The following is a 576716-nucleotide window of genomic DNA, read 5'->3' on the forward strand; positions in this document are numbered from 1 at the left end:
ACAACCTTTCTCCCTCCTCTATGTGACATCCTTTTATATATTTGAACATGGCTATCATATCACCCCTTAACCTCCTCTTCTCCAGGCTAAACATGCCCAGCTCCCTTAGCCGTTCCTCATAAGGCATCGTTTCCAGGCCTTTGACCATTTTGGTTGCCCTCCTCTGGACACGTTCCAGTTTGTCAATGTCCTTCTTGAACTGTGGTGCCCAGAACTGGACACAGTACTCCAGGTGAGGTCTGACCAGAGCAGAATACAGTGGCACTATTACTTCCCTTGATCTAGATGCTATACTCCTATTGATGCAGCCCAGAATTGCATTGGCTTTTTTAGCTGCCGCGTCACACTGTTGGCTCATGTCAAGTTTGTGGTCAACCAAGACTCCTAGATCCTTTTCACATGTAGTGCTCTCAAGCCAGGTGTCACCCATCTTGTATTTGTGCCTCTCATTTTTTTTGCCCAAGTGCAATACTTTACATTTCTCCCTGTTAAAATTCATCTTGTTTGTTTTGGCCCAGTTCTCTAATCTGTCAAGGTCGTTTTGAAGTGTGTTCCTGTCCTCTGGGGTGTTAGCCACCCCTCCCAGTTTGGTGTCATCTGCAAATTTGATCAGGATGCCCTTGAGTCCATCATCCAAGTCGTTGATAAAGATGTTGAATAAGACTGGGCCCAAGACAGATCCCTGTGGCACCCCACTAGTCACTCTTCTCCAGGATGAAGAGGAACCATTGATGAGCACCCTTTGGGTTCGGTCAGTCAGCCAGTTACAAATCCACTGAGTGGTAGCATAGTCAAGACCGCATTTTACCAGCTTCTTTACAAGAATATCATGGGGCACCTTGTCAAATGCCTTGCTGAAATCAAGGTAGGCTACATCCACTGTGTTCCCTTCATCTACCAGGCTTGTAATTCTGTCAAAAAACGAGATCAGGTTAGTCTGACATGACTTATTTTTCAGAAATCCATGCTGACTATTGGTGATCACAGCATTCCTTTCCAGGTGCTCACAGACTGTTTGCTTAATGATCTGCTCCAGAATCTTCCCTGGTATTGATGTCAGACTGACTGGGCGGTAATTATTTGGGTCCTCTCTTTTCCCCTTTTTGAAAATAGGGACAACATTTGCCCTCCTCCAGTCTGCCGGGACTTCGCCTGTTCTCCAGGAATTCTCAAAGATGACTGCCAGTGGTTCTGAAATCACATCTGCCAGTTCTTTTAATACTCTTGGATGCAGTTCATCTGGCCCTGGAGACTTGAATACATCTAGACTAGCCAAGTATTCTTGTACTATCTCCTTAGTTATTCTGGGCTGTGTTTCCTCTGCTGAATCATTTGCTCCAAATTCTTCAGGTCGGGCATTGTTTTCTTTATCGGAGAAGACTGAGGCAAAGAAGGCATTGAGGAGTTCAGCCCTTTCTGTGTCCCCTGTTTGCATTTCACCATCTTCTCCTCTGAGTGACCCCACTGTTTCTTTGTTCTTCCTTTTGCTACGAACATACCCATAAAAGCCTTTTTTGTTGCTTTTAACCTCTCTAGCAAGCCTGAGTTCATTCTGTGCTTTAGCTTTTCTGACTTTGTGTCTACACGTGCTGGCTATTTGTTTGAATTCCTCTTTGGTGGTTTCCCCCCTTTTCCATTTTTTGTACACATCCTTTTTTAATCTTAACTCAGTTAAAAGTTCTTTAGATAGCCACCCTGGCTTCTTTAGGCACCTTCCATGTTTCCGTCTCATTGGTATTGCCTGAAGTTGTGCTTTTACTATCTCCCTCTTAACAAACTCCCAGCCATCATGAACTCCCTTTCCTTTTAGTATTACTGTCCATGGGATCTCACCCAGCACTTCCCTAAGTTTTATGAAGTCGGCTTTCTTAAAGTCGAGAAATTGAGTCCTAGTATGCTTGGCTGCTCCTTTCCTCTGTATAGTAAACTTCAGAAGAGCATGATCACTCGCGCCTAATGATCCTTCCACTTCTACCCCACTAACCAGGTCATCAACATTGGTTAGGACCAGATCTAAAATGGCTGTTCCTCTTGTAGCTTCTCCCACTTTCTGGACAATGAAGTTGTCTGCAAGGCCAGTGAGGAATCTGTTTGACCTTATGCTCTTGGCTGAGTTTGACATCCAACAAATATCCGGGTAATTGAAGTCCCCCATTACTACTATCTCCCTTCCTTTTGCATGCTTGGCCATCTGTTCCAGGAAGGCATCATCTATGTCCTCCGTTTGGCTTGGGGATCTATAGTAAACTCCCACAATGAGGTCACTGTTATTCTTCTCTCCCTTAATTTTGACCCAAATGCTCTCACTTTGGCTTTGAGGTTCTAAATCTTGGATCTCTTCACAGGTATACACATCCCTGACATATAACGCCACTCCTCCTCCTTTCTTGTCTGGTCTGTTTCTCTGAAATAGATTGTATCCCTCCATTATTACATTCCAATCGTGGGACTTATCCCACCAGGTTTCAGTGATGCCTATTATGTCATATTTAGTTTGCTGTACCAAGAGCTCAAGCTCATCTTGTTTATTTCCCATACTTTGCGCATTAGTGTACAGACATTGAAGTCCATTAATCATTCCCCCGTGTCTCTTATTTAAGGATTTTTTCCTCCCACCACTAGGTCTGCGTGCTGTTTGCTCCATTCGGTCTATGACATTTGGATGATCATCTTCATCAATTGATAGACTCCTACCTTCAGGAGCACTGTCTCCCTCCCCCACATTAGTCAGTTTAAAGCCCTCCTGATGAGGTTTCTGAGATTTTTTGCAAAAACATTCCTACCAACCGTTGTGAGGTGCAGCCCATCGCTTGCCAGAAGTCCATCTTCAAGAAACTGCATTCCGTGATCTAAGAATCCAAACCGTTCCTGTTTACACCATTTGCGAAGCCAGTTGTTCACTTCCACTATTTTTCCCTCTCTCCTGCAGATTAAAATACAAGAACGTCCCATTCCTTATTTTTATTCTCTCAGCTTCTGAAGCTTTTATTGTTGTATTGGCAGCATGCAGAATTTTATCCGCATCGAGCAAGCAAAGCACCTGCCAAGGAACCCAGGAGACTGGCAGAGGAGTCTGGATAAAGCTTTAGAGATGGAGTTTTAACATGTTAACAGAGACATCTGACCCTTGGACAAAAAACAAGGACACCAGCCAGGGATACCAGAGCAAAACAGCAGCCAGTAGGCTTGGTCTTTATGGAAGACTGTTGCCACAGGACTCCCACCTGCCCCCAGGTGAAACATGATGGAAGCCCCGAACGAAAGAGCCCCCAAAACTTTTATTAGCTGCTAATCCCCATGTTACACCCCCCCCAACTACATCACTCATACATCATGGTTACATCATAGAATCATAGAATCATAGAGTTGGAAGAGACCACAAGGGCCATCGAGTCCAACCCCCTGCCAAGCAGGAAACACCATCAGAGCACTCCTGACATATGGTTGTCAAGCCTCTGCTTAAAGACCTCCAAAGAAGGAGACTCCACCACACTCCTTGGCAGCAAATTCCACTGTCGAACAGCTCTTACTGTCAGGAAGTTCTTCCTAATGTTTAGGTGGAATCTTCTTTCTTGTAGTTTGGATCCATTGCTCCGTGTCCGCTTCTCTGGAGCAGCAGAAAACAACCTTTCTCCCTCCTCTATGTGACATCCTTTTATATATTTGAACATGGCTATCATATCACCCCTTAACCTCCTCTTCTCCAGGCTAAACATGCCCAGCTCCCTTAGCTGTTCCTCATAAGGCATCGTTTCCAGGCCTTTGACCATTTTGGTTGCCCTCCTCTGGACACGTTCCAGTTTGTCAGTGTCCTTCTTGAACTGTGGTGCCCAGAACTGGACACAGTACTCCAGGTGAGGTCTGACCAGAGCAGAATACAGTGGCACTATTACTTCCCTTGATCTAGATGCTATACTCCTATTGATGCAGCCCAGAATTGCATTGGCTTTTTTAGCTGCCGCGTCACACTGTTGGCTCATGTCAAGTTTGTGGTCAACCAAGACTCCTAGATCCTTTTCACATGTAGTGCTCTCAAGCCAGGTGTCACCCATCTTGTATTTGTGCCTCTCATTTTTTTTGCCCAAGTGCAATACTTTACATTTCTCCCTGTTAAAATTCATCTTGTTTGTTTTGGCCCAGTTCTCCAATCTGTCAAGGTCGTTTTGAAGTGTGTTCCTGTCCTCTGGGGTGTTAGCCACCCCTCCCAGTTTGGTGTCATCTGCAAATTTGATCAGGATGCCCTTGAGTCCATCATCCAAGTCGTTGATAAAGATGTTGAATAAGACTGGGCCCAAGACAGATCCCTGTGGCACCCCACTAGTCACTCTTCTCCAGGATGAAGAGGAACCATTCCTCACTGGGAAAACTTTAGAAATTCATCTAGACCTTTGGGTTCGGTCAGTCAGCCAGTTAGAAATCCACTGAGTGGTAGCATAGTAAGACCGCATTTTACCAGCTTCTTTACAAGAATATCATGGGGCACCTTGTCAAATGCCTTGCTTTACATCACGAAAGGGGAGGTCTGGTGGCCGGAATCTGAGCATCCTGGACCCTGCCCCATGGTTCCCCTTGCCCTCCACCAAACACCCATCAAGTGACACGAAAGAGATATTTACATTTCCCTGTTTCCCAGCCAAGTCAATCACACCCTTTTGTCTTCATCTGGGTTTGTTATTTCTGGAATGGCTACCTGTCTGGCCCTCAGGTATCAGGAGGCCAGGAATTATCACTCAGGCAGAGGGGCTGCTGAGGAGCTGAGCTCACAGGTCTAGATGAATTTCTAAAGTTTTCCCAGTGAGGCAGTACATAGATAACGTTTATCAGTGAATTGTTAAATTTGGCATCGTGCAGCAAAGGCCCTTTGAATAGATAGGAAGAAACTGTGATGAAGTGTTTTGTGGGGACAAATCACAAAAGTCACAAAAGTGATTGTGCTGATTTTCGTAGTGGGCTGCATGTGCATGATATTTGCTGGAGGGGCAACCCCCCCAACCTATATACCCCCCCAACCTATACATAAATTCCTGCAACAAACATACTATTTTCAACAGTAATTAAACATACTTTTACATCTTACTCAATTTTTTTGTACTTCCATTAGTCCTGTCTGAAAATTTTCCAATCTAATCGCTTAGTATACATTTCTTACTTTTCTTATTGCATTTAAAACTCAGAACCAATATCTCCATTCTTTAGCTACTCTGTAACACTTCTTATATTTTTCCTTACAAAAGTTTTTTGTAGTCCTACTAGCGTAATTTGCTGGTTACAATTGCTCTTCAAATAGTTCGTATACCTTTTCCAATCTTCTGTGAAGATTGGAACCCGCAGGTTTCGAATCTTTCCTGTCATTTTATCTAATTCTTATTCCTGTCATCTTATCTAATTCTGCGCAGTCCATTAATTTTGTCTGCCATTCTTCTTTCGTCGGAATTTCTTCTTGCTTCCATTTCTGGGCTAGCAATACTCTTGCCGGGCCTGCAGGATTCGATCTCAAGCCAGGTGGACAGAAGCTCCATTCTCTGCAAACTCAGAGCTGATGGTCAGGGCTTGCAAAGCATCCCCACACCAGTTTCTGCACAGGGCTTAAGCCCTCCTTCCACCGAGCCCTGACACCAGCCCTGCAAATCAGCTCACTCTCATAAACTACGGAACTCCCTGCCACATGAGGTGGTAATGCCGCCAGCCTAGATGGCTGAAATATACTCTGAGTCAAGAGTGGATTTCATGCTCTTTATTCAGCTCATAGTAGTGAGAAGGAATGGGAGTTCCCCCGAAATGTCTGCTTTATATACATTATTTACACAGTGGGCCCCACGTGATTGGCTAATTCCGGGATTCTCCTGTAGGCCAATCAGGTTGCGAATTCACTTCCACCTGGAGTTGGATTGGGTGGCTCCTGCGGACCAATCAGACTGCTGCATTTTGGATCCTATTGTTCTAGGACCAATCAGACTGCTGCATTCTGGACCCTATTGTTCTAGGACCAATCAGACTGCTGCATTCTGGATCCTATTGTTCTAGGACCAATCAGACTGCTGCATTTTGAATCCTATTCAACTCAGTACATAACAATGGCTTTCAAAGGGAATGAGATCAGACTATATGAAACTTGCCGAACTGACCAGGAGACTCCGAGACCAGAGAGAAGGGACAGTGGATGAAATTTGGAAGAAGTTTAAAGAATATTTGAAAAAATATGCTAATATTTAAATCTTGGAATAGCTTTGGAAGTGGATATAGGCTGTGGGGTTAGAAGTAGAAGATAGTGTATTTTAAAACAGTATTACTTATAAGGCATAAAATGTGAAGATTTTTATGGTAAAAGTAAGTGTGATTTAAAAAATGGTTAAAAGTTATGATATATGTAAACTGCTAAAGAAGAGGTAAAATGAAAATCAGATGGGGGGACTTGGGGAAGCTCACCTAACAATGTTTAGAAAAAGTAAGGGTAAGACAAGAATTTGTTTGTATTGTTTGATTTTCTGTTTATATTTATTTGTGTTATAAAATGAATAAAAACTTTTGGGAAAACAAAACAAAGGGAATGAGATCAATTCATGGAGGAGAAGGTTATCAATGGCCACTAGCCCTGGTGACCCTACTCTGCCCCAACACCTGGAGGAAGCAAGGCTTCTGAATCCCAGTTGCCGCAGGAAGGGCGAGGTGATCTTGGGTTCAAATCCTGCTTGCACCCGGTCAGCCACTGTGAGAACAGGATGCTGGACCAGATGGGCCACTGGCCTGATCCAGAAGGCTCTGATTATGTCTATGTTGTCATCATCTGTACCTTTTCATATATCATCAATTCTATTAATGTTTAATTGCTTTCAATGATTGTTTTCTGTACCCCTATGTTGTTATATGTAAGCCTTCTTGAGTCAGGGAGAAGAAAGGTGGGCTATAAATAAATATAATAATAAGTAATAACCTTACCCCACACTTGGTAGAACATCTCAGGGTTGCGGGTTCGAATCTCTCGTTGGGCAAAAGATTCCTGCATCGCAGGGGGTGGACTAGATGTGCTCTGTGGTCCCTTCCAGCTCTCCAGTTCTCATTTGCTCTGGCATAAGGCTGCAGACATTGGAGATCCCCAGATCTCTCTCTGCTCACAAGCAAAGAGGATCTTCAAAGGTGCCCTGGAGATTCCTCTATTCCCCCAGGGACTTGGGGAGCAGAAAGCAAACTATCGGACTAAATATGGTTCCAAAAATAATACTTGGTTGTGCTTAGATTAATTTCACAGACATAATGGGGGACGACTGATTTGAATAAAGGAATACAGATTATTGGTAACTAATGAGAAGCGCTGAAGCCGCAAAGAGATAGAGGGAAGTCGATTAACATATCAAGGATTCAAACAAGTTTAGTGGAACAGAAAGAAAGTGATTGTAAGGAAAGAAAGAGAAGAAGAAATATTAATGTAATTCCTTTCTGGGAGCTTTTTGTATAGAATATTCAAATTATGGTTTGTATCCTTTGAACAATTGTGTGTATCTTTTTTGTATTCTTTGTTCTTTTTCTCTCCTTCTTTTCTTTTTGTATATTTGCGTGTAACTTTTAATTTATTTTCTCTCTGTAGTTTTCAAAAATGAAGTAAAAAAATTAAATAAAATAAGTAAATAAAGGCTGGAATATGCTCACAGGGGCCCTCGTGTGGCAACCTCGACAAAGTGCTAGCAGATTTTCTCCACGAAAGGACCAGTAGCCTCGCGCAACTGCATCTGTTTGGTCTAGACCAGGGTTCCTTGGGCCTCCAGCTGCTTTTGGACTACAATTCCCATCATCCCTGACCACTGCTCCTGTTACCTAGGGATGATGGGAGTTGTAGTCTAACTGCAGCAGGAGACTCACGTTTGGGAAACCCTGGTCTAGAGGCAGTGGCGTTGCAACGGGAGGGTGGTGCGCCCTAGGTGCCATATCTGGGGGGGGTGTGACAAGAAGGCAACCCACAGGCGCTGGCAGCGGCGCAAGCAGCCATTGCACCACTGCAGCCGCATGTGGAGGATCCCGCAGCCGATGAGCAGAGGATCCTGGCGCCGGCATCAAACTGCTATGTTCAGCGCATGTGCGGTGTCGCACGCATGCACTGTACACAGCGGTTTGCCGGCAGCGCCACTCAAGCGCCGTACAGACGGCGGTGGGATCCCTCCGTCGCCACTACAGCCGCGAACAGTCCGTATGGTGCTGGAGCGCCGGCACTGGCAAAGTGCTATGTGCGGCGCATGTACGGTGTCGCTACGTGTGGGGCATGTGCCGCACGTAGTGAGGCCACACATGCTCCATACATTGCGGTTTGCTGCCCCGGGTGTCACGACGCCTTCGTTCGCCCCTGTCTAGAGGAACAAGACCTGAGCTTCACCTCCGCATTTATCTTAAAAACCATTGCAAAGAGATAAAATCATTAGCGGGACTGCAGTCCCACTTGTAATGTAACAAAGAACTATGGACATTGTGGAGATATAAAAATCTGGATCATTATAAAAGATGCAGAAGGAAAGGACTCACAAAGGGAAGTCCAGGAGATTCTTGGGAATCTTGTTTTTTTATGTAGTATGTTGTGGTGTGAATGTAAATTTTAATATGGAAAATCAAATGAACCCAATTGGAAAAAAATAAAATAAAAATCCTATGCTCAGACTGTATAGATGTGCAAATAAAATTCCGCATCCTGAAGACTCTGCAGTCTCTGCTGACCTCCATCCCAAGGAAACTGGGCCTGGAGTAATATTACTTTTGCAACTTTATAGACTCACATGATGCTGCCGCTCAACCATTGCACCTTCAGCCTCTTGGAAGACGAGGTGGAATCTAAATGTGATTATAAAATGATAAACTGGTGACCAGTTCATTCCATGATGCCCCTCCCTCGCTATGAGCAGCAGCAGGGAAACCTGGAGTGGGGTTTTGGGGGGTGAGCAATGTCCTCCCCCACCTGTCCCTCTCCCAGGCCTGCTCAGATGGCGCCTGCAAAGGATCCCTTTGGGGTGTGGTCTGGAAAAGCAGAGGGGGAGCCGATTATCTATCCAGCCAGAGGCAGCTTCGACAGGCAGCATCAGGGGAGATGGTTCTCTCTGCGCAAAGATCAAAGGAACCCTTCACTGAATAATTCACTTCCCCACCTCCATGCAAAACAGCGGCCGGATTATCAGTCCAGGCCTGTAATAATCAGTCCTTCTGCTTGGAAGACAGAAAAAAATCCTTCAGGCAGCAGCAGAGTTGAACTGTGGGACTCCTTGCCACTTGAGGCAGCAATGGCCACCAACTTGGATGGCTTTAAAAGAGGACTGGAAAAATTCATGGAGGGCTATCGAGGCAGAAACACTTCTGAATGCCAGAAACCACAGGAGAAGAAAGTTGCTCTTGTGCTTGAATCCTTCTTATATGTTTCCCACAAACTTCTGACCGGCCTCTGAGGGAACAGGATGCTTGACTTGGTGGGCCTTTGGTCTGATCCAGCAGCCTCTTCTTGTGACATAGGATCAGTGCCGTCTTTGCCCAGGGATGCAAGGGGTGCGGGGCACCTGGGCACCAAATTCTGGGGGGCGCCAGGTGCCTGCCGTTGAAGTCGCCTAAGCTCTTAACTATCTAGGTAAAGGTAAAGGGACCCCTGACCATTAGGTCCAGTCATGGCCGACTCTGGGGTTGCGGCGCTCATCTCGCTTTTTGGCCGAGGGAGCCGGCGTACAGCTTCCGGGTCATGTGGCCAGCATGACTAAGCCGCTTCTGGCGAACCAGAGCAGTGCACGGAAATGCCATTTACCTTCCCGCCGGAGCGGTACCTATTTATCTACTTGCACTTTGACGTGCTTTCGAACTGCTAGGTTGGCAGGAGCAGGGACTGAGCAACTGGACCGAGCAACGGGAGCTCACCCCGTCGCGGGGATTTGAACCGCCGACCTTCTGATCGGCAAGCCCTAGGCTCTGTGGTTTAACCCACAGCGCCACCCGCGTCCCTTTAACTGTTATGAAATAATAAATAATTTTGATCAAGCTAGAAAAACAAAATTCATATATACAGTCATACCTCATGTTACGTCCGCTTCATGTTACATTCTTTCAGGTTACGTCCCATGACGACCCGGAAGTACCGGAAAGGGTTACTTCCGGGTTTTGCCGCTCGCTCATGCGCAGAAGCACAAAATGACGTCACGTGCATGCGCCTAAGTGGCAAATTGCAACCCGCACGTGCGCAGACGCGCCACTGCAGGTTGCATTCTTTTCATGTTGTGAACGGGCTTCCAGAACGGATCCCATTCGCAACCAGAGGTACCACTGTACCTAGGTATTACCAAAATGTATACCTACTGTTTCACTAAAGGACTTTTGACTTTGTGAGCTCATTTACCAAAGATGCACCACACCAGCGGCAGCACTTGTCAGACTCCACAACGGTGCTTGTCATTCTCAACAGTGCCGTGCATGCGAAATTAACTCTTACATCATCATAAAAGTTAATTTGGGGGCTAAACTAAATGTGGGGGCACCGGGCGGATCTTTGCACCCCGGTGGCGCATATGCTAAAGATGGCCCTGCATAGGATAGACCTGTGGGTGTCAGGCCAAGGGAAGCCCCTCCAGAGAATCAGAGAGTTGGAAGGTCCCCATGGGGTCATCTAGTCCAACCCCCTGAAATGCAGAAGTCTAGTATCCTATGAGCCGCCGTGGCCGAACTAGACACCCCTCTGGGTGGGAAATGGAGAGGCGTATCTGGGAAGAAAGGACCCTGGGAGGGTGCGAAGGTTGCATCTTTCATCCCTCAGTTTGCTATGAAAATGGAAGCCCAAAGCCAGTCTATATGAGGGCCAGTAGCCACAAAGGATCTAGGGAGCCTCCAGATTCAGAGCCAGTCTACCTCCAAGGACCATTTTCCAGAAAACAAAATGCAAGACCAAGGACCCATGTACCTACGGGACGGCCTCTCCTGGTATGCCCTACAATGGACTTTAAGGTCCACAAATGACAACCTTTTGGAGGTCCCAAGCCTCAAGGAGGTTAGATTGATCTCAGCTAGGGCCAGGGCCTTTTCAGTACTGGCCCCAACTTGGTGGAATGTTCTGGCATAAGAGACTGGGGCCCTGCGGGACTTGACATCTTTCCGCAGGGCCTGCAAGACAGAGCTGTTCCGCCTGGCCTTTGGTGGTTTGGACTCGGTCTGACCCTTATGTTCCCCTCCCCTTACGGTTTTGATATATGGGCTACTTTTAAAATGAGGCTGCATTTTAAATTGCATTTTAACCTGTATTTTAAATTGGGTTTTCCCCATCCCTTCCCCCCCTATTATGTTTTTACTGTGATTTTACTGGTGTTAGCCGCCCTGAGCCCGGCTCTGGCCGGGGAGGGCGGGGTATAAATTATTATTATTATTATTATTATTATTATTATTATTATTAGACTCTTGCCTTCACTTCCTACCCAGAACCACTTGGGCAGTTAAGGAAAATATTTGGAGCCTGGGTCCCAGGGTGGGTTCACCCCCTAGCCATGGGCTCTGGCCAGCAGAACTTCTTCAAGGTAGCAAGAGGACTCTGTGGACTAGATGGGCCGTTGGGCCTGATCCACCAGGTTCTCCTTCGGTTCTGAGACTGCGCTGCCCCTGCAAACCGGCTCTGCGTGCCTCTGACAAAGCGAAGGCTCAAGCCCTCCTTGGGAGCAGACATGACTCACCAGCGCTTCCCGTGAGGAGGGGGCTGGATGGAGAGCCGTCAGCTGTTATAAATCACCCGGGCTTTCAGGGCCCAGGGCCGTGAATCTATAATTAGCGCATAATTAATTACCAGATGTTTTCAACACTAATGAAACATTAATAAATGATGAAGCGGTGCAGCCTGGTAATGGGGCATTTAAAAGGCAGCTTGCGAGGAGAAGCCGGCTAATTTGCTCGCCTTCCCTGGTGGTCCTTCCTCTCCTGTGGTTGGGGGGGGAGGATTTGAAAGACAGAGAGGTCTCCTTGTGAGTAAGTGGAGAGGGAGGGCAAGACATGGCTGGGAAGGAGAGCCCTTCACCTTCCGAGTGGAACGGACTGCCTCAGAAGGGGGACTCTGTTGGAAGCTTTTAAGCAGAGGTTCGTTGGCCGCCTGTCATGGGTGCTTTAGTACCTTGGGGTCATCTAGTCTGACCCTGATCACAGCTAAAGAATTACTGACAGATGGGCCTCCACCAAAGCAGAGTCCACTGCCTTCCAAGGTTATCTCTTCGCCGGTGAACATCTCTTTGTGGGAACCCGCAGACAAACACAACTAGGGTTAAGACAATAGAGATGTGCTTCCTAGACCCAGTTAGGCTACGCCCCCTCCCCTCCAAATGAGGGTGGAGGTGAAGCCTTGTCTTCCTGCTCGCTCTCCATGTAACTGACCAAGGAAGACGTGTCTAAGTTTTGCTCCCAGCTTAGAGCACATATTCTGTGTTTTCTACCCCAGAGTATTCTGCCTGTGTTCTCCTTGCTGCTGCCTGGATAAATGCATGAATCTGACCTTTGGAGCATTCTGTAAGTAAATGATTTAAAACTCATTGCAAGAAGGCTAGAAAGAGTGGAGTGTTGCATGCAACCAAATGAGCTAAGAAAATCTAACAAGCTATATTCCCATGTTATACGGCTGCTAAACATTGGCAACAGAAAGCAAGCTGACTCCATCTTCTCTCTGACATTTGAGGGAGTTGGGGATGTTTCACCTGGAAAAGAGAAGACTTCGGGCTCATCCAGACTTCCTTTTCCACTGTGCTTTCCAGCACAGATCTGCGTTTTAAAGTTCTGTGTCCAAATGGGTGTTTTACCACTAAACTGGAGCAAATGGCAATCCACAGAAAAGCAGTTTGATATTTGCTGATTCGGTGGAAAAATGCAGGCTTTTCTGGGAAAATGCCAGGAGAGGAGAGAGTCTGAATGAGTCCTAAGTCTTATCTTTAATAATAATAATAATAATAATAATAATAATAATAATAATAATAAAATTTATTATTTATACCACACCCATCTGGCTGAGTTTTCCCAGCGGCTCCCAGCAGAATGCGCGGGTTGCGATTCGCCGCTTCTGTGCATGCGCGTGATGTCATTTTGCGCTTCTGCGCATGCGCGAGCAGCGAAACCCAGAAGTAACCCCTTCCGGTACTTCCGGGTTGCCACAGGACGTAACCTGAAAGAGCGTAACATGAAGTGGACATAACATGACGTATGACTGTACTAGCCTTGCATTTTGGATGGGTCCTGAGTTTTCAAAATTGGCTCTGAAAACCCACTAATGAACAACCTTCAGGCAGTGAGACTTTGCTACCGATGTCTCTCAAGAGCTCAGACTCTGACTGTTCTGGACTCGGTCCTTGCAGCTGAAACTTGCATGCACTCATGTGACTCCTCACCACCTGACCTGCCTGTGAAGACCGTTTGAGCCAAAAGGGATAGGAGCCGTATTCTGAGATCCGCATCTGGTCCCGTTGTTGAACATCTCCCACCCCACAGCCATATTTCTCCTCCGCTCCCCGTTCCTCCCCTGATCCCAGCAGTGCACACGCATCAAGGAGCTCGGAGCATGGAAGTTCAATATGCCAAGGGGCAAACTTCCCATCAACCCCACTGTGGGCTCTCACATCACTCCAATGAGCCCTAAAAACTTTTAGCAGTGCAATAAAAGCTGCACCGGGGCCCCTAATTAATTCCCAATCCTCGTTTCCTAGACCTCGTTCCAGGAGGGGTGGGACTTGTTAATGGGGATCTGGATGGGGAAAGAGTCATTTTCCCTCCTCAGCTGAAGGAAGAGGATCTCTGAAGCCAGCGCTGGCCAGACCCCCACTCCCAAAGGACCCCCTACGTGGCTCTTGGGGCCAGTGCAAACGGTGGTTTGTCACCCAGCTCTGGAAACGCTCAATTCCCTGTCCCCGATATAAATCACTTCCTGATACACCAGAAGAGAGATTGGGATGCTGGTCACACTTCCTCCATGATGGCTTTGCAAAAGAGCCCCCAATAACCAATCTCAAGAGGAAAAGGTGAGGAAATTTGGTATGTTTCTCCTAGACCCACAGCTGTCCATGGAGGCACAGGTCCATTCTGTGTCCAGGGCAGCTGTCTCCCAGCTCCATCCGGTACGCAGGCTGAGACCCTCCCTGCCCACAGACTGTCTCGCCAGAGTGGCAAATGCTCTGGTTATCTCCCGCTTGGTCTACTGCCATGCGCTCTACATTGGGCTACCTTTGAAGGTGATCTGGAAACTGCAACTAATCCAGAATGTGGCAGCTAGACGGGCCACTGGGAGTGGCTGCCAAGGCCACATAACACCGGTCTTGAAAGACCTACATTGGCTCCCGATACGTTTCCGAGCACAATTCAAAGTGTTGGTGCTGACCTTCTAAACAGCCTCGGTCCAGTATACCTGAAGGAACATCTCCACCTCCATCATTCTGCCCGGACACTGAGGTCCAGCGCCGAGGGCCTTCTGGCGGTTCCCTCCCTGTAAGAAGCCAAGTTACAGGGAACCAGGCAGAGGGCCTTCTTGGTAGTGGCACCTGCCCTGTGGAATGCCCTCCCACCAGATGTCATAGAGAACAACAACTACCAGCCTTTTAGAAGACATCTGAGGGCAGCCCTGTTTAGGGAAGCTTTTACTGTTTGATGTTTTATTGTGTTTTTAATATTCTATTGGGAGCCACCCAGAGTGGCTGGGAAAACCCAGCCAGATGGGCGGGGTAGAAATATATTATTATTATTACAGTGGTACCTCAGGTTAAGAACTTAATTTGTTCTGGAGGTCTGTTCTTAACCTGAAACTGTTCTTAACCTGAGGTACCACTTTAGCTAATGGGGCCTCCCGCGCTGCTGGAGCACGATTTCTGTTCTCATCCTGAAGCAAAGTTCTTAACCTGAGGTACTATTTCTGGGTTAGTGGCGTCTGTAACCTGAAGCGTCTGTAACCCGAGGTACCACTGTATTGTTGTTGTTATGATGATGATGATGACGACGAGATTGCACTGGCCTATTTATTCTGAATGTTTGTAAGTGATGCCAATAAAGGTTTGATGATGATGATGGTTGAATCTCATAGCTGCAGAGTTGGAAGGGACCCTGCGGGTCATCTAGGCCAACCCCCTCCAACGCCTGGAATCACAGCACCTGGAAGGCGGCCATCCAACCTCTACTTAAAAACCTCCAAGGAAGACAAGGCCACCACCTTCTTCGGGAGTCTGCTCCACCGTCAATGGGCTCTTACCACCAGAAAGTTCTTCCTAGTGGTGGGACGAAGTTTGCCCCTTATGTGTGTGTCCTGTCCCATGTGCCCCCCTTATTGCCTTGGCACCTTCATTTATGAGATGGCAGATCCTCCTTCTTCCTCGTTTCAAGGCTCCAAACCAAACCATTTACCACATTCACAAAAAAACCATAATGAAATGGTCACATTTAATGAACAATCTCTCTCTTGTGTGAGTGCGGGTGTTTTGTTTTTTTGTTTTTCCTTCAGTGAAGTGTGTGTGATTTTAAAAGTTTTTTATATATATATATACACATCTATAAAAAGTTCAAATACAGCATATTATCGTTTTGGAATAATAGGGCGTAGGGTGTTCAATACTGCACTTTGAAACGAGGGGAGGGAGGGGGAGGAAGGGAATTTGGGGAAGCCGGATTCTTACAAAACAGGACTTGGGGAAGGGGCGAAGAGAGGGAACAGGGCAGTTTTGGGTGGGTGGGGGGCCAAGAGGACATCTTAGTTTAGCTACAGTTCCATCGGGTATACATCCCACTCCCCAATAATAAGACCAATACACAAACCTAAGGAGTTTCTCTGTATAAACGGAAGGGGACACACAGCTACAAATGGGGCAGGAGGGAAGGGGTGAGCGTGTGTTTTCCAAGATGGGACCCCCTCCCGACGTCTCCTTCGGTGGGACAGTGACGAACGGCTTCTTTTAAAAAACAAAGACCTGCCAGCCGCCTTGACGCACCCGTCTCGTGGCTCCCGGTGGGGCGCTTGCTTTATTCCGCCCCCCACATGATGTGTGGGGCAGAGCTGCGATGCCTCCGCGGGCACATTTGACTCTCTCTGCCCGGCCGAGGGCTCAAGGTTCGTTGTCTCACAGCTGCCAAGAGGAGGAAGGGGAGAAAGAGGAACACCGGCCTTGTGGGGCAGCCCCCCTGGGCGTCAGGTTTGTGGCCTCCCCTCCCGGAGCCGCCCTGTCCATCCGTCTGTCGCACTCCTGTGTCCAGGAACCGGGCTGCGGGTTCGAAGCATGCCCAGCAGAGGGTCTTTGGCGTGGTGGTTTAGCTGTATGATCTGAACCCGGGGCCGGGGGGTGGCTGGTGCTCCAGGCTGCTGCTTCCTCCCTCCCCACTTCAGGCCTGCCTTTCTCCTCCCCCCGCTCAGACGCCCCCCCCCGATCCCACCCCACATTCCCACCTGTCACTTTCGCGTGTGAGGAGAGCTCTGTCCTTTTGAAGGTTTAGTCAGGCGGCTTTGCAAAGTTCCGGGAAAGTTTGTGGTTTGTTGGGTGGCAGGCGGGTGGGCGGGCGGAGAGCCTGGGCCCCCTTGGATCTGTTTTTTTTGGGGGGGCTCGGCCTTCCGGGAAGTGCAGCGATGAAGAGAAACGGAACACGTCCTTCAGACCATGTGCAAAACAGAAGCAAAGACAGACGTTCCGGTGAGTCGGGGACCTCCTCAGCGGGGCTCCGAGGCCGAGTCTAGAGGAAGGGGGAGGGAAAGGAAAAGTGAATATAAGAAGTGGCCCTCCCCCCAGTCCAGCGTCCTGTTCCCACACTGGCCAGCCTCTGAGGCAGCCATTCAAATTGGTGGTGGTCGTCACTGCCTCTTGTTAAACCCTGGAACTCACTGCCACTGGGGGCAGCGATGGCGAGAGAGGAGGAAATTGGCTACCACAAGATCCTATGGAGAGCCTTGGAGAGTTAAAATCGAGATGTCGAAATATGGAAAAATCGATGAGAGGCAGGACTAAGATTTGGACATGCTTCAAGGTGCAGACTATGGGAAGCCGTAAAATTACCATATTTTTCGCTCCGTAAGACACACCTAGTTTTTAGAGGGGGAATGCAAGAAAAAATATATTCTTTAAAGGGAGCGCTGAGTAGAGCCTGTATGCACCCCAGGCTCTGCTCAGCGCTCCCTTTAAAGAGCCGCATGGAACGTGTGTGTGGCGCTTGCAGGCTTTTCCCCAAGGAGGGAGAAGGGCAGCCCGCGCGGCTCTTGGGGGCTTTTCCGGGAGGTGGGGAAAGGGACTGAGGGGCTAAGCCAGAAGCTAGAACAGCAAGAGGGAGTGCTGCACAGAAATCCCTCTAGCTGTTCTGGCTTCTGGGAGAGCTGCACAGCCTGCATTCGCTCCATAAGATGCACACACATTTCCCATTACTTTTTAGGAGGGAAAAAGTGCATCTTATAGAGCAAAAAATACGGTAATAATTGCAATTCGGAAGATAATTCGACCTTTTTTATTTTAGTTTTTTATTTTTATTGGATTATGATTTGATATGTTAATTGGATATCTTTTATTGGGAAATTATTAAAAACAATCTAACAAAAAAAAGATCCTATGGAGAGCCTGTCTAGTCCGGCATCCTGTTCTCACGGGGCCAAACTTCAGGAAGAACTTTCTGCTGAGAAATCTCCAAGGAAGGAGAGTCCACAGGGAGAGCGGTTCATGGTCCCAACAGTGACCACCTCCCAACGGCTTGACCTCACCCCCGAAGGCGGACCCCTCCAGCATCTCCCAAAACAGACAGGTGCCAGCTTCCATACAATCCCTCCTGCTTTCGTTCCCCTTTTCCCTCGCCCTCTTCATCCCACAAGGAGGGGCCCTAAGAGACACTCACTAAATAAAGTGGATGCTGAAAGCCACCAATAGCAGACTAGCCACCCAGGACAGGGCGATGGCTCCATCGCTGCCTTGCTCCTCCGAGTTCCCGATGCTGCTGGTGGTGGGGACCACAAAGGCTGAGGTGCTGGCGGTCGTCGTCTCTGAAGGAGAGGGGGAAAGTAAGGGAAAGGGATTAATGCCAGGGGCACAGGTAGAGCGGGCGTCCAGGCCCCCCCCTTGCCCCATGGAGTCATGTACAGTCAGGGCTGGATTTAGGTTTGATGAGGCCCTCAGCTCCTGAAGGTAATGGGGCCCTTTATATGTCCAGCTGCCCTTTGTCAACAACAAATTGTCGCTGTTTTTTGTGTTGAATAGATGCTATATGGTCATTTATGGACCTCATCGGTATCTCAAGCCACTTGCACATGTTGCCATGCAACTAGTCCATGCAGAATATAAATGTAAAGGGACCCCTGACCATTAGGTCCAGTCGTGGCCGACTCTGGGGTTGCAGCGCTCATCTCGCTTTATTGGCCGAGGGAGCCGGCGTACAGCTTCTGGGTCATGTGGCCAGCATGACTAAGCCGCTTCTGGCGAAACCAGAGCAGCGCACGGAAACGCCGTTTACCTTCCCGCCAGAATGGTACCTATTTATCTGCTTGCACTTTTGACATGCTTGACATCGTTCTTCCGCAATATTCTGAGGAGATGGAGTCTCTGTTGGGCTTTCTTAACCACCTGGGTTGTATTTATTTTCCCAGTAAGGTCTCCTCCCTCAGCCATGCAATCCAACGCTGCTGTCTCTCACCCAGCCCTACTCTACAAGGTTGTTGTGAGGGGGGAGAGAATGTACTCTGTCCTGCGCTCCATGTTGGAATGGCAGGATAAAGGTGAAATGAACAATATTAATAATATGAATAATAATGTTGGGTGCTATTTTCACAGCACCACACCAAGAGACGGATGAGGAAGTGCAACCCACTGGGGAACATTCCTAAACGACATTCATTAGAGAGCAATTAATGCCATTGGTGTCAATGGGGCTCAGAATTGCAATGAACTCTTGCAAGATGCCTGCTGCCCTTCCTACTTGCATGCCAAGCCGCATGGCCACCAGAGGGCAGTCTCTGCTCACGCTAAAGTCCAAGTTGCAGGACACTGACCATCACTGATTCCCTTGATCAATTTTTCTCAGAGGCAAATGGTCACAAAGAGTTACTTGTTTTGCCTTTTTTTTTTTTTTTGGAGTGGGGGGCACGAGGAGGCATGCATTTATTGTTACTGACAACCACCACACAACCTGAGCTAATTGGGTATGTTGCACTGTGACACTGTGACATTGGCTGCATGATCCCAAACTGGCTGGGGTGATGTCACGGGGACACTTCGTCACACCAGCATTAAGGAAACAAAAACGGAGCCCAAAATAACAGTGTGAGGCAATCAAAACCAGTGAACACGTGGAGGAAAAAGATGAAAAAGCAGGTGACACTTGCAAAATATTTCCAGTCTTGAAATCCTCTGTCTTGCACTGATGTGACTATTCGGCGTAGTTCTTGAAAGCGATTTGCACTTGCTGAACCATAAACAGGTAAAAAGGTAAAGGACCCCTGGACGGTTAAGTCCAGTCAAAGGCGACTATGGGGTTGCGGCGCTCATCTCGCTTTCAGGCCGAGGGAGCCGGTGTTTGTCCACAGATAGCTTTCCGGGTCATGTGGCCAGCAGGACTAAACCGCTTGTGGCGCAACGGGACGCCGTGACAGAAGCCAGAGCGCACGGAAACACCATTTACCTTCCTGCCACAGTGGTACCTATTTATCTACTTGCACTGGTGTGCTTTCAAACTGCTAGGTTGGCAGGAGCTGGGACAGAGCAATGGGAGCTCACCTCGTCACGGGGATTCGAACCGCTGACCTTCCGATCGGCAAGCCCAAGAGGTTTGGTGGTTTAGACCACAGCGCTACCTGCTTCCTATAACCATAAAAGCAAGCCCAAGGAAAGGTGGGAATAATGTTCAGGCTTGGACTTTGGCTATTTCTGGACCAAGGGGCATCCAAAGACATATCAGGCGCAGAGAGACCCCAGCCTGTCCCCAACACACCAATGGTCACCTTAAAGATCTGAACAGCACCAAAGAGGGGAGCATGGGTGATGTTGCACAGTCCGGGTTTATGTGGTTTGCAACATTCTCTGAATCTGTCAGGTGATTTCACCTGCATGGCAGCCCCTAAGAGCTGACCCCCTTGGCAAGCCGAAATGTGCCGTCTCTATACAGTCTGTTGTGCAGCCGGGCAGCACGATAATTTGCACATTCCCCTGTGTGTGTGTGTGCGCAACCAGACGCCCCGAGGGTCTTTGGCTGGCCTCCCGGTGGTTTCCTAGTAGTGGACAGCATTTTTTTTTGCTCGATTTCCCAACCCCACGAGCGCCGGTGCCAGCTGAGGGGACCAGCCCGGACTCTGCACGGCTGCTTCTGGGAAGCCAGAGGCTGATATCACATTATGCACTTGGAAGCCAGCCCAGCTCTTTCCTAGAAACAGAGAGTTGTTAACTTTGCGGCTTTCCTTGCTAACAGGCTTCCCGTTGTGTGCTGCTACAAAAACCCACACTGGACAGCGCCTTTTGCCAGAGATTTTGCAAAGCACACGGCCTGTTCTGGTTCCCACATTTCCTGAAACACCGCTGCCCTTTCCTGGTGGGGAGAGCATAGCCAGCTGGCAAGTGGTAGGCGGAAGAGCAGCTTTGCAGGATCAGACCCAGGTCCATCTCATCCTGTGTTCTGATCCTAGCATGAGCCGCTGGGAAGGTCGCAAGAAGAGCACAGGGCTGGCTGATCTTTCCTCCATCCCCGGCATTAGAGGTAGACTGCATCTGAACAAGGAAGTTCCATTGAATTATCGTGGTTCACAGCCGTTAATAGACCTCTCTGCCTCCATGATGGGAAAGGGACTTTAGCCCAGTGGGCAGAGCATGGGATTTGAATGCAGGATCATGCAAAGGACCCCAAGGGTCATCTAGTCCAATTCACAGCTGAATAATCCCTTACTGTTGGCCATCCTTGTTGGCAAACAACTGTCTCGGGAGACAATGGAGAACCTCTGCTTAAAAATCTCCAGAGAGGGAGAGATCAAGACCTTCCAAGGGAGTCCATTCTGCTCTTTAACAGATCTTACCCTTGGAAAGTTCTTCCAAAGGCCTCGCCCACACTTCCTCTTCTTCTGTGCCTATAAAGCATGGGTCCGAGTGGTTTCCTCCTTGCCCCACTCCTCTTCCAGGAAAAAGCCTGCTCTTTAGTGCTGAATCAGAACAAACAGCAATCCACAGAAAACCTGGATGGCTGTTTGCGCCGATTAAGTGCTAAAGAGCAGTTTTCTCTAGAGGAAAGCGGGACAAGAGGATAAGCCCAAAGCAACTTCCTCTGAACTTGTGTGACTCCTTTTCAAGGGCCATCGCTATGTCTTGGGGTCTGGAGTTCTGTACACGGATAAAGTCACTGCAGGACCTCAGCTCCTTTGATAAACCTGTGAAGTTCTGTGCAAGCCTATCTCCTTGGCCAGCAGCGCTGTTACTGTTGGGGTGTTGGTAGAAGCAAGAACCTCTTTTGAAGGAGGAGAGGTGTATTGTGTGATGGTGCTGTCGAGAGAAACGGGGACTTTGCAAGCCTCATGAACGGTGTTCCAGCCAGAAACACTTAAAGAGACACAGCACAGAGCTTAAGAAATGGGCACCCCAATGGAAAAACCACTTTGGGGTGGCAGGGGCATCATTCAGGTAGTCATAGTTGTTTATACCCTCACGTAAGAACATAAAGAGTTTGGGACGCAGGTGGCACTATGGGTTAAACCACAGAGCCTTGGGCTTGCCGATCAGAAGGTCGGCAGTTCGAATCCCCACAACGGGGTGAGCTCCCGTTGCTCGGTCCCTGCTCCTGCCAACCTAGCAGTTCAAAAGCACGTCAAAGTGCAAGTAGATAAATAGGTACCGCTCCGGCGGGAAGGTAAACGGCGTTTCTGTGCGCTGCTCTGGTTCGCCAGAAGCCGCTTAGTCATGCTGACCACATGACCCGGAAGCTGTACGCCGGCTCCCTCGGCCAGTAAAGCAAGATGAGCGCCGCAACCCCAGAGTCAGCCATGACTGGACTTAATGGTCAGGGGTCCTTTAAGAACATAAAGAAAGCTTGCTGGATCAGGCCAAATGGCCCACCTAGTCCAGCATCCTCTCCGCACAGTGGCCATGTAGACGTCCTAATGGGAAATGTCTGCAAGCAGGATTGGAGCGCAAGAGCCCTCTCCCCTTCCGTGGTTCCATGCCTTTGCCCTTCAAAATGGGCGCGTTAACCCCAGAAGAGCCACTTCAAAGGCAGCAGGGCAGAAACTCCTCAGGGACACAGAATCAGAGCCCTGGGAAGGAAGCCCACTCCCACAGAACCCCACACGGAGAAACCCAGCTCACCACCACTTTCCTTCCAAAGCAAAACACGTGGATTCTTGCAAAAGTTGGAAAGTCCTTTATGCCAGCACTGCCCATCTTTGGCATGGAAAGAAGGGTCTGTTTTGCAAAACTCCTTATCTCTGAGCAACTGTGGGAGCACTCAGGAATCCTGGGTGTTGCAGGGCTGGCTGCAGCGAGCCATGCATTGCAACTTCCTCAACTTTCAAAGCTGGCTACAGGACCTCCCAGATGTCAGCCACATCTGGGACCTGTTTCCCTGTTGGCCGAGGACTCCAGATCTGGTGGGCCTCAGGCGCAGACAATATCAGCACCCGCAGAAGGAAAGGGGATGTGGCCCGCCTGACTGCCACCCTCCAACCGCTTTCATTCTGATGCGGAATCTCCCACCTGGTCTGAAAACGGGCAACGCAGAAGTAAAGAAGAATTGGAAGGGGTTCCGAGGGTCATCTAGTCCAACCCCCGAACATGCAGGAATCATGGCATGAAGCGGAAAGGGTGTGTGTGTCAAGAGCTGCTGAATAATCCCAGGAGCCTCCCTCTCTGGCATCAACAAGTTCCCCTGCCACCCCGGTCTCCAAGAATGCACAGGATAATAAGAAGGGCACAACCAGATCCCAGAGGTGAGCAGATGCAGTTTGAGATGCTTGGGAAATATTTGGGAGTGTCTCCTCCCCCGTCGTTCTGCCCGGACACTGAGGTCCAGCTCCGAGGGCCTTCTGGTGGTTCCCTCGCTGCGAGAAGCCAAGTTACAGGGAACCAGGCAGAGGGCCTTCTCGGTAGTGGCACCCTGTTCAGGGAATTTTTAAATGTGTGACATTTTAATGTATTTTTAATCTTTGTTGGAAGCCGCCTAGTGTGGCTGTGGAAACCCAGCCAGATGGGCGGGGTACAAATAATAAATTGCTATTACTACCTGTCCTATGGAACGCCCTCTCACCAGATGTCAAAGAGAACAACAACTACCAGACTTTTAGAAGACATTTCAAGTCAGCCCTGTTTAGGGAAGCTTTTAATGTTTGGTGCATTACTGCATTTTTATATTTTCTTGGAAGCCGCCCAGAGTGGCTGGGGAAGCACAGCCAGATGGGCGGGGTATAAATAATAAATGATGATGATGATGATGATGATGATGAGAGGAGGAGCCTGCGGAAGGGTGGAAGTGGGGACCAACTGCTGCTGTCTGGTTTTCTTGAATAAAGAGTCAACGTCATCGCTAAGGGCCTCTGCACCATCTGATTCCATCCCTGGCGCTAGCCCTGCCAGAGCGAGACCTCCCCCCCCCGAAACGACTCCCTCTTCCCGTCCCCATGGAAAACCCTCCTCGTCCAGCATCTCCATGGCTTCACCTGCTCCCTGGGCTTCCGTGGTGAGATGCTTGGGCTCCTCGGTCCAGGGCGTGGCATGCACGGCCACGCTCCAGTCGCTCCACGTGCCGATCTCGTTGTCCTTGGCTGCCACCTGGATGATGTACTCCTTGCCCGCGTAGGCGTCGGTGATTATGTGGGTCGTCCCGTCCGACAGCTCCACCTGCAAGGGGGAGAAGGGGAGGGTCACGGGGGGGGGGGCTGCCGATGAATTCACACCGTCCCAGCACCTCTTGGGGATGAGATGTTGCGGCCATGGCTTCGCGCAGAACTGGGGGTGCCCAAATGTCCGATGGCACAGGTTAGGAAGTTGCCAAGTGCCACCCAGAAGCCATGACAAGCCCCTGAGAGCATCTTGATTGGCATTCCTAGCCTGGCAAACTTGGCACCCAACCCAACTAGGTTTTGAAGAGCTGGAACTGGCATAGGAGCCAAACAATAGAGAAACAGACAAACAGATACAGTATTTTCTGGATGATAGAAAACAAACCTTTTCGGTGTATGTAAATCCAGCTATACAACAGGGCTTACTCTTGGGTAAATGTATTGGGGATTGCATGCCCAGGCACAGAAACAGGGGTGGGCCATATGGGCCACTTGGCCCAGGCCTCCGATTCCAAAGGGGACCTCAGTCAGCATACATTCCCTATGTACTGTATTTTTCGCTTTATAACACGCACCCGACCATAACACGCATGTAGTTTTTAGAGGAGGAAAACAAGAAAAAAATATTCTAAATGAAACAGTGGATGTATGATTTTTGTGGTTCATGCTGTGGCCACAGACATGTGATCTGACAGTGAATTTGGAGTAGCCCAATGCAAAAATCCTGAGGATCCATGTGGATCCATGCACCACTGCGGCCCCAGGCAACAGTGGGTGCGTGATTTTTTTGGTGCACAATGTAGCCATGGACATGCTATGTGATCTGATGGTGAATTTGGGGTGACCCAGTGCAAAAATCCTGAGGATCCATGTGGATCCTTGCTTTGTAACCACGTTTTAAGTGGGAAGGGAAGGAAAAGCACTCAAGGGACAAGGAGCACGCGTGGGGTGGGTGGAGAAGGATGCTGCTAATAATGCAGAAGAGGGGTTTAAGGGGAGAAGGCTCCTCTCCTCTCCCGCTTTGCTCCTTTAAAGCAAGCAGGCTCTGCTTTTCTTCCTCCTCCCTGCTCATCCCCGGCTTAGCAAGCTGAAAAACTTTGCTGCTATGTAGCGAGCTTAGTGGGGAGGAGAGAGGGACAGAAAGCCTGCTTGCTTTAAAGGAGCCAACCGGACAGGAGCCGTTTACACTCGTGTAAGCGGCTCCTCTCCTCTCCTGCTTTGCTCCTTTAAAGCAAGCAGGCTCCCTGTCCCTTTCTCCTCCCCACTCAGCGGCTCTTCTCCCACTTTGCTGTTTCAAAGCGAGCCACGGAGGAGGGAAGGAAGGGGAACCAGGGATCCTCTGCTCACGACTGCAGCAGATCCCCCCGCCATCCATAGGCATTCACTCCATAACACGCACAGACATTTCCCCTTACTTTCTAGGAGGAAAAAAGTGAGTGTTATGGTGCAAAAAATACGGTATTTTAAAAAAGCACTAACCTAGGCAGCATCTTAAAAATCAGAGACATCACCTTGCCAACAAAGGTCCCAATAGTTAAAGCTATTGTTTTCCCAGTAGTGATGTATGGAAGTGAGAGCTGGACCATAAAGAAGGCTGATCGCCGAAGAATTGATGCTTTTGAATTATGGTGCTGGAGGAGACTCTTGAGAGTCCCATGGACTGCAAGAAGATCAAACCTCTCCATTCTGAAGGAAATCAGCCCTGAGTGCTCACTGGAAGGACAGATCCTGAAGCTGAGGCTCCAAGACTTTGGCCACCTCATGAGAAGAGAAGACTCCCTGGAAAAGACCCTGATGTTGGGAAAGATGGAGGACCCAAGGAGAAGGGGACGACAGAGGGCAGGATGGTGGGACAGTGTTCTCAAAGCTACCAGCATGAGTTTGACCAAACTGCGGGAGGCAGTGGAAGACAGGAGTGCCTGGCGTGCTCTGTTCCAGGGGGTCACGAAGAGGCGGACACGACTAAACGACTAAACAACAACATTGTATATCTATATTTTCCATTTTGTCTTTATATGCAGATACGGTTCAAGCCATGAAATAAAATTATTTCTCAGCATAACTTTTATGAAAATTATTTATATACTTACTTATTTATAAGACTTCAGTTATCCCCAGGGTAAAAAAAACAGAGGGGGGGCACACATTATCTACCTGGCCCAGGCCTCTGCCTGGCTCTGCAAGGCCCTGTGCATGCCATCCAGTGAAATGCTTTTCTATATCTATCCCAACCTGTTGCACTCCAGGTGTTTCTGGACTGTCCCCCCCAATTCCCACGCTGTAGCAGCTGTGCTGGCAGAGGCTGGAGGGAGTTGTAGGACAGCAACATCTGGAGGGCACCAGTTGGGGAAGGCCAGTTGAGAGGAAGTACACCTCTTTCCACATGACTTTCCCTAAAGTCCCAAGCCCACCCCATCCATTGCTGCTCATCAAAGTTCTCAGCCGTCAACCTTGAAAAGAGGGACTTTTCCGCTGCAGGGAATTTTCACAAGATAACCGCTCCGCCTCCCCCCATTATACACTCAATAAATGAGTGAGTTGCACAATTCACACCTAATACTAGGCCTCTTCTGGGCCCTTTTATGGCTCATTTTTTTAAAAAAAGAAAGCTCACAAAATTGGTACTTCCAGAATAATGGTAGCAGCAGCTTTCCTGAATCATTAGCTTTGGAAAGGCAGGTGTTTGGATTGGGGCCGGGGTGGGTGGGCAACAGGGAACTATTTTACCCCCAGCTCAGGTCCTATCACCTGGGCTACCTCTTAGCCAACTCTGGGTTTGTTTGTTTTTTAAAATAATAATAATAATTAAATAAAATAGAAAAAAATCAGAAGCGGACAATAGAAACAAAATCACAATCTCCACTAACAAAGGCAAGAGAGGAGCTGGGACTGCTGCAAAGCAGGGAAAACTTTGGCCTCCATCTCCCTGCTTTGCTAGTCTTCCTTGCTGAAGGGAGAGGAGAGATGCTGGAACCACTGATATAAATGGTATCTGGATTAGGAAGGGGGTTCATAGGTAACGCACAAGACCCTTGATCTGCATGCCCCACGTGCACGGGTGAAAAGCTCCATTGCTAGAAAGAGAACAGAGAGGTGTTGTCAGTCAAGGGAAAGGGTCACTGGAGGGTTAGATGACTGGGAAGCAGAAGGAACCTGCTAATAGCCCAGGACTAAAGCCCAGATGGAAGTGAGAGCTGGACCATAAAGAAGGCTGATTGCCGAAGAATTGATGCTTTTGAATTCTGGTGCTGGAGGAGACTCTGGAGAGTCCCATGGACTGCAAGAAGATCAAACGCATCCATTCTTAAGGAAATTAGCCCTGAGTGCTCACTGGAAGGACAGATCGTGAAGCTGAGGCTCCAAGACTTTGGCCACCTCATGAGAAGAGAAGACTCCCTGGAAAAGACCCTGATGCTGGGAAAGATGGAGGGCACAAGGAGAAGGGGACGACAGAGGACAAGATGGTTGGACAGTGTTCTCGAAGCGACCAACATGAGTTTGACCAAACTGCGGGAGGCAGTGGAAGACAGGAGGGACTGGTGTGCTCTGGTCCAGGGGGTCACGAAGATTTGGACACGACTAAACAACAAAACCCAGATGCAACTGAACTGCTCACGTGACAAAACTGACCAGGGACTGGCAAAGGCTTCGGCCCAGTAAGGAGCGTCTCCACCCCCATCGTTCAGCCCGGACACTGAGGTCCAGCTCCGAGGGCCTTCTGGCGGTTCCCTCCCTGTGATAAGTGAGGTTACAGGGAATGAGGCAGAGGGCCTTCTCAGTGGTGGCACCTGCCCTGTGGAACACCCTCCCATCAGATGTCAAGCAAATAAACAACTATCTGACTTTGAGAAGACATCTGAAGGCAGCCCTGTTTAGGGAAGTTTTTAATGTTTGAAGTTTTATCGTGTTTTTAGTGTTCTGTTGGGAGCTGCCCAGAGTGGCTGGGGAAACCCATCCAGATGGGCGGGGTATAAATAGCAAAATTATTGTTGTTATTATTATTAGATGGCACGACTCAGAGGCTGGGGCTTTTGCTTTCTTACTGAAGACTCCAAATTCCAAGATGCTCACACGCTCTCCTTAGGCTCTCTTGCTTGTTCAGATGAGTCTTTCCGCGCCTCTCCTTTCTCCAAGATTAGAGGCTGGTTTCGCCTTCGTGCATGAGCTGACTGCATGCAGGCCATTGCTCAGAGACGGTTCCAAGGCTTGCCTCTCTGCCAGCCCTTCCATTTCGAGATGGGGAGAGACCAAAGCAGTTCCAAAATGTCATCACCCCATTTTGTGTTGTCCTGGTCAATTTGACCAGGACGTGCAGTTTCCCAAAATAATCCGGAAAGCCTTTTAAGAGCTGTCTGCCTAATCAAAGCACGACTTGGCAGGACAACTCAGATCGGACAGATTTCGGCTTGTTTGCAAGCTGTCTTAGCTAACTTTGTTAAAATTGTCCTGCTAGGAAGGTCAGATTTAAGGTCCCGCCAGAAGACCTTGGACTGAGATATCCAGCAGTTTGGGTTCAGCAGAGTTTCTGAACTTGCCAGCAAAATATGCTGGTAATGTCTGGATTAGAAATTGCTAACAGAATAGCACAAGTCAGCTGCAGAGAACAGAAATGAAGCACTCTGACCCTGTGGAAAACTTCAGTAACCTCAGAGAACCTCTTGTGTGCTGTTGTACACAGGGAGGTTTCCAGTTGGAGCAATGGCACGGTGCTAGTCCCTGATCAAATGACAGGCGCTTTAGGTTTTAGGGCTCTCCAACCCATGCACATAAACCCATTTTCTCCTGGGACAAGCTGCAAAGCTACATCACTCTTTTCTCAAGTATGGTGATAATGCTTGAGTCAAAAACAGTGTGATTCAGCAGCAAGAAAAGCCAATGCTCTTCTAGGCTGCAACAACAGAGGTCTATTGTCCCAATCAAGAGAAGTAATAGTACCACACTATTCTGCCTTGAATTATGGTGCTGGAGGAGACTCTTGAGAGTCCCATGGACTTCAAGAAGAACAAACGTATCCATTCTGAAGGAAATCAGCCCTGGGTGCTCACTGGAAGGACAGATCCTGAAGCTGAGGCTCCAAGACCTTGGCCACCTCATGAGAAGAGAAGTCTCCCTGGAAAAGACCCTGATGTTGGGAAAGATGGAGGGCACAAGGAGAAGGGGACAGTGGACGAGATGGTTGGATAGTGTTCTCGAAGCTACCAGCATGAGTTTGACCAAACTGTGGGAGGCAGTGGAAGACAGGAGGGCCTGGTGTGCTCTGGTCCAGGGGGTCACGAAGAGTCGGACACGACTAAACGACTAAACAACAACAACATTCTGCCTTAGTCAAACCACACTTGGAATACTGCGTCCAGTTCTGGGCGCCACAGTTTTGAGAAGCTGGAAGGTGTGCAGAGGAGGGTGACCAAGATGGTCAAAGGTCTGGGAACCAAGTCTTAGGAGGAGCCCTTGAAGGAGCTGGGAGAACAGGAGACTGAGAGGAGATATGATAGACATCTTCAACTATCTGAAGGGCTGTCACGTGGAAGATGGAGCAAGCTTGTTTTCTCCTGCTCTGGAGGATAGGACTCAGACCCATAGTTTCAAATTACAAGAAAGGAGATGCTGATTAAACATTTGGAAAAACTTTCTGACAGTAAGAGCTGTTCAACAGTGGAACGGACTCCTGGGAAATGATATATAATGAGCTGAAAGAAATGTTCGAATTAACATTTGTAAAAAAGCCTGAAGCATTTTTGTTAGGAATTGTAGGGAAAAACCTGCCAAGGAAATTGAAGAACGTTTTCATGTATGCGACAACAGCGGCAAGAGTCTTAATAGCACAAGGATGGAAGAATGAAGAAATCCCCACCAAAGAACTGTGGCAAGAGAAACTGATGGACTCTGCGGAATTGGCGAAATTGACACACAAACTGCGTGATGAGGACAACTGTGACTTCAAAGAAGAATGGGAACCTTTGACAAAATACTTAAAGAAACAACAAGATGAACTGGACTCCTTGGCAGGTTTTGAATAAACATACACAAATTTATTACAGTGGTACCTTAGGTTAAGTACTTAATTCGTTCCGGAGATCTGTACTTAAACTGAAAGTGTTCTTAACCTGAAGCACCACTTTAGCCAATGGGGCCTCCTGCTGCCGCCGTGCCACCGGAGCACAATTTCTGTTCTCATCCTGAAGCAAAGTTCTTAACCTGAAGCACGATTTCTGGGTTAGCGGAGTCTGTAACCTGAAGCATAGGTAACCTGAGGTACCACTGTATTGGTAACATATAGATAGATAAATTAAGGATCTTTACAGTTTTGTAATATGCAGAGATTAACATGTGCTGAAAAATCAGAGAGAGGAGCTGAGGAAAGACTGGGGTGGGGTGGGAGGGTGGGTTTCTGGTTTGGGGAGGGGGAGGGAAAAACAGGGGGGGAATGAGGATGGTATGTTTTTGATAAATTGTTATGTTGAAATTCTTAATAATTTTTAAAAAAAAACAAAAACAAAAAATAGCAACAGTGGAACGGACTCCTTCAGAAGGTGGTGAACTCTTAAGTTCTGTCTGAGAAAGCAACCATTTGCCCCCTTTCATGATCACTACATGACCCTCCCCCCACGTTCCAGAGTTCCTCCTTGCTCATTTTTTCCTTCCAAACTGTGCACCCTTTTCCCGGCAGAGGAGCTATCTCAGACCCTTGACAATTTTGGCTCCCCTTTTCTGCAATTGGATGGTGTGTCCCGAGGGAAGCGTCTACCCCCCCAAAAACCCCCCCATGTGCTTTCCCCTTACACACTTCCAACACTTTCATCACTCAGACTCCCCAAGGACACCCCTTCGGACAGGACGGTGCTCAATGCGCTTGCCCTCTTGCGAACCCTTGCGGCCCCAGGTGATGAGCGCATGTTTCGGGAGATGTGTCAGTGTGACGGGCAACATGTTTGGGAGGCCAGGAAGCTCTGGCGGATGGTGTGAGTTAACCAGCGGAGCCTGCGAAACCAGAAACAGGCTATTAGCGATCCATTAGGGCGAGGTATCCAGTTCCTGGCTAGGTAATCCATTAAAGGAACATCTGAGCGCATTAGAAGCGCACTCGGACAGGGGCAGGACGTGGCTGCGAGGCAGCAGGAGGAAGCGGAGGCCAAGCTGGCTTGAGTTACACACTTAAAAGCCGGGAGGGGAAAGAAACGGTGCCCTAAATATTTAATGCTTTGTGTTTAAGGAGCCAGAACAGGAAAACCAGCCCAAGGAAAGGGCGAAAACCTTGAGGTGACAGCGGCTGCCTTTCCCACGCCCCCCTTCCTCTTTCCATCTACTGGAAGTGAAGTTCTTCCCGGCAGCCATGGGAAGGTGCTGGGTGGGCAAAGAGGTTGCCGTCCAAGGGCATCGTCCAAGACGCCCGCCCCTCAGATGGGTACATCCAGCAAAGAATTGTCTCGCGGCCCCCTGGATTGGTATCCGACAGGCCAATTGGGACCCTAAGCACAGCTCTGCAAGATCAGACCAAAGGCATGTCCAGACCAGCATCTTGTTTTCGGTGTGGTCTGGATGGCTCTGGGTAGCCCATTCAAGACAAGGAGCCCCTGCATTGAGTAAGCAGCACAGCAGCTCTTAGTACATGGCTGCTGATATTGAAATTCATTAATGACCACCAATATTTATTCACTAAACAGGCAAATTGTTCGCCTGTCCAGTGAATTTGCAACCACGCTCGTTATTCATTTATCTGCTTTCGTCTCATCAATTTTCCTGGAATGCAATCTTACAAGCTTCAGAAACGATGAATCACCATCGATAGCATCTAGAAATATGTTTTGGCAGTCACTAAAATTAAGAGCAGAGATTGCGTCCACCTGACACAACCGAGGCAGCGATGCAACAGGGCATCCTCTTGCTCGTACGTGCAGAAATAGATTTTGTGGGCCTTTGGCACAGATTCGGTTCCAGGATGCCTAATTGGGAAGCCGCCTAACTTAGTGGTGGCCACCAGCTCTTTCAGCAGTTACCGTATTTTTCGCTCCATAAGACGTACTTTTCTTCCTAAAAAGTAAGGGGAAATGCCTGTGCATCTTATGGAGTGAATGTGTGGTCCCTGGAGCCGAATTGCCCAGGGGCAAAAAGCAGTTCATTCTTGTGTTTTTTTTGAAAGAGGGAAGTGGGTGTTGAAACAAAGCCACTGATCTCAAGCGATCAGAAGTGAGATAAGGGACGCTAGAGATAAAGGAGGCTGCCTGGGAGGGGGGAGGTAAAAGCCCATGGATCCTCAGGATTTTTGCATTGGGTCACCCCAAATTCACCATCAAATCACATAGCATGTCCATGGCTACAGCCGGCACAAAAAAACCCATGCATCCACTGTTGCATGGGGCTGCAATGACGCAAAAACGTGGTTACAAAGCACGGATCCACATGGATTCTCTGGATTTTTGCATTGGGCTAACCCAAACTTACCATCAGATCACATGTCTGTGGCCACAGCATGAACCACGAAAATCATACATCCACTGTTTCGTTCAGAGTATTTCCCCCCCCTTATTTTCCTCCTCTAAAAACTAGATGCGTCTTATGGTCAGGTGCGTCTTATGGAGCAAAAAATACGGTAATCCCATAGGTTAACCAAGTGTGGGTTGAATTCAGTCTGAGCTATTCAGGGAGAAACTGGGAGAAGCTGCTGGGATCTGGCCAAAACAGCTGTGATTCCTGAACTATGGGGGGTTGGACTAGATGACTCTCAGAACCATTTCCAATTCTGATTCTATGATTCTATGACATTTGCTTTTGGTTCTTGTACTTTAGCTCTCAGACGTTTGCACCCAAAACCCTCTTCTTTTCTGCATTCATGAACAACTCCCTCCCTATCCCTTAAACGTGTCCCTTAATTGCTAGTGATGCTGCTTAGAAAATGTATTTAAAGTAAAAAAAATGGTTTGGTTCAGTTTGTTTTGCAGTGTGAACCCACCAAAGTCACATGTCTTGAAACAAGACTCAACTATCCTTTAAAATGCACACTGCTCTGGATTTTGCATTGTAGTTCTTGGGCCCAAAAATGGGTGTAAAAATGCAGCTAAAGGCAGAAAGGACATTCAAAGGTGCATCCTATGAGGCAATGCTATTTGCAAAAATATGTATACCAGGCAAAGCTGCAGACATAAAGAACTGCACACTTAAAGGTTGATAGATTTCAGAGAGAAACCAAAAGGAACAGATTTCCTATCCTTCTGACCACCAGCTGCTGGAAACCAAAGGTGAGGAGAGTTCTGGTTTTGTGTTCGAATCCTGCTTGCCAGTTTCCCTTTGGGACATCTGCTTGGCCACTGTGAGAACAGGATGCTGGGCTAGATTTATGGCTCTACTCTGCCTCATTGAATCCCCACAGCCACCCTGCGAGGTAGGCTAGCCTGAGATGCAGTGACTGGCCCCCAAGGTCTAAGCCAAGCGGGGATTCAAACCCTGGTCTCTTCCAGGTCCGAGTCTGATACTCTAACCACTACACCACACTGCCTTTCATGATGGGCCACTGGCTTGATCCAGCAGGGCTATTCTCATGCTCTTTCATGCGATGAAGGGAAAGAGAGTGGAACAAAAGCAACCACCAGATTTTCCAAGCGAAGGGAAAAGTCAGTTCCAAAAAGCAGACACAACTCGTGCAGAACAGGCGAGTTGGCACAAATATAGGAGAAAGGAAAATATGGAGAAAGGAAAGATGGGAGCAAGCTTGTTTTCTCGAACCCATGGCTTCAAGTGACAAAGCCACTTCTGCCCTGCAGAGGAGTTTGTGGGCGTCACAGCCCAGCCCCTGTGCAATTAGGGGAATCCCCGGCCACGTCACCCTCTGGCCAGCCAATCAGCTGGCTCTGGGGGTGTGGCCTGCCCTATTTAAGGCAGACGCGGCCGGGGATCTCCCTCTTTTCCCACCTACCAGCTGTTCCTGCTTTTCCCACCCTCCCGCCCTATAAGGTTTTCGTTTTTTAAGCTTTCTATGGACCTTGGTTGGTCGCCATTGAGGGGCCTGGTAGGAATTTTTCCACTTGGCAAACTGGCACCAGCCACTTGGTTTTCGCCTACCTCGTAGCAGATCATCACAACTTTCTGGGTATTGGCGGTTAGGCATTGGTATTGTTCTGTAGATGGAAGAGGGGAGGAAGCGCCATCACCTGCCCCACATATTGAAGGGTAGTCCGGTAAAGGATTCCGGGGGGCGTGGCCCTGTCCGAAGCCTGGGGAGGTGAGGGCCTAAGCCACGTCCCCTATCGGTGACCCCAGGGGAGTTCCTAGTTGATGTGCATCAGCAGGACTCCCCCTACTGGTGGTTAACCCTTCCCAGACTTCAAGCGGATGGGCTGAAGCTGGATATAGTCGGTTAAGACCAATGCCTAAGCCAATACCCCTCATCCCCTATAACCAATAAAGTTGTGGCCTTATTTAGCCCATTAACCTTAATAATTGTGTCATGTGTCTTTATTTCCACTGGGGGGGGGGAGCTGGAACTCGCCACACAAGAAAGGAGATTCCAACTAAAGATTGGGAAGAATTTTCTGTTGGGAAGAGCTGTTTAACAGGGGAACGGTCGTGGACTTTCCTTCCTTGAAGGTTTTTAAGCAGAGTTTGGATGGCCATCTGTCTTGGACGCTTTAGCTGAGATTCCTGCATTGGAGGGGGTCTCTTCTATCTCAGCAATTCTATGATTCTACAATCACCTCTGGGACTCCAGCACTTCGCACCTTCTCAAGTGCTATTTTGCTGTTCTGTGAAAGAAAGCTTGTTTGGTTTGTGCGAGTGCTTTCATCTTGGAGGTCTTCACAGGACTTTTCCCCTTTGTGTTTGCTTAATACTGCAGGGCACACCCAGCGCTCAAATAATCTGAGGGAATGCGAGATCAGAACTGCGAATATTCAGCAGCCTCTCAGCCTGTAGAGCAGAGCAAATTGCAGCTTCAGAGAACGGAGCGATCCCACAGGAGACGGGACGGTATTTAGAGCGAGGTGACCTTTCGGGAGAAATTAGCGGAGGACGAGGTGGCCGAGATGAGCAGCTCAGAGAAACAGCGGTTGTAAAAGGAGGCCGTTCTTCTCTCTTGGGGGAGAGCAAGAGCTGCAAAATTAGGGCACGGGGCTTTGAAAAAAGAAGAAGGGTGTGTGTGGAGGGGGAGATTGACATAGGACTAAGTGCAGAGGCTTCCTGGGTAGGAAGCGTAAAGGGAAACTGACAGCTCAGCATAAACGGAGCTTTTTAAAAGGGGGCAATATCAGACGCACAAACTGGAACCTCTCTTTTTGATGCAAAGGAGAGCTGGAAAGAGCTGGATGGATCCCTGGTGGCTGAGGAAGGAGCTTTCTAATGACCTGCAGATCTAAAGGGAAGCATGCAGGAATTTTTTTTTTTGAGGGGGGAGCAAACTGGCACTGAGGAGGAGGCAAAGGAGAGAAGGAACACTCTGTGCCAGCTCTGAAAGGAGTTTCAGGAGGGAAAGAGATGTCAGAGGAGCAGCGTGGGCAGGGAAAGCGGCCAGGCAGAATCGTGGTGGTTCCTTGAACTGTGAGCGAGGCTAGACCTCATGAACCCTGGCCCCTTGCAAATGCTGGATTCTCCTGGGACTAGACACAAACCTCCAGTCTCCTCACTTTAGAATTGTGTAATTGTGTAGCTGGAAGGGACTGCAAGGGTCCTCTAGTCCACCCTCCTCACAAATCTCAACTAATCACAGTTATTATTATTTTTTAAATCACATGCAATTTTTTTAAGGTATGAAAAAACCTCATTTTTCTAATGCTCCTTGATCCACCTGGACTTGTAATTGGAAAAGTTCTAAATACAAATGCATTGGGGGAAGGATACAAATTTTAATTTTTCCTCCCAAGCTGGTGCCCAGCGACTTTCTCCCCGCCTCCCATTCATATTTTATTTTATTTCCAGCTTAAAAGTTACATTTTTTCACTCAAGAGTTATATCCAATTCTACAATACTAATGACTTCCTGCTCACCCATCAGTGATGATTTCAGACAATTGCATTTTATAATTCCACCAAATCCATTTTCATCCTCTCTAACAGGTTTCGTAATAGGTTCTGCTCTTTTCCCCTTTAACTCCAAACCCCGCTGTGGACTTCACATATGGAAAGCAACTTTTAAAATAGACCAAAAAAGGTCTCCAGTCCTCCTTAAAGGATTCTAAATATGTGTCTCTTATCAGCGCCGTCAGTTCTGCCATCGCTGCATATTCTGAAGTTTTCAGCCGCCATTTTTCCTTTGAGGCTAACGGCCATGGCCTTTCTTGTTTTCCTTCCCAGTTCTAATCTCCAAAGTTCCTCCCCACATCCACAAGTATTGGAGTGCCATGGTGAGAACGCCAAGGTTGCAGGTTTGATCCCCGTATGGGGCAGCTTCGTATTCCTGCCATGCAGGGGGTTGGACTGGATGACCCTCAGGGTCCCCGCTAACTCTACAAAAGTTCTGTGAAAGTGCTTTTAAGAAGGAGAATGGGGAAGGCAAGAAAAGAAGGGACTCTCCGAACAACACGCTCTCATTCAGGCAGAAAGCCTTGAGGTTTCTTGATGGCACCACCCCGTTTGAAAGAAACAGGCTGGCTCCGTGGAACAGGGCTCTTCAAATGTGTTCGTCTTAGCAGGTTGACAGCCTCGCAGAGTGATTCTTCCACCCAGGTCCTGGCCCTGCCCTCAGGTATAATGGTTATGGGGTTGCTCGTGCGTAAGTTGCCGCCACTCCTGGCTAGGTGGCCTGGTTAAACCTTTCCTGGCTAGACAGCCCCTCTTCGTGGCTGTTCAGTCGCTGGCAGAATCCGACAGTGGGCGTTTCTTCAACCTTTCCCAACATAAAAGTTCTTTGACGCCCAGTCTCCTCCTAGCCTCCCTGCGCGGGTAGCGGAGGACCTGTGCTCTCTCCGCTGGTGTCCAGTGAAGAGTCTCTGAGCCTGCTCTCCGCTTCCCCCATTGGCCCCCCCTCCATCCCTGGTGTCGTGCTGATTTTCTTCCCCAACAGGAGACCTGCCTCTCTCCCTACTTGGCCCCTCTCCAGCATCGTCGTGGAGCCCCTCCTCCTCCTCTCGTTCCGATGGCAGTTCCCTGACAACAGGCATGTCCAACTCCCAAGAGACTGAGATCTAAAGGTAAAGGTAAAGGGACCCCTGACCATTATGTCCAGTCGTGGCCCTCTCTGGGGTTGCGGCGCTCATCTCGCTTTACTGGCCGAGGGAGCCGGCATACAGCTTCTGGGTCATGTGGCCAGCATGACTAAGCCGCTTCTGGCGAACCAGAGCAGCGCACGGAAACGCTGTTTACCTTCCCGCCAGAGCGGTACCTATTTATCTACTTGCACTTTGGCGTGCTTTTGAACTGCTAGGTTGGCAGGAGCAGGGACCGAGCAACGGGAGCTCACCCTGTCGCAGGGACTTGAACCGCCGACCTTCCGATCAGTGAGCCCAAGGCTCAGTGGTTTAATCCACAGCGCCACCTGCGTCCTGACTGAGATCTACTCCCAGTATAAAAAAACGGGCAGTGATCTACTCATAGAAATTAAGAAATGGGGGGAGGATTGCCAAGAGCTGTCGAGCTTTTCATGGGGGGGTTGCCCAGAGTTGCTGAGCTTGGGGGGTGTCAAAAAACGCTCACCAAAAAGCCCCGTGCCGAAAATCGCCAGCAGCATCCGATAAATGACCGCACACTTTCTGCTGCCACCAATCACCCTCTCGATAAAAGATGACAATCGCGCCTGCCCTCCCTCATTCTCCCCCTCTGCAGCGATCAATCAGGATCACCCCACGATCGATCAGGATCACACCGGCAGTCTACCTGTCAATCGTGGTTGACCGGTTGAACATGTCTGCCTTAAACGAATCACAAAGCTGATTGAATGATTCACTGCCGGTCACTTGTCCCACGAATAGCTGCCAGGTTTCGCCCACTTAGCCCCTGACTGTGTATTTTGCCCTCCATCCAGGGCGAAGACAGGGATGCCCAAGGAGCTGGAAGGTTTCCTTGTGAATTGCAAACAGCCATTCCTTTGCCGATTCAGGATGCTTTGACAGATCCCAAGGGCTGGAGAAACGCCACTCAGTTGCATGCTCAGAGGCGCTCTCGTCTCGACAACGCCACCTTGTTGCGGAGCTGAGCTCTGCCTCCACCTTGTGACTGGGCTGGGTGTCCATCAATACGCAGATGAAACCCAGCTCTACCTCTCTTTCAAATCAGAACCAGTGAAGGTCCTGAGGATGGATGGCGACAAACAGACTGAGGCTGAATCCTGACAAGACAGACGTACTGTTTTGGGGGGACAGGAGGCGGGTGGGTTTGGGGGACTCCCTGGTCCTGAATGGGGCAACTGTGCCCCCGAAGAACCTGGTGCGCAGCCTAGGGGTCATTTTGGACTCACAGCTGGAGGGGCAGGTCAATTTTGTGTCCAGGGCAGCTGTCTCCCAGCTCTATCTGGTACGCAGGATGAAACCCTCCCTGTCTCGCCAGAGTGGTGCATGCTCTAGTTATCTCCCGCTTGGACTACTGCAATACGCTCTATATGGGGCTACCTTTGAAGGTGACCCAGAAAGTGCAACTAATCCAGAATGCGGCAGCTAGACTGGTGACTGGGAGCGGCTGCCGTGACCACATAACACCAGTCTTGAAAGACCTACATTGGCTCCCAGTACGTTTCCGAACACAATTCAAAGTGTTGGTGCTGACCTTTAAAGCCCTAAATGGCCTCGGCCCAGTATACCTGAAGGAGCGTCTCCACCCCCATCGTTCAGCCTGGACACTGAGGTCCAGCTCCGAGGGCCTTCTGGTGGTTCCCTTGGTACAAGAAGCCAAGTTACAGGGAACCAGGCAGAGGGTCTTCTTGATGGTGGCACCTGCCCTGTGGAACGCCCTCCCACCAGATGTCAAAGAGAACAACAACTACCAGACATTTTGAAGACATCTGAAGGCAGCCCTGTTTAGGGAAGCTTTTAATGTTTGATGCATTACTGTATTTTAATATTTTGTTGGAAGCTGCCCAGCCAGATGGGTGGGGTATAAATAAATTAATTATTATTATTATTATTATTATTATTATTATTATTATTATTATTTAGCAGTTTGGGATCACAGGGAGGCAGGCAGGAGGGGGGAACAGTGTGGCGCAGTGGTTGTTGCAGGATGGCCAGCCAACCCAGTTCCAAATTACCAAAGTTCAGAGGAAGACTGGTCACTGCAGCCTAATCTTCCTCACAGGGTTGTTGTGGAGAGAAAAGGGGAGGGAGAAGAACTATGGACTCTGTCTTTTGCTCCTTGGAGGAATATCAGGCTATGAATGAGGAAATCAACATTTCCTTACACAGAAGGTGTAAGAGTTGGAAGGGACCCTCTCCTCCGCCACCCCCAGCCAGACAAACGACAGCAGAGGTTGCCACTCACGTGTTGCCACTGGTCAATGATGAGCGGCCGGTACCTCAGGAAGAACTTGAGGGGAAAGGAGTCCGGATCGGGCCACGAGGAAGGGTACTGCCACGTCACTAGCAGCCTCCGGGCGTTGTTGGGGATGGGCTTAGCCACCACGTTCTCTGGAGGGTCCGGCTTTACTGTTCAAGGAAACAAGACATGGGAGGAGGAGGAGAAAACCTTGGTGAGAAAAGAAACATTTCCGTGCAAATGCTGCCTCTCAGAATTGTAGAGCTGGAAGGGACTCCCAAAGGTCATCTAGGTCAAGCCCCCCCTGCAATGAAGAAATCCCAGCTAAAGAACCATACAGCTGGAAGGGGACCCCTGGAGGTCATCCATTCTAACCCGCTGCAACCTTCGTCTGTGTGCTGCACAGCAGGGACTGGCAAGCAAGCAGGCAGCAGCTAGGAAAGCTGGCTTTCTAAAAATAATAATAAAAATTAAAGTCCTCCTCCTCCTAATAAATAATAATAATAATAATAATAATAATAATAATAATAATAATAATAATATATTTATACCCTGCCCATCTGGCTAGGTTTCTCCAGCCACTCTGGGCTGCTTCCAACCGAATATTAAAAACAATACAGCATCAGACATTAAAAATTTCCCTAAACAGGGCTGCCTTCAGGTGTCTTTTAAAAGTAAAATAGTTGTTTACTGCCTTGCCATCTGGTGGGAGGGAGTTTCACAGGGCGGGTGCCACTACTGAAAAGGCCCTCTGCCTGGTTCCCTGCAACTTTGCTTCTCACAGGGAGGGAACCGCCAGAAGGCCCTCGGGAGATGGACCCAGGTGTCTGGGGTGGAGACGCTCCTCCAGGTATACTGGGCCAAGGTCGTTTAGGGCTTTAAAGGTCAGCACTAAATGCATCGCCATCTTGCTTTGCTGGCTCTGCTGCCGCCACTGTGGGAAAGTGTCACCAAGTGATTCATGCGGAACCAGCGCACACGTGAGCCGTCTCTCGTCCGAGAGCACAATGCCCCAAACAAGAGAACCGCCAAGTGCTTTGAAGCCCTGATTCAATGGGCAAAGCCCCCACAGAATCAATGGGGTTGCCAAGACACCCCCCCCCCGACCTCCTGGCTGGCTGAGCTGATAACCTTTCCGCAGCTTTGGTGACTCACTGTTATCGTTTTCTGCAGCCCTGGGGGGCTGGGGCTCGATTCTGCTCAGCTCTGGGGACCACAAATTTAATGAGCAGGGTGTGGGTGTGTTCAGAAGGGGTGGGCAGAGGTAGAAAGACTTGGTAGAGGTTGTGGGTTGAGAAGGTGTAAAAGGAAACAGACTAGAACCAATTGCCAGGATAGCTCTGCTCTGCTGGAAACCCCAAGAGGGGAGAGTTGGCCTTGAGTTCGAATACAGATTGTGAGTCTCCCACAGGCCTAGCGAATAATAATAATAATAATAATAATAATAATAATAATAATAATAATAATAATAATAAACTCAAGTGGTTCTGGGTAGGAAGTGAAGGCAAGAGTCTTCTCTTAATAATAATAATAAACAGCTGCCCTGGACACAGAACTGACCTGCGCCTCCATGGACAGCTGTGAGTCCAAAATGACTCCCAGGCTGCGCACCTGGTCCTTCAGGGGCACAGTTACCCCATTCAGGACCAGGGAGTCTTCCACACCCACCCACCTCCTGCCCCCCCCAAAACAGTATTTCTGTCTTGTCAGGATTCAACCTCAATCTGTTAGCCACCATCCATCCTCCAACCGCCTCCAGACAGTCACACAGGACCTTCACCGCCTTCACTGGTTCTGATTTGAAAGAGAGGTAGAGCTGGGTATCATCCGCATACTAATGAACACCCAGCCCAAACCCCCTGATGATCTCTCCTAGCGGCTGCATGTAGATGTTGAAAAGCATTGGGGAGAGGACAGAACCCTGAGGCACCCCACAAGTGAGAGCCCAGGGGTGGTCCTCTGGGCTCAGCGCTGCTCTGGCCTCCGAGGAGAAGATGGAGGCAGAATGACAAGAGCTCTTCCGTTTCTGCATCCTGGCCTGTGGCTCCAAGAGGCAGAACATGGCCTGTTCGCTTTTTATGGCTGCTTAATTGTTGCAACGCTTATCTTATTTATGATTGTAATTGTACGTTACCGCTCTTGAATTTTGCAAATAATTTGTAATTGTATGTTATTGCTCTCGAACTTTGCAAATAATTATACAGCTTGCTTCATTTGCAAAACTTATCCCGGTTGCAATTCAGCGGACTGCTTTGCTCTCTCATGCAAGCTGAGGCTTGAAGATTTAGGGCAGCTGTTAACCAACGCAATCTGGCTTCAAGCTGGAGCTGTGGCTGGGAACTGGGGTTCTGTGTGAAGGAGAAGGACTGTAGCCTCTCTCTCTTCCTCTGGCAGAAGGAAAATCTCTACAGCTCACTGGCAGGAGCCATGGAAGTTAAACTAGGGTATGACTGGAGTACAGACCTGCCACCCACTGCTGCAAGGTTTTTGCCCCATCGATCGCCACAGAAAAGTGCTGCTCAGAAGGTATGGGAGCAGTTTCAGCCTTGGGCAGAAAGATATGCATTCTCCCCAAAGAGGGTTTGCCGCACAAAAGAAGACAAGAAAGGAAGCGAATCTGCATAAAATCTGCATGTAGAAAGTTCTTCCTTAGTCACAATCTCCTTTCTTGTTATTTGAATGCATTGGTTTGAGTCCTCTACTCTGGAGCAGCAGAAAACAAGCTTGCTCCTCTTCAGATAAAAAGGTAAAGGACAGTTAAGACCAGTCAAAGGCGACTATGGGGTTGTGGCACTCATCTCACTTTCAGGCCCGGAGGTGATTGAGGACCCATTGCCTACAGGTGCGCCTCTCCCAGGCCTGTCAGGGGAAGGTGAGTCTCCCCCTGGGTCCAATAACCCTCCAGCCTCTCCTGAGCTGCAGAGGCTCAGGGCAGAGAGGCGGAGGGAACTGGTTTCTCCCAGGAGGAGTGCTCGCCTTAAGGCCGTAAGAGGCGGGTCACCTGGGGGTCGGGACCGCCCCTGGCCTCAGAGAAGATAAAGGCCAGTCAGCCCGGTCCCAGGTTGCGGGAGCAACGTTGCTGGAAACCTGCTTCTGCCAGCACCCAGTCCTGTTCTTCCGGAGTTCCCGACCACGCCCGGCTTCTTGCTTCGGATCCCGCTTCGCCCCGTGTGGACTGTCTCTAGACCTGTGACCCAGGACCAGACTCTGACCACGCCTCACGGTAACCTCCCCCCGGGACCAGCACAGGTCTGTGGTCAAAGGTGCAACGTGGAGGCTGTCCGTAGTAGCTGAATCTGGGTGCAGGGCAGGGAGTCGGGTGAAGTCAGGAACGGGCAAGCAAGCAGGGAGCCAGGGCGGGTCAGGAGCTCAGGCAGGACAGCAGGACAGGGTTCAGGCAGGAACTAGCAACCAACAATGTTGCTGCCGCAACTTGGGACTGGGGCTGGCTGGCTTTTATCTGCCCCAAGGCATAGGGCGGCCCCGATCATCTGGTGACTCGCCTCTCCTGGCCTGTAGGCGAGAACTCCTCCTGCGGGAACTCAATTCCCTCCGCCTCTCTGCCCTGAGCCTCTGCAGCTCAGGAGAGGCTGGAGGGTTACCGGACCCAGAGGCAACCTCTGCTTCCCCTGATGGGGCTGAGAGTGGAGCCCCTGCAGGCAATGGGTCCTCCATCACCTCCGGAGCCAGAGCAGACTCAGCTGGTGCCTGCACCTGAGGACCCAGCACAGGTGAGGACCCTTCAGGCTCATGCCCCAGCCCCGGCTCAGCTGGTTCTGGAGGCGGGGAATCCTGTGCAGGCTGGGATCCCTCAGGTTCAGCATCCAAGTCCGAATCCCAGGCCATCACACCAGGTGACTCTGCAATGCAGCTCCATGTCTGAGGCTGTGCATACGGAGCCCCAGGAAAAGGAAGGCTGCGCCAGCTCAGCTGGGGACCCTGGGATGAGGGAGAAGCTCAACTGCGCCAGCTTTTTCCAGGTGTTTTGCTCCTCTGCAGGTGTTGTTCGCAAGGCGGCCAATGTCTCCCTTGGCGTCAGTCTGATTCCAGCTTTGCAAATCCACATTAATGTGACTATGGTAAGGTGAGAGTCGAGGGAGGAGAGGAGAAGGACCAGATGTGGGGAGAGATATTGGCAAGTGGGTGTCTGAGACTGGAAGGGCAAGGCCATATGTGGTGGACATGCCCCGAAACTGGGAAATTTTGGAGCATGATCCAAGAGGAAATAAAGAAAATACTAAGAATAGCATATAGGAAAAGGCCAGAGGCATTCCTTTTAGGAATTTTAAATGATGATATTCCAAAAGACAAAACTAATTTTTTCTTTATATGCGACGTCTGCAGCAAGAATCCTGGTGGCGAAGTATTGGAAAGGGAACCAGTTACCCACTAGGGGAGAATGGTTATGTAAGCTTTCAGAATATTTAGAATTAGCCAAATTGACAGACATAATGAGACAAAAACCCAAAAGTGAAGTGAAAAAAGAATGGGAGTGCCTAAATGAATACCTTAAAAGTCAAGGTTCGAGGGCAGAAATCTGGCTGAGTCTGGAATAACCTTGTGAAGTGAAAGGATAAGAAAGAGGGATTTATATCTAGATGTTAGTATTGAGATGATAAGGAAAACAGGAAGACACAATGAGAGGTAAAGGAGGTGCTGTGGGATTGGTGGAAGTCAATGTTTGTTTTTCTTTTTAGTGTTTATATTATTAACTTGTAAGATATGGATTTGTTTTTTGTTTTTTGAATGTCGGTTTTTGTGTTTTGTGTATTATTTTTCAATATTTTTCGTGTTGTTGTTATTGTGTGGAAAATACTAATAAAATTTATAATTCTAAAAAGAAAAGAAAAGAAAGGGCAAGGCATAGGAGGACACAGATAATAGAATCATATAGTTGGATGGGACCCTGAGGGTCATCTAGTCCAACCCCTGCAATGCAGGAATCTTTTCCCCAAGGTGGGGCTCGAACCCACAGCCCCAAGATTAAGAGTCTCATGCTCTACCAGCTGAGCCAGAGCCTGCTGGATCAGGCCAATGACCCATCTAGGCCAGCATCCTGCTCTCACCATGGCCAACCAGATGCCTTTTCTGGGAAACCTACAAGCAGGATTCGAACACAAGAGCACCCTTCCAGCAACTGGGAATTGGAAACATCACTGACTCCATCCATGGAGGCAGAGAACAGCCGTTTTATCAAGGAGCCATCAATGATTTTGTCTAATCTTTCTTGACAGCCAATCATGTCAGTGGCCATCCCAACCCCCTGTGGCAATGAGTTCCATAGCTTAACTATGCACTGTGCAATGGAGTCCTTCCTTTTATCTGTCCCGAACCATCCGACTTTCAGCTTCATGGGATTTAATAATAATAATAATAATAATAATAATAATAATAATAATAATAATAATTATTTACTATTTGTACCCAAGCCACTCTGGGCGGCTTCCAACAAAGTACAGTAGTACCTCAGGTTATATACGCTTCAGGTTACAGATGCTGCTAACCCAGAAATCGTGCTTCAGGTTAAGAACTTTGCTGCAGGATAAGAACAGAAATCGTGCTCTGGCGGTGCGGCGGCAGCAGGAGGCCCCATTGGCTAAAGTGGTGCTTCAGGTTAAGAACAGTTTCAGGTTAAGAACAGACCTCCAGAACGAATTAAGTACTTAACCCAAGGTAAAGGTAAAGGTACCCCTGCCCGTACGGGCCAGTCGTGACCGACTCTAGGGTTGCACACTCATCTCGCTCAAGAGGCCGGGAGCCGGCGCCGTCTGAAGACACTTCCGGGTCACGTGGCCAGCGTGACGAAGCTGCACTGGCGAGCCAGCACCAGTGCCGCACACGGAAACACCGTTTACCTTCCCGCTATAGAGCGGTACCTATTTATCTACTTGCACTTAGGGGTGCTTTTGAACTGCTAGGTGGGCAGGAGCAGGGACCGAGCAACGGGAGCTCACCCTGTCGTGGGGATTTGAACGCTGACCTTACGATCAGCAAGTCCTAGGCACTGAGGTTTTACCCACAGCGCCACCTGCGTCCCCGAACCCAAGGTACCACTGTATTAAAATACAGTAGTCTATTAAACATTAAAAGCTTCCCTAAACCGGGCTGCCTTCAGATGTCTTCTAAAAGTCAGACAGTTGTTTATTTCCTTGGCATCGGATGGGAGGGCATTCCACAGAGTGGGTGCCACTACCGAGAAGGCCCTCTGTCTGGTTCCCTGTAACCTCACTGCTCACAATGAGGGAACCGCCAGAAGGCCCTCGGCGCTGGACCTCAGTGTCTGGGCAGAACGATGGAGGTGGAGATGCTCCTTCAGGGATACTGGACCGAGGCCATTTAGGGCTTTCAAGGACAGCACCAACACTTTGAATTGTGCTCGGAAACGTACTGGGAGCCAATGTAGGTCTTTCAAGACCGGTGTTATATGGTCTCAGCGGCCGCTCCCAGTCACCAGTCTAGCTGCCGCATTCTGGATTAGTTGTAGTTTCCGGGTCACCTTCAAAGGGAGCCCCACATAGAGCGAATTGCAGATGTCCACGACTTCTAGTTTTATGAGACACAGAGAAATATTTTTCCCTCTATCCATTTCCTCCACACTAGGCATCATTTGATAAACTTCTCTCATGCTACTTGTGACTCGCTTCTTTTCTAAGCCAAAAGTTAACTTTAACTATTCGAGGCAAACGAATACATGTATCTATAGGGTAGTGGAAAAGAAGCGCTGTCAGGAAAAGCACACTTCTAAAAGGGAGTAAAGGAAGCTCAGAAGCAAAGTCTCCTCTTTCTTCCCAGAGCAAACGGCTCTTTTCATGCATATTTATAAATTCTTTATCCCACAGGTTCAAGGTGACTGGAGAGCAGCGCTGAAACCGTCATCAGACGACTGCCTTGCATGGACAGCTCTCTTTGAAGAAGCAACCCTAGGATAGGACAGCTCCTGCAGAATCACTGTCAGGCAGAACTACTGGCTGCACACTTAGCACCGAGCCGTGTTCAAGGTTCCGGTAGCGATTCACACATAGCTGTCAAGCGTCCCTTATTTGGAGGGACAGTCCCTTATCCCAGCGCCATGTCCTGCATTGATGATGTCCCTTAAATTTCCCGGGTTTCAAAGGAAGCAGCTCCTCTCCCTCCCTCCCTGCCGGCCAGGGAGGAGGGAGGCTCCAACTGTGTTGCTTGGCTGCCCGGCCCGCCCCCCTCCGGCCTCCTCTCACCAGCCTCGGCCCCCAGGAAACCCTCCCCGCCGAGACTGGTGGGAGCCTCGGGCCCTTCCGCCACCATCCTCCTCGTGGCTGCCAAACTGAGCGTCTCTGCCTGGGGCCTCCCCTCTGCCCGTCACCGCCGCTCCCACTCCCGCTAGGCCATACTGCGGCTCTGCCGCCGAAGGACCCGAATGAGATGGGCAGTCGGCATGGTCTGTGAATTGATGAGGAGCCTTGAGAGGAGAGCGAGGGCAACCATAGAGAAAGCAGTTCAGAGAGAGGAGGAAGAGGAGGAGGCGGAGGCGCGGGCAGGTGTTCCAAGGGCTACAAGGGAAGGACCGCAAGCGCTTCTCCCATAGATTTTGTAGTGGTAGACTAGTATAGATGGTCTGATCTGCGGGTTTACTTCGGGCACTATTTCCACCCCCCTTCCTCCCGTCCCACCTGATGGAATTGAGAGCTGCAGGTGGAGCAGGAGAGAAAAGATACAGAACTGCAGCAGCATCTTTGTAGCTTGGACTTCGTTTTGCACGAAAAGTTATTTAATTGCAGTGTTTCATTGGCTGGTGTCTTGAGCAGCAAACTCTGGAAACGAAGGGCTAAATACCGGCACTGCTCTCCAAAATTATCTGGTCCCCTTTAACTGGTTGACTAAATCCCTTATTTTGGCTGCTGGTCCCTTATTTTCAAATCTGTAAGTTGACAGCTATGGATTTACAAAGCTCTGGAAGACTTAGGGTCAGGGCATGCCAGCGATCGCCCAAACACTTCTATCCCAGCTCGATTGCTTAGATCATCTGCCGAAGAAGAACTGCCGGTTGCTCCTCAAGCTGGTGAGGCTCATCAGACAACGAGAAATCCAGCCTTTAGCACCGTTGTCCCAGTCCTGTGGAACTCTCTGCCACTGGAGAGTCAGCAGGCAACTGAGAATACATCTTTCTGCAATGGGCAATTTATGTGTATTTTTAACTTGGATGTGGTTTTAATTGTATGGCTTGTTCCATTTTTATTGCTGTCAACCGCTCTGACATGGTGGTATACAACAATCACTATATAAAAAAAATGTTTAAATATAACTTTATGAAAAATACAGAAGCTTTTCTACTAGGGATAACGGACACAGGTATAGCAAGAGAAGATCAGAAAATATTCCTCTATGCCACTGGAGCGGCAAGGATCCTCACTGCTAAAAACTGGAAAAAAGAAATTGTGCCAACAAAAAAGGAACGGCAAGACAAATTGTCAGAGTATATTGAACTGGCTTGATTAAGAGAGGCAATTAGAGATCACACTAGACAAAAGTTTCAAAAAGCATGGGGGAAATGCAAAGTATACTTCACAAAACAGTGCCCTAAAATACATACCTGGACAAAGGAGACTTTGTGGATATTTAAGTTATAATTAGAAAAATCTTAATAATTATTCATAAAGGAAACAGCTTCTAAGAAGTAAATAAGGAGGCCAGATACAGGATAAATGAAGTATTTTATATGGTTGTTTGTATTGTTGTATGTTATGCTCGCTGTATGTTATGTTCACGTTTAATGAGGGTGGATTTCTGTATTGGGGGTGGGGTGGGGGGTTTATGTTAAGTTGTAAAATTTTTTTCCAATAAATAAATAAATAAACAAATAAACAAATAAATAAACAAATAAATAATCAATCAAGTAAGTGATAAATAAATAAACAAATACAGCAAGTCTGGGGGGGGGGGCTGGATGCAGCCGAGCACCCCTGACACTGCCAGCCCTGTCCTGTCCTGACCGCCCTGCTCCTTCTTTCACGAGTCAGTGCCTGGGAGAGGATCAGTCCCGCTGGCTGGAGGGCAATAAAACCTCAAACTATCCCCAGATGTCTCTCCTGGCGCATTAGGGACCCGTCATCTGCGCATCACATGGCGTGTCAGAGGTGGCGTCCGCCCTAAACGCCTTTTGATATGCGGAATAATTAGCTGGGCCAGGATGCTGCATTTTTAATGCTGTGCGTTCTCTTCCCACAATTCGCCCAAGGCTCCTAATAGAAAAACGGGGGGGGGGGGGCAGGCGAAGTGTGCGCTCTCTCAATGCGCTCGTTGTCGTCATCCCCTTCTTGCCTTTGCAACCAGAATGCAAACACCATCTGTCAAGGCTGTGGGAGCCATTAGGGCTCATGTAAAGCAGTTCAGGATCCATCAACGTGGCTTGGCTTTCGCCCTGGCCCAGGTACGCCCCATTGCTCTGCAGAACAGCAGCCAAGAGCTCCCTCAGCCACATTTGCAACACTAAGACAAAAGTCTCCTGAGCTGCTTCCCACTCAGAGCATGTGGAACCCAACAAACTTGTCCCTGCGAATCCTGTCATGTTGACCAAAGTTTAGGAGCACTTCAGTGAGCGAGTTCAGGACTCAATCTATCAGTTTCTGGAGTATTCTCCATTAACTACCGTATATTTCCGTGTATAAGACTAGGTTTTTTTCAACAGAAAAACAATGTTCAAAATTGGGGGTCGTCTTACAACATGGGTAGTGCCTGTTAGAATTCCTGCTCTGTGATTGCAGTCATGGGATTGTTGTCTATCACATGACGTTATGTGCTTTGACTCCACAGAGTGGGATGTTTGTGTTACTGTGTTCTGTGAAGCGGGACTATTGTCCTTTGCTCTTTGCTGTCTGATGCTAGAGAGAGAGAGAGCCATGTTGCAGTGCTCCGTGTGTGTTTATGTGTAAATAAAGTAGATTAGCCAAAATGTTGAGTTGCTGAGGTCTGTCACGCAAGCTGCGAAGACTCTGTGGATCCTTAAGTGTGCCGGTGTCTGTTGGCATCGGCTGTGATGTTTGGGCTGAAGAAAGCTTTAGAAGCTCCCGAACGATCGACCAGGAGGGAGGGAACATGCCAGTTGGGCATGTGTCTCTGTCAGGGTCCTACTCGAGAGGAGGACAAGCTCCTGGCAGTGCCTGGGGGGGACGGGATGTGGTTTTGGTTGACACTGCAAGCCAGAGATGGTCTGTAGCGTGTTACTGGTGTCTGTGGCAAGGGGTGCTGTTGAGTGGTTGTTGCTGCAGCAATTGGGAAGGTAATAGGCTGCTTCTGCTGGCGAGGGGACAGACGTTAGGAGGTTTTTGTGATGTGCACGAGTGAGTTTTTTCTGGCAATCCCCACCACTAAAAAAAGCTCAACAATTGTGGGCAATCTCCCCCTCATTTCCTAATTTTTTAGTCCTCAAAACTAGGGGCGTCTTATACATGGGAGCGTGTTATACATGGAAAAGCATGGTATTTTTACAGCTGTCCTGGGCGGGCTTTGCCAAGCAGGGTCAGAAGGGAAGAAAAATCAGGAACAAAGCCGAGCTCACCTTCCGCCTGCGGAGGTCTCTGGGCAGGTTCAAATCCCCACTAAGCCACAAAACCCCTTGGGAGACTTTGGGAGGGTCCCTCGCTCTTGGACTGGCCCACTTCGCAGGGTTGTTGTGAAGATAAAAAAAGGTGTGGTGGTGGTGGGGAACCCTGTACGCTTCTCTGAGCACTTGGGAAGGTGGGCGGGCTCTCGCTCCCTTTCCCCGCCACACTCCCAGTGTCTACAGAATTGCAGAGTCCGAAGGGTCCCGAGGGACATCTAGACCAACCCCCTGTGCGACAGGAAGCTCAGGTAGGCCAGGGAGGGATGATGCCGTGCTGCCGAAATCCACCAGCTCGTAGAGTGCTGGGCTGGAGACTCACTCTATAAGGGAGCTGAACCGTGAGGGGGGAGAGACTCCATTTGCCATCAGGGGGTGGGGTGGGGGTGTCACCTGCGCTGCCCCACCTCCAGCCCACGGAGCCTTCGGAAGGGAGTTGCTGTCACAGACTTTAGAGGAATGTACATTTTAATGCACTGAATCGAGCGGAGGATTTCGAGTCATGGGGTGTGTGTGCATGAACCTAACGTTGCTTAGGTTTATTTTTTGGCTGCTATTTTGTTAATGTGGTTAATATTGTTTTATAGGTTATAAATGCTGCACAGCTTTGTTAACCGCATAGCATGACTTTTGCTTTAATTGTGAGGTGCAGCTTAGTTTTTTATCTATCGCTTTGTTAACAGTGTTTTATAGATTGCAACTGTTTCACAGATGATTTGTTGATTATTCGATATGACTCTTGCAGTGTTCGCGATGTTTCGCGACGCTCTACCGTCTTATTGTCATTTATCGCTTGCAAGCCGCTTTGGGATTCACTTGAATGAAAAGCAGCTTAGAAATATAATAAATCAAATCAAAACACCCTCTTGGAAAACCCTGCCATTGCATAGCTTCTGAATCTTTTCTTGCACAACTCGCACCAAATACCTTTCAAACTGCATGTGACGCAGCAGCTGTCCTTGGTTATCCCTGCATTCCCTGATGCTCTTAGACCCTGGTTGATGAGAGCCTGCACTGCTTTTGCACATTTCACTACGCTGTGATGCTTAACGTCACCCAAAATGCGGTGGCAAGCAGGATCCTGAGGTTTGCTACTGTGGCGCTTTTCTTAATTCTCTCCTTCCGAATCCAGGACCCTCGTTCCGTTCTGATCGCTCACCCAGCTGCTTGGAAAAGCCTTCCTTCTTCGCCTGCCCTCTGTTTCCTCCAAGCAAAGAGCAAGACAGAGCTCGCCGGGTCCCTTTCTTCCATCCTGGCAAAGAGCCCATCGTGGGTCTCTGTCTGCTCAGAAGGCATCATTAAGCAAGCAATTCTGGCGGGACGGAGAGCGGAGCGGAAGGCCGGACACGTCGGAGAAACAGCGCATATTTCTGCCACCATTTAAAATGGAAATGTGCCGCGACTCTGCACAGCGAGCAGCTCATTCCTGTTGGTGTGCAGCTGCAGCGGAGATCAAAGAAGTGCGTCTCTCATTTTCCAGGCGATTGAGTGCTCTTCCTCCATCTTTCTGGCGGGGAAGGAAATGTTGTGCCACATATTCCAAGCAGGGAGCCTTTGCCACGCCAGAGGAGGCCAGCTCATGTCCTGGGGACCTTTACGTTTGGAAGATCCTCCCTGCCCCATCCCTCGTACTGGGTGGTCCAGCAAAGGAGAGCCTGGGAAGACGCAGTTCCCACCAAGACAAGATGCCACAATCTATTTATTCAGTTTATAAACCCATCTTTCCTCCAGGGAACTGGGACACTGGTTTGTGCTCTCTCCCCCGTTTTATCCCCACAACAAACCTGTGGGGGAGGCTAGGCTCAGAGGCAGGGACTGGCTTCCGAAGTCACACCCAAAGGGGTTCATGGCAGAGTTTTAGTCCAGTGCTCTAACCACTACACTTCACTGCCAGCAGGGGAGTAGAAAGCAGCCAAGGCTGTCAGGGGACACCTGCTGGGTGAAAATGGAAGCTGCATTTATCACAGGAAGTATGTTATTGCCGCTGGAAACAATCTAGAGCTATGATACCTGAAGGAGCGTCTCCACCCCCATTGTTCAGCCCGGACACTGAGGTCCAGCGCCAAGGGCCTTCTGGCGGTTCCCTCCCTGAGAGAAGCCAAGTTACAGGGAACCAGCAGAGGGCCTTCTCGGTAGTGGCGCCCGCCCTGTGGAACGCCCTCCCACCAGATGCCAAAGAGAAAAATAACTTCCAAACTTTTAGAAGACATCTGAAGGCAGCCCTGTTTAGGGAAGCTTTTAATCTTTAATAGGTTATTGTATTTTAGTGTTCTGTTGGAAGCCGCCCAGACAGAGTGGCTGGGGAAACCCACCCAGATGGGTGGGGTATAAATAATAAATAATAATAATAATTATTATTATTATTATTATTATTATTATTATTATTATTATTATTTGGTTACAGGGGGAGGTTCAAGCCTTGTTTCTGCCCTGAAATGTGGCCTTGAAAAAGGTGCTTTCTGTAAAATGGGCAGAGGGAGGGATGCTAGCAACCCACCTCCAAGAGTGGCTGTTGTAAGAAGGAATCTTCCTTGGAGGTTTACAAAAACAGGTTGGGTGGCCGTCTGTCAGGGATTCTTTAGCTGGGATTCCTGTATTGCGGGGGGGGGGGGGGGTTGAGCCAGATGACCACTGGGGGGTCCCTTCCAACTCTAGAACTCTATGATTCTTTGAATCCAGTTCAGACTTGTAAACCACCTTGTGATCTTTGGATGAAAGGCAATATAACTATTCCCTCGCTTTCCATTCACCAAGTGATTTAAACTGCACCTCATAATATGTATATATTCGGTCCAATGTACAATATATTTTTGTCCCGCATTCCGATCAATACTGTATCAAGCACCATACATTTGTGTGTAGTAGGCGTGCGCAATATATATTTCAAAGCGTAAACAGATAAAATGAAATTACTAATTCGTTGGAAGTTGCCCAAGAGTGGGTGAGGCAACCCGGTCGGGTGGCAAAAAAACAAACAAAAACCAACCAAGTAAATATTAACAATAACAGATTGCAAAGCATTTTGCAAATGCAAAAGTGCAACACCTCTCCCAAGGCGAATGCCGGGACCGGCTGCCATATTTACCTATCGCGAACTCGTCGAAAGAGATGGAGGTGGAGCTGCTGCCCAGGGCGTTTGTGACCGTCAAAGTCACCTTGTACTTCTTGCTGGAGAAAAGGTGAAGGTACCGGATGTAGCACCTGTTTTTGAGGGAGACGTCCATGTCGCACACAATCTCCTTGGAGTCGTGCCTGGAGAAAGAGAAGAGTCGAGAAGGAGGCTGAGATGACGCAGGGAGGAAAGTTTGGAAGGAGCCCTGGGGCTCGGTAGGGAAATCTGTCCCTTACCCCTAAAGGTAAAAGGACCCCTGACCATTAGGTCCAGTCGTGGCCGACTCTGGGGTTGCGGCGCTCATCTCGCTTTATTCGCCAAGGGAGCCGGCGTACAGCTTCCGGGTCATGCAGCCAGCATGACTAAGCCACTTCTGGCGAACCAGAGCAGCGCACGGAAACGCTGTTTACCTTCCCGCCGGAGCGGTACCTCTTTATCTACTTGCACTTTTGTGCTTTGGAACTGCTAGGTTGGCAGGAGCAGGGACCGAGCAATGGGAGCTCTGTCGGAATTCAAGCGAGCAGAGCCTCCAGCTTAGCTCTTAGTCCAGAGGAATTTGGCCACCCTCCAGGTGCCCGGCTTGAATCCTTATGACCTCCTGTCTGCGTCTCCCGGCAAGATCAAAGGAGGTCTCTTCGGCGATTCTCCTCAACGTGAAGGAGAACACACCACTCCTCCCCCTCCCATCTCCAGGGGGGGGGGGAATGAGACAGACAGAAATGTATCTACATGTTTTTATTCCTGTCTTTCACCAGTACAGAGAAAACATGTCTGCACACTCTGCTTCCCAACTGCAGAGAGAGAAAAAACTCCACCCATGTACTTCCAGTACAGGGTCATGTGCTGCTCTGAGGTAACATCCGGCTCTCAGAGCACTTTACAAACTGTCCCTGGTTCCCACGGTACAATCCAATAACATCCACATCCTGTTTACCATTCCAGCCACCTGGTGCTTGCTTCTGCATTGCTCCTTTTTCGTAACATCCTCCCCCAAAAGAATCAATGCGTGTTGCAGCAAGCAAAGCATGATCCAGAGAAGAAAACAAACAGTTGTTATACACATAACACTCCCCTGTTGTTTCAGTTCCACCCTTGGAACTCCCCGCCACTGGTTTCCCCAGTGTACCTCTCTGGTTGTCTGGTTTCCAAGGAATGAGTGCATCTGCATTACCTTGGCTAGCAACTCTCTGTTGTGTCTTTGTCTCTGACTTAGACACAGCTCCAACCTGTCCTCAGTTGTTTACAACAGCAACACATGCAACAGCTAAGTTAGCAAACTCTTTTGAGTACCTCTTGGGTGGTTGACCCTTTGTAACTCTCTCAGACCTACGTATGAGGTGCTGATCCTCTCTGCTCACTGGTCTAGTCTCAGGACTCTTTGGAGAACTAGTTCCAATGGTAAACAGTGGTTCATCCTTCAGTTGTGAAGGCCTATCTATTGTGTGAGACTTCCTCTCAATGACTGTGACAACTGAGCTCTCCGAGCTATCTGTGTCATCACTTTCTGTACAGCTGAAATCAGTGAAATCATCATCATCTGAATCGTCCTCAGTGGGAAATGTGTGTACTATCACTCTCTCCTGTTCAGGAGCACTCTCTAGAAATTTTGTGAGAATCACCTGACCAGATTCAGACAAAATTACTCTGTAGAGACCCTTTTCATACCCCACAAAAATGCCTCTGGCATTCTTTACTCCACCTGGAGCTTCTGTTCTCACATGAGACCCAAAAACCTTGAAATGGGCAACAGAAGGTTTTCTGTGGAACAGTTTCTCAAAAGGAGAACTTCCCAACTCTTTTGAAACCTTTCTCATTTTTGTATAACAGAACGACATTAGAGACTCGGCCCAGTACTCATGTGGCAGATGTGAACTAAGCAATTGCGCTTCCATCCCCTTTTGCAATTCTCTGTTCACCCGTACACAGACACCCCTGTTCCACGCTTCCGCTGAAACAGAAATCTTGTGTCTGATCCCCTTCTTCTGCAGGAACCTTTGGAAATCCTGTAAAAGAAAAATCTGCTTCTCATCTGTGAATAGACAATCAATGTTAGCATCATGCATACTCTTAACTTTGTCACAAAACTCCTGAAACCTCTCCAAGGCTTCCTGTGGCTTTCTCAACACATAAACCCAGACATAGTTAGAGAAATGATCCACACACACAAGATAATATCTTGCATTGCCTCTAGATGGTTCTAGAGGACCAATCACATCAGCATACACCCGCTGAAATGCTCTGTTGACTCCGGTCACCTTCTTGCTCACACCTGCAAGAGAAACTAGGTTAGACACAGATGAATTACATTCCATGTAATCACTTTGTGCAAAAGTCAACAAATAAAGTCCATCCTTCTCCCTGGCTGAAAGAAATAACTCTCCATCTTTGTAGATCTTGCAGCTCTCAGCATCGTAGGACAGTTTCAGTCCTTTCTTTGCAATCTGCGATACACTCAGCAGATTGAACTTCAATTCAGGAACCAAGTAAACATTGTTTATTGTCAAGTCCAGACTCTTAAGATAGACAGTCCCCACGCCGGCCGCTTCCAGCTCCTGACCGTTGGCCTGTTTCACAGCGAAGCTTTGCTTCTTAAACGATGAAAAGAGCCCTCTGTGTGGGGACATATGAACTGTGGCTCCAGTGTCAATTATAAACGAGTTCCCAACGTCTGGCGTGGTTCCTGTCGCCATCATAGCTTTTGCAGGTTTCACCGAAGTCTTGGTGTAACCTTTGCCTGACGCCTCAGGCTTTGCTGAGCGGCCCTTCGCTCCTTTTGGCTGACGTGGCTTCTTACAGTTCCGCTGAAGATGCCCAGCCTGTCCGCAATTGTAACACTGGACAGCGTTCAAAGCTAGAGCTTTTTCTCCAGTAGCTTCATCTGCGGGGGAATTAGAACTCCGTTCCTCCCTCCCCCTGTCCTTTACTTCCAGTGCAGCAAGTCTGTCCTGTTCATTCAGAACTACGGCACACACCCTCTCCGCGGTCAAATCTTGAGCCGGGAGGGAACCAAGCTGACTGGCAACCGTTTTGTAAGTCCGATTTAGGCTGTTGATCATCATGAAGCAAAACACTTCCTCCTGCAGACGGAAATTGCGTTCCACCATCTGCTGGCGCAGATATTTCATCTCCGTCAGGTGCGCTTGAACATCTCCATCAGGCGCAAGCCTCAGATTGGTCAGCTTCTCAAAATACAGCAACGCTGAAGAACCAGCATCCCTCTGATGTGTTCTTCTCAGCATTCCCCAAATTTCCCGTGCATATTCCAAACCCTGAATATGCACCAATTGGTCATCTGACACACACAGAATTATAGCCGTTCTGGCTTTCAGATTCTGTGACTCCCAACCTCGGGTTGGTGCTGCTGGGATGGGGTTCTCAATCACGTCAAAGACCCTCTGATTCTGCAGCAGGGCCTTCATCTTTATAGACCAAGATGAATAATTGTCATTAGTGAGGGGAGGTGGATAGGGCAAACCTCCCGCCTTCTTGGAATCCATGCTGAATCCAAGGGTCAGCTTTACACTCAATCTCAAGCCAGCTTTCACTTTCTCAAGCCAGTAAACTCCAAAAGTCTCTCGGCTTGTTTACTGCTTTACTGGCAGGCAAACCTTTGGGCTGTTTTTTCAAAACCCTTGCACAGCTGCGCAGATACACTTTCGATTTCCCAGGCTCTTTTTAGGCCACTCAGTAACTGGCAGACGTTGCCTAGCAACCTGCTCAGGACGGAACTCCTTATCTAACCACAGGAATTCCTGGTATGCAAGCTTGCTCTTTCAGAGCTGTTTTTCTTAAAATGCAGCTCTTTCTCGTGAACCAGAGAATTAAACCTTTCTGCGTTCACTTTTCTCTCTCCCAAAATGCAGCATACCTTTTTTGGGGCTCCGTTGCCTTGAAACACACTCCTCTCGGTGTCCAGCTGTCTGTTCTGTTTAGCCTCTGGCTGCAGGCAGATGCATTTCTTTATCTCCTTAGGTGCGGAGGATGGCAACGATTCATCGACCTCTCACCTCTCATGCAGATTCTCATAGATCAGATAACCATCGATTTGCTACCAGTTGTCGGAATTCAAGCGAGCAGAGCCTCCAGCTTAGCTCTTAGTCCAGAGGAATTTGGCCACCCTCCAGGTGCCCGGCTTGAATCCTTATGACCTCCTGTCTGCGTCTCCCGGCAAGATCAAAGGAGGTCTCTTCGGCGATTCTCCTCAACGTGAAGGAGAACACACCACTCCTCCCCCTCCCATCTCCAGGGGGGGGGGAATGAGACAGACAGAAATGTATCTACATGTTTTTATTCCTGTCTTTCACCAGTACAGAGAAAACATGTCTGCACACTCTGCTTCCCAACTGCAGAGAGAGAAAAAACTCCACCCATGTACTTCCAGTACAGGGTCATGTGCTGCTCTGAGGTAACATCCGGCTCTCAGAGCACTTTACAAACTGTCCCTGGTTCCCACGGTACAATCCAATAACATCCACATCCTGTTTACCATTCCAGCCACCTGGTGCTTGCTTCGAACCACCGATCTTCTGATCGGCAAGTCCTAGGCTCTGTGGTTTAACCCACAGTGCCACAAGCGTCCCTCCCTTACCCCTACTTTCCCCAAATAACCACAGTTCAGAACCACATTGATATAATGAAATACCACTTTACCCTCGACTAGGTAGGAAATTCTTCGCTGCATACATGGGTAGATACACCCTCCTTTGATAATAATAGTAATAGTAATAGTAATAATAATAATAATAATAATAATAATAATTTTTTAAATTTATACCCCACCCTCCCCGGCCAGAGCCAGGCTCAGGACGGCTAACACCAGTAAAATTACAATAAAAACAAAATAGGGGGGAAACACAATTTAAAATATGGGTTAAAATACAATTTAAAATGCAGCCTCATTTTATTAGTAGTGCATAGATCAAGACCATAAGGGGAGGGAAACATAAGGGTCAGACTGAGTCCAAACCAAAGGCCAGGCAGAACAGCTCTGTCTTGCAGACCCTGCAGAAAGATGTTACTTCTGAATCCAGATTATATCCCATTTAAATCACCGTGAAATGTTAGCCATGACTTCATTGACATCCTGTTCCATTTCAAGGGGAACTAAACACAGCTTGTTTCATCTAGATCCCACTTGTAGTATTTCCTAAGGAGTCTCAGGCAGAAATGCCTCTGTTTGCTTGAGATGCAGAAAAGTGGCAGATGTTGGCCAACGGGAGAACCGTTGAGCAGCTGCCAATCACAGCATCATGGAATGGTAGTGTTCGAGGGGTCTCAAAGGGTCCTCTAGTCCACCCCCTGCAATGTAGGAATCACAGGTAAAGTATCCTGGACAGCTGAACATCCAATCTCTGCCTAAAAACGTCCAATGAAGGCGAGTCCGCAGGTGACAAGACTGAGATGAACAGATATAAACGCCAACTTCGTATATTTGTGGAAAATGGCCGGATTGGGGTTTCACATGAGGGCCCATATTCAGGGCTGAATTTCAAGTCTGGGATTTCACACCCTCCCTGTACTATCACACAGGGCGGTAGCTACTCAAAAGAAGGAGTAAAATTCTGCACATGCTCAGAGACATTCTCCATTATTACCAACCTGATGGTTCAAGAGACGGAGGAAAGCCCGGCTCAAACTTAGGGTTGCAGAAAAAATATCAGGGATGATATTTTGGATTGTGGGGTGCAAAGATTGAGGTGGGAAGAGAAGGGGAAAGTTCAGATGAAAGCATCATGTTCTCTCCAACCTTGAATGCGTACATCATGTTGACCCTGTCAACTCTCACAAGAACAGGCACCACAGTCCTTGTTTATCAAGGAAACAGGCTTCGGGCTGCTGTCCTGGAAATAGAATTTATGTTTTCACCCGCCTCATAATCAGACCTTTTCTTTTTTTTAGCCCTTCACAAGGAGAGCAAGTCGGTGGCTGTTGTTCAGCACAAATAACGGTGGACACAGACAAGATCCTGACATGTGGGAGGAAATCTCCGCATCAGCACTTGCTACCAGATTTCACCTAAAGTGAAATCCCAAGCTGTATCTGGAAGTTCCAGTTCAGGCCAAGTAATGGGAGGATCTGGAAGGAAGCAAATGATTTTGATGAAGCTGGCTAAATTACTTGGGGATAGCGCACCTCTAAAATTGTCAAAAGGGAATATTTCTTCACATGACGGTAACTTGCGGCACTCTCTGTTGCGAGTGTGTGCTGAATTAATTCAGAGGAAGTAAATCTACCAGCCACTGCCCTGGTTGACCATCAAAGATCAGGATCCTCAACTCACTGACCAAACGCGAAGCACTTTTGGGTTCCTGCACCTCCCATCACACTGCAGGAGAGGGCATTATGGCAAGCGGGGAGACATTGATTCCCCCCTCCCCAAGAAGGTCACAATGAGCTGTGCCTACCCAGTTTCTCCTCTTGTACAAAATTCGCCAAGGATCAGGAGTCCTGCCCCACTCTGGGGTGGGCTGAAGCTCAGTGACAGAGCACATTGCTTTCTCTTCCCCATGCTATCTTTGAGAATTGGTCCCCGCAGCACGATTAAGGAAGATTTATGCCTCCGAGAGCATAGGACTGGTGAAGTAATATATGCGGTTACAAAGGCATTTTGCAGCAAACATGTTTTGATAAAGTGGTTTAGAAGCAAGACACTATCTGGACTCTCATCTAATATTGATCGGTTATTTATATATACATTGCTGTATATTTCTCCCATACTTTCGGACTGTGGTACGCTTATGTATTGTTTTAATGGGGGCTGTATACCCAGGTGTGTTTGTCTGGATCTTCGCCAATTGTGCTTTCTCCTTATCATTTTTATATAATTGAGGGCTTGTGTTTGTGCTCTGCAGGAAGCTGTTTATGGTGTGTCGGACCATTGTTCTATCTAGCGGGGCATCGACAACACCTCCTGGAAGTGAATTCCCAGAATTCGCATGCAGAAGGTCCCAGGCTTGATACTTGGTGTCTGTAGCTACAACTAATCCAGAATGCGGCAGCTAGACTGGGGACTGGGAGCGGCCGCCGAGACCACATAACACCGGTCTTGAAAGACCTACATTGGCTCTCAGTACGTTTCCGAGCACAATTCAAAGTGTTGGTGCTGACCTTGAAAGCCCCAATCGGCCTCGGCCCAGTATACCTGAAGGAGAGTCTCCACCCCCATCGTTCTGCCCGGACACTGAGATCCAGCTCCAAGCGCCTTCTGGCGCTTCCCTCCCTGCGAGAAGTGAGGTTACAGGGTTTCCCCAGCCACTCTGGGCGGCTTCCAACAAAGATTAAAAATACATTAAAATGCCACACATTAAAAACTTCCCTGAACAGGGCTGCCTCCAGAGGTCTTCTAAATGGCAGGTAGTTGTTTATCTCTTTGACATCTGGTGGGAGGGTGTTCCACAGGATGGGTGCCACTACCGAGAAGGCCCTCTGCCTGGTTCCCTGTAACTTGGCTTCCTACAGCGAGGGAACCGCCAGAAGGCCGTCGGCACTGGACCTCAGTGTCCGGGTGGAGATGCTCCTTCAGGTATCCTGGGCTGAGGCCGTTTAGGGCTTTAAAGGTCAGCACCAACAGTTTGAATTGTGCTCGGAAATGTACTGGGCTAGGGCTCTTGTGTCCAAATCCTGTTTGCAGGTTTCTCACGAGCATCTGTTTGGCCACTGCGAGAACCAGCGGCCAGACCAGATGGGCCATTGGCCTCATCCACCAGGCCCTTCTGATGTATTTAATGTCTGGAATGCCACAGGTTCCCCCTTGGATTAACTGCTGGGATAGTTCAGTCGATAAGAGCATGAGACTCTTAATCTCAGGGCTGTGGGTTTGAGCTTCACGATGGGCAAGAAATTCCTGCTTTGCAGGGGGCTGGACTGTGTGACCCCTGTTGTCTCTTCCAACTCATAGAGTCTGTCCCTGCCCTAAACACTCTGTTTAGAGCAGCAGTTCTCAACCTGTGGGTCCCCAGATATTGTTGGACTACAACTCCCATCATCCCTGAGCTCTGGCCTTGCTAGCTAGGAGTATGGGAGTTGTAGTCCAACAACATCTGGGGACCCACAGGTTGAGAACTGCTGGTTTAGAGGTTCAAAAGCTAGATAAAATTCCAGTAAAAGCAGCTGCGAAAGGGGCACAAATGCCTGTGGAACGTTCTCCGGTGACTGCCTTCAAGCTGATGTTCATGAAAGCATCCAGGCCAGTCAAGGTCACATGCACCCAGTGCTGTGTTTTTGTTCTGGGAAGGCTCCCCCGCCCCGCCCCGCCCAGGAATGTCTTCCCTCGAGGCCCTACTCACATTACGGTGATGTTGAAGGTGTCTGGAATGTACGTCGGGATGGGCATGTGCCAACTGCAGTAGAAGCCGCTGGGGTAATTGTTCGACCGGCACATCAATGCGGGCTCCTTGGGCGGCGCTGTTGGGAAAGAGAAAGGGGGGTGGTCAAGCCAGGCTCTCTCTGCCATGATCGAACGGTGCTCTGGATGCAGAACGAAGAAGGGCCAAGCAATCCAGATTGAACCCTGGAAAGCACTTTGGACTCAATGCATGGTAAACATGTGTCGAGTCCTCTGCTCCACTTGCAAAAGAAGAAGAACATTGGTGTCACATGAAAAGAACAGAACACTTCTAACAGATGGCGACAGGCCGAACTCCCCGACGATTATATTTCCACACCAGAAAAAGCTTAATCTTTCCCCGCTTTTGTAGAAACTTCCTGCCTGCAGTTGTTCAATGCCCAAGAAGCCTGGGTTTGCCCGAGTGACAGCCCTTCAGGTGCCATTAGCTGTGAACCAGTCCTTTTGTTTTAGGTCTGGGAATGGTTGCTCTCAGGCTGGCACAACCAAACCTGGACTTGCAGAGGACTTTGAAGTTCTGCATCCGAATCAGACCAAACAGCAATCGGTTTTTCGGAGGATCGTCATTTGCTCCGATTCAAAAGTAAAACATGGGTTTTTCTGGGAAACACACAAACAAACACTCAGTCGCTGAGCTATTTTATAGCACAGACCTGTGCCTGGAAAGTGGGGCACAAAGGAAGCTTGGAGGAGCCCTAAGGGGGGAGGGCTTTGGCGGGGGCTCTGGAAGTGCAAATGACCACCAGACTTCAAGAAGCTGGTATCACCACCAGGTCAAGTCCACCAATTTTCTTGAATTAATTAAACTAACTGGTTTTAATTGGATTTTGAATAAATGTGCAATCCATTGTTACTGTTCTGAATTTGATTGTGTTATTACCTTCCCAGTGGGCCGTGCAAACTTCTATTCTGCATGACGCTTTTTATAGGGTGGTGTAGGAGGCCCTGGGGACGGGTTTATGGAACCAAGGGGGCAGCTCCCCCAAAGTTTGGGAACCGCTGCTTTAAATCAACCAGGATTCAGATGCCTGTGCTTGGATAAATTCGAGATTAAAGCGTTATAAGGCAAGCCAATGAATCCTAAGAGCATTTGCTGCGGCTATTTATTATGTATACCTCATAATAGCTACAGCAAAGTGATAAGCGCAGGTCAACAGCCAACGTTCTCCATTGTTCTTTTCCTTTGAGTGTTGAGCAAAAAAGGATGTGATATCAATATAACTTCCCAGTGTTATATTTAGCCATCCTTCCTTCTCTCCACGTTGCTGCTACTATCAGCTTAGCACCCCACAACCCCGGCTGCATTAGTGTGTGAACGCAGTGTGAATCCAGTAGGAGAGCTGGAAAAAAGTTCACATTTGACAAACAATGCACCCCTTGGTTTCAGATAGTATATGGGTCAAAAAGGTAAAGGACCCCTGACAGTTAAGTCCAGTCATGGATGACTCTGGGGTTGCGGCACTCATCTCACTGAGTGCTGAGGGAGCCGGTGTTTGTCCGCAGACAGTTTTTCCAGGTCATGTGGCCAGCAGGACTAAACCACTTCTGGCGAACCAGAGCAGCTCACAGAAATGCCGTTTACCTTCCCGCTGGAGCGGTACCTATTTATCTACTTGCACACTGATGTGCTTTCGAACCTCCTGCTAGGTTGGCAGGAGCAGGGACCGAGCAACAGGAGCTCAAACCGTCACAGGGATTCGAACCACCAACCTTCTGATCGGCAAGCCCAAGAGGCTCACAGCCCTCTAGCAGCTATGGTGGCTCTTTTGTCAGAAGTGATGCATTTGGTGTTAAATCTGGAAGCATACTCTTGATTCTGACCAAGCTAAGCCTCCATCAGAAGGCTCAGTTGGTCAGCACCACACTCATTGGGACACGGGTGGCACTGTGGTCTAAACCACTGAGTCTCTTGGGCTTGCCTATCGGAAGGTCGGCAGTTCGAATCCCCATGATGGAGTGAGCTCCCATTGCTCTGTCCCAGTTTCTGCAAACCCAGCAGTTGAAAAGCACACCAGTGCGAGTAGATAAATAGGTACCACTGTGGTGGGAAGGTAAACGGTATTTCCATGCACTCTGGTTTCCATCATGGTGTCAGGTTGCACCAGAAGCAGTTTGGTTCTGCTGGCCACATGACCTGGAAAGCTGTCTGTGGACAAACGCCGGCTTCCTCGGCCTGAAAGTGAGATGATCTCCACAACCCCAGAGTCGCCTTTGAGTGGACTTAACCATCCAGGGGTCTTTTACCATTTTTTTTTACACTCATTGATGACACTTCACTCATTGACCGAGAACTTGAAAGGCAGGCACCAGCTCACGTCTTGCAAAGCGATTGCTTCAAGATTGCCTGCACTTTTTGCTCTGCAACCTTTGCAACCGTTTCATGGCAGCCAACTCCATGAGTCAGAGACGGGTCCCGGGAAGAGGTTTGTCCGCCCTGAATCGACAGCCCCTCCACTTCATTGGCTAAACTGTGAGATCCAGCATTAGGAAAGGGAGAAGAATGGTTCTCTCTGTCCCCCTTCTCCATAACGGCACAGATTTACTGAATTTAAGGTCACGAGGGACTCATCTATTGCTGTCCTGTAGAACACAGGGTGCTAAAGAACCGCCAGTAATTACAAGCATATATCAAGCCTCCACATTAGCCTCCTACAGGGCTTGTCGGAGGACAGAATCCCACATAAGTACAGCTTTCATCTCGGTGCAAAGAAGCATCTCAGGCCCCTCCGCTGAGGACCACAGATATCTAGCAGCCCAAGTGCTGCCTGTCCCAGATCACATTCCCAGGCAAGAGGTATAAACGGCGCCTCAGAACTCAGCTCCCTTCTGCCTGCCTCTCTCCTCCTTCAGACACACATTCCAACTTTTTATTATTTATATGTATAGATTTTTTAAATATCTGTGCTATGATATCCCTTGTTTAGCTGGCAACAGATCTGCTCTAAAGGGAAGGCCTTCTTCACGCAGTGCATAGTTAAAACTGTGGAACTCACTGCCACTGGAAGCAGAGATGGCCACCAACTTGGATGGCTTTAAAAGAGGACTGGGCAAATTCACGGAGGAGGAAAAGGCCATCGAAGACTGCTAGCCAGGATGGCTCTGCTTTGCCTTCACAGTCGGAGGCAGCGATGCTTCTGAAGACCAGCTGCAAGAAACCATGGGAGGGACATAATAATAATAATAATAATAATAATAATAATAATAATAATAATAATTTATTTATACCCCACCCATCTGGCTGGGTTTCCCCAGCTACTCTGGGAGGCTTCCAACACAATATTAAAATACAATAATGCCTCAAATATGAAAAGCTTCCTTAAACAGGGCTGCCTTCAGATGTCGTCTAAAAGTCTGGTAGTTCTTGTTCTCTTTGATATCTGGTGGGAGGGCGTTCCACAGGGAGGGCACCACCACCGAGAAGGCCCTCTGCCTGGTTCCCTGTAACTTGGCTTCTCGCAGGGAGGGAACCGCCAGAAGGCCCTTGGCGCTGGACCTCAGGGTCCGGGCGGAACGATGGAGGTGGAGACGCTCCTTCAGGTATACTGGACCGAGGCCGTTTAGGGCTTTAAAGGTCAGCACCAACACTTTGAATTGTGCTCGGAAACGTATTGGGAGCCAGTGTAGGTCTTTCAAGACTGGTGTTATATGGTCTTGGCGGCCACTCCCAGTCGCCAGTCTAGCTGCCGCATTCTGGTTGTAGTTTCTGCGTCACCTTCAAAGGTACCCCCATATAGAGCGCATTGCAGTAGTCCTAGCAGGAGATAACTAGAGCATGCACCACTCTGGCAAGACAGTCTGCGGGCAGATAGGGTCTCATCCTGCGTACCAGATGGAGCTGGTGGACAGCTGCCCTGGACACAGAACTGACCTGCACCTCCATGGACAGCTGCGAGTCCAAAATGACTCCCAGGCTGCGCACCTGGTCCTTCAGGGGCACAGTTACCCCATTCAGGACCAGGGAGTCCTCCACACCCACCCGCCTCCTGTCCCCCCAAAACAGTACAGTGGTACCTCAGGTTACATATGCTTCAGGTTACATACGCTTCAGGTTACAAACTCCAGTAACCCAGAAATAGTGCTTCAGGTTAAGAACAGAAATTGTGCTCCGGCAGTGCGGCAGCAGCGGGAGGCCCCATTAGCTAAAGTGATGTTTCAGGTTAAGAACAGTCTCAGGTTAAGAACAGACCTCCGGAACGAATTAAGTACTGAGATACCACTGTACTTCTGTCTTGTCAGGATTCAACCTCAATCTGTTAGCCACCATCCAACCAGAAGGCTCTTGTGCTTGGATCCTGTTTGTGATATGATGATGATGAAGATGAAGTACCACTCTAGAAAAAGATACAGCCTTACTGAGCATGCTCAGTAGTTGTGGAATTCTGCATGTAAGGTGGTGGTGGGGAATTAGGAAAGATCAGGACTGGAGTGTGGGTTTGCAAAAAGAAGAGCAGGATCCTGTCTCAGTGTGAGCGGCTGGCATCATTCCTCTTAGGAGTGTTTCCTTGCAAGTCCCCTTGGCTCATACACAACCCCTTTCAAGTGCACCTTTGCATCTGGAGTGCAGATGCTGCTGCTGCTTCTTCTTACTGCTTTCCTCTACTTAACAAGATTTATATTCCGCTCGCTTGGAAGAAAACCTCTGAGCAGTTTACAAAAATATAAAAGGGAAACCTTAAAATTATGGATAATAGGCGAGTTAAAATCAGGTGCTTACACATAGTCAAAAGATGATGAACAGCAGCAACAGCTAAAAAGAAATGAAGAACGTTTAACTTCTAAAGGCCTGTTCAGGGAAGTTTTTACTGTGTGACATTTTAATGTATTTTTAATCTTTGTTGGAAGCCGCCCAGAGTGGCTGGGGAAACCCAGCCAGATGGGTGGGGTACAAATAAAAAATTATTATTATTATTATTATTATTATTATTATTATTATTATTATTATTGGCAGGTGCCCAAAAGGGAACAATGAAACTGCCTCCCTGGTGTCAATAGACGGGGAATTCCAAAGTTTGTTTTAGAAATGCAAAATGCAGCAGTTGTGGGCAGTGACAATGGGTGGGATGAGATCATTTGTGGAGGGGCAATTTAACTCTTTCCTCCACAGAGGAACCCCCAAATTAGCCCCCCGCCCCACTGCTGCCACCGACCGGAAATTTCTCATTGTCACCAAATTCGGTTCATCATCTGAGAAGCCTTTTATGTAATTATTCTTTTCACAATTTTGTAAGACACCATCTAATTTGATACTACTCAGACCAGGGAGGATTGAAAGCACTAATATAGATTTAATATCATCATACGTCAGAACTGCATTCATCTTAAATTAGACCCATAGATCACCAATATCACCTATTTCCTATATTGTGAAATATTGTAATTTCTGCTATGTATTAAATTCAGGGTTATATATAAACAGATTCTTGCCGGAAAAATTCAAAGCTGAAGATTATCGCTGACTGTATCTCAAACAGTTAGCAAATTGGATAATAACAAATTACTTTTAATTTGTAGAGGGGCTTTCTGTCTTATTCATCCATAATGACACGTAGAGGAATCTCAGGCGCGGAGCTTGTTCCATTTCCAAGTCATTAACTATTCCATAAAGCGTTCGTCAAAGCTACGACCCCCATCTATGCAATTTGCCAGTTAATATCAGGAACTTATCGTCCTTTCCTTTTATCTTCCTGCAACAGGTTAATCATTGCATAGGAGAGAGGATTTCACAGTGCTTAAACCTAGAAAAACTCTTTGTTCTAACGTTTTTTGAACTAAAAAGGGCAAAATTTTGAAAGACCCTTTCGCTCACTTTGGTCGCCTGGTCTGTGCCTGAAGAGGCTTCGTCCGATAACAGGTTGAAGAGGTGTCTAGAATGGATCCCAAGGTATCGGAATGGATCCCACCACTTCAGGCTACAGGTGTGCGGTGTGCTGTTTTCAAACATCATCATCACCATCATCATTATTATTTATTGAATTTATATACAGTGGATGCTCGGGTTGCGAACGTGATCCATGCATGTCCGCAACCCGCAGCGGCGCGTCTGCACACGTGAGGGTTGTGATTAGGCACTTCTGAACATGTGCAAAGTGCAATTTAGCGCTTCTGCACATGTGTGACCACCGAAACCTGGAAGTAACCTGTTCCGGTACTTCTGGTTTTGGCGGTCCGCAACCCGAAAAAACGCAACCTGAAGCATCTGTAACCCGAGATATGATTGTACCGCCCTATACACAGAGGTCTCAGGGCGGTTCACAGAACTACATCAAAATATAAAACCACAAAATATATAATCAAAATATTAAAATCTCCATATCTGAAAGTAAAAAATAAATAAAATTAAAATAGCACAGTCTGCTCCCTGTTGCACTATCTGTCTTCTGGTGAAGAGGTTGCTCATTTGTTTGGTTTCATCAGTCATGGATGCTTTAGTTGAGATTCCTGCATTGCAGTGGGGTGGACTAGAGGACCTTTGGGGCCCCCTACAACCCTACGATTCTATGATATTCAAAGAGCGCATCCTGCAGTCTGAATTGGCACCGTTTTATTTATTGTATTTACACCCCACCTTTTCCTCCATGGAGCTCATGGCTGCATACATGGCTCCCCCCCTCCTCTCATTTAATCTTCTATACAACCTTGTGAGGTAGGATAGGCTGAGAGGCAGTGCTTGGCCCAGGGCCATCCAGTGAGATCCATGGCCGAGTATTTGAAGCCTATTCTCCCAGATCCTAGTCTGGCACGCTAACCACTATGCCACACTGCCTCTCATCTAGCACCTCATTTATCCATAGGCAGAGCTCAGGGTCTCTCCACCAGCAACCTGGGAGTCTGAAGCCCAACCGCCTTGGACCGCAAGCAGAGAATTTGGTATGAGTCACTGAATTCAGAATCCTTTAGAAAAAAAAGTCGTTTTGATTTAAAAGATTGTAAAGATGCCTTTTGCTCACGCTTGGTGTAGCTCCAGTAAAACCGAGAATTACAGCTTTTAATTTCAGAGATGTTAAAAGTGCTTCAGGAACACACAGCTAGAACAGGGACCCAAAACGCCCGACGGGCCTGTTTTAGGACTATAAGGAGAACCAATGGCCCATCCAGTCCAGCATGCTGTTCTCACAGGATCCAGCCAGGTGCCCCCAAGGGAAGCCCAAAATCAGGATTCGAACACAAGGCCCACTCTTCCCATCCTGTGGCTTCCAGCAACTGGGACTCAGAAGCTGGCAGAACCTCAGACCTGCACCCCAGACCCCTCTTCCCAGACATGCTCAGGGAGACCCGGTGGTCTGGTCTGCAGCAGGCCTTGCCAGAGAGCAGCGCATCGATATAAGCGATGAGCTCGATTTGCAAAAACCCCGCGCGAGCTTTCTGGTAAGAAGAGTTAAAAATAACTAGCAACCTTGTGACTTTGAAGGCAGCCTCTGGCCATGACAGCTTAAAATTCCAAATAAGCCTCAGAGTCTGTTTTATTCTATTACAGAGACTGACACAGATGTTAAATTCCTTAAAAAGACTCCAGGTCCTTTAATTAATTTAAAGCCCCAAACTAATGAATGGATTTACTTGCAAATTCCCAGAAAATCCATTTTGCATGCAAGGACTAAGTGCCTCTATGTTTGGGGAGGAGCAGACAGACGGAGCAGCGGAATTAAGTGCAAGATAAAACTCGCAGAAGCAGCAGCTATCTATCGATGGGTTTGGAGACTGCTGCCTCCACAGAAATCTGAACAGGGGATCCTTTGGCACAGCCTTCCAGTTCCTGGCAGGTGACTGGGTTTGAGTGAAGCCTGCCTTCGCTTAGGAACAAGGCAATTAGCACTTTCTTACAAGGATGCCAGCTCCGGAGGAAAGTGTCTGCTCCAGGTGGGCTTCTAGAAAACAACCCCCCCCCAAACCACCACACACATATTTATTCTTCTTCAGGAGCTGTCATGCTTGTCCCAGAGCTTAGGAGAGATGAAGGATGATGTTGTTCCCTGAATCAAGGTCTGATGAAGAGTTATGCGAAAGTCAAACACTTGCAAATTCCCTCCCCCACCCGGCTCTGGAGATCTCTTTTTGCATTCTTGGCAGCCAGATAAACAATGACGCCCAGACCACTTCCATCTTCAGGGGACGTTGGGTGCAAAGGGTTGGGGGCTAGATTTCAGAAAGCCGATTCCTAGATTTGCAGGATTTCTGGACTCCTGTGCCTTCCCATCAGATGTCAAGGAAATAAACAACTATCCGACTTTTAGAAGACATCTGAAGGCAGTCCATGGGGTCACGAAGAGGCGGACACAATGAAACAACTAAACAACAACAACAACAACCTTGGGTTACAGACGCTTCAGGTTACAGAGGCTTCAGGTTACTGACTCTGCTAACCCAGAAATAGTACCTAGGGTTAAGAACTTTGCTTCAGGATGAGAACAGAAACTGCACGGTGGCAGCAGGAGGCCCCACTAGCTAAAGTGGTGCTTCAGGTTAAGAACAGTTTCAGGTTAAGAACGGACCTCCGCAACGAATGAAGTACTTAACCCGAGGTACCACTGTATTCTACTTTAGCTCCCGGAGAGCTGCTGCTATCAAAGCAGGTGATTAGGGGCCAGACAGACATGTGGTCTGTCAAGGTAGCTTCCTTTGTCACTGGGAGATAGGTTTGACCCAGAGACCGCACCGGAGCACCTTACAAGCCCTCACCCATTTGCACAGCAATTTGTCTCAAAATCTGAGCTGCCAGATAGAGACCTGACCTGGGGGTGCATTGCTTAAAATCTATGAGAGAGAGAGAGAGAGAGAGAGAGAGAGAGAGAGAGAGAGAGAGAGAGAGAGAAAGAGAGAGCGATGCATCCTTCCTCCTGCCTTAATCATTTCACTCCCTGCTCTAGTATGAGGCGAGCATCTCTGCTAATGGCTATTTCAGCCTTCAGACACCAGACGAAGGCCAGAGACAGGATAATGAGTCTGACAGAGAGATTATTCAAACAGACCCGCAGCAAGTTCAGAAGAGAGAGAGAGAGAAAACAAGAACAGAGAAGCCAGAAATGCTCTCGCCTCCCTCTCTCCTGCTACAGGTGCTCCTCAACAGCCCCTCCAAAAAACACCCCCCCACTACAGGATAGATGGGGGAATCAGCTCAAGGGCAGCTGTGAATTTAAAGAGAGGGAGAGGATCCTTTCCCCTGTGCAAACACACCCCAGCTCAACCCTTTCTGATCTGCTTGCACAAGGAAGACAGGCTGCTCTGCTTTTGCAAAACAACAGCAAAAAATAAAAATAATAAAAGCCCCCAAAGCAAGGAAGGCTTTGAGTTCCCGAGGATGCTACCACTGGGTGGCAGTGCTCCACAAGGGGTCTGGCTCTCTGCACAGCAGGAAATAAGCACCGCTGTGAAGGAGGAGACCAACAGCCCACCTGCCTCAGTGCTGCTTCTGCCCAGAAGCCACAGTTTAGCTCGCTGGCGCAAGACAAGAGAGAGGGGCACCTGCTCCCTCACCGTGCGCCCCCAGAATCACGTTATCAGAGGAGGACCGCGGTGCTGTCTGAGCCACAGCAGCAAAGGAAGATAAGAGCACAGCATTGCAGGGGGTGGACTAGATGACTCTCAGGGTCCCTTACATCTAGTCCAGCATCCTGTTCTTACAGGGGCTGAGCAAGTGCCTTTGGAAAACACAAAGAGGATCATGACCTCCAATGTTTCTCCAATGAAAACGGGAACATCCTATTCCATAACAGTAATTATACTATATATACCCACCCATCTGACTGGGTTGCCGCAGCCACTCTGGGTGGCTTTCAACATATGCAAAAACATAATAAAACATTAAATGTTAAAAAACTCCCCTCTAAATGGGCTGCCTTCAGGTGGCTCGGCGGATCGGATAGCTCCATATCCTCCAAGATTTCTCTGATGAAAATAGGGACGTCCTAAGAAAAAGCGGCACATTCTGGGATCAAATCAGAAACTGGGATGGTTTCTGTGAAACCAAGGCTGTCACTGGAACATAAGGGCAGTGGATGGTCTGCAGGATTTCAGCACATGAGAGCCCTCTCCCCTGTTGCGCTGCCAAATTCTACAGCCACTGGAGCTTCCAAACTGTCTTCAGAGGCAGCCCCACAAACCACGCGTTGCAGCAATCTGCCTTTTACGGAGTCAGGTCCCTTGGTCCATCTGGCACAGATGTGTCTACACTGACTGCCAGTAGGTCTCTAGGGTTCCCTAGAGTTTAGGGTTCCCTAAACGGCCTCGGTCCAGTATACCTGAAGGAGCGTCTCCACCCCCATTGTTCTGCCCGGACGCTGAGGTCCAGCTCTGAGGGCCTTCTGACGGTTCCCTCACTGCGAGAAGCCAAGTTACAGGGAACCAGGCAGAGGGCCTTCTCGGTAGTGGCGCCTGCCCTGTGGAACGCCCTCCCACCAGATGTCAAAGAGAAGAACTACCACCAGACTTTTAGAGGACATCTGAAGGCAGCCCTGTTTAGGGAAGCTTTTAGTGTTTAACAGAGCACTGTATTTTAATACTTTGCTGGAAGCCACCCAGGGGAAACCCAGCCAGATGGGTGGGGTATAAATAATAAATAATAGTAATAATAATAATAATAATAATAATAATAATAATAATAATAATATTACCCTGCCTGGAGATGCCTTCAGGGCTTGAACCAGAGACCTTCTGCACTCAAGGCAGTTGTTCTACTAGCAAGCTACTGTGGCCCCTCCCCTGCAAGCCCCAACACCAGCAGATCAATGGAGTCGCCCGGTCCCAGCTGAGCCTTGAGTGCCATCCACAGGGAAGCAATTTTTAAATGCTTCCACAAGCCCTGAAGGGCAGCCAAGGTCCAACCTTTCTGCAATCATCCGGATGCCTGGATCCCAATCTATTTCAGCGGCACCTCGCCTGGGATTTTTTTATTTTTGTTTAAAAAGATGGCTTATGAAGCACAAAACTAATTTTGAAAAAAATCCCCCTAAATAAGCACATAATGCCAGCTTAAACCGGGAGGATAATAAAACCACGGAGCATACCAGCTTGAAAATAGCATCCGAGCGCACGTCTCACTGACAACCACAAGGGAGTTGCAGCACACCAGCACTGGTGATTTATAGAGCGGTGGGAGATGATTGGGATTGGGGTCCTCCTTCTCCCCCTCCCCTGGTTCTGGGCACCCCAGTTTAAGAAGGATATTGAAGAGCTCGAAGGTGTGAAGAGGACAACCAAGAGGATCAAGGGTCTGGAAGCCAAGCCTGATGAGGAGCGGTTGAAGGATCTGGGTGTGTTTAGCCTGGAAAAGAAGAGACTGAGAGAAGATCTAGTGGCCTTCTTCGAAGATCTGAAGGGCTGTGACATAGAAGAGGAAACAAACTTGTTTTCTCCGGCTCCAGAGGGTTGGACATGAACCAATGGATTCACATGACAAGGAGATTCTGACTAAACATCAGGAAGAACTTTCTGACAGTAAGAATTGTTCAGAGGGGGAACGGTCTCCCTCAGAAGACAATGGACCCATTAAACCACAGAGCCTAGGGCTTGCCGATCAGAAGGTTGGTGGTGTGAGCTCCCGTTGCTCGGTCCCAGCTCCTGCCAACCTAGCAGTTCAAAAGCACGTCAAAATGCAAGTAGATAAATAGGTACTGCTCCGGTGGGAAGGTAAACGGCGTTTCCATGCGCTGCTCTGGTTCACCAGAAGCGGCTTAGTCCTGCTGGCCACATGACCCGGAAGATGTACGCCGGCTCCCTCGGCCAATAAAGCAAGATGAGCATCGCAACCCCAGAGTCGTCCGCAACTGGACCTAATGGTCAGGGGTCCCTTTACCTTTACCTAAGCAGAGATTGAATGTCCACCTGTCAGGGATTCTGCTGGAAGCATATGTGTTGTGAAACTACCACTTTTCAAAGTGCTCCTTCTGCAAAGCCCAGCTTGAAAGCTGCTCTGGATCGTGTCTGCAGGGACCCAGCACCTCATCACAGCGGCTCTTTAATTAGCCCATCCAAAAATGCCTTTGTCGCCTTTTGTGCTGTTAATGAGACCTGGCAATCAGCCTCCTTTGTTCCCTAAGACCTGGAGAGAACAGGCCTCCCTTCAAACTCATTGCCGCTTTGGGTTTGCTCCAAATGGGAAGTGGGGGTCTTTGAGGTGCCCCCCTCCTTTGCTCTGGGCGTTGGGTCCCAGTGTGTAGGAGACTCCAATGCACAGCCTTTGTGCAGGAAGACTAAAAATGTGCCCACAGGGAGGGCAAGTCTCTGTTCTGCCCAGGCATTCCTGGTTTACCAACATAGGCAGCACTGTCTTTACATTTCAACGCTCGTCATTTTACTGGGGAGTTTTAGGGGCACCTCCAAATTGTCAATATTTTGCAGGCAGGGATTCAAGAGCGTACGAGAACTTTACGTTTGTGCATTTCAAGGAGATTAACATGCAAATTCGCTTAAAAGACAACAGCAGCAGGCTTCGGGTGCAAGCCTTGTGCAAGGAAGTCAGGATGAATGCACAATAAACAGGTTGTCTGCAGGGCACCTGAGGCCTCGCAACCTTTTGGGGGTAGAGTGGGATCTGTTTTTGCCAGTTCTGGTGTTAGTGTGTGGTACTAAGTAATAAGAAGTGGGGTGTGGGTGGCGCTGTGGTCTAAACCACTGAGCCTCTTGCGCTTGCCGATCAGAAGGTTGGCGGTTCGAATCTCCGTGACGGGGTGAGCTCCCGTTGCTCTGTCCCAGCTCCTGCCAATCTAGCAGTTCGAAAGCACGTCAGAGTGCAAGTAGATAAATAGGTACCACTGTGGCGGGAAGGTAAACGGTGTTTCCATGCGCTCTGGCTTCCATCACAGTGTACCGTTGCACCAGAAGCGGTTTAGTCCTGCTGGCTACATGACCTGGAAAGCTGTCTGTGGACTAACGCCGGCTCTCTCAGTCTGAAAGCGAGATGAGCTTCGCAACCCCATAGCCGCCTTTGACTGGACTTAACCATCCAGGGGTCCTTTACCTTTTTACAATCATAAGAACGTAAAAGCGCCTTTCGGGATCAAACGGCCCGTCTAGTCCAGCATCTAGTTCTAACAGGGTCCAAGCACATGTCCATCATGGGAAACCTGCAACCAGGATTCAAGCACAAAGGTGTTCTCTTGCGGTTTCCATCACCTGGTATCCAGGTAGTCAGCACACTCACCCTTCCGCATACGAACTAGAAATAAACATAGCCTACTGCACAGATTGGTTGGGAGGGAAAACACGGTGGAGATGGCAAAAGATCCTTGCAAAATAAAGATGCATTAAATCAACAACTCAGGAGTGAAATTCCCAAGACGGCATCCTCTAAGACCCAGAGCTAATTGAGGTGATTTCCGCAGCTTGCTCTTGCTCCCTGCTCTCTCTCTCTCTCTCTCTCTCTCTCTCTCTCTCTCTCTCTCTCTCTCTCTTCCTCCATGCCTCTCTCATCTTCACATCTTCTGTTTTGACTTCAACCTTCTTGCCCCACAACTACAGCGTACTGATTTGTAGCAGGGATGTTTGCAAGAGCAGACCCAGGCGAAACTACAAATCGGGTCTCAAAGAAATGGGTCTTTGGGCTCATCCACACTTCTGCTTGTTCAGTGCCTAAAAAGCACAGATCCAAGTGGTTTTCTGCCTTTCCCATGCCTTCTAGACATGGGTCCAAGCAGTTTTGCCTTTGCCCTGCCACCTTCCCCTGGAAAACCCTCTCTTTAGCGCTAAATTGGAATAAATGGCAATCCACAGAAAACCCAATTGCCACTTGTTCTGATTCACAGGTTGTCCCAGGGGTAAACGGCAGGGCAAAGTGTGGACAAGTACTTCACTTACGTTGGCAATGAAATAGAATTTTTTGGGGTGAGGGTGTTTTTGAAATTGCCACAACGCTGCATTTATTTACAATTATTTCTTTTTAAAGCAGCATGCACAGCCCGCTTTTCCTTTAAAAAGCTCCCAGCAGCCAGCCATAAGTTAAGACAAATGAAAATGAGATTGCAAAATTTCTAAGAGTGGCAAAACACACACAAAAATCCCCCGCAAGCTTCTATTAGGACTATTAAATATCCTCCAACCACAGAAACAATTCAATAGAGCAAGTTAAAAACCAATCAGCGCAGGAACTCGAAAACCATCCATGTCCCTGAAGAGTTCTTGAAAAGGAAGGGTGCAGCAATATGGAGGAAGCCATCAAGGATAAGGAAGAGGAGCCCAAAGAAGGGGGCAATCCCAGAGTCCCTGAAAAGGCCCCCAGTTGGTCCCAGCGAAGGGATGTTGGGACAACAAGAGGGTGCTAGACCCCAGAAGCCACTGCCAGCACTCTGAATGAGGCCAGGAAACCCAAGTGGGCAGCTAACGCAATTGTCTCAAGAAGAAGAAGAAGAAGAAGAAGAAGAAGAGAAGGAGGAGGAGGAGTTTGGATTTGATATCCCGCTTTATCACTACCCGAAGGAGTCTCAAAGCAGCTAACATTCTCCTTTCCCTTCCTCCCCCACAACAAACACTCTGTGAGGTGAGTGGGGCTGAGAGACTTCAGAGAAGTGTGGCTGGCCCAAGGTCACCCAGCAGCTGCATGTGGAGGAGCGTAGACACGAACCCGGTTCCCCAGATTACGAGGCTGCCGCTCTTAACCACTACACCACACTGGCTCCCTACATATGTCACCACTTCATATTTCATGGAATCACAAAACTGTAGAGTTGGAAGGTACCCCAAGGATCATCTAGTCCAACCCCCTGCAATGAAGGAATATTTAAGCAATGAGTTAAATAAACTTGGATTAAGGTTAGAGAAACTTGCTCCTTTTCGCTAGCAAACATGGGCTCTTCTCCTCCTGGAAATGAAGGAAGGGCATGCTCTCTTCAAGGCAGTCCCACTTGCTCCAGCTAATGATGTAAAAGATTGGGGGGGGGGAACTGTTCACCCTACATTCTGCCCCCTAATCTCATTTATTGTAATTTGAAGCCATTGGTTCAAGCCCTACCCTACAGACCAGGAGAAAGCAAGCTTGCTCTCTCTATTGTATTTTAAAATTCTGTTGGAAGCTGCCCAGAGTGGCTGGGGAAACCCAGCCAGATAGGCAGGGTATAAAAAATAAATTCTTCTTCTTCCTCCTCTTCTTCTTCTTCCCTCCTCCATGTGACAGCCCTTGAGATATGAGATGGTTCTCATATCTTCTCTCAGTCCCCTCTTTTCCAGGCAAAACATACCCAGCTCCTTCAACCGTTCCTCATCAGGCTTGGTTTCCAGACCCTTGGTCATCTTGGTCGCTCTCCTCTGCACCCAGGTTCTCAACATCCTTCTTAAATTGTGGTGCCCACAACAGGGCATCGTATTCCAGGTGTGGTCTGACCAAAGTGGGACTATGTCTCCTTGGAGCTGTTGGAGGGGCAACTGAATAAATAACAAGATGTCTTTGAAATTCTTAAGTTGGAATTGTAATGGTTTGAACCTTCCGAGAAAGAGACGAGAAGTCTTTCACATTTTGAAAAAAGAACAATTGGACTTGATTTGTCTACAGGAAACCCATGTGACCAGGGCACACCGAAAATTACTTATCAATAAAAGATTAGGACAAGAATTCATTTCATCGGATAAAGTGAAGAAAAGAGGAGTGGTGATTTATGCAAAGGAGAAGTTGGCCCCTAAATTAATATTTAAAGATGAACAAGGAAGGTATTTAGCAATTGAAATCCAAGTACAAGGAGAAAAATTATTGATAATAGGAGTCTACGCACCAAACGAAGGGAAATCGGAATTTTTTAAGAAACTGCATGAGACACTAATAGACTTTCTGGATTACAATGTAATTTTAATGGGAGACATGAATGGAGTGGTCTCTACAAATATGGACAAAGCACAAAAACAGGTGATCTCCAAGGATGGGAGATTACCTAAGACATTTTTTGAAATGACTGACAATATAAACCTGATTGACATTTGGAGAACAAGGAACCCTCTCGAGAGAGAGGGAACCTTTTTCTCTGAAGCAAAAATGACATGGACAAGAATCGACCAAATATGGATAACTAGTGGGATGGCAGCAAAGGTCAAGAAAGTGGAAATCTGCCCAAAGACTTGCTCCGACCATAACGCTGTAAAGATGGAAATGAACTCAACAACAGCTGGTTCCTTTAGATGGAGGATGAATGATTCCCTATTTAGAGATGAAGAAGTATATAAAAAGGCCCAGAAGGCAGTTAAGGACTACTTTGAGATAAATCTGAGAACAGAAGTGGAAAAAAGAGTAGTTTGGGACGCAAGTAAAGCTGTCATGAGAGGATTTTTAATACAACAGAATGCCGTAAAAAGGAAGAGACAAAATGAGAGAAAGGATAAGATCATGGAAAAGATAAAAGAAGGAGAAAAAAGATTGAGATCTAAACCAAAGTCTCATGAAATTCTGAGAGAAATCAAGTTTCATCAGAGACAATATATGGAATTGATGAATCAAGAGATAGAATGGAAAATAAAACAAATGAGACAAAAGACATTTGAATCGGCAGATAAATGTGGGAAACTTTTGGCATGGCAACTGAAGAAGAGACAAAAACAGAATACGGTTACCAACTTAGAAGTTGAGGGAAAGAACATTTATAAACCAAATGAGATTAGAAACTGTTTTCAGAGCTATTTCAGGAGACTCTATGCACAAGGGCCGGTAAACGAAAAAGAAATTGAAGAATTTCTTAAAAAATATGGATTACAAAAAATCTCGGAACAAAGTAGAGTGATTTTGAATCAGAAGATAATGGATCAAGAAATTGAGGGAGCCATTCAAAATATGCAACTGGGAAAATCTCCAGGACCGGATGGACTGACCTCCAGATACTACAAAGCTTTGAAAGAATGGCTTATGCAACCGTTGAAGGAGGTCTGTAACGAAATTTTGGAGGGGAAGAAGGCACCTGAGTCGTGGAAAGAAGCTTATATTACACTTATACCAAAGACAGAGACTGAGAAGAATCAGGTCAAGAACTACCGCCCTATATCATTACTCAATGTGGATTACAAAATTTTTGCAGACATTTTGGCAAAAAGATTGAAAAGAGTTTTGGTGGGGGAGATTCATAAAGACCAAGCGGGCTTTCTTCCAGGAAGACATTTGTCAGACAATGTGAGAAATATAATAGACATTATGGAGTTACTGGAAGTTAATATTAATACTAAGGCAGTATTAATATTTGTGGATGCGGAGAAAGCCTTTGACAATATTTCTTGGAGTTTTATGAAAAAGAATCTCCAAGGGATGGGGGTAGGCCAAGGCTTTGAGAATGGTATAAGTGCAATTTACTTTGAGCAAAAAGCAAAATTGATTGTAAATAATGTGGTTACAGAAGAATTCGCTATTGAAAAAGGGACACGACAGGGATGTCCAATATCCCCACTACTTTTTATATCTGTCCTGGAGGTTTTACTAAACATGATTAGAGAGGACCAGCTGGTTAAAGGGATTCAGGTCGGAGCTAAACAGTATAAATTGAGAGCATTCGCAGATGATTTAGTTTTAACTTTACAAGAGCCAGACACTAGTACGAAAAGAGTCTTAGAACTAATACAAGCATTTGGTCAAGTAGCAGGTTTTAAGTTAAACAAACAGAAAACGAAAGTACTGGACAAAAACTTAACAGCGGTTGAAAGGGAAAAGTTTCAGAGTGAAACGGGGTTAATGGTAGCAAAGAAGGTGAAATACCTGGGGATCAACTTGACATCTAAGAATGTGAATTTATTTAAAGATAACTATGAGAAATGCTGGTCAGAAATTAAGAAAGATCTAGAAGTATGGTCAAATTTGAGACTTTCCTTGTTAGGCCGTATTGCTGTCATTAAGATGAATGTCTTGCCTAGAATGTTGTTTTTATTTCAAACATTACAGATTTTAGACAAAATGGATTGCTTCAAGAAGTGGCAAAAAGACATATCTAGATTTGTCTGGCAGGGCAAAAAGCCCAGAATAAAATTTAAGATACTAACTGACGCAAAAGAAAGAGGGGGGTTTGCCCTGCCGGACTTAAAGTTGTACTATGAATCAGCGGCGTTTTGCTGGCTGAAAAGCTGGCTGCTTCTTGAAAACACAGACATTTTGGATTTAGAAGGGTTTAACAACAGATTTGGCTGGCATGCATATATATGGTACGACAAGGTAAAAATCCATCAAGGTTTCAAGAACCATATTGTTAGGAAAGCATTGTATAAGGTTTGGATTCGATACAAAGACTTGTTGGAAAATAAAACCCCCAGGTGGTTGTCACCAATGGAGGCCAAGGAAGTGAAAAAACTTAATATGGAATCCAAATGGCCAAAGTACTGGGAAATTATAGAACAGGAGGAGGGAAAAGTGAAATTGCAGAGCTATGAGAAACTGAAGTCAAAAGTAAGAGACTGGCTTCATTACTATCAGATAAATGAAGTCTTCAAACAGGACAGGAAAATTGGCTTCCAGGTGGAGAGGTCAAAATTAGAAACAGAGCTATTGGAGCCCAATACTAAGAACTTGTCAAGAATGTATAACTTGCTGTTGAAATGGAATACACAGGATGAGACGGTTAAATCAGCTATGATTAAATGGGCACAAGACATTGGTCATAACATTATGTTTGCTGACTGGGAACAGTTATGGACCACCGGTATAAAGTTCACGGCATGTAATGCCTTGAGAGAGAACATTATGAAAATGATTTACAGGTGGTACATGACCCCAGTCAAGCTTGCAAAAATTTATCATACGCCCGATAATAAATGTTGGAAATGTAAGGAAACTGAAGGTACTTTCTACCACCTTTGGTGGACGTGCCCAAGGATCAAGGTATTCTGGGAAATGATTTATAATGAAATGAAAAAGGTGCTTAAAGGCACGTTCGTGAAGAAACCAGAAGCCTTCCTCCTGGGCATGGTAGGCCAACTGGTGTCAAGGAAAGATGGGACGTTTTTTATGTACGCTATAACAGCAGCAAGAGTATTATTAGCGAAGTATTGGAAGACACAAGAACTACCCACACTGGAAGAATGGCAGACTAAGGTAATAGACTATATGGGACTAGCTGAGATGACCGGCAGAATCCGTGACCAAGGGAAAGAGACGGTGGAAGAAGATTGGAAGAAGTTTAAAATTTATCTCAAGAACTGTTGTAAAATTAATGAATGCTAAAATGTCTTGGGTAATGAAAAAAAAAAAAAGAATTGCAGTAATTAGTAATTGGATACGAGAAATAAGATCGAAACAAAGTATTATATTGAAATTAGGGGATGCTGAAAAAATTGATAACAGGGATGCAGAAAGGGGAGGTATGGGGAAGTCGCTGAAAGAAGGCTTAAGAAATGAAAGGTTAAGAAATTATACGTGTTTATATGTTTGTATGTCTTGTATAGTGTTGTATTGTCGTGTATTATGTGTGGAAAAAACCAATAAAAATTTATATTAAAAAAAAATTTAAAAAAAACACAAAGTGGGACTATGACTCCCCTTGACTCGGACACAAGACTTCTGTTGATGCAGCCTAGGATAGCATCCGTGACTTGATGTTGAGCCATGAGTAGAGCCCTCCCAGCTGACATTGGCCATCCTTAGGAAGACAGAGTCAGCCCACTGGTCTGTCTAGCTCAGCAGGGACTAGACTGACTAGCACTGGCTCTCCAGAGCTTCAGGTCGGAGTCCTATGTGGGGATACCTTTGGGGACTGAACCTAGGATCTTCTGCACACAATGTCGATTCTCTACCAGTGAGCGACCACAGTTGTTTCCCATGAAGTGAGATGGCAAACCAGGGCTCCTTTCTGCAGTGGCATAATTGGTCCCCTAGAAGCCCAAGCCAGAATCTGAATTCAATTCCTAGATGTAAACAGGATACATGAGAAATGACTCTGGTTGTTCCTGATCAATGCCTGAGAAGTGAGTGGGGGCTGAGGTCCATACTATCACAGAGCAGTCCTATTCAACAGGCTCAGGGTGGGTAACAAGTCAATTAAAATGTATATAGTATATAGTTTTACACACCTGCTTGCTAAAATCAGAGATATACACTTCCGACTCCGTGTGAGTGCATCTTAAACAGGGGTCAGCAAACTTTTTAGCAGGGGGCCGGTCCACTGTCGTTCAGACCTTGTGGGGGGCCGGACTATATTTTGGAAAAAAATATATGAACGAATTCCTATGCCCCACAAATAACCCAGAGATGCATTTTAAATAAAAGCACACATTCTACTATGTAAAAACACCAGGCAGGCCCCACAAATAACCAAGAGACGCATTTTAAATAAAAGGGCACATTCTACTCATGTAAAAACACGCTGATTCCTGGACCGTCCGTGGGCCAGATTGAGAAGGCGATTGGGCCGGATCCGGCCCCCGGGCCTTAGTTTGCCAACCCATTATCTTAAATGTATTAAACGCCTTAAACTTGCTTTGTGCTGCTCTGGAGGAGGGGATCTGAACCAATGGATTCAAATGACAATAAACGAGATCCCAATTAAACGTGAGGAAGATATTTTCGAAGGTCAGAGCTGTTCAGTCGTGGAACGGAGCCCCTCATAAGGTTGTAGACTCTGCTTCCTTTGAGGCTTTCAGCAGATGTTGGATGGCCATCTGTCATGGATGATCTAGTTGAGATCCCTGCATGGCAGGGGGCTGGACCAGATAATAATAATAATAATAATAATAATAATAATAATAATAATACCACCATGCCCATCTGGCTGGGTTGCCCCAGCCGCTCTGGGTGGCTTCCAATAGAGATAGAAACACAACAAAACCTCAAACATAAAAAACTTCCCCATACAGTGATGCCTTCAGGTGTCTCCTAAAAGACAGACAGTTGTTTATTTCCTTGACATCTGACAGGAGTGCATTGCACAGGGAGGGTGCCACTACTGAGAAGGCCCTGTGCCTGGTTTCCTCACAGAGAGGAAACTGCCAGAAGAGCTGGACCTCAGTGTCTGGCCTGACGAATAATAATAATAATAATAATAATAATAATAATAATAATAATAATAATTTATACCCCACCCTCCGCAGCCAAGACCAGGCTCAGGGAGGCTAACACCCGATATAAAAACAATTTGATTGAAATACAACTTAAAAACAAGATTAAAATACAATATTAAAACATTAAAATATTAAAATACAGCCTCATTTCAATGGAAACTCAAATCAAAAACTTTTTGGGGGATGAAAACGTCAAGTCTTCTCCAAGGCCAACTATCCAGACTGGTCCTACATGGGCCAGAAAAAAGCCAGGGAAGTCCCCAAATAGGAGTTCCATCACAGAAGGAGAAAGAAAAAAGGAAAGAGGGGGAGGGAATCAAGTTGATTCCAAGCCAAAGGCCAGGCGGAACAACTCTGTCTTACAGGCCCTGCGGAAAGAAATCAGATCCTACAGGGCCCTGGTCTCCTGAGACAGAGCATTCCACCAGGCCGGGGCCAACACTAAAAAGGCCCTGTCTCTGGTTGAGGCTAATCTGACTTCCTTAGGGCCCGGGACCTCTAGGGTGTTGCTATTTTTGGACCTTGAGGCTCTCCGCAGGGCAGAGGCGGTCCTGTAGGTATGAGGCCCTAGGCCATGAAGGGGATGAAGATGCTCTTTCAGGTATAGGGTCCCTTCTAACTCTTGTTGTTTAGTCGTTTAGTCGTGTCCGACTCTTCGTGACCCCATGGACCAGAGCACGCCAGGCACCTCTGTCTTTCACTGCCTCCCGCAGTTTGGACAGACTCATGTTTGTAGCTTCGAGAACACTATCCAACCATCTCGTCCTCTGTCGCCCCCTTCTCCTTGTGCCCTCCATCTTTCCCAGCATCAGTGTCTTCTCCAGGGAGTCTTCTCTTCTCATGAGGTGGCCAAAGTACTGGAGCCTCAGCTTCACGATCTGTCCTTCCAGTGAGCACTCAGGGCTGATTTCCTTAAGAATGGATGCGTTTGATCTTCTTGCAGTCCATGGGACTCTCAAGAGTCTTCTCCAGCACCATAATTCAAAAGCATCAATTCTTCGGCGATCAGCCTTCTTTATGGTCCAGCTCTCACTTCCATACATCACTACTGGGAAAACCATGGCTTTAACTATACGGACCTTTGTTGGCAAGGTGACATCTCTACTTCTCAATATGCTGTCTAGGCCTGTCATTGCCCTTCTCCCAAGAAGCAGGCGTCTTTTAATTTCGTGGCTGCTGTCACCATCTGCAGTGATCATGGACCTTCTAACTCTACAATTCTATAATTCATTATCCTACCCCTGTCCATCAGAAGCTTGGGAACATATTTGTATGTGTATGTAGTCTTTAAAAAAAAATAAAAATAAAACTTTAATCTACTTTTGGAAGATCTTCCGTTTCAGGCTTTGGCTGGTGTCCAGGACAGAAAGGCCACCCCCCTCAACTGAGCTGCTTCTCAGGCTCTCTTGGAATATTTAGAAGTACAGGCAGGGGGAAAGTGGGCAACCTGGAGCTTTCACCTTGTCTCCCACAAGGGGCACACCCCACTGCTCTGCCATAGGGGGGGGGGAGTTCCTTCAACATTCATGATCTTTGATGCTATCTGGCATCTTCCTCAGTCGTCTGTTTCCCTTGCACCATGTGTCAATGAGTTCCACATGCTATTATTACACACGTTCACCAATGCAACAGACAGGAAAAGTCTAGCATGCTTTCCTGCTTCTGACTTTGGCTCCTATAGCTAGAGGGGTGGGGGGCAGGACATGGAGAAACATGGCCGCGCCAAGTGGAGGTGGGGTTTGCCTTCCAGGCAAAGTCAAAATCCATCTAGTGCCTTAAAAGCTAGACTTCCTCCATTAACACCTTGCAAACATTACGGTCTGGTGGTGTATCAGTGCAAACACCAGGGCTACATCTGCTAAGACTTTGCACGAGAGCCAAGAGGGGCTGGCGCTAGGGAGAGGGGGAGCGGAGAGCCTGCAGGCAGGAATTTCCTCGGGGTCTGATATCAGGTGGTGTTTTTGGCAAAGGATGCTCAGACAATAATATTTGGCCGCTCTTCCATCCTGAGAGAGAGCCCCGTGCCTGGGTGATATATGGACAGCAGAAGGGAAAACTCCCAACGCCCAGCCCCACCTTGACTCATGCAAACGCAAGGTTGAATCACAGTACATCTCTACTCTGAAGTAAGCTCTGCGGGGCTTACTCTGCGGGGCTTACTCCCATGTAAGACAGTAAGAGGGTTATTTGGGGGGATTTATTTGTCCTGTCTTCACGCTTTTTATGATGGAAGACCGCTGTAGTCACCCCCAACGACACCTTCTCAAGATGGAGGGTGAGGGAACAGCTGCAGTCGCCTGTGGTTCCTGCGCAATGTTTGCCATCTTGCCAAAGGTTGCAGGCAGCTTTACCTGCAGCAATTGCATGTTGATTGCCCTCTTAAAAGACAAAGTCCAGCAACTGGAGGAACGTGTAGCTACGCTCCAAAGAATTAGAGAGCTGGAGCTCTTCTTGGAAGCAACAGAGCACACCGTCTCCACCAAGGAGGAGACAGGGGACTCCCCTGAGAAGGAGGCTAGTTCACCAACACAGGAGCCAGATATATGGAGAAACGTGACTCAAAGAAGTAGGAGGCCCAGGGTTCGCTCTGATTGTTTAGAAATACGCAATCGCTTTGAGGTCCTTTCCCCTAGCATGGAAGACGAAGAGCAGACTCCATTTGAGGATCTCTCCCTCATTACAGTCGATCAGGTATATGAAGACGAGCAGCAAAGGCAGTCTTCAGGGAATGTGCAGGCGACCTTGGAACGGACAGCTCACGGAAGAACCCCGACCAGACCTAAGAGGAGGCGTGTAGTGGTGATAGGGGATTCCCTACTGAGGGGAACAGAAGCAGTGATCTGTGGGCCTGACAAGATGTCTCGGGAAGTGTGCTGTCTCCCCGGGGCTAAGATCCAAGATGTAACTGAACGACTGCAAGGAATCATAAAACCCACTGACAAATACCCCTTCCTCTTGGTTCATGTGGGAACCAATGACACTGCAAGCAATAGCCTCCAGAAGATCAAAAGAGATTACGAGGCTCTGGGCAGGAAATTGAAGCAATTAAATGCACAAATTGTCATCTCATCTGTCCTCCCAGTTGAACGACGTGGCCCAGGGAGAGAGGGAAAAATAGTGGAAGTGAACAACTGGCTTCGCAAATGGTGTAAACAGGAACGGTTTGGATTCTTAGATCACGGAATGCAGTTTCTTGAAGATGGACTTCTGGCAAGCGATGGGCTGCACCTCACAACGGTTGGTAGGAATGTTTTTGCAAAAAATCTCAGAAACCTCATCAGGAGGGCTTTAAACTGACTAATGTGGGGGAGGGAGACAGTGCTCCTGAAGGTAGGAGTCTATCAATTGATGAAGATGATCATCCAAATGTCATAGACCGAATGGAGCAAACAGCACGCAGACCTAGTGGTGGGAGGAAAAAATCCTTAAATAAGAGACACGGGGGAATGATTAATGGACTTCAATGTCTGTACACTAATGCGCAAAGTATGGGAAATAAACAAGATGAGCTTGAGCTCTTGGTACAGCAAACTAAATATGACATAATAGGCATCACTGAAACCTGGTGGGATAAGTCCCACGATTGGAATGTAATAATGGAGGGATACAATCTATTTCAGAGAAACAGACCAGACAAGAAAGGAGGAGGAGTGGCGTTATATGTCAGGGATGTGTATACCTGTGAAGAGATCCAAGATTTAGAACCTCAAAGCCAAAGTGAGAGCATTTGGGTCAAAATTAAGGGAGAGAAGAATAACAGTGACCTCATTGTGGGAGTTTACTATAGATCCCCAAGCCAAACGGAGGACATAGATGATGCCTTCCTGGAACAGATGGCCAAGCATGCAAAAGGAAGGGAGATAGTAGTAATGGGGGACTTCAATTACCCGGATATTTGTTGGATGTCAAACTCAGCCAAGAGCATAAGGTCAAACAGATTCCTCACTGGCCTTGCAGACAACTTCATTGTCCAGAAAGTGGGAGAAGCTACAAGAGGAACAGCCATTTTAGATCTGGTCCTAACCAATGTTGATGACCTGGTTAGTGGGGTAGAAGTGGAAGGATCATTAGGCGCGAGTGATCATGCTCTTCTGAAGTTTACTATACAGCGGAAAGGAGCAGCCAAGCATACTAGGACTCAATTTCTCGACTTTAAGAAAGCCGACTTCATAAAACTTAGGGAAGTGCTGGGTGAGATCCCATGGACAGTAATACTAAAAGGAAAGGGAGTTCATGATGGCTGGGAGTTTGTTAAGAGGGAGATAGTAAAAGCACAACTTCAGGCAATACCAATGAGACGGAAACATGGAAGGTGCCTAAAGAAGCCAGGGTGGCTATCTAAAGAACTTTTAACTGAGTTAAGATTAAAAAAGGATGTGTACAAAAAATGGAAAAGGGGGGAAACCACCAAAGAGGAATTCAAACAAATAGCCAGCACGTGTAGACACAAAGTCAGAAAAGCTAAAGCACAGAATGAACTCAGGCTTGCTAGAGAGGTTAAAAGCAACAAAAAAGGCTTTTATGGGTATGTTCGTAGCAAAAGGAAGAACAAAGAAACAGTGGGGTCACTCAGAGGAGAAGATAGTGAAATGCAAACAGGGGACACAGAAAGGGCTGAACTCCTCAATGCCTTCTCTGCCTCAGTCTTCTCCGATAAAGAAAACAATGCCCGACCTGAAGAATTTGGAGCAAATGATTCAGCAGAGGAAACACAGCCCAGAATAACTAAGGAGATAGTACAAGAATACTTGGCTAGTCTAGATGTATTCAAGTCTCCAGGGCCAGATGAACTGCATCCAAGAGTATTAAAAGAACTGGCAGATGTGATTTCAGAACCACTGGCAGTCATCTTTGAGAATTCCTGGAGAACAGGCGAAGTCCCGGCAGACTGGAGGAGGGCAAATGTTGTCCCTATTTTCAAAAAGGGGGAAAGAGAGGACCCAAATAATTACCGCCCAGTCAGTCTGACATCAATACCAGGGAAGATTCTGGAGCAGATCATTAAGCAAACAGTCTGTGAGCACCTGGAAAGGAATGCTGTGATCACCAATAGTCAGCATGGATTTCTGAAAAATAAGTCATGTCAGACTAACCTGATCTCGTTTTTTGACAGAATTACAAGCCTGGTAGATGAAGGGAACGCAGTGGATGTAGCCTACCTTGATTTCAGCAAGGCATTTGACAAGGTGCCCCATGATATTCTTGTAAAGAAGCTGGTAAAATGCGGTCTTGACTATGCTACCACTCAGTGGATTTGTAACTGGCTGACTGACCGAACCCAAAGGGTGCTCATCAATGGTTCCTCTTCATCCTGGAGAAGAGTGACTAGTGGGGTGCCACAGGGTTCTGTCTTGGGCCCGGTCTTATTCAACATCTTTATCAACGACTTGGATGATGGACTCAAGGGCATCCTGATCAAATTTGCAGATGACACCAAACTGGGAGGGGTGGCTAACACCCCAGAGGACAGGAACACACTTCAAAACGACCTTGACAGATTAGAGAACTGGGCCAAAACAAACAAGATGAATTTTAACAGGGAGAAATGTAAAGTATTGCACTTGGGCAAAAAAAATGAGAGGCACAAATACAAGATGGGTGACACCTGGCTTGAGAGCACTACATGTGAAAAGGATCTAGGAGTCTTGGTTGACCACAAACTTGACATGAGCCAACAGTGTGACGCGGCAGCTAAAAAAGCCAATGCAATTCTGGGCTGCATCAATAGGAGTATAGCATCTAGATCAAGGGAAGTAATAGTGCCACTGTATTCTGCTCTGGTCAGACCTCACCTGGAGTACTGTGTCCAGTTCTGGGCACCACAGTTCAAGAAGGACATTGACAAACTGGAACGTGTCCAGAGGAGGGCAACCAAAATGGTCAAAGGCCTGGAAACGATGCCTTATGAGGAACGGCTAAGGGAGCTGGGCATGTTTAGCCTGGAGAAGAGGAGGTTAAGGGGTGATATGATAGCCATGTTCAAATATATAAAAGGATGTCACATAGAGGAGGGAGAAAGGTTGTTTTCTGCTGCTCCAGAGAAGCGGACATGGAGCAATGGATCCAAACTACAAGAAAGAAGATTCCACCTAAACATTAGGAAGAACTTCCTGACAGTAAGAGCTGTTCGACAGTGGAATTTGCTGCCAAGGAGTGTGGTGGAGTCTCCTTCTTTGGAGGTCTTTAAGCAGAGGCTTGACAACCATATGTCAGGAGTGCTCTGATGGTGTTTCCTGCTTGGCAGGGGGTTGGACTCGATGGCCCTTGTGGTCTCTTCCAACTCTATGATTCTATGATTCTATGATTCTATGATTCTATGACTGCAAGCTTGCTCAACTTCTGAATTTCTGTGCATTTAGTTATTAGGCTAGCTTCTCTCTCTCACACACCACAAACGAAAAAGTACCCTTAGAAAACCCAGTACAGTGGAACCGCGGTTGTTGAATGCTTCGGAAGTTGAACAATTCAGAGCCCGGTCGCTGATAACCTGGAAGTGAATGCTTCCTGTTCTCGAACGATTTTTGGAAGCTGAATGGGTTCCACAGCATGTTTTTTTCATTTTCACCATTCCCTTTGCTGACAGCCCTTTGCTTTTTGGTTTGCGGACGTTTTGGAAGTCAAACGGACTTCTGGGTAACGGATTATGTTCGAACACTGAGGTTCCACCGTAGAGATAAAGGCGGCCAACACCCACCAACTCTCACACTCGAGGAATGAAAGCCACTTTCAAAGCTCACTTCCTCCGTTCTGTGTCAAAAACCTTCCAGGATTGCCAACTGACCAGGAAAAGCACAAGCCCAGCCTGCACCTGTGTGCTTTATCTCAGCTTGATAGGACAGGAGAAGCCCAAGAATTGCCAGCTGCTAAGGGCTGTGGATTTGGTTAGCGGGGTCTGCCAAGGCTGGCTGAGTAGTTGGCAACTCGGATTGTGGGCAGGAGTCGTCAAGAGACCCATTCTGTGTGAATGTCCTTCAGCAGCTATTAACTACCGTATTTTTTGCTCTATAAGACTTTTTCCCTTCTAAAAAGTAAGGGGAAATGTGTGTGCGTCTTATGGAGCGAATGCAGGCTGTGCAGCTATCCCAGAAGCCAGAACAGCAAGAGGGATGGCTGCTTTCACTGCGCAGCGATCCCTCTTGCTGTTCTGGTTTCTGAGATTCAGAATATTTTTTTTCTTGTTTTCCTCCTCCAAAAACTAGGTGCGTCTTGTGGTCTGGTGCGTCTTATAGAGCGAAAAATACGGGTATTTTTCTCCAGGGGGTTAAAAAAACGGATCCCTGGGCATCTTACCAGGTTAGGAAGAGTTTACAGGGGTCAGCAGACTTTTTCAGCAGGGGGCAGGTCCACTGTCCCTCAGACCTTGGGGGGGGGGGCAGACTATATTTTGAAAAAATAATAATAATGAACGAATTCCTATGCCCCACAAATAACCCAGAGATGCATTTTAAATAAAAGCACACATTCTACTCATGTAAAAACACACTGATTCCTGGACCGTCTGTGGGCCGGATTTAGAAAGGCGATTGGGCCGGATCTGGCCCCCGGGCCTTAGTTTGCCTACCCATGGTTTACGCTATCTAGGGTTGCCAACTGACCAGGAAAAAAAGCCAGTTTGATGCATGGGAATCAGCAGGTGCAGTTTATCGCCAGCATGAGCTCATGTCTGCAGATGAAACTGCAGAGCTAGAGACAAGAAGGGAAGTTGGCAACCTTCTTGCTAAGTCAGCATTTCTCCCCACCTCCCTTTCCTCATTCCACCCCCCCCAATACCAGTTAAGAGTTTTGCATTAGAAGGGGAAGATCAAATAGCAAAGCCCAATCAATATGGGGGGGGGACCTAATGCTGTTTCTGGAGAAATGCCAGGTTACTAAGAACCGGGGAGGGGGGAGAAGAGAGGGATGGGGAGATGAGTGGCAGGTGAGGAGGAAGAAGGAGGGTGTTTTCCTACTCCAGGCACTCAGCTCCCAACAGCTGATGAAACAAAACGTCTCCCTTGGTTGCAGAAGGATGGGACGAAGGGTGGCTGTGGAGCAGGGCAATGCAATAACTATTAAGGATGGCAGATGCTAAAACCGTTCAAGCAACAAACATACTAAGGTGCCATGTGCAAAACAAAGCTTGGAGATACTATAAGTATGGAGTGGATAAATGTACAACTGTATCTTAACAAGTTAGGTAAAGGTAAAGGGACCCCTGACCATTAGGTCCAGTCGTGACCGACTCTGGGGTTGCGGCGCTCATCTCGCTTTACTGGCCGAGGGAGCAAGCGTACAGCTTCCGGGTCATGTGGCCAGCAGGACTAAGCCACTTCTGGCGAACCAGAGCAGCGCACGGAAATGCCGTTTACCTTCCCGCTGGAGTGGTGCCTATTTCTCTACTTGCACTTTGAGGTGCTTTCGAACTGCTAGGTGGGCAGGAGCAGGGACCGAGCAACGGGAGCTCACCCTGTTGCGGGGATTTGAACCGCCGACCTTCCGATCGGCAAGTCCTAGGCTAGGGGTCTGCAACCCGCGGCTCCGGAACCGCATGTGGCTCTTTTACACCTTTGCCGCGGCTCCGGGGCGGATACTAACGAGGGGAGGAGACGCATTGTGCGCCCCGACACTCCCCACTGTGGTGGGCGCTGTACTGGCTGTGACGTCGCATGGGGGCGGTGCGTGCGTTAGTCACGCACCGTCCTGATGTCACCTTCCCGCCCGCCACATTGTAAGGGGCATGTACGCTGGTCACTGTTTTGAAGGGGAGTGAAGAACACACACACACACAAAAAGGTAACTTGTTAATTTAACGTTTATTTCTATGAGGAGGAGTAATTCTGAGGGGTCAAACAAAGAAATAATTAAAAAGTGACAAAAAAGTTATTTTTATAATGACGAGTTTTGCGGCTCCCAGTTTTTTTTCCTTCGGAAATGGGTCCAAGTGGCTCTTTTTGTCTTAAAGGTTGCAGACCCCTGTCCTAGGCTCTGTGGTTTAACCCACAGCGCCACCCGCGTCCCTTATCTTAACAAGTTACATGTGCAATAAACCTTATATACTTGAATGGTTACAAGTCTATATCTATTCTAGTTATTATTCTAGTAAATTTGGTTTTATACTTATAAGTCAGTTTGTGGTGGTGTTGTTGTTTTGTTGCATTATTATTACTGTCACCACATTTGATACTTTGTGTATATCTTACAATTGTAGAACTGCAGAGTTGGAAAGGACCACGAAGGCCCCCGTTAGAAACTAGGTTTCTCCTCTCCTGGCTCATCGCTGTGGGATAGCCGGGAAAGGGAGAAGACGCTCCGTGCATGAGCAAAGGTGAGTTGCGCCACGTCATATCTTGGCAAGCTCCAGGCTTGAGTGCTGCTGGCGCTGAGAGCAGCTTTGGCTGCCAGATCTGGCACGGCCCACCCCTTTCCCCAGCCGCAAAACAAGACGTCCTGTCTCACTTTCAACGGACAGCTCAGCAGTAATAGAAGCTCCCCCCAGAGGCTGCAGAATTGACTTCCAAGTAAAGGCTGGTGGCCAGGGACCTGTCAGAAATGAGTGCATCAGGTTATTGTCTCAGGACAAGGCCAAATGACTTGGGTCCTATGTTGCTTTGCAACTCGGCAACATCTATCGTCAACCAGGCATCATCCAGGTCTGGACTACAGATCCCATCAGTCAATGGCTGGCAATGGCTCATGGGAGCCTAAACAATGAAAACAACCCAACTCTTTTGGACATCAATCCTACAAGAAATATGCAAAATAACTAAGCAAGTACAGTGGATGCTCGGGTTGCGAACGTGAGCTGTGCGGGATGCATGTTCGCAACCCGCAGCGTCCACAACCTGCAGCAGCGCGTCTGCGCACACATGGGTTGTGATTCGGTGCTTCTGCGCATGCGCGACTGCCGAAACCCGGAAGTAACCCATTTCGGTACTTCCAGGTTTCGGTGGTCCGCAACCCGAAAAAACGCAACCTGAAGTGTCTGTAACCCAAGGTATGACTGTATGAGAAGTCTCCCCAGAACTGGCCCCACTAAACATCTTCCAAGACAATAATGGCCACTCACATCACAAAGAGCTCATAATCCACTCTCAGCAGCTAGAAACATCATAACCAGACACTGGAGAGACCTGTCAGGAGCAAGCATGGACCAATGGTACCAAATAGTATGGGAAACAGCCTTACTAGAAAAACTAACCAACAAACTGAAACTGACATGGGGACAAATAGAAGAAGACGCCTTTGCCCCGGTTTGGTTCCCCTTTATCACATATGCAGCCCAACAAGAAAACGACAAGAATCCACCAACAGCACACAAATCAATCTGGCTAACCTGATCTAAACACACCGACACCCACCCCACTCACATACGAAAACAAATCTCACTACAGCCAACCAAAGACAACCAACCACCCCCTTGGCCACCCACAACCTCTCTCACAACCAATGAAATACAACAAACAAATAGTAAGGAGACCCACACAAGTGATGCTGACATAAAACCTCACACATACACTAAGTAGAATAGAAGTATTGCCACCTGACTGCACCCCAAATACCATTCCCCCCTCCACCTCTTTCCCCCTTTTCTTCCTAAAGGTCAAGGTAAAGGGACCCCTGACCATTAGGTCCAGTCGTGGCCGACTCTGGGGTTGTGGCGCTCATCTCGCTTTACTGACCAAGGGAGCCGGCGTACAGCTTCTGGGTCATGTGGCCAGCAGGACTAAGCCGCTTCTGGCGAACCAGAGCAGCACACAGAAACGCTGTTTACCTTCCCGCCGGAGCGGTACCTATTTATCTACTTGCACTTTGATGTGCTTTCAAACTGCTAGGTTGGCAGGAGCAGGGACCGAGCAATGGGAGCTCATCCCATTCGAACCACTGACCTTCTGATCGGCAAGTCCCAGGTTTAACCCACAGCACCACCCACGCCCCTTCCCTTTTCTTCCTAATGTAACACTAATGTCTCATGACAAACTGATCCGTAGAAAACGTAACCTGAAAAAAGAGACACTGCACATACTTTTGTAAACAAAGAAATCTTTCATAAAAATAAACCGTTTTTAAAAAATGAAAACAGCCTTATTTGCAGATGTGCATTGAAGGCCCCCCCCCCACCCAAAAAACAGCAGCAACACCTGAAGGGCACCAAGTTGGCTAATGCTGATTTGAATGATGGCCAGGCCAGCTTGGCACAGAGACTGTTCTAACCCTGGCCAGCCCCTGGATCTGCACAGCTCCATCTTGAACGGCAGGCTGCCTGAGCAGCAGCAGCAGAGTCCCCACCTGCTTTAAGCCCATCGCTAAGAATGATCGACGGCAACTTTCGCAGCCCTGCCAGCCGGGTCATCAGATAATGGGCACGGAAGCAGCAGCATCCATCTACAGAGAAAGTTGTTGCAGGCCACGTTAAAGAGGTTTCTGAAATGGATGAGCTGCAATATCCCTGGGCTCCCGCGGCCCAAGGAAGGAAACTGAAACCCATCCATTTCAGAAACCTCTTTAATGCAGCCGAGCGACAGGAGTCCATCTCAGCTCAGGGAAGCCGCTCTCAGGTTGGGCAGGGCTACTCACAGTGCCCCCCACCCCCCGAAAATTAAACAAAAGCCCTCCGTCCCTCTTGAAGGAGGGCTCTGGAGAGGTGGCGCAACTCAAACCTAGAAATTCCAAAAATCTCCTCCAATTCGTCTACACGTTCCAGGAGTGAATCTTATCCGTGGAATGGGCAAATAAGTCATTCAGGGTTCCTCTCCTTTTCCCCTTACAAAATTCAGTTCTTATTTTTGCATAAGTTTGCATTTTTTAAAAATTAAAAAGAAGTTAATACAAAAAAATTATCAGGGTTTTAGTACATCCCCCCCCCTGCAGATAGACATTTTACCCTACTATACACATTTTCCGGCTGGAGAACTGCATCGGAAAATTCAGGGAAGTGCAAATTTCAAAGCATAACCAAGTGTGGTTCAGTAGTGCTGCCGGTGAGGTGCAGCGGTAAGGGCGTCGGATTAGGACCTGGGAGAGACCAGGGTTCAAATCTCCACTCAGCCACAAAGCTCGCTGGGTGAGTTTGAGCCAGTCACTGCCTCACAGGGCTGTTGTGGGGGTAAAACAAAAAAAAGGAAGGCCAGAAATAAAACAAGCCAGGAAACAAAAGAACGCCATTCCGGTTTGTGCATCGTTTCAGATGGAGCAAAGCAGGGAGGTTCACATTAAAATGTAAAAGGAGCCGAATTTCTCCACTAATAAAACAGTAGCATATTCTGGGGTGAGGATGGCCCTATTTGCTCTGTGCTGGATGGGACTGATGGGAACCGTAGCACAAAACGTCTCAATGGTGCCAGGCTGGCAAAGATGGCTGAAGAGAAAGACAGCAAGCTGTGAATGGAAGATGAGAAACAGGGGTTGCCTGGAATGTCCTCTGTTGAGAACCTCTCCACCTCAGGTAGGGGCTCATCCTGCCCCCACTAAGTAGGAGAATAGAAATATAACCACCTGACCCCAACCCACTCACCATTCCCCCTCCCCCATTTCTTTCTTTCTTTCTCTTTCTTTCTTTCTTTCTTTCTTCCTTCCTTTCTTCCTTCCTTCCTTCCTTCCTTCCTTCCTTCCTTCCTTCCTTCCTTCCTTCCCTCCTTCCTTCCTTCCTTTTTCTTTCTTTTTCTTAACTGTTTAAACCAATTCATGAACCAAGAACCTATACGTTGACCACTAATAATGAAACATATGTTGTAGATATTTTTCCACATTTATTGTGTTATTTTTGTGATGTACAAATGACATGAGAAAACTTGGTATACTAGTTTGTGTGACATTACTCTTGTTTATAAAACCCAATAAAAACAAGCCAGCCAGCCAGCAAGCAAACAAACAAACAAACGTCTCATCCCCACTTCCTCTTGTCATGCAACATTTCCCCAGGGAAACCACTCTTTAGTGTTCAATTGGAGCCAACAGCAATCGGGTTTTCTGCAGATTTAGAGCTAAAGAGTGGGTTTTCCCTGGAAAAGGAGCGTGGCAAGGGGAATACTGCTTGAACCCGTGTTTTCATGGCACGGGAAGAGCGGAAGTGTCGCCAAGCCCAGAGCAAGCTGAGAAGTTCCAGGACTTGAGCAGAGAGCCCAGGGGGGTCCTGGCCGTGTGCTTTATGCTCCTCTCCCACCCCGCCCTCCCGAGGGGTCCCAGAAGCCCCTCTGCCCCAACCCCACAGCTCCAATTCAGACTGTGCTCCCCAGCAAGAGAGCGGCTGCAATTTATCCCCGGCAACGGCCTCCCTGCCCCCCCTGTTACCTTGCTCCGGCTTCCAAGGAGACTATCAATCCTCGCTGCCGCTCTGGATGGATATGACAAGGGGAAAATAGCAGGAATAATCAGAGGCAACCGGGACCCATCAACAAGAGTCATGCGTCCTCGGAGAAGTTGTCCCACCAAAAACTCCTGGAAGCGGGAGATTTATTGGGGAGAGGGGGGCGGTCCCTGGAGGAACCAGGCAAGCTGTTCATCATGCAAAGAAAAGACGTGCGCTCCTCAAGGATAGATTCTCACCGAGGTCTCCCTACAGAGGAGGAGGAGGAGGAGGAGGAGGAGGAGGAGGAGGAGGAGAGCATAGAGGGAAGACAATTGCCAGGAGCCACCAGATCCAACTGGGGATTTCTATCTTCTCCCCTCCTTCACAGATGGATTTCCACCTGGCCATCTGCATGCACCGAGAAAGAGGTGTTGATCTTGTGTAAGAGTCTCTCTCTCTCTGTGTGGTCCTTTCTCCCACACAGCAGGAGGTGGGGGCACTTGGGGGGGGGGAATCCACCAAGGCCAAGGGGGATCCACTAAGGCAAGAAAGGGAAGCGCGTGGTGCTGGGGTCTAGACCACTGAGCCTCTTGGGCTTGCCGATTGGAAGGTCGGTGGTTCGGGGTGAGCTCCCATTGCTCTGTCCCAGCTCCTGCCAACATAGCAGCTCAAAAGCACACCAGCGCAAGTAGATAAATAGGTACCACTGCAGTGGGAAGGTAAATGGCGTTTCTGTACTCTCTGGTTTCTGTCATGGTGTTCTTTTGCACCAGAAGTGGTTTAGTTCTGCTGGCCACATGACCCGGAAAGCTGTCTGGGGACAAACGCCGGCTCCCTCGGCCTGAAAAGCAAGATGAGCGCCACAACCCCAGAGTCGCCTTTGACTGGACTTAACCATCCAGGGGTCCTTTACCTTTACCTTTATTAAGGCCAGAGAGCTGGACCCTAAAGAAGGCTGAACGCTGAAGAATTGATGCTTTTGAATTCTGTTGCTGGAGGAGACTCTGGAGAGTCCCATGGACTGCAAGAAGATCAAACCTCTCCATTCTGAAGGAAATCAGCCCTGAGTGCTCACTGGAAGGACAGATCCTGAAGCTGAGGCTCCAAGACTTTGGCCACCTCACGAGAAGACTCCCTGGAAAAGACCCTGATGTTGGGAAAGATGGAGGGCACAAGGAGAAGGGGACGACAGAGGACGAGATGGTTGGATAGTGTTCTCTAAGCTACCAGCATGAGTTTGACCAAACTGTGGGAGGCAGTGGAAGACAGGAGTGCCTGGCGTGCTCTGGTCCAGGGGGTCACGATTCAACAACTCAACAACAACAAAGGCCAAAGCAGTCCAGTCACGTTTCTGCCAGGGTTCAGTTTTTACCAATGGAGAGGGACCAAGAAGTCACGTTATCAAATGTGGAGGCACAGTTCCCCAGTCTCACACCTGTGAGGACTCTTGGTAGGGACAGGGCAGGTAAGAAGAGCCTGTTGGATTAGGCCAATGGCCCATTTAGCACAGGATCCTGTTCTCACAGTGGCCCATCAGATGCCTGTTGGAAACCCGCAAGCAGGATTTGAGTTTGAGAGCCCTTTCTCTGTCTGTGGTTTCCAGCAACTGGTAAACAGAGGATAGCCCTGGCTAGCAGCAACTGATACCCCTCTCCTCTTCCATGAATCTGTCTAATCTTGTTTCAAAGCCATCCAAATTGTTGTTTATCACTGCCTCCTGTGGCAGCGAGTTCCATAGTTTAACTAGGCACCTCATAAAGAAGTAATTTTCCATTTTGGAGAAATATCAGCCTTCCCAACCAGGTGGACTCCCCTCAGAACAACTATGCCTAAAGCTCCAACAATTACTTTTATTAAAACAATTATCTTTTTTCAGTAGAAATTTTTTTTGCAAAACTAACCGGGCGTGAGCTCTATTTGGTCCCTTTAAAAAAGGTTTCAAATAGATTACCCCAGTCGATTAGAGGTTGCAGGCCTAATTATGAACATTAAACGCTAAAGTATTCTAGTGTTTTCATAATGGTTCTGTTTTGTTTTTAATGAGCATTTTTGATTCGCATAATAGTTTTCTTATTATTGCCTATCACCTCGGGGTCCCTTGCAGGCAAAACGGTGATTTTTAAATATTTATAATAAATAAATAAAAGTAAAAGATTACTTTATTCGGCTATCTAAGCAAAAAGCATTGAATTGTAGAATTGGAAAGGATTCCAATCATCACCTTGTCCAAAATGACGCTAACAATATGCTAATCTGTTTTCTTAAGATGTTCCTTGTGGGATGGGCGCTGTTCACACACACTGAACTTTTTCCCAGTGTCTGCACGACATTGTCAGCATCAAAATACCAGCCTTTATCCCCCTCCCACAATAAAATTTCAATCCAAAATTAGACTTTCTGCAGAAAACTCAGTTAAGACCACATCTGAAAGCACCCCCAGGTTCTGAAATAAGCAGTTGGGTGCTGAATTTCATAATTCTTCTGCATAGAGCCACAGTGAGGCTGGAGACAGGATGAAGATTCACCATTGCTTTCCTTGTACAAAATGTGGCTCTCTGGGAATTGCTGGAAAAATGTAGCATATTCATGTATTTGCTTGTACAAATTGCCTATCACCCCTTCAGGATAAATATTCCCACCACAGCTAACAAAACAGCAAAGCAATAAACTCGGAAAACAGCAGTAACTTTCAGATAATCAGCAGAACAAGACCTACGATAAAGGCAGCAAGACGTTAGCCTTGGATCAACATTTGCCAACCTGGTTTTGGACTACAACTCCCATCAGCCCCTGCCAGCACTGATCTAGCCATTGCACCAAACTGACAGCCTGTAGGGAAGGGAAACTGAGGCCCGGGGGCCAGATCCGGCCCAATCGCCTTCTAAATCCAGCCCACAGACGGTACGGGATTTTACATGAGTGTAACCACAGAGCCTAGGACTTGCCAATCAGAAGGTCGGCGGTTCAAATCCCCGCGACGGGGTGAGCTCCCGTTGCTCGGTCCCTGCTCCTGCCAACCTAGCAGTTCGAAAGCACACCAGTGCAAGTAGATAAATAGGTACCGCTCCGGCGGGAAGGTAAATGGCGTTTCCGTGCACTGCTCTGGTTCGCCAGAAGCGGCTTAGTCATGCTGGCCACATGACCCGGAAGCTGTATGCCGGCTCCCTCAGCCAATAACTGGACCCACGGTCAGGGGTCCCTTTACTTTTTAATGTATCCTTTTATTTAAAATGCATCTCTGGGTTATTTGTGGGGCATAGGAATTCATTCATTCCCCCCAAAAAAATATAGTCCGGCCCCGAACAAGGTCTGAGGGACAGTGGACCGGCCCCCTGCTGAAAAAGTTTGCTGACCCCTGCCCTGTACTAATGAGAGGAAGCTGGATGAAAGCACATTCAGAGAACATACAAGGAATATTTAAAACATAAAAGGGACAGGACACACAGAACTGAGAGGGCAGGAAACAAGAGCTCCACTCCTTTCCAAATACGCTGCCTGAGTTCTGGGGCTCAGCCACCTTAAAAGGACACTGGAAACTTTAAAAAACTCTAGGGAGAGACTCCTCTGAGGGAGGCAGTCCAAGCATCCAGTCTAGCAAAGGGCAGGGAAGGAGGTAACAACTTATGCCGTCACCCCCAGGGGGCAAGATTCCCTGCAGTGCATGATCCTGACTCCTCCTCGCGCTGCTGCCTGGATGTGGCTCCATCCCAAAGCCTTGATCTCTCCACTTTTTCCAGGAGGGGGCGGCGGAAAGAGTTACACACAGCAGTGCCCTCCCCTAAATTTGAAGACTGGGAGGAACTCCTCTTGCGGCCTCAGGGGACGGCCAGAGGTGCAGCAATTAGACATCCAGGAGGCTTGCCAAAGACTCCAGATGTTTAATTAAAAACCCCTCCAAAATCACCTCTATTCACCTGCTAAATGGAAGAGGGAGCAGGGGCTGGGAAGGACGTGCTGCCAGGAGGCTGCTGTGCTTGGGACCCCCTTTCCAGCCTCCACAACCTGCGCTGAGCTTCTCTCTGTCCCCCAGGTCATGGGCTGGTGCTGGGCGTGAGAACTGAGTTGTTCTTCAAGGCTCGGGGCTTAGGAAGGCTGCAGGCTGCCCTCCTCCCACCCCGTAAAGAGAGTGTTATGTACTGAGTAGAATAGGATCCAAATTGCAGCAGTCTGATTGGTCCTAGAACAATAGGATTCAGAATGCAGCAGTCTGATTGGTCCTAGAACAATAGAATCCAGAATGCAGCAGTTTGATTGGTCTGCGGGAGCCACCAAATCCAACTCCAGGTGGAAGGGAATCCGCAACCTGATTGGACTACAGGAGAATCCCGGAATTAGCCGATCACGTGGGGCCCTTTGTATAAATAACGTATATAAAGCAGACATTTCGGGGGAACTCCCATTCCTCCTCACTACTATGAGCTGAATAAAGAGCATGAAATCCACTCTCGACTCTGAGTACATTTCAGAGAGAGAGCGAGAGTGAGCCACATGCATTTGGGAAAGTCTGACTCTCTTGCAGGAAGAAGCCAGAGGGTCTTCTGGCTAAACGGCCTCAGCCCAGTATACCTGAAGGAGCGTCTCCACCCCCATCGTTCTGCCCGGACACTGAGGTCCAGCACCAAGGGCCTTCTGGTTGGCTCCCTCACTGCGAGAAGCCAAGTTACAGGGAACCAGGCAGAGGGCCTTCTCGGTGGTGGCGCCCTCCCTGTGGAACGCCCTCCCACCAGATCTCAAAGAGATAAACAATTACCTGACATTTAGAAGACATTTGAAGGCAGCCCTGTTCAGGGAAGTTTTTAATGTGTGGCATTTTAATGTATTTTTAATCTTTGTTGGAAGCTGTCCAAAGTGGCTGGGGAAACCCAGCCAGATGGGCAGGGTACAAATAATAAATTATTATTATTATTATATTATAACTACAGGAAAACCACGAGCGCCACCCAGAAACGCCAAGCTGTGTTGTGCTTGCCTCCCCCTTCGCTGCCTGAGATCACTTGGTGCGGAACAGGTGAGTGAGAGGCGATATAAATTTATAAAATGATGCAAGGCAAGGAGAAAAGTGGGGGGGGAGTTCTAGTTCAGGACCCTGTTCTCACGGCAGCAAACCAGAGGCCCCAATGGCAAACCGGCCCTGGCCTTAGTTTGCCTACTCATGCTGTAACAGGACCAGTTCCGCCAGTCCAAGTGATCAATGAGGTACCGTATTTTTCGCTCTATAGGACGCACTTTTCCCCCTCCAAAAATGAAGGGGAAATGTGTATGCGTCCTATGGAGCAAATGCAGGCTCCTTAGCTTCAGTGATAACAACGTGAAGCCTCCGAAGCACAGAAGGAGCGCTCCCTCCGCGCTCCGGAGGCTTCACGTTGCTTTCGCTGAAGCCTGGAGAGCGATGGGGGTCGGTGCGCACCGACCCCTCTCGCTCTCCAGGCTTCAGGCAGCAGCCTGAAGCCCAGGGAGCGCAGCGCCAACTCCCGCTGCACTCCCCGGGCTTCAGGCAGCTATCCGCAAGCCTTAGGAGCATGCTCCCAGCCCCGCAAGCTCCGGGAGCAGCGGCAAGGCTGCGCGCAACCTTGCCGCCGCTCCCGGACCTGTTCTGTGGGCTGGGGTCAGGGGAAGCTCAGGCTAAAAACGAAGCCAAGACAGCGAGTGGGATCTATCCCGCTTGCTGTCTTGGCTTCTTTGCTCTTTGGGGCTGGGGGGGGGGGAATTACTTTTTTTCTTTATTTAACCCCCTAAAAACTAGGTGCGCCCTATGGTCCGGTGCGCCCTATGGAGCGAAAAATACGGCACTTTGTGGGAGCTTTCCCACCCTGTCAGGTGCTTATGGTCCCAGCCAGGCGCAGTCCCCCCATAGCAATGCCTCGCTCTCCCATGGCATCTCCCGCAAACTCCTGTCGCCAAGTTGGACTGGCAACCTCTGGAAGAAAAGAGGGAGAGAGCAGGGCACAGCGCATGAGCTCCACTGCAGCTCTGCTTGGTTACAGGAGCCCTTCATTATCATAATCCCTTTCCCAGCTGAGCTTTTTAGTCTCAGTGACAAATTTATAGGGCTCGGGAACTTTGGAGGAGGGGAAAAAAAGGAGTCTGCAAGTTCTGGACACTCTTCAAGGACTGGCAAGCGGCCAACTGCTTGCTGGCTCTGGGACAGGGAGCTGGGAGATAAATACCTAGGAAGGGATTAGAGGAAGTGTAGTGTAGCTGTTGCGTCCCTTGCTAGCGATGAGCTGCAGATTCGAAAGAGACAGGCGTGCAAGGCAGAGGTCGGCAGCAGCAACCCAACTCCTCTGCCGGAGCTCAGGGTGTTCCTTTCCTGCACCCGAGCCGCTCACCTGAAACAGCCAGAATCCCCAGGACGGAGCCGTGAGGTTCCTAACGCAGGTCACACACCGGCGCACCAGTGCGCACATGCACATTTCTCTCACTTTGCATCGCGGCGCATAGGCTCCCTTCCAGGAGGAAGGAGCTGCCAAAAACCCTTGGCTGCCCCTTTGAGCAAACAGGCTGTTTCCCAGCCCACAGGACCAGACCCTTCAACCTCCATGCTTAGCACTTTGGGGGCGAGAAAAAGAGACGTGTTGTTAATGGCCGGCAGGTATGCGCTGGCTGTGACAACCCACACGCAGCTGTTGAACGGGGGGGGGGGGGCGAGGCGGACAGAGGGGGCTCTGGAGAGGCGGGTGCAGAGCGAATGACGCCATGTAAGACCCCACAATTGACTTAGCCTAAGCATCCTTCTTCCAAACGGAGGGGACCTCTAACAGATGCTTCAGAACCAGGTGGAACAGGCCTATGGGTACCAATGAGAGGCTGCTTCCTCATCCCGAGAAACCTCTGGGGTTTTTTTCCTGGAGGATGTGCTCCTGGTGACTGGAGTACTGAGAACAGTTCTGCTTCTTCACCTCCAAAAGGATGTTGTAGAGTTCAGAAAGGTTCAGAGAAGGGGGACCAGAAGGATCAAGCAGATGCCATTGTACATTGAAAGAAAGTTACTGTATTTTTCGCTCCATAAGACGCACCTGACCATAAGACACACCTAGTTTTTAGAGGAGGAAAAACAAGAAAAAAAATATTCTGAGCGAAACAGGGAATGTATGATTTTTGTGGTTCATGCTGTGGCCACAGACATGAGATTTGACAGTGAGTTTGGGGTACCCCAATACAAAAATCCTGAGAATCCATGTGGATCCGTGCTTTGTAACCACGTTTTTGTGCCATTGCGGCTTGACGAAACAGTGGGTGCGTGATTTTTTTGGTGCAGGCTGTAGCCATGGACATGCTATGTGATCTGATGGTGAATTTGGGGTGACCCAATGCAAAAATCCTGAGGATCCATGGGCTTTTACCTGCCCCCTCCCAGGCAGCCTCCTTTATTGCTAGCGTCCCTTATCTCCCTCCTGATCACTTTCTGATCAGCGGCTTTGTTTCTTATGGAATGAATGGGACCACCCATTCATTCCATAAGACGCACAGACATTTCCCCTTACTTTTTAGGAAGAAAAAAGTGTGTCTTATGGAGCAAAAAATACGGCATGTGGAAATGATGTACCGGGTATTTGACTCTGACTAAATTAGCAGAAATGTATAAGACAAGTTCAAATATCTGCTGGAAATGTAAAGAAAAAGAAGGTCGCTTTTATCATATGTGGTGGATGTGTAGGGTAATAAAAACTTTCTGGGAGATGATATATAATGAAATGGGGGGGTGGAATGCTTAAAATAAATTTTCTTAAGAAACTAGAAGCTTTTTTTTAAAATCAGGAATTACAGGTACCCACATGCCAAAAGAACAGAAAAGATTTTTCATGTATGGAACAACAGACACTCGGATGTTATTAGTCCTGAGTTGGAAAGAAGACAACGTCCCTAGCAGAGAGGAATGGCAAAGCAAGCTGATGGACTATGCTGCCATAGCAAAACTGACTGGAAAACTCAGCAATCGAGAGGATAAAAACTTCATAAAAGAATGGGGGGGAAATTATTAGTTACTTGGGAGACCACTGGGAGCAGATGGAAACAAGAGCAGGATTTTGATTCACTTGCAGTGTAAAGATTATTATGAACAATATGGTTTGATATAAAAATAGTATGGGTGAATATGCAGTTGTAGATGTTTAAAATGAGACTCCAAGGAGGGGATGGGGGGGGGGAGTCCCAAGATTCGGAGAATCTCTACATATAGAGGTATGTTTCTGACAAGACAGAAGTACTGTTTTGGGGGGACAGGAGGCAGGCAGGTGGGGGGCAGATTCCCTGGTCCTGAATGGGGCAACTGTGCCCCTGAAGGACCAGGTGCGCAGCCTGGGAGTCATTCTCAACTCCCAGCTGTCCATGGAGGCGCAGGTCAATTCTGTGTCCAGGGCAGCTGTCTCCTAGCTCCATCTGGTATGCCGGATGAGACCCTCCCTGCCCACAGACTGTCTGACCAGAGTGGTGCATGCTCCGGTTATCTCCCGCTTGGCTACTGCAATGCACTCTATATGGGGCTACCTTTAAAGGTGACCCAGAAACTACAACTAATCCAGAATGTGACAGCTAGACTGGTGACTGGGAGCAGCCACCGAGAGCACATAACACCGGTCTTGAAAAACCTACATTGGCTCCCAGTACGTTTCCAAGCACAGTTCAAAGTGTTGGTGCTGACATTTAAAGCCCTAAATGGCCTCGGTCGTGTATACCTGAAGGAGCATCTCCACCTCCATCCTTCTGCCTGGACACTGAGGTCCAGCTCCGAGGGCCTTCTGGCGGTTCCCTTGTAGCAAGAAGCCAAGTTACAGGGAACCAGGCAGAGGGCCTTCTCGGTGGTGGCGCCCACCCTGTGGAACGCCCTCCCACCAGATGTCAAAGAGAAAAACAACTACCAGACTTTTAGAAGACATCTGAAGGCAGCCCTGTTTAGGGAAGCTTTTAATGTTTGATGCATTGCTGTACTTTAATATTCTGTTGGAAGCCGCCTAGAGTGGCTGGGGAAACACAGTCACATGGGCGGGGTATAAACAAACAAACAAACAAACAAACAAACAAACAAACAAACAATTACTACCTCCTGTGGGAGGGAGTTCCACAGGTTAACAATATGCTGCATGAAGGACTTTCTTTTATCTGGATATCCCCACTGCATTCTAATGCTACGAGGGCAAAAAACTTCCCCCCATCAACTTTCCCGATGCCACTTGATCAGTGTGTGGTGCTAATAACACCATGGCCACAGGTTCGATCCCCACAAGGGACAGCTGCATATTCCTGTATTGCAGGGGTGGTGGACTAGATCAATGGTTCCCAATCTTTTTTGGGGCCATGCCTCACCTAAGCACCTATAAAATCCCAATTCCCCCCCCCCCCCCGTGACATATAATTCTTATTACAGTGGTTGGATACGAACGGGATCCATTCCGGAGCCCCGTTCGCATCCTGAAGCGAACACAACCCACATCCGTGCATCTGCATGGGTCGCGTTTTGCCACTTCCATGCATGCGCGTGACATCAGTTTAATTGCGCATGCGCGAGCGGTGAAACCCGGAAGTAACGTGTTCCATTACTTCAACCCAAGGTATGGCTGTATTCAAAAAGTGAACTCCTATTCCTGTGGAGGAAGCCTAAAAGGCCATGAACTGTTAATAGCTCATTCCTCGAACCACCCCCCCCTTAAAAAGCAAATTGCTCCCCTGTGGGGCATGTGCGCCACGTTGGGAACGACAGGACTCGATGTTCCTCAGGGTCCCGTCCAACTCTACCGTTCTACGCTTCACCCTCCAGGCTGTACGAGCCCCAAAAGCTTTGTTGAAGGCCTGCCAAAGAAACCACAGTATTTTAATTTAAAAATAGATAAGCAAGGAAATTCATAAACAAAGCCTCATGTGTGTTCCGAATTCCAGCGTTCAAAATATTTTGGCGTTCAAGGTGCGATGTGACAAATCGGCAAGTGGGTGTTTTTGGGGGATGGATATGGCTGAGGTCAACGCTGAGAGCGTCCCCTCTCCCAGAACCAGGATGCAGAGAGCCGTTCCTCTGGCGCTGGTCTCTCCCTTCCATGTGCTCTTCGTCTGCTTAATGCAAAGTGAGCGCACCGATCCTTCTCTGTCAAGTGATTTAAGTGTGGGCCGACTCACAGGCCCCTTCCTTGGCAGCTCTCTGGGGTGACTTGCAGGCAAAAGGGAGGAAAGGAGAAAACACGACTCTGATTAGCCCAGAAGATAATAACCTCAGGAAATGGCATCTCTCCGGGGTCCCCTTCACCACATTCTTGCTTTCTCCTTCTCTGCAAAGGATGGAAGAATCTAATGCACCCTTTGCGTGTCAAGGGCCCCAAGCCACCCCAATAAAACACAACTCACACAGATTTTTTGTTTAAGGTTTTTGGCATAATTTTGGCCACAACTCTATTCAAATACAAAAAATGTCAGTGGTTGCTTAGGCATTGGTTGCGACTATCTGTCCCCAGCCAGGGAGGGACTGACATTCGCACGCCCGCAAAAGTCAGAAAGGGAAAACATTTTGGGGAGAGAGATGGAGCTGGGTACCATGCCCTCACCTCTCCCCAAATGCTCCCAGGGGCTCTTGCGTGGGCCTAGCCCCTTGACAGGGGTGCAGACAAAACATGGCAAGCCCCTGGATTCCTTTAATGGATTTCCCTTGCAGCAGCAGCATTGGAGGGGCAGGCACAGCCAATCCATGCCCCTCCACCAACCAATTCATAAAACCAATGCCTAACCACAACCTTACAAGTCGTGATGATTTACTACACAGTAGGCAAAAACCAAATGGCACCAGCCAATCCGCCAAATGGACAAAATTCCTACCAGGCCCCAAAAGCAGACGACCCCATGACAGGCATAGCAAGGTCAATGCGAACAACCCTAAATATAGGGAGGTTGGGCAGGTGATCCGATGCGCGCAGTGAAAAGAGGAAGCTCAACGCTGCGTGCAGGGAATCTAAAACTTCTTGGCTGTCAATCAAAAAATGGCAATATCCAATTCCCCCCAATGACAAGAGGAGCCCAATCGCAATGGTGGCCAACTACTGTTACCTGCCCAGCAACAGTGGGATGTCTTGTTAGACCTCACTGCAACACGTGCTCTCCATGAAAGAGAACACACTTTCTCCAAAGGCTCCGCCAACCATGTGCAGCCTTTCGTCTTCAGAAACGCCCGAGCCCAGAGTCATGCCTTGAATGCTCTGCAGCCCATAAAGTCACAACAAATCATAGAATCAAAGAACTGTGGAACTGGAAGGGACCCGAGGGCCATCTAGTCCAACCCGCCGCAATGCAGGAATTTCAACTAAAGCTTTCGTGGCAGAAGGCCATCCAGGGCCTTATCTAGCATATGTGCCACCAGGACGCAAAGACGAGTACGGCTGCTCAAATCTGGGGAATGATGCAAGTTTTGCAGAATAAGAATGTTTCCTAAGCATTCTCCAGGGCCTTGTTTCCAGCGTCTGCGGGGGTTCTCTCAGGGACCGAGCAAATCCTGGGGTCCCCTGAGCATTTGTGACCTGCAGCCAACTCTTAAGATGCTCAGAGAACCCCGGGGTTCCACTTGGGGAGCCCAGAGGCAGCAAACAGGTCCACTTCCGAGGCGAGGCTTCGCAGCAAAGAGCATCCAAAAGCGGAAGCGGCAAAGGCAGCTCCCCCCCCCATTGCCCACCCCAGGGCGAAGCGTCTCCTTCTCTTCTCCACAGCTCCCCCTTTGACTCTGCGAGGTGTCAGCTGAGACTTCAGCAAGCTCCCAACGAGGCTTCACGCTGAGGGGAGACGAAAATCCAGGCAAGATTTAGTAGGGAGAATTATCAGGGGCTCAAAAGGATTTCTTTGCACTCTCTGAAGGATTTCACAGGAAATTACTAGGAGGCAGTGGGGAGGGCAGAGATTGGCAGCAGGGGAGAAGAGAAAGCCAAAGATATCATATCTCCCCATCGCCCTGTTTCCACATTCACTGCAAACGCTTTCCGGAAGGGCAAGTCCTTGAATTGCGGGCGGGGGCAAAACCACGATGTACGGACCATATCTGGGCTTCCAGGAGATGCCATGGCATGCTGGTTAGCGTGCCAAACTAGGACCTGGGAGAGACCAGAGATTGAATCCCTACTCAGCCATGAAGCTCACTGGGCGACTTTAATAATAATGATAATAATAATAATAATAATAATAATAATAATAATAATAATAATAATAATTTATTATTTATACCCCGGCCATCTGGCTGGGTTTCCACAGCCACTCTGGGCGGCTTCCAACCCAATATTAAAATAAAGTAATGCATCAAACTTTGGGCCAGTCCCTGCCTCTCAGCCTAGCCTACCTCACAGGGTTGTTGTGATGGGGCAAACCATGTATGCCATCTTGATCTCATTGGAGGAAAAGCGGGCCATAAATAAGCAAGCAAATAATTCCCCCCCACCTGCCTGGAACAGAAAAGTTTTCTCAGTTTCCACTGTGTTGTTATGAAACAGAAAAAGCACAGGTTGAATGCAAAGATCTGACCTTCTGGAAAACATGGTGTGGACCTGGGAGAGGATTCATGAGGAGAGCATCAGATAATCATAAAATTATAGACCATCTCCCAACTCAAACTAGTTCGTTAAGAAAATCCCCAAACTCGGTTCTATGGGTGACTCTGGGTCAGCTCCCTGCGGTAGTTTATTGTTGTACATTGTTTTTAAATTTATTGTTGTACATTGTTTTAATTGTTTTCCTTCTGTGACTGTACCCCCAAGTGTGTTTTATAAGCTGGTCTCCAACCGTAATAAATTATCTATCTATCATTTGTTGTTGTTGTTGCTGAGTCGTTTAGTCGTGTCCGCCTCTTCGTGACCCCCTGGACCAGAGCACGCCAGGCACTCCTGTCTTCCACTGCCTCCCGCAGTTTGGTCAAACTCATGCTGGTAGCTTTGAGAACACTGTCCAACCATCTCGTCCTCTGTCGTCCCCTTCTCCTTGGGCCCTCCATCTTTCCCAACATCAGGGTCTTTTCCAGGGAGTCTTCTCTTCTCATGAGGTGGCCAAAGTATTGGAGTCTCAGCTTCAGGATCTGTCCTTCCAGTGAGCACTCAGGGCTGATTTCCTTCAGAATGGAGAGGTTTGATCTTCTTGCAGTCCATGGGACTCTCAAGATAGACTCACAGAATTGCTGAGTTGGAAGGGAGCCCATCGATCATCTAGTCCAACCCCCTGCAGTGCAGGAATTTCAGCTAAAGCATCCCTGACAGATGGCCACCCAACCTCTGCTTAAAAACCTCCAAGGAAGGAGAGCCCACAATCTCCTGAGGGGATCTGTTCCACTTTTGAACAGCTCTTAATGCCAGAAAGTTTTTCTGTATGTTAGTCAGAATCTCCTTTTTAGCATCTTGAAGCCATGGGTTCAAGTCTTACCCACATGGAACAAGTTTTCTCCCTCTTCCATGGGACAGCCCTTCAGATATTTGAAGATGACTCATATCTCCTCTCAGTCTCCTCTTTTCCAGGCAAAACATACCCAGCTCCTTCAACCATTCCTCATCAGGCTTGGCTTCCTAACCACCTTGTCTTAAGACTTTGTGGGTTTTTTTTCCTTTATGCATGTCTGGAAAAGGCTTCCTACTGCTGGAATGTTTTTTGTTGAATCACACTACAGTGCCATATGGCAGAAGAGGATAATTATCAAGGTGAGATTAATCATAATTTCACGTATACGTTCAGGAGGTCTGAACCTGTGGCGACTGACCAAGAGCGAGACCTTGGGGGTCACAGGGAATACCTCAACAAAGACATCGAATCAGCTGTGGCAGCTGTGAAAAAGGCTAATTCCATGCTGGGATCATCAGGGAATGAGTCGGAAATGAAGCTGCCTGTATCTTAAGGCCATGATACAAACCTAGGCTGTGAATGCGTTTGAAATACACTTCTGGCTACCTCACTGAAAAACGGATCCCGTGGAGTTGGGAAAGGTTAAGAAAAGAGCACGTGAAATGATAAAGGGGCTGGTGGAGGGACTCCTCTAAAGGAGAAAGCTTGCAGCGTTTGGGACTCTTCAGAGTAGAGAAAAGGCAAGTACAGTGGTACCTCAGGATGTGAACGGGATCCGTTCTGGAGCCCCGTTCACATCCTGAATAGAACGTAAGGTCCGACAGTGCAACAGCGTGTCGCGTTTTGCCGCTTCCGCGTATGACATCATTTTGACCGTCTGCACATGAGCAAGTGGCGAAACCTGGAAGTAACGTGCTCCATTACTTCTGGGTCGCCACGGAGCGCAACCCGAAAATACTTATCCTGAAGCATATTTATCCCGAGGTATGATTGTAAACGGTGACATGACATAAGGTAAAGGACCCCTGGACAGTTAAGTCCAGTCAAAGGCGACTATGAGGTTGTGGCGCTCATCTCGCTTTACCTTCCCGCCGCAGTGGTACCTATTTATCTACTTGCACATTGACGTGCTTTCGAACTGCTAGGTTGGCAGGAGGAACTGCGGGAGGCAGTGGAAGACAGGAGTGCCTGGTGTGCTCTGGTCCAGTGGGTCACAAAGAGGTGGACACGACTAAATGACTAAACAACAACAACAAAGAGGGAAGGACCCAAACCAGTGGATTCAAATTACAAGACTCAACATCACAAATAGCTTTCTGGTGGTAAGAGCTGTTCAATAGTGGAGCGGACTCCCTCAGAAGGTGGTGGACTCTCCTTCCTTGGAGGTTTTTAGCAGAGGCTGGGTGGCCATCAATTAGGAATTCATTAACTGTGAAGGTCTCTTCCAACTCTACAATTCTGTGATTCTATGCAAAGGGTGGGGAATGTTGACATGCAAGAGAAATTCTTGCCATACTTGCATTCTGAGCCAGTCTGGCAGCAGAATCTTGGAAAGGCCGTGGCAGTTGTTTGCCCGCGTTGCAAATGATCAGGTGGCAAATCGAGGGAGTCTGCCAACTTGTCTAAAGCTTAAATAAATAATAGCAATAATAAATAAATCCACGGCTCGCATGCCAGTCTCGCAACTGAGCCTTCAGACAGCTGACTTAAGCACTCTGGCAACATCTGATTCTGGCAAGCCCAATAAAGCCACGATTTATCATTTCTATTCGTATCATTAGTCACGTCTATTAATATTGATTCAAGTTCATATATTTTAAATTTTAATCTTGTTTTGACTCTAAGCTGCCCCAAGCGCGCCCTTGATTAGTAGAGGGGCAGGACATAGGCTTTAAAATAAATAAATATAATAAATAGTTATTGCAATTTAAATAATTTGCCAAGGACTTTGCAGTCTTGGCTGTTTTGATCTGACCCCTGGAAGGTTAGGTTTTTGTTGTAAAGGATTTTGTTGTAAAGCATATTTTAGGATGAAATGTGTACAACAATACATATTTTGTGGAAAAATATGTACAAGATTAAAATGGTGTGTGTGTGTGTGTGTGTTTGAAGATTGATATAGAACCAGACTGCAATGGGCTTGTGAATGAACACATGCAAAGCTGAGATGAACGGGAAAGAGATGGCTCTGACCATTGCTCCTGCTTTCCTTTCCCACCAGCTCAGAGCGTTGGCAGCACCTAAAACCTGTCCCTTCAGACATCGTGCCAAACAATAGCACAAACCATGCCTTGCAAAGCTATAACTCTATGTACCCATCGATTCTGGTTTCTCGGCTCACCCCAAATCACAGTCTGTCAATTCAGACACCCCACCAAACGACAGTCAAGCTTCCTTTGCTATGGCTTGGTGTGATGTCTGAATTTAGCCTAAGGCAACGCCGATCAACTTGACAGCGAGGAGAGCGCGATGCAAGGATATTCCGATGCAAGGATATTCCGTAGCACTAGCCCTCCAGATCAAGCGAGAAAGAATTGTTTTGTAAAAACGCTCTGTGCTCCCGGGATTGGTGCAAAAGATTTTTTCCCCAGGTGCCCAGAGTGGCTTACCAGTGCTGCTTCATGGAAACTGGAAAAGCTCTTGCGATGTTGGCATCAGGTCCAGAAACAAAGGGTTTAACTACAAGGTTTTTTTTGTAGTTAAACCCAAGTTCAGTCTTGTTAAGCGTAATATAGGAACCGTAACTTTTAAGAGACTTTTCACTAGGAACTGAAAAGAGCAAGCAACAGGCTGCCGGCAGCTATCAGGAAGCGAAATCCTGGCCTGGAACACCAATGAAAGGTGTCTGAGACGTGAGAAAAAACGACCCTGCGAAGTAGGACGCCTTACCATGCTGCGGCTGCTCAGATCTGGCAAGCATAGCTGGGAATTATGGGTTCTTTGGCCTGGAAAGGGGTCAAAAACTGGGCATAAGTGACTCCTTGCCTCCGTGAAAAGGTTTCCTTTTCCTTTTCTTTTTTGGTTAATCATTTTCATTCTCACTTTCTAATACACAAAAAAGCAATAATGGCGACAATAAAGGGAAACGGGAAAGACAAAAGCAAGAAAGGAGAAGAAAAGGAAGGAAGAGAGGAAGAGAGGAAGGAATCAGGTCGTGCTCCCAAAACAGCCATGCAGTCCCAGACAATAGCCCTCCACAAGCAAATTATCCAAGAACGTTTTCCTAAAGGAATTCACAAGAAGAGGGCTGCTGCCAATCATGTTACGTCAATGCTTTCAACAAATGGGATGCCAAACTTTTTAGAAAAGGTGTCCTTCATTTTTGGGTGGTGTAAGATTTGGGTATCTCTCTCGCTAACTTTTCCACAAGAGCAATGGTCTGGAGCAGGAGTCAGCAAACTTTTTCAGCTGTGGGCTGGTCCACTGTCCCTCAGACCTTGGGGGGGGGGTCGGACTATATTTTGGGGGGAAAATGAATGAATGTCCCTCAAATCACCTAGAGATGCATTTTAAATAAAAGCACATATTCTACTCATGTAAAAACACGCTGATTCCCAGACCGTCCACGGGCCGGATTTAGAAGGTGATTGGGCCAGATCTGGCCCCTGGGCCTTAGTTTGCCTACCCCTGGTCTGGAGCGAACAAAAGTATTGCATGTCTCCTGCGTATGGCTGCAACGAGGCTGGCTGCTGCAAACAGGAACCAAAGTAGCTCTTAATTTGAAACCTCCGTTTCTGAACCATCAAATAGGGAAATAATAGTAATAGTAACAGTAAAGTAATAATAATAACAACAACAACAACAACAACAACAACAACAATAATAATAATAATAATAATAATAATAATAATAATAATAATAATGATGATGTTATTATTTATACCCCGCCCTCCCCAGCCAAGGCCGGGCTCAGGGCGGCTAACAACCAATAATAAAAACAAGTTGAATAAAAGGGCCATGATTGGGTCCATAGGTAAAGACAGAGATGCAATCTGGCCTATTTATTTATTTAAAGCAAGTTGCTCCCCATCTGAGTCTTTGGGGTACCTGCTCCACTCCCTTGCCCAGCTTGATTGAGCAGCAACAGGGAGAGAGGGGTCATTCAGCAAAGCTGGATGAACGCACATTTCCTTCTCAGCGCATCAGATGCGCAGGGTGGGGTCCGGTGGGTTGGCTCATCCTGGCTGATGGGTCGCCAGCCACCTCGAACCCCACTCCCCTCACACACCAACACGTTTCCTCTCGTTTCCCTGCATCCTGAGCAGATGTTTGGGGGTCTGTTCGAGGGGACGGATCCCCTCTCCTTGATTCATGGCTGGACGTGACTTCTGCAGCCTCTCAGCGACGCCTCTCTCCGCCCCACACCCCCAGCCCCCTTTTTCCTACCCGCTTTTTACGGCCACTGCGCAGATGCCCCACAACCATTCCTCGCAAGAAACGCTTCCCGGCTTTCCCCCCCAAAAAAGCAAAAAATTAAAAATAAATAAAAAGCCACGGGTTGGATCCTGCTGAGTCGCAAAGACCCGGATTCCCCATTTGCCATCTTCATTTCCTCTGCAGCTTTTTTTTGTTCTCTGGGAGAGGGGTCCCTTCCCTAGACACCCCCCCTGCTTCTCTCCTCGCATGTTTTCCCAGAGATTTATAATGTGTCGGCCGCAGCTAGAGTGGTCTCTCCTGTTCCATATCACGTACGGTGCTATTAAAAGGAACTCCAACAATATATCCCCACAAGCAAAGACATTGAGCAGGGGGGATGGGACCCAAACCCCAACACATAATGCAAGCAGAAGAACTTAGTCGGAGGTCTCTTCACGAGAGAGTCATTTGGGAGGGGTCTCAAACATCAGCTGCTCTTAGCCATGAAGACTGCCTGGGGCTCCATAGTTCAGTGGCAGTCTACCTGTACAAACCAAGGGACACAGGACCTAGACAGATTAGAGAACTGGGCCAAAACAAAGAAGATGAATTTTAACAGGGAGAAATGTAAAGTATTGCACTTGGGCAAAAAAAATGAGAGGCACAAATACAAGATGGGTGACACCTGGCTTGAGAGCAGTACATGTGAAAAGGATCTAGGAGTCTTGGTTGACCACAAACTAGACATGAGCCAACAGTGTGACGTGGCAGCTAAAAACGCCAATGCAATTCTGGGCTGCATCAATAGGAGTATAGCATCTAGATCAAGGGAAGTAATAGTGCCACTGTATTCTGCTCTGGTCAGACCTCACCTGGAGTACTGTGTCCAGTTCTGGGCACCACAGTTCAAGAAGGACACTGACAAACTGGAACGTGTCCAGAGGAGAGCAACCAAAATGGTCAAAGGCCTGGAAACGATGCCTTATGAGGAACGGCTAAGGGAGCTGGGCATGTTTAGCCTGGAGAAGAGGAGGTTGAGGGGTGATATGATAGCCATGTTCAAATATATAAAAGGATGTCACATAGAGGAGGGAGAAAGGTTGTTTTCTGCTGCTCCAGAGAAGCGGACACGGAGCAATGGATCCAAACTACAAGAAAGAAGATTCCACCTAAATATTAGGAAGAACTTCCTGACAGTAAGAGCTGTTTGACAGTGGAATTTGCTGCCAAGGAGTGTGGTGGAGTCTCCTTCTTTGGAGGTCTTTAAGCAGAGGCTTGACAACCATATGTCAGGAGTGCTCTGATGGTGTTTCCTGCTTGGCAGGGGGTTGGACTCGATGGCCCTTGTGGTCTCTTCCAACTCTATGATTCTATCTATCTATCATCATCTATCTATAATCTACCTACCTACTCTCTCTCTCTCTATCTCTCTCTCTCTATCTACCGCTGAGGCCTTGGGAGACTGCAGCACCTCCCCCAAGCTCTGCTATGTGGTCTATCAGAGTCATCTGTAGGACAGGAACAAATTAGGGAGACAACCGACTCCGATGAGCAAGAGACCCAAGGAGAGCTATTGCTCAGGCCGTGGTTACGTCAAGGCAGAAGCATTTAGGAAAGGGAGGTGGTCAAGGTCTGCTTTGCTGGTAGGGGCGGATAGTGAAAAAGGTCAAAGCAGCTGGTTGGCAAAAGATGGCCTGTGGCGCAGACCTTCCAGCAAGTCTGGAAGATATGAAGCAGCTTGAGTAACAGCCCCTAAATCCAAGATTTCTGGATCTTGGGAAAGCTGGAAAGCTTTTGAAATTTGACATGGCTTTTTCCTTGGTGCAAACTGGTCAGTTGCATTCCAAACCCAAAGTCCTTGGCCAGGTCAGATGCCCGATATGGACTACCTGATAGATGCTCTCTGTGGATACTGAGGAGAGGGGGGAACCAATTCAAGCGCTCCTAAAAATAAAATAAAATAAAAACTTGGAAGAGAACTCCCCTATAATATTATTATTAATAATTTATTATTTATACCCCGCCCATCTGGCTGGGCTTCCCCAGCCACTCTGGGCGGCTTCCAACAAAATATTAAAATACTGTAATGCATCATACATTAAAAGCTTCCCTAAACAGGGCTGCCTTCAGATGTCTTCTGAAAGTCTGGTAGTTGTTTTTCTCTTTGACATCTGGTGGGAGGGTGTTCTACAGGGAAGGTGCCACTACCGAGAAGGCCCTCTGCCTGGTTCCCTGTAGCTTTGCTTCTTGCAGCAAAGGAACCCCCAGAAGGCCCTTGGCTCTGGACCTCAGAGTCTGGGCTGAATGATGGGGGTGGAGACGCTCCTTCAGGTATACTGGACCGAGGCCATTTTGGGCTTTAAAGGTCAGCACCAACACTTTGAATTGTGCTTGGAAACGTACTGGGAGCCAATGTAGGTCTTTCAAGACCAGTGTTATATGGTCTTGGCGGCCGCCCCCAGTCACCAGTCTAGCTGCCGCATTCTGGATTAATTGCAGTTTCCAGGTCACCTTCAAAGGCAGCCCCACGTAGAGCGCATTGCAGTAGTCCAAGCGGGAGATAACTAGAGCATGCACCACTCTGGCGAGACAGTCTGCGGGTAGGGAGGGTCTCATCCTGCGTACCAGATGGAGCTGGTAGACAGCCGCCCTGGACACAATTGACCTGTGCCTCCATGGACAGCTGTGAGTCCAAAATGACTCCCAGGCTGCGCACCTGGTCCTTTAGGGGCACAGTTACCCCATTCAGGACCAGGGAGTCCCCCACACCCGCCCCTGTCCCCCCCAAAACAGTACTTCTGTCTTGTCAGGATTCAACCTCAATCTGTTAGCTCCCCTAAAAATGATGTCCTGGAGAAGCCCTCAAAGAAAACAGCCCCCCTTTGCTCCAGTTTTCTGAAGAAGCAAATATGCAGAGCGGCTGTTGACAAATGAGTGACGCTTGGAACAAGGTCAGGGAGAGAAGCTGTCAGGTTTTTTGTTGCAGTGGAAGAAAACACAGCTTGTTTCCCTAGGTAAACAGTCACCCTTCACTATCGAAGCTGACTGTAATCTGATGCCTTTGGAAAAATTAGGTCTGAAGCAAACACACAGGATGAAGCTCTGCCAGGGATGCCCAGCGAGGGGCGAGATCCAGGTGTCAGCTTCTTCCGCTTTGCACCTGCCTCTGATGAATTAGCAGCTCCTGTCTGTGTCCTCAGAGAAGCCACCTGGCAGGTGTGTGTGTGGGGGAATGGGCTACCAGCTGCCAGGAAGTGTTACCTCCGCTGCCTGGGCTGGTCTAAACCTGGCAGAGCCAGCCGCTGGCATCCAGCCACCCACCAGGCTCTGTTGATTCCAAACCATCTGTGTTTCCCTGTAAAGCGTCGGCAAATTCAGGCAAACTCATGGGAGCATCTCAAATATTAATGGAGAGCCTGCTCTGCTCAGTTTTGATCAGGCAGGAAATAATCGGCAAGGACTTTCGCCTTTCTTGTGAAAACGCAGAGGGTCCTTTGCTGCTCCTAAGAACACAGGAAGAGCTGGCTGGATCAGACCAAAGGGGGGGGGGGGCGCTCAAGTCCAGGATCCTGTTCTCACAGCAGCCAACCAGATGCCCCCGTGGGAAACTCGGCAGGCAGGATCCGGCACATGGCCACTCTCCCTGCCTATGGTTTTCAGTAAGTGCTCCTCAGAAGCAGTTGGTCCCTTACCTTTCCCGCCCTGACCTGGCCACAGTGATCCATGCGACAGTCATCTCCAGGCTTGACTACTGTTATTTGCTCTACGTGGGGCTGCCCTTGAAACTGTCCCAGAAACTCCGGCAGGTGCAGAATGCTGCTGCGAGGCTCCTCATGGGGTCCCTGCCATGGGAGCATTTTCACCCAGTGCTTTACCAGTTGCACTGGCTCCTGGTGGAGTATAGAGTAAGGTTCAAGGTGCTGGTCTTGACCTTTAAAGTCCTCTGTGATTTAGGGCCCTCGTATCTACAGGACCGCCTCTCCTGGTCTGCCCCGTGGAGGACCTTAAGGTCCATGAATAACCATTGTTTAGAGGTCCCGGGCCCTAAGGAAGTCAGACTATCGTCCACCAGGGCCTTTTCAGTGATGGCTCCGACCTGGTGGAATGCTCTGTCCCATGAGACTAGGGCCCTTCAGGATTTAACCTCCTTCCGCTGGGCCTGTAAGACAAAGCTATTCCACCTGGCTTTCAATTTGAATTCAGCCTGATCTGAATGGTCAGTGGTGATGGGAGAGGCACTCCACCTGGCCCACACCACAATGGCAGTTCCTGGCGCAAAACACGGACCACAGGATTTGATTTGTCCAATTGTAAGTCATCCCACATACCCTTCAGTTCCTTGAAAAGGCGCTTATCTTGAGATTTTGTCAAAATGCAGATATATTTAATTGATTAATGCATGACAAGTTAATGCACTTTCACAGCTGGAGGCTACAACGCTCTAGCAGGCTCTTCGCAGGCTCTCGTAAGGCAAAAGATTCATTGACTAAGGTACCGCTGCCCGTATGGGCCAGTCTTGACAGACTCTAGGGTTGTGCGCTCATCTCACTCTAGAGGCCGGGGGCCAGCGCTGTCCGGAGACACTTCCGGGTCACATGGCCAGCGTGACGAAGCTGCTCTGGAGAACCGGCACCAGAGCAGCACACGGAAACGCCGTTTACCTTCCCGCTATAAAGCGGTACCTATTTATCTACTTGCACTTAAGGGTGCTTTTGAACTGCTAGGTGGGAGGAGCTGGGACCAAACGACGGGAGCTCACCCCGCTGTGGGGATTCGAACCGCCGACCATACGATCGGCAAGTCCTAGGCGCTGAGGTTTTACCCACAGCGCCACCCGCGTCCCCTCATTGACTAAAGTCTTCCTTAAAAATGATGGATGGCTTTAATGCTCCACACGCGTCCTGCCTTGGTCTTCAAAGGGAAGCCTGGGTGTTTTCTCCCCCAGAAGGGGTACCATTTTAGGAAGGGTTGTGACCCAGTGGTAGAGCACATGCTTTCCTTGGAGGACAGACTGGTCTCATTGCCAGTTAGGGAAGCATTTTAAGTAGGAGGGCTGAGAAGGAGAGCCTGAATAGCTCAGTCAGTTAGAGCAGGGGTAGGCAGCCTAAGGCCCGGGGGCCGGATCCGGTCCAATCGCCTTCTAAATCCGGCCCACGGACGGTCCGAGAATCAGCGTGTTCTTACATGAGCAGAATGTGTGCTTTTTTTTAAAAAAAATGCACCTCTGGGTTATTTGTGGGCCATAGGAATTCATTCACCCCCCCAAATATAGTCCAGCCCACCACATGGTCTGAGGGACGGTGGACCGGCCCACGGCTGAAAAAGGTTGCTGACCCCTGGGTTAGAGTGTGGTGCTGATAACACCAATGTTACAGGTTAGATCCCCATATGAGACATCTTCCTGCATTGCAGGGGTTGGACTAGATCAGGCACCCCCAAACTTGGCCCTCCTCCAGATGTTTTGGGACTACAATTCCCATCATCCCTGACCACTGGTCCTGTTAGCTAGGGATGATGGGAGTTGTAGTCCCAAAACATCTGGAGGGCCAAGTTTGGGGGTGCCTGGACGAGGTGATCCTCAGTGTCCCATCCAACTCTACAATTCCATGATTCTATGACCTCAGACTGAGACATCTGAGAGTCATCACCATTCAGGACCAGGGAAGATGGACCAATGGCCCAAACCAGAAGGCAGCTTCGCACGCTCACCCTTCTTCATAGTCCCACATGGTTCATTCAGCACAGAGCATGAGATGCGTTGGAATAAAACCGAGACGCACAAGGTCATTCTCTGGACTTAACCAACACCCACGAGCCCCTCGATCTAAAGGCAGCTGATTATTTGCACAATTTCATGCGCCACATCAAACAGAAGTGCAACGTTTAGAAGGTCATCAAAGATCAAGGAAGGCCAAAAGACAACAAGGATCAGATCGCATCAAATCAAACGTTGCCAGAGAGGCAACTGCTCTTCCTGGATGAATGAACAGAATTATCTGCCCATGAGACACGGGAGGGCATTTCAGGAGTGTGATACATTTTGCCCTCCACTCCCGAGGGACGTGCGATGGGCTCTTGCCATGCCTGCAGAAGGGAGGCAGAGAAAGTCTTGAGCCCGGGAGCTCTTTTTGCAGACACAATAATACCGAGAGAACCTCCAGGCTTCCAAGGAAAGTTTAAGCCTCAGTGTCACTTTGCCAGCCAATATTGGGCGGCCAAGGCAACTGTGTCGAATTTGAAATGGGGTGGAAGGACAACGTGGAGTTTCACCACCACCAAAACAACATTTACAGTGACACTGGCGACTATGGGTGACTATAGGGACATGGGTGGCACTGTGGGTTAAACCACAGAGCCTAGGACTTGCCGATCAGAAAGTCGGCGGTTCGAATCCCCACGACGGTGTGAGCTCCCGTTGCTCGGTCCCTGCTCCTGCCAACCTAGCATTTTGAAAGCATGTCAAACTGCAAGTAGATAAATAGGTACCACTCTAGCGGGAAGGTAAATGGCATTTCTGTGCGCTGCTCTGGTTCGCCAGAAGCGGCTTAGTCCTGCTGGCCACATGACCCGGAAGCTGTACGCTGGCTCCCTCGGCCAGTAAAGCGAGATGAGTGCCGCAACCCCAGAGTCGGTCACGACTGGACCTAATGGTCAGGGGTCCCTTTATCTGTACCTGGTGACTATGGAGGCACCCTGGGCCAGCTCTGATTTGCTCTCCCCACCATCTGAAAAAATGGAAAGCAGTTTGGGGGCTACTGCAGAGAAGGTGCTCTCCATTCCTCTCGCAAGCTATTGCCCCTTACGCCTCCAAGGAGAGTCTCTGCCCCTACAGACTGTATCATCCTGCCTGGCATCTAGGTTAGGAGGCACTTTTGCAGGGATTTGGGGCTCAGGTCACTCTGGGCTTTAAACGCCAGGTGAGCACTGTGGGCTTGGAAGCATTTGGGCTCTTAGTCTTCCACCCTCTGCAGTGCCAGCTTGCCTCCCTCCATGCACCGACTCTTAAAGGACCCCCCTTGTCACGGTCCGGTTCACGGGCAATCGAAGTCCCGGGTGGGGACGTCAGGCCCGGGGGCAAGATGGCGGGGTGGGAGCAGGAAGTCAAGGGTCCAAGGGTTGAGAAGCAGGGAGTCATAAAGTCAAGGGTCTGAGGGTCGAGAAGCAGGGAGTCATGAAGTCAAGGGTCCGAGGTTCGAGAAACAGGGAGTCACGAAGTCAAGGGTCCGAGGGTCGAGAAGCAGGGAGTCACGAAGTCAGGGGTCCGAGGGTCAAGAAGCAAGAAGTCACGAAACCAAGGGTCTGAGGGTTGAGAAGCAGGGAGTCATGAAGTGGAGGGTCGAGGAGCAAGGAGCCACGAAGTCAAGGGTCCAAGGGTCGAGAAACAGGGAGTCACGAAGTAAGGGGTCCGAGGGTCGAGAAGCAGGGAGTCACGAAGTCAGGGGTCCGAGGGTCAAGAAGCAAGAAGTCACGAAACCAAGGGTCTGAGGGTCGAGAAGCAGGGAGTCATGAAGTGGAGGGTCGAGGAGCAAGGAGTCACGAAGTCAAGGGTCCGAGGGTCGAGAAGCAAGGAGTCACGAAGTCAAGGGTCCGATGGTCGAGAAGCAAGGAGTCACGAAGTCAAGGGTCCGAGGGTCGAGAAGCAGGGAGTCACAAAGCCGAGATCCAAGGATCAGGAAGCAAGAAGCCAAATGCAGCAAGGAAGGGAATGTGTTACTGTGACAAAGAGCCGAAGGGAAATGCTGCCCTTATATCCCTTCCCGGCTCTTGCCTCCAGGTGCTGTGAGTTATCAATTGACCTCACCTGTGCGGCCGCACCTTGCCTCTTCAGAACAAACTTAGGAAGGCCCCAGTCCTGCAAAGTCCTACTGGTCACAGGGCCTGGCTCCTGCACGCACTCCTGACACCCCTGAGCAAATGCAGAGTGCCTTGCCCTCTTCAGCGGGTACCTGGAGCCACACGACGTGCTTCTAAGGTTGGGGAGCAAGATTCCCAGAGGATAGCAGTCAGGCTCCCAGCGAGGCAAATGCTGAGCTTGATCAGAGCTGCCGAAGAAACTACGGTTCCCAGGAAGCTCACGGCGCCGGCCTGCCCGAGTGATTTAAGTAACTTTCTAACAAACAGCCGGCCAGAACATGCCACTGTTCTGATGGCACGTCAGCAGATTATGGATTTTCAGCGTCGAAATAATTGATCAGGGCTGCCTTGCATACGGCGCGGCTGCTCCCGGCCATCTATTATCTCCCCAGAAACAGAGTTAGCAACGTTTTTATCTGTCAATTAGGAGCCATTTGAGGCGGTTATTAGGCAGAGCGCAGCCTGGGCTTGCCGTCCTCCTGGGCTGCACCAGAGCTGCGGAATAGTCGTAAGGAGCCTCTCCACTCTGGGGGGGGGGGGCAGAATCCTTCCCTCCAGGGGTGGGGGCTGCTAGTGGGATGGAGGGGGCTGCAATGCCTAGGGGGGAGCCGCTCCCATCTTGCTAGCTGGGGCCCGAACAAGAAAGTTCCCGAAAGATGGTGACAGGATCATAGAACTGGAAGAGATCACAAGCGCCACCTACCCTCTTCTTCCTCTGACCACTCATCATCGTCCCACCCCGAATCCCTGCGCTCCAAGTCTTCTTCCCTTGGGGGTTCACCAGCTTGTAGCCCCCCCAATCCCTCAGTGTCCAACCAGTCCATGACATCACTGCACCACCACCCCCATTCTGGAACCACCAGTTGTATACCCTCCAACATTCCCCCAGTGAAAATTGAGATGTTCTATTCAACAACAACAACAATTTTATTATTTATACCTAGCCCATCTAACTGTGCTTGCCCCGGTCAATCTTGGCAGCTTCCAACATATATAAAATCATAATAAAACATTAAATATTAAGAAACTTCCCTATAAAGGTCTGCTTTCAGATGACTTCTAAAGGTTGTATAGTTACTAAACTACTTGGCTTGGGCGTTACATGACTTCATACCCTCCAACATTTCTCCGATGAAAATAGGGACATCCTAAGGAAAAGTGAGGGACGCGGGTGGCACTGTGGGTTAAACCACAGAGCCTAGGACTTGCCGATCAGAAGGTTGGCGGTTCGAATCCCCGCGACGGGGTGAGCTTCCGTTGCTCGGTCCCTGCTCCTGCCAACCTAGCAGTTCGAAAGCACGTCAAAGTGCAAGTAGATAGATAGGTACCGCTCTGGCAGGAAGGTAAATGGCGTTTCTGTGTGCTGCTCTGGTTCACCATCGTCATGCTGGCCACATGACCCGGAAGCTGTACGCCGGCTCCCTCGGCCAGTAAAGCGAGATGAGCGCCGCAACCCGAGTCAGCCACGACTGGACCTAATGGTCAGGGGTCCCCTTTACCTTTAACAGGGGAAAACATGTCAAGCCTAGTGAGGAACAGAATGATAGAATTGCAGAGTTGGAAGGGACCCCTGAGGGTCATCTAGTCTAACCCCTTGCAATCGCTGCTAAAGAATCCCTGATAGAAGACCTTCTCCTTTAAAACCTCCAAGGAGGGAGTTGGCACAAGGAGAGTTCACTAACTCCCTCTGGCATGATTGTTTGCTCCTGTCTCTTACGTGCACCTGCAGTGAAGGAATGAAAGGCACTCTGCACATGCCCAACTGCAGCCTCTGTTGTGACCAAACGTCCTCCAGGTTGCTAAATTTGGCCGATCCATCAGCAGAATTGGGCCAGAAGGTGCCGCTTCCCTTCCCCAACCAGCGGGGCAGGATAGCAGAGCTGTGAGCAGCTGGAATAGGAGTGCAAGATCGAAATCAACTCACGTGTTTCAGATTAGAAGCAGAGAGAATCCATATTGCTTTAGAAACGTGAGCCCAAGCAAGATAGAATTAGTTAGGAAGTTGTGGGATGTGGAGGCAGATAAAGGCCAATAATTTAGCAACAGAAACCCAGTAAAATATAAGGAAGCAAAAACAAGTTGTTATTTGGTGTTCCAGAGTATTCAAAGAAGTTTAGGAATTGCAGTGAGTGAGCATGTAATATTGTAAAGTGAGAAAGAATGAAAAGGAATTTGGAAGGTTTGTATTAGGAGTGGTAGCTAAGAATGGAATTAAATCAGGCCGTTTCTCTGTTATTTAACTTAATTTTGTTACTTATTTGCTGTGTTTATATCCCAGCTTTTTCTCCAAGGAGCTCAAGGTGTCAGTTCTCCTCTTGTTTCAACCTCACAACAGCCCTGTGAGGTAGGCTCAGTTGAGAGGCAGCGACTGGCCTAAGTTCACCCAGTGGCCGAGGACTTCCGGGTTGGCGCCATTGTTTAATGGCGGATTCCCTCCGAGCTCCGGAGGGAATCGGCTCCGTAGCGTCTGGGTCTGGCCGCTGCGGCGAAGCGGGGACCCTTAAAATCACAGGCGCGGATGCCTGTGAACACAGAGACTCGGCGGGCACCATTTGCGCCCCCCCAATCCGCGACGGAGCCTTTTTAAAGGCTTCGGAACGGAGGCAGGGTGAGGCGTGGTGCTGAGAGTACTCCCTCGCCTACGGAGTGAAGCCGCAAGCCATTGACAGAGAGCGCCAACTTCTTCCAAGACCGATTGGACTCTAAAATATAAACCCGTGAGTAATACGGAGATTGGAACTTTAAAAATTTTTAATTTTGGATTTGGAACGAGCGGGAAGGGGCTAAAAAGGAAGTTCACCCCCCCCTCTTTGTAAACAATCTAAAGCAAAGGACTGGGCAGCTAAGGTCGAGAGAATCTGTTTTTTGTTTTTTAATGAAAGATCCTGACTTCACGGTTTTGATACTATAAGAAGACTTACTGGAGGATAAAAAGAATTTTGGGAGCTGAAATTTCACACCCCCCCCGAGACCCGGGAACGTCCTATGAGAAAGCCTGTTGCATTGAAGATTTTGACAGCTGTCAAGTGAGCTGCTAGTCAGCTAGTTGTCAGCTGGAAAAAGAGAACATTGTTTCTGCTGTTTTTGCTGGTTTACTTGGTATAACTTGTTGAAAATAAGGAGGGCTGATACAAAATAACTGGACTTTTGGTTTTGAGCTGAAAGGAACAACAAGGAACTAAAATCCCCCTAGAGGGGTAATAGGGACATTACATCACAAAAATGGCTGGAGTATGTAAGATCCAAGCAGAATTGGACAGAGCACTCGTTCTCTTGGGAAACTTGCAAGATGAGTACAATGCTTTGTCTACAAAGGTATCACTACTACACTGGACAGTAAACAACAGTTTTGAGCCTGATAAGGACTTGAAACAGGAAGCCCATTCAACTGAACAAATAAATGAAACTGAAAGTGTAGATACGATGGAGCAATATGTTGTTTTTGAAGAAAATGAAGGAGGAGCAGGAGATTTGCAGGAGTCAAAGGAGAGTTACAATATGAGGCCTGACATGATGATAAAAAAGGATAATAAAAAGTGGATGTGGAAAGCCTGGTCTGAATGGGAGTCTGGAAAATGGAGAGATCCCTTTTGGAGGAGATCTGAAGACCTGAGGATTACAAATTTGTTGGTGAAAGCTGGAGCTTTGGGGACATCTGGATTTGAAAGAAATTTGAAACAAGAGTTGGAGCACCCCATAGGCTTTGCCTTTAAGTATGGAGGACTGGCTGGAAGCATCATGGATTCTGTTGGGCCGGAGCCCCTCCGAGACTTGGGGTTTAACATCAAGGACTATCAAAGAGACCGGCAGAAAGGAACTGAGAGAGATATAAGGGCCTCGGATGTGAGATCTCCAGGCTAAATAAATAATATAAAGACTGATGGATATTGGTTGGGGACTGGAACCGGGAAAAGGGTGGGTGGAGGTTGGGAATCCAAAGGGTACATAAGGATAATTTGCTTTTTATATTTTTTGTTAGTGGTAAGGAAATTGGGTAAATCGTGGAAGGGAAATTTTGGTCGACTTTAGGAAAAAGGTTTAAGAATAATCAATGAGGTATAAGTATTGATGTGTAATTTTAATAAGGTAAAATTGGTTTCTTTTCTTTTTAAATTAATTGAAAATAAGGCTGTTAAAAATAAATTGAAGAAATGGAAAAAAGAAGTAAAGTAAAGCAATAGTATGTTAGAACAAATGTTTAAGCTAAGGTAAAGAAATAAGTTAAGGACTTGCTGAACTGACAATTTAAATTGGAATACAAGAAGGGGAGGTGTGAGGAAGTCTGAGAAATAAGGTTAAGAATAATAAGTATTAGAAACTTTATGTGTTTTTTCTATTTTTTTTTTGTTTAGTTTTGAATGTTATGTATTTTTGTGTTTTTTGTTTTGTCTATTTTTTGTTTTTGTTTGTTGTGTGTTATTTGAAAATGCTAATAAATATTTAATTAAAAAAAAAAAGTTCACCCAGTGGCCAAGGGGGAGATTTGAACCCTGGTCTCTCCCAAGCCCTATTCCAACCAGAGGCTGACTTGGCACAAGTCTTGCACAAGAAACCCACTTCCCCGTAAAGAGAAAAGGCAAATGACAGGATAACATGGTGGGAAGTGTGGGGTGACACTTCCTCTGACCTCCCTACAAAGAAATCCGGATGAATGCTCAACAAAAAGGCTGCCTAGAAGCAAACAGCAACAAATGCCACCAGAGTTCACTGCAGGATCTTGTCTTTTTCTGCAGCAGTTGAGGTCCAAAGACCCTCTCAATGGCCTGAGTCAAGTATCCCTTGCCAGAGATTGGTATAAAATTATGATCTTAGCTGGTATGCTTGTTATTGCATCAGGACAGAAAGAAAAGGATAAAAGGACAATGGAAAAACGGAATGATTATGTTTTTGAATATATACAATCTGATATATTTGAACAGGTAATGACGGAAGATACATGGGAAAACAAACGTCAAAAGATTTTGAATAAATGGAGAAGTTACAGGAATTGGATAGCATGGGGGAAGCCAACCCAAGCAACTAGAATGAATAATCTAGTTGGTTAAAGATTTAACCATGGTTAAAGATTTGAAGAGAGAACAAGTTTTGGGGGGAGGGGAAAGGGGAGGGAGGAAGGGGGGAAGGATAAATGAGTAGGGACAAAAGGGCATCCTGATCCTGGACTCAAGGGCATCCTGATCAAATTTGCAGATGACACCAAACTGGGAGGGGTGGCTAACACCCCAGAGGACAGGATCACACTTCAAAACGACCTTGACAGATTAGAGAACTGGGCCAAAACAAACAAGATGAATTTTAACAGGGAGAAATGTAAAGTATTGCACTTGGGCAAAAAAATGAGAGGCACAAATACAAGATGGGTGACACCTGGCTTGAGAGCACTACATGTGAAAAGGATCTAGGAGTCTTGGTTGACCACAAACTTGACATGAGCCAACAGTGTGACGCGGCAGCTAAAAAAGCCAATGCAATTCTGGGCCGCATCAATAGGAGTAGAGCATCTAGATCAAGGGAAGTAATAGTGCCACTGTATTCTGCTCTGGTCAGACCTCACCTGGAGTACTGTGTCCAGTTCTGGGCACCACAGTTCAAGAAGGACACTGACAAACTGGAACGTGTCCAGAGGAGGGCAACCAAAATGGTCAAAGGCCTGGAAACAATGCCTTATGAGGAACGGCTGAGGGAGCTGGGCATGTTTAGCCTGGAGAAGAGGAGGCTAAGGGGTGATATGATAGCCATGTTCAAATATATAAAAAGATGTCACATAGAGGAGGGAGAAAGGTTGTTTTCTGCTGCTCCAGAGAAGCGGACACGGAGCAATGGATCCAAACTACAAGAAAGAAGATTCCACCTAAACATTAGGAAGAACTTCCTGACAGTAAGAGCTGTTCGACAGTGGAATTTGCTGCCAAGGAGTGTGGTGGAGTCTCCTTCTTTGGAGGTCTTTAAGCAGAGGCTTGACAACCATATGTCAGGAGTGCTCTGATGGTGTTTCCTGCTTGGCAGGGGGTTGGACTCGATGGCCCTTGTGGTCTCTTCCAACTCTATGACTCTATGATTCTAAAAGTATATACTTTTATGTATAACTAACAGGAGGATGATTCTGATGCATGTTATTGTTAGATTTCCGACTGAATGATATCCGAGATCACTGGATGAAAGTGGCATTATAAAGAATGGGAAATAAAATAAAACAAAATAAAAAATGTTAAAAAAGCATCCCTTGCCAGTGCAAATTCCGCAAGGTAGATGGTCTGTCCCCGAACCAGGTGAACCACAAGGACCTAAAAAGAGCCGACTGGATCAAGCCAATCACCTGTATCTAGTACATCAATCCTGTCGTCATAGAGGCCAACCAGGTGCCTGTGGGAAACCAGCAATCAGGATTCGAACACAAGACCCCTCTCCCCTCCTGTGGGTTCCAGCAACTGAGATTGCTCCCTCCAACCATGGAGGGCAGAGCATAGCCATTGCAGCTAGGAGCCATCAATAGCCTTTTCTTCCTTCATGAATTTGTCCAATCCTCTTTTGAAGCCATCCAATTTGTTGGCTATCACTGCCTCCTGAGGCAGGGAGTTCCACAGTTTAACTACTCGCTGTGTGAACAGTCCTGGATCTCCCAAGGTTCAGTTTTATGGGATGTGCACGAGTTCTAGTCTTATGCGAGGGGAAGAGAAAATGTTTTCCTATTCACTCTCTCCATGCCCCGCATCATTTTAGAGGATTCTATCCTGTCTCTAAACCAAAAAGTCTCAAACGCTGCAACCTTTCCTCATAGGGGAGTTCTGCCACCCCCTTGACCATTTTGCTCATCCCTTCTGCAAACTTTAACAACTCTGAAATATACTCAGAGTCGCAAAGTGATTTCATGCTCTTTATTCAGCTCATAGTGGTGAGGAGGAATGAAAGTCCCCTCAAAGTATCTGCTTTATATACATTATTTACACAATGGGCTGCACATGATTGGCTAATTCCGGAATTCTACTGTAAGCCAATCAGGTTGTGGATTCACTTCTATCTGGAGCATGATTGGGTAGTTCCTGCCAACCAATCATACTGCTGCATTGTTCTAGGACCAATCAGACTGCTGCATTCTGAATCCTATTGTTCTAGGACCAATCAGACTGCTGCCTTTTGGATCCTATTGTTCTAGGACCAATCAGACTGCTGCAGTTTGGATCCTATTCAACTCAGGACATAACAAACTCTATGAACCAATGACGAATGGGAAGACTTGCAAACACCTGCGGGAAAATTGGGAGGTGTGCTCATTTTCATATACAGTGGTACCTCTGGATGCGAACGGGATCTGTTCCGGAGCCCCATTTGCATCCTGAGTAGAACGCAACCCGCGTCTGTGCAGGTCGCGATTCGCCGCTTCTGCGCATGATGTCATTTTGAGCACCTGCGCATGCGGCGAAACCCGGAAGTAACGTGTTCTGTTACTTCCGGGTCGCCGCGGAGCGTAACCCGAAAACGCTCAACCTGAAGCATATCGCCCTGCAAACAAAGCAGAACGAATACTCAATAAAGAACAAATATAATCTAACCTCTCTGCAAGCCTCACACAAGGGGAATCTGGAGGAGTCCAAAGACACTCTCCACCTGCCAAGATCCATTGGCGGTTGCCTTATCCGGGGCCAGCCTTTTGCTCTACCTTGTCCTGGGAAAGTAGCTCCAACCAAACGACGACGTCTCTCTGAAGGATCAGCACTATTTCCCCAGGTCTTTTAACTGGAGAGGACAGGGATTCCATCTGAGGCCTCACGCAAGCAAATGGCTGCTTCTTCCACTGCGTTATGGAGCCTTCCCATACGGGATCTGGCAGGGGACGGAGTTACAATTAGCCGCCTGTCTCCCGTCATTTCCCTTTGCTCTTCCTGCCCAAGAACTAATTCCCAGGATTTAGCCCTTGGCTGTGCCCCCAAGCACCAAGGATATTAACTGGATGAGAGATTAGATATGCCACATTAATGGGAGGACCGGCTTTAGGTCTTATCTGATCGCTTGCCGATGATGGCAATCCCGAAGAAGCCCTTTTGTACGCCAAGGGCATTGTTATAGGAATTCTAAGGTCTTATATATATATAAAATAAATGTTCATAAATGTACAAGGCAAACACACACATAAGTACACAAACCACGTGTCTGAAATAGCACAGGAGAACAATCCTGAAGCCATTTTGACTCTCCCAAATGGACCTCAAATATTTCTCTGCAAGGAGGAAGGAAAAGGGGGGAAGCTTTCCAGTGGTCTTTGGACTGTAGGGGCTGCTTACATCTCCCTGTAAATACAGCCTGGCAAGTATCTGTTAAGCTGAGCACACTCTCAATATGTGGAAGAGATTCGGGAAGTATTTACCCTCTCAAAGGAATGGCCAGACTACCCAGAAAATGCAACCAAGTAGAATCATAGAATCATAGAGTTGGAAGAGACCACAAGGGCCATCGAGTCCAACCCCCTGCCAAGCAGGAAACACCATCAGAGCACTCCTGACATATGGTTGTCAAGCCTCTGCTTAAAGACCTCCAAAGAAGGAGACTCCACCACACTCCTTGGCAGCAAATTCCACTGTCAAACAGCTCTTACTGTCAGGACGTTCTTCCTAATGTTTAGGTGGAATCTTCTTTCTTGTAGTTTGGATCCATTGCTCCGTGTCCGCTTCTCTGGAGCAGCAGAAAACAACCTTTCTCCCTCCTCTATGTGACATCCTTTTATATATTTGAACATGGCTATCATATCACCCCTTAGCCTCCTCTTCTCCAGGCTAAACATGCCCAGCTCCCTTAGCCGTTCCTCATAAGGCATCGTTTCCAGGCCTTTGACCATTTTGGTTGCCCTCCTCTGGACACGTTCCAGTTTGTCAGTGTCCTTCTTGAACTGTGGTGCCCAGAACTGGACACAGTACTCCAGGTGAGGTCTGACCAGAGCAGAATACAGTGGCACTATTATTTCCCTTGATCTAGATGCTATACTCCTATTGATGCAGCCCAGAATTGCATTGGCTTTTTTAGTAAGGCCTTATCAGGTATCCTGGCACACAGGAGAGAAGCAACACACTCAAATTTCTGCTGGAGACCGCCTCCTTCTGTGATGTATGGATGATGTTTGGGGGGGTGGTCTTGAGTTACAGGGTGGGCAATTTCAAAAGTCTATATAAAGGCTTGCATGCCAATGTTCTGGGTTCCTCTCCTCCCTCCCTGCATGGGGTGAGCGGGGAACCCTGTTGCAACAATTTAATAAAGATCAGGTTTACTAGCTGCTTTGCTTCTCAATATTCTCTGGTTGGCCTCTGTTATTTGCTCCTACTGATAAAGAACCTACATAAGGACTCTATACGGGCTCTTTGTTGTCGTTTAGTCGTGTCCGCCTCTTCGTGACCCCACGGACCAGAGCACGCCAGGCACTCCTGTCTTCCACTGCCTCCCGCAGTTTGGTCAGACTCATGTTTGTAGCTTCGAGAACACTGTCCCACCATCTCGTCCTCTGTCATCCCCTACTCCTTGTGCCCTCCCAACATCAGGGTCTTTTCCAGGGAGTCTTCTCTTCTCATGAGGTGGCCAAAGTCTTGGAGCCTCAGCTTCAGGATCTGTCCTTCCAGTGAGCACTCAGGGCTGATTTCCTTAAGAATGGATGTGTTTGATCTTCTTGCAGTCCATGGGACCCTCAAGAGTCTCCTCCAGCACCAGAATTCAAAAGCATCCATTCTTCGGCGATCAGCCTTCTTTATGGTCCAGCTCTCACTTCCGTACATCACTACTGGGAAAACCATATGGGCTCTTAGATACCCCATAAGGGAAAAAGGAGCCGTTTTTTCCTTATAACAGCATCCTCAGCCAGAGGGACATGGAGGAAAAGAGAAAGGTGAGTTTTCCAAAGGTGGCCAACTGACCAGATTTTCACTTGTGCTTTTCTAGGCAGAAGCAGTGGGAAGCAGAAGCAATGCTTCTGAAGACCACTAGGACATTGGGTTGGCCACTGTGAGAATGGGATGCTGGAGTAGATGGGCCACGGGCTGGATCCAGCAGGCTCTTCTGATGTTCTTACAAGTGCTCCACATACTAGCACATACAGGCTCCTCCATCCTTTGCCTACTGATGAGGTCCTTTGCGCTCTGGAGTTTATGTGGTGGAAGCAGACAGGCGGAGAGACCCAGAGAGGACAGCTTTTATTGTCAAGGTGTCTGCAGCAGACAGGAAGGCAATGAGGAGAAAGCCTGACGGAAAGGAAGGAGTCGGGGGAGGAAATAACAAGTGCCGTTCCCAGTAATGAGAGGGAACTCTCCTGATCTCTGGCTAATGAGGAAATTGACCAGGGGCTGTCCAATGTGCAGCAGCTCTTCAAAAAGCAAATCTTGGAGACGGCAGAAGATTCCCCCTCCCCCTTTCCAAGCGGAGAGGAATCTTTTCTGTTCTCAGCCAGTAGAGGCCAAGCAGTGAAGTTCTGAGGGGTGTTTAAGCAGCCGTCTGCAATCCGGAAGTGGGTAGGCAGTGTGGTGCAGTGGTTAGAGCACCAGGCTACGACCTGGGAGAAACCAGGGTTCAAATCCTCATTCGGGCGTAAAGTTTGTTGGGTGTGACCAAGGGCCAGTTACTCGATCTCAGCCTCACCTAGCTCATGGAATCAGAGAATTGTAGAATTGGAAGGGACCCCATAGGATCATCTAGTCCAACCCCCCTGCAATGCAGGGATATGCAGCTGTTTCATATGGGGGGTTTGAACCTGCAACCTTGGCGTTATCAGCGCCACATTCCAGCCAGCTAAGCTGTCCAGGAGCTGGTTGCTGTGAGGATAACATGGGGAGAAGGAGCATGATAAGACACTTTGAGCTCTTTGGAGAAAAGGTGAGATATGATTGCGCAATAAATGAACATGTTTCGCTCCCCTCCCACATCAAAAGAAAAAGCATCTTGACAGAGCAGGATGTGATTTTGGCAGGCTGCGCCAGACCTCCAATTGAGACATTCGCTCCCTCTACTCTAGAAAACAAATCCTGTGTGTAGTGAACTCCTGCGGTTGCGCAGCTCAGGGTCGATGCTTGGCTTCCAGATGATGGTGCTTATTTCTAAGAGTTTTCTTCTTGGGGGGAAAGCGTGGCTCTGTCTCCCTACCTATTGACAAGCTGGAATGTGTGCAGAGGAGGGTGACCGAGATGATCAAGGGTCTGGAAACCAAGCCTGATGAGGAATGGTTGAAAGAGCTGGGTATGTTTAGCCTGGAGAAGAGGAGACCGAGAGGAGATATGAAAGCCATCTTCAAATACCTCAAGGGCTGTCACCTGGAAGAGGGAGCATGCTTGTTTTCTCCTGCTCTGGAGGGAAAGACTCAAACCAATGGGTTCCAAAAAGGATATTCGACTGAACCTTAGGAAGAACTTTTTGACAGTAAGAGCTATTCAGCTGTGGAACCGTCTCCCATGGAAGGTGATGGACTCTGCTTCCTTGGAGGTTTTTAAGCTGAGGTTGCATGGCCATTTGTCAAGTGTGCTGGGCCCGGGGGTAACCTATGAAACGTGGTCCAGAATCCAAAGGTTCTGCTAGGAGTCAGTCCGACAGGGCCAAGGAAGGACACAGGAAGGAAACCAGGCAAGGACAGGTACAGGCTCTCAGGCAAGAGCTGGCATACAGCAATGTTGCTCCCGCAACCTGAGAAGGGTCTGACAGCCTTTTATCTTTGGGGTAGCGGCCGGTCCTGATCCCCCGGCAACTCACCTCCCTGTTTCGCCCGAAGACGAGCACTCCTCCTGTGAGTACTCAGGTCTCTCCTTCTCTCAGACCTCAGTCTCTGCAGCTCGGGAGACGTTGGTGGGTTACTAGACCCAGAAGCTGCCTCAGCCTCTCCTGACCCAACCAGTAGTGGAGCAGCTGTAAGTGATGGCCCAGCTGGAGGCAACGAGGTCATCCCCACATCTGGAGCCAGGGCAGGCTCAGGCCCCTGACTTGGCCCAGCTGGTGCTTGCTGCAGGGGAACCTGTGCAGACTGGGGCTCTTCAGGATCAGGCCCAGACTTGGTTCAGATGATGCCTGAGGCAAAGGATCCGGTGCAGACAGCGTCTCCTCTGGTTCCGAGTCCAAGCCCAAGTCCCAGGCCATCACATCAAGGTTCCTCTAGCTGTGATTCTTGCCCTGGGCTAGATGGCCTTTGGGGTGCCTTCGAAGTCTATAATTCTATGATGCTACGGTTCTATGTTGATTCAATCACCCAAAATGCCTCGGGGCTGTGCTGACCTTTCAGGAGTCCTCTCTGCCCAAACACCTGGACCAGCCAGATATTAAAACTAAATTAAAAGGCAGTGGAGAGCAAAACTCACCTCTTACTCCCACCGTATAAACAATGGTGATAGTTTTATTTTCACGGCCACTTCTAATTTACGTTCACACCCTGCACTTGGACCGTTTGTGGCACACCGTAATGTGTTACTTTTTAAAAGGCTCCGGTTATGGCTGCATATCATTTATATGGCACTTTTAATTTGCAAAAGTGCAGAACGTCTACTTGCTGCATTCTATTGCACAACCAGCCTTGTGAGGTTAGTCACCGTTTGCGCTGAATGGAAGCCAGGCTGGGGAGGGGTGACTGTCAGGAGTTCAGCCTACACTCAAGTAGGACCCTGGCAGAGACACATGCCCGACTGGCATGTTCTCTCCCTCCTGGTTGATCGGGAACTTCAAAAGCTTTCTTCTGCCTGAACATCACAGCGACTGATGCCAGCCGACACCGGCACACTTAGGGATCTGCAGGGTTTGCGCAACTTGTGTGACAGACCTCAGCAACTCAGCATTTTGGCTAATCTACTTTATTTACATATAAACACACATGGAGCACTGCAACATGGCTCCCTCTCTCTCTAGCACCAGACAGCAAAGAACAAAGGACAGTAGTCCCACTTCAAGGAACACAGTAACATAAACATCCGGTCTCCATCACTTCCCACTCTGTGGAGTCAAAACATACACCGTCATGGGAAAGACCACAATCCCATGACTGCAATCACGGAGCAGGAATTCTAACAGTGGCCTGTCAGAGAGTGCTCAAGGAAGGAGCAGGACCTCAGCTGGGGTTTCTCAGCAGCACACAATTCCGTAGCCATAAGAATTTGCTAGCGAGCCTGAAACCAGGGGTGGGGAGAGGGCAGGCTGCAGATCAGTCAAGCACTTGCTACCAGAAATCCAAGATCTACCGATCAGAGCCAAGGGCAAAAGATTGCAGGGGGTTGAGCTAGATGACCCTGGAGTCCCTTGTGTGCTGGGCCCAGGGGTAACCTGAGTAACATGGTCCAGGTCCGGTCCCAAATCCAAGGGTCCCGCAAGGAGTCAGTCCGACAGGGCCAAGACAGGACACAAGGCAGGAAACCAGACAAGGACAGGTAGGTTCTAGTAAGCAGCAATGTTGCTCCCGCAACCTGGGGCGGGGTCCAACAGCCTTTTATCTTTGTCAGAGTAGCAGCCAGTCCTGATCTCCCGGCGAATCACCTCCCTGTCTCACCTGAAGGCAGGCACTCCTCCTGTGAGTACTCAGGTCTCTCCTTCTCTCAGACCTCAGTCTCTGCAGCTCAGGAGACGTTGGTGGGTGACTAGACCCAAGGGCTGCCTCAGCCTCCCCTGACCCAGCTGTAAGTGATGGCCCAGCTGAAGGCAATGAGGTCATCCCCGCATCTGGAGCCAGGGCAGGCTCAGGCCCCAGACTTGGCCCAGCTGGTGCTTGTTGCAGGGGCACCTGTGCCGACTGGGACTCTTCAGAATCAGGCCCCAGACTTGGTTCAGGTGATGCCTGAGGCAAAGGATCCGGTGCAGACTGAGACTCCTCTGGTTCTGAGTTTGAGCCCAAGGCCCAGGCCATCACACCTTGCAACTCTACAAGTCTACGTTAACGGTGGCTATTTTCCAAGAGCATAGTGCCTCGGAGTGCATTCTGAGCTGAGGCATCTGTTTGCAGTGCCATAGCTGAGCTGAGCGCGGAGCCCTTTTGCACACAAGTTCTTCATGTAGCCCACCTTTAAGCTGTGGAACTCCCTCCAACAGGAGGCAGTGCTGGCCACCCATATGGATTCCTTTAAAAGACGATTATAGCCTCACAGAATCATAATGTTGGAAGGGAACCCAAGGGCCATCTAGTCCAACCCCCTTCAATGCCGGAATCACAGCCAAAGGGTCTGTGACAGATTGGACAAATCTATGGAGGAGAGGGCTATCGATAGCTACTAGCCACAATGGCTATGCTCTGCCTCCACGGACGGAGGCAGTATGGCTGTTGCAAGGATAAAATAAGGATATGTGCACAACAGCCTGTTATTAATACTAAGACCCGGTCCTCGATTCTCATGCTGAACAGGAAGACTCCCAATTACAGTGGACGCTTGGGTTGCGAAGGTGATCCGTGCGGGATGCACGTTCGCAACCCACAGCGTTCGCAACCCGTGTCTGCGTACGTGCGGGTTGCAATTTGGCGCTTCTGTGCAAGCGCAAAGTGTGATTTAGCACTTTTGCGCATGCGCGACCGCCAAAACCCAGAAGTAACCAATTCCGGTACTTCCAGGTTTTGGCGACCCATAACCTGAAAAAACGCAACCTGAAGCAGCTGTAACCCGAGGTATGACTGTATAGGAATCCTGGAGAGAGCAGACAACATACTTGTGCTCAGATCAATGGCCCTGAGACCCGGAATGGTCCTTGGATCAGGGATACTTAACAGAGCAGCCTCGGCTGAGCTGTGTGATTCCTGCACCACAGCGGGTCGGACTAGATGACCCTCTGGGGTCCCTCCAACTCTACAATTCCACGATGCCATGAGCCGCTATGATTCCCAACTACTTTTCAGGGCTCCTGCGAGGGCAAGCAGGATAAGAAATGCAAAGTGCACTTAACAATGCTATATAGTTGATAAACAATGCGATTAAATGGGCAAGGATGATTTGCACCTGGCTCTTCCCTCCCTCGCATTGACCCGTCATGCAGTCGGGCACTGGGCAGGTGACCAGGGAGCCCCTCCAAGAGACAGCATTTATTGAACCTTTTTTTTTTTACGAGATCATTAATGACCTTGCAAGGCTTCAGTGGCAAGTCATAATTAAATGCAATGCTTAGCTTCCTCTGCAGCCCCAAACCAACATTCCCCACCCCTCAGCTAGCGCTGAGTTGGCAACACATGGACAGTTCCCCATTGCATCTCCCCCCTAACCTTTGCACCATGACTTTGGCCCAAGGTGAAGCCCCCACCTTTCCTGCTGGGTGGCAAAAATATCCTTGCTCCACATGGCGGAGCTCAGGTCTCCCACTGGGAGCCTCATTCTAAAAGTAGCCAATGGATCAAAACCATAAGGGGAGGGAAACATAAGAGTCAGACTGAGTCCAAACCAAAGGCCAGGCGAAACAGCTCTGTCTTGCAGGCACTGCGGAAAGATGTCAAGTCCCGCAGGGCCCTGGTCTCTTGGGACAGAGCGTTCCACCAAGTCGGGGCCAGTACTGAAAAGGCCCTGGCCCTAGTTGAGACCAACCTAACCACCTTGTGACTTGAGACCTCCAAAACAGAAAGGGGTCAAACCATTGCAAGAGGTGTTGACATTTTGGAAGGTTGGATAGTTACAATGGGATGGTCTCGGGGGTGGGGTGCACATTTTTATTCTTATTTATTTATGATTAAATGAAAAAAAGAAAAAGAAAAGAGGATTAGGCAAATTCATGGAGGGGGAGAGGGCTATCGATGGATACTAGCCAGGAGGGCTCTTTGCTTCCAAAGTTGGAGGCAGCAGTGCTTCTGAAAATCAATTGCTGGAAGTTACAGGAGGGGAGAGTTGCTCTTGTGCTCAAATCTTGCTTGTGGCTTTCCCAAAGGCATCGCTTTGGTTAAAGTGAAAACAGGACACCTTAGCTGAGATTCCTGCATTGCTGGGGGTTGAATGATGATATTTGGGGTCCCTTCCAACTCTACAGTTCTAGGATTCTGGGAGGCTGAACTAGATGGGCCATTGGTCTGATCCAGCAAACACTTCTTATGTTATTTTTAAAAACCCCTGTCTTCCTCTGAATTTCAAATCCAGAAAGCGTTGTTCATGCCAATTGCCCAAGAACGGCGCATTCCTAGCAAGGAGGTGGGCTGCTCATTCTAGAATCTGCAGCGCTGAACTAACTGTGTCATGTGGGTCTTTGCCATCCACACGCTCAGTGCTGGAAGGCACTACTGAGAAGGCCTGGATCTCTCCGAAGCCCTTTGCTTCCTCCGCCCCCCCGCCAAACTGCTAGCAATCGAGTAATATCTGACATCCATTTAAATCTGGACGTGGGGAATGCATCAGCGATGGCTAAAGGCAGCTGTAGTTTGCCTTTCGAGTCTCCATGAATTTCCCCCCCTGCCTAGAATTGCAATTTCAAGAAAATCAGGTGCTGAGGGCAGTTTTCAGCTCATGTGGAAATGCAGCGGGGGTGTGGGGTGGGGGCCACGCTGGCCATTGAACTCACCAGGCAACTCCTGGTCGATTGAGGAAGATAACTTTGCCTGCCTTTCCCTGCTCTCTCCAGCTGAGCTTTCTGTTGACTGCAGGCAATGTTTGCTTAAAGGGGCTTCCAAGTAGTTAGCTTTCAACCAGGCATGATGCTCTCATGACTGAAGACCCTGCGCTTCCGGGTGTGTGTGTGTGTGTGTGAATTGAGAACTGGTCTGTTCATCCACAACACAAATGGGGCTGTTCAAAATCATTGCCTCCTCTGCCTTTGTTACAATCCTTTATTGCATTATGTTGTTCAAGGAACACTATGGGGCCCTTTCAGCCTTTAGCTTATAGGAGCAGGGATGGCCAGGGATGATGATGATGATGACGACGACAACAACAACAACAGCAGCAGCAACAACAACAATTTATTTATACCCCGCCCATCTGGCTGAGTTTCCCTAGCCACTCTGGGCGGCTCCCAATTGAGTGTTAAAAACAATACATGTGTTTGTCTGTGTGTATGTGTGTGTGTGTGTGTGTGTGTGTGTGTGAGAGAGAGAGAGAGAGAGAGAGAGAGAGAGAGAGAGAGAGAGAGAGAGAGGAAGGAAGGAAGGAAGGAAGGAAGGAAGGAAGGAAGGAAGGGGGGCCTCTTTATTCTCTTGCCAACCACCTGACAAACCGGAAATGCCCTTTATGCCTGCACACCAACCTTCTCATTTATTGCTTCAAGGCTCAGTAAAGTTTGAATGGTGAGGTTTGGCTGCAAAGGACCTCCTGTGTGGCCACCTACCTTGGCAACTATTTCCACCCACTCAATACCAGAGCACGTTGGGAGTCATGGAATGGCAGTGTTGGAAGGGACCACGAGGGTCATCCACTCCACCCCCCCCCCAATACAGGAAAAACTCAGGACAGATAAAATAAAAGTCCTTCACACAGCACCATAGTTGAACAGTGGAACTCCCTGCCACAAGAGGCAGTAAGGGCCACCAACTTGGATGACTTTGAAAGAGGATTAGACAAATGCATGGAGGAGGAGAGGGCTATGGATGGCTCTGTAGGATAGGATGGGAGAGGGGCCTTGCTCTTGGGCCTTGCTTTTGGGTTCCCCATTTGGGCATCTGGAGGCTGTGATAGGAATTTGAGGTCTTAGATATATGTTAAATGTTCATAAGTGTACCAACCAAGCACGTACATAGATCAGCACAGGAAGACCGACCTGAAACCATTTTGATTCCCAAACGGAGCAAATGTTTCCTCTGCAAGGTCAAAGGAAAATGGAAAAGCCTCCCCATTGTCTTTTCCTTCACAAATCCTGTCTTAAGGGCACATTTAAGATATGAATAGGGTGTGAGTCTGTGACCTGGCTTAGGAACTAAGTATTTGTCATTACAAAAGACTGGCCAGGCTCCCCAGGCAATCCAATCAAGTGACCATTAAACAGGTAACCTGGCAGACAGGAGGTAAACAAAGCACTCAGATTTCTGCTGTAGACCGCCCCTTTCTGTGATGTAGGTATGTAGGGGGTGGTCTTGGGTTACACCCCTTCTGTGATGTATGTATGATGTATGGCGGGGTGGTCTTGAGCTCCAGGGCAGGGAATTTAAAATGTCTATATAAGGCCTTGCGTGCCATTGTTCTGGGTTCCTCCTCCGTCCTCCTGCATGTGAGGGGAGCACCCTGTTGCAACAGATCAATAAAGATTAAGTTTACTAGTTGCTTTGCTTCTCAATATTCTCTGGTTGGCCTCTGTGATTTTCTCCTACCAATAGGGAACCTACGTAAGGAGACTATATGGGCTCTTGGAAATCCCATAAGGGAAAAAGATTTTGTTTACAACAGAGGCCACTGTGAGAACAGGATGCTGGACTAGATGGGCCACTGGCCTGATCCAGCAGCCTCTTCTGCAGTTCTTCATTGCTGTGACGCTGCGGAGTGTCCCCACGGCAAGGGTCGGCTGCCAATGACCTTCCCATATGGCCAGCTGCCTGCCAACCTCTGAGTCCCTGCCCCTATTTGTCCCTGCCCCCCGCACCCCACAACCGATTGTCCTGTATCCCTGTCTTCTGCGTCCCTCTCCTCTCCTGAAGGCAATATCTAGGTTGCTGCTCACCCATCAGAAGTTTCTGGGAAACGGATGGGCTGGGGAGGGAGGGAGGGAGGGAGAAGAGAGGTTATATGGGGTGATCAACCCAGCCTAAACTCCACCACCACCGCTGCCCACCAGCTGCCAACGGCATCGCAACCCGCCTTTGGTTAAACAAGCCCCGTCCAGGCAGTAACGGGAGAGGCTGGGATGAGAATACGAACGTCCCCGGAGGTCGCCTGATGAGGGGGAATCGGCCCAGCTAGGAGGTCCGCCAGCCCCTGGCACGCAGCCTGGGACAGCTAATTTCTTAAGAAGAAGTGGAATCAGGTTCCCTGAGGATGATGCAGCAAATTGCATTCGGGGAAAACAACAACAGGAATTGTTTACAGGCGCTCAGCGGTGGGGGAAGAGCTTCTCCCCCTCGAACTCTGTCCTCTGCAAACTGCGGAACGTTCCTGACCGCCAAGACACCCCTTTGCATCCCACTGGCAGATCCTCAAAGGCCACACCAGCGGCAAAGGAATCTCACACGCCAGACACTCCCTTTGATGTGCGGAATGTGGCGCTGGCATCCTCCTGGTGCTTTTGCTGGATCCCAGCGTCTTGGATCCCAGCGTCTTTCTCACCCAGGACGGCAGCCAAGGACAGGACTGTCCCATCATCCCATGTGGCTTAGAAGAAACCCTCCCTCTGAAACCCTGGACAGTGTCGACAGAACTGAGCAGGAAGGTGATGATCAAGGTCTGGAAGCCAAGCCTGATGAGGAGCGGTTGAAGGAGCTGGGTATGTTCAGCCTGGAGAAGAAGAGATCTTGTGGCCATCCTGAAATCTCTCAAGGGCTGTCACAGGGAAGAGGGAGCACCCTAGTTTTCTCCTCCTCTGGAGGGGAGGACTCGAACCCAGAACTTCAAATTACAAGAGCGTCTGACTGAACACCAGGGGGGAAATTCTGAGAGTAAGAGGTGTCTGACAGTGGAACAGATTCTCTTGGGAGGTTGTGGACTCCAATGAGGCCAAATGTTGGAGGCTTCGAGAGATAAAGTCCAGTCCTTCTTCAAACAGCACACAGCTAAACTATGGAACTCATTTCCACAGGAGGCAGCTGTCCAAACATTTTTAAAGGAGAATTAGACAGCTTCATGGGGCTTTCGATGGCTTCTAGCCAGGATGATTGATGCTTCTGAAACTACCAGTTGTTGGAAACTACAGGAGCACAAAGGGTTCTGGTGTGCACACACTGCTTGCAGGCTTCCCATCTGGTTGGTCAGTGAGTTGGACTATGAGCTGGGTTCGAATCCCCCACTCAGCCATGAAGCTCACTGGTGACCTAGGGTTGGTCATCATCCCGTTACCAAATCCACCTCACAGGGTTGTTGTGAAGATGGAATGGGGAGACGGAGAGCCGTGAACAGCAACTTGCGCTCCTTTGAAGAAAACGGTGGTACATAAATGTAACAAACAACTAAAATGAATGAATGAACAAGGGCAGGATGCCGGACTAGATGGGCAGGAATATTCTTATGCTCTGCTACCTGATTCTCCCTCTTGGTCTCCCTTGCTGATGCCTTCCTTTAAAAAACCACTTTGTTGTACCTGGGGAACTGATTTGGAGCCCAGAAGAGCCTCAAAATGTGGGCGACTGCCTTTGCTCACATCCTGGTCCTCTGCCTGCCTTTCTCCCCCTCCTGCTGTTGTCGTCTCCCACCCTCTCCCAAACCATCTAAATTTAGCCTGGGAGCTGGAGGCAGAGATCTGTCTTTTGCTTATGCTATCTCCTATAACGTGCTATGTGCACTGACAGAGCGGGATTAAATAATCGCCGGAGGCTCGCAGCCAAAAATTCGGTGGGTAAATTCAAATCAATATGTAAAACCCACCCGGCCCCCCTTCTCGCCTCAGAACACCCCCTCTTTCTTTGCACGGCCTGGCTCAGAGCCAGGTCCCCAGCCCAAACAACAAAGAGTGCACCAAAGCTTTGGAGAGCTGCTGTTAAAATGAAGGTTCTCCCTACAGGTGCTGGAGCGAAAAGGGCCCGTGTGCGAAAGAGCGAGAGGCAGGAAAGAAGGAAAGCACTTATCTCATAGAATCATGGGATTGTAGGGTTTTAGAGTTGGAAGGGGCAGCCAGCGGTCATCTAGTCCAGCCCGCTGCAATGCAGGAATTGCAGCTAAACATCCTGGACAGATGACCACCCAACTGCTCTCCAATGAATGAGTTTGTGCCACCTCCGAAGGTCATCCACTCCACTGTTGATGAGCTCTGACTTTTGGTCGGGTCTGGAGCAAAATAGATCCTCATGCTTGGCACAAAAATGGAAGCAAGAAGCATTACCGACGAAAGAAGAATGGCAGATGAAACTGATGGACTATGCAGAATTAGATAAATTAACAGGAAGGGTTCAAAACCTGCGGGACCAGGGATTCTAAGAAGACTGGAGTAAATATATGAACTATTTGAAAAGTCATTGTAACAAACAGATTATGCTAGTAGGACTGCAAGAAGTTCTGTAAGGAGGAATATTTGAAATATTGCAAGAAAGACTATGAGAAGAGTAATAGAGAAATTAAGAAATGCAGAATAAGTGATAAAGAATGAAAAATCATCAGAGGTGTTGAGGGAAGTCTAAAATATTGTGTAAGATGAGAAGCTATGTTATATGATTGTTGGAAATGATATGTTAAAGAAACCAATAAAAATGTATATATATAAAAAAACAAAATAGATCTTCATGCTGCCCCATTCTTGCTTTTCTCTCCATGCTTGTCCTGTGCTGCCTGCAAGACCCCCCCTCGCCCAGCCACGATTTCTGGCAAATCTCACTTGGACTGGGATGCCATGGGAGCTTCAAAAACATTCTGAGTGTTGAGGGAAGAGGACCAGCCACAGAATGTCAAAACAGAACGGAAAAGGTTGCAGCAAAGGTGAAATCAGAACAGCCTGAGGGCTGGATGCTGCTGGCAGAAAGGGAGGGGGGAAGGAAGCAGGGCTGTGGCCTAAGAGAGACAGCATTTGGGGGGGGGGCGTATTTGCGGGGGCTGAGCTTCACACCCCGAAATGCACACTAGCATCTTTTGGCTGCAAGTTTTTTGGCCGTTATTTCACATTTGGAAGTTTACAGTGGGCACAGCGGTTTTGTTTTCCTTTTGGCCGTACGAAATAATATAATTGTGCTTTTTTTATGCCTTTCTGAGAATCGTCAAGAAAGCAAAGAAGTGACAAATAACTTGCTGGAAATGCTTTTGTGTCCCGGTACGCCCCCCCCATACACAAGCCAACTCTTGCAGGTGTGCCCCCCCCCCCAATGATAGCAAACGCAGGAGGGGGCTTTGCTGCTTCCCCCCTCAACAGCCTGTCCAGGCCCAGCCAGATGTTTTTCCCTGCAGCAAGTGACCCCCCCATGTGGCTGCCTCAGATGCGCCTCCCCCCCCCATGGGCTTTCGCCTCCCTCCTCTAATCGCATTAGCAGTGCAGAGTGCAGAACAGCCTCTGGGCTTCTGTCCAGCTCCCCAGCCAGACCTCCTTGGAGTTTGATGCAGCTTGGAGCAGTTTGAAGTAGGACACAGAAAGGCGAGGGGGCGGGGAGAGATTTTAAAAAGAGCTGGAGCAGAAGGGAGAACGGGGCAGGTGGAAATAGGGAGCTTAGGATTGAAGGCCCATCCTTCAAAAAAAAGGAGGGGATGAGGGGAAGACACTCTGCTCATGCTCAGAGGCACATGTATCTGAAGCAAACCAGTCACTTCTGGGGAGCTCAAATCAAAATGTGCCTTTTCCCAAAGCTTTCTTGAGGATATGGGCTTGCGCACCATTGTTCTGGATTCTCTCCTGCATGTGGTGAGTGGGGACCCTGTTGCAACAGTTAATAAAGATCAGGCTTACTAGCTGCTTTGCTTCTCAATATACTCTGTTTGGTCTATGGAACCCACTTAAGGACTCTGGAATACCCCGTAAAGGAAAGGGAGCTTTTTCTACAACAATACGAAGCCTACATTGTGGGTCTCATCCGACACAGATCTTCATGGCAACCACAACAGGGAAATTGTGCAGAAGGAAAAGGAGAGAAGGAAGTCAATCATCAATAGGAGTATAGCATCTAGATCAAGGGAAGTAATAGTGCCACTGTATTCTGCTCTGGTCAGACCTCACCTGGAGTACTGTGTCCAGTTCTGGGCACCACAGTTCAAGAAGGACACTGACAAACTGGAACGTGTCCAGAGGAGGGCAACCAAAATGCTCAAAGGCCTGGAAACGATGCCTTATGAGGAACGGCTAAGGGAGCTGGGCATGTTTAGCCTGGAGAAGAGGAGGTTAAGGGGTGATATGATAGCCATGTTCAAATATATAAAAGGATGTACATAGAGGAGGGAGAAAGGTTGTTTTCTGCTGCTCCAGAGAAGTGGACACGGAGCAATGGATCCAAACTACAAGAAAGAAGATTCCACCTAAACATTAGGAAGAACTTCCTGACAGTAAGAGCTGTTGGACAGTGGAATTTGCTGCCAAGGAGTGTGGTGGAGTCTCCTTCTTTGGAGGTCTTTAAGCAGAGGCTTGACAACCATATGTCAGGAGTGCTCTGATAGTGTTTCCTGCTTGGCAGGGGGTTGGACTTGATGGCCCTTGTGGTCTCTTCCAACTCTATGATTCTATGATTCTAAGTCCTTGCTCACATCCTGCCCGCTCTATGGCTTAGTGGAGGTTTGAACACTGCCAAGGAGATATACAAAGTGCAGCCTCCTTGCACCCTAAGCTTTCAGATATCTAAAGAAAATCTTTGTGGAGTATCTCTATCATCCTTGCTTTTGGAAACTGCAAGTATATCGCGGAGGTTCAACAGAATGTGATTTCAGCACCGCAGACATTCGCATGTGCAGGTCTATTTCTGAACCCCCGGGCAAAGCTGGCTTGCAGACGACTTTGCACCTCTCACTCCTCTTCCTCTGCTTGGGAAAGGAGATCAGACAGAGTCCAGCAGAAGGCGTTTCTGCACCCATGGAAGGAGAAACAGGACTCCCAGATCAGTGCAGCATCCCACATGGAGAACAGTGTGATCTGTTTATGCTTTTATCTGCTTTCCTGAAGCTGTGATGCATTTAAGAAACATTTAATTGCTGCTTTTAGCTAGGAAAAGCATTTTATGCAGAAGCCTACTCTTCTAATATATTTTGAAATGATGTGCATATTTTTAGTCTAAAGGAGTGGGGATACTTATTTATTTATTTTTTTTAAAGAGGAATAACACCTTTGGATTATGGTGCTGGAGGAGACTCTTGAGAGTCCCATGGACTGCAAGAAGATCAAACCTCTCCATTCTGAAGGAAATCAGCCCTGAGTGCTCACTGGAAGGACAGATCCTGAAGCTGAGGCTCCAATACTTTGGCCACCTCATGAGAAGAGAAGACTCCCTGGAAAAGATGCTGATGTTGGGAAAGATGGAGGGCACAATGAGAAGGGGACGGCAGAGGATGAGATGGTGGGACAGTGTTCTCGAGGTTACCAGCATGGGTTTGACCAAACTGCGGGAGGTGGAGGAAGACAGGAGCGCCTGGCGTGCTCTGGTCCAGGGGGTCACGAAGAGGCGGACATGACTAAATGACTAAACAACTAAACAACAACAACAACACCCCTGTATCTCTCTCACACACTCACACACAAACACACAGGGGTCAGCCACACTTACCTTTTGCCCCACACTTTTTAGGTGCAGTTCTGCAGCACCTAAATTGCAGGCAGGGAAGTCTGAATGGGCCCTCACTTATAGCAGTAGTCGACTTGCCCTCCAATCACTTAAACCAAGCACCAAATCACACCCCTTCTACACAACCCCCCTACACCCTCAACCCCTGAGACCTCTGAAGGCCACCTACTTTATAGCAAGTAGTCGTCTTGCTCCAATCATTAAACCAAGCAGGCTCACACAAGCTCAATGAAAGAGGAAATATTTTGCATGCAGAGCGGTCCCGAGTTCAAGTCCTTGGACAATACAGTGAATAAAGGCTCAGAGGGTGAATGGAAGATCTCAGAGCTTGGAACACATCTGAAGAAAACACTGGGGCTAAGTTGCCCCAAGTTCCCTTGGCCTTTAAAAAGTGAAGAATTCGCAGAATCATAGAAGTGGGAGAGTTGGAAGGGACACAAAGGATCATCTCGTCCAACCCCCTGCAATGCAGAAATAGATTGGGGGTCTTCCCTTTGTGTTGTGTATGGATGATTGATTTTGGACTGGGTTTTTTTCATTTTGTTTTCACTGTTTTAATTGTGTTTTTATATGCCGCAGCTCAACCTGGGATCACCTAGGGAAGGGGTGGGTAAGAAATGCAAAAAACGAAGATGAATAATAAAAACAGAAGGCAGTGAAGGAGTAAGAGGAGAAACCAGCGACCTGACCGAGTTATTTGGCAACTTCTGTCTGCAAACCCCACATTAGTCTCTGTTGCAGAAATCCATCCCGGCTCACCCGAAAGGTGTGAATGTGAAAGCCATCAAAGGGAGAGAAAGAAAAATTCAGCACGGCCACGGAATTAGAGATGAAAGGTAGTTTATTTTCTGGTTAAATGCAAAAGGCTTTCAAGATAAACAGTAACAGGCCCTGCCTTGAAGCCGGCTAACAGTGTCCATATGGGATGTTTAGACCACTTTGCCTAATCCAGAGCATCAATTCACAGACCGCATCCCTCACTCACCCACCGGGCCTGTCTTCTGTTTCCAATTGCAGATGGAGGTCAAACAAGTCATTACCATCCTCTTTTCAAGGAACACTTTGGCTACAGATCTCATAACGTCTTGCAGCCTCAGCCCAGAGCAGCTTCAGAGACGCATTTGACAGGCCAAGACTTTGTGGCTTACTTTAAAGAATGGGGGGGTGTCCCCTCACCCCCAAGGGCACCTCCAAAGCGTCCCTCTCCTTAATGGGGCACCTTCAACAAAACTGGGTGCCCATATGGCTTCCTAGGATGGACCGAACTCCAAGGACACAAACAGGAGTCTGGGCCCCACGAACAACTCCTTAGGTTTGCATGGGGGAAAAAATAAGATTACACTTTAGGAATCCTGGTCCCAGGCAAGGACAAATCTGCCTATTTCTGTTTCTCATTTTTTTCAGGATTATGTTCATTTCTCTCCGCTTCCAAACCAGATTTTGCAGATTTTTTATCTGAAGATTTGCATGCATTTCAAAGAAGCACAGAATTGCAGAGCATGGTTGTGAGTCGAGGACCCGCATAGGATTATAGTAAGACACAAAGACACATTATTTTTAGGTTAATGGGCAAAATTAGGCCACAACTTTTATTGGTTACAGCATGTGAGTGGTATTGACTTAGGCATTGGATGAAACAGCAATACAAGACTCCATGGGAGTCATATCAGGGTTAACAACCAATTTGTTGGTGCAAATACAACTGGAAGCCCCCCCCATGACGTCACCAGGAGTCGCGCCATGGCCCTAGCCACCAGCAGGGCATTGGACAGGATCCACGACCACCAAATTCCTTTAACGGAATACCCAAAAGAGGAGGGGTAGATGATGGCCCATACCCAATCCTCCAACACAGCACACATATTCCAATGCCTAACCGCCAACACCAGAAAGTTGTGATGAGTTGCTACGAGGTAGGTGAAAAAACCAAGAGGCTGGTGCCAATTTGCCAAATGGATAAAAAAGTCCTACCAGGCCCCTTGGGCAATCAAGGCAACCAACCAAAGTCAATACGCAAAAAGAAGCTGACCTAAGAGGGAGGGAGGGAGGGAGGGAGATCCAAAAAAAGCAGGAACAGACTGGGAGCTGAGCGCTGCTGCGGCTGTTTAAACACATTTAGCCCTGCCCACCAGCCGGCCCTATTGGTTGGCCAGAAGGCTTGGCCGCAGCAGCTGAAGCAATCAGGAGCAGGGAGCCGTACACGCCTCCCTGCCCCTCTGGGAAGCTGCTCCCGCTCACAAACCCTCCTCTCTGGGAGGAGGAGAGGCCTCCCTGAAATGAGAGGTGTGCCGAGGCTCCCTTGCAAGGAGACTTATTGGTGTCCCCCGCCGCACCCCCGTCCCTTGTGCCCAGGGCAAGGAAAAATTTGCTTTTTGTCACCTTTCGCACTCTGCCAGTGGCTTCCTCTTTGGTGCCCAAAGGAGTCTGGGTGTCTCACCCAGCCACCCAGAGCAGCTGCCCAGGAAGGGTGCAGATGGGTGGGAGGGCTCCTAGCCACTCCAAGCCAGAAGGGGGAGCTGGCATTTTTGCTCCCCCACTGGGCCTGTGTCATTGGTGGGGGCCAACCTCGCCAACCCCTAGGTCAGCCTTTCTCAAGCTGTGGGTCCCCAGATGTTGTTGGACTACAACTCCCATCACCCCTAGCTATCAAAGCCAGAGACCAGGAATGATGGGAATTGTAGTCCAACAACATCTGGGGACCCGCAGGTTGAGAACCGCTGCCCTGGGTCGTCGTCTTCTTCTTCTTCTTCTTCTTCTTCTTCTTCTTCTTCTTCTTCTTCTTCTTCGGCAATCCCTCGTAGCCGAGTAAGATTGTCTTCCATAAACACAGTTTGAACAATGAGTCCGCAAGTGACTGTGGAGGCCAATTCTGGATCCACACGTCCTTCCACAGTGGGGACATTGGTTTCCAGGCGGGAGTTGATCACGGTGTGGATTTGCCAAGCCTGCCTTCCTCTTAGCACGTTTCTCCCTTGCGTCCTGAGTTCGAGTGTCTTCAAAGCCCAGGACACCTTTGGTAAAGGCTGTTCTCCAATTCAAGCACTCACAGGCCAGTGTTTCCTAATTGTTGGTGTTTATACTACATTTTTTAAAAAAAAATTGCCTTGAGACAGTCTTTAAACCTCTTTTGTTGACCGCCAGCATTATGCTTTCCATTTTCAAGTTCGGAATAGAGTAGTTGCTTTGGAAGATGATAATCTTATGCTCCCCACCCACAGTGGCAGTTCCATGTGCTGCACTGCAGCGGTTGCTTGCGGCAAACCACCCAGGCCAACTTTCTGCACCAACTGCAGGACTCTGCTGCCCTGGGATTCTGAGGTCCTGCGGTCCAGTGGCTCTCCTGCCAGGGCGGTGGCAGCTTTCCTTTCTCCTGCCGAGCCATCAAGAGATGGACCTCAGTGGAAAAGCGCATGAGCCACAGCAGCAGCAGCCTGACCCTGCTGGGATCACGTCACAAACCCTTTGAGGAAGGGATTAATTCCTGCCTCCGCTGCCTTTCTCCCTGCCGACCGCATGACTCTCCCTCGCCGCCACCTCTGCGCAGGGCCGCCTTGTTTCTTTGGCAGGCGATGCTCAGTCCCCCGAGGGAGCCGGGCGAGAGAAGAGGGGCATGTGTTTAGAGCGTTTCCACTCGGTTCCACTCTCCTGGGCTATTTCTATCTCGTCTTGTCAAAATTTATCAAGTGCGTAATTGTTTAAACAGCATTAAAGTGCTGGGAGCCAGAGCGGCTGGGAATTGTCCCGCGCCAGCCTCCGTGACTCGGGCTGACAGCTCCGGGAGGGGAAGGAGATGCTGTTGCGGAAAAGCGCCAGGCCCCCTCGGGGCACGGGCACGGAGCTGCCTAGGGAGAAAGAAAGCTGCAACAAATGCGCTTTCTCTCTCTGTCTCTCTCCCCCCCCCCCCAGGAGAAGGAACACTGATCCTAAACCTCTGCGCCTTGCGGGATATCTCCAGGAGTAGAAAAAGCTGAGGAGCAAACCTTACACTAATCTGGTGCCAAACGTCCTGCTGGCGCTTTCCTTTTGGACCACATCAGCAAAGCTGGGCGTGGTGGTCTTGTCTTCTGGGCAGTCCAGGACCTCCAGACACACTGCCCAGGCTTGCACCCAGGGAGGTCACTTTGGTGCTGCTAACACAGAGGTTTGGCTTCACCCCAAGAGGAGCACTCCACTCTCTCTCTTAAAGGAAAAGGTAAAGGGACCCCTGACCATTAGGTCCAGTCGTGGCCAACTCTGGGGTTGCAGCGCTCATCTCGCTTTATTGGCCGAGGGAGCCGGCGTACAGCTTCTGGGTCATGTGGCCAGCATAACTAAGCCGCTTCTGGCAAACCAGAGCACGTTTACCAGGAAACGCCGTTTACCTTCCCGCCGGAGTGGTACCTATTTATCTACTTGCACTTTGACTTGCTTTCGAACTGCTCGGTTGGCAGGAGCAGGGACCGAGCAATGGGAGCTCACCCTGTCGCGGGGATTCAAACCGCTGACCTTCTGATCGGCAAGTCCTAGGCTCTGTGGTTTAACCCACAGCGCCACCCATGTCCCACTGTGTATCTTAGTTTTCTTTTAAAAAGTTTTTACATACATTATTATCCGGGGGTTGGAAAAACCCCCACAAAGATACGGAAATTGTCTGTGGAGCAGTCCACCGTCTCTCAGGACAGATGGATGGCTGCAACAGCAGTTCTTCAACTTTCTCCTTTGCCTTCTGCCATATAAGCCTCTAGCAATGGTGGAGAAGAGCTCTGCAGATTCCTTACAGCAGCCTTTGTAGACCTGACAACCTTCAAAAGCTTTAGTCCACAGCTCCCAACAGCCCCAGCTGTGGCTTTTTGCACAGTCCCTCAGGCCAGCTTTCAAAGTGGTCAGAGTCCCCTAGTCACACAACCAATGCAGCAACAGGCACCACAAAAGATCATGGATCTCGTCCGCAACAGGTTTCGTGATTGCCAGTCACATCTGGGCTGAGACTTGTGAGCCGCCAGCTGGTACACTGCACAGCCAATGTGGGGGTCCCCTGAGAGCAAGACCATCGGCAAGCCGGCCCCACTCCATCCGTCCTCCCCTCCCTGATGTCGCAGGTCTCTCCGTTATTATTGCCAATTTATTAATCGCCTTCTGAAATAGTTGAAAACACACGAATGAACAGCAGGCTAAAAGTCCCATTTGTCCAGCTGGAAAAGGCTATTGGAACAAACATGTCTTCAGTTGTTTCTGGAAAGCACAGACAGTGGGCAAATTTCAGGAGGAACGCTCCACAGAATAGGGGCAATCACAACAAAGGCCCTGCTCTGAGTGGGCTTTTGAGATCTTTGGACCTTGCAAGAGAAATCTATCTCTTGGGTGCATAAAGACTGAAGCAGTCTCTAAAAGCCAGGTGGCCCACTTGAGTGCATATGCTGGAGCTGAGCTGGGTTTCCTCTTCAATTCTTTCTCTTGACAAAACTCCCAATGCCCAACTAGAAGAACTCAGACTGCCCATCTCTGGGGTGATCAGGTGCCCTATACCTGAGGGTATAGGGCAGTATAGAAATTCAATAAAGCACCACCATCATCCTCATCATCCCAAGAAACAGGAATTGACTTGACTAGGTCAACATAAGGTCTGTATAGTTAAAGCCATGGTTTTCCCAGTAGTGATGTATGGAAGTGAGAGCTGGACCATCAAGAAGGCTGATCGCCGAAGAATTGATGCTTTTGAATTCTGGTGCTGGAGGAGGCTCTTGAGAGTCCCATGGACTGCAAGAAGATCCAACCTCTCCATTCGGAAGGAAATCAGCCCTGAGTGCTCACTGGAAGGACAGATCCTGAAGCTGAGGCTCCAATACTTTGGCCACCTCATGAGAAGAGAAGACTCCCTGGAAAAGACCCTGATGTTGGGAAAGATGGAGGGCACAAGAAGAAGGGGACGACAGAGGATGAGATGGTGGGACAGTGTTCTCGAAGCTACCAGCATGAGCCTGACCAAACTGCGGGAGGCAGTGGAAGACAGGAGTGCCTGGCGTGCTCTGGTCCAGGGGGTCACAAAGAGGCGGACACGACTAAACGACTCAACAACAACAACAGGTCAACATGGAAATTAAACACATGCAAAACAGAAACAGGAGACAGAGACAAAGGGAGAGGGAAGGAGGGAGAAGGGGGAGAAGGAGAAGTACCCACACAAAAGGCAAGTGGCCTTTTACCTCTTCCAAAACAAAGGGCAACTTTTATTGGAAATCTGGGGGGGCAGAGAAGTTTGCCAGGCAGGCAACTATCCAGTGGAACTCAATGCCAGAGGATGCAATCTTTGCAAATGCAAAGCTGAGTTGGGCTTCTCCATGATTATTTATTTGTACATGGATTAATGAGATGCCGTTCTCAAAAGCGAGACAAGGGAACTTTCAGCATAAAAAAAGAAGAAACCCGCACAAGAAAAACTCATTTATATTCAGAGCGAAACCAATTAACGCTGAGAAAGTTGGCACAAACCTGAAAAACCCCAACTCTGCTGGTAGGAGACCGTCTAGGGCTGGGAAGGATTAGAGTGAGATTGTCCCAGGGGCAGCTTTGCTAGAGATCTGTCATCAGATGCCGCAGAAGCATTGGCCCCTTCCAGAGGCGGGAGACAGATGCAGATCCAGCCAGCCGCTGCTGGGAGCCCTGGTGGTGCTGGCTGAAGCCAGAGAAACTGGCACCGTCCCAGGGAAAGGCCACAGCTTGGCCCCCAATGCAGACTGCCGCTCCCCTGTCCCAGAGGGCAGCTCATGGCTACCTACGCAGGTATTAGGAGAGTGACACCTGCCCCACTGGCCAGCGCTGGCTAGGAGAGCCTTCTGGAGAGACCACCTTTGCCAGGCTGAGACGCTGCCAGCCAGGCAGGCCTGCACCCCACATGGGCCTCAGCCGTCCATGCAGCGATCAGCTTTCTTGGGGAAAAAGGCTGTGGGGGAGTTGTTTACACAGCAATTTGGATCCTTTAATTATTTTGCTGGTTTTGTCATGTTAACAAGGATAAACAAGCACACAAGAGGAAAAACTGGGCCGCTGTCCGTTTGCACAGCCAAGGCAGCATCATCCATCAGGCGGAAGGCAGCCCCGCAAAAACAAAACAAAAGGGGTCTGGGGTTTACTATAAAGCAAGGGGTTCTTCTTCTCCTGCCCTACATGTCGGGGCATCTGTGGGGCATCTGCCGCACACATGTTGCAGGCAGGAATGCCTTTTTAAAACCCAAAGTTAAAACTGAGTTTACTCTCACCAATGTCTATTTCACTAGATCCCGGCAGAGAAATTAAGTGCAGAGACTGAGGCTGCAGATCTGAAGATGTCTTGGGTTTCTTTCCTTTCTCTTTTTCTAGTGGACTCGATTCCTGGCTATTTCCATCTCTGGCTCAAAAATCTCATGGTGCTGGAGGGGTCTTTCGGGAGCACTTGTGAGTGGGGGCCCAGGTGTGAGTGGGAGCCCTGCTGCCCGCAATCTGGCCTCAGCATTCTGCGCAGCTGCTGCTGCCGAACGAGACCCGAGTGCCGGACCACACAGAGCGCATTACAGCAATCCAGCCTCAGGGTTGCCAGTGCATGGACTGCAGTGGTCAGGGCACCCTCGTCCAGGAATGGCCGCCGTTCGCCAACCAAAAGAACCTGGTGGAAGGAACTCCTAGCTGCAGGGAACACATGGGCCTTTGCTGGAACCTGGGAGAGAGCCTCTGCCAGCCTGTGTAGAGAATACTCAGCTACGTGGGCCAGCAGTCTGATTTGGCATAAGGCCAACCAACTTTTTATAATAATAATAATAATAATAATAATAATAATAATAATAATAATACAATAATAATAATAATAATTTATTATTTATACCCCGCCCATCTGGCTGGGTTTCCCCAGCCACTCTGGGCAGCTCCCAACCAAATATTAAAAACACAATACATTAATTTATGTTATTGTCCCAGCTCCTGCCCACCTAGAAGTTTGAAAGCACATCAAAGTGCAAGCAGAAAAATAGGTACCGCTCCGGTGGGAAGGTAAACGGTGTTTCCGTGCACTGCTCTGGTTCGCCAAAAGCAGTTTAGTCATGCTGGCCACATGACCCGGAAGCCAGTAAAGCGAGATGAGCACCGCAACCCCAGAGTCAGCCACAACTGGACCTAATGGTCAGGGTCCCTTTACCTTTACCTTATCTCAAGGGAAGGTCAAGGTCAAGGACCCCTGGATAGTTAAATGCAGTCAAACTTGACTATGGGGTGTGGTGCTCCTCTTGTTTCAGGCCAAGGGAGCGGCATTTGTCTGCAGACAGCTTTCCGGGTCATGTGGCCCGTAGCTCAGGGGTACAACATCTGTCTTGCGTCCAGAAGGTCTCAGGTTCAAGAAGCAGTTCTGAGCTGGATGAACCAGCAGGGGTCAGCAAACTTTTTCCGCAGGGGGCTGGTCCACTGTCCCTCAATCTGTGTGGGGGGCCAGACTATATTTTGAAAAAAATATATGAACAAATTCCTATGCCCCACAAATAACCCAGAGATGCATTTTAAATAAAAGCACACATTCTACTCATGTGAAAACACACTGATTCCTGGACCATCCACGGGCCAGATTGAGAAGGCGATTGGGCTGGATCCGGCCCCCGGGCCTTAGTTTGCCTACCCATGATGAACCAGTGTTGCCTGATGCGGGGCTTATCCACACTGATCCTGGCCCAGGTGACAGAATCATAGACTCACAGAATCTTACGAATTGGAAGGGACCCAGGGGTCATCTAGTCCAACCCCCTGCAATGAAGGAATCTCAGCTAAAGCATCCATGACAGATGGCCATCCAACCTCTGCTTAAAAACTTCTGTGCTTTAAAACTCCATGTCTGAGCATCTTCTATTTTTCTCCAGAGCTTTCCTTGCAAAAAATCCACTCTTTAAAGCTGAATTGGAGCAAATGGCTATTTGTGTTTCCTGTGGATTGCAGTTTTTGCAAGGAAAGAGGGAGGGAGAGAGAGAGAGAGAGAGAAATAATAATAATAATAATAATAATAATAATAATAATAATAATAATAATAATAAAATAATACATTTTATTTATACCCTGCCCTCCCCAGCAAACAACCAATAATAAAAATAATTTGAATGAATACAACTTAAAAACAAGATTAAAATACAACATTAAAACAATTAAAATGCAGCCTCATCACAGGAGGAGAAAAGAAAAAGAAAGAGGAGGAGGGAATCAAATTGAAATGGCACTTAGACAGAGTTGGACCATGCCTGGGAAGCATGGAGGAAAGGTGAGTATGGATAACCCTCAGATAAGGCAGCCTCCTTCCTCTGCCCTGCTTACGAAGGATGGTTCAGGGCTCTGAACTCGCCGGCCATCATTCCGAACTTCCTGTCTCGCAAGACCGTTCTCCCTCGCCGGATAGCATTTCCCATTTCCTCCTTCCAATCTCTCTGCCAGAAAAACCTATTCTCTTACTTAACCTAAAGCTAACCTCAGCGAAGCAGGGGCCTTCATATTTCAAGCGTACGGGCAAAGGGGGCGGTCTTCATTGCAGCCCACGGTGTATTTGCAAACCATTACCCCGTCCGCTCTCCATCTTCATTTTCTGAGAGATGGCCTGGCCTTGTGACTTTCCCATAATGTTTTCTGCTTTCTAAACCCGTCGGCGATTGGAGGGGAGTTGGGGGGAACCCTCCTTCCTCCTCGCAGGCTTACATGCCCTCTGGTAGCCCCACAGCTCCCTCCCACCCCGACCCCCATCTATCAACCCCAACAGCAGCGGCCCGAAAAATTGTTTACAAAGGAGGAGGGAAGGATATTTTGATTGTTTGTGACACCGGCTGCCCCGGATTATCATGTTTTGCTGAGCGAGCCGAGGAAGCTTCTTCGGGCGATGCTGCAGGCGGACTCTTGGGAAGCCCCAGAAAGAACAGAGGAGGAAGGAGAAATTGAGACCTGCTCCAGAGCATGTCGTAAGAACATCAGAAGAGACTGCTGGATCAGGCTGGCGAGCCACCTAATCCGGCATCCTGTTCTCAGTGTGGTCCACCAGATGCCCCAGGGGAAACCAGCAAGCCCGGTTTGAGAAAGCCACTTCCGCCCTTCGGAGGAGGTGGGGTTACGGGAGTCACGACCCCACCCACAGCTGTCAACTTACAGATTTGAAAATAAGGGACCAGCAGCCAAAGTAAGGGATTTTCAGGGCAGAGGTATGTTCAGCTTCTGAGCCCCTCTGAGCCAAAGGCAGAAAGCCCAGCCAGCAGCCAAACGAAGCTTCATCAATAAGGGACAGCAGCGGGACATGGCTCTGGGATAAGGGACTGTCCCGCCAAATAAGGGACACTTGACAGCTATGACCCCACCATGTGTGTGGCGGCTGGAGCCCAGCCCCCGCGCGATTGGGGGAATCCCCGGCCACGTCACCCCCGGCTAGCCAATCGGCTGGCTCTGGGGGCATGGCCTGCCCTATTTAAAGCAGGATGCGGCCGGGGATCTCCCTCTTTGCCGCCTGCCAGCTGTTCCTGTTTTCCCACCTTCCTGCCCTATAAGGTTTTCGTTCTTTAACCTTGCTATGGACCTTGGTTGGTCGCCATTGAGGGGCCTGGTAGGAATTTTTCCACTTGGCAAATTGGCACCAGCCACTTGGTTTTCGGCCACCTCGTAGCAAATCGTCACTTTCTTGGCATTGGCAGTTAGGCGTTAGTATTGTTCTGTAGATGGAAGAGGGGAGGAAGCGCCATCACCTGCCCCGCATATTGAAGGGTAGTCCGCTAAAGGATTCCGGGGGGCGTGGCCCTGTCCGCAGCCTATGGAGGTGAGGGCCTAAGCCACGCCCCCTATCGGTGACCCTGGGGGGGTTCCTAGTTGATGTGCATCAGCAGGACTCCCCCGACTGGTGGTTAACCCTTCCCGGACTTCAAGTGGACGGGCTGAAGTTGGATATAGTCGGTTAGGACCAATGCCTAAGCCAATACCCCTCATCACCTGTAACCAATAAAGTTGTGGCCTTTTTTAGCCCATTAACCTTAATAATTGTGTCATGTGTCTTTATTTCCACTGGGGGGGGGCGGGAACTCGCCACGCAACAAGAGCAACTCTCCCCTCCTGCAATTTCCACCTATTGAGATTCAGAAGCACTGCTACCACTGACTGTGGAGGCAGAGTGCAGCCGTCCTGGCTGGTAAAGATCAACAACCGTCTCCTCCAGGGCCGAATTAAGACCTTTAGAGGCAAAAGATTTTGGCGCCCCCCACAATATATCAAATTCAAAATGGGGGGAAAACCAATAAACCATAAAATAGAATTTTATTTTTTGGAATGAAACAAAACCTACAGTAAGATAGAAAACAATGTTGATTTTTGTATACTGTACTTCCACTTAATATTTGGATTTTATCTCTCCTATTTTTTCTAATTGCAAAGTCCTTTGATCAGAACCTCAAAACTAATTATTACAATCGCACACCTGCTTCTATGCTAAGTAGATATGAGAGGCATCTATCTAGCCAGCCTTGCTGCATAGCTGTTCTGTTGGGATTTTTTAATATACCTCAACTGAGAAAATGAGTGCTCAGCTGAGCAATTTGTGAGCATTAATGTTAAATATCTAGCAGTGTGAAATTTCTGCAGTACCCCCTTCCCTTGGTGCCCTCAGCATGTGCTTATTTTGCTGAATGGTTAGTCCAGCCCTGCTCTCCTCTATGGATTTGCCTAATCTTCTAAAGCCACCCAGATTGGCAGCCCTCACTGCCTCCTGCAGGAGTGAGTTCCACAGATTAACAGTGCGAAGAAGGACTTTCATTAATCTGTCCTGAATCTTCCAACAACCAGCTTCTTCCATCGCTATGAGAGAGGGAGAAAAGGCTTTCTCTGTCCACTTTCTCCATGCTAGGCATGATCTTACAACCATCTATCATGCCCCCCCTTTTTTCTCTAAACTAAAAAGTCCCAAACAATGCAACTTTTCCACATAGGTAATTCAGGGTCGGGACTCAGGTGGCGCTGTGGGTTAAACCGCAGAGCCTAGGACTTGCCGATCAGAAGGTTGGCGGTTCGAATCCCCGCGATGGGGTGAGCTCCCATTGCTCGGTCCCAGCTTCTGCCAACCTAGCAGTTCGAAAGCACGACAAAGTACAAGTAGGTAAATAGGTACCACTCTGGCGGGAAGGTAAACGGTGTTTCCGTGCACTGCTCTGGTTCGCCAGAAGTGGCTTAGTCATGCTGGCCACATGACCAGCATGTACGCCGGCTCCCTTGGCCAATAAAGCTAGATGAGCGCCGCAACCCCAGAGTCGTCCACGACTGGACCAAACGGTCAGGGGTCCCTTTTACCTTTACCTTTAATTCAGGGTCTGGGAAAGGCCACTCCTGGCTCTTGGAAGAGCTTTCATTTCCCATTCCTGCCACCAATCCTTGCAGTTCAGGTGCACAAATTCAACTTCTTATGTGTCCCCATCTGTGGCACATTGAATCTGCAAATCTAACCTTAATTTTGTCCTGACAACGGCCCTGCAGGGTAGACCACTCACTCCTATTTTACAGATAGAAGTGGAAAGTCAGCGATTGTCCCGGTGCCACCTAACAGGCAGAACCTCAAGGGGCTCCAGGCTCAGGACCAGATTCCTCTCTCCTGGCCAGCCCTGGCTGATGACTTGAGAAGGTACAGAGGAGGCAAAATGCCCAAAGGGAGGTTGAGCAAGAAGCCCACTGCCCAGGCCACAAACTTCTCCATGTAAGAGAAGCTGCCTGGGTGGAAGTCAGGCTTCTCCAAAATGCTGATCAAGGAACTTTCCAATAAATGCAATCATCTTCCTGGCTTGGAACATCCTCAGCATTAATTCGTTTATGGCTGATGGATGGATGGAGCAGGGCCTCCTTCTTGCACAAAGGCTGTGCAATTCTCTCTTGGCACTGCATTTTGCTATGAGACAATTTGGACATCAGCTGTGGGAGCAGCCTTGTAATGTGCCTGCTGGCGGCTGAATGTGAATCCGTTCTCTCTCTTTCTCTTACTGCATCATCCACTGAGATACAGGAGAACGTTGGTCTCTGGGGTTGCAGGAGGCAATGTTTTGTGGTGGACAAGGGCATTGCATTGTTGCCAGTCAGGAAGAGACCAGCCTCTCCTGAGCCCAGCGCCCCTTGAAACACAGCACCCCCTGATGATAGCATAAGAGGCTCAGCACCAGCACCAAAAGAGCCTGCAGGATCAGGCCAAAGGGGGCCCATCTAGTCCAGAATCCTGCTCTCATAGGAGAAAACCAGATGTCCCAATGAGAAACCTGCAAGAGGGGAACAATCACAAGAGCCCTACCCTCTTCTGTGGTTTCCATCAGAGTGTGAGAAGAGCATCTGCTGGATCAGGCCCATGGCCCATTGAGTCCAGCATCCTGCGCTCACAGCAGCCAACCAAATACCCTTTTTTGAGAAGCCTGCAAGCAGAATCTGAGCACAAGAACAATTCTCCCTTCCTGGGGTTTCCAGGAACTGGCCTTCAGAAGTACAGCTGCCCTTATTGAGGAAGCAGAACGCATGATAGCCATGGCTAGTGGGCATCAACAACCTTGATGGCAGAAAGTGAGGAGGAATTAAAGACCCTTTTAAGGAGGGTGAAAGAGGAGAGCGCAAAATATGGTCTGAAGCTCAACATCAAAAAAACGAAGATCATGGCCACTGGTCCCTTCACCTCCTGGCAAATAGAAGGGGAAGAAATGGAGGCAGTGAGAGATTTTACTTTCTTGGGCTCCATGATCACTGCAGATGGTGACAGCAGTCACGAAATTAAAAGACGCCTGCTTCTTGGGAGAAAAGCAATGACAAACCTAGACAGCATCTTAAAAAGCAGAGACATCACCTTGCCAACAAAGGTCTGTATAGTTAAAGCTATGGTTTTCCCAGTAGTGATGTATGGAAGTCAGAGCTGAGCCATAAAGAAGGCTGATCGCCAAAGAATGGATGCTTTTGAATTCTGGTGCTGGAGGAGACTCTTGAGAGTCCCATGGACTGCAAGAAGATCCAACCTATCCATTCTGAAGGAAATCAGCCCTGAGTGCTCACTGGAAGGACAGATCCTGAAGCTGAGGCTCCAATACTTTGGCCACCTCATGAGAAGAGAAGACTCCCTGGAAAAGACCCTGATGTTGGGAAAGATGGAGAGTGCAAGGAGAAGGGGACGACAGAGGACGAGATGGTGGGACAGTGTTCTTGAAGCTACCAGCATGAGTTTGACCAAACTGTGGGAGGCAGTGGAAGACAGGAGTGCCTGGCGTGCTCTGGTCCAGGGGGTCACGAAGAGGCGGACACGACTAAATGACTAAACAACAACAAGTTGGCATCAACAGCCTTCTCTTCCAGCAACTTATCATTGCTTAAAAGAAATGCAAGTGGAATACAGTCTTTTGGCTCAGGGGAGAAGAAGAAAGCAACCTCCCTATTCCCTACTTCATCTGGTGCCCAGCTGAGGGACAGAACCAGCTCCAATGGCATGGGGAGAAATCCATATTTATTAGCGACTAAGGGCTGATCACCTGATAATCAGAGGCTGGCAGGCGGGGAGGCCCCAGGATTGCTCACAGCCTGGCCCAAACCGCAGGCAAGCAATAGATCTGCCTTTCCACCCCTCCTCCCTTGATGATTAACCGCCCCCCCCCAAATCGCTTCCTGGCTCTGCTGTGTCTGTTTGTTTTGCTGTTGATTCGCTTGGCTTTTTCCATGTCATTTTCTGTCAAACCGCACACATTTTCCCTTCCCGTTGCCAGCTTTTTAGTGACAGATTGAAGTGGGGGGGGGCGGCAAGGCTGGAAGTGGAGAGGAGAGCCCATAGAGAGGACTGCCCCCACCCCCTTACGGCTGCAGCGAGTGGCTCCACGCCAGCTCCCCCAGCTCTGGAATTGATCCTGGCTTCCACCTGCTCTGCAGGCAATTACGCACACATGGCCCGGGATGGCTAAATCCGGCCCCCACCTCCCCGCCAAAGAGCTCGTGGCAGGGCTTCAACCTGGGGCGGTGGTGGCAGTGGCAAGGCAGGATTGAGAGGAAACCTGTGTTTCCTTCCCCTGAAACCAGCATTTCAAATTGCAGTGTTTCTTCTGAGAGTGCTGCCTAAGTGGGAACAGCACGGCTGCGGCCTCCAGCAGCGACTGGCTCTGAAGAGGGAGCGCCAGGGAGTTCGTAAGTGGCCAAACAGTTGATGTTTCCCTCTCTCCTTTCCTGCAGTTTCCAACAACTGGGATTTAGAAGCATCGCTGCCTTCGACCGTGGAGGCAGAACACAGCCATTGTGGCCAGGAGCCTTCGAGAGCCCTCTCTTCCTCCATGAATTTGTCTGAAACTCTTTTAAAGTCATTGTGGCAGTGAGTTCCACCGTTTAACTCCGCGCCGCAGGAACGACGGTAGCCCTCTCCTCCATGAATTTGTCCCAACCCTTTTAAAACTCTCAGGCGCTGGTGGTGGTTGCTCGTGAGTAGCTAGGCAGGACTCCGACCTGTCTTTTACAGGTTTTATTGGTGCAAACTATTTATGGTTTTCCCAGTAGTGATGTATGGAGGTGAGAGCTGGACCATAAAGAAGGCTGATCACCGAAGAATGGATGCTTTTGAATTCTGGTGCTGGAGGAGACTCTGGAGAGTCCCATGGACTGCAAGAAGATCAAACCTCTCCATTCTGAAGGAAATCAGCCCTGAGTGCTCACTGGAAGGACAGATCCTGAAGCTGAGGCTCCAAGACTTTGGCCACCTCATGAGAAAAGAAGACTCCCTGGGAAAGACCTTGATGCTGGGAAGGATGGAGGGCACAAGGAGAAGGGGACGACAGAGGACAAGATGGTGGGACAGTGTTCTCGAAGCTACCAGCATGAGGGAGGCAGTGGAAGACAGGAGTGCCTGGCGTGCTCTGGTCAGGGGGTCACGAAGAGACGGACACGACTAAACGACTCAACAACAACAATTTACAGTGCATAGCCACTAAACAACTAATCAACAACAACAAGCACGGGAGCCAACTCCTAGGGGCTGAGGTCCCTTCAGCCCCCCCATAAAATGTTTGAGGGGGCTGTCCCCCCCAAAAAAGTTGATGGGCGTTGCCATTCAAATGGTGCATGTGCTGGGTCTTGTGATTGACAATACAGGGTGGTGCTTACCTGTCCACCCCCCCCCACAATATTTTATTCAAGTTATTCAAATATTTATTCAATATTTTATTCAAGCTGATCCAGCACAATCTTATGTTCTTATGGTGGGGACTGGACCTGGGACTTTCTGCATGCCAAACAGGTGTCCTGCCACCCAGCTGCCTTTGCTCTCCCAGTCAGATTACACCGACTCCCATTCAACTTGCGGGAAATTGAGTCAGAGGGCGACGTAACCAAAGTGCATCTCGGACAGAGGTGACCATTGGCCAGACGCCTCCTGTCTTCCTAGCCCCCTCCAGACACTGGTTCTCAAAAGATGCTGGAGCTACTTTGCGTAGGGGCAGCGACCATCGCAGTGCCGTGCCGTTAATCATGCGTCAGGGGCGGGAGAGTGTTAGATTAAAATCCTGCCAATTAAATTAATTGCCCTGAGAGTGCCTCACCTGATTAGCGCCATGCATCTTTAATTGCAAGGCAACCGCCAGGAGTTCTGCTGCTGTTCTGAAGACCCTTCTGTGAGCTGGTGCTGAGCGTCTTCTGATGGAGCTCGCCTGTCTCCCGTCCCCCTTGGGAAGAGCTGCAGGTGAACCCTACCCTATTGGGAACCAGCAGGATTCGTACTCACAGCATCGTGTCCTCGTTCTCCACACCCACCCCTCACCACCCTCCGCCTTAAGCTCAAAAGCCGCATTGCGGGGAGTGCCAGGTCAAATCGGTAATGATACACTGGGCAAAGGATTTGGGACACAAGATTCAGATGGCAGATTGGGAGAGGTTATGGGAAACAGACCTGAAATTCACGGCATGTTGTACACTTAAAGAAAATTATATGAAAATCTACGTACCAGTGGTACATGACTCCTAGCAAGCTAGCAAAAATGTATAGAACAAGTACAAATACTTGCTGGAAATGTTAAGAAAAAGAAGGTACCTTTGATCATATGTGGCGGTCGTGGTAGGTAATAAAAGCTTTCTGGGAGATGATATATAATGAAATGAAAAAAATGTTTAAAATAACCTTTGTTATTTTTATTAGGAATTTTTATTAGGAATTATAGGTACCAATGCCCCAAAAGACTTATGTACGGGACAATAGCTGCTTGGATGGTATTAGCCCAAAGAAGACAAACCAAGCTCAGCAACCAAGAGGACAAAAACTTTAAAAAACAATTAGGAAAAATTTATGATTTATTTAGGAGACTACTGCAAGCAGATGGAAACATTATCAGGATTTCAATCCCACTTGTAATGTAACAAATACCATGGATAATATGGATTGACATAAAATATATATCATGGAATAATACGCAGTTTTTAATGTTGATAATAAGATCCACAGAACGGCGGCGGGGGGGGGGAGTCACGAGTAATCACTATATATGGATATGTATTTGGATTGTTATAATTTTACATTTTAAAAACCAATAAAAATAATTCCCCCCCAACCAAAAAAAGGAAAAGAGGAGACTGCGAGGAGATATGAGAGCCATCTTTAAATATCTCTTTTTTTAAAAAAAAAAATTATTAGATTTTCCAATTTTTTAAACAAAACAAACAAAAACAAAGCAAACAAAAATATTAAAAAAGACATAAAGTTCATAAACCATACTTTTAAATAACAAATTTCTCAGACTTCCTCATACTTCTCCTCCTTGTATCCCAATTAAGGTTATTTGTTCAGCAAATCCTTCATTTAAAGCATTACAGCTTATAACATTACCTTATTTTTCAAACCCTTTTCCCCCCCATCTATGTTCCTTTATATCATTACAGCTAGAAACCACTCAATTTCAATCCAACACCATTTAACTTTCCTTAATTTTACAGTATTTCTGTAAATAGTCCTTAAATTTTTTTCAATCTCATCTTTAAATATCTCAAGGGCTGCCACGTGGAAGAGGGAACAAGCTTGTTTCCTCCTGCTCTGAGGGCAGGACTCAAACCCATGGCTTCAAGTTTCAAGAAAAGAGATTCTGACTTGACATCAGAAACAATGTTCTGACGGCTGTTTGACAGCGAAACAGACTTCCTATGGAAGGTTGTGGTCTCTGCTTCCTCGGAGGTTTCTAAGCAGAGGTTGGATGGCCGTCTGTCTTGGATCCTTTAGCTGAGATTCCTGCATTGCAGGGGGTTGGACTAGAGAACCTCTGGGGGTCCCTTACAACTCTACAATTCTATGCACCGGTAAGATAGGGGCAGCAGGAGGAGACCCTTGCTCTATGCACTTGCTGCCTAGCAACTGTCCAGGATGCAGATCAGATACTGAAATAAATACTATCCGAAGCTAAAGCTTGATCACTCCTCCTGGCACCAATTCCAGAGCGGATAAGTTGCTGCGTTGTGCTTCCACCCCCCTTTCCCTATTTCCATATCTTCCCCACTGTCACTGCAGAACAGAATCTCTGCTCTCTTCTTTCGTCTCCTTTCATGCACTCCAATTCTTATCCACACAGAAGGTTTGCAACGCAGATCTGGTCAGAGTAAAATGGTTCCACGCTAACTTTGACTGTTGATATGTATTTGTGCTTGTCCTTGGGAACCTAGCCAGCCATCTCCCTCTAGCACTGCTTCATCTGCCCAGCAAAGGTAAGAAAAAAGGAGCCAAATTAAAGGATCGCAATTAACACCAAGTATTATTATGCAGATTCTGCAGCTGACGAAGTACACACTGGTGCAAGAGCTCATCCGTGGGCATAGTAGAAAAGGAGGCTGAGGAGCGTGGCATGGGAGATTTCATTTCCTCCAGGATTTGCACCCCTAAGCAAATACTCCATTGTCCATCCCTTGCTGCAAAAAGAGTGTGCCCTCCCGCTTGCTGCAAAAAAAACCCCCAGTACAGTGGACACTTGGGTTGCGAACATGATCTGTGTGGGAGGCACGTTCGCAACCTGCAGCATTCACAACCCACAGTGCCTGCGCATGTGCAGGTCATGATTTGGTCTTCTGTGCATGTGCAAAGCATGATTTTGTATTTTTGTGCATGCGTGAGCGCTGAAACCCGGAAGTTACCTGTTTCGGTACTTCCAGGTTTGGCGCAGTGCGCAACCCGAAAACACGCAACCTGAAGCGTCTGTAACCCAACATATGACAATAATAATTGTCTAGGAAACAAGAGAGACTTCTCACTCTTTCTTTCCCCTCATTGCCTCCACCCCAACTAGAATCTGGATTGCATGGCACAGATCTGGTTTTGTTTGTACATGTTACTCAGTATATGCTAGAGAAACAACAACAACAACAGATTTGCAATTCCCTCTTCCAGTGAACTTTCAAAAAGTAGCTTCTGAAATGCTGACTGCCGCTGCATTTATGTGAACACTTGCCATGATTGTTGATTTAATAATAATAATAATACAGTGGTACCTCCGGTTGCGGACAGGATCCGTTCCAGAGCTCCGGCCGGATCCTGAGGTTTCCACAACCGGAGGTGCCACTTCTGCACATATGCACGGTGCGCAGAGTGCTTCTGCGCACGCGCGAGCAGAGAAAACTGGAAGTATACCCGAAGTTTACGTTACCCAAGTAAGCAGAGGTTCTACTGTAACAACAACAACAACAACAACATCTCACCCATCTGGCAGGGTTTCCCCAGCCGATTGTGCTATTGGTTTGTTACTTGCTTTTTTAAAACACTGCTGTCATTTATTTGCCACCCTGAGCATATTCTTTCAGAGAAGGGGAGGGTGGAAACACCAAAAAGAATGAAAAAAGGATAAATAAAACCCAAAGGGTGCATTTTCATAAGCACAAAATGCAAAGGGGAAGGGGGTGTGGTGAGGAGCAAGAGGACGAACTTCCCGGTGCCATTTACTCACTTCCTACTTTGAGGTTGACCCGGTACTTCAGATGCCATGAGGAGCCCTCGTAGCAGGAGTACTGTCCGCTGTGGGAGAGGTCTACGTTCCGGAGGACGAGACGGGAGCCGTTGAGATGGGATGCATCGAGGTCGGTGCTGTTGGCCGTCCAAGTGACCGCAGCATCCCTGTCCACAGACCCACACTGTAGCGTCACGTCAGTCCCCAACTGCGCGTAGTGAATGTGGGATTCTGGGATTCAAAGAAGAGAAGACGTTCATTCATACCTGGCACATTGCCTTTCCCACTCAGTCACTTCCATCGGAAGAACTGGCACTAGTTACAGGTGCCACCTTATACCTGCTCCACATCTGTAAGAAATCAGAGTGTTTGAGGACCGGGACATTCGCAGGGAAACCAAAATGCTTGTTTACAAAGCTGTTGTACTACCAACCTTACTGTATGCTTGTGAAACATGGACCACTTATAAACGTCATCTCCAACTCCTCGAAAGATTCCATCAATGGTGTCTCTGAAAAAGGTTACTTGGGAAGACAGGCAAACTACCGAATTTTTTGCACCATAACACTTACTTTTTTCCTCCTAGAAAGTAAGGGGAAATGTCTGTGCGTGTTATGGAGGAAATGCCTATGGGTGGCATGCCTACGGACTTTCCTCCTCTAAAAACTACGTGCGTGTTATGGTCGGGTGCGTGTTATAGAGCGAAAAATACGGTAATTTCAGTGTACTGGCAGAAGCAAAGATCACCAGTGTTGAAGCAATGACTCTTCAACATCAACTTCGTTGGACTGGTCATGTTGTGCGGATGCCTGATGATCGTCTTTCAAAGCAACTACTCTATTCCGAACTTAAAAATGGAAAGCGTAATGCTGGTGGTCAACAAAGGAGTTTTAAAGATTCTCTCAAGGCATTTTTTTTTTAAATGCAGTATAAACTCCAACAATTGGGAAACACTGGCCTGTGAGCGCTCCAATTGGAGAACAGGCTTTACCAAAGGTGTCATGGGCTTTGAAGACACTTGGATGCAAGGGAGAAACGTGCTAAGAGGAAGGCATGCTTGGCAAATCCACACCGTGATCAACTCCCACCCGGAAACCAATGTCCCCACTGTGGAAGGACGTGTGGATCCAGAATTGGCCTCCACAGTCCCTTACGGACTCATTGTTAAGACCGTGTTTATGGAAGACAATCTTACTCGGCTATGAAGGATCGCCAAAGAAGAAGGTGTCCTATTCAACAACAACAATTTTATTATTTATACCTTGCCCATCTAACTGTGCTTGCCCCAGTCACTCCTGACAACTTCCAACATATATAAAATCATAATAAAACATTAAACATTAAGAAACTTCCCTATAAAGGTCTGCTTTCAGATGTCTTCTAAAGGTTGTATAGTTACTAATCTACTTGGCTTGGGGGTTACATGACGTCATACCCTCCAACATTGCTCCAATGAAAATAGGGACGTCCTAAGGAAAAGTTAAAGCTATGGTTTTCCCAGTAGTGATGTATGGAAGTGAGAGCTGGACCATAAAGAAGGCTGATCGCCGAAGAATTTATGCTTTTGAATTATGGTGCTGGAGGAGACTCTTGAGAGTCCCATGGACTGCAAGAAGAGCAAACCTCTCCATTCTGAAGGAAATCAGCCCTGAGTGCTCACTGGAAGGACAGATCCTGAAGCTGAGGCTCCAGTACTTTGGCCACCTCATGAGAAGAGAAGACTCCCTGGAAAAGACCCTGATGTTGGGGAAGATGGAGGGCACAAGGAGAAGGGGGCGACAGAGGATGAGATGGTTGGATGGTGTTCTTGAAGCTACCAGCATGAGTTTGATCAAACTGCGGGAGGCAGTGGAGGACAGAAGTGCCTGGCGTGCTCTGGTCCATGGGGTCACGAAGAGTCGGACACGACTAAACGACTAAACAACAACAACAAGGAAAAGTGAGGGACACGGGTGGTGCTGTGGGTTAAACCACAGAGCCTAGGACTTGCCGATCAGAAGGTTGGTGGTTTGAATCCCTGTGACAGGGTGAACTTCCGTTGCTCAGTCCCTGCTCCTGCCCACCTAGCAATTCGAAAGCACGTCAAAGTCAAGTAGATAAATAGGTACCGCTCCGGTGGGAAGGTAAACGGCGTTTCCGTGCGCTGCTCTGGTTCGCCAGAAGCGGCTTAGTCCTGCTGGCCACATGACCCAGAAGCTGTACACAAGCTCCCTCGGCCAATAAAGCGAGATGAGTGCCACAACCCCAGAGTCGGTCATGACTGGACCTAATGGTCAGGGGTCCCTTTACCTTTTTAAGGGAAAGTGGGATATTCTGGGATCAAATCAGAAACTGGGACGGCTTCTGTAAATCTGGGTCTGTCCCTGGAAAATACGGTCTGTTGTTGGACTGCAGAAGAGTTTGCACATATCGCCACGGATAATTATCCCGGAACGGTGGCTCAAGATACTTGGACCAAAGGTGTGTTTTGTCACCAGCAGAACAACAGCGTGAACATCAGAAATCAGACCTGTCGGATTGACTGCGTGGGCATCTCTAAGAGAAACCTTTTCTGACAGCCCTGACTCTTGCTAAATTGCTCGTGACCGATGCTGACCCCCTCCTGCAGCGGCGCACATGACAGCTTTCGCTCTGGGTACAGAAGGCCACACACCGCGGCACAGGTCAAGAACAAGCACGCGAGTCTTGAAGGTGCCACAAGACCTGTTGTGTCTGCAGTGAAAGAGAGGGAAAGCGTTCCTTCGGAGGCATCATCAGTCGAGTTGAAAAAACAGTAGGGGAAATATTTACCAGCTAGGAAACACAACACCAGAGCCTGCCTGAAAGCCAGGGTGCCCCAGCGGAGACTCTGCTGACCCCATCGCCTCACTCTGCGCATACTAGTTCTGCTGTCATGAGTTCTTTCGTACGAGATGATGGAACGTCCTCTGTGGTGCTGCAGGAACGGCGGGGCGAATAGATGCACAAACTACCATGCACTCTGAAGGACAATAAATCCCCATTAAACCTCCATTGGTGCTGATGGAAAACATTAGCTAAATGAGCACCCTGGGCAGCTGAGCGGCTTCCTTTGCTTGAGCTGCCGGCCAGCCAGGAAAGATCAACTTCCCCCCTCTGACAAGAGGGGCAGGAGAAGTTCAAAGATGCAATGGATCATTTTTTGTGTGTCTTAAGAACATAAGCAGAGCCCGCTGGATCAGGCCGACGGCCCATCTAGTCCAGCATGCTGTCTTCGCAGTGGCCAACCAGGTGCCCCAAAGGGAAACCTGCAAGAGGGATTTGAGCAGGAAAACTCTCTCCTCACTGGCAGTTTCCTGCAACTGGGACTCAGAAGCATCACTGCCTCCAACTGTGGAGGCAGAAGCATAACATAACTCTTCTTCATGTGCCTCCTCGAGAGGTCTGGAGTGCAGCAACACAAGAACGGTCCTTCTCTGTGGTGGCTCCCTGTTTCTGGAACGCTCTCCCCAAGGAGGCTCGCTTGGTACCTTCATTATATATATGTTTAGGTGCCAGGCAAAATCGTTCCTCTTCAACCAGGCCTTGGGCTGATTAATATTCTACAGCCTTTTAAATGTGTCTGTAGGGGGGGTATTATTTTGCTGTTTTGTTTTACTTATTTACTTGTTTTTATCCTGTATTTTAGTATGTGAACCGCCACGAGATCTTATGATGAAGAGTGGAATAATAATAATAATAATAATAATAATAATAATAACGACAACGACATATCTGAACTGAGTTTTTCCTCCCAGAGGAAGGGGCAGCCAAACATTCTCATTCACTACCTGACTATAAACTACTACGTGACTATAAACGGGTGGCGCTGTGGTCTAAACCGCCAAGCCTCTTGGGCTTGCCAATTGGAAGGTCAGCAGTTCGCATCCGCGCGACGGGGAGGGCTCCTGTTGCTCTTTCCCAGCTCCTGCCAACCTAGCAGTTTGAAAGCACACCAGTGCAAGTAGATAAATAGGTTGGAAGGTAAACGGCATTTCCGTGCACTCTGGTTTCCGTCACGGTATCCCATTGTGCCACAAGCGGTTTAGTCCTGCTGGCCACATGACCCAGAAAGCTGTCTGTGGACAAACGCCAGCTCCCTTGGCCTGAAAGCGAGATGAGCTCCGCAACCCCATAGTCAGCTTTGTCTGGACTTAACCGCCCAGCGGTCCTTTACCTTTTTTTTTAATAAACAGTGATTCCCAAGTAAGTAGCAGATGCCACTGGAACAAGCTGCGTTATACCAAGTCAGACTACTGGTTCATTTAGCTCAGTGTCACCTGTGCTGACTGGAAGTGGCCCTCCAGCTTTCATTTTTTTTTTTAAAATATTTTTATTAAACAGTTTTTATAATCACACAAACAATACATAACAACAACAAATACATAAACAAACAATAACAAAAACAAAACAAAAAAAGACAAGTACCATTTCATATCCTAATTTCTTAAACCTTTCTTCCTCGACTTCCTCATGCCTCCCTTTTCTGTATTCCAGATTCTAATCAATTACTCAGCAAATCTTCCCTTATTTTACTTTGAATTTAAGCTAATCTTCCTTATTCTCCTTGTCTTAACCATTGCTAATAGTAACCATTTACTTTCCAGTCCAACATCATTCTAACTTTCATTAATTTTGTAATATTTCTTTAAATAGTCCTTAAACTTTTTCCATTCTTCTTCCGCCGCTTCTCTTCCCTGGTTTCGGATTCTGCTCGTCATTTCTGCCAGGCCCATGTAGTCCATCACCTTCATCTGCCATTCTTCCAGTGTGGGTAGATCCTGTGTCTTCCAGTACTTTGCAATGAGTATTCTAGCTGCTGTTGTAGCGTACATAAAGAAAGTTGTATCCGTCTTTAACACCCCTTGGCCGACAATGCCCAAGAGAAAGGCCTCTGGTTTCTTAGGAAAGGTATATTTAAATACCTTTTAAAGTTCATTATAGATCATTTCCCAGAATGCCTTAATCTTCGGGCACGTCCACCAAAGGTGAAAAAATGTACCTTCCTTTTCTTTACATTTCCAACATTTATTATCAGGCAAATGGCCCTCCAGCTTTCAGACGGGGGTCTCATTCCCAGCCCTACTAGGAGAGCGACCTTCCGCATGCAAAGCAGATGTTCTAACCCTGATCTACAGCTTTTCGTTTAAGCTGCAGAAAAATGGGAAGACTCCTCATACAGAGTCTGACCATTGGTCCAGTTAACTCAGTATGCTCAGCGCCGCCTGGCCGTGGGCCTCTAGGGCTCTCAGGTAAGGGGCATCTTCAGCGCTATTAACCTGGGACCTCCTGCATGCAAAGGAGATGTTCTGCCCATCTGTGTCTGGGAACTGTTGCACTGGTGCGCCACATGGTGCGAATTCTTTCTTCCAAGGCAGCTCTACACATTCCTGATTTTGTGGCTAAAAGTGACACTCACTAAGCCAGGATTCCTGGGAGCACATACATTTAAGCACTTTTTTTTAAAAAAAAGGCTGCTTGGATAAGCAAGCAAAGCAATCATTGGACTTAAAAACCCCACCTAAAGCCTGGTCATTTGGGTTCTGGACGGTTTGCTTTGGGATAGGCCAGTTGAGCCATTGTCTCCTTTGCAACCCAACAACCGCCCGGTCCTATGAAACTGCACAGATGTCCGGGTATGTAGATTATCACCTCTGAATAACCCCTTCTCTGTGTGCTTTTGGGGACTCGCAACCAAATTCCTCCACACTGGCGAGGCGTGACCTCTCTCTCGACGAAAGCTGTGTTGACTCTGCCCTGATTTCTGCGTGTTTATCTGCACAACTAATAAATCTGTATCCTTTGCTGGAGCTGCTGCCAATTTGCGGTTCTTTGCTCCAGCTGGGGAACCTCAATGCCTTTCCACTCCAGAGGAGCTCTGAAGAGACAGGAGATGGGAGGAAAGGGCCCGGCTGCAACAGAAGGGGAGATCCGGCGCAAACAGGCACAGGCTTTTGACTTGACATGCGGCTCAACCTGAACTCAGCCATTCCTGCTAGAGGACCTTGGTAACTGCAGGGCCTCAACCGCACCTTCACAGAGATAAATGCAGGAAAGGGGGGCTGGATCCCTTCCGCACCTGCCAATTATTGCAGTGGGCTCCACAGAATCATAGAATTGGGAGGGACCCTAAAGGTCATCCAGTCCAACCCCCTGCAATGTAGGAATCTCAACTAAAGCACCCACCTATTTCACCAGCATCAACACTCAAATTTAGTATGTATTTTGAAAGTTTGCCAGATCACCAGACTGCAGAAGGGAGAAACGATAGTTTGCACCCATTTTTTTTAGAATTTAGCCAACTAACAGGGGAGGGACCACAACTCTGCTGATCAAGGACCTTATTTTGATGCAGAAGGTTCTGACTTCAAATCCCTTGCATTTCCAGTTAAATATGGAATAAAGGTAAAGGGACCCCCTGGCCAACTCTGGGGTTGCGGCGCTCATCTCGCTTTATTGGCCGAGGGAGCCGGCGTACAGCTTCCGGGTCATGTTGCCAGCATGACTAAGCTGCTTCTGGTGAACCAGAGCAGCCCATGGAAACGCTGTTTACCTTCCCACCGGAGTGGTACCTATTTATCTACTTGCACTTTGACATGCTTTCGAACTGCTAGGTTGGCAGGAGCAGGGACCGAGCAACAGGAGCTTACCCTGTCACAGGGATTCGAACCGCTAACCTTCTGATCGGCAAGTCCTAGGCTCTGTGGTTTAACCCACAGCGCCACCCGCGTCCCTTTAAATATGGAATAATCCTCTTTTAAAGCTGTCTAGGTTAGTGGCCCTCCCCGTGACAGGGAGTTCCCTGGTTTACCTGTGGAATGCATTAAGAAGAGCCTTCTTTTATCCATCCCAAATCTTCCAACATTCAGCTTCACGGAATGCCTCTCAGTTCTAGTGTTAGGAGAGAGGCAGCAAAACTTTTCCCTGTCCACTTAATGCAGCTCATTACATTCTTGCCTTAATTTATGACCAAAAACTGCCGTTCCTAAGTGCCCACGTTGTGGAAGAGCAGGAGGGTGCTAAAGGTACGAGTGCGAAGACTCACCAGATAATCTGCACGCTGCCTAATTAGATCTCGCTGGCATGTTTCTGCTGCTGCTGCATGCATAATGGATGCTGTATTTACAGAGTCACAGGTGTGCAAAGAGATTGACAGGCAGATGAAAAGCGCAGGCTCCAGACCCTGCGGCTTACAAAACGAACAAGATGTGAGGATGCCAAGGGAAATAAGCCCCCTCCCCTCTGGGCCTGGGGTGGAAATCCCCCCTAGGGAGGCCAAGGAAAGTACAGGAACAGAGCATTGCACGTCACCTTAATCTCTGAGTGGTGAGAGACCACAGGGACTTCTGGCGCTTGTGTGGGTTCAGTTTCTTTGGAATGAAGACAGTCTTCAGGATATGTGGTTTTATTCAGTCTGAAGGGTCCCATCTCTTAGCTGAAGCTCTTGCAACCTGACTCATCTTTTTGGGGATGCTGATAAGGGCATTTAAGTGACCAGCTAAAGTCACAAAGAAACTTATCTGACTAGTTTGGCAATGGAATCCTCCGTTGCGTGTCGAGACCCTGCAACCACCCCCTCATAAGACACCAGGAAACAGATATTAAGCTTATGTTATTGGGTAAATTTTGGCCACAACTTTATTGATTGCAGACTGTGAGCGGTATTGGCTTAGGCACTGAATGGACCCGACTATATCTGACTCCTGCCCATTACACAGGGAGCCCAGTAAGGGTAAACCACTGGAAGAGGGAGCTCCATCAACACAGACCAACTTGAGCTCCCCCAGATGTTCCCGTGGGGGTCATGTCATGGCCCTAGCCCCACCCCGGGCTTCGGACAAGATCCACACCCCCGGATTCCTTTAATGGAATACCCTTAAGCTTGGAGGGGCTGGTGATGGCCACACTTCCCCTCCCCCATCTTAAGGTCAAACAATGCCTAACTGCAAAACCTTACAAAGTTGCGATGTTTGCTACAAGGTAGGCCAAAACCAAATGGTCCCATGCCAATTTTGCCAAGTGGAAAAATTCTTACCAGGCCCCTCAACAGCGACCAACCGAGGTCCATAGCAAGGCCAATGAAGAAGAAAACCTAAACATTAGGTTTGCGCCACTGTTTAAATTGTTCCCGGCCACGCCCCCCCCAACCACCGGATTGGCCGGCTGGCGTTGATGTGGCAGGGGTTCCCCGGGCAACAGGGGACATTGTCCCCCATCCCCAGAGGTGAGGTGGTGGCCACACAGTCCACCGCAACTCCTCCCCACAGGTAAGTGGAGCCGATTTAGATTTTAACTCTTGCAAGACGCCAAGAATCGGAAGGGACTCAGACTCACACCAGCCCCCTAAAGGCCTAGCAGAATAGGAAGAAAACCTTCTCCTGAGACAGACCATGGAAGACCATCTCACTCAGAATTGTCCATGCTGACCGACAGCTGCTCTCCAGGATTTCAAGCAGAGATGTGACCCATCCTGCCTGGTGATGCTGCCCCCGAGACCTTCTGGCCGCACAGTTGCCACTGCTCTGCCACTGGGCCATGTCCTTTTAAGAGACAAAGCAGCGTCTGGTGTCAAGAACCGTCAACCACTCCTCAGGGCAGCTTTCCCCAACCCCCCCAAATCCCTTGGCAGCCCAAGAAGAGCTCTGCTTCTTGAGCCAGATACTTCTGGGAAGCCTCCAAGAGGGGAACAAAGGCAACAAGGCTGTGTTCACCCCCAAGCCAGAATCTGGTATTCAGAGAGGTAGACTGCCTCACATCATGGAGGCTCCATTAGTCACCATGGTTTTCCTCCTCTGTCTTGTCCTCTCTTCAAGCTGCCAACAGCCATTGCCGTGTCTTACAGCTATCAAGTCTGAGTTCTGTGAAGCAGGACTCTTTCCCTACAGAAAAGCATCATGGATGTTTAGTTGAGATTCCTGAATTGCAGGGGGTAGGACTAGATGGCCCTTGGGGTCCCAAGCAACTCTACAATTTTTAGATTCACTCTTCCCAGATGCGTGGAGGCCAGCTCTGGTTATGCGGTGCTGAAAGACACTCTTCCCATGCTCTTTTGCCATTTCCAACCTGCCCCTCATTCTCTCCTCCCATGGGGTTATAAGGTAGTTAAAAATCGGCGCAGGGGTTCAAGTCCTAGTCAGGCAACCCTCTTGTGAAATCTACAATTGCCTAATGGGGAGAGTGGGGAATGTGGTAGTCTATCCATCTTCGATTCCAGTGTCCAGGTGGCAGATCCAGTCGCTCCTAGCAACGACATCCCAGGGCATTGCTAGCAGGGGGACCACGTGCAACCTGCAAATTTCAAGCCCCAAGAACCTCCCTTGGCAGCCCCCCCCCCCGAGAGGGCTGGCAGTGGCATGTCGGAGACATAACCAGGAAAGAACAAACATGGCAGGGGCTGATCCAAAGAATCGCCCCGAATATCTCAGCAGGCCTTGCAGACTGAGAAGGTCCAAATCGAGACTGCAGATGCAGAAAATAATTGGGTGGGCTCCTTGGCTGCACCCTTCTTTTTGAAACTCCAGGATCAAACATGTTACAGGTTGCTTTTATTTTAGCTGCAATAAAAAGAAAAGAAAATATGCCCGGATCTCTTCCGGAGCCCATTGTGGAAAAGGCTTGCCGTTTTGTATGTAGCTGATCATTTTTCTTGCAGTGATAAAACAAAACAAAAACTAAAAGGAGATAATGGTGGGTAAAATCCATGCACGCACGCAACCTAACATGACAAGAGACCGTGGCAGACATCTCCCAAGGCAAGGTTTTCTTTGATCAGGCATTCCTCTGCTCCCGTCTGCTGTGATATCCTTTGTCACTTCCCTTGTGCTGTTCCTGCAGGAGATGAAAGGCTTTTGACTCGACTGGCTTCTAAAGGCTGATCAGGCGGAATTTGCAGATTCCACAACCGCAGACTTTTAACTGGCAGGTGTTGTCGGCGGCGGATGTCGCCTGCGATGGGTATAGGCCCAGCAGCGATTGGAAACAGAGCGAGAGTGGGGGGGGCAGGGAGAGAGTGAGGCATACCCACCTGCACCCCCAGAGTACCCTCTGTGACCCAGAATGTCCCTGCTCTGAATTAGAATTAAGACAGCAGGTCTCGTAAGGAAACATTGGCACTCTTCCAGATTACGATTGCCAAAAGGTTCGGGTAGGTAGCCGTGTTGGTCCGACAGAGTCGAAATTAAAAAAAATTAAAAATTATCCAGTAGACCTTGTTATTGTTGTTGTTGTTTAGTCGTGTCCGCCTTTCTGTGACCCCCTGGACCAGAGCACGCCAGGCACTCCTGTCTTCCACTGCCTCCCGCAGTTTGGTCAAACTCATGCTGGTAGCTTCAAGAACACTGTCCCACCATCTCATCCTCTGTCGTCCCCTTCTCCTTGTGCCCTCCATCTTTCCCAACATCAGGGTCTTTTCCAGGGAGTCTTCTCTTCTCCTGAGGTGGCCAAAGTATTGGAACCTCAGCTTCAGGATCTGTCCTTTCAGTGAGCACTCAGGGCTGATTTCCTTCAGAATGGATAGGTTTGGTCTTCTTGCAGTCCATGGGACTCTCCAGAGTCTCCTCCAGCACCAGAATTCAAAAGCATCCATTCTTTGGAGATCAGCCTTCTTGATGGTCCAGCTCTCACTTCCATACATCACTACTGGGAAAACCATAGCTTTAACTATAGGGACCTTTGTTGGCAAGGTGATGTCTCTGCTTTTTAAGATGCTGTCTAGGTTTGTCATTGCTTTTCACCCAAGAAGCAGGTGTCTTTTAATTTCGTGGCTGCTGTCACCATCTGCAGTAGCACCTTAGAGACCGACTAAGTTTGTTCTGGGTATAAGCTTTCGTGTGCATGCTTTGGCGTATCTGAAGAAGTGTGCATGCACAAAAAAGCTTATACCGAGAACAAACTTAGTCGGTCTCTAAGCTGCTACTGGACAATTTATTTTTTTATTTATATTGCCAAAAGGGACACACAAAGCAAAACTTCGGAGGCTCAATGGCCTTCGAACTGAGCCGCGGCTTTTAAATTTGATGCTGTTCTGCTTGGAGATGTGATTCTTGCAGGTGTCTGGCCTTCCAGACTTTAAAGCTCATCTCAGAGCCTGACGTTTTGCATTTGGTTTTGTTCCTTGCAGCCTTTGCTCTCTCGCCTATGCTTTCTCCTCTAGGAACACAGAAACACCTCTCACTGAATCAGACCATTGGCTGAGTTTTCCCTACACTGGCTGGCAGCAGATTGGCCGGGTTTTGGGTGAGGGGCTCTCTCAGCCCGACCTGGAGATACTGCCAAGTGGGGACTGAACCTGGGACCTTCTGCTTTCTCTCTTTCTCTCCCCAATTCAATATTTTAGATTTGCAAACCCTCTGGGACAGGGCCCCATCTTGTCTTCCTTTCCCCCCTAAAGCTGTGAAAGGTATGCAGAACATGCTACAGGAACAATACTATCATCAATGTTGCTAACGCAGTCTTACAAAACAGGCACTAGGAGAAAACAAAACACCTTTGTGAAATAAAAATGGCTGAGCAGTGAAACAGGTAATAATGCAGGTGTCCAATTTTCCTGCTACTTAGACCTGTGCAAATCTTTTCAAAAAATGCATTTGCATTTGAAATCCCTTCAGAACAAAGAGGAATATGCAGGATTTCAGTAAGAAAAAGAACATTCGGTGTTTCATGTTTGAGTTCCGAACCATTTCCCTAAGATTTTAAAGCTCTGAATTTTGGAGGTCCTGCATTTCAGAATCCAAAAAACTTAATTCGCCACTTTTCACTTTTATCTTACGACCAACGATGCTTTCACATAGATGATTTCCCTTCCGAGCATTTTCATGATAATTCTCTCTTAACAATCACTCCTTCCAGAGGAATTTGTTCCAGGTTAACCTATTAAGAAGCAGGGATCACAGGGTCTTTGAAATGTTGGTCAGTTTGACAAATCCCTAACTGCATCCATATACTTTGTCGCCCGTGCGTATAGGATGCAAAAAACTGAAGAATGCGAAAGAAAAAATGTTGGATCCTTATTATGCCTGGGTCTTTAACCATGCTTGTTTGCGCCACATCATGTGATGTGAAGTGTTTGTGATAGGGGTGCAATCACAGGAAGCGATTTGGCTTTAACACTGAAAGAATAAAACCACAGAGCACTCACGCTGAACTTTTTCCACAGCTGAAACAAAAAGTGGGGTTGAGTGTGTGACCAATGCGATGAGCGCACCTCCGGTTTTGATAACACTACCAGAATTGATAAATACCAGTTCGGAGGCAGCTGTGCTCCTGAATCCCAGTTTCTGGAAACCGCAGGATGAGAGAGGGCTCTCTTGTGCACGGATCCTGCTCGTGGGTTTCCCATTGCGGCATCTGCTTGGCTGCTGTGAGAACAGGAGGCTGGAATAGACGGGCCATTGGCCTGATCCAGCACAGGCTCTGCTTATGTCCTTATGCTCCCATTAGAATTGTCAAAGCAACATTCTGAATTTGTGGAAATTCAACCTGATGGAATGCGACAACCCTAGAGGAATGCCTTGCATGTTTATCACAAAATCATAGAATTGTAGCGCTGGAAAGGACCCCAGGGGTCATCCAGCCCAACCCTCTGCAATGCAGGAATCTCAGCTTCTCAGTCCATTTTTCATCGGCTTCCGTGTCCATTATTTAGCATGACAAAGTACCCTTTGAGGGAGAAGGCTGGGCCTTGTGGAAACAGCAACTGTTGCTGCGGCCTTGATTTGAAAGGACTCGCTTTCTCTTTGAGGGGGAAACAGGTGTGATGAAATGGTGTCAATGAAGCCAGAGATATGAGCCATTCCAGGTTTAATTTGTTCGTTAATGAAGAATGGTGGTGAGCAAAGCCTCCGTTTGTTTGCCGAAATCTCCGGAGTCAGCAGCCCTGCTCTCCTGACAGGGGAAAATAATTAGCAAGGAACTTTAATTAAGAGATAACAGATGAGTGCTAACGGACTTCCACTTAATCACTGCGAGACAGCCAGCAGCTCGATTTCTATTTACCTCCGTGGCCCTGTCGGTGGTTGTCCTTCTTCGGAAGAAGGCTGGGCAGGAGTTTCAAGGGGAGGTCCTCTAATGACCTTGCATGTTTCTCAGCCTCCAGGGAGGGAGAGAAGCCCCCCTAAAGTGACATTTCTCCCACAGATGCCACTGAGGATGCAAGAGAACCACTGCACATGCGAGAGGCTACGGACCGACCATATAAAATTATGCCGCTGGCACCTGTCCATCTTGAGAGACAATAGAGTGTGTCTCTGTGCATGAAGTCAAACGGCTGGAGAATCCCAGAGCCCGTTGAGGCTGCAAAGGTTTGCGACTGCTGCCTCCTGTGTTGTTTTTGCAGCACCAGCAGCACTGGAGTGACCTCTTTGGGGCGCAAGCCTGGTCAGTGTGTCTGGAGATCCTGGGCTGCCCAGATGATGAGACCCCTCTGATGTGGTCCTAAGGAAAGCAGACCAGGATGACTGGCAGCAGCTTGGCTGCAGGAGTTGCTGGAAAGAGGTGTATAATAATAATAATAATAATAATAATAATAATAATAATAATAATAATAATAATAATAATTATTATTATTATTATTATTATTATTATTATTATTATTATTTATACCCTGCCCATCCTGCTGGGTTTCCTCAGCCACTCTGGGCGGCTTCCAGCAAAATATTAAAATACAATAATTCATAAAATATTAAAAGCTTCCCTAAACAGGGCTGCCTTCAGATGTCTTCTAAAAGTCAGATAGTTGTTTATTTCTTTGGCATCTGGTTGGAGGGCGTTCCACAGGGAGGGTGCCACTACCGAGAAGGCCCTCTGCATGGTTTCCTGTAACCTGGCTTCTCGCAGTGAGAGAACCGCCAGAAGGCCCTCAGAGGAGGACCTCAGTGTCCGGGCAGAATGATGGGGGTGGAGACGTTCCTTCAGGCATACTGAATCTCGGGGTTGTGGGTTTGAGGGGCGTTGGTCTAGATCAGGCATGGCCAAACTTGGCCCTCTAGCTGTTTTGGGGCTACAACTCCCATGATCCCTAGCTAACAGGACCAGTGGTCAGGGATGATGGGATTGTAGTCCCCAAACAGCTGGAGGGCCAAGTTTGGCCATGCCTGATCTAGATGATCCTTGGGTCCCTTCCAACCCTACAATTCTATGATTTCGCATAACCTTCTTTCTTGAGCTGCATAGGTAGATAGATGGCAAATAGATTTGGATTGCTGAGCAAAGGTCTTACTCATTCACTTCCCTGCTCTGGTAAGGAAGTGAAACTGAAGAGAGCCTGCAGCAAGGTTTCCTTCTTCCTCACGCAGCTTAATTCTGCCCTAGAGTGCTTTACATACCTTATAAACCTCCTTAACAGGCCTCCAAGGTAGGCCAAGGCAAGCACACCCATATATTACAGATGCAAATGAAGTGAAAGGTAAAACCAACAACCAGCAAAGGCGGGGAAGGAAGAGAAAGCAAGTGGAAAAATCAAAATAACGCAAATTGTGGGGCTGAGACAAAACAGGCACTTCCTCCCCCTGCATAGCGAGGACAGAGGAGGGCAGGGCGGGGGGGGGGTCTCTGATAGAAATCCAAGCCCACATCTATTACCAGATGTTTCAAGTGTAGACACTGGGGGCCAGATGTGCATTAAATCAACTCCAGCCCATCACTGAACCGTGCTAAAATTTTAATGTGGACAAGCCCTCAGTGGCACAATCTACGGGAAGAAATCCGTTACGGAGGAAATATTGCAGACAACTCCAACATGATGCATTTTACATCAGTAAGAAGGGCAGCTGTAAGGGGATGTGAAAGTAGCGGGGAGAAAAAGCAAGCCTCAGGTGAGATAAAATGTGCCTTTGCCGGGGCCAAAGAGGCACAGATTGCTTCTAGGATGGCCAGAGGCCATCAGGAAACAAGCCCAGTTCTGAGCTGCTAAGACATGCCAGAGACATCCAGTGTTTAAAACAAAGAGAGATTGTGAAGAGCTCCAAAAGGACCTCTCCAAATGGCATGAATGAGAAGTAAAAAGGGAAAAACAGTTCATTGTAAACCAGCTTAAGTGATGAACGTTTGGGCGATAAAAGCCCCTCAACTTTACACAGAAGCTCAGGGGGTCTGAACTGGCAGCGGCAGACCAGGAATGAAACATTGGGGTCTCGGTGGGTAGCTTGGTCAGGGGGATGCAATGACTTCCCTAGGACTTTTTAGTTTTAGAGAAAAGGCAAGTTAGAGGAGACAAGACAGGCATTTATAAAATGCGGAAAGTGCATAGAGCAAAGTTCTCTTTCTCTCTGTCATGGCATTAAAGATCACCAGTGTTGGAGCAAAGATTCTTCAACATCAACTTCGTTGGACTGGTCATGTTGTGCGGATGCCTGATGATCGTCTTCCAAAGCAACTACTCTATTCCGAACTTAAAAATGGAAAGCGTAATGCTGGTGGTCAACAAAAGAAGTTTAAAGACTGTCTCAAGGCAAATTTTTTAAAAAATACAGTATAAACACTGACAATTGGGAAAGACTTGCCTGCAAGTGCTCCAACTGGAGAACAGCCTTGACCAAACATGTCATGGGCTTTGAAGACACTCGGACTCAGGACGCAAGGGAGAAACGTGCTAAGAGGAAGGCAGGCTTGGCAAATCCACACCGTGATCAACTCCCACCCAGAAACCTATGTCCCCACAGTGGAAGGACGTGTGGATCCAGAATTGGCCTCCACAGTCACCTATGGACTCATTGTTAAAACCGTGTTTATGGAAGACAATCTGACTCGGCTAGGAGGGATCGCCAAAGAAGAAAAAGAAGTCTAGTAAATAATAATAATAATAATAATAATAATAATAATAATAATAATAATAATTTACACCCTGCCACTCTGGGCGGCTTTCAACAGATTATTAAAATACAAATCTCTTTGACATCTGGTGGTGGGGCATTCCACAGGGCGGGCACCACCTCCAAGAAGGCGCTATTATTATTATTATTATTATTATTATTATTATTATTATTATTATTATTTATACCCCACTTTCCCCCCTGCCTGGGACTCAAAGGGGCTTACAGATAAAACAAGAATGAGAAATTGTGCACAGTTGGATGTTGGAAGATTCAGGACAGATAAGAGAAAGTCCTTCTTCACACTGGACACAGTTAAATGACGGAACTCCTTCACGGAAGAGGCTGGGATGGCCACACACTTGGATTAGACAAATTCACAGAGGAGAAGAGGGCTATTGAGGGCTCCTAGCCAGAGGCAGCAATGCCTCTGGATCCTAGTTCCTGCAAAACTGCAGGAGAGGAGAGAGCTCTGGCGGTCGGATCCTGCTTGCAGGCTTCCCATTAAGGCATCTGGAGGCCGGACTAGATGGGCCACTGGCCTGATCCAGCAGGCTCCTCTTATGTTCTTATGGACTTCCTCGGAAGTCAGGGGACTCTCCTTCACTGGAGGTTTTTAAGCAGTGATTGGATGGCCACCTGTCAGGGATGCTTTAGCTGCGATTCCTGCTGTACCACTTGTGAATTAATGAACAGAACCTCGCTGTGGTTTACAAAAAGGATTAAACAACAAAATTGCATTTTAGGACTTTGGAAAAGTTAAAATAGCTGTAGACTAAAAAATATTAAAACTTGCATTAGCATTCTAAATGTCTAGGTCGGCTTGTCTAAACAAAAGTGTTTTCAGAGGGGCTGGAAAGAGTTCAGTGACGGCGCCTGCCTGATCTCAATCAGCAGGGAGTTCCAGAGGTGCAAAAAGATCGAGTTCTTACAGATGTGGAAGGAATATTATATGCCACCTCTAACAGGTCCAGTTGTGGCGATCGAAACAGACTGGTGGGCACATGAAGGACAAGGAAACCTCACAGGTCAACTGGTTCCCAGTTGTTAAAGGCTTTGGGTAGCTCAGGTGGCAGTGTGAGAGAGTCTTAATCTCAGGTTTGTGGGTTTGAGCCCCACGTTGGGCAAAAAATTCCTGCACTGCAGGGGGTTGGACTAGATGACCCTTGTGGCCCCTTCCAACTCCAGGATTCTGTGAGTCTATGATTCTACTACTATTAAGACCACTGCAGTGTGAGTAGCAGTCTGTTTCAGCAACCACTCGTGAGTCTTCTCAGGACATGGGCAAGATTAAAATACCAAAGAGAGTACACACATAAGTCCTGAATTATCTTTAGCCTGGCTAGGTTAATGTCCAAACACACTTATGAAGATGACTCGACCACCATTATCCGTCAACCCAACCTTGCAGGGTTCATTGTACGATAAAATCATGCGTGGAGGGAATCTGTATGGTGTATCGAGCTCTTTGAAAGCGCTGTACATATTAAGAATCCAATAAAAGAGAATTAGGAATAAGTACCAGGTCATGAGTGGGACGTGGGTGGCGCTGTGGGTTAAACCCCAGAGCCTAGGACTTGCTAATCAGAAGGTCGGTGGTTCGAATCCCCGCGACGGGGTGGGCTCCCGTTGCTCGGTCCCTGCTTCTGCCAACCTAGCAGTTTGAAAGCACGCCAAAGTGCAAGTAGATAAATAGGTACCACTCCGGCGGGAAGGTAAACGGCGTTTCTGTGCGCTGCTCTGGTTCGCCAGAAGCGGCTTAGTCCTGCTGGCCACATGACCCAGAAGCTGTACGCTGGCTCCCTCAGCCAATAAAGCGAGATGAGCGCCGCAACCCCAGAGTCGGCCACAACTGGACGTAATGGCCAGGGGTCCCTATACCTTTACCAGGTCATGAAGACTGATACAAAATGTATATTAGAACATTCTGGTTACAGTGGTACCTCGGGTTACATATGCTTCAGGTTACAGACTCCGCTAACCCAGAAATAGTACCTCGGGTTAAGAACTTTGCTTCAGGATGAGAACAGAAATTGTGCTCTGGTGGCACGGTGGCAGCGGGAGGCCCCATTAGCTAAAGTGGTGCTTCAGGTTAAGAACAGTTTCAGGTTAAGAACGGACCTCCGGAACGAATTAAGTTCTTAACCCGTGGTACCACTGTACAAGGGATCTGATTTCTTTAACCAGGTGGAGGGACTTCTCGGTAGTGGCACCCACCCTGTGAAATGCCCTCCCATCAAATGTCAAGGAAATAAACAACTATCTGACTTTTAGAAGCCACCTGAAGGCAACCCTGTTTAGGGAAGTTTTTAATGTTTGATGTTTTATCATGTTTTTAATATTCTGTTGGGAGCCTCCCAGAGTGACTGGGGAAACCCAACCAGATGGGCAGGGTATAAATAATAAATTGTTGTTGCTTCCAGTGCCAGTCTCAGAATGTCTGAAACACTGAGGAGGAGAGAGCACTGCTAAGCATGTGCAGAGTGCGTAATCATAGCTCCCTCCTACAGCTGAGATTAGGAAGAAAGTCTTCCTGGCTCAGGCTGGGGTGGGGGCGCAAACATCCCAGCAGCCTTGGGCTCTGGCGATATCCTTGGCAAGCAATTCAGGAGCGGTTGGTAGGCAAGCAGCACCATGGCAACGGTCTGATCCTTAACTCAATGGCATCTTTCGCACTCTCTGAGACCCCCCTGGTTGGCCTGCCAACCCCGGCTCCCTTTGCACACACACACACAGTTGTTCTCAGCACGGAGAACTCTTACGAAACTCCCCTCCTAATTGGCGCCGCCGTTCTGCTGCCAGCCCGGCGTGTGGGGGCGGCTCTGGAGCATCTTATCTCTTGTGACAACAGCATATTTATCTGGCCGCCCAATTGTCCCTTCCTGTCAAGGAGATCCCCCGCAAATGTTGCATTAACTTTCACGCAACATGCCCATGCCTCTTCCAGATGAATTGCTAAAGGGGACGAGGAGAAGCTGCTGTCTGCCTCCGAGGCTGGGAAAGGGGAGGGTGTTGCTCGCAAAATCCAGGCTGGGGGTGAGATCCTGTCTCCTCTCCAGGATCTGCATACAGCTCAGGGCATTTCAGGAGGCAGGGACAGCCACCAACTTGGACACCTTTAAAGGGGGATCAGGCCAACTCAGAGACGATCAGGGCTGCCGCCACCAAGACACAGGATCTAGCCGTTGTTATTGTTTTGTTTCATGACACCCAACCTTCCCCCCCCCCCCTTTGGAGATGGCGTACACCATGGGTAGGCAAACTAAGGCCCAGGGGCCGGACCTGGCCCAATCACCTTCTAAATCCAGCCCCCGGACGGTCTGGGAATCAGGGTGTTTTGAAATGAGTAGAATGTGTGCTTTTATTTAAAATGCATCTCTGGGTTATTTGTGGGGCATAGGAATTTTGTTCATTCCCCCCCCCAAAAAAATAGTCCGCCCCCCCACAAGGTCTGAGGGACAGTAGACCGTCCCCCTGCTGAAAACGTCTTCTGACCCACTGTTCCCCTCCTCGTATTTTATCCTCACAGCAAACCTGCGAGGCAGGCAAGGCTGAGAAGCAGAGCAAGTGGCCCAAGGTATCACCCAGTGAGCTTGATGCCCAAGTTGGGAATTCGAACCCTGCTCTCCCACGTCCTAGTCTGGCCCTCTAACCACTACACCGCACTGTGCCAGTTTGAAGACCAGCTTGTGGACATCTGCTTGGCCTATGGCCTGCCTCAGGAGGCCTCTTCTGCGATCCCTGTGGTTGAAGGGGTGCATGTTGGACCAGCTTGACCCCCCTCTCCTTCCAACCCAGCAATCGCCTCCTTTCTCCACTCTGTCTCCTTCTTTCCTTTCCTTCCCTCTCCTCCGTCCCGTTGCAGGAAGGTTGGGGCAGAGCCTGCCTGCCTTTGACGCTGTGCAGGACGTCCAGACTTGGGACGGAGGCAGCTGCCTCGCGCCCCCATCCCCCAGAGCCCCTTTCCCCTTCCCAGCCAAGGGAAGCCGTAAACCACAGGAACGTCAAGCGGACCAGAGCCGCCTCTCCCCTTTGCCTTTCTTCACAAACACCTCCCGGTTCCTCGGGACGCCGTCCCTGGAGGGGCTGGGCTTTTGGATGTGTTGACGGGACCCCGGCGTCCAATTATTCCTCGGCTGCGAGTGAAGGACGGCGCTCGGAGGGGTCTGGTTTCCAGTAGGAAATGGCCGTGAAACCGACCCCAGGATTACCTAATCCGTCCATTTCGGGGAGCGGCCGTGTGCAAGGGGACCCCTCCAGGAACGGCTCTGTGGCTCAGGCCAGCTCCTTAAATGCAAGGCCGGGAGAGGCAGGAGGAGCCGGGGGCAGCACTGGTTAAGCGTCCCAAGCTAGGCCCCGAGAGACTCTGGGTTCGAATCCTGCCTCTGCCACAAAGCTGTGGTTGCCTCGCCTCAAAAAGGATACTGCAGATTTGAAAAACGGCGCAGAAAAGGGCATCCCAAATGATCACTGGTATGCAACAACTCCCTAATGAAGAAAAGTTGCTGCGTTTGGGAGTTTAGAGGCAAGGCGAGGAGGAGGAGACACGACAGAATTTTATAAAAATTATGCACAGAGAAAACCGACAAAGTTTTAAGCAGGCCTAGGAGAGCTCAGTTGGTAGAGCACGAGACTCTTAATCTCAAGGCTGTGAGTTTGAGCCCCATATTGGGCAAAAGGTTCCCGAATTTCAGGGGGTTGGACTAGATAGCATTAGAACTCATTGACACCCTGTGACGCTGAATGTTGGAAGATTCAGGACAAGAAAAAAATGTCCTTCTTTTTCTTCCTCATAACATTAGACCTCGTGGACATCCCGAGAAGCTGAACGTTCAGGACAGGAAGGACTTGCACCTTCAGCGCAGAGTTAAACTATGGAACTCATTTCCACAAGAGGAAGTGATGAGCACTAACTTGGATTAGACAAATCCCCTCCCCCCTTTTAAATAAATTTATTTGGTTTTTCAAATTAAAGTTTTACAATCACATGTCCAACATACAGCATAATAACAAGATTCCAAGGAATCTCCTGGACTTCACTCATCCCCTTTGGAGGTCTGGTAGTGTGAAACCTCTCCACTCTTTGCAATAAATTAACAATTTATGTTTTGTTCTAGGTCTCTTCCTGTTCCAGCTAAACCATGATAAATCTCTTTAAAGCAGTTCATAATACCAGAATGGTCTGGAACACAAAAAAATCACCTCTCGGCAAAACCTTCATTTTTACTGTGGAAATTCTTCCCCAAAAGGGTAGATGTAGTCTACTCCATATTTCTTAATTCTTCTTTATCTTGTTGTAGGTCCTCACGCAGTTGTCTTGATGTAAGTTAATACACTTCGCTGTTAGCCAAATACCTAGATATTTGACTTATGTTAAAAATTCCAATCTGCAATATCCTTTTTGGAGGTGAGGCTGCTTCCCCCACGCCTTGCGTTTGGGCTCCCTGGAGGGATCTGCTTGGCCCCGTGGGAAAGAAGATCCTGGACTGGTTGGGCTATTTGGGGGGGATCCAGCTTGCTAGGTATTGTGCCGGAAAGGAATCTAGAGCAGCGGTTCTCAACCTGTGGGTCCCCAGATGTTGTGGACTACAACTCCCATCATCCCTGACCACTGGTCATGCTGGCTAGGAATGATGGGAGTTGTAGTCCAACAGCACCTGGGGACCCGCAGGTTGAGAAACACTGATCTAGAGGGCTTAGCTGTGCTGAGCCTGAGGAAGGAAACATCCTTTATTGAAAACCAGCCCTAGCAGATCATTGCCAAACCTCTCTCTAAAGAGCCTGTTCAGCTCCGCTCAGTGCTGCCGTGTAGGGTAGCTTTGCTCCAGGGGCAACAGAAAACCCTTTCTGAAAACCTATTGTGGGAGATGCGGGTTGGTTGGGGAATGGAGCTCTTCAGCTGGGAAATTAAAACGGGAAAGTGTTGCAAAAAAAAAGAGATGACGTTTCTGCTGCAGGTGAACGTCGGCCTTGCTGGTGCTTTATACATTTTTCAAAAGAGCTACCCGAGCCGTCGCTCTTCCACACAATGCCTGACATGCTGGCAGTACAAAATAAAGGCACTTTTCGCCCCTCCCTCTGCCACTATATGGAATCACAGAATCTTAAGAGATGGAAGGGACCCCGAGAGTCATCTAGTCCAACCCCCTGCAATGAAGGAATCACAGCTAAAGCATCCATGGCAGATGGCCATGCAACCTTTGCTTAAAAACCTCCAAGGAAGGAGAGTCCATCACCTTCTGCGAGAGTCCATTCCACTGTCAAAGGGCTCTTACCCTCGTAATGTTTTTCCTGAAGTTTAATCGGAATCTCCTTTCTTGTAGCTTGAAGCCACGGGTTCGAGTCCTACCCTCCAGAGCAGGAGAAAACAAGCTTGCTCCCTCTCCCATGTGACGACCCTTCAGATATTTGAGGATGGCTATCGTATCGCCGGGACTTTGATGGTCAGATATGACTTTATTGTTGACTCTCTAGTTCAATACGCCCCGCTTAGGAGGTTTTTATTGGGATTTGTATGATTTTATGGGCATTTTATTTTTCTCTTAAATGCGACCCATTTGGAGAACAAATTGCTGTAACCCAAGCTGCATCTTGCCAAAGAAATAAAACAAAGCTGATGAGACATGTGTGCCTGCAAACATAGGAACAAAGCTGCACTAAAACCTCGTTTTGTGCTTTCTCTCATCCGCCCCGTGAAACAGTCAAGCTCATTCTGCTTTCGCAGATGAGGAAGAGAAACAGAACCGGCTCACAGCCCCCAAGCAAACCTAGGCATGCTGGGAGTTGGACCAGGCTTCTCCGAGGTTCACCAAAGATGGCTTTCAACAAACCACACATCGTAACATTTGCAGATCTGCTCAGTGAGTGGATGTGTGTGTCCAGAATGTTAGGAGATTCAGAGCATTATTTAAACTATGGAACTCCCTCCCACAGGAGACAGGGATAGCCACCAATCTAGATGGTTTAAAAGGCAATTAAAAAGAAATAAATCACATCTCAAAACCAGCACATGCAACAACAAAAACAGAGATAAACCATGGCACTAAGGCAAAAACGGCCGATTGTTCATTCTGTTAAGAGGATTACAGTGGTACCTTGGGTTAAGATCTTAATTCGTTAAGGAGGTCCGTTCTTAACCTGAAACTGTTCTTAACCTGAGGTACCACTTTAGCTGTTAAAGCTATGGTTTTCCCAGTAGTGATGTATGGAAGTGAGAGCTGGACCATAAAGAAGGCTGATCGCCGAAGAATTGGTGCTTTTGAATTATGGTGCTGGAGGAGACTCTTGAGAGTCCCATGGACTGCAAGAAGATCAAACCTCTCCATTCTGAAGGAAATCAGCCCTGAGTGCTCACTGGAAGGACAGATCCTGAAGCTCAGGCTCCAAGATTTTGGCCACCTCATGAGAAGAGAAGGCTCCCTGGAAAAGACCCTGATGTTGGGAAAGACTGAGGGCACAAGGAGAAGGGGACGACAGAGGATGAGATGGTGGGACAGTGTTGTTGAAGCTACCAGTATGAGTTTGACCAAACTGTGGGAGGCAGTGGAAGACAGGAGGGTCTGGTGTGCTCAGGTCCAGGGGGCACGAAGAGTCAGACACGACTAAAGGACTAAACAACAACAACAACCACTTTAGCTAATGGGGCCTCCCGCTGCCATGGCGTGATTTCTGTTCTCATCCTGAAGCAAAGTTCTTAACCCGAGGTACTATTTCTGGGTTAGCGGAGTCTATAACCTGAAGCATCTGTAACCCAAGGTACCACTGTATAACAGGCAACCTGGTATCTGCATAGGCTTGCGAAAGTGGAGAGTGGCAAACTGAATCCTTAATCTAGTAGATCACTCCATAAGTTTCCATGAGTTTGAGGTGGCCATTTAAAAAAGATGAAGGGTTTGATTTACCCTCTGGCTGCTTCTACTTGGCAGGTTTACTTTTCAGCCAGGGCAACGACCAATGCATAGGCGAGAGGGCTCCTGATGTTCTGTCTCCAAAGCTAGAGGCAGCAATGCTTGAATTGCTGGGGATTTTTAGGATATAGTTCCGTTCCACCTTTAGAACAGGCATGTGGAGTTGTTGTATGTCACATGTCTGTTTACTTCCAGCTCAGCCTGCTGGGAACTTCCCTTGTATATAGCTTTTGCTAAACTGCTGTTTGCTTGGACACGAAGGGAAGCAGACATGTTTTTCCTTTGTTCCTGATGCTGAATAAACACATGTAAATATGCTTACATATGCCTCTGTCCGCCATTTCCATTGTGAAAAGTTATCCACTCTGCTGATTAGAGAATGCTCAGTCTCTGAAGTCTTCTGAGGCTCGAGTCACTGAGAGATGCTGTTCTGAGAACCGGAGTTCGCCCGGCTGCTGGCTGGAGCCAGCTGGGGGCCTGCCAATTGCCCCCGTCTCCCTGGACGCATCCCAACAAGGATCACAGAAGGGAGAGGGCTCTGGTGCTCAAATTCTGTTTGGGGGCTTCCCACGAGGGCCTCGGGGCTGGCCACCCTGAAGTCAGGATGCTGAACCAAGAGGGGCCATTGGCCTGAATGTGTTAAGAGTTTGGACATCAAAGAGAGAGAGAGAGAGAGGGCAGGACCAAATTGAGTGAAAAGAAGGCAGATTTCAGTTAGACAGGAGGAGACATGTCTTGACGACGAGACCAGAACCAGTTATCTCGGAGAGGGGATAGGGGGGCTCTCCCTTCCTGGAGGTCTTCAAGCAAGGCCATCTGCTTGGGATGGGGACACTCTGAGCTCAGGATTTCCTCCACTGAGAGTAGGAAGCGGGGGTCTGGACTCAGAGGGTCCCCCAAGGTCCCCTCCCCAGCTCTGGGATTTTACGATTTGACAGGGATCCTTCCAAAACCCTGGATTGCAGGTCCCTCAGAGGGATTCTTGACAGCCTGGAATCTCAAAGTTAACTTGCCCTGTGGGCTTGAGCAGATGTTGGGGCCCTGGAGAAGAGAAGAAGGTTAGATGGAGAGGAGGAGGGCAGGCCTTTTAGTGTTCACCCTGGGCGTTCAGCTGTTTCCACTGAAGGACCTGAGACCGTAAGGAGAGCCTGCAGCTGGATTTGGCCAATGGCCCTCTAGTCCAGAATCCTGATCTCACAGCGGCCAGCAAGATGCTCCAAAGGGAAGCCCCAAACCAGGATCTGAACACAAGTGCCCTCTCCCTTCCTGTGTGTGCTGGTCACAGGGGGTAACCCGAGTTACGTGGTCCAGGTCGGGTCCAGAATCCAAGGGTTCCATGAGGAGTCAGTCCGACAGGGCCAAGGCAGGACATGAGGCAGGAAACCAGGCAAGGACAGGTACAGGATCTCAGGCAGGCTCTGACATACAGCAATGTTGCTCCTGCAACCTGGGGCAGAGTCAGACAGCCTTTTATCTTTGTCAGGTTAATGGCCGGTCCTGATCCCCCGGTGACTCACCTCCCTGTTTCGCCCGGAGGCGAGCACTCCTCCTGCGAGTACTCAGGTCTCTCCTTCTCTCAGACCTTCGTCTCTGCAGCTCAGGAGACATCGGTGGGTTACTAGACCCAGGGGCCGCCTCAGCCTCCCCTGACCCAACCAGTAGTGGAGCAGCTGTAAGTGATGGCCCAGCTAGAGGCAACGAGGGAATCCCCGCATCTGGAGCCAGGGCAGGATCAGGCCCCTGACTCAGCCCAGCTGGTGTTTGTTGCAGGGGAACCTGTGCAGACTGGGACTCTTCAGGATCAGGCCCCAGACTTGGTTCTGGTGATGCCTGAGGCAAAGGATCCGGGGGAGACTGAGTCTCCTCTGGTTCCGAGCCCAAGTCCCAGGCTATCACACTGTGGTTTACAGCAACTAGTATTCAGAAGCATATCCACCTCCAACCATGCAGGCAGAAAATGGTCCTTGTGGCTGGTCACCACTGAAAGTCTTCTCCTCCATCAATATGGCTACTCCGCTTCTAAAGCCATCTGAGACTTGATGAGAACAACGTTTTGCTCTGCACGGACATCGCTTTACCTGTCTGGAGGTCAGCCTTACACTTGGCTAACACACACACACACTTTCCATTGCACCAGCGATGACATGGACTGTGTATGCAATCATTTTTTTACGAGGACATTAAAACGAAACTCAAATAAAGAACCGCAGCATTAGAGAAAGTGTAAAAGATCTACTGGGTCCCATCCAAAACACACTCTTCCCAGCCAAGCCAGGATTGGCCCCCGCGGTGCATTTTGCCTCGACATTCTCCGCTCTCGTTTTACACACCCTCCCGCCCGTGCGGGGTCACATTATGGCTGCCTGGCGGATGCGGAGCGCTCTGCTCAGCGGCTCTGGGGCGCGTGAAATCATAACCGTGACGTAGAATTAACGTCCCCCCCACTCTCCCTGCACTGCTTTCTCCTTGTTCATTTAATTGCTTTTAAAATTCCTCCCCTGAGTAGATTTGCTGCCTCGTTGTTTGCTGGCTTTGCATCTGGTGTTTTGTCACTTACTAAAGATCAGGTTTATTTTATTTTATTTATTAATTTTTTTAAAAAACACACACAAGCACACATCTCAATTAAGCTCGGAGTAAGGAAAGTAGGCTGGGAAAAGAAAATATTTATTTTTGAAGAGCTGCTTAAAAGGAGAAATCAATCCCAGCCCACATAAACAGGGGGAGGTCGCCTGTTGAAAAATAGGACCGGAACGTACATCCTGTCCTTGCTAGACAAGTAATAGAAATATTGGATAGCTAACAGGAGAGGGGACAAAGATGTGTGTGTGTGGTCTACCTGGGTGGCCCTGCAAGTGCTGGGTTCGAGTCTTCCCACAGTCACAGACTTTGCCCATCATCGAACTGGAAAACCCATGTCTGGTTCGCTCAACCTAAACCAGCTCCCCTGATAAGAACATGAGAAGGTATTGCTGGATCAGGCCAATAGCCCATCTAAGTCAAGCATCCTGTGGCCAACCAGATGCCCAAATGGGAAACCAGTGAGCAGGATCTGAGTGAAAGAGAGACTCCTGTGGTGCGAGGCAAGAGCGGGGCATCTGTACCCTGTTCTCCCCCAGAACCAGGTCATCAGAGGAAGGCCGGAGTTGAGGAACATTGAGCTGCCTGAACCAGATCAGCAAATGAACATAAGAACATCGCATTGCGGGGGGTTGGTCTGGATGACACTCGGAGTCACTTCCAACTCTCCAGTTCTATGATTTTGTGATTCTGTGACCTGGGCCAGGATCAGTGCGGATAAGCCCTGCGTCAGGCAACACTGATTCATCCAGCTCAGAATTGCCTCTTGAACCTGAGACCTTCTGCATGCAAGACAGATGCTGTATCCCTGAGCTATGGGCCACATGACCTGAAAAGCTGTCTGCGGACAAACTCTGGCTCCCTCGGCCTGAAGCAAGATGAGCACCGCACCCCATAGTCAAGCTTGACTGGATTTAACCATCCAGGGGTCCTTGACCTTGACCTTCCTTTGAGACGCAAGAACATAAAAAGCTGTCCTTATGCCCTTATGTCCTTATGCTCTCTCCTGGGTTCAAAGAAAGGCCCATGTGTTCTCTGCAGCTAGGAGAGCCTTCCACCAGCTTCATCTGGTTGGCCAACGGTGGCCATTCCTGGATGAGGGTAGCCTGATTCTCTGATAAGAGAGCCACTTCCGCCCTGCAAAAGAAGGTGGTGTTGCGGGCCCGACACGCGCGCAGCAGCTGGTACTCAGCCTCCGCGCGATTGGGGGAATCCCCGGCCGCATCATCCCCTGGACAGCCAATCAGCTGGCTCTGGGCACGTGGCCTGCCCTATTTAAGGCAGGCACGGCCGGGGATCTCCCTCTTTTCCCGCCTGCCAGCTGTTCCTGCTTTTTCCCACCCTCCCGCCCTATAAGGTGTTCGTTCCCTGACCTTGCTATGGACCTTGGTTGGTCGCCATTGAGGGGCCTGGTAGGAATTTTTCCACTTGGCAAATTGGCACCAGCCACTTGGTTTTCGCCTACCTCACAGCAAATCGTCACAACCTTCTGGATATTGGCATTGCTCTGTAGTTAAAGCTATGGTTTTCCCAGTAGTGATGTATGGAAGTGAGAGCTGGACCATAAAGAAGGCTGATCGCTGAAGAATGGATGCTTTTGAATTATGGTGCTGGAGGAGACTCTTGAGAGTCCCATGGACTGCAAGAAGATCAAACCCCTCCGTTCTGAAGGAAATCAGCCCTGAGTGCTCACTGGAAGGACAGATCCTGAAGCTGAGGCTCCAAGACTTTGGCCACCTCATGAGAAGAGAAGACTCCCTGGAGAAGACCCTGATGTTGGGAAAGATGGAGGGCACAAGGAGAAGGGGGCGACAGAGGACAAGATGGTTGGATAGCGTTTTCGAGGTTACCAGCATGAGTTTGACCAAACTGCGGGAGGCAGTGGAGGACAGAGGTGCCTGGCGTTCTCTGGTCCATGGGATCACAAAGAGTTGGACACGACTAAACGACTCAACAACAACAACAACAACTGTAGATGGAAGAGGGGAGGAAGTGCCATCACCTGCCCCGCATACTGAAGGGTAGTCTGGTAAATGATTCCGGGGGGTCATGGCCCTGTCTGAAGCCTGGAGTGGTGAGGGCCTAAGGCACGCCCCCTATCAGTGACCCCAGGGGAGTTCCTAGTTGATGTGCATCAGCAGGACTCCCCCTACTGGTGGTTAACCCTTCCCGGACTTCAAGCGGACGGGCTGGAGTCAGATATAGTCGGTTAGGACCAATGCCTAAGCCAATACCCCTCATCCCCTGTAACCGATAAAGTTGTGGCCTTTTTTTAGCCCATTAACCTTAATAATTGTGTCATGTCTCTGTTGGCTGTTTGCAGTTTAGTAGCGCAGAGAGCTTGCTGGGGAGACCATGCATTAAAAAATAAAGGACTCAAAAATAACTTAAACTAGGTTTTAATAAGAAAAACAAAAACTCCTTTTACACTAAGTACATTAACAACCAAACCAGACCCAACCACCAACCCATCCCCCAGGGTAATGGGAGAGCTAGGTGCTGCTCCTTATATACTACACCCAAATGCTGACACACCTTAATCAAATACAACTCAGCAGCACCTGCTACATTTCACAGCTGTAAAGCTGGGTCTCGTTATCTTGCTCTGGCCCTTGCTCTGGCCCCTTAAAGACATACACATTGGGTGCAACAATGATGAACCTTTACATTTAAATAAACCATTCAACATTTCCCCTGCGGTTCATCATTGTGGAACAAAAACATAAAGCATATTTTGTACATGTCTTTCATGTGTAACCTTTGGAAGTGCTTTAGTAAAAATGTCCGCAATTTGATTGTCACTTGGAACATATTCAAATACAATCATTTCGTCAGCAATTAGTTTCTTTACAAACTGTAAACGTAACCTTAAGACTCTAGTGCGCTGCGTATTGGTCTCTGAACAAAGGATAGCAAGTCCGCTTTGGGAATCAAGGTAAACTTTTACTGGTAGTGTTACTTGCATCTGTAGGTCTGCAAATACTTGCAGATACCATTCTACATCACGAGTGGCCTGAACGCATGCACATAATTCACTCTCTGTTGTGGAGAGACAAATAATGGTTTGTGCCTGGGACTTCCATTCAAATGGACAACCGTTATAACAAAACACCATACCAGACACACCCCTGCAATTATTTTGTTCCACTGCATGAGATGCATCGCAGAAAATTTCAAAACCTTTGTCAATACATGGTGTAAACTACAACCTATAATGTTTGGTGTGTTTAAGGTAATTTCTGAACATCATTGTAGCTTTTTGGCTCAAAAACTGCCTTATTGGCATACACAGTATTAAAATGTTCATCTGCAAATCGTTGTGGCTTCTGCCTCTTTCTATCTGAACGTCTCAGTCCGGAAGGAGAGTCAGACTCCTCAGACTTAATGGGACTAAGTGAACCACTAGTTTCAGGTTGTAAATCATTGTCAGATTGAAGAGATGCCTGTAAGCTAAGCTCACGGTCAGAAAACTCAAGAGAATCTAACCTCCCCTTGGGTGCCTGTGACTTTAAATCATCAAACAAATCAGATTCAACAGACTTTTTGTCTTTTTCCATTAATTCAGAAGCACCATTTCCTGCTGCTGCTGCTTCTTCCTCTTCTTCCTCAGTATTATCTATACCATCAGTATCTTGGAAGACAGCAACTCCATTCCAATTTACAGTTTGTATCATGCTTCTGGTAATATGAAATTTGCCAGTTGCTGGTATGTAAATTCTGTACGCCCCCTGCTGGTAGCCCATTAATTTTCCCTGAACACTACGCTCACCCAATTTCTGTTTAGCGGGATAATGCATAATTACATCTGAACCCCAAATGCGTAGGTATTTCAGATTAGGGCGTTTTTTAAACAGCTTTTCATAGGGGGTGACATCTAAACCAGAATGATAACTGCGATTTCTAACATAACAAAACGCATTAAGCGCTTCAGCCCAAAAGTCTTTGGGCAGATTAGCATCGTGCAGATACGTTTTAACCCCTGCCTGTAGGTCACGCTGCACAACTTCAACAAGCCCATTTTGCCAGGGACTTCGGGGGCAAGATAACTCATGAGTAGTCCCCTGCGCTTCCAGGAATTTCTCAAAATCCTCAGAAACAAATTCCCCGCCCCGGTCAGAAAACAGGTTCTTAATTGGTTTGTTAAAGTGCGTTTTTACCCAGTTGCAAAAAACTTTGTACTTCTCAAATGCTTGGGACTTCTCAGCTATTGCATAAGTCCAACAATATCTACTATACTGGTCTATCAGGGTAAGCCAGTACTTAGAACCTCCTAATGATGGTGGGAGTGGCCCAACTAAATCACAATGTACACGCTCAAATGGCTCAGTTACTTTCCTATCTGAGCATCTACCCTTGCGTGCAACCTTAATCTTATTCTTGCAACAGGATAGACATTGCATAAAGAATTTACATGGTTTTAAGTTGAGGCCATCAACAATATTCTTTGTCTTAATTACATCAGCAAAATTCAGGTGTCCCAGAATTCTGTGCGCCTCATGGACACACCCGGAATGTGGCCTTACATTCCTCAACCCCTGGCTTGACTGTGCTGCTCTGCAATTTATAGGCGATTGGGAGTAGGTGCGAAAATACAGTCTATATAAACCATCAGATTCCCGGGCATATAATAGACGTTTGTTCCCATCGAAAAACTCACACATTGACTTTAAGAAACGCACAGTTATGCCTTGACGAGCAAAACACCTTACTGATAATAAATTGTCCACTGACGGGCAGTAAATGCAGTTCGCTATTGTAATGTTTAAAGAGTCAAGTTTAACAGTACCCCTGCCAAGCGACTGCAAGACTTGTGAATTGGCTAAATGTACATTACCAATTTCCTCTTCGAAAGAAATAAACAAGCTTCGATCGTTGCAAATATGCTGAGATGCTCCTGAGTCCACAACAAAAGACTTCCACTTGGCACGTTTAAGTCTTTTACGATCTGTTGTCCTAGCATGGAAAACTCGTGGCTCGTTTCTGTCTCTACTATACGATGTCGGCTGCTGGGCTGATGACCGTGACTGACGAACAGAAACAGGCTTGGGAGTACTTTGCTTTCTTTTGGATCTGCAGTCCTTTGCAAAATGTCCTTGCTTATTGCAGAACCAACAACGCTTTGCAGCTTTAAATACAGTTGTATCACCACCAGCTTGCATATGGCGTTCTTCATTCTTTCTAGAAATAGGAGTGCTTATGGCACAAGCCTCCCTTCTATCCAACTCGCCCATTAATCTTGCCGTCACCCCTTCCACAGTTAATTGTGCTGGTGGAACGGCAGATATCTGGCTAGCTATACCATCGAAGTCCTCGTTAAGGGAACAAAGAATGATAAAAACATACTGAATATCAGGTATGTCCATGTCCCTTCGAATTAATTCGCCGCGTATTGCCTCCAGACGTCTCAAGTGTGCTGCCAAATCACCACCAGGCTGCAACTTCGTCTGGTACAACTGCTTGAAAAACGTCAATGCAGATGCTGACTCTTTTCTAACATGCACTGCTGCAAGACTGTCCCACATTTCTTTGGCAGTTTTCTTATTTCTTATATAGACTACTTGCTGGTCGCTGACTGCCAAATTAATTATCGCCCTGGCTTTTGCATCTCCTTTCGACCAAGCATTAGTCACAGGGTCAGGAGGGTCATCAGTTACATAGGTCCATACTTCTCTAGAGGTCAAAAGCGCCTCCACCCGAAAAGACCATAAACTATAGTTCTCATCTGTTAGCTGTGGGAAGACCAGAGCCTTCTCAGCTTCAGGAACCCGGTCAACCATTCTGGAACTCTTCCAGACCCACAGAACTACGCTAACAGGAGAAGGAGTTTTCAAACCTTTCTCAGAGTCCAAAAATATGCAGTCATCCACTCAGCAGCTGGGCCCATAACCAAAGATGTTGGCTGTTTGCAGTTTAGTAGCGCAGAGAGCTTGCTGGGGAGACCATGCATTAAAAAATAAAGGACTCAAAAATAACTTAAACTAGGTTTTAATAAGAAAAACAAAAACTCCTTTTACACTAAGTACATTAACAACCAAACCAGACCCAACCACCAACCCATCCCCCAGGGTAATGGGAGAGCTAGGTGCTGCTCCTCATATACTACACCCAAATGCTGACACACCTTAATCAAATACAACTCAGCAGCACCTGCTACATTTCACAGCTGTAAAGCTGGGTCTCGTTATCTTGCTCTGGCCCTTGCTCTGGCCCCTTAAAGACATACACATTGGGTGCAACAATGATGAACCTTTACATTTAAATAAACCATTCAACAGTCTCTATTTTCACTGGGGGGGCGGGGCGGTAACTCGCCATGCAACCTGCTGGACCAGGCTGATGGCTAGTCTAGTCTAGCATCCTGTTTTCACAGTGGCCAACTAATGCTTCAATTGGAAACCTGCAAGCAGAATTTAAGGACAAGAGCAACTCTTCCCTTCTGTGGTTTCCAGAAACTGGTATTCAGAAGCATCACTGCCTCCAGCTGTGGAGGCAAAGCAAAGCCACTGTGGCTATGAGCCTCTCTTCCTCTATAAATATGTCTGATCGTCTTTGAAAACCATCTACGTTGGTGGTCATCAATGCCTCCTGTGGGATCTTTTGGACTACAACCCCTTTCTGTCTCAGCCAACCTGGCTTAGGAGGAGCTGGTTATGCTGCTTGACAGTGACCAAAATATCTGGAGGGCATCAGGTTTGGGGGAAGGTTGTGTAGGTAAGCAGAGCTACGCTGGGTCAGAATTCAAGGAAGGGTGGCTACATGCAGCCCCTGGGAGAGATCATCAGGGGGTTTGGGTGAGTGTTCATCAGTATGCGGATGACACCCAGCTCTACCTCTCTTTCAAATCAGAACCAGTGAAGGCGGTGAAGGTCCTGTGTGAGTGTCTGGAAGCGGTTGGAGGATGGATGGCGGCTAACAGATTGAGGTTGAATCCTGACAAGACAGAAGTACTGTTTTGGGGGGGACAGGGGGCGGGTGTGGGGGACTCCCTGGTCCTGAATGGGGTAACTGTGCCCCTGAAGGACCAGGTGCGCAGCCTGGGAGTCATTTTGGATTCACAGCTGTCCATGGAAGTGCAGGTCAATTCTGTGTCCAGGGCAGCTATCTGCCAGCTCCACCTGGTACGCAGGCTGAAACCCTATCTGCCTGCGGACTGTCTTGCCAGAGTGGTGCATGCTCTGGTTATCTCTTGCTTGCACTACTGCAATTCGCTCTATGTGGGGCTACCTTTGAAGGTGACCCGGAAACTGGACTGGTGCTTAGGGGCAGCCGCCGAGGCCATATAACACTGGTCTTGAAAGACCCACACTGGCTCCCAGTACGTTTCCAAGCTCAATTCAAAGTGTTGGTGCTGACCTTTAATAGCCCTAAATGGCCTCGGTCCAGTATACCTGAAGGAGCGTCTCCACCTCTTTCATTCTGCACAGACACTGAGGTCCAGCTCCGAAGGCCTTCTGGTGGTTCCCTCCCTGTGAGAAGCCAAGTTACAGGGAACCAGGCAGAGGGCCTTCTTGGTGGTGGCACCCGCCCTGTGGAATGCCCTCCCACCAGATGTCAAAGAGAACAACAACTACCAGACTTTTAGAAGACATCTGAAGGCAGCCCTGTTCAGGGAAGCTTTTAATGTTTAATAGGTTACTGTATTTTAGTGTTTTGTTGGAAGCCGCCCAGAGTGCCTGGGGAAACCCAGCCAGATGGACGGGGTATAAATAATAAATTATGATGATGATGATTATAAAAAGTCATTCAAAGGCAACCAGTATAGCAAGAGAAAGAACAAAAAGTGACAACAGATCACCATCACGGCAAAGGACCCAACGCAATTGCAAAACCATCTGGACACTGTCAAGCACTGGTTCAGTCCACAGGAAATGGAAGGGTTAACAGGGTACCCCCTTCCAGGCTTCTGTTTCAGAATCATCTTAACCAGGGAAGTGTTGGATATCACGATTACCATTTGCAAGGATAAAATAATAAAACACCACAGCAGGTCAAAGATGTTGAAGCAAATCCTTCAAGAAAATTGCACAGCGAGCCATGACTTAGTGCAATTTCCTCCAAATTTGGGTCTCCTCCAGCTGTTTTTGGACTACCATTCCCATCACCCCTGACCACTCGTCCTGCTAGCTAGGGATGAAGGGAGTTGTAGTCCCAAAACAGCTGGAGGGCCAAGTTTGGGAAGCCCTAAGTGAGCGTGACTGAGCAAATGTGAAGATCCCTGGGCAGATGATGGCGACAACAGTTGGCCGTTGCGGGAACAAGATGCTGGATGACATGGGTCATTGGCCTGATCCTGCAAACTCATCTTCTGGGCTTGGGACCTGCTTTGCTCCTTCCCTGATTTGGCTGTTGCTGCATGGCAACATGATGGCTAAACCACTGCATTATGGGGAGCAGACATCTCCCCTATTACAGCAGCTCCATGGGCTACTAGTTTGCTTTTCGGCAAAATTCAAAACGCTGGTTGTGACCTATAAAGCCCTACATGGCTTAGGGCCAGACTACCAGAAAGACCATATTCTCCCCTACAAACCTGCCCGGGCTCTGAGCCCTTCTCTTTGTCTCGCCACCCTCGCAGGCGTGCTGGGTGGGGACGCAGGAGAGGGCCTTCTCGGTGGTGGCTCCTCCCAGGCAACTTTGGAACTCCCTGCCTAGGGAAAGCCAGACTGGCTCCCTCCTTGCCCTTCCACCAGCAGGTGAAGATTGCTTTATTCCAGGCATGTCCAACCAGTAGATCACGATCTACCGGTACAACCCCGGCTGATCCTGGTAGATCATGGGACCCTTATCAATTGTGGGATTAAAAAAAAGTTTACCGAAAGTTAACAAAGAAGAACTCTGGGCAGTCCAGCCACCCCACCCACGCTCCTCATCCCTCCACTGACAATAGATCACTGCCAGTTTTTTAATACTGGGAGTAGATCACAGTCTCTTGGGAGTTGGACGTGCCTGTATTCCAACAGGCCTTTGAGAACTGACTTGTTTTTGAGGAAAGGGAAGGTCCTGTGATGTGGTTATTGCTATTGTCTGTGTTTTTAATGGATCTTTAAATACTAATTTAATTCTACTAGTGTTTAATGATGGTCTTTTCTATGCTTTTAGCTTTTTCTACTCCCTTTGTATATGCCACCATGAGTCATGACTTGGGGGAAAGAAGGATATAAAAATAAGTTGTTGTTGTACTTGTTTGGAAAATGTATACACCACTCAAGCATGGTTTGTTTCTGAGCCTCTCCCTTTTCATTTCCCTGTAGGAATCACCCATTTCTGCCTTCTTCCGCTGTGTCCCCTTTCACACAAAACGCCCCCCAGCCTTTTCAGACCTCACCTTGGCAGACAGCCATGGCGGAGCGTCACAGGTCCATTTCTGTCACCGTGAGCCCAAATAATTTAAGAGGAGACCCCTAGATCAGGCTTGCCTTTCCCCCCAAAAAAGCACCCTGGAAAGACCCACACATCTCCTTTTCCTGCAGGACCAAAATCACACATAAAAATCTCCGACTCTCGCCTTGTGCGAGAACAGCTTTTCTCTTTGGCGACTTGGATTTGAAAGGATTGTTTTGTACCAAAGGACTCCGAAAAGGCATTTCTCTCTCTCTCTCTCTCTCTCTCTCTCTCTCTCTCTCTCTCATGGTGCATTTCCATGTGGCGGCGCATAGATTTGCATTGATGCGAAAGCCAGGCCTTTTGCTTCCCTCACTTTTGTGTCCAGACCGGCTCGTCTCTTGATGGTTCCTGCTTTTGTGCCTGGGTTTTGTTCCCTCCATCTTGCAAACGGCTTTCTTGCCTCGCTATTATTATTCATTACTTCATCTTCATTCTCCGGCTTCTAACGACCTTTTCACAGCAGTCTCATTTCAAGATTTTTTTTATTCCAACCCACCCACCCATTACCAAAGCCAAGAATTTCTCCCTTCAAACTCCCGGCTGAAATCACACTCAGATTAGAAAAAAATGTGTGTCTCTGTATGTGTGTGTCTAAAATTACTTTCTTTTAAGGGGACAAGGCAGCTCAACCAGCCACGTGAGAGGAGCTTGAGTTGCCATTCCACAGTGAAATGTTCCATTTGTTCAGTGAATTTCTCTCCCTCTTCCCTCCAGACTCCTTTTCTTCCCTGCTGTTTAATTTTAAAATGTGCCGTCCTTACTTTTCATCTTTCTCTCTCTCTCTCCTGTTCCAAATGAGAGTTCCAGAGCCGGCTGGCGAAACCCGAAGCAGCGAGAGGCTCCCGACCCAAATTTCCCTTTCTCCAGCTCCCTCTTTTCCTGGCGTACAAAACCTCCAGTTCAGCAAAAAAAAGGGGGGAAAATGAGGTTTCTGCCACTCTGCAAAGTCCCGTGGCATCTTACGCACAGGCTCAACTTTAAGCGCTTGCTTCAGTTAATAATACAGGGCTCGCCTGGCAACCAGCCAGCAGCTATCTGGACAAAAATTTAAAATAATTTGGCTTTCTGTCATAAAATATCTCTATGCTCATCATTTTAGAAGGCAAGCTTTAATGGGAGATAGATTGGAAATGGTTTGGGAAAAGCAGATTTGCTTGCAAGGCTCTAGTGTGGAGCTGTGGTTATTTCTATTATAAACACAGCAACGACATTCACACAGACAGAGGGACCACAAGGGAGCAGGGCAGCAAGAACAGAGAATGGCAACCTGAGGCACAATTCACTCACGGAACTCACTGCCACAAGGTATTGCCATAAGAGTTGCTAGTTTACACAACACCTTTTTGATGGGGATTATGGGCTATGAGGGACGCAGGTGGCACTGTGGGTTAAACCACAGAGCCTAGGATTTGTCGATCAGAAGGTCGGCGGTTCGAATCCCCGTGACGGAGTGAGCTCCCGTTGCTCGGTCCCTGCTCCTGCCAACCTAGCAGTTCGAAAGCATGCCAAAGTGCAAGTAGATAAATAGGTACCGCTCTGGTGGGAAGCATTTCCGTGCGCTGCTCTGGTTCGCCAGAAGTGGCTTAGTCCTGCTGGCCACATGACCCAGAAGCTGTACGCCGGCTCCCTTGGCCAGTAAAGTGAGATGAGCTCTGCAACCCAGAGTCGGCCATGACTGGACCTAACTACCTTTAAGGTGCTACTGGAGAATTTTGTTCATTTATTTCAACTAGGTGAATTGATACTGACAGTGTGATATAGTGGTCAGAGTGTCACACTTGGACCTGGGAGACCTGGGTTCAAATCCCCACTTAGCCATGGAGCTCGCTTGGGTGATTTACCTCCCCCCACTCCATATGGTCTTCATTCCCATGCTCTGATTTAGGGCAGGGTGAACAGGGCAGTGGGATGAGGCCTGCCACCTTAATCCTGGCCTGGGTCTCCCGAGGACGCAAGCTGAAATCCCACGAGTGGATCGCCAATGAAACAGACATCTCCGTTTGAGCTGCCAAAAACATAATTGCAAAAACCTGGAGGAAGGAATGGAAACGTGGGCAGAGAGCGCGAGGCATCCCAAGATTCTCGTGCTCTGAAGTATCCTTTGCCAAAGTGTTGCACCTTTACGGCGGAGAGCATCTCCCCACCGGGAGAGAAAATCCAGCAAATTGAAGGCCTCTTTATTCCAGGAGACTTGCGGCAGAACGTCTGGCAATTAAAAGGTGGGTGAACTTTCATTAGGAACCACACACCCAAGTGGAGACGGCAAAGGACCTGCGGCCCAGGAAAGGACCGTGTCTCTCCTCCTGCCCACAAATCTCTTCATGACCAAAGGACACTCCAGACATCCTTTTCATTCTGCATCCAGTGGGACCCAGCTGCTTGAACCCTCCTTCTCTTCCATGGCAGGAGGGGAAGGACCTGGCCACTGGTGCCATCCTGCACTCAGCTCTTCGACACAGCACTCTGGGGACATCGGTGGGCTCCTGTCCCCAAAGTTCTCGGGCTCCAGGAGCTAGCACCCCTGGGAGGCAGTGATGGCCACCAAACTTGTTGTTGTTGTTTAGTCGTTTAGTCGTGTCCGCCTCTTTATGACCCCCTGGACCAGAGCACGCCAGGCACTCCTGTCTTCCACTGCCTCCCGCAGTTTGGTCAAACTCATGCTGGTAGCTTCGAGAACACTGTCCCACCATCTCGTCCTCCATCGTCCCCTTCTCCTTGTGCCCTCAATCTTTCCAGGCATCAGGGTCTTTTCCAGGGAGTCTTCTCTTCTCATGAGGTGGCCAAAGTCTTGGAGCCTCAGCTTCAGGATCTGTCCTTCCAATGAGCACTCAGGGCTGATTTCCTTAAGAATGGATCTTTTGTTCTTCTTGCAATCCATGGGACTCTCAAGAGTCTTCTCCAGCACCAGAATTCAAAAGCATCAATTCTTCAGCGATCAGCCTTCTTGATGGTCCAGCTCTCACTTTCCATACATCATTACTGAGAAAACCATAGCTTTAACTATACGGACCTTTGTCGGCAAGGTGATGTCTCTGCTTTTTAAACTAGTTGGATTTAAAAGAGGATTCGGCAAATTCATGGAGGAGGGGAAGGCTATGGGTGCCAGAAGGGCTCTACTCTGATCCCACAGTTGGAGGTAGCAATGCGTCGGAACACCAGTTGCTGGAAAACACAGCATTTCGGGATTTCTACGTACATTATATTATCTCCTTCCAATTTTTAAAAATTTCCTGTACAATTTTTCCTTTCCCTCCCTTCCACCCACTTCCATATCCATTGGAAGGGTTCAGACAATTAGCCACGGGCACAGTGTCTTTAGTTTCCACCAAATGTCTTTTGTTCCAGTAGTTTCTACCCATTGAAGATATTCAACTCAGTACATAACACCTCTGTTCCTTATCGTGGTGGACTTGACCTTCCACCTTGTTTCCTGTGACATTACTGCGACAATGTCCGACTGAATAAGTTCAAACAAATAACTATTCCATGCCTCTACTGTCCATTTTCCCCTATCTTTCCAACCTAAAGCTTTTGTTGCCTTTCCCGCTAATATCATAGCTTTGAAAGTAAACTGGTCCCCTTTTTCTATAGCCGGGTTAGATGGACCCCATTTGGCCTCATCCGGAAGGCTCTTTTTGTGTTCTTTATGTTTGTAAGCCAAGCCACAAACAGCAGGGAAGGTCAAAAGCCAAGGACCTCACAAATACCGGATGGAAGAATAAGCCATCTAAGATGCTTGAGGACCAGCAGAAACCACACAATGGAAGACATCACCCACTCCTTCTTCCCCACCCCTCTCCCCACACAGCCTCTGCCTCCTTAGAGGGCCCAGATAATTTCTTCTGCCTTTGAGGTGGATATAAATGACTTCCGTGGGCCCCCCTCACCACCCGCCCGCTATCCTACCGCCAGACAACTCCAGCGAAGAATTGAGCCGTTCCCATCACATATAATCTCCTAGCACTCCATCACACCTCCCTGCCTAATTTTGCTATAGATCCCTCCTTATTGCTCTAAGCGCAGGGCGGTCGATGCTAATTAATTATGGGCTGGAATCTGCCAGACTCAGTCACACACTGCAGCTCTGCATCGGGAAAAGCCCGTCCACGCAATTGGGAGAAGGTTCAGAAATGGTTCCTCGCTGCTGCATGCAAAAGCCCAAAGCTCTGGGGGCACTTACTCAAAACCGGCAGCCGTTTACTGATTCCAGAGGGGCATCAAAACCGGCAAAGAGCCTTGCGAGGCACCTTAAAAACAAATGAATTGATGACGGCATTGAGCTTTTGCGGGCTGCATCATGAACTGCCGTCCATAAAAGTTTAGGCCATAATACATTTGTTAGTCTTTAAAAGTGCCACAAGGTCCTTTTACTTTGGCTCATTTAATCGAGAATAACCACTGCTATCGTCTTACCTGCTGTTTCATTATAGATGTTGGGGGATTTTATTGAGGGATGAGGTGTGATTTCTCTCTCTCTCTCTCTTTCTCTTCCTTAGAAAAGGACTGGGACGGTCAGCTGCTTTGAAACCACTTGTGTGGTGGAAAAATGGCACACACAGGCTGGGCATATTTAAAGGAAAAGGTGACTATGGGGTGTGGGGCTCATCTCGCTTTTCAGGCTGAGGGAGCCGACGTTTGCCCACAGACAGATTTCCGGGTCATGTGGCCTGCATGACCAAACCACTTTTGGCTACAACAGGACACTGTGATGAAAGCCAGCGTGCATGAAAATGCCATTTACCTTTCCCGTCACAGTGGTATCTATTTATCTACTCTTGCTGGTATGCTTTCGAACTGCTAGGTTGGCAGGAGCTGGGACCGAGCAACGGGAGCTCACCCCATTGTGCGGATTTGAACCTCCAACCTTCCGATCAGCAAGCCCAAGAGGCTCAGCGGTACAGTAATCCCACTAAGTTCCAGAGCAACGGGACCAGGACACAGGCAAATTAGGAGACTGGCTGCAAAACCTCTTTTTTTCCAACACAGAGAGGCTATTTTTGACTGTATATATTTCATAAAATTTATATACTGCTTGGTTTGTAAAAAGAAAACCCTCAAAGTGGTTTATAAAAAGAATAGAACAATAAAATCATTAGTAAAAACAATTAAGACATGCAAACATTTGAAACCAGTAATGAACTAAAAACACACCACCACACTAGAAGGTTGATTTCTTACTGATGCATAATGGGCATTGTGTGGCACCCGTGCCAATTCCACAGACTGAAATGTTCAAGGGGGCTGATTTCCCACAGTGGTACCTACTTATCTACTTGCACTGGCATGCTTTCAAACTGCTAGGTTGGCAGGAGCAGGGACCGAGAAATGGGAGCTCACCCCGTCGCGGGGATTCGAACTGCCGACCTTCCTGAAGTGTTCAAGGGGGCATATTTGGAGTAAGGCCGTTTTTGCAGGTATTATGTTATTTATTTACTGTATCTTGTGTCCTTTACTAAATGACCATGGTATATAAATTTCACAAACAAGCAAACAAATGCAAAGTCTCCTTGTTTTCCTGCCTCAATCTACTCTGGCTTTTTCCTCTCCCACCTACTGATCTCTCTCACGTGTGTTCTGACCCCCAGTCCATTTGTTCATGGATAGATGTCATAGGGTAGTTGCAGGAAGATTGCAGAGAAAAACCTGACGCAGAGCATCTAGTTTCAGCTTCCTGAGAATCAAAGCTTCGATCGGTATTTCTGGATTTTTTTACAAGCAACTCCGTAGACCAAAAGGGTCCAAAGATAAGCTGGAGGGTATTTTAGGTGCTTTAGATGGTCCCATCACCTCCTGGCAAATAGAAGGAGAAGAAATGGAGGCAGTGAGAGATTTTACTTTCTTGGGCTCCATGATCACTGCAGATGGTGACAGCAGTCACAAAATTAAAAGACGCCTGCTTCTTGGGAGAAGGGCAATGACAGGCCTAGACAGCATCTTGAGAAGTAGAGACATCACCTTGCCAACAAAGGTTTGTATAGTTAAAGCTATGGTTTTCCCAGTAGTGATGTATGGAAGTGAGAGCTGGACCATAAAGAAGGCTGATCGCCGAAGAATTGATGCTTTTGAATTATGGTGCTGGAGGAGACTCTTGAGAGTCCCATGGACTGCAAGAAGATCCAACCTCTCCATTCTGAAGGAAATCAGCCCTGAGTGCTCACTGGAAGGACAGATTGTGAAGCTGAGGCTCCAGTACTTTGGCCACCTCATGAGAAGAGAAGACTCCCTGGAGAAGACCCTGATGTTGGGAAAGATGGAGGGCACAAGGAGAAGGGGGCGACAGAGGACGAGATGGTTGGATAGTGTTTTCGAGGTTACCAGCATGAGTTTGACCAAACTACGGGAGGCAGTGGAGGACAGAGGTGCCTGGCGTTCTCTGGTCCATGGGGTCATGAAGAGTCGGACATGACTAAACGACTAAACAACAACAACAAAACATTTTAGGTGCTGCTTGCTATAGTCACCTTAGAAGCCAGAGGGACAGATGAAATACACTGTCAAGTCCCTATCCTTCCTGCCCCTCCTCACGAGTAGCAAGACCAGGCGAACATATGCCAAATAGCTAAAATTGCACAATGCACTGTAGTGGGTAGCGTGCCAAACCAGGACCTGCCAGACCAGGGTTCAAATCCTCACTTGACCGGAAAGCTCACTGGCTGACCTCGGGAGTCAGGAACTGCCTCTCAGCCTAGCCTATCTTGCAGGGGTTTTGTGGGGATTAAGCAAGAACCCCTGAATCTATGGGACACGGGTGGCACTGTGGGTTAAACCACAGAGCCTAGGGCTTGCCGATCAGAAGATCGGCGGTTCAAATCCCCGCAATGGGGTGAGCTCCCGTTGCTCGGTCCCTGCTCCTGCCCACCTAGCAGTTTGAAAGCACGTCCAAGTGCAAGTAGATAAATAGGTACCGCTCCGGCGGGAAGGTAAACAGCGTTTCCATGCGCTGCTCTGGTTTCGCCAGAAGCGGCTCAGTGCTGCTGGCCACATGACCCAGAAGCTGTACACCGGCTCCCTCGGCCAGTAAAGTGAGATGAGCGCCGCAACCCCAGAGTCGGTCACGACTCTAATGGTCAGGGGTTTCTTTACATTTACTGAATCTATTCTGCCTTGGTCACACCACCCCTGGAATACCACGTCCAATTCTGGGCACCCCAAATTTAAGAAGGATGTTGACAAGCTGGAGGGTGTGCAGATGAGGGCGACCAAGATGGCCTTATACAAGGAGTGCTTGAAGGAGCTGGGCAGTTTAGACCAGGGGAAGAGGAGAGGAGAAACGAGATATGAAAGCTATCTTCAAATATCTCAAGAGCTGTCACACGGAAGATGGAGCAAACTTGTTTTCTCCTGCTCTGGAGGGTAGGACTCGAACCCATGGCTCCAAGTTCCAAGAAAGGAGATTCTGACTCAACACCAGGAAGAACTTTCTGACAGTGAGAGCTGTTCAGCAGTGCAATAATCTCCCTTGGGAGTTTTGTTCTCTCTTTCCTTGGAGGTTTCTAAGCAGAGGTTGGGTGGCCATCTGTCACGGATGCTTTAGCTGAGATTCCTGAATTGCAGGGGGTTGGGCTGGATGACCCCCGGGGTCCCTTCCAACTCTGCAATTCTTTGATTCTGTGACTCTATGTACATGCCACCCTGAACTTCTTGGAGGGAAAGGTGGCGTAGGAATCCAAGGAAGAAGAAGGAGGAGGAGGAGAATAGAAAGCTTGCAAAAATCAAATCAAGCCACTGAACTTCCAGGGGATGGAAGTCCTGTTTCCCTGCTCCATTGCCCGGGCAGGATTTGACATTCCCCGTGTGGCGCCCTTGTGCTTCTCTCTCTCACACACGCCCGTCTGGGAGATGAAGGCTTTCAGCTAGAAGGGTGTTCGGTTCATCGCCCACCCTGCCTTGGCCCCCTCCCTCTGCAATGTCACCATCCTGCCAAAGGAATTTCCTCCTGAGTAGTTCTGACAGCAGCATCCCCATTAAACAAAGTGAAAAGAGCAATTAACTTTCTGCACCTGAGCTAAAAAACACAAGCGCAACCGCCGGCGACGTGCTCAGCATGGCGGGATCAATGGCCCCAGACGCCGGGATGGCTGCGAGGACACCTCCCGCCTCGCTGCAGAGAGCCTGGCACTCTCCGCTCGGCTCATGCTCTGATTAGCCTCCCTGGGGTGCTGGTTGCAAGAGGGTGGCGGTGCCATCCCATGCCCATTCTATGGCATTGTTGGAAATGCATCTCATTTTCCACACTCGGCTGTTGGTGGCACGGCAAGAGCCTGGCCTGCTGAGAAAGGGATGGGATGCAACAAAGAAACAGAGTTGGGGGGTTTGTCCAGCTCTGAGTGCCTTTTGGCGGTTCCCTCACTGCGAGAAGCCAAGTTACAGGGAACCAGGCAGAGGGCCTTCTCGGTGGTGGCGCCTGCCCTGTGGAACGCCCTCCCATCAGATGTCAAAGAGAAAAATAACTACCAGACTTTTAGAAGACATCTGAAGGCAGCCCTGTTCAGGGAAGCTTTTAATGTTTAAAAGACTACTGTACAGTGGTACCTCGGGTTAAGAACTTAATTCGTTCCAGAGTCCGTTCTTAACCTGAAGCACCACTTTAGCTAATGGGGCCTCCCACTGCCACCACGCGATTTCTGTTCTCATCCTGAAGCAAAGTTCTTAACCCGAGGTACTATTTCTGGGTTAGCAGAGTCTGTAACCTGAAGCATATGTAACCTGAAGCGTCTGTAACCCGAGGTACCACTGTATTTTAATATCTGGTTGGAAGCCGCCCAGAGTGGCTGGGGAAGCCCAGCCAGATGGGCGGGGTATAAATTATTATTATTGTTATTGTTATTATTATTCTGGTACTTCCGGGTTTCAGCAGGTGCGTATCCCGAAAAAACGCAACCTGAAGCGGCTATAACCCGAGGTATGACCGTATTATATTATATTATATTGTGTTATGTTATGTTACATTATTATTCCACCTTTTTCTCATACAAGGACTCAAGGCGGGTTAACGGATCAAATAGAAACTGCTAAAAACTAATACAGTAATATTTAAAAAGCAATTAAGCGCCAATAAAATTAAACTTCTCTCTCTCTCTTTCTATATATGATGAATTAAAGATCTATTAACTAATAAGCGAAGAGTCCCTACAGACCAAAGAGAAAAGGACGATTACGCACCTGTTTGGTCTCAATTTATTTCATCTGTAAGCAAGGAGGGAGACGGCCAAAAATCCCCTTGGCCTATAACCCAATATGGCAGATGCAGGAGGTCAGGGCTTTTGAATGCTTAAATTTATTTCTCTTGGTATAACAGGGTTCATGTTTTGTAACCTTGTCTTAGCCATTAAGTCTACGCTATAAATAGTTCTAGTCCACGCATTCACAAACCTGTGGTTTATTACCGTATTTTTTGCACCATAACACTCACTTTTTTCCTCCTAGAAAGTAAGGGGAAATGTCTGTGCGTGTTATGGAGCGAATGCCTGCGGGTGGCGGGGGGGATCTGCTGCAGTCGTGAGCAGAGGATCCATGGTTCCCCTTCCTTCCCTCCTCCATGGTTACAAAGCATGGATCCACATGGATCCTCAGGATTTTTGCATTGGGCTACTCCAAACTCACTGTCAGATCACATGTCTGTGGCCACAGCATGAACCACAAAAATCATATATCCACTATTTTGTTTAGAATATTTTTTTTCTTGTTTTCCTCCTCTAAAAACTACGTGCGTGTTATGGTCTGGTGCGTGTTATAGAGCGAAAAATACGGTAATTTTATTATAGATCGAAAGCAATCAATAATTTTGTATGGACTATGTATATCATAATCAGTCCCTGTTTGATAATATTGTATTTTGCAGAATCCTCTATAACCATTTTAAAATATTAATAAAAATCACACACACAAATATTTATATGAGATTTTTATTAATATTTAAATTTTTAAACAAATTATAAATAAATTCAAATTTGTTATCTGTAATGTATCCTCTATAAAAGACCTATTAACCAGAGAGTTAGGTCACCTTGAACTTGCGTCTAAGGGAACTTGTTTCAGCTTGCAATGTCAGCTCCTCCAGCTCAAAACAACAAGAGCAACGTCACTAGAGCAGAACCAACACACACCCTCCTCTCTCTTCTCCTTCTTGGAGCAAACTGCATGCCAAGTACATATAATCCCTTATAACTGTTCATAATAATAGCCCCTCTCTAGGTTGTTTGGAGACACAGGAATGCAGGGACATCCGTCCCACGTTGCCTGAGAACAAGGGAGGTGGGTTCTGCCCACCCTCCGGACGAAGGAGAACAGCCCAGAGGAAAAAAAAACCCTCTGGGTTTTGGTCCTGTAAACGTGGAACGGCTTGATTTTCTCTCTCTTCACCACCACCCATGAGGTCAGCCTGTTATACTGGTCCAGAACTATACTTAGTTCTGCAGAACACACAACAGCAGTATGGCAAAGTGGTTAGGGTGTTGCAGTAGAACATTTGAGACCAGGGTTCAATTTCCTACTTTGCTCACCCACTAAAACTCTGCATTGGTAAGCAATTTTGGTCAGCAAATTTTATGCCAAGAGCTTAGGTGAGTTGATACTGGCAGTGTGGTGTAGTGGTTAGGGTGCCGGTTTAGGACCTTGGAGACCAGGGTTCGAATTCCAACTTGGCCACGGAGCTCACTTCAAATTCTGCTTCGAATCCTCCACTGGCAGGAAGCTGACCGGCTGACCTGGGGGGTCACTCACCCCATCTCAGCCTATCCTACCTTGCAGGGCTGTTGTGGAGATTAAATGAGGTGGGAGTGAACCACATCGACCACCTTGAGCTCGTTGGAGAATAAGGTGGGATGGAAATGCAGTAAATAAATGCAATGAATGAATGAATGAATGAATGATGCTGGGGAGGTGCCAGTAAAAAGATTTGCAAACCCTGCAAAGCCACTTCCGCCCTACGAAGGAGGTGGGGTTGCAGGCGTCACGGCCCTGACACGCATGCAGTGGCTGGAGCCCAGCCCCTGCACAATTGGAGGATTCCCAGCCGCGTCACCCCCCTGGGCAGCCAATCGGCTGGCTCTTGGGGCGTGGCCTGCCCTATTTAAGGCAGGACGCGGCCGGGGATCTCCCTCTTTGCCGCCTGCCAGCTTTTCCCACCCTCCGGCCCTATAAGGTTTTCATTCCTTGACCTTGCTATGGACCCTGGTCGGTCGCCATTAAGGGGCCTGGTAGGAATTTTTCCACTTGTCCAATTGGCACCAGCCACTTGGTTTTCACCTACATCCTAGCAAACCATCACAACTTTCCGGGTATTGGCAGTTAGGCATCGGTGCTGCTCTGTCGATGGAAGAGGGGAGGAAGCGCCATCACCTGCCCCACATATTGAAGAGTAGTCCGATAAAGGATTCCGGGAGGCGTGGCCCTGTCCGAAGCTTGGGGAGGTGAGGGCCTAAGCCACGTCCCCTAGGGGTGACCCCGGGGGAGTTCCTAGTTGATGTGCATCAGCAGGACTCCCCCTACTGGTGGTTAACCCTTTCTGGACTTCAAGCGGACGGGCTGGAGTCGGATATAGTCGGTTAGGACCAATGCCTAAGCCAATACCCCTCATCCCCTGTAACCAAGAAAGTGGTGGCCTTATTTAGCCCATTAACCTTAATAATTGTGTCATGTGTCTTTGTTTCCACGGGGCGGGGGGGGGGGGCAGGAACTCGCCACGCAACCAAGGTGTTTGAGTACCAAGGTACCACTGTATTTAATTGGAATCTCCTTTCTTGTCTGTTGAGTCCACTGGTTTGGGCTCCTCCCATTTGGAGCAGCAAAAAACAAGCTTGCTGCATTTCCCATGAAACTGTGCTCCAGGTATTTGAAGACGGCAGCTTCATGAGATGTCCACACGTTCTAGCATTATGAGAGACCTTTCTCAGTGCCAGGCATCATTTCATAAATATCTTATCATGCTGCCTCTTGCTTGCTTTTTCTCTGAACTGAAAATTCCCAATCACCACAAGCTTTCCTCACGGGGAGTACTGTGCAAGGGACAAATCAGCAATTAATCCGACTGGAAACTTGCAAGGCCCCATCAGGATGGGGAACCCATAAGTGATCTGCTGCCATTGCAAGGTCCGTAGCCTCAGTCAAGGTCCCAGGGAGAGTCAAGACCTTCTGCAAAGAACAAGTGACTTCCAGGCTCTGCTGCATCTGAGAACTTTGCTCCGCGTTCTGCCTTCCTAGGCAAAACACAGCTCCTGAGATGCCTCTGCGTCCGGGAGCAAGAGAGGTGGCCCCTCACCCGTTGCTCCGAACCTTTGCCCTCTCCCTGTCAAGACATGCAGGGTGAATTACAGTTAAACCCCAGAGGCTGACCTCACGGAGCAGCAGGGCAAGAGGCCTGCGAAGAAATGGGGTCACGTTTCTCTGGCTGCTATTTTGGGAGTCCGCTGTTCCTTGCTGGCGCTCCCTGCGCACTTCTCTGCAACACTGACCAAGCGGCAGGGCGGCGGGGGTGTGTGTGGCCTCTGGGTGCCTGCAAAGAGCCCCTTTCCCTCCCTCTTGCAGGACGCAAGGGAGTCCGAGTCAGGTGCTCAGTCTGCAGGCGGAAGGGAGATGCAGGGCAGGTGCCGGAAGGCAAGGTCCGTTGCGTGGCGAGTTCCCGCCCCCCCCCGTGGAAATAATGACACATGACACAATTATTAAGGTTAATGGGCTAAATAAGGCCACAGCTTTATTGGTTACAGGGGATGAGCGGTTTTGGCTCAGGCATTGGTCCTAACCGACTATATCTGACTTCAGCCCGTCCGCTTGAAGTCCGGGAAGGGTTAACCACCAGTAGGGGGAGTCCTGCTGATGCACATCAACTAGGAACTCCCCCAGGGTCACGGATAGGGGGCGTGCCTTAGGCCCTCGCCCCCTAGGCTTCGGACAGGGCCACGCCCCCCGGAATCCTTTACCGGCCTACACTTCAATATGTGGGGCAGGTGATGGCGCTTCCTCCCCTCTTCCATCTACAGAGCAATACCAATGCCTAACCGTCAATACCAAGAAAGTTGTGATGATTTGCTACGAGGTGGGCGAAAACCAAGTGGCTGGTGCCAATTTGCCAAGTGGGGAAATTCCTACCAGGCCCCTCAATGGCGACCAACCAAGGTCCATAGCAAGGTCAAGGAACGGAAACCTTATAGGGCGGAGGGGTGAGAAAAGCAGGAACAGCTGGTAGGCGGCAAAGAGGGAGATCCCCAGCCGTGTCCTGCTTTAAATAAGGTGGGCCACACCCCCAGAGCCAGCCAATTGGCTGGCCAGGAGGTGATGTGGCCGGGAATCCCCCCAATCGCGCGGAGGCTGGGCTCCAGCCGTTGCACGCATGGTGGGGCCATGAAGCCCGCAACCCCACCTCCTCTGAAGGGCAGAAGTGGCTCTCCCAAACAAACTGGCTCCCGAGCGCCGCAAACCTGGAAGTAAGTGTCCCAGTCTGCAAACTTTTTCGGAAGCTGAATGTCCGACGCAGTTTCCGCTTCAGTGCAGGAAGCTCCTGCATCCAATCGGAAGCCATGCCTTGGTTTTCAAACCATTTCGGGAGTCGAACGGACTCCCAGAATGGATTAAGTTTGAGAACCGAGGTACCACTGTATTAGGAAGAATTTTCTTGTGGTAACAGCTGTTCAATAGTGGAACAGTCTCCCTCAGAAGGTGTCAGCCTCTCCTTCCTTGGAGGTTTTTACGCGGAGGTTGGATGGCCATCTGTCATGGTTGCTTTAGTTGACATTCCTGCATTGCAATGGGATAGACTAGATGACTCTTGGGGGCTCCTTTCCAACTCTACAATTCTATTGTCCTATGAAATGTTGCGAGTAAATGTAAAAACCTTGAGGGTGACAATAATGACATTAGCCCTCCCTCAATGTGGTGGCCTCCAGGTGCTCTTGGAGGGCAGATCCCACCACTCTTGACCCCTGGGATTGCTGGCTGATGGGGGCTGGGGTCCCATAACATGGTAGGGGGCAGGAAAGGATGGCACTTGGCATCCCTTCTAACTCTACAATTCTGTGACTCTATGAACATCTGGAGGGGACCACTTTGGGGGAGACTGGCCTAAATTAAACACCTTCTCTCCACAGCAGGAGACAACCACCCTGTCCTTGTCCTCGTATTATATAATAATAATAATAACAATAAATTTATTTATACCCTGCCCTCCCTGGCCAGAGCCGGGCTCAGGGCGGCTAACACCAAAAAAATCACTGTAAAAACATAATGGGGGGGGGACCAATTTAAAATACAGGTTAAAATGCAATTTAAAATACAGCCTCATTTTAAAAGTAGCCAATAAATCTAGACCATAAGGAAGGGAAACATAAGGGTCAGACCGAGTCCAAACCAAAGGCCAGGTGGAACAGCTCTGTCTTGCAGGCCCTGCGGAAAGATGTCAAGTCCCACAGGGCCCTAGTCTCTTGGGACAGAGCGTTCCACCATGTCGGGGCCAGTACTGAAAAGGCCCTGGCCCTAGTTGAGACCAATCTAACAACCTTGCAGCCTGGGACCTCCAAAATGTTGTCATTTGTGGACCTTAAGGTCCTCCGCAGAGCATACCAGGAGAGGCGGTCCCATAGGTGACCTTTGCTGTGGCTGCAACCTGCGCCTCCATGGAAAGGGAGGCGTCGAAGGTTACACCCAAGCTCTTGACAGAAGGCGCTGGCACTAATTGAGCCCCTGCAAGAGATAGGAAGGCCAAGCAGCGACTTAGTGGCTCGGAAGCTCTGAGGTTCAGAGGGAGAGCCTTTTTGGGCCAGCAAGCCTGGGCACTTGCCCTGGATAACCCAGCGTCCAACAAAGCCCACCAGCTGGCCTCCCGTGCCCCAGTTGTGCCTCTTCCAGTCTGCTCAGTGACTTTTCGGAGAGCGGGAAGACGATTCCGGCCGGCAGCCCACAGCCCACTGCCTCTGGCCTGCCAGCCGAGACACGCAAGAGGGAATTCCATTATTCAGTATTAGAGAGACGCAAGACACAAAACGGCCCGGAGGCTGTTTCCTGCCTTTAAAATATACATGGGTGTGTGTTTGCGCACTGGCAGGTGTACCGGCCGAGGCTCGCGAGCAGAGTGTGTGTGACAGCTTGGGAAGGCAGGGAGTTCTCGTCCTGGCAGGGCCTGAGCGCCGGCTGGCTCTCTGCAGCAGACACGTCAGGGAAACAGAAAGAGACGGGACCATAAAGGACTGCCAAGGTCCAACGTTTGGAGAGCGGGTTGTGCTGGGCTGATATCTTCTGAGGCTGCTTTATTCTTGCCTCATTCTCAGAGAATTGCAGAGTCGGAAGGGACCCTGAGAACATAGCTGTCAACCTTCCCTTTTTTTGCAGGAAATTCCCTTATTCCAGTGCCGTTTCCCACTGCTATCCTGGATTATCCCATAGACTGTCCCCAGGACAGGTGATCCTTTATTTTCACATTTTAAAGTTGACAGCTATGCCTGAGAATCACCTAGCGTAGCCCCTGAAATGCAGGAATCTCAGCTAAAGCATCCACGACTAATGGTAATAATAATTTTGTTATTTGTACTCCGCCCATCTGGCTGGGTTTCCCCAGCCACTCTGGGCAGTTCCCAGCAGAACACTAAAAACAGATTAAAACTTCAAACAGGGCTAACAGGGTGGCCTTCAGATGTCTTCTAAAAGTCAGATAGTTGTGTATTTCCTTGAAATCTGATGGGAGGGCGTTCCACAGGGCGGGCGCCACCACCGATAAGGCCCTCTGCCTGGTTCCCTGTAGCCTCACTTGTCGCAGTGAGGGAGCTGCCAGAAGGACCTCGGAGCTGGACCTCAGTGTCCGCGCAGAACGATGGGGTTGGAGACGTTCCTTCAGATGGCCACCCAACCTCTGCTTAAAAACCTCCAAGGAAGGAGTACCTGCCGCCTTCCAAGGGAGTCCCTTCCACTGTCAAACAGCTCTTAGAAATTTATTTCTGATGTTTAATCAGAATCTCATTTCTTGTCACTTGAAGCCATAGGGTTCAGGTCTGCAGAAAGCAGGCTTGCTCCATCTTCAATGTGACAGATATTTGAGATATTTGAAGGTGGCTCTCATATCTTCTCTCAGTCTCCTCCAGGCTAAACATACCCAGCTCCTTCAACCATTCTTCATAAGGCCTCGTTTCTTGATCATCTTGGTCGCCCTCCTCTGCAACCGTTCCAGCTTGTCAACAACCTTCTTTAAATTGTGGCGCCCAGAATTGGACACAGGAATCCAGGTGGGATTGTCGCAAGGAGCCAGGGAGTGGAGCCGGATGCCCCCTGAATATTGAGGGAGCTACCTCAAAAATGACAATGGGGGGGGGTAACTGCCTCAGCTCTGGTTTTCCCAGTAGTGATGTATGGAAGTGAGAGCAGGACCATCAAGAAGGCTGATAGCCAAAGAATTGATGCTTTTGAATTCTGGTGCTGGAGGAGACTCTTAGGAGTCCCATGGACTGCAAGAAGACCAAACCTATCCACTCTTAAGGAAATCAGCCCTGAGTGCTCACTGGAAGGACAGATCCTGAAGCTGAGGCTCCAAGACTTTGGCCACCTCATGAGAAGAGAAGACTCCCTGGAAAAGACCCTGATGTTGGGAAAGATGGAGGGCACAAGGGAAAGGGGACAACAGAAGAGATGGTGGGACAGTGTTCTCGAAGCTACCAGCATGAGTTTGACCAAACTGTGGGAGGCAGTGGAAGACAGGAGTGCCTGGCGTGCTCTGGTCCAGGGGGTCACGAAGAGGCGGACACAACTAAACAACAACAAACTGCCTCAGCCCCAAGGAGTTGGCCTGCATGCTCCTGGCCTTGTTTCTTTAGAGGAGAAAGCATTCCTGCCAAGGGGAAGGCAAGAGCTGCACCTGGCTGCTGGAAGGTGGGGGGCTTCAGATGGACCCCTTGCCTTGCACCCTGAGGATTACGCTTGCTCTCAGAGATGCCCCCCCTGCCCGCAGCACAATCACGGCACCTGCAGCCCCCCGACTCCAACCTCTCCATGGGGCATTGCAGCAGAGCTGATTGGCAAAGATTAGCGCCAGAGTTGGAAGCAGGGAGGGCGGGAGGGAGCTGAGAAAGTCAAATCGCCCTCCCTCTGCTTGAATAATGACGGAGCCTAATTGCTTATTGCTGGTTACTAAGCTACGGGATGGCAGCCGCTCGGACACCCATCAATATATTAACCCCGGCATGCAGCCCGAACAAGCTCATTCATTTCCAAGGGTGTTTATCTCCCTCCTTGCCTCCGTTCTCTGGGGAGAAAACATAATTATTATTTAAATGTGAGTTAATTCAGCCAAGGTGTTGATCAATAATGGAGAATTACTCGTTTAAAAATAGAGAAATCACCAGGCGAGGAGAGGTGCATGCGAGACCCAGGGAGGACTCAATTATGGAGAAGGGGCTCAGAAGAAGAAGCCGAAAAACCTCAACCCCACAGCCCACGAAGGTCAGGTTCGAGGCAAGTTCTGTCAGAGCCCAGCCTCTGTCTCTAAAATTCTGAATCATCATCATATTTATATGCCACCCATCTGATTGGCTTGCCCCAGCCACTCTGGGCAGCATTCAACAAATTATAAAACCACAGTAAAACACCTGCAAAATCCCAAGACATTCGAACTCCTAATAGTTCTTGGATTTTCCTCTTTTTTGGACCAGGAAATGTGTTTACAGGACTTTTGCTACCACCATACCCCACACCATTAGAACGTAAGAGGAGATGTCCTGGATGTGAATGGCGCTCTCTTCTGCCCGCCCCAAATGAGCTGCCCTGGAGAGATTCGCAAACCGGACACCAAGGCAAAATCTGCCCACGCCCATCGACAGCCGCATCCAATAGGCTAAGCTGTTTCTAAAGGCAGCGATTGCATTTTAGGCTGTCATAGCTAAAAGACTGCATCTTCCATGTAGTTATCTAATGCTCTTTCCTTTTTCTTTTTCTTTTTAAAAAAAGACATAGAATCACAGAATTGGTGAGCCCTCTGGACATCCAGCGACTATGAGTTCCACATATGTATCCCTGGAATATTGTAATATGCAAGCTGTTTGGAACAAGTCGCCCATAGCTAAGGCATCTTTCAAAAATAAAGACAAAACAAAGTGTGCTAGTCTCTCTCTTATTTTTTCAATATCAGACAAAACAGAACAACTCATTTTTTATTTTTTATTTAAAAAAGAAAGAAATACACAAATAAAACCCAGTAAAATCAGTGCAGTGATCAGTATGAGCCATATTAAGGGATGTCTCCATTGGCGGGCCAGAATGCCCCAATATCCCTACACGGACACAGCCCTGCTCTTTCGCTGACAGCTCTCTGGTGCAGAAAAACACCTTGTAATGCACTGTGCAATTGACTTCTACTCTTTTTACACAAGCCATGTGAGTAAGGAGTTGGACACCTGGCCAAGTGGCCACCTGGATGCTTCACAATGTGTCACAGAGAAGCTCAGATTCAGTCAACTCACCCCCAGCACTGTCTTTGAGTGTCTATCCTGGGCAAGCAAGAAACTGCCTTGGCCGTTCGTCCTGCAGAAATCTCTTGCTCTGGCTTAGGTCCAGAATATCTGAAGGACCAAATTCTTCCAGACAGATCTGCCTGGGCTCTGTGATCTTTGGGAGAGGCCGTTTCCTAGGTGCCCCCACCCTCACAGGCGTGCTGCTGGAGGACAGGGGACAGGGCCTTCTCGGTGGTGGCTCCCAGACAACTTTGGGACTCCGAAAGAAGCCAGACTGGCTTCCTCCTTGTCTTTCCACCACAAAGCGAAGACTGTTTTATCCTGACGGGACCTTTGGGAGCTGATTGTTTCTTTTGAGACAGGGGCTTTCAAATCGTGCTGTTCTGTTTTTACGGTCTGTGTTTTAATAGATTTGTTTTTATATTGTTTCAATTCTGTTAGAGTTGACTTGCCTTTTTTTATAGGTGTTCTGATTTTTGTGTTTTGATCTGTGCTGCTTTAATTTGTCTGCAAGCCGCCTTGAGACCTGGCCTGGGGAAAAGCTGGAATATAAATAAGTAGTAAAATAACCATAAATCTCCCACCGACGTTGGGATAGAGAGGAGGCAGCTACTTACCCTGCTGGCTGTGCCTCTGAGCATAAACGACCACCACCGCAGCTAGCACCACGTAACACGCTGCCGACACAGGGTAAGCCATCTGCAGGAGCAAACACACAACAGCGAGGGGTCAGTGGGGCCAAGACTTGAGAGGAAGGGAAGAAGGAAGCAATAATCATTAAGAAATGGGCTCACAAATGGTTGCAGCATCCTGGACTGGACCAATGGGAGAAATTATGGAAATATGATATTAAATTCATGGCATGTTACACAATAAGAGAAAATTTTATGAAAATGGTGTACCAATGGTACTTAACTCCAGTAAAATTGGCTAAAATTTACAAATTAAAATCGAATACCTGTTGGAGATGTAAAAAAGAAATAGGAACAATGTTTCACATGTGGTGGGAATGCCGACCTATCAAACAATTCTGGAATGAAATCTATGAAGAACTCAAAAAGATGTTTAAAATATCGTTCAGTAAAAAACCGGAGGCATTCCTTTTAGGTCTAATTACAAATGATATCCCCAAAAATCAAAGGAAAGTATTCCTTTACGCAACAACAGCTGCCAGGATGCTTATAGCTAAAAACTGGAAAGGCAGAGAAATTCCATCAGTGAAAGATTGGCAAATTAAATTTTGTGAATACATAAATCTGGCAAGACTCACAGCTTACATAAGGGGACAATCGGACCAGAAATTATTAAAAGAATGGGGTTGTGCTAAAGAGTATATGAAAAAACACTGTTCTGGAGTAAGTATATTGGTATGTAACAAATGATGCCTTACAGGGTTAAAGAAAAAGAAAAATGGTGTAAAAAAAAATATACAAAGGTGGAAGTAATCTAATTAGACACAACAATGCAGTAAGAGTAAAGTTTTCGAGGTCTTAGAACAAAGGAAGGAAGTCAATTTGTGTTTATGTACGTCATGATATGGTTTTTTTTCTTTTTCTGTAGATGTGTGCTTTTTCATTTGTGTTTAGTTTAGGTTTGTTTCCTTTCCTCCCTTTTTTCCCCTTTTTCTTTTCTGGTTTTTTTTTTTGTATGTTCCGGTTTTTATTTTTGCTTGTACAGTACTATTTTGGATTCAGTGTTTGTAATTTTTGTTATGATTCTGCATTGAAAATAAAAAAATTCAAAAAAATTCAAAAAAACAACAACAAATGGTTGCAGCATCACAAGAACCGGGCAAAACAGCTTCAACCCTTGTTCTCTTTCCCTTTCTCACATGGCTGGCAAAGGCCAGTGGAGAGAGATCTGCCTGGCACCGCCCCGTGCCATGGTCAGGATTCAAACCCATGTCTCCCAGGTCTTAATTTGATACAGAGGTGCTGCAGCTGGCATCAGACTGCATTCCCTTTGACTTGTCCCTCTCGGCAACCCATGTGTCCCAACATCACCTGAAAATGCACGCTCCGTCTTCACAAGATTAGAGGGAAGGGCATTGTGTGGTCAATACAAAACCGTGGTGTTCTCCCCGAACCCCAAAAGATGCCAAAAAGATGCCTTCTTGGATTGAGGGCTGAAAACCAAGAAGCCTCAAGGACAGAAGATGGGTGCTAAGCTAACTACTTGCATAGACCAGACTTTCCCCACCTTGGCGCCTTCTGGATCTTTGAACTACAACTCCCATGACCCCCAGCCAGTGCATCACTATTGTCTGCTCCAGCAGAGCTGTGTTGGCAGAGGCTGATGGGAGCTGTAGTGCAAAAAAGGGAACGCCCAACCTTCTGCAATGTGGAAATCATGCCCCCAGCTGTCCCTGGGTGGGCTTGAACCACCAAACGTCTGGTAGTGGCCCATGAAACAGGCAGAGGCAAGGAAAGGAATGATCCGTTAGGCTGATGAGAGTTGTGGTGCAAAACAGGAAGAAGGCACCAGGTCGGGAAAAGGTGCTCTACAGGAAAGCCAGATAAAGGGCTCATCTCGAGAGGAAACTGCTCTTTACTGCTAAATTGGAGCAAACAGCAATTTGGGTTTTCTCCGGGTGAATATTTGCCTCCAATTTAGCACTAAAGAACAGGTTTTCCCTGGGAAAGGAGAAAGCTGCTTGAACCCGTGCTTTGGGGGCCTGAGGCCTGCAGAAGTGTGGATAAGCTCTCAGAGGCTAACATGCATAATCAGGGAATAATATTAAAAACAGAAATGAGAGAGAAAACGAAACGGTTCAAAACTAGCAGGGGAACAGGCAAGAAGAGATTTCTCCACAAAGCTCCTAGGTTGACTCCCCCGCCCCCCGCTGCTCCAACCCCCCGAAATCAATGTTTTTGGAAGAAATGGGTCTTCTTTTGCGTTGAGTGAAAATGTCACAGAAGGAGCGGAAATGGAACACCTCGTGTCTAAATGTTTCACTTCTTGTCAATTGGCGGCACTTCAAATTGCTTCTACAGGCTTGTTTTAAAAGAGAATCTTTGCAGCGGTGTTCAGGATAAAGCGACTGCTGTCACAATCCGGAGCGTGGATGAGAGCGAGTCGCGGGGAAGGCGAGGGGGGTGGCAAGCGTGTGCACAACCACCGGGCCAGCTCCACGAAGGGCCTCTGCAGGAGAGGCAAAACCTATTGCTACCATCGCCTCTGGGTTCCTCCAGGCTGGTGGCAAAGTTTGTAGTACGACTCATGCAACACGTTGGGAGACTAATATACACACAATAATTACCAAAATAATTATGCATTCTTTATCAATCTTCTGAGAAAAATACAAAACGTTATGCAAAGCCACAAAGACTTGCAAACTACCCGACCTAGGAGGAACTTATAATGTCTGATTTCAATAGATTTTTCAGGTGCTTAACTCAGTCTTTTGTTTCCTTTATCTTTTTAGGTAAGTTCATGAAGATAGCAACAAAAGGTAAGTTTGGTGTTGTTCGCAATACCGAGAGATGCTAGTGAAGTTGTAAAGGTAAAGGGACGACTCTGGGTTTGCGATGCTCATTTCGCTTTATTGGCCGAGGGAGCCGGCGTACAGCTTCCTCATGTGGCCAGCATGACTAAGCCACTTCTGGCAAACCAGAGCAGTGCACGGAAACGCCGTTTGCCTTCCGACCGGAGCGGTACCTATTTATCTACTTGCACTTTGACCTGCTTTCGAACTGCTAGGTGGGCAGGAGCAGGGACTGAGCAACAGGAGCTCACCCCATGGCGGGAATTCGAACCGCCAACCATTTGATTGGCAAGTCCAAGGCTCTGTGGTTTAACCCACAGTGCCACCCGTGTCCAGATGGATGTTAATGAAGTTGTAGACAGGGTGCCGGCATTTTGCACCTGTTTCGCCCTGGCAGTCCAAGTAATCAAGAGGTCGCTGTTCGCCCCCGCTGGGGCCCTTTTACTGGGGCTTGGAGATAGCACACTCCCAAGGTAGTTTTCCGGTGCCAAAGTTTGGCAGAGCCAGGTCCCACTGCCCAGGGACCCCCTGGAGACCAGAGGGACCCCCAGTCTGTTCCTCCATTGCTCTCACAAGGCTCAGTGGGAGGGGAACACAGCAGGGAGGGTGGGCTACGTTAAAAGCACCAAGGCCACTGGGCAAGGAAGCTTGCCTTGGGGAGATGGAAGAGGAGAAGAAACACTTTGCCATGGATTCAGAGCTCCCATCGCTGCCTCCTTCCCCCTATGAGTTCATGCACAAATCCTTTTCTCCTGTGACTTCTAGGCCCACGAACGAGAGGTTTTTCTTCTGTCCAGCCGCTTTCTCTAGAAAACCCTGGTTTACCACTGAAACAGAACCAATGTCAACCCACAGAAAACCCGATTGGGGATTGTTCTGATTCACTGAGAATCAGTGGCCTTTCCTGCAGTGGGACGGGGAGAAACCCTCTCAGACGCCACAGGACAAATCAAAGTGTCCCTTTCTCTACTCTGATGGTTGGGGTTTGTTTTATGTTTAAAGAAATAAATATTATTTTATAAATAAACAAAAGCGAAAGAGCATAAAGTTACACTGTCACAGCAGGTTGAAAGCTGCAAGGGCCGGACAGCCCCATTCATCTTGCTGTTGGAAGACATTTCAAAAAACAGCAATTCTTTCACAAAACTTTCAGGCTGGTTTATAGGTACGGTGGTACCTCTGGATAAGAACGGGATCTGTTCCGGAGTCCCGTTTGCATCCTGAAGCGAATGCAACCCGCATCTGTGAATGCACAGGTCGAGATTCGCCACTTCTGCGCATGCACGTGATGTCATTTTGACAGTCTGCGCATGCGCGAGCGGCGAAACCCGGAAGTAACGTGTTCTGTTACTTCTGGGTCGCTGTGGAGCGCACTCCGAAAGCGCTCAACCTGAAGCAACTTCAACCCATTGTAGGACTGTATTATTTTGCAATCAGTTCGCTTAAATCACAGTTGCTGTGGTCCAATTTTTCCACAATCCATTCAAGAGATATGCTTCCTACCCTCCCACCCCCAAATTTTCAGCTACTATAATCTTAGCAGGTTGAACAATGGTGTGGTGTTTTGTGGGGAGAGGGGTCAGGGTCAAGGGGAGAGCGAAGAGGAAGGGTTGAGCCATGCCTACCTCAGTCCCAAGGGAGAACTGGCCCGTGTAAGGCGTCCCGTGAAAATCTTCTCCCAACCTTTCCTCGAGCCCCAAATCCACAGCGAAACACCACGGCTCACCTGCAAGCACACCTTCAGCAAGGGAAAGGTGGGGCAGGTGTGTGTGTGTTTGATGGAGGGGAAGTGTCGGTGCCAGGGGCATTGGGGGAACATGAAACACCCCCCCCCCAATCTCTGCATCATCTCATTTCCTTTTCCTCAGATCCAGGGATGAAAGGCTTTGGCAGGATGAAAAAGCCCATTGGTGTTCTCTCCTCGTCCCAGAGTCCCAACAAGTCTCCCTTTAATAGGACTCAAGCCGCAGGGCGCTTGCGGAGAGCTTGTCAGCCTCGAACCCCAGAGAAAAAGCAGGCCGCGCCGCCAAGCTCTTCAGAAAAAGTCTTACCTGCGGGGTCAGCCCTGCTCCCACTTGAAAGGGCACCTTTAATCTGATTTAAGCGCCGCCTGTCAACAGAAGGAGCTGGGAAAGGCCCGGAGGATCCAGACAATTACAAGAAGGAGAAGCCTGCCAGATCCCTCCTCTCTCTCTTTCTCATTTATAAAAATTCACAAAGGATGGGGGGCGAGGACCACAAGAGTCAAGGAAAGGAGGGTTGGCACCGCTGGGGAAGTCCCAGGCACCCAGATCCCACTCATCCATTTGGAAGAGTGAGTGTTGGCTGAAGGTCTACGGTGAATGGCTGTTGGGTTGTGACAATGGAGCGCCATCGGCAGACTGTGAACCAGCTGGAAAATACGCTTGGCTTGGCAAGCGGGTGCCACATCCACCAGATGGAAGGAACAATGGCAGCCCTGGCAGTGGGGTGGGTGGGAAGGAGGGGTCAGAAGGAAAGGCTGGCACCAGGCTGGCAGGAGGCAGTCATGAACAGACAGTGAGGAACAAGAAGGCCAATTTCAGATGGGTGGACATTTTGGTTTGGCGCAACAAGGGGAGGGAGCTCTGGAGCAGCAGAGAGGTCCAGCAAGGTGGCAGGGGTGCAGAAGAGGGCAAAGGAAGAAATGGAAACCAAGCATTGCGAGGAATGGTTGAGGAAGTTGGGGATGTTTAGCCTGGAGAAGAGGAGGCTGAGGGGAGATAGCTACCTTCAAATATCTCAAGGACACCTCGAGGTGGTTTTCTCCTGTTCTAGGACCAATGGCTTCACGTAATGAGAAAGGAGACTCTGACTCAACATCAGGAAAACTTTTGGGCAGTAAGAGCTGTTCAACAGTGAAACGGTCTCCCTCGGAAGGTGGTGGACTCTCCTTCGTTGGAGGTTTTAAGCAGCTCCAGGTTGGAAGGCAGGGATTGTGATTCCTGCATTAGACATAGCTGTCAACATTTCCCTTTTTAAGGGAAATTCCCTTATTCCGAATAGGATTCCTCGCAAGAAAAGGGAAAAGTTGACAGCTATGGCATTAGATGACCCTGAAGATCCCTTCCAACTCTATAATTCTATGGTACTATATTGTGTAAAAGTGTTCCTATCGTACTACCAACCTTACTGTATGCTTGTGAAACATGGACCACTTATAAACGCCATCTCCAACTCCTCAAAAGATTCCATCAATGGTGTCTCCGAAAAATCTTACACATCACTTGGGAAGGCAGGTGAACTAATGCCAGTGTACTGAAAGAACCAAAGACCACCAGTGTTGAAGCAATGATTCTTCAACATCAACTTCATTGGACTGGTCATGTTTTGCGGATGCCTGATTATCATATTCCAAAGCAACTACTCTACTCCGAACTTAAAAATGGAAAGCGTAATGCTGGTGGTCAACAAAAGAGGTTTAAAGACTGCCTCAAGGCAAATCTTAAAAAAATGTAGTATAAACACCAACAATTGGGAAACACAGGCCTGTGAGCGCTCCAGTTGTAGAACTGCCTTTCTCAAAGGTGTCATGGGCTTTGAAGACGCTCGAACTCAGGACGCAAGGGAGAAACGTGCTAGGAGGAAGGCAGGCTTGGCAAATCCACACCGTGATCAACTCCCGCCCGGAAACCCATATCTCCACTGTGGAAGGACGTGTGGATCCAGAATTGGCCTCCACAGTCACTTACGGACTCATTGTTCAAACCGTGTTTATGGAAGACAATCGTACTCTGCTATAAGTGATTGCCAAAGAGAAAGAAAGAAAAAGTGTTCCATAGAGTCTTTACCTCTAAGCATGCACAGATTGTGGGTTATCTTCTTCAGCAATTGCCAGAGCCCATGTATTTTTGCACAACAATATAAGATTTAAATGACTCAATGTTTTCCACTTTTGCGCAACAGAAATCCTAGCTGCTGATAGCCAATTCCCAGGTTTTCAAAGATACCTTGCATTCCCAGGGAAATGCAAAAACATTCCTTGAGAAATGCAAGGCCTCCCATTTGCACAGCCTTCACCTCCACATGGCTCTTTCATGCAACCACAGATCTGACTGGCTCCTTGTTGTCGCTGTCCCAATATATGCTATGTGATCCCTGGCTGGCTGGGATCACCCCTGTGACCGAGCCAGGATGGAGAGGGAAACATCAGCTTTAAGAGGAGGAAGGAGAGGAGAGGTCGCCCGGGAAGAAAGCGGCAGCAATCAAGACTGAGAAAAGAGCGTCCATCTAGGAAATATTTCCACCCCGCTGACATCTCTCTGAAGTCAGAATCTGATGATATTTCAGTGCAGACACGACACGCTGGCACAGTGAAGGGAGAGAGAAATTGTACACACAGCAGGGCTAAAGTGGAAAGAGAACGGCAGCGGTCATGGCTGCAGCACACAAATACGGAGACCACAAAGGAAGAGGAAATCCAGACGATGGTCTGAGCAACAGGTTGCACTTAAGACTCACAGAGCTGGGAGGGAGCACAAGGCTCATTGAGCCGAAACTCCCTGCAATGCAAGAATTACAAACGTAACTAAGCCTATGTATGCAAAACTGAAAGGAAGATATGAGGTTGGATCCAAACACCAGCCTGAAATTCTATGGTAAATACAATAATGCTAGAAAAATGCAACCTGGGTTTATAAACTGGTGCAAATAGGAACCGGTGAAGTGTTGATGGGAGCTGGTTTGCGTGGCAAGTCCCCCCACCCCCTGTGGAAATAAAGACACATGACACAATTATTGAGGTTAATGGGCTAAATAAGACCACAACTTTATCGGTTACAGGTGATGAGGGGTATTGGCTTAGGCATTGGTCCTAACCGACTATCCGGCTTCAGCCTGTTCGCTTGAAGTCCTGGAAGGGTTAACCACCAGTAGGGGGAGTCCTGCTGATGCACATCAACTAGGAACTCCCCTGGGGTCACCGATAGGGGGCGTGGCTTAGGCCCTCACCTCCCCAGGCTTCGGACAGGGCCACGCCCCCCGGAACCCTTTACCGGACTACCCTTCAATATGCGGGGCAGGTGATGGCGCTTCCTCCCCTCTTCCATCTACAGAGCAATACCAATGCCTAACCGCCAATACCCAGAAAGTTGTGACAATTTGCTACGATGTGGGTGAAAACCAAGAGGCTGGTGCCAATTTGCCAAGTGGAAAAATTCCTACCAGGCCCCTCAATGGTGACCAACCAAGGTCCATAGCAAGGTCAAAGAACGAAATCCTTATAGGGCGGGAGGGTGGGAAAAACAGGAACAGCTGGCAGGCGGGAAAAGAGGGAGGTCCCAGGCCTTGCCTGCCTTAAATAGGGCAGGCCACGCCGCCCAAGCCAGCCAATTGGCTGGCCAGGGGATGATGCGGCCGGGGATTCCCCCAATTGTGCGGGGGGCTGGGGCCGTGACGCCCGCAATCCCACCTCCTCTGCAGGGCAGAAGTGGCTTTCCTGGAGCACACAACTCCATTACAATTTTACCTTCTCCACCAGCTTCCAGTCTGTTTACAGACCTAATTTTAGATGCTGGTTTTATTACCTTCCAAATGAAGGTAATAAATGAAGCTGAATGTTCAGGAGAGAGAAAAAAGAAGCCTCATTTTCATGCAGTGCATAAACTACAGCGCTTCGACAGGAGACCAACCTAGACGGCTTAGACAAACTGGACTAGATGGGCCTTGGCCTGATCCAGAAGCCTCTTCTGTGTTCATAGAAAACTGCTTATGATTACAGCCCCCACTCCCCCCCCCCCAGATCAGTTCAGTTCAGTACGCAGCCGGAATACACTCTCGAGATACATTGCAACTGTAAGTAGTTTAATAAGTGGAGATTAATATGGTTATTTAAAAATGGAGATGATTACTATCCGTCCAAAAATAGCAAGTCGTTCCTCTTCCCGGAGCAATAGAGGACGTGGATTGCTCTGATTCCGGAAGGAAGCTGCTCTTTCACGCCTCGGGAGCCTGCCTGGGTTTTTCCAGGAAGTCTGGCTGTGCAGAAGAACCTCAGGGGGGTGCTTTGGGTTGGGGGGGAGTTGGCAGAGATCCCTGGACCACACAGCTGACCTTTGCTCTGCCAACCATGCAAAGAGAGTGAGTCTTGGCAGCCGCAGGGCCACAGTCTGCCCAGCTGGCAGGGAGCGCCACACCGATGTGCCGTTTCCCGGCTAAACAAAACGAGTAAATAACTGATTGTTTAAAACCCACCAAGTGACAACTGAAAAGGAGAAGTCTAAATGAAGGGTGGCAGCAGAGAAGGGAGCGCGATGGTGGTCTATAAAAACCAATGAGCGGTTTTTGCAATTTAATTTCTTTCATGGAACAAGAGCTCGCAGGAAGCAGGTTGGACAACTGATGTGTGCTGGGACCGGGGGTAACCCGAGAACTGCAGTCCAGGTCCGGTCCAGAATCCAAAGGTTCCGCTGGCAGTCAGTCCGACAGGACCAAGTCAGGACATGAGGCAGGAAACCAGGCAAGGACAGGTACAGGATCTGGCATACAGCAATGTTGCTCCCGTAACCTGGGACAGGGTCCGACAGCCTTTTATCTCTGTCGGGGTAGCGGCCGGTCTTGATCCCCCAGCGACTCACCTCCCTGTTTTGCCCGAAGGCGAGCACTCGTCCTGCGAGGACTCAGGTCTCTCCTTCTCTCAGACCTTAGTCGCTGCAGCTCGGGAGACGTCGGTGGGTGACTAGACCCAGGGGCCGCCTCAGCCTCCCCTGACCCAACCGGTAGTGGAGCAGCTGTAAGCGATGGCCCTGCTGAAGGCAATGGGGTCATCTCCGCATCTGGAGCCAGGGCAGAATCAGGCCCCTGAATCGGCCAAGCTGGTGCTTGCTGCAGGGAAACCTGTGCAGACTGGGACTCTTCAGGATCAGCCCCCAGACTTGGTTCAGGTGATGCCTGAGGCAGAGGATCTGGTGCAGACTGAGTCTCACCTGGTTCCGAGTCTGATTCCCAGGCCATCACATGATGGGAGAGGTGTGGAGATGAAGGATGGGACCTCTCCCCCCTGCCTGGGAAAGTTGCGGGGGTCAATGGGGATAAAAAGGAAACAGGCAAATGTGGGACAAGATCAATCATAGAAGCATAGAATTTTGGAGGTGGAAGGGACCCTGGGGGTCATCTAGTCCAACCCCCTGCAATGCAGGAATCTCAGCTAAAACATCCAAGACAGGTGGAGATCCAGGCTCTGCTAAAAACCTCCAACCAAGGGATTCGGTTCCACTAATGAACAGCTCTTGCTGTCAGAATGTACTTCTTAATCAGAATTTCCTTTCTTGTCATTTGACTCCACCGGTTCAGATCCTCCCTTCTGGAACAACGAAACAAGCTTGCTCCATCTTCCACGTGACAGCCCTCCGTGTATTTGAAGAATTGTTGGCCCTTTCAAAAACCTCTACTCAATGCTTGTTGAGGAGCAACAAAAAGGATTGTGTTGAATCTCAGCCTTGCTTGGAAAATACTTCTTTTAAAAAAATCACATGCTACTTGAAGGCACCAGAGGTGATGTAAAAATACAATTCATTTTCTACACATACCGAGCAATAAAACTGTAGCTGGTGAGGGACTATTGTTGCCTTGGGCTCCCTTGGGAGACAGGATGGGATGCAAACCAAACGGATAAATCAATAATAATATCCCATGCAAACTAACATTTGGGTGAAATTTGGAAACTGAATCCAGGGTTTTTTGGTATGCACAGCTTTCAAGAGTCACTCTCGAGGAACGGGTTTTTAAAAAGAAAAGGAAGGCAGCTTAAAGTATTAACCCTTGGATTTGAACAGTTAAAACGGGCAATTTAAAACAAAATGTAAGAACGTAAGTAGAGCCCGCTGGATTAGGCCCAGCTATTCCAGCATCCTGTTCTCCCCGTGGTCAACCAGACGCCCCTTCTGGGAAAACCCACAAGCAGGATTTGAGCCCCCTGCCCTTCTGTGCTAAAAAGGACGTTCGAATTAGCTGGTGCCAATGTTTACTTGGAAGTCCCAAGACCATTTGCTTGAGAAACCCCTCCACGCATGCACAGAGTTCTTTTTAGTTCTGAACTCTTCCAGACAATGCTGGATTGACGTATAAGCTAAATAAGCTATAGCTTAGGGCCCCACTCTCTTGCCCCCCCCAAAAAAAACATTTAAAGAAAAAAAACCTTGATGTACATTTCCAAAATATAAGATAAAAAACAAATGAAATAAAAACTACATAGAGCAACAGTGTTTTGTGTTCTTTAGGCTCCTGTGATGTAAGTCGTGGGCCCCGCCTGCTAGCCTGCTCCCTAAAATATCCCTGGTTTCCTCATTTCTATATATAGGGTGCCTACATTCTGCATGTCCTTTGGCTCAGAATCAGTTTGATTCCCTCTTTCTTTTTCCTTTCTCCTCCTGTGAAGAGGCTGCATCCTAATGTTTAAATGTTGTATTTTAATCTTGTTTTTTAAATTGTATTTTAATCAACTTGTTTTTATTGTTGGTTGTTAGCCGCCCTGAGCCCAATCTTGGCTGGGGAGGGCGGGGTATAAATAAAATTATTATTATTATTATTATTATTATTATTATTATTATTATTATTATTATTATTTACAAATGGCTTTAGATACCTGTTAGGTCCATAAATTACCATATAGCATGCATTCAACACAACAAAACAGCGACAATTTGTTGTTGACAAAGGACAGCTGGACATATAAAAGGCCCCATTACCTTCAGTAAACCTAATCAAACCTAAATCCGGCCCTGCTTCCAGATGTTGTGGAGGTTCACCCATCCACCTACTTTTCCAGAGGTGAGCACAACTGGAACAGGATGGCCAGGGATATGTTTTGAGAGGGGCTGGGAAAGAGTATTTCCCCTTTCGTCAACTGCAGATGCTCTCTGGCCCAGGCTTCCTCCCTCTCCCCTCCCAGCGCTCAGGGTAGTACCTTGCAGGCTCAGCCGCCAACATCCCCCATATGTGTCTTTTGCCCCCACCATCTGGACAGAATCACCACTCAGCTCATAAGGCTCCGTGCATTAAAGCCGGGAGAGAGACATAATTCAGCCAGAGCCTGCCTTGCGCTCTTGCCCTCGCCTGACCTCTGCCCCAGCCGCAGCGGCACACCTTGGCTCTATCATCATAAATGTGCTTCCTGTGGCTCCCTGTAGACCCACCACCAACATCCAAGGATGCATTGCAGGCTTCCCAGAAAGACTTTGAACCTTTGGAGACACAATTGTGTGCGTGTGTGTTGCAACCAGGTGTTTGTGCACGCGTACACACACGGAGGAAGGCAGTTCCCCTTCCGAGCCACAAGAGGTAGGGAGAACTCCTGCCTAGACAGCCGGCAAGATCCCCAACCCCAAAGTCCTCCTCGGATGAAGGATTGCGTTTGTGATGCCATCAGTGGCTGCTCAGAGATGCTGGAGGTCTTGGCCAGTTCTCCTAACTCATTAAGGGCAAGAGGAGGAAAAACTCACTAGGAAACTTACTGAGACTGTTACAGCTTTCACAAAATACCCATCCCACATTTATATAATAACTCATTCTTTGTGTGTGGCAGTGCCTACACCTCGGAACTCCCTGCCTATTGACTGGCATCAGACAGGCACATTCACTGTACAGTGGACGCTCAGGTTGCAAACATGATCCGTGTGGGATGCACGTTTGCAACCCGCAGCAGCGCGTCTGCGCACACGCGGGTTGCGATTCGGCACTTAGTGCGATTTAGCACTTCTGCGCATGCGCGACTGCTGAAACCCGGAAGTAACCCGTTCCGGGTTTCGGCGGGTGCGTAACCCAAAAAAAACACAACCTGAAGTGGCCGTAACCCAAGGTATGACTGTACTCTTTTCAGCACCTGCTAAAAAGGTTCCTGTTTGGATAAGGCAGCCCAGGTGTTTAGAAAGCTGTTGTGAGTTTTAATCTGTTTTTAGTCTATCGTTATTTCACCTTCTTGAAAGTTTTAAATTATTGTTGTTGATTTTTCTTATTGATAATGCTATTGTTTTATCTTTTTCATAAACGGCTTTGAGAGTTTTTTTGGGGGGGTTGCACTAAAGCATTGGATACGTTGTATGAAAGAGAGAGAGAGAGAGAGAGAGAGAGAGAGAGAGAGAGAGAGAGAGGGAAACTGTGGTCTTGTAGCTGCCAGGGTGGCACCAAAGACGCATCCTTTTTCTCCAAAGCACTCCTACCTATGCACCCACATGGGGGAAGCCCAGATCCTAGACTCTTCAACTGGAGGAGCAAAGAGCAAAACAAGGTGACTGAGAAGCACCACATCTTGCCCAGTCTTTTATAGCCCAGGGGCAAGAAAGGCAAAGGATGGGAGGATTGGCAACTGGGGAAATGGGGCACGAGGTCAGTCTACTTTGGGTGGCATGACGGGTGGCTCTGAATCACCACATTCATAAAACCATGGCATTGTAGAGTTGGAAGGGACCCCTTGATGTCATCTAGTCCAACCCCTCGCAATGCAGGAATCACAGCTGCAGGATCCCTGACAGGTGGCTGTCCAAACTCTGCTAAGAAACCTCCAAGGAAGGCAAGTCAACCACCTTCTCCACCCACTTTCTCCACATGGTGCGTTATTTTATAAGCTTCCACCATGTTGTGTCTTCCCCACATTTCCCCTAAACTACAAAGTCCCAAACGCTGCAACATGACAGGCAGCGCAAGCCTGAGGTCTCATCAAAGCAGAGCGTGATAGGAGATGCAGAGAGCACTGAAGCACAGCTGGAAGGAAAGGGCTGCTTAATCCGTTCTGTTTTGTTTGGACATGGGATACTGGCGTTTCAATAAATCGCGCAGGGCTCTCTTTTGCTGCAAACTGCAAACATGTTGGTCTGAAATAAGCATGCAATGAATTTTCGCTACAGCTTCCCGTTTCAGAATGGATACCGGGGAAACTGTGTGCAATTGTCAGCTGGCGCGCAAGGTAATTTACTCAACATCAAGCCACAGACAAGAGCTGAGCCTTCTGCCCTTCAGACGCCCGACCCAACAAATCCCGACCAAAGCCATCAAGACAGCGCTGTGTTTAGGGCAAATGGAATTCAGAGATAAAGGAACTGGCCAGGAGCAGCTGGGCAGGGAGCAGGAGGCAAACAACCTTTTGCTCAGATTCAGAAAGGAAATGTCTTTTATCAAGGACACAGAACCATCTGCTTCTATGGACTGTGACCTCAACCAGCCCAACACAGCTTTCAAAGCAGCATTTTTCCGCAAGACTCAGGTTGGGTGGAGAGAGGAAGACATGCCTAAGGTGGACTGCTTCCAATGTCATGGAAAGCTTCCCCAACCTGGTGCCCTCTGGCTCCTTTGCACCACCACTTCCATCAACCCCCCCCCCAGCATGGCTATTGCAATGGGGGGTGGGGGGCAGACAGGAGATACCATCCCAGACCACCAGGCGGCGAAGGCCTCAGGGATGCTTCTGCATTGGAACATGCCATTTCCCTTGCAAAATAAAAACGTTATTGCAATTGTTTCAACCAGAGGCGAGCAACGGGCGAAACTCCAGCACACTTACAGTCATACCACGGGTTACAGACGGGTTACCGGTACTTCCGGGTTTTGGGGGTCGTGCATGCACAGAAGCATTAAATTGCGCTATGTGCATGAGTGCTGAATCGCAACCTGTGTGTGCGCTGTAGGTTGTGAATGTGCCTCCTGCACGGATCACGTTCGCAACCCGAGCATCCACTGTATTTATTTTAGCAAAAGCGCGCCTCATGTTAAGGACTGTTTCGGCTTAAGAACGGACCTCCGGAACGAGTTATGTTCCTAACCGGAGGTACCACTGTATTCAGAAGCATTGCTGTTTTCAACTGTGGAGGCAAAGCAGAACCATTGTGGCAAGTAGCCACTGAAAATGTTCTCCATAAATTTGTCTAATCCTCTTTTAAAGCCATGTAGGTTGGTATCCATCAGTGTCTCCTGTGGCAGGGAGTCCGTAGTTTAACTGGGCACGAAGACAGACTTTCTTTATTCTGCCCTGAATCTCCCAATATTCCGTTTCAGTGGATGTCAACAAGTTCCTGTGTTCTGAGAGAGGAAGGAAAACCTTTTCTCTGGGGGTGGGGTGACTTGTAGGTTTTTAACAATCTTTTCAAATGTAACAGAATTTAGAATGGAAAAATGCTAGATATGTAGCCCAATCTCATGCACATTAACTTGCAGATTAGCTTGACTAAATTCAACAAGACTTCCTCACATCATTACTGCAACCTTGGACCCCCCCCTTTTTTTAGTTAAGCCCAAACTACTGTTCATTCCTCAGAAACATTTTCAGGGGTACTGAAAAGCACTTCCCTTTTACAGCATTCCCCCCTCCCCAGCAAAAATGGCAATTTATTCATGGAGAGAGCCCTCTTTTGTTTTTACTCTCCATGGTTATCACTTGCCTTAGTGACAAACATCGTCACACAGCCAAGGCTGATGGCATTGTCATATCAGAACACTCATTGTCGGATCACTAAATCAGATAAAATTAAATTAAACAGGCAAATCTGGAAGGAGGAAAATAAATACACCAAAAGCTACACAGAAGTTTCCCCACCGCAAATTATTAACCCCATTAAGTCTGAGGGAGCTGGGAGGGTCCTGCTTTCCCACCTTGCACACACACACTTGCACACACAGTTCACTAGAGACATGGAGAAACTCTTCCAACACAAAGTCTATCCCTCCCTATGCTGCCACTGGGACGCGGGTGGCGCTGTGGGTTAAACCACAGAGCCTAGGACTTGTCGATCAGAAGGTCGGCAGTTCGAATCCCCGCGACAGGCTGAGCTCCCGTTGCTCGGTCCCGGCTCCTGCCAACCTAGCAGTTCGAAAGCACGTCAAAGTGCAAATAGATAAATAGGTACCACTCTGGCGGGAAGGTAAACAGCGTTTCCATGGGCTGCTCTGGTTCACCAGAAGTAGCTTAGTCATGCTGGCCACATGACCCGGAAGCTGTACGCCGGCTCCCTCGGCCAGCGAGATGAGCGCCGCAATCCCAGAGTTGGCCACGACTGGACCTAATGGTCAGGGGTCCCTTTACCTTTACTTAAACCCTGCCAAGTCCTGATATTCCCCACCTTCACAGCCGCCACCTCATGCAGTAGACCACCTGTGTCCCCATTTTACAGAAACAGGTTTGTGTGCCAAGTCCCCCCCCCCCCGTGGAAATAAAGACACATGACACAATTATTAAGGTTAATGGGCTAAATAAGGCCACCACTTTCTTGGTTACAGGTGATGAGGGGTATTGGCTTAGGCATTGGTTCTAACCGACTATATCCGACTCCAGCCCGTCCGCTAGAAGTCCGGGAAGGGTTAACCACCAGTAGGGGGAGTCCTGCTGATGCACATCAACTAGGAACTCCCCTGGGGTCACTGATAGGGGGCGTGCCTTAGGCCCTCACCACTCCAGGCTTCAGACAGGGCCATGACCCCCCAGAATCATTTACCAGACTACCCTTCAGTATGCTGGGCAGGTGATGGCACTTCCTCCCCTCTTCCATCTACAGAGCAATACCAATGCCTAACCGCCAATATCCAGAAAGTTGTGATGATTTGCTATGAGGAAGGCAAAAACCAAGTGGCTGGTGCCAATTTGCCAAGTGGAAAAATTCCTACCAGGCCCCTCAATAACGATCAACCAAGGTCCATAGCAAGGTCAAGGAACGGAAACCTTATAGGGCGGGAGGGTGGGAAAAGCAGGAACAGCTGGTAGGTGGCAAAAGAGGGAGATCCTTAAATAGGGCAGGCCACGCCCCCAGAGCCTGCTGATTGGCTGTCCAGGGGTTGATGCAGCCGGGAATCCCCCCAATCGTGCAGTGGCAGGTTCCAGCCACTGCGTTTGTGTCGGGGCCGTGACGCCCGCAACCCCACCTCCTCCGTAGGGCAGAAGTGGCTTTCTCAATGGCACCCAAAGGGTTCATTCCTAAACAGGGGTGGGGGTGGGGGGTGGAAAGAGGTCTGCCCTCTAGGTCCAGGGACCGAGATGTGATCAAAGCACGTCCTGGATCTTGTCGGCTCTCTTTTTTGGGAGTTTCGTCTGCTTCTGGGGGTGTGGGATTCGCGAGCCCTGCCACCCTTACCCGCCCCATTCACCCCCCGCATGGAAATTGCATGCTGATCCATGAATGCTCCCCTCCTCCATCACTTTCGCTCTTGCTCATGGGATGAGACAGGCCAGGAGCTCACAGCGAGATGTCCGCAGGCTCTGGCTGCTGTTGTCCAGCTGTTCTGCTGCAGCTCCTGGGGTCGAGGTTGTTCTAAGGACGGCTGTCTTCCAATACCAACACACACACATTCAGAAGAGAGAAGGAAGGAAGGAAGGAAGGAAGGAAGGAAGGAAGGAAGGAAGGAAGGAAGGAATCATAGAATTGTTGAGATGGGTGAGATACCCAGGGGTCATCTAGTCCAACCCCCCACAATGCAGGGATCTCAACTAAAGCATCCATGACACAGGGTCATCCAGCCTCTGCTTAAGAACCTTCAAGGAAGGAGGATCCGCCACCTCCCAAGGGAGACCGTTCCCACTGTCAAACAGCTCTTACCACCAGATAATTCTTCCTGAGGTCTACTCGGAATCTCCTTCCTTGCCATTTGAATTCACTGGCTCAGTTCCGACCCTCTGATACCACTGAGCCTCTTGGGCTTGCAGATCAGAAGGTTGGCGGTTCGAATCCCCGCAACGGAGTGAGCTCCCGTTACGCCGTCCCAGCTCCTGCCAACCTAGCAGTTCAAAAGCACACCAGCACAAGTAGATAAATTGATACCGTTGCAGCAGGAAGGCAAATCGGGTCCTCCCTTAAAGAGGGCACGTGTTTCGGTGAGACCTGTAAACCTAACCCTGTGTTGTGGGTGGGTACGTTTGGAGGCATAGGGCGGCCCCGGTCCACAGGTGACTCGCCTCTCCTGGCCTGGAGGCGAGCCCTCCTCCTGCGAGAACTTAGATTCCTCCGCCTCTCTGCCCTGAGCCTCTGCAGCTCAGGAGAGGCTGGAGGGTTACTGGACCCAGAGGCAACCTCACCTTCCCCTGACTGGGCTGGGAGAGGAGCACCTGCTGGCAATGGGTCCTCCATCACCTCTGGAGCCAGAGCGCATTCAGCTGGAGTCTGCTCCTGAGGATCCAGCACAGGTGAGGACCCTTCAGGCTCAAGCCCCAGCCCCGACTCAGCTGGTTCTGGAGGCGGGGACTCCTGTGCAGGCTGGGATTCCTCAGGTTCAGCCTCTGCATCAGGTTCACAGGACATCCACTGAGAGCCAGTGTGGTGTAGTGGTTAAGAGCAGTAGACTCGTAATCTGGTGAACCGGGTTCGCGTCTCCGCTCCTCCACCTGCAGCTGCTGGGTGACCTTGGGCCAGTCACACTTCTCTGAGGTCTCTCAGCCCCACTCACCTCACAGAGTGTTTGTTGTGGGGGAGGAAGGGAAAGGAGAATGTTAGCCGCTTAAAGGGAGTGAAAGGCGGGATATCAAATCCAAACTCCTCTTCTTCTTCTTCATCACACCGAGCCTTGTTTCAGTAGGTCCCCTTTATCTATTTTAAACCTGCGACAACCTAGAGGCACATCTCTCCCCATGGTCGTCGCAGGGTGGCTACCCCCTAGCGCCATCGGCAGGCCGAGCCAGGTAAACCTTGCCACCGTCGGACTTCTCCCTCAAGGCGGAGGCACTTTGCAAGAGCTGCGCTCCTCTCCCGCTGAATTGGCTTAACACCAGGGACGCAAGCTGATTAGCATAAGCAAGCTATGTGCCCTTGATGCTCAAACCGAATGCGCAGATGGCAGCGCTAGCGTGGCTGTTCCTGGGTGACCTTGGCAACCCCCACATCACAGCAACATATGCAAGTGCGCAGGAGAGGCTTCCTTCCTACACAGGGGAAAAAGAGACTACAAAGCCATTATGCACCTAAAGGGGAAGAAAGAATTTCTCAAGTTCACATAGGCTGAAGTCCAGACTGGAGGATCTGTGGTCAGAGTTCCTTATCTCATGTTTTTAATATAATAGTAAGAGCCTGCTGGATCAGGCCAATGGCCCAACTAGTCCATAATCCTGTTCCCACAGAGGCCAAGCAAATGATAGGAGGAAACATGCAAGCAGGATTCGAACACAAGAGCCTTCTGCCCTCCTGCAGTTTCCAGCAACTGGCCTTGAGAAGCACTGCTGCCTCTTCAACTGCAGACGTAGAGCATAGACATCTTGGCTAGCGGCCATCGATAGCCCTCTCTTCCTCCATGAATTTATGCAGCCCTCTTTTGAAGCTGGTGGCCATCACTGCTTCCTGTGGAAGAGTTCCACAGTTCCCCCAAGCGCTGCGTCAAGAAGTGGTTTCTTTTATCTGCGCTGAATCTTCCAACTATATAGTTCAGATAAGTGGGAAACACTCAATTCAGATGCCTGCAGGGCTGTTTTGGGAAGACGCGTGGGAAATAAATGAAATTCATCGTTCATCGTCAATGGAAATGGTGTCCCCTAAACGCGACGCAGGGAAAGACCAAAGAGGGAGGGGAGCGGAGACATGATTCTAAACAACGTGAGCGATAAGGATCCCGCGATCGACTGGTTGATCACGGTCGACAGGTTGGACACCCCTGATCTAGACTGACTGGTAGGAGAATCTCTCCATGGTTTCAAGAATGAACTTCCCCTCCACTCATCCCTGGAGATGCCAGGAATTGAACCTATTCTCTAACCTAGGTATTCTCTAATGAACCATGGCCCTACCTGTGATCAGGCTATGCTCAGATAAATAAATCCAGTAAGGTCAAAGTGATGCTGCCGGCGTACAAAGCCCTATACAGCCTGGGAAGAGGTTGCTTAAGAGGTCAGATCCTTCCTTATATATCCTGTCAATCACTGCACTCTGCACCTCTGCAGAAATCATCTTATCCGAAGGTCTGCCCCACATGATGCAGGAATTGAGCCTTTAGTGAGCTAGCACCTACCCTCTGGAACTCCCTGCCATTGGATATCAGGCAGGCACAACTCTATTGCCTATTTAAGACCTTTCTGTGTTTAACAAGCCTTTTAAATTGAATTAAATAATCATAAACCCTGTCTGGTATCTGCATAAAAGACTGTTTTCATTGTTAAATTGCTTTGGGAGGTTTTATAGGCAGCCATGCGTAAATAAATGAGATAAATAAACAAATGCACAAAAGCGGAAAGGCAGGGGTCACAGGCCAGGTAATAGCACACAGGAAAGTGAGGAAGATGACAGAGCTTTCTGGAGGCCAGGCTGCCCCACGGCAGAAGACCTTTCCTATTTTCTGACATAGTCTTCTTATGGGGGAAGTGTGCATAAGAATGTCTGTTATTAGTTAAAACAGCATACAAAAATGAATCAAATTGGGAAAAACTGATTGCAAAAGTGTATGCCGTATTTTTCGCTCTATAAGACGCACCTTTCTCCTCCTAAAAAGTAAGGGGATGAAGGCTCCCCTTGCCCGGGAGAGGCTGCTGGCGGCTAAGAAGCCGCCAGGACAGCGAGCAGGATCCATCCCACTGGCTGTCTTGGCTTCTGCCATAGCCGCACGCAGCCTCTTCCGGCCAGAGAGGCTGCCCCTGGCTTTTGCGGGAGGTGGGGGAAGGGAGAGAGCGTGCGGCTCTGTCCCTTCCCCCCACCTCCCAGAAAAGCCCCCAAGAGCCACACTCCCTTTAAAAAGCACATGGCTCTTGCAGGAGGAAAGCCAGGAGGCTTGCTTTCGCTGAAGCCAGGAGGGCAAGGGGGATCGGTGCGCACTGATCCCGCTTGCTCTCCTGGCTTCAGGGGTAGCTCCGCAAAGCCTCCTGAGCGAAGATGGAGGAGCGCTCCCTCTTAGCTCAGGAGGCTTTGCGTTCCTTTCTTATTTCTTGTTTTCCTCCCCCAAAAAACTAGGTGCGTCCAATTGTCCAGTGCATCTAATAGAGCGAAAAATACAGTATATTAAGTAAAATCCAATATTTTAAAAAAGTGTATTGGGAGAAATATGTAAAAAAGTTCATGCAGACTTTTTAAAAAAATGCACAGGCGGAACCCTGACAGATAGCTCAGTCAGCAGAGAGTAAGACTCTTAATCTCAGGGTTGTGCATTCGAGTCCTACATTGGAAGATTCCTGCATTGCAGGGGGTTGGACTAGATGCCCATTGTGATCCCTTACAACTCCCCAAAGCAGTGATTCTGTGAAGACTGGGAAAATGAGAAAGCGTGTTCTCTTTCATGGAGAGCACGTGTTGCGGTGGGGGCCGCCAGGACACTCCAAAGTTGGGGGCGGGCTAATTGTTCATTGGCCACTGATGCAATTGGGGCTTCCCTTGTTGTTGGGAAGAAGTTAATGTTGCTATTTGTTGATTGACAGCCAGAAATGCTAAAACTCCTTGCACGAGGCTAGGGCTTCCTCTTTTCGCCCGTGCATCGGATTGTCCGTCCCCCCCCCCCCTAGAATTAGGGTTGTTCGCTTTGACCTTGCTATGCCTGTCATGGGGTCGTCTGCTCTTGGGGCAGGGGCCTGGTAGGAATTTTGTCCATCTGGCTGATTGGCTGGGGCCATTTGGTTTTCGCCTACTGCGTAGCAAATCGTCACAACTTGTAAGGTTGCGGTTAGGCATTGCTTTATGGTTTGGTTGGTTGAGGGGAAGTGGTTGAGTGCCTGCCCTTGGTAGGTTGAGTGCCTGCCCCTCTAATGCTGCTGCTGCAAGGGATTCCGTTAAAGGAATTGGGGGCTAACTATTGCTTGTCCACTCTGTCAAGGGGGCTCGGGCCATAGCAATGAGCTCCTGGTTGCATTTGGGGTGAGGGCAGGTTCCCTGCTCCGCGTAACCCCCAAGTGTATTCCCCTATTCTGACTTTCGCATCGTGCGGAATGTCAGTCTGTTCCCCATGGTCGGGGCAGATAGTCGCAACCAATGCCTAAGCAACCACTCACAAATTTGTATTTCAATAAAGTTGTGGCCAAAATTATGCCAAAAATCTTAAACAAAAATTCTGTGTGATGTGTGAGTTATTGGGGTGGCCCTGGGGACCTCGACACGCAAAATGAAATAAAGCAAAGTTGACAAGATTCACCCATCCCTAATTAAATCTGATTTTACATTTGCTTCACAAATCGCAACCTTTGCTGATTTGCCAACCTGCCTCCTTTTTTGGGGGGGGGGGTTTGTTTCCTGGTCTCACCAACGTCCAAAGAAAGCAGAGTTCTGTTTACTTCCAAGGCACCGGAGGGAATGTTGTTTGTGTGGATCAGCAGATGGGCTGGGAGGAGCAGGAGACAGATGTTTGGAGACAGACCCGAACTGCGCAGAAGCCTAACAAGGTTCATGATAAGCAAAGTCTGACGTTCTCCATGCAGGCTGCTAGAGAAAGGGTTGAGCGTGGAAACAGATTCTTAATTGGGTTTCTGCTAAAAGGCAGAGACCAGCAACTGGTCAGCTGTAGCACTTGTTGGTGTGAGTGCCTTGAGGCGGTTGGAGGATTGATGGCGGCTAACAGATTGAGGTTGAACCCTTACAGGAAAGAAGTACTGTTTTGGGGGGACAGGAGGCGAGCGGGTCTAGGGGACTCTCTGATCCTGAATGGGGTAACTGTGCCCCTGAAGGACCAGGTGCGCAGCCTGGGAGTCATTTTGGACTCACAGCTGTCCATGGACGTGCAGGTCAATTTGGTGTCCAGAGCAGCTGTCTACCAGCTGAATCTGGTACGCAGGATGAGACCCTACCTGCCCGCGGACTGTCTTGCCAGAGTGGTGCATGCTCTGGTTATCTCCCGCTTGGACTCCTGCAATGCGCTCTACGTGGGGCTACCTTTGAAGGTGACTCGGAAACTACAACTAATCCAGAATGCGGCAGCTAGACTGGTGACTGGGGGCGGCCGCCGAGACCACATAACACCGGTCTTGAAAGACCTACATTGGCTCCCAGTACCTTTCCAAGCACAATTCAAAGTGTTGGTGCTGACCTTTAATAGCCCTAAATGGCCTCGGCCCAATATACCTGAAGGAGTGTCTCCCTCCCCATCGTTCTGCCCGGACCCTGAGGTCCAGCACTGAGGGCCTTCTGGCAGTTCCCTCCCTGAGAAAAGCAAAGCTACAGGGAACCAGGAAGACAGCTTCTCAGTAGTGGCACCCGCCCTGTGGAACTCCCTCCCACCAGATGTCAAAGAGAAAAACAACTACCAGACTTTTAGAAGACATCTGAAGGCAGCCCTGTTTAGGGAAGCTTTTATTGTTTGATATATTACTGTATTTTAATATTTGGTTGGAAGCTGCCCAGAGTGGCTGGGGAAGCGGGGTATAAATAATAAATTATTATTATTATTATTTATTATTACTATTACTATTATTATTGGAATGAATGGGAGCCTGGGGTCATCTAGTCCAACCCCTGGCGATGCAGGAATCGCAGCTAAAGCGTCCAGGACAGAAGGCCCCCCAAACTCTGCTTAAAAACGCTGGTGAAGTGTGGGATTTGACCTGCGCTGCAGCATTCGCCACCCTAAGACTTGCATTCGGCGCATTCCACCATCTCCTGCTTCCTGCCCCCTCCCATTCTCATCTGCCTTCCTCCCTTCCGGACGAAAGGTTGCAAAGGGCCACATTCCTAACGGCGCTGAGCCGCTCTCCGTCCTGTGGGACGGCAGCGAGAGAAAAAGCAGCTTCAGTTTCAAACCAAAACATGCCTGACTCCCTGGCCTCCCTTTCCTGCGAGAGAGAGAGAGTTGGGGGCATGGGGGGGTGCTTTTTTGTTCGCTCTGGAGCAAGTTATAAACTTTTGAAGATTTCTCCCCTTGCCCCTGCGCCCCCCCCCCGCTCGACTCCTTTCCTGCCTCACTTCAGAGTTTGACAGGGCCATTAGGAATCTATTCCCCCCGGGGTCGGCCCTTTCAGACCACATTAGTCAGACAATCCATTAAAACCGGGCGCAAGCTTTTGCTAATGCCCTTCTGCAAAATTAAAGGAGGGGGAAATATTCCATCAAAGTCGTCCGCATCACCTACGATCAGTTACTGTAACTGTGCTCTTCCGCCAGCCAAGGAATTGGGGAGGCGGGGGTTGAAAGACTGACAAGGAAGGAGAAAATTCAGCAGTACGGTGATGGAAGGGAGGAAGGATCAGTCCCGTTGCAAGGAGAGAATGAATATGACAGATGTCAAGCACAGGGTGGTTCTTAGGGGAAAGCCCCGAGCTGTGAGCTGGGCATCAAGCTTGCAGCTATGCTTACTGAGCTGTGCAAAAGCACGGACAGATTTCTGGGATTTCTGTCGGAAGTGGGAGGGCTGCATCCTGCAAAGAGAAGCGGCACAGGGTGAGGCCTGCAAGGTCCTGTGAGCCTGGTCATCCTTAGCCACATGCCCCATCGCCAATGCTGGATTAGCCAATGCTGGATTTACCGTATTTTTCGCGCTATAAGACACACCCGACCATAAGACGCAGCGTTTCTCCTCCCACTTTGCTGAAGAGGCGCTCCGCAGCTCTCCCTTTCTGGGCAGCGCCATTCGCTCCATAAGACGCACACACATTTCCCCTTACTTTTTAGGAGGAAAAAGGTGCGTCTTATGGAGCAAAAAATACGGTGCGTATAAGCTAAACAAGCTATAGCTTAGGGCCCAACTCTCTTGCCCCCCCCCCCAAAAAAGGAAAAAAAAACCCCTGGATGTACATTTCCAAAATACCAGATAAAAAACAAATAAAATAAAACCGACATACAGCAACCATGTTTTGTTTTGTGTAGGCTCCTATGATGTAAGTCATGGGCCTCGCCTGCTCCCTAAAATATCACTGGTTTGCTCCTTTCTATATATAGGGTGCCTACATTCTGCATGGTCTGATTGCAAGGCAACATGTGCAAATGGCTTGAGATACCGATTAGGTCCATAAATTACTATATAGCATATGTTGTTGGTTTGTTGTTTAGTCATTTAGTCGTGTCCGCCTCTTTATGACCCCCTGGACCAGAGCACGCCAGGGACTCCTGCCTTCCACTGCCTCCCGCAGTTTGGTCAAACTCATGCTGGTAGCTTTCAGAACACTGTCCCACCATCTCGTCCTCTGTCGTCCCCTTCTCCTTGTGCCCTCCATCTTTCCCAACATCAGGGTCTTTTCCAGGGAGTCTTCTCTTCTCATGTATTGGAGCCTCAGCTTCAGGATCTGTCCTTCCAGTGAGCACTCGGGGCTGATTTCCTTAAGAATGGAGAGGTTTGATCTTCTTGCAGTCCACTTCTTTGGAGGAGTTTAGTCCCAAGAGCCAGAACGGTTCGTCGCCGTAGTTATATGTACCCTTGAATGGAAGGGAGCAGGCCATGCCCACAAATGTATCGTGTGGAGCTCTCACTTGAGGTACAGTGGTGCCTCGCAAGACGAAATTAATTCATTCTGCGAGTTTTTTCGTCTTGCGGATTTTTCGTCTTGCGAAGCACGGTTTCCCAAAAACCTCAAAAAAGGCTACCACACCGCGTGCTATGAGTTGTTCCTCGAAGTCAAGTCGCAACTGCACCTCTTCAAGCAATGCACCCTGGGTATTAACAGTTTTAAGAAAAAGGAAACAAACTTGCAAGACGTTTTCGTCTTGTGCAGCAAGCCCATAGGGAAATTCGTCTTGCGAAGCAACTCAAAAAACGAAAAACTCTTTCGTCTTGCGAGTTTTTCATCTTGCGAGGCATTCGTCTTGCGGGGCACCACTGTATCTGTGAAAGACGGCTTTTCAACAACAATCCTCTCTTTTGGGCTCCTTGCCTCTGAACATCACTGGCTGCCTGAGATTTGCCTTGTGCACGTTCTGCGACATTGTTGTTTGCGATCTCCAGTTCTGGGCAGCACAGTTTAAGAAGGATGTTGACAAGATGGAAGGTGTGCAGAGGAGGGCAACCAAGATGATCAAGGGTCTGGAAACCAAGCCTGATGAGGAATGGTTGAAGGAGCTGGGAAAGAGCAGATAGGAGAGCCACCTTCCAACATCTCAAGCGCTGTCTCATGGAAGAGGGAGCAAGCTTGTTTTCTCCTGCTCTGGAGGGGAGGACTCGAACCCGTGGCTTCAACTTACAAGAAAGGAGATTCCAACTAAACAGCTGATTCGAGTGTGGTGCTGATAACACCAAGGTTGCAGGTGTGATCCCTGTATGGGGTAGTTGTGTATTCCTCTGTTGCAGGGGGGTTGGACTAGATGATCCTTGGGACCCCTTCCAACTCTACAAATCCATGATTCTATCATTCTATGAGTTGTTTGACAGTGGGGCAGACTGCCTGAGAAGGCATTGGTCTCTCCTTCCTTGGAGGTTTTTAACCAGATGCTGGAAGGCCCTTTGCCATTGATTATTTAGCAGTGATTCCTGCATCACAGGCAGTTGGCCGACATCGCCCTTGGCGTTCCTTCCAGCTCCATGATTCTAACAACAGTTTGTTGTGATGCCTACACAGGGCAGGCAATCGTTACAGAAACTAACAGGTTGCCTCTGGAGCAGAATTGGAAGCCCAGAGTCTCCCTGGGCAAGTCATGAAATCAGAGCAAGGAACGGCTGATCATCAAGATGTGTTGCAATGCAAACAAGTTTGCAAAGCTTGCTGCCTTTAAAAAATAAAAAAAATAAAATGCAGTGTTTCCAACCTGCCTCATTGGGAAGGATCTTATTCACCTCTCCTCTCTGTGATTTCCCAAAGCTTTAGAGCCTGGTTTGGTTTTCGCTGCCAAGCCCTGTTTACACGCGGTACAAAGGCCAGCAGAACTGCCACGCTCCCAGGCATGGGCAGGCTGCCTCCTGACCTTTCCTTTCTGAATAATTTAAGTTCCCGTCTCTGTTTGCAGGCAAGACCCCCATTTGGGGAGGGAAGGGAATGTGCTGTGTGGCTAAAGGGTAAAACTCGGAGCTGTCACAGACAGCGATCGGAAGCGATGGACTTCCTGAGGAAGCTGGCCTCTCGTGGAAACATCACACTCATCGCAGAAACAAAGATGGCGGTTGGTTGAAGAGCAGCTTCCGAATACCGGAACGAAGAGGGAGACTCTTCCCCAGGGAAGAAGAAAGCAGGGAAGGAGGAAAGCTGAGGAACAGGCATCAGGCAGAGAAGGGCTCAGCGGAGGAGAATTTGCTTGCCATGCCATTACGGGCTGTCACATGGAAGATGTCATATGGAAGAGGGAACAAGCTTGGTTTTCTTCTAGCTCCGCAGGGTAGGACCCGAACCCATGGCTTCAAGTTAGAAGAAAGGAGATTCTGACTCAACATCAGGAAGAACTTTCTGGCAGTAAGGGCTATTGGGCAGTGGAACGGTTTCTCTCGGGGGTTGTCGACTCTCCTTCATTGGAGTTGTTTAAGTGGAAGTTGAATCAGCTATGGATGCTTCAACTGAAATTCTTGCATTGCAATGGAAGCAAGAAGAATTACCGATGAAAGAAGAATGGAGAACAAAGTTGATGGACTATGCAGAACTAGATAAATCAACAGGAAGGATTCGCAACCTGCGGGATCAGAGATTCTTAGAGGACTGAATATATGAACTATCTGAAAAGTAGAAGGGTGATCGCCAAATAATTAATGCTTTTGAATTCTGGTGCTGGAGGAAACTCTTGAGAGTCCCATGGACTGCAAGAAGATCAAACCTCTCCATTCTGAAGGAAATCAGCCCTGAGTGCTCACTGGAAGGACAGATCCTGAAGCTGAGGCTCCAATACACAAGAAGAGAAGACTCCCTGGAAAAGACCCTGATGTTGGGGAAGATGGAGGGCACAAGGAGAAGGGGACGACAGAGGACGAGAAGGTTGGACACTGTTCTCGAAGCTACAAGCATGAGTTTGACCACATTGCGGGAGGCAGTGGAAGACAGGAGGGCCTGGCGTGCTCTGGTCCAGGGGGTCACGAAGAGTCGGACATGACTAAACAAAAACAACATCTGAAAAGTAATTGTGATGAACAGATTATGCTAGTAGGACTGCAAGACTATGAAAAGAATTATTAGTTAAGGACAATTGAATGCAATATAGAAACTAAGAAATGCAGACCACATGATAAAAAAAGAAAATCATCAGAGGCGTTGACAGAAGTCTAAAACATTGCACAAGATGAGAAGTTATGTTGTATGACTGTTGGAACTGATATGCTAAAAAAATTAATAAAAATGTATTTTAAAAAGAGAGAGATTCTTGCATTGCAAGGGGTTGGACCAGATGATTTTTTTGGGTCCCTTCCAACTCTACAATGCTATAATATTCTGGCAGGGCTAGGAGAGACTTCAGTCTGAAACCCTGGAGAATGTGGGCAACACCGAGCTAGACATACTGATGGGTCTGACAGCTTTCTCCTTTCCTAACTGAGGAAGCGAAGGTTAGATGCTCTGGGAAGATAGGATTTGGCCTGTCTGTCTTCCCAGGGCTTGCAAAGCAAAAAGACCTAAAGGGTAGCAGGTTAGGGAAGAATGCTGTGAGAGACTAAGAGAAGCAACACCTTGAAAGAGGAAGGAGTGAGATTTATAACAAATTGAAAAAGATATTTAAATACACTTTCCCGAAAAAGCCGGAAGCTTTCTTGCTAGGCTTGATGGGAGAGGAAATAGAAAAAGTAGATCAAAGGTTATTTATGTATGCTACGACTGCTGCCAGAACTTTGTTAGCCCAAAAATGGCAAGTACCAGAATTACCAACCATAGAGGAGTGGCAGACGAAGATGGTTGATTATGCAGAACTAGCAAAACTGACCTGTAGAATCCGAAATCAGGAGGAAGCAAAATTCCAAAAAGATTGGAGTAAATTTATGGAGTACATAAATAATAACTGTAGAAATTTGAAAACTCTGGCAGGACTGAAATAAATCTTACGATGTAGACAGGATTGGATACAATAAGAAACTGTGGAAAAGTAACTGACGTAAGAAAACCTGTTGAAGGGAGGGAAGGAAGTCAATGCTTAGCAGAGTGTGGTGAGAGAATGTGGGTAAATGATTGTTGAATGTTACTGTATATTTTTTTGTTTGCATTAAATGAAACACCAATAAAAAGCATTTTTAAAAAAAGGAGGAGGAGGAGGAAGCAGCGAGTTCTCCAAGGCTCGAATCATTCCCTTGCTTGGGAGGTAGGACTTGTTCACAACCCCACTGGGTATCTATTACCAAGCACTCTGAAGACCGGTTAGATCCATGGCTGGAGGGATGATTCTCCCACCAATTCTACCCAAGCTTGAATTAAAAAACAAACAAACAAACAGATCCAGGACACATAAAATAAAATTGTTTCTTCATGCAGTGCATCGTTCATCTATGGAACTCTCTGCCACTGGATGGCCACTAGCTTGGATGGCTTTAAAAGAGCACTAGACAAATTCATGGAGGGAGGAGAGGGCCATCGACAGCTACTACTAGTGATGGTTATGTTCTGCTTCCACAGTCGGAGGCAGAAATGTTTCTGAATCCCAGTTGCTGGAAGCTGCAGGAGGACAGAGGGCTCTTGAGCTCAGGACTTGCTTGTGGGGTTCAAACAGGTATCTGGTTGTGAGATGCTGGACTAGATAGGAAACTTCTTCTACCAGCGATGAAGTAGTGCAAACGTCCCAGTCTGAGTGACTGCAGCCGCCTATTGTCACTCCAGCAAATTTGGCTCACAGCTCTAACTCCAAACCTTGTTAGAAGAAAGCCTGGTCCTGCAGGGCCCAGCCTGGTGCGCAGCTGAATTATTAACCATGGAGCAGAAGCCCATCTCCGGAATGCAGAGCATGTCTGAGAAGCTTGGTCAGTCCCGCTGGGAGGATAAAGGCAGAGACAGATTCGCTGGAGGCGAGTGGCAGGTGATTAGCAGAAGCAACTCCTTCCTGGAAGAGTGAAAGCCTGTAGGTCGGAGCAGGGAGGGAGGAAAGATACCTTCCCCACACCCAGCCCCTATCAAACCACCGTTTCTTCCCATCCAAGCCATCTTCCCGTGTTTCTTGTGGCTCAGTGTTCATGCCATCAAGGAGCATTAACCCAAATGCCATATCCCGATACAGTGGTACCTCTGGTTGCAAACAGGATCCGTTCCAGAGCCCTGTTCACAACATCAGAACGCAACCCGCGTCTGCGTGTAGCGAATCGCTGCTTCTGCGCATGTGCATGACATCATTTTGAGCGTCTGCGCATGTGCGAGCGGCGAAATCTGTAAGTAACCCATTCCGTTACTTCCGGGTCGCCGTGGGACGTATCCTGAAAGAACGTAACCTGAACCGAACATAACAAGAGGTATGACTGTAGTGTCTTATTACGTTTGACTGGATGTCTGCATTTCCCTGGGCAGACAGCGCTTTTGGTTCAGTAGTTTTTTCTCAGCTTCTCAAGTGGGGAGCATGAACAGTGCGCTGATGTTCAGTACAGAGGGGAGGGAAAATGGCCTTTGGAATCTGTGGTGATCCCCAGAATGCTGGATGGAGCCAGAAGCGGAACTAGGTGCCCCTGGCGATTGTCCCAGGAGGCTGACGCACGCGGTAATTGTCCCGGGGGGTGCTCCGCATGGAAGTAGTATTTGCGTGACCAGTGGGCAGATTTTCTTTTTATACATTTTTATTGATTTTTTAACATATCAGTCCCAACAGTCACACTACATAACTTCTCGTGTTATACAATATTTTTAGACTTCCGTCAACACCTCTGATGATTTTCCGAAGAGAAATTATACAAACTTAGGGTTGGAATGGACCCTGAGGGTCATCTAGTCCACCCTCTGAAATGCAGGAATCTCAGCTGAAGTCTTCCTGACAGATGGCCATCCAACCTCTGCTTAAAAAGGGAAAGGACCCCTGACAGTTAAGTCCAGTCGTGGACGACTCTGGGGTTGCTGCGCTCATCTCGCTTTACAAGCCGAGGGAGCCAGCGTTTGTCCGCAGACAGTTTTTCCCCGTGTCATGTGGCCAGCAGGACTAAGCCACTTCTGGCGAAACCAGAGCAGTGCCCGGAAACACCATTTACCATCCCGCCGTAGTGGTACCTATTTATCTACTTGCGCTGGCGTGCTTTCGAACTGCTAGGTTGGCTGGGACAGAGCAATGGGAGCTCACCCCGTCGTGGGGAGCGCCGGCCTTCTGATCGGCAAGCCCAAGAGGCTCAGTGGTTTAGACCACAGCACCTACCTCCGCTTAAAAACCTCCAAAGGAAGGAGAGTCCACAATCTCCCGAGGGAGACTGTTCCACTGTCGAACAACTCTTACTGTCAGAAAGTTTGTCTGTATGTCTAGTCAAAATCTCCTTTCCTGCAACTTGAAGCCATGGGGTTGAGTCCTACCTTCCAGAGCAGATGAAAACGAACTTGCTCCATCCTCCATGGGACAGCCCTTCAGATATCTGACTCGCATCGCCTCTCATTTGCTATACGTTTCATTTCCCAACCTCTCTCCTTGCTACCAGTCACTAGTATATGAGGAACCTTTGCAGGATTGAATTTGTAAAGTGTTTGAAAACCATTTTTGATGGGCTTCCACTGGCTCGGTGGAGCGGCTAACCGTTTTCAGCAGTGAACCCCCTCATTCTCCACGTGAAAACCAAGCAGGGCGGATTAGCGCCAAAGGACTAGAGGCGCTGGCAAAGGAACGCCAACCCCTGGCACGCAAGCTTCCTCTTGAGTAATCAGCGCCCTCTCCAGCCAATCGCGCTGGCGGCTTTGGCGAAACAGTTGTTGAATCGGCGCGGTTTAACAGACTGCCATTTATGACACTGCGGTAGTTAAGAGACACGTTTTCTCTCAGAGCCGCACATAAAGTTTGATAGCTAAATAGCTGTAAATGTTACTGAAGTCTGACAACTTGAAGAGGAAGAGCGAGTAAGAGAGAGAGAGAGAGAGAGAGAGAGAGAGAGAGAGAGAGAGAGAGAGAGTGAGTCCACCATGCAGGGGGCTTGGACCAACACGCTCTGCTCCGGCAAGCCAAGGGGCCTTCCACTCTCGTAAAACCCGATTTATATTGGGAGTGAGAATGTGCGCCGCGCACATGGACGCCGGTTTATTGGGCCTGGTGTGATGCTGAGAAAATGTAGTTAAACCTCTACGAGTCTTCCTGGGAGCACCACCGAGGTGCCTATAAATCAAAACCGCAGTTCTGTTAAAAAAAGAGAGAAGTATTTACTAAATAAAAAATAGACTCCCTTTCTGGCGCGCTCTCAACCGTTTCCAAGGCAAGGTCGGAAAGACGAGAGAAGATGCATCTCAAGCCCACATCTCGAATTTTAGGGACTCCGCAGGCAGAGAAGGGGACCGGGGTCTCTGTGCCTTGGCTCAGCCAGCCATGAACCGGCTGCAAGCCTGTCGCTATCGTCCTCAATGTTATGTACTGAGTTGAATAGGATCCAAAAGGTAGCAGTCTGATTGGTCCTAGAACAATAGGGTCCAGAATGCAGCAGTCTGATTGGTCCTAGAACAATAGGGTCCAGAATGCAGCAGTCTGATTGGTCCTAGAACAATAGGGTCCAGAATGCAGCAGTCTGATTGGTCCACAGGAGCCACCCAATCCAGCTCCAGGTGGAAGTGAATCCGCAACCTGATTGGCCTACAGGAGAATCCCGGAACCAGCCAATCACGTGAGGCCCATTGTGTAAATAATGTATATAAAGCAGGCATTCTGGGGGAACTTCCATTCCTCCTCACCACTATGAGCTGAATAAAGAGCATGAAATCCACACTCTCTTGAGTAAATTTCACTCAAGCTGCCATATCATGGGATTTCTATGAACTAAACATCCCTCCTCGCTCTGCGCCCAAGGGTATTAAAGGAGCTTGTGGATGTAATCTGAGAGGTTCTTGTCTATAATGGTCGAGAATTCTGGGAGAACAGGGGAGGTCCCTGCAGACTGGAGGCAGGCAAATATTCTCCCCATTTTCAAAAAGGGAGAAGACCCAGGTAACTAGTGACTGACGTGTTTGACTGAGGGGAGTTGGCATGTAGCAACATCTGGAAGTCTGCAGGTTCCCCATCTATGTTGTGGGACCCAGGGAATCCCAGCAAGCTCCTAGTCAGAGGTTGTGATACTTCTGAACTCCATTTGCTAGAATCTGCAGGAGGGGAAAGGGCTCTTGCGCTCGAATCCTGCTTGTAGGTTTCCCACAGGTTAGAAGAGGATGCTGGACTGAATGGGCCAAGGGCCTGATCCTGCAGGGCTCTTCTTATGCTCCCCCCCCCCATGGTACTCCTCTGGATGTGGCCTTTTCAATCTCCTTACTTGCTCTCAGCCTCTGCAGGAGTTGTTCTGCTCAATGATGGATTTGATGTGGGACTCTGTTATTGCTGCTGTTTGGAGCAGTGTGAAAGCTGCTCTAAGTACATTGTGTGGATGATGATTAATACCGCTTGCATTCAAACAGCGCAGAGAGAGCAGCAAGCGGGTGGTGGAGTAACGGCTCTGGCAGGAATGATTTTCGTCCCAATTCCTATCCATAACCAGGGCTCCAGCAGAAAGAGCCTTGCCAACTGCAAAGGCAATCGTCCGTCCAAACACCCGCAAACAAAACAAAAAAAGTCTCCTGCGAATGGCACAGAACACCAGAATGTCAAAGTCAAGGGCAAAATCCTCACGTCAAGCCACCAGGAAATCTGACTTAGGAAAGATCTGTTAAAAGAGCTTCGCTCAAGGTGAAGGCAGATATTTCCTAGACTATGGGCTCTAATGGGGCTGCCATCCAAAATGAAGGCTGTTCCATTTGCCCTTGGCAGGTTCTTAAACTGGTGAAGAGCTTCTACACAGAGAAAGAGGAAGGAAGGAAGGAAGGAAGGAAGGAAGGAAGGAAGGAAGGAAGGAAGGAAGGAAGGAAGGAAGGAAGGAACCCTGAGACATCAGATTCGCTGCATCTCCAAACTAAACGCAGGTGTGAATTCTCTGACAAGCCTTCTAAACCCTGTAGTTGTTATTTATTACACCCTTCGTTTCCTGTTTAAAAATTCAAGTTAGACACAGGAAAGAAAGAAAACACACAAATAAACACAAAGCACCCAGGGCATCATACAGCGAGTGCCATCCTGACAATTCTTGTTGTTTCGGAGATAATGGATTTTTTTGTATTTGATAGGATGCCGTGATCCGGGTACCAATTTCTTCCTGGCGTCTTTTAAAATTCTGACACTAATCTGTTTATGGCCATCACTCCTGAAGTCATTTTAAGCTTAGATAATTTATATTTCTGAATGCAAAAATAATTTTTCAAAGCCGCATTTTAAAGACAGGAGGGGAGAATCTTCTTTTCGCGTCTAATAACAGCTGCATCCGCCAGATCTCTCAAGAACCTTGCCTTCCTCTGATATATCTGGTGCATCTCTCGTTCCTCCCAGTGGGACTCAGGAAAGAGAGGTTCCCAGTGGGCTAGACCCATTATTAGCAGAATTGCCATCCTAGTAATAGTTTTTGCAGCACTTCCAGCAGTGCTCCGAAGCTTTATCTGCTGCAGAAAAGAAACAGATGAGCCAGCCAAAGGAAGACTGCATCCCAGGTGCCCTGACCAAGAAACTTTAAGGTGCTATGAAGGAAAGAAAAAGGTAATTACAAGGGAAGATTGCAGAACTGGAAACCAAAGTTTTTCAGGGTCTGGCTAAAGGCTGCAGTTGATTCTCCCATTAGAAAATTGACACCCGTCTGGCTATGTGCGTTGCATTCATAATATACTTAGCAATCAATTAAGGTTGTTTTAATATTTTGCTTTGCCCTCAGTAGAGATGGGCAGTGTTGGGTTTTCAACATTGCAGTGGATTGCCAGCCAAATATTGTGGTTTGGCGATATACAGTGGTACCTCGGGTTAAGTACTTAATTCATTCCGGAGGTCCGTTCTTAACCTGAAACTGTTCTTAACCTGAAGCACCACTTTAGCTAATGGGGCCTCCCGCTGTTGCTGCGCTGCCAGAACACGATTTCTGTTCTCATCCTGAAGCAAAGTTCTTAACCTGAAGCACTATTTCTGGGTTAGCGGAGTCTGTAACCTGAAGCATATGTAACCTGAAGCATATGTAACCCGAGGTACCACTGTACTGCAATGTTGAAAAAAAACTGGCAGTCAGGGCTCTCTCAGTCGGGAAGGGCGGGCTTTGCGATCCCCAGCTGAGCAGCCCCGATCTCGCTCCTACTCACGTGCAAGCAGGAAGGGGGTTGGGGCTCTCTCAGCTGGGAAGGGGGGGGATACTTCAGTGGAGTCCCCTTCCCTCTGCCTCCAGCTCCCAGCAAGTTTGTTTCTGAGCAGAGGGGCTCAAGAGCAGCGAAGGCTTCAGCAGCCATATACCGCTAAGTGACGCTGTCATCGCGGTCTGTCTGCCCCGCCCCCCCCCCCGGTCCAGGGCGATATATCGATTTATCACCCAGGCGTAGCCCTCAGTTATAGAATCATGGAATTGAAGACTTGGAAGGGGCCTTGAGAGTCAACTAGTCCACCCCCGTCACTTAAGATGCCTTAACCAAATTATCAAACAGACGTCAACTACAAACGCCAACTACCCATCAAAAAAGAAGTGCCTGCAATCAAATAGTAGGGTTGCCATATTTCAAAAAGTGATAATCCGGACCCAAAAGTTGTTGAGCATTTTTTGCAAAATCTCCAAAAAAATTAGAAAAATATGAAGTTTTTGAACTATTTTTTTAGGAAATGCACCCCCAAAAAATCAACTTTTCCAACATGGGTTGGAAAAGGTTTATCCATACATTTCTACCAATCTTCAGAAATTCCACCTGGACACTATTTCTGATGGATGAATTCCAGATATGTCTGGGAAACTCCGGATGCATGGCAGCCCTATCGAATAGCAAATTGAACGAGCAGGTGAAATCCACTGCTAAGTTGCTTTCTCAAAACTTAGTCCCACTGACTGCTTCATCCCGGAAACTTACAGAGCTCTGCATTCATGCCCCAAAATCTGCCAGACAGTTGTGTTTCATTACATTTGGCTGCATGCCTGCGTTTCCTGAAAAGATACTGGCTTCTTTTGACCGCCCAAGGTGTTCAAAACTTTTTGCCGCTTGAGAGCAGTACATGTGAAAAGGATCTAGGAGTCTTGGTTGACCACAAACTTGACATGAGCCAACAGTGTGACGTGGCAGCTAAAAAAGCCAATGCAATTCTGGGCTGCATCAATAGGAGTATAGCATCTAGATCAAGGGAAGTAATAGTGCCACTGTATTCTGCTCTGGTCAGACCTCACCTGGAGTACTGTGTCCAGTTCTGGGCACCACAGTTCAAGAAGGACACTGACAAACTGGAACGTGTCCAGAGGAGGGCAACCAAAATGGTCAAAGGCCTGGAAATGATGCCTTATGAGGAACGGCTAAGGGAGCTGGGCATGTTTAGCCTGGAGAAGAGGAGGTTAAGGGGTGATATGATTGCCATGTTCAAATATATAAAAGGATGTCACATAGAGGAGGGAGAAAGGTTGTTTTCTGCTGCTCCAGAGAAGCAGACACGGAGCAATGGATCCAAACTACAAGAAAGAAGATTCCACCTAAACATTAGGAAGAACTTCCTGACAGTAAGAGCTGTTCGACAGTGGAATTTGCTGCCAAGGAGTGTGGTGGAGTCTCCTTCTTTGGAGGTCTTTAAGCAGAGGCTTGACAACCATATGTCAGGAGTGCTCTGATGGTGTTTCCTGCTTGGCAGGGGGTTGGACTCGATGGCCCTTGTGGTCTCTTCCAACTCTATGATTCTATGGGGAAAAAAATTCTATGAAAAAAAAAATGTGCGGAGCATGAAGTATGTTGTTTTAGATCTAACGCATTGGAGAGTTGTTCAGCGATGCACCCAGGGCACCGGGCGAAACTTTACTGGTGTTTATTAAGGGCAAGATCAACATTCCCCTAATAACCTCAGCAAAATACAGAGTGTGCACATATTAGATGCAATTAACCACATGCTGGGCATGAGCAGCGAGGGATTTATCCTGAACGTGCGGGGCTAAATTGGCTGTCTTGCGTCGCTCACAGTCACTGCAGTGTGACTTTTGGAGGGGAAATTGTGTGTGTGTGTGTGTGTCTGGCTTGACTCGCTTGAAAGGGGAGAAGAGAGAAAGAGACACACTATTCCTTTGAGCGCGTTCCAACTTTGAAGCATCTGCAAAGCTGGTCTGGAAACTTTCTGGGAGTGAACGGCCCCCAAAGATTTTGGATGCTTCCTCCCTATCTGAACTGCATCTGGAAACGCTGAAAGGCCCAATGACCCAGTTGAGTCCGGGAACCAGAGGCTGAGGCTGGGGGTGCAAACGCAGGCCAGCTCCCTCGGTCCCCTCCTACAGCTGCACCGTTTATCTCATCTCAGATGGCTCCCGAGCACATCTGTCTTCCTACCATCTGCAGAGAATACCATTTCTCCTAAGCATGGCCCATTTCAGCCGTAGAGGTCGAGGAATCTGCCTGGCCCCAAATGCACCGTAATAAATCAAGGAGTTCGTTCTCCAAGTAAGGATCCCGCAGCTCCCCGAGAACAAAAGTGCAGGTTTGGAAAGGAAAAGGATGTTCAAGTTATTAGTCACCTACATTGCTTTATAAGATATCAAGTAAAGCCTTTAGGGTTACACACACATATTTTTATTTTTATTAGTTTGCTTTTTAAAAAAAGTTCTGTGTCACTAACCGTTGGCAATGTGTACTAATGGAATGGTGGATTTGCAAAGTCTTCAGTGCCTAAGTATTCCAGGAAGATCCCTATTGGAACAGGGGTGAGCACACACTGATCTCTGCTTGAGCTGGAAAAACCATGCCATATGGTATCCCAAAAGCTTAAAGGGAACAACAAGGGCCTCGCTGGAAGTCACCAAAGCCAGCATTCCTAGATATCTGTGGGAATTGAAGCTAGCAGATTCACTGCATCAAGTGGCAGGGAGTTCCGTAAGTTAACTAAGTGCTGTAGAGAAAAGTCCTTTCTTTTCTCTGTACTGAGTCTCTCAGTGTCACCCTTTCCGTGAGCCAATGGCTTTTTGATCAGGGAAGCTGGCTTTTGGGCTCCAGTAAGTGTTGGAAATGGAAAGAAAATGAAGGAACTTTTTTCATATGTGGTGGAATTGTAAAATAATTAAAAATTACTGGGAAATGATCTACAACGAAATGAAAAAAAAATGCTTAAGATAACTTTTGTTAAGAAACCAGAAACTTTTTTATTAGGTATTTCAGGTCAAGACCTGCCAAAAGAGAAGAAGAAACTTTTTATGTACGCAACAACTAGCCCAAAGATGTAAAAGCGATGAAATACCAAATAAAGAACAATGGCAAGAAAAATTGATGGAATACGCTGAAATGGCGAAGTTAACTGAAAGACTAAGCAACAAAGACAATAGACACTTAAAAAAAATAATAGGGACCATTTATGTTGTATTTACAGAAACAATGTAAAGAAACGGACTCACTGGTAGGTTTTGAGTAAACACAATGGACAAAATAAATACATAAAATACAAATTAATGTTATAATGAGATAAAGAGAACATCATTTAAGTTAAGGAATTTAATATTAAGATTTAATAAAACAAGCAGGGGAAGTTTATATGTTAAGAAACCAGAAGTTGAGGGAAGTCATGGGGGCAGGATTTGGGAATTGTATGTTTTGTTATTTGATGTTACTATGATAAAAATGTAAAATTTAATAAAAAATATTTACTCGCCCCAAAAAGGAAAGCTGGCGTCTGCATTCTGATGCTACGGCAGAGGAGATCCAGGCTTAGGGTCTGGGCATCCTATGGCTACCCTGAACTCTTTCCTTTATACATGTTCAGAGACGAGTATATGTGTTCTTCTTTGTGCACAGACACACTCTGGGGCCCCAGAGCCAGACTTGTCCGGCTCCCCTCTAATGGGAAATTCTTTCCTTTCCCTCTGGAAATGTCCCTTCGTATGATGGAGAGCGAGAGAGCCGCTTTGCTTCCTCCCAAACCCGGCGAAATTATTTTTCACCTGGCTTTGCCAACAGCTCAGGCCTTTTCCCACGCTCTTACAAATCAACATGTCCAAGTCCCGGTCACTGGTGAGATTGGATATCAGTAACTGATTGCCTTTCCTTTAGCAGTTATTGTGCAAAGCCAAGTGGTCCGGGGAGAAGGGAGAAAACAGAAGAGAGATGGGGGGGGGGGGGGAGAGACCACTGAAATTCAGTGGAAAGCAGGATATGGAAGCTTTCACCCACTTCCCAGCCCCAAACGAGAGATTCCAGGGAGTCAACTTCCAACCTCCGCTTGGCTAAATATCTCCTCTGAGCGCAGGAGCAGTGGGAAATTGAGGTTTACTCTTATTAGGTACCAACAAAGCAATTTCATCAAGAACGATATTAATTCATCTCTCCTCCCTCCCTCCATCCCTAGCTTTTAAAAATCAATTAATAGAGGATTGATTCTCACCTCCCAAATTATTTCTTTGGTCAAAAATTACGGAATCGATCTCAAAGAGGTGGTTTTTTTGCTTGTTTAATCAATTTAGAAATTGAGAAAGATCTCCGCGATTGAACTGATTCATGCCTGGCTCTCTCCAAAAAAAGGTCGGCTGGTTTCCTGACAACATTTCAAATGTGTGAAATGAAATTGGATTGGGGGGGGGGGTGAGGGAGGTCTGCAGCCCAGAGCAGATCCTGGCAAATCGTAGGATGGGCTAGGGGAGTCTTTGGCGACCCCCAGACCACCCCCAGAAGAGAGACAAATGTTTTTCGGATAGGAAACTGCAGTGAGAAAGAAACTAGAAAGGGGAAGGTGGGCTGGAAGGAGGGTAGAAAAGGGAGCTGGCAATTGGAGGCTGCGTGTGGAACTGGCCAAAATAAATAACCACCCCCTCCCCCAAAAGAGAAAAGTTCTGGCTGCATCCAGAAACCCCATTAAAGGCAGCAATGGATAAAGAGAACAGGCTCCTTGCCGGGACTTTGTGCAAGGGCCAAACAGCCCAAGGGGAAAATGGCACTTCTGGGTATTCTAATCTACTCAAGAAACACCTGGGAAGTTTTGCAAATGTGCTTTTGCACACCTCTGGGCAAACACAAAGCATCCATCAGAGAGTGCCAGGGCTGAACAGAAAGAATTAGAAGAGAGATATGAAAGACTTCTTCAAGTACAGTGGTACCTTGGTTTTCAAACTTAATCTATTCCAGGAGTCCATTTGACTCCTGAAACTGTTCAAAAACCAAGGCGTGGCTTCCGATTAGCTCCGGATCTTCCTGAACTCAATCGGAAGCCGCATCGGACGTTTGGCTTCCGAAAAACGTCCACAAACCGGAACACTCACTTCTGGGTTTGTGACGTTCGAGAGCCGATTTGTTCAACAAGGCATGTTCTCCTTCATGGAGAGCACATGTTGCAGTGGGGTCTAACAGGACACCCCCTCTTGGTTGCTGGGTGGGATTGTTTAAATGTCCAGTGTAATGGTTATGGGGTTGCTTGTGCGTAAGTTGCCGCCACTCCTGGCTAGGTGGCCTGGTTAAACCTTTCCTGGCTGGACAGCCCCTCACTTCGTGGCTGTTCAGTCGCTGGCAGAATCCGACAGTGGGCGTTTCTTCAACCTTTTCCAACATAAAAGTTCTTTGACGCCCAGTCTCCTCCTAGCCTCCCTGCACGGAAGCCTTCTGCGCAGGGTGAGCTTGGGTAGCGGAGGACCTGTGCTCTCTCCGCTGGTGTCCAGTGAAGAGTCTCTGAGCCTGCTCTCCGCTTCCCCCATTGGCCCCCCTCCATCCCTGGTGTCGCACTGATTTTCTTCCCCAACAGGAGACCTGCCTCTCTCCCTACTTGGCCCCTCTCCAGCATCGTCGTGGAGCCCCTCCTCCTCCTCTCATTCCGATGGCAGTTCCCTGACATCCAGGATTGTGACTGGCTATTCTGGGTTGTTGGGCAAATTATGATGCTGCCAATCTGTGGGATGGCTTGAGGGTTTATATACTTATGTCAGGGAACTGCCATCTGAGATGCAGGAGGTGAAAGGGCTCACGGAGGGTGAGAGAGACCATTCAGCTGAGGAGGGAACCAGCAGGGGGAGAAGTGGAGTTCCAAGGGAAAGTGAGTCGGAGGGAGGGCTCAGAGACACTTCAAGCGAGAACAGTGGGGAGGTTTCAGGACCTCCTATAGGGACACCCACTCCTCGCCGGAAACTGTCACGCCGAGAGTCCAGAAGACGCGTTTCCGTTAAGGAGCTTTTATGCTGGAAGAAGTTCCGTAAACGCCCACTGTCCGATTCAACGAGCGACTGATGGAGCCATGCTTAAGGAGCTCCGTCACAGACAGAGGTTTGTGGACTTAGCCAAACTCTGAGGGACTAGGATTTTACGCACAAGCAGCTCACCATCCCATCACAGCAATCGGACAGTCCCTGAAAGCAGCTTGTGCAGAGAGGCATCATGAGCAACCCAGCCGGAGCCGGGGGAGCAGGAGGAGCTGGAGAGGGTCCAAGCCTGGAAGAAAGGTACAGGGTGTTGGAAGTCCAGCTAGCACTGCAAACGGCGAGGCTAGAGGAAAGGAGGGCGCAGGATGCAGAAAAGGCAAAAGGCGCTACACTAGCAAGAAAGATGCCAGGATTGGTGCAGAAGTTTGGGGGGGACCCCAGGAACTACCAAGCCTTTAGGACAGAGATGCAGTATGCTCTCGAACTGCAGTTTAACGACTTTCCCGACGAGGCATCGCGAGTGGCGTTTGTGATTGGCCATCTCGAAGGGGGGGCGAGAGACTGGGTTAGACCCCTGATGGCAGGGAATAGTGAAATGCTGAAGGACACGAGGAAGTTTTTTCGCGCCATGGATTTGATGTTTTCCAGCGAGATTGAACAGGGACTGGTGCGCAGACAATTGATGGCTTGCAAACAGGGTAGCCGATCGGTTCGTGAGTACTGGACTGAGTTTACAATGTTGATACATAAATTGGGGTGGGACCTATCGGCGGAACCCATTCAAATGCTCTTTGAAGAGGGGCTTTCTTCGGCGGTGAAAGACGAACTTTCCCGGGCGCCCAGGGCGGAGTCTATGGACCAGCTGACCAAATCAGCGCTGACCATTGGAGCGCGCCAGGAGGCAAGAGCCTTGGAGAAGCGGGAGGGGAAAGGAGAGCGTTGGAGGGATTTCCGCATTCCAGAGATTCCAGAGCCAAGTTTCCCGCCAGGAGAGCCGATGGAAGTTGGAACAGCGCGCGCGCGCGCAGTTTCAAATCCCAGTGAAGGGAGGAAGAAGGAGGGAAAGAGCGCCAAGAAATGTTATCTCTGCCAGCAGCCAGGTCACTTTGCCAGAGTCTGCCCGCAAAGAAAGGAATGGCAAGGGATGGCGGGAGCTGTTGGGGGAAAGGAGGAGGGAGTCCAGGAGCCAGTAAAAGCCAACGCCTGGCTGCCACCGTCAGGGCACTGCAGCCAGGCCAAGGAGCAGTAAAAGTGCCCACTCCGGAACCTCCAAGACCAGCCCTAGTAATAGAGGTGTTGCTAGAGCTGGCAAACGGATACCCACTAAAGACAAAGGCGCTGTTGGACTCAGGCAGCTCCTGTAATTTTATGAGTAAGGAGTTTGCAGCTGAACACCAGATACAGATACTCCCTTTAAGCAACCCCCTGCAGGTGACCACTATCGATGGGAGGGAGCTGTTGGGAGGAGAAGTTAGCCTACAGACCGTCCCAATGGTTATGAGGGTGGCCAGGCACACCGAAAGGATAGCGTTCAATGTGGCCACCCTGGGAGGGGCTCCCGTCATTTTGGGAATGAGCTGGCTAGCGTTGCATGACCCGCTAGTGGGCTGGCATCAGAGAGTGGTCTCCTTTGGGTCAGCACATTGCCTGGAACACTGCAGAGAAGGAAAGGTGCCAGAAGGGGCAAAAGCCTTTCTAGCAGGGACGGAAGTGGCGGACAAAGGGAAGGTGCCCAAACAATACGCTGACCTGAGCAAGGTCTTCAGCGAAAGGGAAGCAGATAAACTACCACCGCATAGAGACTTTGACTGCCAAATTAACCTGGTCCCTGGGGCCCAGCTCCCCGTGGGCAAGCTGTACGCCATGTCAGACAGGGAAATGCAGGAGTTAAGGGAGTTTATTGATAAAAACCTGAAGAGGGGCTTCATCAGAGAGTCCAGAGCGGTGGGGGGGAGCCCAGTGTTTTTTGTGGACAAAAAAAACACGGATAAACCCAGGCTTGTAGTGGACTACCGGCGGCTAAATGCCGTGTCAGAACCAGTGACTTTCCCCATGCCCAGGATTGATGACATTTTGACCAGGGTGAGGAAGGGAAAGATATTCACGAAACTGGACCTGAGAGGGGCATACAACCTGATACGAATAAGGAAAGGGGATGAATGGAAAACCACCATGTTCACCCCTTTGGGGGCTTTTGAATATTTAGTTATGCCATTCGGATTGCAATCAGGCTCCGCCTGTTTTCAATCGCTCATGAACCATGTCCTGGGACCTTTGCTCTACAAGAATTGCGTGGCCTTCCTCGATGACGTGCTGATATATTCAGAGAATGAGGAGCAGCATGTAAAGGATGTCAGGGAAGTGCTGAGCCAGCTGCAAGCAAACCAGCTGTGGGTGAAATTGGAGAAGTGTCAGTTTCACACCAAGGAGGTGGAATTCCTGGGGTACCGCTTATCAGACAAGGGATTAGCCATGGATCCAGGCAAGGTCCAGGCGGTGCTGGAATGGAAGACGCCGAAAACGAAAAAGGATGTGCAAAGGTTCTTAGGGTTTGGGAACTTTTACCGTAAATTCATCAAGAACTTTGCCCACTTAACGGCTCCCATCACGGACTGTCTAAGCAGCAAGAAGAAATTCGTTTGGACGGCGGAGGCGGAGCAAGCATTTGAGGAATTGAAAAGGGCATTCGCTTCGGAAGAACAGCTCCTGCATGTGGATTTACAAAAACCCATGAGAGTGGAAACTGATGCCTCAGACCGGGCGGTGGGGGCGGTGCTGCTTCAGCCAGGGAGCAATAAGTCGGAATGGAGACCGTGTGCCTTCTTTTCGCGTAAGCTGAACAAATCCGAGAGGAACTACACCGTATATGACCGAGAACTACTCGCCATTCACGAAGCGTTCCGGAGATGGAGACATTTACTAATTGGCGCACAGCATAAGGTGCAAGTGTGTACGGACCACAAGAATTTGGAGTATCGGAGAACGGCACGAGTGCTCAACCAACGACAAGTGAGGTGGGCCCAGGAGTTCTCCAAATTCCATTTTGAAATCTGCTATGTGCCAGGTCCAGAAAACATCAGAGCGGACGCTCTCTCACGCAAACCTGAATATTTGGAGGGGGAGGGAGCGCCTGAAGAGAGACATATTATCCCAGAGGACCACTGGGTGTGTGGGGCGGCCTGGGTGGGGCAAAGAGAACTGGTAGAGGGAACGGTAAATGATGAATACGCCCAGGATAAGCTCAGAGGTTTAAGGAGAGAGGGAGAAGACCCCGGAGGTTTTGAAGAAAGAAACGGGGCATTGTATTACAAAGGGGCACTATATATACCCGAAGGGGAATTGAGGGGGAGAGTACTCAAACAGCTGCACGACAACCCCACAGCGGGGCATTTTGGGCAACACAAGACCATGTGGTTGGTGACCAGGGAGTTTTGGTGGCCCAAGGTGAGGGAGGATGTACGGGAGTATGTGAGAAGGTGTGACCAATGCCAGAGAGCCAAAGGAGAAAGGCGGGCGCCAGCGGGGTTATTAGAACCGTTACCCACACCAGAACGACCGTGGGAGGCGGTATCGATAGATTTTATGACTGATCTGCCTAAATCCCAGGGGAAAACCGCCATACTAGTCGTAGTAGACCCGTTAACTAAGATGGGTCACTTTGTAGCTTGCTCACATGCAGTCACGGCGGAAGAGACAGCGAAATTGTTTGTAGAACATATTTTTAGGCTGCATGGCGCCCCCTTGAGGGTGGTCTCCGACAGAGGGAAACAGTTCACGTCCAGATTCTGGAGGAAACTTATGAGCTTGTTGCACGTAGAGGTCAACTTTTCGACTGCCAGGCACCCTGAGACCAATGCGCAGGCGGAGAGGGCAAACGGTATCCTCCAACAATACCTGAGGTGTTATGTCAATGACAGAGAGAACGATTGGGTCGAAAGGTTGGCGCTAGCGGAATTTGCTTACAATAATGCAGAGAATGTGTCCACCGGGATGAGCCCCTTTTTGGCTAATTATGGGTGCCACCCCAGGGCGTTTCCAGGGGGAGGAGGGGAGAGATGGAGTGTCCCGGCCGCTGAACATTTTGTAGAAGAAATGGAAGCGATCCATCGTCAACTCCAACTCAACTTAGAAAGGGCCAAAGAAGAATATAAGAGGCAGGCAGACAAGAGCAGAAGGGAAGGTGAAACCATTAGGGTGGGGAGTCAGGTCTGGCTATCAACCCAAGGGTTGCCGTTCAAGGGGGGTTGCAAGAAATTGAGACCCAAAAGATTGGGACCATTTGAGGTCATCCAACAGGTCAACCCAGTGGCTTTCAGACTCCGGTTACCGAACCACATGAAACTGCACCCAGTATTCCACAGGTCATTACTGTCACCATATAGGGGGGAAGGTGAAGGGGTATCCACACGGGGGCCAGCCATAGAAGAAAGGGAAAGCAGCAACCATGTGGCGGAAATCATCGACTCCAGGTGGAAGGGTAATCAGGTGGAGTATTTGGTCACGTGGGAAGGGGAACCGGAGTCGGAAAACACCTGGGTGACGGCAGAGGAGGTCCGTGACGAGATCTTGATCGAAACATTCCACCAAAGGTTCCCCAGGAAACCTCAGCCAGTAGCGAGGTTCCGGAGGGAGTACTTTGGCACCACCGACGATGAGGAGGAACTGGAAGGATTCAGGGAATCGGAGCTGGAAGAAGGAACAGACTCCAATGAGGAGGAGTACTTGGAAACCGGAAACAGCAACAGGTGGAGGGAAGTGTTCGAAACTTCGGAAGATGAGGGAGGTTCCTTCAGGGGTTTTGCTCCCTCGCCTCCCGCAGAGGAGGGGAGGGAAGGGGGTGAAGGGGGCCCTGGAGGGGAGGTGGATGTCAGGGAACTGCCATCTGAGACGCAGGAGGTGAAAGGGCTCACGGAGGGTGAGAGAGACCATTCAGCTGAGGAGGGAACCAGCAGGGGGAGAAGTGGAGTTCCAAGGGAAAGTGAGTCGGAGGGAGGGCTCAGAGACACTTCAAGCGAGAACAGTGGGGAGGTTTCAGGACCTCCTATAGGGACACCCACTCCTCGCCGGAAACTGTCACGCCGAGAGTCCAGAAGACGCGTTTCCGTTAAGGAGCTTTTATGCTGGAAGAAGTTCCGTAAACGCCCACTGTCCGATTCAACGAGCGACTGATGGAGCCATGCTTAAGGAGCTCCGTCACAGACAGAGGTTTGTGGACTTAGCCAAACTCTGAGGGACTAGGATTTTACGCACAAGCAGCTCACCATCCCATCACAACTTAGCATGCAGCATTTAACGTTCCCTTTTGCTGCATGCATCGGATCACCCTCCCTAAGTTAGGGCTTGTGTGTCTGACCTTGCTATGCCTGTCATGGGGTCATCTGCTTTTGGGGCAGGGGCCTGGTAGGACTTTTGTCCATTTGGCGGATTGGCTGGTGCCATTTGGTTTTTGCCTATCATCACAACTTGTAAGGTTGCGGTTAGGCATTGGTTTTATGAATGGGCTGGTGGAGGGGCATGGATTGGCTGTGCCTGCCCCTCCAATGCTGCTGCTGCAAGGGAATTCCATTAAAGGGACCCAGGGGCTCGCCATGCTTTTGTCCGCAGCCCTATCAAGGGGCTAGGGCCACGCAAGAGCCCCTGGGAGCATGTGGGGAGAGGTGAGGGAATGGTTCCCAGCTCCATCTTTCACCCCAAAATGTTTTCCCTTACTGACTTCTGCAGGGTTCCAGAAGTCAGTTCTATCCCTGGGTGGAGACAGATAGTCGTAACCAATGCCTAAGCAACCACTTTTAGAAGACATCTGAAGGCAGCCCTGTTCAGGGAAGTTTTTAATGACTGATGTTTTAATGTATTTTAAATCTTTTGTTGGAAGCCACCCAGAGTGGCAGGGTACTACTACTACTACTAATAATAATAATAAGGCCACGAGGGGTTTGCAGCAGTGGCAGGATCAGGCCTGGAGGAGAGTCTTGGGAGAGCTATTGGGGAAGGCAGCAGGATGCCCTCACTCCCATCTTCCCCTGCAGCCCTAACCAGCCCCAGGAACCTGCCACCTCCAAAAGGACCAAAAAGATTCCCTAAGAATCTGGGGAGCCACAGGAGGCAAGTTAGCGAAGATGTTTTGTGCAGAGCCGAGGCGGGTGAGGCGACGGGTAGAGCAAAAGCAAAAAATGAGAGGACAAACGAGTCTCTCAGGAAACATCGGCCGCGTCAGGCATACCTTCCCCAGGTGCCCGATCTCGCTCTCTTGGCAGCGAAGATTAAAGTCCCTGTCAAGCCGAGCGATAAGAGGAAACTGATTGGTGCCAGAAGGATGGCTTATTCCGAGCGGCAGCTGATGGACCGCTCACCTGAAAAGTCACCTGCCTGCCTCATCACCACCTTGCAGAGAGCCAGAGGGGTCAGAGGCGGAAGCGGCAACAGGATCGGGGATATCTGTCATTTCCCCTCCTGCTCAGGGCTTCTCTTTTAATGTGGCAGCGCTGCTTCTACCTTTGGGGAAAGAGTGCCGGACGATATAAATTAGACCCTATGGAAAAAGTTGAGATTTTTCAGAGGTGAATATTCTTTTGAACAATTTACCTATTGTATGGGAAGTGACAGCAGGGACAGCGAAAATGGATTTTATGAGCCATAATGGTGGCTAAGATATTGATACTGACAAACCGGAAGAATAGAGATATGTTTCCCCTTAATCGATGGCTTGACAACATGACAATATTGGCAATATACGAACGGACGCAGACCACTTATAGACGCAGATAAATATAAAGATATTTGGAACGACTTTATATGAGGATATTGGTACATAAATTTGTTTTAGGATAATAAGACTATACACATTTGTATACTAATGTATGGAAATGTAATTGAGTATTTTTCTTCTATTTTTATTTTCATTCACATTTTTTTCCTACTTTTTTATTTTCACCAGTTTTTAAAAAATGAAATTCTTCTAATAGAATATAATTTTAAAAAGCAGAAAAAGGAGGGATGGTCAGAGTCTGTATCCATTCTCCATGTCCAGCCTGGCATAGTGGTTACAGCGTCAGGTTGGGACCCGGGAGAACAGGGTTCAAATCCCCATTTGGCCGTGACCTTGGGCCAATCATGTTGCCTCTCAGCCTCGCCTACCTTACAGGGTTGCTGTGGGTGCAAATGAGGAGGGGAAGACCCACAGACACCCCACTGAGCTCCTTGGGAGAAAGAAAGATGGGATATAAATAATTGAATAAACTGCTCCGTGGAGCATCTAGCGGGCCACAGATTCCCTACTCCTGACTTAACCCAATAAAATTTTATTTTATTTTTTGAGGAGGGGGAGAAGGCTCCAGCCCTGAGGAAAAGGCCGCAGCCAGCTGTGCACTCCAAATCTGTCCTCCCACTCAGAGAAGCCACGTAAGCCAGTGAGAGGAAGCGCTTGCCGGACCATTTCAGATGACTCAAGGCAATGGTCCTTCCTCCCACCGGACCCATCTCTCGCGAGCTGCCAGACAAAAGATGCAGAAATATGGAGAGAGCATCTCTCTCTCTCGTCCCCCTCCATCCCTCCTCCTCTCATGGCTCCACTGCGCTTCGCAATCCATCTTCTCCTAGTCCAGGTCTCAGCAGGAACCTCAGCGAGGTCCACCAGATTCCTGGAGAGCAAACCCCAAAGCGACGCACGTCAAAGGGTCTCTCTTTCTGTTTCTCTCTCGGCAACGAAGGGAATGGAAATGTGGATGGGAAACCGAGAGGCCCAGGCATATCTAAGCGGGCGTTTCCCCCCCTTCTCAAGAAAGTAGCGAGCCCTGATCCTTCCAGAAAGACCACACGGTTACACGACCCCCTGGTTTGTGCAATCATTACTGCTCTTGCACAGGTCGTAAAAGGACAAACCAGCAAATGCTACCCCAAAAATACATCCGTGTTTGGATGTGGATAGCCCTCTTTCAGGGATTCTGATTTCTGCCTTGCAGGTGGTTTGCTGTCAGGGATCAGGCCAGGGAGCACTACTCTGGTGAGAAGTGGTGGAACCAGGATCCTGGGGCTCCACAGGAGCAGGAGAATAGCACTGACCTGGAACAATGGTTTGCTGAGGGGCACAGTTTGGAGGATGGGAGTTGGGCAGAACTGGGAGGCGAACAACCAGAACGGGAGGAGAGAGAGTTAACCAAATCTCCCTCACTGGAAGTCATACAGCCTCTTAGTCCCAGGGCTAGGAGACTGGATAAGCTAACTTCGCAGAACAGTTATGGGTTGAGAGATTGGGTAAATAGGAGACGGGAAGACAGAAGTGAGAGGAACTTAAATGGGAGCACCTGCACTGTGAGAATGCTTGTTTGTTCTTTTGTGCACTCATAAAACATCTTTGTTGCTGGTAAGAGACTGCTTTATGTTGCATCACTTATCTACAGTAGCTAAAAGGTAATAGAGACATGGGTGGCGCTGCGGTCTAAACCACTGAGCCTCTTGGGCTTGCCGATCGGAAGGTCAGCGGTTCGAATCCCCGCAACGGGGTGAGCTCCAGTTGCTCTGTCCCAGCTCCTTCCAACCTAGCAGTTCAAAAGCACACCAGTGCAAGTAGATAAATAGGTACCTCTGCAGCGGGAAAGTAAATAGTGTTTCCGTGCGCTCTGGTTTCCATCACGGTCCTCCATGTGCCAGAAGCGGTTTAGTCCTGCTGGCCACATGACCAGGAAAGCTGTCTGTGGACAAACACCGGCTCCCTCGGCCTGAGAGCGAGATGAGTGTCACAACCCCATAGTTGTCTTTGACTGGACTGGACCGTCCAGGGGTCCTTTACCTTTTTACCTATCTACAGTCAAAGTGAGAAGGAAGCCTGACATTGGCTTAGATGACCCCAAAGGCATAGCTGTCAACATTTCCCTTTTTTTAAGGGAAATTCCCTTATTCCGAATAAGATTCCTCGCAAGAAAAGGGAAAAGTTGACAGCTATGCCCAAAGGGTCCCTTCCAGCCCTACGATTCTCAACCCTACAGTATCACTCACGAAGTTGGAAAGGAACTTAAGGAGAGCTCTGAATCTGGTCCAGCCTGAGGCCTGTCTAGTCCCATGTCCTGTTCTCTCAGTGGCCGACTAGGAGCGAGAAGGGGGGTGTAGTTCCCACCTCAGATGCTCCAGGCCCCTTTCCGACTCTTTGCCTCTTGGAGATAAAAGACAGTTCTCTGCTTGGTTGCTCAGCACAGCATAATTGTGTCCTGCCCTTCCAGCACTCTGACCAACGGGTGCAAAAGCTCTGGGACCAAAAACATGGCCTGATGTTATTAGAGGGCAATTTAGTTTATTCACGAAACTGTCATACATTTTGAAAATACTGCACCATCCACATTTAGGCTTAGGCTGTTTCGCACATTGGCTCCCAGTTAGTCACCTGTTTGCCTCTCTCCCCACATGCAAAATTTCCATGTAGCAACTGTGCATACAAGATTTGCCTCCTTGCCTGCCAGGTCTCCCTACAATTCTTCTCCCCAGCTAGAAACACAAGTCTCGCAAACTCCCGAGTTTATCTCTCTGGGTGCTGCTATATAAATAAGGCAATCACCATTATTCCACTAGTTGTATAAGTGAACGACTACTGGCTCCGAAGTTGGGCGCAATTTTGGAGGGCATTGAAATTGAACATAATAGTCTGAAAGGCTGGCTCAGGGGAGGAAGCGGCGCTCTGGTCTAAACCACTGAACCTTTTGGGCTTGCCGACCGGAAGGTCGACAGTTTGAATCGGCACAATGGGGTGAGCTCCCGTTGCGCTGTCCCAGATTCTGCCAACCTAGCTGACTGGACTTAACCGTCATGGGGTAGATAGATAGATTATTTATTACGGCCAAAGACCAGCTCGCATAACACAATAAAAACAGCATTCATAAAGATAAAATATACAATCGGAGCAGATTGCAGCAATAGCTCATGAGTTAAAATTGAGATATATACATTGTTGTTGTTGTTTAGTCGTGTCCGACTCTTCATGACCCCCTGAACCAGAGCACGCCAGGCACTCCTGTCTTCCACTGCCTCCTGCAGTTTGGTCAAACTCATGCTGATCGTTTCGAGAACACACCCGTACAACTGAGATTTGGGCTACCATAAAAACTGACCCTGAGGCACCCCAAAGGGCGACTTCAGCATTTCCCCAGTCAGCTATTTTATTCTAGAGGATGATCTGTGCCTACAAATCTGGGCGCAGAATCTGGCTACCAGCCAGGTCATCTTGTGATCTTTGCCTAAGAAGAGTGAATTAAGTTTAGACTTGTCTGAAAGATCAGACAGCCTCTTCAGCAAAGGATGAATGGTGTCTCCCATTGCTTTGTCCCAGCTCCTGCCAACCTAGCTGACTGGACTTAACCGTCCAGGGGTCCTTTACCACTAATGGTAGGAGCTGTTCAACAGTGGAACGGACACCCTCAGAAGCGTGGTTTTTAAGCAGAGGTTGGGTCGCCCTCTGTCCTGAGATTCCTGCATTGCAGGGGGTTGGACTAGATGACCCCTGGGTCCCATTCAAGTCTACAATTCTATGATAATTGCTCTCTCTTCCTAAGGAGAGTCTTGCTGCCACCTCCAAGTCTTTGAGCAAGCCCGTTGCAGCGGAGGCACAGCGCCCCTTCCCTGCGCCCAGATTGCAAGCAGATGTGATCTTAAATTACCTGCTTCTGCTGCCGAAGTGTAATAATATTAAGCATTGTTCTAGGAGTCTTTCTGAGAAGCAGGCTGGGAGGAAATGTGCTGAGCGAACGGCGAGAAGGTGGAAGGGGCAAAATGTCACCATTGCGGAAAACAGACAAAGCTTCCTGTGAGGGATTTCGGCTTCCCAGAGAGGAAATAAATCACGTATCAGCACCCCTTCCCCTCCAAAGAGAGAGAGAGATAACTTCCTCTGTCTTATGCGGAGCCTGAGACTGTGAGTTCTCAAGAAACCTGTTTTGCTTCAGCAGTAGAGTTGGGGGGTTAAGGGATGTGAAATCTCTCAAGTTGCAAGTCTCGAAGCAAACGGAGTTGTCTCCGAGCGTCTGACACATTTCCACACAGGCTGTTGCTGCTGTGAATTCAAGTGAGGTGTGGGGACCACTTGGGAATCACACATCATCTCGTTCAGCTGCAGCAAAAGGATTTAAAGGGGCTGGGTCACAGCCCAAGCTGCTAGACCTCAAGACAGACGGCAGGTGCAGAGCATGTGTAAGTCAGCTGTTCCTTCCTGGGCACCCAGCAGGCACCCAAAATCTACTTAGAAGAAAAGAAGCCCCTTCTCCCTACAGTCTTCTGAGGCTGGTCAGAGGCCAAAATACTGAGCTGGACCATGGGAGGTGCCGGTACTCACCATGAAGTTGTTACAGAAAGGGCCTCGCTTTTAACCAGTGCTTTTCTTCTAGGAAAAAATGGTTCTGATACTGCGTACCCCCAAGGAAAAAAGCACTGTGCAGTAGACACCTACAAGAAAAGAAACCCACCAGTTGGGACAGGGTCCGAGAGGAGGGCAGGAGTTAGCAAACACATTTCTCAACCTCTTTCATCTCCAGAACTGCCGCTGTCACAAGACCCCTTCCACATTGGTGCTGACCATTAAAGCCCTAAACGGCTTCAGTTCAGTATACCTGAAGGAGCGTCTCCACCCCCATCGTTCTGTCCGGACACTGAGGTCCAGCGCCGAGGGCCTTTTGGCGGTTCCCTCACTGCGAGAAGCCAAGCCACAGGGAAGCTGGCAGAGGGCCTTCTCGGTGGTGGCACCCGCCCTGTGGAACGCCCTCCCACCAGATGTCAAAGAGATAAATAACTACCAAACATCTGAAGGCAGCCTTCTTTAGCGAAGCTTTTAATGTTTAATAGACTATTGTATTTTAATATTCTGTTGAAAGCCACCCAGAGTGGCTGGGAGAACCCAGCCAGATGGGCAGGGTATAAATAGTCTATTATTATTATTATTATTATTATTATTATTATTATTATTATTAAGAATTTAATCTTTCAGCGTGATAGCACCTAAAACTTTGGAACTCCCTGCCTAGTGAAAACAAGAAGGTGCCCTCACTGTCCTTTTTTCAGCTACTGCTAAAAACATTTTTGTTTAGACAAGCCTGTCCAGAGTTTTGGAAAGCGGGTGTGAAATTTAATCTAATGTCGTTTTAACTTTTGGAAAGTCTTGAATTTTTGTTGTTGAGTTTTCTTGGTGATGATTTTATTATCTTTTTTTGTAAACCACTTTGAGGGGATGAAGATGATGATGATGATTTTACAATCAAGTCATGTATAAATTCTATGAAATGAATAAAATGAACTCTTTTAGCCCAGGCAATGCAGACAAGGATCACCTCACTAATAATTGCTTTTTTTCCAGGGGGAGGAGTGAGTTGACAACTACATTAAGGGGTGTGGCAGCAACATACCTTTATTTTAAACCCCTCCTGCTTCCTGTACCCTATGGACCGAGTTGTGCTGCAAACCTGTTTGGAAATCACAGAAACCAAGGGACTCTGGGGATCATCTCATTCAACCCCCTAGAATGAAGGAATGTGCAGCTGCCCCATACAGGAATCGAACCTGCAGCCTTGGCATTATCAACATCACATTCTAACCCACTGAATAACTAAAAGGATTCACTGCCATTCCCTGGAGAGAACAGGTCACTTCCCACCATCCCTGGAGAGATCGTCACATTGCTCTACAGACCCTCATTCCCAGGGCAATTTCTCCAATGGCCCATCTCAGGATTTTTCAAAAAAATATATAAAGTGGTATAGAAATGAAAGAAAAATAAATAATAATAATTTTTGCCACTGGCCAGCCTCAGTCAAGAGGATTTCATGAGACAAAACGGACTCCTCAAGGGCGGCCAGAGGTCAGAGCCAAGCGATTCTGCGCAGAGAACTGTGGTTTAGATTGGGGGGGGGTTGTTTCAGAGAGTCCCAGAAATACAAAAAAGGTGGGAAACTTCTGTCAAAACTCCCCACGGCCTTGCTACCTAATGCTTTGCCCAGTCCAGGGCTCTGGAAAAGCAGCACATCTTACTTTAGAAATTGCTGCGTGTCCAATAAAAGCCAGGCAGGTTGGTTTCCGGAGCTCGTTCTGTTCCAGAGTAAAAGAGAGAGAGAAAAGGCGGGGGAAACCACTTACAATTTTGGCTTTGCTGGATGCGATCAGCCTGGGCAAAGAGCTCCTCGCTTCATCCCAGAGAAAGCTCAGCTCAGCAAAAACCCAAGCCAGCAGAGCAAATTGGATGGTTTCGTTTTCTTTGAAGTCCTCCTTTACTTTTGTGTAAGGGGAAGTCGATGGCCAAGCTGTGATCGGATTACAGCGAACTTTATTCCCGCATCCACAAAACCCTTTTGGGGTTTGGATGAATATAAGAAGAGCTGGCAGGATCAGACTCCAATTGGTCCAGCGTCCTATTCTAAAGAACGGCCAAGCGGACGCCCCAAAGCGAAGCCCGCAAGCCCGGGTGCAAGAGCGAGGCTAGGATTGCGTCCCCAAAGCCTTCAGAGCACAATTCAGGGTGCTGAGTGGCCTCTTCAAAGGCTTTATATGGAGCTCATGGCCAGATCCAGTAGTAAAGGGTAAAGGGACCCCTGAACATTAGATCCAGTCGTGGCTGACTCTGGGGTTGCGGTGCTCATCTCACTTTACTGGCCAAGGGAGCCGACATTTGTCCGCAGTTTTTCTGGGTCATGTGGCCAGCATGACTAAGCCGCTTCTGGCGAACCAGAGCAGTGCACAGAAACGCTGTTTACCTTCCCGCCGGAGCGGTACCTATTTATCTACTTGCACTTTGACGTGCTTTTGAACTGCTAGGCTGGCAGGAGCAGGGACTGAGCACCGGGAGCTCACCCCGTTGCAGGGATTCGAACCATTGACCTTCTGATCGGCAAGTCCTAGGCTCTGTGTTTTAACCCACAGCGCCACCTGCGTCCCAAAGATTGCAGTGCTTGGGACTTTTTAGTTATTTATAAGTATATAGATGCTTAAAACTTTCAGATAAACTACCGCAGAGAGATAACCAGAGTCACCCATGGAACCGAGTCTGGGGATTTTCTTAATGAACTAGTTTGGGTCGGGGGATGGTCTGCGCCTACAGGTCTGTACACAGAATCTGGCGACCATCCGGGTCGTCTTCTGATCTTTGCCTAACAGGAAAAGGACAATTTTTTGCTTTTCTGGGAGGTCAGCGAGCCTCACCAGCAGGGGATCAATGGTCTCACTACGTGCCTCTTCGTAAAAGGGACATCTAAAGAACAAGTGCTCTGGGCTTCCTATCTCCCCCAATGAACAGGCGCAAAGTCTCTGAGCATATGGGTCTTTATTTTAAAGGATCCTTCCAGGACCGGCGAGGACAGAGCTGAGCTTCTGGTGAGTGTAAAAGCCCTTCTTGCATTTTTGGATATGAGAAAGAAGAGATATGCTGCCGGTGGACTTCTTAGTTTAGAGACAAGGCAAGCAAGAGGCAGCATGGAGAGGTTCATAAATTTGTGCATGGCATGGAGAAAGTAAATAGAGAGTTTTTCTCCCTCTCTCTCATAATTCACAGAAATCCTATGAAGTTGGAAGATTCAGTATAGGTAGGTCCCGGGCAGGGGGGACCAATTTAAAATACAGGTTAAAATGCAATTTAAAATGCAACCTCATTTTAAAAGTAGCTCATCGATCAAAAACATAAGGGGAGGGAAACATAAGGGTCAGACTGAGTCCAAATCAAAGGTCAGGCAGAAAAGCTCTGTCTTGCAGGCCCTGTGGAAAGATGTCAAGTCCCACAGGGCCCTGGTCTCTTGTGCCAGAGCATTCCACCAAGTTGGGGCCAGTACTGAAAAGGCCCTGGCCCTAGTTGAGAGCAACTAACCACCTTGCGACCTGGGACCTCCAAAATGTTGTCATCTGTGGACCTTAAGGTCCTCCACGGGGCATGCCAGGAGAGGTATGAGAGAATTGTAGAGTTGAGAGGAAACAGAGAGTCATCTGGCCCAGGAATCGCAACTAAAGAATCCCAGGCAGACGGCCATCCAAACTCTGCTTCGAAACCTCCAATGAAGGCAGCGTCAGATTTAGAGGGGCCTGAGCAGTTCTCCTGCAAATGGTACCAAGCCGAGGAGGCGCAAAAGATGCCACGACTAGAACGCAGCGCACTTGAGAGCATGCACAGAGTTGGAAGGCGAGAGGGAGGAGGGCATGGAAATAGGAACTATTTAGGGGCGGGCACCAAATTTTGTCCTCTGCCACCTTCTGAGGGATCCTGCACCAAGTCGGAGCTGGTGCAACGGACCTTCCTGAGTTCCTCCTGACTCCTGCTGCTGACTTTGCAAGGAGAGTTCACCCGCTTGGTGCTTGATCTCATCGTGAGGAGAATCCGCTCCATTGCGCCACGACCTACAGGGCCGCGGGATTCTCTTTGGTGGGGCTGAAGTGCCTCTTAAGAGAGCCTGAATCCGGCCTCAGTGGCGAGGTGCCCCTTAATGAGAGCCTCTTAGCCAGAAAGCTCAGCGCTCTCAAGCCCAGAACTCCTGGGTCCAGAACTGATAATTGCCACTTGGAGGGCCCTCGACAGCCACTTCTGCAGCCTTGGGCAGCTGCTTGAGGGGAAAGCGAAGCCTTTTATCTGCATGACTGATGGCTCAGCCCTCAAGTGCCAGTCTTGTGCACATGTGTGTCATATCACCGCCATTTCTCTCCCCCTCAGCCGCAACCGGCAGCAAAAGGTCAGCGCTGTTTCTCCGCCAGGATACAGAACGGCTGCAAATTCCCTCCTTTCCAGCATGAACCCAGAAAATGGAACTGCACCCCAAGAGTGACAAAGAACTCCTATTCTCACCCAAGGCACTCGAGAAAGGCAAAAGGCCCCCCTTCTGAGCATGGTGGAACAGATGGTCTCTCTTGGGTGGGCTCTCCGTCCTTGGAGGTTTCTAAGCAGAGGTTGGATGGGCATCTGTCAGGGATACTTGAGCTGAGATTTCTGCATTGCAGTGGGTTGGACTAGATGACCGTTAGGGTACCTTCCAACTCTACAGTTCTTCGATTCTATGTTGGGGGTGTCAGCAAGCAGTAATTCAGGAACCGTGGTAAGTCACTGGTGCAACTGAGTGTTGGGTTGGGCACTCAGTTTGCCCAGCTCCACATGAGACCTGCACCTAGTAAGATTGAGTCGCGGGCCCTAAGGAAGTCAGACTATCCTCCACCAGGGCCAGGGCCTTCTCAGTGATGGCTCCGACTAGTGGAATGCTCTGTTCCATGAGACTAGGGCCCTGCAGGATTTAACTTCCTTCCGCAGGGCCTGTAAGACAGAGCTATTCCGCCTGGCCTTTAATTTGAATTCAGCCTGATCTTTTATTCCCCTTCCTTCCCTCTCCATCCCCTTTTTATGAAGATTACCCGCTCTGGGATCCCACAGCTAATTCTCCCCTGGTCTCCTCGCTGGCCCAAAGAGGACTACTTTAGCCAGCTAGCCCTGGTGATCATTTAATGTTTATTGGATGGATTTCCCCCCGAAATTGATTTTTGAATTCTGAATTTATTGTTATTCACTGCGGGAAGGGAAGCTACAGGGAACTGGGCAGAGGGCCTTCTCGGTAGTGGCACCTGCCCTGTGGAACGCCCTCCCATCAGATGTCAAGGAGATCAAGAACTACACAACTTTTAGAAGGCATCTGAAGGCAACCCTGTATAGGGAAGCTTTTAATGTGTGGTGTTTTATCATGTTTTTAATATTCTGTTGGGAGCCGCTCAGAGTGGCTGGGGAAACCCAGCCAGATGGGCAGGGTATGTCTGTCTGTCTAAATAAATACTTTGCCACTGTGGTATGCCCTTCCCGAGGGAGAGATTAAAACCCAACCACTTGTGAGTTTACAGAAGTGGAGGAAAACTAGGCCCTACCAATGGGACCTGCAACAAAATGTCGCACTTGGGAGAGCTGCTTGGGTGCCAGCCAGCCAGACAGTGGTGCCCTTCCCAGGATACTCTATTCCATTTCCCCCACAATTTCTAGCTCCCTGCAATGATCAGCCAGCATTCTGTGGTCTATCAAGGTACTGTTAAAGGTAAGGTAAAGGGACCCCTGACTATTAGGTCCAGTCGTGGCCGACTCTGGGGTTGCGGCGCTCATCTCGCTTTATTGGCCGAGGGAGCCGGCGTACAGCTTCCGGGTCATGTGGCCAGCAGGATTAAGCTGCTTCTGGCGAACCAGACCAGCACACGGAAACGCAGTTTACCTTCCCACCGGAGTGGTGCCTATTTATCTACTTGCACTTTGACGTGCTTTCAAACTGCTAGGTTGGCAGGAGCAGGGACCGAGCAACGGGAGCTCACCCCATCACAGGGATTCAAACCGGCAACCTTCTGATCGGCAAGTCCTAGGCTCTGTGGTTTAACCCACAGCGCCACCCGCGTCACTGTCAGGGTTGTGTTTTTTGTTTTTTAAAAATGTGGTTTTATAAAGTTGTCTGCTCTTTTATTACATAAACCACATGTTGAGCTTTCGGGGAACAGAAGTCTAGAAAAGAGAGTGACTGGGGACTTTGGTGCCATTTGTTTTCTCAGCTCACCTCTGAATCTTTCGCAACTTGTCAACGCGGAACTAGGGTGCTTGGAACGGAATGCAAGCTTTCAAATCATTTCCTGCCAGTACTAACAGAAACGGTAAGTTTGCTTCCCAAGATTTAGAAAAGCAAACATTTCTGTTACTGAAACCCAATAATGTAAGTCCTTGGGTAGTTCCTCTGCCCCAGGCCCACTGAGATGAATGGGAGCGGCAAAAGGGCATAGCAGGAAACTTTCCTGGCGAATTGTGCCCTAAAAAGGAATTGGCCTTGTTTGCTGCAGCATCACATTGCTGGCTCTTTTTCAGCTTCATAGCTTGAACAAACCTTGAGGCGCTCTCTAAAGTGGCCAGTTTGCTTTAATCTCGCACGTGCTTCTTACGCACAGGAAAAGAAAAATACTTCACAGTTGTCCTTGATTTAATTTCAATTTGTTGCTTTGAGCATGGCTTCCCCCGCTTTATTACCAAGACGGTCTTGAATTTAATTACTGCTTCGCCCCACGTACCTCCTGCCAGACCCTCTCGCTGAAACAGGGGAGCTGAACCTCAGCGAGTATGAAAAGAGCAGAGAGCCTTCCTAAGTTTCTTAAGAATTGGATGAGAAACACATCACACGGTACATTGCAATCTTGGGATGTGGCAAAACCCCAGCAGCATTGCTAAGGTGAACATCAGCCTGCCGCTGAGTTTGCAGATACAGGCTCAAGTCTTGCCAGTTGTATGTTTTGCATACTGAGTCAAGTGTTGTTCTGGAAACAGCACAATGCAGAGAAGAGGAAAATGACTGTTCAAAATTTAACAGCGCAGTCAAACCTGTGAACTGGGCTCACTCCGCATCTGGCTGGAAGATGATGATGAACTTGCATTGTGCAAGGATCAAATGAACAAAGGCAGCAGCAGGGAGAAAAAGTTATTCTTTTCTGTTCATCTTCATTTCTCCTCCGTCAAACGGCCACAGAAGACGATGAAACAGCCACTCAGGCTCCTCTTTTCTTTCCGTCACAAATGCCCAGGGTTTTTTTGGGGGGAGTGAGGGAGAGAGATGTCATCCAATTTCATCAGGATTTCAGACTTAGCATCTCAAAGCCCCTGTCCAAATTCGAAAATTAATGAGGGAGCTTGCAAGGAGCACACAATCCGCTTGAAATGTCAGTTCCAACACTTAGGGCTTCTGTCTGCCACGATAAGGAACGTTAAGATGATGATGAAGAATTTGATTCCAGGAAAGTGTCTTCATCAAATCGGAGGAGGGGCAGGGAGAGTGTCTCTGGAAGGATTCCCAGGAACTCCAGAACTTATTTTGAATGTCAGAGCTGAAGCCTTTGAGATGGTGAAATATACTCGGAGTTGAGAGTGGATTTCATGCTCTTTATTCAGCTCATAGTAGTGAGGAATGGAAGTTCCCCCGAAATGTCTGCTTTATATACATTATTGACACAATGGGCCCCACGTGATTGGCTAATTCCGGGATTCTCCTGTAGGCCAATCAGGTTGCGGATTCATTTCCACCCGGAGTTGGATTGGGTGGCTCCTGTGGACCAATCAGACTGCTGCATTCTGGATCCCATTGTTCTAGGACCAATCAGACTGCTGCCTTTTGGATCCTATTCAACTCAGTACATAACAGATGGGATAATCAAGACAAAGGGGCTATCCGAGCACCCTGGAGTATCATAGACTCATAGAATGGTAAAATTGGAAGGAACCCAAGAGTCACCTAGTCCAGCCCCCTGCAATGTAGGAATCACAGCTAAAGCATCCTTTGCAGACAGCCACCCTACCTCTTCTTAAAACCCCCCAAGGAAGGAGAGCCCACCACCTTTGAAGGAAGTCTGTTCCACTATCTTAACAGCTCTGGCCACCAGAAAGCTCTTCCTAAGTTTGAGTTGGAAACACTTTTCTTGTCACTGGAAGCCCCTGGGTTCAGGTCCTACCATCTAGATCAAGCTTGCTTCCTCTTTGGCAGGCACAGGCAAACTCCAGATGTTTTGAGACTACAATTCCCATCATCCCTGACCACTGGTCCTGTTAGCTAGGGATGATGGGAGTTGTAGTCCCAAAACACCTGGAGGGCCAAGTTTGCCAATGCCTGCTCTTCAGTCACAGTTATTAGAGAGGGAGTGCTGTTTTCCTTTCCACACTAATGGGAGGATGTTCCTGCACTGAGATGGTGATTATGAGGATGATTAAAATGTGTAGATCTCACAGCATAAAATTACAATCGACATTTTGTGGCTTCATGGCTGCAGCCCCATCTTCAACACACCCTCATGTTCCTCCAGCCAGCAAATTTTGGAGTGATGAGTATGTGCACTGGGAAAGCCCTTTCAGGTGTGTGCGTTTATTGTGGAATTGTAATCTTGTAAGAGTCTAGGCCCCTTCATGGATCACTGCCTCGCCGTGGCGAAGGGGCTTGAAGAACTCAGAGAAGCTATGAACTACGCCGAGCAGGGCACACAAGATGAATAGGTCATAGTGGAGAGTTTTGACCAAACGTGATCCACCTGGAGGAGGAACCGGCAAGCCACTCCAATATCCTTGCCAAGAAAACTCCATGGACAAAGACAAAGACAACAACAAGAGTCTAGGAGGTTGTAAGAGGAACTCTTGGGAGAGGCAGTAATGCTCCTGAACACCAGTAGCTGGAAACCACAAAAGGGGAGAGTGTGCTTGCCCTTGCTAGCTCAAATCCCTGAGAGAATTGAGCGCTGGACTAGATGGGCCTCATCCAGCAGGCTATTTTTGCACTCTTAGGTTCTCAGCTATCACGAGGAAGCGTTGCCTGCAGCTAATGCTTGCTGTCGTGGGCAGCATTTTGACTCAGCGCCTTTGTCTCTCGCTCCTCTGAACGAAGCTTTCCAAACTGACAGCTTCCACCGGTCAGAGGGAAGCAGTGCGAAAAAGACATCTCCCCAAACCGCCAACCTCTCCACACAGAAACCCAAATGATGCATGTACAGAAATACAAATATTGAGGCTTCACTCTGGATCTTTCTATTTTTGAGGAAGAGAAGGAAAAGCGGGGGGGGGGGGAGAGAGATAGTAAAGCCCAATTGCACCTTTTGCAGGGGCTTGCTTCCAAGAATTCTGTGTGCACATGAATATTGTGCATACCCAAATCGTCAGTGCCACCCTGCACCTAGCGGGTGTGGAAGAGAGAGAGAAAAAATCTCTAATCACCCCAGAAAGCTTAAAAGCGAAGTGGAGAGCTTAAAAAGCTCTTTCAAAGATGGCCAGATTAGTGGCAAAAATAAGAGACTCTTCTTTGTGGAAGAGTGGAGATCCTTTTTTGTTTTTTGGACTATCTGTGAAAATATTATAAAGGTAAAGGTAAAGGGACCCCTGACCCTTAGGTCCAGTCGTGGCCGACCCTGGGGTTGCAGCACTCATCTTGCTTTACTGGCCGAGGGAGCCGGCGTACAGCTTCCGGGTCATGTGGCCAGCATGACTAAGCCGCTTCTGGCGAACCAGAGCAGTGCACGGAAATGCAATTTACTTTTCTGCCGAAGTGGTACCTATTTATCTTCTTGCACTTTGACGTGCTTTCGAACTGCTAGGTTGGCAGGAGCTGGGACTGAGCAACGGGAGCTCACCCCGTCGCGGGGATTCAAACCGCCGACCTTCTGATCAGCAAGCCCTAGGCTCTGTGGTATAACCCACAGCGCCACCCGCGTCCCTCAAAAATATTATAGTCAAATGAAATTGCAGGCAGGACTTGAGATACAAGCAAAAGAATGAGAATGAGGAAGGAATGTAGGGTAGGATACATGTTACATTTAAGGCAGCCGATAAAGGATTTGAACAGAAACATCATGGAAGAAGGGGTGGGATGGGAAGTCAACATGTTACGGGAGTATGGTATGGAAACGGAATTGAACTTGATAAATTGTATGAAAATCAATAAAGCATTATTTTGGGGGGTGGGGCTCTTTTCGTGCAGGGTAGCTGTCTGCCTTGCTGGAGGGGGGGGGCAAGGCCCTCTCAGCATGCCAAATCTGGAAGCCTAGAGATGCCCGTGTGAGATCCCACAGGATCTCCAAAACACCCCAGAGCTGATTCAACCCCTGGGAATGTCTCCCACCTGAAACCCCAGAGGGCTATTGCTCCCAGTCAGTGGAGAATACTGGGCAGGGTGGACCAGCGATCCTCTGAACCATTCCTTTCCCCTTTCCTTTCCCACATGCACCCAGATCAGCTGTGCAACACACACACACACACACACACACACACACACACACACACACACAGGGTCCTCTCTCTCCCTACCTGCAACTTCTTCCTGCCCCTCCAGCCCAAGAACAAACCATCTCTGGTGGCCTTGATTTGCTAAATCAACTCTCTTTCAAGGCCACCTGTAATAACGGCGGCATGGAAAATTGACATTCCTCCTGCTTCTCATCAGCCCCGGCACTGTTTGTTTGTGAATTAATAACTCTGATGCTTCGCTGAGTTATCGATCTCCCCCTCTCCGCACAACGGCAAAATGCAAAAAAACAAATTAATGAGAAGATGATGGCAAAGCTCTAATGAACTTGCGCAGAGTCGATCAACAGGATCAGGGCAAGGTATCTGTGGCGGCGGGCGATGGGGAGGGGGAAAGGAAAGGGAGCCCAAAAGAAATCTGGGTTCGGACTTCCCAAAAATGTGGGACGCCGAAGGAAAACATCTGGCCTCTCCTTTGTCCTCAAAAATGCTGGGGAAACTCAAGGGCTAAGAGAGACTGAGTGACAGAGCAGGATGTCCTGGGTTCAAGTTTACACTTGGGTCTGAAATCTGGGTGGATCTGAAATCTAGGATTGCAGACAGTGAGGTCAGAAGGAAAGGAAATGGAGAAAAGGAGAGACTATCACCACAGACAAACCTAGACAGCATCTTAAAAAGCAGAGACATCACCTTGCCAACAAAGGTCCGTATAGTTCAAGCTATTGTTTTCCCAGTAGTGATGTATGGAAGGGAGAGCTGGACCACAAAGAAGGCTGGTAAAATGCGGTCTTGACTTTGCTACCACTCAGTGGATTTGTAACTGGCTGACTGACCGAACCCAAAGGGTGCTCATCAATGGTTCCTCTTCATCCTGGAGAAGAGTGACTAGTGGGGTGCCACAGGGTTCTGTCTTGGGCCCGGTCTTATTCAACATCTTTATCAACGACTTGGATGATGGACTCAAGGGCATCCTGATCAAATTTGCAGATGACACCAAACTGGGAGGGGTGGCTAACACCCCAGAGGAGAGGATCACACTTCAAAACGACCTTGACAGATTAGAGAACTGGGCCAAAACAAACAAGATGAATTTTAACAGGGAGAAATGTAAAGTATTGCACTTGGGCAAAAAAAATGAGAGGCACAAATACAAGATGGGTGACACCTGGCTTGAGAGCACTACATGTGAAAAGGATCTAGGAGTCTTGGTTGACCACAAACTTGACATGAGCCAACAGTGTGACGCGGCAGCTAAAAAAGCCAATGCAATTCTGGGCTGCATCAATAGGAGTATAGCATCTAGATCAAGGGAAGTAATAGTGCCACTGTATTCTGCTCTGGTCAGACCTCACCTGGAGTACTGTGTCCAGTTCTGGGCACCACAGTTCAAGAAGGACATTGACAAACTGGAACGTGTCCAGAGGAGGGCAACCAAAATGGTCAAAGGCCTGGAAACGATGCCTTATGAGGAACGGCTAAGGGAGCTGGGCATGTTTAGCCTGGAGAAGAGGAGGTTAAGGGGTGATATGATAGCCATGTTCAAATATATAAAAGGATGTCACATAGAGGAGGGAGAAAGGTTGTTTTCTGCTGCTCCAGAGAAGCGGACACGGAGCAATGGATCCAAACTACAAGAAAGAAGATTCCACCTAAACATTAGGAAGAACTTCCTGACAGTAAGAGCTGTTGGACAGTGGAATTTGCTGCCAAGGAGTGTGGTGGAGTCTCCTTCTTTGGAGGTCTTTAAGCAGAGGCTTGACAACCATATGTCAGGAGTGCTCTGATGGTGTTTCCTGCTTGGCAGGGGGTTGGACTCGATGGCCCTTGTGGTCTCTTCCAACTCTATGATTCTATGATTCTATGATTCTATGATTCTAAGGCTGATTGCTGAAGAATGGATGCTTTTGAATTCTGGTGCTGGAGGAGACTCTTGAGAGTCCCATGGACTGCAAGAAGATCAAACCTCTCCATTCTGAAGGAAATCAGCCCTGAGTGCTCACTGGAAGGACAGATCCTGAAGCTGAGGCTGCGAGACTTTGGCCACCTCATGAGAAGAGAAGACTCCCTGGAAAAGACCCTGATGTTGGGAAAGATGGAGGGCACAAGGAGAAGGGGACGACAGAGGACGAGATGGTTGGACAGTGTTCTCAAAGCTACCAGCATGAGTTTGACCAAACTGCGGGAGGCAGTGGAAGACAGCAGTGCCTGGCGTGCTCTGGTCCAGGGGGTCATGAAGAGTTGTACACGACTAAATGACTAAGCAACAACAATCGCCACAGATGCTCATGGTTGCTCCATGGCGGATAGAGCATTCTGAGAACAGTCTGCCTTGGTTTTTTTTTACATTTATATCCCACTTTTTTATTCCCAGGAGGTCTAGGTGCTGCACATGGCTCTCCCACCCGCCTCATTTAATCCCACAACAGCCCTGTGGGGCAGTGACTGGTTCAAGGTCACACCCAGGGAGGTTCAACCTGGTCTCGCACCTGGAGCCAGTCATGGCACAACACCGCGGAAATGTGGCTCTGTGGGTTGCAGTGCAAATGCCGCTTCCGGAATGGGCACAAGATGTAGGTCACAACTTTATGAAGGAAGATTGGGAAAAATTATGGAAAACTGATTTAAAATTCACAGATTGTTCCCTATTGAAGGAGATTTACATGAAGATGTTGTACAGATGGTACAGAACACCGGTGCAGTAAGGGAAAATGTACAAAACTAGTTCAAATATATGTTGAAAATGTAAGGAAAAGGAAGGGACGTTTTATCATATGTGATGGGATTGTAAGGTAATTAAAAATATTTGGGAAATGATATACAATGAATTGAAGAAAATGTTCCATCTAACATTTGTTAAAAAACCTGAAGCATTTTTGTTAGGGATTGTAGGGAAAGACCTGCCAAAAAAGTTGAAAAACATTTTCATGTATGTGACAACGGCCACGAGAGTTCTGGTAGCACAAGGATGGAAGACTGAAGAAACCCCAACTAAAGAATCATGGCAAGAAAAATTGAGGGACTATGCAGAACTGGCAAAACTGACATATAAACTACGGGACAAGGATAACTGTGACTTTAAAGATGAATGGGAACCCTTTACAAAGTATCTGAAGATGCAACAAAGTGAACTGGACTCCTTGGCAGGTTTTGAATAAACATTCAGAAACTTTTTATTGATAACAATCAGCTAAATAGTTTGAGGATCTATACAACTTTGTAACATGCAGAAAACAGCATTCTTAGAGAAACCAAAGACTGGAACTGAGGGAAGCCGGGGGGGGGGTGAGGGTGGGGGGGTTTTGTGTGGGAGGGTGGGGGGAGGGAGGAAAAATGGAGGGGGGAACAAGGATGATATGTTTTCGGATAATATGCTTCCCAGTCTTCCTCCTCAAGAGAGCCAGCCAGGGTCTGATCCTGCAACTGTCTGCATGCAAAGCTACGAGCACTGGCTATTCTTCTACCGCTCTCCACGGCATATTGTTGTGAACCGGGATGTTCAAATCTGACAAATGCGAAAGATCTGAAAAGAAACGGGCTTCTTTGTGTTGGTGAGAAGATGAAAGTTCATTTGTCGCAAATTAGGCCTGATATACCGTATTTTTCGCTCTATAACACGCACCAGACCATAACACGCACATAGTTTTTAGAGGAGGAAAACAAGAAAAAAAATATTCTAAACGAAATAGTGATATATGATTTTTGTGGTTCATGCTGTGGCCACAGACATGTGATTTGACAGTGAGTTTGGAGTAGCCCAATGCAAAAATCCTGAGGATCCATGTGGATCCATGCTTTGTAACCACGGAGGAGGAAAGGAAGGGGAACCATGGATCCTCTGCTCACGACTGCAGCAGATCCCCCCCGCCACCCCCAGGCATTCGCTCCATAACACGCACAGACATTTCCCCTTACTTTCTAGGAGGAAAAAAGTGAGTGTTATGGTGCAAAAAATACGGTAAATGAGATTACCGGCTAAAGCAAGCTCAGAGCTCCAATACGTACAATGGCCATCTGTCCTGGATGCCTTAGTTGAGATTCCTGCATTGCAGGGGGTTGGACTAGATGACCCCTGGGTCCCTTCCAATTCTACAATTTTATGATTCCATGATATGTAAGAGGCTTATATTTTGAGAGCTGCATTGTTTTCTACTTTGTGGGTGCCCCGTGGTCATACGATAAAGCAGTTGTGTTCTGCGTTGTAAACCAAGCACTGCTAGGAGCTGCTTCTAATTGTTTTCCGATGAATAAAATAATTGGGATGGCATGAGCAAATACTGAAAGTGTGGCCCAGAGAAGGAAGTTTGAGAACCGCTGGGTATGCAGAGACCCCAGGGGGTGACAGGGAGAAGAAGCCCGCGAGACAGTTGCTCTTTGCTGCCAATTCTGCCGGCTTCCCTTTGCAAATCCTGTAATTTTACACTTCTCCGCGCAGCAGTGAGCCTCCGGCAAGCACTGGGCCTGCTGAGCCCGCTCTCCTCTGCAGAGGACCTCCTCACATCGATTATGTGCAGAGCCAGGTGTGCGCCTGTTGCATTTTCCAACAATTGAAGCAACAGAAGGACACCTTCTACCTTCCTTTGCACAGGCCTGCCGCGAGGCTGGATGGGGCTCTTTGGAGGAATGCCCCCCGCCAGCAACTCTCGCAGGACCCTTTAGAATCACAGAACCATCAGAGTTGGAAGGGAACCCCAAGGGTCATCTAGTCCAACCCCGTTTGCAAAGCAGGAATTCCAACAATTCCTTCTAAACTGCTCAGGAACCTGCAAAACCCAATTAAACCATAATGGGATGAGGGTACCGGCTGACCACAGGTAATGATGCCACTGTCACATCCATGGAAAAGAAATAAAATTATTGCCCTTTGGCGAAGCCACCCCAGACTCAGCACCCTGTCAAGTGAGGGCAGGTGACGAGGGGTGATGTCAAGGGCAAGTTAATGGCAACATTACCTGCCCCGAAGCCATGTAAATTTTACTTATTTCTTTGTCAATACATTTATATCCCACCTTTTCCGAAAGAGATCAAGGCAATGAACATGGTTTTCTCCTTATTCAGTCCCCACAACAACCCTGTGGGCAACAGGCTGAGAGGCAGCGACTTGGCCCAAGGTCACCCCTTTAGCTTCATGACCAAGCCAGAATTCGAACCCTGGCCTCCCAGGTCCTGGTCTGCCGCTCTAGCCACTGCACCGCCCTGCGTCTTGCCACCCTTCCAAGCTATTTCTTCTCCGTCACATCAAGCCTGTGCTTTTGCTTTCCTCTGTATTTCCCTAACCACTATGCCGCACTGCCTCTCTGCGTAAAATGGGGAGGGGGCTGCTGTAAGCAAATGAAATTATAAATCCTACTGGCCCAAGCCAACTAGTGCAAGAGAAGGGTGTCAGAAAATAGCACAGGCCCTTAAAACATTCTTCCTCCTTCCCCTGGGGGCGATTTAAATGACCCCCTCTCCGGACAAGCTTGCAAGGTACATATCTTGGCCAATCCTTCCTTCCCTCTGCCTCACTCTCCTCCAGTTTCTCTTTTCATCTTATTCACATTTCCTATCTGTTAAGAGATTTCCTCTGTCCCTCCTGGAGGAATCGGGCCAGTTAAGAAACACTAATGTAAAGCAAATAAGGAATGCCTTTCGGGGGAATCACAGCTCCCCGACAGCAATCAAACTTAAACATGCCATTTACCAGGCCCGGCCGAAGGAACCTCTCACTGCACAGAACTTGGCTGCTATCGCTGCACCGCTCATTTGCAGAGTGCCGGTTCTCAGGCGGAGAGAGGCCATAATTTTTCTGCCCTCATACAATCCCAGAGTCTCCGTCCGCAATAAATTATGTGAATTTGGCTTGCCCTGGTGGAGTTTGGATTTGCAACGCGTTGGGAGAGGAACGGCTGGGTCATGAAGCATCGCATGCGCGTGGGGGACGTCCGATAAACGTGGAGGAGCAGAAAGGGCCTGAGAACAGAGATGTCTGGAAATCTTAGTAACGGGGGGATACCAGAGGTCATCCAGCCCAGTCTACCACCGACATCCCGCAACGGCCGGTACAAAAGAGTCCTTGGGAAAACCAAGCCTTCCATAGTTCAGGTGAGATTTGACTGCATTTCTTGCTGCCTAGGAAACACCAGCCTTCCCACGAGATCAGCGGGGCGAATGTGGCCCTCCAAGCCTCTCCGCCTGGCCCTCAGGATTTTTCAGAGGCCACACCCCTTCCAAAGCCAAGCCCCCCATCTCCAGGCCACACCCCTCAAAGGCCCCACTCTGCCCCACCTTTGCCCAGATGCAAATGTGTCACTGAACTGCGATAACATCTGGATGAAGAGATGATGGACCCCAGCTGGAGTCCTGTGTCCAGTCCTGGGGCACCCCAGATTAAGAAGGAGATTGACAAGCTGGAAGGTGAACAGAGGAAAGTGACCAAGATTGTCAAGGGCCTGGAAACCAAGCCTGATGAGGAATGGTTGAAGTTAAAGCTATGGTTTTCCCACTAGTGATGTATGGAGGTGAGAGCTGGACCATAAAGAAGGCTGATCACCGAAGAATTGATGCTTTTGAATTCTGGTGTTGGAGGAGACTCTTGAGAGTCCCATGGACTGCAAGAAGATCAAACCTCTCCATTCTGAAGGAAATCAGCCCTGAGTGCTCACTGGAAGGACAGATCCTGAAGCTGAGGCTCCAAGACTTTGGTCACCTCATGAGAAGAGAAGACTCCCTGGAAAAGACCCTGATGTTGGGAAAGATGGAGTGCACAAGGAGAAGGGGACGACAGAGGAAGAGATGGCTGGACAGTGTTCTCGAAGCTACCAGCATGAGTTTGACCAAAGTGCAGGAGGCAGTGGAAGACAGGAGTGCCTGGCGTGCTCTGGTCCAGGGGGTCACGAAGAGTCGGACACGACTAAATGACTAAACAACAACATGAGAGCCATCTTCAAATATCTGAAGGGCTGTCACATGGGAGAGGGAACAAGGTTGTTTTCTCCCCCTCTTGAGGGTAGGACATGAACCAATGGCTTAAAGTTCCAAGATAGGAGATTCCAGCTAAACATCAGGAAAAACTTTGTGACAGGAAGTGCTGTTCGGCAGTGGAATGGTCTCCCTTGGGATGTGGTGGACTCTCCTCCCTGGTGTGATGGCCTGGGTCTCTGGCTTGGGCTCAGCAATCAAAAAACAATGGGAGAATGACATAGGCTATGAGATTAACCCCACTCAATGGACCAGAATGTGGTCTAAACACCCCTTCAAATCCATATCAACGAAAAGAAAATAACTCACTTTGAAACTCACCTACAGGTGGTACCTAACACCAAGTAAACTAGCGCTAATACGCCCAGGAACCTCACCAAAATGCTGGAGAGGGTGCACCTCCACAGGCACATACCTCCACATGTGGTGGGAGTGCCCCAAAATCCAACTATTCTGGAAAACAGCCACACAAGAAATATGTAAAATAACTAAGCAAGTATTAGACATCACCCCAGAATTGGCCCTACTAAACATCTTCCAAGACAACAATGCCCATTTACACCACAAAGAACTCATAACCCACCTACTTTCAGCAGCCAGAAACACCATAACCAGACACTGGAGAGACCTGTCAGGAGCAAGCATGGACCAATGGTACCAAATAGTATGGGAAACAGCCCTACTAGAAAAATTAACCAATAAACTGAAACTGACACAGGGACAAGCAGAAGAAGATGCCTTCACCCCGGTATGGCTCCCCTTTATCACATACACAGCCCATCAAGACGACGACAATAATCCACCAACAGCATACAAATCAATATGGCTAACCTGATCCAAAACACCCACCCACCTCACTCACACACGAAAACAAAGATCACCACAGCCAATCACAAACAAGCAACCACACCCCAGGCCAACCCCAACCTCTCTCACCACCAAAGGAACACAAGTGAACAGAACAAGCAGTGCTGACACCAAACCCTACATACATTAAGCATAACAGAAACATCGCCACCCGACCCCACCCCCACCCATCTTCCCTCCCTCCACCTTTTTCCCCCCCTCCCCCTAATGTCTCAACAAATGAAATGGATTTGTAAAAATGTTGCATGGAAAAAATATGAGAGACATTACACTTACTTCTGTAAAACAAGAAAATCTTTAATAATTTTTTTTTTAAAAAAAGAACCAGAGGAGTCTCAGTCTGCACCAGATCCTTTGCCTCAGGCATCATCTGAACCAAGTCTGGGGCTGATCCTGAAGAGTCCCAGTCTGCACAGGTTCCCCTGCAACAAGCACCAGCTGGGCCGAGTCAGGGGCCTGATCCTGCCCTGGCTCCAGATGCGGGGATGACCTCGTTGCCTCCAGCTGGGCCATCACTTACAGCTGCTCCACTACCGGTTGGGTCAGGGGAGGCTGAGGCGGCCTCTGGGTCTAGTAACCCACCGACATCTCCTGAGCTGCAGAGACTGAGGTCTGAGAGAAGGAGAGACTGAGGTCTGAGAGAAGGAGAGACCTGAGTACTTGCAGGAGGAATGCTCGCCTTTGGGCAAAACAGGGAGGTGAGTCGCCGAGGGATCAGGACCGGCCACTACCCCGACAAAGATAAAAGACTGTCAGACCCTGGCCCAGGTTGCGGGAGCAACATTGCTGTATGCTAGTTCCTGCCTGAGATCCTGTACCTGTCCTTGCCTGGTTTCCTGCCTCGTGTCCTGCCTTGGCCCTGTCAGACTGAGTCTTAGCAGAGCCTTTGGATTCTGGACTGGTCCTGGACCGTGTTTCACGGGTTACCCCCAGGCCCAACACACCTTGGAGGTTTTTAAACAGAGGTCAGGTGGACACCTATCAGGGATGCTCTGAGATTCCTGCATTGCAGAGGGCTGCACTCAGGGTCACTAACTACTCTAGGATTCTATGAATGAGGTACATTCAAACTGACACCAATCCCTTAAGGATTTATAGGAAGGGGAACTACTCGCGATTCAGTTTTGACACATGGATACCAGCAGCGGTTCAATTCCAACATCACACCCAAGTGCCGTTTGTAGTCCAACAGCAGTCAGAGGGCGCTTAGAAGGTACATTCCGATTATGTATTGCTCCTCCTGTACTAATATCCTTTTTTATGAACTTCTCCCATGCTTTATGGATGAACGGCACCACTCCCAGCTCCCTATCCTTGGCAGATGGCGTGCTGGTATTTTACATGCGCAAAGACGGTTGCGCTCTGTCCCAGGGGTCCTGTTTCACACTATTAAAGCGCTGTGATTAAAAAACAAAAAAACAAAATCCGTAGCTGTTGAAGCTCCGTAAGACAATTCTAAATTTGGCACTCCCCTCCTGCCTGTTCCAGGATTGTAAAACTCATCTAGTTATGCCTCGTTATTTCACATGCAAATGCTGTGAGCCATTTGTTGTGCTTCCATGGTGAAGAGGTGAAGGCCCCTTACGCCAAGCCAACCTACCAGCAAATTGAGAACCGGTATGTCTATCCCAAGTGGCAATGGGAGAGGTGCACTCCCCAGACACCTTTAATGGGAGACGGCAAGGATCCGAACCCAGAACTCTTTGCACTCCACTACTGACCCGTGGGTCTCTTCTTTGTGTAACTATGGAACTCACAGCTGCTGGAGGCAGTGACGGCCACCAACTTGGATGCCTTTAAAAGAGAGTTGGACAAATTCCTGAAGGAGAAGAGGGCTAGCAAAGACTACGAACCTGTTTCCCACAGGTATCTGCTTGGCCACTGTGAGAACAGGGTACTGGATTAGTTGGGCCATTGCAAGCTTTTTTAAATAATTTAATAATAATAATAATAATAATAATAATAATAATAATAATAATAATAATAATTTATTATTATTATTATTATTTGTACCCCGCCCATCTGGCTGGGCCTCCCCAGCCACTCTGGGCGGCTTCCATAGAAACCAAAAATACAAATTATGTTCCCTCTGAGCTCATTCAGCTTCCTCAATTTCGAATGGACTGGTTATCGGCAGGAGGGAGGAAATTGATCCCCCCCCCCACCTCCCACAGCAAGATTGGTGCATGATCGGAAGGTTGGCGGTTCGAATCCCCGCAATGGAGTGAGCTCCCATTGCTCTGTCCCAGCTCCTGCCAACCTAGCAGTTCAAAACCACACCAGTGGAAGTAAATAAATAGGTGCTGCTGTGATGGGAAGGTAAACGGTGTTTCCGTGCGCTCTGGCACTCGACACGTTCCTCCGTGCGCCAGAAGCGGTTTAGCCATGCCAGCCACATGAACCAGAAAACTATCTGTGGACAAACGCTGGCTCCCTCGGTCTGAATGCGAGATGAGCGCCACAACCCCATAGTCGCCTTTGACTGGACCGTCCAGTGGTCCTTTACCTTTTACCTTTAAGACACAGCCCAAGGCATTCTGAGGTACAGTGGTACCTCGGGTTAAGTACTTATTTCGTTCCGGAGGTCCGTTCTTATCCTGAAACTGTTTTTAACCTGAAGCACCACTTTAGCTAATGGGGCCTCCTGCTGCTGCCGGAGAACGATTTCTGTTCTCATCCTGAAGCAAAGTTCTTAACCCGAGGTACTATTTCTGGGTTAGCGGAGTTTGTAACCTGAGGTACCACTGTATTACCCACAAGTGGGCAGAAACCCCCTCTCTTTTCCCAGGGCCGCGTAACAACCTATCTCAAGAGCTGGCAAATGTTACTAGACGTCTCCATTTCCTGGGGACATTCCCCGGATTTACAAATCAGTCCCCTGACAAAATCCACCTATTTAGCAGGAAGTTGAAAAATGTCCCCGGATTCATTGAAAAAACCTGGTAAACCTTACTTTGCCTTTACCTTTTTACCAAGTTCCCACAGATAGTTCATCATTCTCAAGGCTGCATGGTCCCTTCAGTGAGGTAGAAAAGGGAGTGGAGGTCATATCATCTGGGAAGCCCAGGGCCTCCAGGCACACTGCCCAAGCTTGTGCCCCAGGAAGGTCACTTTGGTGATGCTAATTTTATTTATTAATTAATGGGTGATCAACAGGCATACTTTCTGGGAACTGGGTTGGGAAAAACTTGTGTGTTGCTGGGATGGGGCGCTGTGAAGTGTGCGGGGAGAAGCAGAGGCAAAACCAAGAACAAGCTACCAACCATCCCTAATTTTGGATTGACAGAACATTTCCGACGAGGAGAAGGGAATCACTGTTGTTGTGTTTTGTCACGGGTTGCTAAGTCTTTCTCTGTGGTGTGTGAAACATTGAATCTACCAAATAAATTCTACCCTCTCATCAATAACCTCACAATGGAAACTAACCGCAAAATCCTTTTGGAGAAAGAAACATAAAAATTATCTCAGACCTCGTTAATAACAGATATTGATTGGCTTAAGTGCGAGTCTATGTGTGTGCATAAATTACACGATAAAATCGATGGCGTTTTGCACTCCCCCCACCCTATCAAATTGCATTATTACAAAATCCCTCTGAAATTACAAAAGCCCCACTAAGAACGCCCCTGCCGATTGACAAAGCACACTAAGTCATCTCTTTTATTGTTTCTTAAGTCTATTACAAGGGGAACAGGCGCTTTAAATCAACTTAACAAAGACAACAGCCCCAAAATAAATCCTGGGATCAAAATTAAGATTATTGAACTTTACTAAGATATCATTTTTCTTTCTCAAGGTAAAGGGAATGGATGCAGCCACCAAAAACACATTACTGCACACCCCTCTGGGAAATTAATGTTTCTGAGCACCCCCGCACCCCCCCCCCCCAAGTCCCAACGGTGCCTGCACGGCCATTGCTCCCGGAGGATTCAAAGCATAATGGGAAAAGGGGGGAAAGCAGGATCCTGAGCACCCCTCTTCTGCCACATGCGCCACTGATCCAAGATGGTGCAGGACCTGGGTGCCCTGGGGCAATGCACTCCCCAAAAGACTCTGGGAATCTGCAAGAGGTGGGTTGCAGGAATTATCCTGCAGGGAGGGAATTTCTGCCCACCCCACAGATGGTTGGTGCAAAGCAGAAGACCTCCTGCATCTCCCTCTAAGCTGCCTGCAAACACAAAGAATGCAAAAGCCAGAAGAGATCTCAGTTTATAGCAGAAGCTCTGGAGAGAGGAAGGTTCTCCCCTGTAATTTTGCATTGTATGGCCCAGGAAGGTCAAGCGCAGAATATAATAAAATAATTAATAATAATAATAATAATAATAATAATAATAATAATAATAATAATAATTTATTATTTCTACCCCGCCCACCTGGATGGCCTTCCCCAGCCACTCTGGGTGGCTTCCAACAGAACATTAAAAACAGAATAAAACTTCCCTATGCAGGGCTGCCTTTGGATGTCTTCTAAAAGTCAGATAGTTGTTTATTTCCTTGGCATCAGATGGGAGGGCGTTCCACCACCACCGAAAAGGCCCTCTGCCTGGTTCCCTGTAACTTCGCTTCTCGCAGGGAGGGAACCGCCAGAAGGCCCTTGGAGCTGGACCTCAGTGTCCGGGCAGAACGATGGGGGTGGAGACGCTCCTTCAGGGATACTGGATAAAAGGAACCCCTCTGCTAGCTCCTGATGCTCCAATTCTGCCCCTCCTGCCCCTGCAAACCAAGGATGCCAAGCTGTGTGGAAGCTCCAATGCCGTGCCCAATTGGCAAGCCCAGCCTTGGTGGGCTCTGGCAGTAACCCTGCACAATAAAAAGGGGAAGAGAAAAGGAAAGGGTGGCACTGTGGGTTCAACCCCAGAGCCTAGGACTTGCCGATCAGGTGGTCAGCGGTTCGAATCCCCGCAACGGGGTGAGCTCCCATTGCTCGGTCCCTGCTCCTGCCAAGCTAGCAGTCTGAAAGTACATCAAAGTGCAAGTAGATAAATAGGTACCGCTCCGGCGGGAAGGTAAACGGCGTTTCCGTGCGCTGCTCTGGTTCGCCAGAAGCGGCTCACTCCTGCTGGCCACATGACCCGGAAGCTGTACGCCGGCTCCCTCGGCCAGTAAAGTGAGATGAGCGCCACAACCCCAGAGTTGGCCACGACTGGACCTAACGGTCAGGGGTCCATTTACCTTTTTAAAGGTAAAGGATCCCTGGATGATTATGCCCACTCAAAGGGGACTATGGGATGTGGCGCTCATCTCGCTCTCAGGCCGAGGGAGCCGGCCTTTGTCCACAGACAGCTTTCCAGGTCATGTGGCCAGGACTAAACCGCTTCTGGCGCAACGGGACACCGTGACAGAAACCAAAGCGCACAGAAATGCTGTTTACCTTCCCGCTGCAGTAGTACCTATTTATCTACCTGCACTGACGTGCTTTCGAACTGCCAGGTTGGCAGGAGCTGGGACAGAGCAATGGGAGCTCACCCTGTCACAGGGATTCGAACCGCTGACCTTCTGATTGGCAAGCCCAAGAGGCTCAGTGGTTTAGAGCACAGCGCCACCCACATCCTCCTGCACAATAGGGCTGGGCAATATATTATATATCACCAGCTAAGCATTGTCATATACAGTGGACGCTTGGGCTGCGAATGTGATCCGTGCGGAAAGCACATTCGCAACCCGCAGTGCCGCATCAGCGCATGCATGGGTTGTGATTTGGTGCTTCTGCGCATGCGCAAAGCACGATTTAGCGCTTCTGTGCAGGCGCCAAAACCCGGAAGTAACCTGTTCTGGTACTTCCAGGTTTGGCACGGTGCGCAACCCGAAATCGCGCAACCCAAAGCGTCTCTAACCCGAGGTAGGACTGTATATATATCCGATGTCTGAGATAAGGATGGAGCTGTTGAAGCATTGGCAAGCTTCACGGTTTTCCCCACACTGTGATTCTTGTATAGCAAACACACAAGCAAGATGATACATTGCCAGGTCAAAAAATTATGAAACTGCTATCATGATATGGACTTCCGACTAGTTTGGGACAATATATTGATATCGCCCTCCTGCGCACCATAACCAGAGACTACAGGCACTGCAGGAAGAAGGAGCCAAGCCGCACTCCAAGAGCTTAACGTTTAGTATTTCACAATGCTATTTCTGCAGGACTTGTTAAGTGCAGGGATTTTGCAAACAATTATGTTAGTTAAAGCCGTATTAGAGAAGGGCTGACATTTTATGTGTGTGTGTAATATATATCTTTATATGTGTAAACGCAAGCACATGTATAATTTACTTTCTTTGAGAGGTTTTGGAGAGGAAACTCCCAAGATAAACACAATGCAGAGAAAGTTTGAGGAAGGAAAAGAGGCAATCTCCAATTCTCCAGTCTGCTAGAAATATTTAAGAGTCAGCTAAATGGCAGATTAAGGAGAATGAGATGCAAAACATTTGACAGCTTTTCTTTTTTAAAAATAAAATAAAATCATATGCTTTTGTAATCTGCCTACAAATGGATTTCTTTTCCGAGTTAGCTCAGGGAGTCCCATTGAAGATAAATCTGAGAGGCAATTCTTATTACAAAGTGTGTGTACATTTAAAACAAATGTTTACGAGGGTGGCTGATAAATGAATTTAAACAGAAAAAGCCAAATGCAAAAGTAATTTAATACTCAAATATACGGATGCAAATATTATCTTGCTCTCTTGGCTTTCTTGGGATCGACAAGCTCTTTCGTAAAAAATGTGAACCATGAAAGGGGAAAGCCAGGACCAAAACCTTTCCTTCCAGAAGTGGATCCTTGCAGGAGCACGGCTGTATTCTCAGGCTCCCTTCCAGGCGGCCCAGAGAGACACATCTTTTTAAGAAGAAGAGTGACACAGTGTAATTGACAGGCCCTTTCAAAGTGGCAGTAAATAACACAGCATGTCTGCAGCAAAGTCGGAGGCTGCTGTAGATCAGCAACTAAAACTGATTTTATTTTTTTTAAAGGAAAAATATGTTTCTCACAAGGCACAGTGTGAAGTGAGGCATTTTTGCCATTGTTCATCTCTGGACAATGGAGAGCCTCTTGAAGGCTAATAGCCTGAGGTTGCCACCAGGCAAGGGAATAAATGTTTGTGTGTGGCTGCAGGCACGCACACACACACACACACACACACACAGAGAGAGAGAGAGAGTGTGTCTGTCTGTCTCCCCTGTCTCGGATTCAGTTTATTTGACTAGAGTGCTGGGTTCGGATTAGATACCCAGGTTCAGACACCTCGTCAGCAGCCAACAAGTATTTGTAATAATATTGCACATACAGGGTGTTCAAAGCAGACACGATGAAATTTCAACCACTTGATTTAGTTTCTGCAAGCAAGCAAAAGGCATCACTCTCTGCCTGCACGCGCACAACCTGGCCGCAATCTCCACAAAAACCCTGCAAGGTGGGCAAATATTCTTAGAATCATAGTTGGAAGGGACCACGAGGATCACCTCGTCCAGGGGTCAGCAACCTTTTTTCAGCCATGGGCCGGTCCACCGTCCCTCAGACCATGAACGAATTCCTATGCCCCACAAATAACCCAGAGATGCGTTTTAAATAAAAGAACACATTCTTCTCGTGTAAAAGCACGCTGATTCCCAGACCATCCGCGGGCCAGATTCAGAAGGCGATTGGGCCGCATCCGGCCCCCAGGTCTTAGGTTGCCTACCCATGGCCTAGTCCAGGAACCGTTTTGCCCAACGCGAGACTCGAACCCGGTCCATATTAAGAGAGATGGGAAGGGCAAGGCTGGGCAAAGCTTGCCCTAGGTCACTGGATGAGTTCAGCTGCTGAACAGGGGGCCTTGTAGCCATCAATCCAAACCACACTCTCTTGCTGGATGCCCTGCCTGTGAGCTCAGGGGTACAACATCTGGCTTGCATGTCCTGGGTCTTGGGTTCAAGAGCCCATGTTGAGCTTGGTGGACCAAAGGGCACAGCTGAGCTGCAGAGTGTCTGCTTTGCACCCAGACTGTCCCAAATACAACCCCAAACATCTCCAGGTAGAGTTGTCAATGTTGCCAGCATAAAACCTCGGAGACAGCCTCTGTCAGTCAAGTGTAAATAATAATAATTAATAATAATAAAAATTTTTATTTATACCCCGCCCTCCCCAGCCAGAGCCGGGCTCAGGGCAGCTAACACCAATAAAATAAAATCACAATAAAAACATAATAGGGGGAAAAGAGAGGAGGGGAACCAATTTAAAATGCAGGTTAACATGTAATTTAAAATGCAGCCTCATTTTAAAGTAGCTGATAAATCAAGACCATAAGGGGAGGGAAACACAAGGGTCACACCAAGTCCAAACCAAAGGCCAGGCAGAACAGCTCTGTCTTGCAGGCCCTGCGGAAAGCTGTCAAGTCCTGCAGGGCCCTAGTCCCTTGTGACAGAGCGTTCCACCACGTCGGGGCCAGTACTGAAAAGGCCCTGGCCCTAGTTGAGACCAATCTAACATCCTTGAGGCTTGGGACCTCCAAAGTGTTGTTATTTGTGGACCTTAAGGTCCTCCGTGGGGCACACCAGGAGAGGCGGTCCCGTAGGTATGTGGGTCCTAGGCTCATCTGTATGGGTACAAGGAAGAGTCCTACATTTCAGTCTTAAAGTCGACTGCAGCCAGGTGGGTTTTGCCTGCCTCCGTCCAGACACCAGATTGAGGGGCAGGATATTCACAAGCAGCCAAATAAACTGATCTACAAATGTTCCTGCCCGGCTCTTTTCATGCCAGCGAACGGCATTCAAAAGAACTTTATGTTTTGCCTCTCCAGAATATGGTAAGGTAATAAGTGGTCTTCTGAATCAAGCCCTCAACATGTCTAATCTGACCCTTCTAGGATGGAGGTCCATCTCCCATTTGTGGGGATCCTGCAGCCAATTAATCAGCCCGCACAGAGCAATTCTGGACACGGGCAAAGCTGTCCTTTCAAAGTGCTGAATTCAGCAGATCTCTCCCCAAATGATTCCCATTAACATAACAAATGGCTTTGCCAAGGCCTATTAGACAATCCTATCCCGGTATTAAAAAAAGAAAGAAAGAAGGGGCAATTAATGCCACAGTACATTCATATGTCTCCCATTTTTATGGCGATCAAAATTACTCCCAAGGGAGGAAGGAGCCCAGCTGGAACCCGTTCAGCCCAGATCCATGCAGACCCTTCTGCAAGCGAAAAAGTGCTCCATTCATGGGAGAAAGTGGCAAAAAGTGTCTTTTCTATGGGGCTTGGGAAGGAGAAATCCCAATCTTCGCTTAGCCACAAACCAAGCTTTTGCCTGGAGTCGGCTGTTGGAACATGCAAGAACCACAAACCGCACAATTCTGTCCCATTGTGTAGATGCAGTGATGGCCACTCGCTTTGATGGCTTTGAAAGGAAATCAGAAATTTTACAACGTAAGAACTTAAGAGCAAAAAAGAGGAAGCATTTGCCGACTTCTACTTAAACCACAGAGCCTAGGGCTTGCCGATCTGAAGGTTGGCGGTTTGAATCCCTGCGACGGGGTGAGCATCCCTGACAACTGGGTCCTGCTAGCTAGGGATCATGGGAATTGTAGGCCAAAAACATCTGGAGGGGTGAGGTTGAGGAAGCCTGCTATAGGATATGGCAGGTGTTAATATTGCACAGTCTAAAGTGCCTGGAAGCATAAGAGCTGACTCCTTTTGGAAGAAAATATTGTCTAGGCCCATAGAAATACTATTCAATGTTTTACCTGCAGAACATTCTTCACAACAGAATGAAAGCATCAAATGCACATCAAAGAACCCTAACCCTAACCCATAGAATATCTTGTGATGTCCAAAATAGGATCCGCATCTTAGGAAATCTGAAATAATTCAAACAGACCCAGAAGCTCTCCAGGTCTCTCTCCCCCCACAGCCCTGTTTACCTGGAGAGCTTCATTTACATCCTCACTCCACAGAGTTGGAGAGAGAACAAGGAACCAATGGCAATTTGCAATTCAGTACCTCCATCACCTGATCTAAGGTTACACACTCATGTATTAGCTAGCAGGAAACAACAATTAGCTAATTATCAACTCAGCAAGAACTCAAAGTCCACTTAGAAAACTACTGTGGACAAAGCCCAATGTTAGTAACACACATTTTTGAACCACCGTTAATACCCAGGCATTTTCATTTCAGTGCGAATTAAACCAATTATACTTAACATAGTATACACAAGCCTCTCCTGCGTCTGCAGGAGGAGTCAGGCATGGTGGAAACCATAAAATGATGCCTCACTAGCAAGACCAACCAGTATTTATGGACCCCCGAGGATAGTACAGTCATGCCTTGGTACTTGTACGTTTTGGCTCCCTAACGCCACAGACCTGGAAGTAAGTGTTCTGGTTTGTGAACGTTTTTTGGAAGCCGAACATCCAACGCAGCTTCTGCTTGACTGCAGGAAGCTCCTGCAGCCAATCGGAAGCCGCGCCTTGGTTTTCGAACAGTTTCGGGAGTCGAATGGACTCCCAGAACGGATTAAGTTTGAGAACCAAGGTACAACTGTAAATGGAACCTGTGTTCAGGGGCAGTTTATCCCGGAAGGAAGATGCCGTTTTCACACCCTCCTCATGAATCACCTGGAGACATCTGGCTTGACCACTGTTGAAAGGACACCAGACAGAGAGTAGAGATGATCCTACATTCGTAGATGCTGCCATAAGGAAGCATCAGGAAGCTTCCAGCCAACAGGATCAAAACAAAACCTCTTTTTCAAGGAGGGAGGCTGAGACTCCTGAATCGCTTGACTGGTGACCCTTTCGGCCCTCTCTGCCATGGACGGCTTTCACCCTCCTGTCAACATGGAAGGTCCCTTTGTGTGGCAGCATCAGTTATTTGCAGCGCTATGGAGAAAGGTCTCTTGTTGGGAAAGCAACGGTGAAGAAGGAAGGAGACCCAGGAAAGAAGGGGGGGAGAGAGCATCCGAAATGGCTGGCAATTGTGGAAAGGGAAAAAGGCAAGAAGAGAAGGAAGATGCAGAAATGTGATTCGAAATAGGGAGGTTGCATGTCCGAGGTGGAGAAGGTCTCCCTAATCGGAATACGGAGTTTGGACTTAAAACAGTTTCTCTTCATCCTTTTGGGTCATGCGATAGGATGCGAATTTCTTTTATAAACATTCAAACAGAAGTAGAATCCTTCCTTGGTTTTGCTCGTATAGTTCTCGGAAATCATGCAAATATATTTTAAAAAGAGCTTACCGAATATGGTGGCTTGAAACAGAGAGAGAGACCCGGGTTCAAATTAGATGGGAGCAGATATTCCCCCATAACTGTTTCTGATTTTCTCCCTGGCTTCCCTCAGATCCACCTGCTGGACCCACCACCTCCGAGTTATACTGGGAGCTATATCCTGCACTTTTCTCCGTCAGGGACTCAAGGAGACTTACAGATAAAATAGAAAGAGCTTAAAACATAGGGGGAAGGAGCAATAAATAAACATGAATGGAATAGGAGAGTGAGAGAAAGAGAGAGAGAAACAAAATTCATAGAATTTTAAGAGCTGGAAGGGATTCCCAGGGGTCATCTAGTCCAGCCACCTGCAATGCAGGAATCTCAGCTGACAGATTCCCATTCAACCTCTGCTTAAAAACCTCCAAGGAAGAAGAATTCACTCAAAGAAATCATCACAGCAGTTAGTTCTCAAAAGCCCGTTGGAAAAAGAAAGTTGGACAACAAGGAGGGAGCTGGTCTGGTTTCCCTAGGCAGGGAGTTCCAAAGTTGCCTGGGAGCAGCCACCACCAAGAAGGCCCTCTCCTGCGTCCCCACCCATCACGCCTGCGAGGGTGGTGGGACCAAGCTTGGCTCTGTGATGGCAAGAGGGAGAGCCGCTGCGACGGAGATACAGACCAGAGGTTGACTTGCCAAGACAATGGGCCGTCTGAGTCCAGCGCTCCACCGAGGTCTTTCTAGGGTTCCTGAAATCGTCAGGAGGGAGTCTGATATGGCAGCTGACAAGTCCAGCCACTCAGACCCTGCAGGGAATCTGCTCCTCTTCCAACTGATACAACTTAGCTAGACCCAGGCATTAACCGGGGTCCACTTTTGACAGCGCCCGGCGAGAGGGCAAACTGAGCTCAGAAGAGCAGGCAAGGAGATGGAACAGGGAACCGGACTCAAAAGAGGAGCGTGTTCCTGCCTCGAGAAAACCTTCCCCTTGCAAAACCAAAAAGGACCCCCTGCGCACACAAACACACACGTTCTGGCCTTTCCTGGGATGACGTGCATCGTCCAAGGTTGCGCTTGGGACCCGCAGGCCAAAGCATGCTCCCCGGGAGAGTGGCACGGCTCCCTTGCCAAAGCTCAGCTCTGAACAACAACAAGCAGAGCGTCCAAGTGATTGCTCAACAGAGTGCAAACAGGGTCTGGGGACATGAGGACATTAAGGAGAGCATTCTGGATCCGGCCAGAAGCCCATCTAGTCCTGCACCCTGGACAACTCAGAGTGGACAACTTGATGTCCAGGATCCGGGAACAAGAGCCCTTTCCCCTCCTGCATTTTCCAGCAATGGGCATTTGGGCGTATTTCTGCCTCTGAACTAGGAGCCACCAATAGTCCTCTCTCAAATAGCTTGTGTGATTATTTCTTAAAGCCGCCTAGGTTGGTGGTGAGCACTACTTCCTGCAGCAATTAATAATAATAATAATAAAAAAATAAAATAAAATAAAATAAAATAAAATAAAATAATAATAATAATAATAATAATAATAATAATAATAAATAAATTTTATTTATACCCTGCCCAGAGCCAGGCTCAGGGTGGATAACACCAATAAAAGCACAGTAAAAACATGATTGGGGGGGGCAATTTAAAATACAGGTTAAAATGCAATTTAAAATGCAGCCTCATTTTAAAAGTAGCCCATAAATCAAGACCATAAGGGGAGGGAAACATAAGGGTCAGACTGAGTCCAAACCAAAGGCCAGACGGAACAGCTTTGTCTTGCAGGCCCTGCGGAAAGATGTCAAGTCCTGCAGGGCCCTGGTCTCTTGGGACAGAGCATTCCACCATGTCGGGGCCAGTACTGAATAGGCCCTGGCCCTAGTTGAGACCAATCTAACCAAATTGTGACTTGGGACCTCCAAAATGTTGTCATTTGTGGACCTTAAGGTCCTCCATGGGGCATAGCAGGAGAGGCGGTCTTGTAGCAGTGAGTTCCACAGTTGAACTACGCACTGCGTAAAGAAGTACCTCCTTTTCTCTGTTCCAGTTCCTCCAACGTGCAGCTTCATTGCATGTACAGAAGTTCTACTGCACACAAACATAAGAAACAGTTGCTGGATCAGGCCAATGGCCCCTCTGGTCCAGCCTCCTGTTTGCACGGTGGCCAAACAGATACACGTGGGAAACTAAGGAGCACAAGTGCAACTCTCCCCTCCTGTGGTTTCCGGAGACTGGGATTCAGAAGCATCGCTGCCTCTGATTGTGGAGGCAGAGTAGAGCCATCCAGGCTAGGAGCCCTCAAGAGCCCTCTCCACTTCCTCCTCCGTCTGCCGAATCCCAGTGTCCCATAGACGGTCCAGTCTACGGGCGATCAAAGTCCCGGCTGAGGATGTTGGGACCGGGGGCAAGTAGCGGGTGGGAGCAGGACCGAGAGTCCAGAAGGCAGGAGTCCAAGGGTCAGGAAACCAGGAGTCACAAAGTCAAGGGTCCGAGGGTCGAGGAGTAAGGAGTAACGAAGTCAAGGGTCCGAGGGTCGAGGAGCAGGGAGTCACGAAGTCAAGGGTCCGAGGGTCGAGGAGCACAGAGTCACAAAGTCAAGGGTCCAAGGGTCAGGAATCATGGAGTCACAAGTCAAGGGTCCGAGGGTCAAAAAGTAGGGAGTCATGAAGTCAAGGGTTTAAGGGTTGAGGAGCAAGGAGTCAAGAAGTCAGGGATCCATGGGTCGAGAAGCAGGGAGTCAAGAAGCCGAGGTGCGAGGATCAAGAAGCAAGGAGTGACGAAGTCAAGGGTCTGAGGGTCAGGATGCAGGGAGTCACGAAGTCAGGGGTCTGAAGGTCGAGAACCAAGGAGTCTCAAAGTCAGGGGTCCAAGGGTCAAGAAGCAAGGAGTCACGAAGTTGAGGGTCTGAGGGTCGAGGATCAAGGAGTCATGAAGTCAAGGGTTCATGGGTCAAGAAGCAAGGAGTCAAGAAGCCGAGGATCAGGAAGCAAGAAGCCAAATGCAGCAAGGCCGGAATTGTGTTGCTGTGGCAAAGAGCCGAAGGGAAATGCTGACCTTATATCCCTTCCCGGCTCTTGCCACCAGGTGCTGTGAGTTACCAATCGGCCTCACCTGTGTGGCTGCGCCTTGCCTCTCCAGAACAAACTTAGGAAGGCCCCAGTCCCGCGAAGCCCTACTGGTCACAGGGCTTGGCTCCTGCACACACACCTGACACCCAGTTGCTGGAAACCATTGGCAGAGAGAGGGTTCTTGTGCTCAGATCCTGCTCCTTGGTTTCCCATCATGGGTTGGCTCCTGTGAGAAGAGGATGCTGGACTCGATGTGCCACTGGCCTGATCGAGCAGGCTGTTCTCTGGTTCTTATTGACACCCGGTTTTTGAGAGGGGAAGGAGAGTCACAGCCGAGGAAAGCATCCAGCCCGGGGCTGAGGGCAGTTGCTTTTCTCCCCTCCCTTCTCCCACATCGCCATTCCTAAGTCTAAGGCTGCATGGAAACCAAATGTGACAGGAGGGAAGTGACCTCTGGTCTGGGAACGGAGAGGAGGGTGGGAGCATTGTCCCAGCACCTGCCGGCCTGAACTCTGACGCTGACCTGCGAGGAGACCACGCAAGGGAGAGGATTCCAGAGGATTTTTGGCAGCGCTCGGCGCCCAGCGCTCCCTCTCGACAGCTCCTCTGGGCCCGGAGAGAGGCTCAGTGCATTAGATCAGCACGTGCAATAACGTGTGAGGCGTGAATGCCGTCATGTGTGTACTTGCGCGGGTCTCTTGTGGCTTCTCTGAGCCCAAGCCGGCGGAGGGGGAGACGCAGGCACAGAGACTGAGGGAAAGACAAGCACAGGCGTATGGGAGAGAGAGAGGAAGAGAAGGAATGGTTCGGAGGGGTGGAAGCGTGGCAAGAAGCAGCGTGGTGCAATGGTTTGAGTGTTGGACCAGGACCTGGGAGGCCAGAGTTCGGATCTCAGCTTGGTCATGAAGCTCAATGGGTGGCCTTGGGCCAGTCGTTGTCTCTCAGTCTAACCTACTGCCCAGGGCAGTTGTGGGAATTGAACAGAGACTAGGACTTGGGAGAGACCAGGGTTCAAATCCCCTCTCAGCAACGAAGCTGAGGGTGTAACCTAAGGAGCCAGTCACTGCCTCTCAGCCTAACCAAACTTTTTTCAAAGAGGGCCAAATTTGATGAAGTGAACATGCATGAGAGTTGACCAAATTTACTGAGCTTTTTTTACGAGTTCTTGAGCTTTTTTTATGATTTTACCCCAAAGTTTCTGAGCTTTTTTATTTTACAATTTTACCCCAAATTTGTGGAGCCTTTTTTAGGATTGAAGTTGTTGAGCCAAAGTTGTGGAGCTTCCCCTCCCCCCAAATTTTGGACATGCCTGTCCTAACCACTACACCACACTGCCTCCAAGTTGGCTCACTAGCTTGCGTTATCATCCACCATTAGCCCTTAGGAGCCGCTTTCTGGGGACACGCCTTCTCTCCAGCCATGCTGGACTCAAAGCTATAGACTGCATGGTCTCTACAACCCAGGGCTTGCCAAACCCAAAACACATCCCAGAAGCCCTGCATGAGGCACCACCAGGAACTAGGAAGGCCTGCTGGCTTTCCTGGTCCGGGGTGTGGGGACAGAACACCCACCAGGGGTGTTGCCAGGTATCTCCCAGTCACAGTTGGATTGGCTCAAGGTGTCCCAAGTACTGCAGCCTTGGCAAAGGCTGATCTCTCAGAGGGAGCATAGGGGGGGGGGGTGTTTCTGAGCCATCAAAACCTGTCATTTTCCTACATTAATTTTTTTTTTGTAGTCGGCAATGGTGGAATTTGCTTGTCCTTGCCTGCAAGTGTATTTCTGTATAAATGCAATGTTCCCTCCGCACTGTCTGGGACAGCCAGGTCAAAGTCACTCCCAGGGCAGACGTGACGGCACAGTTCTTTCGGACATTATTTCCCGATTGCAAAACCAACGCGGTTTGGAGCAGCCGGGAGGGAAAGTCAATTGAGCCAACTCCAAAAGCATGCCAGCATCTTCTGTCACCTGCCGGAGGGTTTCTCCTCACAACCGTTTGGAAGCCGGGGGGGGGGGAGAGAAGATAGTGCCTTGGGGGGGCTGCCTGAAAGGGGTCTTGGTGGGTGCCCTCTAAGTCCCACGGGGGAGATTGGTGGCCCAATCCTGAAGTCCCACCAAAGTCAAGACAAGCAATCAGGTAAGCTTTCCTCCAAATCACGTTCCTTAGACACACAGTTACTTGGTCTCATTTCAAAGATGGATGAACTCACGTCTTTTACTTTTGTGCAAGGCATGCAACAAGACATGGGGAAAGGAAAGGAAAGTTTCAAAGTAAAGCAAAATACAGGGGGAAAGCCATCATGATCCCTGGTTCTTTATAAAAATAAAAGTTCAGGCAAATATTAAAACTGGAACAAAAACTTTTCAGGAAAACCCCTCTGGCAAGAGTGTTTCACAAGGAGGGTAGCACCCCAGATAGCTTAAGAAGATAAGATTCGCCAGCATCCTGCTCTCACAAGGGCTAGCCAGTGTCCCCAACCGGAAGCCCACAAACCAGGATTTGAACAGGATTCGAAGGGTGCTCATCAATGGTTCCTCTTCATCCTGGAGAAGAGTGACTAGTGGGGTGCCACAGGGTTCTGTCTTGGGCCCGGTCTTATTCAACATCTTTATCAACGACTTGGATGATGGACTCAAGGGCATCCTGATCAAATTTGCAGATGACACCCAACTGGGAGGGGTGGCTAACACCCCAGAGGACAGGATCACACTTCAAAACGACCTTGACAGATTAGAGAACTGGGCCAAAACAAACAAGATGAACTTTAACAGGGAGAAATGTAAAGTATTGCACTTGGGCAAAAAAAATGAGAGGCACAAATACAAGATGGGTGACACCTGGCTTGAGAGCAGTACATGTGAAAAGGATCTAGGAGTCTTGGTTGACCACAAACTTGACATGAGCCAACAGTGTGACGCGGCAGCTAAAAACGCCAATGCAATTCTGGGCTGCATCAACAGGAGTATAGCATCTAGATCAAGGGAAGTAATAGTGCCACTGTATTCTGCTCTGGTCAGACCTCACCTGGAGTACTGTGTCCAGTTCTGGGCGCCACAGTTCAAGAAGGACACTGACAAACTGGAACGTGTCCAGAGGAGGGCAACCAAAATGGTCAAAGGCCTGGAAACGATGCCTTATGAGGAACGGCTAAGGGAGCTGGGCATGTTTAGCCTGGAGAAGAGGAGGTTAAGGGGTGATATGATAGCCATGTTCAAATATATAAAAGGATGTCACGTAGAGGAGGGAGAAAGGTTGTTTTCTGCTGCTCCAGAGAAGCGGACACGGAGCAATGGATCCAAACTACAAGAAAGAAGATTCCACCTAAACATTAGGAAGAACTTCCTGACAGTAAGAGCTGTTTGACAGTGGAATTTGCTGCCAAGGAGTGTGGTGGAGTCTCCTTCTTTGGAGGTCTTTAAGCAGAGGCTTGACAACCATATGTCAGGAGTGCTCTGATGGTGTTTCCTGCTTGGCAGGGGGTTGGACTCGATGGCCCTTGTGGTCTCTCCCAACTCTATGATTCTATGAACACAAGAGCCCTCTCCCCTCCTGCAGTTTCCAGCAGCTGGTATTGAGAGGCTGACTGTCCCTCTGCGCGAGAGGGATAAAAGCTTTTCTCTATCCGCTTCCTCCATGCCATGCCTAATTCTATAAACTTCTATTCTGTTGCATCTTCCTCGCCTTTTCTCTAAACTAAAAAGTCCCAGACGCTGCAACCTGGGACCTTCTGCAATGCAAAGCAGATTCTCTTCCACCAAGCGACAGCCTTTCCCCAAGCTTTTTGCTGAGTTGTGATTTCTGAGGTGGGCAGGGACATTTGCCTTTGTTTCCCCAGTGTGCTGGATCTAGGATGTCCACAGTGCATTGCAACACTGGAGGAGACTTACAAGTTTAACGTTAACAGATGGCTTTGCCAGTCACTCTGCTTTGAAACGTGACTACTTCTCTCAGATAAGGGCAGCGACTATATTCAGAGATGCGATCCAGGATTGACTGTGATCAGTGGTAATTTGCAGAGACAGGGATATTAGCAGAAAGCAGTGAAAGGAAGTTCTGCAAGGGGTTCTGTAGCTTTTTCTAGGAATCACTTATTCGCTCCATGGATTGGGAAGATACAGGATAGAAATATAGTGGTTCCTTCCATTCCGGAAGTTCGTTCAACTTCCAAAATGTTTGGAAACCAAGGCGCGGCTTTCAAGCTCCTGCAGCCAATCAGAAGCTGCGCCAGACATTTGGGTTCCAAAGAACGTTCAGACACCGGAACACTCATTTCCAGGTTTGTGGCGTTCGGAAGCCAAAACATTTGACTCGCAAGGTGTTCAGGCTCCAAGGTACAACTGTACTGGATAAACATCTAGTATAAGACCGGGTTCTCAAGGTGTAAAAAGGTAAAGGTAAAGGACCCCTAGATTGTTAAGTCCACTCAAAGGCGACTATGGGGCTGCAATGCTCATCTTGCTTCAGGCCGAGGGAGCCGGCGTTTGTCCACAGACAGCTTTCTGGGTCATATGACCAGCAGGACTAAACCGCTTGTGGTGCAACGGAACACCGTGACGGAAACCAGAGCGCAAGGAAAAACCATTTACATTTCCGCCGGAGCGGTACCTATTTATCTACTTGCACTGGTGTGCTTTCGAACTGCAAGGTTGGCAGGAGCTGGGACAGAGCAATGGGAGCTCACCCTGTCACAGGGATTCAAACCATTGACCTTCTGATTGGCAAGTCCAAGAGTATCAGTGGTTTAGACCACAGTGCCACTCGCATTCCCTAAATCCACAGCGCCACCCACGTCTCAAGGTGTATGATGTTGTTGTACATGATACTGAAAACTGTCCTGTGCTCCTTGGGTGAAACGGGGTATAAATTTAATAAAGGAAAAGGGGAAATAAGGAACCCCCTGCGTCTTGAGCGATCCCCCCTTCCATGGTCCCTATTCCCCAGGAGAAAACACTTACTGTCCGTATCCATCCCACATTTGTTTGTGGACGAGGCTGGGACTGGATCCGTTGGCCCAGCCAGAATCGAACTCTCAGCCTCCCTGCAACCAGCAAGTTTCCTGGTCCCTGCCGTGAGATGTCAGGTGCATGCAAATAAAAGCAATTTATTGCTCCAGATTCTGCCCCGTGCCAGGAGGGTGTGGCTATAAAGTTTGGTGCTTCTTGGTGCCCATTCAGCATTGCGAAGGAGGCGAAGGATGGATGAAGTGAGGTGGAGAATCCGTTCTGGAGCTCCGTTCTCACACCGTTTGCAATTAACTCCTTTTGACTCTGCAAGGAGACAAATGACTGTAATTTACAAATAGATTTTATCTGAAAACGAGCGCCTTGCCTGACACCTATTGATTTGCGCCCCCTTCTTGAGGGGATAGCCTGCAATTAAATTGTCACATTCTTAATACCCAAGGAAAAAGCCAACAGATACCACATCATCTGCCTCTGGATTACAAAAAAAACAAAAAACCCCGACCATTTGCCAGGTTTGCTTTTTATTCCAGAGTCAGCAAGGGATCAGATTTATCTGATAGGAAGCTGGGCTTTTATCTGCCTGCCTGAGGCTGCCAGCCCAGAGGCAGCTCAAGTTATGTCTACAAATACCAGTTAACTGTGGGTGGACTGGATTTGTCCAGAACTCTATTCTCAGGAGGGCGGAAGAAGCTCAAACATTGGTGTTATTTGCTTCAAGGGCCAATGGGGTGACAGAAGTCTGCATATCCATTAGCTTTGGAAAAACTCAACGGGAGATCAAGATTTCTGATTTCCCTTCCCTGCTATGGGTGGAACCCCATGCAATAAAAAACAGGGTGCAACTGAACTTCTGCTTCTTCCCTCACTTCTTTGATATGAATAACTTTTCAGGAAATGATCATAGAACCATAGATTTGTCAAGCTGGAAGGGACCCCGAGGGTCATCTAGTCCAACCCCCTGCAATGTGACTGACCTTGCACATCACCTTTTGTAGAGGCAGAGATATAAGTGAGGGAGCTGGTGGTAGTAACAGCAGAGGCAGAGTTGGTGACTGAAAAGGAACGTGATTCAACAGACTTTAAGGAAAGCCAAGCAGAGCCTGGTGAGGATTGCAGTTTTTCAGACAGACCCAGAAATTTAGAAAATGGAAGTTGATTTGATAGACATGCCAGTGAACCTTCTCCAAAGTCTATTTCAAAAAGGAATCTGGAACTTCAGTTTCTGGTACTAAACAAAGTCAAAGTTTCATCGCGGCCTTGCTGTCATCTTCCATAAACAGAAAAATGAAATCAAAGGCAACAGAAAGATCTCGCCTTCCTGCCACATCCCCGTTGCAAGGCTGAGACTGAGCAGAACAGGAAGCGTGCTAAAAACTTAAGCCGCTTTTCGGCTAGCAAATGTCACAGGAGACTGAGCTACAGAGGATTAGGTTGGGATATCGGCAGCTTAGTGGGCGTTTGGGGGGTCCGGGCTTAATTACACACCAAAAGCCCCGGGAGATAAAGTGAATGGGCGGCTGCAGCGTCGCCGAGAGAGGAAGAGTCTGACCATCTTGGCAGCTTAAGCAAGAACAACTTTCTCTATCTTCATCCGTCAGGCATAAGCTGCGGCCGCATCTCTTGCACACAGGGAACAGCGAGGATGGGGAGGCAGATAGGAGACCAGAACCTGTGACATCAACACACCAGCAACCAGGCCCTCCTGGTTTCCAGGCAGCCATAAAAACTCTTATAAGAAGAGTCTGTTGGATCGGGTCAGTGGCCCATCTAGTCCAGCCTCCCAGTCCAGTTGCTCATATGGGCAAAGCCAGCCTTCCAGAGGTTATGTTCAATTTCAATGCGCTCCAAAATTGCACCCAAATTCGGAGCTGGTAGTCAAGTTCATGTGTGCAACTGGTGAAATAACGATGGTTGTCTTATTTATATAGCAGCAGGTTGTGAACGTGCCTCCCGCACAGATCACGTTCGCAACCCGAGCATCCACTGTACTACCTTACTTGGAAACAGAGATCACCATTTGCTTCACGGTGCACTCCTATGTGTAGGGACTCCAATGTCACTCCCACTTTGTTCAATGGGGCTCACTTTCCCATGCAAGGACGGGTGCTTGAGTTGTTCTGATTGTTGCAAACGGCCTTGAACAGTATGTGCTTGAAAAGGTGGAATAAAACGCTTGAAGAAATAATCTGCAGCGCAAGTGGTTGTCCTGGATTTCAAAGCCTTCTGAGTACTGGGCATAGATCCATTTATAGACGTGCAGAACGCTGCCCCTTCCAGCCTGGAGGAAAGATTGCCACGGCAGCCAGGAGGAGGCGCTGTTGATCAGCGCGAACAGGCCCTGATTTCGCACCCCTGCCTCCAGTGCCGTGTGAATGTCAGTTTGATGGGTGACCCTCGCATGTCAATTTCACTCAAGTCAGAACTGACAAAAATTTAGAGTGGCACTCAGACACATCTTCCATCTTTTCAAGAGAGACTCGCGTTCCAAAAATAACTACTTGCGCCAATAGAAAGCCAAATCTTATTAAAAACCATTTCCTTTCCTTCCACCTCTCTTTTTGCAGGGATTAATTTTTTTATTATGATTTTTTACATCATGGGTCAAAGGCAGCCTGGCTAAAAAGCGCTCACACATTTTGTGGCATGACAGGTGAGATCATCCTGCGAGAAAAGACTAGGAACCTGAATCAAATGTCGCCTTTTGCGACAGGTGACTGCAGCCATCGTGGATTCTGCTCCAACATAAAATGGGTGTCCTGTTTGCCTGCCATAATTTGGCTACCAAAGAAAATGGAACAGAACAGTCCATGGGGATGTTTTTCCGGGCAAACCACACTGCAAAGGAGGGGAGCTGCACAAGGGCGCTCTCAACTGTGCCGTTGCACAGCACCAATTCCTTTCAGCTCAGCATGCACAGGAAAACATTCCAGGGAATTCTGCCCAGAGTGCGGCAACCAGATATTATGTTTGGATGAAAAACAAACAAAACGCTCTTTTCTTTTCTGAACAAAAATCAATCACCATCCCTGGAAATATAAAGGGAATCTTTTAAGTAAAAGAATGAATGTTTTATTGAGCAGCAAGTACCCCCTGGGTACAGCTGAAGGGCCAGTAGATTTGTTCATCGGCAGCAATTGGGAACCAAATTGCCAGATTCATTTAAAGGAGGAAACATTTTCTGCCCAGCGAGAAACAGCATGTGTTTTTTATTTATTTCATAAAATGTATATCCCAGGTTGTTAAGGCTTTTGCATACTAATAGTAACATCTTGAACTTGGACCAGGAGCAGATCAGTAACCAGTGCAGATCTCCGAGCACAGGTGTTGTATGCTGATAAGGCAAGGGAAGCCCCACCGATGATGCCTTGGGACTTTTTACGAAGGCTGTTCACAAAACCTTGGCCTTGATTTAGGGAAGATTTCTGGCTAACCAGACCAACTGGTGGGGGGCTTCATGGATAGCTCTGTGGTGAGAGCCTGGTGCTGATAATGTTCCGTTCCAGAGCCCTGTTCGCAACATGAGCAGAACGCAACCCATGTCTGCAGGGGTTGCGATTCGCCGCTTCTGCGCATGTGTGTGACATCATTTTGAGTGTCTGCGCATATGCGAGCAGCAAAACCCAGAAGTAACCCTTTCCGAGACTTCTGGAGAAAGATTTATAATGAATTGAAAAAAATGTTGAAATATACATTTATTAAGAAACCAGAAGCCTTTCTACTTGAAATAATAGGTTTGGAATTGCCCAAGAAAGATGTCAGATTGTTTTTGTATGCCACAACTGCAGCTAGAATTTTGCTGGCCAAAATTGGAAATTCAAGAAGTACCAACATTGGAGGAATGGCAAATGAAGATGATGGACTTTTTGGAGCTAGCTGACCTGACCGGAAGAGTCCACGACCAGAAGGAGGAGGAGCACCAGGAAGAATGGAAGAACTTCAAAGATTATTTACTTAAATATGCTAAGATAACTTAAATAGAAATACTTGTGAATAACAGATTGGCCTAGGATTTAAATATGTGAAATTGTATAATATCATGGATAGAAGTCAAAATGAAAAGAAAGAAAGAAGTTAATTGAAGAAGTAAATTTTATATGAAAATAGTGTTGGAAAACTGCTATAATGAGCTGTATGGAAACTCAGCCAGGGGGATTTGAGGAAGTCACCTAACAATGATAACAAAAGTGGGATTATAACAGTTAAGATTAATATTTCTTTGTTTCTTTGTTTGTTTTTTGATATTGTAAATTTTGTTTGTTTGTTGTTATGTTTGTTATAATATTGGAAAATCAATAAAAAAATTGAAAAACAAACAAACCAGAAGTAACCCTTTCCAGTACTTCCGGGTCGCCACGAGACGCAACCTGAAAAGATTTAACCTGAAGCAAACGTAACAAGAGGTATGACTGCACGTAAATCCGACACTGGCAACTGCTCGTGCCAGTAAGCCTGCTGTACTCAAACAAGAAAGGTGTCCCCAGCAGAACACCGGCGGAAGAGAAGAAGGGGTGGAGGAAGCAAAGGATGCGTAGAATGATAGAGCTGGAAGCGAACCAAAGAGTCGCCATATCTAACGCCCTGCAATGCATCCGGAGTGCCAAAATACAAAGGAACACCACCACTTGGCTTTGCAGAATTAAAAAGCCTCTGGAGAGCAAAAGGCTAAATTGTTAGCTCCGAGGGTAAGCTCTGATTGACAGGGGAACGAACAACCTTGCAAAGCTGGAGGACTTCTCCTTCCTAGGAGGTTTCTAAGCCCGGCTCGGATGGCGATCTGAATTCCGACTGGAAGCAGAAGTGGCCCCTGCAGAGAGAAATGGGAGGCTGGAGGTGGAGAATCTCACAGGCTTGCAATAAGATGTTTGGGTTTCCTAAGTGGTTCCATCTGTGCGGGATGAATTTTAATGAGATTCGCCACCTGAAGTTTGCCTTGCTTGACGAGACAGTGACAGGAAGGGCAACCTTCTCCCCCCCCCCCTCACCCACCCGCCCTGGGGATTTCCCCAAGTATCGGGCTGCTAACAGTTCCTCTCCTCCGGCTCTTCCATTTTTAAGAATGGAGGAAGTCTTTAGGATTCTCTAGCTGGAAATCCTGCATTGCAGGGGGTTGGACTGGATGGAAGAAAAAGGGGGAGGCATCTAAGGAAACTGGTGCGGCTGCATAAGGAGCTTACAGATGGGCCAAGATGTCAGAAGGACATGTATAAGAAACAGAAGAAAGGGGAAATCTCAAAGAAGGAGTAGACACAAATACCTGCATGAGGAAAGTCAGGCCGGCTGAAGCTCAGAATGAGCTCAGGCTTGCAAGAGAGGTTAAAAATAATACAAGAGGTTTCTTCGGCTATGTCCAAAGTAAAAGGAAGAACAAGCAAGTGGTAGGTCCTCTGCGTGGAGAAGACAGAGAAACGTGTTGGGTGACAGAGAAAAGGTGTAACTGCTCAACACCTACTTTGCCTCTGTCTTCATCCAAAAGGAAAGTGATGCCCAAACTGGTGATAACAGAATAAACGATGTAAGGAGGGAGCTGAAGCCCAAGATAGGAAAAGAGGTAGTAAGGTGTCAGATGGCAATGGTGGTTGCTCGTGAGTAACCAGTCAGGACTCCGACCTGTCTTTTATTTTGGTGCAAAACTATCTACAGTGCAGAACCACAAGTTCATGTCTGCCTCAATCGCTAGCAGAATCCGGGAGTGGTCGTTTCTGGGTCCTCCCCCAATATAAGCTTAGTCACCCCCAGCTTTTTCCTTCCGTCTTTGCGTTTCACACCACTGCACAAGGTGGGCGACGGAAGAGGCTTGGCCAAGAGCGGTGCTGAGGCTCCCTGCAGCATCCTCTGGTCCCTTCCCCTCTTCCCCACTGGAGGTGGGGCTTTCTCCACCTCAGGAAGAGGAACTGCTTCACAAGATTTTCGGAGGTTCCCTGTAACCCAACTGCCCCTCTGCCTCCCTTCCCTCTTCCGATGGCAGTCCCCTGACATAAGGGATTACCTAGATACAGTAGTACCTCAGGTTAAGAACCTAATTCATTCTGGTGGACCGTTCTTAACCTGAAACTGTTCTTAACCTGAAGCACAGCTTTAGCTAATGGGGCCTCCTGCTGCCGCCGCGCCGCAGGAGCACGATTTCTGTTCTCATCCTGAAGCAAAGTTCTTAACCTGAAGCACTACTTCTGGGTTAGCAGAGTCTGTAACCTGAAGCGTATGTAACCTGAAGCGTATGTAACCCGAGGTACCACTGTACTTGAAAGGAATTCAAATCTCCAGGGCCTGGTGAACTGGGTATGTTTAGCCTGGAGAAGAGGAGACGGATGGAGATATGATTGTCATTTTCAAATCTCAAAAACAGGTTTTCAAACTTTCAGAGTCCACGGCTCTCTTGACCAACTACATTTTTTCTGCGGCTCCTCTGTGGGGCTCAGGAGCCCAGTTAGGTCCCCCCTTGCCTGCAGAGCTGGTAGCCTCTCACCCTTTTTCAAACACCCTCCCTTGTGGAGTGTTCCCTCAGCCTCCCCTCTTCTCGCCTCTCCTTGGGAGTCTTCCAGGCAGCTGCCACAGCCGCCCCTGGTCTCTGAGCCCCCTCTGCTCCTGGCAACCAGCACCCCTGGGCAGCCCCAGAGGCGACATTCGCCTGGGGAGCTTGGAGCCAGGGTTGCTGCAACAAACAGCTGTGCAAGCCTTGGGGAGGCAGAGACGCGAGAGGGCATCAGAGGAGGGAGGGAAGGAAAGAGGGACAGAAGCCAGTGTTGCCCACAGCACCCCTGACCATCATTCAAGGCACCCCAGGGTGCCACAGCACCTTGATTGAAAAGCACTGCTCTAAAGGGTTGTCACCTGGAAGAGGGAGCAAGCTCATTTTCTCCTGCTCCAGAGGGTAGGGCCTGAACCAATACATTCAAATGGAAAAAAATGAGATTCAGACGAAACACGAGGGAGAACATTCTGACACTCAAAGGCATTTGATAGCATAAGGTGGTAGGAGTTTTTTTCTTCATGGGAGGTTTTCAAGCAGAGGTTGGGTGGCCATTTCTCAGGCATTCTTTCACTGTGATTCCTGTGTTGTAGGGGGTTGGACTAGATTACCCCTGGGGATCCCTTGCATTTCTACAACTTGTGTGATTCTATGATTAAGAGGACAGGGAAGTGTTGGATTGCCAGACCCCTGAAATAAAAAAAATAAGGTGATATAGATATATAGATATAGATATAGATGATATAGATAAATATAAAATGTTCATGGATTTGCTAGGCATAAAGGTAAAGGTAAAGGTACCCCTGCCCGTACGGGCCAGTCTTGACAGACTCTGGGATTGTGCGCCCATCTCACTCTATAGGCCGGAGGCCAGCGCTGTCCGGAGACACTTCCGGGTCACATGGCCAGCGTGACAAAGCTGCATCTGGCGAGCCAGCGCAGCACACGGAACGCCGTTTACCTTCCCACTGGTAAGCGGTCCCTATTTATCTACTTGCACCCGGGGGTGCTTTTGAACTGCTAGGTTGGCAGGCGCTGGGACCGAGCAGCGGGAGCGCACCCCGCCGCGGGGATTCGAACCGCCGACCTTTCAATCGGCAAGCCCTAGGCGCTGAGGCTTTTACCCACAGCGCCAACACATACATAAATGTATGGGCCACATGTCTGAAGCAGCACAGGAGGGCAGTCCTGGAGCCATTTTGGCTCCCAAACTGACCAAATGTTTTCTCTGCAAAGTCAAAGGAAAATGGAAAAGCCTCCCCAGTGTCTTTTCATTCACAAATCCTGTCTTAAGGGTATGTCTGTGTATGAATAGGGTGAGCCTGTGATCTGGCTCAGGAACTAAGTATTTATCATTACAAAAGACTGGCCAGGCTCCCCAGGTAATCCAACCGTTAACAGGTAACCTGTCAGACAGGAGTTAAACAATGCACTCAGATTTCTGTTGTAGACCGCCTTTTCTGTGATGTAGGTATGATGTTTCTGGGGGTGGTCTTGGACTCCAGGCGGGCAATTTAAAATGTCTATACAAGGGCAGGCACACCTTTGTTCAGGGTCCTCCTCCCTCCCTGCGTGTAAGAGGAGCACCCTGTTGCAACAGTTAAATAAAGATCTTTTTTTTTTTATAATATTTTTTATTAAACAATTTTTATATTAACACAAACAACACATACAAAAACAAACCACAAACAATAACAGAACAAAAAACAAATACCATTTCATATCCTAATTTCTTAAACCTTACTTCCTCGACTTCCTCTTGCTTCCCGTTTCTGTATTCCAAGTTCTTACAATTATTCAGCGAATCTTCCCTTATTTTACTATAGATTTATGTTAATCATCCTTATTCTCTTTGTCTTAACCAATACTAATAGTAACCATTTATTTTAATCCAACATCATTTTAACTGTCATTAATTTTGTAATATTTCTTTAAATAGTCCTTGAACTTTTTCCATTCTTCTTCCGCCGCTTCTCTTCCCTGGTTTCGGATTCTGCTCGTCATTTCTGCCAAACCCATGTAGTCCATCACCTTCATCTGCCATTCTTCCAGTGTGGGTAGATCCTGTGTCTTCCAGTACTTTGCAATAAGTATTCTAGCTGCTGTTGTAGCATACATAAAGAAAGTTGTATCTGTCTTTAACACCCCCTGGCCGACAATACCCAAGAGAAAGGCCTCTGGTTTCTTGGGGAAAGTATATTTAAATACCTTTTTCAGTTCATTGTAAATCATTTCCCAGAATGCCTTAATCTTCGGGCACGTCCACCAGAGGTGAAAAAATGTACCTTCCTTTTCTTTACATTTCCAACATTTATTGTCAGGCACATGGTAGATCTTTGCAAGCTTGACTGGGGTTATGTACCACCTATAAATCATTTTCATTATATTTTCTCTTAAGGCATTACACGCCGTAAACTTCAACCCGGTGGTCCACAACTTTTCCCAATCAGCAAACATGATGTTATGACCAATGTCCTGAGCCCATTTAATCATACTTGATTTTACCATTTCATCTTGTGTATTCCATTTCAGCAGCAGATCATACATTTTTGACAAATTCTTAGTACTGGATTCTAACAGTTCAGTCTCTAATTTTGATTTTTCCACCTGGAAGCCTATTTTACTGTCTAATTTAAACACTTCGTTTATTTGATGGTAATGTAACCAATCTCTCACCTTCCCTTTTAGTTTTTCAAAACTCTGCAATCTCAATTTGTCCCCTTCCTTTTCCAAGATTTCCCAATATCTTGGCCATTTCGACTCCATATTTAGCTTTTTAACAGCCTTAGCTTCCATTGGTGATAGCCATCTTGGAGTCTTATTTTCCAGCAAGTCCTTAGTTAAATAAAGATCAGGCTTACGAGCTGCTTTGCTTCTCAATATTCTCTGGTTCGCCTTTTCTCTGACCGCCCTACAAAGAACTCTATAAGGGCTCCTGTATCCCCCATAAGGGAATAAGGGCAGATCTTCATTTATTACACCCCATGCGTGAGACAGGGGGAGGCCGAGGGGCAGCAGGAGACGTCGACCGATGTACCTGCTGAAGCTTAGCTATGACGCAGCCGTGCAAAGCTGGAAAGAGGAGGCAGGTTTGCTGTCTGCCTCGCTGCTGCCTCTGCCTCCAGCCGGGAAGCTGTCAGGAGCAGTAGAAGGAACAGGTTTGACTCTCGCTAGCTCTGCGGCTCCGAACAGCAGGAGCCTGCCTCCTACACACCAGGCGCTGTGTGTGAGGGAGACAAGTTGTGAGGAGGAGGAAGAGGAGGAGAGCCTTAGCATTTGAGAGACCGCATCCCTAAAATTATTGCTATTATTGTTGCATCAGGAAAACAGCACAACGGGAAAGAGTTATCCGCCACCACCATGCGCCGCAATGCCAATCTGCCCACTCCACACTTTTAAAAAAAGGAAATATCAATATGAAAATCCAGTCCATCATTCACCACCCACTTCTCGCTGTGTTTGGTCCCCAGTCACTGGGCAGCAGGGACTTCAGAACCTGGGTTTCCAAAGCACACACAAGCTTTCCGGATTCCCATCATAGGCTTCAGGTCGAGAACAGCGTGTTGGACTAGGTGGGCTCTCTTTGGCCTGACCCAGCAGGCAGGCTCTGCTCTTGTTCCCATGCAAGTCCCAGCACATTCCCCCCCCCCACCGGCGAAGAAAAATCAACTCCAACTGAGGCACGTCAGAGGCAGCGCCCCAAGCAAGGATGGCAATGTCTTGACAGCTCCTTGTAGATTTATTTGCCTAGAGTCCAAACTGAACAGCCAAGCAGATTTGGGAAGATTAATGGTAGATTAGAATGGTTTTCCCCAGCCAGAATTTCCCTGTTTCGTTTCTGAACTTTCCTCCTGTTTCTTGGGATGGCGCGAGAAAGCCAACTGGGGGGTGGGCGGAGGCCTGGATTGTGCGAGGACCCTGCTCAGAGTGAAAAAACAGTGTGAATGCAGCCCCCCACCTTTAACTTACTTGCACCCAAGGCTATCTCCCAGCTGTTACCTCTTCTTCTTAAGACAAAAAGAAAACCCCAACCTTATCTTGAGGAAGTGGGGGGAGCGCAGAGGAAAGCTACCATATTTTTCGCTCTATAAGACGCACTTCCCCCTCCTAAAAAGTAAGGGGAAATGTGTGTGCATCTTGTGGAGCGAATGCAGGCTCCCTGGCTTCAGCGAAAGCAACGCGAAGCCTCCGGAGCGCAGCGGGGCCATTCCCGCTGTACTCCAGAGGCTTCGGGCAGCTATCCCTGAAGCCAGGAGAGCAAGAGGGATCGGTGCGCACCGACCACTCTTGCTCTCCTGGCTTCGCTTCGCTGGAGAGGCGCTGCACAGCTTTCCCTCTCTGCGCAGCGCCCCTTCCGTGAAGCGGGAGGAGAAATAGAAGGGGCTCCGTTTCTCCTGCCGCTTTGCTGAAGGGGCGCTGAGCAGAGAGGGGGAGAATTTTCTTTTCCTGTTCCCCCCCTCTAAAACAAGGTGCATCTTATGGTCGAGTGCATCTTATAGAGCGAAAAATACGGTACAGTGGTGCCTCGCAAGACGAAATTAATCCGTTCCGCGAGTCTCTTCGTCTTGTGGTTTTTTCGTCTTGCGAAGCACGGCTATTAGCGGCTTAGCGGCTTAGCGGCTTAGCAGCTATTAACGGCTTAGCGGCTATTAACGGCTTAGCGGCTTTAAGAAAAAGGAAACAAACTCGCAAGAACTCGCAAGACGTTTCGTCTTGTGAAGCAAGCCCATAGGGAAATTCGTCTTGCGGAACAACTCAAAAAACGGAAAACTCTTTCGTCTAGCGAGTTTTTCGTCTTGCGAGGCATTCGTCTTGCGGGGCACCACTGTACTTTGAGGAGCAGCATCCAGAAAACTGTTGCAGTGGGGGCAGCCTGCTTTTTGCAGAGGTGAGGTCGCACTCCCTGCTGAGGCCCCACCAGCTATTTATTTTTCAAATGCATCCCCCCCCACTTGACAAGCAAAGTTAAGGGGCTCTGATTTCCCCCCACCTCCAGTTAGATCGCTACAGGGAGGTTGAGATTCCACAAATATTACTTGCAAGCACTCGTTGCAACACCCCTTGAAGTTCTGCAAATACTCAAATGGTTGCAGAAACCCAGTGATGAGATGAGCAGGGGGATGAATACTTTATTCAGATCCTTTTTATGCTTTTCTCTCCCCCTGCCCACCCCCAACCAAAGCTCTGGACAAGACACCTTCCCCTTAGTAACCCAACTATCTGCTGGGTCTGTTTCTGCTGCGACATTCACAGCAGGGCAGGATCCCTGGAGTTTCCGTGTCCTTTCCACCTAGTCTGGCTTGCGCTTTCTCTCTCTCTCAAACACTGGCCCTTGCTGGTCCTCAAGCTCTGAGCATTGGATGTGCATTGAAAAAGCCTCTTCCACAATGAAGGAACAGCAACAGAATCCATCCATGAGAATGTAAGAAGGCTCTGCTCAATTGGGCCAGTGGCCCATCGAGTCCAGCATCTTGCCAGCCAGATGCCCTTGGGAAGCCCGCAAGCAGGATTTGACCACAAGAGCTCCCTTGCCTCCTGGGGTTTCCAGGAACTGGGATTCTGAAGCCTCACTGCCTCTGAGGAGACCTGCATTGCAGGATCGCCCTACGCATTGCCCTGGAGAGATCTGATTCCTTCCCCGGTTGCAAGGTGTCTCAGTCCCCGGCTGCCCCTCATTCTGACCTGCTCAAATCCATTTATCTGAAATACTCCTATGCCACCTGTCTGCCGCAAAGGGGGTAGTCAAGGCAGCTCAGAAGAAGATGGAACCCACTGGACCAAAGAATACAATTTCAGTACAAAACTCAACAGCTGATAAAACCTTCTCTCAAGGCAGCCATGAAAACCAAATCAAAGCAGCACCAGCAGCCAACCTGAGCAGAACCAGAGGCAGCCACAAAGTATATCCTACAGCGTTAAGTAATATATATACAATAGTGTTAAATAATGTGGTGGGTTAGGGGCCTCCCTGCAGATCCCTGGGGCATAAAAGGCTGCCTTCTTGCCAAGAAATCCCCCTTCCAGACTCCCTTCTGGAATGAGAGAGGAGCAAAAGGTCTCCAGCTCTCACACCTAGCAGGGGATCCAGAAAAGGTGCCATGGAAATTGACGCGCAAGAGCATCCCATCTGAGCATCTTGTCGGTTGCTCTGAGAGAAGGATGCTGGACTAGATGGGCCGCCTCTGGGCAGAGGCAGAAGGGATGCCGCTATGTCCCTACGGATCTTAAATGGGATAAGGAAAATCCATGCAGAATAAGGCTATCAATGGCTACAAGCCACGATGGAGATGCTTCACCTGCAGCGTTGAGGGTAGGATGCCTCTGGGTACCACTTTTTTAGGGATGCGAGTGGGGAGAGCACTCAGGTCCTATGACACTCAGCTCCTGCTTGTGGGCTTCTGGTTGGCCAGTATGAGAAGAGGGTGCTGGGCTGGAAGGGCCTTGGGTATGATCCAGCAGGAATCCTCTTCCATTCTTATGGTGAGATTGAGAGGTGTCCAGAGGTCCAGTGAAATCAGAAAATCATGTTCCCCGTTAGGATATTTACCTATCCGAGCTGCTCCAGCTGTAGCAGGGAGTGGTACTATGATTTGTGTACATCATGTGAGTGTCTGAGAGAGCGTGAGAAAGGAAGTCTGGATTATCTCTTCCTGCTGAGTAGTATTGGAAGTTTAGTTTCACTTCTGCGTGTGTCGCGGTTCTGTACTGGTGTTCAGAGGGCACAGACGCACTGATGGGAGTCTCTGTATATAAGACTGTAAATAAAGTCGTTTTAGAACTAAGATTGAGTTTTTCTTCTGCTAGGATATGCCAGAAGACTGGCGTGCTCTCTGGACTGAGGGAGATTTACAGCCAGGGAGGACCACCGGAGAGACGCTCCAAAGACTTGGGAAGTTGGCAGCCATTCCTGGGGGCGTTTTTCCAACACCCCCGGGGTCTCTCCCAGATAATATAATCAATCCGGGTGAACAAGGCAGTTTCACTCCCCGAGACAGTCTCAAAGTCCAACTGAAATGCGTCGAGATGTTCATATGTGGTGGGACTGTAATGTGATTTTAAAATTTTGGGAAATGATATACAACAAATTGAAGACAATGTTCCATCTAACATTTGTTTAAAAACCTGAAGCATTTTTGTTAGGGATTGTAGGGAAAGACCTGCCAAAAAAGTTGAAAAAGATATTCATGTATGCGACAATGGCCGCGAGAGTTCTAGTAGCAAAAGGATGGAAGACTGAAGAAACCCCAACTAAAGAATCACGGCAAGAAATATTGATGGACTATGCAGAACTGGCAAAACTGACATATAAACTACGGGACAAGGATAACTGTGAATTTAAAGATGAATGGGAACCCTTTACAAAGTATCTGAAGACGCAACAAAGTGAACTGGACTCCTTGGCAGGTTTTGAATAAACATTCACAAACTTTTTATTGATAATAATCAGCTAAATAGTTTGAGGATTTATACAACTTTGTAACATGCAGAAAACAGCATTCTTAGAGAAACCAAAGACTGGAACTGAGGGAAGTCGGGGGGGGGGGTGAGGGGGGGTTGTGTGGGAGGGGGGAGGGAGGAAAAATGGAGGGGGAAACAAGGATGGTATGTTTTTGGATAATATGTTTTGTTTTAATTTTGAATATTTTTTGTTTTTAAAGAAATGCGTCAAGATGCGCCCCATTATCTGAGAGCAGCAGGAGGGCAACTGCCACCCCCTGCTCAGACCCCTTGCCTCAAAATGGAGAGATGGAGAGACTCTTCTAAGGAGAAAGGTTGCAGAAAGAAGATAAAGTCCCGACCAGAGAAGAATGGCAGATCAAGTTGATGGACTGTGCCGAAATGGCTAAAATGACCGGAAGAATCAGAAATCAGGGAGACCAAAATTTTAATAAGGAATGGGGGAAATGTATAACCTATCTTAACAACCATTGTAAACAGTTAAAATTGTTAGTAGGCTTGGAATAGCACTTGTAGTTTAATGGTGAATTTTGGACACAATGGAGATGTAAAAGATGTGGATTATCATAAAAGATGCCGGAGGAAATGATTAACAACAGGACCCAAAAAGGGGAGGAGGGAAGTCCAGGAGATTCTTTGGAATCTTGTTTCTATGTTGTGTGTTCAATATGCGAATGTAAAGTTTCAATCGGAAAAACCAAATGTAAAAAAATAAGAAGAAAGGTTGCAGAATTTGGGTCCTCTTGGTTTAGAGAGAAGACAATGGAGAGAAGACATGACAGAAGTTTTTTTAAATTATGGCATGGAAAGAGTGGATAGAGGACAGTTCCAGTTTTCACCCTCTCATAGAATCATAGAATTGGAGATTTGGAAGGAACCACGAGGTTTGCCCTGCAATGCAGAAATCTTTTGGCCCAATGTGGGGCTTGAATTCACAACCCTGAAATTAAGAGTCTCTTGGTCCACCGACATCCAATGAAGCAGAACGTTGGAAGATTCAGGATGGAGAAAAGGAAGGACTTCTTTGAGCAACGCATGAGGAATCTATGGAACTCGCTGCCACATGAGGCAGGGATGGCCGCCAACCCAGATGGTTTTAAAAGAGGACAAAACCAATTCATGAAAGAGACGATGATCATGGGCTACTAGGCGTGAGGGATCTGCTCAGCTGCTGGAAACCTCAAGAGGAGAAGGTCTCTGAATTCAGATACAGTGGTACCTCGGGTTACGTACTTAATTCATTCTGGAGGTCCGTTCTTAACCTGAAACTGCTCTTAACCTGAAGCACCACTTTAGCTAATGGGGCCTCCTGCTGCCGCTGCATGATTTCTGTTCTTAACCTGAAGCAAAGTTCTTAACCTGAGGTAATATTTCTGGGTTAGCGGAGTCTGTAACCTGAAGCGTATGTAACCCAAGGTACCACTGTACACATGTGGTAAGCTGGACCTCTCAAAGCATCCTTTAGCTGCAACAACAAACTGAAGAAACTCTACAGGAATATCCTGACCCTGAACTGTAGGTAACCTTCAAGCAAGCAAAAACAAGCAATTTTAACTCAGTCATAGGCAAACTCGGCCCTCCAGATATTTTGGGACTACAACTCCCATGATCCCTAGCTAACAGGACCAGCAGTCGGGGGTGATGGGAACTGTAGTCCCAAAACATCTGGAGGGCCGAGTTTGCCTATGCCTGTTTTAACTGCAAAACGCTGGCCAAATGGGTCACAGTGGGCTACCAAAGGTTCTGGCCATTCTTTCTGAGACTCCAAACGCAGAAATCTTCTCATTGCTGCAAAAAGGTTTATCCAAACAGCATTCAAAAGACGCGACGCCAGCAGAGAAAAGTTCTTGTTCGCTTCCATCACTGCCACATAAGAGGCCTTGAAGTGAGTCCTTGTCTGTGTTCAATCAAGATTCATCTTGAATTTTCCTTCATTTGCATTCAATTCATGTTCCAGCTGCTCCATCACCAACAGCTCCCTTGAATACTCAGCAGGCAACCCGGTTCTAGCCGGGGTGGGGATGGGAGACATTGAGGAAGGATCGTCTACGTATTTCATAAAATCTATACACTGATTGATTGCCCCTCCCCCCCAAAAAAAATCCTCAAAGTGGTTTACCAAGAAAGATAAAACAATAAAATGACCACTTAGAAATATTTGCAACACTAATCTAAGACTTTGGAAAAGTTTAAAGAGCAGTAGACTAAAAACAGATTGAAGCACACAAACTTTCTGAACTTTTTTGAAAGGAGGAAACTGAGAAGAAATATGACAGCCATCTCAAGGGCTGTTACATGCAAGAGGAAAAGGACCTAGGGGTCTTGGTGGACCACAAGCTTAACATGAGTCAACAGTGTGATGGAGCAGCAAAAAAATGAATAAATTAATTAATGTTCTTCTAGGCTGCATCAAGAGAAGTCTAGTGTCCAGATCAAGGGAAGTAATAGAATAGCCACTCTCTTCTGCCTTGGTCAGACCACACCTGGAGTCCTGTGGCCAATTCTGGGCAGCACAATTTAAGAAGGATGTTGACAAGCTGGAAGGTGTGCGGAGGGAGGGCGACTAAAATTATTAACAGTCTGGAAACTAAGCCTGATGAGGAATGGTTGAAGGAGCTGGGTATGTTCAGCCTGGAAAAGAGGAGACTGAGAGATTTGAGAGCCATCATGTGATGGCCTGGGAATCCGATTCAGAGGCTGAACCGGAGGAATCCCGGCCTGCACAGGAGTCCCCGCCTCCAGGGCCGGCTGAGCTGGGGCAGGGCTTTGCATCTGAAGCGCCCGCACCTGTGCCGGATCCTCAGGAGCAGGCACCAGGTGAATCCACTCTGGCTCCGGAGGCGATTGAGGACCCATTGCCTACAGGTGAATCTCCCCCTGGGCCCAGTAACTCTTCAGCCTCTCCTGAACTGCAGAGGCTCAGGGCAGAGAGGCGGAGGGAGCTGGTTTCTCCCAGGAGGAGTGCTTGCCTTAAGGCTGGAAGTGGCGGGTCACCTGGGGGCCGGGACCGCCCCTGGCCTCAGAGAAGATAAAGGCCAGTCAGCCCGGTCCCAGGTTGCGGGAGCAACGTCGTCGAAGAGCTGTTTCGGCCAGCACCCAGTCCTGTTTCCCCAGAGTTCCTGTCCTTGCCCGGCTCCTCGCTGCGGACCCCGCTTCGCCCGTGGAGGACTGTCTGCTGACCCTCGACTCAGGTGCTGGACCTCGCCCCACGGCAACCTCCCCGCTGGACCAGCACACATCTTCAAATATCTCAAGGGCTGCCACGCTAATAAAGCTGTATTCGACGGATGAAAGTATATGATGTTTGACATAATATAAAATAATAATAATAATAATAATAATAATAATAATAATAATAATAATATTACTTATACCCAGCCCATCTGGCTGGGTTGCCCCAGCCACTCTGGGAGGCTCCCAATCAAGTGTTAAAAACAATACAGCATTAAATATTAAAAACTTCCCTAAACAGGGCTCCCTTCAGATGTCTTTTAAAGATAAGATAGCTGCTTATTTACTTTACATCTGAAGGGAGGGCGTTCCACAGGGAAGGCACCACTACCGAGAAGGCCCTTTGCCTAGTTCCCTGTAAGCTCACTTCTCGCAGGGAGGGAACCGCCAGAAGTCCCTTGGAGCTGGACCTCAGTGTCTGGGCTGAACGATGGGGGTGGAGACACTCCTTCAGGTAGACATGATTGAGAATCGTGGACTCAGCGACAGAGAATTATAAAGCGTTAAAATCGAGATGTGGAAAATATGGAAACGCAGAGAGGCAGGACTGAGATGTGGAGATATGCTTCCAAGATCCAGACCGTGGGGAGCTCCAAAAAATTAATAATTATAATTTGGTCTTTTTATTTTAATTGGAGTATTATGATTGGATATATTAATTGGATGTTTTCTATTGGAAAATCAATAAAAATGATTTAAAAATGAAAAAGGGCTGCCACATGGAAGAGGGAATATGCTTGTTTTTTCCTGCTTCTGAGGGCAGGACTCAAACCCATGGCTGCAAGTTACAAGAGAGGAGATTCCGACTCAGTATCAGGAAGAACTTTCTGATGGTAAGAGCTGTTTGGCAGTGGAACAGACTCCCTTGGGAGGTGATGGGCTCTCCTAGCTTGCGGTTTCCAGCAACTGGGGTTCAGAAGCATCACTGGCTCCATCTGTGGGGGCAGAACAGAGCCCTCCTGGCGAGTAGACCTCAACAGCCCTCTCCTCCTCCATGAATTTGCCCAATCCTCTTTTAAAACCATCCAAGTTGGTTGCCTTCACCGCCTCCTTTGGGAGCGAATTCAAGTATACGCTAAGTTTCCCTCGCTAGGGAACGACTCCAAGAGTCTTCGTGCTCCCAAATGAAACGTTTGCATTTCCTAATCATACTTGGATTGGTTCATTTAATTATAGCTTGTTCCTTCTCTTTCCTGGACGTGCTCTCCTTGATCCTGCTGATAACCAGAGTCTGCATCTCCCAGGGTGGCTGACGTGAATCTCGCTCACACGTCTCCCCCCCACCGTCTCAAAAAACGGATCCGAGAAAAGAATAATGAGGAAGAGGAATCAGATCCCCCAGCCTTCGGAGAAAGAGTCAAGAGCCCCTCGGACCAAATTCTGTTGTGTCTCGTTAGGGTTGATTTATGGAAGTTGACGCGGTTGCTGACCTTTCACCGAAGCCCAGCCACCTGGGGGGACTTCTCAGCACGCCAAGGATTGTACAAGCACAAACGAGGAAGAGCGCCAATTACGTCTGGCCTTCCTCGCTGAAGCCATCGGGCATTGGGTTTGGAACGGGGAAGGGCTTGATCGGAGATCAGACGAGGCCCCCGCAACGCCCGTCAGAGCCAACGAGCAAGGCAAATGCTGAAACGCTGGGCAGGCACGGCCAAAATTCACGGATGCAGAAATCTTCAGATCGGACGAAAGGGTTTCAGGAACATTGTGCCCATCCCAGGTGCGGCTTTCATAAGAGGGGATACTAAAAACTCCAGATGTGACCACGGAACTGCTTTGGGTTGTGTGGGGTTTGCTGGGGGCGTGGAGGAGCACCATTTTCCAGCACTGTCTCCAACTCTAAAATCCAATGACTGGGAAACAAATAAGAGCCGCTCAATGACCAACAAATACAGGATGGCAGAAGACGTCTACATCAGGGGCTAGCAACCCAAGGCCCATGGGCCAGAAGTGGATTGCGGAGGTCATTTGACCGGCCCACAAGCCACCCCCAAACTAAGGTGCCGCTCACACGCAGCGCTAAACCGGCACAGCGTGGTGTGGGGACTCGCTTCCACGGTGCAGAAAATAGCAATACACCTTGCTGACCCCTGGTCTACGTGGACCAGAGTCCAGTTCATCAGGTATGTAGGAAGGTGACCCTCCACTGGCTGGAATTTGTACACAAGGAAGGGGCAATGGCTTTGGATGGCAAAACATGGGCTGATATGCCATGAAATGCGCAAAGCACAAGCTGTGACAATGACATTGAAATATATGCACCAATAGGGCAATGGCTGTTTCCAGATGGTATTATTCTTATTCTTATTAATTTATTACATGTGACCTCCAAGGAGCTCAAGGTGGCTTACATGATTTTCCTCCTCCCCATGAATGATAGCCATCGTCAAATGTCAAATGGAAGACGGAGCAAGCTTGTTTTCTCCTATTCCAGAGGGTAGGATTCGAACCCATGGCTTCAAGCTCCAAGAAAGGAGATTCCGACTCAACATCAGGAAAAGCTTTCTGGTGGTAAGAGATACCTGACAGTGGAAAGGTCTCCCTCCAGTGGTTGTGGACTCTCCTTTGTTGGAGATTTTTAAGCAGAGGTTGGATGGCCATTAGTCATGAATGCTTTAGCTGAAATTCATGCATTGCAGGGGTTGGACTAGATGACTCCAGGGTCCCTTCCAACTCTACAATTCTATGATTCTATTATTTCATGTCCACGACAACCCTGTGAGGTAGGATAGACCAAGAGGCAGTGACTGGTCCCCGAGGTCACCCATTGAGCTTCGCAGCCAACCGAGGATTTGAACCCTGACCTCCCAGGTCCTAATCTGACACTCTGACCTCCATGCCATGCTAGCTCTCAAGATGGAAGATTACACTGTTATCTTAACATTGCCAAGGTAGTATATACATGCCGCATACGGGATAAGATTCCATTGTCCTCATTTGTCCCCAAATGAACAGAACCAAAAGCCTTGGTGCAATTCAGTGTCTCCATGTTAAAGTCTCCATTTGAAATCCCTGCAGAGCACAGAATGGCTCTTCTGTGCTCTTCTCGGATTTACTCACCACACCTAAGTATTGCTCCCCTCCCTGGTACCCCCAACTCCTTGCTTCTTCAATAACTGCTGTTCCTCTCTCCAACACTGGAGCACACAACTCTGACAAATCTCTGATTTCTGAACTGCTCTGTAATTTTTGGAAATTAAGAGCGGCAAATAAATGGAGCCAATAAAATAAAGAAACAAATAAATCTACATTATCTTTCTTTTTTAAAGTGATTCCCGTCCCCCATTTTCATTTTACAAGGAAGAGGGTCTGGCTCGCTGCTAGGAAAGCAGGATTATTGTCTTCCAAAGCAACTACTCTGTTCCGAACTTAAAAATGGTTAAATGGCTGGTGGTCAACAAAATGGCTGGTGGTCAACAAAAGAGCCAAAGCACTAGTGAATTCAATGGGGCTTACTCCTAGAAATAGAGAAGTAAGTTTAGTGGAACTCAGTGGGGCTTATGCATGCACAAATTCCACTTACAATTGGGAAACACTGGCCTGCAAACGCTCCAACTGGAGAACAGCCTTTCCCAAAGGTGTCGTGGGCTTTGAAGACACTCGAACTCAGGACGCAAGGGAGAAACATGCTAAGAGGAAGGCACGCTTGGCAAATCCACACCGTGATCAACTCCAGAAACCAATGTCCCCACTGTGGAAGGACGTGTGGATCCAGAATTGGCCTCCACAGTCACTTACGGACTCACTTTTAAAAACTGTGTTTATGGAAGACAGTTGTATTCGGCTACGAGGGATCACCAAAGAAGAAAAAGTTGGGTCTGAGCTAGAAGTTAGAAGTGTGCGTCTGTGCGGGTGCATGTGGAGCTGCAAAGACCCTTACCCAGTAAAAACTTGACCGAATCCTGCAGCTCCAGGAGGTTCCAATGGACAGATTGATCTATTCGAACCAGCCTGAAGGAAGAATGGAAGCAAGAGGTGGAGAGGGAGAAAAAGGATTGAACCTTTGACAGATGCTTGAAACTCCCAAACACCCATCTTTCAGCCGCAGCGCATCTTTCAGACAACCAGAAACCCCAGAGTTTCCACCGGGAGATGCTGGCATTCAGGAGACAGCAGGCGTCCTCTTGGAGCCTGGCTGTTTGCGGGTGTATTAATAGCCCTTCTGACCAGGGGGGGAAAAACGAAGATGAAATTTCACGGTCTCGCAGATCCTCTTTGAGAGGCGCTCATGTGGGACTCGGCGCTGGGTATTCAGAAAAGGGGGCTCAGCTTTCGACAGCTCTTGTGTTTTCTGGCAGGGCCCCGAGGCATTTGTTGCGAAGCTGTGTTTACGCGGCTTTGATCAGGCATGTTTAACTTTTCGGCTGCATGACAGCAGCAAAACAACTTTGATACGTGGCTAATGAAACACATTTTGTCGGAGAGCGCCCAACAAGGTCTCGTGCGTTCACGGATGCTGGGGCTGGCGGGGGGGGGGTAGAGGAGAGCGCAGAAATGTAACGAAGGCAGCTTGCGGGGGGGCAGCGGCGGAAAACAGAAACAAACACGGCCGCCAAAACTGCAGCCCAACTCGGGATCCAAAGCAGCTCAAACTGATTTTTTATACTGCCTTTGATCTGACGTAGACAAAAGAGTCGAGCAAAATTCCCATTAAATTTCATCTGGGGGATTGTCAGGCCAGAACAGGAAAAGAGGCTTAATGCTCTGTGTGTCCTAGGGGCACATGAGAAGGGGCAGGCCTGCAAAACCATGGCGGCCCGGGCCACTTTTCCCAGCCTGTCAGGTGACCGGCAAACTGCTTGGGCTACAAAACCAGAAACTTCCTTTATGCAGAGCGTAAAGATCAGGCACAACATTCAGCATCTCAAAGGTCTCGCACTTCCACCTGCCAATGTTTCTAGCCCTCATGGTGGCAAAAAGGGAAACCTGAAACCAGTTCCCAGGGCTGGGAGGCAGGATCTCGGGGGTCAAGTATTGCCCCTTGCCTCTCTCCGTGACAAGCCAAGGCAGGGAAATTATGCAAAAACAAGCAGAGCATATGCAAATTCCAGCTTTCACAAGCTGTGCTGCCTGCAGAACGGTACCTTTCTTAGTGCAGAAGCTAGATCAGATTGATTTATTTCCCCACCACAATCAAGTGTAGCATATTGACAACCCTGCCTCTCGCAGGCACCAGCAGAGTCTCACTTCTCACAGCCTTGTCTCCATGGAATAAGAGTTGTTGAGTGGGAAGGTATAGCAACAGAAGAGGGGCAGGATCAGTTGGGACCACGGCAGCAGCAAATGGTTAAAGGCCTTGGCATGGCCCACCTGCCCTGCCCTGCAGCTATTGTTTACCTAAATAAATTATTATTATTATTAGTATTAATAATAATAATAATAATAATAATAATAATAATAATAATAATATAATAGCTAAATGCATAAGTCACATCTCATAGAATCTTAGACTTGGGTGGGATCCGAGGGTCATCTAGTCCAACCCCCTGCAATGCAGGAATCTCAGCTAAAGTATCCAAGACAGAGGGCTATCCAACCTTTGCTTAAAATTCTCCAAGGAAGGAGACTCATAGGAGTCTGTTCCACTGCTGAATAGCTCTTACTGCCAGAAAGTTTTTCCAAACGTTGAGTTGGAATCTCCTTTCTTGTAACTTGAAGCCATGGGTTTGAGTCCTAACCTCAGAGCAAGAGAAAACAAGCTTGCCCTCTCTTCCATGTGACAGCCTTTAAGATATCTGAAGATGGCTATCCTTTCTCCTCTCGGTTTCCTTTTTTCCAGGCTAAACATACCCAGCTCCTTCAACCGCTCCTCATCAGGCTTGGTTTCCAGACCCTTGATAGTCTTGGTCACTCTCCTCTGCACACCTTCCAGCTTGTCAACATCCTCCTTAAATTGTGGTGCCCAGAACTGGACACAGGACTCCAGATGTGGCCTGACCAAGGCAGAAGAGAGTGGGACTATGACTTCCCTTGATCTGGACACTAGACTTCTGTTGATGCAGTCTAGAATAGCATTAGCTTTTCTTGGCTGCTGCATCACACTGTTGACTCATGCTAAGCTTGTGGTCCACCAAGACCCCTTGATCCTTTTCTCAAGTACTGCTAGTTTCACCTATCAGCTGATTCTGAGCAATGCACATGTAGGGTGTAGAAATGGGATCTGCCATCTCTTGCCCTGAGCTGCTGGCAATTGTCATCCAAAACACCAGGTTGAGGAAGACTTCTGCAGACAACTGAATGCTTCTTTGCTTTTCTCCCCACCCCGCTGCTGAACCTTACAAGTTTCATCTTCTGATTTGTTCCCCCCACCCTCTCCAACCAGTGCTGTCCAAGGCACAGTACAAAATTGAAATTTCTCAGCTAAACTTATATTGAAAAGTCACTACACATTACGATCAGCTTTGTAATCAGCTGAGCTTATAAGATCACAGCACAAGACTTTGGCAAAAGCTCATTGCCTCTGCAATCAAACAGATTTAAGATATGCCATGACAACGGATAAGGCTGAACATGCATCAGTCCCAGTTTTAAGGCATCTCCCGCCCCATGACGCCAACACAGCCTTGCATGGTTCCAACCATTTCATTCTATGGAAGGCTGCAGTGGAATATAGATGGTCACGTTTCAGGAATTATTTTCAGGCTGTAATTGCCAGAGGCAGAAAATTCGGGAACATAGAAGTGGGCACTCTCAAGTCACCAGAGGAAGGAGAGAACAGAGTTTTCCAAATAAGGGATCACCCAGATCCAAGACTCTAGGAATTCATCCCAGAGTGGACTGATATAAAATCAAAGTAAATTGATTCAGCATTGTAAGAGATGACTTAAAACTGTCAACGGGGAAAAATATATAAATCAGCCTTAGATGTTAAATCATGGGCGTTTGAACATGTGTTGCATGCTTGGCATGAGGGTTCATGTACTTTGCAGCCTGGAAAAGAGGAGACTGAGAGGAGATGTGACTGTGTTGACCACAGCAAACTATGGCAAGTTCTTAAAGAAATGGGAGTGCCTGATCACCTCATCTGTCTCCTGAGAAATCTCTATGTGGGACAAGAAGCTACAGTTAGAACTGGATATGGAACAACTGATTGGTTCAAAATTGGGAAAGGAGTACGACAAGGCTGTATTTTGTCTCCCTGCTTATTTAACTTATATGCAGAATTCATCATGCGAAAGGCTGGGCTGGATGAATCCCAAGCCGGAATTAAGATTGCCGGAAGAAATATCAACAACCTCAGATATGCAGAGGACACAACCTTGATGGCAGAAAGTGAGGAGGAATTAAAGAACCTTTTAATGAGGGTGAAAGAGGAGAGCGCAAAATATGGTCTGAAGCTCAACATCAAAAAAACTAAGATCATGGCCACTGGTCCCATCACCTCCTGGCAAATAGAAGGGGAAGAAATGGAGGCAGTGAGAGATTTTACCTTCTTGGGCTCCATGATCACTGCAGATGGTGACAACAGTCACGGAATTAAAAGACGCCTGCTCCTTGGGAGAAAAGCAATGACAAACCTAGACAGCATCTTAAAAAGCAGAGACATCACCTTGCCAACAAAGGTCCGTATAGTTAAAGCTATGGTTTTCTCAGTAGTGATGTATGGAAGTGAGAGCTGGACCATAAAGAAGGCTGATCGCAGAAGAATGGATGCTTTTGAATTATGGTGCTGGAGGAGACTCTTGAGAGTCCCATGGACTGCAAGAAGATCAAACCTCTCCATTCTGAAGGAAATCAGCCCTGAGTACTCACTGGAAGGACAGATCGTGAAGCTGAGGCTCCAAGACTTTGGCCACCTCATGAGAAGAGAAGACTCCCTGGAAAAGACCCTGATGTTGGGAAAGATGGAGGGCACAAGGAGAAGGGGACGACAGAGGATGAGATGGTTAGACAGTGTTCTCTAAGCTACCAGCATGAGTTTGACCAAACTGCGGGAGGCAGTGGAAGACAGGAGTGCCTGGCCTGCTCTGGTCCAGGGGGTCACGAAGAGTCGGACACGACTAAACAACAACAAACTTTGCAGCCTGGAGAAGAGGAGACTGAGAGAAGATGTGATAGCCAAATATCTAAGAGATGCCACCTGGAAGATGGAGCAAGCTTGTTTTCTCCTGCTCCAAGGGGCAGGACTCAAACAAGTTACAAGAAAGGAGATTCTAACTCAACATCAGAAGGTGAAGGACTCCCCTTCCTTGGAGATTTTAAGCTGAGGTTGGATGGTCAAGGATTCTCTAGCTGTGATTGCTGAATTACAGGGGGTTGGACTAGATGACCCTTGAGACCAGAGATTTACAGAAGATTGGAAGAAATATACGAATTATTTGAAGAGCAACTGTAATCAACAAATTACGCTAGTGGGACTACAAGCAATTTTGTAAGGAGGAATATATGAAATATTGCAAAGAAGAGAAAGAAGAGAGATATTAGTTATGATATTTAAATGTAACAGTGAAAGTAAGAAATGTAAATTAAGTGGAAAATATTGGAAAATATTAAGATGTGATTGATGGAAGTCAAAAAATTGCATAAGATATAAAAGTATGTTTAATAATTGTTGAAAATGTTATGTTAAAAAAACTAATAAAAAAAATAGATGGCCCTGGAGGACCCCCTCCAGCTCTGCAGTCCTATGATTCTGTAATAATAATAATAATAATAATAATAATAATAATAATAATAATAATAATAATTTATTTATATTTATTTATACCCCGCCCATCTGGCTGAGTTTCCCCAGCCACTCTGGGCTGCTCCCAATCGAGTGTTAAAAACAATACAGCATTAAATATTAAAAACTTCCCTAAACAGGGCTGCCTTCAGATGTCTTTTCAAGATAGGATAGCTGCTTATTACTATGGTCCATCTAGCTCAGAAGAGCCTGCTCTGGTAGGCAGCGGCTACCCAATATTTCTCAGCTCCACCTGGAGTGGCTATTGGGGACTGAGGCCTTGAACTTACAACCATAAAACTGTAGTGTTGGGAGGGACCCCAGGGGTTAACTAATCCAACCCATTACAATGCATGGAAAGCCAGATAGTCTTCCCTGAAGCCTGGGGCAGAGGAAGTGGGGTGCGGTGGGGACGGACTGTCCCAAATGTCACCACTGGAAGGGGTGACAAAATGGCGGACGGCACTCACTGAGGGGCTTGCAGTGCACCTGAGCCATGCATCTCTCCTGGGAGTGACGCGGTGGCTTGGGCATCTGTAAGCTCTGCACTGCCCCAAATGGTCCACCCACTGCCTCCCCCCCCCCAGCTTCGGGGTGGCTAAGTGGGAGGAGGCTGGCAGACTCCTTGGAGGCCTTGCGGAGCATGCTGCCCCGGCTGGCCCCACCCTGCGGGTGGCTGGCCCCGCCCCTGGGTGCAGGGCACACACGCTGCCCCAGGCGCCCGATCGGTTTTGAAATTGAAAATGAAATACAGTCATACCTCAGGTTGAATGTGCTTCAGGTTGAGCGCTTTCGGGTTGCGCTCCGCAGCAACCCGGAAGTAATGGAGCACATTACTTCTGGGTTTCACCGCTCACGCATGCGCAGACGCTCAAAATGATGTCAATCGCATGCGCGGAAGCAGCAAAACATGACCTGTGCACGCGCAGACACGCCATCACGTCTTACATTCTGTTCAGGATGCGAATGGGGCTCCGGAATGGATCCCGTTCGCATCCCAAGGTACCAATGTACTTTATTGTCACTTGTACAACTTGTATACAGTGAGATTACACAAGAACCCCTCACTCAGCTCTCTTAGTCTTAATTCCCCTCATTTCCTGACGCACACCCACCAAACCCGAAAGTCAGTTGCCCTGTTGTTATCTTTTCATTCAGCAGCCTAACAGCCCAGGACAGAAGCTGTTCTTTACCCAGTTAGCGCGACTAATCCTGCTTCTATATCTTCTGCCCAAGGGCAGGAGATCAAGAAAGTGCCGGCCAGGGTGTGGATCATCCCTGAGAATTTTCTTCACTCTCCTGAGGCAACGTTCTTCCGCGATGTCATCCAGCGGATTCACGGGACAGCCCATAATATCTTGTGCTGTATTCACCACCCTCTGTAGGCACTTCCTATCAGTTGATGTCAAACCAGCGTCCCACACTGTGATGCAGTAGGAAAGGACACTTTCTATTGTGGACCAGTAGAAGGAGGTCATCAAATGTTGATTGACACCGTTCTTCTGCAATACTCTGAGGAGATGGGAGTCTCTGTTGGGCTTTCTTAACCACCTGGGTTGTATTGATTTTCCTCCCTCAGCCATGCAATCCAACGCTGCTGTCTCTCACCCAGCCCTACTCTGCAAGGATGTTGTGAGGGGGGAGAGAATGTACTCTGTCCTGCGCTCCATGTTGGAATGGCAGGATAAAGGTGAAATGAATAATATTAATATGAATAATAATGTTGGGTGCTATTTTCACAGCACCACACAGGGACCACCAAGAGACTGATGAAGAAGTGCAGCCCACTGGGGAACATTCCTAAACGACATTCATTGGGAGAGCAATTAATGCCATTGGCATCAATGGGGCTCGGAGTTGCAATGAACTCTTGCAAGATGACTGCTGCCCTTCCTACTTGCATGCCAGGTAAGAACCCACCTGGGTTGTATTGCTTCGCCGCTGCTAGAAGCTACCCCACCACCCCCAGACTTGCTAAGATGGAAACAGCTGAGGCAACTGGCATGAGGGAGCTGGTCCATAGGGCTGGGCCAGTCTCCTTTGGAGCAACCAGTCTGGAACCTCTGCAAGAAACAAACGTTCCCCATGGATTGTGCAAAGGAGGAGTCTCCGTAAATGGAAATTCTGCAAATGGAGCTGGTGTGTGTGTGTGGAAACATCCCATAAAATCGCCGAGGAGGAAAAATGGCCTGTGCTAAGTGAAACTTTATATATATATATCCCCTTCTTAATTTCCTTTTCATTTAACATCTTTAACATTTAAATCTCTTTTTTAAATAAAAGGATTTCTTTTCTCTCTTTTGCCTTTGCCTCTCTTAAAATCTATGCCGTTAAAGTGGCCCTATTAAAACTCCAACCTTTGCCAAGTAAATCCTCCCCCAGTAAAAAGGGCTCTAAAGACGGAGGAAATTAGCAGAGATCTGGGATTGATCCCAACCTCCCATAAACGGGAGTACTTTGGGCCATTAATCAAGCTTGGCCTTCGCTTCAGAGGATGGGAGCCTCGCGGCAAGACCTTCCGCCACTAAAAGCATGCTAAATATTTATGGGGGCTGAGCGCTGGGGCTCTCCGCCCGGGCAGGATGGGACCCTCTGCCTCCCCACAGACGCCGGGCCCAGCGCTGAGCGCACCTGGCCTCTAACCCGCTAATGTCTCATCCTCCGAATCCCAACTCCTCAAAATCTCCCCTAGTGGGTCCACCAGGACAAAGGGGGTGGGAAGCAGCAGATAAAATAGGTCAGGAAATCAGAGGTATCTAGAGTTCAAAGAGCTATTTTGTTCCTTTGGAGCAGATGGACTGGATCAAAGGCTTTTTAAAAAAGCTGCCTCTGTTAACTTTGCCTCTACATAGTTCCACTCGTTATTTATTTGCTTGCGGCATCTATATCCTAACTTTCCCCCCGAAGAGCAAAAGGCAGGGTACATGGACCTGGGAGAGCAGGGTTCGAATTCCCACTCAGCCAGAAAACCCACTGGGCAACCTTGAGCCAATCACCATCGCTTAGCCCAACCTACCTCATGGGGTGGTTGTGAGGATATGGGGACGAGGAGAACCAAGCACACTTCCTTGAGCTCCTTGGAAGAAAAAAGTGATATATAAATGTAATAAATACATAAATAAAATTTTAACAAAGATACCTAATACTACGTTCTGTCACTAGGTGTCACTATTGCACTTTGCTGGGCTTGCTGAACTCAACTAAAGACTTGACCAAAAGAAAGACCTCTATCCAAACATTTTATTTTGCAATTAACCTGCCGAATTGATTGTACAAATCCACTCCAACATCCCCGCCTCACTAGAAAAAGAGAACAGATAATTTATTGGCTAAATTTGTATCCCAACCTTTGCTAAATTTGTATCCCAATCCCCTTGTGCACGGGAAATGTGCTCCATCTTGATTTTCTGGTCTCCAAGCAGCAGAGGAATTGAGCCAGACCTCTGCAGATTTGTCCTTTTTATAGCAGGAGTGGAAACAGCCACCCAAGTCCTGTCCTTAAATTTTAATTCCAATGCACCATCTTTAAATGTGGCTATAAAGTCAAAGCAATTGACTCTGATGGAAACTCTCAGCTTTCCATTTTATGGTCTGCATGTGCTTTGGGCACAGAGGAAAGTCTTTGTCACCTTCTTAAGATGCAGGAGAACAAATGCAAGAGGAAGGGGAACAGAGCGCTTGAAGGAGGAGGAGAAAGAGAGAGGAAGCACAGCGTACCTATGAAGCAGAGGGAGGTTTGATGGCATCTCCATGGAGCCACTGACCCCAAGGGTCATCTAGTCCAACCCCCAGCAATGCAGGAATCACAGCTATGTATCAGTCTGTATGAGCTGGATGGAAAGTCATTGCAGAACAGTCATGGAGTCACCACTTCCAGGGCAGCCTGTGGCTGTTAAATGTCAGCCTAAGAACATCAGAAGAGCCCGCTGGATCAGGCCAGTGCCCCCATGTAGCCCAACCAACTGTTCTCACAGGTGCCACAACAACAACAACAATAGTAATTTATTATTTATATCCCGTCCATCTGGCTGGGTTTCCCCAGCCACTCTGGGTGGCTTCTAACAAAACACTAAAATACAATAACCTATTAAACATTAAAAGCTTCCCTAAACAGGGCTGCCTTCAGATGTCTTCTAAAAGTTTGGTAGTTGTTTATCTCTTTGACATCTGGCGGGAGGGCGTGACACAGGGCGGGTGCCACCACCGAGAAGGCCCTCTGCCTGGTTCCCTGTAACTTGGCTTCTCGCAGTGAGGGAACCGCCAGAAGGCCCTCGGCGCTGGACCTCAGTGTCCGGGCAGAATGATGGAGGTGGAGACGCTCCTTCAGGTATACAGGACCGAGGCTGTTTAGGGCTTTAAAGGTCAACACCAACACTTTGAATTGTGCTCGGAAACGTACTGGGAGCCAATGTAGGTCTTTCAAGACCAGTGTTATATGGTCTCAGCGGCCACCCCCAGTCACCAGTCTAGCTGCCGCATTCTGGATTAGTTGTAGTTTCCGGGTCACCTTCAAAGGTATCCCCACGTAGAGCGCATTGCAGTAGTCCAAGCGAGAGATAACTAGATAACTAGAAACCCACAGACTTATGGAAGCTGTGGACCAGCTCAGATAGAGCATGGGGCTCTTAAACTCATTTATGGGTCCGAGTCCCACATTGGGCAAAAGAGTCCTCCCTTGCAGAGGGGTTGGACTAGATCAGTGGTAGGCAACCTAAGGTCCAGGGGCCACAAGCGGCCCATGGGGGGGTCATTTAACTGGCCCACGAGCTGCCCGCTCGACAAGTCCTCGCACGCTGTGCTAAACCGGCATAGTGTGGCACAGGGACTCGTTTCCATGGTGCCAGAAATGGCATCTGTGCATGCTCAGACGCCGAAAATCACATCTGCGCAGATGCCGAAAATCGTGTCTGTGCAGAGGCCGGAAATCACGGCCGTGCACTCTCATGCACATGCATGATCCGGCCCATGGAAGGATCTCCACTGGTGAGCACCAGCCCAGGCGAGGTAAACCTTGGTGACCCCTGGACTAGGTGATCCTAGTGGTCCCTTCCAAGTCTACAATTCTATAATAATAATAATAATAATAATAATAATAATAATAATAATAATAATAATTTATTATTTGTACCCCGCCCATCTGGCTGGGTTTCCCCAGCCACTCTGGACAGCTTCCAACAAAGATTAAAAATACATCGGAGTGTCACACATTAAAAACTTCCCTGAACAGGTCTGCCTTCAAATGTTTTCTAAATGTCAAGTAGTTGCTTATTTCCTTGACATCTGATGGGAGGGTGTTCCACAGGGTGGGCGCCACCACCGAGAAGGCCCTCTGCCTGGTTCCCTGTAGCTTTGTTTCTAGCAGTGAGAGAACCACCTAAAGGCCCTCGGCGCTGGACCTCAGCGTCCGGGCAGAACGATGGAAGTGGAGACGCTCCTTCTGGTATACTGGGCACAATTCTATGAACACAAGAGCCCTCCCCTCCCCTCCTAAGGTTTCCAGCCCCAGTATTGGGGCTAGTAGCCATCGATAGCCCATGGGCAACCCCTGAACTAAGCCAAGTCTCCTGAGTGCATCCTACCCAGATGTCCAGGCTGGTGTTGGGAGCCAGGGCTAGTGGGACACCTCCTTCCAGACAATCCCCGCTTGTCTCAACAGAATCCAGGTCATTCCGCTGAGGCCCAGAAGCCAAGGATGGGCAGCTGTGGCCAAGACCTGTCCCCATCTCTTCTGGAAGATGAGATTTCCCAAGGCTGGTCTCAAGCACTGGGACTCCTGCACCACCATGCAGCCAACATTTGTCAGCGACGCTTTGGGACCCAACCTGGCCAAGTAGTCCCCCTTCCCTTCCCCATCGACTTAACGAAGCCCAGAGTTTCCCACAATGCACTGCGGCTCACGCTCTCCGTGGCCTCGCCAGCTTTTGTCTGCAGCCTGTCATTACTTTCTAATTTCCGCCTCCTCCTCCTCCCCTTCTGCGCTAACCGTCCTCGCAATAATTGTCTTCCCTGACTGCTGTAAACAAAAGACAGGCCCATCAGCGCAGATTAACCTGTACGCCGTCGGCGGAGGCGACTGCCAAACAGAGCCTGTCTCTTGCGGCGACGACTGCCATCAAACAGCTTGTCCAATTAGAGGCTCCCGGAGAGTCTATCAGGGATTAGGCGGCCCTTGCGGTGGGAAACCATGGCAAGCTTTGCGCCCCAAACAAAGACGTCCCGCTCACCCTCCCGGCCCTCCCTCTCCTCGGGGGCCAGAGACATTTTGATGAATGGGATCAAATGCTGCCAAATAGGAGAACGGCAAAAGAGAATCCACCACGGATGAGGGGCCTTCAGTCAAGCAAAGTTTACCTGCGGGACAGTTTGGAGCAAGGTAAAGGCAGGAGCTCAGCAGCAAAACACCTGCTCTGCATGCAGAAGGATCAATCCCCGGCAACTGACTAAGAATCAAAGAGCTGGAAGGGACCCCAGGGGTCATATACGAGTGATCACTCGTAGCTAAGTAAGATTGTCTTCTATGAACACAGTTTTAACAGTGAGTCCGTAAGTGACTGTGGAGGCCAATTCTGGATCCACACTTCCTTCCACAGTGGGGACATAGGTTCCCGGGCAGGAGTTGATCACAGTGAGGGTTTGCCAAGCGTGCCTTCCTCTTAGCACGTTTCTCCCTTGTGTCCTGAGTTCAAGTGTCTTCAAAACCCATGACACCTTTGGTAAAGGCTGTTCTCCAACTGGAGCGCTCGCAGGCCAGTGTTTCCCAATTGTTGGTGTTTATATTACATTTTTTAGCCTTCAGAGAGTCTTTGAACCTCTTTTGTTGACCACCAGCATTACGCTTTCCACTTCTAAGTTTGGAGTATTTTTTGCTCTACAAGACGCACCTGACCATAAGACGCACCTAGTTTTAGAGGAGGAGAACAAGAAAAAAAATATTCTCTCCCTCTTTGCGCAGCACCTCTCCAGCAAAGTGGGAGGAGAAATAGAAGGGGCTCCATTTCTCCTCCCACTTCGCCAAATGGCCACTGCACAGCTCTCCCTCTCTGCGCAGTGAAGTCAGAACAGCAAGAGGGATTGCTGCACAGTGAAAGCAGCGATCCCTCTTGCTGTCTGGCTTCTGGGATAGCGGTACCAAGCCTCTTCAGGGCAGGGGGAGCATTCCTACCATTGCACTGAAGAGGCTTCGCGCGGCTATCCCAAAAGTCAGAACAGCAAGAGGGATCGCTGCTTTCGCTGCGCACTGATCCCTCTTTCTGTTCTGGCTTCTGGCATAGATGTGCAGCCTGCATTCGCTCCATAAGACACGCACACATTTCCCCTTACTTTTTAGGATGGGAAAAGTGCATCTTATAGTGCGAAAAATACGGTAGTCGCTTTGGAAGATGATCATCAGGCATCCTGTGCAACATGACCAGTCCAACAATGACCCTCGGGATCCCTTCTAACTCTATAATTCTATGATTTGACGCGAACTCTAACTCAGTATTTTAATTTCCTGTAGGTTTTAATTTAAACAATTGCAATTCTCTACCTGATTTTCCTGCATTATCTTTTAGTGAACTCTTTGACGTTTTGCTTTGCAATTCAGTGTTTTGTGGGTTTTATGAAATAAATAATATCCTGGTAGCACAGGGAAAAGATTCCTGCCATAAAACCTGCAGGCCAAGATGCTGGAGGGGCTGCGTTTTGGGTCTGGATCCGCCAAGGCAGCTGCCCTTATCGTGGCCCATACTCTACTGGCATTGTTGCGATTCTAAATTTGGGCACCGAGCCTTTCTGCATGAGCCCCCAGCCACAGCAATGCACACAATTAGCACGTAATTAAAGCACAATGAAATCAAAACAAGGGTGCATGGTGTGCCGCCCTGATGGGCTTTGTGCACGCTCCTCCTCCTCCAACTCTGATCTCTTTTTAGCAGCATTTATTTCTCTTTGCACACTGCCAGCTATTCCCTTATCCCTCCTCTGCAGGATTGACACCCTTGTGGCCTAAGGGACAAATCATCCCACCAACGGATTCTCCCCATATTAATCTCTCTCCTGGAGCCCTTTTTAGGCAGAGAGAGACCTATCCTGCACGGTTCTGAAAAGGAATGCCAGGCACAACAGCTTTCCCCTCCTGATGTTCTGGGAGGGCTGCTGGAGGGCGGGGCTGCATGCCACTGGTGGGAGGGGCCAGGAAAAAGTGGGTGGGACCTGTATTAGTACAGTAGGCTACATGCTGTGCTGGTCCCGAGGGTAACCGTGCGGCAAGGTCCGAGTCCAGTCCGAGGTCGAGGGAGCAGTATGGAAGCTGTCCTTCAAGGCTGAAGCTGGGTCCAAGGCAGGGAGTCAGGTGAGGTCAGGAACTCTGGCAGAAGAGCAGGAAAGGGTGCAGGCAGGAACAGGCTACCAACAATGTTGCTCCCGCAACCTGGGACTGGGCTGGCCGGCTTTTATCTGCCCTGAGGCATAAGGCGGCCCCAATCCTCTGGTGACTCGTCTCTCCTGGCCTGGAGGGGAGCCGTCCTCCTGTGGGAACTTAGTTCCCTCCGCCTCTCTGCCCTGAGCCTCTGGAGCTCAGGAGAGGCTGGAGGGTTACCAGACCCAGAGGCAACCTCAGCTTCCCCTGACAGGGCTGGGAGAGGAGCACCTGCAGGCAATGGGTCCTCCATCACCTCAGGAGCCAGAGCAGACTCAGCTGATGCCTGCACCTGAGGACTCAGCACAGGTGTGGACCCTTCAGGCTCATGCCCCAGCCCCAGTTCAGCTGGCTCTGGAGGTGGGGAATCCTGTGCAAGCTGGGATTCCTCAGGTTCAGTCTCCGAGTCCGAATCCCAGGCCATCACACATGCCAGCCTTCCAAACATCAAATACTTTGTACATGTCCATCTCTGCATCCCAAGCAAGCAGGACCATCACATCAGTCAGACCTTTATCTCAAGGTCGTGGGTTCGAGTTCCACGTTGGGTGAAAGAGCCAGAAAGAGAGAGGTTGTGGAGGACACATTCGACATATTATTTTTTAATTCAAATATACAAATAAATACATAGATAACAGACACACGCGTTAATAACCACTACATAAATCAAATAATATTAGACTTAATAACCTTACATCTCTACATATGAAAAAATAAAAAATAAAGGCAATGACAAAAACAATGTAAGATTCTTCCATTCAATATTATTCAATGTGATTCAGTCCTATCGTAGTATTTCTCTTATATGATGCCTTTCCATATAGATTGAATCTCTGTGTGTGTTTTAGTTGTTGTGTATTCCATCTACCTCATAACAGTTAATTTTGATTCAAGTCCGTCCCCCGCCCCCGTATTTAATATTTTCTCCTCATCTTGGTATGAGAGAGTGATGTACCTCTCTGTATGGAATTATTCCAAACATAACCAAATCTTAGAGGTGGAACCTTGTTTCATCAAATAAGCAGTCCCACTCTTTTTTAAAATGATCTGCTGACTTATTTCTTATTGATCCTGTCATTTTTTGTGAGTTCCAAGTAATCGCAGAGTTTTAGTTGCCATTTCTCTCTTGATGGAATATTTGACACCCCCCCCCCACTGCGCCGGTTGGCTTGAGGTTCCCCACACTCCTGGGACAGAAAGCCAGATTAGCTCAGTTTCGTCTCCACTGACTGACAGTGGCTCTCCAGGGTTACAAAGGTCTGTCTATAGTTAACCTGTGGAACTCGCTGCCACAGGAAGCAGTAATGGCCGCCATCTTGGATGGATAATAAGAGGATTAGGCAAATTCGTAGAGGAGAAGAGGGCTGTCAAGGGCCACTAGCAAGGATAACTATGCTCTGTCTCCACAGCTGGAGACAAGATTGTTTTCGAATCCCAGTTTCTGGAAACTGCAGGAAGGCACTTGTGCTTGGACCCTGCTTGTGGGTTTCTCAGAAAAGGCATCTGGTTGTTCCCCTGAGACAACAATGGCCTAGATGGGCCATTGGCCTGATCCTGCAACCTCTGTGAAATATACTCGGAGTCGAGAGTGGATTTAATGCTCTTTATTCAGCTCATAGTGGTGAGGAGGAATGGAAGTTCCCCCAGAATGTCTGCTTTATATACCTTATTTACACAATGGGCCCCACGTGATTGGCTAATTCCGGGATTCTCCTGTAGGCCAATCAGGTTGCGGATTCACTTCCACCTGGAGCTGGATTGGGTGGCTCCTGTGGACCAATCAGACTGCTGCATTCTGGATCCTATTGTTCTAGGACCAATCAGACTGCTGCATTCTGAATCCTATTGTTCTAGGACCAATCAGGCTGCTGCATTCTGCATCCTATTGTTCTAGGACCAATCAGGCTGCTGCATTCTGCATCCTATTGTTCTCGGACCAATCAGGCTGCTGCATTCTGGATTCTATTGTTCTAGGACCAATCAGACTGCTGCATTCTGAATCCTATTGTTCTAGGACCAATCAGGCTGCTGCATTCTGGATCCTATTGTTCTAGGACCAATCAAACTGCTGCATTCTGGATCCTATTGTTCTAGGACCAATCAGGCTGCTGCATTCTGGATCCTATTGTTCTAGGACCAATCAGACTGCTGCATTCTGGATCCTATTCAACTCAGTACATAACACTCTGCTTATGTTCTTAGGTCTGTTCTCAGTCCTGGCTGGAGACCTCGAGAAATGGAAGCTGGGAGCTTCTGCAAAGGACTCCAAGCCAGGGCCAGGATCACAGCAGCTGAACAGCAGGTCCTTTGCAGAAGATTCTCTGGAGGACAAGGCTGGAGGACAAGGCCATCTATGGGGTGTCCTCAAGGCAAGGGCTGCCCCATGGAACAAGCTGAGGTGTCCGTCATCTGCCAATGGCCCTTCCGTCACCCCGGCTGGCATCCCCAAAGAGCCAGGGCTGCCGCAGGGAGGGGCGGCGGTGGGGCTCGCGAGGCGTAAACAAATAAACCTGACACAAGCCAGAAAGTTTGATGGAAGGAGCCCGTTGGTGGCTCGGCAATTGCTATTAATGGAGAGCTCTCTCTAATTGCTTTTGTGTAATTGGCGGCTGCTAGGCGGAACTGGGTAATAAATGAAATCCAATTACATTTTCTCCCCGTATTTATTTTATTAAGCAGAATTCGTCAAGTGAATGGAAGGCCCCCCTTCAAGGTAATGGCTCGTGACCGAGAAGGAGGCAGCCTTTATTTCACCGCTTGGCAAAGCGCACAGGAGCCTGGTCTCCTCCTTTTCCTGCACTGCACACAGAAATGCCATCCTGGTGCCCGAGAGTGGAGCCTGAGAGTTGCAGCATCCTTGGGGTGTCAGAAGCTGTTCTGACCATTGGTCCCATCTAGCTCAGAAGAGTCTGCTCTGGCTGGCAGCGACGGCGCTCCAGGGTTTCAGGAAGGAGTCTTTCCCAGACCTACTTGGGAGATTCTAAGGGGGATTTGAACCCAGGACCTTCTCCTTCAAAGGCAGATGCTCTTCCAAAGAGCTACGGCCCCAGAGGTGTGCCAATGGCCAGTTTCAAGAGAATCGCCCTGGGCTGGAAGATCTCCAGTGTATGAGACAGTGTTTGAAACTCGTGTATAAGCTGGGTGTGAAATGGCACCTTGAACCTAGCTTACGGTCGCCACAACGGAATGTCTGTTCACCAGGGGGCTGGGCTACATGACCCCTGGGGTCCCTTCCAATACTACAATTCTACGATTCTATGATCTCAACTAAATTGCTTAACTGTACTTGCTCTTAGCAGAGACATCACCTTGCCAACAAAGGTCTGTATAGTCACAGCGATGGTTTTCACAGTAGTGAGAGCTGGACCATCAAGAAGGCTGATCGCCAAAGAATGGATGCTTTTGAATTCTGGTGTTGTAGGAGACTCTTGAGAGTCCCATGGACTGCAAGAAGATCAAACCTATCCATTCTGAAGGAAATCAGCCCTGAGTGCTCACTGGAAGGACAGATCCTGAAGCTGAGACTCCAAGACTTTGGCCACCTCATGAGAAGAGAAGACTCCCTGGAAAAGACCCTGATGTTGGGAAAGATGGAGGGCAAAGAGAAGGGGACGACAGAGGATGAGATGGTGGGACCGTGTTCTCGAAGCTACCAGCATGAGTTTGACCAAACTGCGGGAGGCAGTGGAAGACAGGAGTGCCTGGTGTGCTCTGGTCCAGGGGGTCACGAAGAGGCGGACACAACTAAACAACTAAACAAGAACAACAATGACAACAACAAGCTTGCTCTTACAACAATTCACTCATTCCCAGGAGCACCAAAGTTTTTGTTTTTCGGATGGAGCTCATTTCTGGCCACTCTCACCATTGCCATTACAGTCATACCTTGGTTGACGAAAGACTTGTGAGCCAAACGTTTTGGCTCCCAAACACCACAAACCTGGAAGTGAATGTTTTGGTTTGCGAACGTTCTTTGGAACCCGAACGTCTGTCGCCGCTTCTGATTGGCTGCAGGAATTGGAAGCCGAGCCTTGGTTTCTGAAAGTTTTAGAAGTCGAACGGACTTCTGGAATGGATTCTGTTCGATTTCCGAGGTACGACTGTATAAGAGAACAAGGGAGGTGTTCGTGGTAAGTTCCAACATCTCTTTTTCCAGAAAGATAGTACTGACTCTTACTATCAGAAAATCCTTTCTAATGTTTAGTTAGAATCTCTTTTCTTGCCATTTGAATCCATTGGTTGCTTGTGTCCATGAATGCCTCTGCTTGGAATTTGTTGGTGCAATGCAAAAACGAACCACCATGCAGCGTTCCCTTGCAATTTACAAATAAATAAATAAATCCGAAAGGCAAGCTCTGTGATCTCGAAGGTGCATCTGGCGTGTGAACCATCACAAAATGTTGCCACCGCTGCCAAAATCCACGACCTCCCAGCTCTCGTTTTATGCTGTTTAAGTGACCTGAGGACACTTCTGAACCCCAATTAAGAAGGCACATACCCAGGACACATTTCAGAAAAGAGAGTCCTTGGCCTCAGTTTCCTGCCTGTAAAATAGGAGAAATTAACGAGCTATCCTGCAGCAGAGCTCTTTTGCCAGGAATAAGGATGAGCAATGAAAATGTGTTTTGTAGAATAAGGACAAAATTGATGCCTCTCACTTGATCCCCAAGCCTCCATCCAGTTCTTTTGGAGGAAACACAAAACAATCTGCTGTGGGTAAGCCCATGCAAAGTCGGGGATCTTGCACCCAGGAGCCGCAGGGTATGTTGCTACCAATCTGCCCAACCCAACTCACAGCAGTTATTGCAAAGCGAGGGATTGGAGGGCACTGAGTAATTTACTCTCAGCTGTTGACACAGAGCAAGGCGAGAAATAAAATGCTCTGCTCTAATTTAATCATGTTCTGGTGTTGCCAAGCCAATCCGCCTGATCCACATCAAGCGAATACACAATTTGGAGTAAAGCAACCAAACCTCAGGATCCAGGTTGGAATGGGGAGCCACTTCCAGCCCCTCTCAGTGGTCACTAAGACACAGCCAGGGACGCAGGTGGTGCTGTGGTCTAAACCACTGAGCCTCTTGGGCCTGCTGATCAGAAGGTTGGTGGTTCAAATCCCCGCAACGGGGTGAGCTCCCATTGCTCTGTCTCAGCTCCTGCCAACCTAGCAGTTTGAAAGCACGCCAACGCAAGTAGATAAATAGGTACCACTCCGTCGGGAAGGTAAATGGCGTTTCCGTGCGCTCTGGCACTCGTCACGGTCCTCCGTGAGCCAGTAGTGCTTTAGTCCTGCTGGCCACATGACCCGGAAAACTGTCTGTGGACAAACGCCATCTCCCTCGACCTGAAAGTGAGATGAGCACCACAACGCCATAGTCACCTTTGACTGGACTTAACCAGGGGTCCTTTACCTTTTACCTTTAAGACACAGCCCAAGGCTTTCAGAGATATTACCTACAAGTGATCAGAAGCCCCCTCTCTTTTCCCAGGGCTGCGTAGCAACCTCTCTGAAGAGCTGAGAAATGTGCCAATGGCGCTATGCCACTGCCATTTCCAAAGGTTTCACCTGCCCAAGACGGGGCAGCAAAGGGCTCTCATTTTTCCAGAGTTGCTCAGCAGAGCCTTGGGACTCCTAACAAGATCAAAAGGATCAAAAATAGTGGCCAAGTTTCCTTGAGGAGCAATTGTCGGCTACTACATCCTAAGCACTTTTAAAATGTGGGATGGGGTTTTTTGGGGGGCGGTTATTGGGTTGTTTTCTTCATTCTGATTATATATTTTGTGGTTTTGTTTTTAGATTTTGTTCTGAGACCTCCGGGTATAGGCTGGTAAATAAATAAAATAATAATAATAATAATAATAATAATAATAATAATAATAATAATAATTTATTTATACCCCGCCCATCTGGGCGGTTTCCAACAAAATATTAAAATAAAATAATGAATCAAACATTAAAAGCTTCCCTAAATGAATTCAATAAATAATAATAATGCTATAAGCCTCCTCTCACAATGTTCAGCAGCAAAAGACCAGCAGGCACATTCTAGAGCATTCAAAATCTAAGAAGTGTTCTGCTGGATCAGCTCAATGACCCATCTAAGTCCAGCAATCTCTGTCTCACAGTGGCCAGGTGCCTAATGGGAAGCTCAAAAGCAGGATTCAACCACAAGATTGGTCTCCCCCTTCTATGTTTTACTGCTTGCTATCAAGAGGCAGGGAGTTCCATAGTTGAACGCATGACTTTCTTTTTTGTTTGTTTTGCTTTTAAAGGTATAGGCTCTTTATGTTTTTCCCTGTATTGTCAGTCACTTGGAGACATTTAGTAAGAAGTAATGAGCAAGTCTTAACCATGACGATGATGAAGGTGATTAATCATCAACATTAGCTGTTAATTCCTGAATTGCAGGGGATTGAATGACCCCTTTGGGTCCCTTCCAACTCTTCTATGATCACCAGGATCCACAACCAACTTAATGATCCTCCAGAGCCCTTCTGATATCCTTATGCAGGAACCCTACTTACCGGTATTTATTCACATCTTTAATTTCGTAAAATTTCTACACCCCTCAGTAGCGAAACAGCAAAAACCCCAAAGCAGTCTGCAAAAAGGCAAGCCAATGAAACCAAGGAATAAATAGAACAGTGGCTTCAAAACATACAAAAAGCAAAAACACATTAAAACTCGCAGCAGCCTTTTAAGCACCTGGGCAGGATTGTTTAAACAAGAAATTAGAGTTGCCAAATGTCCAGAATTTCCTGGACAAACTTGGAATACTGAAGTCAGAAGCAGCGTCCGGGTATAAATCAGCAAAATGTCATCGTTGGCAAAAAACAACAGCAACAGCTCAAGACCTTTGGACAACTCTATTTTTTAGCAGGTTCTGAAAGGAATACAGTGAAGGAAGTTGCTTGCTGTCAAGTGGCAGGGAGTTCCAAAGTGCAGGGGCTGTCAAACGAAAGGATTGAAGCTGTTGTTATTTACAGGGCCCCTGTTAGCCGCCTGGTCCATCCCCATCCCAAACAGGGAACATTGCTTTGCTATCCCCTTCCTTCCCACAGCCCTGCTCTCTCCCCCAACCCCACAGCCGCCACTCCAGCTGCCCCTTTGACATTTCCAAGCCCCACTTTACACTGGCCAAGCAAGGCCATGTTTTAGCCGCGGAGCCTGCTGTCACTTGCAGACTCCTGCCTGCTCGGTAATTTGTGGCAATGAAGTGTCACGGCGGAGAAAATATACAGCATCCCGGGAGCGCGTAAATCTCTGATCCATAAATTTGTGCAGTCCGCGCATGTCTCGGCTCTCTCTCCCCGAACCCAGCCCCCAACTTTCTCTTTTCCTTTTCATGTAAGTGCAACCATTTGGCAAAAAGAGAAGCTGGAGAACAAGAGATTTGGAGGGGGAGCTCGTGTGATCTCTCCGCAAAACCTGCCTGCGTGAGTTTGTTCGACACGGTAATGAGCAGAGAGCCGCTTCGGTTGCAAGCGACTCGCTGTGGGCTGCAAAACAGCTCAGAGGCAAAAGCGGGAGCTATAGGGAGGCGGAAAACAGCACGGCGAGGAACCTGAGACCCTCTCAGATTATAGAATTACAGGTTGTAAAGGACCCCAGGGTTCATCTAGTACAGCGGTTCTCAACCTGTGGGTCCCCAGATGTTGTTGGACTACAACTCCCATCATCCCTGAGAGAACCCCCTTAGAATGTTGAGGATCTGCAGTCCCCAGGATCCCAGCTGCCGTCTTAATTAAAACAAAACAAAAAGAGTTATTTGTAGAGCCTGAGACGCGAGACAAAACATACAGGCTTTCTTCTTCTTCTTCTTCTTCTTCTTCTTCTTCTTCTTCTTCTTCTTCTTCTTCTTCTTCTTCTTGAAGAAAGGGCCCCATTTCCTCATTTCTGGGTCGCACTTTGCCCTCTTCCACCTGAAGCGAAGTGTTAATCTGTGGAACTCCCTGCCACAAGATGCAGGGATGGCAACCAACCTAGATGGCTTTAAAAGAGGACCGGGTCAATTCATGGAAGTGGAAAAGGGCTATCTAGGGCTATTAGCCACAATGGTTGCACTCTGCCTCTGCAGTTGGAGGCAGAATGCTTCCAACCCCAGTTGCTCTTAAGCCACAGGGGGGAGGGCTCTGGTGCTTGTGAGTTTCGTACTGGGGACTAGATGCGCCCCATTTGGCCTGATCCAGCAGGCCCTTCTCATGTTCTCTCTGCCCCAAAACATTCCTGCAGATGCCCCTGCTTCCTGTGATGGCCTGGGACTCGGGCTCAGACTCGGAACCAGAGGAGACTCAGTCCGCACTGGATCCTTTGCCTCAGGCATCATCTGAACCAAGTCTGGGGCCTGATCCTGAAAGTCCCAGTCTGCACAGGTTCCCCTGCAGCAAACCCCAGCTGGGCCGAGTCAGGGGCCTGAGCCTGCCCTGGCTCCAGATGCAGGGATGACCTCGTTGCCTCCAGCTGGTCCATCACTTACAGCTGCTCCACTACTGGTAGGGTCAGGGGAGGCTGAGGCGGCCCCTGGGTCTAGTAACCCACCGACGTCTCCCAAGCTGCAGAGACTGAGGTCTGAGAGAAGGAGAGACCTGAGTACTCACAGGAGGAATGCTCGCCTTTGAGCAAAACAGGGAGGTGAGTTGCCGGGGGATCAGGACCGGCCGCTACCACGACAAAGATAAAAGGCTGTAGGGCCCACCCCAGGTTGCAGGAGCAACATTGATGTATGCCAGAACCTGCCTGAGATCTTGTACCTGTCCTTGCCTGGTTTTCTGCCTTGGCCCTGTTGGACTGACTCCTTGTGGAATCCCTGGATTCGGGACTGGACCTGGACTGTGCTGCTCAGGTTAACCCCCGGGCCCAGCACACTTCACTTCCCACATGAGATTTTAAGGCGTAAACTTAAGATATCAAATGTTTTTTGTTTGTGTGTTTTAGGACTGTCCAATACAGCGGTACCTTGGTTCTTAAACAGCATCCATTCCAGAAGTCCATTCGACTTCTTAAAATGTCCGGAAACCAAATTGCAACTTCCGATTGGCCGCAGGAGCATCCTGCATTTAGCCGGAAGCTGCGTCTGATGTTCGGCTTCCAAAACACGTTTGCAAACCGGAACACTCACTTCCGGGTTTGCGGCATTCGGGAGCCAAATCATCCGAGTCGCAAGGTGTTCCAGAACCAAGGTATGGCTGTAAGTCACCATAATGTTGAATACTGATATTGAAATAACATCGTAATAAGTGTTTCAACTAGGCAATATACAGTACCAGCGAAGGAAAGGTGGAGACTTGGCAGTTTCCCAGGGGGTAGCTCAGCTGAACAGATACTTTGCAGATAATTTGCAGGAACCCCAGTCTCCTGCTTGGCTTGCTCTCTCCCTCCTCCCTCCTAACCATTGATAAGAAATTGTGCTAAGCCCTCACACAAACCAGCAAACTCTTTCATCTTCATGGGTATCTTTCCACTTAGAGCTCAGCTAACTATGCGAAGCCTGCTAACAATCCAGAAGGGACCCCCCACAGATAAGACAATCAAAGATCCAGAGGCAAAGTAAAAGAAGAACTTAAACAAAGAACCGGAAAAACACTTTCTTCCCTCCCACTCCCCCTCCCCACACCAGTGCGAAAAAGAGGGGGGGAGTTTTTATTTTCCTTTACTGGTGGTGTTTATGTTGTTGGTTCCCCTTAAATAGTTTTCCTCCATATTGAAAAGGAAGGTTATTTATTTATTTATTTTAAGGAGACTATCTTTTCGCTAGGAACGCGGATGGCGCTGTGGGTTAAACCACAGAGTCTAAGACTTGCCGATCAGAAGGTCGGCGGTTCGAATCCCCGCAATGGGGTGAGCTCCTGTTGCTCAGTCCCTGCTCCTGCCAACCTAGCAGTTCGAAAGCACGTCAAAGTGCAAGTAGATAAATAGGTACCACTCCAGCGGGAAGGTAAACGGTGTTTCCATGCACTGCTCTGGTTCGCCACATGCTGGCCACATGACCCGGAAGCTGTACGCTGCTCCCTCGGCCAGTAAAGCGAGATGAGCGCCGCAACCCCAGAGTCGGCCGCGACTGGACCTAAGGGTCAGGGGTCCCTTTACCTTTTCCTTTAGTTTTTCACTTGCTTGCCCTCCCTCCCTCTGATAAAAAGAGAGCAATCGGTAGGATGAAGGGTTTTTTGGAGGGGGGCTTTATGCGAGGGGGGATGGAATGATGGGGAGAAGATTTAGCTGGCTGCCTTATGCTGAAATGGGAGGTTGGGTACCATGTGACAATGACGGGGAGGGTGTTTTTCAGTAAGCGGTGCAAGCAAAGGCGTGTCTGCTCACATGCAAGCCCTAGTGAATTCAATGGGGCTTACTCCAAGGAAGATAAAAGTAAGTTTAGTGGAACTCAGTGGGGCTTATGCATGCACAAATTCCACTTACAATTGGGAAACACTGGCCTGTGAGTGCTCCAATTGGAGAACAGCCTTTCCCAAAGGTGTCATGGACTTTGAAGACACTCGAACTCAGGATGCAAGGGAGAAACGTGCTAAGAGGAAGGCACGCTTGGCAAATCCACACTGTGATCAACTCCCACCTGGAAATGTGTGGATCCAGAATTGGCCTCCACAGTCACTTACGGACTCATTGTTCAAACCGTGCTTATGGAAGACAATCTTACTCGGCTATGAGGGATCACCAAAGAAGAAGAAAATAGTATTAGAGAAGGACCTGGGAGGGATCAGGGTTCAAATCTAAACACTCATCCATGGAGCTTACTGCGTGGCCTTGGGGACCAGTCCCATTGCCTCTCAGCCCACCTTGTAGTTGTTGTGGCAATTAAAGGAGAAGGAGGGAGAAATGTGCATGGGTTCCTTGGAGGGAAAGGTGGGTTATAAATGCAAGAAATAAAACGAACTTGGCGGCTCCTGGGAATATTTATTTTCTTGCTTAGTGCTGCAGATTTAATGCAGGACTCCGATCTGCACGCATTAGGCAGGGAGAATTTCCTCTGACAACCCAGCCTGCCCTCCCAGCGAAACTGGCTGCGGCGCTTTCACGCTATTTGCCAGACATGATAGACTGCCATCCACGCTGAAGGATGTGACTTATCAGGAAACACTGTCTGTTTGCATTAGGAGATACAGCACAGCCAATAAGGGCTCTATCAAGCCGGTCGCACAGCCGCTTTCAATACACTGCTCTCTGGGGAGGCTGGATCCTTTACCCCCGATCCTGCTTTCACGGCATTCTTGCTATCAGTAGCAGGAAGAAATGCAACCTGCTCGGCTGCCAGGCCAGGGGAATGAAAAAGCCTGCTCAGCTCGAGAGAAAAAGGAGCTTTTCTCAATGGCTGCCTCTTGGTTTTCTTGACTCTCTAAACCGTCGGCTGGTTTGCCTCCCCAGCAAAGAGAACATTTGCAATTTGCACAATGGAAATAGATGTGGGCAGGGCAGGGTCTCATCGCCTACACTGCAGAGTGGCAATTTGGGGGTCAATCTGGGCAGCCTGGTGTTCGGCACAGGGAACATGCAATGCAGGGCAGGAAGTCCTGTTAAGGCTGAGAGATGTCTGTTTTTTGTGATATGTTGTTGTTGTTGTTGTTGTTGTTGTTGTTGTTGTTGTTGTTGTTGTTGTTGTTTAGTCTTGTCCACCCCTTCATGACCCCCTGGACCAGAGCACACCAGGCACTCCTGTCTTCCACTGCCTCCCGCAGCTTGGTCAAACTCATGTTGCTCGCTTCGAGAACACTGTCCAGCCATCTCGTCCTCTGTCGTCCCCTTCTCCTTGTGCCCTCCATCTTTCCCAACATCAGGGTCTTTTCCTCAAGACCACCCCCCAAAACATCATACATACATCACAGAAGGAGGCAGTCTACTATAGAAATCCTGTCTGCCAGGATACCTGATAATGGTCACTGATTGCTTTTACCTGGGCATCCTGGCCATTCTTTTGTGATGGTAAATACTCAGTTCCTGAATCCAGGTCACAGGCTCGCCCTATTCCTACACAAATACACCCTTAAGACAGGTAAGCAAAAGACAATGGAGAGACTTTCCCAGTTCCTCCCTCCTTGCAGAGAAACATTTGAGGTCAATTTGGGAGAGTCAAAATGGCTTCAGGATTGTTCTCCTGTACTATTTCAGACATGTGTTTATATACTTATGTACCGTATGTGTTTGCCTTGTAAATTTATGAACATTTAATTTATATATTTGTGCACCAATGTTCTGGTTTCTCTCCTCCCTCCAGCGTGGGGTGAGCGGGAGACCCTATTGCAAGAGTTTAATAAAAATCAGGCTTACTAGCTGCTTGGCTTCTCAATATTCTCTGGTTGGCCTCTGTTATTTTCTCCTACCGGTAGGGAACCCACTTAAGGACTCTACACTGGCTCTTGGATACCCCATAAGGGAAGAAGGGCAGATTTTGTTTACATCATCACAATGTCTGAAATAAGAATGTAACTGTGCAGAGCAGAACAGGGTAATGTCCTGGCAACTGTTACTACTTTAGGGGTCTAAAACTAGTACATTTCTACCTACTTTCAACATATCGTTAAAACTGTTATTTTACACTACACAGCTACAGGGGCAGAAGGAATCATGAGAGAAGCGACGACCGGCTTCACGATTTTCCCCATCTCACAATTTTTTACATAGCACACATACAGATTGTGATTCACGATATATCAACATGTCCAATATTATGTAACTGTTATCACGATGTGGACTTCAAACTGATTTGGGATGCTGTATCAACCTGTCAACCTAGCAGTTCGAAAGCACGTCAAAGTGCAAGTAGATAAATAGGTACCGCTCCGGCGGGAAGGTAAACGGCATTTCCGTGCGCTGCTCTGGTTCGCCAGAAGCGGCTTAGTCATGCTGGCCACATGACCTGGAAGCTGTACGCCGGCTCCCTCGGCCAGTAAAGCAAGATGAGCGCCACAACCCCAGTGTCGTCCACGACTGGACCTAACGGTCAGGGGTCCCTTTACCTTTATCAATACGTCAATATCAACACTAACTCCTTGAAATATTCCATCAATTGTGTCTCCAAAAAAATTTACACATCAGTTGGGAAGACAGGGGAACTAATATCAGTGTACTGGAAGAAGCAAAGATCACCAATGTTGAGGCAATGATCCTTCAACATCAACTTCGTTGGACAGGCCATGTTGTGCAGATGCCCGATTATCATCTTCCAAAGTAGCTACTCTATTCCGAACTTAAAAATGGAAAGAGTAATGCTGGAGGTCAACAAAAGAGGTTTAAAGACTGCCTCAAGGCAAATCTTTAAAAATGTAGTATAAACACCAACAATTGGGAAACACTGGCCTGCGAGCGCTCCAATTGGAGAACAGCCTTTACCAAAGGTGTCATGGTCTTTGAAAACACTTGAACTCAAGACACAAGAGAGAAACGTGCTAAGAGGAAGGCTCACTTGGCAAATCCACACCGTGATCAACTCCCACCCAGAAACCAATGTCCCCACTGTGGAAGGACGTGTGGATCCAGAATTGGCCTCCACAGTCACTTACGGACTCACTTTTAAGACTGTGTTCATGAAAGACAAGCTATGAGTGATCGCCAAGGAAGAACACCATCCAACCCTAAGTCCTGCATCTCCAGCATGCACCATGAGCAGAAGCCAAGGAGACTCCATCAATCCTAACCCTACCAGTGTGTGTCCTTAACATGCTCTCAAGAATACACAGCTGTGACCAAATCGAGGCAACCTTTTGATTGTGCACTGATGACGGTTTGCACTCATTACGTTATTGTGGAGGTCAGACACGACCTCACTGCCAATACTGTTTGTGCCTGCAAATGTTCTTGGGTGGGCAAGCACTTCATTTCCTGTCGGTACAAGCCCTGAGGCATCCCAGTGAAATCCTGCAACAGTTCAGGCTGAAAATGTCCACGGGGGTTGGTTCCACTTTTTTCATTCCTAGCACAAGAGATCCCCCCTCCAGACGACAAGGATGAGGTAGCACTGTGAAAGCATTGCAGAACAATAAACCAAAATAATATATAGATGCTGTGGTACAAATCCATCACTAATGCAGTATTATTGCATCAGAAAATACCTACAAATTATATTTAAAAACCCTACCAGTCCAAAGGGGCCCTGCACAGTTCATCTTTTTTGTTTTTGTTTTTACTTTTAAAAAAATCATGTTTCATTTTTCATTGAATTACAGAGTTTCAGGGACTTTGTCTGATTGACATCAGATGCCCTTTTAAACATGTTGTGGAAGGGGGGGTCATTGGGTTTTGTTCTTAATTTTTATTATGGGTTTTGTGTTTCTTTAATGTAATTTTATGTTGTGAACCGCTTTGAGATCTATGGGCATAGGGTAGTATACAAATATTAATTTTATTATTAATAATATTAATAATAATATTAATAATATTATTAATAATATTAATAATAATATTAATATTAATATTAATAATAACCGTAATAAGAATGGAACCCAAGCGTCATCTAGTCCAATGCTCTGTAATGCAGGAACCATATATATACTTTCATCTTTGCAAATACAACCTGAACAATACGTAAACAGTACAAGAAAAAAAGCAAAGTAGATTAAAGCACACGTCGCAAGTTCACTCTGGGGACAGAAGTTGAGATGTGGAACCTAAAAACTCTGCGAGGAGTACAGCTATGGATGTCATTAATCCTAGCTTATGTTGTTTTTACAGATCCAGTGCAGGTCTTTCATCTTAAAAGACTGCCAACCAAGCAATATGAGAGAATGCTGGCGAGGGGCAGGCAAGAAAGAAAGAAAGAAAGAAAGAAAGAAAGAAAGAAAGAAAGAAAGAAAAGAAAAGAAAAGAAAGAAAGAAGAGTCCTGGAGAGGAGACTCTGGAAAGTTTTAAGAGTTCCAGATTTTTGCATAATGCGCTGGCAGACCCCTGATGCGCTCTTGCTCATTTACATCACGAATAAGAGCTGTTCGACAGTGGAATTTGCTGCCAAGGAGTGTGGTGGAGTCTCCTTCTTTGGAGGTCTTTAAGCAGAGGCTTGACAACCATATGTCAGGAGTGCTCTGATGGTGTTTCCTGCTTGGCAGGGGGTTGGACTCGATGGCCCTTGTGGTCTCTTCCAACTCTATGATTCTATGATTCTATGATTCTATGAATAAAGGCACCCCAAACATTGACAAAGCTGCTGTGTTGCACTTTGGAAGAACAAAATACGGCACTTCTCATGCCATGAAAAATCGAGGCACTGATCCTGTTAGAAGTAAGCAGAAAGGAAGATGGCTGCTAGACAGGATGGCTCTGCTCTGTGTCCATGGCTGGAGGCAGAAATACTTCTGAATCCGTTGCTGGAAACCATGAGAAGGGCGAGTTGCTCTCCTCATGCTCAAATTCTGCTTGCGGGTTTCCCATTGGGGCACCTGATGGGTCACTGGGAGAACAGGAGGCTGGACTGGATGGACCATGGCCTGATGTTCTAGTGTGCTCCTTCGGACAAGACAGCTTCACAATCCATGGTTTGGCTTGCTTTATAATAATAATTTATTCTTTCTACCCCACCTATCTGGCTGGGTTTCCCCAGCCACTCTGGGTGGCTCCCAATGCCCATTACAGTCATACCTCAGGTTACAGACGCTTCAGGTTACAGACTCCGCTAACCCAGATATAGGACCTCGGGCTAAGAACTTTGCTTCAGGATGAGAACAAATTGTGCTCCGGTAGCAGCGGGAAGCCCCATTAGTTAAAGTGGTACCTTAGGTTAAGAACAGTTTCAGGTTAAGAACGGACCTCCAGAACGAATTGAGTTCTTAACCCGAGGTACCACTGTATGGGAAACTTGCAAGCAGGACAGAACACAGGATGATGATGATGGTGATGGATGATTTATACCCCACCCATCCGGCTGGGTTTCCCCCACCACTCTGTGAGCGGCTCCCAACAGAATATTAAAAAAACGATAAAACATCAAACATTAAAAACTTCCCTCAACAGGGCTGCCTTCATCTGAAAGTCAGACAGTTGTTTATTTCCTTGGTATCTGATGGGAGGACGTTCCATAGGGCTGGTGCCACCACCGAGAAGGCCCTCTGCCTGGTTCCCTGTAACCTCACTTCTCACAGGGAGGGAACTGCCAGAAGGCCCTTGGAGCTGGACTCAGTGTCCAGGCTGGATGATGATGGTGAAGACGCTCCTTCAGGTATACTGGGTCAAGGCCGTTTGGGGCTTTCAAGGCCAGCACCAACACTTTGGGGTTTTTTTTGTTAAATCATTTTTATTAATTTTCCAATAAAAAACATCCTATTAACATATCAAATCATAATCCAATTAAAATAAAAACTAAAATAACAAAGACCAAATTATCATCCAAATTATAATTATTAATTTTACGGGACTTCCCAGAGTCTGAACCTCGAAGCATCGCTCCAAATCTCAATCCTGCTTCTCCTTGTTGTTTCCATATTTCCACACCTCAATTTTTATGCTTTTAAGTTCTCTGTCTCTGGCTCTCCAATTCTCAAGCATGTCAGACATCATATATCCTTACAGCTTTGTGTGTGTGTGTGTGTGTGTGTGTGTGTGTGTGTGTGTATTCGCACTGACACTTTGAATTGTGCTCAGAAACATACTGCGAGCCAATGTAGGTCTTTCAGGACCGGGGTTATGCATTCAACGATGGTTTAGCATTGACCATGGTTATCTGCAAGGCTACTTCTCAGCTTCTCATGTTCCCTTCCATGAAGATGTGAAACAAATTAGAATGACACTACAGTGGAACCTCGGCTCCAGAACACTTTGGGAGTCGAACATTCCGGCTCCTGAATGAACGAAAACTGGAAGTAATTGTTCCGGTTTTTGAATGTTCTTTGGAAGCCAAACGCCCAGCCTGGCTTCCGCAGCTTCTGATTGGCTGCAGGAAGCTGCTGCAGCCAATCAGAAGCCTTGCCTTGGTTCCTGAACTGTTTCAGGAATGGAACAGACTCCCAGAATGGATTAAGTTCAGGAACCGAGGTTCCACTGTATAGAAATTTGTGCAGGAAGTTTGTGCTGGCTGAGGCTTGAAGACGTGGCACCAGGTTGACAAAAGTTGTTCTACAACGTTGAGAAAGAGAAAAGCCCACCTCCACTCAGCCTTTCCTTGCCACCCACTCACAAAACTCGTGTTCCTATTTTACTTGCACCCCTTTTTTGGGGGGGGGTTATCAGTGGATCAGAGCACAGCTGCCATGCCTTGCCAGGGCTCAAAGCCTGGAATGGTTGCGGTATTATTATTATTTATTTTTTTAATGGGCCAGATCATATGCTTTATTAAGCAAGATCTAAATCATTCCTGCCCTGCCAGGGCCCTTTGGTATGCGCCAGCCATTAAACACACAATTAGCTTGCATTTACAAATCTGTAAAAACTGCTCTGGCCGCCCATTCCTCAGCCACTGCTTTGAGAGGGGTGGGGGAAGAGAATTATTTCTCCCTCCAGCTGAGCCCTCCCTGCACTGTTGTCTCATTAGCAGAGCCTGCTTCAACCGGCTAAATCCATTTCTTCCCCCAAATTTAAGTCCCAGGAAAAGTGGGGGCATTTACCGCTCTGCCGCTGTTTAAATTTGCTTCCACTCAAGACCCTAATGAGCAGGGAGAGGAGTGGGTGAGCTCCGCAACGCATCTGCTTCCAGAATCGCCGAAGAATGGATGCTTTTGAATTCTGGTGCTGGAGGAGACTCTTGAGAGTCCCATGGACTGCAAGAAGATCAAACCTCTCCATTCTGAAGGAAATCAGCCCTGAGTGCTCACTGGAAGGACAGATCCTGAAGCTGAGGCTCCAAGACTTTGGCCACCTCAGGAGAAGAGAAGACTCCCTGGAAAAGACCCTGATGTTGGGAAAGATGGAGGGTGCAAGGAGAAGGGGAAGACAGAGGACGAGATGGTTGGACAGTGTTCTCGTAGCATGAGTTTGACCAAATGCGGGAGGCAGGAGTGCCTGGCGTGCTCTGGTCCATGGGGTCATGAAGAGGCGGACATGACTAAACAACTAAATGACTAAACAACAACAACTGTGATGATGGCTCTTCTCTGCCTCCACATTAGGAGGCAGCAATGTATCTGAAGGGGAGGGGGCTCCTGTGTTCGAATCCTGCTTGCTCAAATCCCATGGGCATCTCGATGACCACTCTGAGGAACTGATGACCACTGATGGGCCATTGGACTGATTCAGAATGTTCCTCTTCTGTGCTTAAGTCAAGGAGAAGTTTTGTTTCTCAGAGAACATGCAAGGGGAGCTCCTTCTGCTGAGCCAGGCAGGGAGGAGAAAGCAGCCACACTTAACTGTTAGCATGTGGGCAGAGAGAGCCATCATAAACTCTTTTTTCTCCCTCTGCTCCTGTCTGTTTTGCTCTGGGCCACTAATCCAATTGAGCCGGGCTCCAAGCTCGTAACAAAAGCTACGAGACATTTGTCAGATCTCTCGACTAGACCCGTGGCTAATTTTACAACGTTAATTTATCTTAGCATATTATATCGCTTTAATTTCGTCCCTCTGGATCCCATTACCACCGCCGTACCTTGTAGCCGGCGTGTAACGGTAATTGCCATTATTAGCAGCGTTCCGTGGGCTGGAGCAGCTCCGCAAATAAAGGGAGCAAGGAAAAACGGGGAGTCACCAGGTTGGCGGGGGCTCTGTGTGAGGAAAAAGGAGGAGGAAAGCAAATAACTCCGGGGCTGAGCTGGGGGGAATTGTAAGGTCACCGTAGCGCAGGATTAAAAAGGAGGTAACCGGGGTAGTAAAGCCTCAGAAGAGGAAAGGGAAAATCATCAGGGAGAGAGAAACATAGGAAGCTGCATTGTAGAGAATCATAACATCACACAGTTCTAGAGCCAGAAGCAGCATTCGAATTCCACCAGGCGCATTTTGCACCTGTCTGCCAGCTACTTGCAACCAAGTGAGGATGCCCAGGTGCCAGAACGGTGCATGACATCTCTGCCATCTGGAGGTGAATACCTGGGGATCCCTGGATCGTGCCTGTTTTCACACATAGTAACACATCCCGTAGGGACACGGATGGTGCTGTGGGTTAAACCACAGAGCCTAGGACTTGCTGATCAGAAGGTCGGCGGTTTGAATCCCCGCGACAGGGTGAGCTCCCATTGCTCAGTCCCTGCTCCTGCCAACCTAGCAGTTCGAAAGCACGTCAGAGTGCAAGGAGATAAATAGGTACCGCTCTGGCAGGAAGGTAAACGGCATTTCCATGCGCTGTTCTGGTTCACCAGAAGTGGCTTCTTATAATAATAATAATAATAATAATAATAATAATAATAATAATAATAAATTTTATTTATATCCCGCCCTCCCCAGCCGAAGCCGGGCTCAGGGCGGCTAACAACAATAAAACAGTACAAAAGTACAACACAAACAACACTCTAAAATCATTCATTATAAAATTAATTAAATGTGGCTTAGTCATGCTGGCCACACGACCCGGAAGCTGTACGCCGGCTCCCTCAGCCAATAAAGCGAGATGAGCGCCGCAACCCCAGAGTTGTCCGCAACTAGACCTAATGGTCAGGGGTCTCTTTACCTTTTTAACACATACCATAGAATTCTATCAGTTATATTTAGTCTGCACAATCAGAACAAATTTCAGGAACCCAAAAGTCATATTGAAAAACATGATTTTTTTAGCCGTCTGGCCCCAAAAGATAGATAAGATAAACTTTATTCGCATTAGCCAACGGCCATAGCAACATAAAACAAGCAATATATACAAATTAAAAAGACAGCAATGGGTAAAAGGGGCAATCAAATGGCCAAGCTTATCGTTCGGATAGTGGCCCTTAATCTCACTGCACCCTCAATAAACCTAGCAACCTTTGCTGTTGTCTGATCATTTTGCTGGCCCCAAAATGGCAACCAGGCCTTCCGTTTTGGCAACCGCAACCCTGGTTTAAGGAGCAAATTGGCACCTAGCTTATATATCTGAGTTTCGAACACTGGCCAGAAGGGACCTCAAGAGTCATCTAGTCCAACCCCCTGCAATACGGGAATCTCAGCAAAAGCATCCCTGACGGCCATCCAACCTCTGCTTTAAGAGCCCTCCTACTAAAAAGTATCTATTTGATGGCAAGCTAGATAAGAGAAATGGCTACCCAGTCCGTCACATGAGCTCAATGGAGTCCCAAGGAGACCAACCCTGAAAGATATGCCTGTTCCTTACAATAAGCCTTGGGGTGCCTAGTCTGACCCCCCCCCCCACCAACAAACATCACAAGTCCCCATGCTACCTGCCCAAACAGGGGCCAAAAGTGGAAAGAGCAGCTCACGTGTTTGACACCTTTTGCAGGTAGCTCAGAAGCAATTGCTGGCGTGCCTTTTGACCATGGGTAGGCGAACTAAGGCCCGGGGGCCGGGTCCAGCCCAATCGCCTTCTCAATCCGGCCCGCAGACGGTCCAGGAATCAGTGTGTTTTTACGTGAGTAGAATGTGTGCTTTTATTTAAAATGCATCTCTGGGTTATTTGTGGGGCATAGGAATTTGTTTATTTTTAAGATATATATATATATAGTCCGGCCCCCCACAAGGGACAGTGGAGTTTGCTGATCCCTGCTTTTGACAGACATTCGCTGGACTAGACGCTGTTGTTTGGCCAGAGATTTGGGGAGAGCAGAAGAGCAGTCACGCATGTCTCTGCATCCTGGTCTTAAACAAACACGAAAGCCTTTCTCTCTGAATCCTACAAGCAGGCAAGTCCAGCCTGAAATGTCAAGCTTGCTGGCATAAGAAGCCTCTGCCGTTCACACCTCTGGTGATGCTCAAGTGAGCCAGCAATGAGATCGAAAGCACAAGAGAGAATCAGAGTCAGAAGGGACCCCAAGAGTCCCTTCATCTAGTCTATCCCCCTGCAATGCAGGAATCCCAGCTAAAGCATAACTGAAAGATGACCATCCAACCTCTGCTTTAAGAGCCCTCCTACTAAAAAACCCAGCAGCAAGTAGTTCCTCCACCTTCAGGGGCTCATGTGGGGGTAAGACCAAACATGAGAGGGGGCCTTCTCTGTGGGGACCCCCAAGCTGAGAATCTCCCTCCCCACAGAGGTGTGTTTGGCACCTTCATTGCACAGTTTCCAGAGGATGCTGAAGACAGATTTCTTCGTCCCAGCCTTGGACACTTGAGGTGCGTGTTTTAAGGACCTAGCTCATTTTCTATGGTTGTAAGTTGTTTTAAACTGTTTTTAATGTTTGCATATTTTATTGATTTCATGAACTCTATATAGACACCGTTTGATTGTGTAAAAAAACTTAAAGTGGCTGTGTTTCATTGTTTGTTTATATGTTGTAACTTGCCCTGGGACGTTAGAGTGAAGGGCAGATAATTAAGGAACAAGAACAATTTAACAACAGCAAAAACACCTTGGCAGGTGTATTACGCAAGAGGGGGAAATCAGGATCGACTATGTGGGCTGACCTTCATGCATACAACAAAATGCACAAAATAAAAATGGGAAAAGCAGAGATTGGGAATTTAGAGGGTACCTTCAGAAACAATGCGAAGTTAAGACTGGGGAGATTAGACGACCCGCTTGTGTTCAGATGTGCATTTTTGCAACCATCCCATCCTACAGCCTTAGGACCATCTATGACTTACTGGATAGATCCATCTTTTCAAGCCAGGAGGGATGCCCTTTCTGTAACCCCAGCTGGGTCTGGCCTGAGGACCACAACTGCTCTCATCCGTCCCTCTCTTGGTATTTTCCAATTATTGACTATATAATCTCAGGGGTGATGCACTTGGATTTAATAAAATCTCTCCAGGGATTCTAAAGAGACTTACAGAACGATGCCCTTTTGGGTGAAAAAGGAAATGTCAATCATTTGCCTGAAAAAGAGGCAGAACCACTCAAAACGAAATCAATCATGAGCGAAAACCTATTACAGATTAGAGCATCTCAAAAACAAAAACAAAATTCAAATCCATCGGTTTGAATCCCACAACAATGAAATTTCCATTTCCCCCCTTTGGTGGCAAAGAAGCAATTCCTTGCCTTGCATTATGCAGGCTGCAGATAGATTCTCAAACAGCATCCGAGCATAAGCAAGAAACAATCGGATAAAATTCAGATGAACCTTCCTAGAATCACTTCAAAGTCCCCATGGGGTCCTCGGCTGACTCATTACTTTCGCATCTCAGGCCCTCCAAAGCGATGACATCAGACCCAGCTCAGATCACCCCCAGGCCTGGCGTAACGACATCAGCGCCATCCTGATGACACAGCTACTGCCTGTATCATTCATGACATCACCCTGGAACACGAGATGCAGGAAGGAGCTCTCAGAGGAGCAAAGGAGAGATCAAAAGACACAACCACTCCTGTGAAGTCACTGCAACAAAGGACAGCACAAGTCACTCGCTTCCAATGCTAAGTCTGAAAGGCTTCTGGGAGCTGGTCAGCTTGCAAAAACTATGAGAAATGTGCAGCCCTCCAGGAGCAGAATAGTAAAAAAAAATTAAAAAATCCACTGAGTCATTAAAAGTCTTTGCAACTATACCGTGTATTATATATATATTACCCCATTCTCCTTTCTTAAGGAGTTCAGGATGGCAAACAGGGCTGGACTGAGGTTTGATGAGGCCCTCAGCTCCTGAAGGTAATGGGGCCCTTTATATGTCCAGCTGTCCTTTGTCAACAGCAAATTGACCCTCTTTTTTTGTGTTGAATATATGCTACATGGTAATTTATGGACCTAATAGGTATCTATATCTAAAGCCATTTGCACATAAGAAAATATGTATTTTATCAAAGTAATTGTTGAACTGAAATACGACTAAGAAGTAGTATCCAGGTTTTTTTCCTTTAATTTTTTTGGGGGCCCCCAAGAGAGTGGGACCCTAAGCTATAGCTTGTTTAGCTTATACGTAAATCCAGCACTGATGAAGAACAACAATAACAACATCACAAAAATGATTCCAGTACAGATGCAGATTGGGAAAGATCTGCACTTTGAAGGATCATTGGAAGAGGAAGGTCTTGAGCAGAGAAGGCAGCAGAGACAGCCACTGCCTAATACCCAGGGGAGGGTATTCCAAAGGGCAGGGGCCACAACACTAAAAGCCCGATTCGTACATTGTGGGGAATGGACCTGCTGATAAGTTTGCCCTGCAGGAAGAGCTCAACAATGATCCATCGGGTACAGAAGGGGTGAAATGGTCTTCCAGGTATCCTGATCCTAAGCCATTTAGGGCTGTGGTTCCCAATTTTTTGGGAGTTACTGCCAAATTAGTTCCATAAGCTCAACCCCATTGCCCTTTCCTTACCCGGCTCTACAAAAAGCATTGTTCAGAACAGCGGTTTTCACGACCCACTAAGGAGGATAATAACGCAATAAAATTCAAGGCGCTAACAATTAATTGCATGTTTATTCAAAATCCAAATAAAACTGTTGAGTTTAATTAATGGAACAAAACTGATGTCCTTGATCCAGTGATACCAGCTTTTCAGAATCTGATTGTCATTTATACCTCTAGCACCCCCTTGCTGTTTAAAGCCCCCCTAGATAATCCCACCCCAGGGGGGGGTGCTGCCCACCTGTATAAGGTTTTATCCATCAAAAGGAGCACCTTCAACTTAGCCGGGTAGCTTACTGGCAGCCACTGCAACTCTACTAAACATGGGAGAACATGCTGGCGCCAGGCCTGTTGGCAGACCCACTCTGCTGCATTACAAAGATGTTTGCAAATGTGACACGAAGGCTGGCAACATGAACCCAGCCATGTGGGAATCTGTTGCAGACAACTCGCAGTGCCTGGAAAACAGGCAGTCGTGCATCCATAGCACGTGCATCCTGCCCTCTGGGAGGAGCAAAGAGAGAAGAAACACACTGGTGCATCTGCAGCAACACAGCTGGACGCCTTCACCTGTCCCAGCTGCAACCAAACACGTCTGTCTCTCTCATACTGGTCTCTACAGCAGGCGTTGCAACCATCCAACAGTTTGGTTTCACCATTGTCTACCAAGACAGGCAGATGCTAGCCGGCCAACTATTGTGCCCCATTGAGCAGCTTCCAAACCAACCTTAAGGGCAGCCCCACAAAGAGCACATTGCAGGAATCCAGCCCAGAGCTTACCGGCATATGGACAACAGCAGTCAGGCTATCTTGGACCAGAGATAGCTGTAGCAGCTTTACCTGCGAGAGCTGGGAAAAGGAACTCCTAGCCACTAGGGTCACCTGCAGCTGTAGTGGCGCAAAGATGGAGCCAGGAGCACCCCGGACTGCTCCTTCCGGGGGAGTCCAACCCCATCCAAAGCAGGCAATTGATCAGTTACCTGGACCTGGGAACCAGCTGCCTCAATCTTGCCAGGATTCGGAGCTTGCTGGGCCCACCAGAAGGCAGAAGAAACTCAGGGTGCGTTTGGCATCATCAAGGGAAGACTCTGTGCCAAGAACGTGCCAACGACAGAGCAAGCGGCGAAGCTGCAATAATTTTCATCCATCACCAAACTACTTGAGGACCACCCAAATGTAGCCTGCAGGCACTCCCTGAGCAGGAACCTCCATGAACACAGAATAAACGTACATTGGTCTCTGGTCAAGAGACCCTTACCTCTCAGGTGTTGCAGGCAGCAAGGTGTGGTCCAAATTGCTCATCCAACTCCTCTCAGCTTCTCCACACTTTCCCTGTTCTGGGGTCTCGCCTTTGAAATCCAGGGCTTCCTGCCAAGATAAAAGCAGGTGTCGAGTCAGGTGAAATCACAGGAAATCTTTGCACCCCATTTCTGCTGTTAGCGTTGCTAAGTTCCGCCCCTGAGCTGCTCTCCGCCCCCTGCAAAATGCTTTGCAAAAAGGAGACGTTTGCCACCTTTTTTTCTTGCCTTGCTCAGCGTCCAGAAAAGCCAAAAACATCCAGCCTTTCTGGATGCTGAGCAAATATGAGTGATTTCTTTACATGGCAGGCATCTGTACATGCGGCTTTGAAGTTCCACTCTGCTGGGAGTGCGGCAGAGCAGTTAGAGTGCGGGACTAGGACCTGGGAGATCTGGGTTCGAATCCCCCACTTGGTCATGAAGCTTGCTGGGTGTGGCCTTCAGCCAACCATTGCCTCTCAACTTAACCTACCTCACAGGCTTGTTGTGGGAATTGAAAGAGGACGGGGAGAACCATGTATGCCACCTTGAGCTGCTTGGAGGAAAAGGTGGTATACAATTGCAATATATAAATACATGCAAGCCTGTGCGTGGTTCAATTATTTCACTACAACCCCATGAGGTAGGCTAGGCTGCAGGATGTTTGCTACCTTAGCAAGCGTTAGGGCTAATCCAGGATTCAAACACGAGTCTTCCACACCCAAGTAAGAAAATGGCCATGTCAGGGATAAGAGAAAAGACAAGTCTCAAAGGTGAACAAAAACAAAGTTATGCAGCTGAGAACATTTTGGTTAATATTGAAAAATGAAAAGCCACATCACTTTCCAGACTCCCCTTCCCTGCAAGTATTCCAAGCACCATAGCCAAGCATATCTTAACCCCCTTTACGACCTTCCTGCGAGGAAGGCTGCCGTTCTTCCAAGGATTAAGCCTGCTGATTGCTCTTCACAGGGAACCCATCAATACTATCTCATCGCTATGTTTTGGCGCTGGCAGGCTTTTGGTCTCTGCAGAAGATGCCCGTCCTGCAAGTATGCTCAAGGTGGTTGGCATTACTGTTGAAAAACAGGTTCCTAAGGCAGCTCCGGGGAATTTCTTACACACACAGGACTGGGAAGCCTCCGTGCCGCGTCCAATGGCCCAGACGGAGAACTTTGTCACAAAGTACTTGGCAACACGTGGGAGTCCTTGCATTGACTTCCAGCGGGTTGCTGGATCTGATCTTTCGAAGGCCCATTAAACAGGAGTAAATAAAGGAAACTCCCGCGCGGGCCTGATTGAGAAACTCATTTGCAAAGCTCTGGGAAATAATTGCAAAGTTTTCCTGGAGCTTGAAGGAGGGAGCGGTCCGTTTGTCACTGCGGCAGCCCATGCCGGGCGCCCATTCATCACGCTTGTCAGGTGTCAGCCACTGAAAAATTCAGCAGTACCTCCCCCCCCCCCCCACCGGGCAGCCCATCATTCACAAGGCAGGCAGCGAGGATGCCTGGAGACCACCAGAGCAATGACTGACAAATGTGACAGAAAGCGCCCACCTACATGCAAAGTGCCATTTGCACCCAAGTGCTCGTGGGCCTCGCTACATAATAATCATAGAATCATAGAATCATAGAATCATAGAGTTGGAAGAGACCACAAGGGCCATCGAGTCCAACCCCCTGCCAAGCAGGAAACACCATCAGAGCACTCCTGACATATGGTTGTCAAGCCTCTGCTTAAAGACCTCCAAAGAAGGAGACTCCACCACACTCCTTGGCAGCAAATTCCACTGTCGAACAGCTCTTACTGTCAGGAAGTTCTTCCTAATGTTTAGGTGGAATCTTCTTTCTTGTAGTTTGGATCCATTGCTCCGTGTCCGCTTCTCTGGAGCAGCAGAAAACAACCTTTCTCCCTCCTCTATGTGACATCCTTTTATATATTTGAACATGGCTATCATATCACCCCTTAACCTCCTCTTCTCCAGGCTAAACATGCCCAGCTCCCTTAGCCGTTCCTCATAAGGCATCGTTTCCAGGCCTTTGACCATTTTGGTTGCCCTCCTCTGGACACGTTCCAGTTTGTCAATGTCCTTCTTGAACTGTGGTGCCCAGAACTGGACACAGTACTCCAGGTGAGGTCTGACCAGAGCAGAATACAGTGGCACTATTACTTCCCTTGATCTAGATGCTATACTCCTATTGATGCAGCCCAGAATTGCATTGGCTTTTTTAGCTGCCGCGTCACACTGTTGGCTCATGTCAAGTTTGTGGTCAACCAAGACTCCTAGATCCTTTTCACATGTAGTGCTCTCAAGCCAGGTGTCACCCATCTTGTATTTGTGCCTCTCATTTTTTTTGCCCAAGTGCAATACTTTACATTTCTCCCTGTTAAAATTCATCTTGTTTGTTTTGGCCCAGTTCTCTAATCTGTCAAGGTCGTTTTGGAGTGTGTTCCTGTCCTCTGGGGTGTTAGCCACCCCTCCCAGTTTGGTGTCATCTGCAAATTTGATCAGGATGCCCTTGAGTCCATCATCCAAGTCGTTGATAAAGATGTTGAATAAGACCGGGCCCAAGACAGAACCCTGTGGCACCCCACTAGTCACTCTTCTCCAGGATGAAGAGGAACCATTGATGAGCACCCTTTGGGTTCGGTCAGTCAGCCAGTTACAAATCCACTGAGTGGTAGCATAGTCAAGACCGCATTTTACCAGCTTCTTTACAAGAATATCATGGGGCACCTTGTCAAATGCCTTGCTGAAATCAAGGTAGGCTACATCCACTGCGTTCCCATCATCTACCAGGCTTGTAATTCTGTCAAAAAACGAGATCAGGTTAGTCTGACATGACTTATTTTTCAGAAATCCATGCTGACTATTGGTGATCACAGCATTCCTTTCCAGGTGCTCACAGACTGTTTGCTTAATGATCTGCTCCAGAATCTTCCCTGGTATTGATGTCAGACTGACTGGGCGGTAATTATTTGGGTCCTCTCTTTTCCCCTTTTTGAAAATAGGGACAACATTTGCCCTCCTCCAGTCTGCCGGGACTTCGCCTGTTCTCCAGGAATTCTCAAAGATGACTGCCAGTGGTTCTGAAATCACATCTGCCAGTTCTTTTAATACTCTTGGATGCAGTTCATCTGGCCCTGGAGACTTGAATACATCTAGACTAGCCAAGTATTCTTGTACTATCTCCTTAGTTATTCTGGGCTGTGTTTCCTCTGCTGAATCATTTGCTCCAAATTCTTCAGGTCGGGCATTGTTTTCTTTATCGGAGAAGACTGAGGCAAAGAAGGCATTGAGGAGTTCAGCCCTTTCTGTGTCCCCTGTTTGCATTTCACCATCTTCTCCTCTGAGTGACCCCACTGTTTCTTTGTTCTTCCTTTTGCTACGAACATACCCATAAAAGCCTTTTTTGTTGCTTTTAACCTCTCTAGCAAGCCTGAGTTCATTCTGTGCTTTAGCTTTTCTGACTTTGTGTCTACACGTGCTGGCTATTTGTTTGAATTCCTCTTTGGTGGTTTCCCCCCTTTTCCATTTTTTGTACACATCCTTTTTTAATCTTAACTCAGTTAAAAGTTCTTTAGATAGCCACCCTGGCTTCTTTAGGCACCTTCCATGTTTCCGTCTCATTGGTATTGCCTGAAGTTGTGCTTTTACTATCTCCCTCTTAACAAACTCCCAGCCATCATGAACTCCCTTTCCTTTTAGTATTACTGTCCATGGGATCTCACCCAGCACTTCCCTAAGTTTTATGAAGTCGGCTTTCTTAAAGTCGAGAAATTGAGTCCTAGTATGCTTGGCTGCTCCTTTCCGCTGTATAGTAAACTTCAGAAGAGCATGATCACTCGCGCCTAATGATCCTTCCACTTCTACCCCACTAACCAGGTCATCAACATTGGTTAGGACCAGATCTAAAATGGCTGTTCCTCTTGTAGCTTCTCCCACTTTCTGGACAATGAAGTTGTCTGCAAGGCCAGTGAGGAATCTGTTTGACCTTATGCTCTTGGCTGAGTTTGACATCCAACAAATATCCGGGTAATTGAAGTCCCCCATTACTACTATCTCCCTTCCTTTTGCATGCTTGGCCATCTGTTCCAGGAAGGCATCATCTATGTCCTCCGTTTGGCTTGGGGATCTATAGTAAACTCCCACAATAAGGTCACTGTTATTCTTCTCTCCCTTAATTTTGACCCAAATGCTCTCACTTTGGCTTTGAGGTTCTAAATCTTGGATCTCTTCACAGGTATACACATCCCTGACATATAACGCCACTCCTCCTCCTTTCTTGTCTGGTCTGTTTCTCTGAAATAGATTGTATCCCTCCATTATTACATTCCAATCGTGGGACTTATCCCACCAGGTTTCAGTGATGCCTATTATGTCATATTTAGTTTGCTGTACCAAGAGCTCAAGCTCATCTTGTTTATTTCCCATACTTTGCGCATTAGTGTACAGACATTGAAGTCCATTAATCATTCCCCCGTGTCTCTTATTTAAGGATTTTTTCCTCCCACCACTAGGTCTGCGTGCTGTTTGCTCCATTCGGTCTATGACATTTGGATGATCATCTTCATCAATTGATAGACTCCTACCTTCAGGAGCACTGTCTCCCTCCCCCACATTAGTCAGTTTAAAGCCCTCCTGATGAGGTTTCTGAGATTTTTTGCAAAAACATTCCTACCAACCGTTGTGAGGTGCAGCCCATCGCTTGCCAGAAGTCCATCTTCAAGAAACTGCATTCCGTGATCTAAGAATCCAAACCGTTCCTGTTTACACCATTTGCGAAGCCAGTTGTTCACTTCCACTATTTTTCCCTCTCTCCCTGGGCCACGTCGTTCAACTGGGAGGACAGATGAGATGACAATTTGTGCATTTAATTGCTTCAATTTCCTGCCCAGAGCCTCGTAATCTCTTTTGATCTTCTGGAGGCTATTGCTTGCAGTGTCATTGGTTCCCACATGAACCAAGAGGAAGGGGTATTTGTCAGTGGGTTTTATGATTCCTTGCAGTCGTTCAGTTACATCTTGGATCTTAGCCCCGGGGAGACAGCACACTTCCCGAGACATCTTGTCAGGCCCACAGATCACTGCTTCTGTTCCCTCAGTAGGGAATCCCCTATCACCACTACACGCCTCCTCTTAGGTCTGGTCGGGGTTCTTCCGTGAGCTGTCCGTTCCAAGGTCGCCTGCACATTCCCTGAAGACTGCCTTTGCTGCTCGTCTTCATATACCTGATCGACTGTAATGAGGGAGAGATCCTCAAATGGAGTCTGCTCTTCGTCTTCCATGCTAGGGGAAAGGACCTCAAAGCGATTGCGTATTTCTAAACAATCAGAGCGAACCCTGGGCCTCCTACTTCTTTGAGTCACGTTTCTCCATATATCTGGCTCCTGTGTTGGTGAACTAGCCTCCTTCTCAGGGGAGTCCCCTGTCTCCTCCTTGGTGGAGACGGTGTGCTCTGTTGCTTCAAAGAAGAGACTGCTGGATCTGGCCCATGGACCTTCTAGGCCAGGATCCTGTTCTCACAGCGGCCAACCCAATGCCCATTATGGGAAACCCACAAGCAGGGCAGCACACAGAATAATAATAATAATAATAATAATAATAATAATAATAATAATAGTAATAATAATACCCCACCCATCCGGCTGGATTTCCCCAGCCACTCTTGGCAGCTGCCAACAGAATATTTAAAACATGATAAAACATTAAACATTAAAAACTTCCCTAAACAGGGCTGCTTTCAGATGTCTTCTAAAAGTCAGATGGTTGTTTATTTCCTTGACATCTGATGGGAGGGCGTTCCACAGGGCGGGCGCCACCACCGAGAAGGCCCTCTGCCTGGTTCCCTGTAACTTGGCTTCTCACAATGAGGGAACCACCTAAAGGCCCTTGGTGCTGGATCTCAGTGTCTGGGATGAACAATGGGGGTGGACTTTAAAGGTCAGCACCTACACTTTGAATTGTGCTTGGAAATGTACCGGGAACCAAGGTTGGACTTGCAGGACCGGTGTTATATGGTCTCAGTGGCCGCTCCCAGTCACCAGTCTAGCTGCCATAGGTTGCGTTTTTTCAGGTTGCGGACCGCCAAAACCCGGAAGTACCGGAGCAGGTTACTTCTGGGTTTCGACAGTCGTGCATGTGCAGAAGTGCTAAATTGTGCTTTGCGCATGCAAAGGAGCGCAGAATCACAACCCACACATGCGCAGACACGGGTTGCGAACGTGCATTCCGCACGGATCACGTTCGCAACCTGAGACAGGCAGGCAGACATCCTCTTTAAGTTTCCCATAACAGGGCAAACAGCCTCTGGGGGAAGGGTTCAACTTATTTGCTTATTTCTGGAAGTGACGCTGACCCCGGTCGCCCCCCCCCCCCAATTGGGCCGTTCATTCACCCCAGGTCACCTGGTGCAAGAGAGCATCTCTGTGACCCGACCAAGGACTGAGGGCACAGAGGGCAACGCTTGGTGGGTGCTCTTCAGCTCCTCAGCCCCCGCCCCGGCAAGCCCCCATCCCAATCTCTCCCCCCCCCCACCTGTCTAGACAAGCTTTTACTGGCTTAGGATAATCAAGCGTTTATTCCAACAGCATATTTTTAGGGCGTCTTTTTTTTATATATGGGCACGTTTTATCTTGTCATTTTTTCCCCTTGTACCTTGATTGCTTTATAATTAATATTTTTATGTTGTAATATCCCCGTGTTTGTAAAAGGCTATTACCTTCTCTGAGGCTCCTATAGATGCACAGGGTTATAAATCCGGGGGAATAAAAAAGTTAAAAGGTTTTAAAACCGGGAAGGATGACGCAGCCAGACTAACCTATCGGAGGATGTTTTCCTGGCCCCTTCCCCTCCAAACAGAAATAAACCTCCGATAGAAGCAAGGAGGGAAGCAACAAGGGCTAAACTGAGACACCAGCCGCCTCCCAGAATGAGACGCAAGAAGGAGCTTTGAGGCCTTGGCTAAACCAGGTGCTCAGGGACTGTACCTGTTCCAGGTGTGGGGCAGAGCCAGATTTGGGACAGCCCAGGAAGCTCCCCCACAGACGGCGCCAAGTCAAGGGGAGCTTCAATAGACAGGTCTTGGGACAGCAAGTCGCAACTCAGAAAGCAGTAGTCAGTACCAACTGTACCAAAAGGAACTACAGTGGTACCTCTGGTTGCGAACAGGATCTGTTCCGGAGCTCCATTCACAACATGAGCAGAACGCAACCCGCATCTGCACGTGCGCAGGTCGCTATTTGCCGCTTCTGCGCATTATGTCATTTTGAGCATCTGCACATGCGCGAGCGGTGAAACCCTTTCCGGTATTTCTGGGTTGCCGCGGGATGCAACCTGAAAAGATTTAACCTGAAGCAAACGTAACAAGAGGTATGACTGTATTATGAAAATAAGAAATACCGTATTGGCCAGAATATAAGCTGCACCCTTCAAATTTGGTGTCTTGGGGGAGGCTTGGGAACTGCAGACAGGACGGGCGCCATTACCACGCACTCCCGGGCTGCTCTGGGGGGGGGGGGAGCCACCTTGCTTTGCTGGCGGCCTCCCCCCATTCCTTCCGATGACTTGGGGAAGGCTTGGGAGCAGCAAGCGGGCTGGCTGGCCGCCATTGTCTTGCACTTCTTCCGGGGGGGGGGGGAGAGCTGTGCCGCTTTGCTGGCAGCGTAAGGTCATGAATATAAGCCACACTTTAACTTTTCACAATCGGAATTTGGGGGAAAACCCCGCAGCTTATATTCAGGCCAATACGGTAATTAGGGAGGGGGCGCCAAATGTTGTCCTCCTTCGTGTTACCAAAGTGGGTGGGGAGATGGAGAGGAGAGGGTTGGTGCTCATCAACATGTTGCGAGCAGGTAGGCCCCGGGGATGAGCTGTATTCTGCATGGCCCCCATTTGGTCCAATCAGACCCAGGCTCAGGCAAGCAAGAAATTGGGTTGTGCGTTTGTTCTTTTCCCCCAAGCAATGTGAATTAAAGGAAAAGGGAGCAAGGCTATTTGCTGGAAACTGTTTTGCAGAGGCGAGAAGACAGCAGCGGGGGGGGGGCAGGGGGAAAGCAAGCACTGAACCCCCCTCTGATGGCGGGGCTGCACGAAACCATGGAAACTGGCAATCTTCTTGCTCTGGACCGAATGGGCTTTGTCCAATCCATTTGAGGCTCTTCAGGAAAGGGCAACCCAAGAGGATGGAGCGACTCCCCTATGGAGAAAGCTTGAGGCATTTGGGAGCTTTGGGTTTAGAGCAGCCTTTCTCGACCTGTGGGTCCCCAGACATTGTTGAACTACAACTCCCATCACCCCTAGCTAGCAAGGCCAGAGCTCAGGAATGATGGGAGTTGTAGTCCAACATCTGGCGACCCACAGATTGAGAACCACTGGTTTAGAGAGAAGGCAAATAAGGGGAGGCGGGTCATGATAGAAGTTTGTAAAATGATATCAGGCCTGGAGAAAATGGGTAGAGGGATTTTTTTCTCCCTCTCTCGTAACGCTAGAACTCACAGACGTTCCGGGAAGCTGAATGTTGGAAAATTAGGGAGAAAGAAAATGCCTTTCTTCATGCAACACACAGTTAAACTGTGGAACTCCCTGCCACCAGGGGCAGAGGAGCCACAAGTCCAGATGGCTTTAAAAAAGGATGAGACAAATTCATAGAGGAGGAGAGGGCTTCAAGGGCTACTAGTCAAGATGGCGATGTTCTGCTTCCACAGTTGCTGGGAACCACAGGAGACTCATACAACAAAAAATAATATTTAGAATATGGTGGACCCCGTTACGTTGGTTTAAAAAGGGGCTATCTAAGGTATTGAACTGTTCAAGAGGCAATAGGAATAATGCTTCTCTAAAATATGTTTTTTCCTTGTCCTATACAGTCAGGGGCCCCTTTACCTTACCTTTACCTATACAGTCATACATCGGGTTAAAGTCGCTGCAGGTTAAATCATAGAATCATAGAATCATAGAATCATAGAATCATAGAGTTGGAAGAGACCACAAGGGCCATCGAGTCCAACCCCCTGCCAAGCAGGAAACACCATCAGAGCACTCCTGACATATGGTTGTCAAGCCTCTGCTTAAAGACCTCCAAAGAAGGAGACTCCACCACACTCCTTGGCAGCAAATTCCACTGTCGAACAGCTCTTACTGTCAGGAAGTTCTTCCTAATGTTTAGGTGGAATCTTCTTTCTTGTAGTTTGTATCCATTGCTCCGTGTCCGCTTCTCTGGAGCAGCAGAAAACAACCTTTCTCCCTCCTCTATGTGACATCCTTTTATATATTTGAACATGGCTATCATATCACCCCTTAACCTCCTCTTCTCCAGGCTAAACATGCCCAGCTCCCTTAGCCGTTCCTCATAAGGCATCGTTTCCAGGCCTTTGACCATTTTGGTTGCCCTCCTCTGGACACGTTCCAGTTTGTCAATGTCCTTCTTGAACTGTGGTGCCCAGAACTGGACACAGTACTCCAGGTGAGGTCTGACCAGAGCAGAATACAGTGGCACTATTACTTCCCTTGATCTAGATGCTATACTCCTATTGATGCAGCCCAGAATTGCATTGGCTTTTTTAGCTGCCGCGTCACACTGTTGGCTCATGTCAAGTTTGTGGTCAACCAAGACTCCTAGATCCTTTTCACATGTAGTGCTCTCAAGCCAGGTGTCACCCATCTTGTATTTGTGCCTCTCATTTTTTTTGCCCAAGTGCAATACTTTACATTTCTCCCTGTTAAAATTCATCTTGTTTGTTTTGGCCCAGTTCTCTAATCTGTCAAGGTCGTTTTGAAGTGTGTTCCTGTCCTCTGGGGTGTTAGCCACCCCTCCCAGTTTGGTGTCATCTGCAAATTTGATCAGGATGCCCTTGAGTCCATCATCCAAGTCGTTGATAAAGATGTTGAATAAGACCGGGCCCAAGACAGAACCCTGTGGCACCCCACTAGTCACTCTTCTCCAGGATGAAGAGGAACCATTGATGAGCACCCTTTGGGTTCGGTCAGTCAGCCAGTTACAAATCCACTGAGTGGTAGCATAGTCAAGACCGCATTTTACCAGCTTCTTTACAAGAATATCATGGGGCACCTTGTCAAATGCCTTGCTGAAATCAAGGTAGGCTACATCCACTGCGTTCCCTTCATCTACCAGGCTTGTAATTCTGTCAAAAAACGAGATCAGGTTAGTCTGACATGACTTATTTTTCAGAAATCCATGCTGACTATTGGTGATCACAGCATTCCTTTCCAGGTGCTCACAGACTGTTTGCTTAATGATCTGCTCCAGAATCTTCCCTGGTATTGATGTCAGACTGACTGGGCGGTAATTATTTGGGTCCTCTCTTTTCCCCTTTTTGAAAATAGGGACAACATTTGCCCTCCTCCAGTCTGCCGGGACTTCGCCTGTTCTCCAGGAATTCTCAAAGATGACTGCCAGTGGTTCTGAAATCACATCTGCCAGTTCTTTTAATACTCTTGGATGCAGTTCATCTGGCCCTGGAGACTTGAATACATCTAGACTAGCCAAGTATTCTTGTACTATCTCCTTAGTTATTCTGGGCTGTGTTTCCTCTGCTGAATCATTTGCTCCAAATTCTTCAGGTCGGGCATTGTTTTCTTTATCGGAGAAGACTGAGGCAAAGAAGGCATTGAGGAGTTCAGCCCTTTCTGTGTCCCCTGTTTGCATTTCACCATCTTCTCCTCTGAGTGACCCCACTGTTTCTTTGTTCTTCCTTTTGCTACGAACATACCCATAAAAGCCTTTTTTGTTGCTTTTAACCTCTCTAGCAAGCCTGAGTTCATTCTGTGCTTTAGCTTTTCTGACTTTGTGTCTACACGTGCTGGCTATTTGTTTGAATTCCTCTTTGGTGGTTTCCCCCCTTTTCCATTTTTTGTACACATCCTTTTTTAATCTTAACTCAGTTAAAAGTTCTTTAGATAGCCACCCTGGCTTCTTTAGGCACCTTCCATGTTTCCGTCTCATTGGTATTGCCTGAAGTTGTGCTTTTACTATCTCCCTCTTAACAAACTCCCAGCCATCATGAACTCCCTTTCCTTTTAGTATTACTGTCCATGGGATCTCACCCAGCACTTCCCTAAGTTTTATGAAGTCAGCTTTCTTAAAGTCGAGAAATTGAGTCCTAGTATGCTTGGCTGCTCCTTTCCGCTGTATAGTAAACTTCAGAAGAGCATGATCACTCGCGCCTAATGATCCTTCCACTTCTACCCCACTAACCAGGTCATCAACATTGGTTAGGACCAGATCTAAAATGGCTGTTCCTCTTGTAGCTTCTCCCACTTTCTGGACAATGAAGTTGTCTGCAAGGCCAGTGAGGAATCTGTTTGACCTTATGCTCTTGGCTGAGTTTGACATCCAACAAATATCCGGGTAATTGAAGTCCCCCATTACTACTATCTCCCTTCCTTTTGCATGCTTGGCCATCTGTTCCAGGAAGGCATCATCTATGTCCTCCGTTTGGCTTGGGGATCTATAGTAAACTCCCACAATGAGGTCACTGTTATTCTTCTCTCCCTTAATTTTGACCCAAATGCTCTCACTTTGGCTTTGAGGTTCTAAATCTTGGATCTCTTCACAGGTATACACATCCCTGACATATAACGCCACTCCTCCTCCTTTCTTGTCTGGTCTGTTTCTCTGAAATAGATTGTATCCCTCCATTATTACATTCCAATCGTGGGACATATCCCACCAGGTTTCAGTGATGCCTATTATGTCATATTTAGTTTGCTGTACCAAGAGCTCAAGCTCATCTTGTTTATTTCCCATACTTTGCGCATTAGTGTACAGACATTGAAGTCCATTAATCATTCCCCCGTGTCTCTTATTTAAGGATTTTTTCCTCCCACCACTAGGTCTGCGTGCTGTTTGCTCCATTCGGTCTATGACATTTGGATGATCATCTTCATCAATTGATAGACTCCTACCTTCAGGAGCACTGTCTCCCTCCCCCACATTAGTCAGTTTAAAGCCCTCCTGATGAGGTTTCTGAGATTTTTTGCAAAAACATTCCTACCAACCGTTGTGAGGTGCAGCCCATCGCTTGCCAGAAGTCCATCTTCAAGAAACTGCATTCCGTGATCTAAGAATCCAAACCGTTCCTGTTTACACCATTTGCGAAGCCAGTTGTTCACTTCCACTATTTTTCCCTCTCTCCCTGGGCCACGTCGTTCAACTGGGAGGACAGATGAGATGACAATTTGTGCATTTAATTGCTTCAATTTCCTGCCCAGAGCCTCATAATCTCTTTTGATCTTCTGGAGGCTATTGCTTGCAGTGTCATTGGTTCCCACATGAACCAAGAGGAAGGGGTATTTGTCAGTGGGTTTTATGATTCCTTGCAGTCGTTCAGTTACATCTTGGATCTTAGCCCCGGGGAGACAGCACACTTCCCGAGACATCTTGTCAGGCCCACAGATCACTGCTTCTGTTCCCCTCAGTAGGGAATCCCCTATCACCACTACACGCCTCCTCTTAGGTCTGGTCGGGGTTCTTCCGTGAGCTGTCCGTTCCAAGGTCGCCTGCACATTCCCTGAAGACTGCCTTTGCTGCTCGTCTTCATATACCTGATCGACTGTAATGAGGGAGAGATCCTCAAATGGAGTCTGCTCTTCGTCTTCCATGCTAGGGGAAAGGACCTCAAAGCGATTGCGTATTTCTAAACAATCAGAGCGAACCCTGGGCCTCCTACTTCTTTGAGTCACGTTTCTCCATATATCTGGCTCCTGTGTTGGTGAACTAGCCTCCTTCTCAGGGGAGTCCCCTGTCTCCTCCTTGGTGGAGACGGTGTGCTCTGTTGCTTCCAAGAAGAGCTCCAGCTCTCTAATTCTTTGGAGCGTAGCTACACGTTCCTCCAGTTGCTGGACTTTGTCTTTTAAGAGGGCAATCAACATGCAATTGCTGCAGGTAAAGCTGCCTGCAACCTTTGGCAAGATGGCAAACATTGCGCAGGAACCACAGGCGACTGCAGCTGTTCCCTCACCCTCCATCTTGAGAAGGTGTCGTTGGGGGTGACTACAGCGGTCCTCCATCATAAAAAGCGTGAAGACAGGACAAATAAATCCCCCCAAATAAACCTATATCTCCCCCAACAAACGTTTGAGACTAGCTCCCCTAAATCTAAAAGATGGATTAAACTGCGCGCGCCGCTAGGCCTCTGACCTTTGCACAGAGAAAGCAGCTAATCAGCCACAAGAAACTCACACAAGAAAACCCTTTTTGTTCCTTCTTCAGCCGCTGCCCTACAAGCTCTCCTGAAAAAATCTTTTCAGGTTGCGTCCCACGACAACCCTGAAGTAACAGAACGGGTTACTTCTGGGTTTCACCGCTCGCGCATGCACAGATGCTCAAAATGACGTCACGTGCATGTACAGAAGTGGTGAATCGTGAACCATGCAGACACAGGTTGCATTCTGCTCAGGATGCGAACGGGGCTCCGAAAGGGATCCCGTTCACATCCAGAGGTACCACTGTATTGAAAAACTTTTGGCAGAAGGTAACTGAAACCATCAACAGAACTGTACGGAACAACCTTACAATTACAAAGCAAAATATACTCTTCAATTATATACCCAGCACATGGAACCTTGCAAAAGGACAGTACAAGTGGACTCTCCCTCCCTTATCAAGGCAAAAAGACTGATACTGATGAACTGGAATAATAATAATGTGGCAGCTCCCTTCTACGATTGGATTGAAGACTTATACAAACTCGAAACATATTAACAACTTGCATGTCAACGCAGACTTGCCATGGACAAATTCAATGATATTTGGAATCCATTCTTACAAATACTGTAATAGGTTAAGATCTGGTGAAGTACAATAACCACCTTCAAAACAAAATTTTTTTTTCCTTCTAGTAGTACCTTAAAGACCAACTAAGTTAGTTCTTGGTATGAGCTTTCGTGTGCATGTATCTGAAGAAGTGTGCATGGACACGAAAGCTCATACCAAGAACTAACTTAGTTGGTCTTTAAGGTGCTACTAGAAGGAAAAAAATTTTTTGTTTTAACTATGGCAGACCAACACGGCTACCTTTCTGTAACAATAACCACCTTGTAAAATATGCAGTTTTCTGGGGGGGGGGGGTTCCCTCTCCCCCCCTTTGTTTTCCCTTCTGCATGGATTCTGTTTCTCTTTTACTTTTTTGTTTGCGTCTCACCATGTTTGGTGCACATATGGTTATGTACTTTTTGAACTTTCAGTAAAGATGTTAAAGGGTAAAGGGACCCCTGACCATTAGGTCCAGTCATGGCAGACTCTGGGGTTGCGGCGCTCATCTCGCTTTACTGGCCGAGGGAGCCGGCGTACAGCTTCTGGGTCATGTGGCCAGCATGACTAAGCCGCTTCTGGCGAACCAGAGCAGCGCACAGAAATGCCATTTACTTTCCCGCCAGAGAGGGACCTTTTTATCTACTTGCACTTTGACGTGCTTTTGAACTGCTAGGTTGGCAGGAGCAGGGACCGAACAACGGGAGCTCACCCCGTCGCGGGGATTTGAACCACTGACCTTCTGATCGGCAAGTCCTAGGCTCTGTGGTTTAACCCACAGTGCCACCTGCGTCCCCAATAAAGATGTTACCAAAAAAGAAAAAGGAGGGGGAAATGGCCTTTTGCTTAGGTTGTTCCTGGCCATCGTAAGAATAGCACACTCATTTTTTGTCTCATACCATTCCATTCTGTTCTCCAAAGAACTCTAGTACAGATGCAAGACCTTTTCTGGAACAGACCCAAGTCCCACCTAGTCTGGATTTGTTCCAACAGTTTGAAGGCCAAAAGCCCACCTCTGTTTGCCCCCAGATCTGGTCCTCAAGAGGAACAAATTCCTGCATTGCCAGGGGTTGGACTAGATGACCCTTGGCTTCCCTCCCAACTCGAAGTCCTTCCGGAGGATGACATTTCTGCTTAACGACCTTGACTAATAGCCAGCCTGTGAGAAAGAACTAATTAGCAAGAAGGGTTGGACTGGGGAGACGACAGCACAGAGTGTGCAGAATGGCCGCTTCCCTCCAAAGCAAACCGAATTAGTAAATATAAAGAGTTCCTCCTGGGGAAAAAGCATGCAACTTTGTCAATTAGACAAGTAATTACAAATTAAGGAGTGACGAGTACACGAGGATCGCGGCTTGTTCAGTAGCCAAAAGGCACAAAGGGGCACTGTCGGAATTAACCCACCCACCCCCCACGCTACATACGTCCTAGCGGCAAGAAAATTGCTCTGGAAAACTTGGCACCGCACAAGGAAGCCTGCATATATCTTGCAACTCCCAGATTCTGGCAGGCTGAAGGATTGCAGAGATTCCTGCCAACGCTGGTATCCTGGCTGTTGCAAAGAGGCTGCATTGGGTGACCCAGGCAGCTGCCTCACCCGATAGCATCTCTGAGCAAGTGCAAGAGCCACGCAGGTCTGAGTCAGAGGGTGACTCGGTGTCACAAGCAAGGTCAAACGCCTCCTCGGCAGATCAGATGGGGATGACGGCAGGCTACGCCGACAGATGGCCTCACCGTTGCTTTCAGTCCAGGCCTGAGTCACAGGGACAGCGCAGGATCCAGATGAGTTGGGGGGAGGTTCGGTCTCTGGGAGGGCAGAGTGGCGATGGGTCCCTGGGGCCGCTTCCGAGCACTGCTCTTCCCAGCCAGGGTTTCAGATGGCTGACCTCAGGCCCCTCTGCTGCCCGCAGGGACGCAAGGCAAATAGTCCCTAATAGCACTATTTCGCTTTCCTGTGATGTGGCATTGATAGCGGCTGCAGGGTCCCCAAGTGCCAAAATCCAGGTTTGGAGCAGCACCGCTGCAGCTGCAGCCACTCCTGAACGTCAGGGTACAAATGGGCAAGATGTGAAAGCATCACACACGTGCTTGGCTAAAATTCTACTACTGGAAGGAACCCACAGGTCATCTAACCGAACCCCACGATGATTCCAGGGCCATAATTGGTGGATGCTGTCCAGAATGCATGGGGTTGAGGAAGAGTGTGCCAACGCATCAAAAAAGATCTGGGATGATTCCGGGAAGCTAGCCAGGAAGTATTGCAGTGGATGAGCTACAGGCAGTGTGGCATAGTGGTTAGTGTTGGACTAAGACACATGGGAGGTAAAGGTAAAGGGACCCCTGAAAATTAAGTCCAGTCACGAACGACTCTGGGGTTGCGGCGCTCATCTTGCTTTACAGGCCGAGGTAGCCAGTGTTTGTCTGCTTCCACAAACAGTTTTTCCGGGTCATGTGGCCAGCATGAATAAGCCGCTTCTGGCGAAACCAGAGCAGCGCACGGAAACGCCGTTTACCTTCCCACCGGAGTGGTACCTATTTATCTACTTGCACTTTGACGTGCTTTTGAACTGCTAGGTTGGCAGGAGCAGGGACCGAGCAACGGGAGCTCACCCCGTCGCGGGGATTCGAACCGCCAACCTTCGGATCAGCAAGCCCTAGTGTCTGTGGTTTAACCCACAGCACCACCCGCATCCCCTGAGAGAGCAGGGTTCAAATCCCCACTCGTCATGAAGCTCAGACGTTGGGCCAGTCACTGCCGCTCAGCCTAACCTACCTCGTAGGGATGTTGTGTGGGTTAGATAGGGAAGGGGAGAACTGTGTATGCCACCTTGAGCTCCCTGGGCAAAAAGGTGAGGTAGAAATGCCAGATATAAAATAATCACTTATTCATAATCATGGGACAATGCGGCAGTGGGGAGAGGAAGACCTCCCCATCCCCAAACATGAGTGAAGTCTTTGTTCCGATAGTCCGAAACACTCCAGATTAATGGGAGGAAACCTACATGATATGTCACTTACCAAGAAAATATACCAATGGTTGCATCTAGCATTAGTCCTTCTCAGAGTAGACCCACTAGAATTAATGGGTGTGCAGTTGTCAGTCAGCTCCTCTGAACAGAACTTGGGCTGGATACAGTCCCAGTTCCCTATCTTAACACAGGCGGAATCTTTTGCACACAGGACGGGTTTGTCATTCATAAATTATTGGATTATCGAGCACAATTTCTCCTTCTGTTGGAATGCTCAAAAGAACACCTCATGTAAGAAAATTTATACAAAACAGAAAATGACATAACAATGTAATATGTCTGCAATACTTCACCAAGCAGAATCAGATTAAAGGTAAAGCACAGATTAGGATCCAATCTTTGTCGTCATGAGATAAATATAAGACCAGGCATCTCCGAAACAAGTTTGAAAAATACACAGTTGTTATTTGTTGGCTCTTAAAAGTGCTGTTTGTGTGTGTGTTGCTTTTGCCATTTCATCCACATGATGGGGGGGCACTACCTTTGCCCCAGCCAGACCAACTGCAGGGAGAGAGGAAGGGGTTTGCAGAGATACCCCATGCCCAGCACACCAGCTCCATGGGACAAGGTATGAATGAAATGCGCAAATGCCACTTACACAGCTCAATAGGCAGAGGCAAAAAATGTGTGTTTGACTTCCTGACTTCAAGGATGTGATTTTCACCTATGCACATAGGAAGCATTTGCCTGTCCCATCGCTGCGCACTAAACATGGGCCCAGCCCATCAGGTCATCCAGCAAAGCGGACTGTTGGAAGATTCAGGACAGACCAAATAAAAATAATAATACTTCAGTCTACGGCAAGAAAGATGGAGTTACGGCAACCAACTTGGATGGCTTCACAGAACTACAGGCATGTAGACTTGGAAGGGACCCCGGGGGCCATTAATACAACCCCCTGCATTGCAAGAATCACAACTAGATTGTATATGACAGACAGCCATCCAACTTCTGCTTAGAAACCTCCAAGGAAGGAGAGTCCAGCACCTCCCAAGGGAGTCTGTTTTACTGTCAAACAGCTCTTAATTGGCAGAAAGCTTTTCCCGAAGTTTAGTCAGAATCTCCTTTCCTGCAAACTGAAGCCATTAGTTCAAGTCCTTTGCTCCAGAGCAGGATAAAACAAGCTTGCTGCCCCTTCAGCATGATAGCCATTTAGAAATCGCTATTGTCTCTCCTCTCAGTCTCCTCTTTTCCAGGCTAAACATACCCAGCTCCTTCAACCATTCCTCATGAAGCTTGGTTTCCAGACCCTTGACCATCTTGGCTGCCCTTCTCTGCACACCTCCCAGCTTGTCAACATCCTTCTTAAATTGTGGTGCCCAGAATTGGACACAGTATTCCAGGTGTGGCCTGACCAAGGCAGAACAGAGTGGTCCCTTGACCTGGACACTAGACTTCTATTGATGCAGCCTAGAATAGCATTCACTTTTTTGCTGCTGCATCACACTGTTGACTTAGGTGAAGCTTGTGGTTTATTCAAGACCCCTAGATCCCTTTTGCATCCTTTTCAAAAGGGCACGGGTCTTAACATTTTGTCTATTGATGGCTACCAGTCACAGAAATTGCCAGGGTGAGTTGCAGTGTGATTCAGAAGACCATTTGCTCAGAATCCCAAGGCAGGAGAGGGTTGAGGTTCTGCATGCTGGCTTCTCCTAGATATCTGGATGGCCGCTGGGAGAACAAAATGCTGGATTAGATAGGTTTGGGGGCTGACCCCATTTCTAATGTTCCTACAAAAAGGCAAAGCAAGACAAGAAACAGTCAGCCCTTCCTGGAAAACAGCTGGCACCTCAAGAATCTGGGCAAGGGCAATCCTGCAAAAGTGCAACCATCATGAATGGCAACCATTGACAGCCTTGCCCTTCGTGAAGTTGTTTGATCCTTTTAAAGCCAACCAGTTTGCCAGCATGGCTATATATTGTGGTAGCAACTTCCACAGGTCAACTACACATCAGGTGAGGACCCCAACTTTCTTCCCCCCAAGGGGCAGTGCAAAGGAGGCCCACAGATTGACACCCATCTAAGCACTGGCCAGACTGACTCCTGTTTTGCTGGAGCTTTCGAAGTGCCTTTTGCACCATGAACTGGGATACCCTATGTCAGGAATGAGCCAGCTCCAAGCGAAGAATTGCAGCCAACTTCAGAAAGCAGCCAGGAACAGAGAGTCTCAGATATTGGAGAGCAGGCAGCTGCAGACTTCGGCTCTTTGACGAACCAGCTGATAAGGCAGTAGCTGAGAGCAGGCGGGAACACAGCCAAAGCTCGCAGGAAGCACAAAGAGGCATGAATAGACTCAGCCTCTCAGCACAGAAAGAGGTTGGAGCTGATCCACTAAGTCCGAAGAGTCGGTGAATGGGAGGGCTTCAAGACAGGAAGCAAAACAAGAGACATAAGAGTCGAAAGTTCAATATCTTCTGTCGCGGCTGGAAGGAGTCTTCAGAAGGGTCATCTTGAGTAATGATGCTGGAGACTTTGTCAAAGCCGTCCAGAGCTATCTGTTTGTTTTTGCAGTGATTCCTCCTTTTCAATTACCTACGCTTACTGTGTTATCAAGCAGGGAACCTGGACTCCCGACACCCTAACAGGGAGAAATCCAGCGGGCGATGTTTTTCCAGGGCTGCAGAAAAGAAGGAAAGAGAGGAGAGGAGGACGATTCACCTGCCCCACTTGCGCTTGCCAAGCAGCTGAGCAAACAAGTGAATGGAGGGCAGGAATCGAACCAATGGCTTCAAGAAAGGAGATTCCTACTCAACGTCAGGAATAACTTTCTGGCAGCAAGAGCTGTTCCAACAGTGGGATGGTCTCCACTTGGGAAACTGTGGGCTCTCCTTCCTTGGAGGTTTTTAATCAGAGTTTGGAGGACCGTCTGTCATAGATACTTTAGTGGAGATTTCTTGCATTGCAGGGGGTTGGACTAGATGACCCTTGGGTCCCTTCCAACTTTATGATTCTATGAATGCTGCTGGAAAGACCCCAGTGTCCTGTCCGGCTCTTCATGGCCACTCCTGCCTGCTGATATTTGGCTCCAGACTTTCTGCCCCTGCCTCCACATAAAGCATGCCAAACTAGGCTCCTGCCCTTCTTCCCAGAGGGGCTGGCAGACAGTGTGTACAAGCCCTGCTGAACCCAACAAAGGTGCCATTTTGGTGCCCTGTACAGCACCCACCACACAGATGCTAAATCACGGTCAACGCAACAGCAGCAGCAGACGCAGGAAGGCAGCTAGTTTCTCCGAAAAGGAATGGCGTCTGCTCAAGGTCTGAGCCGTCTGCGTCGTTCATCACCGAGATTCACAGCTTCCTTAATTTCACTTAAGCGGCTGTGCCATATTTCAGAGAGAAGAGCATTGTGGGTAGCCGAGATGGGGAGGCCAAGCGCTCTGCAATGGCCCAGCCAATGCTCTCGGCAGGAACGTCACAGCAGCAAAACTTCCGGTGGGGGCCTTGAGGGCTGGGTGCATCCATTGACCTCCCCCCAACACACTTGTTACACAATTTAGATTTGGGTTTCATTAATATTACTGTATATAATTGCTTCCCCTGCACGTGGAATAATAGAATTGTAGAGTTGGAATCTCTAATAGAATCGGCTGAAGGAGCTGTTTAGCTCGCAAAAGGGGAGACTGGGAAGAGATATGCAAGCCATCTTCAAATATCTGAAAGGATGTCACATGCAAGATGAAACCAGCTTGTCTTCTCCTGTTCCAGAGGGTAGGACCCAAACCAAGGGCTTCAAGTTAAAAGAAAGGAGACTCAACACCAGGAAGAAATTTCTGATGGCAAGAGCAGTTATAATAATAATAATAATTTATACTCTGGGCAGCTTCTAACAAAGTATTAAAATACAGTAGTCTGTTAAACAGGGACGCGGGTGGCACTGTGGGTTAAACCACAGAGCCTAGGGCTTGCCGATCAGAAGGTCGGCGGTTCGAATCCCCGCGATGGGGTGAGCTCCCGTTGCTCGGTCCCTGCTCCTGCCAACCTAGCAGTTTGGAAGCACGAAATGAAAGTAGATAAACAGGTACCACTCCGGCGGGAAGGTAAACGGTGTTTCCGTGCGCTGCTCTGGTTCGCTAGAAGCGGCTTAGTCATGCTGGCCACATGACCCGGAAGCTGTATGCCGGCTCCCTCGGCCAATAATGCGAGATGAGCACCGCAACCCCAGAGTCAGTCATGACTGGACCTAATGGTCAGGGGTCCCTTTACGTTTACCTTAGTCTGTTAAACATTAAAGGCTTCCCTAAACAGGGCTACCTTTAGATGTCTTCTAAAAGTCTGGTAGTTGTTGTTCTCTTTGACATCTGATGGGAGGGCGTTCCACAGGGCGGGCACCACCACCGAGAAGGCCCTCTGCCTGGTTCCCTGTAACTTGGCTTCTCGCAGTGAGGGAACCGCCAGAAGGCCCTTGGAGCTGGACCTCAGTGTCGGGGCAGAAGGAGACGCTCCTTCAGATATACTGGACCGAGGCCATTTAGGGCTTTCAAGGTCAGCACCAACACTCTGAATTGTGCTCAGAAACGTACAGTTCAACAGCAGAATGGTCTCCCTCGGGAGATGGTGGACTCTCCTTCCCTGGAGGTTTTCAAACAGAGGCTGGATCTGCCAGGGATTATTTGGCTGCAATTCCAGCCTTGCAGGGGGTTGGACTAGATGACCCCTGGGTTCCCTTCCAACTATAATTCTATGAGGCTGCACATGAACTCCCCAATCCCAACGCTGAGAGATGCTTTTTATCGCCCTTCTGGTGGGGAGCGTAGAGGAGGAGGCAATCTGTACCATTCTTATGGGGTATAGATTTCATTCAGCTAAGAAACCCCCAGATTTGGGGGAATCCCCAGTTTTGCCTCTTTCACACCCCTGCAATCGCCAGCGATCTTTGGGAGAGAAATTCTGGTGACAGTTTTGATTTGCCTGCCTCCCTCTGGCTATAAGCTTGTGTCCTTGGATACCCTCTTATAACTGCAAAAGGATGGTGGCAGGCCCTTAAATTTTCCGGTGGCTCTAAATACCTGCCTTTCCAACTCCTCCCCATTCATCACTGCCAAACTCAGAAGTTGGTTGAGAGTCGGAAAGAGTGCCGTTTAATACATTGCTTTTTTGACAGCGTCTGCTTAAACGGGGGCAGCCAGAGAGCCAAGCGCCTTTTGCCAAGCACTTGAACCACCTGCCCAGAGGGGACCCGCGCACCCAAACGCAGCCGATGAACCAGGCAGCCGACTGCAGGAGCCAATTAGGGCTGGAAACGAAAGCCCACCGTGCAGATTGCTTCGCAGACCCTAAAAATTGGGGAGCTTGTCAAGGGCAGGAGGGAAGGTTATAAGCATGTTAAGAACACAAAAGCACCAAGAGAAGCTCTGCTGGATCAGGCCAGTAGCCCATCTAGTCTAGCATCTTGCTCTCCCAGGGGTCAACCACATGCCCCAGTGGGAAACCAGCAAGCAGGATCTGGGCCCCAGAGACCTCTCCCTTCCTGTGGTTTCTACCAACTGGGTTCAGAAGCAGAGGCAGGGCAGAGCCACCCTTGGCTAGGAGACACCAATAGCCCTTTTCTCCTCCATGAATTTGTCCAGTCCTCTTTCAAAGCCATCCAGGTGGGTGGTCATCGCTGCCTCCTGCAGCAGGGAGTTCCATGGATTAACCATGTACAGGGGTACCTCGGGTTAAGAACTTAATTCATTCCGGAGGTCCATTCTTAACCTGGAAATGTTCTTAACCTGAAGCACCACTTTAGCTAATCAGGCCTCCCGCTGCCGCACAATTTCTGTTCTCATCCTGAAGCAAAGTTCTTTTTTTTTAAATAATAATAATTCATTTTTCATTTTCATTCATTACATACATCTCAAATTCTTAACATTTACTATATATTTCTCCCTCCCCTCCAAGACTTCCCCCAACTTTCGTTTCTGGTTTGTTTCTATTTCCACCCGCTTTGCTATCTCTCACAAAATTGGAAGACTGGAGAAATACCAACTAAAGAACAACGGCAAGAGAAGTTGATGGAACTATGCAGAACTGGCAAAAATGACAGAAAGACTAGGAGAAAAAGACAACAGAGACTTTGAAAAAGATTGGGAACCATTCATATTATATTTGCAGAAACATAAGCAAAGTTCTTAACCCGAGGTACTATTTCTGGGTTAGCGGAGTCTGTAACCTGAAGCATCTGTAACCTGAGGTACGACTGTACTGTGCATTGTTTCGATTCCATTCAAGTTTTTGTTTTAACGGTTATCTTTCACGTGCTTTTAGCTTTGGTACTTTATCTGTGTTGCTTTAAGTTGTGTAAGCAACCTCGAGTTCCAGCCTGGGAGAAAGACGCAATATAAATACATATACAGTGGTACCCTGGAAGTCAAACAGAATCCATTCCAGAAGTCCATTCGACTTCCAAAATGTTCGGAAACCAAATTGTGGCTTCTGATTGGCTGTAGGAAGCTTCTGCAGCCAATCGGAAGCCCTGTTGGATGTTCAGCTTCCAAAAATAGCTCACAAACTGCAACACTCACTTCCGGTTTGAAGTGTTTGGGAGCCAAAACGTCCGAGTACCAAGGCGTTCAACAATCAAGGTACGACTGTATATATGGATGTGTCCCGTCTGTCAAAATAATTCCAGCCATCCATATTTTAGCTTCATCCCCCATGGAAGCAGCTTTGATATTTTCTTGCATGTTCCCTTCTTGGTTTTCAGATCCCGAAAAAAGCATTTTTGCCCTGGACAAGTCTCGTTCTTTCAGGCTCTTCAGGATGCGAGCGGCAGCATCCCCAGGTCCAACTTTTCCAGCTTCTTAAATCCTGCCATTTTGATGCCCATTGTCTTTATAGACAGTTCCATTGTCTTCCTGCCACCAGTTGATTCTTTGTTTATATCTATAAGAGCTGGAATAAGCACCACGTCGGGGAGAAAGCACAGAAAACTTCACGAATCACACTTGAAAGTGTGCTGCATTTTAATCCTGAATTCCACCCCACCCCCCAAAAAAATAAGACAGCCAGGAAAAGTCACTCAGCTGATACAAACTGTATTTTAAAAGCAGAAGTAAGGTGAGAATATGCTTTTGCTCGATTTAAAGCAACATCAAAGTATTGGTATTCCACAAATGGCCAAGACCCAGATAGATAATTTCTGCTTCATCAAAAACTCTTGTTTAAAAGGCAATGCACACAAGAAGTCTGTATTTGTGTACAAAGTGATGCTCTTCCAAGTGATAAAAGCAAAATTGAAATATCTCACTCCTGAACAAAAGGAGTGTCAATGGATTTGTCAACCACTCACATTAAAAAGTGATGATGGTCGCAGTCTGAACTTGCACATTGTAGAGACATCGAAATGTGTTGAGGTTCAAATGCAGAGGAAAAATCAGATCAAGAAGCCCCCACGTGCTGATATCAGGACCTGAAGGAAGGCAGAGCTTGGAGAGGGTCGATTCAAGGGAAGGATCCTAGAACGGTAGAGTTGGAAGGGACCCAAGGGGTCATCTAGTCCAGCCCCCTGCAATGCAGGAATCACAGCAAAGAAGAAAGAGGAATAATCTGAAGGCCTCCGCAAAAGGGAACAGGGTGTGGCTTCATTTGCACCCAAAAAGCTCCTCTGCAGGGCCAGGGAAAGGGAGCACTCTCCTGAACAATGTATATCGAGATCCGCATAAATATTAAGGGACAGAACCATTGCTCAGAGCACCTGATCTGCTTGCGGAAGGTCCCCAAGTTGGATTAATTTGAGGCCATTTTTCATGTCCCCACCCCAAAGGAAATGGGGGAGTGGAGATAAGAGAAAGGGCCTTTGCAGTGGTGGCTCCCCATTTGCCGAATGCTCTCCTTGTGGAAGCACAACTTGAGTCATGCCATCACTGTCTGCTTATATCTTACTGGCCTAGGGGCTTATGGTTTTTAATTTGGGAGGGCCTTGATTGTGACCGTCCACTAATCACAACAATTTTATTTTACTAGCAACACTAAAATACAAACTCCCAGGTCAAAAGTCGTAAGGCTTATCCACACACAGCTTTTGAGTTCTGTTTGCAATTACTACTACTACTACTACTACTACTATTATTGCTCCAGAGCTTTCCCCGCAAATCCCTACTCTTCAAAGCTGGAGCACAACAGATGACAATTCAGATTTTCTGTGGATTGCCATTTGCTCTGATTGAGCTTTAAAGAGCAGTTTTTGCAGGGGACTCTCCCGGGCAAGAGAAAGAGTGCTTAGACACGAAGCTTTAAAGCGTGAATTTCAGACATGGGTCAGAACTGTTGCTTCCTCTGGTCATGGAGGCTCCGCGATCCTGATTAGAGCCATCAATAGCCCTCTCTCCTCCTCCATGAATTTGTTTAATCCCATTTTTAAGGTTGGTGGTTATGCCTGCCTCCAGTGGAAGAGAGTTCCATAGGTTAACTATGACTTTGACTATCTTTGGCTCCAATGCAAACTATCCTTCCTCTTGCACACTATGCAATAATTTCAGTATCACAATTATTATTCCTTCCCCCACACCTTTTCAGAGGGTCAGTCTGCAAGAACACCATAGGACCTTTATAGAAACAGCTACTCTTCTGGATCCAGTCCCTTCCTGACCATCGCCAATGGACTGTCCAGAACAGGCTTCCTCAACCTCGGCCCTCCAGATGTTTTTGGCCTACAACTCCCATGATCCCTAGCTAGCAGGACCAGTGGTCAGGGATGATGGGAATTGCAGTCTTGAAACATTTGGAGGCTCGAGGTTGAGGAAGCCTGGTCAAGAAACCTACACAGCCTTCCAACTCTCTTAGAAAATTATCTGAGTCTTCTTCCTGGCTCCTGGCTCCACCATCACCTTCTCCAGTACAGTAAACGGGAAGAAAGCTCTTGAGAAGAGCCCATGGTCTTTGCTGCATGATAAAAGCTCCCATTTAGAGAGCAGAATGCTTTTAATTTCCCCTCTTTGAGGCTGGGCTCCCTTCTCTGGGCACAACTGCCCTCTTGCATGTCCTCTACAACAGCAACAGACGTCACCAAAGAAAAAGCCTTGTTTGAAAACCCATCACACTACAGAAGAGCACTCCCAGCAAAAATTAACGTGACTCCTGCCCCCTTATTATGGGCTTTGCAGATTTGAAAGCCTTCCTTGGAAGTGAACAAGCAAGCAATTTAGATACAAATTCAACAGCACGGTGGACGGCTGAAGGGGGGAGGACGTGTCTTATGAATGCGCTCAGCCTTGATGAGCAAAAGAAACCTCGCCGTTCCCCCCTTTGCTCCACTCCCTGGGATATGCAATTCATAGCTTTGTGGATCAAGGGCAACACATCTGACCTCTGGAGGAGCAGGCGGGGGGGAAAACCCGGCAATTCCTTTCCATTACTGCCAGATTAGAAAATCCCTGTGATTTTGAACGGATCAATTGTCTCCCTTTGCAGGAGCAGGCCTAACAGGGGATCCACGACAGCTCTTGATCACCTCTCCGACGTTCACCTGGAGTTTTCACAGCCCGACTTCTGTTCAAAACAGGGAGACACCCCCCTTCCTTCTCTCAGTCCTGGGGATCTTCAAATGCACAGCTGCAAGGCTTCTCTGCAGGTGTCCAAAGTTTTTTTGCCAAAAGCACAGAAGACGCTGTTCTTTCCAACTGCACTTGAAGGAATCTGGCCTGCCCAACAGGCAGCAGAAATCCAGAGGCTCTGAGCTAACAAGGGAAGCCCTCCAAGGACGAGCGCAGACTTGGGGCTGCCACGATCCAAGGTTTCTGTTCTTGGTAAACGGAACAAGAAGGGCCTCCGCATTTCGCTCGGAAGACCTGCGCGGAACACCAAAAAGGAGCTGCGCTTGGGGATATTTTGGGGGGGGAGAGATGCAACCACCACACTGAGAGGTGTATAGTCTGTGCAAGTGTGGGTGGTGGCGCCCCCTGTGGGGGACCCATGAGTATGCTCAGAGGCAAGGGGGCAGTGGGGCAGCGGTGTAGGGGGGGTTCAAATGACTATCAGACTATGAAAACCCAGTGTCACTGGATGAAGTTCACTCACGTTCTTGAATTAATTAAACTAAATCGTTTTAATTGGATTTCGAATCAATGCGCAATTGACTGTTTGGAATTTTATTGCGCCATTTTCTTCCTCAGTGGGTTGTGCAAAGCACTATTTGTGCCAAAGCTGCTTAAGAGCATCTTGGGGTTCCTACCAAGATCCAAAATGGGAGCTAAAGTATTTTTCGCTCCATAAGACGCACCTAGTTTTTAGAGGAGGAAAACAAGAAAAAAAATATTCTGACCAAACAGTGGGCGTATGATTTTTGTGGTTCATGCTGTGGCCACAGACATGTGATTTGACAGTGAGTTTGGGATAGCCCAATGCAAAAATCCTGAGGATCCATGTGGATCCGTGCTTTGTAACCATGTTTTTGCACCATTGCGGCCTCACGAAACAGTGGGTGCGTGATTTTTTTGGTGCAGGCTGTAGCCATGGACATGCTATGTGATCTGATGATGAATTTGGGGTGACCCAATGCAAAAATCCTGAGGATCCATGTGCCTTTACCTCCCCTCTCCCAAGCAGCCTCCTTTATCATTAGCCTCCCTTATCTCCCTCCCGATCGCTTGCCAATCAGCTGCTCAGCGGCTTTGTTTGAACACCCCCTTCCCTCTTTCTAAAAAAAGAGAGCATGATCTGCTTTTTGCCCCTGGGCAATTCGGCTCCAGGGACCACACATTCGCTCCATAAGACGTACAGACATTTCCCCTTACTTTTCAGAAGGAAAAAAGTGTGTCTTATGGAGAGAAAAATACTGTAATATTCCTATAGGAGAAGTTTGTGGGCTGCGACAAGCCTTCCTTTAAAATGGGGAGCAGACAGATCTAGTGCAGGACCCTCTTCTCACAGTGGCCACCCAGATTCCTGGGGGGGGGGCACAAGCAGGATTTGAGCACAAGAGCAGCCCTCTCCCCTCCTATTCATGGCTTGGGTCCGGCACCCCCAAACTTGGCCCCCCAGATGTTTTGGGACTACAACTCCCATCACCCCTAGCTAACAGGACCATTGGTCAGGGATGATGGGAGTTGTAGTCCCAAAACATTTGGAGAGCAGAGTTTGGGGGTGCCTGGTTTGGGTCAATAAGGGCCTGTGCATTGACAAGCATTCTCCCCCCCCCAATAATTGCGTTCTCCAGACTTGCAGCATAAAAGAACAAAATGCCATCAACGATGCGAACATAGTTATAAGTTTCTCATTGTGGTCTGGCCGGGTGCTGGGTCTTAGGGCCTGATCCAGCAGTGGGACTTCTCCCGGGGAGTCTCAGTGGTTAGGCAGAGAAGAGGCTGGAGGTACCCTTTGCAGGCAGAGTGAGAGTCCCAAACAGCCGAGCCACTTCAGAACTTTTAAGCCCTGGAAGTTCAAATGGGAGCCATTGTGCAGCCTGAAAGACACCTCCGGCATTAATTGGAGCAGCGTGACAGCCCGCCAGGCCGATTGACCTGGAGGCAGGCAGAAAATTAGATTCAGCATGACCCGCGTCGTGACACAGAGAGGGCTCTTGGCCCCCTCTTGAAAGGGGCGGCTGGGGAAAAAAGGACAGGAGCGGTCAATGGTGGGGAGCTCAGATTGAGGAAGGGGGGGAAGAGCAGAGGGGGCTGGGAGCCAGAAGCTGGTTCTCAGCAGGAAAGGAAGAGCAGGTGCCATCACAGAACAGCTGACTTGGAAGGGGATTCCCAGAGGCCATCTAGTCCAACCTCTTGCGATTCGAGCCCCGCAAGCCTAAAAAAGCAGAGAGACCCACCCAGGAATTTCAAAGGACCACCGAGAAATTCCTGCACAAGTTCAGACGGAGTTCAAGCAGAGTTCTCCTGGTATCCTTTGGCCGCAAATACAGCGGTTCCTTGGTCCTCAAACTAATCTGTTCCGGAAATCCGTTCCAAAACCAAAGCGTTCCAAAACCAAGGCGTGCATTCCCATAGAAAGTAATGCAAAATGGATTAATCCATTCCAGACTTTTAAAAACAACCCTTAAAACAGGAATTGAACATGAATTTTACTGTCTAACCAGGCCATTGATCCATAAAATGAAAGCAATAAACAATGAACCGCAGTCACACAATCAATCCATCAGTAGCTGAACTGGGGTCCACACAGTCACAGAAACAAAACAAAAAGAGCCGGAAAAATAAAAACGCAAAATAAATAGCAAAATCAGACAAATGTCAGCGTAACACTTAAAACGGAAGCGTAGCCCTCAAAACGGAAGCGTAACACTCAAAACAGAGCATGTTCGGCTTCTGAAAAAAGTTCGCAAACCAAAACACTTACTTCCAGGTTTGCAGGGTTTGGGTTCCAAGTTGAGTACCAAGGCGTTTGAGAACCAAGGTACCACTGTATTTCAGTTTAAGGCTTCGCTCCAATTTGCTTCTCAAGAACTTGGCACTCTAAAAGTGGTCCATTTCAGACACTTCCGGAAGCAAACCTGGAATTCAACATGCCTTGCGTGGAGTTCACCACAACCCTAAACTGATGAGCCTACAAAGCTGCCATGTACCAAACCAGAATGGGACGCAGGTGGCGCTGTGGGTTAAACCACAGAGCCTAGGACTTGCCAATCAGAAGGTCGGCTGTTCGAATCCCTTCGACGGGGTGAGCTCCCGTTGCTCAGTCCCTGCTTCTGCCAACCTAGCAGTTCGAAAGCACGTGAAAGTGCAAGTAGATAAATGGGTACCGCTCCGACGGGAAGGTAAACGGCATTTCCGTGCGCTGCTCTGGTTTGCCAGAAGCGGCTTAGTCCTGCTGGCCACATGACCCGGAAGCTGTATGCCAGCTCCCTCGGCCAGTAAAGCGAGATGAGCACCGCAACCCCAGAGTCGGTCACGACTCAAACTAATGGTCAGGGGTCCCTTTACCTTTTACCAAACCAGAACTTTGGTCTCCCTTGCCCACCACAATTTCTCCCTCTCTCATGACACCAGAACTCATGGACACGCAATGAAGCTGAAATGTTGGAAGAGAGTCGAACTATGAAGTTCACTCCTATCCTGGGTGGCAAATTCATGGAGGAGAGGGGCTCTGTATGGCTACCAGCCAGGATGGCTGTGCTCTGCCTCCAACAGATGGGGAGAGGAATTCTTCTGAATTGCAGTTGCTAGAAACCCTGCCCCTAACTCATGGATAGGCAAACTAAGGCCCGGGGGCCGGATCTGGCCCAATCGCCTTCTAAATCTGGCCCATGGATGGTGTGGGAATCAGCGGGTTTTTACATGAGTAGAATGTGTCCTTTTATTATTATTAATAATACTACTAATAATAATTTTTCTTTATACCCCGCCCTCCCCAGCCAGAGCCGGGCTCAGGGCGGCTAACACTAGTGAAATCACAGTAAAAAACATGATATGGGAGGGGGGAGCAATTTAAAATACAGGTTAAAATACAATTTAAAATGCAGCCTCATTTTAAAAGTAGCCGATAAATCAAGACCATAAGGGGAGGGAAACATAAGGGTCAGACGGAGTCGAAACCAAAGGCCAAGCAGAACAGCTCTGTCTTGCAGGCCCTGCGGAAAGATGTCAAGTCCCGCAGGGCCCTGGTCTCTTGTGACAGAGCGTTCCACCAAGTTGGGGCCAGTACTGAAAAGGCCCTGGCCCTAGTTGAGACCTTGCGACCTGGGACCTCCAAGGTATTCTCATTTGTGGACCTTAAGGTCCTCCGCGGGGCAGACCAGGAGAGGCGGTCCCGTAGGTACAAGGGTCCTAAGCCGCATAGGGCTTTAATGGTCAAAACCAACACATTAAACCTGACCCCGTACTCCACCGGGAGCCAGTGCAGTTGGTAAAGCACTGGATGAATGTGATCCCGCATCTCTGGGTTATTGGTGGGTCCTGCCTGGTGTTTTTACATGAGTAGAATGTGTGCTTTTATTTAAAATGTATCTCTGGGTTATTTGTGGGGCATAGGAATTCATTCATATTTTTTTCCAAAATATAGTCCGGCCCCCCACAAGGTCTGAGGGACAGTGGACCTGCCCCCTGCTGAAAAAGCTTGCTGACCCCTGCCCTAATTCATCACACCGTTGTCTGTGGGCCCAGTGGGGCAGAGACCACCCGTCAGACCAACCCCTCTCCCCCCAGCTAATTCTTAAAGTAGCAGGAAAATCATCTTCCAAGGGCTGCTGGCAGCAGTAACAATTGTCTAGTTAGTTTCCCTGGGAGGAAGAGGATATTTAGCCTCTGGGCTTCAGATTTTCATCCTGGTGGCGGGGGATAAAGGGGGTCGGCATCTCCCATCTATCTCCCAACCTTCACCAACAGTCTTGATCTCCCAAGTGCAAAGATCCTCCCCAAACTCGCTTGCCAGCCTGCCAACCATCCCCTTCACGCGGCTTTAAATGTCAGCCGTAAACCCAAGTGCACATCACAGAAAATTAAACGGGAGGAGAGGGAGGGAGAGCAGACAGTTCTGCTAACAGGCAGGCGGCATGTGGGGCTTAATTTAACTTAATGGGTTTGTCAAATAGAGACGCTGGCTGAGTAACAGGTGCCTCCTGGGCAACCTGACGCCAGTCTGTGCCCCGGAAAGTATCGGGGAAATTGGCCCGTTCCTTGTCTGCAAGGGGTTAAGAGTTCAAAAGCTCTCTCGCCCCCCCCCCACTCCATGCAGGAAGCCCCAGGTTCGAATAATAATAAATAATAATAATAATAATAATTTATTATTTATACCCCGCCCATCTGGCTGGGTTTCCCCAGCCACTCTGGGCGGCTTCCAAAATAATATTAAAATACTGTAGTACATCAAACATTAAAAGCTTCCCTAAACAGGGCTGCCTTCAGATGTCTTCTAAAAGTCTGGTAGTTGTTGTTCTCTTTGACATCTGGTGGGAGGGCGTTCCACAGGGCGGGTGCCACCACTGAGAAGGCCCTCTGCTTGGTTGCCTGTAACTTCACTTCTCGCAGGGAGGGAACCGCCAGAAGGCCCTTGGAGCTGGACCTCAGTGTCTGGGCAGAACGATGGGGGTGGAGACTCCCAGGCTGCGCACTTGGTCCTTCAGGGGCACAGTGACCCCATTCAGGACCAGGGAGTCCTCCACACCTGCCCAATGGCATCTGCAGGTGGGGCTGAGAGAGACTCCTGTCCAAAATTCTGGAGAGCAGCTGCCAGTCCGTGAAGACAGTACTGAGCTAGATGCACCAATGGTTTGATTATAATAATGATTATAATAATAATTTATTATTTATAACCCGCCCATCTGGCTGGGTTTCCCCAGCCGCTCTGGGCGGCTCCCAAGAGAATATTAAAAACATGGTAAAATAGCAAACATTAAAAAACTTCCCGAAACAGGGCTGCCTTCAGATGTCTTCCGCCATAAAACGTAGGGAACAAGCTGTACTACCAAAATGATTAAGGTTTTAAATGACAATTTTAGGTTATATTTTAGTGATCAAGATTTAATATATATTTCTAACTGCCGCTATATCTGAATTGTCTCTGTTATACCCAATTGCAATTCAATGTATTCCTGTTTTTTAAATGATTTTCCTGATATTGTAAGTGAGCTGGAACTGGTCTGTGACCATAATAATAAAATTCTAAATCTAAATCTAAAAGTCAGGTAGTTGTTTATTTCCTGGAAGTCTGATGGGAGGGCGTTCCACAGGGAGGGCGCCACTACTGAGAAGGCCCTCTGCCTGGTTCCCTGTAACCTCACTTATCGCAGGGAGGGAACCACCAGAAGGCCCTCAGATCTGGACCCCGGTGTCCGGGATGGAGACGCTCCTTCAGGCCTACTGGGCCGAGGCTGTTTAGGGCTTTAAAGGTCAGCACCTACACTTTGAATTGTGCTCAGAAACATACTGGGAGCCAATGTAAGTCTTTCAAGACTGGTGTTATGTGGTCTCGGCGGCCGCTCCCAGTCACCAGTCTAGCTGCCACATTCTGGATTAGTTGTATTTTCTGGGTCACCTTCAAAGGTAGCCCCACATAGAGCGCATTGCAGTAGAAGGCATCTTCCTACGCACCTCATTCATACACACCCAGACCTCCCTCATCTCAGTGGGGTGGGGGCTCTAAGCATGTCAGAAGAGCCTGCAGGATCAGGCCAGTGGGCATCTAGTCCAGCATCCTGCCCTCGCAGTGGGAAAGCCGCAAGCAGGATTCCCAGAGCCCTCTCCCCTCCTGAGGTTTCCAGCAACTGATGTTCAGAAGCATTGTTGCCTCCAGCTTTGGAAGCAGAGCATGGCCATTGCGCTAGCCCTCAATATCCTTTTCTTTTTCCAGGTATTTGTCTAATAACCCTTTTTTAAAGCCATCCCAGGTTGGTGGCCATCACCGTCTCTAGTGGCAGGGAGTTCCACAGTTTAATGATAGGCTACATATGTTGCAAACTGCCCTGAGTTCTACGGATGAAGAGTGGCACACCAATTTAATAAAGAACAGTAATAATAATAATAAAAGTAGGAATTCCTTTTATGCACCCTGGGTCTTCCAGCAAATCTTTGCATGTGTTCAAAGAGACATCTTTACTTACACATTCCTGGGCCAAAATCTGTTGATGAGCATTAAGGTTCCAGAGCTTCTTCACTCAAATTATGCTCCAAATGCTCTCTCCAGATGTGTGTGTGTGTGAGAGAGAGATGTTTTACTATTTTTGTAAAGATATTTACTATTTATATCCATGCTTGACTATTAAAAAATATGTGCTACATCATCTAAAGAGACATATTTTAAAAGATATGCTGCTAAAGTAAGTTTGGAATTTGAACATTTGGAAAAACCTCCAAACCAGAAAGATTTAGGATCTGACGCCCTCCCTGACAGAACTTGACATACTTGATGTGAAACTCATGGGGGAGCTCTTGATACTGGAGGTGGCAAATGGGACCAAGTCAGAGGAGCCCCTTTGCTGTGTTGGGAGCAACTACCGTATTTTTTGCTCTATAAGACTCACTTTTTCCCTCCTAAAAAGTAAGGGGAAATGTGTGTGTGTCTTATGGAGCGAATGCAGGCTGCGCAGCTATCCCAGAAGCCAGAATAGCAAGAGGGATGGCTGCTTTCACTGTATAGCGATCCCTCTTGCTGTTCTGGCTTCTGAGATTCAGAATTTTTTTTTCTTGTTTTCCTCCTCCAAAAACTAGGTGTGTCTTGTGGTCTGGTGCGTCTTATAGAGCGAAAAATACGGTATTTAGAAGTTTTAAGAGGCTGCAAGTGATGACTCAGCCGGGGAATAGCAACCTTTTTCAGCCGTGGGCCAGTCCACCGTCCCTCAGACCTTGTGGGGGGCCGGACTGTATTTTTTGGGGGGAAATGAATGAATTCCTATGCCCCACAAATAACCCAGAGATGCATTCTAAATAAAAGCACACATTCTACTCATGTAAAAACACCACGCAGGCCCCACAAATAACCCAGAGATGCATTTTAAATAAAAGGACACATTCTACTCATGTAAAAGCACGCTGATTCTTGGACCGTCCGCGGGCCGGATTAAGAAGGCGACTGGGCCACATCCGGGCCCTGAGCCTTAGGTTGCCTACCACTGGCTCAGACCATCTCTGGAAAACACCCAGAAGCCAACAGCGATGCCACAGCAGTGAATGTGTCTCTAACATCCAAGCGAAGAGTCACAGCTTGGTGGTAAAACATCTGCTTTGCATGCAGAAGGCTTCCAGGTTCAATATCTGGGATCTCCAGGTAGCGATGGAAGAGAGACCTGGGAGAGCTACTGCCAGCCAGTGTAGACATTGCTGAAGTCAATGGACCAAGAGTCTAACTCGGTATAAGATAAGCACCCAATGTTACAATGCGCAACATGCAAAATCACAAGGAATTGAAATATCTAAGAGTGCCGTTTGATGGAACCTGATCAATTTACTGATCAATTCTCTGGATACAGGTAATGATTTGACAATTGGGGGGAGGGACAAGCAATAAGAGCTCCAGGGAATCAAATGTAATTTTGGAAAGGTTAAGAGGGAAATGTTCCCAAGCCAAATGGAGTTCTTCTACTTCCCAAGCAAAAGTGCGACAATTCACAGGCTTCAAGACTTTCCTTATTTGTGTAGGAGATTCTCTTTTTCAGAAGCTGATCTCCCTCCCACATTATCCAGCCCTGCCTTTGTTCCAGTCCATGCAACCTTCATTATGGCTTCTCGGGAAATCTTAAATGTTTTATTTTAAGGCAAAAATGCCCAGGGGCTGATGGGTGTTGGAGCTCGCTATCAATCAAAGTGGAGGACTTTGCAACAGAGCTCAGTTCTCTTGAACACTTGGCTTGGGTTGGTTCTGTACACTAATAACTTATATTTCAATGTATTTGTGAAGATTTCCAGCACATCCAGCAGCATGAACTGATCTCAGGGCAGGGCACAAACAACAGAACCGCTCAACATATAAAAACATCAAATTGCAATTAGCGTAAAATTGTGCATAATCAACAATAAAAAAATAAACCAGAACCAGAACAAGTACTGGTTGCTTCCTTTGCCCGAGAATTAAAGTATTTGGCTGTGATTCCTGCAATGCAGGGCGTTGGACTGGGCCTTCTCAGTAGTGGCACCCGCCATCAAATGTCAAGGAAATAAACAACTATTTGATGTTTAGAAGACATCTGAAGGCAGCCCTGTTCAGGGAAGTTTTTTAATGACTGATGTTTTAATGTATTTTTAATCTTTTGTTGGAAGCCGCCCAGAGTGGCTGGGGAAACCCAGCCAGATGGGAGGGAAGGAAGGAAGGAAGGAAGGAAGGAAGGAAATAAAAATAAAAATAAAAATTATTATTATTATCATCATCATCATCCTTGGGGTTCCCTCCAACTCTACAGTTCTGTGATTCTAAGGAGCTGTTCCAGGTAGAAACAAAACTTCAGCACACTATTCAAGCATAAACATTTAAAAATGGCTTTGTGGTTTAGCATGAACTTGGGAATATTAACTGACACAATGCAATTACTATAGATGCTTGCTACATTTCAAGGTCTCCAAACATTACGTCGTAAAAGAAAAGAAAGGAAGAGTCATACAGAACATGAGCATTTTTATAATTCGAAACAACCCCTTGCAACAGAGAGCTTGGACAGCTCACTGTCAATAAAACATAATCAACCCAGGTCATTGAAAGCCTGGATAACAAGGTGAGTTTTTACATGTGGCCCAAAAGATGTCAGTGGAGATGCCAGCTGGACCTCACTGGGGAGAGCGTTCCCAGCCACAGTGGAAAAAGCCTTTCTCTTGCTATCAGCCTCTGAGCATCCTGCAAAGGTCAGATCCAGAGAAGGACTGCAGGTGAAGAACTAAGGGTCCAGGCAGGTTCATTCTGGGAGACATGGTCCCAAAGATATCATAAAGAGCTACAACAGTCTCATGCTCTACCGAGGCGGCTCCATAAAGAGCTTTATAGGTCAAAACCTGAGATCTGAATAGGACTCAGAAGCATCAGGGAAGCCACCGAAACACAATGGGTTCTATATGATCTGTTCGCCTCAAATCTGTCAGTCAAGCACCAGCGCTCTGCCCTAGCTGAAGCTTCCATGCCATTTTCTGATGCAAAGCACGTTGCAATAGTCAAGTCTTGGGGTTACCAGGGCTTGGATTACTGTAGCCAAGTTATTCCTGTCTGGGTAGGGCCAAAGGTGCAGGAATAGGGCTGGGCGATATCTGATTCTTGACTTTTTGAGATATCACCAGCTAAACATCATGATATGTGCCGCGATGTCTAAAATAAGGCTTGAGCTGCATAAAAAAGCATTGGCTTGCTTCACGGTTTTTCTCACATTCTGATTTTTGCATAGTACACGCACACATATCACGATTCACAATATATCGCAGCTCTAAAGTCGTATGTTATAGTATGACTATTTGGCTCCTGGCGTCTGGGTATCCTGGCGTCTGTGCTCCACGCGACGGTCACCTCCAGGCTTGATTATTGTGACTTGCTCTACGTGGGGCTGCCCTTGAGACTGACCCAGAAACTCCAGCGGTTGCAGAATGCCGCGGTGAGACTCCTTACAGGGTCCTTGCCACGGGATCACATTCACCCGGTGCTATACCAGCTGCACTGGCTCCCGGTGGAGTACAGGATCAGGTTTAAGGTGCTAGTTTTAACCTTTAAAGCCCTATACAGCCCAGGACCCTCGTACCTACGGTACCGCCTCTCCTGGTACACCCCGCAGAGGACCTTAAGGTCTACAAATGACAACATTTTGAGGTCCCAGGTCGCAAGGTGGTTAGATTGGTCTCAACTAGGGCCAGGGCCTTTTCAGTACTGGCCCCGACTTGGTGGAACACTCTGTCACAAGAGACTAGGGCCCTGCGGGACTTGACATCTTTCTGCAGTGCCTGCAAGACAGAGCTGTCCCACCAGGCCTTTGGCTGAGGCACAGTCTGACCCCCTCCTTTGGTAATCGTCATAGAACTCTAGCCCATAAATTTGACTCAGAACTGATTTTAGAATGAATTGATTTTAGAATGTATTCCAATTAATTGATTATGATTTTATGTAAACTGTGTTACTTTTATTGTGGTTAGCCGCTCTGAGCCTGGCTTTGACTGGGGAGGGCAGGATATTAATACATTATTATTATTATTCACTTGGTTGCAAAATGCGCCTGGTGCTTGGCAAACTTCAAACGTGGTTTGTGAGCAATGAGGACTAGAGACATGGATGGCTTCAAGGCCAGGGGGAGAAACTTCACTTCCCTCTCTTGGGTTTCCCAAAGTTGGGGTGTCATTTCTCGGACAACCACCCCTTCCTCCGTCCTGAATGGGGCAAGCCTTGCTATTTGCCATTTTCCTTCCTGCAAACCACACTCTTTGTACGCCGTAAGGGGGACCCACTGGGGATCCCTTCCAGAGCCTTGAAAGAGCTCTCTCCCATCCCCCTGCTTCCATCCTCCCCTCCCCCTTATTAAATCCGGGGTCCTTGTTTGATTTAAGTCCGCAGCGAGGCAGAGTTGAAAGCTCCCTGGCCCGGCCCTTGACTGCATAGTGGGAGCTTTCGCACAGCACAAAACCCCACCAGACAATTCAGCTTGACTGATAGTCTTTCATCAAAAGAGACAGGGGGAGGGGGTGTTTAGGGGGGTCAGCAGGTCTGGATTTAGTCTCTTTAGCAGAGTGGGGAGAGGCCCAGGTCCGTCCTTGTTGCGGCAGGGGCGGGAGACGGCTGTCAGTCAAGACTGAAGAGAACTGGGCAGGGTAAGAGGGCGAGGAGTCTAATGCGGTTTCAGGAATTTGCCTCTTGAACAGCACTGCAATTTTGGCAAACCAACCATCAGAATCCAAGATATATATATATATATTTTAAAAAAAAACATGTCCAAAGCACTCTCAGAAAACATCCTGAACTATCATGGGAAATTTCTAAAAGTCAACAGCAGTTCCATAACCTCCAACGTTTCTCCGATGGAAATAGGGACTCCTAAGGATCTGGGAGGAATTATAGAACGTTTTAATTAAAGAACCTTTTAATGAGGGTGAAAGAGGAGAGCGCAAAATATGGTCTGAAGCTCAACATCAAAAAAATGAAGATCTTGGCCACTGGTCCCATCACATCCTGGCAAATAGAAGGGGAAGAAATGGAGGCAGTGAGAGATTTTACTTTCTTGGGCTCCATGATCACAGCAGATGGTGACAGCAGTCACAAAATTAAAAGACACCTGCTCCTTGGGAGAAAAGCAATGACAAACCTAGACAGCATCTTAAAAAGCAGAGACATCTCCTTGCCCACAAAGGTCCGTCTAGTTAAAGCTATGGTTTTCCCAGTACTGATGTATGGAAGTGAGAGCTGGACCATAAAGAAGGCTGATCGCCAAAGAATTGATGCTTTTGAATTCTGGTGCTGGAGGAGACTCTTGAGAGTCCCATGGACTGCAAGAAGATCAAACCTCTCCATTCTGAAGGAAATCAGCCCTGAGTGCTCACTGGAAGGACAGACCCTGAAGCTGAGGCTCCAAGACTTTGGCCACCTCAGGAGAAGAGAAGACTCCCTGGAAAAGACCCTGATGTTGGGAAAGATGGAGGGCGCAAGGAGAAGGGGACGACAGAGGACGAGATGGTGGGACAGTGCTCTCGAAGAGACCAGCATGAGTTTGACCAAACTGCGGGAGGCAATGGGAGACAGGAGTGCCTGGCGCACTCTGGTCCAGGGGGTCACGAAGAGGCGGACACGACTAAATGACTCAACAACAACAACAACAAAGGATCTGGGATCAAATCGGAAACTGGGGAGACTGTAAATCCGCGACTGTCCCTGAAGAACAGGGACATTTGGAGGGTGTGCAATTCAAATATTGCATTTATGCATTTGCTCTGTATCTGGAGAGGCTCGGTGCAACTTGAAACTGACTTCCGGCCCTCCAAAGATCTGAAACCCAGAAGCGCATAGAAGACCAACCTGGCCAAGGAACAATTTTGTTTTAAACGTTTTTGGCTCTGAACAAGCTCAGCTTGAAGAAGAGTTCTTTTGTGTGTTGCTCGAAAGCTTCCTGCCAACATTCAAGTCCCAGATGGTTCAGAGAAAACTATTAGCTCGTGCTTCCTCTGCGTTTTTGTTCACGGGGCCAAAGCGCGGACATTTAATTTGATGTGCTAAAGTGACAAGGGATGCAGCTACCAGCAACACCCACAGGGAATCTCCTAGAAACTTTTATGCACTGCTATTGTTTTTAAAAAAGAAAAACAAAAGAGGAAATTAATTAAAAACACTGCATGTCGGCGTTAAGCATGCAAGAAAAGTGAAACGGATTTGGAAGAACTTGTCAGAATGGAGAAAGGGGTGCAGAAAGCAGCAGACAGCTCTGAGAAAGCCAGGCTATGCAAGGGCACAAATATCACTGATTGATTGATTGATTGATTGGACTGATTGTTTTAAACCCACCATTTTCTCCAAGGAGATCCAGGTGACGTACCTGATAGCCTACCTCACAGAGGTGTTGTGGGGATTAAACAAGGAGGGGGAGAACTGGGTACTGCACCTAGAGAACCTTGAAGAAAACGGTGGGATATATAAGCACAATCAATTAATAAAATTGGTATTATTCGTAATAATAGCTGCTGCAACTCTTCCCCTCCTCTTCCCCCCTTTGTATCATATGAAATAACAGAATTGTAGAAGTGGAAGTGAGTACGTTTATATATATATATATATATATATATATATATATATATATATATATATAATTTAAATTTATATACCACTTGATTGTGCAGGGGTAATTGAAGTGGTTTACAAAGAGGAAAAAAAACCACTAAAATTATCAGTAAAAAAACCCCCAAACCCCAACAATTTAAAAGCATTTGAAAGATAATATCAGCAATAAACTGAAGAACAGGTTAAAACATATACCAGCATTCTCTACATGTCAGCATAGGTCTGTTTTTAACAAGGGCCCAAAAGAATGAGGTGAAGGGGTTGCTTGGTGTCAATAGGAAGGGAGTTCCAGAGTACATGGGCGGCCACACTAAAAGTTTGATTTCTAGTTCCGCTGTTGAACGGCTCTTGTCACTGGAAAGTTCTTCCTGATGTTTAGTCAGATTCTCCCTTCTTGTAACGTGAAGTCATTGGTTCGAATCCTGCCCTCCAGAGCAGAATGCAAGCAGATGCCTCTATTTTAATCAGAGAAATGTTGGGATGTTCCCATTTTCATTGGAGAAATGTTGGAGGGCATGGACTAGATTGTCCCTATTTTCATCCGACAATTGTTGGGAGGGTATTGACTATGATGTCCTTATGTTCATTGAAGAAATGTTGGGTTGTCCCTATTTTCATCCAAAAATTGCTGGGTGTCCCTATTTTCATCCGACAAATGTTGGAGGGAATGGACTATGATGTCCTTATCGAAGAAATGTTGGGATATCCCTATTTTCATTGGAGAAATGTTGGAGGGCATGTTGTTCCATCTTCCAAGGGACAACCCTTTATATATTTGAAGATGGATACCATATCACTGGGACACGGGTGGCGCTGTGGGTTAAACCACAGAGGCTAGGACTTGCCGATCAGAAGGTCGGCGCTTCGAATCCCCGCGATGGGGTGAGCTCCCATTGCTCAGTCCCTGCTCCTGCCAACCTAGCAGTTCAAAAGCACATCAAAGTGCAAGTAGATAAATAGGTACCGCTCCGGCAGGTAGGTAAACGGCGTTTCCGTGCGCTGCTCTGGTTTGCTAGAAGCGGCTTAGTCCTGCTGGCCACATGACCCGGAAGCTGTACGCCGGCACCTTCGGCCAATAAAGCGAGATGAGCACCGCAACCCCAGAGTCGGTAACGACTGGACCTAATGGTCAGGGGTCCCTTTACCTTTACCTTTACCATATCTCCTGTCTCCCCTTATCCCCTGAATTATGACTGACAGCTCCTCAATGCACCCCCCCCACTGGGCCTTTGCTCCCCACTCTTCCAGGCAAGGTCAAGGGGAAGAAGGCCAGCAAGCTCTCTGCTTCAGAACTTCCTGATCTGGACTCGGAGCCTCCTTCCCAAAGTGAAAACCATCTCTCTCTCAATCTCTCTATCTCTCTCTCTCTCTCTCTCTCTCTCTCTCTCTCTCTCTCTCCCCCGCTGCCCCCAGCGGCCTCGTCAAAAGAGGAGGAAAACATTAAGCTGGTCTCCAGACAGCCCACTTCCCCAACTTGTCAAGAGTGCAATTCATCTGGCACGGCACCCACATCCTTTGTGGGGCCTCCCAGAGCTGCTTTTGTCCACCCCCTGGAGGCAGGAGGGGGGGCGCTCTGGGGCCGGCCGATGGGAAGCCAAGGCTCCCTCAGAAGGCAGATCAAAGCACCCATTTGCATAGCCTGCCTTTGCTCCCCACCCACGCCACAAAAGGCTCCGGGGGCCGCCTTTGTCTTCCCGGCCTCAAAAGAGATTTGCTTCTCTGAATTGAAATTACACCTGCCAGCCGTTTGCTCCTGGTCAAGGGGAGAAAAGGCAAGGAAAAGCCTTAGGTGGGGAGTTATGGGAGTTACAGTCCCTGCAAATACTTCGGCAGGGATTTGGCAGCAGGGAGGCTCATTTGCAAGGTATTAATTTGGCTAAGTTTAGAACCTAGGACCCATCACCTCCTGGCAAATAGAAGGGGAAGAAATGGAGGCAGTGAGAGATTTTACTTTATTGGGCTCACTGCAGATGGTGACAGCAGCCACGAAATTAAAAGACGCCTGCTTCTTGGGAGAAAAGCAATGACAAACCTAGACAGCATCTTGAGAAGTAAAGACGTCACCTTGCCAACAAAGGTCCGTATAGTTAAAGCCATGGTTTTCCCAGTAGTGATGTACGGAAGTGAGAGCTGGACCATTAAAAAGGCTGATCGCCAAAGAATTGATGCTTTTGAATTCTGGTGCTGGAGGAGACTCTTGAGAATCCCATGGACCGCAAGAAGATCCAACTGATCCATTCTGAAGGAAATCAGCCCTGAGTGCTCCCTGGAAGGACAGATCCTGAAGCTGAGGCTCCAAGACTTTGGCCTCCTCATGAGAAGAGAAGACTCCCTGGAAAAGACCCTGATGTTGGGAAAGACAGAGGGCACAAGGAGAAGGGGACGCCAGAGGACGAGATGGTGGGACAGTGTTCTCGAAGCTACCAGCATGAGTTTGACCAAACTGTGGGAGGCAGTGGAAGACAGGAGGGCCTGGTGTGCTCTGGTCCAGGGGGTCACGAAGAGTCGGACACGACTAAACGACTAAACAACAACAAAGAACCTTGGACAAGCCTGGCTGCATTAAACCAAAGGGCGTCCATCGACTTTTGCATCCTATTCTCTCATAGTGGCCAGGCGGATGCCACAACTGGAAACCTGCGAGGAGGATTCGAACGCAGGAGCCCTCTCCCCTCCCCATCGTTCTGCCCGGACACTGAGGCCCAGCCTTCTGGCGGTTCCCTCACTGCGAGAAGCCAAGTTACAGGGAACCCGGCAGAGGGCCTTCTCAGTGGTGGCACCCGCCCTGTGGAATGCCCTCCCACCAGATGTCAAAGAGAACAACTGCCAGACTTTTAGAAGGCAGCCCTGTTTAGGGAAGCTTTTCATGTTTGATGCATTACAGTATTTTAATATTTTGTTGGAAGCTGCACAGAGTGGCTGGGGTATAAATAATAAATTTATTATTATTATTATTATTATTATTATTATTATTATTTATTATTATTATTATTATTATTAAACCGCAGGAGGGGAGGGCGCTCCTGTGTTCGAATCCTGCTTGCAAGCTTCCCATTGGGGCATCTGGTCAGCCGCAGTGAGGCTGGATTGTATGAGCCATTGGCGGGCTCTTCTGTTCAATGGAGTTTGTCCGCAGCCCCAGCACAGCAGAGGAGGAAGAGAGGGTCCTTTTGCAAGCTGCAGGCATGTCTTTCTCTCATCTCTTTTTCTCCCCCAACAGCGGAGGAATGAGAAACAAGAGGCTGTGAGCACTGGGCACCTTCCCAGCATCATTTAAAATTGTAATTGCCTCCCTGGCCTCTTTGGTGGGGACAGGGGGGGAGGGAGAGTGTCGACATCCAAGGCTTCTCCAAGCAAGCCTCCCCCAGAGGAGACTTGAAAGCTCCAGCCGCTGCAGGAGGAGGATGCCCCTCGGAGATCATGCCCTTCCCTGGCTGAATGAATGTCCTAATTTCGATGCTAATCTGCGCCACACACTCCCCCATTGCTGCCACTGCTGCCAGTGGCACTTAAATGACTTCAGTGGCATTTTAGGTGACTTTGCACCTCTTCTGAACTCTCGTGGGACAGGTGGGGGAAGTCACAGAATACGATACAATACAATCATCTTTATTGTCATTGTCCCATACAGAACAACGAAATTGAAAAATCTACATCAACTTTGGGGTTGCGGCGCTCATCACGCTTTACTGGCCGAGGGAGCCGGCGTCCAGCTTCTGGATCATGTGGCCAGCATGACTAAGCCACTTCTGGCGAATCAGAGCAGTGCACGGAAACGCCGTTTACCTTCCCGCCGGAGCTGTACCTATTTATCTCCTTGCACTTTGACGTGCTTTTAAACTGCTATGTTGGCAGGAGCAGGGACCAAGCAACGGGAGCTCACCCCGTCGTGGGGATTTGAACCACCGACCTTCTGATCGGCAAGCCCTAGGCTCTGTGGTTTAACCCACAGTGCCACTCACATCCCTGTGATGGCTTTAAAAGTGGATTAGACAAATTCATGGGCTATTGATGGATACTAGCCAGGATCTGTGCTCCTTTTTGCATGATTTTTATTAACTGCTTTGATACTGTTTTAAGAAACTGGAGTATACGTTTTTATGGGATGTGTGTGTCAGAAAGGTTAGCAATTGAAAATCGCTTTGGGGTACCTCACTGGAAACAATTCATGAATGATATAACTCATAATAATTAATAGCTGTTATATGTTGTTTTATGCGTACTGCTTAAGAGGGCTGTTGGGTGTTTTGGTCAAGGAGCTTATCAATTTTCCTAAATTAATAAAGTATTACAGTGGACCGTGTGGGATGCACGTTCGCAACCCGCAGAGTCCGCAACCTGCAGTAGCACATCTACGCACACGTGGGTTGCGATTTGACGCTTCTGCGCATGCGCGACTGCCGAAACCTGGAAGTAACCTGTTCCGGTACTTCCTGGTTTCAGCAGTCCACAACCCAAAAAAACGCAACCTGAAGCGTCTGTAACCCAAGGTATGACTGTATAGGACTGGCTTTATTTCTGATAATTTTGTCACCCATTGACAGTCTTCTCAAGGTCTCGCATCAAGTCCATAGCTGTTAAGAAATGAACCAAACTTGCAATTGTTTGAACTGTCAGCTGAACAGACCAATTTTAGGTGATTATTCTGCCAGACAAAAATCAATCGCATTTAATTAAATTGGCATCGCTTATCCCATCCTTTTAACTGGAGACGCTGTCAGGGACTGAGCCTGGACCAAACTCCTGCACTGTGCTCTCCCCACCTGCCCAGTTCCTTCTGCTTCTGGAGTGGAGATTTCTTTTAGGAAGAGAAAAGACTAAGTGTAGAGGAGAGATTCCATTCAGCCCACATTTAAAGGGGGACTAACCTAATCTGCCTGGTCCCATCACCTCCTGGCAAATAGAAGGTGAAGAAATGGAGGCAGTGAGAGATTTTACTTTCTTGGGCTCCATGATCACTGCAGATGGTGACAGCAGCCACGAAATTAAAAGACGCCTGCTCCTTGGGAGAAAAGCAATGACAAACCTAGACAGCATTTTAAAAAGCAGAGACATCACCTTGCCAACAAAGGTCTGTATAGTTAAAGCTATGGTTTTCCCAGTAGTGATGTATGGAAGTGAGAGCTGGACCATAAAGAAGGCTGATGGCCGAAGAATTGATGCTTTTGAATTCTGGTGCTGGAGGAGACTCTTGAGAGTCCCATGGACTGCAAGAAGATCAAACCTCTCCATTCTGAAGGAAATCAGCCCTGAATGCTCACTGGAAGGACAGATCGTGAAGCTGAGGCTCCAATCCTTTGGCCACCTCATGAGAAGAGAAGACTCCCTGGAAAAGACCCTGATGTTGGGAAAGATGGAGGGCACAAGGAGAAGAGGACGATGGAGGACGAGATGGTGGGACAGTGTTTTCGAAGCTACCAGCATGAGTTTGACCAAACTGTGGGAGGCAGTGGAAGACAGGAGGGCCTGGCGTGCTCTGGTCCACGGGGTCACAAAGAGGCGGACACGACTAAACGACTAAACAACAACCTAATCTGCAGTTTCAGGAACAAGATGTGAATGGAAGTACAACCATCCTTCGAAATTTGCACTTCCCCCAAATTTGCAATGCAGTTCTTCAACCAAGCAAAAAATGCATATGCTAGGGTGAAGTATACATAACAAAGCACCTATCTGTTAAAATAACATACACGGATGGGTCACATTGGGGGAAACTGCTTTGGAAATATGTTTGCCAAAGGAAAATTGCTTACAAAAAGGGGCATTTTTGCAGCTCGCACTAAAATGCAATCCTTTGTGTGGCAGCACCTGCGGAACTCCCTGCCTCTTGATACCACACAGGTACCTTCACTGGACTCATTCTGGCACCTGATAAAATCATGCTTCTTTAGACAAACCTCCCCATATGCTTAGAAAGTTGGTGCGAGTTTTAATCTGTTTTTAGTCTATTGTTAACTTTTGGAACATAAAGCACCTGCTGCTGCCACAATGGCAAGGACAGTAATCCTGGTTTAAGGAGCATTTGGCACCTAGCTTATACAGGTGAAACTCAGAAAATTAGAATATTGTGGAAAAGTTCATTTATTTCAGTAATTCAACTTACTGAACTTAATGAAGCACAGTGGACCAACACCAGCTGATGACATGGCTCCCCAAATCAACACAGACTGTGGAAACTTCACACTGGACTTCAAGCATCTGGCATTGTGTGCCTCCCCATTCTTCCTCCAGACTCTGGGTCCTTGGTTTCCAAATGAGATGCAAAAGCTGCTTTCATCAGAAAAGAGATTTAGGGAGCCATGGCATCAGCTGGTGTTGGTCCCCTGTGCTTCATTAAGTCCAGGGTCAACGCTGCCGTCTACCAGGAGATTTTGGAACACTTCATGCTTCCTTCCATAGACGAGCTTTATGGGGATGCTGACTTCATTTTCCAGTAGGACTTTGTCACCTGCCCAAGCTGCCAAAAGTACCAAAACCTGGTTCAATGGACATGGGATTACTGTGTTTGATTGGCCAGCAAACCCGCCTGACCTGAACACCATAGAGAATCTACGGGGCATTGCCAAGAGAAAGATGAGAGACATGAGACCAAGCAATGCAGAAGAGCTGAAGGCTGCTATTGAAGCTTCCTGGTCTTCCATAACACCTCAACAGTGCCACAGGCTGATAGCATCAATGCCACGCCACGCCACACTGAGGCAGTAATTGATGCAAAAGGGGCCCAAACCAAGTACTGAGTACATGTGCATGCTTCTACTTCTCAGAGGTCCAATATTGCTCTATTTGCAGTCCTTGTTTTGCTGATTTCATTTAATATTCTAATTTTCTGAGATTGTTAATGTGGGGTTTTCATCAGCTGTACGCCATGATCATCACAATTATAACAAATAAAAGCTTGACATATCTCGCTCTGCATGTCATATATTAGTTTCACCTTTTAAGTTGAATTACTGAAATAAATGAACTTTTCCACAATATTCTAATTTTCCGATTTTCACCTGTATATCTGAGTTTCTAGCACAGTAGGCAGTTTCCTAAGAAGAGCATTGCTGGATCAGGCCCAAAGGGTGTCCATTTCATTCTCACCACGGAGATCAGAAGGAGCCAAGTTTTTTGGGGGGTGGGGGAGAGCTGAGCCGAAGAGAAATGGCTCTCTGACCCCACCACCGGAGCGGAGGGGTTAAGAAGTGTGACCCAGGCCCTGCAGGGAGCCTTGGGAGACAGAGGCATTCCTTTGGCGCTGACAAGATGGAGGCTTTGGGAAAGGAGAATTGAAAGGGCCTCTGTTTTCAATTGCCTTTGCATGGAGGTGCCAGAATGAATTGGCTGACAAGGGAGAGAGAGGGGAGGCTGATGTACAGCGAGCGAGCCGCCTTCGCCATCCTGCCTTAATCATCCGGGCCCCTTTGCGAGATGCAACAGTCAATCCTGGACCAGCCACCACCAGATGCCTTTGCTTTCAATTCCGCCAACAAAACCCATTTACCGTGCCTGTCTCCTCCGCTTTCCATCAAGCCCTCCGGATTCCCCTTTGGTGGAATAAGCGAATTTACTGTAACACCCGCCTTTGTATGAGAACAGCTAAAATGACAGTCTTTCCACAAGCATCCTATTTCCCTTCGCGGCGGGAGTTAAACGCTTTCTGGAGTGAAGGGCTCCGATCTTTTGAAATGCATGAAAACTACCCAGGGGGGTCAATTTCTCTGGCACCGCTGCCGGGAAGGACAATTCTTATTTACCCTTCGCTCCGCAGCAAGTTGAGCAATTTCCTAAAGTGAGGAATTTTTGGAGGGGGGGAGGTTTTGGCAAATGCAGCCACAAGGATCAGAGCGTGTCGCCTTTCTGGGACCCCGAAAACCTGAACGAATTCACAAATGTCAAATTCACTCAGTCTCCGCGAGGTGACATGATAGGCACCTTCAAATATAGGAACAAGGGCTGCCCCAGCGGGGGAGGATGGAGAACGCTTGTTTTCTGCTGCTCTAGAGGGGAGGACGAGAACCAATGGATCCAAGAGACAAGGAAGGAGATTTCGACTCAACGTCAGGAAGAACTTTCTGAGAGTAAGAGTTTGTTTCACGGTGGAGGGGACTCTCTAGGAAAGTGGACTCTCCTTCCTTGGAGGTTTTTAAGCAGAGGTTGGATGGTCATCTGTCAGGGATGCCCATCTTACTTTCCTCTCCCAACCCCCCAACTCTATAAATAATAAATTTATTACTTATACCCCACCCATCTGGCTTGGTTTCCCAGCCACTCTGGGAGGCTCCCAACAGAATGTTAAAAACACGATCAAACACCAAACATTAAAAACTTCCCAAAACAGGGCTGCCTTCAGATGTCTTCCAAAAGTCAGATAGTTGTTTATTTCCTTGACATCTGATGGGAGGGGGTTCCACAGGGTGGGCACCACCGCAGAGAAGGCCCTCTGCCTGGTTCCCTGTAACCTCATTTCTCACAGGGAGAGAACAGCCAGAAGGCTCTCAGCGCTTGACCTCAGTGTCTGGGCTGAACGATGGAGGTGAAGACGCTCCTTCAGATATACTGGACCGAGGCCGTTTAGGACTTTCAAGGTCAGCACCAACACTTTGAATTGTGCTCGGAAACATCCTGGGAGCCAATGTAGGTCTTTCAGGACCAGTGTTATATGATCTCGGCGGCCGCTCCCAGTCACCAGTCTAGCTGCCGCATTCTGGATTAGTTGTAGATTCCGGCTCACCTTCAAAGGTAGCCTGACGTAGAGCGCATGGCAGTAGTCCAAGCGGGAGACTGCTCTGGATCTCCTATCAGTTATCTTGATGCCCTCTATGAAAAAAGATTGCAGCCTTCAGATAAAAGGCGTATAAGGGACAAGATAATAATAATAATAATAATAATAATAATAATAATAATAATAATAATAAATTTTATTTATATCCCGCCCTCCCCAGCCGAAGCCGGGCTCAGGGCGGCTAACAACAATAAAACAGTACAAAAGTACATCACAAACAACACTCTAAAATCATTCATTATAAAATTAATTAAATTCAAGCCACTGGCCACCATTGGGCCAGAGCTCCGCGAAGATTGCCGAGGGAGGGAGTCAGGCTGTGCCCTGGCCAAAGGCCTGGTGGAACAGCTCTGTCTTGCAGGCCCTGCGGAAAGATGTCAAGTCCCGCAGGGCCCTAGTCTCTTGTGACAGAGTGTTCCACCAGGTCGGAGCCACAGCCGAAAAAGCCCTGGCTCTAGTTGAGGCCAGCCTAACTTCTCTGTGGCCTGGGACCTTCAATATGTTTTTTTTTGAGGACCGTAACTTTCTCTGTGGGGCATACCAGGAGAGGCGGTCCTGTAGGTACGAGGGTCCTAGGCCGTATAGGGCTTTAAAGGTTAAAACCAGCACCTTAATCCTGATCCTGTACTCCACCGGGAGCCAGTGCAGTTGATAGAGCACCGGATGAATGTGATCTCGCAGCGAAGACCCCGTAAGGAGTCTCGCTGCAGCATTCTGCACCCGCTGGAGTTTCTGGGTCAGTCTTAAGGGCAGCCCCACGTAGAGTGAGTTACAATAATCCAGTCTGGAGGTGACCGTCGCGTGGATCACAGTGGCTAGTCAGGGCGAGAGAGGTAAGGAGCCAACTGCTTAGCTTGGCGGAGATGGAAAAATGCCGCCTTTGTTATAGCTGCAATCTGCGCCTCCATGGAAAGGGAGGTGTTGAAGATTACACCCAAACTCTTAACGGACGGTGCTGGCACTAACTGCGCCCCCGCAAGAGATGGGAGTTGCCCCCCCAATCCCATATCGTCCCGTCCCAGCCACAGGACCTCTGTCTTCGAAGGATTTAGCTTCAACCGGCTCCCACGTAACCATCCAGCCACAGCTTCCAGGCATCTGGTCAGTGTGTCTGGGGCCGAGTCAGGATGGCCATCCATCAACAGATAGAGTTGGGTGTCATCGGCATACTGATGGCAACCCAGCCCAAAACTCCGGACAAGCTGGGCGAGGGGGCGCATAAAGATGTTGAAAAGCATCGGGGAGAGTATCGTACCCTGAGGTACTCCACACACCAAGGAGTGGTGCGATGACAATTTCCCCCCAAGCGCCACCCTCTGTCCCCGACCAGAGAGAAACGAGTGCAGCCATTGAAGGACTGTGCCCTGGATCCCCACGTCGGCAAGGCGGTGGTCCAGGAGTTCGTGATCGACCATGTCAAAAGCTGCTGACAGATCTAGAAGAATCAGCAGCCCCGACCCGCCTCGATCCAGCTGTCTACGAAGATCATCTGTTAGGGCAACCAGAGCTGTCTCGGTCCCATGACCAGCGCGGAAGCCAGACTGGAATGGATCCAGAGCCGAAGATGACAGACGGATTGGATGCAGAAGTTGTCCTCCTTATCTCCTGACACTAGAAGTCATGCACGTGCAAGGAAGCCAAATGCTGGAAGATTCATGGCGCATTAATGCAGGTCCTTCTTTACACAGCACATGATCTACGGAACTCACTCCCACAGGAGGCAGCCACGGTCACCAGCAAGGATGGCTTTAGAGGAGGAAACCCAGGGAAGAAGGGAAGGCTATTGATGGATACCAGCCATGACGGCTATCGTCTCTGCCCTCCACAGTTGGAGGCAGAAGGGCTTCCAAATACCAGTAAATGGATGGTGCAGGAGGGAGAGAGGGCTCTTGTGCTTGATTCCTGTTTACAGGCATCTGGTTGGCCACTGTGAGAACAGGATGGGCCATGGGCCTGATCCAGCATCCTCCTCTTCTGTTCTCATGAGAGCCAGAAGGGAGGGAGCCTCCGCAGGCTCCATGCTCTTGTGGTGTAAACCGAGAATCCACAGAGCGTCCAAGGCGACCGCTGCCTTGCTGCCAAGTCCAGTTGCCAGCGTTTGGTGCTCTCAGCTTCCCTGTCATTAAGCATCAGGCCCAGGGCGCGAGCAGCCTTCTGGCCGGAGCTCCTGGAAGCACACAAACCCCACTTGCCCATTACCTCAAATCGCTCCCTTGTTTAGATGGGCTCCTTACAGAGCAGTTACGTGGCAGAAAAGTCTCTCACCAAGTTGGGTGACTGACAGCGCAGAGTTGTTGGAAACAATTTTGTTCCAGGGGAAGGAGAAAAAAAAGCAAAGCATTTTGCACTGACTCCACTTGTCAAGTTTTATTGGAGAAGCACACTAAGTACGGCGCTTTTTGCACCCGCTGGCAACCTCTGCTTCCTTCCTTGTCATTCCAGGGGAGACTGAGCCAGGTTTCCCTGTTGACATCCCTGTTAGGCAGTTGGCTCTGGCCCCTTTCTCCTCTCCAGACCCCAGAGCTGCCGCTGTTGCTCCCCCTTTGCAGCCTCCTCCCTCCTATTCTTCCCCATAGCCTGTGAGGTAGGTTGAGCTGAGAGGCCATGACTGGGCCAAGGTGACATCCAGGGAGCTTCACACCTGAGTTCACATTTGAACCCGTGCCCCCCGGGTCCTCGTCTGACACTCTAACCACTACACCACACTGCATCAATAGTAGTATAGCATCTAGATCAAGGGAAGTAATAGTGCCACTGTATTCTGCTCTGGTCAGACCTCACCTGGAGTACTGTGTCCAGTTCTGGGCACCACAGTTCAGGAAGGACACTGACAAACTGGAACGTGTCCAGAGGAGGGCAACCAAAATGGTCAAAGGTCTGGAAATGATGCCTTATGAGGAACGGCTAAGGGAGCTGGACATGTTTAGCCTGGAGAAGAGGAGGTTAAGGGGTGATATGATAGCCATGTTCAAATATATAAAAGGATGTCACATAGAGGAGGGAGAAAGGTTGTTTTCTGCTGCTCCAGAGAAGCGGACACGGAGCAATGGATCCAAACTGCAGGAAAGAAGATTCCACCTAAACATTAGGAAGAACTTCCTGACAGTAAGAGCTGTTCGACAGTGGGATTTGCTGCCAAGGAGTGTGGTGGAGTCTCCTTCTTTGGAGGTCTTTAAGCAGAGGCTTGACAACCATATGTCAGGAGTGCTCTGATGGTGTTTCCTGCTTGGCAGGGGGTTGGACTCGATGGCCCTTGTGGTCTCTTCCAACTCTATGATTCTGTGATTCTGTGATTCTGCCCGTTACGTAATGTGCGTGGGTGACCACCAGCCTAGATGGCTTTAAAAGAGGATTGGACAAAACCATTGAGTTGGCTGTCAATGGCTACTAGCCACAATGGTTCGGCTCTGCCTCCACAATTGGAGGCCACAGCGCTTCTGAATTTCTGTTGCTGAAGACCACTGGAGGGGAGAGGGCTCTTGTGCTCAAATCCTGCTTCCCACAGGTCAGCCACTGTGAGAACAAGATGCTGGGCTAGATTGGCTATTGGCCTGATCCAGCAGTGCAGTCAATAAATGACACAGTTCACAGCTGGAGTTAACTCCTCCTTAGCAAAACATGATCTTGGCAAACTGGGCCAAATTTCAGGCCCAGACTAAACGTCCCCACCTCCCTACAGCTGTCTGTGTCTCCTCCTCTCCAGGGTTTCTTGCAAGCAATCAGAGACTTTGCCCACAGGCAGCCTGCCTTTGCTCCTCCCATGTCATCCCTCTCCTGGTTCTGTGAGTCAGGGCAGAGAGAGTTTGCCGCACCAGGAACGGGAAACACCCGTGCCTCTTCACTAACCCAACTCATCTCTGCCTTTGGCCTCCATCCTCTCCTGCTTCTGCCTCTGATTCTAGACTGCTCTCTGTCACAGACTCTCCCTGCTCACAAAGCCCTGTTGCCTCTTCAGCTACTGACACCTCTTCCCAGTCAAATCAAATCAAATCAAATACCTTTATTGGCTGATGCCAGTATAAAACATTTCAGGTCACTGGAATAATTAAAAGGACAAGGGTGAAGCTGTCGAGAGTCATAAGGGCACACTGTGATCGTGTGCACTTAGATATTCTGCTTTGCCCTGTCTGTTCCCCGAAAGGATGGTTCGTTGGGAACCCTTTCGAGTAAAATTGTGGCTAAAAAGGAAGCTACTAAAGCAGTGACATCTTTGTCCCAATCTGCCAGGAGAAACCTCACTTGACTTACTCTTGAAGTTATAGGTCCAACATTTTGCTCAGCATCAGTTGGTGAGGTCTACTGTGTAAAGAAAAGCTATGGTTTTCCCAGTATGTATGGAAGTGAGAGCTGGACCATAAAAAAGGCTGATCGCCAAAGAACTGATGCTTTTGAATTCTGGGTGCTGGAGGAGACTCTTGAGAGTCCCATGGACTGCAAGAAGATCAAACCTCTCCATTCTGAAGGAAATCAGCCCTGAGTGCTCACTGGAAGGACAGATCCTGAAGCTGAGGCTCCAAGACTTTGGCCACCTCCTGAGAAGAGAAGACCCTGATGCTGGGAAAGATGGAGGGCACAAGGAGAAGGGGACGAGATGGTGGGACAGTGTTCTCGAAGCTACCAGCATGAGTTTGACCAAACTGCGGGAGGCAGTGGAAGACAGGAGTGCCTGGTGTGCTCTGGTCCAGGGGGTCACGAAGAGTCGGACATGACTAAACGACTCAACAACAATAGTGTAGAGAGCAATCTAATAGAATGTGGTCCTCTGAATCAGGCACTTCTTGGCTGCAGCCACACAAACAGGCTTGATATGGGGTATGTGAGAATCTGCCTTTGGTCACTGCAGAGGGGAAGGCATTTAATCTCGTGAGCATAAAGGCTCTTCGATAGGAAGGGAGTAATAGATCCTTTAGATATTTGGCACAGGTTCCGTTAGGTGTTGTAATACCTAAGGCCTCCGGAGAACAGGATCTTGGAGTATGAGGTAACAAGCGCTGCCTTTCGTGGCCATAAAGCTGCTGCTTGATTATTTGGAATATGTAACTTTCATCACATGCTTCAAGGCTCTCGAGAGCAATGCCCAGACTACAGATTTTATCTTGAATTGCTCTGTACCATCTGTCTTCTCGCACTAGCAATCCATTGTCACCACTTCCTGGGCTCTGAGCCTTCTCCTCTTGGTGGTTCCCCAGCCAGTTCCCCTTGCCATTCCTCTGCGCCCAACCAGCGGCGGAGGAAGGCTCTCGGGCACTTGGGGCAGCCCATAGGGGTGGAGCAAACCACCCATAGGAGCAGGGCGCACGCTACCCATAGGGATGGAACAGGGCACGCAGCATCCCGTGCCATCCTTATGGGCGCCGCGGCGCCCCCCGTCCCTATGGACGGCGCACGCCCCGTGCCATCCCTATGGATGCCGTACGCCCATAGGGACAGGCGCGCAGCGGGGCCTCAGCCGCCCTGCAGCTGGGGGGAAGCAGCGGGTGGACAGCGTGGAGACTGCAGGCGCAGAGACACATGGCTTGTGCATGCTGCAGGCCCCACAGTGACAAGTAGCGCCCGCCATTTTGTCACCCATCAGGATGACACCCAGGACCATAGCCGTCAACGTTTCCCTTTTTTAAAGGGAAATTCCCTTATTTCGAATAGGATTCCTCACAAGAAAAGGGAAAAGTTGACAGCTATGCCCAGGACGAACCGCACCCCCTGCACCCTCCTTCGTACGCCCCAGGTGCCCAACAAGCCCACGACACACTTTCCACGTTCTTAAGCTCCGCTGACCCAGGAAGGAAGAGCGTTTGAGCAAATTGAGCCGCAGTTTCCCAACTTTGCTCAGACTGAACGTGTGAGGCCGTCCTCATCTGTCCTTTCCCTAATCATCTTGTTTGCTAGACTGTAAGCCTGCAGAGCAAGAGTTCGTCCTCTGTAACTCAATTAAGCTGATCTATATGGTAATGAATATTTATCGCTTCGATCCGGCCAAAGCCAGACTGCAGTGCTTTCTACTACACTTAAAACTTTTACCAGGGGAAACCCACATTGAACGCAGATTTACGGAGAACCGGGTTGGCGCGGGTCTACTCAGAAGCAAATCAATAGGACTTGCTCGAGTCTGTTTAGCACTCCAGCTCAACTCTCATCGCTTTCAGGGATATGCGAGTTGTTTTATTAGTTCCAGGGGGACTGGAGCAGTATGCGTACTTAATTCTAAAGGAAAAATATATAGCCAAGAAGCATAGTAATAATCAAGAAAAGAAAAGCACTGAAGAACTCAAACTCCAACCCACCAGAAGACTGCACAACGTCAGAGGGTATTTATGTAAGGTTTCTGCCTGATCGCTACCTGCCCTTGACCTTTCTCATCATTTATGCCCCACACCCAGAAGCAAGAAGGATTATCGTTTCATTTACGGATCGTTTTCTACAAAGCATCTCAAAGTAATTTCACAATACAATAAAAACAAACATAAAACTGTTGCATATATAGAAACAGTAAAAGTAAAAAATAAAATGACAATATATGAAAAGCAAGCTGGGGTGAACATCTCTGCTCGGAAGGCTTGTGGAAAGAGGAACGTCTTCGACTTAATCTCTGGGATAGCTCAGTCGGTAGAGCATAAGACTCAATCTCAGGGCTATGGGTCAGAGCCCCACGTGGGGCAAAGGAATTCTGCAATGCAGGGAGCTGGACTTGGTGAAGCTCGTGGTCCCTCTTCCAATGCTACATACTGTGACAGGCACCAACAGGGAGTCAAAGTTAAGGCAGGGAGTTCCAAAGGTTAACGCTTCTGTTGAAAGGACCTCCTGATAAGATTGTGCCTGCAGGGCCTAGGGACGGGTTGGGTAGATAAAGGAACAAGACTCTCTTTTAGGCAGGGAGAATTAAATGAACAGGTTCCTTTGCCATCTCAATAATGTCCCGTCGTGTCCATGAAGGCTACCCAAGGTGGCCATGTGTCCTACTTGGCAAAGGACAGTCCTCTGTTCAAAGGGCTGCTGGGTCCATGGGGTTTCGCCCAGAGTGGCTGGGGAAACCCAGCCAGATGGGCAGGGTGTAAATAATTAAATCAATATATTAATAAATTAATAATAACAACAATACAGTGGTACCTCGGGTTAAGTACTTAATTCGTTCCGGATGTCCGTTCTTAACCTGAAACTGTTCTTAACCTGAAGCACCACTTTAGCTAATGGGACCTCCTGCTGCCGCCGTGCTGCTGGAGCACGATTTCTGTTCTCATCCTGAAGCAAAGTTCTTTACCTGAAACACTATTTCTGGGATAGCGGAGCCTATAACCTGAAGCGTATGTAACCTGAAGCGTATGTAACCTGAGGTACCATTGTATCATTATTTAAAGGAACACTGAGAAGAAAATAAGAGCCCGCAAGTGACTCCAGCCAATGGCTCATCTGTCACCTGAGAAGGGGTATGAGAGCCATTTTCGAATACAGTGGTACCTCAGGTTACAGACGCTTCAGGTTACAGACGCTTCAGGTTACAGACTCCGCTAACCCGGAAGTAGCACCTCTGGTTAAGAACTTTGCTCCAGGATGAGAACAGAAATCGTGCAGTGGCGGCAGCAGCGGGAGGCCCCATTAGCTAAAGTGGTGCTTCAGGTTAAGAACAGCTTCAGATTAAGAACGAATTAAGTTCTTAACCCGAGGTACCACTGTATCGGAAGGCCTGGAAGATGGAGCTAGCTTATTTTCTGCTGACCTGGAGAGGAGGACCCAAAACAATGAACTCCAGTGGCAAGAAAGGAGATTCTAGCTAAGAATCAGGAAGAACTTTCTGGTGACAAGAGCCAATTGACAGTGGAACGGACTCTCTCAGAAGGTGGATTCTCTTTCGCTGGAGGTTTCGAAGAAGAGGCTGGATGGCCACCTGTTGGCGATTCTTTAGCTGGGATTCCTGTATTTCGGGGGCTGGACTAGATGACTCTTGGAACCCCTTGGAACTTTTTAATTCCGCAAAAATATACAAGGCTGCAGGCTGCTGTGGAAGCAAGTCCTCCTCCTCCTCAGCAGGTCACCCCTGTGTTTACGAAGACGCAGGAAAAGCCCAGCCTTGCCTTGGCAGCAGGACAGCCTCGCCAGCTAAATGGGGCCTAATGGGAGCCTCCCCACTCCTGGCCATTGACTCTCTCCTCATCCTCCCACTCGTGATTTATTTATACCGCGGCCGTCTCTGCAAGATCCAGGTCCATTAGAGAAATTAAAATGAACAATTGCCAGCAACCAGCACACATCAGCCCACCCTCCCGAAAACACTCAGGAGATAAATGCCCTCTGGCAACCGTCCCGGAGGCCGGCAGAGTCGAAAGAGCACAGGAGACAAGCTGCCAGTCTTGCAGAGAGAGAGAGAGAGAGAGAGAGAGAGAGAGAGAGAGCCTTAAAAGCCAATGCATTCCCCAGCTGAGAAGCCTCCATCAAGGGTCCCTGCGGATCAGGCCCCAGCAAACGCAGCCACAAGAATCCTGCTTTTATTTGCCACCCGCACCCCCTTTTAAACTTTCAAGACACCAGTTCAGATGGGTTTTTAAAGAAAAAAAACAAAACAATAAAAGCTTGCATCCATGGAAGACTGCCCAGGGCTATTCCCCATGTATCTGCGTCTTGTCAAAATGGATCATCAGCTTTAGGAAAAGCAACAACACAGCTGCATTATTCCAAGAGGAATATTACGTTGTCGTCCCCCAGCTGGATTTCCGTGGTGCCTGGCCAGGAGGCACCATGAGCTCAAGAAATTTCACCCGGGTTGCAAAATGTGCACAGGTGCCACAATTCATCCCTACGACTCCTGAAGGGGGCACCTCTAAATTATCTGCAGCATCGCATAGGATGGCTAGGTGGTGCAGTGGTTAGAGAGTCGACTAAGACCTGGGAGACCAGGGTACAGACCTCTGCTCATCCGTGAGACTCGCTGGGTGACCTTGAGGCCTCCCACAGCATCTCAGTCTCTGCAGGGTTGCTGTGGGGATTAAATGAAGAGAATCCTGTACATCCTTGGGGTACAAATGCAATAAATATTCGAAACCTGCGGGACCAGAGATTTACAGAAGATTGTAAGAAATAGACGAATTATCTGAAGAGCAACTGTAATCAACAAATTACGCTAGCAGGACTGCAAGAAGTTTTGTAAGGAGGAATATATGAAATATTGCAAAGAAGAGAGATAATAGTTATGAGACTTAAATGTAATAGTGAAAATAAGAAACGTAAATTAAGTAAACAGATTGGGAAATTTTCAGATGTCAAAAAAATTGTATAAGATGTAAAAGTATGTTTAATTATTGTTGAAAATAATATGTTGAAAAACTAATTAAAAAATTATAAAAAAGAGAAAGATAGTGATACTTTACTAAGAAGGGTAATTTTTTTAAAAAAACACAAATGCAATATATAAATGGAATATTCTTCCTTCTGCAGTGCAGCCCTGTGAGGTCCTGACACAGGAAGCTGACTTACTTATTTATTGCGTTTATGTTCTACCTTTTCCCCCAAGGGGCCAGGGACGGTTTCCCCTCCTCCCCAGTTTTAATTAATTAATTTAATTTAATTAATTTTATAATGAATGATTTTAGAGTGTTGTTTGTGTTGTACTTTTGTATTGTTTTATTGTTGTTAGCCGCCCTGAGCCCGGCTTCGGCTGGGGAGGGCGGGATATAAATAAAATTTATTATTATTTATTATTATTAATCCCCACCGCAGTCCTGTGAGGTAGTCTTGTGGCTCTCGAGGGGTTTCAGACAGGAGCTTTTCCCTGCACAACCTTCGACGTTCTGTGAGCAAAACAGATCCACAGCCCTCCTTCCCCAGAGCAAACACTGAGGTGCCAACAGCCGGACGATTTATTTCCTCATTCATTTCAGGCATTTTCAGCTGCCTTTCGAAACATCTTAACTTTAAACAAACGTAAGATTCCAATTATACATTGTTGATGTTTTAAATGAAATCACAATAAACACAGCCAATTCAAATATGCCCAATGCACTAAAACACAACATACACCAGAGCAGGCAGCTTTTTACAATGGAACCTTTCCATTAAAAGTTAAGGGAAACAGATGAGAGTTGAAAACAAAAACCTGTCCCTCAAAACCTGGACTACAGGAGCCCATCGCTCCTTTCTCCCAAGAAAATGTCATTGTGTAGAAGACAGCACTGAAGATGCCCTCTACCTTGGGACCACCAGCTCTTCAAGACAGGCACACAAACTGCTCCCTGCTGATCTTAAAACATGGGTGTAAGCCAGGGGTTTTCAACCTTTTTGAGTCCGTAGCTCCCTTAACCAACCACTTTCTTTTTGCAGCTCCCCGGCAGAAGCCACTTACCCTGGGGGTCCATTACAGGACGCACGAGACTGGGGGTTACCCCATTTCTGAAGCCCTCTGTTACAGGAATTCTAAGGTGTTATATATATAAATTAAATGTTCATAAATGTACAAGGCAAACACGTACATACGTCTATAACCCGCATGTCTGAAATAGAACAGGAGAACAATCCTGAAGTCATTTTGACTCACCCAAATGGACCTCAAAGGAGGAAGGAAATGGGGAAAGCTTTTCTCCAATTGTCTTTCAACTGTAGGGGCTTACACCTCCCTGTAAATACAGCCTGACAAGTATCTGTTAAGCTGAGCACACTATCAATATGCATAAGAAATTCAGGAACTAAGTATTTACCATCTCAAAGGAATGGCCAGGCTGCCCAGAGAAGGCAATGACAAACCTATACAGCATCTTAAAAAGCAGAATCATCACCTTGCCAACAAAGGTCCATATAGTTAAAGCTATGGTTTTCCCAGTAGGGATGTATGGAAGTGAGAGCTGGACCATAAAGAAGGCTGATCGCCAAAGAATGGATGCTTTTGAATTCTGGTGCTGGAGGAGACTCTTGAGAGTCCTGTGGACTGCAAGAAGATCAAACCTCTCCATTTGGAAGGAAATCAGCCCTGAGTGCTCACTGGAAGGACAGATCCTGAAGCTGAGGCTCCAAGACTTTGGCCACCTCAGGAGAAGAGAAGACTCCCTGGAAAAGACCCTGATGTTGGGAAAGATGGAGGGCACAAGTAGAAGGGGACGACAGAGGACGAGATGGTTGGACAGTGTTCTCGAAGCTACCAGCATGAGTCTGACCAAACTGCGGGAGGCAGTGGAAGACAGGAGGGCCTGGCATGCTCTGGTCCATGGGGTCACGAAGAGTCAGACACGACTAAACAACAACAACAACCCAGAAAAGGCAATCAGATAAGGCATGATCAGGTATCCTGGCAGACAGGAGAGAAGCAACACACTCAAATTTCTGCTGGAGACCATCTCCTTCTGTGATGTATGTATGATGTTTTGGGGGGTGGTCTATATAAGAGCTTGCACACCAATGTTCTGGGTTCCTCCTCCCTCCTACATGTGGTGAGTGAGGACCCTGTTGCAACAGATGAATAAAGATCAGGCTTACTAGCTGGTTTGCTTCTCAATATTCTCTGGTTGGCCTCAGTTATTTTCTCCTACCAATAGGGAACCTGCATAAGGACTCTACACGGGCTCTTGGATACCAATAATGGAAAAGTAGCAGTTTTTTCTTATAACAGTGTAAAACTAAGGAACTGTTTCTTACTGAAGCTGGAGAGGATTTTTGGTTTTTTAGTTTCCCCAACTGTTTTATTTCAGGAAGATAATGGGCTGCAACTTAAAAGCTGCCGGCTCCCCTGAAAGTTCCTCAGAGAGAGATAATAATAATAACAAATAATAATAGTAATAATTTATTTATACGCCGCCCATCGGGATGCATGGTCACAACCCGCAGCATCCGCAACCCGCAACGGCATGTCTGCGCACCCGCAGGTTGCAATTTGGCGCTTCTGCGCATGAGCAAAGCGCAGTTTAGTGCTTCTGCGCATGTGCCAAAACCCGGAAGTAACACATTCCAGTACTTCCGGGTTTCAGCACGTCCGTATTCCAAAAACACACAGCCTGAAGCGTCTGTAACCTGAAGTATGACTGTATAAATAAAGGACCTGCTCATGTGACGCCAATACAGAAACCCTGCACAAACATTACACAATAGAATGAAATATCATTATTCCCCCAATCTCCCTCCCTCCCTTCTCCCCCCCCCCCCAATATTTATGACCAGAGTGTCTCATACCAAATGTAAACAAACTACAAATTGAAATTGGAGGTGCCCTATGCGCTTTTCCTTATTTGTTTGTTTTGTAACACACACAAAAACGTCAATAAAAAATAATTTTAAAAGCAGCAATAGCATTGCTGCCTCAAACTGTGGGGGCAAAGCACAGCCATCCTGGCAAGTAGTCACTGATGGAGGCCTCTCCTCCTGTAAGAATTTGTATAATCCTCATTGAAAGCAGCTTAGGCTAGTGTCCTGCCCATCATGGCCTCCTGTGGCAGGGAGTTCCATAGTTCAACTATGCACCGTGTGAAAATTGGATCATTTCCAAGCCTATCAGTTTGAAGGATGGAAGTCCCAAATTGCATCACTTTCTATCAAATGAAAATCGAAGGGTGCAAAGTATTTTCAAAGCATTTTCTAGAATGGGACCAGATTTTGAACCTTCATAGACACACACACCCCGGTCTCCTCCCTCTCCCATTCCAAGCCTACACAGACACATCTTTCTAGTTAACGCCCTGCATTCCTTTCCAAAATCTTCAACCGAACTTCAAACTTCACATTTTTGGAACAGCTTTTCTTTCTGATTTAAATTGAAAAGCTCCACTTCAGATAAAAGACTTTCCACCTTATTTCCCTGTAACTCTTTGACACTTAATCAAATTAAGAGAGATTTCCCCGAAAGGGAAGCATCAATTTGAATTATGGGCAGGGGGAGAAGGCAGGGAAAGTTTTGATTTGATAGGCAATGCAAAATTACGATCCGTCCCTTCTCCACTTCGGGGAAGGTCAACCTTCTGTTTGCCCTCGCGGGAAGGAACAGAAAATGTCAGGAGACTCCCCCATTGCACGGCGCGTCCCCTTTTCTGCCTCCCAGGACAGAAGTTGCACGACAGAAATCTTCCCAATCAAACCATGCTCTCTGAGGCAGCATGAGAATCTCAAACAGATGTGGGGCAGACGGGCAGAGAAGCAAGACTGGGGACCATTATCTTGCCCAAAGATTCTCTGCATCTTACGATACGATATGATACAATATGATAATCTTTATTGTCATTGTCCCATACAGAACAACGAAATTGAAAAAATATACATCAGACATTCAAAAACGCCCAAGCCTGCAATCCAAGCCTGGTTAGCCCGTAAAAACTCTTGATACCCCATAACTGAATACAATATACTCACATAAAGACTACCTTAAAGGTAAAGGGACCCCTGACCATTAGGTCCAGTCGTGACCGACTCTGGGGTTGTGGCGCTCATCTCGCTCTACTGGTCGAGGGAGCCGGCATACAGCTTCCGGGTCATGTGGCCAGCATGACTAAGCCGCTTCTGGCGAACCAGAGCAGCGCATGGAAACACCGTTTACCTTCCCACCGGAGCGGTACCTATTTATCTACTTGCACTTTGACGTGCTTTTGAACTGCTAGGCTGGCAGGAGCAGGGACCGAGCGACGGGAGCTCACCCCGTCACGGGGATTCGAACCGCCGACCTTCTGATCTGCAAGTCCTAGGCTCTGTGGTTTAACCCACAGCGCCACCCGCATCCCTAAAGACTCCTTACACTGCGTTTAAAACCAAAATCGCCTTTGGACAGAAACTGTTTCTCAGGCGGCTAGTCCTAGTCTTTATAACCCTGTACCTTCTTCCAGAAGGCAGAAGCTGAAAGAGATCATTTCCGGGGTGCGCACTATCCTGCACTATCTCTGCAGCTTTCTTATGACACCTGGAAGCATAGATTTGTTCCAAGGTGGGAAGAGTGCACCCAGTTATTCTCTCCGCAGTCTTTACAACGCTGGACAGCATTGTTTTTCCCCTGACCATGCAGCTCCCAAATCACACACACAGACCATAAGTTAATACACTCTCCAAAGTACAATGGTAAAATGCCATCAACAGGTCCTTGGAGAAATTATTTTTCCAGAGGATTCTCATAATTTCTCTTGCCTTTCTTCCAGGGAACTTGGGGTCACTCCTATTTGCTCCTGAAAAAGTGTCAGGGCTCTTAGGCTCCCAGGTTGTGGGATTCTCTCCCCACAGGTCTGTACCTCAGACCTTCTTTATATAATTTCTGATAACTGAAGACGCACCACTTTTTCCAGGCCTTTTGACGCCTGAAACCTGTCCGGGACCCAGCCTGTTATTGTGACCACGATTCAACTGTTTTTAATGTTGCGTTTCAGATTGTTGTAACCCATCCTGGGACCTGCTGGAGAAGGGTGAGTAATAAAGTTGGTCATCACCACCAGCATTAAAAGGCTCTTTAATTCCTCCTCACTTTCTGCCATCAAGGTTGTGTCATCTGCGTATCTGAGGTTGTTGACTTGACCTAGTAGTCTTCTATAGCCTTATCCACTCATTGGTCGATCCTTTTTTAAAGCCATCTAGTTTGGTGGTCGCTGTCTCCTGTGGCAGTGAGTTCCGTAGTTTAACTCTGTGCTGCATGACTTTTCAAATACCAGTTGCTGGAAACCACAGGAGGGGAGAATTGCTCTTGTGTTCGAATCCTGCTTGCGGGTCTCCCATAATGAGGCATCTGGGAGGCCACTGGGAGAACAGGATGCTGGACCTGAGGGGCCATGGGCCTGATCCAGCAGGCTGTTCTTAGATACTTTTGCAGATTTGCCCTCCTTCATTCTTGCTGCAATGTTGTGCTAGACCTCTGTGTGTATGTGTGCATCTGCACACACCTCTTCGACAACGTTGTGCTGGAGCAGACCGACGCACAACAGCACCTTTCACAACTGCTTTTCAGAAATTCTGGCCTCTCGAGAATTAATCCTACTCTCCCGAGACTAATCTTGCCCTTTCATATGTTGCTTCTGCAGCCTCTTAACCTTGAGTGTTTCTGTGCGTTGCGATTACCAGCTGGCTCTAAAGAACCAAACAAGAAAGAAAAACCCCAACAATTTTTGAAATCTCAATTATGCATTATTAAGCTGTGTTCTGCCTCTGTTGTGCGTATCTCGGTGTCTTGCAACTGCGCCTTTAGGATCCTGGTGTCTGAACTTCAGAGAGTTGCCGCTTTCTAAAATAGCAGACTTTTCATGTCTAGGAATCAAAAGTGGTATTCTGTGGACATGCACAGGCAGAGAGACCCCTGCATTTTCTCTGCCCCAGGAGGGGAGCAGACAGTGGAGGACAAGTTATTCCACACACCCAGCTTGCTCTAAAATAGCCTCAGAGGAACACCCAGTCTCAAGGCACCGTCTGTCTGGAGAGTGAGAAAGTGAGCTTGTCACATGCCAATCGGCACCTGAGGTTTCCTTGCCAAGTGCCAGAATTTGCACTCTCTGCGTTCCACTGATTGGATGGTGAAATTGGATATTGTGAGTTGATGGGAGGGTGAACATCTCCTTTCTGAGCGACCCTTTATAGTCAGCTATTTCGTGCCACCCCAAGTATCTGAGCAGTGACAAATTCTAAGGGTTCCAGCGCTGACCCAGAGTTTGATTTGTTTGGGATGAAGATTAGTGGAGACTGTGGTGTTTTTAGGATATAAGGTTTTATTGACACATAGAGGCAACCTGTAGTGATGTATGGAAGTGACAGCTGGACCATAAAGAAGGCTGATGGCCGAAGAATGGATGCTTTTGAATTCTGGTGCTGGAGGAGAATCTTGAGAGTCCCATGGACTGCAAGAAGATCCAACCTCTCCATTCTGAAGGAAATCAGCCCTGAGTGCTCACCAGAAGGACAGATCCTGAAGCTAGGGGTTCAATACTTTGGCCACCTCATGAGAAGAGAAGACTCCCTGGAAAAGACCCTGATGTTGGGAAAGATGGAGGGCACAAGGAGAAGGGGATGGCAGAGGACGAGATGGTTGGACAGTGTTCTCGAAGCCACCAGCATGAGTTTGACCAAACTGTGGGAGGCAGTGGAAGACAGGAGTGCCTGGCGTGCTCTGGTCCAGGAGGTCACGAAGAGTCAGACACGACTAAACGACTCAGCAACAATCTAATCCTGCCTTTCTCTTCTGAGAGGATCACCCTAAGACTGCCAGCAGCTCCCACCCACAGGCCCTGCCAACAGCATGGTATAAGTGGCATCAAGCCTATAAATCGGACCTTCCTGCTGGACCAAAGTGAGCAACAGCGGCGTCAGCATCCTGCCTGCAAGGGCAGCAAGACCAGGTGGTCCCTGGAAGTCACCCAGAAGGGGACATCCGAGATACCGTTAGTATTTGATTCCCCAGTTTCTGCCTTCGAGTCTGTTAAGGTGCCATTCTGGCAGCGATTCCTACCCAGGCAACACTCGAAACTCCATAAAAAGGAGCCCCATCGCTTGCCTACAAACCTACAATTTCACGCTTCAGAGGCTCTCCTGCTGGCATATTGTTAAGCAAACATAAGGAAGGAGGTTGAGCGTTGGACCCCTCCGCAGTCAGACTCCACAGCTTAACATTTTACAGTTTCCACCGTCCACACCGCAGGAGCCATCCAAACTCCCACACACTCCATAAATTAAACTCAGACAGACCTCCCCATGCGGTCTCAGAAAAGACTGCCATCTCTCTTTCTCTTTCTCTCTCTCGCCATGCAAAGTGGAAGAGGGAAGCTGGGTCAAAAACCAGGCTGAGGAGAGGCAAAGATGCTCAGAATCTTTGTGGACCCCCCAGCGGTCATCCAGTCCAACCCCTTTCACTGTAGGAACCACAGTGAAAGGATCCCTGACAGGTGCCTATCCAACCTTGTTTACTTGGCACACAGACTATGGAACTCACTCCCACAGGAGGAAGTGGTTATCACCAACTTGCATGGATTGTGCTGATTTGGGATGGTAATAATAATAATAATAATAATAATAATTTTATTATTTGTACCCCGCCCATCAGGCTGGGTTTCCCCAGCCACTCTGGGCGGCTTCCAACAAAGATTAAAAATACATCAAAATGTCACACATTAAAAGCTTCCCTAAACAGGGCTGCCTTCAGATGTCTTCTAAATGTCAGGTAGCTGTTTATCTCTTTGACATCTGGTGGGAGGGAGTTCCACAGAGCGGGTGCCACTACCAAGAAGACCCTATGCCTGGTTCCCTGTAACTTGGCTTCTTGCAGCAAAGGAATCACCAGAAGGCCCTTGACACTGGACCAAGGCCGTTTAGTGCTTTAAAGGTCAACACCAACACTTTGAATTGTGCTCGGAAACGTACTGGGAGCCATTGTAGGTCTTGTAGAAGGAAGGAAGGAAGGAAGGAAGGAAGGAAGGAAGGAAGGAAGGAAGGAAGGAAGGAAGGACTGAGTAAGGCATGCATGAATAGAAGCACCTTCTACTCATGCAGGGAACTTCCTGGATCCCTGCCCAGAAACCTTCAGATGATTACAAAGCCAGGAAAAAAAGAAAAGGCTGTGAAATTTGCAACAAATCCTTTAATCCAAATATGCTACTTCTAGGCTTCACCTTTAATCCTCACCTCCCAGCAATCACCCCTAAGGATGCAGACATCTTGCATCTGGAGTGCCCTGGCAGGTCTACCAGCCAGCGGGTCAAATGCTGACTCAGGGTGCTTTTAAAAAAGAAAAAGAGCAACTCATCATCCGAGTTATTGCCGGCGCATACGTTTGCTCAACCGATCATTAATCTGTCATTTTATCCTTCTGGACTGCAGTGCTGTACTGTTTCAGATTTAAGCTGGAAAGCTGCTCCGAACACAGAAGGGGTGTGGCCTCATGACATCACGTGGAATCAGCCAATCAGTACTGTGCACAGCCGGATCCTGCTCTCGCCGCCTGATTTTTCCCCAGCAACTGGTATTCAGAAGCATTGGTGCCTATGACTGTAGCCATCATGGCTGGCCCTCCAATAGCCCTCCCCTGAGTTAATTTGTCTTAATATCTGTGGCTGGGGCACATGAGCAGGGAGAAGGTGGCATTGCATCTGTGCCCCAGGATTCCCAAAGGTAAAAACAGGATGCTGGACCAGATGAGCCTTTGGCCTGATCCAGCGGGTTCTTCTTAATGTTATGTTCTTACAGATGCATATGATGAATTTTCACAGGATGCAAAGAGAGAGGGGCTTTCAGCAACTGAAGCAGAAGGTCTTTATAATAATAATAAATTTTTATTTATACCCCGCCCTTCCCAGTTCAGAAAACCAGGCTCAGGGCGACTAACAACAAATTTAAAACACTTAATTGAGACAACAAAAAACAGCATAAAATACAACATAAAACGTGAATAACAATAAATTCAAAAATCAATTTAGGGGGAAATCCATCCAATAAACATTAGGTGATCACCAGGGCTAGCTGGCTAAATTAGTCCTATTTGGGCCAGTGACCAGACCAGGGGAGAATTAGATTACCAGAGTGGGTAATCTTCATAAAAAGGGGAGGGGGAGGGAAGGAAGGGGAATAAAAGATCAGGCTAAATTCAAATTAAAAGCCAGGCGGAATAGCTCTGTCTTACAGGCCCCGCAGAAGGAGGTTAAATCCTGCAGGGCCCTGGTCTCATGGGACAGAACGTTCCATCAGGTTGGAGCCATCACTGAAAAGGCCCTGGCCCTGGTGGAGGATAGTCTGACTTCCTTAGGGCCCAGGACCTCTAAGCTATGGTTATTCATGGACCTTAAGGTCCTCTGTGGGGCAGACCAGGAGAGGCAGTCCTGTAAACACAAGGGCCCCAAGCCACAAAGGTCCGCAACCAAATAGTCGGGGTGGGAAGGGGGGGTGCAATTCTGACTGGAGAATGTTGGTGTTTGGGGACCAGCAGGTCATAGCCTTAATATTATTTTTAAAGAAATAATAAATATTAATATTTAATAAAGAAATTTATTAATCTAGATTTATTCTGAGAGACACACAAGACAGATACTGCCTCCTGCAACATCTTCCATCTCTTCTACCTGTAGTCTATTTTTATAAAACCACATTTAAGCAATTCAGCAGCGAAAGGGGGGCGAGAGCACAGCGGAGCATGTGGAATCTGATTAAAAGGAGCGCTATTTTCTCAACTGCCTGGCCTGGTGCCTGCAATTAGAGAGGCTTTTGATTCCTTGCAAATTCCCCGGAGATCAAACGCACCTGATACGCGCCAGCCTCTTATGTGTTTTTCAAAACGCAAGTCAAGCCACTCCTGGCCTTTCCGCTTGCTCCGAAGCAGAAAAGGGGTGAGATTCCTCACACCTCCAAACCGCTTTGCAAAAAACTCGGACACCTTAAGCCCAGCTCTGTGGGTCAGGGCTGAAGCCGCCAGCTGTAATTGGCCTTGCAGGTGGGCAGTGCCATTTGCAAGCCAGGGCAGAATTATTCTCATTAAAAAGGCACGGCTCTCCGCTACCTAAATTGCTTTCCACCAAAGGCCTGCCAAGCCAAGGGTTGGGAAGGGAGGCGAAGGAGCAGCCGGCTAATAAGGTCTCCCAGAAACAAGACAATTAAGGACCAAGCTTCGGAGCAAGGAGGGACCAGCCCAGTTTTTTCAGAGCCAGGATGGCACAATGGGCCTATTAACCCAATGGAAAACTCCCCCCCCCCCTTTTTTTAACATGGCTGAGCCAAATTCCTCACACTTCCAAGTCATTAAGGACCTGAACCTGCCAACACCCCATGCAGAACAACAAACAGGCCTCCGCTTTGATCTCTGGAACACCAGAACATCAGGAGTGTCCCGATTTTCCAGAGAGAGTCCTGGAATTACAGAAGCCGCCCAGATTTCTGATTTTTTAAAAAATATTTTTTATTAGGAATTTCAACATCAGAATTTATCAAAAATACATCCTCCTCCTCTTTCCCCCTCCCACATTTTTTCCCTCCCCAAAAAAGAAAAACCCACCCCCCAGATTTCCCTCAGCTCCTCTGATTTCTCAACACATAGTATTTTCTGCATATTATAACAATGTATGAATCCTTACATTGTTATAATGTAAGCTTTTCCCAGTAGTGATGTATGGAAGTGAGAGCTGGACCATAAAGAAGGCTGATCGCCAAAGAATTGATGCTTTTGAATTCTGGTGCTGGAGGAGACTCTTGAGAGTCCCATGGACTGCAAGAAGATCAAACGCATCCATTCTTAAGGAAATCAGCCCTGAGTGCTCACTGGAAGGACAGATCCTGAAGCTGAGGCTCCAAGACTTTGGCCACCTCATGAGAAGAGAAGACTCCCTGGAAAAGACCCTGGTGTTGGGGAAGATGGAGGGCACAAGGAGAAGGGGACGACAGAGGACGAGATGGTTGGACGGTGTTCTCAAAGCTCCCAGCATGAGTTTGACCAAACTGCGGGAGGCAGTGGAAAACAGGAGTGCCTGGCATGCTCTGGTCCAGGGGGTCACGAAGAGGCGGACATGACTAAATGATTAAACAACAACAATGAATCCGTATTTTATCTATCTATATATTACCAATTAAAAAAATTGTGAATCTTTATTCAAAACCTGCCAAGGAGTCCAGTTCATTTTGTTGTTTCTTTAAATACTTTGTAAAAGGTTCCCATTCTTCTTTAAAATCACAGTTGTCCTTGTCACACAGTTTATGTGTCAGTTTCGCCAATTCCACATAGTCCATCAGTTTCTCTTGCCACAGTTCTTTGGTGGGGATTTCTTCATTCTTCCATCCTTGTGCTAAGACTCTTGCCGCCGTTGTCGCATACATGAAGATGTTTTTTAGTTTCCTTGGCAGGTCTTTTCCTACAATCCCTAACAGCAATGCTTCAGATTTGTTTGTTTTTTGCAAATTGTTGATTTGATCCCAGAATGTCCTGGTTTTTTCATTTTCCTCCCCTCCAAATCTTGGAGAACAGTGCTGTGTGTAGGTGCAAAAATGGAGCCCTGTCTATGCTGAAATTAAAATTCCTGCAATGGTGGTGCTGGCATATGAAGCCCTTCCTATAATTTGAAGGAAAATGTGACCAATCCAATTCAAATTCTTTCATTTTGATGCCTCAGCAGCCAGCCATTTCTTTGGAAACCCGTGTTTATTCCTTTATTGTAAATGGAGCCTTAACACTGTCTCCTCAGAAGTACATCCCACTGTATTCAAAGTAGCTTACTCCCAGGTAACTGGGTAGAGACTGGGCAGCCTTACACTGCAATCTTAATACCCAGACTTAAGTCCCACTGAGTTTAATAGGATTTACTCTCTGGTGTGTTCCTGATCATTCTCACAGTTATTATTATTATTATTCTCCTCGCCTTTTCCCCCGACAGAGACTCAAGGCAGCTTATTGCTAAAAAAATTTATTTCATTCCATTTATCGGTCAAAAGGGTTGTACATGATCCCTTCCCTCACACACTTCCCCCCCCCTTTACCACACCCCTGCAAGGTAGGTGAGGCAGAGAGGTTGCAATTGGTTCAAGGTGACAGGTGTAGATGTGCCTTTGACGTCTATGTGTGCAAGAGATCAGAAGTTTCCTGATGCGGAAAATAATAATAATAATAATAATAATAATAATAATAATAATAATAATAATATAATTAATTATTTGTTCCCTAGCCACTCTGGGCGGCTTCCAACAAAGATTAAAAATACATTAAAATGTCACACATTAAAAGCTTCCCTGAACAGGGCTGCCTTCAGATGTCTTCTAAAAGTCTGGTAGCTGTTGTTCTCTTTGACATCTGGTGGGAGGGCGTTCCACAGGGTGGGCACCACTACCAAGAAGGCCCTCTGCCCGGTTCCCTGTAACTTGGCTTCTCACAGTGAGGGAACTGCCAGAAGACCCTTGGTGCTGGACCTCAGTTTCCGAGCTGGATGTTGGGGGTGGAGACGCTCCTTCGGGTATACTTGGATGAGGCCATTTGGGGCTTTAAAGGTCAGCACCAACACTTTGAGTTGTGCTTGGAAACGTCCTGGGAGCCAATGCAGGTCTTTTAGGGCCGGTGTTATGTGGTCTCAGTGGCCACTCCCACTCACCAGTCTAGCTGCCACATTCTGGATTAATTGCAGTTTCCGGGTCACCTTCAAAGGTAGCCCCACATAGAGCACATTGCAGGAGTCCAAGAGGGAGATAACCAGAGCGTGCACCACTCTGGCCAGACAGTCTGCGAGCAAGGAGGGTCTCATCCTGCATACCAGATGGAGCTGATAAACAGCTGCCCTAGACACAGAATGGACCTGCGCCTCCATGGGCAGAGCACAGCCATCGCGGCTATGAAAGCACTTTCCACAAATTTGTCTAATCCCTGCCTCCAGTGGGAGGGAGTCCCACAGGCTGCACTTTGCGAAGAACTTTCTTTTCTCTGTCTTCCCGCAAGAGGATCTCCCTTCTCCACACCAAAGTGCTTGGCGCTGTTTGATCACAAGAAAAAGCACAATTTTTAGTATGCATCTCAGGTTCCGGCGACGGTTCCTTTCATCTGCTTCACCCCCCTCCTTGCAGGAACATCACAAGAAGGTCTGAAGCGCTACAAGTCTCTGCCAATTAGAGGCCTCTAACATGGCAGCAGCGGCGGAAGGTCAGGAGCGTTTGTCTCTCTTCTGAGCACCCTCCACTTCAATTGCTTTTCCTCGGCGCTGCTTTGGAGAGCAAAGAGGACGACCACAGAAGCTCCCATTGGCTTCCGAGGAGATAACAAGGGCACACGTGATTCTGGACAACCGATGCAGAACATGTTTCTGGGTCTCCTCTTGTGCCGTACATCCCAGCTGGGGCAAAGATGAACAACACACAAAACTGGAACTAGTGTGTGTGTATCCTCCGACAGAAGCACCTTTTCCAATAATAATTAATAATAATAATAATTTTTTATTTGTATCCCGCCCTCCCTGGCCAAAGCTGGGCTCAGAGCAACTAAAATCATATAAATAAGACGATATGCATAATACAAGCGATCGATCAATTAAGATACATCCCACAATTAATTCCAACAAAATTGAAACTAAAACTGGACAAGTGGCAACCTTCAGGTTAAAATTGGAAGCTGTTAATACTTGCCAAGACCAACTGTTTCCACTGATATTATAAGGACCTATGAGTGGGCTGGGAAACCTCCTTCGTGCTTGTTCTTATTGTTGTTGTTGTTTAGTCGTTTATCGTGTCCGACTCTTCGTGACCCCCTGGACCAGAGCATGCCAGGCACTCCTGTCTTCCACTGCCTCCCGCAGTTTGGTCACTCATGCTGGTAGCTTCGAGAACGCAATCCAACCATTTCGTCCTCTGTCATCCCCTTCTCCTTGTGCCCTCCATCTTTCCCAACATCAGGGTCTTTTCCAGGGAGTCTTCTCTTCTCATGAGGTGGCCAAAGTCTTGGAGCCTCAGCTTCAGGATCTGTCCTTCCAGTGAGCACTCAGGGCTGATTTCCTTCAGAATGGATGCGTTTGATCTTCTTGCAGTCCATGGGACTCTCCAGAGTCTCCTCCAGCACCAGAATTCAAAAGCATCAATTCTTCGGCAGTCAGCCTTCTTTATGGTCCAGCTCTCACTTCTGTACATCACTACTGGGAAAACCATAGCTTTAACAATACGGACCTTTGTCGGCAAGGTGATGTCTCTGCTTGTTCTTATACAATGAGAAAATGAGTCGGGCTGAACCCTGACCAAAGTAAATAAATTCCAAATGAGCACCATTCCTATAGCTCTGGAAAACAGAACCCACCACAGCCCAACCAATGCCCTCAAGTTAGATCACAGTGGTGAGCATAACCAGCCAATACTGCCCATCACCTGTAACCAATAAAGTTGTGGCCCTTTTTAGCCTATTAACCTTAATAATGTCATGTATCATTATTTCCATTGCGGGGGTGAGTTGAAGGGGACCCCAAGGCCATCTATTCCAGCCCCCTGCCAGGCAAGGAATCACAGCTCGAGGCTACTTGGGAATGGCAGCTCCAGAGCCCTTTGCACCCGGATGGGGTCACCAACAGTTCATGGGTGCATGGCAACCTCACCTCTGCTCTCAGCGAAAATAGGCTGCATTGACACCAGTTGTCCCACCTCCTCCTCTTGTCTCTGGGTACATCAGTCCCTGCCCAGCCACGCTGTCCCTGCGGAGCGGAGATTTCACAGGGTCTCTTCCAGCCGTTGGGTTATGTACCTGCTTGGCTATTCCCAGGCTGCTCACGTACGAGCTCAGGCACTGCTGAATTTTAAGCTCAATGAAGCTTTTTGTTAGATCTTTTTTTAAAACACACACACACACAAAACGTGGAGAAAGGGGGAGACTTTGGCTACCATGGCAGAAGGAAGAAGGGACTGACCTCAGGGTTGTCCCATTAATTACTGCCTTTTGTTTATTTGCAGTTGAAGCCGAACTACTGAATAATCATGCCGAGTCTCTTTTCCCGCGTGGGCCATTACGCTCTCCGGCTAATCTGGGGAAATTATCAGGAGGGCTGGTGACCTTCCTCTGCCACAGGCTAAATAATGCAGGAGGCACCGGGAGCAGAGAAGCAAAATCCAGGGAGCCACAGAAACTTTCATCACCAGCTCAGCAGCAACCGATGTCTCTGGCCAAATTGTCCCTGCTCCATCCCTGGCATAGAGGGGCAGCTGGGTTCAAAGATAATTTCCCAAAGGAGAAAAGGGTGCTCAGAACGCTGTTAAGAAACTCAGATATATATATATATATATAAGCTGATGGCAAAAGGCACCTTGAACTCAGGTTACACAGTCTCCACAACAGAATATCTGGTCGCCATTTTTTAATAATGAATTATTATTATTATTTTTCATTATTATTAACTCAAATGCAGAACCGGGCTCAAACTAACAAAATGAATTTCAGCAGGGACTAATGTAAGATTCTGCACTTTGGCAGGAAGAACCAAAATGCCCCTCCAAACAACACCCCAGAATATTACTTTTCTTCCTCCTCTCTCCAGACCCGTTTCCTTTTGTATTCTGTCTTTTAGGGACTGGGTATTATTCATATTTGCTAGCCTCTTCCAGCTGAAAAGTGAAATAAGAGTGGAACTTGCCTTTCTAGGGCAGTTTTTCCATGCTCAGTGTTTTATTGTGTTTTTAATATATTGTTGGGAGCCGCGCAGACTGGCAGGGGCAAGCCGGTCAGATGGGCAGCACATAAATATTAAAATTACTATTTATTAAAAATATATAGTGCCTTCATCCAAGGATCACAGGGCCGTTTGCAGCGTAAAGTTATTGGGCTTCAACTCTCAGCAGCCCAACTCAGGACGGCCAGCGGTCACGGAGGATGTTTCTAGACCAGAAATAGGATTAATAAAAATATTTAGGAAAACAATTAAGGAGCTTTAAACATATTAAGCTCTATTTAAGTTCTGGCTTTCTTGCAACGGCCCCATCCATCACCGCAAAGCTTCTGGCACAACGCCTGGTGGATGAGGCCCACTTGCAAACCCAATGTGGCAACTGGGAGGGACTGTGGTCTCCGGGCTGGATCCCAACATCAGCAACAGGGAGGGCGAGGTTGGCCAGGCAGGATCCGGGCTTTTAACAGCTTCATGGCTGCAGCTTTGAACGCATCGTGCTTCTTTCCCTGATGGACTGTTTTGATTTTTAAAAAAAAAAACACGGAAGAGGCTTCCGGTGCAATTTCTTGGCTCACAGAACGTGATCAATTCACCACTTAACCTTCTCTCAGGACAACTCAATAGCACACATTTAAAAGTCTCTCTGGCTGGAAGGAAGAAACAGCTCCTATGGGCTTGATCGTTCTCTTCCAATTTCCATCGATCCGGGAGACCAGGAATACTGAAGCTGTCTTATTTTGAGTGGGTTGTAGTGTTTCACCCGGGTTTTGCAGAACAGCAGCATTGGAGACACCTAGTTTTAGGCCAGCACAGCTGACACTTATGTCTACAGCAGTCTCCCCAACATGAGGCTCCTCAGATACATTGGACTACAAGTCATATTCGGTAGTCATGTTGGCTAGGGCTGAAAAAGCTGAAGGGCAAAACATCAGGGAGAGGGTCAGGTTGGGAAAGAACGGTGCCAAATTTATGTAGAAGCTAAACAAGCTACAGCTTATGGCCCCACTCTCTTGAGGGACCCAAAAAATGTAAAGGGGAAAAAACTGAATGTACATTTCCAAAATGTAAGATAAAAAACAAATACAGTGGTACCTCGGGTCAAGAACTTAATTCGTTCTGGAGGTCCGTTCTTAACCTGAATCTGTTCTTAACCTGAAGCACCACTTTAGCTAATGGGGCCTCCCGCTGCTGCCACGCAATTTCTGTTCTCGTCCTGAAGCAAAGTTCTTAACCCGAGGTATTATTTCTGGGTTAGCGGAGTCTGTAACCTGAAGCGTCTGTAACCCAAGGTACCACTGTAAAATAAAACCTACATAAAACCTACAGTTTTTTGTGTTGTGTAGGCTCCTATGATGTAAGTCGTGGGCCCCGTCTGCTAGCCTGCTCCCTCAAATATTCCTGGTTTGCTCCTTTTTATATATAGGGTGCCGACATTCTGCATGGACTGGTTGCAAGGCAACATGTGCAAATGGCTTGAGATACCTATTAGGTCCATAAATGACCATATAGCATATATTCAACACAAAAAACAGCAGCAATTTGTTGTTGACAAAGGACAGCTGGACATAGAAAGGGCTCCATTACATTCAGGAGCCGAGGGCCTCAACAAATCTAAATCTGGCCCTGGGGTAGAACATGAGAAGAGTTTGCAGGATCAGGTCAATGTCCCATCTACTCCAGCTTCCTGTTCTCACATTATGGGAAACTATGGAAGGATGGCATACAAATAAAATGATGATGGTGATGATGATGATGATTTCTCTGCTTCTGCATGAATTTGTCTAATCCTCTTTAAAGCCATTGAAGTTGGTGACCATCACTGCCTCCTGTGGGAGGGAGTTCCACAGTCTAACTATGTGCTGTGTGAATAAGGACTTTCTTTTATCCGTCCTGAACCATCCGACTGAGTGGCTGCCTTGCCTACATTTGAGAGACGAGAACAGAGAGCAGCGAGGTTCCAACATCGGACTTCATTGGATGTCCAGGGACTGGAATCATAGAATCACAGAACTGCACAACTGGAAGGGTCCCAGGGGTCATCTAGTCCAACCCCCTGCAATGCAGGAATCTCAGCTAAAGCATCCAGGACAGATGGACATCCCGTCTCCAATGGAGAAAAGTCCACGAGCTCCTAAAGAAGTCAGAAAGTTCTTCCTGATGTTTCATCAGAATCTCCTTGCCATTTCAGTCTGTTGGGTTCGGGTTTTACCTTCCTGAGCAAGAGAAAACAAGCTTGCTCCATCTTCCCTGTGACAGCTCTTGAGATATTTGGAGATGGCTCTTGCATCACCTTTCCGTCTTCTCTCCCCCAGGTTGAACATCCCCAGCTCCCTCAACCGTCCCTCATCAGGCTTCGTTTCCTGACTCTTGACCATCTTGATCACCCTCCTCGGCACACATTATCTGGCTTATCCGTATTTTCCCAAAACTACCAACTCTCCCCACAAGCTGCCGCAAAGTGCGGCAGTCTCCACACAGACACACACAACTTCACGGCGCTTATTAGCTCCCTGCACCAAGGGTATTCACAGAGATGCAAAAGGCGGCAGATGTCTCTGTTTTCAAAACCGCCTTCCTCCCCCCCACACACACCCTTCAACCCCCAAATACAGTGGTACCTCTGGATGTAAACGGGATCCGTTCCAGAATCCTGTTCGCATCCTGAAGCAAATGCAAATCGCGTCTGCGCGGGTTGCAATTCGCCGCTTCCGTGCATGCACGTAACTTCATTTAGAGTGTCTGCGCATGCGCGAACAGCGAAACCTGGAAGTAACGCACTCCGTTACTTCCAGGTTGCCACAGAGCACAACCCCAAAATGCTTATCCTGAAGCTACTTCAACCCGAGGTATGACTGTACTTTGTTTCACTTGGCCAAACGCACACACAGCGTGCACCCAGTGGGCCTGTCAGGCTAATTATATTATCAGCGCAGGAGAAATAGCAGCAGGCCTGGCCCTCAAGTGCTTGCGGAGAAAAGAGGCAGGGAGGCCTCCATCCTTCCAGGAAGCAGGTTCAATAAATGCTCAGGCAATCTTGCCCACCACAACGCCTCCCTTCCCTCCTCTGTGTGGATGGCAAAGCAGAAAAGCAAAGCTTTGGGTCTCCGCCCCCCTCTCTCTTTCGCAGTACAGTCATACCTCGGGTTACAGATGCTTCAGGTTGCGTTTTTTTGGGTTGCGGACCACTGAAACCCGGGAGTACGAGAACGGGTTAATTCTGGGTTTCAGCGGTCGTGCATGCACAGAAGCACATCATTTTATTTGAACTTTCACACAATCAAAAAAGCCACTTCTGAAAAATTAGTGCATGTTTAGTTTCATTTCCGTGTTTTTTTTTATTCCAGAGGAAATCTGCTTGCAGCCCCTTTCACCCAGAAAATCACAGGAATAAAGCAACGAAATGTGTGGCTCTTTCCTGCTGTTTTTCATGGTGGAACAGAAAGTAATACCGTCATCCAAGGTCCCCTGCGGTGAGCGAAGTTTCAGCACGGGAGGTACATCGCTCAAAAAGGCACTAACTCACAACCCAAGAGGAGATGCAGAGTGAAAGGAGCTTCAGGAAATGGGACAGAAATTAGAATCAGGAGAACTAATGCAAAAATTTCCCCAATCTGCACGCAGCTTTAAAGTGCATTGACTCCACAACATCCCGTCAATGTTTCCATCTCCACAGAAATTACTAAAGGTAGAGTCTTCCTGAGCACTAACCTCAAGCGTGCGTTTCTGCCACGTAAACCCATTCCACCAAATCACCCTTCCATTATCCTAAAAAATTTACTTGCAGCCCAGCAACCACAACATCAACGACAACCACCCCACCATCCAGGGTGGATTTGATCTAAATCAAATCAATTTAAATCGCAATTTAAATCGCAATCTAAATCACTTGTCAGTAAGGCTTGCTTTAAATCTCTCTTTTTTTTACAGAAAGACTCATTCTTGCTGGTACAATCTTAATATAGTGGTACCTCGGGTTACATACGTTTCAGGTTACAGACTCCGCTAAACCAGAAATAGTGCTTCAGGTTAAGAACTTTGCTTCAGGATGAGAACAGAAATCGTGCTCCGGTGGCGCGGCAGCAGCGGGAGGCCCCATTAGCTAAAGTGATGCTTCAGGATAAGAACAGTTTCAGGTTAAGAACGGACCTCCAGAATGAATTAAGTACTTAACCCGAGGTACCACTGTATTCACAACCAGATTAAGGTTCCATTTTTGGAACAATAAATTTTCAGAGTAGTTTTTACAGTTATATCAAAAATTATTGATTTGGTTATACTGTTAGAAAGACATTGACAGATCATTATGAAGTTTAATAAGTTAACTTTCTATTTGGACAACTTTTCTGCTGTACTTTTCTGCTGTCTTGGGAGGAGAAAAATAATCATTTCCTTAATAACAATTTATTTAACTCAAACAATAACATTACAGCATATGTATCCATGTTTGTTAACTGATGTGGGTAAACGATTTAAAAAACAACAACTTAGACTGAGTTTTAGCACACATGAAAAACTTAAAACAAATCCTTATTTCCTGATGAATAGCCTATGGACTATAATGTCACTTAAATAGAAAACTACCTTTAGAAAGATTTTTCCTCCAAAAACATTTTATGTTAAAAAATCCAATTAAAATCAAAAAAATCTGATTTAAATAAAAAAATCTGATTTTTTTGTTTTATTTATTTTATTTTAAATCATTGATTTTTATCCACCCTTCACCCCACCCCTCCTGCTTCCTCCATTCAACAAAAGCACCCTGACACAGAGGAGCTCAGTCCTGGGAGATCGAAGCCACCTCCACTCCCAGCATTTGAGCTCCATCCTTTGAACCCGCACCATTAAATGCAACAGAAGTTCGGAGCGGATGCTTAAAAATCCGCATTCATTCAGATTGCAATTCTAAATGTAGGCTGCCTGCTTAGGATCCCAAACTATCCATTTCTTCTGCTGCTGCTCTGCAAGTCCTGATCAAGACCCCTCCTGCTCCACTCACTAGCGAGCGAGCCTGAGGTTACTGCACAGATCTTAGCATGGTGCATGAACTTCCAGAGGAGTTATGATCTTGCCGTTAAGATAGCCAGCTGGGGAGGAGGACAAGGGGGCTTATTTATCTTGAAACATCGTCCATAACCAGCTGGGCAGCCTCCTTGAAAGGTCAGAGTGAAGGCGCAGAGGCTGCAAAGAGCAGGAGCAGATCTTGGTCCTTTCCTGGAACAATTTCGACCCAACCTGCTCCACTTTGTGGAAAGGGGTAACTAGTCGTTTGGAAGATGGATGGCGGCTAATGGATTGAGGTTGAATCCTGACAAGACAGAAGTACTGTTTTGGGGGGACAGGGGGCAGGCGGGTGTGTGGGACTCCCTGGTTCTGAATGGAGTAACTGTGTCCCAGAAGGACCAGGTGCGCAGCCTGGGAGTCATTTCGAACTCACAGCTGTCCATGGAGGCACTGGTCAATTCTGTGTCCAGGGCAGCTGTTTATCAGCTCCATCTGGTATGCAGGATGAGACCCTCCCTGCCCACAGATGGTCTGGTCAGAGTGGTGCATGCTCTGGTTATCTCCCGCTTGGACTACTGCAATGCGCTCTATGCGGTGCTACCTTTGTAGGTGACCCAGAAACTACAACTACTCCAAGATGCGGCAGCTAGACTGGTGACTGGGAGCAACTGCCAAGACCACATAACACTGGTCCTGAAAGACCTACGTTGGCTCCCAGTACGTTTCCGGGCAGAATTCAAAGTGTTGGTGCTGACCTTTAAAGCCCTAAAAGGCCTCAGCCCTGTATACCCAAAAAAGCGTCTCCACCCCCATCGCTCTGCCCGGACACTGAGGTCCAGCGCCAAGGGCCTTCTGGCGGTTCCCTCATTACGAGAAGCAAAGCTACAGGGAACCAGGCAGAGGGCCTTCTCGGTAGTGGCGCCCGCTCTGTGGAATGCCCTCCCGTCAGATGTCAAGAAAATAAAGAACTATCTGACTTTTAGAAGACATCTGAAGGCAGCCCTGTTTAGGGAAGTTTTTAATGTTTGATGAAGAAGTGGCTGCTGGATCAGGCCCATGGCCCGTCCTCTTCTCACAGTGGCCAACCAGATGCCTGTAAACAGGATTCAAGCACAAGAGCCCTCTCTCCCTCCTGCACCATCCATCAACTGGTACAGTGGTACCTCAGGTTACATACGCTTCAGGTTACATATGCTTCAGGTTACACACTCGGCTAACCCAGAAATAGTGCTTCAGGTTAAGAACTTTGCTTCAGGATAAGAACAGAAATCAGGCTCCAGCAGCACAGCGGCAGCCGGAGGCCCCATTAGCTAAAGTGGTGCTTCAGGTTAAGAACAGTTTCAGGTTAAGAACGGACCTCTGGAACAAATTCAGCTTCGTTGGGTGTGCACAAGTTCCAGTGTTAGGAGAGAGGGAGGAAAACCTTTCTCCATCCACAGACGTCTGTGGCACAGCTGGGGCCTGGGATAGCTCTGTCAGTAGAGCATGAAGCTGTTAATCTCATGGTTCAGGGTTCGAGACCCGCAGTGGGCAAAAGATTCCTGCATTGCAGGGGGTTGGACTGGATGATCCTTGGGATTTCTTGCAACTCTATGATTCTATTATCCCAAATTAAGAGGGCCTAACCCAGGAGTCAGCTGGAAAATGCAGCCTTGCCTTCCTTTCTCAAGGCCCTGGAGGGGGCGGCTGCAAGATCTCCACCTCTCCCTTCCAGCCCAGCCCAGTCCTGAAAGGCGGTGTTGGGGGGGGGGGACTTTATGCTTCATGTAATTGGTCAAATAAAGGATAAAAGGGAAAGGAATTCCCCTGGGGTTCTGGCAGAGGCAATCTTAGGTCAGCTCCTCTAATCCACAGCCCTGCCATTGTGAGGGAGTCAAGCAGCCACAGCCGTGGGCTGGAGCAGTTTGCAAAAAGGTCTCGGAGGGTCAACCCTGAAAGGATTTATTAACCGACACAACCTCAGGCTGTTGCCAATCCCAAGTGGTTGTTGCTCGGCTCCAATTTCATGGTGCAATCTGGGGCTGAAGCTCTCTTCCCTGCTGCAGCCCATCTCCCAGGCTGGAGAGCTTCCCTCTTGCAAATCAGGCATTTCCCATCCTCGCAATATCCAAGCCGCACTTTGGCCAAACTCAAATTGGAAGCGAACCTTTACTTTCAACTTTCCACACTAAAAAAAGTTACCGTGTTTTTTGCTCTATAAGACTCACTTTTTCCCTCCTAAAAAGTAAGGGGAAATGTGTGTGCATCTTATGGAGCGAATGCAGGCTGCACAGCTATCCCAGAAGCCAGAACAGCAAGAGAGTGATGGCTGCTTTCACTGCGCAGCGATCCCTCTTGCTGTTCTGGCTTCTGAGATTCAGAATATTTTTTTTCTTGCTTTCCTCCTCCAGAAACTAGGTGCGCCTTGTGGTCTGGTGCGTCTTATAGAGCGAAGAATACAGTATCTATGCACGGACCAGATGCCTGTGCAGGAGAGACTGGGAGCATCAACCCGATCAGATTATCAGCAGCAATCCCAGATTTCTATATTTATTTATGATCTGCCGTTACGGATATGCCCCCCATTCAGCAAAGCTCTCCTGAGGCAGCTTGCAAAAAGATGAACCATTTTGTGCAAATACTGGGCAATCACAGAGCTGGAAGGGACCCAAAGGGTCATTTGGGCCCTTGCAATGCAGAAATTGCTCCATGTGCATGGCAGAACTGCAGCCATTGTCAAAATAGGGGATTTCCTCCTCTCCTGCTGATGGACTCATGGATGGCAGAGGTGTGACGGACAGCCACCTCACAGGGTGGGCAGCTTCGTTGCATCAAGGGAGACGCCATGATCCAGATCACACCCAATGAGAGAGATCCAAGGGTTATGGTGGGCCACAGCTGAGTAGCAGAGCTGAAGGTAAAGGTAAAGTGTAAAGGGACCCCTGACCATTAGGTCCAGTCGTGGCCAACTCTGGGGTTGCGCGCTCATCTCGCTCTACTGGCCAAGGGAGCCAGTGTACAGCTTCCGGGTCATGTGGCCAGCATGACTAAGTTGCTTCTGGCGTACCAGAGCAGCGCACAGAAACGCCGTTTACCTTCCCGCTGGAGCAGTACCTATTTATCTACTTGCACTTTGACGTCCTTTCGAACTGCTAGGTTGGCAGGAGCTGGGACTGAGCAATGGGAGCTCACCCCATCGCCGGGATTCGAACCGCCGACCTTCTGATTGGCAAGTCCTAGGCTCTGTGGTTTAATGCACAGCGCCACCGGCAGAGCTCAAGTTGGCATGCAAAATAGCATCCCTTGTGCCATAAGTCTGTTCAGGCTTCACCTTGGAGTTGGATGGACATGTCAGTTTGGAAATTCACCAGAAGCCAGGCATATTTTGCACCCGCAACCAAGTTGGCACCTGACATCACCATCTAGAGGGGCCTGCCTGGGGATCATTGGATCTGAACTGTTTTCATGCATCAGCAACACATCCTGTAGAATTCTATCCGTTATATTTTATATGCACAATCAAAACGTATTTCAGGAACTAAAATGCGAGCGATGTTGCAGCTCAAGGGTCAGCAAACATTTTCAGCAGGGGGCCGGTCCACTGTCCCTCAGACCTCGTGGGGGGCCAGACTATATTTTTTTGGGGGGCGGGGAAATGAACAAATTCCTATGCCCCACAAATAACCCAGAGATGCATTTTAAATAAACGCACCCATTCTACTCGTGTAAAAACACACAGATTCCCGGACCATCCGCAGGCTGGCTTGAGATGGCAATTGGTCCGGATCTGGCCCCTGGGCCTAAGTTTGCCTGCCCATGTTGTAGTTCATTGTTGTCTCTTGTCTTCATTTACCCCACCTAACTGCCTTGCTCACAGTTGTGAGTAATATTCTTACATTATGAATGGTCCACGTCTCCATTAAGAAAAATAAGTCGGAATAGGCCAACGTATATGTGGACTGTGCCTGGGTCAAGTGACTTTTTTTCTTTTAAGTTATCAAAGCTCTTAACCCAGCTCAAGGCTGTCATCGGAACAAGCCAGATGTTTAATTGAGAATCAATCACAGTCAGCCCATCATTTGAAAAGTAAGACTTGGTGTTGACTAAGTGTTGGTGTTCTGCCCGGACGCTGAGGTCCAGCTCTGAGGGCCTTCTGGTGTTTCCCTCCCTGCGAGAAGCCAAGTTACAGGGAACAAGGCAGAGGGCTTTCTTGGTGGTGGCACCCGCCCTGTGGAACTCCTTTCCACCAGATGTCAAAGAGAAAAACAACTGCCAGACTTTTAGAAGACATCTGAAGGCAGCCCTGTTCAGGTAAGTTTTCTAATGTGTGACATTTTAATGTATTTTTAATCTTTGTTGGATATCGCCCAGAATGGCTGGGGAACAAATAAATAAATAATTTTATTTATTTATTTATTTATTTATTTATTGATTGATTGATTGATTGATTGATTGCTAGCTGTCTTACCCCAACATGGCAACAAGACTTTCCATTTTGCTCTTTGCAACCTTGGCGCCTAGCTTATATATCTGAATTTCTAAAACTGCACCAGGACTAGCAGCCATCGACAGCTCTCTCCTCCTCTATGAATTTGCCTAATTCTCTTTTAAAGCCACCCAGGTTGCTGGCTCTCACTGCCTCCTGTGGCAGGGAGTTCCATAGTTTAATTCTGTGCTGCATGGAGAATTTGGGGGCTGGGGAGGCCATGGAGCCCCCCCAAGAAGAGAGCGCTCTGCCTGCTCCAAGGGGACGCAGTCCAAGCTAAAGGCAGCCCTGTCTCTGCTGGCTATATTTAGCATTTCCATGGATTTCGACCCCTGCTAATGAGCGCAGGGCAGCAGCCGTCTGCTCCAGGCACCCCGCCCAGACAAAAGACATTACAACAAAATCAATAGCAAGGAACGCAAAACTACACTGCTACCAGTCGAGGCAGCGAGGTATGATGAACTCTTGGCACCCGACTTCCAGCGCCACCAGGAATAGACAAAAGAGGGTGGGTTTAAACCTGCCGCCACTCAAACAATCCATTTTCCAATTGCTAGGAGTACAGGTGAAACTCGGAAAATTAGAATATCGTAGAAAAGTTCATTTATTTCAGTAATTCAACTTAAAAGGTGAAACTAATATATGAGATAGACTCATGACATGCAAACCAAGGTATGTCAAGCCTTTATTTGTTATAATTGTGATGTTTATGGCGTACAGCTGATGAAAACCCCAAATTAACAATCTCAGAAAATTAGAATATTAAATGAAATCAGCAAAACAAGGACTGCAAAAAGAGCAGTATTGGACCTCTGAGAAGTAGAAGCATGCATATGTACTCAGTACTTGGTTTGGGCCCCTTTTGCATCAATTACTGCCTCAGTGTGGCGTGGCATAGATGCTATCAGCCTGTGGCACTGCTGAGGTGTTATGGAAGACCAGGAAGCTTCAATAGCAGCCTTCAGCTCTTCTGCATTGCTCGGTCTCATGTCTCTCATCTTTCTCTTGGCAATGCCCCATAAATTCTCTATGGGGTTCAGGTCAGGCGAGTTTGCTGGCCAATCAAGCACAGTAATCCCATGGGCATTGAACCAGGTTTTGGTACTTTTGGCAGTGTGGGCAGGTGCCAAGTCCTGCTGGAAAATAAAGTCAGCATCCCCATAAAGCTCGTCTGCAGCAGGAAGCATGAAGTACTCCAAAATCTCCTGGCAGACGGCTGTGTTGACCCTGGACTTCATGAAGCAAGTGGACCAAACCAGCTGATGCCATGGCTCCCTAAATCTCTTTTCTGATGAGAGCAGCTTTTGCATCTCATTTGGAAACCAAGGACCCAGAGTCTGGAGGAAGAATGGGGAGGCACACAATGCCAGATGCTTGAAGTCCAGTGTGAAGTTTCCACAGTCTGTGTTGATTTGGGGAGCCATGTCATCAGTTGACATCGTTTAATTACTGAAAGAAATGAACTTTTCCACGATATTCAAATTTTCCAAGTTTCACCTGTATGGATGATATTGCAGGCTATTCTGGACTCTAGGTTCACCTTAGATTCCAGAGCCCAAAACCTGCCTTTCACTCCTTCTTCTCCTTTCCCGGAAAAATGGATTGGAAAGAACAGGGTTGGGATAGATGACTCCTTGGGGGGACGCCCCAAAAAACTCCACAGTTCTGTAATTCAATGGGTTCTTCTCCTTTGCACAAACTCTAGGGCACAGTGCTGACATTTTGCAAAAAAATGCTCCAAGTGGTTTTTCTGCAGAAATCTTCCCTTTCTTAGAAATACATTGATTCATGAAAATTATTAATAACATGCTGAATACCAGTCAAATTGGGCAACTGGTGTGGGTAACAAGTCAAATCTAGCCACAATTAACTCTTATTCCAGGAGACGTCTCCCCAGGAATTACATATTGATGAGCACAGTTCTTCAGGGCCAGCCGTGTTAAAATTAGTATGTTAAAGCCGTCCTTCATTCCTTCGTTCTTCTTAAAACCTAAACACAGCAAGGAAAATGCATGCTGTTGCGCTATCACAGCTTGTAAATATCTACAAGTATTCCAATAAAGATAAATTTCGAGGGAAAGCTCCGAATTTGCTTGAATATGGATCATTTAAGCCACACTAAGGACACTTCATCACCCCCTGCCCCCCAAAACAGTCTTTTGGTTACTGGAATTTTTCTGGAGATAATTATAAAATATGTAAAATTAACATGGCACATGCTTGGCCAATAAAACTATAAAGCCTGTTGAACATACATAAATGGTAAATCAAGCTTCCCTCTGTTTAAGGCAATAGAAAATTTACTGGGTTTTTCTCCAGAAAATTCAAATCACTGCCCCAGTGCCACACTTGTCTTAGGGACCAGTGTGAGAAACGCAGGTATCTAAGATAATCTCCAAATGGCACCTTGAACCCAGGTCACAGTCGCCACAACAGAATGCCTAGGCACTTTTGTTTTACAGTGAGAATTTTTATTATTAGTATTCATTTCACTTCATTTCTATACCACTTTATATTTTTTAAAAAAACATATCAAAGCGCTTTACAAGACATTAAAAAATCAAATATAAAACAATATGGAATAAAGCAAATTCAAGCTTCAAGGAAAATATTTCAGATCCTTCTCTTACTGACATTTTGCTTTGCCCCTATTTATTTACCTACTTATTTACAGTTGCACCTTGGTTTTTGAACAGCTTTTGAACAGACGTTTTGGCTCCCAAACGCCACAAATCTGGAAGTGACTGTTCCAGTTTATGAACTATTTTTGGAAGCCGAATGTCTAGTGGGGCTTCCGATTGGCCACAGGAGCTTTCTGCAGCCAATCAGAAGCCACGCTCTGGTTTCTGAACGTTTTGGAAGTTGAATAGGTGTGATGGCTTTGGATTCAGACTCGGATGCTGAACATGAGAAATCCCAGCCTGCACAGGAGTCCCCGCCTCCAGAACCAGCTGAGCCGTGGCTGGGGCCTGAGCCTGAAGGGTCCTCACCTGTGCCGGATCCTCAGGTGCAGACACCAGCTGAGTCTGCTCTGGCTCCTGAGGTGATGGAGGCCCCATTGCCTGCAGGGGCTCCACTCTCAGCCCCGTCAGAGGAAGCTGAGGTTGCCTCTGGGTCCGTTAACCCTCCAGCCTCTCCTGAGCTGCAGAGGCTCAGGGCAGAGAAGTGGAGGGAACTAAGTTCCCGCAGGAGGAGTTCTCCCCTCCAGGCCAGGAGAGGTGAGTCACCTGAGGATCGGGGCACCCTATGCCTCGGGGCAGATAAAAGCCGGCCAGCCCCATTCCCAAGTTGTGGGAGCAACTTTGTTGGTTGCCAGTTCCTGCCTGAACCCTGTCCTGCTTTCCTGCCTGAGCTCCTGACCCGCCCTGGCTCCCTGCTTGCAAGCCTGTTCCTGACTTCACCCGACTCCCTGCCCTGCACCCAGATTCAGCTACTACGGACAGCCTCCACGTTGCACCTTTGACCATGGACCGGACTTGGACCTCGCCTCTCGGGTAACCCACGGGACTAGCACAATAGGCTTCCAGAACAGATTCCATTCGACTTCCAAAAGTACGACTGTATATTGCTGCCCCATGACAGAAGAACTCCGGGAAGCCAGTGGGGTGTAGTGGCGAGAGTGTCGGACTAAGACCTGTGAGAGACCAGGGTACAAATCCCTACTCCTTCACGAAGCTCACAGGGTGCGTCAGTCGCAGCCTCTTCACCTCCCTCGCAGGGTCGTTGCAGGGATTAACTGAGGAGGGGGTGAACCATGTGCTCCTTGGGAGAAAAAATGGGGTATAAATGCAACAAATAAGCTCTTCTGGAGTACAGGATCAGGTTCAAGGTGCTGGTTTTAACCTTTAAAGCCCTATACGGCCTAGGACCCTGGTACCTACAGGACCGCCTCTCCTGGTATGTCGCCACAGAGAAACTTACGGTCTTCAAATAAAAACATCTTGAAGGTCCCCAGCCTCAAGGTGGTTAGATTGGTCTCAACTAAGGCAGGGCCTTTTCAGCACTGGCCCCGACTTGGTGGAACACTCTGTCACAAGAGACTAGGGCCCTGCGGGACTTGACATCTTTCCGCAGGGCCTGCAAGACAGAGCTGCTCCACCAGGCCTTTGGCCAGGGCACAGTCTGACCCCCTCCTTTGGTAATCCCCATAGAACTCTAGCCCAATGGTTGCCATTAATTTGATTCTGAATTTTAAAATGAATTGATTTTAGAATGTTGTGTTACCTTTATTGTTGTTAGCCACTCTGAGCCCGGCTTTGGCTGGGGAGGGCGGGATATAAATAAATAATAATAATAATAATTACCGGTAGTATTATTATTATTATTACCTGTCCAGGTAGGGAGGGGGTGCAGTAGCTAGAGTTTGCAAAGGACCCAATGCCTCAGAATGCACAATATTTGAAAGCCAAACTAATTCAGAAATGCAGCTGGGGGAAAACCCCAACATCTGCTCTCGCCGAACGCGATACAAGGACGGGCCGCAGGCTCTGCCAATAAAAGGAAGTGTAACCAAACAAGCAGCCAGAGGAAAAAAGGGGAGGAGGAGAAGAAGAGAGGGAACAATATTAACAAATAAAAAGAGACGCTAGCCGGCATCCAAACTCACAAAAAATAAATATTGAAACTGACCCCAAACTGTTATTTAAACACAGTGTTTCTCTCCCCATCTGTCTCCAGCTCTCTCTTCCTGGAAACAATGGGAAGAGCAGGAAGAGGGAGCAGGGAGAATACTAATACACAGCGGGTGTCCACATCCTCCCAGAATACAGGCGCATTCGGAGACAGTAACAGGGTGATATAGGCAGAAAGAAACAGTTTCAGGGCACATTCCAGCATGTAGCTGTTCTTGTCATACGCACGCTCCACTGAAGTGAATGGGAGGTGTGCAAGAGCACATGGAAAGTTCTGGGACTTGGAGGGCAGAGATAGGGGAGAGGCTGCTTCATACTTGGGTATGTTTAGCCTGGATATGAGAAAACAGAGGCTTTGAACACGGCTGCCACACTGTTGGTTAAACCACGGAGCCTAGGGCTTGCAGATCAGAAGGTCGGCGGTTCGAATCCCTGCAACGGGGTGAGCTCCCGTTGCTCAGTCCCAGCTCCTACCAACCTAGCAGTTCGAAAGCACGTCAAAGTGCAAGTAGATAAATAGGTACCTCTCTGGCGGGAAGGTAAACGGTGTTTCCGTGTGCTGCTCTGGTTCGCCAGAAGTGGCTTAGTCATGCTGGCCACATGACCCGGAAGCTGAACGCCGGCTCCCTCGGCCAATAAAGCGAGATGAGCGCCGCAACCCCAGAGTCAGCCACGACTGGACCTAATGGTCAGGGGTCCCTTTACCTTTACCTTTTACCGTGCACAAGCTTGCTTTCCACAGCTCCAGAGCGGAGGACCTGAAGCAATGATTTCAAATGACAAGAAAGGAGATTCTGACAAAACGACAGGAAAAAACTGACTGGCGGTTAAGAGTTCTTTGACAGCGGAGTGGACTCCCTCAGAAGGTGGTGGGCTCTCCTTCACTGGGGGTCTGCAAACAGACGTTGAATGGCCATCTGTCAGGAATGACTTTGTTGTGATTCCTACACTGCAGGGATTGCGATAGATGGCCATTGTCCGTTCTTGAAATTAGCCAGGTGCATTTTGCCAATGCCGAAGGCCTTTGGGCAGTTCCCTCATTGTGAGAAGCCAAGTTACAAGGAACCAGGCAGAGGGCCTTCTTGGTGGTGGTGCCCACCTTGTGGAACTCCCTCCCACCAGATGTCAAAGAGAAAAACAACCACCAGACTTTTAGAAGACATCTGAAGGCAGCCCTGTTTAGGGAAGCTTTTAATGTTTAACAGACTATTGTATTTTAATATTCTGTTGGAAGCCGCCCAGAGTGGCTGGGGAAACCCAGCCAGATGGGTGGGAAATAAATATTATTATTATTATTATTATTATTATTATTATTATTATTATTGCACTTGGCTTGACCACCTGAGACCAAGTGCCTGGGCACAAGGATGGCACCTGACATTTCCACCATCTGGACTTTTTAGCTTAGAGAAGAGGTGGTGTATGGAAGTTCATAAAACTATGCATGGCATGGAGGAAGGAGACACCCCATAAAGTTGAAGGTTGGAAGATACAGGATAGATAAAAGAAAGTCCTTCATAGTTCACAAAAGCCACAGGAGGAAGTCATGGCCACCAACCTGTAGAGCTTTAGAAGAGAACTGGAACAATTCAGGAGGAAAGGACTACTGATGGCTCCTAGCCACAATGGCTCTGCTCTGCCTCCACAGCAATCCCTCTGAATACCAGTTGTTGGAAACCACGGGAATGGGGATTGTTGCTCTTGTGTTCGAATCCTGCTCACTTGTTTACCCCCTGGCACCTGGTCAGCCTCTGAGAGAAGAGGAAGCTGGACTAGATGGGCCATTGTTCTGGTCCAGAGGGTTCTTCTTCTTAAATGCCAATCATTAGACAAGGGGAAGACAAGGCTGCTTGAAAACGCCCTGAAGCCCCTCTCCAGCTGCCCCCAAAGATTCAGTGCATTGCATGGAGTTCAAGGGCAATTAGTCTAATTAAGCAATTAAATTATCTCTCTCCTTTTTTTGAAAATAACTCCTTGGAAGACTAGCTAATGTCTTGCCCCGCGAAGTCTGGCTGCCCCTTGGGCTCTGATGTCTTTCATCAGCACGTCAAGGCAGTTTTATTCTGACAGGCATTCACTGGGCAGGAGAGATACAGTCGTCTCCTGATTGGTTTTAACAGCTGGATCCAGCCTCCCTTAATTGTTTTATATTTTTATTTTTGTGAAATAGCTATTTTTAAATGCGGCAAGCCACCCTAAGCAACACTTTCACATTAGAAGGGTGGGATATAAATACGTTTGAGTAAGAAAAGTTCTGCAGGAAACAAGAGTAGACCTTTAAAGGAAAAAAGGACTGATCTTTTCCACTTCCAGGTCTTTTTGAAAAAAAGCTGGGAAAGAATCTGACAGTTAAAAGTAAGATTTTTCCCATTCATGTTTGTTGCATTAGCAGCCGTTGAACTTGCAGGGCTTCCCTTACAAGTCAAGGCATGGAAGTGTCACTGCAGACCTGTGCAAACACCGTGTGGCTCCATACAATCTCTCTGCTCCACAACTTTAAGATGCACAAAGTCCTGGGTTCATGAGACTCTCTGCAAAATCAATGGTATAAGAAAAAACTGCTGCTTTCCAAGAGCCAGTATAGAGTCCTTATGTAGGTTCTCTATCGGTAGGAGACAATAACAGAGGCCAACCAGAGAATATTGAGAAGCAAAGCAGCTAGTAAGAATGATCTTTATTAAACTCTTGCAACAGGGTCCCCACTCCCCACACACAGGGAGAGAGAGGAGAGGAACCCAGAACAAAGGTGTGCAAGCTCTTATATAGACTTTTGAAATTGCCTCCCCTATAGCTCAAGACCCCCCAAAAAATATCATACATACATCACAGAAAGAGGTGCTCCCCAGCAGAAATTTGAGAGTGTTGCTTCTCTCCTGTCTGCCAGGATACCTGATAATGCCTTATCTGATTGTCTTTTCTGGGTAGCCTGGCCATTCCTTAGAGATGGTAAATCCTTAGTTCATGAATCTCTTACACATATTGAGTGTGTGCTCAGCATAACAGCTACTTGCCAGGCTGTATTTACAGGGAGATGTAAGCAGCCCCTATTGTCCAAAGACCATTGGAAAGCTTTCCCCCTTTTCCTTCCTCCTTGCAGAGAAATATCTGAGGTCCATTTGGGAGAGTCAAAATGGCTTCAGGATTGTTCTCCTGTACTATTTCAGAAACGTGGCTTACAGACTTATGTACATGTTTGCCTTGTACATTTATGAACATTTATTTTATGGATATATAAGACCTTAGAATTCCTATAACATCAACTCTAGGAGGAGATTCTCTCTCCTGCCTCAAAAATCTCACTTGGCCAGCGCCAAAGTTTCCTGCTTGTAGGACCTGAGTCCTGATGCACATTTTCTTCCCAACAGCAGCAGAAAATAAGAGAGCCTCCCACCCACCTCCAAGCACAAATGCACATACAAATCTTCCCAAATAATTCCAGCAAGCCTTCTGCCGCCTACCGGCAGCATACAGAATTACAGCCTTGCTTCTCAAATGAAGGCCTCCTGTTGGAGCTGGGTTGCCTGAACCAAAACACATCTACTGAACATAGGAGCCAGGAAGCTGGAGGGGGCGGGTGAAGAGGAGCTGCCAAGCCCTATAAAAGGCTTAGCTTCCAAAATTCGGAAGCCACTGTGCTGATTATGTTCTCTCCCCACATTTTTTTGCACAAGAGCACAAGCCACAGAGAGCCACCAGGACTGGTTACAGAAGGAGTTTGTACCAGGGCAATAATGCAAATCCGGAGACTGCAAAAGCACTCCAACATTTCTACAGTTCCAACTCTCTCGCACAGGTCAGAAGGGAAGAGGAAGAAGGCAGCACTCAGCACAGTTCTGTCTTCCACAGAGGTGGGATTGCCTCTCTGCAACCTGCAGATTGTCAAGTACGATGCGGTGAACAGCGCACACAAACAGTGAACACTGGCAGGCATGCAAATGGCAAGGCTGGGCTCCACGTTAGTGCCAAGAGGTGCCATGTCCCACCACCCAAAGATCTGCATGCCCACAGACCACAAAAGAAAATATCCAAAGACCCAGCAAGCGGAGAAAATGGCCTCGTCCCCAAGCACCAGGCAGCTTGTGCCAGTCAAAGAGTGGGCGCTTGGCATCAGCCTGCCACTGTGGGCAAACCAGAGAATACAGTGGTACCTTGGTACTCAAACAACTTGGAAACCAAACACTGCAAACCCAGAAGTAAGTGTTCCAGTTTGTGAACACTTTTCGGAAGCCGTACATGCTCCGTTTTGAGTGTTGCACTTCCGATTTGAGTGTCACACTTCTGTTTTGCATGTTACGCTAAAGTCTGTCTGTTTTTGCTATTTTTATTTTTGTGGCTCTTTTTGTTTTGTTTTTGTGACTGTGTGGAGCCCGGTTCAGCTACCGATTGATTGGCTGATTGTATGACTGCAGTACATGGTTTATTGCTTTCATTTTATGGATCAATGGTCTCGTTAGATAGTAAAATTCATGTTACATTGCTGTATTAGGGGTTGTTTTAAAAAGTCTGGAACGGATTAATCCATTTTGCATTACTTTCTATGGGGAAGCCCCCCTTGGTTTTGGAACGCTTTGGTTTTGGAATGGACTTCCGGAACGGATTACGTTTGAGGACCAACGTACCACTGTAGTAAGGTTGGAAGGGAACCCTAGGGTCCTCTAGTCCAACCCTCTGCAATGCAGGAATTGCAGCTAAAAATAGGATACTTTTTATCCAGCAAACAAGTTACACTTTTATAAAAATACTGTTTCATAAACAAACCTGAAGGGCTAGCGAAGAAACCCAGCAATACATTCTTCCAAGTCAGTCATTCAGTGCTTGAGTGGTTTCCTAGTTGCATTCTGGTACTTTTTAAAGAATTGTTTGAAATAGAACAGTACGATAAAAGAACTTCTGTTACAGAAATAAAAATTCTCTGTTAAACTTTCTCCTAAAACTGAGGTGGGGGTTTCAAATGCCTTTCCTGCCTCCCAGGACCCTGACCTCAGGATCCCCAGATCTTTTAAGACTTGCTTTAACTAAATGATCAAATAAGGAAGGAGACTGGAATGAAAGAAAGAATAAAGGGAAGGTGGATTTTCTGAGGCTCTCCATCAAAACCCATGAAAATCAGAAGGGCTCAAACACTCTCTCAGTCCTCAGAGGTCCAGGAAGCCTTGAGAGATGCCTTGCTGGGAACGTCTTTTGCTGGCCAGAACACACTTTCTCACCTGTACGCTTGCGTTAGCTGACACCCACAAAATGGAGAAAAATCTGGACATGTTAGCAAAACTACACAACGCAGAGAAGATGGAGTCTACCCAGCCAAAACAGCTGTTATCCCTGTCAAGCAAGCACCACCAGAAACCAGTACAAATTCAACACACACCAGCAACCGGTGCGTAAAGCAGGATAACCGATAACATTCACCACGGCTTCTTCACAAGTTATTTCCACAAGACTCCCCAGCACCCACGTTCCCTTCAAAGCGAAGTCCCTGGGCAACTGATGTCAGGTGGTCAGTGACTCAGATGCCACGGTGACTGCAATGCGAGTCATGCAAAGGTTACTCTCTCCTACACAAGCAACTTTTGCAGAGATACAGGTGAAGGGGAAATTGACATGTCCAACTTCTTAACCCCCATCCCAGGGTTCATATCGAGAGTCACGCATGTAGCTGAGGCAATTGCAACCCACTTGGGAATCAGATGGGATGAGGGAACCATGTTGCTTCTTAGCAGTTGCTCTTTAAATAGGTGAAATAAGGATATTCCTGTCTGACACAATTTTCTACAGACTGGCCAAGCCCCTGGGACCACGTATCATGGGGAGGTCCTTGTGGCTAACAGTTGTTCTGCAAAGTCAACTGTTCTGCAGGTCTTTCCCATCACCAGCTACCAAAGACTCTTAGCTGTAGAAGCTGCCCAGGATACTGGGACCTTCTGCATTCAAAGCAGGTGTTCTTCCTCCAGGCCAGAAGCTGCACTGATGTAACCAGTTTCCTACAAATACTTGAACTGGGACAAACGCCAAACCCATTGCCCTTCGGTCTGTATTTGTGTCCTGCCTGCGTCGTGGACTCACATTACTAGAAAACCCTCAAATTTCCCCTTCTGCAAAAGGGGCACTGACCTACCTCACAGGGTTGTTTAAAACAAAGCCTGCCAACATTTTCGACGTTATTAATGGAGCACTGTAGCAGCAACTCGCTTCTCCGTTAATTCAAAATTCATGTGATCAGTACACAACATTCTGGGACTCCTTAATTGCTCAAATTTTGTTTTATTCATGAGCGATAATTTACGTTTAAATGTTCCTTGAGTGACTTATTTGTTGTCTATTTGGGGCCATGCTCCAGGGGCTCCACAGGGAATGCAAAACTCTGCAAGCGTCAAGCTTTTCCACTCTCATTTAAGCACATGGGGGAAACTGTTCCAGCGAGAGACGTACCTATGAAGCAGCTCCTTTCACAAAGCACAGGAGGAACCACCCATGAAATGAAGACTCTGGGACACACAAAAAACAGGGATCGCTCCCATCTGTTGCAAATGGGAATTGTGCAAGAGAACTGCCCAGAGGACTGTGCACCCCAGTTAGATTTGCTTAAAAACAAACAAACCCAGTGTTTTAAAAACTTTTTTTAATGTAACTTTTCCAAAACTGAATACAAAAACAACACTAACATAAAAACTGATACGCAAACTAAATTTAATACTGCATGAGAAAACTTTTAACAGTACACACCATTTTAAGAAAAGACAGTCACATTTTGATGGTCAACACATCGTCTCAAGGCACCATCTGCTGGAATGTCTCCAGCCCAAGAAAGGCCCCTTGCAAACGTTAGTTGCTGGACAACAAAAATGGGGGATAAAAATTTAAGCCTTGAATGGGAGTTGTGCATGAGCAAAACTCTGTTTCAGCAGGCCTCACTTTGGCAATATTCCTAGCGGATCATGCCCTTGCAGCTGGTCACAAGCTCTCTCTCTTGTAGAGTAGCAGATGACTATCTCATTACATGCCATCTCAGCCTGAGATTTAAACTGACTTTGTATTACAAAAGGAAAACATAAGCAGCAAATGCAACTGTTTTTTTCTCAGCAGTTTCAAGCTAAGCAACACAAATTAAAGATCGGCTTCCAAACAAGCAATACTCTTTCTCTCTCGCACACACTGAAAACATTTATGAGGCTTCCCAAGCAAAATTCAACTACAAGGGCTTAGGTGTCTGTACACACCAGCCGATTACTCATCAAGTCCTGAGCATTTGTTTTCAAATGAAGGATCCGGGAACAAGTTCCCCTCAATATGCAAAGCCCTGGGTTGGTCACAGGGTTCCTGTTTCTCCTAAGTTGTAAGAGTCATTCCCCCATGGCAGAGAAAGAATGAGAAACCGCTTCATCTGAGTGGGGCTTCTGCCATCTGCCCCAGACAAGCAGGATATTCTGGAATGCTTTTTATTAGCCAACATGGTTCTTTACCATGCACAGGGAGCACATGCCAGCCTTTGAAAATTCTGGGATTTGGGGGAGTTCCTTGCTACTCAAAGGCTCAGGAAGGGAAAATCCACCGAAAGAAGCAGATGCAACTGTGAACACACACACACCCTCTCCAAATACGCTACATCAAAAAGGAAAAAAAACCCCACACATTTCAGTCAATTCATCTTTTGGTTTTTCAACACGCTACACTGCCATCGTGCTGTCAAGACTCCTTAGGAAGCACGGTTGTTGCAACCAACTCTCTCTTTCTCTTTGAGGAAAGTGGGAGAGAGCAAGCATGGCGAGGGATTATCGGGTGCCACCTCTGAGGTCGCCAGGCCACCCTTGAAAAGAAAAGACTTTCCAGGAACAGCATATGGCTCAACATCTCGGGGACAGTTTTTGCAACATTATGAACAGCAGGATGTGCTGAAAGCAACTCAAAGTGAGGCTCGCAGCACCCAACACACGAACGGCTCTTGCTGTTACAAAGGCAGTTCCTACAGTTGAGAAAATAATCGCCCAGGGAGATGCATTTGAAGATACAGCCCGCCAGGTCTTCGTGACACTCGTTGTCAACTGTGAAGCACAGGAGAGAGCCGCAAGGGCTTGTGTGTGGCCCAGGCATCCTGGCTGCAAAACGTTGGCAGAGCTAGCAGTGTCCTTTCATGGCTTATGGTCAACACCCTGCTATTAAGGATGGGCACAAACCGCTGGGGGAAAACCATGCCCAGCAAGGAATCCACACGCAAACTCCAAAAATATTTGAGATTCAAGAAGCCATTGCATTAACCAATTTTCTAGCGCAAGAAGTCTTACTGGATGGACTACAGCTCCTTCCGAAACTTTGCCACGGCTGACTGTATTAGGCTGGCAAAAGCTTTCCGCTTGGAGAAGGCAGATCCAGAGTTATCCAGCGTATTTCTCCTTGGGAAGTTAACCCTCTAGAACCAGCCAGCCAAGACCATGAGGAAAAACAGGTACCCAGTAGTTCCTCACAAAGTTAGCAAGCAAGCACATTGAAAACTGAACCCCGATGAGCCCTCATTTCAATGCAAGTAGCAATATCTCAGGCTTTTTAAAAACAAAAACAAAAAACAGCAGCCATTACAATTTATAAGGCTGCTGCTCTTCAGACAAATCATTCCCTGTCCAGTTCTCTCTTTCACAGACCTCGAGCATGCAACACACAAATCACACAGCCGCTGGCAGAAACACTGGAGCAGGGACTGTAGAGAAATGCACTTGCGAACACAACGGCAAGAGGAGCAAACTGGAGATGTAACAGTGAAGCTGGGAGCAGCGGCACAGGGAGAAAACTGTGGCACAAGGCAAGGTATCCCCGAACATTTTTGCAGGAAAGGAGAAGGAAATATCAGAGCAGCAACAAGAAGACATGGTGGTCGACCAGAGGTCAACCAAATCCCTAAATCTCTGCACATCACTTACAAATGCATTTATCTATCTATTGGATTTCTTGGCCCTGGCCCCTTCGCCCTAAGATCCCTGGCCCGGGCTGACTACAACAATACTGTACAACATCAAAAGCAGTCGAAATAATTCCCATCAGAAGGCAGCCTCCTTTGCAGTGAGGCTCAGATTCTCTCCCACACACCCTGGCAAGTTGGAGGAGAGTGCAGTTTCAAGAGAGTTTGGAGAGAGGCAGGCAGATGAAATCCAGTTCCGTATGCACAACTGCCGTCCGTATGCACAACTGCTTCTGCTCCCCAAAAGTTGCTGCAAAAAGGAACCACCACCGGGTTTCAAGGCAACTCACTGGAACATCAGGATGCCAGATTTCAACGGATTCACACACACACATACACACACACCCCTGTCTCCAAACTCCAGGTTTGCCCCAGAGGGCAACCAGGAGAAAGCAGGGCCCAGTCACCCTACGGAACAACGGCTCAGATGCAAAAGGCGCCATTGGACAAGCAGCAGCACAACCTCCCAATACGAGAAAGACCATGCAGGATTTAAAAAAAACTCATGACAGAGGGAAAAGGAGCAGGTTAAACTCGTGCATGCAGAGATCTCAAGGCTCCTTGGTGCACCCCAGTGTTTGGCACTTGCAAAATCCCATGGAGGGGAGGATACAAGATATGGGGGGCACACTTTTGACATGCTGAGGGATTCCATATGGCTACCCCCTCTTCCTAACATCTGGCCCTGCATTTGGCCCCATCCCTCCCAATATCTATGGAGAGGGGCTTGCTTAGCAAGACATCCCCCCCCCCCAAAAAATACGTTTATGTCCTTATTGAAGAATCTCTTTTGGGGGAACAGGGACCGAGAGATGGAGAAAAACTAAGCTGCACAAACAAGCAAGGAATTTGCAAATTTTACCCAGAGTGTTTGCAGAAATGGAGACTTCAGGGCTTGTAAGTGGAGGATGGGGAGGGCAAATACATCGACTTTTTAATGGATTGAGGGCACCTAGTATGGAAACCAGGTTTTTCTTTCCATATACTGTAACTTTTGTTTTTAAGTGAGGGTGCCAGACACTTGTGTAATTATTTTCTTACAATCATCACCAAGGGAGGGGTGGTTTCTAGGAGTTGGGGGGAAAGATCCATGTAATTGATGGGGGGGTGCAAGAAGACAGGCAGCCTTATCCCCACTTTTAAGATTTCCCTGCGCTCAATGCCATTAGCCCCATAAAAGCACTCCATGCCCCACAGAGTTAAAAAAATATGGGGGGGCCGGGGCCGGGAGAGGATGGCTTTTAAAAGAACGCTCTTTCACAGCTACTCCTTTCCGGGTGCTGAACTGCATCCTTTTCCGAGAAATTCAGGGTCGCTCAAAACCCCCCCACCCGCGACGCTTCGCAGCTCAGAAGTTGCAAAATACCAAGCAGCCCACGAGATTGAAGGCAACAATTGGGGCGGGGGCGGGCAGGACACGAACCTGTTGCTGCCCCCCCGTCCAGACCCTAGAGCAGATGCCTCCCCCCTCCCCTCCACCACCACTCCGATTTCAAAGGCAGGGACCCCCACGCACCCCAGGACGCACAATAAGCTGCCCGCTCGCGGCTCCGAGGCGCGCCCAGCTCAGCTGCTGCTCTCTCCAGAGTCGCCGGGGTGAAAACCGGGTGGGGGGGAGAGAAAGCAGGATCCGAGAAGGGAGGAAGAAAGAGGAAAAGCGGGCGTGGGGGGGGGGGAGAGAAAAAGCCGAAGGAGGAGCATTTCCGCTCCGGCTCGATCAATCGGCGCCGGCTAAGAGCTCCCGTGCTTGGGGGTGGGGGGAGAGGGGAGAGGAAAGAGAGAAGAGAAGCCCCGCTCAGCTGTCTGGCCGGAGCAAAGTGGGGGGGGGGCATCTCTCTTTCCCCCACATCTAAGCCCTGGAGGCGCGCTCCCAACACACCTCCTCCCTCTACAGGGCCGCGAAGGAGCGACCCCCCCTCTCGCTTCGCTCCCTTCTGAACGTCCTTTTTTCGGGGTCCGCGCCAAAAGAGGGGGAGCCGGGGGTGGGGAGCCCCTCCGCGCGCCGGGAAGAAAAGTTTCCATAGCAAGAGGAAAGCAGCGCGGGGGGGGGTGGGGGCGAAAGAGAAGGAGAGGCGACCAAGCAGGAGGGAGGCATCCCCAAATACAGTACCCAGCTTTACGCACGAACCAATGTGCAAGCTCTCCAAAAAATAATGTATCTAGCATTGCATGCAAGCCGATGCAAATATATTTCTTACACTCCCCCCCCAATTGCACACGACGCGAAGAGGTCGGTGTTCATATTCCGCCAGCCCCCACCCCCCCAAAAAATCCCCCCAACACCTCGCTGCCCAATCTGGGCGCCCCACTCACCGCGCGCGCCCTGCGCCCCCCTCCGCCGCGGGGCTCCCGGCAAGCCAGCGCTACCCGGCGGCTTCGGCTGCCCGGCGTGGTCGGTGCCCCTGGCGAGCTTCGGTTCGCCCGGCGGCGGCGGCACTGTTTCCCTGCACCGGCTGCGAAGAGAGCGAGAACGAGAGAGAAGCGGAGCGAGGGAGACGCTCTTTTAAACTCCCCCCCCACCCGCGCGCGCCCCACCCCCCATGTGACCAGCCGAGGAAGCGAGGGGGGAGGGGAGGAGAGGGGGAGGGAGGGGAGACTGCGCGCACCCCCCGTGGGCACCTCCAAAATCATCTCCCCCTCCCCGCCTCCGGAACTTGCGCGTGAAGTGGCGGCAATCCGGAGCAGGGGAAAGCCAGCCAACCCGGTGCGATCCGGTGGCTGGCTGGCTGCAAACGGGGCTTGCTCCCGAGGAAGCGCGCAAAGGGAAGGATCCGGTTTGCAAGACGTGTTAAGGCGAGCTTACTTCGGAGTAAGCGCTGGCGAAGTGGGCGGTTTGGGCGCCGAGGAAACGTGGCCAAACAGCGTGCGGAGGTTAGGGACCGCGACCGCGCAAAGAGCGCGCGCGTAGCGACGGCGGAGGCGCCACAGCCCTGCAGGGAGGTCGCCAGTCGCCAGTCGCCAGGCAGCGGGTTGCGCGCGCCCCGAATCCACAAACCCGCGCTGCCCGGTGCTTTGCTTGTTTACTCGGAAGTAAGGCCGCTCGCTCCTCCGAAGTCAGTGTTCACGAGGATCCTGGCCAAAATGTCTCGGGGGGGGGGAACTGCACACGCGTGACACACGGTCTTAAAAGCAGTGTCTTCCGTAGCACAGCGCGCAACGCGGAATACATCTGCGTGTAAAGACACGGAGTGTAGACACGCATGTGGACACGGACACTCAGGTGGCGTACCACGCTGACCAGAGAGAGAAGGGAAGCCACGGAACTGCCGGGCGGAGGCGGAGATGCTGACACGAGTCTGCCCATGCATACAAACATACACAGGCAGAGAAACGTTGATGTGAGAATCGTCGGGCGCAGAGTACCTATTCGCAGGGTAGGGAATAGGGCAGCTACGCCAGGAGCAAGCTACCCCCTAAGAAAGGCCGCCCACATGTAGAGAAAGCCCGGGGAAGGAAGTCACCTTAAGGAGAGAGGACAGTGCGGTGTAGTGGTTAGAGTGCCGGACTAGTACCTGGAGAGACCGGGGTTCAAATACGCCTTCGGCTATAAAGCTCACTGCGTGACCTTGGGCCAATCACCTACTCTCAGCCCAACCACCTCACAGGGTTGTTGTGGCGGTTAAACCATGCACGCCACCTTGAGTTTCATGGAGGGAAAGATGGGGTATAAACGCAATAAACAAATGCAACAAACAAACCTTCCTTACTGAATCTTTCAAGTCTGCACGATCAGTCTGAAAGAAGTTCGGCGCGCAGAAGAGTGCAGCGTGGGCGACACGCGTCTGTTGGGGCGATCGCGCCTCACGCCCAGAGCCAGGAGGACTCGGGAGGAATTAATTTATGATCAAACTTCTCCTTCTCTCACACACACAAGGTTGGCATCCAAAAAGCAGGTTGCATTCGCACGTGCAAGACCACCAGCTCGGGGAACACGCCCGGACGACCCACGGCCCGCTCGTCCTCCAGGATCGCTCGCCCGCTTTCTCCAGTGGCCGGTTTTACAACGCGCACCGGCTACGCGTTTGCCGCCTCCCTGTTTGCAAGCCGCAGCGGCGAGCCGCGGATGCGGCGCAGCAATTCGCCCGCGACTGATGCTGGAGAAGCAGCAGGAAGACTCTCCATCCTCGCCCCCGCCCCCCAACTCCGCGCGCTTTGGCATCTGGAACAAAGCCTGCGAACTGCCAATCAAGGGGGCGGCCGAGGGGGGGTTGCCCTGTCCATTTGCAAATCAATACCGGCCTCCAGAGAAAGAACCTTGCATTAAACATGAGCCAGTTCTATGGATGGATGGATGGACTGGGGAGGAGGGAGGCTGCAAAGGGGAGAGGCGGAGGAAGGAGCCAGGGCTAAGTGTTTTTAAAATTATCTTTATTTATGGCATTTATAGCCCCCCCTTTTTCTCCCAGGAGCTTAAGGGTCCTCTCCCTCCTCCTCATTTCACAACAACCCTGTGAGGCAGGTTAGAGTGAGAGTGATCGGTCATGCACTGAGCTTCATGGCCAAGCAGGGATCTGAAAGCTGGTTTCTGCCAGGTCTTAGTCGGGCACTCTAACCATTGCACTACGCTGCCTCTGTTTCAGCAAAGAAGAAGAAGAAGAAGAGTTTGGATTTGATATCCCGCTTTATCACTACCCTAAGGAGTCTCAAAGTGGCTAACATTCTCCTTTCCCTTCCTCCCCCACAACAAACACTCTGTGAGATGAGTGGGGCTGAGAGACTTCAGAGAAGTGTGACTGGCCCAAGGTCACCCAGCAGCTGCATGTGGAGGAGCGGAGACACGAACCCGGTTCCCCAGATTATGAGACTACCGCTCTTAACCACTACACCACACTGGCTCTCAAGACAGTGAGGAGGCAGGTAGAGGGACCCCTGACCATTAGGTCCAGTCGCGGACGACTCTGGGGTTGTGGCGCTCATCTCGCTTTATTGGCCGAGGGAGCCGGCGTACAGCTTCTGGGTCATGTGGCCAGCAGGACTAAGCCGCTTCTGGCGAACCAGAGCAGCGCATGGAAACGCCATTTACCTTCCCGCTGGAGCGGTACCTATGTTTCTACTTGCAATGGTGTGCTTTCGAGCTGCTAGGTTGGCAGGAGCAGGGACCGAGCAACGGGAGCTCACCCCATCATGGGGATTCGAACCACCAACCTTCTGATTGGCAAGTCCTAGGCTCTGTGGTTTAACCCACAGCGCCACCCGCATCCCTTTAAAAGAGCATTAGAGAAATTGATGTAGGAGGAGAGGGCTATCAATGGCTGCCAGCCGCAATGGCTTGGCTCTTCCTCCAAGGTGGAAGGCAGCAATGATAATGTGAGGGGAGAGGGTTCTTGTGCTCAAACCCTGCCAGCAGGTTTCCCATTGAGGCATCTGTGTGTGAAGAGGGTGCTGGGACTAGATGAGCCATAGGCCACATCCAATCAGACTCCTCTGGTGTCCTTATGGAACCTCCAGCTCCAGGGGCAGTCTACCTCGATTCCTAGTTTCTTAGGGGTATTTGGCTACTGGGAGGAGAGGATGTTAGACTAGATGGGTCGCTGGCCTAATCCAGTGAGATAGATATAAAACATATGTTCAAAAATACAGTAAAGGTTTGCTATCTATGCTAGCATTTGATTGACGTTGGAGTGAGACTGAGTTGAGAAATAAGACCAAGGGTACATATTGATATAGGAATGTATTAGATAATATGTAAAGAAATATACAATAATAAGAGTACATTCATTTGTAAAAAGAAAGAATATACAACGGGAAAGACAGAAAGTCTAGTGTGTTGGTATGTAAATGATTGGGGGGGATTTGTTTTTGTTTTTTCTCTTTGTTCTTTCTTTTTTGTTTCATTTTCTTTCTAGGTATATAAAAGTTGTATATAATTTATGTATACATGTTGGAAATTATATTATAGTAAGTCCTGTAATGTAATATGACAACGTTTACCGATGTAATATAAGGATGTTAACAAATAAATAAAAATGCAAAGGAAAAAAAAAGATCCAGCGGATTCTTCTCCAAATCAATGATTTGTAGAATTGCAGAGTTTGAAGGGACCCCCGAGGGTCTTTGGACAAATGACCCTACCCCCCCCGCTTAAAAATCTTCTTATGTAGTGGTAAGCTGGGGGTGCACAGCTTGAGCATAGAAGCAAGGGGTCCTTTGGTGACCCAGAGGAAAGGGAACCCACACAAGGGGCCACACAGCAAAATGACAGCCCTGAAATGAATTGGGGGGGGGGGACACACTAATGTCTTAAGCCGCTTCACAGAGGTGGAATTTGCTCATCTCTCACTCACATATAACCCAGGACAGCAAAACTTTAATTAGCTGGTGGGATGCCAATTTTAATCAGGGAGGGACAATTTTCATCAGTGGTGCCAACTCTGAAGGTCACACGTTTTATTTACATTTTTCCGGAGTGTATTTGGGTGCTGGTGTGTTACGGTGAAGACAGTCTTCCCTCTTCACCCAGGGGGGCAGCTTTTCTCTTCTGCTTCTGTCAGGAGCTCAAAATGGCACGCCTGTTGAGAGTTTTGCCAATATCCAGAGAGCCCTTCACCCAGATCTGGCAGAGATCTCCTGGCTGCGCCATCCTATGCATTTTTTGCACAGGAATAAGCACACTCACCCAGGTACGGATCATCTGGGTGTGACTAGGGAGAATGCCTTACTGCTATATTTAAAAATGAGGGGGACAGAGAATCCTTGTTTACATCTGTGAAATGCTGGAGGCTCCCTGATCTCTTTCATTCTGAGCAGGGCTTGGGAGCCTGAAGCCCGGGAGCTAAATAAAACCCTCCAAGCTTCTCTGCCTGGTACTCAGAATTCTCCCCAGGACACAGACAGACAGACAGACAGACAGACAGACAGACAGACAGACAGACAGACAGACACACACACACACACACACACACACACACAGACCAGCTTTGCACATGAGAGTTTTGAAAGTCTGAGAATGCCTCTTGCTTGTGTCTGTAGGGATGTCTCTGTCGAAGTCAGCCTACTGCACAAAACTAAAATGGGCATTCGTTGCTCTGGCCACTTTACCTCTGCCCCACCTGGAATGGGCATGTGGCTCTCAGAACGTTGCCCAAAAGGCAATGTGGCTCTTGGGATGAAAAGGCTCCCCTGCCCTTGATTTGGAGATTTCACATAAACTTTGCAGGGGGTTGGACTAGATGACCCACAGGGTCCCTTCCAAGAGAGAAAGTATTTCCTCTGGCACAAGAACATAATAAGAGCTTGCTAGATCAGGCAAAGCCCCAGGATCTGAGCACCAGAGCCCTCCTCGCCACTCCTGTAGTTTTCAGTAACTGGTACAGTCGTACCTTGGATCCCAAACGCCTTGGCTCCTGAACAAATCTGCTCCCAAACGATTGAAACCTGGAAGTGAGTGCTTTGGTTTTCGAATGATTTTCAGAAATCGAACGTCTGGCATGGCTTCCGATTGGCTGCAGGACACTCTTGCAGCCAATCTGAAACCGCGCTTTGGTTTCTGAACGTTTTGGAAGTCGAACGGACTTCTGGAACGGATTCTGTTTGACTTCCAAGGTATGACTGTATTTGGCAGCATTGCTGCAGAGCAAAGCCATCATAGTTGGGAGCCAGTTATGGCCCTCTCCTTCTCCAAGAATTTGTCCAATTTGCTTTTAAAGCCATCCGAGTTGGTGGCCATCTCTGCCACTATGAGCAAGTGAATGCTTAACATTGTTGCCCTATAATTTGTAAATGTAGATTAAGAGTTACCCTGTTTCAAAGGTCACCTTGGTGAGATTTTAAGATACTATTCCCGAGGCAGTGAGAGATTTGACTTTCTTGGGCTCCATGATCACTGCAGATGGTGACAGCAGTCACAAAATTAAAAGACGCCTGCTCCTTGGGAGAAAAGCAATGACAAACCTAGACAGCATCTTAAAAAGCAGAGACATCACCTTGCCAACAAAGGTCCATATAGTTAAAGCTCTGGTTTTCCCTGGAGTAATGTATGGAAGTGAGAGTTGGACCATAAAGAAGGCTGGTGGCCGAAGAATTGATGCTTTTGAATTCTGGTGCTGGAGGAGACTGTGGAGAGTCCCATGGACTGTGAGAAGGTAAAACCTATCCATTCTGAAGGAAATCAGCCCTGTGTGCTCACTGGAAGGACAGATCCTGAAGCTGAGGCTCCAATACTTTGGCCACCTCATGAGAAGAGAAGACTCCCTGAAAAAGACCCTGATGTTGGGAAAGATGGAGGGCACAAGGAGAAGGGGATGACAGAGGACGAGATGGTGGGACAGTGTTCTTGAAGCTACCAGTGTGAGTTTGACCAAACTGCGGGAGGCAGTGGAAGACAGGAGTGCCTGGCGTGCTCTGGTCCAGGGGGTCACGAAGAGGCGGACACGACTAAACGACTCAACAACAACAACATTCCCAATATGACAAGGGCTTATGGAGGCTGCAGGTGGGAAGCTGCATCACAGACGAGGCAGCATTTCCCCTTTCCTTGCAAGATGATGCCTGCTAAGACACAGATGGTTTCTCATCTAAAATACAAAGTATCCTTCTTGCATTAGATTTATTAGTCCTTGGTTTTTTTTTATCAATATGCAAATCTCATGGATGGGTTCCTTGACTGAGGCTGCTCCTAGCACCACCCAGGCATGGCTGCTGTGTCCTGCACTGCAAGCACAATTGTAATGGGCTTTCCACACTTACTGGCAGCCTTGTGCTTTTTCCGTGTGCGCCTCCCCCAGTGCTCCAGCCACATCAGCAGGCATGATGTCACTGCTGTGCTTGCAGCCAGCGCTGAAGAAGAGCATCTGCTGGGTCCATCCAGTCCAGTACCCTGTTCTTATAGTGGCCAACCAGGTGCCTTCATAGGTTACCTGCAAGTAGGATCTGAGCAGAAGAACACTCTCCCCTCCTGTGGTTTCCAGCAACTGGTGTTTGGAGGCATCACTGCCTCCTGCTGTCATAATGGCTAGTAACCATCGATGGCCTCAATGAATTTGCCCATCCTCTTTTGAAGCCATCCAAGTTGGTGACCATCTCTGCCTCCTGTGGCAGGGAGTTACACAGTATAACTATGTCCTGCATGAAGGAGGATTTAAAATGAGCATACATACACTATAACCGGTGTGTGTGTGTGTCAGAGAGAGAACTAAAATAGTATATTAGGTAAAGGGTAAAGGGACCCCTGACCATTAGGTCCAGTCGTGGCCGACTCTGGGGTTGCAGCGCTCATCTCGCTTTACTGGCCAAGGGAGCCGGCGTACAGCTTCTGGGTCATGTGGCCAGCATGACTAAGCCGCTTCTGGTGAACCAGAGCAGCACACGGAAACGCCGTTTACCTTCCCGCTGGAGTGGTACCTATTTATCTACTTGCACTTTGATGTGCTTTTGAACTGCTAGGTTGGCAGGAGCAGGGACCAAGCAACAGGAGCTCACCCTGTTGCGGGGATTCAAACCATCAACCTTCCGATCAGCAAGCCCAAGAGGCTCAGTGGTTTATTTTTTTTTTTTTTATAAAATATTTTTATTAAACAATTTTTATATTCATACAAACAAAACATACATAAACAAACAGAAGACAAAAACAGAACAAGAAACAAGTACCATTTCATGTCCTAATTTCTTAAACCTTTCTTCTTCGACTTCCTCATGCCTCCTGTTTCTGTATTCCAAATTCTAATCAATTGTTCAGCAAATCTTCCCTTATTTTACTATAAATTTAAGCTAATCATCCTTATTCTCCTTGTCTTAACCATTACTAATAGTAACCATTTACCTTAGTCCAACATCATTCTAGCTGTCATTAATTTTGTAATATTTCTTTAAATAGTCCTTAAACTTTTTCCATTCTTCTTCCGCCGTTTCTTTTCCCTGGTTTCGGATTCTGCTCGTCATTTCTGCCAAGCCCATGTAGTCCATCACCTTCATCTGCCATTCTTCCAGTGTGGGTAGATCCTGTGTCTTCCAGTACTTTGCAATAAGTATTCTAGCTGCTGTTGTAGCGTACATAAAGAAAGTTATATCTGTCTTTAACACCCCCTGGCCGACAATACCCAAGAGAAAGGCCTCTGGTTTCTTGGGGAAAGTATATTTAAATACCTTTTTCAGTTCATTATAGATCATTTCCCAGAATGCCTTAATCTTCGGGCACGTCCACCAAAGGTGAAAGAATGTACCTTCCTTTTCCTTACATTTCCAACATTTATTGTCAGGCAAATGGTAAATCTTTGCAAGCTTGACTGGGGTTATGTACCACCTATAGATCATTTTCATAATATTCTCTCTTAAGGCATTACATGCCGTAAATTTCATCCCGGTGGTCCACAACTTTTCCCAGTCAGCGAACAAAATATTATGACCAATGTCCTGAGCCCATTTAATCATAGTTGATTTAACCGTTTCATCTTGTGTGTTCCATTTCAGCAGCAAGTTGTACATTTTTGACAAATTCTTAGTACTGGATTCTAACAGTTCAGTCTCTAATTTTGATTTTTCCACCTGAAAGCCAATTTTACTGTCCAATTTGAACACTTCGTTTATTTGATGATAATGCAACCAATCTCTCACCTTCCCTTTTAATTTTTCAAAACTCTGCAATCTCAATTTGTCCCCTTCCTTTTCCAGAATTTCCCAATATCTTGGCCATTGAGGCTCAGTGGTTTAGACCACAGCGCCACCCATGTCCCTAAACAGTATGTTACTATAATGTTAATTTATTATGGTGCTATAGCACTATACTAAACAAATGCTTATCAAAAAAAATATAGAAAATCATTTTTTTTTCTTTCCTAAAGCTTTCTAATCACTGCAGTTTTTACAACGTGATTAATGGCAGTGGACACAAAGGGTTTCTGTTGTATTATAGCATCACGGCTTTTATAAAGCTGTACTTCCATTTCACATATATCCTATTTCCCCAAAGCAGCAAGACTGGCGCTTGGGGAAGACGTGTTGCTTCAGCAACAAAGTAGTTCAGATTGGGAGCTGGAGTCTCCACTCCTTCCTGGCTCCCCACCAGGCCTTGATCCAAGCACGTGTTTCCATCTGCTTACGTAAGGGAAAGCTTGCAGCTCATTGGAAGAGCCATTACTTTGCAGGCAGAAGGTCCCAGGTGAAGCCTTGTTGAAATTCCCTCTTCTAGCTAGAGCATGATTGAAGACGCAGGCTCCCGGTTGCCTTTTGCATCTGCTTCCACCTTCCCCTGCAATGTGGAAGGAAGGATCTGTACCCCTTCAGGTGTTCTACTCACATCTAAAAGCAACTCACAAGTGGGATGTGTACAAATCAGTGTGCCTCAGCTTCACCCCCCCATGAGTTGGCCAGCAAACTCCTGAACATGCAGGGAGTCTATGGGTAGAGAAGACTCCCCACTTCAGAAGGTCACCTTCCACGTTCACAGAGAGAGAGAGAAGGGGATGGGTTGTGTGGGGGATTTTGCATGCTCCTCTCCTCCGTTCAGAACCTCTGGCCTACCTGGCGGCAAGTCAGTACGTCAAGTCCAAAGTTCAAAGACCAGGAGTCACTCCACGCAAGGAAAGTCCAAAGCACAGGGAATGCAACGCAGGGTCAGTCCAAGGAAGCCAGATCTGAAGTCCAGCACTGTTCCATAGAGGTCCAGAAGTGTGCTGGGCCTGGGGGTAACCCTTCTAACGCAGTCCAGGACCGGTCCAGAATCCGAAGGTCCCGCTAGGAGTCAGTCGGACAGGGCCAAGGCAGGACACGAGGCAGGAAACCAGGCAAGGACAGGTACAGGATCTCAGGCAGGATCTGGCATACAGCAATGTTGCTCCCGCAACCTGGGCCAGGGTCCAACAGCCTTTTGTCTTTGTCGGGGTAGCGGCCGGTCCTGATCCCCCGGCGACTCACCTCCCTGTCTCGCCCAAAAGCGAGCACTCCTCCTGCGAGTACTCAGGTCTCTCCTTCTCTCAGACCTCAGTCTCTGCAGCTCGGGAGACGTCGGTGGGTTACTAGACCCAGGGGCCGCCTCAGCCTCTCCTGACCCAACCGTTAGTGGAGCAGCTGTAAGTGATGGCCCAGCTGGAGGCAACGAGGTCATCCCCGCATCTGGAGTCAGGGCAGGCTCAGGCCCCTGACTTGGCCCAGCTGGTGCTTGTTGCAGGGGAACCTGTACAGACTGGGACTCTTCAGGATCAGGCCCCAGACTTGGTTCCGATGAAGCCTGAGGCAAAGAAGATTTCCTTCCCCATCCTCTGCTTTCCCCGATGTGCCCCAGTCCTGCCTGTACACCTCGCTGGGATATTTTCCCTCCTCCCTTCAACCTGCCATTTAATGACATCCCTAGGTATTTTGCTTTTTAGGGCTATTTGAGCTTGAATGTTTAAATACCAACAAAGTGTTCAAGTTTACTGCTCTGAGCCTTCCAGATGGGGTCACGTAGAAAGTCCAAAAAGAGTTGAGGCTATAAAGAAACAGAGGGTAATAATAATAATAATAATAATTTATTATTTATACCCCGCCCATCTGGCTGGGCCTCCCCAGCCACTCTGGGCGGCTTCCATAGAAACCAAAAATACACTAAAATATCACACGTTAAAAACTTCCCTGAACAGGGCTGCCTTAAGATGTCTTCTGAATGTCAGGTAGTTGTTTATCACTTTGACATCTCGTGGGAGGGCGTTCCACAGGGCGGGCGCCACTACCGAGAAGGCCCTCTGCCTGGTTCCCTGAAGCTTTGCTTCTTGCAATTAGGGAACCGCCAGAAGGCCCTCGGCACTGGACCTCAGCGTCCGAGCAGAACATTGGGGGTGGAGACGCTCCTTCAGGTATACTGGACTGAGGCCATTTAGGGCTTTAAAGGTCAGCACCAACACTTTGAATTGTGCTCGGAAACGTACTGGGTACATTTCATCATGTGTGGTGGAAATATTGTTGTTGTTGTTTAGTCGTTTAGTCGTGTCCGACTCTTCGTGACCCCATGGACCAGAGCACGCCAGGCACCTCTGTCCTCCACTACCTCCCGCAGTTTGGTCAGACTCATGTTTGTGGCTTCGAGAACACTATCCAACCATCTCATCCTCTGTCGCCCCCTTCTCCTTGTGCCCTCCATCTTTCCCAGCATCAGTGTCTTCTCCAGGGAGTCTTCTCTTCTCATGAGGTGGCCAAAGTACTGGAGCCTCAGCTTCACGATCTGTCCTTCCAGTGGTGGAAATATAGGATGGTTCAAAATTTCTGGGAAATGATTTATAATAAAATGAAAAAAAAAAGTTTAGAATAACCTTTGTTAAAAAAACAGAAACCTTTTTATTAGGTATTGTAGGAGCGGAGATTCCCAAAGACCAGAATAAATGGTTTATGTATGCTACAACGGCCACCAGGATACTGCTAGCCCAATGATGGAAAGAGGAACAGTCCTGACCAAAGATGAGTGGCAAACCAAGTTAATGGACTATGCTGAAATGGCGAAACTAACTGGAAAGCTCAGAAATCAAGACAAGAATTTTTTCAAAAAAATGGGAAATGTTTATTCTACATTTGCAAAAGTATTATAAACAGGTTAATACATTGGCAGGATTTTAAGAACACTTGTAATTATGAAGATAGTACAGGAAATTTGAGATAAAAAATAATTTGGAGTAGAAATAGTATGCAGTTGAGAAGAAAATTTAAGGAACGGGGGGGGGGGGGGGAGTCACAGGATTCGGAGAATCCCATTTTATGGAATTGATATTGTTTTCCTGTATATTTTTCTTTCTTTGTTTGTTGCTGTTGTATTCGTTATTGTTTGTTGAAAATTTAATAAAAAAATAATATTAAAAAAACAAAACAAAAAGAGTTGAGGCTGGAGCCCGAGTATTCTTTGATTGATCTTCCAGTTTGCAAGAAACATTACACAAACAACTTAAGAAGAGTCTTCACTCTCTTCTTGTTCCCTGGTGGGGAGGCCCCGTTTTGTGCTTTGCCTCAGGTGCCCAAATGCCTTGGGGTGGCCTTGCTGGCTAGCCACTTGCCTGCAAATCATTTGCTCCCATGACCATTGCGCCATCCCGGCGCAAATGGGAGAGACGGAGGCAAGACTGCTGCGGCGTTCCTGATTTCCCAGGCCTAAACTCAGAGCCTTCCGTTCAGAAGCAGGCAGGTGACGTCACACTGCTTCTGCCTGAGAGTCTTCTGAAAAGATCTCCCAGCCCCCAGGACACCTTCTGGTTGCTAAGAGCACAGTGCCAGGTGGATGGGGCCTGGGGGCCTGGGGGAAAGGAGCTGCTTGAAATTCCACCCAGGCCCTGGGCTCTCCACAGCCAAAGCACATTGTCTTGGGAGGTTTGTTGCCTCCTTTGAACACGGAAGGTGGGGAGAAAGAACTCTGCCCAAAGGGAAAAGGAGCGCTGGAAATAGATTTGCAGCTGGAAAGAGAGATGGCAAAAAACCTCACCCAGCATCCAGGGACGCCTTTGTCACACCAACTTGCAAGCCACTCAGCTCGATGAAGAGGCGTTCAGAGTGGCTTGCCACAGTCGACAAGCATTTTAAAGAGTCAGAGGCATGCCCAAATGAAACCACATGCAAAAACAGCAGAGGCAAAACGATAAGCTGCCAAATGATGCTTGAGGGAGTTGGGTCTGTTTAGCCTGGAGAAGAAGAGGTTGAGAGATGAGATGATCGCCATCTTCAAATATTGGAAGGGCTGTCGCTTGGAAGGTGCAACAAGCTTGTCTTCTGCAGCTCAGGAGGGTAGTGCTCAAACAAGTGGATTTAACTTGCAAGAAAGTAGATTGAGACTAAAGGTTAGGAAGAACCTTCTGGCGGTAAGAGTCGTTTGACAGTGGAAGGGACTCCCTTGGAAGTAGGTACTCTCTCCTTTGTTGGAGAGGTTAAATGGAGGTTGGGTGGCCATCTGTCAGGGATTTGGCATTTCAGGAACTTACCGTAAGCTACATGCCCCTTGGCTTCCATTCCAGGTCTACAATTCTATGGTTCTATTACTTTAGCCTTGTCTCCCAAAGCTCTTCCCAGCCGCCAACAGAAAGGTTTCATGGTTCTTGCAGAAGACGGATGACAACGTTGGGCTCCTGGGAATGTAACAAAGTAAAAAACTTCTGGGAAACGATATATAATGAGATGAAAAAGATGTTGAAATATACATTTTTAAAAAGACCAGAAGCATTTTTACTTGGTATTATAAGTGAGGACATTAACAGACAGGATATTAAACTGTTTTTATACACAACAACAGTGGCAAGAGTATTGTAGGCTCAGAAATGGAAGCAAGAAGAAATACCGTCGAAAGAAGAATGGCAGACGAAATTAATGGGCTACGCAGAATTGGATAAAATGACAGGAAGGATTCAAAACCTGCAGGAAGAATCTTCACAGAAGATTGGAAGAAATTTATGAACTATTTGAAGAGCAACTGTAATCAACAAATTACGCTAGTAGAACTACAAGGCATTTTGTAAGGAGGAATATATGAAATATCGCAAAGAAGAGAAAGAAGAGAGATATTAGTTATGATATTTATGTAGTAGTGAATGTAAGAAATGTAAATTAAGTGGAAAAGATTGGAAATTTTTCAGATGTGATTGATGGACGTCAAAAAAAAATTGTATAAGATATAAAAGTATGTTTAATAATTGTTGAAAATGATATGTTAAAAAACCAATAAAAAAATAAAGAAAAAAGAAAAAAAAGACAACGTTGGGCTCCGTCACATTTCTCTCGAGAGTGAGCGCCACAAGCCAGAGCTGAGACACTGAGCACAGTTTAAGATCTTATGAATCACAAAGCCTTTCTCAGCAAGGAGCTCTCAGGAGATGCTGGCAACTGTGCAGGCTTCAATGGCAAGAGATGCTCCTAAAAGCAGTCAGGATCCTGCCCGCAGAGGACTTCAAAGCTCCTTGCAGGTTGCCCACAAAGGGCCACAAAAAAAGCAGGTGAGCAAGTACCAGTCTCAAACTTCCCCTTTCACATAGGCCACTTTGCTCCCCTTTCCTTTCCCTTCTCCCTTCCATAACACCAACACAGACATGGAGCCACCACCGGAAAAGCCCTTCTCTGGCCACACTTCCATTGAGAACCACCATTTCTTGGTGTTCTTCTGCAGTTCTCAAGCACGAACGCCACCTTGAGCTCCTTAGAGGAAAGGTGGAATAGAAATGTTGTTGTTGGCACCTGTCTGTCTCAAGATACAATGGAGTTCACCTCTGGGGGTGAAGCTAAAACACTGCATTAGCAGCACTGAAGATGCTCTCGGCCTCCCTGGTGTGGTCCAAAGGAAAGCAGAGCAATATGTTTGGTAACTGGGCAAAACGCAATAACGAAATGTGGACCCTGTGTGATGGCCTGGGACTCAGGCTCGGAACCAGAGGAGTCTCAGTCTACACCAGATCCTTTGCCTCAGGCATCACCTGAACCAAGTCTGGGGCCTGATCCTGAAAGTCCCAGTCTGCACAGGTTCCCCTGCAACAAGCACCAGCTGGGCCAAGTCAGGGGCCTGAGCCTGCCCTGGCTCCAGATGCGGGGATGACCTCATTGCCTTCAGCTGGGCCATCACTTACAGCTGCTCCACTACCGGTTGGGTCAGGGGAGGCTGAGGTGGCCCCTGGGTCTGGTAACCCACTGATGTCTCCCGAGCTGCAGAGATGAAGGTCTGAGAGAAGGAGAGACCTGAGTACTTGCAGGAGGAGTGCTTGCCTCCGGGTGAAACAGGGAGGTGAGTTGCCGGGGGATCAGGACCAGCCGCTACCCCGACAAAGATAAAAGGCTGTCGGACCCCGCCCCAGGTTGCGGGAGCAACATTGCTGTATTCCAGATCCTGCCTGAGATCCTGTGCCTGACCTTGCCTGGTTTCCTGCCTTGCCCTGTTGGACTGACTCCGCGCGGAATCCTTGGATTTGGGACCGGACCTGGACCACGTTGCTTGGGTTAACTCCCGGGCCCAGTACACCCTGTAAGCTATTAGGTGGGCAACCCACTCTCCTGCTGGCTGCCTTTGCTCCCCACACCAGCCCATCTTTGCTCTGTGTTTTGCAACCTGCGTATCCAGGTAAAGGTGCCCCACGTGCTAGAGAAGTTGGAGCCTCTCTCCATCCCGCTGCCCTGGCTTCTGCGGCGGATCAGAGACAGGGTTGTTTTTGCCTCCGATTCCCCCCAGAGGGTTGCAGCAAACCCATCATCTTACAAGGACGGACAGTCGCCGGCAGATCCGTGCTGACCTTTAACTGTGCTTCTGTGGAAATGCAAGACAAAAAACTTGTTGCTGTTCCATTTCCACGTGGAGACAGAGCCCATCTTTCCTTCTAGACAAGGAGAGAGAATTTTGCTGGGGGTGGGCAAAGCAAATGCAAAGGAATTATTTTTAAGAAATAGACAGGACTGTTCATGAGCCTTGAAATCTACATGGTTGTGGGGAGATCCAAGGAGTTTGGGGGGCAAATAGACACTGCTTCTTCTTTTTAAACAACAGAGGTTTGATCAGCACTGCTCAGATGTACAACAATTTTGGCTAGGAAAGGAATTGAAAATAAAACTGCTGGTATCCCAATGTTATAGGAATCTATGGAGTTATTGCATTTGGAATAGTGTGTGCCGTTCTGGTCGCCTCGCCTCAAAAAGGAGATTGTAGAGTTGGAAAATTGTGGGCCAAATGATCAAGGGGATGTAGCGACTCCTCTATGAAGAAAGGTTGAAACATTTGGGACTTAGCAGTTTAGAGAAAAGACAAGTAAGAGGCGACATGACGGGAGTTTATAAAATGATGCCTTGCCTGGAGAAAGTGGATACAGTATTTTCCTCCCTCCGTCTCTCCTGACACTAGAATTTGGGGACACCCAGTGAAGCTGAATGTTGGAAGATTCAGGACAGATAAAATAAAGGAGTTCCTTATGCAGCACGTAGCAAAACTGTGGAACTCCCTGCCACAGGAGGCAGAAATGACCAACCACTTGGATGGGTGTAAAAGAGAATTAGACAAATTCATGGGGAGTGCACTGCCCCCCGGCACCATCGGGGAGGGGGGTACCACCGCTGCTGCCCCCCTGGACACATGCCGCTCACCCCCCCCCCACTGTGCCAGGTGCCACTGGGCAAGCTCAGTTAGTAGAGCATGAGACTCCTAGTCTCAGGATACGATACGATAATCTTTATTGTCATTAGAATCATAGAATCATAGAGTTGGAAGAGACCACAAGGGCCATCGAGTCCAACCCCCTGCCAAGCAGGAAACACCATCAGAGCACTCCTGACATATGGTTGTCAAGCCTCTGCTTAAAGACCTCCAAAGAAGGAGACTCCACCACACTCCTTGGCAGCAAATTCCACTGTCAAACAGCTCTTACTGTCAGGAAGTTCTTCCTAATGTTTAGGTGGAATCTTCTTTCTTGTAGTTTGGATCCATTGCTCCTTGTCCGCTTCTCTGGAGCAGCAGAAAACAACCTTTCTCCCTCCTCTATGTGACATCCTTTTATATATTTGAACATGGCTATCATTTCACCCCTTAACCTCCTCTTCTCCAGGCTAAACATGCCCAGCTCCCTTAGCCGTTCCTCATAAGGCATCGTTTCCAGGCCTTTGACCATTTTGGTTGCCCTCCTCTGGACACGTTCCAGTTCGTCAGTGTCCTTCTTGAACTGTGGTGCCCAGAACTGGACACAGTACTCCAGGTGAGGTCTGACCAGAGCAGAATACAGTCGCCCAGTGAGCTTTATAGAATCATAGAATCATAGAATCATAGAATCATAGATTTGGAGGAGACCACAAGGGCCATCGAGTCCAACCCCCTGCCAAGCAGGAAACACCATCAGAGCACTCCTGACATATGGTTGTCAAGCCTCTGCTTAAAGACCTCCAAAGAAGGAGACTCCACCACACTCCTTGGCAGCAAATTCTACTGTCCAACAGCTCTTACCGTCAGGAAGTTCTTCCTAATGTTTAGGTGGAATCTTCTTTCTTGTAGTTTGGATCCATTGCTCCGTGTCCGCTTCTCTGGAGCAGCATTGTCCCATACAGAACAACGAAATTGAAAAAAACCAACAAGCCAGCTATCCCAACCTGGTTAACCCCCTAAAAACTCTGATACCCCATTTTTAAAATACAATATGCTCCCACAGAGACTCCTTACACTGTGTTTAAAACCAAAATCGCATTTGGATAGAAACTGTTTCTCAGGCGGCTACTCCTAGTCTTTATAACCCTGTACCTTCTTCCAGAAGGCAGAAGCTGAAAGAGGTCATTTTCGGGGTGCGCACTATCCTGCGCTATCTCTGCAGCTTTCTTATGGCACCTGGAAGCGTAGATTTGATCCAAGGTGGGAAGAGTGCACCTAATTATTCTCTCCGCAGTCTTTACAACCCTGGACAGCATTGTTTTTTCCCTGACCGTGCAGCTCCCAAACCACACACAGAGACCATAAGTTAATACACTCTCAACAGTACAATGGTAAAATGCCATCAACAGGTCCTTTGAGAGATTGTTTTTCTGGAGGATTCTCAGAAAATATAACCTCTGCTGTGCTCTCTTCATCAGGGTTCTTTGCTGTTTTCTCCCCAGGTTAGGTCACCTCTCAACTCCATTCCCAGGGCAATGTGTTTGAGCCCCGTACTGGGCAAAAAGATTCCTGCATTGCCGTGAGTTGGACTAGATGACTGCGGGGTCCCTTTCAACTCTACAGTTCTGTGATTCTACAGTTTGGTGGCCTGACTGAGCTCCTTGCAAGCATGGCAGGATATAAGCATGCCATATTTGACAGGCAGGATCCTGGGCCAGTTCCTGGAGATAAGCCATGGATGAAGCTGCTAGGCTAACTGTGCAACCAGCAAACCCTCCAGCAAGCCAGCGTGCATCACAAGAGGTGCAGGAGTGAATTGTGACAAGTTCCTGGGGTTGTGGTGGAGAAACTGGAGGAATTACCTGCAAAAGGAGTGTTTGCGTGTTTATATGAGGTGGGGAAGTGGGTGGGTGGGGAGTGAGTCTCAAAAGTAAAGTAACAAATGTCTTAGTTCTCTGGAAACGGGGATTATAGTGGAAGTGTAAAAAAGAAAGAAAGTCACACGCCATCTGGATGGAGATTCTGAGTGGGAAACGCAATTCCTTCCAATTTCCATGCAGGAACCAAGTCTTCAGGCAAACCTCTGAGCTGCTTGAAATGCTCCTATTTCTTTATTTTTAAAAATGCAAATTTGCGTCTAAATCTCAACATCCTCTCCCCCCCCCACCGAAACCTAATGAAGTGTTTTAAGTTGATTTTAATTTATACAAAATGATTTCCTCTAGGCTTTTTGTGTTGTTGTTGTTTTTTTGGTGTGTGCATTCAAAAAGAGAGTGAAATATCATGATGTGGCAAACATCAATATTTCTGGAAAAGACAGGGATGAGAAACAAGTTGTTTTTCTTGGTGGAATCAGAAATGAGGATTAGGAGTGTTTTGCAAGTCAGAAGGGTGCTGCCTGGGGCTGGAGTCTTTTCTGCAAAAACTTCAGACTAGAAGCAAGGGCCGCTGGGTTGAAAAAGACGCATTTCTGGAGTGGGCGTGCAGAGGGCTGCACTCTGATAAGAGTGTCTTGTAGTCCTGAAAATTCACCTAAGGCACAGATCTCCCATGGGGTGCCAGCATCTCTCATGGACCCCACAAAACCTCTATGCTCTGCTCACGGCTTCCTTTGCTACCTGCTTCACTCTTCGATATTGTGAAGCTCCAGATCTGTAGCCCTGGAAAATTCATCTATCTCAGTGCTAGAAGTTTGGGTCCAGCTCCATCATCTGAAAGGGGTTTGCATGGGTCCCCTGCAACGTTCAGGGGTGTCCTGGAATGCCTTACTTGTGTGTTTGTGACACAACTCCTGAAATGACAAATTGTCCTTCATGTGAGTTAATGCTGCGTAGGTATTCCTGATGGAAAAAAACGGTCTCTAATTTTAGAGGCACCGACATCACCCCTCACAGACAAGTTCCATGTTGTTGGCTCCTTCTGTCTTGAGAAACAATGGAGGAGTCTGCCTTTGGGGATGAGGTCAAACTGTTGGAAGGTTGTAGCACCTGCTGTGGCTGTATAGACCAATACAGGAGAGACATGGTTTGTTGCAGCTGGGGCAGAGGTAGGTGCCTGGTTGTGTTGCTGCAGATGCACCATTATTGTTATTATTATTATTATTATTATTATTATTAATATCCTGCCCATCTGGCTGGGTTTCCCCAGCCACTCTGGGCGGCTTCCAACAGACTATTAAAATACAACAGTCTATTAAACATTAAAAGCTTCCCTAAACAGATCTGCCTTCAGATGTCTTCTAAATGTCAGGCAGTTGTTGTTCTCTTTGACATCTGGTGGGAGGGCGTTCCACAGGGCAGGCACTACTACCGAGAAGGCCCTCTGCCTGGTTCCCTGTAGCTTTGCTTCTTGTAATGAGGGAACCGCCAGAAGGCCCTCAGCGCTGGACCTCAGCGTCCAGGCAGAATGATGCGAGTGGAGACGCTCCTCCAGTTATACTGGGCCGAGAAATGCCCTGGTCCTGAATGGGGTAACTGTGCCCCTGAAGGACCGGGTGCATAGCCTGGGAGTCATTCTGGACTGTCGTTCTGCCCAGACACCGAGGTCCAGCTCTGAGGGCCTTCTGGCGGTTCCCTCCCTGCGAGAAGTGAGGTTACAGGGAACCAGCCAGAGGGCCTTTTCGGTAGTGGCACCCGCCCTGTGGAACGCCTTCTCAGCAGATGTCAAGGAAATAAACAACTTTCTGACTTTTAGAAGACATCTGAAGGCAGCCCTGTTTAGGGAGGTTTTTGCTGTTTGACGTTTTGTCCTGTTTTTAATATTCTGTTGGGAGCAGCCCAGAGTGGCTGGGGACACCCAGCCAGATGGGCAGGGTATAAATAAATTATTATTATTCTTTCTCTTCCCTATGCTCCTCCCAGCCATTATTCTTCCTCTGGTCACTGCTATGGATACAAGGCCTAAGTAGAAGAGAAGAAGAGGAAGAGTTTGGATTTGATATCCCGCCTTTCACTCCCTTTAAGGAGTCTCAAAGCGGCTAACATTCTCCTTTTCCCTTCCTGCCCCACAACAAACACTCTGTGAGGTGAGTGGGGCTGAGAGACTTCAAAGAAGTGTGACTGGCCCAAGGTCACCCAGCAGCTGCATGTGGAGGAGCGGAGACGCGAACCCGGTTCCCCAGATTACGAGACTACCGCTCTTAACCACTGCACCACACTGGCTCTGTCTGGTGTCTGTCTGCAGGCACTGCGGTCATCTGCAAGGGATTCCTTGATGTTGCCAGCCTTCATGCTACATGCAGACATCTTTGTAATACAGCAGAGTTGGTCTACACAGTGGCGCAGTACCTGAAGCCAGCTTCTTATTGAGCACATCTTTGGGAATCGTGCCATCTTCCATTCTGCCATCTCCCCTCACATACAGGTTCCATGCATTGCTGCCTGGTCCAGCTATGCCTTCCTGCCCAAGACCCCTTCCACAATCCTTGCTCGGTACTTTTTCAATGTGGAATAAAAGTTCCCTGTTCGCCTACCTCTCTGACAACTCAAGTTAGCAAAAAACAAGGGGAATTAAAAACAACAACAGAGTAATTACAGTCCTTTTCAGGATCCAAAACTGACAATGGGGCTATTGAGACTGCAATCCCGTAAGACCTAACCTGGGACCAAGCCCTGCGGAACTTCAGAATGACTTCTGAACAGACATGTATACTATTGCATTCTCAGAAAAACCAATTAAGGGCCACTTTAGAAGTGTTTCCTCACCAGTCCCCTTGTCCTTGTCACCAGGAAGCAACAGGACAGGCAGAATCTAATCGAGGGCTCAGAAGCTCTTAAGAACTTCCAAGTTGGACAGGCTGGGGCTGAAATTGTGTTTTATTGCAAGGAGAGAGAGAGAAAGAGAGTGAAAGTAACTTCCGTATATGAGGCCGGTCCATTTGGCTTTGCTGATTGGCAAAGCCTCTCCAAGGTTTCAGGAAAGGTCAATCCACGGCCCCCAATTAAAATTTCTGTTTACAATTTAAAATGTTCATTTTAAATCCTTAAGATATCAATGACTTCCCTTCTTCTTTTTCCATGGTTCATTTTATAGATCATAAATCCCTGCATATTTTACAGAAACGATACCATTCAGTATTCCATTATTGCGTCCATCAAAACTGATTTACACTGTTGAATTTATCTTAATGCTGCCAGTGTTTTCAGCTGTACACAATTATTTCCCATATATTCAATAAATGTTTTCCAATCTTTAAACATATGCTCTTCTTGTTCTCTTCTTGTTCTAATTTTAATTTTTAAATTGTTTTAATGTTGTATTTTAATCTTGTTTTTTAAGTTGTATTTCAATCAACTTGTTTTTATTATTGGTTGTTAGCCGCCCTGAGCCCGGTCTTGGCTGGGGAGGGCGGGGTATAAATAAAATATATTATTATTATTATTATTATTATTATTATTATTATTATATATGTTAAGTCTGCAAGTTGCACATATTTCATCAGTTTAAGTTGCCGTTCTTCTTTAGTTGGGACATCGCTCTTTTTCCATTTTGGGGCTAATGAAACACGGGCCACAGTAGTAGCATACATAAATAACATTTTTTGACACCTGGGAATTTCAGTCTGAATTATCCCCAACAGAAAGGACTCTGGGTTTTGGTTTTTTTTGGGGGGGAAGTACTTTTAAACATTTTTTTCAATTCATTATGGATCATTTCCTAATACTCATTTAAGGAAAGGGCAATTCCTGATCCTTTTGTAGAGTTTCCAAGGGTTGAACCAAGAGCTTTCTGCATGCAGCGAATGCTCTACTAAATAGCACCAAGCCTTCCTCTCTTCCAAAGCAGCACTGCAAGCCAGGTGTGGAGAACCAAACAGAAAACACCTGAATGCAATGATCCGATGGCTTTGTCTCAATTCTCTGCAAAAAGGTGAGCTCAGAAAAGTGTCCCTTCCAGAGAGCAGGACATGGTTCGAAGCAACCTGTGGAGGTCTCCTCACGAGAAGCTCCATGAAGTCAAAGGGATCCTGAGCAAAAAATGAAACTCAGCAGCCTCACCCAGCCATGGCTGTTGACAGTTTCTGGATGATGTTAAATAAGTTGGAGTTCTTGTTATTAAATATATCAAGAAAAAAGTACACCAAGAACTCAGGCCAATGTAAGTTTCAATAGTGGGAGCGATCCCTACTCACAAGTCAATAGTCAAGAATAACAAAAACTAATCCATTCCAAAATATGTATTCTGACAAGGATTACAAACTCAAATAGAGATTACAAGCTCTAACAGAGATTACAGACTCAAACTCATATAGATATGTATAACACAATAATTCGTTACAAAGATTTTCTCTTTTTCACGCGACCATAATGTTGATCCTCATAATTTATCAGCTTGCAGATGGAGACTCAGTTTCAATCATAGCGCAGAAGTCAGAAGTCAACTACGGATTAGAAACCAGGAAAGGGCCCTGTTTCGATGGATTCACCTTCATCAGCTGGAAGTATCAAATATTACATGAAAATACATATAGATTCTACTATTGAAACTTACATAGGCCTAAGTTTTTGGATGATGGCATGGTGGCTGATTTAAACTGCAAAGCGTTTGGGCCATCAGGCCGCCTCAGAAGCCGGGCAATGAGGCCTTGGGTGGGTTTTTCGTGGGGTGGACACCAGGAAGTTTATTGCCACGACTGTGCCATCCCGGGCAATCTCATCACATTATCGAAATGATTAAACACAGAGAGACTTCCCCCACTGTCTGCAACATCGCATCGATGTGATGGCAATGTAGATTGCACGCAATTGACAAAGGGGGTATTGATTAACCCAGTCCATCAAAGGGCCAAACGACATGCAATGATTATCATTGATGTACCGTTAATGCAAAATGCCAAGTTCCCCCCTTTTATTTTTATTTATTTATTTGCTTCAGAGAGAACTGATGACAGCAGCAGCAGCAGCAGCAAATGGACTATATATCTGCCCGTAATAGGCATCCGAGTTATTATGGACAGCGCTCAGAAAACATATTCCGTTCCTAAGCATTATGAAAAGTACTGAGCCTTGACCTTAACTGTGGGCTGGTGAGGCCCTGAGCCCCTGTCTAGATTAAATCCTAGCCCTCTCCACTTTCGCAAAACCTCATCTTGCCTTCTTTAGCTGGTGTGTGTGTGTGTGTGTGTCTGTGTACAGCACTTGTTTATGTCTTTTCTCTTTCGCTCCCTCTCTTTTTCTCTCTCTCACTCATTCCCTGCGTAGCACCACCATTTCCACATCTCGCACAAGCAGCTGATTACAAGCCGTAAAGATGCAGCTTATAGCAACAACAGGAGGGGGAAAAAACCACACGTTTCTTCAGTTGTTTCTCAAGGGAAGGTGAAAATGGGGAAATCTTCCCTTTGGAATAGATATGATGGGTTATCTGTTCCCTGGGCTGATTCGCCTTGCCTGCAGCGCCACCTACTGGCAGGGTCCGCTTTGGATTTGGGGGATAGCTCTTTTTGGGGGGCTGGGGGGAGGCGATGAATGGTTCGTATTTGGTGAAACTGTGCAACAAAAGGTCTCTTCTTCTGCCTGCAAGGATTGCTGGCCGCCAGGAAAGGTACCCAAAGCAAGGCTTGAAAACAACAACAGCTTTTGTGAAAAGCGTCCATTCAGTCTGTTGTTGTTGTGTTTGAAACTGCTGCAAATATGGACCTGCTTGAGTCAGTCGCCCCCTTGCCGTGTGGGGAAGGGTACCCACACTGGGGGGTTTCAGGAAAGCCCTTTAGAAATAATGCCTTGATTGGTTAATGGCAGGGCATTCGTAAGACGCAAAGGAGAGTTTTAGGGGGGCGGCGTTCAGATGTTTTTGGGGAAAACGTCTTTCTTGAGTAACTGCAGATGGAAGTCGAGTGGTATCCTGGGGAACGCTTTCTGCTTTCTTGGCCTCAAGGCCTGCTGGGACAGCCACTCACGCCGGGTCCCCATTGAAAGCCCCTTAAAGCGTTCACACTACGCCGAGTGCTTGAAATCTTTTCTCCATAAAAATATGCTTTAGATCTGCTCCTTGGGTGGTGCCGGAGAAAGCAGCCTGCGAGAAAGCTGGCTGCAGAGGGCTTTAGGAAACATTCTGAGATGGCTTTGGAAATAGCCAGTGCAGGCAAGCTCACACTTTTTAAAGAATGCAAGAGTCAGAATGCGCTCCTTCCCTCCCTCCTTTTACCTGCAATCTGGTTTTATCCCCTTTGCCAGAAGCTGGAGATAGGGCAACACCCTCTCTGCAGGCTTACTCTGAAACAAGGCCTGTTGATATAAAAGAGCCTGCTGGATCAGGCCATTGAAAGACCTACCAGTACATCAAAGTGTTGGTGCTGACCTTTAAAGCCCCAAACGGCCTTGGCCCAGTAGACCTGAAGGAGCATCTCCACCTCCATTGTTCTGCCCAGAAACTGAGGTCCAGCTCCGAGGGCCTTCTGGTGGTTCCCTCCCTGAGAGAAGCAAAGTTACAGGGAACCAGGCAGAGGGCCTTCTCGGTGGTGGCACCCGCCCTGTGGAATGCCCTCCCACCAGATGTCAAGGAAATATACAACTACCTGACTTTTAGAAGACATCTGAAGGCAGCCCTGTTTAGGGAAGTTTTTAATGCTTGATGTTTTGTCCTGTTTTTAATATTCTGTTGGGAGCCACCCAGAGTGGCTGGGTGAACCCAGCCAGATGGGCAGGGTATAAATAATATATTATTACAGTGGTAGCTCGGGTTGCATACGCTTCAGATTACAGACGCTTCAGGTTACAGATTCCGCTAATCCAGAAATAGTACCTCGGGCTAAGAAGTTTGCTTCAGGATGAGAACAGAAATCGTGCGGTGGCAGCAGGAGGCCCCATTAGCTAAAGAGGTGCTTCAGGTTAAGAACAGTTTCACGTTAAGAATGGACCTCTGGAACGAATTAAGTACTTAACCCGAGGTACCACTGTATTATTATTATTATTAGCCCATTCAGTCAGCAGTGTAGCTAGCTGCTTGGGTGCCCAGAGCGGCGCATGCACCCTGCAGCCGGGGGCAGAACAAGCCGGCCATGGGGGTGGGGCAAGCCTCTCCGGAGCCTCCCCCTCAGCTGTAGGGCAGCTGAGGCAGTGGGCAGACGCAAGCCCTGCACTGCTCGAAAAAGCAGCAGGGAGCTTGCAGGCAGTCGTCCCCCCCCCCCCGACGCCTCGCTTTCAGGAGAGATGCCTGGCTCAGGCAGATTTCGGTGGAAGGAAACACCCCCTTCCCTTCCTTATCCATACCCTCTCCACTACACAGCATTGAGTTCAGCAGCGTTTCGTTGCGTTTGTTGACTGAAACACATATTACAAACACATTTTTGCCATTTTTTCACCCCCCTCAATGATGACACTGTCAGGAGCTCATCCTACACTTGAGGAGGACCCTGGTAGAAACACATGCCCATCTGGCATGTTCTCTCCCTCCTGGTCAATCGTTCGGGAGCTTCAAAAGCTTTCTTCTGCCCGAACATCACAGCAACCAATGCCAACAGACACCAGCACACTTAGGCATCCGCAGAGTCTTCGCAGCTTGTGTGACAGACCTCAGCAACTCAGCATTTGGGCTAATCTACTTTATTTACATATAAACACACACGGAGCACTGCAACATGGCTCCCTCTCTCTCTAGCATCAGACAGCAAAGAGGAAGAACAAAGGACAATAGTCCCACTTGTCATGGTCCAGTTCATGGGCAATCGAAGTCCTGGCTGGGGACGTCAGGACCAGGGGGCAAGATGGCAGGGTGGGGGCAGGAACGGGGGTCCAGAAGCCAGGAGTCAGAAAGCCAAGAGTCTGAGGATCAAGAAGCAAGGAGTCAAGAAGCCGAGGTTCAAGGATCAGGAAGCAAAAAGCCAAATGCAAGGCAGGAAGCGTGTTGCTGTGGCAAAGAGCCGAAGGGAAATGCTGACCTTATGTCCCTTCCCAGCACTTGCCACCAGGTGCTGTGAGTTACCAAGCAGCCTCACCTGTGTGGCCGCACCTTGCCTCTTCAGAACAAACTTAGGAAGGCCCCAGTCCCGCAAAGTCCTATTGGTCACAGGGCCTGGCTCCTGCACACACACCTGACACAACTTCACGGAACACAGCAACACAAACATCCTGTCTCCGTTACTTCCCACACTGTGGAGTCAAAACATACACCATCATGTGAAAGACAACAATCCCATGACTGCAATCACAGAGCAGGAATTCTAACAGACACCCGGGGTAGCCTGCACCCACTGCACCTCCCTTCCTACGCCACTGCATCCCGTCCAGCAGCCAGAGGCAGCGATGTTTCTGAATCTCAGTTGCTGGAAATCAGAGGTGGGGAGAGGGCTCTTGTGCATGAATCCTGCTTCCCGCAGGCAGCTGCTCAGCACAAGAGCTCTCTCCCCTCCTCCTGGGATTCAGAAGAATCGCTGCCTCCACCTGTGCAGGCAGAGCTTAGCCATCTTGACTCGTAGCTGCTGAACATAACCAGGAACTGTGCATGCCCCTGACACCTTCAAGTTCTGGCACACTTGGCTCCGACACCAGGAGTCCCGTTGTGACCGCATACAGTGACTGTGTTTTATTTTGGTTGTTATGTATGGACATGGAAAATATCCCCTCTCCCAAGTGATCCCTCACAGCTTTTCCAGTTTCCAGCAATGGCTCACGGAAGAACAATATGTGGATTATTTTTCTACAAAACAATTTCCCCGTTATTGCTTTTCTTGTAAAAGCAGAGTCGGTGTCATCGTTTTCTGCATGCGTTGGACGTCCCTTCAGTTCTTCAGGCTCTTATTCTGAAACTGAAGACTCCATCAGCTGGAATTCGCTGGTCACGGGATTCTGCTGAACACAGAATTTCTGCTTTGTGTGTGTAGGGTGTCCAGGGAGCGAGCTCCATTTGTAATAAGTTCCTTATTTATTACAGTTAGAACCTTCAGCACATGGTTTCCATGCAGATGGTCCATGATGCATGAGAGGAAGCCCTTCTTTTTGCAGCACGTAGTTAAACTGTGGAACTCACTGCCACAGGAGGCTGTGATGGATTTTGAAGGACAGATACAAAGAAGCGTATTGACAAACTGGAATGTGTACAGAGGAAGGTGACCAAGATGTCTGGGGTATGGAAACTGAGCCTTTTGGGGAATGGTTGGGGGAGCAGGTGAAGTTTATACATCGGAGAAGGGGAGGTGGAAAGGAGACAAGATAGCCACCTGCAAATATCTGAAGGGCCATCCCGTGGAAGATGGGGCAAGCTTGTTTTCTGCTGCTCCGGAGGGGAGGACCTGAACCAATGAATTCAAGTTACAGGTACATAACTGTGTTGGTCTGTTGTAGTCAAAGCAAAATAAAAAAAACTCCTTCCAGTAGCACCTTAGAGACCAACTAAGTTTGTTCTTGGTATGAGCTTTCGTGTGCATGCACACTTCTTCAGATACACTGAAACAGAAGTTGCCAGATCCTTGTATATAGTGAGAGGGTGGCGAGGTGTATTACTCAGAAGGGTGGTGGGAATGGGTGATTGGCTGATAGGTGTGGTAAACCTGTTGACGCCTGTTAAGGACTGCAATTGGTCTTAAGGAAAAAGCAAGGGGTGAGATGGCTAAAAATAGCTTTATCATGTATAATGAGATAAGAATCCCATGTCTCTATTCAGACCAGGTCTCTCCATGGTTTCAAGTTTGGTAATAAGTTGCAATTCAGCAACTTCTCTTTCCAGTCTATTTCTGAAATTCTTTTGTAATAAGACAGCTACTTTGAGATCTTGTATGGAATGTCCTGGGAGATTGAAGTGTTAGAGTAGTTAGAGTAAAGGAGATGGTGGACTCTCCTTCCTTGGAGGTTTTAAAACAAAGGTTGGATGGTCATCTGTCAGGGATGCTTTAGTTGCGATTCAGGAAGTTTCCAACTCCTTGAAAGATTCCATCAATGGTGTCTCTGAAAATGTTTGCACATCACTTGAGAAGACAGGTGAACTAATGCCAGTGTACTGGAAGAAGCAAAGATCCCCAGTGTTGAAGCAATGATTCTTCAGCATCAACTTTGTTGGACTGGTCATGTTGTGCAGATGCCTGATGATCATCTTCCAAAGCAGCTACTCTATTCTGAACTTAAAATGGAAAGCGTAATGCTGGTGTTCAACAAAAGAGGTTCAAAGACTCTCTCAAGGCAAATCTAATAAAATGTGGTATAAACACCAACAATTGGGAAACACTGGCCTGCAAGCACTCCAATTGGAGAACAGCCTTGACCAAAGGTGTCGTGGGCTTTGAAGACACTTGAACTCAGGACGCAAGGGAGAAACGTGCTAAGAGGAAGGCATGCTTGGCAAAGCCACACCGTGATCAACTCCCACCCAGAAACCAATGTCCCCACAGTGGAAGGATGTGTGGATCCAGAACTGGCCTCCACAGTCACTTACGGACTCATTGTTAAAACCGTGTTTATGGAAGACAATCTTACAATCTTATGAGTGATCTCCAGAGAAGGAGAAGGAGAAGGAGAAGGAGAAGGAGAAGGAGAAGGAGAAGGAGAAGGAGAAGAGTTGAGATTCCCTTGGGGTCCCTTCCAACTCTACAATTCCGACTCTGTGAAATATGGTTAGGGTGCCCTGTGTGAGGTTAAAATTTGAAACACCCCCCCAGCTCTTTGCCACTTTCCCAAACCCATTTAGCAAGGAACAGGGCTTTGGGAAGGAGGCCTGAGGCTCTGGCAGCGTCCTTGAACCCTCCCATGCCCTTCTCAAAGCTGGGAAAGCGCTAAGCTCTAGGACCCTGTCAGATCTTCCCAAAGCAAGTGCTTACTAGGGTTAGGGTTAAGCAAGTGCTTACTAGGCTTTGGGAAGAAGGCAGGAAAGCGCCCCCCGACTCAGCACCCTGTGCAGACAAAACACTCGCATTGTCCTATATCTGATGTGGTTCTGTGGCAGCTGCCAGGAGTCTTTTAGGGAAGCCACGTGCTTCAAATGTGACCATAATCAGGATGCCACCCTGCCCTGGAGATTCAAGGCAGACACAGATTATAAGAGAAAACCCTATTTCAGCATCCCCTCCTGAAAACCCAAATTTAATTGTGGCTACTCAGGAAAATTGGGAGAACAGCAATGACAAACCTGCACAGCATATTATAAAGCAGAGACATCACCTTGCCAACAAAGGTCCGTATAGTTCAAGCTATGGTTTTCCCTGTAGTGATGTATGGAAGTGAGAGCTGGACCATAAAGAAGGCTGATCGCCGAAGAATTGATGCTTTTGAATTCTGGTGCTGAAGGTTTGATCTTCTTGCAGTCCATGGGACTCTCAAGAATCTCCTCCAGCACCAGAATTCAAAAGCATCAATTCTTCAGCGATCAGCCTTCTTGATGGTCCAGCTCTCACTTCCATATAGCACTACTGGGAAAACCAGAGCTTGAACTACACGGACCTTTGAGACCAACTAAGTTTGTTCTGGGTATAAGCTTTCGTGTGCATGCACACTTCTTCAGATACCACGAAAGCTTAGACCCAGAACAAACTTACTTGGTCTCTAAGGTGCTACTGGACAATTTTTAAATTTATTTTGACTGCGTCAGACCAACACGGCTACCTACCTGAACCTGGAGAGATATGGCCAGGTTCCCATGCAAAGATGCAGAAGATGGTGTACTGCAGCTCTTCGATCAATAGTCTGAGCCACATGCCTCCCTCCACATCAACTGCAACACTGCAAGAGGGTTGGGAACTGCAGGGAGCTTCATCGGAGGTCTACAGGTATTTTAAATTCTGCAAATGACCTTCCCAAGTGACTTCCCTGTGTAGCTGCTCCTCTGGGCTCCCCTTGTGGACAAAAACAACAGTGCATGGCCATCTCTTTATGCCCCCATGTGTGATGCCACCACTGCGCCTACTTTAAACAGCCTAATAATAATAATAATAATAATAATAATAATAATAATAATAATTTATTATTTGTACCCCGCCCATCTGGCTGGGTTTTACCAGCCACTCTGGGCGGCTTCCAACAAAGATAAAAAATACATTAAAATGTCACACATTAAAAGCTTCCCTAAACAGGGCTGCCTTCAGATGTCTTCTGAATGTCAGGTAGTTGTTTATCTCTTTGACATCTGGTGGGAGAGCGTTCCACAGGGCGGGCGCCACCACTGAGAAGGCCCTCTGCTTGTTTCCCTGTAGCTTTGCTTCTCGCAATGAGGGAACTGCCAGAAGGTCCTCGGCGCTGGACCTCAGTGTCCGGGCAGAATGATGAGGGTGGAGACGCTCCTTCTGGTATACTGGACTGAGGCTGTTTAGGCATGGCTTGGTGAAAAGACATCTTTTCAATGCAGAAGGCTCCAGAATCCATCCCTGGCATTGTCACCCAACCAAATGCCAGGCTGGGGGAGACCCTGTGTGATCCCTCAGGCTAGGAGCCACCCACTGCCATCCCACCGCAGACAGTTAGAGGAGGGTTGCCATAGTCCAAAAAAGTAAAAACCAGAACATCCCGAAAGTTGTTGAACTTTTTAAGGACAAAGCCCAAAGTTGTTGAGCTTTCTTTTTACAAACACAAACACAAACACACACACACACACACACACACACACACACACACACACAACACCTGTGATTTTTCTATTGACTTGCCTAAGATCCAGGAGAAAGCACCGCCTTTCAGAAATTCCCCCCCCCCATCAGTTCCACCTTTGAAATCATGTCTGGGATGTATGGTAGCCCTAAGGTAGAGGCTACGATGCTGAGCTATATAAGAACATGAGAAGAGTTTCCTGGATCAGGCCAATGGCTCATCTAGTCCAGCATCCTCTTCCCAAAGTGACCAAGCAGATAGATGCCCATGCGAAACTGCCCTGAGATCTTCAGATGAAGGATGGTATATAAATTTAATAAATAATAATAATAATAATAACCAGCAAGCAGGATTCAAGCACAAGAGCCCTGTCCCCTTCTGAACTGATTTTAGAATGTATTTCAATTAATTTGCTGTGATTTTATGTAAACTGTGCTATTTTTACTGTTGTTAGCCGCTCTGAGCCCGGCTTTGGCTGGGGAGGGCGGGATATAAATAAAATATTATTATTATTATTATTATTATTATTATTATTATTATTATTACTACTATTCAGTTTCCAGCAGCTGGCCTTATGAAGAGTTGCTGCTTCCAGCCGTGGAGGCCAAGCAGAACCGTCCTGGCTAGTAGGCCTTGCTCCTTCTCCATGAAGTTGCCTGATCCTCTTTCAAAGTCTAGTGGCAGTCAGTTCCAAAGTTTAACGCCGAGCCGTGTGAGGAAGGGCTGTCTCTCAGGATAGCTTGCCTTCATTTCCCAGCCTCAACCGTGCATTCCCAACATGGAGACCATAAAACTACCCTACCTCGCTGAGCTGTTGTGAGAACTATACGAGACGGTGTGAAGTGCCTTGCGCATTAAGAGCTAAGCATTTCAGTTGTGTGTTTTTTTGCAAAAACAGCCCAGTGTTAGTGACTCAGTATACAGCATCCTCCCTCGGTTTGTTTCCCCGGGGGAATCTTCGTTCAAACACTCCAACGCCAAATGGACAAACGAGACATTTCCATGCCAACTTGGTGAGGCATTTCCGAGGACGTGGCACTTTGCACCCCCTCATTCCAGCGCCCCCAGACTACTTGTTATACAAGTCACCCTCACAGCCCCAAACACGCTTTCTCGTCAAGCTGAAAGGAGGCAGCAGACGCACTCAGCAGGGGATCATTTGGGGCCATTATTTCAATTAATTGCACATGTTGCTAAACTAATGAAAAATAGAGGCTTAGCACCACTTATTCAAATCAGTCCCTGCCAGTTATACATCCGTGTCATTAGCGATGTGGGTTGTGGGGGGGGACCTGATGGAGAAACAGCCCCATTCGTTGCAGAGGTGGCTTGTATTTCACTCTGTACAGCAATGGCATGGAATCAGAGCACCACATTCCATCGTTTCATCCCTGCAACATTTCCTCCTTACAACAACCCTGTGAGGTAGGTTAGGCTGAGAGAGGCAATGGTTGGCCCAGGTTGCTGGAAGCCACAGGAGGAGAGAGTTGCTCTCGTGCTCGAATCTTGCTTGTGTGTCTTCCACAGGCGACTGCTTGGCCATTGTCAGAACTGTTTGGGCATGATCCAGCAGGGTCTTCTTACGGTCTTAAGTTCAGGGTCACCCAGTGAGCTTTGTGGTTGAGGGGGGATTCGAACCCAGGTCCCCCAGGTCCTAGACCACTACTCTAACCACTACACCGCACTGTACACTGCTGTACAAACTAGAGCTTGTATGTGCCACTAAATATGCTTCTGATCCCCTTCTCTTGTTCTCTTTTTATTCTGTAATTTTCTGCTTTTTGTAAAACTCTAATAAATATTTTATATAAAAAAAATATGCTTCTGATCCCAGAGTAAACTTTTGAAATGACAGGCTGGGAGCAGTTCAGAGCTACCTGGAGGCTGTACGAGAAGCTGCCATATACCTTGTCCCGCTTTGTCTATTCTGGCAGGTGGCTGGCAGTAGCTCAGGGAGATCTGTGGCCAAGGTTTGCTTTCCTTGCTACTAGAGAATCTTTCAAATGCAAGCAATTGGTTGCGAGGTCCTTCTGCGGGCAAGAGACAAACTCTCACCTTAGCTCCTGCTCCTGCAGAGCTAATGCACTGTGTGTGTGTGTTTAATACCGTTGAAATACTATTAGGGTACTACTCTATTCTGCCTTGGTCAGACCACACCTGGAGTTCTGTGTCCTGTTCTGGGCACCACAATTTAAGGAGGACATTGAGGCAAGAAGAACTACTGACAAAAGAAGAATAGAGGATGAAATTGATGGACTATGCAGAATTAGATAAATTAACAGGAAGGATTCAAAACCTGCGGGACCAGGGATTCTCAGGAGACTGGAGTAAATTTACAGATTATCTGAAAAGCAATTGTGATGAACAGATTACACTAGTAGGACAGCAAGAAGTTTTGTAAGGTGAATTATTTGAAATATTGCAAAAAAGAGAATGAGGAGAATTATTAGTTAAAGATAATTAAAGGTGATATGAAATTAAGAAATGCATAATAAATAAGTGATAAGAAGGGAAAATCATCAGAGGTGTTGACGGAAGTCCAAAAAATATTGTATAAGATGAGAAGTTCTGTTGTATGAAAGTTAATTAATATGTTAAAAACCAATAAAAATGTACATATATATAAAATGAAGGATGTTGACAAGTGGGAAGGTGTGCAGAGAAGGGCGACCAAGGGTCTGGAAACCAAGCCTGATGAGGAACGGTTGAAGGAACTGGTTATGTTTAGCCTGCAAAAGAGGAGACTGAGAGGCGATATGAGAGCCATCTTCAAATCTCTGAAGGGCTGTCACATGGAAGAGGGAACAAGCTTGTTTTTTCCTGCTCTGGAGGGTAGGACTTGAATACGTGGCTTCAAGTTACAAGAAAGGAGATTCCAACTCAACATTTGAAAGAATGTTCTGACAGTAAAAGCTGCTCAACAGTCTCCCTCAGAAGGTGGTGGACACTCTTTCCTTGAAGGTTTTTAAACACAGGCTGGATGGACATCTGTCATGGATGCTTTAGCTGAGATTCCTGCATTGGAGCTCTTTGCACATGCTCAAGGGCACACCATTTCCCCCCTGAAACACCTTATAGCCATGGTTTCCAAACTTTCTGCTTACAAAGAGCCTTTTCTTTTTCTCATGTGCATCTCTATGCATTGCCAAATATTCTGGGGCCTCATCTAAAGTTTGCAGTCCATCAACAGGGGCTGGTGAGCCCCAGTATTGTCTTGCATGGAATCATCGTGCCAAACAAACTTTTATCCCCCTTCCCATTCTTAACTTGTCCATTTTTGAAAAGCATGGAGAAGGTACAGTATCAGTGTCCTTCTGCAGCAGCGTGAGAGACATTCGGCCCAACACTAAAAGGCAAACCTACCCAATTCACACTTTCTGAAAAGATATGTGGAGAGGACCGCAAATACTCTTTTCTGTATTTTCAGTGTAGTTCTCCAGCCAACACATTGCACAACAATGAATCTGCTAGGTTGAACCATGCATGAGACACATATGTTAGCCAAAAATTAATACAGCAAATTAATGATGATTAGGGAAAACTGCTTGGCAAAAAAGGGCGTATTGCTTGAAATTCGCGTCAGGTGGAAATGTAGAGAACTAAACGAAAGGCTGGGAAAACGAGAGACTGAAATGGACAGAATTGCTCACCCCCAGCTACAGGTACTTGCATTTCAGTTCCTGACAGTGAGCCTGATCTGTATTTATAGCCAGGCTTGGCAGCCTGGCCTGTCTGCGCATTCATGACACATCTGTGGAAAATGCCCTTGAGACCCTGTTCACTGTCTCTGGAATTTCGGGTCAGCTATTCTATGCACTCCGCAGCCTGGAAGCCTGACCCACTTTCTCCCATATGTTCTGGGGCCTGGAAGTCTGATCAGCAATCCTGGCTTCTCCTGTTCCAGGCTTCTCAACTACATGTCCAGATGTCACCGGCGCACATCTGGGTCCTTCTGCCTGAGCAGCGTAAATGCCAGGTGGAAGCGAGGAACTCTGGGATTTGTAGTTCTGGGGAGGGCAGGTCACACAGAACAGCACACATCTTTCTGCCTCTCTGTTAATAAATAATAATGAAATTTTATTTATATCCTGCCCTCCCCAGCCGAAGCCGGACTCAGAGCGGCTAACAACAGTAAAGTAATACAGCATTCTAAACAAAACATGGCTCTCCCTTATCGGTCTCTACAGCCACAGCAGGCGCTGTAAGTCTCCAATGGTTGGACTTCACCCCTGAAGGCACACTCCTCCATCGTCTCCCGAGTCTGACAGATGCCAACAATGCTGCTTCTCACTGACTTCAGCAGGTCTTGAAAGTGCCAGCCGGAAGAAGTTTCCATCAGTATTATGGATGGGTAGATCTGTCAGTTTTGGTTCCTCTCCGGTTCTTATCTTCCCACCCTTAAGTTCAGTTCCCCACATTAGTTTGCAAATAAAGAAAAAAGCCCTCATGAAAATTGATCAGAATTTTAGTGTGAATATCATCCTGACATGCACATTTTTTTTAATGCAATCTCACAACAAAAAATAATATTTAGAATATGCTGGACCCCATTACGTATGTTTAAAAAGGGGCTATCTAAGGTATCTAACTGTTGGAGAGGCAATAGGGATAATGCTTCTCTAAAACTCATGTTTTTTCATTGTCCTATATTGAAAAACTTTTAGCAGAAGGTAACTGAAACCATCAACAGAACTGTACGGAACAGCCTTACATTTGCAGAGCAAAATATCCTCTAGAATTATATACTCAGCACATGGAACCTTACAAAACGACAATACGAGTGGACTCTCTCTGCCCTGACCACAGCAAAAAGACGGATACTGATAAATTGGAAAAATAAAAATGAGGCTCCCTTCTATGACTGGATTGAAGACTTACACAAACTTGCAACACACGAACAACTTGCATATAAACACAGACTTGCCATGGAGAAATTCAAGGATATTTGGAATCCATTCTTACAAATACTGCAATAGGTTATGATCTGGTGAAGTACAATAACAACCTTGTAAAATATACAGTTTTGGGATTTCCCCCCCTTGTTTTCCCTTCCGCACGGATTCTGTTTCTCTGTTTTATTTATGTCTCACAATGTTTAGTGCACGTATGGTTATGTACTTTTTGAACTTTCAATAAAGATGTTACCAAAAACACACACAAAAACCCAAACCGTTTTTTGAATGCAATCTGCCAAATGCTTTTCTATCTATTTCATTTCCACTAATATATGCACTTGTATGCACACTTGACCCCAGAATGTGCATTTATGTGCACATTCCGTGGCTGGGGAACTCATTGAAAAATTCAGAGAAGCGAATGGTTGTGTTTTGCTTTGTGTATTATTTCCGGAAGTGTGCGTGACGTAGGTTTCTGTGTGAATTGAGTCAAATTTCTCCTCTCCCAGCAATGGTAGTCAGGCTACCTTTCAGGGATGTCTGCCTGCCTTCGCAGATGTTCTCAGTGAGGAAACCATGAAAAATCTCCAAGATGCCCCAGGAGAAAAACTAATTCCCAATGGCTGGGTTCTGTGCCACCGGAAAACAGGCCTGGGGCTGAGCCCTGTGGACCCTCAGATCAAATAATGCCCCACCCAAAACTAAGGCTCATCAATTTCGCTTGCATAATTGCCCATCTGAGGAGGTGGCTCTCACAGCCCAGCTAATGTGTATTCACTGTTGAAATTCTGAATATTGCCGTATTTTGTAAATGAGATTTTGTCTTGCAATTAAATCGGGCGAGTGTACGACCGCTCAATGAGAAAATTTGCTTCCAGACTTGGGAGAGGTATATTTTTGAAGCTAATAATAGCTTCCAAAAAGCCCTTCAGAAGTTGCACGGTTCATTTGCCTTGCTCACAATTATACTCGATGAACCTTCTGTTCATTTAATGTAGGCTTACGGCTGTTTCGTGAATTACACAGCAACAAACCTTGGTTTGCAATTGCGAACGCGCACTCGGTCGGGGGCTGTAGCCAAGCCCGGCTCTTTGACGAGGGGGCCGGAACGAAATCTCTGCTGCTTCCAAACACCTGATCGTAGCATCTGCGTTTTAATGTATGCACTTAAATATTAGGCCTGTAGGAAATATTAGGCGCTGAGAGTTGCTCTGTTTGAGCTGGACAAAGGAAGAGGGCACCAATTAGTCCTCTTGCTGTCTTTCGCAGTTAATTCTGGGTGTGTACTGTGTCCTCTTGCAAACACCTCCCATTCCTTTCAGTTCAGCTCATGCAGGAGAACTTGTGCCCTCTGTTAATTTGCAACAGGAGAGGAAGACTAAAAACAGATTAAAACGCACACTGACTTCCTAAACATCTGTGCAGGCTTGTCTAAGCAAGGATGTTTTCAGCAAGCGCCGGGAAGACTACAGTGAAGGCGTCTGCCTGATGTCAATAGGCAGGGAGTTCCAAAGTTTAGGTCCTGCCACATTAAACGATCGAGATTTTACAAGTGCGGAACAAGTATTACTTGGCACCTGTAGCAGGTCCAGTTCGATAACCTCCAACATTCCTCTGTTGGAAATAGGGACGGGTTATTCAACAACGACAATGACAACAATTTTATTACTTGTACTCCACCCATCTGACTGTGTTGCCCCAGTCACTCTGGGCAGCTTCCAACAGATATAAAAACATAATAAAACATTGAACATTCAAAAACTTCCCTATACAGGGCTGCCTTCACGTGTCTTCTAAAGGTTGCTACTTATCTCCTTGGCTCGGGGGTCACATAACTCCATACCCTCCAACATTTATTCGGTGAAAATAGAGTCGTCCTAAGGAAAAGCAGGACATTCCAGGATCAATTCAGAAACCGAGACGGCTTGTGTAAATCCAGGACTGTCCCTGGAAAATAGGGACATTTGGAGGGCCTGCAGTTCTGCAGATTGTGCTGGCCTGGGACTCGGGCTCAGACTCGGAACCAGAGGAGACTCAGTCTGCACTGGATCCTTTGCCTCAGGCATCATCTGAACCAAGTCTGGGGCCTGATCCTGAAGAGTCCCAGTCTGCGCAGGTTCCCCTGCAACAAGCACCAGCTGGGCCGAGTCAGGGGCCTGATCCTGCCCTGGCTCCAGATGCGGGGATGACCTCGTTGCCTCCAGCTGGGCCATCACTTACAGCTGCTCCACTACCGGTTGGGTCACGGGAGGCTGAGGCGGCCCCTGGGTCTAGTCACCCACTGACGTCTCCCAAGCTGCAGAGACGAAGGTCTGAGAGAAGGAGAGACCTGAGTACTCGCAGGAGGAGTGCTCGCCTTCAGGCGAAACAGGGAGGTGAGTCGCCGGGGGATCAGGACCAGCTGCTACCCCGACAAAGATAAAAGGCTATCGGACCCTGCCCCAGGTTGTGGGAGCAACATTGCTGTATGCCAGATCCTGCCTGAGATCCTGTACCTGTCCTTGCCTGGTTTCCTGCCTCATGTCCTGCCTTGGCCCTGTTGGACTGACTCCCAGCGGAACCTTTGGATTCTGGACTGGTCCTGGACCACGTTTCACGGGTTACCCCTGGGCCCAGCACACAGATTGAAGCAGTCTAGTGGGCACTTCTGGGGTAAGGTGATCTCATAGGTAAAGTGGTCCCAAGTTCTTAAGGACTTTATATACTAATAGGAACACCTTGAGCTCAGGACATCTGGTTGGCCACTGTCAGAAGACGATGCTGGAATAGCTGTTCCTTGGCTCTTCTTCTGTTCTGAAGACAGAGATGCCCTTTAGATATCCTGCCCAAGGTACCCAAACTACCAACTTCGAACCTGAGAGTTCCATCCCAGGATCCTTTGCAACAGAGCAAAGGATAATGGGAGGTCATCTTCTGACCGCGCCCTGTGTCACGGATGAATTCTGCTACCCTAAGTCATCCCTTGTGCCCTCCAGCTTCTTTGCTCGACTCCATCCTTTTCACACGCAGTTCATCTACGTCACGTTGGGAAGCCCAAGGCCACACGGCACGGAACTGCCACTGCTGAGTTGTTTTATGGCGCTCTGTATTTGAGCTGCGCTAATGAGGGTTCATTTTTGGTGGGTGGTTCCCTTAACTGGCTGTGCTTGGCAGTGGGACGGCCTCGTCCCCTGACACCGTTGGAGGGGGCAGCCTTTGTTCGAGTGCTTGTCATGTTTTATTGTTTTAAGGCTGGATAAAAGGGCACTTAACAAAGGGAGAAGGGAGCGTGGAGGGAGGGACGACCAGATCCAGATGGCCCAAAGAGGAAAAAGAATTGGCTTCTGGATTCCAGAGGGGTCTGTGCTGAGTGTGAGGCAGGGAGATCACAGGGGCTTGTTAAAGAGGTGTCAAGAGGCGCATCCTGCCCAGCGAGGATGCCAAGATTCCTCCATGCTGTGGTGCCTTTAAAAGAGACAAGCACAGGCCACCAGCCTTATCTGGTTTTTAGCAGGCTGGGCACAACATCCTTTAGGAACTTTGCAAGAGTCTCCCAACCCTAGCTGGCAGATTCCAGGCTTTTCCCAGCCTGCTAATACTCCTTTGCTAAACCGCTTGAAACATCTCTTTGGCTAACTCTCCGAAATGAAGAAGAGATGTGCAAAAGACCCAGATGGGGAAAGGAGATTTCGCCCACGTCTGGAAGCACGAGTTGGAAAGGAGAGCCAGAATCAGTGTGGCCATGCAACTAGAGCTGAATATTGGAAGACGCAGGATGGAGAAACAGAAGTCCTTCTTCGTGCAGCACTTAGTTAAACAGTGGAACGCCCTGCCACAGGAGGCAGTGATGGCCACCAACCTGGATGGCTTTCAAAGAGGATCAACAAATCCATGGAGGAAAGGGCTATTGCTGGCTCCTAGCCACAACAGAGATGCTCTGCCTCTGTAGCCGGACGAAGCAATGTAGTGGGGCCACCTTTGAAGGGGACCCGGAAACTACAACTAATCCAGAATGTGGCAGCTAGACTGGTGACTGGGAGCAGCCGTCAAGACCATATAACACCTGTCCTGAAAGACCCACGTTGGCTCTGAGCATAATTCAAAGTGTTGGTGCTGACCTTCAAAGCCCTAAATGGCCCAGTATACCTGAAGGAGCATCTCCACCCCCATCGTTCTGCACAGACACTGAGGTCCAGCCCCAAGGGCCTTCCGGCTGTTCCCTCGCTGCAAGAAGCCAAATTACAGGGAACCAGGCAGAGAGCCTTCTCGGTGGTGATGAACTTCTCTCGTGACTCCTCTTCCTCGCCTTTTCTCCCAACTAAGAAGTCGCAAGGGACACGGATGGCGCTGTGGGTTAAACCACAGAGCCTAGGACTTGCCGATCAGAAGGTCGGAGGTTCGAATCCCTGCAATGGGGTGATCTCCGTTGCTCGGTCTCTGCTCCTGCCAACCTAGCAGTTCGAAAGAACGTCAAAGTGCAAGTAGATAAATAGGTACCGCTCCGGCGGGAAGGTAAACGGCGTTTCCGTGCGCTGCTCTGGTTCGCCAGAAGCGGCTTAGTCATGCTGGCCACATGACCCGGAAGCTGTACGCTGGCTCCCTCGGCCAATAAAGTGAGATGAGCACCACAGCCCCAAAGTCGGCCACGACTGGACCTAACGGTCAGGGGTCCCTTTACCTTTAAGAAGTCCCAAAAGCTGCAAGATTTCTTCACGGGGTGACAAACGTTCGAAGGACCCCCGTATCCCTTTCAACTCCACATGAGCCTCTGGGAAGGGGTCCCAGGCTGCTAATATCTGGCTTTAGCAGGCGGTTTCTTCTCCCGCCTTCGCTGCTGCGGTCTTGGTGCGCACACCCGCTCACACGCCCACAGATAGCGGCCTGCCTTGACACGGTTCCCTCAGGACAAATAAACTTCCGCCCTCCCTCGCGGCCTTCTCCTCCTTGCTCGGAAGGAGGTCAGCAGCACTTTGCCCCCCAAGCTTAATGCTTTTAAAGCAGACATGCTCAAGCTGCGTCCCCCAAGGACTGCGAAAAAGTCAGAGGCAGGAAAACAACCCCAGGCTCTCCTCACAACCAAGGAAGGAAGGGGAGAGGGAGGTGGGATTGACATTTTTATCAACACACTGTGTCTCCTTTCCCACCCAAGGACTGGCGAGGGGTGTTTTGCTCCTGTCCTCGTGAAAGAGAGCCGAGAAACCTTCACTTTGGATCTGAACTTTTCACAATTTTTCATCCAACTCTTGTCTTTAGAGGGGATAATTCCTGCCCCCCCTTTCAGCCTGTGGAAATAAAAGCCTTCAGGAAATAATTTAGGAGCAAGGGGAATTGGGCAGCTAATAATCTGCAGCTGAGAGCCAAGGGGCGGGTTTTCAGTTGTGTTGCTGAGCTCTCTCCTCCTCTGTATGCGCAGAGACACGCAAGGACAAGCCCTGTTCGTTGTCCTGTGGTGGATGCTCAGGCCGCACATCCCTTCCCTGGAAATTTCGTTGTGGAAAAGAGGAAAAGGACACACGCCACACCTTCAGGCTTCCAAACATGATATGTTAACTTACAGAACTCATTGCCACTGGAGGTGGATTAGGCTGTGAGTGTAAGAACACAAGAAAAGCGGGCTGGATCTGCCCAGCATCCTGGTCTCACAGTGGTCCACCACATGCCTGTTGGAATCCTGCCATAGCCTTTGAGCCTTTTTTCTCCTGCGACTTCCAGCAACTGGGATTCAGAAGGTTAAAGAGGTTAACGGTTCTCTACAGGGACGTGGGTGGTGCTGTGGGTTAAACCACAGAGCTTAGGACTTGCCGATCAGAAGGTCAGCAGTTCGAATCCCCGTGACGGGGTGAGCTCCCGTTGCTCAGTCCCTGCTTCTGCCAACCTAGCAGTTCGAAAGCACAGCAAAGTGCAAGTAGATAAATAGGTACCGCTCTGGCGGGAAGGTAAATGGCGTTTCCGTGCGCTGCTCTGGTTCACCAGAAGCGGCTTAGTCCTGCTGGCCACACGACCCGGAAGCTGTACGCCAGCTCCCTTGGCCAATAAAGTGAGATGAGCGCCGCAACCCCAGAGTCATCCGCAACTAGACCTAATGGTCAGGGGTCCCTTTACCTTTACAGACAACTTTGTTCTTTTTGCGCTCAGCCAATTAAAACGCCGCGAAGAGACCCCATGGATGGGCTCAGGAGTTGGGGCAGGCAGGGGGCATGTGACCAAAACCACCTGCTCAGGCAAGGAGGAAAGAGGTGTGGGCACTCCTTGGAGGTGGGGGCAGTGGGGAGCGAGGCAAGGGAAAAAGGGGGGGGGTGGAGCAGAGCAAACATATCCAACTATCCCAGCTCCCACGCCACCCGATGCCAATCCCCATGCCCCCTCGAAAGGCAGAGCATCAAACCATTGTGCCTGGTCCTTCCAAACTAGATGGCAACCACTTTAAAGGGCGATACATTGTCAGTTATAAATGGAGCATTTTCAGGGTGAGGGCGTTAAAGAGGAAGCAGAAAGAATACTCCCTCCAGCTGCAGAGGCAGAGCATAGCCATTGCTGCTTGTAGCTGTCGATAGCCTCCTCCTCCTCCATGAATTTATCTTGTGGGAGGGAGTTCCATAGTTCAACAGCGTGAAGAAGTCCTTTCTTTGAACTGTGGAATGATGTCCAGTACCATTTCACCACCAGGTGCTCACCCACAATTCCCTTTGTTGTCCTGCAATTTCTTCTATTTGTTCTGAGATTTTCAGGCGCGAGTCTGAAAGTTTTTTGTTTTCTCCCATCGCTTTCCCCGGGTTAACCCACTGGTTACTGCTGAATCAGAACAAATGTCAGTCCGCAGAAAACCCAATTTATGCTTTTTCTAAATAGCAGGCTTCCCCAGGGAAAGGGATGGGACAAAACCAAAACGTATCGGACCAATGCCTAGAAATCTCAGGACAAAGGGAAGTGTGGGTGAACTCTAACTTGTTGAAGGCATCATGCAGAATATGGCTGCAAAACAACAACAACAACAGCCCCACCTTTCTGAAGGGGCCCTGGGCTACAGTTTATCCCCAGGAAGCTGCAGTGAATCCATCTACTATAACTATTTATATCCTGTCTGTTCCATTAAAGTGGGGAGCGTCAAATGACTTGCAGATACAACAGGAAAACTAAAATTGCAACGCTGCAAAAACAAAAAAGGGACCGTCGAGAGAAGGTGCATTTTAAGGTGTGGGTCTGCAAGGCATTGCATATTAAAATGCATGCAGTTTCCCCAGGCTGGGAGAATGTTTCTCATGACTGTTCTCCCAGAGATTCCACAGGGGTCTATGGCTGCGGTTTGCATCACAGAGCAAAAAAGGGAGAGGAAAACAGAGGAATGGTGAAGAAGAAGGGGTGGGAACTGACTTGCAGCTGGCGAACTGACCCCCACCACAATGGAAATTTGCTCGGGGGCATAACGGCTGTCTTCTTCCTGTGTCCGTTCTCCACTGTCAGGAGAGGATGGCCAGAGCCCCAGCTACGAACAAAGGAGAGGAACCAAATGGGGTTTATGAGCTCCTCGGCTCTGATGTTCCAGCAAAGGGCCTGGACTTTGTTTGTCCGCAGTTGGCAGCTCCTCAAGGCAAAGGATCCTCCAAACTGAAAGCAGAGAGCGGAGGACGAGGTCGGCCAGAGGAATATTTGCGACGGGGAGGTTTTTTTTGACAAAAAATGAAGTTTACATAAGTCACCCTCCCCACCCCAACCAACCGACACTTCCAGGTTGGGAACCAGTCAGGGTTTCCGAAATATCTGAAACTTGGTTGCAGAGATCAAGGTGGCAGGATTCTGGGCTGCACCACCTCAGAGTAGGGCAGGCATGTCCGAAGTCCATTTTGGGGGCCTAATCCGGCTTGCCGGGTGATTTAATCGGGCTCCCGTGGCAGTATATGTCCTAAAAAAAAGGGATCAGCCCTCACGCATGTTCACTCCATCAAATCCGGCCCTCTTTGGGCACCCCTGCCCTAAACTGATGGAGTAAACTTTGGGGTAAAATTGTAAAAAAAAGCACAATAACCTCAACCCTAAAAAAAGCTCAACAACTTTTTAATCCTAAAGAAAGTTCAACAACTTAACTTTGGTCGGCCCTCACGCATGTCAAATCTGTCCCTGTTTGAAAAACGTTTGGGCACCCCTGGAGTAGGGGGTTTCTGTGCCAACTCACTGCATATGACGCCACAGAATAAAGTTCCCCGCAAGTGGAAAAGTAGCAGTCTCAGGACTGGGGGCAAGATGGTGGGGTGGGAGCAGGAACGGGAGTCCAGAAGCCAGGAGTCAAAGCCAAGGGTCCGAGGATCGAGAAGCAGGGAGTCATGAAGTCCAGAGTCCGAGGGTCAGAGAGCAGGGAGTCAAGAAGCCAAGGGTCCAAGGGTCAGGAAGCAAGGAGTCAAGAAGTCAAACGCAGCAAGGCAGGGAACATGTTGCTGTGGCAAAGAGCCGAAGGGAAATGCTGACCTTATATCCCTTCCTGGCTCTTGCCACCAGGTGCTGTGAGTTACCAATCAGCCTCACCTGTGTTGCCACACCTTGCCTCTCCAGAACAAACTTAGGAAGGCCCCAGTCCTGCAAAGTCCTATTGGTCACAGGGCCTGGCTCCTGCACGCACACCTGACACTGGGCAGCTTCCAACATATATAAAAACATAATAAAAAAATAGAACTTTTTTTAAAAAAACAACAACACCCTATTCAGGTGGGATAACTCCATACCCTCCAACATTTATCCAATGAAAATAGGGACATCCTAAGGAAAAGTGGGACATTCTGGGATCCAATCAGAAACTGGGGCAGCTTTTCTAAGCCAGGGTCAACCCTGGAAAATAGGGACACTTGGAGAATCTGCTTTTCTCTCCTGCAGTTTTCAGCGACTGGTATTCAGAAACATTGCTGCCTCTTGACTATAGAGGCAGAATACGGCCATCCTGGCTTGCAGCCATCAAGAGCCCCCTTCTCCTCCATGTATTTGTCTAATCACCTTTTAAACCACCAAAGTTGTTGCCTCTTGTGGGAGGGAGTTCCACAGTCTAACTATGAGCTGTGTGAATAAGGACTTTCTTTTATCCGTCCTGAACCATCCAACGTTCAGCTTCATTGAATATCTATGAGTTCTAGTGTAATTGGGCTCCATGATCACTGCAGATGGTGACAGCAGTCACGAAATTAAAAGTTGCCTGCTTCTTGGGAGAAAAGCAATGACAAACCTAGACAGCATCTTAAAAAGCAGAGACATCACCTTGCCAACAAAGGTCCGTATAGTTCAAGCTATGGTTTTCCCAGTAGGGATGTATGGAAGTGAGAGCTGGACCATAAAGAAGGCTGATCGCTGAAGAATTGATGCTTTTGAATTCTGGTACTGGAGGAGACTCTTGAGAGTCCCATGGACTGCAAGAAGATCCAATCTCTCCATTCTGAAGGAAATCAGCCCTGAGTGCTCACTGGAAGGACAGATCCTGAAGCTGAGGCTCCAAGACTTTGGCCTCCTCAGGAGAAGACAAGACTCCCTGGAAAAGACCCTGATGTTGGGAAAGATGGAGGGCACAAGGAGAAGGGGACGACAGAGGACGAGATGGTGGGACAGTGTTCTCGAAGCTACCGGCATGAGTTTGACCAAACTGCGGGAGGCAGTGGAAGACAGGAGTGCCTGGCGTGCTCTGGTCCATGGGGTCACGAAGAGTCGGACAGCACTAAACGACTAAACAACAAGTGTAATTGGGAGAGAAGGAGAAAACCTTTCCTCTCTCTCCATCTTCCAATTCACGCAACATTTTGTACACTTCTGCCACGCCACCTCTTACCTGCTTTTCCTCTAAGCTCTGCGATTTCCCCACTTGTTAGGTGTGGAAGTGCTAAAATGTGACAACCAGGATTTGCACTTGCAAGTCTCTCTCGCTCTCCCCTTCCTGTCCCTCCTCCCAGCCCATCATTTCTGGCCTCTTCCGCCTCTGCGGCTGAGTGGCTGCCTTGCCTACATCTGAGAGACGAGAACAGAGAGCAGCGAGGTTCATGCTTCGTTCTGCCGTCACCACCAGCGCCACCACGTCCCTGCCTTAGGCCCGTGCCTTGGAAGAGGACCTGAAAATCTGTCTCAGAAGCCTGCAGAGATGGCAGTGGAAAAACAAACAAAGCAGATTTCTCCCTAATTTCAAAATGATGCTCTGGATTGTTTTCTAATAATTTTCAAATTGAAAATATAGGCTGGCTGGCTCTTCGTCCAAAGTTTCCATAGACGGTGGCCCAAAAAACACAGATGCTCTTGGCTTAAAATGTTTCCCCCCCGCTCTTCTCTCCCCTTCTAGTTTTTCTTTTTTTTCAAACTTACTAATATTTTCCACTCCAAAATCCCCCACATGTCTATTTCTATGTCTTCTTGCCAGACGAGCAGAAGTCTAAGATCATCCGGCTCCCCAAAATGATGAAAATATTTGCAGAACATCATTTTAACTTGTTTCAACTGCTTGGATGTTGCCCGAGTATATCTGCAGACCCAAACGATACATTTGAAGCAGCCTTCTGCAACCTGGTGCCCTCTGGGGGCTTTGGTCCACAGTTCCCAACAGCTCCAGCCATAACAGCTGTGGGGTTGTTGTGAGTGGCAATTCAGATTGTCTAGAAATCTAGAGTTGCGGGTGGTGCTGTGGTCTAAAACACTGAGCCCTCTTGAGCTTGCCAATCAGAAGGTCGGTGGTTCGAATCCCTGCGACAGGATGAGCTCCCATTGCTCTGTCCCAGATCCATAGCTGTCAACTTTTCGCTTTTCTTGCGAGGAATCCTATTCGGAATAAGGGAATTTCCCTTAAAAAAAGGGAAATGTTGACAGCTATGCCCAGATCCTGCCAACCTAGCAGTTCGAAAGCACATCAGTACAAATAAATAGGTACCCCTGCGGCGGGAAGGTAAATGGCATTTCCATGCGCTGCTCTAGTTTCGGTGTTCCATTGCACCAGAAGTGGCTTAGTCATGCTGGCCACATGACCCAGAAAAACTGACTGCGGGCAAATGCTGGCTCCCTCGGACTGTAAAACAAGATGAGCGCCGCAACCCCAGAGTCATCTGTGACTGGACTTAACTGTCAGGGGTCCTTTACCTTTGCCTTTAGAAAATGTTGCTTCAACAGAAGTCTAATGTCCAGATCAAGGGGAAAATATTCCCAGTATATTCTGCCTTGGTCAGACGACACTTGGAATACGATGCCCAGTTCTGGGCGCCACAATTCAAGAAGGATGTGGAGAGGCTGGAAAGTGTACAAAGGAGGGCAACCAAGATGACCAAGGGTCTGGAAACCAAGACTGATGAGGAATGGTTGAAGCAGTTGGGTATGTTGAGCCTGGAGAAGAGGAGACTGAGAGGGGATATGGCAGCCATCTTCAAATATGTGAAGGGATACAAATGATAAGAAGGAGATTCTGAATTAACTTTATGAAGAACTTTTTGACAGTTAAGAGCTGTTTGATAGTGGAACAGTCTCCCTCAGGAGGTGGTGATGGACTCTCCTTCCTGGGGGGTTTTCCAGCATCGACTGGATGGCCACCTGCCTTGAAAAATGCTTTAGTTGAGATTCCTTCATTGCAGGGGGTTGGACTAGATGACCCTCGGGACCCACCCAACTATGCAATTCTACAATTCTCAGAAACAGAACTGGAAGGAGTATGCAGTCAACAGGAATCAAGAAAAACAGGGTCAATAGGTGTAAATGATCATTTCTTCCAAGTGCTGGAGCCTTGCGATGTTCCAAGCATATGCTCTTCATATGCGAGAATTTGGTCACTTCCAGATGACCTGTTTAATGAGTATTCAGCTCTGTTTGTTTGCAGAGAGATTGGATGATGTCAACTATTTAACGAGCATTCGGCTAATTAACAAGCATTACCCCCCCCACAAACATTTGTTTGTGTGGAGATTAAACAACGTTGACCCCAGCAAATGTTACCCCACACTTTTCCAGGGCATTTCCCCTTTACTTCCCGTATCGTAAAAAGTCCAATTTTTCGGGGAAGTGTTTTGCATGCTTTTAACCGTACAGTCTGAATCTGCTGGGAAGTGATGGAGACCCACAGGAAAACAATGACAGTCTGGAAACCCCCTGAGATTCAAGGACATTTCAGAAACACAGCCATGCAGGGAGCTATCTGGGACCAAGTCAAACAGTCTAGCTCAGTATTGCCTCTTTGGAAAAAATCTGCACAAAATTGGACCAAGTGAGCTTACGGTGGTGGCCCAGCAAGAGGTCCTGGCAGTTCAGGGAGCTGTGTGAAGCAGGCCTCTCTGTGCCCCTTGCAAAGTGGGTTGGGGTTGAGGACAGATCTCATGCTTTGCTAGCATTTATTTATTCATTTATATTTATTTGTATTTATTTCATAAAATGTCTGCACCGCTTGATTGTAAAAAAAAGTAAACAAAAACCCTCAAAGCGTGTTATGTACTGAGTTGAATAGGATCCAAAATGCAGCAGTCTGATTGGTCCAAGAACAATAGGATCCAGAATGCAGGAGTCTGATTGGTCCTAGAACAATAGGATCCAAAATGCAGCAGTCTGATTGGTCCTAGAACAATGCAGCAGTATGATTGGTCTGCAGGAGCCACCCAATCCAGCTCCAGATGGAAGTGAATCCACAACCTGATTGGCCTACAGGAGAATTCCAGAATTAGCCAATCACATGCAGCCCATTGTGTACATAATGTATATTAAGCAGATACTTTGGGGAAACATTCATTCCTCCTCACCACTATGAGCTGAATAAAGAGCATGAAATCCACACTCGACTCTGAGTATATTTCAAAGCAGTTCACGGGACAGATAAAATAATGGAATCTTCAACAGGGAAAAGTGAACAACAATCAGTGCAGACTTTTGAAAAGTTAAAACCAGAATAGGCCAAGAAAAGAAAAAAACAAACCTTCTAAATTTCTGAGTAGGCTTGTCTAAACAAAAGGAGTACAAATTGAGAGCATTTGCAGGTGACCTTGTAATGACAGTAGAGAACCTATTTGGTGAGTATGCCAAGGGTACTAGACGAAATGTATGCGCTCGGACAGGTAGCAGGATTTAAGTTAAATAGAAATAAAACAAAAGTATTAGTCAAAAGACATGACTGGAAAAAAAATGAATTACAAACTAGCAACACAATTAACATTTAAAAAAAGGTTTATGGGATAATGCACACAGTGACTTGCGATCTCGATCACACATAGTCTGTAGTCCGCTGGCAGTAGGAATACAATATGGGCATGTTTTTAAGTTAACATCTTACATTAAAAACCTGACAGTACCAAACTATCGAAGGCTTTTCACCAAAGCCAGAATAACATCTTTCCTTCTGCAGTGTTGGATAGCAGGTTGAGAGGAGTTCCCTACCAGGACAGACTTTGCTCGTGTGCTCAAGACATCGATTCCATGAAACATATTTTGTTGCACTGTGCAAAATATGAGCAAGCCAGGGCTGAACTGATACTACCCTTGCTGGTACCTTTCTCTGTAAAATCAGAGGCTCACTATGTCAGGTTCCTATTGGAAGACCAGACAAATGCTAGAACATTAGCAGCGGCAAAGTTTTTATCGGTGGTTGCAAGAACCAATGATCCCTATATTCTGAACAAAATGCTTGTTTGACCTGGAGTTAGGCTGTATGAATTGTGTATTACTTTGTAACGATTTGTTGGGTCTCTGGACCGTAATAAAGATTGTTGTTGAAAAAATGGTGAAATATTTGGGTGTGTAGTTGAAAATAGCTCAGTTTAAAATTGACCAAAATAAAAGGACACACAAATGCACACACACACAACCCTCCTGCACCTCCCTTTCCTCTACAAAGCGTCGTAATGGGCTCAGAGTGCTCCATACTTCCAGCTGAGTGTTTTATGTCGAAGAGAAATAGTAGCCTGTCTTCTTCTTTTTTATTGTGCATTTAATTTGGTACCGTGTGATATTTCGATCACCCAGAAGCCACATCGGTTCCTGCTTCTGTCGGAAAGGCGGCATCGCTGAAAGGGACAGGCGGGAAAAGGCGCCGAAAGGTCAGCTCAGCTTCCCTGTCCTTCTTCGTAAACTCCACAACGCAACTGGCAAACAGCCGATTAAAGAAACCTTAGGTTGATTATTCAAATGAGAAGAAGACAATTTATTCCGTACGACTGCAAAAGTGTTTGGAAGATTCAAAGAATATATAAGATTATATTGTAAAAACGACGTTATCCTAGCAGAACTGAATGATACTTGTCTGTAATAAACAAATGGAATAAATATACTAGAAAAATATACAGGAAAAAGTTATAAAACAAACTGTGTGATAAATTTAAGACAATAGAAAACGTACAACGAGAATGATTGGAAGTTTCATTCAGAAGACTTTATTAGAAAAGACAGGTTGTTATAGCCAATGTTCATCTCTTATTGCTAACTCTTCTTTGCTTTTTAAAATTTTCTTTATCTTTTTTCTTTTATATTTTTGTGTTTAATTTTGCTGTAACTATTTGTAATGCATATGTAAGATGATATTTTAAATCAATAAAGACGAATTTATAAAATAAATAAATAAAAAGAAGCAAAAGTGTTTGGAAGAAACACACACACACACACACACACACACACACACACACACCTACCTCTTTTTCGTCTTTAGGAGAACTCCATACACGCCACATGAAAGCGTAATCTAAACAACAACAACAACACCACCTGCCTTTTCCCTAACAGGGATTGAAGGCAACTTACAGTGAAAAATAAGAACCGCTATTTGCTCACATTGTGGGAGCGAGTTCCATAAATCAGGGCTGGGGAACATCAGGGGCAGAGGTCAAATGCCAACCGGTTGCCCAGTGACTTCACCAACGCCTATTGAGGGTCTGGGCTCCATTTAAGATGCCTTCCATGCCCTCTGGGCTTCTTGAGTTGACCTGGGAAGGACATGGAGCCAAACTCTTCATGCAGTACATAGTTAACCTGTGGGACTCCCTGCCACAGGAGGCAGCGAGGGCCACCAAGTTGGATGGCTTTAAAAGAGGATGAGACAAATTCATGGAGGATGCAAATGTTTATGTAAATGTTAAAAGTGAAAATGATTTTTTTAAAATGTAAAAAACAAAACAAAAAAACTGAACAATTTCTGGGAACCTCAGGAGGGAGAAAGGTTCTGGTCTCATGTTGTGCTTGTGGATTTCCCATAATGGGGCATCTGGTTGGTCACTGTGAGGAGAAGATGCTGGACTAGATGGGCCACTGATCGGATCCAGCGGGCTCTGCTTATGTTCTTATGACTGCAAAATATCATGTTTCCTCCCTGCGAAAACCCTCATGGGCTGCAATCCAGGCCTTATATACGGTGGTACCTTGGTTCTCAAATGCCTTGGTCCTCGAACAACTTGGAACCCAAACACTGCAAACCCAGAAGTAAATGTTTGTGAACTTTTTCTGGAAGCCAAACGTGCTTCGTTTTGAGTGTTATGCTGTCTGTCTATTTTTGCTATTTATTTTGCGTTTTCGTTTCTGCTGCTCTTTTTGTTTTGTTTCTGTGACTGTGTGGAACCCAGTTCAGCCTCTGATGGATTGATCTGGTGACTGCAGTACATTGTTCATTGCCTTCATTTTATGGATCAATGGTCTCGTTGGACAGTAAAATTCATGTTCAATTGCTGTTTTAGGGGTTGTTTTTAAAAGTCTGGAACGGATTAATCCGTTTTGCATTACTTCCTATGGGAAAGCAGTGTGCCTTGGTTTCCGAACGCTTTGGTTCCGGAACAGATTAAGTTTGAGAACCAAGGGACCACTATACAGCCCTGGGTCGTCGTGTGTGAGTCCCGGTGAGTCACCTGCTGCCACCTGCAAGGTGAGGATGAGGACGGTTGCCTCTGGCGGTCAGGTTGAAGGCTGCCTTGGTGTACGCGGCTCTCCCCTTCCCCAGGCCCAGCAGCCCCCTCCTCTCGGGAGATAATGATCTCCACTCAGAACCATGGAGATTGCTCCCTTCTCCTCTCCATTTCAGGATAGAAATGTTATCGACCAGCAGTCACTAGCTGTCAGGGAAATGTTATCGCTGGACCCTGCTGGTAACTCCCGCTTAAGCGAGCTCTGGAAGTGCCTGAGATATTGGGGGAGGGGGAGCAAAAGAGGGGAGGGGGCAGGAAAAGGACTTGCAAATGCTGTTTTCGTTGCACGCCTTTGGGAAGAGATGGAAATGCAAGGGAGAAAAGGGGATTTTGGACTGGCATTGTAAGATAGAGAGGAAGGGGGAAGGCAGGTGTTGGCTGCAGAGGGAAAACCGCCCTTCTCTGCAATCGGAGTGCATAAGGAATCATAGAATTGTAGACTCGGAAATGTTCCTCCAAGGATCATCTAGTCCAACCCAATGCAAGAATCACAACTAAAACATTCCTCAAAGGTGGCCACCTGATGCCTGCTTAAGCCCCTCCAAGGAAGGACCAGGTGCGCAGCCTGGGAGTCATTCTGGACTCACAGCTGTCCATGGAGGCGCAGGTCAATTCTGTGTCCAGGGCAGCTGTTTCCCAGGATGAGACCCTACCTGCCTGCGCACTGTCTGGCCAGAATGGTGTATGCTCTAGTTATCTCTCGCTTGGACTACCGCAATGCGCTCTATGTGGGACTGCCTTTGAAGGTGACCCGGAAACTACAACTAGTCCAGAATGCGGCAGCTAGACTGGTGACTGGGAGTGGCCGCCGAGACCATATAACACTGGCTCCCAGTACGTTTCCAAGCACAATTCAAAGGGCTGGTGCTGACCTTGAAAGCCCTAAACAGCCTCGGTCCAGTATATCTGAAGGAGCATCTCCACCCTGGACACCGGGGTCCAGATCCGAGTGGCGGTTCCCTCACTGCGAGAAGTCAAGTTACAGGGAACCAGCAGAGGGCCTTCTCGGTAGTGGCGCCCTCCCTGTGGAATGCCCTCCCACCAGATGTTAAAGAGAACAACAACTACCAGACTTTTAGAAGACATCTGAAGGCAGCCCTGTTTAGGGAAGCTTTTAATGTTTAATAGGTTATTGTATTTTAGTGTTTTGTTGGATTGGGCTTGTTTAAACTGACTTTTATTGTGAATTGTATTGTATATTTTAATGTTTCTTATTAATAAAAAAATGATTTGCTGTTAACATAAGCCGTCTTGAGAAATGTTTGCAATAAAAATATTATGTGTTTGTGTGTGTGTGTGTGTGTGTATCTATATATATATCTATTAATATATATCTATATATGGCGTAGTTCAGCCTGGAAACCTAAAGAGGACCCCTTCATCAAGCAATGGCTGGTTCATCAGCAGCTGGAATGACTTTGAATTAATGTGACTGACAGATTCGGTTAAGTTCACAGAGAGGAGACAGCCTCGTAATTTTTTTAATAGAACACGGAGACTTTTAAAAGTATGCAGTTCTGCGCAGATTGGCTTCGGTATTGACTGAAATGTAATTTTATCTGTTTAATGAAATCCCATGTTTTTCATAATTGTGTTAACTTTAAATAATTCATAAATGCAAAAGCGCATTTGAGAATCTGGAAGAGAATAAGGCTGCAGTCTTATGGTCACCTGGCAGCAAGTTCTATTAAACTCAGCGGGACTGACTTACTTCTGAGTAAATATGCAGAGTGACGGACTGTTTGTCATTCGCAGGAAGTTTCCTTTATCTGGAACATTTGTAGCCCAGCTGCTAACCAAAGTTCTGGTCCTGCCACTCAGTGTCATAGCTGTCAACCGTCTCTCTCTTGGGTGGGGAAGGGCCGATGGAACTCCTCGCGCCAGGACGATGGCAGCCCCGACATGCTGCTTAGCATCCCCTCCAACCAGTGCAGCATCTTAATGTAGTGATTTCCCCCTCTGCATCCCTTTCATAACTCTATTTTTATAAATCATTTGTCCATCCATAGTTCAAATTTTTACTACAAGTTTTCTGTCAATCCTACCAATATATGTAACTCTTTACAATAGCTTTTCAACTAAATTCCCCATTCTTTATTAAAGAGGTCCTCTTCCTGGTTTCTAATTCTGCCTGTAAGCTTTGCCATCTCGACGTCGTTCATCAGTTTTGTCTGCCCCTCTTCTTTGGTCGGAGTTGTAGACCCTTAGCATCATCTAGTCCAACCCCCTGCAAAACACGGTCACAGCAAAAGCAGCATGCCTCCATCAGTGCTGAATTTCTGTATGTTGTTGTTTAGTTGTTTAGTCGTGTCTGCCTCTTTGTGACCCCCTGGACCAGAGCACGCCAGGCCCACCTGTCTTCCACTGCCTCCCGCAGTTTGGTCAAACTCATGTTTGTAGCTTCGAGAACACTGTCCAACCATCTCGTCCTCTGTCGTCCGCTTCTCCTTGTGCCCTCCATCTTTCCCAACATCAGGGTCTTTTCCATGTATAAGTGAAGCAAAATCCCTTATTTTGGCTGCTTATCCCTTATTTTCGAGGCTGCTGGCCCCTTATTTTCAATCTGTAACTTGATAGCTATGCTCGGTGCATATCCCAGTGGTCTAACTCAGCCCAAGGCAGCTTTTTGTGGGCTGCATCCAAGCTAGCACTGCCTTAATCTGCCAGCGCAAAGGTTTCCTTACCTGTGATTCCTGCATTGCAGGAGGTTGGACCAGATGGCCTTTGGGAATCCCAACTGTTATCAGCATTTCTTCCCCCTGTTTGCCCTCAAAATCTGTTCTGGGGTTCACCCCAACTCTCTGGAGAGGATTTTAGGCATGCAGTGTTTTAAGAACAGATATGTGCCTGCAATGTTCAGTACTGCACAGAGATCAGATCGATCACAGAGATCAAGTTCATAGAATCATAGAGTTGGAAGAGACCACAAGGGCCATCGAGTCCAACCCCCTGCCAAGCAGGAAACACCATCAGAGCACTCCTGACATATGGTTGTCAAGCCTCTGCTTAAAGACCTCCAAAGAAGGAGACTCCACCACACTCCTTGGCAGCAAATTCCACTGTCAAACAGCTCTCACTGTCAGGAAGTTCTTCCTAATGTTTAGGTGGAATCTTCTTTCTTGTAGTTTGGATCCATTGCTCCGTGTCCGCTTCTCTGGAGCAGCAGAAAACAACCTTTCTCCCTCCTCTATGTGACATCCTTTTATATATTTGAACATGGCTATCATATCACCCCTTAACCTCCTCTTCTCCAGGCTAAACATGCCCAGCTCCCATAGCCGTTCCTCATAAGGCATCGTTTCCAGGCCTTTGACCATTTTGGTTGCCCTCCTCTGGACACGTTCCAGTTTGTCAGTGTCCTTCTTGAACTGTGGTGCCCAGAACTGGACACAGTACTCCAGGTGAGGTCTGACCAGAGCAGAATACAGTGGCACTATTACTTCCCTTGATCTAGATGCTATACTCCTATTGATGCAGCCCAGAATTGCATTGGCTTTTTTAGCTGCCGCGTCACACTGTTGGCTCATGTCTAGTTTGTGGTCAACCAAGACTCCTAGATCCTTTTCACATGTAGTGCTCTCAAGCCAGGTGTCACCCATCTTGTATTTGTGCCTCACATTTTTTTTGCCCAAGTGCAATACTTTACATTTCTCCCTGTTAAAATTCATCTTGTTTGTTTTGGCCCAGTTCTCTAATCTGTCAAGGTCGTTTTGAAGTGTGATCCTGTCCTCTGAGGTGTTAGCCACCCCTCCCAGTTTGGTGCCATCTGCAAATTTGATCAGGATGCCCTTGAGTCCATCATCCAAGTCGTTGATAAAGATATTGAATAAGACCGGGCCCAAGACAGAACCCTGTGGCACCCCACTAGTCACTCTTCTCCAGGATGAAGAGGAACCATCAAGTTGGGGAGGGGAACCCTGTGGTGCAAGCAGAAATCCTTGTGTTGTTGGGATGTGTTAATTGATCACCGCCCTTTGCTCCTCTCTGAGTGTTACTGTACTGTGAGGGGGAATCCTTTCCTATTGACCCACTCCTATTTGTTGCTTGCATCATTGCTCTGATGCATTCACCTTGTGGGATGTGATACATAAGTAACAGTCAAGTAAAACATTCTTTGTTTTCCTAGAGTGGACAAGCAAGGCGATGTTTGGTCCAGCCAGTCAGAACTTCCTGTTTCCTCCTGGGCTGGGACATACTTCCTTTTGCATGTGACTAGAGAAGCAATGACAAACCTAGACAGCATCTTAAAAAGCAGAGACATCACCTTGCCAACAAAGGCCTGTATAGTTAAAGCTATGGTTTCCCCAGTAGTGATGTATGGAAGCGAGAGCTGGACCATAAAGAAGGCTGATCGCCGAAGAATTGATGCTTTTGAATTCTGGTGCTGGAGGAGACTCTTGAGAGTCCCATGGACTGCAAGAAGATCCAACCTCTCCATTCTGAAGGAAATCAGCCCTGAGTGCTCACTGGAAGGACAGATCCTGAAGCTGAGGCTCCAAGACTTTGGCCACCTCCTGAGGAGAGAAGACTCCCTGGAAAAGACCCTGATGTTGGGAAAGATGGAGGGCACAAGGAGAAGGGGACGGCAGAGGACGAGATGGTTGGACAGTGTTCTCGAAGCTACCAGCATGAGTTCGAGGAAACTGTGGGAGGCAGTGGAAGACAGGAGGGCCTGGCGTGCTCTGGTCCAGGGGGTCATGAAGAGTCGGACACGACTAAACGACTAAACAACAACAACAACAAGAGGTGGGCCTGACTTTACCTGTGCAGGTAACAAAAAGGACAAGGCATGCAGCATTCTCTCCCTCCCTCTTTGACTTCCTCCATCACTGGAGCAGCTTTTAGCTAGAGATGCTCTATTGGAGGACAAAGAGATTATCCTCATATGGGGTAGATGTATATACTTTGTAACTAAGTCTGCCTTCAGGGATCCATCTGTGAACTGATGATGTGAGTAAACTTCTTTTATTGATTTTGAGTAAGATTGTCGTGTGTTTATTCTTTTAGGAGGGATATAAGGGAACTTAGCAGGATCCTAATATTGAGAAGCTTACACAAGCCTGCAACGAGCTATATGCTGTGCGTTTAAAAGGGGAATGTGAAGGAACAGATTTATAACAAATTGAAAAAGATATTTAAATACACTTTCCCGAATAAGCTGGAAGCATTTTTGCTAGGCTTGATGGGAGGGGAAATAGAAAAAGCAGATCATAGGTTATTTATGTTTGCTACGACTGCTGCCAGAACTTTGTTAGCCCAAATATGGAAAGTACCAGAATTACAGTGGTGCCCCGCAAGACAAAATTAATTCGTTCTGCGAGTTTCTTCGTCTTGCGGATTTTTCGTCTTGCGAAGCACGGCTATTAACGGCTTAGCGGCTTAGCGGCTATTAATGGCTTAGCGGCTTTAAGAAAAAGGAAACAAACTCGCAAGAACTCGCAAGACGATAGGGAAATTCGTCTTGCGGAACGACTCAAAAAATGGAAAACTCTTTCGTCTTGCGCGTTTTTCGTTTTGCGAGGCATTCGTCTTGTGAGGTACCACTGTACCAACAATAGAGGAGTGGCAGACGAAGATGGTTGATTATGCGGAACTAGCAAAACTGACCTGTAGAATCCGAAATCAGGAGGAAGCAAAATTCCAAAAAGATTGGAGTAAATTATTGAATACATAAGTAATAACTGTAGAAATCTGAAGACTCTGGCAGGACTGAAATAAATCTTACGATGTAGATAGGATTGGATACAATAAGAAACTGTGGAAAAGTAACTGACATAAGAAAACCTGTTGAAGGGAGGGAAGGAAGTCAATGCTCAGCAGGGGAAAGAATGTGGGTAAATGATTGTTGAATGTTACTCTATATTTTTTTGTTTGTGTTAAATGAAACACCAATAAAAAGCATAAATAATAAATAAATAAAAGGGGAATGTGAAACTCTGCTACGTAAAGGAACTTGCTAGTGCAAGTTAGGAAGGGTATTAATAAATAATATATCCTCTCCTGCCTCCCTGAACATTCCCACACACCTTAGTTTAGCAAATTCAGGTGTGGGAAGATTCACTAGCTAATGTTGCACGCTGCTCCATCCTGATAACTCCTGTACAAGATTAAGGCCATGATTATGGCTAGGATAGAAAATGCAGGTGGCTGAATTTTGCGGGGCTCTCACTTCTTCTTCAAAACCTCTTGGAGAAAGGTCCTCCTTGGATGTGTCTCTGCTGGGTGCAGGATAGCTCTCTTTACCCAAACCTCCAGCTTAGTTAGAACAGGGGCTTTTTCTTTACCCAAACATGCATTTCCTATAACAAAGCTTTCTAATTTTCCCACACCCAGTGCCTGCATGTGATTGCAACAAGGTCTGCCTGCTCTCCCTGCAAAAAGGATTCAATACGCAGTCGAGTTCAAGGTAACATAGGGTTTTTGTAAAACTCATTATCAGTGAGGCTACTTTTGTGTCCGCAAGAGTGCAGCCTGACCACAAAACTGGTAAGAGTCTGTTCAGAAGGAACCTAAGGCCGATGGTTGAAGTGGAGGGCTCTATACATACAGGGGAAAAAATTAATTGAGTTGAGTAAGGTGTTTCTAAGGACTGTGGTTGGATGAGAGGTTGTGGGGAGATGGGGTGGAAATAGGTGGCTTGCTAGAAAATGAAACAGCCAAGCTGGCACATACTTCCAGCAAATATAAAAACATGATAAAACGCCCTGCCTATTGTTTTGTTGTTTTAGTTTTAACTATTTATTTGTGTTTTTATCTTGTGAACCATCCTGAGATCTCTTGATGAAGGGCAGTATATGAATCTTAACAACAACAATAACAGTAATAATATCAGGCAAGGGCCTTCACTGTGCTCGTTTTGGTGCCTGATAAAAACATTTACGGTTGGACAAGCCCAGATATTTAGACTGCCTTTGGTATTTTAGTCTCCTTTTAAAAAATCTTTTAGATTGCTTTTATTAATAAACTTGCTGTTTTATTCTTTTTGTAAAATACATTGGGAGTGCTTTTAAAAAACAAAACAAAAAACAAAAACAAACAAGCCAACAGTATATAAATTTTATGAAACTAACTAACTAACCAACCATGGGATGCGGGTGGCGCTGTGGGTAAAACCACAGAGCCTAGGGCCTGCCAATCAGAAGGTTGGCAGTTTGAATCCCCGCGACGGGGTGAGCTCCTGTTGCTCGGTCCCTGCTCCTGCCAACCTAGCAGTTCAAAAGCACGTCAAGTGCAAGTAGATAAATAGGTACCGCTCCGGCAATAAGGTAAACGGCATTTCCGTGCGCTGCTCTGGTTTGCCAGAAGTGGCTTAGTCATGCTGGCAACATGACCTGGAAGCTGTACGCCGGCTCCCTCAGCCAATAAAGCGAGATGAGCGCCACAGCCCCAGAGTCAGCCACGACTGAACCTAATGGTCAGGGGTCCCTTTACCTTTACCTTAACTAACTAACTAACTAACTAACTAACTAACTAACTAACTAACCAACCTCTGCAGAGTAAATTTAACAGCATCTGCTTTCTGGATCAGGAAAGACGCTCTCATTGCCACAAACGTATCTGTGTCTTTATAGCCCAGTCTTCCCTCAAGCTGGTGCCCTTCAGTCCCTTCCAGCACATCCGGAGGGCACCAGGTTGGCGAACGCCGCAAGAGCGCCACTTGAGGCATAGCGCTGTTTAATGGGGCACCGTCTACTTATGGAAATTGATTACAGGCAAAGGGTAGGAACAAATGAATGCTTCTCGCAGTAGATGGAAGTGAAGAGCAGGGCCCCCAGGGGGCTATCTCAAGAGCCGAGCGAACGGCGAGAGAGCCAAGCTTGCAGATGGCGGCAAGTGATTAAGGCGGGCAAGTCCAACACAGACAGCCGAGAGCTCTGCAAAAGGTCTCTCTCCAACTTGTGCTTCTGGGTGACAGGATGGGATTTGGCGCCTGCTGCTAAATGATGCACATTGGGACGAATAATCCGAAGTACAAGTACACTCTAGTGGGTCTTAGATTGGCTGCCATTGCAGAGGCAAGACCTTTGCGGGGTGGGTAGGGGGGGCATAGCAGCAAAAAGCTCACTGAAAACATAAGTAGGTGAGCTTCAGTAGCAGCAAAGGCAACCACAGGTGTAAGGAATGATTAGGGAAGGGGAAGGGAAATAATGAAACGATATGAAATAAAAAAATTAAGGTCTCATATATATATATATAATGGGACGCGGGTGGCACTGTGGGTTAAACCACAGAGCCAAGGACTTGCCGATCAGAAGGTCAGTGGGTCGAATCCCCGCGACGGGGTGAGCTCCCATTGCTCAGTCTCAGCTCCTGCCAACCTAGCAGTTCGAAAGCACATCTAAGTGCAAGTAGATAAATAGGTACCACTCTGGCAGGAAGGTAAACGGCATTTCCATGCGCTGCTCTAGTTTGCCAGAAGCGGCTTAGTCCTGCTGGCCACATGACCTGGAAGCTGTACGCCAGCTCCCTCGGCCTATAGAGCGAGATGAGTGCTGCAACTCCAGAGTCATCCATGACTGGACCTAATGGTCAGGGGTCCCTTTACCTTTATATATATATATATAATGTTCATAAATGTACCAACCAAGCATATTCATAGATGTGTAGGCCACATGTCTGGAGCAGCACAGAAGGACCACCCTGAAACCATTTTGACTCCCAAACTGACCAAATGTTTTCTCTGCAAGGAGGGAGGGGGTGAGGGAACCTTCCCATTGTCTCAGGAATTGGGTAATCACCATCTCAAAGGAATGGCCAGACTACCAGGAAAGGCAATCTGAGAAGGCATTATCAGATAACCTGGCAGACAGGAAAAATAACAACCATCAAATTTCTGTTGTAGACTGCCTTTTCTGTGATGTAGGTATGATGTTTGTGGTGGGTGGTCTTGGGTTCCACCCCTTCTGTGATGTATGTATGATATATGGAGGGGTGGTCTTGAGCTCCAGAGAAGGCACTTAAAAATGTCTATATAAGGGTGGACACACCTGGGTTCTGGGTCCTCCTCCTTTCCTGCATTTGAGGGGAGCACCCTGTTGCAACAGATCAATAAAGATCAGGCTTACGAGCTGCTTTGCTTCTCAGTATTCTCTGTTTGGCCTCTGTTATTTTCTCCGACCGATGGAGAACCTACAAAGGACTCTATAAGGGCTCTTGTGTCCCCCATAAGGGAATAGGGGCAGATTTTTGTTTATCACAGATATAAGTTCATGAAATGATGAATGGCATAGAGAAACTGGAGACAGAAGAGTTTCCCTCGCACTCTCATAACACTAGAACTTGGGGGCATCCAAGGGAGATGAAGGTTGGGAGATTAAATAAAGGACTTCTTCACATAGTGCATAGTTAAACTATCCCACAGGAGGCAGCGATGGCTGCCAGTCTAGATGGCACCAAAAGAGGATTAGACAAATTCATGGAGGAGGAGAGAGCTATCAATGGCTTCCAGCCATGATGGCTATGTTCTGTCTCCATGGTCAGAGGCAAAAGTGCTTCTGAAGACCACTTGCTGGCAATTGCTGGAGAGAAGAGTGCTCTTGTCTTCGAATCCTGCTTGTGGGGTGAAGGGAATTTTGATAGCCATCCTCAAATCACATGGAAGATGGAGCAAGCTTGTGTTCTACTGCTCCGGAGGGGAGGACCCAAGCCAATGGATTCAAATGACAAGGAAGGAGATTCCGAACTTTCTGATAGTAAGAGTTGTTTGACAGTGGAACAGGTACCCTCGGAAGGTGATGGTCTCTGATGTAATATACAGTTATTGACTCACACTCCTATGAATCCTGAGCTCAATTTAGCAGAGTGGGTGTCACAGTCCAGTTCATGGGCGATCAAAGTTCAAGCAGGGAACGTCAGGACCGGGGGCAAGATGGCGGGGTGGGAGCAGGAACAGGAGTCCAGAAGCCAGGAGTCAGGAAGCCAAGAGTCCGAGGGTCAGGAAGCAAAGAGGCATGAAGTCAGGGGTCCGAGGATCAAGAAACAGGGAGTCAAGAAGCCGAGGTTCAAGGATCAGGAAGCAAGAAGCCAAACGCATCAAGGCAGGGAACGTGTTGCTGTGGCAAAGAGCTGAAGGGAAAATGCCGACCTTATATCCCTTCCTGGCTCTTGCCACCAGGTGCTGTGAGTTACCAATCGGCCTCACCTGTGTGGCCACGCCTTGCCTCTTCAGAACAAACTTAGGAAGGCCCCAGTCCTGCAGAGTCCTACTGGTCACAGGGCCCGGCTCCTGCACACACACCTAACAGTGGGTGTGGCTCAGCAGGCTCATAGCAGCTTCTGCTCCCACCTTCTGAATCTTTTTATCTTCACGTTTCCTGGAACAAGCAAGAAGCCATGTGGCCATGGCTCATTATAAATGAACTCAGTTTCTCTAAAAATGAGATTTTGCAGCCTGCATATTTACTAACCCAAAGACTGTATGATCCTTTTTGTAAGGAAACCAAGTACTTTCCTTTTTAAGTCAGTTGGAACCTCCCCCCCCCCTTCTCTTACTGCCAGCAGATGGAGACTTGTTTGCTGTAACTTCTGGAAACTGAGTAAAATATTCACTTATTTGCAGAGCTGATAAGTGCCTGTGATTTATTCTAGCCTAAGTATTTTCATGAGGAACGTTTGTCTAAAGGTGGATGAGGGTAGACGTAAACCCAACATCAAGTTTAAATGTGCTTGGAGCAATTGCCACTGTGCTAGCTTTTCTACAAGAGAGTAAATAATTTATCTTCCAAAACTTTCTCACCCACACTCTCTCATTTCTTGGAGATTTTAAAGCAGAGGTTGGATAGCCATCTGTCAGGGATGCTTTTGCCGCGATTCCTGCATTGCAGGAGGTTGAACTAGATGGCCCCTTAGGGTCCCTTCCAACTCTACAATTCTGTGATTCTATGAAAATGGAAGTCAGCAGTATATTGGTGGGTGGCAGGGAAAGCAACTAAAATGAACTGGGGGCTGACAGATCATTTTAAGCAGTTGTGTTTTTTCCCAGTCCCTTGCCCCGTGGGACACACACACAGAGGTGTATAGAATCAGGAGCAATGTGGGGAGAAGGGAATGTGGGGTGGAGGGAATTATCTCTTGATTCACAAAAACTCAGGCTCATCTCCTGCAATGGAGAGGCTGCCAGCACAGTGGAAATCAAAAGGAAACATTTTGTACAACCCGTCAGTGGAGCCCTATCTCTGTTGGATGCTAGGAAACTCAGGAACACGTGGCTTCTTCGTTTGATTGCTTTTTTTATTTAAAGAACGAGATAATTTTGTGGAGGCGAGCTCTCTTAGTTGCTTCTAGCCATAACACAGGAAAACACTGACGCCTTCATGCTTCCAAGCATCGGGAATGACAGATGAATAGCAACAGGATGACTTTCTGCAGGTACTGTCCCAAACCAGAGCTATTGATACTGGGACCATCAATCTGGCCAAGCATGGTCTGTACATGAAAACTATCTGCTGAATCAAACTGAAGTCTATCTAGTCCAATGTTCTGTCTTCTGGAAGCTCATAAGCAGCAGGGCAGGAAGAAGACTGTCATTCCATGCTGTTGGGTCCCTGGAGCAGCTGCCTTCACCATGTACCATATTTTTCACTCTATAAGACGCACAAGACGCACCTAGTTTTTGGAGGAGGAAAACAAGAAAAAAAATATTCTGAATCTCAGAAACCAGAACAGCAAGAGGGATCGCTGCGCAGTGAAAGCAGCAATCCCTCTTGCTGTTCTGGCTTCTGGGATAGCTGCGCAGCCTGCATTCGCTCCATAAGACGCACACACATTTCACCTTACTTTTTAGGAGGGAAAAAGTGAGTCTTATAGAGCAAAAAAATGGTATATAGATCCCACCTGGAAATTTGCTGAGGAACACCTGACATCAGCTTGTAAACTGAAAGGTGTCCATGACTCATATCCTATCTCCAGGAATAAAAAAACACTTTGCAGTCATAATATCATCTCTCTGGCCCAAAACATGAAATTGAGTCTGATGGATTCTTTAGCTGAGATTCCTGAATAGCAGGGGTTTGGGCCAAATTACTGGCAGGGTTCCTTTCCAGCCCCGACAATTCTATGATTCTACGATACTGATAGCAAGAGATCTTTTTCAAATGCATGGCATCTCCAAACATCTCTTCCCTCCAGTTAGGTCTTATGCCCCTCCGCTCACGTGTGACACGATCAAGCAATTACAAATTGTTGTCGCCTAGGAAACCTATCTAGAATCTCCCCTTGGGATGTTTTGTTCCTCTATAGGCAAACAACCAACGCTGCATTCGAAACAGTACTTCATCTGAGTGCTTCTGACGGCACAGAAGCAACATTGGCAGAGTGCAGAGAAGGCAACGGACGCCTGTCGAAGTTCCCTCGACAAATCCTCAGCTTGCGAGGGTCCAAAATGCTTTGCAAAAAAAAAAATCTTCTTTTTTGGCGATCCCTCGTAGCAGAGTAAGATTGCCTTCCATGCATATGCTCTCAACGGTGTGTGCATAAGTGACTGTGGAGGCCAGTTTTGGACCTGCACATCCTTTCACATAGCGGCGGAGCAAGCCGATCGGGTGCCTGGGGCAGCGAGTGTGCCCTGCACCCAGGGCCAGGGCCAGCCACCCCCAGGGGGCAGGACCAGCCATCCGTGGGGTGGGGCCACCCGGGGTAGGACACTCCATGGGGCCTGCGAGGAGTCTGCCTGCCTCCTCCCACTCAGTCACCCTACAGCTGGAGGGGAGGCCATAGCTGTCAATGTTTCCATTTCTAAAAGGGAATTTCCCTTATTCTGAATAGGATTCCTCGCAAGAAAAGGGAAAAGTTGACAGCTATGGGGGGGGGGGAGGCAGTGGGCAGACTGTTGGGGTCAGTGCGGAGCCTGCAGGCGCCAAAACCACCGTGTAACTCCCAGGAGAGACGCGTGGCTTGGGCACACTGCAGGCCCCACAGTGAGTGCCACTCTGCATTTTGTCACCCCTCTCAGTGGTGACACCTGGGGTGGCCTGCCCGCACCGCACCCCCTTCCTCTGCCCCTGTTTCCACAGTAGGGACATAGGTTTCTGGGAGGGAGTTGATCACGGTAGGGGGTTGCCAAATATTTTATTTGTTTATTTGTTTGATTTGATTTAATTTATTTAATTTATTTTAATTTGTATACAGTCTTTCTATCTTACAATACTCAAGGCGGTTTACAAGCCGAAGAAACAAAAAATGTACACCTTACAACAATCTAATGCAATACAAAAATGTGATTAAAAAAATTTAATAGGCAACCTACATCAAAAAAGTAACATTCAACAATCATTAGAATCATTAGGTAAGGTAAGGTAAAGGGACCCCTGACCATTAGGTCCAGTTGCGGACGACTCTGGGATTGCGGCGCTCATCTTGCTTTACTTGCCAAGGGAGCCGGCGTACAGCCACTAACCTTCTGATCGGCAAGTCCTAGGCTCTGTGGTTTAACCCACAGTGCCACCTGCATCCCCTTTAAAATCATTAGAATAGTATTAAATAGTAACAACATATAAATAACATATAAAACGGGACGCGGGTGGTGCTGTGGATTAAACCACAGAGCCTAGGACTTGCTGATCAGAAGGCTGGTGGTTCGAATCCCAGCGACGGGGTGAGCTCCCATTGCTCGGTCCCTGCTCCTGCCAACCTAGCAGTTCGAAAGCACATCAAAGTGCAAGTATATCAATAGGTACCACTCCGGCGGGAAGGTAAACAGTGTTTCCATGTGCTGCTCTGGTTTGCCAGAAGCGGCTTAGTCATGCTGGCCACATGACCTGGAAGCTGAACGCCGGCTCCCTCGGCCAATAAAGCAAGATGAGTGCTGCAACCCCAGAGTCGGCCACGACTGGACCTAATGGTCAGGGGTCCCTTTACCTTTAACATATAAAAGTTAAACAGAAATCCACGCAACACTTACAATAAATAATTTCTAAGCTATAATCAATAAAACAACGGCAAGCCACCGTACATAAAATAATACAATGCAAATTGAGAAGCAGAGACTAGAGGGTGGGGCAAGGCAGGTGGAACTTGCCTTCCTCTTGCAAAAATAGCGACTGAGTCACCTGCTTGGTGAGATAATAATAATAATAATAATAATAATAATAATAATAATAATAATTTATTTGTACCCCGCCCATCTGGCTGGGTCTCCCCAGCCACTCTGGGTGGCTTCCAACAAAGATTAAGAATACAGTGGTACCTCATGTTACATAAGCTTCAGGTTACAGATACTTCAGGTTACAGATTCCGCTAACCCAGAAATATTACCTCAGGTTAAGAACTTTGCTTCAGGATGAGAACAGAAATCACGCGGTGGGAGGCCCTATTAGCTAAAGTGGTGCTTCAGCTTAAGAACAATTTCAGGTTAAGAACAGACCTCCGGGACGAATTAAGTACGTAACCTGAGGTACCACCATACATTAAAATGTCACATTTTAAGAACACATTAAAAACTTCCCTAAACTTCAATGGACATGGGCTGCTTGTATGTTCTATGTTGAGGGGCGAGGGAGAGAAAGAGAAACGGTTAATTCTCTCACCTGTACAAACATATTTGGATATTTTATTCTCCTTTGCAGTTTCTGTCCAAAGAGCAGTAAAGTTTTGCTGTTGGAAGATCTTGCTTAGCTGCCCACCACAAGGGCAGCCTCTCAACTTGTCCGACACACTGGAGTCGGATCGGTCAGTGCTAAAAGGATGTCACAGACATGCTCATCCTCAGTTTCCCCCGCCTCGAGACGGGGTAGTCAGAGCTGCCTATCGGAGCTAGCTGCTAATCCACTTCAGACCCAGGAAAGATGGATGTTATGGTTATCCACCCCGCTCTCCTGTCCTTTTCCCGGATGAAGGCAGATTAAAACAACACAGGTAGAATAAAGTAAGCTAAAAACATGTGAACGACAGTTCTTAAATGGCCTTCCAATGGCAGGTAAAGATGGCTGTATTCTGAAAAGCCATAGGAAAGTGGCTCCCCCCCTTATACACTATCTGTATTTTAATTGATTTTGTAAATTACTGATTTAGTTCTAACAAAATAAAAAAAATCCTTCCAGTAGCACCTTAGAGACCAACTAAGTTTATTACTGGTATGAACTTTCATGTGCATGCACACTTCTTCAGATTTGGTTCTACAGTATTAGAGCTTGATTGCTTTGTAGCCATCCTCTTTAATATGTTTCAGCATTCTATATTTTACTGGTGTTCTTTTAATATGTGTAAGCCGCCTTGAGTCCTGATTCTCAGGAAAAGGTGGAATATTATTATTATTATTATTATTATTACCTAATTCAACAGTGCACTTTCCGGTGCACTTTTCAGCTCAAAAAGTCTTCAAAACATCTAAAAATACATATTTGGGGGGAGTGATTTTTTTTAAAAAAATCCATATTTACAAGGTTATTTTCATGTGGATTTCTATATCTATCTATCTATCTATCTATCTATCTATCTATCTATCTATCTATCTCTTAAAAGAAGACTAATGCAGAAAATGGAAGGAACAGATTTATGGTGCAAGTGACCAAGACCAGGATGGAGTGATCACCTGTGGAGCTACTTTCAGGCAGCTGAGAGGAGAGATTGTTCCCCAAAGGCATCTCTTATCTGTGGCTGTCACTCACTGACTGGAGAGAAAGAAAAAGCATGGAGGCTGCTAGAATCACATAGTTGGAAGGGGTCCCTGAGAATTGTCTAGTCCCAGGTCAGGATGTTCATCTCTTTATCCCAATGTTGCCGACTCTGACTGCCAGCAACTCTGATTCAGGGTTCCAGGCAGAGATCTTTCACATTACTTGGTCTGAGAGATCATTTACCTGGAGATGTCAGGAATTGAACCTCCAAACTTCCACCCCTGGATAATAATAATAATAATAATAATAATAATAATAATAATAATAATAATTTATTATACCCCGCCCATCTGGCTAGGCTTCCCCAGCCACTCTGGGCGGCTTCCAACAAAATATTAAAATACCGTAATACATCAAACATTAAAAGCTTCCCTGAACAGGGCTACCTTCAGATGTCTTCTAAATGTCTGGTAGTTTTTCTCTTTGACATCTGATAGGAGGGCGTTCCACAGGGCGGGCGCCACCACCGAGAAGGCCTTCTGGCTGGTTCCCTGTAACTTGACTTCTTGCAGTGAGGAAACCACCAGAAGGCCCTTGGCACTGGATCTCAGTGTCCGGGCAACGATGGGGGTGGAGATGCTCCTTCAGGTCTACTGGGCCGAGGCCGTTTAGGGCTTTAAAGGTCAGCACCAACACTTTGAATTGTGCTCGGAAACGTACTGGGAGCCAGTGTAGGTCTTTCAAGACTGGTGTTATGTGGTCTCGGCGGCCGCTTCCAGTCACCAGCCTAGCTGCCGCATTCTGGCCACTTTCAAAGGTAGCCCCACATGGAGCACATTGCAGTAGTCCAAGCGGGAGATAACCAGAGCATGCACCACTCTGGCGAGACAGTGTGCGGGCAGATAGGGTCTCAGCCTGCGTACCAGATGGAGCTGGTAGACAACTGCTCTGGATACAGAATTGACCTGCGTCTCCATGGACAGCTGTGAGTCCAAAATGACTCCCAGGCTAAGCACCTGGTCCTTCAGGGGCACAGTGACCCCATTCAGGACCAGGGAGTCTTCTACACCCGCATGCCTCCTGTCCCCCCAAAACAATCCTTCTGTCTTGTTCTTGTCAGGATTTAACTTCAGTTAGGCCAATGGCGCATTGAGTCCAGTATCCTGTTCTCACAGTGGCTGAATAGTTGCCTGTGGGGAAGCAGTGAGCAGGATTCGAACACAAGAGCCCTATCCCTTCATGTGGTTTGCAGCAACTGGCATTGCTTCCTCCTGCTGTGGTGGCAGAGCAGAGCCATTCTGGGTAGTAGCTATCAATAGTTCTCTTTTCCATGAATTTGTCTAATGCTCTTTTAAAGTCATCTAAGATGGTGGCTGGCCATCGCTGCCTCCTGGAGGAATGAGTTCTGCAGTTTAACTATGTGTTTCATAAAGAAGTACTTTTCCTACTCCTAGATGGGCTCCCTTCCCAGGTGGACCTGCCCCACCTGCTCCTTACTTCCCTACAGGGAAGTGCACAAATTCAAGAAATATGGTACATGTTGTTTAGTCGTTTAGTCATGTCCGCCTCTTCATGACCCCCTGGACTAGAGCACGCCAGCCACTCCTGTCTTCCACTGCCTCCCGCAGTTTGGTCAAACTCATGCTGGTAGATTTGAGAACACTGTTCAACCATCTCGTCCTCTGTCGTCCCCTTCTCCATCTTTCCCAACATCAGGGTCTTTTCCAGGGAGTCTTCTCTTCTCAGGAGGTGGCCAAAGTCTTGGAGCCTCAGCTTCAGGATCTGTCCTTCCAGTGAGCACTCAGGGCTGATTTCCTTCAGAATGGAGAGGTTTGCTCTTCTTGCAGTCCATGGGACTCTCCAGAGTCTCCTCCAGCACCATAATTCAAAAGCATCCATTCTTCGGCGATCAGCCTTCTTTATGGTCCAGCTCTCACTTCCGTACATCACTACTGGGAAAACCAGAGCTTGAACTATACGGACCTTTGTCGGCAAGGAGATGTCTCTATTGTTGGCAAGGTGATGCTGGCTCCTGGAGCTGGAACTGGCAAGCCACTCTAGTATCTCTGCCAAGAAAACTCCATGGACAAAGACAACAGGCATATAAAAGAAATACATAGAATAAAATAATGTTTATTGTAACCCCAAGCATGGAGAGAGTTAGATATTCAAACACACACACACACACACACACGTGGTGTTTTCTGCTTTTGAAGAGGTCTCCGCAAGTGGGTCTCATCCATTCCCAGCACGTGCTCCACAGTTGTTGGAGAAAGATGGTTTTGGTTTGGGGGGGAAACAATATCACAAGTTCCTAAGGAAATGAAGAACAAATGATGCTGTATAAATAACCTAATTATGGTTGCGACACATGAGCCAGCGGAACTGGGGAAATGTATTCCTCGCCCCCGTTTTCAGTCTTTCAAGGGTCTAGAGAAAAGCTTTTCTCTCCGTCTATCACAGCACAGGAGTTCATGGACATCCAATGAAGCGAAATGTTGGAATATTCAAGACCTGCAAAAGTCCTTCTTCATGTAGCATTGAATGCGCTGTGGTCTAGTGGTTAGAGTGTCAGAATGGGACCTGGGAGAAACCAGGGTTCAGCCATGAAGCTCGCTGGGTGACCTTGGATCTGTTAGAATTCCTGCTGTGATTGCAGTCATGGGATTGTTGTCTTTCACATGACAGTGTATGTTTTGACTCCACAGAGTGGGAAGTGACGGAGACAGGATGTTTGTGTTCCTGTGTTCCGTGAAGTGGGACTATTGTCCTTTGTTCTTTTTCTCTTTGCTGTCTGATGCTAGAGAGAGAGTGAGCCATGTTGCAGTGCTCCATGTATATTTACAGTGGTACCTCTGGATGTGAACAGGATCCGTTCCAGTGCCCTGTTCGCATCCTGAGCAGAACAAAACCCGCGTCTGCACGTCTGCGTGTGCGCGGGTCACAATTTGCCGCTTCTGCACATGCGTGTGACATCATTTTGAGCGTCTGCGCATGCGCAAGTGGTGAAACCCATAAGTAAGCCATTCTGTTACTTCCGGGTCGCCGCGGAATGCAACCTGAAAACGCTCCACCTGAAGCTACTTTAACCCGAGGTATGACTGTATATGTAAATAAAGTAGATTAGCCAAAATGCTGAGTTGCTGAGGTCTGTTACACAAGCTGCGAAGACTCTGTGGATCCCTAAGTGTGCCGGTGTCCAGTTGGGCATGTGTCTCTGCCAGGGTCCTACTCAAGAGTAGGAAGAGCTCCTGACAGGGTCAGCCACTGCCTTTCTCAGCCTCAAACAAAACCTCACCCCGCCCTTGTCCCAAAAAACCATTCACATCAAACCAACAATTTCCCCCCACCCAGAAGCCTGTTGTGCAGGTCAGCTGTTGTGAATCAGTAGCTGGTGGCTCCCGTGTCATCCAGGGATGGCCAGCCGTTTCTCGTCTCCCTTCAGGGGGGAGCAGTAGCAAAGCATGAAGATGCTGGGAACAGGCGTGGGAAACAGTACAATGAAGGCAGCTGCCCAATATCAAGAGGCAGGGAGTTCCGAAGTGTAAATGCTGCCTCACTAGAAGACCAAGTTCTTACAGATGCAGGATTGGTATGATGTGGTACCTGTAGCAGTGCCAGTTCTGTCGTTCGAAGCAGAAAGGCTGACTCAAAGTGGGCAGGGGGGGGTCATTTGTTCCCTTCCCCCCATGCACAGGGGCTGAGCGCTGAAGATCTTTGCAGGCGAAGGAGGAAGAACTAGGAATCTACATTTTGCTGCTAATTGTTCCTGAATCGAAAGGGCTTCATTTCTCCCAGTTAATTAATGCACAGACCTGCGGAAATTACAGGCAAGAAGGCAAGTCTTTATTTTATTGGCCGGCTATTAGCATTTTTTAATTTGCTACATGAGCTCCGTTTCAAAAGGTGCTAGAGAGAGCAGTTTGAGAAATTAGCTGGGCCCAGCACTTCCTCGGCTTGAGAACTTCAACACCTTAATTAAACTTGAGAGAAGATCCCTGACAAGAAGTCTTTCACTGCAAGAGAAGCAAAGGTGTGTGTGTGAGAGAGCTTATCTTTATTTATACCAGCAGTCTTGCCCCTCTCCTTCAACTATTTGGGATTTTTAAGGATGAAATACTCACTGTCATTGGGAAAACAGCAACTTTCTATTCACCTGTAGTACAGATTTCTATTCAAATGTATTCATTTATTCAATGTACGGTTTTTCTATCCCTCCTTTTTCTCCAGGGGCCTCAAGGTCTCTGCATCCTCATTCAATCTCCACAACAACCCTGAGAGGCACAAATACAAGATGGGTGACACCTGGCTTGAGAGCACTACATGTGAAAAGGATCTAGGAGTCTTGGTTGACCACAAACTTGACATGAGCCAACAGTGTGACGCGGCAGCTAAAAAAGCCAATGCAATTCTGGGCTGCATCAATAGGAGTATAGCATCTAGATCAAGGGAAGTAATAGTGCCACTGTATTCTGCTCTGGTCAGACCTCACCTGGAGTACTGTGTCCAGTTCTGGGCACCACAGTTCAAGAAGGACATTGACAAACTGGAACGTGTCCAGAGGAGGGAAACCAAAATGGTCAAAGGCCTGGAAACGATGCCTTATGAGGAACGGCTAAGGGAGCTGGGCATGTTTAGCCTGGAGAAGAGGAGGCTAAGGGGTGATATGATAGCCATGTTCAAATATATAAAAGGATGTCACATAGAAGAGGGAGAAAGGTTGTTTTCTGCTGCTCCAGAGAAGCGGACATGGAGCAATGGATCCAAACTGCAGGAAAGAAGATTCCACCTAAACATTAGGAAGAACTTCCTGACAGTAAGAGCTGTTTGACAGTGGAATTTGCTGCCAAGGAGTGTGGTGGAGTCTCCTTCTTTGGAGGTCTTTAAGCAGAGGCTTGACAACCATATGTCAGGAGTGCTCTGATGGTGTTTCCTGCTTGGCAGGGGGTTGGACTCGATGGCCCTTGTGGTCTCCTTCAAATCTATGATTCTATGATTCTATGAGGTAGGTTAAACCTTGAGAGGCAGTGACTGGCCCAAGGTCACCCAGCGAGATTCATGGACAAGTGGGAATTTGAACCCTGTCCCTAGTCTGACGATGGGATGCAGGTGGTGCTGTGGGTTAAACCACAGAGCCTAGGACTTGCTGATCAGAAGGTCGGCGGTTTGAATCCCCGCGACGGGGTGAGCTTCCGTTGCTCGGTCCCTGCTCCTGCCAACCTATCAGTTCGAAAGCACATCAAAGTGCAAGTAGATAAATAGGTACCACTCCGGCGGGAAGGTAAACAGCATTTCCATGCACTGCTCTGGTTTGTCAGAAGTGGCTTAGTCATGGTGGCCACATGACCCAGAAGCTGCACGCCAGCTCCCTCAGCCAATAAAGCGAGATGAGCGCCGCAACCCCAGAGTCGGCCACGACTGGACCTAATGGTCAGGGGCCCCTTTACCCTTTGCCTAGCCTAACACTCTAACCCAGGGGTCAGCAAACTTTTTCAGCAGGGGGCCGGTCCACTGTCCCTCAGACCTTGTGGGGGGCCGGACTATATTTTTTGGGGGGAAATGAATGAATTCCTATGCCCCACAAATAACCCAGAGATTCATTTTAAATAAAAGCACACATTCTACTCATGCAAAAACACCAGGCAGGCCCCACAAATAACCCAGAGATGCATTCTAAATAAATGCACACATTCTACTCATGTAAAAACATGCTGATTCCCAGACCATCTGCAGGCCGGATTTAGATGGTGATTCAGCCAGATCCAGCCCCCAGGCCTTTGTTTGCCTACCCATGCTCTAACCACCATGCTACACTGGCTGGATCTCTCTGCCCCCCTCCCCCATGTACGACTGTCATGCAAATGTTGTTGAAAATCTGCTCAAAATCAATGATTTCTCCTTGCTCTCACTTTTTTAAAAACCCTCTCCTCCTCAGTTCATATTTGCTGAATTTGAAACACCTCCTCTTCAAAGTTTTGTTAAAGTCTACACAGCAATATGTGAGAGTAATTTTTTTTAAAAAAAGAAAACTCTCTCATTAGCACATCCAGATAACCTATGAATAATTCCTTTCTTTCTGGCTTGTACGGAAGATACTTAACGTCTCCGTATATCATGGTGTGCCATCAGACATAAATAAGAAGCTGCTCTTTATGACTTTGGGTTTATATATAATCTTTCCCCCTCCCGAAGGATTTGGGGAGAGGGCACGTGGCAACTATTTAAATACTGGAAGCGCAGAATCAATAAAAACACCCTCCCTTCAAACAATGATATAGATTCATGGAGGGGGGAAAGTTATCTTGCTCAACACCTGCTCCAGATTTATTGAACTCAAATACTCCCCAATGCTTTCAAGCGACAAAAAAAAAAAGGGAGACTCTGACTAAACATTAGGAAGAACGTTTTCGTTGGCAAGAACTGTTCAGCAGTGGAAACGACGACCTCGGAAGGTCTGGGTTCTCCTTCCTTGGAGATTTTTAAGCAGAGGTTGGATGGTTGTTGGTCATGGATGCTTTAGCTGAGATTCCTTCATCGCAGGGGGTTGGACTAGATGGCATTTGGGGGACCCCTTCCCACTCTACCATTCTATGGCTCTGTCCCTGCCTCTCTCTGCTTCTTCAGGTGAGCTGCCTTTGCTTATTAATTATTACTATTATTACTATTACTATTATAAATATAATTTATAATTTATACCCTGCCCATCTGGCTGGGTTTCCCCAGCCACTCTGGGTGGCTTCCCAAAAAATATTAAAATACAATAGTCTGTTAAACATTAAAAGCTTCCCTAAACAGGGCTGCCTTCAGATGTCTTCTAAAAGTCTGGTAGTTGTTGTTCTCTTTGACATCTGGTGGGAGGGCATTCCACAGGGCGGGTGCCACCACCAAGAAGGCCCTCTGCCTGGTTCCCTGTAACTTGGCTTCTTGCAGGGAGGGAACCGTCAGAAGGCCCTTGGAGTAATGGGGGTGGAGACACTCCTTCAGGTCTACTGGCCCGAGGCTGTTTAGGGCTTTAAAGGTCAGCACCAACACTTTGAATTGTGCTCAGAAATGTACTGGAGCCAATGTAGGTCTTTCAAGACTGGTGTTATGTGGCTTGAAAGGAATAAAAGTTTTCCCTTGAAACAATAATAATATTGTAGAGTTGGAAGGGACCCAGTGGACGGATCACCTAGTCCATGGGTCAGCAAAATTACCGCGCCTCGGGCTGGTGTCCCCAGCGCCGATCACACAGCAGGCCGGAGGGCGGGGGAGTGCGTGCCCATATGCATGGGCACACGCTATTTCCGGCACACTTCTGGGTTGGAGGAGCACTGGAAATAGCTTATATTCGTGTGAATAGGCCTCCTCCGACCCAGATGTGCACCAGAAATGATGCATGCACAAATAATGGTTGTGCATGCGTGCAAGCTATTTCCGGTGCTCCTCTGACCTGGAAGTGGGCAGCCGCCCAGCGCAGCGCCAGTAAGAGTGGGCGACGGCAGTGGGTGGCGGGGGTCACCATGGGCCGGATAAACAAGTCCCTTGGGCCTTATCCGGCCCATGGGCCTTAGGTTGGAGACCCCTGACCCAGTCCAACTTTCTACAGCACAGGAATCTCAGCTAAAGCATCCATGACAGATCGCCATCCATCCTCTGCTTAGAAACCTCAGAGGAAGGAACTTCTTATGTATGTTACAACCGCGGCTAGGGTATTGCAAGCCCAAAGATGGAAAAGCAACGAAATACCAACTAAAGCACAATGGAAAGAAAAATTGATGGAATGCGCTGAAATGGCAAAGTTAACTGAAAGGCTTAGAGACAAAGACAATAGAGACTTTAAAAAAGAATGGGAATCATTTATGAGATGGCGCTGTGGGTAAAAGCCTCAGCGCCTAGGGCTTGCCGATCGAAAGGTCGGCGGTTCGAATCCCCGTGACGGGGTGCGCTCCCGCTGCTCGGTCCCAGCGCCTGCCAACCTAGCAGTTCGAAAGCACCCCCGGGTGCAAGTAGATAAATAGGGACCGCTTACTGGCAGGAAGGTAAACGGCGTTTCCGTGTGCTGCGCTGGCTCGCCAGATGCAGCTTTGTCATGCTGGCCACGTGACCCGGAAGTGTCTCCGGACAGCGCTGGCCCCCGGCCTCTTGAGTGAGATGGGCGCACAACCCTAGAGTCTGTCAAGACTGGCCCGTACGGGCAGGGGTACCTTTACCTTTACCTTTACCTTTTACAGAAACAATGTAAAGAAATGGACTCACTAGCAAAGTTTGATTAAACACAAGTAACAAAATAAATACAGAAATGATAGATGATGTAAAAAGGATAAGAGAGCAACAATATTTGATATAAAGAGCTCAATATGAAGATATAATTTAGCAAGCAGGGGAAGTTAATATGTTAAAAACCAGAAGAGGAAGTTGAGAGAAGTTGGGAGGGAGGGGGATATCTGGGGAACTGTATTCGTTTTTTTATGATATGTTATTATTATGATAAAAATGTAAAACTCAATAAAAATTATAAAAAAGAAACCTGCAAGGAAGGAGAGCCCACTATCTTCCAAGGTTGCCATTCAGCTGTCGAACAGCTATGACTGCCAGAAAGTTCTTCCTAATACTTAGTCAGAATTTCCTTTCCTTAAGTTTTAATCCATTGGTTAGGGTTCTGCCTTCCAGAGCAGCAGGAAACAAGCTTGCTCTAACCTCCATGTGACAGCCCGTAAGATATTTGAAGATGGCTATCAAATCTCCTGTTGTCTTTGTCCATGGAGTTTTCTTGGCAGGGATACTGGAGTGGCTTGCCGGTTCCTCTTCCAGGTGGATCACGTTTGGTCAAAACTCTCCACTATGACCTGTTCATCTTGGGTGGCCCTGCACGGCATAGCTCATAGCTTCTCTGAGTTATTCAAGCCCCTTCGCCATGGCAAGGCAGTGATCCATGAAAGGGTAAGACATCACCTTGCCAACAAAGGTCCGTATAGTAAAAGCTATGGTTTTCCCAATAGTGATGTATGGAAGTGAGAGCTGGACCGTAAAGAAGGCTGATCGCCGAAGAGTGGATGCTTTTGAACTATGGTGCTGGAGGAGACTCTTGAGAGTCCCATGGACTGCAAGAAGATCAAACGTATCCATTCTGAAGGAAACCAGCCCTGAGTGCTCATTGGAAGGACAGATCCTGAAGCTGAGGCTCCAAGACTTTGGCCACCTCATGAGATGAGAAGACTCCCTGGAAAAGACCCTGATGTTGGGAAAGATGGAGGGCACAAGGAGAAGGGGATGACAGAGGACAAGATGGTGGGACAGTGTTCTCAAAGCTACCAGCATGAGTTTGACCAAACTGCGGGAGGCAATGGAAGACAGGAGTGCCTGGCGTGCTCTGGTCCAGGGGGTCATGAAGAGGCGGACACAACTAAACGACTAAACAACAGCAACAATTACTTTCCTTGATCTGGACGCTCGTAAGTTATTGCTTCAAGCACACGCTTGTGTCCAGCAGGCAGACAGCTTAGACATGTGAAACTCTCTGCAATACACCAAATAGCTCCTACAACCCCTGCTGGCTTTTCATCGCTGTCTTTTTCATTCATTGGTTCGTTTCGCTTGGGAACTTGGGACTTGTAAAATCAGAAAGCAGGATAGCCTTTGGCGTCTTTGCCCTGCTGCTAAACACACACAGGAGTTTAACTCACCTGTCTGCCCCTTGTGCTTGTGAGACATAGCTGAGCCTTCACCTCTCTCTAAGGTCTTGCCAGCTGGGCACCCCCCCACACACAATTTGCGGGGAGCAGCGAATATATATATATATATATATATATATATATATATATATATATGCTGCATAAATCTCCTTGGCCTTCTACGGGCACTTTACAGCTCTCAGTTTCCACCGAGGAGCGGGCATAAATAACGGGTTGGTGGGATCTGCCACCTGTCTCCTACGGAGGATTTATTTGGGTGTAAACGCAATAGATCTTGGCACGGCTGCAAGCGCTGTAAATAAGCAAAAGTTTAAGCATTGGCTGGGGACTCTTTTTGGTACGCAAACATGCACTCCGGAAGGCCTGTCTGCTGCTGCTGCTTCTTCTGCGGCTCCTCTTGTTATGAGCTGCCACGCACGATGCCCGCCGAGGCAGGAAGCAGGCAACAGATGCTGCGAGGAATTGTACATCGCAGCTCCACCTCTCTGATCGTGGAAAGGGTGCACAAAACAGGAGAGGAAAAGGAGAGGAAGGTGTCTTGCTTTGAGGAGCCGGGCTTGGCTGGGTTGCGGGGTCTGCCGCTGTGTACTTTTTCAAGTGTTCCTTTGAGTTCACGGCTCAGGAATTTAATGATGCCGTTCGTCTTGTTTAGTAGAAGCATCTGGTATTCTGGCCTGGCTCAGCCTGGGCTTGGGTTCGCAGAGCTGGCACGGAGCTGCTTGTGATTCACAGCTTTGTGTTCCAGGAGCCATAAGAACCCTCTAATCTGCATAAGCAAAAACATAATAATGGGCCTTTTTGGATGTGACCCACCTGTCGGCTGCTGTGATGTCACAAGTTGCTCTGCAAATGTTCTAATTGCTCTCGAGGAAAAGTGGTGGCAAGAGAACGCTCACCAATAGCACAATTCCTGGGAGAGAGGGGAAAGGAGCAAGGTGTCAGAGGCTTTTTCTCTTTGTGAGTTTGGGAGCCACCCACAGAGTCATAGTTTCAAAAGAGTGAGCTCCTCTTTTGCTCACTCGTTCTGTGCCTTCTTACTGAGCAAGATTTATATTCAGCTTAATCAACACAAACCTCTAAGCAGGTTTACATAACAGACTAGAAAATCTTCATTTTAAAAGATCAATAAAATCAAAATGTAAAAACATTGTTGACTTAATATTTACCACAATATCAAAATACCCAGCAGCTTGCAATCCAAGGTTGAAATTACAACATGTTAAAATTACATGCCCAGGTGGGCTTTAAAAGGTTTAGCACCAAAAACAGTACAGCAAAAGACACCTGTCCGGTATCAATGGGCAGGGAGTTCCAGAGATTTGGCACTGCTTCACCAAGGATCAATTCCTTGAATGTGTGGAACGAATATGATAGCCAGTGTGGTGCAGTGTTTAGAGTGTCAGACTAGGACCTGGGAGACCGGTGTCCGAATTCTGACTCGGCCATGAAGCTCGCTGTGTGACTTTGGGCCAGTCTTTGCTACTCAGGGTAACCTGCCTCAAAGGGTTGTTGTGGGTTGTTGTGGGGACTAAATGAGGAGGGGGGAGAACTGCCACTTTGAGCTCCTCGGAGGAAAAGGTGGGGTGCAAATGCATTTAACAACAACATTATGTGGCACTTGTAAAGGACACACTCCCTCTTCCATCCAGAAAAAACTCCTTAATCAAAATAAGGATTAAGGACTAAAATAAAATATTTTAATAATAATAATAATAATAATAATAATAATAATAATAATAATAATAATATATACCCTGCCCATCTGGCTGGGTTTCCCCAGCCACACTGGGCATCTTCCAACAAAATATTAAAATACAGTGCTCTGTTAAATATTAAAAGCTTCCCTAAAAAGGGCTGCCTCCAGATGTCTTCTAAAAGTCTGGTAGTTGTTTTTCTCTGACATCTGGTGGGAGGGCGTTCCACAGGGCGGGTGCCACCACCGAGAAGGCCCTCTGGCTGGTTCCCTGTAACTTGGCTTCTCTCAGTGAGAGAACCACCAGAAGTCAAGGGTCTGAGGATCAAGAAGCAAGGAGTCAAGAAGCCGAGGTTTAGGAATAGGGAACATAGCTGTCAGCATTTCACTTTTTTAAAGGGAAATTCCCTTATTCTGAGTAGAATTCCTCACAAGAAAAGGGAAAAGTTGACAGCTATGATCAGGAAGCAAGAAGCCCAACGCAGCAAGGCAGGAAACGTGTTGCTGTGGCAAAGATCCAAAGGGAAATGCTGACCATATATCACTTCCCCGGCTCTTGCCACCAGGTGCTGTGAGTTACCAATAAACCTCACCTGTGCGGCCACACCTTGCCTCTCCAGAACAAACTTAGGAAGGCCCCAGTCCTGCAGAGTCCTACTGGTCACAGGGCCTGGCTCCTGCACGCACTCCTGACAATCAGGCCAAAGGGCGGCCATCTAGGCCTTAGCACAGCATCTAACCAGGTGCTCCAGTGGGAAGCCCATGGCCAAGAACAGCACACATCTGTCGCTTTTGAGCTAGAGCACAGGTGAGACTCTCTACCTTGCCGAGGTGGAAACTGGTCCACTGGTCCCTTGGGCTGAGTGTGCAAGAAGTCAGATGTTAAGTGACTGAATGCCAAATAAAGTCTTCTATATTTGGGGAAAGGAGGTGGGGAGAAGCAGAGACACGGAGAGAAGGAGGGCCAATGGAAGAGATGTAAAATCAGGGCCAGATGTTGAGCAGTGAGAATGATCTTCTGCAGCCTGAGCTGCCCAAGGAGGAGGGGGCTGGATCCCTCCGTCTTTCACAGGCTGCAAATCAAGTTTAATCATGCTTTTTAAAGACAGACTTTAGCCAGACACAGGTGAATGGGCTCTGATAAGGTTTGGCGTTGCTGAGGGAGAGTTCAGGGAGCTGGACCCAGGAGCAGGTCAGGCTTGAGCATCCTTTGCCAGCCAGGTGCCCTCCAGGTGTTTGTGACTAAAGCTCTCACTAGTTGTCCGAAATTGTGGTCCAAATCATGTGCAATGGACATCCGGCTGGAGAAGATTTGCCAAGAGGGTTTTGGTGGGATCTCCCCCCAGCCACAAAATATACACCCCAGTCTCCACGGCTAAAGGATTGCTGGCAGATGGCTGTCCAACCTCTGCTTAAAAACCTCCAGTGAATAAGAATCCACCATGTTCCAAGGAAGCCCCTGACACTGTCAAACTTCTCTTACCATCAGGAAGTCCATCATCCTGTTCTCATAGTGGCCAACCGGATGTCTCAATGGGAAACCTGCAAGCGGTGTCAGGAGTGCGTGCAGGAGCCAGGCCCTGTGACCAATAGGACTCTGCAGGACTGGGGCCTTCCTAAGTTTGTTCTGGAGAGGCAAGGCACGGCCAGTGTGGTGTAGTGGTTAAGAGTGGTAGTCTCGTAATCTGGTGAACCGGGTTAGCTTCCCTGCTCCTCCACATGCAGCTGCTGGGTGACCTTGGGCTAGTCACACTTCTCTGAAGTCTCTCAGCCCCACTCACCTCACAGAGTGTTTGTTGTGGGGGAGGAAGGGAAAGGAGAATGTTAGCCGCTTTGAGACTCCTTAAAGGGAGTGAAAGGCGGGATATCAAATCCAAACTCTTCTTCTTCTTCACAGGTGAGGCCGATTGGTAACTCACAGCACCTGGTGGTAAGAGCTGGGAAGGGATATAAGGTCAGCATTTCCCATCGGCTCTTTGCCACAGCAACACACTTCCTGCCTTGCTGTATTTGGCTTCTTGCTTCCTGATCATAGCTGTCAACTTTTCCATTTTCTTGCGAGGAATCCTATTTGGAATAAGGGAATTTCCCTTTAAAAAAGGGAAACGTTGACAGCTATGTTCCTGATCCTTGAACCTTGGCTTCATGACTCCTTGCTTCTTGATCCTCGGACCCCTGAATTCGTGACTCCCTGCTTCTTGATCCTCGGACCCCTGACTTCATGACTCCTTGCTTCCTGACCCTCGGACCCTTGGTTTCTTGACTCCCGGCTCTCTGACCCTTGGATTCTTGGCTTCCTGACTCCTGGCTTCTGGACCCCCGTTCCTGCTCCCACCCCGCCATCTTGCCCCCGGTCCTGACGTCCCCAGCCAGGACTTTGATCACCCTTGAACTGGACCGTGACAAGCGGGATTCGAGCACCAGAGCCCTCTCCCTTCTTGTGGCTTCCAGCAGTTGACATTCAGAAGCATTGCTTCCTCCAGTTGTGGAGGCAGAGCATAGTTTTTGTGGCTAGGAGCCATTAGTAGCCCTCTACCCCTCTATGAATTTGTCCAATCCTCTTTTAAAACCGTCTAGGTTGGTGGCCGTGCCTGTCTCCTGTGGCAGAGAGTTCCATAGTTTAACTACAAATAGCTACTTTTCTTTACTCTGTCCTGCATCTTCCAACATTCATCTTCAATGGATGCCCATGAGGGATGTGATGCCACCATGACCGAGTGTCCCTTGGTGCCAGGTGGGCAGCCCCTGCCCACAAGATGTGGCAGTGCCTGTGTTGCAAAAAGCACGAGACTCCGTGCCCTTCCATCGTCCTTCAAGATCCATATGAATTATTTCCTTCCATCCCGCCGTTCCCCGTCTTGAAGAAATCAGAGGAACTGAAGGCGACAAGACCTGCCGCCCCTCAACAAAGAGACTCCCGTTTTCTTCTGGAGATTCCCCACAGTGCTATTAGCATCTCTTTACAATAACATCCCTTCTTCCTTTCTCTCTCCTTTTTTCTTTCCCCTTTTTGTCTCCCTGAGGAAGGCAAAGCTGTCATTGTGAGCCGGCAAATGAAACTCGATGAATACTGAGCAGATACTTCATTTTCAATCTCCGTCAGCAACTGGATGCAACTGGAGCTGGTCAGCGAGTGGCTGGCTGGCCTGATTAAAACCTGCTCTCCAAAGTAATCAAGTTGTACCTGTAGACATATAGGCACGGAGTGGCCTCCTTCGGCCTGGTGCTCTCCAGACGTTTGGCTATTACAACTCCCATCAGCTCCCAGCCAACACCGTTCATGACCAATATATTGGTTGGCGGGCCTCCAGGACGGTGAAGGAAAGCTGACTTAGAGGAAGTCCAGTGGGTATCTAGTACATCCTCTGTCCAACTGCATTCAGGCAGAAGTCTAGTAATAGGGAAAGCCAGGGGAAATCCAGAATTTAGATGGAAAGGTTCACTTCTGCCCCTTCCACATCCTAATCTGAAAATTCTCAAGGCCATTCTGAAACCTAGGTTATATAATAAGGATTATATAAGATCATATTGTACCAACCACACCATACTAGCAGAACTTCAGACATCTGAAGGCAGCCCTGTCTCAGGAAATGTTTAATGTCTAATGTTTTACAATTTTTTATGTATTGTAGCAGTTCGAAAGCACATCAAGTGCAAGTAGATAAATAGGTACCACTCCGGTGGGAAGGTAAATGGCATTTCTGTGCGCTGCTCTGGTTCGCCAGAAGTGGCTTAAGTCATGCTGGCCACATGATCCGGAAGCTGTACGCCGGCTCCCTCGGCCAATAAAGCGAGATGAGCGCCGCAACCCCAGAGTCAGCCATGACTGGACCTAATGGTCAGGGGTCCCTTTACCTTTACCTTTAAGCTGCCCAGAGTGGCTGGGGGAACCCAGCCAGATGGGCGGGGGTATAAATAATAAAATTATTATTATTATTTTATTAATCTTTGGCCAATGGAGTAAGGGGAATGGAGATGAAGTACAGGAAGGGCTGAGCCCAGAGTTTTGGATATTGCAGTTGCTGAAGGTGATCACTCTCCACTTCCTTTTCTAAGATTATCTCATTGCTTTTTGAAAAGCCCCAAAGTCAACATTTCTTGAAAACTGATACTATTTTTGCCTTACAAAAGGCTCAGGCTCAGAGGAGCTCAAGAGAGACTGGAGGCAGGAAATGGCAGTGTTGCCCCCTTCTTCCTGGCTATAAAAAATGTATTTATGTATTTATTCCATTCCCTCCAACGTTTCGGTGATGAAAACAGGAACTATCTTGTGCACTGTAGAGCACCCCTCTTCTCACACGGAGGCTCCCTCATTGAGCGCTCGGCCCGTCCTGTCACTCTGCATATTGCCAAAAGGTCTTCTCTGGCTTTTGCAAAACACGTTTGTTTATTTTGCAAGAACCAGAAGCAGTCAGCCTTAGGAAGCTGTCCTAAGCCGTCTCTTTCTCTGAAGCCTTAAGGATGTGCTTTAAATCTTGCAATGGATCCATTTGCAATTCATAAGATCCCCAGTGGATCCTTCCAAAGCATCTTGTTTCCCACAGCGAAATCGGGGAAGCCCACGAGGTGGATATAAGCACAGCAGACCTTCTTCGGACTACTTCTTGCTAGAAATGATTTTCTGCCAAGTTGTCCTGGGTGGCCAGCGATCTCCTCCCATGATCAGGGAGAATGGATTGTGTGAACCTTTTTTTGTTTCTTTCCCTCATTATACTGTTTACAATCATTCCATTATGAACAACTGGAGTTCTTACTCCAATTAAGACACATCTTAATGCCGATGGGCATTTGGTAGAGGAGAGACCTGATTGCTGTTCTGGCTATTAGCAAACGGTATTCAGGGATTTGTCATTTTTATGGATTTTGTGTGTCTTTATCTATCTGCCTTTCTGTAAATCGATCAGGGGCTTGTGCAAAAAATCATCTAAATTAATGCATGGTCACTCCACCAACTGCAAACTGGGGAAAATATTTTCAAGGAATCCTAGAGTTGGAAGGGATCATAGGGGTCATCTAGTCCAGTCCTCTACAATGCAGGAATCTTTTGCCCAAAGTGAGCTTCAAATCCACAGCCCTGAGATTAAGAGTCTCATGCAATACGGACTGAGCTAAGAGCTAAGAGTTCTGCAACTGGATGTCGTAGATACTCAATGAAGCTGAATGTTGGAAGATGCAGGAGAGGTAAAATAAAGTTCTTCACACAATGCAGAGTTAAACTGTGGAACTCCCTCCCACAGGAGTTGGTGATGACCACTAACTTGGGTGCCTTTAAAAGAGGATTGGACAAATTCACAGTGGAGAGGGCTATTGATGGCTACTAGCTGTGATGGCCTGGGACTTGGGCTTGGACTCGGAACCAGAGGAGTCTCAGTCTGCACCGGATCCTTTGCCTCAGGCATCACCTGAACCTAGTCTGGGGCCTGATCCTGAAGAGTCCCAGTCTGCACAGGTTCCCCTACAACAAGCACCAGCTGGGCCGAGTCAGGGGCCTGATCCTGCCCTGGCTCCAGATGTGGGGATGACCTCGTTGCCTCCAGCTGGGCCATCGCTTACAGCTGCTCCACTGGGTCAGGGGAGGCTGAGGCGGCCCCTGGGTCTAGTAACCCACCGATGTCTTCCGAGCTGCAGAGACTGAGGTCTGAGAGAAGGAGAAACCTGAGTGCTCACAGGAGAAGTGCTGGCCTTCGGGCGAAACAGGGAGGTGAGTCGCCGGGGGATCAGGACCAGCCGTTACCCTGACAGAGATAAAAGGCTGTCGGACCCCGTCCCAGGTTGCGGGAGCAACATTGCTACATGCCAGATCCTGCCTGAGATCCTGTACCTGTCCTAGCCTTGTTTCCTGCCTTGGCCCTGTTGGACTGACTCCTAGTGGGACCTTCGGGTTCTGGACCGGTCCTGGGCCGCGTTTCATGGGTTACCACTGGGCCCAGCACACTAGCCAGGATGACTATGCTTTGCCTCCACAGTTAGAGGCAGTAATGCTTCTGAATATCAGTTACTAGAAACCACAGGAAGAGAGACAGAGCTCTTGTGCTTGAATCCTGATTGTGGATTTCCCAGAGGCTTCTGTTTGGCCACTGTGAGAACAGGATGCTGGACTAGATGGGCCATGGGCCTGATCCAGCAGACTGTTCTTAGGCTCTTATCTTCATGCTCTCAAGAGTGGTTGCCAGAAAACGGCTCTTGGAATCTCTCCTACCCAAAACAACTCCTCTTCCCTCTGCTGTGGATGGCGGCATTTTCTTTTTTCTTTTTTTTTTTATAATATTTTTTATTAAACAATTTTTTATATTAACACAAACAAAACATACATAAACAAGCGAACAAACAATAACAGAACAAAAAACAAGTACCATTTCGTGTCCCAATTTCTTAAACCTTACTTCCTCGACTTCCTCTTGCTTCCCGTTTCTGTATTCCAAGTTCTTACAATTATTCAGCGAATCTTCCCTTATTTTACTATAAATTTATGTTAATCATCCTTATTCTCTTTATCTTAACCATTGCTAATAGTAACCATTTATTTTAAACCCAACATCATTCTAGCTGTCATTAATTTTATAGTATTTCTTTAAGTAGTCCTTAAACTTCTTCCATTCTTCTTCCGCCGCTTCTCTTCCCTGGTTTCGGATTCTGCTCGTCATTTCTGCCAAACCCATGTAGTCCATCACCTTCATCTGCCATTCTTCCAGTGTGGGTAGATCCTGTGTCTTCCAGTACTTTGCAATAAGTATTCTAGCTGCTGTTGTAGCATACATAAAAAAAGTTGTATCTGTCTTTAACACCCCCTGGCCGACAATACCCAAGAGAAAGGCCTCTGGTTTCTTGGGGAAAGTATATTTAAATACCTTTTTCAGTTCATTGTAAATCATTTCCCAGAATGCCTTAATCTTCGGGCACGTCCACCAGAGGTGAAAGAATGTACCTTCCTTTTCTTTACATTTCCAACATTTATTATCAGGCAAATGGTAGATCTTTGCAAGCTTGACTGGGGTTATGTACCACCTATAGATCATTTTCATTATATTTTCTCTTAAGGCGTTACACGCCGTAAACTTCAACCCGGTGGTCCACAACTTTTCCCAATCAGCAAACATGGTGTTATGACCAATGTCCTGTGCCCATTTAATCATACTTGATTTTACCATTTCATCTTGTGTATTCCATTTCAGCAGCAGATCATACATTTTTGACAAATTCTTAGTACTGGATTCTAACAGTTCAGTCTCTAATTTTGATTTCTCCACCTGGAAGCCTATTTTACTGTCTAATTTAAACACTTCATTTATTTGATGATAATGTAACCAATCTCTCACCTTCCCTTTTAGTTTTTCAAAACTCTGCAATCTCAATTTGTCCCCTTCCTTTTCCAAGATTTCCCAATATCTTGGCCATTTCGACTCCATATTTAGCTTTTTAACTGCCTTAGCTTCCATTGGTGATAGCCATCTTGGAGTCTTATTTTCCAGCAAGTCCTTATATCTAACCCAGACAGGATGGCGGCATTTTCTGCCTATCGTTTCCAAACACCTCTCCATTTCAACAGAACCATAATCTCCACTCTAAATTCCAGTTTGATCCAGCATCGTCACTTTAAATCCAGTCCGCACTTCTTCCTCCAGTTCCTTCTTTTCAGTGTTCCTTCTCTCTGGGCAACGGCAGTCCTTTATTCTCTTGCTTGTGTTGGGATTCCCCAGGTATCATTGCTCTGGAATTAAACCTCCGCATTGGCCTTTGCACAGTGCTCATAATGTTTCCTCTAATCTTCTTGTAATTATCCCCCGTCCCCAAGTGAGCTCCCATCTCTGCCTTTGCGTCTCCTGACACAGGAGTTAATGGGCAATGCATTCTGTTCTCTCAATTGCTTGGGAAGATTTTAAACAGATTTAGACCCCAGCAGACCTATCCTGTGCCCCTCTTTTTCCAAAGATGAGCTGTTCCCATGTTTCATCACTTATCCTGACCTAATTGAGATCTGCTTCATATGCAAGGCTCACAGCGTTGAAGGCCACAGCATTGTTGCACGCACCCAAATCTCTGTGCGGAATTTCTGTGCTTATCCAGGGTTCAGTTTCCTTGGAAAGGAGATCAGCGGAAGCTCTGGTGCAATCAGGTTACCATATTTGTCACTCTATAGGACGCACTTTCTCCCCTCCAAAAATTAAGGGGAAATGTGTGTGCGTCCTATGGAGCGAATGCGGGCTCCTTTGCTTCAGCGATAGCAACATGAAGCCTCCGAAGCACAGAGGGAGCGTTCCCTCTGCGCTCCGGAGGCTTTGCGTTGCTTTCCCTGAAGCCTGGAGAGCGAGAGGGGTCGGTGCGCACTGACCCCTCTCACTCTCCAGGCTTCAGGGATAGCCGCCTGAAGCCTTTGGAGGGCATCGCGAGTTCCCGTTGCGCTCCGGCGGCTTCAGGTTCCTTTTGCTGAAGCCGGGAGAGCAAGACTCTCCTGGCTTCAGCAGAGAGGGAGAGCTGCGCAGCACCCTTTCAGCGAAGCAGGAGAAGAAATGGAAGGGGCTCCATTTCTCCTGCTGCTTTGCTGAAGGGGCGCTGAGCAGAGAGGGGGAGAATTTTTTTTCTTGTTCTCCCCCTCTAAAACAAGGTGCGTCCTATGGTCGGGTGCATCCTATAGAGCGAAAAATACGGTATATGGTCTTATTAGCCCATATATGCAACCGGAGCAAGACACACCTCTGTGCCTCCGGCTTCCAGCATCAGGTCAGCTCTCACACACAGCTCTCACATACTCACAACCCCTCTTGGTCTATCGTTCTCTATCCTAGGATAATGTGGCAGCCAGCCAGAGTGCATAGCTAGACTATGGAACTCACTGTCACAAGATGTGACCACCAGCTTTGGAAGGGGGTGGGACAACTTCAGGGAGGTGGAAAGTTCTATCAACAGCTGTTGGTCTGATGTAGTAGAGCTCTTCAGATTGCTTTCTTGTGGTCCCCCCCCCCACTTTGTCTGCTGCATTTAGTAAAAGGAAAGAACAGGAAACAATAACAACATATTCTTCTTGTGCTCTTAACCATACCGGGCTCAGGTCAGAGTTCGCCTATGGACTCAGTTCTGTGGGCAGGCTTGCAGAGCTTTTGCCTCTCAGTCTGTCAGCAAAATCATCTGTGAAATAGGAATAAGTGTGATCGGCTTTGCAGTATTAACGGTGAGCAAAAACGGTGAAGTTTTTGATAAAAACCAGCCATTTAATTATAAACATGTGCCGAGAAAGTGATGCGATGCTCTCTTGATTCCATCGTGCGGAGATTTTGACTTTGCTGGTAGAATCCAGGTGGACCCAAATGAAAGGAAATAGTCAGGTGGTTGATGTGTATGGGAGGCAGAGGAGAGGGCTCCCCTGAACTTTTTTGGGACTGATCTGCACGTTCCTTTTTTTGCCCTCTTGAAAGCGGCACGGAGGTCTGGTGATAGCATGCAGCCCAGATGTATCCTTTCTTCTCGCTGTGCTTCTGAGATGGATTTTTTCCCCTTTCTCAAGGTGCTGAATTATGATCTGAGACAGACCGAGCAGTCAAAAGGCGATTCCAAGCTCTTGTTTTTTGGAGGGTAGGGATATATCATCGTCACTCATCCCTCTCTCTTTCCCTTTTGATGTCTGAAATCGCCAGGCTCCTTGGCTTCAGGACGATACCTCTGGGCAGCTTTCCCCAACCTGGTGCCCAGCCAGACTACAACTCCCACCAGCTCCAGTCAGCATGGATTCAGAGTTCAAGCAGGTGGTCAGGGAAGGGTTAAGCGCTCCCAAAATGCTTGTTTACAAAGCTATTGTACTACCAACCTCACTGTATGCTTGTGAAACATGGACCACTTATAAACGCCATCTCCAACTCCTCGAAAGATTCAATCAACGGTGTCTCTGAAAAAAATTACACATCACTTGGGAAGACAGGCGAACTAATGCCAGTGTACTGGAAGAAGCAAAGATCACCAGTGTTGAAGCAATGATTCTTCAGCATCAACTTCGTTGGACTAGTCATGTTGTGCGGATGCCTGATGATCGTCTTCCAAAGCAACTACTCTGTTCCGAACTTAAAAATGGAAAGCATAATGCTGGTTCAAAGACTGTCTCAAGGCAAATCTTTAAAAAATGTATAAACACCAACAATTGGGAAACACTGGCCTGCAAGTGCTCCAATTGGAGAACAGCCTTTACCAAAGGTGTCGTGGGCTTTGAAGACACTCGAGCTCAGGACGCAAGGGAGAAATGTGCCAAGAGGAAGGCACACTTGGCAAATCCACACCGTGATCAACTTCCACCCGGAAACCAATGTCCCCACTGTGGAAGGACGTGTGGATCCAGAATTGGCTTCCAAAGTCACTTATGGACTCATTGTTCAAATTGTGTTCATGGAAGACAATCTTACTCACCTACGAGGGATCGAAGAAGAAGAAGAAGAAGAAGAAGAAGAAGAAGAAGAAGAACTCCCTTCATGGGAACATATGGAGCTGACTGAGTCAGATTATTGTCCCACCTACCTTAGTATTGCCAATTATTATTATTATTATTATTATTATTATTATTATTATTTATTTGTACCCCGCCCATCTGGCTGGGTTTCCCCAGACACTCTGGGCGGCTTCCATAGAAACCAAAAATACACTAAAATATCACACATTAAAAACTTCCCTGAACAGGGCTGCCTTAAGATGTCTTCTGAATGTCAGGTAGTTATTTATTGCTTTGACATCTGATGGGAGGGCATTCCACAGGGCGGGTGCCACTACTGAGAAGGCCCTCTGCCTGGTTCCCTCTAGCTTTGCTTCTTGCAATGAGGGAACTGCCAGAAGGCCCTCGGCATTGGACCTCAGCGTCCGGGCAGAACGATGGGGGTGGAGACGCTCCTTCAGGTATACTGGACCGAGGCCGTTTAGGGCTTTAAAGGTCAGCACCAACACTTTGAATTGTGCTTGGAAACGTACTGGGAGCCAATGTAGGTCTTTCAAGACCGGTGTTATATGGTCTCGGCGGCCGCCCCCAGTCACCAGTCTAGCTGCTGCATTCTGGATTAGTTGTAGTTTCTGAGTCACCTTCAAAGGTAGCCCCACGTAGAGCGCATTGCAGTAGTCCAAGCGGGAGATAACTAGAGCATGCACCACTCTGGCGAGACAGTCCGCGGGCAGGTAGGGTCTCAGCCTGCGTACCAGGTGGAGTTGGTAGACAGCTGCCCTGGATACAGAATTGACCTGTGCCTCCATGGACAGCTGTGAGTCCAAAATGACTCCCAGGCTGCGCACCTGGTCCTTCAGGGGCACAGTTACCCTATTCAGGACCAGGGAGTCCTCCACACCAGCCCGCCCCCTGTCCCCCAATGACTGGCAGATAATAATAATAATTTATTATTTATACCCTGCCCATCTGGCTGGGATTCCCCAGCCACTCTGGGCATCTTCCAACAAAACACTAAAATACAATAACCTATCAAACATTAAAAGCTTCCCTAAACAGGGCTGTCTCCAGATGTCTTCTAAAAATCTGGTAGTTGTTGTTCTCTTTGACATCTGGTGGGAGGGTGTTCCACAGGGTGGGTGCCACTACCGAGAAGGCCCTCTGCCTGGTTGCCTGTAACTTAGCTTCTCGTAGCGAGGGAACCGCCAGAAGGCCCTTGGCGCTGGACCTCAGTGTCTGGGCAGAACGATGGCAGAGGCTCTCCAGCTTTTCAGGTTTCTCCCAGCCCAATTTGGAGATGTCAGGAACTGAACCTGGGACCTTCTACATGAAAAGCAGCTGCTCTAACCACTGAGCTATGTCCGCTCCATCCCTCATCCGATGGTCCTTTGCAAGAGAAAGAAAAAAACCTGCTGAGGCTGAACTACATGTGGTTCCACTTTGATGTGTGATTTCCCCAGGACATTCTCCTTTTAACAAAGTTGTGAATCTAGCAGGCAGCTGAAAACTCCTAGACTCAGTGTAGCCAAATTCCTTCAGGGGGAGAGTCCCTGCAGTTGTGCAAAGAGGTGTGTTCATGCCCTGGCCTCTGGTCTCCTTCCTGGGGTCAGTTGCGTTGATAGAGACCGAGGCGTGTCGGCAAAGATAACACCATGTCTCTGTTCCCGTCAAGGTGCAATTTATGACTTGAACTGTGAAGAGAGGATGGTGTGAGCCATAAATCAGCTTCGGAGAGAAAGCGTCTTGTCGCGTTACGACGCCAGCTCCTCTCTTGTAGTGCTGCCAGTACAATGTAATTTGAAATGTTTAACCAGGGAGGATGCCCTGCCACACTCATATATTTAATTCCCCCAAAGACTGTGGTTTCATCTTGTTTTTGTTTAAGGAGAAAACAGTTCGCCTCTTGAACGGGACCAACAAAATAATCTCCTACAAACCAACTTTCCAATTAAAAAGTGGGATGCAGGGACGAAAAGCCCTGAATCCCAGCTTGATAGAAAGGTAGAATATAGATATATTAAATGATGATGGTGATAACCGCCCTCTCATTATCTCTTGCTCCCTTCCTGGGACCTCAGGGAACTGCTGCTGGTGTAAATGAGGCAAGCTGATTCAACGCTTTAATTCACAGAATCATAAAACTGTAGAGTCAGAAGGGATCCTAAGGGTCATCTAGTCCAACCCTCTGCAATGCAGGAATTTCAACTAAAGCATCCAACCCCTGCTTTAAAAACCTCCAAGGAAATAGACTCCACTACCTTCCAAAGCTGAGGGACACGGATGGTGCTGTGGGTTAAACCACAGAGCCTAGGGCTTGCCGATCAGAAGGTCGGCAGTTCGAATCCCCACAACGGGGTGAGCTCCCATTGATCGGTCCCTGCTCCTGCCAACCTAGCAGTTCAAAAGCACATCAAAGTGCAAGTAGATAAATAGGTACCACTCCGGTGGGAAGGTCAACGGCGTTTCCGTGTGCTGCTCTGGTTCGCCCGAAGCCGCTTAGTCATGCTGGCCACATGACCTGGAAGCTGTACGCCGGCTCCCTCGGCCAGTAAAGCGAGATGAGTGCCGCAACCCCAGTGTCAGTCATGACTGGACCTAATGGTCAGGGGTCCCTTTACCTTTACCTTTACCTTCCAAAGGGAGTCCGTTCCACTGTTGAGCAGCTCTTACTGCCAGAAAGGTCTTCTAGATATTTAGTCAGAATCTCCTTTCTTGTAACTTGAAGCCATGGGTTCGAGTCCTACCCTCCAGAGCAGGAGAAAACAAGCTAGTTGCCTCTTCCATATGACAGCCCTTGAGATATTGGAAGGTGACTATCATATCTCCTCCCAGTCTTCTCTTTTTGCAGCTAAACATTCCCAGTTCCTTCAACTGTTCCTCATAAGGCTTCGTTTCCAGATCCTTGATTGTCTCTGTCACTCTCTTCGGCACACCTTTCAGCTTGTTAATATCGTTATAGTCAGGATAAAACTAAAAATCAATCATTGCTAAGATTTTGGTAATTTGTGGTACAAAGGGAGAATGCAAGCTGCAAAGGAGTTCCTGGGTTGGCTTATGCAAACCAGTCTGACTGGCTGGGTTAAGAGCAGAGCTGTTATCATTACAAAAGGGTGTTGATTGGCCATAGAAAGATCTTTTGGCCAAGAGCAGGGGTCGGCAAAGGCTTACTGGCCATGGACAGATCACTCCCATGGAGATCATCTGTGGGCCTTGACCCTGTGGGCCTTGACTGGCACAGAGCGATGCCAGAAATTGCGTCTGCGCATGTCCGCGGCACCAGAAATCACTTCTGCGCATGCCCAGACACAGAAAACCGCACCTGTGCAGAAGCGATTTCCGGAGCTGCGGAAGAGAGTCCCCGCGCCACTCAACGCTGGTTTGGCGCAGTGTGTAGGGACTTGCCGAGTGGGTGGCTCAGTTCAGGGGCAGCTTGAGGGCCAGTTAAACGGCCTCTGTGGGCTGCTTCCGGCGCATGGGCCGCAGGTTGGGGACCCCTGGCCTAGGGAGTCAGATATCACAAAAGATGCCGGGGTAACTGTGTGTTTGAGGAGACAGGAAAAGGGACTTTTGAAGTAGTGGCTTCTGGGCAGAAGGAGGAGGAAGCAAGGCTGAGATCCATCTTGCTAGAGCACATGTACAAATTCAAGAGGGCTTTGTTTGGTGTGTTGCTATTTTGTTAATGTTGTTAATGTTGTTTTATAGATATGAATGCTGTCATACTTTGTGAATTCTATAATATGACTTTTGGTGTAACTGTGATGTTTAGCTTATTCCTTAGTTGTTTTGTTAATAGTGTTACATAGATGGCAACTGTTTTATTTGGGATTGTTTTACTGATGATTTGCTAAGTATTCAATATGATTTATGCTGTATTCGTGATGTTCCGTTATGTCATTTTTATCTTTTGTTTGTAAGCCGCTTTGGGATTTATTTGAATAAAAAGCGGCATAGAAATAGAAAGGGGAAAAAATATTGGAGAAGGAGGCAAAAGGTTGCCTGCAATGCCTTGGGTCATGCTGTAAGATCTGGACTCCCTCCCTGCAGACTGAAGGTGTAAATAGCTGAATAAACCCTATTTCTTAAAGCAGGACAGTCTCTGCCATGTCTTCTGTTCTCCAACGGGACACAGACCCTGTATGTGTGCCTGGGACCCCATGGGCTCTTGCCACCGCTTGGCAGAGAGGTGCAAGTACCAAGATTTTGTAACAATATCCTCTTTAAGTTGTAGTGCCCAGAACTTGACACAGTTACTGGATGTAAGGTAAGTTTGTATAGTGCACAGTTGTGAAAATTTGTGCTCAATAGACCAGGGGAGCTGGGAATCTAGCCTCTTAGGAGCTATTTATTCAGTTTCAAAGGGGTGTGGTAGCTGCTCTCCCACTGCTAGATAAATCCCGGCCTCTCCAATAATGTCAAAAGGATGACATTTAGATTGTGGCCCTGTGGGCAGGAAATCACCTTTTCAAAAAATTTATGGAACAAGGCCTCATAATTTAAGGCACTTTATATAAAATATATATAAATTATGAGGTTAGGTGACCAAGCAAGCAGTCACGGTGACAGTCAGATCATAAAAGGACCATGTCACCCGCTAGATTGACATTCCTGGAGGGTGCGGGATCTGGAAAACAAGTGCCAATATCAGAACAGTCCATGTGGACCGCAAGAGTACTTTGACACAGAAGCTTTGGGAAGGAGGTGCGGGGCTCTGGCAGGGTCCTAGAGCCCTCCCTCTAGGCTTTGGGAAGTGGGAAGGAGAACTATAGGACGCTGTCAGAGTCCTCAACCCTCCTTCCTAAACCCAGTGCCTCCTTACTCCTTGCCTTAGTCAAGTGGTGAATGTATGTGTATGACGCAGCCCTCAAAGAACAGACTTGCACAACTCGGTCTACATTTGCATCTGTAATAAGAGCATCCTTTTTGGCTATACCAGAGTCTCTTCCAGAGAGTTGCCAATTCCAGCTGCCTTGCAGGAAATGAGGTCAGGGCACGGGGTGCTAGATTTTGACATATGGCTGTCTCTACCACAATTTCCCAGTGGCAGCAGGTTCCACAGATCTGTTATGCACAGTGGCAGAGAGCAAAGATTTCCTCTTGCCCCTTCCAAACACGGCCCATGTGTTTCATTGGTGACCTTGACCCCTCTCACCACTGCCAATTCATCTCGCAGGATGGAGAGGAGGAACAGCTGTTTTCCATTAATGTCTGCCAGGCCACTCATTATTTGATTAACCTCCAACTTAACCTCCTTCACAGGTTTAAAACAAAACCCTGGGAAGTATGTCTTGGGTTGATGCTGGGTGCTGAAAAGATCCGTTCCGTTCTCTCTTCATTTGGGAGAAAATCTTCACTTTTATTAGGAATATGGATGGGCTGCCTGAGGTCACTTGGAATTAGTGTATTTTTTAAGCTACTGATAACCTTTCCTTATAACTCAGCTTGCTGTGTGTGCTTTATCTATAAGGTTCCCATGCTTTTCGTAATGCATAATCAACTTAAAGAATCCACTACCAGAAGATGAAGTGATGTCTGCAGGCTTAAATTAGGGGTGGGAGAGGTCTATGTTTGGTCTGCAATTTTAAGTGAATCAACCTGACTTACAACTTCTGGGCAAATGCAAGAATTGGAACATAACCGCCCTTTGGAATTTGCACGTCTCCAACTTTTTTGATCTGGTTCTCAGCTCAGAAAATGGACCAAAATGCATTGCAGAATGTGTATTGAGATAAAATACATTTTAAGGGACAGGATCCATACTTAAATATGCACCACATGCATGTAGTGATAGGGTAAAAGGTAAAGGACCTCTGACAGTTAAGTCCAGTCGCAAACGACTTTGGGGTTGCGGCGCTCATCTCACTTTACTGGCTGAGGGAGCCAACGTTTGTCCACAGACAGTTTTTCCGGGTCATTTAGCCAGCATGACTAAGCCACTTCTGGAGAAACCAGAGCAGCACATGGAAATGCCATTTACCTTCCCGCCGGAGCAGTACCTATTTATCTACTTGCACTTTGACGTGCTTTCGAACTGCTAGATTGGCAGGAGCAAGGACTGAGCAACGGGAGCTCACCCCGTCGTGGGGATTTGAACTGCTGACCTTCTGATCTGCAAGTCCTAGGCTCTGTGGTTTACACCACAGTGCCACCTGCGTCCCTTGATAGGGTAGCCAATTTCAAATATCTAGGGCTGTCCCATGAAGGAGGAGCAAGCTTGTTTTCTCCTGCTCCAGAGGGCAGGACCAAAACCAATGGATTCAAAGGATGAGAAAGGAAATTCCGACTAAACAGTAGGAAGGTCTGAGGGTTTGACAGTGGAACAGATGACCTTGAAAGGTGTTGGATTCATGAATTGCAAGGGGGGTTGACTGGATGGCCTTTGATGTTTCTTCCAACTCTACAATTCTGTGATTCTAAGTTTACATCCAGATTTTTTACAAAGAGCAAATTCACAGATTAGCATGGATATACGACTGACCTATCTTATGAACCAACACATGCAATAATGACACAGACTGGAAAGTGATTGACAGTCCATCCCTAACTTAGATGAGATCAGCCAATTTTATTGGTCGTAGAACCTCCATGTTCAGAGGCACTATATCCCTGGTGCTGCAGAGAAACAGGGGCAAGCAATTACTGTCCTTCCTTCCTTGTGATATTCCCAGAGATCACCCAGATTCCAGACCACATCATTGACTCCCAAACTTTTTCAGACCCCCGCTCCCTTGGTTCCATAAACTCATTCCCAGTGCCCCCTACCCAACTCTATGAAAAGCTTTATTCTGAGTATCTGTTTGCATGACTCACTAAAGAAGATAATAGCAGAGTAAAATTCATCAAGGAATATTGCATGAACAGTATTTTTACGCATCCTTTCTAACAAAAACATAAGGGTGAAGGAAATTTATAGCATAAATATGTGTTTATAACTACTTAACCAAACATGCAAAAACCTCCAAGTACCACAGATGTACAGTTACTACTTTATAAGATAATCAATGGCTGTTACCAATAATTGGCTATCTTCTGACAACTCAGAAACGTAAATGCAAGCATGATGAAATGAAATACCTTTGAAAGCGATAAGAGCAGTAAAACTTCAAATGAGAAGCAAGGAAGGAGATTTGCTCTAGGTACTACCTGCCCCATCGTAAATAAGTGATCAACACTCTTGGAGGGTCCTGCTTCTGGTGCTCCCCCAAATAACCCCACTTTCCCCCTGAAGGTGGCATTGCCCTTCACTCGATGGACTTTGAGTCTGGTCCAGCATGGCACAGCTCCCTGTCTCCTGCTCATTTCTCAGTGTGCTTCATCTTCCCAGCCTTTTCGTTTCAGGGCCATCCTCTCCTCCCCAGCCTCAAACTATCTTCGCCTTTTCACTCTCTGTACTGTATTTCAAAGCAGTGCAGTAAGTAGGAAAGGAAAATCCCTCCAGGGGACTGTAAATTTGCTCTTGCTGCAGCTTCACACTTATTTCATCTGGCCTGTTTTGCCCCAAACCAGCCCAAACCGCGGAGAGTCAGAGAATCAGAGAATCGTAGACTTGGAAGGGACCCCAAGGGTCTTGAAGTCTAACCCTCTACAATGCAGGAATCTCAGCTAAAGCATCCCTGACAGACGGCCATCCAACCTCCGCGTAAAAACCTCCAAGGAAGGAGAGTTCAGCATCTTCCAAGAAAGTCCATTCCGCTGTCAAACAGCTCTTACTGTCACAAAGTTCATGTTTAGTCGGAATCTCCTTCTTTAAAACTTGAATTCATCGGTTTGAGTCCTACCCTCCAGAACAGGAGAAAACAGGCTTGCTCCATCTTCCATGTGACAGCCGTTAAGATAAGGTTACCAGATTTTTTTCAATGAATCTGGGGACATTTCCCCAGATATTATTATTATTATTATTATTATTATTATTATTATTAGTTTGTTTGTTTGTTTGTTTGTTTGTTTGTTATTATTTCCTGGTTATGCCGTGGCTGCTTTGCCGTCCCTGACATCCAGCTGCCAGCCCTCTCCAGGGCAGGGAGGGCTGCCAAGGGAGGTTCTTGGGGCTTGAAACTTGCAGGTTGCACGTGGTCCCCCTGCTAGCAACACCCTGGGATGTTGTTGCTAGGAGTGACCCTGGCAGGGTCGTTGCTGGAGTGCCTGGATCTGTCACCTGGACACTGGAATCGAAGATGGATAGACCATCACATTCCCCACTCTCCCCATTAGGCAATTGTAGATTTCACAAGAGGGTTGCCTGACTAGGACTTGAACCCCTGCGCCGATTTTTAACTACCTTATAATAAGGTTACCAGATTGTTTTCAATGAATCCAGGGACAGTTTAAATAAATAATACCACACGTTTGGGATGTTGATGCTGCAGTGATGGCGGTGGCAGAGGGGTGGCCGCCACCTTGACCTCAACCACCATGTTTCCCCTTCCTCCAAGGCTTCTATCTCCTTTCTCCATGAACCTGGGCAGCCCTTGAGTTGTTGGTTCAGTGGTGGGGAAGCGGTGCGCGTTGGGTCAGGCATGGAAGGCGGCAAGGCTCGGGCAGCGCAATGCCTCCCTTCCCTTCAGAGTAGCCCCAATCCCATTTCTACTTGCGTGCAAGGATGAGGGGGCGGGGATCCCTCAACTGGGAAGGGAGTCTTCCCGTTGCCTAACTGAGAGATCCCTGCCCCCTCCTGCTTCCACGCAAGCTCCATTAGGCAGCATGAAGCCTCCCTTCCCTGCTTACCTGCTGGGGTCAGGGAAGGTGGAGGCAGCCCGGAAGCTGCATCTGAGAGCCCCTGCGCCACCATCATATGGGGACCTCCGAGCAGCTCCTGAAGCCAGCCAGAGCCAACTGCTCCGGGCTCCTGAGACTGCCGCTGCTGCATTTCCTGGGGACATTAGATGAAATCCGGGGACATTCCAGGGATGGAATTTGTCCGGGGACTTATTCACAAATCTGGGGACTGTCCCTGGGAAACAGGGACGTCTGGTAACCCTACGTTATTTGAAGATGGCTCTCATATCTCCGTTCAGTCTCCTCTTTCCCAGGCTAAACATTACCAGCTCCTTCAACCATTCCTCATCAGGCTTGGTTTCCAGACCCTTGATCATGTTGGTCGCCCTCCTCTGCACACCTTGTCAACATCCTCCTTCGACTGGACACAGGACATTATAATCCTGCAAAGCCTCCTTCTATGCTAAGATCCAAACAGGGAAAGAGCCCTGTTCATTTCTGAACTGGCAACATGAGTAGACTGGACAGTGATGGATGAAAGGTTGCAGAGAACAACCTTATCTCCCCCCCCCCATTTTTTAAAATTATTTTTTCTTTTTCATTCATTACATACATCTCATATTCATAACATTTACTATGCATTCCTTCCTCCCTCCCCTCCTGGGCTTCCCCCAACTTCCGCTTCTGTTTTGTTTCTCCTTTCACCCACTTTGCTGCCCTTTTAAAAGGAAAAGCTACTAATAGCATATTTATACAATAACATCAAACCTAAAAACATAAAAATAAATACACCATATTATTTCGCTATTTTCTACACATTTTCTAATACTAACGATGTGAATGTTTATTTAAATCCTGCTATCAAGTCTATAGACTTTCTTTGTTTCTGCAAGTATAATATAAATGGTTCCCATTCTTTTTCAAAGTCACTGTTGTCTTTTTCTCTTAATCTGTCTGTCATTTTTGCCAGTTCTGCGTAGTTCATCAACTTCTCTTGCCATTGTTCTTTAGTTGGTATTTCTCCAGTCTTCCAATTTTGTGCGATCAACGTTCTTGCTGCTGTAGCGGCATGGTTGCAGAGAACATGACCAATCTAGCTCCACACTGGTCCACACCGACCAGAAGCAGCTCCTCAGAGTTTCAAAGAGGTGGCGTTGCCAAACCTACTTGGAGATGTTTTAGGGATTCAACCTGAGATCTTCTGCATGCAGAGCAGCTGCCCTGTGGCTGAGCTGGAGCCCTTTCCAGAATTAACATGGCAACCAAATGTTTTTAAGAAAGGAGGTGGTGTGTGGCAAACGGTATCCCTCAGCCAGCTCCTTCCATGGGAGAAATGAATGGCTTTCACTTCCCCGAGGATCCAGCAGCTGCTAAGAGGAACAAAGCCCCTTCCTTTGTTCCTCTGCTGTTTTGTGAAGATGGGTAAATTCATAATTGCTTTTCCTTTTGTTTTCAACAGCTCACGTTATGGGCCTGACAGGGTAATTTTGCTTTAGCAACTTGCAAATAGTTGGGAAGAGAGACAATAAAATAAAATTAAATGTCTCGGAGAAGGAGATGATTTGGCCTCCTGGGCCACCTAATTTCCGCCCCTCAAATGCAGATATCGCCCCCCACCCACCCAAAGCCCTGCTTTGTTTGATTGATAAGTCCTCACTCTGGCCCACCCCCAGACTCCCCCCAGCCGCAGAATTTAGGCTTGCTCCTGAGATCTCATCAGAGATAAGACGTTGTATTTGCATATCATAAAGGAACAGAGAGGCTGGTGCCACCTTGAACAAACGTTATTGCCATCACACCCTTAAGGAAGGCTCAAGACACAAGATTGACAGGGGGAAAGGTTATATTTACTAAAATATAAGAATAACAACAATGAAGATCCACAGGGGGTGGGGAAACCAATTGAGAAGATTAAACCAAATAGCCAAATCAACATGGACTGAGCAGAAAAGATTCCTAATAAGACAAGGATACTCTCCCTCCTTTCTTCTGGGCATATTTCCAGGTAGCACCAGTGACCCCACAGAAAGGATTGGAAAGAACTCTTCCTCTTTGCCCCATGGATACTGGGTCTAGGAATCAGACAAGTGCACACTATTGCCCAATGGTTTGATCTTCACCTCGGCATGCCTTAACCTCTGGGTTAATATGCTGATAATGATGGCAGACAGGATCAGATCCCAAAGCGGGCAGGGTCACTGTCCTCTGTTCCAGTCCTACAGGACAAGGCAGGTCAGGAGCTGCAGAACCATGGACAGCTCCAAGCGAGCAATTCGCTCCAGCAACCTTCCCAGACGGAGCCTTTTCCTGCCTCTGCTCCCTTGTGGATAACTTCAGATTCCCAAAGTACCAACCCTCTGGGCTGAAGATGGGTATTTCTCTGTCCCACAACCTCTCACTTGGTGCATGCCCTGCGCTCCTGGACTAGTAAGACCGTGTTTGAGGCAGTTGGTTCTTCAGAAAAGAGCAGCCAAAACGATCGAGGGGATGGAACGACTCTCCTGTGAAGAAAGGCTGCAGTGTCTGGGAAGAGAAAAATGATAAGTAAGAGGCGACATGACAGAAGTTTATAAAATGAGGCATGATGCAGAGAAAATGGATAGAGAAAGGTTTTTCTCACTTTTAATACTAGAACTTCCGAACATCCAATGAAGCTGAATACAGTGGTACCTCTGGTTGCGAACGGGATCCATTCTGGAGGCCCGTTCGCAACCTGAAAGGAATGCAACCCGCGTCTGCAGGTTGCGATTTGCCACTTCTGCGCATGCACGTGATGTCATTTTGCGCATCTGTGCTTGTGCGAGCGGTGAACGCAACCTGAAAACACTCAACCTGAAGCAAAAGTAACATGAGGTATGACTGTATTAGACGGCTCCGGACAAATCAGAAAAAAGTCCTTCACACAGCTCAGACTTAAACTATGGAACTCACTCCCACAGGAGTTTGTGATGACCACCAACTTGGATGGCTTCAAAAGAGGGTTGGACAAATTCACAGAGGAGAGGGCTGGTGATGACTACTAGACACGATGGCTATGCTTTGCTTCTACGGCTGGAGGCAATAATGCTTCTGGACATCAGTAGCTGGAAAACAGGAGAGGAGAGGACTCTTGGGCTTGAATCTTGCTTCTGGGTTTCCCCAAAGGGGCATCTGTTCAGCCACTGTGAGAACAGGATGCTGGACTAGATGGGCCATTGGTCTGATCCAGCAGGCTCTTCTCATGTTCTTATGGTTCCTCAGCCTCAGTGGAAGATCCCTGTGAAGGTCCTGTATCTGCAGGTCCCAGAGGTATAGGAGGTGGTTCTGTGGGCTCCTGACCATCAGCCCCCAACTCAGAGCCCTGAACCTGGTCCGGTTCCTTAGCTGGAGACTTTACAGCCTCTGAGTTTTGATTGCTACTGGACTCTGAGGTCGTGGAATCCACCGCCTTTTCATTCTCCCTCTTTCCCTCTGACATCCCATTTTTTCTGCCCACCCTCCTCACCAACACACAAGCAGCCTGCTAGGGGTGGTGGACAGATCACTCTTGCCAGTGGCTTGAACTAATAACCTCCAAAGTTTTTGTTTTTTTAATGGGGCCAAGGTAGCTAAATGGAGGGCCGGAGGTTGCCTAGCCTATTTTAAAATTTTGATTTGTTTATGGATGGAATTTTTTCCTGCAGATCAGTGAACTCTTAGGACAAGCATAGCGTTTTAAAAATAGAATATTTTATTTTCAAAGGCATTTTTATAAATACATAAAGGCTGGAAGCAACGGCGCAGTTGAAACACCTATCAGAATAATTTTTAAATAGCTAATAATGCCACTGGCCAGTTCTGTGCTAACAAGCTGTCATATTAATTGCAAATGAACTTTATTTAGAATCATTCAAGAGACATTTCCACACAGAGCAGAACAGCAGCAGTTAAGGGATTAATCAGCTCTTGAACCTGAGAGGAGAGAGGAATGCCCCCTTCTCAAGTGCTGTGGGTCAGTATGGGTTGGGGGAAAGGTTGGCCAGGGGTCTCATGCAGGCTCTGCCTCCTGGCCTCATTCAAACGTCAGTAGCTGGATCTCACCTGCTGCCCATCTTCTGATGGCTCCTGGAGCCCCCTCATGTGAGAATCACAAATGCCGAGACTTCAAACCCAAAGCGTTCCATGTGATGCTGCCTTTGTCTCGTGTGCCTCCTTTGCATGCTCACAAAACCAAAGATTTCAAAGCCTCCTTCTGTCTCCCCCCCTCTCCATCTTTTGCATATGTCCTTTTGCAGAAATCTTGATCTGTTCCCTTCATGTCTGTCAGCTGCATGCTGGTTTGAAAGCCACTGGCCTCCCTCCCTTCTGCTTTCAGTTGGACTGCTTCATTTTTTCTTTCTTTTGCAGTTACTTTAATTTTCTTAAAGTTTTCTTGGTTTACAAAGGTATGTGCAATGTCTCTTTCTTCAAGTTACATTTTCCATAGGTCAGTTTCATTTGTTGAGACATTAGGGTTACATTAGGAAGGAAAAGGGACGCGGGTGGCGCTGTGGGTAAAAGCCTCAGTGCCTAGGGCTTGCCGATCGAAAGGTCGGCGGTTCGAATCCCCGCGGCGGGGTGCGCTCCCGCTGCTCGGTCCCAGCGCCTGCCAACCTAGCAGTTCAATAGCACCCCCGGGTGCAAGTAGATAAATAGGGACCGCTTACCAGCGGGAAGGTAAACGGCGTTTCCGTGTGCGGCTCTGGCTCGCCAGAGCAGCGATGTCACGCTGGCCACGTGACCCGGAAGTGTCTGCGGACAGCGCTGGCCCCCGGCCTCTTGAGTGAGATGGGCGCACAACCCCAGAGTCTGTCAAGACTGGCCTGTACGGGCAGGGGTACCTTTACCTTTACCTTAGGAAGGAAAAACGGGAGAAGAGGTGGAGGGGGCCATGGTGGGTGGGGTCGGGAGGCAATATTTCTATTTTGCTTAATGTATGTGTGGGGTTTTGTGTCAGGGTCGTTTGTGCAGGTTCTCTTTGCTATTCGCTTGTGTTCAGGGAAGTTTTTAATGTGTGACATTTTAATGTATTTTTAATCTTTGTTAGAAGCCACCCAGAGTGGCTGGAGAAACCCAGCCAGATGGGCGGGGTGCTACTACTACTACTACTACTAATTTATTATTATGTGTTCCTTTGGTGGTGAAAGAAATTATGGTTGGCCTAGGGCGCGGTTGCTTGTTTGTGGTTGACTGTGTTGAACTTTGCTTTTGTGTGAGTGGGATGGGTGGGTGTTTTTGAATCAGGTTAGCCATATTCATTCATATGCATGTTTAGCCTGGAGAAGAGGAGGCTAAGGGGTGATATGATAGCCATGTTCAAATATAGAAAAGGATGTCACATAGAGGAGGGAGAAAGGTTGTTTTCTGCTGCTCCAGAGAAGCGGACACGGAGCAATGGATCCAAACTGCAGGAAAGAAGATTCCACCTAAACATTAGGAAGAACTTCCTGACAGTAAGAGCTGTTTGACAGTGGAATTTGCTGCCAAGGAGTGTGGTGGAGTCTCCTTCTTTGGAGGTCTTTAAGCAGAGGCTTGACAACCATATGTCAGGAGTGCTCTGATGGTGTTTCCTGCTTGGCAGGGGGTTGGACCCGATGGCCCTTGTGGTCTCTTCCAACTCTATGATTCTATGATTCTATGCTGTTGGTGGATTCTTGTCATTTAGCTGGAATCGCCTTTCTTTTAACTTGAAGCCATGGGTTCGAGTCCTACCCTCCAGAGCAGGAGGAAACAAGGTTGCTCCATCTTCCATGTGTTTAAATCTTGAAAGATGGCTCTCATATCTCCTCTTTTGGATTAAGAGCTATCTTTCAAGATTTAAAGGGTTGCCACATGGTGGAGCAACCTTGTTTCCTCCTGCTCTGTGGGGTAGGACTCGAACCCATGGCTTCAAGTTAAAAGAAAGGAGATTCCAGCTAAACACGAATAAGAACTTGGTGACTGTAAGAGCTGTTTGACAGTGGAATGTGTTCCTTCGGAAGGCTGTGGACTCTCCTTCCTTGGAGGTTTTTAAGCAGAGGTTGGATGGCCCTCTGTCCTGGATGCTTTAGCTGAGATTCCTGCTTTGCAGGGGGTTGGACTAGATGACCCCCAGGGTCCCTTCCAACTCTATGATTCATCACCCTCTACACAATCATCTCAAAGCGATGCACTAAAAAAAAAGAGCAAAGCAAGTTAAACACACACACAAAAATCATCCAATACTTTCGAAACAAGTCTAAAACAATATAAAATAGACACTTGAGACAAAGACCCATTTATTGTTTCTAGAAAGTGCACACAGTAGGTGCTTGTCATAACTCAACAGGGATGCTGTTCCACCGAGCAGGAGCAGCCACACTAAAAGTTTCTGCAGGGTGGGCTTTTGAGAACTATCAAAAGCTGATGAGAGATCCATGTTTGTTTACTTAAGCGTTCGCTCTTGCACAGCTCCACTCAGGGTGCTTGCAACCTTTAAACATTGCCATTTTGTAAACGCAACAATACAAAACAATCAACCAAAGATAAAGGGTCGGGAGTTAAAAGCAAAAGCACAAAACCATTTTCTGCCGCATGGAAACAAAAGCCTACTGGAATAAAAACCATCTTCATTAACTGGCAAAAGCAAACAAACCTGTTATTACTAGATGGCTGGGTTTAAGAACAGCGTTTTGCATCTGCATAGTACTTTCACGACGTTCACAGCAGTTTGTGTGCACTGGTGTTTTATAATCTTTATGACAACCCTGTAAGACGGGACAGGGATGTGATACCCTTGTTGCAGATGGGGAACTGATGGTGAGAGCCGAGTCTTGTGTAAGGCTAAGGACATAACAAAAACCTTCTGGATCAGGACAGTGGCTGTTCTAGTCCAGCATCCCATTCTCACGATGGCCAAACAGTTGTCTGTAGGAAAACCCACAAGCAGGATTTAAGTACAAAAGCACTCCCCCACTCCTGTGGTTTCCAGAAACTGGGGTACAGAAGCATCGCTGCCTCCAACTGTGGCCGCTGATAGCTCTCTCCTCCATGAATTATGGTAATGAATTGAAGAAAATGTTCCACTTAACATTTGTTAAAAAACCTGGAGCATTTTTGTTCGGGATTGTAGGGAAAGACCTGCCAAAAATAGCTGAAAAGCATCTTCATGTATGCGACAACGGCTGCAAGAGTCCAAATAGCACAAGGATGGAAGACTGAAGAAACCCCAACTAAAGAATCATGGCAAGAAAAATTGAGGGACTATGCAGAACTGGCAAAACTGACATATAAACTACGGGACAAGGATAACTGTGACTTCAAAGATGAATAGGAACCCTTTACAAAGTATTTGAAGACACAACAAAGTGAATTGGACTCCTTGGCAGGTTTTGAATAAACACTCACAAACTCTTTATTGACAATAATCAGTTAAATAATTTGAGGATTTATACAACTTTGTAACATGCAGAGAAAAGCATTCACAGAGAAACCAAAGATTGGAACTGAGGGAAGTCAGGGGTGGGTGGGTTTTGTATGGGAGGGTGAGGGGAGGGAGGAAAATGGGGGGGGAAATTAAGGATGACACGTTTTGGGATAATATGTTTTGTTTAAATCTTTAATAAAAAAATTAAAAAGAAAAAAAGAAAAATACAGTAGTCAAATCCTCTTTTAAATCAATCCTGGTTGGTGACCATCACTGCCTCCTGCAGAAATGAGTCCCACAGTTTAACTATGTGCTGCGTGAAGATGGACTTTTGTCTCCCGAATTTCCCAGCCTTCAGCTTCATTGCATGTCCATGAAGCATCAGCTACCTTGAGAGATTCCTGGTGGATGAGGCAGGACCTGAACCCTAAATTAAATGAGAAGAAAGGTGCAGGCAGCGATGCTTTTGAATCCCAGTTGCTGAAACCACAGGAGGGGAGCGTTGCTCTTGTGCTCGAATCCTGCTTCTCGGAAGAGGCCTCTGGTTGGCCAGGATACTGGACTAGCAGGGCGATTTCTGTGAACACTTGTTATGTGGGTGTGCACCCATGTGCCACTGTCCTTGCTTATATTTGATGCCCCCAATTTTATTTTATTTGCATTTAAAAGTAACATATTCAACATGTTTTCTTCTACTGGCAGTTTTCAATCCATATTTTAGGTTGTCCTTTGTAAACTGCTTTGAGGTCTCCTGTTGAGCAATCAGTATACAAATACTATTAAATAAAAGAAAATACACCCGGGGGGCAGATCCCCAAAGATGTGAGGGTGCTCCAGGCAGCATCTCCTACTCCTTCAGTCTGAAGCCTTGGCAATAATCCCCAATCTGTAGCATGGGAAGGGACCCATGAAAGGCTCATCCTAGTCCTAGTCCTCGTCTTGGTTCAGGACACCATCTTGTTGCAAAAAGCAAAGCAAGAAACAGCAGGGAGATTTGTTTGCAAGGAAGAAATTTCAGAGGAAAACCCGTCAATCATTTCTGACAAGTGTTGTTGTTGTTTAGTCATTTAGTCATATCCGCCTCTTCGTGACCCCCTGGACCAGAACACTCCAGGCCCTCCTGTCTTCCACTGCCTCCCACAGTTTGGTCAAACTCATGCTGGTAGCTTTGAGAACACTGTCCCACCATCTCGTCCTCTGTTGTCCCCTTCTCCTTGTGCCCTCCATCTTTCCCAACATCAGGGTCTTTTCCAGGGAGTCTTCTCTTCTCATGAGGTGGCCAAAGTCTTGGAGCCTCAGCTTCAGGATCTGTCCTTCCAGTGAGCACCCAGGGCTGATTTCCTTCAGAATGGAGAGGTTTGATCTTCTTGCAGTCCATGGGACTCTCCAGAGTCTCCTCCAGCACCAGAATTCAAAAGCATCCATTCTTTGACAAGTACCTGCTTCTTAAAACATAAAAGAACAACCCTGGAAGGTAGATGATTGTCCTGGCATTGAGCTGCTCTTGGAAGATCATCCCAATGGTTCCTCTAATCTAACTCTCTTGTGGCTTCTGACTGCCCCCCCCCCTTTGCTGATTAATCCAAAGGTTCCTTTGAGTGTGTTGCCAGATCCAGATCCAGCTCTAGCCCCTAGCTTCTTCTCATGGCGACCCTGGCTAGAAGACACCCCCCTGCCAAGCTTGGACTTCCTCCCTCCCTCTTTCCCTCTCTCTCCACCCCACACCTGATTTTAAAAAATAAAAATCGGTGGAGGCGTCTTGCTGGCTTTTGGTCAAGTTGATTAATAGCAAAGAGATTGCATAGTGGAGATCAAGATGGATGGGAACCAAATAGGCAGCTTTTTCTGTAATTAAAACCAGCACTTCAGAAACAGAGAATAAAAATACTGGCTCTCAGCCAAAGATGAAGATACTTCTGGGCCTCAAGTTTCAGGGATGGAGTTCCTCCTTCTCTGTTTCCTTCCTCCTCCCTGTCCAAATTCCAGTTGCTTTCCATTTTCCAAAGTATGTCCTTCATCATTTACAGAACTGATCTTGTCTTCAGAGTTAGTGCTATACTGCTTGGATAATAAAAATTTTGTTTTCAGTGCTGGAGCTACACATTTTGCCACCGGGGGGGGGGGGAGTATTCACTGCTGCACTGCTCTCCTGCAAGTTTTTAGATCAATCAATCAATTGATTGATTGATTGATGGATTGTTTTATTTATATGCCACCTTCCCCAAGTTAAAACCATGCTCAAGGTGGCTTATAAGATAAAAAAGCAAGCAAAAGTACAGTGGTACCTCTGGATGCGAATGGGATCCGTTCCGGAGCCCTGTTCGCATCCAGAAGTGAATGCAACCCGTGACCACACTTCTGCACGTGCGCGGGTCACGATTCTCCACTTCTGCGCATGTGCGAGTGGTGAAACCTGGAAGTAACGCGCTCCGTTACTCCCAGTTTGCCACAGCTCGCAACCTGAAAATCCTTATCCCGAAGCTACTTCAACCCGAGGTATGACTGTAGTCATAAACAACAATACATCTAAAGTACACCACCAAATTGAGCAATTTCCACATAAATCACAAATCTAAAATAAAGATACAAAAAATTAATTTCAACAACAGCAACAAACCCAACAGCAAAAACCCCTAACCAGCACTCCAGCTGCAGAGTCTGTTCCACAACAGATTCAGTTTTTGTAGCTGGAGTCAGTCCAGGTCCCACTCTCCCAGGCCAGCTGGGAAAAGGCCTTCAAGGCAGGGAGCAGGTCTTCCCGGTTTCTGCCCACCTGCCACTACCGAGAGAAGGGAGCATGCAGGTTTGTGCCCTCTCCTGCAGCTTCTTGTCCTCCTCTTCCTGCAGTAGGAAAGGTGGCGGGACTTTCTATAGCCAAACACATCTTATAATAAGCAGAACTTCCAGGACAGATCAAATAAAGTCCTTCTTTGCACAGCGCACAGTTAAACCATGGATCTCGCTCCCATAGGAGGCAGCGATGGCCACCAACTTGGATCCTCAGGAACACCTTTCAGCGCTCGGAAATTGGAGCGGTGTGCGATTCCTTCACATATTTGTGTTGCCAAACTCAGAGAAGTTCAAACCTTGAAGTCCAGCTGCTTTGCAGGCTGCACATTGCTTTGGAAAGTGCAAATGAGCTAGGTCTGCATTAAAATGCAAACTAAATCAGATGTCCCCCCTTACTCTATTATAGCTCATAACTGCTCTCACGACACAGAAAAACAGTGAGAAGTGGACTCTTCTCTTTACCTGACCAGCATAGAGAGCAGAACATTCCAGGCCCCGCATTCCAGGATCTCAGGGGTGCGTGAGGGGTTGTGGGAAAAGGACTGTGAGATTATCGATGATTTGCGTGTGTGTTTGGTGACAGAGGAAAAGCAATTTGTTAATATTATTCTTGTTGTTTTAATTATTTCTATCCCGCCTTCCCCACGGACTTAAGGCAGCTCACGCAAATTAAAACAACACATGTATAAATACAAAAAGCTAAAAACATATTATTAAACTCTAATTATTAGACATATTATTAAATGCTTAACATTTTATTAAACTCTTAACAGAATTAAAACCATTTTAAAAGCAAATCTATTAAAATACAAATAATAAAAAACAACACAGCACTATTAAAGCCCTCTCCCTTTAAACGACAACAACCCAGTCCTTAAATGAAGACTTTTGGGGATAGTGTGTATAATGAGTTTAAAAAGATATTTAGGTACACCTTTTATAAAAAAAACCGGGGGCATTTTTGCTAGGAATGGTTGGAGAGGACATTGAAAAGGAAGATCAGAAATCCTTCTTGTACGCCACAACAGCAGGAAGACTACTCCTCACACAGAGATGGAAACAACAGGATATTCCGACAATTGAAAAATGGCAACAGAAAGTATTGGAGTATGCAGAAATAGCAAGGCTAACCGGAAGAATCCGACAGGAGGACGATGAGAAATTCCAAAACGAATGGTCCAAAAACCAACAACAACCCAGTCCTTAAAGGCCTGTTGGAATATCAGTCTGTCGGTGGAAGGACAACAAGAGGGAGCTGGTCCGGATTCTGTAGGAAGGCAGTTCCAAAGTTGCCTGGGAGAAGCCACCACCAAGAAGGCCCTGTCCCACCCCACCCCACCCCCGGTCTCCAGCATGCCTGGGAGGGTGGTGGGACTGAAAGGAGAGCCTCCCCAAAGATTTTGGAACCCTGACAGGTTCATATGGGAGAATAGGGTTATGTTGTTGTTGTTGTTGAGTCATTTCGTCGTGTCCGACTCTTCATGACCCCCTGGACCAGAGCATGCCAGGCACTCCTGTCTCCCATTGCCTCCCGCAGTTTGGTCAAACTCATGCTGGTAGCTTCAAGAACACTGTCCCACCATCTCTTCCTCTGTTGTCCCCTTCTCCTTGTGCCCTCCATCTTTCCCAACATCACGGTCTTTTTCAGGGGGTCTTCTCTTCTCATGAGGTGGCGAAAGTATTGGAGACTCAGCTTCACGATCTGCCCTTCCAGTGAGCACTTGGGGCTGATTTCCTTCAGAATGGATAGGTTTGATCTTCTTGCAGTCCATGGGACTCTCAAGAGTCTCCTCCAGCACCAGAATTCAAAAGCATCCATTCTTCGGCGATCAGCCTTCTTTATGGTCCAGCTCTCACTTCCATACATCACTCCAGGGAAAACCATAGCTTTAACTATACGGACCTTTGTTGGCAAGGTGGTGTCTCTGCTTTTTAAGATGCTGTCTAGGTTTGTCATTGCTTTTCTCCCAAGAAGCAGGCGTCTTTTAATTTTGTGACTGCTGTCACCATCTGCAGTGATCAAAGAATAGGGTCATAGCCTGGGCCTAAACCTAGAGTTTGAATTCAGGAGAAGGGCCCCCCCTCCAAAAAAAGCATTCAGCCTAATGCTCCAAGCACCCTTGGATGAATAACAAACTGGGATACACTTCTAAGTCTGTTTGGAAGGCTATGAAAGAGTTAATGGAAACTAGAAATCGAGAGAACAGCTGGGCACAATTTTGTAGGGTTTTCAGAAGACTAGTGGACAAGGTTCCTCATAGGAGACTCCTAAAGAAAATAAGTCTCTACAGAGGAAGGGGCAGCATCCCGTTCTCCAGCCAAAATGGAAATGGAGAGCGTCAGGGTGCCGGGGGCTGATCCAAGAGGAAGGGGGTTCAGGCTGGGTGAACCCAGAGGGACCGTCCCAGAGCTGTGGTTTATTAATCTATTTAGGAATGGATTGGGAAGCTGGAGAGGTGATGAAATCTCTTCAAGTGACAGAGAACTATTTCCTTTGAAAAAGAGTTATATATTTTTTTTCTTCCAGAAAAAAAGAGAGAGGCTATGAAGGACCGTGAGAAATGCCAGAAGGATTTAATCAAAATAGGAGAGCAGGGAGGACAGAAATCTACAG

The 576716-nt window shown here is 47.9% G+C and overlaps 1 protein-coding gene across 6 annotated transcripts; it reads right to left on the bottom strand.

Annotated features, from left to right (window-relative positions):
* Positions 1-16360: 16360 nt before the first annotated feature.
* Positions 16361-468732, bottom strand: CNTFR (ciliary neurotrophic factor receptor). 6 transcript variants are annotated; one of them, XM_053408065.1, is made up of 10 exons: positions 468380-468732; positions 367955-368064; positions 219634-219715; positions 164921-165151; positions 61067-61184; positions 52755-52921; positions 39103-39266; positions 23591-23771; positions 17809-17953; positions 16361-16665 (listed from the first exon to the last, which is right to left on the bottom strand). In XM_053408065.1, coding segments are annotated over exons 3-10 (1089 nt in total). In that variant the 5' UTR covers positions 367955-368064; positions 468380-468732; the 3' UTR covers positions 16361-16664. The 6 variants fall into 6 exon arrangements, with proteins under 6 accessions (XP_053264040.1, XP_053264039.1, XP_053264038.1 ...); XM_053408064.1 differs by having other exon boundaries at positions 468371-468732; XM_053408063.1 differs by lacking the exon at positions 468380-468732 and adding an exon at positions 466986-467150.
* Positions 468733-576716: the final 107984 nt, after the last annotated feature.

Source organism: Podarcis raffonei, chromosome 11 (assembly GCF_027172205.1).
Source record: "Podarcis raffonei isolate rPodRaf1 chromosome 11, rPodRaf1.pri, whole genome shotgun sequence".
Lineage (NCBI taxonomy): Eukaryota > Metazoa > Chordata > Lepidosauria > Squamata > Lacertidae > Podarcis > Podarcis raffonei.

Coding starts and splice junctions, on each gene's coding strand:
- CNTFR (XM_053408062.1), bottom strand. CDS start 224,308: ATGCCCCTGGCACCGACACTTCCCCTCCATCAAACACACACACACCTG. Junction 165,152..219,633: donor TCAGAGGCACAGCCAGCAGG/GTAAGTAGCTGC, acceptor TTTGAATCCCAG/AATCCCACATTCACTACGCG. Junction 39,267..52,754: donor TTTCGACGAGTTCGCGATAG/GTAAATATGGCA, acceptor TTCCTTGAACAG/TAAAGCCGGACCCTCCAGAG.